This window comes from Athalia rosae, chromosome 5 (assembly GCF_917208135.1).
Source record: "Athalia rosae chromosome 5, iyAthRosa1.1, whole genome shotgun sequence".
Lineage (NCBI taxonomy): Eukaryota > Metazoa > Arthropoda > Insecta > Hymenoptera > Athaliidae > Athalia > Athalia rosae.
In genome coordinates, this window is record NC_064030.1 from 16290030 (window position 1) to 16855697 (window position 565668).

Sequence of the window (565668 nt, forward strand, 5' to 3'; positions counted from 1 at the left end):
TTTTCGGGGCCAGTCTGGTAGTTATCTCCATTACCAGTTCTGCTGCGCGTTCGCAAGCTAGCTGAATTTTATGAACAATCATCGATGCCCAGGGACCCAGTCCGATCGATTTTCGAATTTTCAGAAAAATACATGAATGAACAAAAAGAAGAACAAAAAGAAAAAAGAAAAGAAGATCAAGTAGCAAATGCTGCGTGAGGCAACATCTCTCGTGTCGTTTTGTCATCATGACACTATTTGGTTTTTTTCTGTTCGCATAAATAATTTCAGGCTTCAGGCTTTTGCAGTCCAAGAATTATAAACAATCTGGTACGTTTATTGTTATCAATCGGTATACAATTTTTCTATAGTTATCAATCATACACAATTTTCCACATATATATTCATAAATACAACTGATAACTCCTATGATCAACGAATCGAACAAGGTTGGACCCTACGTAACCTTCTTCGTTGTTCAATTTGATTTATAACTAAAATATAATTCAATGCGCAAATTCGGCAGACGATATTTGTAAAATACAAGAAATATTAGAGATGCGTGATAGGTAATTTCACAATCAACGAGGAATTATATTGCACGCACATCAAACGAAGTACAGTTTATTTCATGTTTTCTCCTCAATTATAGTTATTACGCGGGTCGATAAAATGATGATCATTATTTATATTCATTGAAATTGATGCAGTTTTCTTTTCGACACATTATTATCATATGAAATCGCACCATCTGTATAGACATTATTATAATATTTACATTATTTACAGTAATCCTGTTAAAAAATTTATCGTACACGCATCGACCTGTTTTATATAGATATATAAATTGGAAGTGATAAAATCATTCGAATAGACGTATGTATATATATAATAAATATTTGGCAATGAAAAGTCTTTCAATAATCATAATAATAAATTCAATGAATTATCCAATCAATCAATTGATTCGTTTCGCACAAATATAAAATATCTCACACAGGCAGTTAAAAATAGGATAGACGGCAAATCGATCATTTCAATTCATAAGTATAGATCTGTCATGCATAATGATATTTCTCCAATAAATATTCTATAAAAAACAATTTGGACAAATATATTGAGCATTAGCCGTAATTAATCGTCACTAAAATCTTAGACATGTGAAGTTTATATTTTTTTCTTTGCATTTATTCGTTTATTCATTATTCTGAATCCACTTTGGAAAATGCATATATATATATATATATATATATATACCTATAAAGTATACATACTTATTCTATTTATTTCTTCATATATATAATATATTTTATTCACCGTTTTATTATAAACAATTGACTATTTATCCATTTCCTCTTTCACTTTACTTAAATTTACTTTTTTCATGGTAATATACTCGGCTATAATTATTTATCGATAATTTTTATGACACGACTACTTTTACACCTATAACATGTATTCGTCAAATCCTTTAATTACATTAATATCATAATAGATATTATTACTATCATTATTGTAGTTATTTTCATTATTATTTCTTTAGAATTATTCTCTATTTGTATCAATTAGAATCGCGGAACTTCCTCGTTTGTTTCGATGAGGGTAGAATATTGATTTCATTTCATAATAGGTAATCTTTTATCGTGAAGTAAAATAATAATATGTACAAATATCTCTTCACGAGTCATCTTAGATAATTGAATATCAGACCTAATAGGTAATTCGACCACATTGTTCTTGGTACATATTTATTATTGATTCAATTCTTCTCCGACTGGTCGTTCAATCAACATGTGTTCACTGTTTTTTCTTTGGTTTTCGTTTTTATTATATGATAAAATTGTATATTATAATCGCTCTGCTCATTGTCTTATAGTCGTATGTGAATAATGTGAACATCGAGTGCTTCCATCAATAAGTAAATTTCAATCGATCGGTATCATAATGTCATACTTATCAGCTATCGGTATTGCAGTATAAATATAATATATTTTAAAGTGCAGTTCTGTGCTATAATCTTTTTTCCAAATTTTTTTTTCCTACGTCTCGAGTAATACATAACCCCTTTTTCTAATTTTTTTAATCATGTATATAAAAACGAATGTTTCTTCATTTGTCCCGTATGCGTTCTTTTACTACTCAACCGTTTGCACAATTTCATAATATCTCAACAAATAAGTATATTCTAGGTATTGTCTTACAGAAGACAGATAATGAATAGCGATCGTGTACATAATCAAATCTACTTTCCAAGTGAATCTCGCTTTTTTTGCGTGAAATAGCAACGCATGTCGGGTACTCGCTAGTATTGTAGTATATTCTTATCTAACCATTTATTCATCGTTATTAAACTTTTATTTACACAAATATACGATGTTTATTGCACTAGAAATTTAATTGATGTTCTTCATTCACAGAGTAACCAATTTCAAATGTTTCAGCTTTATATCACGATTTGAATTATGGAATCGGCAAAATTGATGCAATTTTTGTGCATGAAATTCATCCGTCGTACCTCAATATTGTGCAAGTTTAGTCCGAACTTCAACTATGTAGTCATGACAAATTTGGCCGAGAAATTGAAAATTGGCTATACCCTGACAGGCAGTTAACTTGACCTATCTATATTTTATACATATATAATATATTTGTGTACTGAATTAGCTACATGTATATTTTATACACATATATTTAGGTACATTTGTTTAAATATTATCAGTATCATCTACCTGAATAATAAATTCATTGGATTCTGTACAGTTCCTAATAACAGCTATTACCGTTTCGATATTTACAAGGCCAGCTATATTCATACCGATTACCAAATTATCATCCCTCAGGTTCGGAAATCTGTTCATCATTACCCTTCACACGATTCACATGCACAGATTTTATTCGAGGGAATTCGGAATACAATTTTCTTAGCTTTATAATTCTCAAGACTTGGCATTCATATCACCAACAAGACGTACGATTAACACGAAATTCATGTCAGTAATGACTCTCTCTGACTTTCAAAAGTTGAAAATAAACATTTGTAGATTATACCGAATAAAAATTACTGTCGATATAAAATTGGTAGAAAACAATTCAATTTTTCCAACACATACTTTTGACGTACATCTGCATGTGGTGAAAGTGTGCGCAAATTTTTTTTTGTAACTTGAAATGGTATCATGTATGATATAATGACTGAACGGTACTTTTTGCTTCACAGATATTACAAAAATGGAAAAGCCAAGAAAGCAGCCAACGCCTGAAGGATTGACGTGAAAATGACGATATTCGTTGACTCCCAGCGTTGACCGGATGATTTTATGACCTGATTGGGCGCCGGCGATGGACCGCTCTTGCGTGTGTTCGCCGTCGCCGCATCACTACGCCATCTCATCACGTACTGAGGTGCCGTTCGACTCAAGGCCTGGAGTCTGTGGATAAAATTATCGATAAGAATAAAATATCAAAAAAAAAAAACGTCAGAAATCTTAGGGTGAATAATAATATCCTCACCGAACAACGACGGTGTTCATTTTCCAAGGGAGGGTGAAATTCCTGTGTCTGTCCCTCGAACAAAATGTATGAAGTCTCGGACCCGCGGGGTCACCGCTACTGCTGTATTCGTGTATCGTTAGATTCCAGGCTGTGCAGGGCTCTGGAAAAATGGGATTGATGGACTCGAGCTTTTCAATCGACCGAAGCGATGAAAAAAATTTTTTCCCTCCTCTTATTTTACTTACTGCTCTGATTCGACTCCACTTCTACGGTGAGCTGTCGATCGGTCGTTGAATCCAAAACCCAGGTACATTTTTGCTGGTAAAAACTGTTCAGTTTGACGACTTCGTTTGCCAAATCACCGCTGCTCACCTCGCCTTCCGGTCTGGTAGTGGAATGGTCTCCGCAAAAAGCGTCATCGGCAAATCTGTAAGTTGCTTTGAAATCCAAACCAGCTCTGGACGATCTGGACCACTCGATGTAAACCGGAGTCCAGCTTCGAATACCCACAGGCAACCAGTCCTTGTAAACGACGGATATTTGTTTCATAAAAGTAATCGACGAAAGCGGACTTTGCATAGAAATGTTGAAATCATCGTTACCTGATAACTGCCGCAAAGACAGCTCACGATGTGACCAGTTTCGGAAACCAATTGCAAATGATCGATCTCGTCGAGGGTCTTGTTTGCAAAACATCGGCAACCACTGTCGCCGCACTGCGTGTCGCAAGGGCTGTTCGAAATCTGCCTATTCGTACTCTGAAGCTGTAGATTTGTGAAATACATCGATATCAGCGTATACACGAATACGACGATTCGTGAAACCAAAAAAAAAAGAATCAAAAAAGAGAGAAAAAATGATTCCCTGATATCAAAAATCGATCACTACGCACCGTTATTATGACGGATTGATTTGCGGCCGGTATGAAATGCTGACGACATTTCAGTGCTCCTTCCATCGCGAATAATCTATGCGGTGCCGGGTGAACAACTGAACCATTCTTCGGCGAACTAAGTCCAAAGTATTCCACGTCGCATACACTAGCCGGTTGCTGCGTGCCGCCTTCCCTTTCTGCGGATGCCGAAACCCTCGATTAAATTTCCATATGCACTTTACGAACCATCCGTATACGTATATGTACTGTATAAGGCATACGTTTGGGCTTTGAGAAACTTCTGATGTTTTATTCACTTTCAGACGTCAGCTGATGTGTAGGTTTTTCTCTTGGTATACGGTATGTGGGTTTTTATACGTATGGATATGTGTATAATATACGCGAAAGGGGATCGGAAATCAAGATAAGGGATGGCTCGGAAAATATTCTATGTAGCTATGTTGGAAAAAAAAGTGAGTCTGAGGGAGCGTAAAATTCGAAGGCGGGCTTGAACCAGATCTGATATCTCTAATAGTAGAGTAGCTATGTACGTCGAAGCTTCACAAACGCGAACAAAGAAATTGAGTAATTATACTTTACAATTAGTACGAAGTATGGTTACTCACGATAAAGGGTTCGGTTCCTTACCAACAAAGAAACCTGCATTACCTGTGATCGATAAAATCGTTTTTTTTTTTTTTTTGTTCGGAGTTTTTACCGATTGATTTTATAAAGTTGAAACAGTACGTCATACGCACGTTTTCGACGTGCTAAAATCAAAGACCGTTTCACACCGAGGGTGAATTTTGTTCGTTAAAATTTTATTCGGATAATTTCTGTAGTTCACCGTGACATTTATAATCATATGCAGACGCGAATTTATTCGTCGGGCATGAAATTGTTCGTTCAATTTCCGTCGGTTGTTTGTTATAGTTTCGGGTAAATTTCTGCACGTTTCAATGCAAAAAGTTACCGAAATTGTTAGCGAGCCCGCGGCGGACGGACGGACGGGCGAGATGTATCGCAAGTTCAGTTTGAAAACTCGTTTAATTCGCAGGTTTAAAGCCCGCTGATTAAATGCCTCTCCCGGCAATCATGGACAAATGAACAGTTTGCGGGCTTGTACCTCACGTTCGCATTGTTTGATAGATCAAGTTCCCTACCGCTGGATAGGGTTGGTTAACTAGTTGAAGCTTTGACATCGATATCAAAGCGCCTCCGAGTAGTAATTAGCCGGTATTAGTTGATGTCTACGAGTATCAGGTCAGAGCGCGTTTCGTAGGCCAAACCGCGAGACTACCCTTCCGCTAATGATTTTGTTAATTCTCCTACCCCACTTTAACTAAACGCACCCCATTCCACCGCACGGTGTCTCGCCCTTCGCGATTCCGTACGACGAATGAAATTGAAAAAAAAAAAATCACCCGACGAAATATCACCACAAATCACATAATTACCATCGTGAAAATAATATACGACATCCATGAATTCCTCGTCCCTCGAAGTGTTGGCGGATCTTCTCAATACGACTGTCATTTCCCTTCCAGTCGACGAATATCTTTCGGTTTCGAGGTACCTGAATAGAAATTGATGCACGGTTTTATAATGATGATAATTCAATAATTTCACGGTTATATTAATTTGAAAAATAAAGGAAAGCACTTGACACTTTTCTCCGATCGAATTAAAAGCTGAGTACGTATCGCGTGACTGAAATAAATGAATGTGAACTTTTGTTTCGAAACATTTTATGCCCTGAACACGTATGTAGATGTAACTATGGCCGCATTACCTCCATGCATACGACGAGTACATAGAACATAACGTGTGTGTTAGTACGGGGTGCAGAAGGAGAGCGTAGACCGCAGGTTGAAAATGTACAGGGTGAGCTGGAAAAACCGGATTATTTTACAACCTATTTTTACTGAAATAAATGCGTAACGCGAAATAGAATCGTGACGATCAGTTTTTCTGTCTTTAGCTGTGAAAATTGAGAAAAGTAAATCCGCATCTGTTTTTTTCGAATGAAAAAAACGAAGAAATCTTTTATACGTACGTCACCCAAGTCAAAGCACGTGATTCAAGCTCGCGGTTATTGATGGAGTTTCAGATAAATTGCTGATTAATTTTCTAAGTTGCGCGAGCTTTTCTCGCCCGTATCCTGCGGTGACAAGAGGACCATTTTTCATCCGGTGATTATCTTCATTGCCGTTTCGGATTGATTAAACCTCCCCAGGTTTCGCTCCGGGGTTAAACATGATTAACTTGTTTCCTCTAAAAAAAGCTTCGGAAACATCCGACTAATTTTCAAAATTTGTAGATCTCATCTCAAAGGAATACGTTTTCGAACGAACGTTTTCAATAAAAAATGGAAAAATGTTCATCAGGATTCGATGGAACGTATCAGTTTTTTTTATTAACGTTCGGTGTTCGCTTCCCGGCTTCACCCTGTACAGCTTGAGAATATAGAGAAAGGTAGGTTACGTATACCAGCTACTTTATACATATAACAACATCCCTGCAAAAGCTCAAGGTACACGAAGTTGAGGCAAGAGAATGAAACATGGGTTTGAGTTTACATGAATTTTTACGAGATTAGTAGCCATAAAACACAGCAGCTTCGTAGGCACGTATGTTCACCGCTCCCTTGTACCGGTTATATGTATACGTGTTCCAGAAAACCCCCTGCGGGTTGTACCCCCCGTGAACTCCCACCCCCAACCCCCCCTCATATATGTGGCGGGGGATAAATTATTCCTCGGTCTCGGCATGAAATAAATGAAAACTATTTTGTTCGAACCGGACAAAGATCGCGGCTAGCATACCTCTACGCGTGCGTGTGAGTTAGAAACGTACGAGTAAATGTTTTTCTTTTTTCACAATTTTTTATTTACGTCAACATTCGTACAAAAAATGATAACAATAACGATAGCAAAAATAATGGTAATAAATATTCCGAGAATGATGTACAATAGTTGAATTGCAGTCAATAAACGGTAAAGAACTTTCCTAATATCCGCGGTTGTACTTCGCGGTCGGTTTGACTTTGTACTTCAGCATCGGCTGTGTGTGTGTATTGAAGGTAGGATCGCGACATCCAGTAAGAGTGAAGGTTGCCCAACCATAGTAACGCAACGTTCACTCGTTACAGAGTTGGTATATGTATATAGTAGATGTGTGTATCGATAATCTTCTAAGAGTGGTGCCTCCATTATCCCGTTTCTATAGCCAGCGTGTCAGTGGAACTTTCGTGGAACGGGGATGGGGGAATCTTCAAAAGGAATTTACTCAGATGCCAAAAAACAGCGGGACAATTTCCAACGGATCTCGTTACACTCGCGTCAAATACTTGGAATCTTTGTACACCGCTACAGTAGCTGCGCCAATTTTTCCATTCGTTTCGTTTCATTTTACTCTTTCAATATCGTTCTTCCCCTCCTTCAATTCTTACACGTTTCAAAGAAGGACTCGAAAAAGCTCGCCGAAAATTTATTCCGAATCGTTTTATTATTTATTTATTTTTTTTTTCTTCGCTGGGCCCCGTGTAATAATTGAATGCGAATCGATGAGAAAATAAGAAAATTAATCGATAACGTGCTACCAGATCCGCCATCTTGAATCATTTTTAGATGGGCTTTATATTTTCGTTGAATTGAAACTTTGGTCGCCCAAGGCTTTTGCAGTTCCCGTTCCGTCGTTCTAAGTATATGAGGGTGGGGCTTCTGTTATTTATCGTTCGTCGAAACTTGTTGATTTACCGGTGCCGTGACTTCCGTTTTCTACGCGATACGTCGCGATACGTATGCACGTATAATACAGAAATAAGAAAGAACTGAAAAAAGAAAAATAAGAGCGAAGAAAAAGAGAATTACAAAAGAAAAAAAAAACTGAATGATGAAATAAAAAAAAAACAAGGCTTGGCGTGGACGTGGACGTGGACGCCGACGTCCATTCAAGCGAGGATAGAAAACGACGTCGAGAAAGCACGAGAAAATAAAGTTGAAAATATAGAAGCGATTTTCCAAATCTTACTTTTCAACAACCGGCGCCGGGTCCTGAGGCATCGTCCTTTGTACGGGACTGCAAATCCTTTCCAAGGATTTTCCGTTACCGGTTGTACCGCCTTCGGGTGGTCCGTCGAAGATCTCGATCATCGATCTACACGCCGGTGCGCTGTAAGATGAAAATACACTCAGATGAGACACTCCGATGTTTTCACAGTTTTACAATCTCTGCACCTCCGGGGTATCCGACCGGTCTACTCGGACGTTCGCTTCCCTAGTAGTCGTCACCTTTAAAACTCCCAGTATACCGTTCATTCTCTAACTCACCTGAGATTGTAGCTGGCCAGAGACACGTGGACGGAATCGTAAGATCCTCCTCTGAGGACCAGACGGCATACTGTGGATTTAGGTTTTCCCCTCGTGTCGTGATTCCCCGATCTAATCTCGTCACCTCGCACTTCAAGGTCACAACTATTCAATTTCTGCTCCCTCCGGTGATCCTGAGGATCTCTTTCCATGTACCGAACGTTTTGCCCTCCGAATCCCACCGATTTCATCATATTATCGTCTGTCGATAAATAAACAAACGGTCGATAAATTATCGTGGGCAAAAAAAAAAAACTTTCGACGATCCGTTTCGACCCTCAAATTTTTTTCTCATGATTAAAAACGAAACAGGAGACGTATACTCACTGGCTTTATTCGTGACGATCTCCGGAGTCGGAGTGGTCGGAGATTCGGTTGTTATTTCAACAAACCCAAGAGTGGCAACAAATCCGTTGTAATCGAACGGCGGAACTCCTGGTCCGGATCTAATCGAAAAATTAAAATCCAAATCTCGCTCTTTATTATCTCGAAACACGGAAGACGGTAGCGAAAAAATCGCTCACCTGAATTCTATCAAAATATTGGGACTCGAGTGAATGACCGTTGTGTTTTTCCCGCCGCACAGCATAACCAAAAGTGGGCTGGAGGTAGCCGTACCGGAATAGACGGCTATGTAGTCGGTGGCGCAATGACTGAAAAATAATGCAAAAAATAGAAGCGGAGAAAAGAGTTTGAGAAACGCAGTTGAAAATGGGGTTAAGAATTATGGAAGAAAGAATTCGCAACGATTTTCCGAAACTGAAATAAAGAGGAAACATAAAAAAAAAGGGTTCTCAGAAACAACGGGACGGAAGTTTCACCTCCACGATTCAACGCTGTGCATGTGCACCGTGCACACCACATACACACGAGTCTGTTCGCGAAGTTCATTTTATGTATGAGTGGAGAAAAAGTAAGCATGCATGAAGCCTCGGAGAATGAGCCGGAGCAGGCACTCTTACGACTTCGCTCTCCGAAACTTGGGAAAATCTCTTAAATAATTACAAAGAGTGGATTCGTGTAGGTGAACCTTACGTACACGTACTAATAGTCTTTATTTCCCCACACCGTATAGCGAGGAACCGGCTATACTATTACTCCCGTTCACCGCCAGTTTCCTTGCCTATTCCTTGGCCTACTTATCCCTTGTTATTTTATTATTCATCATCAACTCGAAAATTACAATCTTTATATCATCCCTGACCCCTTTCAACGCGGAACTCTAACGTCTTCATAACACCCCGAACAAATAATATACCGTGTGTCCCAGTTTTTAAAACGCAGTGTATCTGCTTGCAGCCTATCAGGCGCCAGGCTCACGCTATGGCGTCATGTGCATGCACGGACCTCATCGGTTCGACTGACCGCTATAGGTTAAGCATCGCGCCTCACGAGTGGCAACCAGATAGCGTAAGCGTCGCGCCTCACGTGCGCCAGCAAGACATATTGCGGTATAAACGCTGGGACACGCGGTATATACGTGAATATAATATGGGCATATCATTTGATGTATGCGGTCGAGTTATGAGACGTCAATTCGATTCTTTCTCTTTTATCTCTCATCTTTTCATCTCTCATTTTATTCTCGGTGGCGAATATACAGCGTGATTTCGTTCCATTAAATCTGACTGCGGCGATGAGAGGACGAAGTGACGGGGGATGAGGTGGTTCTGCGGTTTGTTTTCGCTTCTGATTCTCTACCAGCGCGTTGTCGTTAATCCCTTTATATGCTTCGGTGACAAGAGTTTCGGAAAATTCAAGTTTAGAAGATTTTTAGTTTTGGTGGTTTTGAAATATTAAAATCTCAGAACGTAAAATTTTTAAACCTCAAAATTTCCGAAATTTGACATTCCTCAAACTCAAAATCTTCTAGACTCGATATTTTCAAAGTTTCGAAATTTTGATTTCCGATACACCGTTGCGTGCGCGTTTCGAGAGAGACGTAAGTCTTGAAAAAAAATTCACTCGGATTGATGTGAGATCGTTGGACTGGAGACAGACAACTCGACGAGGTTTCCTCAATTTACACAGCGTGTGCTGCAACTGGATTGTATGTATTATATACGTACACCATATACACATATCCGTGATCGATATCGATCCGCAGAAATTACGTCCCTCAGACCGAGGGACTTCGGCGTTCTTCTGGTACATACCTGCCCATGTACCCGCCCTCATATATACCGAATCAAACCGAATCGTTATATGGATAAATCGAGAACGGTTGTCGAGCCGACGGTAATGTTATTCCGGGGCGCGTTTTCCACCCGCGCGACGACGTCGACAATACGATCCAATCATCAGTCTGACGTCCGTTGAAGCGAAAGACGACCACCGGCATCCCCCCACCCCCCTTACCTCGGTTCTCATAATATTCGGTCTGAAATTCGCTACCCTTAAAGTCGTGGACCGAAATTTTTCACCGATAAGACGATTGTTGAGAAATTAATACAAACTCTGGGAAACAAGGGGTACTTAGCGCTCGACCGTCGAGTCGTTCGTAATTTTTTCACGGTTCTCTTTTTTGTTTTCGTCGACTCTCCACTCCGACGGATTCCGGCAGCCACAGACTCGAAAATTTCATCGTCTTCTCCTGACCGAATCGTCTCCACCCTTGCGGAAAATAATGAGGACAAAGAAGAGGAGATAGATTTCTTCTCTCCACCCATCAGTTTTACCATAATTCAAAGCTCGACGGTGTGAGCTTTTCTGGTTTTTTTAGCATAGATTCTGAAATTGGCTTATTTGCGATTCGATATTCTTCTCGCGGTCTCGAAGGAATAAAAAAATCGGACTTTTATTTCCACGGAATTATGCGATCGGAGCGATATGCAGTGTTTAAAGGGTACGGGGGAAAAGCTCTCCATAGACGCTCTGTGACAACTCCATCTATCGATCCGACTGCAGAATTCATTTTATATCTACATCTACATCAGAGTATTCTTTGCGGTTCTTAACGTTTCTCATTCTCGTTGTTAAGAAAGGTTCAGAATCATGTCTTATCGCAAATTTCTCGACGGCGACGATTGGATCGGATTGATAATTCCAATTTTTTTTTTTTCTACACATTTTTGCTGTCGTCAAAACGATGACTGTGATACCGAGCTATAAAAAGAAAAAGTCAAAAACATCAGCATGCGTAAAATACTTCTCTCGTCTTTCATTTAGTTTATCGAAAAACGGAAGCTAGACTAATAATTGAGAGGAAGATTTTTGTTTCCAGTTTCTCCGTTCATTTCAACGTATACAACATCCAGCGAACGTATAACCGTGACGAAGAAAATCTATATACTTATGTCGTTCTACGTAGGGGAGGATTTATACAGATTCATCTTTTTAGCTTGGTCAATGGTTCGAAAGTGAATTACGGATGGAATCTCAGAGTTTTCCTTGAAAAGTTATGTTTGTCATTCTCTATCCTTTTCACAGGATATCGTGGGTAGTAAAGTGTCGAGGATGGTTGGCTGTTTTCCCGAATCCATAAAAACTAACCTACATACGTATATACCGTACATACATATGTTACCTATACATACCCACCTACCTACCTACATCCTCTCTACGCGTGCTGTATGCGGAAGTACCGATCTCGAACTGTATATACCTGTAGGTAAAATACACCTACCGCAGGTAAAGGTATGTAGGTAGTACTCGCGATGCAACAACTATACGATATCTCTACGGTGAAACGGTTGTTTGACCTTTATTTTCCCTCTAAAAAAAAAAACAAAAAAAAAAACAAATTGCAGCGGTTGCCGGAGCTTATTCCCGTATACGGATACGCGTACTTATACGCGCGTGCATAACTATACTCTTTGGGGCGAAAGAGGTAAAGCGATGGAATATATGCGGATAGTTGTCGGGGGAAAGGATTACGGGCGCGTGTTATCCCACGTAGCAATTTTTTACCCGAGAGTATAAAACGTAGGAGGGAAATATGAAGAAATTCTTGAAACAATGACGATGACGAGAGGATAATAACGGACATGGTAAAACCGCTTTTCGATGGAAATCGTAATCTAGGGAATTTGTTCGCGTGCAAAGTGTGCAGTTATCAGTTGATAACGACCCCTCGAAGAATTCCGGCGATAACTCATCATCCCGTTTCTCGGTGAGGAGAACGACGAGGAGTAGGAGGAATTACGGTGCGGCGGCAGCGGCTGCCGGGGCTCAGAAAACGATGATAGTCCGCGGGACCGGCTAGTTTCGAAAATGTTGGTACGACGCTGGCGATGATGTCTAGGGGAAATAACGCGTAACGGTACTTCGGTACGCCGCTGATTGAAATTATGAAGGATTTGCGCCGGTTGTACGAGAGCCGATGCCTAATTAACGCCCCGTGTATACGAAGTATTAACGCGGCGGATAACATCCGGTTATCACGGAACATTACGTGCGATGTGCCGAGCGAAATTGGCGAGCGCTATGGGCTTTGTGGAAAAATAATTATTTCTTCTCTTCGAGGTTATCTCTCGTAACGCTGCAACTTCAGAGAGGACTTGGAAAGTGGGGCTCCGACAGCGATGAGAAAAGTGTAACGCCCCGGACTCTGTGGTATATATATATATATACATATATATGCATGCAGAAGAGATGGAGACGGATTTATTGGTATGACGGGTATACGGGGGATAAAACGGAATGCGACTGGAACGAGAAGAGGGAAATGAAGAGGGGCGGAAAGGTCGGCTCTCGGTTACCGACACCGGGAGAAACCATCCCCCAGACTCTCCCCTCCCCCCCCATCTAGGATACTCTGGCTAAATTGAGACATATATCTTTGCCCAAGGGTACTCGTTGGTTCTTGGCTGACACTTACACGTACGAATTAATTACCTTAGCCCTACCTACCCTGTCTCCGTGCGCGCTACGCGCGCTCCACTCTTCTCTTCTCTTCTGTGCTTTGTTCTGCTTTGCTCGCCTCTGCCCCGTGGCTTGAGCAAAAGCTTCAAAGCAAGCACGAACCCCAGATCTGAACAACTGTCGCGCTATAACCGAAAGATATACCGCGTCGTCGGGGACGCAACGCTGCTGACAAAGGTTACAAGAAGTACAAGAGTATATATCGTACCCTCTACGGATATCAGAAATATAGACGAGAATTTCGGATGACGAAGGACCTTCGGGGGTCCATCGCTAAGATTTCGTCATACGGAAGAACATCGCGCATTTTTCCTTCCGCCAAATTCTAATTGTAAAACAAAGCGGGCGGGTTCGAGGGGCGGAGGGGCGGGGGGAGGGGGTGGCTGGGAGGTTGCTCGGGAGGCCCGAGTGGCTGGATTAAGGGTTGCAGGGTATATTGAGCCTGGTTAATACGAGACATCTGGACGTCCTCACGTTCCCATCAAAACCTTAAGCTTAGCTTGTAGTCGGCACGCGAAGCTTTATCCTATAACGTGAAATACGTGAGTACCCTACAAACTGCGAATACCTCAAACCGCGCACACCGCTTCAGGTAGGTGCTAACATATGTCTCGCGTCCTGGTTTTGTATTTATCAAGGATTTCAGATTTTTTCAAAAATGTCAACGCTCCGCTCGACGATCACGAGGTAAGTGTGAAAAGATTTTCCCGCCTCTACGCGCGACTACCGTCTAGAAAAAAAGGCGGAATACCGACGAGCGCCTGCCATGTGGCCGAAAAATTCAATAATTGCGAAGCAGATGGTGTCGTCGTTTTCTAAGAAAAGAGCGTTTGAAAAATCGATGAGATTTGAGAGATTTTCGCAACGATATTCCTTGAGCAAAAGCGTGAGAATTTAATAAAACGGTGCTACAGGCTTGCGTTGAGTTTTCGTGAGAATTTCATCCAATATAACGAGTACGTTGCGGTTTAATGTAAATTAAAACGAGAAGTCTTTTGTGTACCCGATTTTCTCACCCGTTTCCGCCCGGATCATCTCTTCGTAATTTATCATTTTCGAGATGCGGCAGTTCGGCCGAAATGAGTTCTTCGCGGTGGTTATTCGGCGTACTTACCTGTGATAGGGAGTCCAACGTCCCGCGACTCACCTCAGCCCCTTTGGATACGGAAAAACTACCCTACCTACCTCTCGTTACTTATTCACTCACCTCTTCAATAATTTAGACACGCGTTTACGTTCACTTTCTAAACCCGAACCAGTTTGCGTCGAAAACGCATTTCCTAGTCAATAAAATTTTCATACATCGGAATACTGAGGATAACAATAAAAAGGATAATATCCTTCGAGAATCGCTTGCAGGGATAATTTGTCTCGTAGTTCGTGAAACTCGACAGTTTCTTTATTTTTTGTTTTTTTATTTTGATACCGTGATTCTAAAAATTTGCGGTTGATGATCGAGCACTAATCAAGGATTGGCGATCGGTGATTAGTAATTAGTAGCCAGTGATCGGTATAACTATGCTAATTAGGAAGTGACTCCGGCCAGAGATACGGTGTTTTGATTATTGTTTGCTGACCGAACGAATAAACCGCTGCATAAACATGCACATAACCATACCGAGGGAGTGAGAGAGAGGAGGAGGAAAATTCAATGTTTACTCGCTCAGTTTCCAGTACATGTGTACCGGGAAAATACGAGGAAATGAAACGCTCGACAAATCAGACCGCAAACAGGCAACGCTAGCCGGGTACGAGATTTTCTAGCCACGCGGCTGTGGCACTCTGGGGGGGGAAAACTATTTTATGCACTTGTCCCAAGGCTAGACGATAATAACGGTTGAGAAAATGTTAAATTTTCTCATCATCCCCACCGTTATTAAATATTCCTGTCAATTATACGCAAACATTGCGCGCGTTCGTTACCCTTCGTATTTCCATTAGGTCGCAGACTCGTTAATTAACTTCCCATCTGGTCCGCGCGACTTTACATTATTACGGACGTCGGCGCGACCTTCGTTTTTCCGAGACATCGCGTATCGAATAATTCTTGAAAATCACAAGCACATTTCACAAAGGGAAAACGGTATACGTACACGAGGTCCGACATAATGTAAATATATATATATATATATATATATGTATAATTAATTTAATCATGTTTTCATAATTTCATAAGGGCAATTAAGCTCTTCATTGAGTAATTCATTTATGTGAGTTCGGAATTAATTACATTTTAATAACCAGACAGCTGCTGAGAGAAAGTTTTCTACGCTGTAACGGGGTGAGGAATAAATTTTCACTTATATATTATTCGTCAGCTATGTACGTATACACGTACCGTGGAACTACACGTAACAATTTCGTTCCATTCTTGTTTTTAATTTGTATTTTTTCAACTTTTGTTTTTCCATTTTTGCCCCTCCACGGAACGCTGTAGCGTCCTACTCGCACCTCTCCAGTGACACGGTATTTTTTTACTTCGAGAGAAAAACATCCATTATCACAAAAAAAGACTGGGGATGGGATTTGAGAAAAAAAAAAAAAAAGAAAAACGAATTAACGGGAATGAATTAATTAGACAATGTTTTTAATCACAATTACATTATTGGGCGGAGGGAAAGGAAAGGTTGGCTACGTGGAGACCGTGTGATAAAAATCCATGTTTTGAAATCGTGAAACGTCCCATGGAAAATGTTCCAGAATCCCTGGTAATGAAACAAAAGTCTGGAGTTTCGTTTGAAAACAAGGTATACGGTTTTGTGACTCTGGAAAAAGAATGAAGCGCGACGACCGAACCGCTACTTTTAAACGACGTTCAACTGCAAGGGACACCAATAAAAGCTCAGTAGTCCCGGGGATTCCCAAGGAGAAATATAGTACCGCCGGTTATTATCTGGACAAAATCCACCCCCCGCTTTAGGTAATTACTCTGAGTTATCCTACGACGTTGCCTCTTATGCGACGGTACAAAATATAGTAAATTCCGCAGTAGCAAGAACCGGAGGACAGGAAAAACTGTACGTGAAAACTTCCCTCAAATTCCGGAGCTAAAAGGACACAGCCCGGTGAAGAAACTTCGCGAGTTGAAAAGTGAAAATCTCGTACACACGATCGCGACGATCGGTGCAACCCTGACAACTCGGAGTTGTTGAAATAAAAATACCTTCCCCGCTTTTACTTTTCCTTTTCCTTTTTTTTTTTCAACAACGAGCGACTTACGCGTTGAAGATAAGGGAGGTGGGTAAAAAAAAAAAAAAAAAACACGGAGGGGAAAAAATCCGAAACATAGCGCGGTTACGCGTCCGTGAAATCGTTCGTGTTTAAAAATCTGACGTGAAATTACCGTTTACGTTGAAAATCCGCGGAGCGTTATTGTTGTAGGGGGCGGGTCGGGCGCCGGTTTACATTCAGGTTATCCGAAATACGGTGAAATGAAAATAAAAAAAAAGAGAAGGAGGTTAGGTGTACAGCGAAGAAGAGGCGAGGGATATAAAACGAAAATTAGGAGAGAGAACGAGTTGGAAGAAAGGGAGATCATTTCCGAGGGCATAAAAAAATCTTCCGAAAGTGAAGACGTAGGACCTCGCGAGAAACACGACCCGAGGGCTAGCTCGGAATTTTCCTGACCCTACGCGCAGACAGAATTACCGTGAAAAGCTGGTCCCCGGCTATACATGAAGGATCTCTCGGAGTTTGATAAAGGTCGAGTTGGTTAAGACTCGAGACTCTTCCGCTCCCCTTATCCCCTACATTCCACTCATCTACTTTTTCAACCCCTCGTCGCGGTTCCAACTTAACTCTCATTTCTTCACCGCGTCCAAGCATCCGAACCACCCGAGGGACGATAACCGGGCGAACACTTCTCGGGAGTTTTAAATTTTTCCATTGTTTTTTTTTCGCGATTCCTTTTTTTTTCATTTTTTCTCATCCACTACTCTCTTCCGGATGTGACATTCAACTCGTCCGCAGCGATTCGAGGACTGACAAAGTTGTGCGACGTGGGGATATCCACGTTCAAAAATTACAATGGCTCCGTCGTTCGTCACGTCACTTCGTCTACTTACTTGTGGGGCAGCATCACGGCGTTAAATTTTATGGTAACCGACACTCGGGGACCGGATGTTACGAGGTATCTGCACCGGCTGTTCGAAGCGTAGACACCTGGATAGCCAGGGGTGGCTATGACGCAATCCTTGTGCCGACAATCCGTGTCCTCGTAGACCCAATCGCACGCTGAAAACGAGAAATCAAGGATCAATTTTATCGATGTCGCGTCGAGGTCCGGGAACCGGAGAATCCGATCGTTGTTTCGCATCGGTGAAAAAAAAAAAGCTCGACACTTGTTTCAAGGAATTCAATTTCAGAATTGGACAGAAGGAGGAAGAACGAAATGGAGTAAATAAATAAAATGAGAAAAAAGTAGCTGCCTGGGGACGTGCAGGTGACGAGGTGTGCGAAACTTGTACAGAGATAAGATGAAACGTAGTTTTGACTGAAGATTCAATGAATAAAAGCACCCGCGTTATTCAAGCGTAAAAGGTGCGAGCGTTTAGTTTATACAGTATGCAAAGAACGCGAGGTAAAAAGGGAGTGAAAAGGAAGGGAGAGGGATGAGGACGAGGGGCGGAGGGGCGGAGGGTCGGGTGGAAGAATCTGAGGGATGAACTTGCCGGGGGCGTCGAGACGCTGAGCGTTGCGTTTTCGTTTCTGGCGAAAAGTGGTCGACCGTATCGACAAGGAGACAGTTGGCAACTCTCGAAAGACGGAAAGGAAGGGAATAAGGGATGTTTCGAGAACGAGGGGGCGGGGGCGGGGGAGGGATAAGAAAGAAGAGAAAAGGAGGGTGATTCTCTCCTCCTCATCCATTCGATTGATCTGTTTGTCGGGTCTTACAGAAGCCTTCCTCCTATTTCCAGACTTTATCACTATTTTATTTCCCTGCCCTTTACCTTACCTGCGTGACTTTAGCCAAAAAGATAAATCACCGCGCCGTCCGATCGGTCGTCTAAATTCACAAATTTACATATCACCGATCGGTGTTATCTTCTTCGTTTTTTTTTTTTTTTTTCTATCCTCTTAATCGAACAAATCCAGCTGAAAATGAAATGAATAGAGAAAAAACGAAAAAAAAAAAAAAGCTCGCCAACGGGAAAAGGGAGCTGTGAACGACGATAATAATTGCACATTCGTTATATCAGCGTCGATATCAAAGGCCCTGCAGCCGCGCGTTGCGACGTGTTCTACGGGCGTTTAATCAGCTGGATTCGGAGCTTTGACGATTCCAGTTACTCAACGGGTTAGGGACCGCATGGCAGCTACTGATCGCGGTAAAGCTCTGTAATTTGTCTAGCTGTTGGATAACCCTGTCGCAATTAGCGCCGCGCGGGGCGTTTCGCGAAGATAGCAATTTTTAAAAAGTGATCCGGCGAATCGATCGTCGATCAATCAATTCGGAATACCGACTGAAAACAAAAAAAAAAAAAAAGGGGACGGATAAAAGCGAAATAAAAATCTGTATGTACATCGGAAAGTTAACTCACCGGTATTGTTGACCGGCTTCCCTCCTCTCCCCGGCCATCCGACCGACGTGCTTGTTGTTGATGTGAAACTGAAGTATGCCAGAAATTGCGATCTCACAGTCTTCTCGTTTATTCTGCACAACACAAGAAGGAAATAAAAACGGATTAATAATGCGAAATACATTGTAGTCGGAACGTTTCATTGAATTTATATTTCACCCATGGGCACGTAATTCATACACCCATATCCTGCGTTACGTTGCTCAGAGATTTCAAATGATAACAACAATAATAGCGGTAACAATATCGACAAAATATTTTTTCGAAGTTTTCGAGTGAAATTTTCATCCACGCGCCGTATACGGAGTAGCGTACGTACATAGGTAGCGTACATGGGCATGTAACTATATAGGTGTGTTCACGTCAAGTCTTCTGAAATATAGATTTATGTGCGGTTGATAGCCCGACGGTTGGATCTCGGATAGAAGTTTTCCTGACAGACTCTGCGAATTTTTCAAACATTTTTCGCTTATCTTCCCGAACCTCCCCCAGCCTCCCTCTGCGACACGCCCCCCCCTTTTCCTACCCACCCTCTCCGCCCCGCCGCCACTCCAACACACATTCTGCAAAAGCTCGACAAGCTTCCTCCCCCCCAAGCCCAACGTATCCTATATCCTCCTCTCTCGCCTTCTTTCCTGCACTCAACCGGCGCCGCATTTCTTTTTCCACGAGGACTTTAGCCGAATAGGTTTTCGAGATGTATTTATACATGTACGGTGGACTCCCGGCACGTTCCGATTCAAAGGATAAAATAAAATAAATAGACGAATATCCCTTTCTATTATTCTCGCGTCATTAGAAATTGAAAAAAGAAGGGACGAAGGAAAAAAACGGAGAATAGCTGGGCGTAAAATTCATGTGAAAAGGGGGAGTAGTAGTGCGGTTCGCCGTTTTTTGTTGATTTTTTATTTTCCTTTTATTTACTACGATTTACGAAACCGGACAACGTCGGTTCGACTCTCAATGGAAAGAGAGTTTAGAGATCCGATAGAAAATTCGAGGACGTATTGTGGCCGTAGGAAAAATATTACCAAAAGGAAGAGGACTATAACCTTTGACTCGACCGAGAGCGAGACCAAGGGGCATTGTATTCGAACACAATAAAAACCCTAGGGCCAATGGTTGGCAATGGACGCAACGACTTTCCAAACTTATGATATCCACGCGCCGGTATAAGCTCCGTGTTACACACCAGTCTCCATTTCTGTCGAGTTAGCCGCCGTAATAGCCAGCCCGCAGATTTTCTTTTTTTCCTCCCTTTATTTTTCTTCTTTCTTTCTAAGGGTAGTTTTTACGACACGATCCTGAACCGGAAAACATGAGAATTATATTCATGATTTTTCATTCCTTGAATAACGTGATCATCGTTCCTTTCTCGTATGAAGACAGCTTAAAAATTTGTTACCGCGTCGAAGCTTTCGCCGATACCGCAAAGTTCGCTTTCTTTTAGATTTCCTTTTTTTTTAACCGTCTCAAGTTTTCGAATCGGCTCGAAATGGATATAGATTGCCGCACCGAGAGCGAAAACAGGCGTTTTCGCTCCGTCGGTGAAAAATTTATTGTACTAACCTCAAGAAAAACGTCCGTTTTCACTCCTAGGCGTTTTCGCTCCGTCGGTAAAGAAGTTAGTTAATGTACTAACCTTGAGAAAAACATCGGTTTTCGCTCCGTCGGTAAAGAAGTTAATGTACTAACCACGAGAAAAACATCCGTTTTCACTCTTGGAGTGAAAAAAAAAAAAATTATCGACGCGATACAACGGCTCGGATTGGATAACGTTGCGTATAAATTTTAATGATTCAGCGAAGTCGTTCAGGATTTTCGCGTTAGTTTCGCTTTTTAATCCAGATCTATATACGGCAGCGGGATGTGTGCGCCCGGAGTAACCGGACAGGGGATTTAATTGGTTGTCGTTTATTAACAAACCGAATATGCCGGACGATCGAAACTTTTCGTATCCAGTTCGGGCAGCTGTATGACTATAGGTATACAATGTACGTACAATGTATCGGAAAATTGCTGGCTATGCATACCGCCTACACATAGTATACGTGGAAAAATACGTAAATCGAGAAGCTGCAATCCGGGGGTAAGGATTGCCTGCACGAGTGAAATATACCCGGGAGAATTAAGCTTTTCACCAGATAAAACCGCGCGAGCCCTTTAAAATACATGGGGAAAGAAAAAAAAAAAATTATTTCTCTTTTTAACGTCCTCTTTCCGGCTCACTTTGATGTGGTTCCTCCCCTACCTCCTTCAAACAATGCGCGTATGGTATGCGTACGTAATATTTTGTTCTCGTGTTTAAATTTTTTTCATTTATCCTCCACAGAATCGGAAGACGATTCTGTAGAGAAGAAATATATCCACAGAGAATGCTGAACGCGGACTGAAATCGTCAGAGAGAATAGATTCACGGAAAATCCGATTCTTGTAGAATTTTTATAATCTATTTTCCCGCGAGCAAAAAAACCGGAAAATTCTTCTCGCCGTCATAATCGGTTGAATAACCGCAAGCTGAAAAAAGCTTCGAATTCCGTTAGCTCAGGGACTGATTTTCCTTATCGCGAATCGAAGCAACGACGATAATTTTATATCGTGAAGTTTTCGGTCCTCCGAGAAAAGTAGCGCCGCGTAGGCCCGAGGAGGAATATAAAAATGGGGCGGGGGTGGAGGGGCGGAAGAAAGCTAATCAAATACAAGTTTGACGGAGAATGGAAGGAAGAAGATTTATTATGAGTAAATACAATTAGAAGTTACGAGTGCCTGGAGTCACCTCTGACCTCGCGTTCCGACGCTAACCCAACTAAAACCGACCCAACCCAACCCAAACTGCTAACTAAATAATTGAATTACAACCGGCTTCAACCTTCCATCTTTTACCTACGTCTACGAAACAACCTTGTTGCAGGCAGATGAACAGCAATTCTCCGAAATCGACTTCGCTCCCCAAGGCTCGTCTCCCGTAGATACCTCAGCTGTGACTTGTTACCTTTGTAGGTGTATAACTGTGTTTCCATAACGTCTACCTTCGACCCCCATCCTACCCCCTCCCCAACCTTACTTCGGATTTTCATGCCACGTGGCTCAACTCGTGCAAATACATACACCCGGCCAATTCATACTCGCTGCTTTCACTGTACGTTTTATTTCATTGAATATTTATTTATTTATTTATTCATCCGCATATGCATATTACACAAAGGTTGGTACATACGTATACGTATGTATATGAGTTGGTATATATGTAAAGTATTTTGCAAACGAAGTTCAACTTGGGAGATTTTCGTTTATCAATTATGCGCGGTAGTCGTTTGTCATTCCGTGTTTGACGTAAGATAGGTATGTATGGGTAGGGTAAGGTATGGTTGGGATAAGCTATACCTACTCACCCCGGAAATTACGTGGGTTGTGAAAAATTTTTTTTTCCTTTTTTCCTTTATTCCTTCTTGTTTTTTCTCCTCGTCGTTAAAGATATCGATTCCGACTATAATACCGCAATAATCACGTACCCATTGTACGGATGTACGTATATGCATGTACATAATACACCTAATGTAACGAGCACGATTATGATAATGACGATAATAAATCAAGGTACCAACCACAGTGGCTTGTTTAATTTAATCACTTTTCCTTTCCACTCTTGGAAAGTTTCCCGACACTCCATATTATACAGGGCGAGTCACATGAGATGGCCGAAAAAGGCGGAGACTGATCGACCTCGTGACTCACCTGTGTGGCCAATGGACAACGGATGATTATTTCGTGAGGTCGGAGTATAGAAGGGGAGGGGGGAAAATTTTCGCAACGTTCCACCAAAGTGCCTTCGGGCGAATACGGGTTGCTCCGTACACACGAGCGTTTGAAATTATCATTTTCTCATACATTTACGTACGCGGGATGCAAATATTTGGATTTACATGTACGGATCCGTGCAAATAGGTGTTCACGCAATTGTCGAACAAGAAAGGAAATTTTACGCATTTCAGATATTTCTACGTGTTTCTATTGCGCCGTATTTGTTCCGTTTCGTTCTCTCATTTCAGCTCGGTCGCTTACTCGCTTGTCTCTTTTTTCGTTTGTTAGTTTTTTGCGAATTGTTTTTTGTTTTTGTTTTCGCGTCCCGAAGCAACCGCGCTTCGGTTCTCCCCTCGGACCCCCTATTTTTCATTAACCTTGCCGTATTTTTCCGGCGGAGCGAATTTCTCACCAGCTCGGGTTATGAGTATAGCGATAATCTCGCCGCGCGTAATCTGCTTGATCGCTAAGCTTCAGCTTTTAGGTTAGCGTGGTAAAAATGTTTCGAGCTCGTTGCCGGATATCGTCGGAATATTATCACATCGAACGGGTATGGACTGAAATTCGAGCGAAATATTTTCGCTCAAATTTACAAAAAAAAAAATATATAACCTATAAAGCGATCGTGTAATCCTGTTTAATGAGCTTTTTCCTGCCTTATCGACCGAGCGGATCGCATTTGTTTCTTTCGTTACATAACTTTTACGCGCGTTCCACTAGAAGAAATTTCAGATATATGGAATTCTTGTACATAACTTGTCTCGCCGCTTGGGCTGGAAAGTAAAATTAACCGTTGGATTCTTGGGAAGTTTTCGAAAAGAAACTGCCCCATCGGATCGTATCGATGAAGTAAAAGAGACGCACGCGGAGGATTTGACCCTCGTAAAAGCTTTCAGCATTAACTGGGAGGAATTTTATACCTCACGCGACATTTACTCGCGTGGTGAGATCCTCGACGTCTTTGAGAGGCAAATATCTCGTTACTCGTACTTGATAACCTTGGAAATGAGGATGTCGGACGCATCCGATGGGCTGAACGGAGCCGGTCCGGCCTCGGGCGATATTTTGTAGAAAGATTTCGGAATGCGAAAAATGAATTAATCTATCCGAGGGAAGGTATCCCTTGAAATTTCCTCCTAAAAATTGACTCTGGTATTTCGGGGCGGCGGCTCAAACGCTTCCGAAAGATCTTGGATAAAATATCGTTCAATTACTCCGTCGACGGAAGGGAGCCGCGCAGCTGTCTCGAATAAATTGTTATTTAAACTTTTCGCAGTAGCACGAAATATTTCAGGCTATATATTTCAGCATCGACGAGAGGGGCGCCCGAGCCTTATTCGGAGGGACCACCCTCGTTCTCCTTGTCAAATACCTAAACTTCAACGGATATTATAACGCTAATAAAAATTCGAACGTTGCATATATCTTTCAAATTTTATGCGATCGATCACGCGATGAGACAAATGTAGTCTCGGAGGAATTTCTTAGAAGAAAACTTCATTTCTTACCGAACGTTTGGTCGGATGGTTTCTCTTGGTATTTTCACCTCATTAGAAAAACGAATTTATCGACCGATATTATGTTAATGAATATCAAAATTCTTCCGCTTCGGAGTGACTCCCGTTGGAGAAATTTGATAACTTCAAAAAAACAAGAAAGTTGAAATTTCAAAAAATCAAAAAATGCCCCCCATTTTTTCCAAATTTGGTTTTTCACGAAGAAAACAATGTTCTGAAATCCCACAAACTATTTCAAAGTGATTTCCGTCAAAGAAATTTGATTACCTCAAAAAACAAGGAAGTTGAAATTTCAAAGAATCAAAAAATGCCCCCCATTCTTTTCAAATTGAAGCTTTCACGAGAAAAACAATGTTCCGGAATCCCACGAAAGATGTCAAAGTGACTTCCGTGTCAGATTCTCCCGACTCTAAGAATCGAAAAGCTGCAGGCAATAACTCCATCATGTGAGCGAGTAGATTCGGATTACGATATGAAGAAAAATTGAAAGAAAAAAATCAGATGCCGCTTGATGATATTTAGTTCCTATTTTGTTCAACTCAAAGATTACTCCGGTATAGTCTTACGTGTATCCACGTAAACGGAATTGGCTCCGTGTAGCAAAATTGAACTTTCCAGCTTATATAATCAAGTGAATCCGATTAATCCCGGGTGTTGGAAGAGATGTGGAGATTTGTTTTTCCTTCCTTTTTTTTTTTCTTTCATTTTTATTTTTCCTAGTTCGTTTTTTTTTTCCTTTTTTTTTTTTTTTTAATAGAGTCTCAACCCCTCGAGCCACTTTGATCTGTTTTCAACCGGAGTTGAAGGTGTAAAGTGCGGCGCAAAATTAATGAAAGGGCGAGAGAGAATATATTTCCTCCACGCTTTTTTTTTTTTTTTTTCTCATCCAACCGTAACATATCAGCATTACAATTTCCCCCCCTCCCTATTCATACGGTATTTCTTCCATTTCGAATGCACCGAATTCGCGAAAAATAAATTGCGAAATAATGAAGAAAAACGGGAGTTATTTTTTCGACTCAACGTTTCAGAACGTTTGAAAGATTTTTTTCACAATTCTAGCTGTGTACACGGAGCTACGGAGTTCTCATAGCTCGCATAATGCAGCAAATGAATGTACCTACTTCACGGTACGTTGAAATTGTACGTGCGTGGCGAGAGGGAGAACGAAGAATTGATAAAAGTCTGGAAGCGGTTGGTTCGCGAATCGCAACCAACATAAAATGTGTCGGGAGTTGGTTGAAATATAGCAGGCAACGTCTTCTTCATTCCACTCCAATTCCAACCCACCGCTACTTCCGCTCTGGAGAAGCAGCTGCATGAAAAACGAAAGACGTAAAAAAAGAGAAAAAAAGAAAAATGGAATCACGCTTCCCGTTCGGCATTGTTAGGGTTAAATTATAGCAACCCTTTTCCCCAATCCAAACGGATCGGAGTGCCCAACCTCATCCGTAGAACGAAATTTCGAGAAAATAATCGTTTGGAATTACTTTAACCCCCCCGCGGATGGCGCGTTCGGCGAGAATAACCCTAGAAAACAAAGTCGAATCGTGCAATTATCGCTGTATGGTGGTATAGCGAATTTTTGTTAGGTGGAGCAAAGAGAGGCCATTTTGTCAGTACAGTTGTGGGTCGGTCACGTGGTGAATATTTTACAGGACTCCTTAATGAAGCAATTTAGGGCAGTTCCTTTCGGCGACCCAATTAAGAAGCGCAAATAATGGACGCGCTCGGGAATTGGGAATTGTTCTGTCTGCGTCGCGCCTCTCCGCGCTTCCTCGCGCTCGTCTTCCTCGTCCTCGACACCCTTCGCCCCCTCCCCCCTCCCCCCTCCCCCCTGGCTCCTCGTCATCTACGCCCGTACTTTTCGCAGCGTGCCGTAAAGTGGGCAGCTGCTTACGTAAAAATATTCCGTATTCAAATTGCGTCACGACCCTAGGAAAGAACCTCTTGACCTCCGACGTTGCACGGTGAGACCGTTTCTCGCCTTCGCTTGACCTTAAATGTAGGTTAGGTTTGTAAATCCGAGGCAATACAACGGTCCCGGGGGTAGCGAAGATTTCGGCAAAAGTGTTATACACTCCTCGCTAAACAATAGCCGGAATTTTTGAGGGCTCTCGTAAAAAAAATCTTACAGCGCCGTTTTCACGTTTTCCATTAACGTGCGAGCGCATATACTTTTATTTCTTCGAAATTCAGCAGACTCTCGTTCCTCTTTACCTTATTTTTGAAGATTTCTTACGTTCAGTTTTTTCCTCCAAGAAAATACGGTTTCCTATATAAACGTTCGCCCTGAATAATTCCCTTTATGATCGAGCCTTTCGTTCGGAATATTATTCCGGATAGCTCGCCGATAAAAATGAACCCGGGAAAAAAAGGCGCATTATTTGGTTTCGTTCGTACGCGCGTTGCTTGTAAATTGTTTGCGGTATACCTGGACGGGATATACGGTAGAGGGGGGGGGTACAGAAATTTACGCACCGCATATCGAGCGTCGCCACCTCGTCGTCGGAGAAGAGAACAACCGGCGGATCGAATCTCTCGTTCCTCCCGCAAACCATCGCTCCCTTTTCAAGCTGAAGCCACCCTCCCTCGCACCTGAAAAGAATGGAGTTCATGAATTAATATATATATACATCGAAGATGAACGCGAAAGGCGAGGAGATCGCGAGGGGGTCGCGTAGCCCCCCGTAGTCGGAGATAATGATATCATATTTCGTCACATCCGGTGGTTTGTCACCGCGGATACACGGCTATACCGTAGCGTAGGCGGTGCGGGGTGAGAGATGATTTTTTCCTGCTTTGGTCCTTTTATCTCTCCACTCTTCGTCCGCCACCCCCGCCCCGCCCCGCGCCATTTTTATTTTTACGGCTACTGTATTCGACAAATATCATTTCAATTAACATATCAATTGGTTCGAACCGGAAGCAGTCCTCGCGCGAATCCCTTTATTCCGACGGTTCACCCTTTATTACTCTAAACTGAAGCCGAATCTTTGATGATAGACTCCCCGGGGAATCCTGTGAAATCCCGGAATATACCTCCGCGGGGGTTGTTTCATTGTTTTGTCGAATGGAATTGCGATATTATACACGCGCGTCGAGCGAAAAGGAGGCGTAGCGGATGAAAAGAGAACTTCGAATAATGACGCATAAACTCGCACACGTTTAGAAGCGCTACAGATGTTATGTAACGAAAATTTAGCGGAGAAAAAGTTTCTTCAAATACGCGATGTACGCGTTTTTGAAATTCTACAAAATATTCGGGAATGAATGGCTCGAATTCCAAGCGTTACAACTTTTCTAATCGTCATACAGGTTAGGTACAGTTGTGGCGCTAGTATCGCAATAAAAATCGAATGAATTTAATTTAGTTCCAACTTTTGCCGATTATTTGAACAAAATGGAATAGCTATAGACGAATGGACGACGAGCCGACTACGCTCACGGGGGGCGAAAAATAGCATTTCACTTTCTCGCGATATCCCCGTGTGCGTGTATACCGGTGTGAATATGAGATTTGCACCGCACCCGGCGGGAATCAAGTTTTGGGCGTTCGTCGCTGGGTAATTTCGAATGATTTTAGGACATAGTTGAAGCGTGTGATTGATAGAGTTGAGAATTCCCCCCTTCCCCCCTTCGCTCCTCGCCCCCGTGCCCTGAGGCGAGCTATTTAACGTCTGCCGCGGATTATAACACAACGCGAAGCGAAGCATTTTCCCTACGAAAATTTACATTTTGCCCGACGAAGGGATTACAGCCGTTTCGCAATTAAATTTTCCTTCCTTTTCCTTCTGTCCGCGTTATTTTTTTTCATTCTCGTATATTCACGCACATGGGTGTATCCGTGTATACTCACGCGGAACCGTTGTGACGTCCGATCGAAACGAGTCGGTATATCTGGAGTTCAACGCGCTGACCAGTGTCCGGTATAAATCTGTACGTACACCTGGTGGGTCCGGTGAGTGCCGGTGATTTTATCTGGCCAAAACCTCGACCAGATTTGTCCAGCAGTTGTTTGCTGTCCAACGTCATGTTGCACACTGTAAAAAATGAAAAAGAGACGAACGGTTTGAAGCAAACCAAACAACAAAAAAAAAACTGGTAAAAGTAAATTGTGCAGTGGCTTTAAGTGGGCGAATATATTTTTTCAAATTTTCACAAATTCGTTTCATTAGCCGGTTGCGGGGAAGGGAATTTTTTTTTTTCATTCAAATTATCAGCGAGAGAATTTTTTTTCTTCCCATTTCCCGTTTCGGCCGATCTCAATATCGCGAGATAATGAATCCTGTCCCAGGGTATCGCGTGGCTGCTCCACTTTCCTCGTACAGCTACGCGAGCGTATCCCTTCGTTTTAAAATTCGGGATGACCCGAATTCTCCTTCGGGAGTAATTTCGACCTGATAGAACGGATGTGGAATTGAATTCGCCCCCTCTACCCTCATTTTTCTGCACGCAATGCGGGAAAGGATTCTCGACGTGCCCATCAAATCCTATTCATGCCAACTGTACTCCAGACAATATGTCGAGGTGCGAAACCCGGAAGGAGGTAACCCTCACTTTTCTGACTGTATATCAATTTTCCCTCCTGGTCCGGGTGCGTCTCACAAAAGTGATGAGCCGAACGAACGTCGAAATCGTTTTGCTTTGTACTTTCGTGGTTTTATTTTCTTTTTTTTTTTCCAAAGTTCACTTTGTACCATACTCACTACTCGCGCAATTCTGCTCAAGTCCACATTGGGCGCATCTATGCGGCGACGATTCACCGCAGCTGCATCCACCGGACTGCACGCAACAAGCGCAATCCGTTCGCGTTGAATTGAAACTGCAGGCGCACCCCTCGGTCGATTGTGTCCAGAGGTCAACCTGACCTGAAACAGTCAAGACCAGCGATGAAATCGGGCCGCGATTATCCGGAAAAAATTTTGTTTCTCATCATTTTCCGGTTCGCGCCACTCGTTTTTTGCGGGTCGGCGAAAATTTTTTCCGCCAACCGCGAACAGCCGGCGTACATTCGTTACGTGGGACGTGTATGAGGGTGTTATCTCAGACGGTATTTAACCGGGGAGTGGGGTGAACTTTTTTTTTTTTTTTTACTACTAGCAGAAATTCTATCGAGCTTCTTTGGAGTCCGGGCTTCGGATCGAACCGAACGAAAGGTTTTGCCGGTGGAGAATATAGGAAGAAAAAGAAGAAGAAAACAGCGCGAGGAGGATATAGGGAGCCTGGCATACCTAGCGGAAGAGAAAATAGCGAGAGAAAGGGAAGGAACTGCGGGGGTGGGGTAAAGGAGAGAGATTATTCTGGCGCTTTTGTCGGTGGGATTGGACCGCCTCACGAAAGCTCCGAGACTGCCGGCGTCCGTTTGTTTCACTCACCGATTCTTCGCTGTTACAACATGCTTCGGGAGCTTTTAGTGTTTCTAGTTTTACCTTACTTTTATTTTCCACTTTTTACATCCTTCGTCTCTTTGTTACGTCTACTACCGGTACGTCTTACTACCCATACACGGAATATTCCCTCACTTTGATCGTTACGTTAGAACGCGCGGTGCAGGTTATAAAGGAATTTTGTTATTTTGCTTATTTATTTATTTATTTTTTTTTCAAATCCGTAAGAACAAAAGGAGGAGGAAAAAAAGATTGTTTACACCGTGGCGTATCTGGGTTTAGACCGTGTCGCGATAAACTTTGCAAAATAAAACGTTGAGACAAAGTAGAATGGCGTATCGGACGGAAGAAGAGGAGAAAAAGGAAGTAAAAAGAAAAAAAAAGGTAAGGGGAAAAAAGAACGGAGGGAAAGATGAAAAAATAAAGGTAAAAGACACGAGAAAGCCACTCGAAGGGTGAATGGTAATAAAAGTAAAATAAACTTCACCGGAGCGATTTTCTCTTGAGATGTAGGTATTTTGAAAAAGGGATCGAAGATCAGGAGGACTTTCGAGGGTTGGCGCGAGGAATTTCGAAGGAGTATGAGAAGGTATTAGGGGTTGAAAGTGAGACGTCTATGAGGTAAGAGCCTTCAATTGGATTCTTAATCCATCGATTCTGGCGCACCGATTACATCAGCGGTTATATCTCGCCTCGTATAGCTGTTTCGCGCTAGCCGGGGGATGAAAATATTTATTCGACAGCCTTCAAGCTTCGTCTGTATCGCTACCAAACCCATCGAACGAGTAGTATCTATCTTTACGATGCTTTTGATAAAATCAATCTCTAACGAGATTAAAATTTTCCACTGTAATAACAAACGGCCACATCGCAGTCTTCCGATTTTAGACGAATGTAATTTTTATTTTCTCAAAATCGGCTCCATCCCGAAGACAGAAAATCCCATCATCTTCAAAAACTTTTTTTGCTTTCGTTATAGAATTTTTTTTTTACACTGGGCCACCCTCGTTCGAATCGAAAACACCGTGAACCGATATTCTTGGATTTCGGTACCGGAAAAGCGGAGACGAAAAAAGATATCCCATCGAAAGGGTCTTGAAGAAGAAGGTTCAAGCTTGAATTTCGTTCTAATTTCATTCGTCTAAGTTCGTTCGACAAAAAGTTACGAGCGTTTGAAAATTTATCATTTCCATGAAATCGAGGGTGACGCTCTGATTCTTTTGCGAAGTGTATCGCGCGCCTGAACATCATCCGTAGCGCTTTTTATGAATGAACCAGAGCTGCGGCAGCAACGATACAGCGTTTACTACGCTACGATACTACGTCGTAGGTTCGATGCGACGGGAGGGGCGATGTTTTAAAAATATGAATGGGCACGGGGCGGGCATGATAACGTATTATTGGCATCGGCCATTTCTAGTTAACATGGCGGTCGGGATCACCATATATTTGCATTTTAATTGGCACGCGCGCTGCAACGGCGGAGCGACGATTTCCATCTGTTGGACCGTCGGCGTATAAATATGTATATAGCTGGAGTCACGCCGCGCTCGAGTAGGGGGGGGGGGGGGGGGCCCGCGTATACGCATTTATACAATACACGGGACATCGTTTAACCACGGGAAAACAGCGAAGAGTCGCATAATCTTCAGCGCGTCTATGGCGTTCTCTGGTACGATACGCGTAACGATAAACAGCGAGAAATGAAATAATATTTACGGAACAAAAAATTTATAAAATATTTCATAAGCCCTTTTTTCCGTGAGGGGGTTATAAATGTTGGAATTCTATTTCTTACACGCTTTAGGGTGAATATAGTTCACGTTGAAAGGGTCGCGGAAGATATGCGGTTCTTGTTTATGCGGTTGAGAATTCTCCGAACATACCGCAAGCTCGAGCCAACTACAAGTGTAAATTTTACACCCGACGTCTCGGCGAACTTTAAGGAAGGTGGGAGAAACTAAGAATTATGCTCATTCTTCTCAGTGATAAATTATTCTCGAATTGAGAATATCATAGTCCTGGAACAAGGATGATTCATAACAACCGTCCCAGTCGAAAGCTGAAATTTCGAGCGGAAAAAAAAAATTTCATTCCAAAAGAACTCCATATTATAAACACAAAAATAACCGTCGGCACTACGATGCCAGATATTTTCATTCTTCCTCCGGATTCGATTGATCTTCGATAAACGATATACAGTCACTCTCGAATACAACCTTGAATTATTTCTCAATTTAAATTCTGTCACGTATTTTTTTCGCCCCCTCCCCTCCGAAAATTTTCTACAAAATTGGCGAAAAATTTATTTTTTTCCCCGCGTGATGAATGAAGGCATATTACCTTTACATGGGATATATACTTACGTATATGTACGTATATATCGTCGCATAATAATTTCAAATTTGTTCCAAGGGTAGCGCGTTGTGCGGTGTGTAAGAAAAAACTTTGAAATAGAAGAGCCATTAAAGACTGTCGACTCCGTGGGACAAGGGTGGCAGAGGGCCGGGTTAGGCGAGGTTCGAAAATTTGTCGATCCCGTAAATCAAACAAACCTTACTTTCCATCCCTCTGCTCCCCCCCACCCCCCAAGGGTTGTAGAACTCGAGCAATTCCGTCGTAGCGGAGTATTAAGGCTCCGGAGAAACTGACCCCGGGTACCCCCGTAGATCCCCAAGTGAACCAAAATCGGCTTTACGTCTGTACGGATGGCAGGGATTAACGCAATCCGATTATATAATAACTCATCTCGCTATACACCATCCGTTAAAAGGCTGTATACCTATACCGCCGCTACTTGTGCTCCACGGTGATTGTGCCTCGAGCACTTTGTACTCGCTTAGGTATCGGCTAACCCAAAACCATTCTCCTATTATGGGATTGAGATCGCATTGAAATTCGATTCGATCCATCTCAACTGACCTATGCATTGAAATCCAAAATTCATTTCATTATCGGCGGACGATCTCGTTGACGTCGAATCGATTTTACCGATCGATACCAGACGCGTCGATAATGCGGAATATACCGATTCGTGACTCATCGATCCGAAATCATTTGCATGCCACAAATTAACGAAATTGACGTGCCGTCCTGTATACCGAGAGGCGAGGAGACTCGCGCAACACAAGCACCTCGAAAGTGAGAGGCGAGGGGATTCAATCAAATTAAGCACCTCGGGGGAATCAGAAAACCGCCACGTCCACGTCTGTAGCGCGAAGACCGGGGGGGGGGGGGGGGGGGGGGGGGGGGAATCCGTAACCGCGCGCGAACGGGGAGAAAAAAAGAATCGTGAAAAAAGAAAATAATAAAAATGTGACCAGACTAGAGAGAAACAGAAACAAAGCCTCTCCCGGATGCATTTTCAGAGCGTCATTATTTTACAGAGAACAGGTTCGCCTCTAACTCCGTGAGAATTGACTGCGGTTCGGAAGCTTTTTGCAATGGGTTTCTTCGAATCGTCGTAACTCCGCGAAAAATGATCGCAATTTGATCGTTGAAAAAGTGATTTAAAGGTGGAAGATAGAGCTTTCCAGAACCCAGAGTAACTTTGAATTTCTCAACATTCTTGACGAAGTTTCGGGATCCCCTTTCAACCCTAAATTTCGAGACACGACCGATACGCTCTTGCTGTATTCAAAGTGGGGTAAAAAATTGAAGAAGTTGATGAGTTTTTTTTTACTTCAACGACGTTACAGAACTTAAAATGCTAAATAAAACTCGATTCTGTGGATTATTGTGCAATGATTCGTTCAGAAGTTACAAGCGATTGAAAATTGATCATTTTCGCGTGGAAATCGTTCCTCTAAATTCTTCCAAAGAGTGCATCTGGGACTGATCCATCCGGATGCAGAAGTTTCTCTATTCTCTGACTTTTCCATAACTGATGCCGAGGAAAATTCAGGATCCACCAATCGAAATGCAAAATTTTCCGCTGAATCCGAGTCAACGATAAATATTGGATGTTTCCGTTGGAGAAATCAAAGTTGGGCTCCACCTGGCCCAATGAGAGCATCCAGCCCAAAATGCCACGTGATATTTCCGATTCGACGCAGGGTCGACCTGGGGATGAATTTCATCTGGGAAACGTCCGAAGATACCGACCTTTTTGCAACACCCTGTACATCAGACGATATGCCAGAGGTCGTAGGTAATAAGAATTGTGATTCTCTAGCGAAAAAAAAACAAAAAAAAAAAATAACCCCCCAAGATCTCTTGGTGGGGATTTTTCCTCCGGGTGAAATATCGTGTTCCTAATGCACCGGACTAAAAAGCTGCCAGACTACACCCGCGAAGGGGCAGCGTACCGGGGGGGGGGGGGGGGGGGAGGGGGGGGAGGTGGGTTGAAAGGGGTTGGACAAGGGTTGGTAGCGGAGGGTAGGGGGGGGGGTGGGAGTTAAAGCTCGTGCAACAATGCTCGTCATATATCAACTGTCCGCTGGAGGCGGACGCTATGAATTTCTAGCGAACTAAATCAGCCGGAATAAGTTGTGCATGCGAAATTGCAAACGTCTGTATACCCACCGCTATACACCGTTCCGAGTAGGATCAGCTGTAATACGAACCACTAGCCCGTGTAAAGGAATCCAACGGTTCGTATCCGCGTACGTACGTTAGCAAAGGTACGTGGGATACCCAACCCATAACCGATATCATGTACGACGAAAATAAAATTGTAGGTACATTATTCCGATCGACTGTATCCGTTATTGGTTGTGACGCGACCCCTCGACAGGGGAGCGATATTTTGCGGCTCGTTATACCCGATTGTGAAAACGAATATTGGGAGAACATGACGGGAGCGAGGGGGCGAGGGGGAGAATCATCTTTTTGCGAATTTCTTCGAATCCTCGTGACGTTCGGCGTCGCGATTCAACTTCGTTGATGGGCTTTATCGGTTTCTCTCACTTCGAAGATTTGTCATTCCTCAGCAGTGTGCTCTATTATGAGGCCATGTATATTCGCAGCTTTTGATAGCCCCGCGTAGTTCTAATTTACCGGCATTTCAGTATCAGAGTTTACCCTTCAAGTATTTACAGAGTTCCCTTTGACTTTGTACAAAATGTCTCTTTAAAGTCTCTTTAGAAATTTCTTTGCCGAGTTCGGGTGCACCTACCGACTCCCCGTTTAGACCTCGTATATATATATGTATATGGCAAGGGGAGGTGGAAAATGAAGTCAACAGCTCCTCTCTCCCGTCATCTCTCTTAATCTTCTCTCTCCCCCCTCTTTTCCTCTGTCTTTCCCCTCAGACTCCACCCCGACTCCGAAAACTCTCCACCCTCGACTCGACTTGACTCGACCTCTCGGAGAGTCTCGGCTCAGGTATAACCGAGTATGAGGTACGTAAGGTCCCAAGGTCTGCGGCTCGAGAGTTTAAGGTTTAAGGTTTAAGATCTGGCGAAAAGAAGATCTACTCCGAGGTGCTCCCGCACGACTAACGCCGCGAAGTGGATGAAGAAAATTTAGAAGGGGAGCATTGTTTACAAACTCTGAAATAAATTACTCCGAGAAACACACACAGTTCGATGAAAAGTTCGGGGGATTTTTCCTTTGACGCTACGCAAGAGAACCTCTTCCCTCCCCCATCCCCCATCCCCCATCCCCCATCCCTTCAAGATTCGACGAGCAGAAAGAAGTCGAGAATAAGCTAGCTTCGAGGTTAGCTTTTTTTTCTTCAGAGTAAATCTCAAATTGTCCTTAGGAAAAGCCACGGAATATAATTCCTTCCCTTTGAACTTTTTGCCTGTTTTTTTTTTTTTCTCTTTTTCTTTTTTTGCATCCAGCGGGTTTCGCATTTTCGTATTTTTCTTTCTTTCTCCTCCTTCGACTCCTTCTCCCTTCGCTTCTCACATCGCTCCCCCTCAGAGATTTCAACGTGCGAAACGGTCGTTGGAATTATTTCCGTACTTCTCATTTATATCCCCTTCAACCGACGATCCATAGATTCTAATACGTGTTCTCTCTACGTGTTATACGCGGTATGGACAAAATTATCACACGACCGAAATCCCCGGATGTTATTGGAATATAGGCGCTTTGGTAATACCGCGCTGCAGCAACGTCTACTTCGACGTAGCCCGTAAAACCAATCTATTCTCGGTTTAATAGCTCAATTTTCCTCAAAGTATTCCCGATAATGAATCGCTGCTATTCAAAGGACCGATTCAATACCATCGGACACAGAGCTGCGGAGATTTAGCTTTCCGTTAACCGCCCGACCAGAATCTCCGCACACTTCGCTCCGCGGGCTACGAAAGCATTGATTTCGCCAACCGCGGACGATAAGATGCGAGAGAAAGAAGAAAAAAAAAAAGAAGAAACAAACTCAGCAGATATTAAAAGACGATCGAATAAGCAACTGGATATTTAATTTTTCCCCTTCCTTCGTATCCAGGATTTACAGGAAATTATCGTTCGAATGGAAAAAAAAGGGGCGTGACGATTAACCGACACAACCCAACCTTTCCCAGACCGAATTTTTTCTCGCCCCGAGTCAGGACTTCCGTAGCGAAGAAATAAGGAGAAAAATCATGTAGTAGAATAACGAGGTCAAGATCGTGTGTCACGCGGGACGGGGGTCGCGAACTCACCGGTATAATTTGAAGGGCGTACACAGAGAATCGTGTACGATATAATTCAGCTGATCGAACGAGACGATAGTTTTATACCGGGCGGCGTCCGGTAGGACGACGTAAAGTGGACGGGGGGGTGGCGGTGGTGGTTTGGCAGGGTACGGTTATACGCGAGGGGTATGTATGGAAGGAGTAGTGGGACGAAAGCCGTCGAGGTAAACCCACGAGGGGGACAAAGGTTATGAATTATTAATGCTACGTATTTCATAAATCGTACACGCGTTCAAGCCCGAGTAATATTTTTATGCCCCTCTCTCACTTTACGATAACTATTTCCACCCTATTCCATAAATAATATCACGTACCCATATTCCAACCACCCCCCCCCCCCTACCACCGACCTATTCCATACGCCAAACTATGCTAAGGTACTACGAGTATACGAATATATACCGATGGGAATCGTTCGAAAAAATTACTACCCCATTCTTGCAGATTTTCCCTTTATGAATCCTCGCGTTCCCTTTTCAGTTTTTCTCGCACCGACCCTGTGAAACGCGAAAAATAAACGAAAGGATTTCATAAATTTGTGAATCTTTTCCCGTACTCTCGTCCTCGGCGAAACGCGATACGATTTCTCATTCTCGTAGTCGAAATTTCGCATGTTTTTTTTTTTTTTTTTCGCACGGATAATCATCTATCGAGTATCCTCGGTAGCTGGATGGGACACTTGTTCGGTTCGCCGTTAATTAGGAGTCTCAGTCACGTTTCGATGAGCGTTAATTAGGGTGACGTGACTCCACTGCTAAATGTAGTATACCTCTATACACACCCCCCCTACATTGTGTGTAATATGTATATAATATTAAACGGGATGTGCACGGGGGAATTCGTTGAAATTATATCACCCCCCACTAATAGCCACGTAGATAGAGACCGGCTAATTTTACTTGCACCTCCATAATTACCGGAATATACTGCAAGAATCTGCACTGCGCCGAACCACCCCTACAACGCTATAATTTCTCATTAACATAACTGAATATAATTATCTAACCAACCCGGTAAATCCTACAGATGGAACATTATTTTTTCCCCAATCGGTTGTACGATTTATAAATAATCATGGACGGCATGGGGTTAAATCCTCGTTGAAGGGGGGGGGGGGGGGGGGTGAAGAGGAATTTAATGGGTGAAACTTTTTATCTCTTTTATCCCGGCGGGTGCGAGCGGCGGTATTAAAGCCAAAGGGTATAGCGAAGAAAAGCTGGGGTGAGAAGGTGGCGGGGCGATGGCAGGGGGGAGGGGAGGGAAGACGCTGCTCCGGGTCTTTAGAACGTCAGTTTCTGCAGCGGTATAAACTTTCCTATCGCAATTTCTAAGCGCGTGTGAAAGCGGCTATATATAACCTGTTTTCCGCCCCAAATCAACCGGCTGCAGCTATGTATAGTCGGGAGGACGGGGCGCGTGATTAAAGTTTCTGCGAATTCGGCAGGACCTTCGTCTAACCCAAGACTGTCCATTTTCTTCGATAAGAACTTTGACTCGAACCGTGGAGTTCGGAAATCGACGGTTGTTTATTTTCTATTTTATTCCGTCATTTTTGTCGTCGTCTTCGTTACTCTTGCTCGTCTGGGATTCCCCCGATCCCTCCTGCGCACGGTTCACACCGGTTCGCTGCAGTTTATTTCCTTTTGATTCGTTTTATTTTATTTTATTTTTTTTTCCAATCTCGCCAGCGCCATAATTCTTACAAATTACATTAAGTACGCTGCAGGGGTTTCCTCCGTGTATCCGATAATTGATAAAGTGAAAAAGCAAAGAAAAGAGATTCGGAAGAGAAGTGGAAAAAAAAAAGCGTCGCATCGGGAGCAGGAATACCGCGATTTCGTAGCGTAGCGTACGTACCCCATGGTACACGGGCAACAGCTTTCTTCAACGTGAATTCCAATATCTCGCCAATTCCCTCCGAATGCTATAGATTTTTCAACTTGATTAAACTTTATATTTGCATTATTGGATTTTCTATATTAATAAAGCCGGGGGATTAAAAAATTCTCGACATTAACGCCGGCGTTCTTCACGTACTCGGCTTTCGCTGTATTTTTGCGTCAAACGTAACGGGCTGATTTTAGAAATTTGGAAACTGTCTCGTCAACTTTTTCGAATTCCCATGATTCGAAACTAAAAATAACGTGATCCCTCGATAACGCAATTCGAGAATCGAGCTCGACAGCAGGTCTTGAAAAATCTCTTGGTCGGTAATGAGAACAAGTGAGAGAGAAAAAACGATAAATGGAAGCGTAAATTGAAGGAAAAAGAAAAATCGAGCGTGCAGTAAGAAGGGAAATAAGAAAGTAGAAAAAAAAAGGATATATGTATAAAGAGGTCCTTTGTGAGACACGTCAACCAGACTCCGCCTCTCCGTCTACGTCTTGTCGTGATATTTTTTTCCCAACCTTCGTTTGTCTTTTATCTTCTTTTGCTCTTCTCGCCAATTTTTTTTTATTTTGCACCAAGTTTTCTGATAAATGATCGAAGCCGCGTTAACGCCTGCGCGCCCTCAGCTGGAATTAGCTTGGCGCACACGTCGCTTCGCATTCATCTTTCGGTGCAACGAAGTAGATTTGAGAAAATAAAAGCATTGCTGAAAAATTGAAGAAACAATCGTGCAATTATACGCCCGACACCTTTCAAAATTAATTTACTTCCGATTTCGCGATGCTCGTCGAAATTAAAGTTGAAGTTTTGCTAATCCGAAGTTAGGACTTCGTACAACCTGGCATAATTTCACATTATCTGTATTACACGATGCGGTATACCGGCCCGAGTTTTGGACCACTTCGTTACAGGATCATCTGGATAAAGTTAGGCAATAAGGAGTTCATTAATTTGGTATAAAATTGGGCCAATATTTCGCACGGCCGAGTACGTAATCAGATAAACGTAATTCGATGTTGGGAGAGAAAGTCCCGTCGCGGAAAGTGCGGGGGGGGGGGGGGGGGGGGAAGAAGGTGGTATAAGGGCGAAGAAGAAGAAGAAGAAGAAGAGATTCATTCCTTGAGCGCTGCTCATCTTGAACCCGAACAGTTTCGAGACCGCGCGCCACCCCAAGTGAAAAGCAATTAAAATAATAGCCCGGGGCTGCACAAGTATATATATAGAACGGGGGGTATGGTTTGAAATTGGGAGAACCGAGAAAATCAAAATCGATTGAGAACTAAACTTTTATCTCCGCCGATTGAGACGATTGAATAGCTTCAATTAAAGAAAACTCTAATTATCCGCAACGAATCTTGAATCAGTGTCTTACAATGCGGGTTAAATGAATATCAATTTGATTCGTATTTTTTTTTTTTTTTTTTTCACTCTTCATTCGACTTCAGAAACAACTGTTCGAGTCGCTTTCTTTTCATTTTCCCCCCCGTTATTCTTACGGAAATTATAATCTGGCATTGAATCGAAGTACCTATACGCTTAAAGACGACGACGTGATTATTATAATTAACTATTTGTAACTAGAACATCAAATGACGAGAGAACCATCCGAACCGACCCTATTGTCCTGCGGGTGAAGCTGCTACAGACAGTGCAATATGCTGTTGCCAATTATCGAGTTTCGTAAGCAGTGGGAAATTCACGAGTGGAGGTGGGTATACCTATAATCCTTTGTAACGACGAGTAAAGTCGCTATATGAACTACTACTCGCGTTACACCAACGTGAACCAATTATACAATAGAGAGAATCAGAGTCGGCGTTGGTATCCATCCGACGCGACGATCTGCGGCGCTGCAGTCGCGTACTTCCGGCAAAGTCATCAACGTACTATACACAATTCCACTTCGGATTCAGCTTTCCAATTCCAAGTCTAACCTAAAAAACCAGAATTTCATTCGTTTTTTTTCTCTTTTTTGTTTTTTTTCATCATCAGACTTATAATTGGATCGGAACGGTGGAGTATCGTCGGGTTCGACGATTCCGATGATCGAAAATTTCTTTTGCAGATAAAACTGCGACTCGCGGAGCGAATTCCGCCATTGTTTTCCGTTACAGCGACCGCGGCATTAAAGTTATCATTAGCAAACGAGACGTTCGTTTTGATTGCCGGTGGAATCTGTTCCAGGAGTAAAGTGGTTGAAAATGCCTTCTCACTGTTTGAGTGCAATCTTTCAATAGTGATTAACGCAGAGGTATACGAATACCGAGAGAATGTTGGTCTACGGCAGACTGGAATACCGGGAATTCTTGAACCCGCGGTACTGCGGAAAGACGGCAATAGTCGTGAGCTGGAAACGGGGGCGAAGAGATGGATGGTGTAGGTTGACGTAGAGGCAAAACACCCCGAGAGTAAAAGGGATCACGCGAAACGCGAGTATCTTCCATGTACTCTCGCCGCTATTCTTTTCTTTTCTACTTTCTCCGAGTAAATGAAAAAACAGAAAGAAATTAATGAAAGAAAAAAAAAAAACAAAAACAAGAAACAGAAACAGAAAAAAAAAAATCGGAAAGAGGAAACGCCAAAGAGCTAGCGAAACGGGAAATGAGGGAATTAATTCTACCCGCGTTGGACCCAGGCGCCCATAAGCATCTCCATTTCTGAAGAGACTCGCCCCCTCGCCTATGTTATATACACGTACACTTTCTCTCGCTGTTACTTCGAGCATCGCCTCTGATAAAACAAGGTTGTAAAAACATCAAATCAAAGTTTACCTCGAGCCCAAAATTACCACTAGTAAGAGGAATAAAGGAGGGAAAATTTTCCAGACATCGGCATAAGTATATCTATACGCGTTCTGTGTATATATATATATATAGCTGCTTTGTCACGTTCCCTTCTTCTACCCGGGCGCGAAAGCTCCTCGAGTACTTGAGCAAACTTTTTTACATCTTTTTCCCCCCTACCCCGCTTTATTCCCTCAGCTTCTATCTCTTGACCCATAAAATCTGGGTAATCATTGACTTTGCCTCGTTTCTCTTTTTCTTCATATATTTTCTCATCTTGTCGCTCATTTTAATTTTATTTTCTCTAACTCTCCCCGCTTTTATTTCATCGTATAATTATACCTATATACACATTTAACTGCGTACAAGATTTTACGCCCTTTCAGTTTTAATTTATCCCCATCATTCTTATACGAGCTCACCGTCAGAGGGGGTCCCGAAGGTTTCGGTAATACCCGTAGGAAGTTTGCTGAAAGGGAATTCTCGATATCGAATGATCGCATAAAAAGAAGAAGGTTTCCACCCGTTTTTCCAAATTTCGAAAGAATTCTTTCGGAGTATTTTTACTGGAAATTCTTCGCTAAAAACTTTCGTCGGATATCGACCGGTTGAACGACTACCGCACCTTTAATATTCGGTATTTCTCTCGAAACTTCCTCGTTAAGCTCTGTTAATTAGCCCACGTCTGCCTACGTCCGTTGACTATAGCTCCTCTTCCGCTGCCAGCTCTACTGACGACAAACAAATATATAGTATATAGAAGTAAAAAGTTTGTCATCTTTTGCAGCAGTTACATAACCTCTCAACGACGGCAGCTGTCACTCGATCCGCGCGCCCCCTGCTCCGCTTCGCTCGTCGAAAAACGGAAGGACGAAGAAAGGACGAACTGTTTTCACACGGGGCATGCAAAATATTGGAGAACAAAAAATGAGACTCTTTTTTTTCTTTCAACTCTTTTCAGGTAGCTGAATACGGGGGCAGATACGCCCGCAGCGTGGGTATATCCTCGCCAGACTGAATGTACAATATTTTTGGAAAACTGATGGGATTCCCCTACGCGTACGAGATATCCGCGATGCAGAAATGCGAGGATTCTGCTCCGCGAACCTGTGTAAATATTGAATTTCATCCCGCCGCGATTTTTTCGTCAAAATTTTACAATCCCCCGCCTCGGAATATCTACGAGCAAATACACAAAAATCAGAAGAACGATAGATAGGAGGGGAGTCGGGGGAAAAAAACGAATGGAAAGAAATTACATGAAAAAAATCCTGTTTCCACAACGTATGAATTTGTCAACGTTCGTCGGTGATTTTCATTTTACATATAGAGTAAAAATATTCTGACTCACTCGTTCCGCCGACGTATATCGGTGTCCAGATCAGCTGAGCGGTGACAGCTGCAGGTGTCGAGGCGAACACATCGAAATTGTTTAAATAAATTCCCCACTGTAGCGCGCACAGGATGGTGAGACCTTGAAAGGCTGTCATTTTTTGATTAATTAATACGACGAACTTTCACTGGTTGTAGACGACTCGTCGTCTCAAAATCATGATGAAGGATTGTGAATGATTACTTTTACGATTCCCTCTACTTTCCCATCACCGTTTCTCGCAGGTGAATTATCGTTCACTGTCTTGTACATACTTTCGATAAATTTTCGAGATTTCTATCTCGTTTCTACACCGGAAATTCGTTCGATCGATCGATCGAACGAACTAATTTCGATTCACTCATGTCCTTCACTTGGCATTTCGTACGTTGACCTTCGGACGTCCTCTGAAACATCGAAGGCTCCGTTGAGATTCCGAGACCGGTAGTGATTCTGAAACAGAGAAAAGAGAAACCCTAATTCGAAATTTTGTTCTCTCGTTTGAACGGTCATTGGGAATATGATGAAAATTTCCGGAGAACGTCAAGCTGCCGTTTCGCCGGAGTCGTGCCTGCACATATTGACGGTCAAACCGTTGGCTGCCACAAATTTAATCGGACCCCAATTAGTCAGGAATTTAATTAAGAGAAGACCTTCGGGTTATCTTAGGAGAAACGGTCCCCGAAAATCTAGGATTTCATATCCTGACATCCCGCGGTTTTGGCCCTCCTCGAAATCGCTGTTGGACTCGACTATGTACTCAAGGATAACTTCGCTCGCGATTAAAGGGCAAATAGGACGTCCTCAACGCCCCGCCGGGCTTTCCTCGCCGTACGCGTTTTCATCCTGTAAGCCGAGTGAGGACGCGCGGAGTTGGGGAATTTTTGTCGCCCAACTTTTCGAAAAACCCGTTCTGGAATTCGTTCTTTTTTTTTTTTTTTTTTTTTTTTTTTTTCACTCTTCTCACTATTTCACCCAGGGAAACTCGAACAATACGGATGTGCGACGCTGCGGATTAAGGACTTCTGCGAATGGTAATTTTCCTGGTATGGTAATCTAACGTTGAGCCAAAATTCCTTACTGACGTATTTCCCCGCATATATACACGTATATACCGTAGAATATATTTTCCTACGTACGAAGTACCTCCGTTGAATACAAAAAAAGTTGGCACTCTCAAAACTCGCGTGTTACTCCGCTGCACCGAGGCTCCTCCTAAAACTTTACACTCTCAAAAATACTGTACATGCACCCTCCGGTATTCCATAAAATACAACAATGTATGCAAAGTATTCGGTGTTTGAGAAAAATTTGAGCAACCCTTCCTTCCCGTTTTTTCCTGAACGAAAAGTAAAAGACACCAAAAAAATTGACCCCCCTTTCCCTTCGACTGCTGCACTCTCAGGGTATCGCGATTTTTTCCTCCTGCTTTCGATAGGATTTCGTTTTTTTTTTTTTCTAGCAGCGAATAATTTTTCATATCTGGTAAGGAGATATCCGAAAGCGGATAACTCTTTTTCCGCGTTTCCGATCATCGGTTACACGCGAACGATATCGTACCGTGGGGGGGTGGTATTTCCATACGTGTGAACGCGGTAGAATGCAGACTCGACGAAATATCGAATTTCGGATACGGTGAATTTCGGAGTTCTGTATTTAATCGGAGTAGGCGCGCACCCCTTGAACGGAACTCTCCTCGATATCCGGAGGACTTCAACCGCGCGTCGGAGCGTCATCATTTACCCTCCACTTTTCGCTGTTCTCGGAACGAGGAATTCGCGATGCATATCGTTGGCCTCGTGCCCTCCGCCTCCTCACTCTCCCCGGATCCAGTCAAATATTAGGATATCCTAGGAAACGCTGCCTGGAACGCCGGAAATATTCTAACGCGATCGCGTTATCTCTGCGATAAATGTCACGTGCGCGTATTCCTGAGGTGTGCCTATGAAGATGTCAACAAAGAAAAAAAAAAAATGGCGCTTGTAGCGACTGAAAACAAAAACAAAAAAAAAAAAAGAAAGAACAGAAGGAATTTGTAATCGTGTATCTCGCAGTATTTTTTTGGGCGACAGTTTTATTTCATTTTTCCTCGGTTCTTTTTACTTCTTATATTTTCATCCTTTTCAACAAGGTTTTTTTTTCCTGCTTTTCAGCTATTACTAAATTACCCTCATATAATACTCGTCGGAAGATAAAAGTTCCGAGGCAATTTTAGAGAAGAAAAAGATAAGATGATATTCCACGTAGTATTCCTTTTTCTACGTATCTTCTCCCTCTTTTTTGTTCGTTTCACTTTATTTTATTTTTTCCCGTTCTCCCATCGAGAAAAGAATATGTCAGAACGTAGATTTGGAACGATAGGCGGCTAGGGAGGGTCGGGGTGAGGAAGGAGGTGAAAAAATATGAAAAGAAAATTTTGATTTCCGACAATAAACGAAATAACGAAATTTGCATCACTATCCGAAAGTTTTTCAATCTTCTTCGTTGGAATATTACGCTTATCCCACCGGCAGCTATACGCCGCAGTTGGCATCGAATGAAATAAGAATGAGAGTAAAAAAAAAAAAAAAAAAAATTCGAGGATATAAAAAAAATTTTTACAGTATTCGAGGTGAATTGATGGCACGCGGTTTGAAAAAAAAAAAAAAAAACTCTCCGAGTTCAGAGGATACCGAGGATGAGAAAAAAAAAAACAACTTTTCGAATTTCTTCCGCTCTGTAGAATGCGCGATCGGTATACCAAAAGTTCCGAAGGTATAAGGGCGGTTAATTTTATATATCCACGTCGATACCCGAGACAGGGCTTCGTCGAACTCCTGAGAGCACATAGCAGCGGAGAGGAGGACTTCGCGCGAGCCCGGTGGCTGCCGAATCCGGAATCTTTGAAGGCGTCTGAAATGAGACCCGCGGTATAGAGAAGCCCGCCATTCTTATCCTCTTCGTTTCTCACTACCCTACCCAAAGCTCCGACTCCACAGGACTTTAACTCTCTTACGGAGAAACTAATTTACGAAGAGAAATCGAATCGACGCCCTCCAGATACCAACTTGTTACTTCCACTGAGCACCAGCCGTTTTCCTATTCTTACCCATCTACTGCAGATACCGCACCCCAGATATACATAGATACACACCTACTGTCGGGCCGTGAAGGTTAGAACCCTCAGTTTGGAGGTTTATAACTACGGAGAAAAAAATGATAGAGCAGAAATTCAAAAGAGGTTCGAAAGCTTGGAGTATTCCGCGTCTGCTGACTCATTTTCGAATATCGTGAAAAAACCGAAACGACAGTTATGACCATCGAAAGGTCAAAGAACGTGGTTTTTTAGGAGTTGACCGAAGTAGGTTAACTTTGGAGGGTTGCCATTCGCTAGAAAACCGTTTAAAAAATTCAAAAAAATTCAGAGGGGTTTGTGAAAGAGTTCTTGAAATAACCCCGTTAGAAAATTTTGGAAAATTCAAAAAACATGGCGCCCAAGTGCACCAAAGTAAAGTGTATATTTTTCTGCAAATTTCAAGCCCACGTAGATCCGTTTAGCTTGAACCGTTCCCGAGATCACCACTTTGTACTTCTGTCAACTTCTAAAAAATTTTCTCGTTAAATTTTGAACCCAAGAATGCTTTTCAGGAGAGTTTTAGTCCACGTTTTCAATTTTTCATCTTATATTTTTTGTATCTAATCCGATTGTCTTCGACAATGTCTGACCACAACAAACCGGATGAGACTCCGACGATTCCTCCGTGTGGCGGATATCGATTTTATCAAAGTATATTATACGCTACTATGTACGCATGAATTTAATATCAAATTCTATGGTAATAACATCGTTGGCAATGGTATAAAGTGATCTCCAGGAATTGTGGGTTGGTCGTATCGTATCCCGTACGTGCAGCCGGACTTCGAGTAGGTAGACCGATAGGTAGGTCCGTAGGTACACCTAACCTATAAGTTCCAGGGTAGTACGGATACTCGAGTATAGCTCCGGGCATCGGGTGGAGAGAAGTTGCGTTTACAGGAATGATGTTGGCTGAATTTGATGGAAAGATCGATGCAAGGTGATTCTATCTGACGTGGGGTATTGGCGGAGTTTCGACGAGGGTTTTCTCTCGGAAGGGGTTTACGTTCGTTCGTACCAATCTCCGAGAGGGGGAAGGGGGAGGGGAGGAAGCCCCGCGATCGAATGACGAGAATTTAGACGGGGACGGGGAGAGGATCAATGATCAGGGTGGGAAGAAGTGGGCGAACGCCCGGAGAAACCGTGTAAAGTCCAGTATAAATGCTAATTGTTGATTTCGAACCGAACCGTCTTTGATTGCACCCCCGTGTAAACAGAAATCTTTATTAGAGTCGGCAAGTTTCGCGTGTAGTCTACCTACCACCCCCTTAGACTCTACCCCGTACCAAAACTCCGTCTCTTTCCCTCCGTGTGGTAAGAATTAATCAAGTGGCATTTCAATTTCAATTTCAATTACTATTTCAATTACAATTTCAATTTCAATTCCGATTATTTACTTCTCTTCGCGTAATTATACATCGTCGGTGTGCACCGCACCTTAACACCGCAGGAGTGATGTCGCTAGGTGCGTTTTTGCGATCGGAAGAAAGAAGCAAGGTGATATGAAACGCTCTGTACATCGTTAGGTTATGTCACCGCAAATCTGTTGTACCGGTGTTGCCATTTTTTTTTTATTCATCTCATCTCCGTTCCCATCGGATTTTCATCACCCCGTAGTTCGCGGGTCCGACTTCTTTTTCCCCGACTGTCGGATTTTCGAATGGAAAATAACGGGAGAAGAGTGAGTGACGTTCCTACCCTAATAAAAAGCTGCAGTGACGGTGGCTGGGTGATGATCTATTACCATTCCCTATTTCACGGACATCGTGCAGCGGGTTTGTCTGCGAAATTGGTGATACATACATTCGAAAGAAACATGACCCAGAAAGATATTAATACGGTATCGGAAGAAGTGCGGAGAGTAAAAAGGGGGGAGGGGTGGAAATGGTACGACTGGAAAATGTGGAGGGAAAATAAAAAAAAAAATAATAATAATAATAATAAAGATAGAAAGTCGGTAGCATTTGGAGGGTTAGGAGAAGGGTGTGCCGGTGAATTCGGAATGTATGAGATGCCGTTGGTATGATTGGACAGGAGCCTCCTTCCTATCCAGAAAACCTCCCGGGTTCGGTAGCTTGATTTAGGGCTCTGTTCGGTTTGGATTTGCCCCAAGAATGAAAAAGGACCAAACGTACCGTGTATAGCTAAGGAAAACAAGTACGACGGAGAGTCAGAAGAGTAAAAATCCTCGCAACAAAATGAAAGAGAGCGGATCCTCTCCGTCGTTACCCGTATATAGCTAACGAGAAATGAGTAACCTGCAAATGTGACACAAATTTAATCAAAATGGCGGATTGTTCAACGGATTTTCTCTTGTCCGTGGTTCGAAGTAACGATAAATAGTAATTCGGTATAATTATCACGAGTTGGATGTGGAAACTAGCTTAGGTGAACGTAAAGTTTGTTACCGCCAAGTTCAGCGGCGTGCTTTTCCATCCTGCAAAGTTGGCAGGATTTGTTAACAGCTGTAACGTTCCGCATTTAGGTTAGGTATATGATCCCTGTAATTGTAGGCAAACATAATGCTCCTGTTTAACTCTCCGATGGTCTTTATTTTACGACGCGAATATGCGGAACTGAAACAGGTACCCTGTTACACACAGCTACTCGAAGTTGTCGTCTAATTCGCACCGAAGTCACGTCCGTTTTAGACAGGCCTACAAAACCTGAAACTAACCAACGAATGAATAGACCAGAAGCTTTTATCGATTGGTACGAAGCTCTACGACTTCGGTTCGCTTTTTGAATCCCGTCTTTTTTGTCCTCTTCTATTTCTCCCCTTTTTTTTTTCGCCGTTCACTCGACAACCGTGGCGTGAAATAAGTATTGGAAAAGAAAACGGTGGCCAAATTCGCACCGGTCAAACATGAAGCAGACGCAATAACGACGTGAGGAAAAAAGTTCCAACACTTTTTCGCAATATTTGCGTGTATAACTTGGATGAAAAATTTCATCGGTGATCGAATTATCGGTGGATAAAATCGATTTTCGAAAAAATATTTTCCAACGGCAACGGGCGCCGCTTCGCTGAAAATGGGATATCAAACGGCGCGTAAAGCTCGGCGAATCGAATTAAAATTCGTTTTAGCTCGGGGCAATACGGCGGAGACCCGCGTTTAGCTGCACGTAATATTGCGTGATGCGTGTAATACACGAATCCAAAGGTGTGTCGAAAGTGTTTCGTGTAACACCGAATCGATACTTCAATCTTTCGCTACACCAAACCTCGCTACGAGCAGTCTCGGGACTTGACGAACGACCGACCCAAAAACTTTTTTCAAAACTGTTCTCCGATTCGATGACTCGGTTTTTGTCGCAGTCCGATCTGCTCATCTGACCTGACCGAATGGAATGGACGTCGCGATCGTTGGGGTTGCGTCGTCGAAGTGTCGAGATTAATTAGATTCAGCATGCTTAAATACATGACGATAATTTTCAGTAGGCACGGGTCCCGACGTGGGCGGGTCTACGAAAGGAAATAACTTTGACAAAGATTTATTACCATTTATACCAGGGCGCGGGTAGGTGTGACAGAAAACACAATGAATCATATCCACGGCGCAGGAAACCGTCCCACCCCACGTAGAATGTGGCAGGAGCGAAAACTCGGCCGAGTTCCGCACCCCCCCCGATGTGTTTTAATTCATCATAATTTGATTAATCCGCCTTGTTTGTACGGCATAATTACACACCGTCATACGGAATAGTGGCAAAACCTAGACAAGCGACATATAAGCGTGATAACAATAATGTATAACCGTCCATATATTCCCCGATGCCAACAATATCCTTGTGGGTATCGATTTCTCATTTGCAAGCCCAGAAATTCGCAAACGATTTTCACCCCCCACCACCCCCCACAGCTGCAATCCCTTGAGTTACGTTTTACCGTTCCGCACGCTGATTATTTGCATCCTTTGCCTTCTTTCGTCGAGATACCTTTTGAAAAATCTTCGTCATGGGAGCACACCGCGCTCAGATGGAAATTCCGTGTATTGTCTCACAGTCAGCCAATCGAGAATTGGAACGAACTACGTTCTCGAGTAGGATGAAAAACGATCGCATCTGATGCGAAAAAAATTGAGCACGTAAGAACTGTATGCATTGAAAAAATAAAAGTGGGATAGAAAAGTGAAGAAATAAAAAAAGGAAGATTGTGAAAAAGTGGGTGCCCCGCGGCATAATGACAAGCACAATCTTACACGCCGAGGGTAATTGGGATTTGATTAATCGATGCGCGCTTCTCCATCCAAGGGGTGTTTGGGAAAAAGAAAAACGCGGAGCGGCGAATAGAAAAAAAAAAAAAGGAGGGAAGAGAAACTTTTACCCCGTGCCGCGTTTGACGCCCTGTCAACGAAGCGAACCCTAATAAATTCATCGTGTCTAAATATCAATATCGTCGAGCCTCCCCTCGATCGGTTTCTCCGGGATCTTCGACCGGAAGCTGGTAGCCGGAAAAAAGACTTTGCGGTCCGGCGCGTCGGAGGTAAGCGAATAACTTTATTCGTTGGGAAATTTGCGTAAATGTAAGCAAACCGTGCAACGACACGACCGTTTTATCGGCCGGTCAGGTCGATCGATCGATCGCCGATCGTCTCGCTCTCGTTCAATTTACGCGCTATTCGAATCCACCGAACGATCATAACCAACAACAAGTAGCAGCCGTGTTTGTTGCTTCGCTGGGATATCGAAATTGTTTGTCGGTCGCTTTTCATCGATTCCACTGACGGTACTTTGTACGTAGGTACCCACCTACCTACCTACTCGCCGATAAACACACTCCATTATTTTTGGATTTATTTTCATCATCAATTCCGGATCGCTCCGAGCAGCCGGGTATCGGTGTGCACCTGTACAAGTGGTCGCGTTCGCCGACAAAAGTTCTCGTTATATCGTCCGTCCGAGGTACAAGGTAGGTACTCGAAAAAGTAACGATCAAAAGAAAAGCAATTGCGTAATTGTTAGACCCTGAACAATTCAGATCTCAAGCCTCGAAAGACTCTCTCTCCGTCCCTCACCAGAACCTCGCAGAAGCAGGCTACCCTATTCAGGACTTTTCCTTTTGTAACAATTTACATCATTCCTGCCCCCCGCAACGCCCACCCTCTCCCTCTCCCTCTCACTCTCACTTTCACACTCTCATTTCGACTCGCACTTTCACCCTCGCCCCTCTTCGCTACAGCTTCTCCTCCTCATCTCGTTTTCTCCCGTCTTCCTCTTCTTCTTCTTCTTCTTCTTTTTCTTTTTTTCTTTCATTTTCAGCCTCCGGCGCGTCAGCGTTAATAATTCTCCCCGTTGCGGGACCCCCTGCTGTACGTACCATGTACGTGAAATCTACCACTCGTTACACACGTAACCACCCACCCATCCCCACGTTACATCTGCACTATTGTAACGTACCAGTCGCCGAAAGATTTTCGAGCACTCTCGTAATTCGCCCCTTTCCCCCCGAAGACAATTTTCAAGTAAATCTCAAAGTCCAGACTACTCGGGGGCTCGGTATGACGTGGAAACCGTCGTAGACGTAATGTACAAGGCTCTCGAAACAATGTAAGGTATGCGAACGCGCGTTCATTGTTGCTGGAATATCGTGCGCGTGGTAGTGTGTAATTAATTGCCCGTAGAAAAGCAGCGGGATCATCTGATTGCCGAAAATGAGATAACGCGGGGGGCCCATGGATGTCCCGGCGTTATATTCTGACATGGACATATTTGGCAGACGAGAGTGAATTCTGATCCCTGGGCGAGATATATATATTACAGTAGGTGTGGAGTCGGTCGGGTAATGTACCGAGGATAAGCCGGAGTTTTGACCAAGGTAAAATCCCCTCGTGAAACAAAGGGATGAAGGGTCCGAGGGCCGAGGAGAGGATGAACCTTACTCATTGTCAGCAGTCAGCAGTCGCCGGACACGCTAGTTCGAGGGAAAATCCTCGCCGAGTGTAAAGGGCGGGCCGACGACTCGTACGCGATTAATCTTACAATTAGCACTTGCCGTTTCTCTCTTTTCGCTCCGCGCCTTTCGCTCCACAAACATTACACCTTTCGGGGGATGAATTTTCTCACGACGCCAAATGATCGGATTTCACCCGATGAAACTTTAGACATAATCGGATCCGATCGGGCATGATATTCGCACCGAATTCGGCGAGGTCAGGCCGATTCGGATATCGTTAGATCACATTTCGGGCGATACTCGCCAGCCAGGTCGGATTAGGTTATGGTCGACTATTTCCAAATCCGGATCTGATTGGATACAAGCAAAATTCAAATTTGATGGAAATCGGCGAGGTCAGGTCCATCCATGTATCGTTGGATCGAGTCGTAGCTAATATTTGGTGGGAGTAGATCCGTTCGGATCTGATAATTGGTTCCCGTCAAATGAGGTTATGGTCATCAGTTTTGAAGAATCCGTATCTGATTAGATGCAAGAGAAATTCAATTCCCATGGAAATCCCAATCGGTCAGGCCTAATCGGGTATCGTTAGATCAAATTGTAGTCAACATTTTGTTGAAGTGGATCCAGTCAGACCTAAAAACTGCGTTTCGACAAATGAGGTTATGGTCAACTGTTCAGGAGCGAGAGATCTGATTGGATCCGCGAGAGAAATTCCTGGGCCGTCGGTTTGAATTTCTCCGCGGTGCGAGTGACGAATAAATATCCGTAACGTCGCCTCGGAGGTAAAACTTCGATTACGTTTGACTGGGATCGATTCCATTTCGCTTAGTGGGCGAGTATCTCGGTTAGGAGGGAGAGGCGAAGGTATTTGCGGAGTACTCGGCGCGGAAATAACTTGCGAAACCTTTTCGACAAGGTCAACGAGTGTGCAGACACTTGACTAGGAATTCATTCGGGGTCATAAAAATGGCGCTTCTCATATCGAGGGGTTATTCCTACCTCCCTATCGTATCTGGTCAGCCTTCATCCCCGCCCATTTTCACCTCGAGGGATGAGTTCGGTCATCGGCGTCGCAGGTTCTACGTCCGTTACATCCATTAGACGCACACAACATAGAAAATCTTCCTGAATAGAGCGTGTTATAGAATTCCCAACAAGTTGCCGCTCGTTGACGATGAAAAAAAAATTAACGAAATCCAATCCCACGTTATTTTCTCCTAGAGTATTTACAGCCGTTCGCCATTTTATACCTCACCCAAGGAGATGGAGTAGCGGGGCGCAAGTTGAAAAGTGATCTTCGGGTTTGGTTTCCGTGTCATGATTTTTAATGTCTCGAGTTCGGCGTTAGTTAACGCTCCCTTCTTTCCGTCCTCAGTTCTTCGTACTTTTCGGATCGATTTACCTCTTGTGTAACGCATGACAATTCACCCTGCGTCAATACGAAGTAGACGTTATTTTGAGGACATCCGCAAGTACGATGAAACTGATGTTTGGATATCAAAATGAGAAGGAGAAATAAAATGCTAATCGATGAACCGTTTCTCGATGAGAAATTAATCGATTAATAAATGAGTATAAATGAAATGAGAATGAGAAAACTTGATTCTTCGGATGGGAATAATGGAACAGGGGGAGGGTGTAGAATTTTTTCTTCTTCTCTCCACGGGCAAAAGAATTACGCGGGCAGACGAAGTATCTGTAGGATCGTTTCCCAATTTTCCACCCCTGCTGAGATAAATCCCCCTATAACCAATGGAGGACGTTGGGGGTGAGTACATTAAATATGTAGACATCCATCATTCCGTAGAGCCGAGAAAAAACGATCACGGTATAGGTATTCCGTTTCTGCCGCGTTTCGCCACCCTTCCCTATGTATTCCTACAGCTGCAGGTAATAATCAAAAAATTAAATATTCCTCAGACATCGATAATGCAAAATTTCTATCGGTGCAGTGTATACGTCTATCTCTGATATTACATGATTTTCTCATCAATTCTACACTTTCATTGTCCTTATTATTATTTTTACTTTCATCTTTTCTTCTCTAACCTAGTTTGATGGGACAAGGAAAAAAGTTTATCCTTCTTCCATTTTCTTTTCCTCTTTCTTTACAACTCGTTATTTGATCGATAACGACGTTCTATATACAACGTCGACGATGAAGTACTGAAAATTCAAAATAATTCAGATGAGGCCATCAATCGGTAATCTGAAAAACCCTCGAGTTATTGAAATTTGATGAAACGACGTTATGAATGATTAAATTTTTTTACAAAGTCCGTACAAGGGCAGAGACTATATCAGATTGGATACAAAAAAAAAACAAATCATTTTCGAAACGAAATACCCTTTTCTGGACATTATTTATTATTTTCAACCTCCTTTCAGCTATCTCTTATATCAGGGTGTAGTGTATTTCGTATTTTCATATACGTGGTGTATGGGCTGTAAAAGAGAAAATCCTTTCAAGCACGAAACTTGTTGCTCCGAGCTTTTCATAACGTTTTCAAAGCATAACCAGAGACACCTGCAGTAAGCTCGCTATCTACCGCGAAAGTGTAATTAATTATTTAATCTGATCGACAATGATTCATATCCTCACTCCCATCTCACCCCAAGCGGACACGAAGCTTGTATACATGTATTTCGAAATTCTCGTTGCTCAGATTTTCATTTATGCTTTTAATCTGATTCAAAATTTGCGGATAACTCATTCTTTCATTCACGTTTAGCCAAGCACACGTGCATACAAACGCCGCGTTCAAAATTAATTTCAACTGGTTCGGAAATATGGATTTTTGTTTTACCTCAATTCTAATTTCTCATAAAATCATGATAAGCATAATTTCCCATTATGGTTATAAAGTTAATGACAGTTTAAATTTTTCGATTTTGTTAATTACTTTTTTTCCTCTCATCCAAGAGGAACGGCATCGCTGGGGCTGACAAAATAATTAACGTCGCATATCAAAGCGAAGTGAAAGGTATTTTGTTTAATGTATGACTTAATTGATCAAAAACTCATTAACGATTCTAATTAATCATGAAATTTTCATTACGTGTAACAATTAAAATTATTTGCAAACTGTTTTCAGGTATTCATAACATTATTTCGTACAACTCTATACGTACGTATATTTACAGCTCCTATACAACCGGGTATACCTTCGCAACCCCCATTGTAGTATTGCTCAGCCAACGTTTCAGTCGACGCAATATACCGACCATAATACTATTGCACAAGCAACCCAGAGAAATTATAGTCTGATACGGAAACAAGATTGTTAGGAACCTCCTCGCGAAACACGTCGTCGGACGCCCGCCCCCAAAGGACATGACGTTAGTCAATTATAATTTCGGGTTTCAAATGAAGGCGTTACTCGCCGAGTCATAGCTGTGATAATTGTTCTATTACTGCAAAGGTGACATGGAATGGAAAAAATAGAACAAGGGATTAAGCATTTCACATTGAGCCTTCCGAATTTCAAACCTTTTTCGCATTCTTGATTCATTGAGCATTCTGAATTTCAAACCTTTTTTGTATTCTCAATTCATTAAGCATTCTGAATTTCACACCTTCTTTGTATTCTTAATTCATTGAGCATTCTGAATTTCAAAGCTTTTTCGCATTCTTAATTCATTGAGCATTCTGAATTCCACAACTTTTTTGTATTCTCAATACATTGAGCATTCTGAATTTCACACCTTCTTTGCATTCTTAATTCATTGAGCATTCTGAGGTTCAAATCTTCTTTGCATTCTAAATTCATTGAGCATCCTGAATTTCAAATCTTCTTTGCATTCTAAATTCATTGAGCATTCTAAATTTTAAACCTTCTCTGCATTCTTAATTCATTGAGCATTGCTTCATTTTTTCTGTTTTCTTTTTTGAGCAACGACCTTTGAATATCATTGGTCTGTTTAATTTAAGTGAAAGTAAAAAAACAAAGAGGAAATTCAGAAAGGGGTAAGATATTGAGTATTAGGTGTAAACGTCTGGAAATGTACAGCGAGGGTTCGTGAATTGAGATGAGGAATATGCGGGAAATCGTAGGGGTGGTGAATCTTCTCTAATGAAAGTCATAATTCTCGTAATATCATCCTCTGTAAGTCCTTCGTTTTTCGCTTATTCTTGTAGCGTATATCATTGTATATAGGTATAGACGTGGACGTGAAGCTACAGCCTGAATTAACCACCGCACTTCGCGACTTTCGCGACTTTTCTTCCCTACTTCCGTTCAGGGTCGGCGGGTTATTAAGAATTATGATCGGCCATCTGGATTCGTTATTCTTTCATTATCGGGTTATTTTATTTCCCCTCTTTTACCCTCGATTCGAGGACGTCCCCCCAACAAATTTTCTCGGCTTGTATATCTCCACTGGTGCAACGCACCTAACGGATCGATTGGGCAAGAGATATGCAGATGTGCAGAAATTTATACGTAAGATATGACAAAGGTGAAAATTTGGATCAAGTGATTAACAATCAATCGATTAAAGATATTCGGAGAGTCGCTGTTACTTTTAAACTCACCTTCCCATCTATGCAAAGTTGTGCTTTTCATTTATTTCCGAAACTTTTCCTCCTGCAAGCATTTAGCTGGACAGATAATTTAATCCAAGTGATGCTGGTCTCTTTCCTTTGGAAAATGCAACAAAAATCTTTGATAAAAAATTTCGTCAACTTTCAAATTTATTTAACTGTTCATTTCGCCGGGAATTTCAACGTGCGGCTATAACCCAGTCCCCAGAGATTTTCGACGCGTATAACGGACCGAAAGAAGAATAAAACTGCAGTTCACTGGCGAAAACAAATGAAATTCGAACGATCGTCCGCCGATATTTTATGCGCGAATATCCATTACATCTGCAGCGGAGTTTATGTTAAAACTTTTCAAAAATCACGTGGGATTTGAGAACAAACCATCCTATTTCGTTCTAGTCGCGTGTATCGATAATGTTCCCATGACAATTACATTGAGTTTCGCCACTGCGATATTTTATTCATATTGCATATAACGTGAAAATACACAGGGCAATGAGGTGCTAATGATTTATTCATTCCCTAAAATTCTGAAGCCGAGTCGAAGTTACGCTCAAAAAAAAAACAAGAAGGCAAATGAAAAGAAAAAGTAAAAAAAATACTCGATGAATAAAAATTTGTCCAACCGATTTTTTTTTATCAGCTGTACCACGTATCATTCGATCATATTTCGCACACCTTGTACATTAAAAACTTTCAGCAGCGTCACTGTGGTATTGTTTCAGGACTAGGAAACACGAAGTTTGAGTCATTAAACTTTTATAAGCTGACTCAAGAATTTTATTCGTGGAATTTGAACTTTGAACTATTTGTCGCACTTCCTCGTACAGTTGAAACCGTTTGTCTGTAAGGCCGGGGATTTTTTTCCGCCGAAAGAAGTGGGGTAAAAATTGTACGTGACTATGAAACGGGGGTGGCGAAGACCGCGGTACAAAGTTGACAGTTTCGCGACGCGACTAAAACTGAAAACGGTGGTCCGCATCAACCCCCGTAAGCTTCGGATTCACCCTCGGCCCACTTCGACCTCCCTCAGTGGTGCCAACGACGTTGACCTACGGGCGCAAGCGTACCGACGTCGAGGCACGAGGAATTACCCGGGTCGACAACGACGGCGACGACGAAGATGAGTGGGACGAACGGGAGAAAGAGGAAGAGAACCACCCGCACTTATACTCCGGGTTAATACCCCCACGGCGATCATGTTAGCTAGGTACGATTCTTTCTATCTTTCCTCTCCTTCTCTTTTTCATCTCTATTCTTTCCTTACAGTCTTCTTCTTCTTCTTCTTCTTCTTCTTATTTCATCAACGACAACAATTAACGCCAACGACCTTTTCGAGGAAGGGAAAAAGGGTGAGTTGATGAGATAAAGCCACTCTCCAGCTGCTTTATTAATTAACTAAACTAATCCCAGCCTTTCATATTTCCTTTTTTTTCCCCCTTTTATTAAAACGTTTGTAAACTATCCTCAAACGACCGTGTATTCAAAAAGTAGTAAAATCATAGTTGGGCGGCAATTATTACTGTGAACGCTGTTGCGGTCGCGGGTATATGCAAATCGTGTAGATATACCAATGTATACATGTCTGACACTCGTGTGCATAGGGTGAGTCGCTTCGAACGCCGAGAATGGTAGGGGCCTCATTCAGCATGCTTGACCAATCAAACGAGAGAGATAAAAAGTATGTGAATAGTCGACTCAAAAACCTAGCATGCTCAACGACCGCGGAAGTCGAGGGGAGATCAAGCGCGTATCTCGCGAATCAAGCTCCTCCCAGTCTCGGAGTTTGGAAAAACTCACCCTGTAGGTATATGCGTGTACGTATACATGTGGCGAAGGTGTGGATATCGGCAGGGAGGGAATTTGTAGTGTAGTTTGAAAATTGAGATTACCCCGGAGAATGCATAGCGAGTACTAGTTTGGATACAGAATGTTGTCTGTGGAAGGTTCTTCCACTATATTCTCTCTACGCTATAACCGCGCTCATGGAGTAAACGAGTCAGTCGCCGGGACTCTGATAAACCCACAGGGAACTCGAAGGCTTTCCAAATTGCATAAGTTTTAATATCATGCGACGCCGCGTCACCGTCACCGTCGCGTCGATGTGAGAACCAGAAACCGACCGAACTAATAATCATATTCATAAATTCTGGCACAGAGAGATCGAAGGAAAAAACTGAAAAAATTTTTCTCTCATTTTTTTCCCGCAATCAAGCGACCCCAATCATCGTCCGGGGTAGCTGGCGAGAGTCGCCTGTGCATTGAAATTGGTCACGAGGGCCAAAGTTAATTTTTTTGACGTTCAGTTTTCGCGCGATCCTCCGATTATCGGAGCATTCGATTTGCGAATCTTAATTTCGTTTTTCCCCGTTGCTGCTCGGGGTCGGGGGGGTATAGGTGAAAGAAGATAATGGGAAGAGCGAATCAGGCAAAAGGGGATAATAAGGTAAAGGATCAGGAGAGGAAATGAACCAGACTCCTTCGGTTAAAAATGGAAACTAGATGGTTGGAATTCTTTACAGCGTATACGGGCTACCCTTGATTCTACTTCGATTCGCGAGCTCCTTCTTCTCCATTCCTTCCATTCTCCCGTTCCTATATCCGCGCTGTTGTTCGTTTTTCCCTGATGTTCGAACAACGTTTTTATCGACGAGCGTTGCATTGCATTGCATCGGCATTGCTTCCCGATACGAACGAAGAAACCAGAGAAAACAAATGAAACTGAGGAATTTTTATTCGGTTGCATTCCCAAGGAAAATCCCCTGGGGGGACACTTTTTCTTACCCGGTTACACAAAACTCATCGTATTTTCCAAAAAAAACGAACTCAAAAGAGAAAAAATAATAAAAAATGAAAAAAAAAAAAAGAACAAGAACCATTATGCGACTTTTGTAGGAAGTATTCTACAAGTACTACTACTTGTAGCTGAAATATTAGCTAAATGTTAGAAAGAAAAAAACGAGTTAAAAAATTATTAACGCAGTTTTTTGAGAATAATTTTCATTTCGGATATTTTTTCAAACTAGAAAACCTCCAGATAGTGTGGGGCGAAAAATCGAATCCCCAATTCAGATTCTTATTGACAATGAGAGTTTTTTAGATGTGAGGAATTACCGAAACCGTTAATGAAAATGAGAGGAAAAAGGAGGAGAAAGAGAAATACAAAACTCCAGCACTTTTTTGAACGGTTCTAATGTGCGCGTTCGGAGTGGCTGTAAGTCGACCTCTTAAAGGAGGTTGAGGCGAGTGATTTTTTTTTTGTTTCCCCCCTACGCATGACACAACGAGATATACCTATACTAATTCCATACCATTCGCGTGCGAAAGCCTTGAAACTCCGGAGGCGCAGAGATCAATTTCCCAGGGTTGAAAGATTGGAAAACTTGTTTGGCACTGATGTGTATGTTTTCTGGTTACTCGCGCTCTTTTTCACCGCTTTTCATTTTTCTCTTTTACTCCCCCGCACAGCTACAACCGTGGAACAGTTCTAGCCTTATTCCCGTCCACGCCTCGACGCCTCTTCTCCTCAACTTTAATCTATCTACCCTCAGCGATCCCCCCGCCCTCCTCCCCTATATCATAATCCTCGCTTCCCTCCCTACATTCACTCCTCGCAGAATCCCTCCGACCTTATACGATATCCACTCTCCAAGATTTCACTTTTCTCTTTCTACATACCGCACTGCGTTATTTCAATCACGTCGTCCCTTCGCCTGCAGTACAATTCCCAGTTTTTTTTTCACCATCCTTTTCCTAGACACTTTTCATTCGCATACTCATTTCATTTATTCTCATTCGATTTGAAAAATATCAAAAGTTCCAAGGCACCCGAGTATCGAAATTACATTCGAGTTCAGTTTTCTATGAGGATCGCAGCCACTGTACACATCTCTACAAGTAAGAAAAAAAAATGCGAAAATATTCTCTCGTTTCAATGAACTTCTACTACCAGAAAGGAATCGGAGGTTCGCGCGGTACTGCGTGTAGAAAAAAAACATGAGACGACAGAAAAGAGAGCAAAAAAAATCAGAAGAAAGGAGAGAAAAGAAAAAAAATCACAATAAAAATAAAATAAATAAAAGTGAAATAAAAAAATATTCACCGTACGTATCCCCCGGTCCAGTTTCTAACTGAAAAACTTTTTCAGAAAACTCTCTGTGACGAGTGACAAAGCCAGTGGAGTGGAATACTAAAATCTCATCTGTAAACTGACTCCCATCCCATTTCGCGTTTGGTTCACCCTACAATCCACGACTCCGCTTCTTTTTTCCTATGTTTATTTCTCTCTTCTGTTATCATTTATTTCGTCCTTACCGTGAAAAAATTGAGAGGTGTACGAAATCAAAGGATTGAATAACGGATAATAAGCCGGAGTATGTGAAATGAAATTAAAACAAAAAGAGAAAAAAAAAAAAAAATCAACCACCGCTAATATATACATATATGCAAACCCCGAACAGGGGAAATTTCGCTCGACGCAATGCGTGGACGTGGCATTATGTCGATGTTAATCATGAACGCATATGATTATCATTATTCTTATGATTGTTATTAATATTATTGATATTATTATCATCGTCATGGGTACATATAAACCTCCAACGATTAGCCGTTTCACCGAATTAATTCATCCCCTTTTCATGCACTATTGAATTAACACGAATTCACGTAGGTAGTTTCGTAATATGTAAAATGTATCGATAGGGATGTGTACAGAGAGATTCAAAAGAGGTGGCCGAGTGGGCGGAGACTAATCGACGTCAAGCCCCGCCCTTACAGCTGATTCGCTCTCGCATGACGTCGTTCAGTCTCCGCCTACTCGGACCGTTCGCCTTCGGCGACTCACCCTGTACATCGGAGAATCCTCGACTGTAATTTCGAAATGTTATCGCGGAGAATCGGTGCGCGGTATGCACATGGAAATTCATACGGTTACGGGGATAAGGATATACCACCTATTTATACGCTCGTTGTGAGTCGGTTGGATTTTGAGCAGAGGTCAAAAAAGAGTTTCTCTCAGTGAACTCCGGGTTTCATCTAATTGCAAGTAGCGAGGTGGATCATAGCCGCCGCTGCTGCTGCTGCTGCTACTCCTCTATGTGCAGTAGTATATTTATGTATATAAATAGGTATATAGGTATACGGGTACGTGCGTTGCGACGTAATCATAAGACGAACCCGAGGCTTTTTGATTTCACGGAGCATGAAAACCGTAGCCCGACGGTATACGGGTAGGAGGCTCGAGGCTCGAGTTTCTTACTACGAAGACGAAGAAGAAGACGAAGAAGGAGAAGAAGTGGTGTGTAGTATTAGCTGGGAGTCAGAGTCAGAAGGTGAAGAGAAGATGTTATACCTCAAGGAGAATAAATTGGTACTCTCTGTGTACTCGAAATTCATCGCATGTATAACCTGTACGTACGTACATGGGCGTATCATAAGAGGGAAATGCTCCTTGATGAATTCAAGCAAACTCATTTTTTTTTTCAGTTTCATGCATATTTTATGCTCGGTTCCCAATATCCAGAACTTCATTTCGTAATTCCGAATCTCGTGGAAGTAATTCCAACCAAACGTCCGATGAAATCTGACTTAGGATCCGACTAGATCCAATCGGACCAACGAACTCCGGAGTTTTTTTTACCGAACTGGTCGTTAGCATGCAAAGATTCCTCATCCCCCGATTATCTATCAAGCGCAGACGTCGAACTGCATGTAAATGACAAAGTGGAATTCGGAATTGAAATATTGTTTCCCTCGTACGTTCGCCGTATTGAATGTGATTCGTAGCTTGTCGCGGTTGCTCGAGATTGGTAAGGTGGCGGTAACGTTACACAGACGTTTGAAACAAGGTCCTCGCTGAGACGGTTAAGACGAAGCGTCAAACCTCGAGGATATTCTAGCCGGTATAACAATTAAGTCTTCTTAATTACTAATCCGAGCTTGAGGAACTCCGAAACTTTAGGTGTATACAAAGTCTGGAATGTACTCGTCTAGTTCGTGGCTTTGCAACACGAGGTGTCTGACAATACGTGGCGCGAGGCGCGCTGCACCTGCAGTTGACAGAGCCGGTTCTGCCGGAATTTATTATCTCGGCTTTTGAAAATAATTTTTCAACGCTGGGCTTTTCGTCCGACGAGTTCGCGAGGGTTCCCGCCGGTAGCACTTAACCGGGGAGGGGAGGGGTGTCGGATCCTAATATCGGGTTGTGTATAATTAATCCATCCTAGTGTTTTCGAAGGTTTCGTACCGCGCGAATGTTGGTATTGTGGTGTCAAGTGTTTAGTTAGTTCAGTTGATTCAGGAGGCGGACACAGGTTATACCAGCGACTCTAACAGGGTTGGGTTTAGTTTGGTTAACTTAAGTTAACTCGCGGAGCTTCAGCCGTGTGTGCTGTACGCATACCCGGGTTAGGAAAATGAACGTCGCTTGTGCCAAGTAAATTAGTGTATCTCCTAAAAGGACGGGGCCGAGGGTGCACCGGTGGAAATAACCGACCGGCCGCATGTTTCCGCGTTAAGCAGCCGGAAATGAAAAGTTTCCCCACCCGTGTCTGACGAGAACGGGACCAGAATCTCAATTCTTAAACTCCTGTATCCGATCGCGACGCCCTCTGGCCTATTAAATAATATCGGAAAAAGTTTTAGCTCGCATTGTACGCAATATTTCACATCCATTAACGATGTGTTGCAAACATTTTAGCGCCGCTTTAGCTTTCGTAAATCAGATTTTGTATCGGTGATATTATGTGCTAGGGATAGATAATTGTATAGACTTATACCCGACGATGAGGGTATAGAGCGGGGGTCGGTCAGTTCCAAGGGTCGCTCAACAGATTATTATATCCTTCGGGATACGGTGCGGCATGAACGGCTTCATGCGATATCAAGAGCTTGAGGGTTCGAAAACATACGTCGCGTCTCAAGACTTCGTTGATTTCGATCGCATATCAACCGATAAGATCAGCATCCGCGTCGGCGAAAAATTTCCAACATCCGCCCTAAAAATGAAACTCTAGCTTTTAAAATAATTTTTGTTCAGCTTAGTTTCATTAATTTACAATACTTGGAGATTGGTTTTTTTCGGTGCAGATACGAAGGTGACAAAGGGACGATATTCAGATTTGTCTTAATCTTCACGCTCGCGATAATCTTGTTGGAAAAGTTCCACGTGATCGTATCCCTACCGGACGTCTGTTCTTCCCAACTTCTTTTTCCCCGCGGTTGATCTTTCAAACTGTGAATTCCCCGAGCAATAGGTATCAGAGCTCCGGACTTGCTTGTGACAAGTTTTCCTCGTATGCGAGAACTACGATGACCGATACGTTCTGGCAAGAAACATCGTATACTAAACCTCCATCTGATTTATACGAGTGTTTTCCCCGTTAGGGGTTATCCTCCGGTTACCCCGCCGCTTCGGCCGTCCCACTCCAATTTCTCTCTCCTCGTTTTCTTCGAGCTTCGGTCCCTCTTGGGCCTCCGGGGGAACAGAACCAGGTGGTTTCAACCCAAAGACTCCGCGAGTCGCCCATTAGGGACCTGAGAGCGATCCTTTTTCTGAGTCGCGGCGAAAGAGAGAAGAAAAAAAAAACACACACCCGAAGTATAACCTCTTTCCATGCGGCCATCTACGACCGAATTTTTCTCGCTCTTTTTCTGTATCCCTGATACTATACCTCTCTTGGTATTTTTTTTTTTTTTTATTCTTCTCCACGCGGCATTTATACACGTAATTCTTTATCTCTCACCTAACTTCCGTTTCCGCAACGGGAATGGCGTAGTCCTTATATATATATACATAAATTGTGCTCTGAAAATCCGAGAGGGGAGGAGAGTAAGTGCCGAGGCTGCGGAGAAAAGTGAGGGGGGGGGGGGGGGAGTGAGAGAGAGAAAATTAATCTTAGACACCCCCCGCGTACAGCTAGATTCACAAACGACGAATGCTCTCTCGAGAGTACTAGCTGCCTACCTGAGGCTTTCCCGGAACTCGTAATTTTTAATTATCGTGTCGCTCGTTTTACCTGTACCCGCGGAGTACGTAATACGCGCATCTTCACAGTTGCGTGGTTTCTGATTAACATTTGTGTCTACATGAAGGAAGGGTCAACGGAGGTGTTCAAATGGGCGGAGACTAATTAACGTCCCCGCCCATTCGGACACCTCCGATGACTCGCCCTGTACATGGCTAGAATAAATCCATGCGCGAAACGGTATTAAATAAATTCAACGAATTCGCCGGGGATTCGTACAGTTACGATATGACAAAGATAAGAAAAATTCGAAGCCGTAATAGCGAAAATTATTACAAAGGATATGACGTACCCGCGGGGATGTTGATTGCAGGAAACAAAAGGTTTCCTTCCACTGCATAAAGTACCGTCTAATGAGCAAAAACGTTCATTCCCAATTATCGTGTCCACGATCTTCAACCCTCGTAGCCCGAGGGAAAATTCAAGGCCGTTTCCTCGCGTCTCTCTGATTAACGTGAATTCGTTTTTTCGATCCCCAACAACTCCATGTAATTTCGTCTTTATTATTTGATTTCGTATTATCTCAGGAAATGAAAAACTTTACCGTGAACTTCGATACACAAAATTCTTACGACATATCATAAGGTCGTCCGTTCGTAAAGACGTACACAAATTTTCTCCCCCGCTGAGGAATTCCTTCGAAGGTCGAAGGGCGTCCCGCCGCACGTCCCTCCAATATCTCGGGGTCAAGGGAAAATAATTAGGAACATAAGGTAAAAAGGGTGCGGAAAGGTAGAGAGAAGACAGAGAATTCGTTCGTTCGTTCGTTCATTTTGCGGAGGGTCGAAAACAGTTGGCAAAAAGCAACCGATACGCGTGGGTGGGTATGTATCACTTACCCACACATACTTCCCTTCATATACCGCGGGTATACCTTCTTTTACCGTCGGCATAAGAAGGCATGTATTTCTGCCGTCATTCGCGGTCGGATCGCCACAGGGAATTGCTCCACCCGGTCAGAGAGAAGAGTTTGCGGTATGTGTTAAGGGGGGCGGGGGGGGGGGGGGGGGGGGGGGGGGGACGGCGGGTAGAAAAAGGAAAAACTGCAAAGAGCAGAGGCGAAGTGATATAGAATCCTTACAGGTACCTTCCGATTGATTTCCCCCTTATTTCACCTCGACGCAGACGATCCGAGTTACCGGGCAAGGCCCGCATCCCTCCACCGATACCGCATAGCTCAGGATTTTCGCGTCACGATCCTCGTCTCGGTCACCGAAATTCGAGCCTTCGATTACACGAGGTTCGCGAGTCAAGGAAAATCGATATCTGGACCGGTTCGAAAATTTCCTGTCCTATTCGTTTTTCGGGGTAAAAAATCGAAAAACCGAGCTTCTGCCGAATTTCATTCCGTAACAACGGAAATAGACTGTGAGCCGATGCAATTACGACTCGACGTCTAACGGGTGTGACAAGTTTTACCGGAGAGGAGAAAGAGGGGTAGGTAAGGCCCCAGATTCCGTGGGAGAATTTTGTTGTTTCATGCTCGATAGCGGATGTGAGAAACGAAATCCGAAGTAGCAGAATTTGTTCGAACCTATCGGAGCGGCATCTGCTGGCAATTTTTTACTTTTCAAACTTCGTAAACGTGCCACATGCTTCCAAGACGCGTATGCAATAAGTTGACCGTTTCTTCCCGTGACCTCTCGCAGCCCGAATGAGGGTAGAAAAAAATTAAAAAAAAAGACAGGGGGAAAAAACGATGCGAACTAACGGGAAACGCGTGGGGGGGGGGGGGGGGGGGCGGGTGAATCGATAAACTCAATCAATTTGTTTCGCTGAAATTCCGCCCCTCCCCCCCTCGCTACAGAGGCAGACGCTACCTTTGACATATAGCTGTGTACGCTGTGTATGTATCTGACGTTCATATTCCAGAGTTTCATATAAACATCCCCCATGTATCGGATATACGAACGTCTAACTTGTCGGCGCGGTAGCCAATTACTGGAAGAATAACAGCGATTGGTCGTGGGTGGGGATTAAAAGTAACTTTCTCAATATCGAATGAAATAGGATTATTGATACGTTTCATATGTATACGTATGTACGCGGCCCATGTACCACATAATTTCAACGGCGCTTTAGCTCGCTGCAATATCTGGCCGTACGATTCAGCGCCTCCCCCGTACCGATTTTACATACTCGTCGTTGTAAAAGCGTAGAAGTTTTGACTTTCATTTATCATTTTCCGTTTTCCGGTTTCCGTTATTTCCTCCTCCTTTTTCACCAGCCATCTCTAGGACTGCACGGCTCGCACACAGGGAGTTTTCGTTATCCGTTACCTTTCGTTCCCTCGTTGTAGACGTGAGGCGACGCGACGCGACGCGACGCTGGTCTATACTCTATGCAACGGCGATGCACTTCACGTTTCAGTCCATTATAATGATGCGATGTTCCTGTATTTCTACTTTATAAGGTACCACCGGAACGGGGGAAATGGGGGAAAAACTGGAACGCTGGTGTTGCCGCAGCCAGTGATTTCGCTGAAAACTCGAATACTGCAGCTTATATATATCTGCACAATGTTATGTACGTACGTACCTTCACCTATACCTACGCAGTAAATGTAAACCGTGCATTGAGTTCTGAATCCGACTGGGTACACTGGGCCGTAATAATACGCGAGCGATAGGGTTTTATATCGTCAAGCATAATGCGATGTGCCAAGTTTGATCATTCGATACACATTCATGTATAATGTAACGAAAGGGTAGTTTCACCGTTTTTTGTTGTTTTTTTTCTTCCCCCCAGTTGGTCATTATCGGAGCGTAAACCGTGTATAGTCTTGTTCGGTGAACCGTCGCTGCAGAAGTGGAGAAAGAATATAAGAAAAAAAAAAAAGAGGAAATAATAACCGATATTATTTTGTATGTTCAGGTTTGGTGTCTTCGGCTGCAATACCGGGTCCCGATATCTTCATTTTCGTCTTCGTTACACTTCCCTATTTTCAGATACTCTTTCACATTTCTCCTTTCATTTCTTATCCATGTATACTACACGTATAGTTTCTCAAACAACATGGTGAAACTCTAACCACCCCCCCACCCCACCCCCTCCCCCCTTCCTCCTTCCCACCCTCGTTCAGCTACTGTACTCCCGAGATTCTAGATCGTAGATTTTAGATTGCTGATTCCAGATTCTCCGACTGTTCCGAGTCCGAATTCCGCGCGCTTGGCAATTGTCTCGAAAACTTTCCTCTTATTATTCCCTTCCGTTCGAAGCACAAAAGTAAAACTCACGACATGTGACCCGTGACACGAACATAACGTGACGCCTATCGGCAAAATTTTGCTTAACTGAAACCATGAAATCTTACTTATTTTCATGTACAGGACATTTCATCTGAGGCGACCGAATGATGTCATTTGGTCTCCGCCCATCCGGCCACCACTCGTGACTATCCCTGTATAAGCAAGTTTGCCCGGTCGAAAGTCGATCATCATCACCTTCGGTTTTGTTTTCTAATTTTCGAAAAACTTTTTACAATTAGTACATTTTTATCGCCTCGGTTACGGTTTGAGGGGATGAAGTACGTAAGGATACTTAAATTTTTTTACTCTCTCGACGGTTGTGTACCGTCTTTCGAAAAGTTTTGGGAAATTCTATTACTCGGAACAAAACGAATTCATTTCGGGCTCTTGAATTGCCTCGTGTCGTCGTTGAAACAATGAGAGAAGGGATTTAGGTTTCTGATTTCAAGTAATTTTTGTGCACAAAACTCACAATCGGACTCGACTTTCTCTTATTTCTCTTTTAGCGCGTGAACAAGGAGCCCCTCAGAGTCTTTAGATTCGTAGAAAATTACTCCTCTGTTTCACCTTCAACTCGACTCTCTGGTTCTGCAAAAGTCGCTAAGAATAACCTTCCGCAAACCGATCGATATGAGACGACAAAACGAAGCTTCTGCCGGAATTCGGTTTTGTTTCCACGGTCAACGGGCTCAACTTCACCAGAACCACCCCGATTTTTTTTTTTTCCCTTTTTCCACATTGTGTTATAATCAACCGTGTGTAGCTTGTTTGAAGTATACTACAATCCGCGAATAATTTATTCGTCGGAAAACAGAGACAAGAACTTATGTAAATATCAAACGAATAAATTCGTTCGATGAAATCATTTCCGTTCAATAATATCTCTGTACCGATGATATTTATACATTATTTGAAACGAACATATTGTAGAACGTGGAAAGTTGAAAGCCCGCGGTCGTTTGAGCAATTTTCCGGTAGGTCGACAAACGATTGATCCGCACGCACACGCACACGTTTCACTGCAGGGCGGATTGTGGATGAAACTGTATCCAGCCTTTCTCACCATATTTTACATTTTGTTTTTCGCAATAACGTGACGCGATCAAAAATCAATTATATCAGTTAACTTTTAAATGCTATACAATTTGTCGGGGGTAAAAATATTCTAGCGTGGATTTGCTATCTGATGCAGTTGGAATGCGTTTTGCATGAATGAAAATTCTCCGAACTCGCTCTCAAAAATTGTAGACAAATTTGACAGGGGAATTGATGGATTCATTATCGTTTATCGTGATGAAAAACTAGGATACTTCGTCGGGTACAAAGTGAAGTGAAAAATTTTCGAATTGCTCCAAACACTTATTGGACCAACAGATCCGCGGAGCTCTTTTTTCCCCTCTCTTTTTGTCATCACTTGAGAAAAGTCCGTCGAAGAAGCTTATTTTCATTTGACACCTTTCGTTCCCGAAAACGCCTCGAAGTTTTCTTTATTCGGAATACGCTTTGAATGAGGCGAACCCCTAGAAAGACGGTTCGCACGGGAATGTCGATGAAATTTCATTGAATTTGAATTTTTTGAAAACTTGAGAAACTGAGCTTGGATTTCGTTTTTGGAATTCTATCTCTGTTTTTACAGGAGGTATCTTCAAATTTCCAAAGATAAACGAGGCCTTGCAAAAAACCATTCGAAAATCCTCCCGTCATTTTATTGCCGACCGTTTTTTTGGGGGCTCTCAAAGACCTTCGAAAAGTACGACCTTCGTGATCTTCGTAGAATGTAAACTTGAAGATAATTCCGAGAAGAAAAATTCCTGAACTTCTGCTCACCTATTTACAGAACCGAGGGATCCTAACGATTCGCAAACTTTTACTACGCCCCCAACGAAAGGCTTAAATTACGTTTTCATGCAAAGATAACGCTTGAATTTCATGTGAAACATGACAAGATCAGCAAATATTACATTATTCGAATCTTTGTGCTATAGCGAACTGATGTACAGGCTGAGTAATTCCAAACTCCGCGAATGGGAGGAGCCTCGTTCCGTCTTCTTGACCAATGAACGCGCCGCGGGCGAGAAAACTGGGAGGTACAAGAAAAAGGTAGACTCGAAAATCTAGCACGCTCGAGTCGAGTCAACCGCGTAACGAAGCTTCTCCCGATCTCGTAGTTTTGAAAAACTCACCCTGTATATTCATATTACATAATACACACGTGTATTTATGTAGCCAGACCACACCCATTTATATCCATTTTGTTGGAGGGCTATAATTGTTTGCCATTCCCTACCCCGCGGTTGCATCACACGCTCTTCGTCGTATACGTCCGACAGACGGCGTTGCTGCAGCTACTGAGCTGTTACTGCTGCAGGTACTGCAGCAACACACGAGAGAACATGTATCGGAGTTGTAATTAAATGCATAATTAATGACCTTCGTGTTTGCCGCGTCCGGTCAGTCTGGAATTTGCATCGATTTGAGCAGAGAGAATTTCTGGAGCGGTTTCCGGCAATATACCGTAATTCAGCGAACTGCTCAAATTAGATTTGTCCGATCATATACACGTACTATACGCGCATGCATACCACATAGATATCACCCCGTGTATACCGATAATACCGGGATTAATAACCCGTTCGTTAAAAGAGAAGAGGGAGGGAAAAAAAAAAAAAAAAAACAGAGACATGGTCAATTCCATACGTGACATATTCGTACGTGTATTTTCGCAACGATATCAAAGTGGTTGCACTTGATATGTATATTATACGGACGATCTATATCCCGTTTTAATCGAGGACAAGATACGCTGTATGGAATACGTTTGTGCCGAAGCTAGCCGCGGGTGATTCAAAAGATCGGCAAACGCCGGCCATTTTATGGGGTAGTTGGAGCGGAGGGATCTTTGATCTCATAAAATAGGATAGTTTATATCGCGGAATTCTAGCTACAACCCCGTTAACGACTAAACGACGGAGACGTCGTATATAGAACGAATATAGTATATATATATACGGATGTATGCACATATATACATATATATATAGATACCCATCTATGCGGTACGGAGACCCTAAACTTTAATAGTTTGTGCTTTTCGTGGAGTCTTTTAATATGGAGTAATAACATGAGGAAAGTTTCCTCGCCGGCGTGACGCGGGCGATCCGCGATGATGAAATTACGCGAATCAAAATTTATTGCGAGTTGTTATTCTTCTGAAAATCGCTCGCCGTGGCTCGAGACATTCGCTAATACCACCCCGTCCGTTCTTACCTCGTCCGAATCCCCATGTTTCCATCCGTCGGGATTACGAGGAGGATTATTTTTACGCAGTAGCGATGATCTATTTGCATAAATCGATACGTCCAATCAAAATTTTACCATCTACTCCATCTTTCTCTTGTGTTCTCACCGTGAAAAAAAATCAACTTTCGAAGCTTCGGTTATTCCCATAAAGAATATGTGGAGCACTTTTTTCCGGGGCAACGTTTCCCAGTCTTTTTCAACCCCAGATTGCAAAATTTCAGGAATACTATACTGAAATGATATGCAAAACTGGCCACTCGTACATTAAAAATCGCAAAAATACAGCGTTGAAAAATTAGTTTATCGTGTTGAAAAAGTGAAACGGAATCCGCCAATTGTCCAATTGTAATTTTTATTGTTATTTCGGAGATTTAACTCGAGTTGTTTCCAGCTCAATTATTCCGCCCATTACCTCATTTTTCGATTACTGCTACTACGGATTTTTTAAAATTATTCCATAGTTGGGAGAAAAATAGAAAAAAAAGGAAAAGAGAAGCATTGGGCAAATATTATACAAGCTAGCTTCGCGCACGGTTGCAGCCAAATCACTAACGAGTTCTTTTGGCACGAACTGTTTGTCACGTCGTTAGATGGAATATAGAAAGATCGATGAGAAGTAGGAGACGAGATGGTGTGGAAATCGGACGAACGGCCTCTAGTGAGAATGGAAAAGATTTCTCGAATCAGTTTTATTATACAGTTGGAATTTATCAACGCGGAGCTTGAACCGGAAGAAAAGCAAAAAAAAAAAAAAAACGCGGGGTCACAATTTATGCAACAATATCGCCAGCAGAGAATTATCGTAGTGCTAGTTTAGACACTCTAGTATCATTAATTAGTAGCCTTGAGAAATTATCGAATGCTGGCCACAAAATTAGTCGGTGGTATGAAAATTACTCGGTTCGGAGAAGGAGGTACGAGATGCGGCAAACCGCACTACAGTCGGAAAAATTATCCACGAAAGTTATCGGACAAAGCGATCGTCTGCGCGATTATTTATCGCTTTTTTCACCCTTTGATATTCATCCGTCCTTCGTAACGCAATTTATATCAATTCGATCCGAAGATATAAAAATCATGATTATCGGTCCGTGAAATTACATGTAATCATGATATGTATTCGATGAGAAATATGAAAAAGTGAGATAAACGAAGAAATTGAAAGTGAAGAAGAAATCTTAGCTCGTTCAGTATAGTCGACTTTTCATTGAATTTAATCTTCTGATCTTTGCCCATAGGTATCGTTTTATTTGTTCCCTATACCGCTACGGCGCCCAGCGTATTTTCTTCGGCACCAGTAGCTCGTCTCAACCGATTCTACAGACTCTCTCTGGCCGCACCGCCGTAGCGTTCAGCAAAAAAAATAGAAAGAAAAAAAAAAAAAAAACGAAAAAACGAAGAAGAAAAAATGAAAGGGTGAAATAGCGCTATACCTATACCGCACACCTAGTCAAGACGTTGCTTTGCAGCCTTCGTTAGTTACCACCCCAGCCCCTCCCTCACTCTTTTACTTCACCTCACCCTTCGAATACCAACCTTTTCTACAGCAGAGCACAGTTTTTTCTACCCTTCTTCCCGTTTTTAGCCCCTCGGGGTCTTGCGGAACGCGCGCGTCTGGCTTTCACCTTTTTACTGCCGTTTTAATAACACGACTCATTACAGAATGGCTTCCGGTACACATGCAACATACATCGGCCGATGGAGAACCCGACTGTTAGATACTTCCTTCTAATTCTACGTCGACCATTTTGAATAGGTGAAATTTGGGGATGGGGGATCGAAAAATTCAACGAATATCAACATCGGAAATTCTTTTTTCACCACTTGGTGAAATTTGGAATCACCGTCCACCGCGAATTCAGTTCTCTTTCTCGTGCCGTATGGACCAGAGTATACAGAGTGAGTTTTCTCTGGCATCGCAAAAGGGAGGCGGCTTATTCTCTTGATTGAATTTTCGTACCAATAACATCTCACTTTGCTGGACCAAGTATTAGCGGATTGGAGTAAGTTGGTTTTAAGGGGCGTGCCAACGTAAAAGGGGCGGAGCAATCGCGAAAGTAGGCCACCTTCCCCATGCGATACCAGAAAAGAATCGTCCTGTACAGTCAATTTTATTGGGTAGAAATTTGTTCTGCGAACGAAAAAATGTTTTACCTCGCGACCAGTGTCTCGTTTTTGATGAATTTTCAGAAGATCTGATGTGTGATTTTGTGGTGAAATCCATTCTGTGCAAATATCGATTCATAACTCATCCCCGATATCGATACCGTACAAGGGCATGTGGCGTACGATGTGACGTGACGTAAGTTTTGCATAGGAGATATTCAGGACGCGGAATAGGTGGTAACGTCAGTTTCCCGTTGTTTCACGTAGTCGACGAACAAAACGATCCCCTTCAGATTGACGCATTGTTAAGACATGTTTACGTTTACATAACAATTCCCTCTAGGGTTTTAAAAGTCACCGTTGATGCCGATGGTGGTGGAGGGTGGTGGTCGGGCGTCTGTAGTCGGGAGCGAGGGATCAGTTGTAGCCGGTAAATGGAACTGGAACTGAAACTGGAACTGGAACTGGAACTGGAACTGGAACTGGAACTGGGGCCGGGAGTGGAAAATGGGGTAGTGTTTTCTTGTTCAGTAAGCGTGAACCATGAGACACGAGCCGTACACACGCCCTTACCTACACGCCCGAGAACTCGCTCGACAGATTTCGAAATTCTCGTTTCCAACAAAATTCAGAATTGAACGTACGGAATCGGGAATTCACCCTCCTCCGCGACTACCTCTACCTCCAGTCCACATAAAACCCCGCAATTTTCCAACACCGTTTCTCTACCTGCTCTTTCTAACTGAAAATTACCGCCCGGGTATCAACTGAAGCAGTAGAATAAAAAGCGAACTCCCATCGCCGCTATATAACGACCCTTGAAAAGTGTCCATGCAATTATTCAACGAATCCATTAACCGTATCCCAACCTGACCTACTCGTATCTATGCCTGAATCTATTTCATCCCATCCTCAGACACGTTCGAAATCATATTCGCGTCGCGGTCGGACGTCACGGAGTATCTAATGAAAAATAATGTCTTTCGAATTTCACATTTTTCTTTCCAAAAAATTCCAACGTCAACGTCGAAAGAGAGGCAACGATATGCGAGTGGAAGAAAAAAAAAATGACAAAGATAAAATGTCATCGTCAACCGCTATCAAAAAAATAAAAAAAAAATAAAAAAAAACTGGACGAAACTGGGGCGAGGAAAACCAAAAAATAAAAATCGCATTTTCTTGGCTCATTTTAACTGCGCGCCGCGCTTCGTGCGTGGAGGTTAATGTGGAGTGTGCACGTTTACGGTATCACTATAGGTGTACGTTGGTGAGCTTAATTGCTCTAACGATTTCATACGAGTACTCGTTAAATTGCGTTCAACACTACGTATATACAAACGAGTCGACTTGCAGCTCGTGGCGCATATTGTAGAGGGGTATATAATATACTGTATTTTCAAGTATTTTAACTGCCGCACGCATAAGTACAGCTGTACGCCGTACAGGTGTGCAGATAATGAATTGAACGAAAGTAGGTGGATCGAAAAACGACGAAAATAATACAAGGAACATCATAAAAAATGAAATAGACCAGCCCGATACTGTTGAGGGAGCATAAAATTCTTTGTAACCCTTGCCAGAATTTGCGAGAAAAAAAATACTTCGCCTTCGTTCGTTCCCTTCTTTTCTCTATTCTCAAACTGCGCCACAGTCTCTGGTAGTCACGTGTAACGTGACATCGATAATTGTCTTTGAATTTCGGAAGATCATTTTCGCTTCGATGATATTTTAACATCCCTCGTTCTCGCCATTAACATTATCCTACTTTTTATCCCCCTTGCGCAACTCGCACGTTTTGATTAAGATGGATTCGCGGTATTATTGACCAAGTTGTTTCCCCCGAGTCCGATGTGATAATAGATCGTTGATTGATGCGTACAGCAGCGCGCGTACCACGTTCAAAATACTTATTTGTCAAACACAGATGTACCGCGTACGTTTTACGTACCTGTCGGTAAAGTGAGGGGAAAAAAAAAAAATATCGCGGTAACAAGGTACGAACATAATCGGCAAGCCAGACTACGTTTGAAAATTGATAAAAAGACTGTAGGTTGATTTCCAGTCTATTGAAGTGGATGGCATTAGTCGTATATCTCGTTCTTCTATGGCCGGCAATTTCATTGAAATTATCCTGAAAATAAAGCAGAGAATAAAAAATTGAAACGAAAAGAACAAACTGATGAAGCTACTGCAGTATTTGATTACCGCCTGTATACACACACACACGCTGCGTTCAATTATTAAAATATAATATTCTCTATGAATTTTGTAATTTTCATTTTTCCTCCATCACGGATATAACGTTCAGTTGCAGTTCCAGCGTTGCGAATAATAAAAGCACATACTGCACACCGAGATATTCCACAACGATTTGGAAAATTCCGTAAGCGAAGGTAAAAAATACTCGGATTTTACGAGGATACTTTTTCGCCTGCTCTTCTAAAAAAAAACAAAAAAAAAAAGATACGCGAAGAACGTTCGAATAAAATCGAAATCCTCCAAAATTTCGATATGATTTTTCATGGATCTCGTTTCACCTGGTTTCAAAGAAAAAAAAAAAAAATACGGGAACATAATGGACGCGGGCGAAATCGATCGGATCTTCGAAAGGTGCGCGAGATCCATTCGTCACCTCTGCCGTAGCCGGATGTGTAAAGGGAATTGTGAAATAGAGTGCGGGGGGGGGGGGAAACGGGCGATATGGATGATACCGAGTACCACCCTATAGCGTTGCAGCAGTGAGTGAGCTAAGTGGCAAGAACAGCTCCGCAGTGAATACTGAGCTGACGTCGCATTTCCAGGGAGTAGCTAGCAGCTAGCTAGACACGCGCAGTCGAGGAGTTCTCGCTGTACCCTACGAGCACCTACGGCAGCACCGCTGGTAACACGGCACCGGCTAACCGGTAGCGTGACAACAGCTTCTGCAAAAATGGTGCAACCTGCACGACGAGGAGGCAGAGGGGGGGCATCGATTTTAAACGGCTTCGTTTCTTCCTATTTTCATCAAACACTCGACAAACTGCCTAGCGCGGTTTTATGGACCGTGTCTCTACCTGTAGTACGTACACACCGGCGTGTATACATCGCGCCGGTGACTTTCGGAATAAATTTACACCCCCCCCCCCCCCCTTCCTCCTCCCCCGCGCGATACAGAATTATCGGCGTACGCACTGAATTTTTTTCTTCTACAATTCACCCGACTGCGGCGATATCCAATTTCGAATCGACGTGTATTTCTTTCGCGGATTATATCGATCAGGCGAATTCGACGAGATTCAAAAATGGCAACGAAAAGAGCGATCGCCAAAAATTTCGACACCGCGGACAACGATGAAAAAGTTCCTACCCCATTTCGTACCATTCGGGAATCGAAATCACCCCGGGGCTCTAATTCGATGGTAGAAATCCTGGTTCGCGAGAACGAAGGAGACAAAAGAGAGGAATATAAAAAAAAGAGAGAGAAAAAAGAGAGAAAAAAAAAAACCCGGAATAATTCGTTTCCAATGTAATTTCTGCCCGGGACTCCTGAGCGAGTCTTTTGATCCCTCAATCATCCGGAGAGAATTCTTTAGGCAAACTTTAAACTGCTCGCAATTCAACTCCCTCGATATATTTTACCGTCTCGTCTCCGCACCGCGGGGAACGCGGACGGCACTAGAGAACCACCAGCCCCGTCGCCTTGGCATTAGGGTAGTCGCAGCCGTAGCCGTAGCCAGCGGCAGCGGAATGAAATGTCCACAAGACTAATGAGAGTAATAAACGAGGCCGGGGTAAATTGACTGCAAGTTCAAACAAAAAAAAAAAAAGAAAAAAAAAAAAGAAAAAAAAAGGAGGAGAACGAGAGAAAAAAAAGTGCGAAAGAGCTTCGCGCTTTACCTATATGCATACGTGCAAGTATATAGATATACGTGAAATGAGAGCTGCTGCATCTGTGAATTTTCCCACTAGCTGCAGCACAAGTACATCCTTACGGTATATATTATAACCATTTCCTTTCTGCTAACATGTCCTCATTTTCACGAACTTTAAACCGGTGAGTTCACACTAATTTACCCGAACTACTCCAACGTATGTATAAATGGGTAAATGGGTAACATAGGTGTTGCGGTACGTAGTACGTGTGTACATTCACCTTACATAGAAACGGGTGGCATCGCACCCGTTTCTAAATTCGTCCAAATTGTATCGTCAAAGTTTTATCATCCGGGCAAAATTCACAGTGAAATCATTCGGTGTAGCGGTTGCTCAGTATAATTTGATTTGCTCGGGGAGAAGTGCTAATGAATATAAATGGAGAACAAGCTGCTGGGTGTGTGCGCGTATATATCTCTATATACCGTTTCTACTTCTGCCACTGCCACTGCATACAGTGTTCCGCGGAATTCCGTTGTACAAACTTCACTCCAACCTCTGAGCCTATGTATACATATATCGGGTTATAATTAACCGCGCGTATACATAATTACGTATCACGAGCTTTTGCCAATTTCGATACGTGGTTCTCCGCGAGCATCGAATTCACCTCCGGTCGGTCAGTTTCTTGGAAATCTGAGAGCGATGAATTAAGTTCCTCCGGAATCCTTCCGTCCCCCGCCAAGCTAATTGTAATTATCACTCTTCAAAATTTACATAATTTCGTATTCCTCGGGGCATAAGTAAATACGAAAAATACCGTAACGCGGGGTGGTCCTTAGCATAAATATGAGGGTGGTTCTTTTCACAAAATAACTGAAAGTAAATAGAAGAAAAAAGAATGTACAAAAAGCTCCATTAAAAAATTTGCAAATTTTTCAACGCGATTCAAAGCACACGTTCGATGCACACGCATTGGATACATATTTGAAATTTTAAACTCCCGCGGACAAGTGTAGCCGCGAATTCAGTTTTTTTTTCTCGTGCCGTTCGCACCAAAGTATACAGAGCGAGTTTTCTCTGGTATCGCAACGGGGAGGCGACTTATTCTCTTGATTGAATTTTTATACCAATCACATCTCTCTTTGCTTGACCAAGTATTAGCGGATTGGAGTAAGTTGGTTCTAAGGGGCGTGGAAACATGAAGGGGGCGGAGCAATCGCGAAATTGGGCCACCTCCCACATACGATACCAAAAAAGACTCATCCTGTATAGTAAATTTTATTGGGTAGAAATTTGTTCTGCGAACGAAAATTTTTTTACCTCGCCACCTATGTCTCGTTTTTGAATAATTTTCGGAAGATCTGAGGTTCGGATGGTTGAATTTTGAAAAGGGGCTTATCGAGGACGACCCGTGCACGGCGGATGCGGAGTCCCTTCCCACAGTTTCCCCGGGGTACTAGAAAATCTGCGTTTGATAATCCGCTCGGGATGTGGTCCGCCGGTGAGACCCGAGCCTGCCTCGAAAGGGTGAGGAGTGGAAAGGGACGATAAATGTCAAAGAAATCTCTAGTTGCGGGCCGGTCGCGTCTACATTCGGCCGCATGAAAACTCCATGCATATATATGCAGACCGCCGCGATTCCACCGGCTGCACTTCGTCTTTGTCTATCTTTCTTCTACTCGATTTCTCTCTTCTTCCCTCACACACGGTTCCCTCCGTCTCCCTCACTTTTCCATAGCCTTATTCTCTACTCCGGGAAACTTGGAGAGGTAAACTACACGGCGGGACCCTACTAGAATGCTGCGGCGACTGAGTTGTTGTAGAAGTTTGTCACTTTCAAGACAACCTTGTATGTACCATGTACCGTGGTTCTACATAGCCATTACACATATGTACCATTTGCTATTTACCATCTACCATTTACCTAGCGTGTTTATGAATGTATACCTTGCGTACAGGGTGAGTGAAAAACATCCACCTACTTTGCTTTATCTGCAAGCCGTTAATGAAACCTGATCGCCCAGAATGAATCCTGACGAATTTTCTTCCGTCTTTTTTCCCGTCGTGAATCAGAAGGACGAATCTGTATTTTTTTCTCCCAAGATTCGAACGATCGTCACCAATGTGTCTACTGATCCTATTGGACAAAAAAGCTTCTCACGGACGTGTTTTCGCTCGTAGCCTGCAAATAATTATACCGAGGGTGTGTGTAGTTCAGCGTTCGTGAGGAGCACTTTGGAAAATTGACCGAAATTTTCAGACCACCCTTTAGATAATAGGTCCGGGTACCCGGTGGTGTCTGGCGTGCTTAAAACCCGTCTTTAGAACCCCGTAGCAGGCACGCAGAAATTTCTACTTTGCGGAAGGTGTAGCGCTACGCGTACGCAGATATTGCGCATGACTATGTATGCGCGATACATATGCGATCACATACCCGGCAGTATATCCTTTACCCCTTGTTTGCAACCAAAAATTTGTTTATAATTCAGGTAGAAAACCACCGGCGGACCGTTTCTCGTCTCATCTGTTGGCTCAAGAGTGATTTCCGAAGGTCTAGTAGAAGCTACTACAAAACAAAGCGAAAGAGAGTTAAAGGGGATGAGATAGGAAATTGCGAAGATACTTCCGCGTGGGTAAAACTCCTGCGTAAAGTACCCTCAACGCGATTTCCTAAAGTTGAATTATTTCGCCACGCGATGTAACGCCGCGGTGTGTACGCGTGTATGCGAATATAAACGCGAATGAAAATATGAGATGAGATATTCCAGAGTCGAGACAAAAAAAAAAAAAAAAAAAGGGGAAAGAAAAAACACGATATTATAATTCCAACATCCACACCCAGATCTCGCGCGAACGGTGCGAATTCAATTCTCTTACCCTCTGAAAGTTACGCTCGAAGGGCTGTTGGTGTAACAACTCGAATGGAAAATTCAATATATAAAATATCGTGTGACGAACGTCAATTAAATTTTTTCATCAATGAAAAGCTCACGTGTGTTTTTGTTTTTGTTCTTCTCATCCACCGTGACTTCTGTCAGAAATTAAGGGAAGCCCAACGAAGAAGAAAAAGGGGGAGGATACCGCGCGGACGTTTCCGACACGGTGCGGGCGATGTTGCAGGTCTGACGGTATCCTGGAAGGCTGTAGGCAGCATCAGCAGCATCAGCAGCAGGGTTAGGTAAACGTGGTATCCGAACGATTCCGGCAGACACACGGCCCAGCCACCGGGCCATGCTTGGCTGAACTTTCGGTCAATCTGCAATTCCAACTCACCTAATTGAGAAACACGCGACTAACCGGGAGATACCGGGGAAAAGCAGGAAACCAACAGCTCGGAAACCAGAAACCGTTAACGTTATGTACTCGCCTATATATCCAGAATTCGAAACACCCTTCACCCCAGTTTCATGGGTATGTACGTATACCTATACGTGAACGCCACACCGCGAACAGGACTGACGCCGCACGCGGTAGGTTTGCTTACGTAAACAGTAAACATCTGCAATTGGCCATAACTTGGTGAATTTCACAGCCTGAAGTACCTACCCCCACCCCCCACCCACCACCTACTGCAAACCGAACGAACCAGCTTTCCAGTCATCGAAGCAACAATTAAACACGCGCAAATTAGTCAGCTTTGAAGCTAATTAGACCGCACTCGTCGCGGGGCTACACCGACGCTCGGCACACAACGTTCGATAAATATTTGCTGCAATAAGATTCAAAGAAACCTTCGGACTAATCGTCAATTATGAAAAAAACGAGGAAGAAAACTGGAAGCTCCACAGACGACCGAAAAGCCCGTTCCCGAGCCCGTCGAAGTGCAGATGCGCAGCCATAGCCTTGAGAACCTTATTATTCTTGAAAAATTATCTCACGCCTTTGCGGCGGCAATTTCATCGCTCCGAGACGGGTTGCCTACCTTCCCGTATTTCAGTCCTCGATGTGATGGGGAGAGAAAAAATCTACGAGTTTCCCATCTGGATGATTTCGTTCGTTTTTTTGTTTCTCGCAGCTCACCGGTAGAGCGCGTACGGTAAGGCGGTTCGATGTTGACAGGGCCTGAGAGGAACATAATGCGAGAGTAACGTTAATTACGATATAACAAGATAAGTTCTAAGAAAATATCCGAGGGAGCGATGAACATCAGGAGCAGCGGCAGAAGGGACAAAATAAGTATAAGTGACAGAAAGATGTCCGAGTTGTTGAAGAGTAAACTTTCACGAGGCCCGAGGGTGTGATTACGTGTTAGAGGAGGGGCGAATTGTGGGAAATTTTGTATATCACGCGAAAGCGTTGAAGATAATCGCGTTCTGATAAACCAAAATCCAAATAAGTCTCTCTTTTCGTACCCCTGGAATGAGGACAAAAAAATTCTAATTCCCTTTTCCAACTTTAGTTGTCTACCTCCTTTCTTGCTTAATACTTCATGCCCGTTTTTTTTTTTTTCTTCTTCTTTCTCTCCTATCCCGCCGTTTTCACTGTGCAGTATTTTTAGCCTCGCGCCTTCTTACACTCACACCGAGTTTCCTATCTCGCTTTATATTACTACCGTACCACTTCTCCCTTATATTCTCGCGTCTCCGCAGCTTCCGTGAAAAACTGTCTTCTCTAATCTTATAATGGCTAAAGAGAAAACTCGCTGCTCCTGCAGCTACTACTGTCCCAAAGTTTGCCTACACCGGTATTTCCGGTGTATCGAAAAACGTTCAAAACTGCATTTGCTTTTTCAAAAACATATCGCAGTTCGGATACACGCGAAGAAATTATTCGGTGATGTCCTCGTGAGAGACGGGCGGTTGCACGTCTTTCCGGAATCTTATTCGAAATTTTTTTTTCCTTCTTGGAAAAAGAATTTCGAATCTTTTTCAGGTTACGTGGGTTCGTGAATTTCTCGGGATAGAATCCGTGGGCGAAACGTGTTTGTTTTTTGCTTGAAAAATTCGTAATGGTCGTCGAATTGAATGGATTCGCTAACAATTACCGAGCTAATGATATCTTTGGTATAATTAATTCAAAACTCATTATCCGCGATCCGTTATCATACGGGAATGTATGTATATATATATATATATCTGAGGCATTCTACAAATTCTCATTAAGCAATTTCTCTATTGTTAAACCGAGAAGTTTGCGGATAATAATTGATAGACCCTGAACCTCCGGAGAAGACCGGAAGTATTATCAAAGTTTACTATTAGTAACGGCGAAGGTATGGCTGGTACGGTATAGATATAACGATCTGAATGTATAACGTAAGGTTCGACGTTATAAATTCAAAAACGAACGACGGAAATTAATTCAATAACCATAATTAATATGCCACGGTGGTAATGGGATACATTATACGCATTATAATATCGCATGATCCAAAGCTACCTAACCTATACCGCGCCTTTCAATGCGAACGATTTCATTGGCGGCCGAAATCTATAGTCATACAGCTAAATTTGACGCAACTCCGAGTTTTCAATCGCCGGTGAAACGGTATTGTTCCCATACACATATTGTTGCTTTTACCATATTTCACTTGCCCGACCCGGCGACGTTTTATCAATAACTACTGAAATAAGCTGCGCAATAATTTTTCTTCTCCGAACCGTAATTCAACGTACAAGCCCCGTCCATGGATCAAAAAATTTGCAACTATGCTTTTGCAAAATGAATGCAATATCCGTGGAATTTTGCGCCACGATTTTTGAGATCCCTCGATACCCGATATCCGTAAAACTGTCGAAGGTTTTTTTGGTAAAGAAGAGAAACGTCAGGTGCATTGATATAAATCGCTCTCATTTTTTGAAAAGGGATCTTCCAGTCCTCCTTTGATTCCGTTCGGTAGGTTTGTATATATATACGTATATAGGAGGGCAAAGTTATCCCGTTCCCGAGCCCATTGAACGTGCCTTATATCGATTATACCCTTCGCTAAACTTTCCCCAATCCCGTGGGTTCAGACTTTAAAAGACCACCGGATGAAACGTATGGGACGCCTGGGATATTCCCCACTTTGACAGTGGATCTCTGGGTATACGTCCTTTGGTGGTTCCTGCTCCGGCAGATCCCGATTCCCGATCCCTTATTCCCTTATTCCCTTATTTCTTCCTTCCTCGCATAGAATTCTCCGGTAGTATTCCGCGTCCCTGCAACCCCGCGAGGAAGAAAGGAGGGCCAGAGGAGCCAGTTTTATCACGATCAGAGGATTTGACTGTCTACGACTTCCCTACCGTCCCAACTTTATTGCTTCCAATTATTTTCATGGTTATTACATGTCGTACCCGATGCCGCTCCCAAACCGCCAACGGTACGACCGCCAAAGTGTACAGGGCTCGTCCCATTAACGTACAAACGATAGGCTTCACTTTTCTTTTGCCTCTCCACCCTTTCTCAGACTTGTGTGTACACCTAAACAGGGAACCTTCGAGTCCCGGTAATTTCCTTCGTTTCTTTGGCGTAACACTTAGGAAATCCTATTCGTTAAAGTGCAGCATCGATTCGTTCTAGCAACAATAAAATATCTGGACATAACCTATAAATTTGAACTTTTATTGTTCTATCATATTCTGCAACGAAGAGAGAAGGAAAGAAATGGAGGAAGGAAAAAGAAAAACGAGAAGGGGGAAGAGATATTGTTTTGAAATTTAATAAATTGTCGCGCAAAGCGTAGAGGAGAATTGGTTAACGGGATCTCATTGTCAGTTTGATAATTTATCGACGCCCCCGGGTTTGGCTCTTCTGGCCGTCCATGTTGCTGAGGTATATCCGCACTGCTGCGAGCGCGCGTTCCACGCTGACGCTGTGCGAACGCGTCGCGGCGTCGCGGCAGAAGCAGAAGCAAGAGCAGCAGCGGCAGCAACACCGACGATTCCGGGTTGGCAGATTTGCCAACTTTTACCCCCCCGTTTTTTATACCCCCCTCCCCACCCCCTCCACACCCCCCGTTTCGTCCGGGACTCTCTCCTCGGCACTGTTATCCAGAAAGAGAATGTCCATAAATTTATCCAGCGAACTCCTACCGACTGACCCGTGAGTAAGAGGCTCTCAAAGGAGAGCGAAATAAAAAAAGAAAAGGAGTCTAAAAAAGAAGAAAAAAAAAAAAACGCGGAATGAATAAAGTCGAAAAAAAAAGAAACGACAGAGAAACGGGGAATAACGAACGAGGAACCCGGTACGGGAAATCACCGTCGACTATCCACGTTATTATTCGTAACACCCGTTATATACGCCGGCCATCGCTTCATCCGCAACTATAATACAATATGCATAGGTGTCTATGATGTTTCTCTTTGTCCACATATGTACACACGTAGTTTGTTGTTCGGCTCGTACAACTTCCCATAATATACATTATAGGTACATAAATACATGCATTATGTACCTGCGCATTACCCATGCATACCCACCATGTAAATGCATGTACACGGTGTGTAATATACACTGTACGGAAATAACAACAATCGCCTGTAGGGGGTGCGATACGGGTCTCGGTAATTCAGGGGGAAACTTGAACGATAAAATTGGCGAAAGTGTGCGTGGGAGGAGATGGCGGGTTAGCCCTGTTATCGAATGGGATGATTATAATCGACGGTTAATTGTTCCTTTGTCTGTGGAGAGTTGGTAGTAATAATTAGTTGACAATTAATTTGTAAGCGGGGAATCGCAACTCTCGACTAAACTCCACTCCCTTAACTATACCTACCTCCACATATTTGTACGCACCTATACACACCTATTCGCTAACTGTAACAAGTTAGGTTAGGTCAAGTGATATCCATAATAGATATATGGTAATGTAGTCTGCATGCACGGATCCCGAAGGTATCCACAAGGATGTAGACCCATCTGGAAATGATTAAATTTCATAAACTCGGCTAATGATCCAAGATTATCGCGGTCTCATCCGCTACTTGAATTATTCATGATCACACCGTGCCGATCGAGCCACGAAGACTCAACAAAATGGCGTCAATTTTGGGAAACAAGAAAACTTCACGTCATTGCCGATCTACAATGATCTCGGATATCGCGGTCTAGGATTTCCTGGAGTATCGAGTGCGCCGATTTTCGCGTCACCGGTGCCACGACTCGATCAATTTGTTAATTTTCCCCCTTTTAACCTCGATTCGATCACCGCCTGTACTCGGCTTGAATTCCGATGACGAAGAGAAATGAGAGTCGAAAACGTTGAGGAAAAAAAAACAAGTCATTCGATCGAGTATCACCCCTCGAGAGAACGGGGTTAAATTGATTAATACGGTAACCACGATCATAGCTAATTATACCCTCGTTAGGCGTAATTCACTTAAACCAATCGGGTGATCTCGGCAACGCGCATATTTGTACCAGCTTAGGTCGTTCGAAGACTGCAGGTGGTATGTGTACTCGAAATACTACGCACGAATGTCCAAGTGAAAGGGGAAAAAGTCGAGCTTCTCTCGACGTTCCATCCGCGCTGTACATGCAAATCGCCGTGAAATAGACTGCGCGTAATCATAGGTAGTTTTCCCCAGATTTTTTTTCCCACCGCTACGTCGCGGTAGCTTTTTTTCTTTCACTCTTTCCTCTTTTTTCTTTTCCGTCAACCCGCGCACACGATACTTGTCCCAGTTCGTACCGGTACACCCCACGTGGGGCACCCGGCGTAGCGAAGATCGAATGGTGAAAAAAAGCTCCCCGAAGAGTCGAGTCAGCGATAAAATGTGGATAAAATGGGAACTGATGAGCCACTTTCATCGGACTTTGGATTTCTTTTCTTTGGCGAACTGTAAAAATTGATAAGCTTTCCTCTGGTTTTGAAAACTCTACGACTTCGGGATAGGTGAGCGGAATTGATAGGAATTCAAAAAAGTGGTGGAGGTTACGCCCCCTCGGCTCTCGGCTCTCCGGGTACCTAACCTCATCTAACGAAGATATTCTCTCGCCCATCCGATACCCGTAGGTGCACACCGAAGCTGATCCAACTATGTAGGTTTATAGCTAATTGACCGAGCAATAAGACCGACGGGGGTCGTTGAGGCGTGCCTCGCAAATTAATCAGTTATCTAAACGAGACTTTGAATCCTTTGTCACGTGCAGGTCCTTCCCCAGGTTCCGGTTGCACGTCGGGTCGCAGCTGAGCTTTCGCTTAACTTCAAACTCAGGATAACCCCCACACCGCAAGTTTACCACCATATTGTCCCGCCATGCATGCATTCTAGGTTACGTTGAATTCAACCAGCATAGAACTTCAAAAGGATAACGAACATAAATTACACGGATAGATACGCCACTTTATATAATTTTCCAAATAAAAATTTCTCCTCTTCACTCGGGCGAGTTTCTCTTCTTTCCCTTTTACATCTCATGCTTCACTTGATCTTTTCGTAAATTTTATCTCTCTCTTTCTCGTTATTTATTTATTTATTTTTCATCCTTTTCGCAACTTGTCTACCCTAATACGTTACTTCGAACTTGTAGCCAGAAGGATTCTCGTGAAACCGCGTGTACCTATGTATGTACATGTACAACCTGCACCATCGCAATCAAATGTACGAGATTAAGCGATTTGTGAAAGCTTAATCCTTCTGCGGTGTATAATCGTACGTCTTCAAAGGACCGTTTTTACGACGCATTATATCCACATATATATAAATATAACCTCAGGGGATGGTTCCCTTGAAATGTTTTTTTCTTTCTACTTTAGTTTCCTTTTTTCTTTCTGCTTTTTTTTTCAAGCCAACCTTTTATCCTCGTGGTTGAGGGGTCAACCTCAATTACCCTTCGTCAAGCTTTTACCATCTTCATGCGTTTCTAGTGTCTTTCTTTTTTCTCAAGTTTGTTACCAGTTTTTCTGGTGTTTTTTGTTTTTTGTTTTGGTATTCCAAATTGCTGAAAATGAAAAACGACAGGAAGAAAGAATAATTAATTATTGAACTGGAGGGTATGTACGATGTCCGTGCATAAGTTGATGAATTGAAACAAATCGGTAATATTCTTGGAGACTTAACCTAGTTAACATACAGGTATACCTCACCGGAATCCGTAATTTAAAGAATATCTCTTTTGATTAATAACTAGAATGGAAATGAAGTTTCATTCCATGCTCCAGATTGCAGTTTGAGAAAGGAACGCGAAAAGAAAGAAAATACCGAAGAACAAAAATCAAAAAAAGCTAAAAAAGGAAATGAAAAGAAGAGGAGAAAAAAATTGGGCGAGAGCTGGGTGCGATTAAGCGAAACGGAATGCGCTTATACATATAATACCGAGACGTATATACCTATACATAGATATGTAAGACGGGTATATATACTTATAGTTTACCAAAAGCTTTGCTCCAACTTCCTGTTCACCTCTATAACAACTCTGTGGTGCTGCAGCTGCAAGAAAACTGGAACTAGGAAAGGAAGAAAGATGAGTCCAGTTATTCTTCTAAGTTTTGTTTGCGGTTTCTCGTCCGAAAATTACTTTATAATTTCTGATTTATCGCGTTGCATCCTTTTTATTTTCGCAACTGAGCTTTTGTGCGGATCTTCAGCAACGCGCACACCGTACCGCAACGTCTCTCATTCGCACACGCGATACACGGAGGCGAGAATATTCGGATTTTAATATTTCCATTCTCCCAGCCACTCCGCGCATATCAAATTCTGCGGAAAACCCGCGCCTTCACTTCTCAAAATATTATTCGTCGTTTTATACCGTTAAGGATTTGCACCGATATAGCCAAGGGTGTGTATAGGTGGTGAATATAATCGCGGTTCAACCACTTGAAATAAACTAAGCCGCGCCGCGAAACCAGGTTGTGCAGCAATGACCAACTTTGAAAATCCCATTTGGTTGAAAGTAGAGGAAAAAAAAATAAATAAATAAAGAAAGAAATAAAAAAAAAACTTTCTCGAACCTCGCGCTTCGTTATACTCTGAAGCGAATCAAAAAATATGTATGTATAATGAAAATGAAGAGAATAAAAAAAAAAAAAAAAATAATAATCCTCCGCTTGTTTAAACGCCCGTCGAGAGAACTCGAGTGGCAAAATTATTTCAACTCTCTTCGCTCTTTCATGGATTTTTCATTGAGTTTTATTTTATTTCATTTGCTTTCGTTCCTCGCACCGGCAGCCCTCGCATTTGAATATCGATGTAGAACGCGGATATTATTACCGCGACCTACAGATTATCGCTATTCGCTTGCGGTCTATAGCGCATGTGGCACCTATTTTAATTGAGTTACAGGGACGATTCTCGGCGTGTTATACATAATTTTGCGTTCGTAACTGTTGCGTTAACGTTGCCCTGGATGTTCGGCGGAGAAACTATACTCGCCCCTTAGTATCTATGAGTGTAACAACCGAGGACAACAATCGCAACAAAGGGAAAACTGATGTACATTCACCCCGTGGAATATTAATCAGCAACATCCTAGTTAATTAGTAAAGTTTGGCCAACACTGGTGGCCGGGGGAGTGGGGCGAAGCTCAAGTATAATAACTAACACCGAGATTCCGGACCTGCAACAACCTGCAGTGAAACAAAAACCCGACACGAACGTGCTGAAAGTTCTCGAATTTAATCAATCGCACATCCCATAAAAATGACATCCGAAAACAGCGAATCGGGTTCGAAAGAAGGACATTTCTATCACCCGAATTCTGCGGATGATTTGGAACAGCGTAGATTTTTTTTTTCAACGTTGGGAAATTTTCAATTCGATAAATGATACCCGAACGACATTCGTGTCACCGAAACTCTTTGAAAAATTTTTTTGTTTCAGGGCCTAACGCGGATACAATTCGAAGATCAAAGGCGTCGAAAAATGTGACCGCTGAAATTTTCGAAAGATTTTCGGTGGCGTAGATGTCGTTCGGGTGTAACTTTTCGAATTGAAAATTTTTGGAAATTAAAAATCTGAATCGAAGAAAAATTTTTGCCCACTTTTCTGCGAGTGGGAGGTTGTTCCATATCATCAGCAGTATTTTCGTGATTGTTCAGTCGTTATTTCATAAACCGGTACCCATAAATGTTTTCGCTTTTGAAATCAGTGGAACCGTTTTATCCGAGGTTTACTTATACGCGCGGAGGGGCTGAGTGTAGTCAATCGAATCGCGAGGGGATAAACAATGAAACGCGATTCTTAAATTTAATAAAAACAACGATATTGTATTTTTCTCTCAAAGGCAGCCTTTCCACTTACGGTTGACTCGGATCAACCGAAAGACAAGCCGCGAGACAATCCATCCATCCTGTACGGTCGAACAACCTGAGGTAGTATATATTCGCTAGGGAGTTGACTTTGGCCCAACTTTAACCTTAAGTTAATTTACCGTTCCCCGGGTGGAAGGGGAAACTGAAAAAGATCGACTTCGGTGATCCACGTCGTACGTAACCTCACGGATGTTAACCCCAACGTATTCAACTATATATAATCTTCACGCGCGCCGCCACGTTAACCACCAAAATTATCGAACGGTAACTTCGAGGGAAATAATTCTTTTTTAAGCTATAAAGCTCCTTACATGGAATGTCTAATGCGCCGAGAGAAGGTCGAAGAATTTCGGGAAAATACAAAGTTCCGTAAAACTCAACACCGAGAGTTCTAGGGATTCCAAATCCCGTTCACCTCTAGTTCGGACGAAAGCGGAACTAAAAAAGTGTCAATGGCCGCTCGGACTACATTATCCTATCGAAGAATTCCAATTTCCCTGAAGAATTAGTCGAAATTTTCGAGTCACTGATTGTAATTTGCTCCGTCACCCATTCGATCGATCTCTCAACGAGGATTCTATCCTATTTCTCTCGTTTTCATTATTCCTCTCAATATCGGAGTGGGGCGTTTTCACCGATTAACTGGGTTCGTATGTTGAGTGAATTTCTGACGATGGTGTTGACGGTGTTGATGGGCATTTATATAGTGTGGCGGAGGCGAAATACCCTCGACATTACACGAGTCTCATGTGGACGCTTATTCATACCCACGAATAATTAATATCACAGTTACATAATAACATACATACGCGTACTCGGAGGTGGTACACGAATGCACATCAAAGTGAACGAGGAACGGTCCTTTCGCGAATTAATTAATTTAACGATATTTCACCCCGCCCACCCCCCCCCCCCTTCCCCCCCCTTCTTCGTCACGTACCTCGCCAAAGCGCTTTCAGCGAAAACCATAGTCACGAGAATGAAACACAATCCCTATTTTTTTTTAGCCACCCCGTACATTCGATCGTGACATTCGTTCGCTGATGGAAATTGTTCATTTTCCCAGCTTATGCTTGTATTCAGCGAATTTTTTTTGCCGATGATTGTAGGTTTTGTAGCTCAGAAGGTTCTCGAGGTGAGCCGTGTGTCGGCGCCATTACTACAGTTCTTTTCATTTTATTTCATTTTTTTTTTGTTTTTTTCTTTTTTTTTACCTTCGTCATCGGTAAAGTTTTTCCGCATTCGAAGATCAGTTGTATTTTTGTCGTGTGGCTAATGAAGCTATCCTTAAAGGAGCTAAAAAGTTACCCCACCAACCGGTCCCCGAGGAAATCTGTCTTCAAGTTTGGCGTCGCTTCGCGCGCTGATGGTCCAGATAAAATTATCCCCAAAACTCGTTCCGCGCACAAAAACCTATATCCGTATATTACTGTACACAGAACGTCGGACAAGTTAATACATTCGCGAGGAAAATATCAACTGGGATTGGGAGAAATAAATGTAGATCCCACGAATGAAGGAAGAAAAAAAAAAATAATAAAAAATCGTAGACCCGATCGGTCCTTTTTTTCCTTCAATCGCCGAATCGCGGTACCTTGTCCCCGGATTTTTTTTCCACCTAATGCATAAAAAATATCAACCGGTCGGCGAACGTGTTCGATAACGAGACTCGCGTTCGTTGCGAAACTTGAACCGAGATTCCGCCGACGAGGAAAAAATAAAATTTTTGTTAAAGTAAGGGTCGAACGAGTAATGGTGTTTTGGCGTATACCACCCCTTATTTCGTTCGCTCCGCGTCACTACCCGTAATAGACTAATTACTGATTGGCTCGCTCGCCCTAATCAAGTTAGCCGCCCGCAGAGTAGCGACGGAAACGAACCGACCGACGATCGAACGAGAGAGGGGGCGGGGGGCGAACAAGAGCGACGTTAAAATCGAAGCCGAATAACCGGGGCGAGAAAAAAAAAAAAAAAAAAAAAAAATCAATTACGGCTGACGTTTGACGCGGTGACGACTTCCGACGCGTACGAAAATACGCGCGACGGTAAAAATCGGCTCGTTCGACAACGTGGAGATTTTCCTACCGAGCCAAAGTTCGATTCGGAGTGTCGCGGTCGGGGGGTCGACAGACAACACGCTCGACGTTACTGCAGGTTTCTATACCTCCCTACGTTTCCTACCACTTCCGAGGTTCACTTTGCAGGTTCGGCCAGGGTAAACGTGTCAGCGTCATCCCTAACGTGGCATGTAACGTATACTTAACAAGACTGTCATGGAATATACTTTGCGAGGGAAAGAGATACTGTACACGTTGGAAAACGACGCGACACCGTTGTGCACCAGCTGCACTCGAGTGCACCTGAATCCGAGAGGATCGTTTCAAAATTTATATTTTACCCGGTATGATTTATATTCGCACTCGCAAGTACCGATCTTTGTGCGCGGCCGTATTGCCAACCACCCCCACCCCCCCTCAATGATAACAACACGCGAGTTCGCAAAAAATAGTCGTAGACGTGCGTAACGGTTGTTTAAAAATTTTCTGGACGCCATCACCGGGGGTAACGGTGGCGGCCTACGACAGGGTGGTTTACCGTCGCCGACATTTTTTTTTTTTTCTTTCCGCCTCCTAGCATCTTTTTTTTTCACAGCGTCGAATATCCTTGCGGGGCTGCATAAGAATATCCGAGCATTTTATCCATCAGGATTACCGGGCTCTGGACGCCATTTTAAATTAACTCGAGGATTAAGCCTAAATTAGTCTTCTTAATTCAATTCGAATCCCCGAGGTGGTGAGTTGGGCCGCCTTACTTGGTATCCCTCGCCAACTCCGCTACGCCATCTTTTTTCTTTACTTTTTACAGCTCGGTTCTTGTTTTTTTTTTTCTTTTTGTTTTTTTTTTTTTACTTCATTTTATTTCATTTTCGTTTTATTTCTTTTCACTCCTCTTCCTTACGTCAACCCCTTTTTTTTTCACCCCCCCCCCGAACCCCCCGCCACTTGGCGCTACTCCGTCATGGTCTTATACAAGTTAACGCCTCTGCTCCTCTCCCTCTCTCTCTTTCTTCCTTCTCTTTTCCCACCCCCGAAATACTTTTCTCCAATCTCGCGCGCTTGCCAACCAACTTCCCGCCCTTCTTCTAACCCGATGAAAATGATGAAAATTATAAATAAATAGAATCTACGGCCAATCTCCGAAGAATCGGTCGTAAATTTACGGTCCGAAAATTTTTCGAGAACCCACCCCGCAAACGGACCGCTGTAAACCACCCCTAAATCTTAAATACCACCAAATAAATCCTCGCTAAAATAGATGCAGTGCGACGAGGGTTGTTCCACCCTCGGGGGATCGGTTGTTGATGTACGGGAAAAGTCCGATGCTAAAAAATCTTCCCGGATCACGATTATCGTTAATATCTTGTTACGACACCCTTAGCGAATCGGCGGGGAGAGGGAATACCGACCGAGAAATGCATAATTTTGTAGATCGCATTGATAAACATAGATATCGGAAGGGACGCGTGGCGAATCCACGTCTGTATGGGTAATATGAAAACGATGATCGTTACGTGCCCGAGCAAAGCAAGTGGTAGAAATCGATCGGACGTATTCCGTCCGTACTCTTTCGTAGCGACCCGCGTCGGGAAGAAGAGCCGAGAAAATTCTTATAAAAGTTCGATATCCCGGCCGTTTTCACCGGTGGTAACGACCTGCGCGGGGGGTGAAACAAGTTCGTATTTTTTGGAGAGAGGGGGATGGCGGCGGAGGCTAAGGTGGTGCCGGTGGGATCTCGTTTCGGCCTCCCGACATACCGCGAGAATGTTAAGCCGGACGATATATATCGCCCTCGGCAAAAAGTCCGGTCAGGAGTTCGTCTTAGATCTTATACTGCATCGCCGATTGATGGGAAACGATAAACGAAAATACTTTCTCATGATCACTGTATATATTTGCCGCCAGAATATCCCGCCTCATTTTTCAAGTTTTTTCCTCTGTTTTTTTTTTTCTTTCTTATCATGCATTTTTACCTTTTTTTTTCCATTCCATTCCTTCAAGCTTCTAACTCGTCGCTTATGTTTGTCATATTTTTTTTTTCGCGTAACCGTTTTCCACCAATTTTTTTTTTTATTTCTCTCTCGTTTTTTCGACGTTGAGAATTAAACGAGAAGCTAACGCGGTTCACGTTATTCCGATCCGTGAAAAAGCAACGGAAACAGAAAAGAAAAAAAAAAAAAGTAAAAAAAAGAAAAAGAAATGCAGCGATGATCTAAGCTACTTTTAATTGCAATGAACAAAGTTGGCTGTCGGCCAGTAGTTACGAGCTTGCGGTTACCTCGGGCGATTAATGAAATCTTTTTAACAAGTTTTTAGTCCGCGTTATAACCGGCAACGCGTTGTAGAGAAGTAAGAAATTTCTCAGTTCCTTATTTAAAATGACAAACTGCGGATGAAGCGAGCGAAATGATTGAGAGAAGAATAGCGGTCGCGGGAATCTATTTGTATTTAATTTTCGAACGCGGAATCTTGGCAAGCCGGTCGGTTGCCTCGCTTCTTGCTCCAGCGAAATATGAAATATTCGCCCGTTAGGCGGATCGGAGTGCCAAGGATTTCGGGAAGACGGAAGCGGACGGACGGAGTCCGAGTTAAAAAATCGACTGCGCGTTAAAAAAAAAAAAAAAAAAAAAAAAAAAACAGATCTCTTCGGGTGGCGGTAGAAAATTCGACGCCCTTATTTCCGTCGTCCTTTTCGTTTCTACGTTTCTCATCCACGTCTCCGTGGAACGTTGCGCGAACGGTGGAACGTTTGAAAAAAAATGAAAAAGTCGATTTTTCCACCCTCGGGATGATTCGCGTAGAAAAAAAAAAACAAATTCAGACGCGGTTTGTCAAAATTCTACGTCGCGCGTTACGTGTAATAACGCGCGCGGCGTGCCCCGCGGGTGCGGCAAGGGGAGCGACAAGGTACACAACCTTCCGGTAGATCGCACGTGTGTAGGTATACCTGTATAGATATACGCTACGTATAGGTATTTTACACACATCCAATGTTTATAGCGACATACCGCCTATTTATCTCGTTCTCTCCGCATGTATTATTCCAAGCTTTCTAAAAGCTTTTCGCTGTAGAAAACTGTGCGCGGGGTGAAAGAAAAAAAAAAATGTAAAAAAAACAAACAAACAAACAAAACAAACGAAATAAAACGAACCGAATAAAATCGAAAACGAACAAACAAACGGGGAAAAAAAAAAGAAAGGTCATCGTCGTCGTCGTCGTCGAGGAAACGTCGAGCGCACGCACCCATGTGCCGATCCGTAAGTCATTGCCACGTGGACGTTTCAGGGGGATACCCGTGTGACTCAATAACGCGTACCCCCTGCGTATTCGTATGGCCGTGTGCATCCGACGTCCGTTCGTACGTACGCAGCGATACGCCGTTGGGAACGTTTGAAAATTGAGAATTATCATCGTTGGTCCAGAGCTACCATTCCAATCTCGGTATACGTCAATCAATCAATCCGCCCGCCAGTCCGCCAGCCCTCGGATGCCGCGGAGGTTCCCCACCTACACCCCCGTACGTCACACACTGTTTCGATTTTCATCCCTCGTCGATTCTTTGGAGTTTGGCAATTTCGCGAATGATTCGGCCCCGGGTATTCCTGTGTCGCGTTACTTTTCACCCCCGTCCCCCCCCCAACTACCCAGACCCGTCGCGTCCGCGGGAGGAGGATGAGGGGGAGGGAAGGGGGTGGGGGTTAATATCGCCCCATATTCCGAGCGCGATTATATGATTAAATTTGCTACTCTTTTGTTCGTGTACATCGGTCCTTTTTCAAGGGATCGGTGGTCTTCCGCTGCGCTGAATTGCAATATTCAACGACTGTACCACACGGTGCACGTGACGGTGTACGCGGAACGATACTCGCTCTCTACGTAGGGAAAACTTCCTACGGGCGAAACTGCAGAAACTGAAAATTATTCAACGATAATAAAATCGCGGATCGATAAGCGGGCGTAAATAATTTGCGCCCGACGGTACGACGAGTTATTTTTGGCAGCGAATAACCCGGACGGGGGTAATCGAGACCGAGGACCACCCTCTCGGAGGTCGAGAGGGTCACGACGTTCGAATGTTCGAATTTTTTATTTTTTTTTTCCGTTCGCTTACCTGTGCGGATCCCAAGTTTCGTTCCGATCGACGATCGCAGAACTTTTGAAACTCAACGCGGGCACTTTTTTACATTGCACGGGGTGGGGGGAGAGGGGTGGGAGAGGGAGAGGGAGATGTGCGAGGAGATCAGAGCAGAGCGGAAATTTCCGGGACGAACACGTGGTCTGTTTACCGTATGCGTGCGTATCGCGCGATATTTCTCATCGGGTTCTCACTTCGAATATCGCGAAAAACACCCGCTGAGCAGAAATACGCGGACCGCGACGCCGACGTCGCGCTACTGCCGCTATCCAGGCGTCCCGACGCTATCCGAACGGCGCCTGCGTCTTCGCGGTTTTCAACCTCCCTTGCACCCTACTCTACTCTCCTTACTGCGTGTGCACTCGACGGTTACTTCCCTCTGATCCTGTCCCCGTTTTTCACACTACCCGCGAAAAAAAAATTCAGCTCCCAATTTTTCCCCAACATGATTCGAGCTTCCTGGATTCATTCGATCCTTTACATCGTTCGCTCGGCGATAAATATGTTGCTGCAGATCTGAAGGAAGGGAGGATTTTTTCCGACAAAAATTCCCGATTCCTTCCTAGTCTGTGAAATCTATTCTTTGTCAAGATGTGCCTGGGAATTGGCGTTAAACAATTCGTAGTAAATTTCCGTTGCGTTTGATTTGTTCTAAAAAATTTACCTTTTCCCCTCCGTTTCGTGTGAAAATATTTGAATAGTCGTTGAATTTTGTCTCACGTGCATATTTAACGCTCGCGATATCCTCATTACAGCGAGAAGAAGCACCGCGACTCGCCGTTTAAAATTGTTAATTCCCAAAGAAAATAAGTCAAGCTCAGTTTTACGAGGTGCGAATATTAGAGAGGACACAGTGCGGGTGTCGGAGTTCTCGCATCCCCTTAATCCACGTGTATAGAAATCCCGGATAAAATAATACGCGCGTAGTTATACGAGAGCGCGTTGTACGACGTGCGATTGCGGAAATAGCGCGGGGGGGGGGGGGGGGGGGGAGGGAGGATCACGCGTGACCTTGTGACCCGGAAGCCCTAAACCCCTTGGACGCAATTTAGCCTCCTCCTCCTCCGCGGATATATTCCGGAATCGGACCCGCGCACGACTCGTGCCGTGGGGTAATTTGCATGAACGCCGCATATTCCTCTCTCTCTCTCTCTCTCTCTGTGTGTGTTTTTCTCACCGTTTCGCGAATATCGCGCATCCGCGTTATGGAGTCGCCGCCGCCTCTCCATACCCCTGCGCCCCTAACATAATTTTACACGGTCAACTACGGGATCCGACATATGTTGCAGCCGGTGGTAACGCACTTCGGACGATTAATACCGTCGCCGAACCCTACCCGGAGTCATTAACTTTTTTATTTTTTTTTTTCATTCAATTCACTACGTTCGCTTACACGCGTTTTCTAATTTCTTCGAACGCTATATGATCGATGGCGATATGGGTGTGTACACATTACGGCCGATACACACGGCTGCGCAAATATTGAAGTACGCATCGTGTGATGTCGGACGGTCGGAAAAGATGTTGAGCGTGGAAAAAAAAAAAGAGAAAAAAGAAAAAAGTGAAATTATTCGAGTGTTTATTCGCCGTGGCACTTTCCCGCGCGCTCGCTGTTGCAGTTCGTTTGATCGTAAGAGATTTCCGCGTAGCGTCACGCCATGATTAACGCATCGCGGAATCGGAGATTACTTAATTTCACCTGTACGTTTCGTAATTATCATCGCGCGAGGTATGGACGCGATGGAACGGTAGTTTTTTTTATTGATTGGATTAGAAATTGCCAAGCCAAGAAAACGCATAGACTATAGAGCCTTGGGTTTTTCTTAAGATTTGCACCGGAATTGATGAATTCGTTTCTTTTGGGTTTCCTATGCGTTATCGTCAACTATTTGATTTCCTTGACTCCGAATGTGACCGTCAAATTGATCTAACTGAAAAATTGATCGAGTTATTGCCAATTTATGAATCTGAAAAGTGAAGTATCAAGAGTATCTTGATGGAAAAAATTCGTAGCTCAATTTGATTAACGGATTCGTGTTCCTGGGGTCAAAATACGTGAGAAAAGTGTCGTACCATCGTTTCGAAAAATACTTCATTTTTAGCCCTAGAATTGAAAAAATCCAACGGGGTACCATGGGTCGGAATATTCGGATTTTTTAATTTACCGGCAAACTCGAGCTTAGCTGGAGTCAGGTAGCCACGGGCGCGCGGTTTGTTTTGAGGCGTCACCTCTGCTCAGCCCCCAAGGTGACGTCTCACAACAAAGCGCTACGCTTGCTGGCTACCTGACTCCAGCTAAGCTCGGGTTTGCTGGTGAATTGAGAAATTCGAATATTTCGACCCATGCATGAATTGCGACGAGTCAGAGTGAGTCTACGACTAAAACCAATCGATATGTCTTATAATTCTTCTGCTCCAGACAGCGAGTAATTATTGATTACTTTATCAATTGCATGAGTAGATGATTTTGGCTTTCAGATTTGGATTCCTTAGCTGATTACACGTGAGATTACTCTTGAGAAACCAAAAAAACATTCGATTTTCGAGCAAAAAAAGGATCATTGTTTGAATTGGGTTTAATATGCTTTTCTTACGTATTTTGATCTCAATAATCCGAATCTGGGAGGAGAATTGATCTATCTCTGAAATTGACCGAATTAAGGCCAATTTTCAGCTTTTCGAAATCAAGAATAGAAAATTCATTTTATCGTCTATTTTGATGTAATTCGTACCCAGGAATTTGAATCTGAGAAAATAAAAATTGATCGTATGGCACTTCCCTTATGTATTTTGACCTCAGGGACACGAATCCGTTGTCAAAATTGAGCTACGATTCTTTCCTTGAAAGATATCTTCAAATTCATGCCAAAAAATGCGAAAAAATAGGGATAACTTGCTCAATTTTAGAGATAGATCAATTTGGCTCGCAGATTCGAATTCCTGAGATCGAAATACATAGGAATAGCATGCGAAACCCGAGGAAAAAAAATTTTGATTTTTGACCCAAAATTTGATAAATTGTCACGGGTTCAAATCCCGTTGGGTTTTTGGGCCAATTTTTTTTTTTCTTGCGAATTGATCGTACGACACTACTCTGAAGTATTTTGACCTCAGGATTCCGATTCTGAAAGGAAAATCGATCTATCTCTGAAATTGACCGAGTGATCGCCAACTTTCAGCTTTTCGGGATCAAGAATAAAAACCTCAATTTATCGTCGATTTTGATTTGATTTGTACCCAGGAATTTGAATCTGAGGGAATAAGAATTGATCGTATGGCACTTTCCTTATGTATTTTGACCTCAGGAACACGAATCCGTTGTCAAAATTGAGCTACGATTCTTTTCTTAAGAGATATCTTCAAATTTATGCCAAAAAATGCGAAAAAATGGGGATAACTCGCTCAATTTTAGAGATAGATCAATTTGGCTTGCAGATTCAAATTCCTCAGATCGAAATACATAGAAATAGCATGCGAAACCCAAGAAAAAAAAATGTTGATTTTTGACCCAAAATTTGATAAATTGTCACGGGTTCAAATCCCGTTGGGTTTTTGGGCCAATTTTTTTTTTTCTTGCGAATTAATCGTACGACACTATTCTGAAGTATTTTGACCGCGGGATTTCGAATCTGGAAGAAAAATCGATCTATCTCTGAAATTGACCGAGTGATCGCCAACTTTCAGCTTTTCGGGATCAAGAATAAAAACCTCAATTTATCGTCGATTTTGATTTGATTTGTACCCAGGAATTTGAATCTGAGGGGATAAGAATTGATCGTATGGCACTTTCCTTATGTATTTTGACCTCAGGAACACGAATCCGTTGTCAAAATTGAGCTACGATTTTTTTCTTGAGAGATATCTTTAAATTTATGCCAAAAAATGCGAAAAAATGGGGATAACTCGCTCAATTTTAGAGATAGATCAATTTGGCTCGCAGATTCGAATTCCTGGGATCGAAAAACATAGAAATAGCATGCGAAACCCAAGAGAAAAAAATGTTGATTTTTGACCCAAAATTTGATAAACTGTCACGGGTTCAAATCCCGTTGGGTTTTTGGGCCAATTTTTTTTTTTCTTGCGAATTGATCGTACGACACTATTCTGGAGTATTTTGACCTCAGGATTTCGAATCTGGGAGAAAAATCGATCTATCTCTGAAATTGACCGAGTGATCGCCAACTTTCAGCTTTTCGGGATCAAGAATAAAAACCTCAATTTATCGTCGATTTTGATTTGATTTGTACCCAGGAATTTGAATCTGAGGGAATAAGAATTGATCGTATGGCACTTTCCTTATGTATTTTGACCTCAGGAACACGAATCCGTTGTCAAAATTGAGCTACGATTCTTTTCTTAAGAGATATCTTCAAATTTATGCCAAAAAATGCGAAAAAATGGGGATAACTCGCTCAATTTTAGAGATAGATCAATTTGGCTCGCAGATTCGAATTCCTCAGATCGAAATACATAGAAATAGCATGCGAAACCCAAGAAAAAAAAATGTTGATTTTTGACCCAAAATTTGATAAATTGTCACGGGTTCAAATCCCGTTGGGTGTTTGGGCCAATTTTTTTTTTTCTTGCGAATTGATCGTTCGACACTATTCTGAAGTATTTTGACCTCAGGATTCCGATTCTGGAAGAAAAATCAATCTATCTCTGAAATTGACCGAGTGATCGCCAACTTTCAGCTTTTCGGGATCAAGGATAAAAACCTCAATTTATCGTCGATTTTGATTTGATTTGTACCCAGGAATTTGAATCTGAGGGGATGAGAATTGATCGTATGGCACTTTCCTTATGTATTTTGACCTCAGAAACACGAATCCGTTGTCAAAATTGAGCTACGATTTTTTCCTTGAGAGATATCTTCAAATTTATGCCAAAAAATGCGAAAAAATGGGGATAACTCGCTCAATTTTAGAGATAGATCAATTTGGCTCGCAGATTCGAATTCCTGAGATCGAAATACACAGGAATAGCATGCGAAACCCAAGAAAAAAAAATGTTGATTTTTGACCCAAAATTTGATAAATTGTCACGGGTTCAAATCCCGTTGGGTTTTTGGGCCAATTTTTTTTTTTCTTGCGAATTGATCGTTCGACACTATTCTGAAGTATTTTGACCTCAGGATTCCGATTCTGGAAGAAAAATCAATCTATCTCTGAAATTGACCGAGTGATCGCCAACTTTCAGCTTTTCGGGATCAAGGCTCAAAACCTCAATTTATCGTCGATTTTGATTTGATTTGTACCCAGGAATTTGAATCTGAGAGGTTCAGAATTGATCGTATGGCACTTTTCTTATGTATTTTGACTTCAGGAACACGAATCCGTTGTCAAAATTGAGCTACGATTCTTTCCTTAAGAGATATCTCCAAATTTATGCCAAAAAATGCGAAAAAATGGGGATAACTCGCTCAATTTTAGAGATAGATCAATTTGGCTTGCAGATTCGAATTCCTCAGATCGAAATACACAGGAATAGCATGCGAAACCCAAGAAAAAAAAATGTTGATTTTTGACCCAAAATTTGATAAATTGTCACGGGTTCAAATCCCGTTGGGTTTTTGGGCCAATTTTTTTTTTTCTTGCGAATTGATCGTACGACACTATTCTGAAGTATTTTGACCTCAGGATTCCGAATCTGGAAGAAAAATCGATCTATCTCTGAAATTGACCGAGTGATCGCCAACTTTCAGCTTTTCGGGATCAAGGATAAAAACCTCAATTTATCGTCGATTTTGATTTGATTTGTACCCAGGAATTTGAATCTGAGGAGATGAGAATTGATCGTATGGCACTTTCCTTATGTATTTTGACCTCAGGAACACGAATCCGTTGTCAAAATTGAGCTACGATTCTTTTCTTAAGAGATATCTTCAAATTTATGCCAAAAAATGCGGAAAAATGGGGATAACTCGCTCAATTTTAGAGATAGATCAATTTGGCTTGCAGATTCGAATTCCTCAGATCGAAATACATAGAAATAGCATGCGAAACCCAAGAAAAAAAAATGTTGATTTTTGACCCAAAATTTGATAAATTGTCACGGGTTCAAATCCCGTTGGGTTTTTGGGCCAATTTTTTTTTTTCTTGCGAATTGATCGTTCGACACTTTTCTGAAGTATTTTGACCTCAGGATTCCGATTCTGGAAGAAAAATCGATCTATCTCTGAAATTGACCGAGTGATCGCCAACTTTCAGCTTTTCGGGATCAAGGATAAAAACCTCAATTTATCGTCGATTTTGATTTGATTTGTACCCAGGAATTTGGAACTGAGGGGATGAGAATTGATCGTATGGCACTTTCCTTATGTATTTTGACCTCAGAAACACGAATCCGTTGTCAAAATTGAGCTACGATTTTTTCCTTGAGAGATATCTTCAAATTTATGCCAAAAAATGCGAAAAAATGGGGATAACTCGCTCAATTTTAGAGATAGATCAATTTGGCTTGCAGATTCGAATTCCTCAGATCGAAATACATAGAAATAGCATGCGAAACCCAAGAAAAAAAAATGTTGATTTTTGACCCAAAATTTGATAAATTGTCACGGGTTCAAATCCCGTTGGGTTTTTGGGCCAATTTTTTTTTTCTTGCGAATTGATCGTTCGACACTATTCTGAAGTATTTTGACCTCAGGATTCCGATTCTGGAAGAAAAATCGATCTATCTCTGAAATTGACCGAGTGATCGCCAACTTTCAGCTTTTCGGGATTAAGGATAAAAACCTCAATTTATCGTCGATTTTGATTTGATTTGTACCCGGGAATTTGAATCTGAGGGGATAAGAATTAATCGTATGGCACTGTCCTTATGTATTTTGACCTCAGGAACACGAATCCGTTGTCAAAATTGAGCTACGATTCTTTCCTTAAGAGATATCTCCAAATTTATGCCAAAAAATGCGAAAAAATGGGGATAACTTGCTCAATTTTAGAGATAGATCAATTTGACTTGAAGATTCGAATTCCTGAGATCGAAATACACAGGAATAGCATGCGAAACCCAAGAAAAAAAAATGTTGATTTTTGACCCAAAATTTGATAAATTGTCACGGGTTCAAATCCCGTTGGGTTTTTGGGCCAATTTTTTTTTTTCTTGCGAATTGATCGTACGACACTATTCTGAAGTATTTTGACCTCAGGATTTCGAATCTGGAAGAAAAATCGATCTATCTCTGAAATTGACCGAGTGATCGCCAACTTTCAGCTTTTCGGGATCAAGGATAAAAACCTCAATTTATCGTCGATTTTGATTTGATTTGTACCCAGGAATTTGAATCTGAGGGGATAAGAATTGATCGTATGGCACTTTCCTTATGTATTTTGACCTCAGGAACACGAATCCGTTGTCAAAATTGAGCTACGATTCTTTTCTTAAGAGATATCTTCAAATTTATGCCAAAAAATGCGAAAAAATGGGGATAACTCGCTCAATTTTAGAGATAGATCAATTTGGCTTGCAGATTCGAATTCCTCAGATCGAAATACATAGAAATAGCATGCGAAACCCAAGAAAAAAAAATGTTGATTTTTGACCCAAAATTTGATAAATTGTCACGGGTTCAAATCCCGTTGGGTTTTTGGGCCAATTTTTTTTTTTCTTGCGAATTGATCGTTCGACACTATTCTGAAGTATTTTGACCTCAGGATTCCGATTCTGGAAGAAAAATCAATCTATCTCTGAAATTGACCGAGTGATCGCCAACTTTCAGCTTTTCGGGATCAAGGCTCAAAACCTCAATTTATCGTCGATTTTGATTTGATTTGTACCCAGGAATTTGAATCTGAGAGGTTCAGAATTGATCGTATGGCACTTTTCTTATGTATTTTGACTTCAGGAACACGAATCCGTTGTCAAAATTGAGCTACGATTCTTTCCTTAAGAGATATCTCCAAATTTATGCCAAAAAATGCGAAAAAATGGGGATAACTCGCTCAATTTTAGAGATAGATCAATTTGGCTTGCAGATTCGAATTCCTCAGATCGAAATACACAGGAATAGCATGCGAAACCCAAGAAAAAAAAATGTTGATTTTTGACCCAAAATTTGATAAATCGTCACGGGTTCAAATCCCGTTGGGTTTTTGGGCTAATTTTTTTTTTTCTTGCGAATTGATCGTACGACACTATTCTGAAGTATTTTGACCGCAGGATTTCGAATCTGGAAGAAAAATCGATCTATCTCTGAAATTGACCGAGTGATCGCCAACTTTCAGCTTTTCGGGATCAAGGCTCAAAACCTCAATTCATCGTCGATTTTGATTTGATTTGTACCCAGGAATTTGAATCTGAGAGGTTCAGAATTGATCGTATGGCACTTTTCTTATGTATTTTGACTTCAGGAACACGAATCCGTTGTCAAAATTGAGCTACGATTCTTTCCTTAAGAGATATCTTCAAATTTATGCCAAAAAATGCGAAAAAATGGGGATAACTCGCTCAATTTTAGAGATAGATCAATTTGACTTGCAGATTCGAATTCCTGAGATCGAAATACATAGGAATAGCATGCGAAACCCAAGAAAAAAAAATGTTGATTTTTGACCCAAAATTTGATAAACTGTCACGGGTTCAAATCCCGTCGGGTTTTTGGGCCAATTTTTTTTTTTCTTGCGAATTGATCGTTCGACACTATTCTGAAGTATTTTGACCTCAGGATTCCGATTCTGGAAGAAAAATCGATCTATCTCTGAAATTGACCGAGTGATCGCCAACTTTCAGCTTTTCGGGATCAAGGATAAAAACCTCAATTTATCGTCGATTTTGATTCGATTTGTACCCGGGAATTTGAATCTGAGGGGATAAGAATTGATCGTATGGCACTTTCCTTATGTATTTTGACCTCAGGAACACGAATCCGTTGTCAAAATTGAGCTACGATTTTTTCCTTGAGAGATATCTCCAAATTTATGCCAAAAAATGCGAAAAAATAGGGATAACTCGCTCAATTTTAGAGATAGATCAATTTGGATTGCAGATTCGAATTCCTAAGGTCAAAATACATAGGAATAGCATGCGAAACCCAAGAAAAAAAAATGTTGATTTTTGACCTGAAATTTGATAAATTTGCACGGGTTCAAATCCCGTTGGGTTTTTGGGCCAATTTTTTTTTTTCTTGCGAATTGATCGTACGACACTATTCTGAAGTATTTTCACCTCAGGATTTCCATTCTGGAAGAAAAATCGATTTATCTCTGAAATTGACCGAGTGATCGCCAACTTTCAGCTTTTTGGGATCAAGAATAAAAACCTCAATTTATCGTCGATTTTGATTTGATTTGTACCCAGGAATTTGAATCTGAGAGGTTCAGAATTGATCGTATGGCACTTTTCTTATGTATTTTGACTTCAGGAACACGAATCCGTTGTCAAAATTGAGCTACGATTCTTTCCTTAAGAGATATCTCCAAATTTATGCCAAAAAATGCGAAAAAATGGGGATAACTCGCTCAATTTTAGAGATAGATCAATTTGGCTTGCAGATTCGAATTCCTCAGATCGAAATACACAGGAATAGCATGCGAAACCCAAGAAAAAAAAATGTTGATTTTTGACCCAAAATTTGATAAATCGTCACGGGTTCAAATCCCGTTGGGTTTTTGGGCTAATTTTTTTTTTTCTTGCGAATTGATCGTACGACACTATTCTGAAGTATTTTGACCGCAGGATTTCGAATCTGGAAGAAAAATCGATCTATCTCTGAAATTGACCGAGTGATCGCCAACTTTCAGCTTTTCGGGATCAAGGCTCAAAACCTCAATTCATCGTCGATTTTGATTTGATTTGTACCCAGGAATTTGAATCTGAGAGGTTCAGAATTGATCGTATGGCACTTTTCTTATGTATTTTGACTTCAGGAACACGAATCCGTTGTCAAAATTGAGCTACGATTCTTTCCTTAAGAGATATCTTCAAATTTATGCCAAAAAATGCGAAAAAATGGGGATAACTCGCTCAATTTTAGAGATAGATCAATTTGACTTGCAGATTCGAATTCCTGAGATCGAAATACATAGGAATAGCATGCGAAACCCAAGAAAAAAAAATGTTGATTTTTGACCCAAAATTTGATAAACTGTCACGGGTTCAAATCCCGTCGGGTTTTTGGGCCAATTTTTTTTTTTCTTGCGAATTGATCGTTCGACACTATTCTGAAGTATTTTGACCTCAGGATTCCGATTCTGGAAGAAAAATCGATCTATCTCTGAAATTGACCGAGTGATCGCCAACTTTCAGCTTTTCGGGATCAAGGATAAAAACCTCAATTTATCGTCGATTTTGATTCGATTTGTACCCGGGAATTTGAATCTGAGGGGATAAGAATTGATCGTATGGCACTTTCCTTATGTATTTTGACCTCAGGAACACGAATCCGTTGTCAAAATTGAGCTACGATTTTTTCCTTGAGAGATATCTCCAAATTTATGCCAAAAAAATGCGAAAAAATAGGGATAACTCGCTCAATTTTAGAGATAGATCAATTTGGATTGCAGATTCGAATTCCTAAGGTCAAAATACATAGGAATAGCATGCGAAACCCAAGAAAAAAAAATGTTGATTTTTGACCTAAAATTTGATAAATTTGCACGGGTTCAAATCCCGTTGGGTTTTTGGGCCAATTTTTTTTTTTCTTGCGAATTGATCGTACGACACTATTCTGAAGTATTTTCACCTCAGGATTTCCATTCTGGAAGAAAAATCGATTTATCTCTGAAATTGACCGAGTGATCGCCAACTTTCAGCTTTTCGGGATCAAGGATAAAAACCTCAATTTATCGTCGATTTTGATTCGATTTGTACCCGGGAATTTGAATCTGAGGGGATAAGAATTGATCGTATGGCACTTTCCTTATGTATTTTGACCTCAGGAACACGAATCCGTTGTCAAAATTGAGCTACGATTTTTTCCTTGAGAGATATCTCCAAATTTATGCCAAAAAATGCGAAAAAATAGGGATAACTCGCTCAATTTTAGAGATAGATCAATTTGGATTGCAGATTCGAATTCCTAAGGTCAAAATACATAGGAATAGCATGCGAAACCCAAGAAAAAAAAATGTTGATTTTTGACCTAAAATTTGATAAATTTGCACGGGTTCAAATCCCGTTGGGTTTTTGGGCCAATTTTTTTTTTTCTTGCGAATTGATCGTACGACACTATTCTGAAGTATTTTCACCTCAGGATTTCCATTCTGGAAGAAAAATCGATTTATCTCTGAAATTGACCGAGTGATCGCCAACTTTCAGCTTTTTGGGATCAAGAATAAAAACCTCAATTTATCGTCGATTTTGATTTCATTTGTACCCAGGAATTTGAATCTTAGAGGATGAGAATTGATCGTATGGCACTTTCCTTATGTATTTTGACCTCAGGAACACGAATCCGTCGTCCAAATTGAGCTACGATCGTTTACTTCCGAGATATCCTCAAATTTGTGCCAAAAAAGGCGAAAAAATGGGGATAACTCGGTCATCTTCGCAGGTATATCAATTTTTTTTCTCATTTCGGATTTTTGAGCTCAAATTACATTAATATAGACTAAAGAATCAATTTTTTATTCTCGACCCCAAAAAGCTGAAATTGGGCGATAACTCGGTCAATTTTAGAAATAGATTAATTTTTCTTCTCAATTTGGATTTCTGAGTTCAAAATACGTAAGAAAAGTGCAATACAATCAATTTTAAAAATACTTCATTTCTGACCCACAAATCAACATTTTTTTTTCGGGTCTGCTATGCTATTCTTTTATATTTTGATTTAAGGAATCCGAATCCGGAAGTGAAATTGATCTGTCCATTCAATTGATCGAGTTATTGTCAATTTTTTGCTTTCCGAAGGTGAAAAATCGAGGATATCTTGACGGGATTTATTCCCAACTCAATATAATCGACGTGGTCGTACAGTTGCGAAAGAACGGCTGTTCTTTGCCTGCGGAGTGCAGATGTGGATTCAATTCCGATCCTTCAACAACCGGAAATAGATTGTATATTCGCTAGAAGATGAAATGAATTCGCATCAAGGCTGATGATCGTTGACTTTAACCGTGAAAATTTTCGGTAAAATTGAATGTGGGAAAAAAGAAATTCGGTACGCATGTACGTTCATCCGACGGATTCGCGACGACGTCATTTTCAGATATTCAAATTCCGTATTCGCCCGTTTTTTGATGCATGGAAATTTATTCATCACGATAAACTTGATAAACCGGGGATGTAAGCCAAATCTCACCTATAACAGTCTTTACATTCTTATACCGTAACTGCTGCTGCTGCTGCCGCCGCGCCGGTCCTGCTGTTCTAATAATACGTGTGAGACGCTGCAGCGGAAAAGCTGACATTTATTTTTCCCACAGTTCTTCAATCGCAAATATTTCTCCCCTAATTCGCATTCAGAAGACCCGAGCACGCGAAGAAATATTTCCCACACCTACCGCTCAACAATGCACGTTCTATCCGTCGGATACAAAATCAGGAAAAACAGAACATTCTTGATCTCAAAATAAAATTTCCACCGAAAAGAAAACGACACGAATTTTATTTCAAATGTATGGAGCATTCCATGCCAAAACGACTACTTCGAACTTTCAGATTTCTCATTCAACGCTGTGTCTTCTACTTTTATTTACGGTTCTTCGTAATCAAGAATATTCATCGGAGAATAATTAGTTTTCATTTCTGCATTAGAAATTATTCGCCTTTTTGCAAATAAAAAAATTCAGTTATCTCTGATTCGAAGATTATAACTTTTGAGGAAATTATCGAAAATCCCAGACGAGCATCGCACCCGTATACGTGAGCACATCTGTAGTACTATATACCTATAGGTACGTAATAGAAGGTTGCACATGTGCGTCGAAGAAAGTTCCACAATATATCGTACGTACGCGTTTTTACCTGCATCAGGTGCAGCGATTAGTATTTTTATTACAGATGTTACGTTATTTCATGTTACGTTAGAATCACCCGTACGTACGTACGTAGGTACGTAGATACAACGCAACACACACACGCTCTAATATCGGAAGTCAGAAGCTTTGCGGTTATCCAATCCTTATGAACAATTTCGCACACTCAATTTCACATTTCAATTTTAAAATTATTCCCAGTCTCTCGAAAGTACACGCGTTCCGTTTAATTATCATTGCCGTGTAATGATTGTGTTCTCTATTAATGTAATCCATCAGAATATATGTTTCCTGAATTGTATTATTCTCATTTTATCCTGTTCTTTTTTTTTTCTTTCTTTCTTTTTTTTTTTTCTTCTTGCGAGTGTTTCACCCGATATAAATTACAGTTTTACAAGTTACAACACACGTATTTCAATGTTTTACCTGTGTTACGCGTACAATTCTGATTTCCTCAACCCGGCAATGGAAGTTTCTTTGCGGCGCGCTCGAACTACACAACCACGGTATTTATTATACGTGTGTGTACTCGAAGGAAACGGGGAATGGGTTAACTAACTACTCATTTTCCCCGTATAAAAGCAACCATCAAAAAGAGATCTTAATTCAGTACGAAGTAACTTCAAGAGTTAACGTTCGCGTACAGCCTTGTGCATCATGGGTAAATACACGGAAAAGTTGAAGGTATGATACCAGACTTATAGCTACGCGAGAATACGAAATAAGCAAAACTACTGCTGAACGATATTACAAATTTCTCAACTGTGCAATTACTCGCTCACCTTTTATCGCCCGTTATAATTACCCTGCTTCATCCTCGCGCTCTCAATCCCCCAGATTCTCGTCCTGGTCTTCGGACTGGCGGCGGTGGCGTCGGCCGACGGGGAAGCCGAAAAGGAGAAATCGGGATCCTCGGTCGACGAAAAATCCAAGCCCAAACGGGGTCTGGAGCTCGGTTACGGGGGCGGTTTCGGGGGTCACGATTTCGGGGGCCACGACTTCGGCGGTTTCGGAGGTTTCGGGGACAGCGGGGGCGGCGGAGAGGCTCACGAGGAGCACATCTCCGCCATAACTATCACTAAGGAGAAAAAGGTCCACGTACCGGTGCCCTATCCCGTTGAGAAGCCGGTCCCCTATCCCGTCAAAGTCCCCGTCAAGGTCCCCGTCGATCGTCCCTATCCCGTTCACGTTCCCGCTCCTTATCCCGTGACGGTGGAGAAGCACGTCCCTTATCCCGTGGAGAAGCCGGTGCCTTATCCCGTCAAGGTGCACGTCAAGGTCCCCGTCAAAGTCCCCTATCCTGTCAAAGTACCGTACAAAGTACCTTACCCGGTTCACAAGCCCGTTCCCTATCCCGTGAAGGTTCCGGTCGTCGTCAAGGAACCGTATCCGGTCTACATAAAGGAACATCACGAGCATGGATCGTCGGGCGGCGGATCGTCGTTCGGTGGATTCCACGGATTTGAATCCTTTGGACACCACTGATGATTGGCGGTAACGCACCAATCGACCTCCACTTCGTGAAAAATAAAATTTTGAAAATAATAATTTTTTAGGCTTATTCGTTGCGACGATGGTGTGATTGATCAAAAAAAAGAAAGTCACGCTTTTTCATTCATTCATTCCATTATGTCTTTATAATCCTTGTAGAATCGATCGCTAATTAATTACTGTCGGACATGATTTGGAATTCAATTGTCCAGGACTACACAGTGGATAAACTCTATCAGAGGATCCTGGATGAAGCAGATATAAAAAAAGAAAAAAAAAAGAAAAAACTACTTTCCAACAGCGTGAGAAAAATGTTACAGATAATGATACGTTAGAGACCCCTTTGTAATCCTGCCGTTCAATAAAGATATACGAAAAAAATTATACTCCTGATCGAGAAAATCGTGAGCCTGATATTTTTTTCTAGTCACCGATCGTCCCAAGAATCGATCGAATGCAAGATAATGACTAAAATTACCGAATTATCTGACGCTTACCTTAAATGCGCAGATAAGTGAGAAGCGACGCATCCACTTAAGCACACATTCGCACACACCACAAACACACTCGTTGAACACGGAGTGAAACACAACGTATACCGCTAAACTCGACGAGGAAATACCCGAGGACACCGTCGACTCGCTACGAGGTACGGCGCAGAACTGATTTCGTATATGGAGTGACGATTTTCGGATGTAATTTACGAACTTTGACCCGTCTCGTGAGCGTCACCCTGTTAGGCGGTCGGGGGATTAGTCCCCCACGCCTCGCTGCTCTTTGTTGTCATTCGAGTGCGATGCCCCTGCGAACGACGAAACGGGAGGAATCAACGTTGTTGTCGGTTCGGGTCTCTCAAGGTCGGCGAAACGAAAAACAAAATCGTTGCCCTCGGATATATAGACCGTTGCTACGAGGAGAGTTTTATCATTCCAAGTAAGGAATAGTGTGGATATTCGGGAGCCGGTGACGTCAGCGGAAATGCAACGTCACGACGGGTCTATACGTACATACACGCGGTTCGCACGGAGCGTGGATACCTCGGTGGAAATTTCGGTCATCAATCATTTCGACTGTGAGATAGACGAGGAATTAATTACACAGCGAGTCAACGCAAATTTGAGATTCATTGAATGGAGCTCGGTAAAGGGAAGGGGGATCGGGAGCATACAGAGATGGATTACCAGGAAAATCTTACGACCGGTTACTTCGAATACGCATAATGCGGACCGATGAAAAATTTATTCGCGATCGCTACGTACAGGAGAAACTTTTTTTCGTACAAAAAAACGATATTATGCTACTGGTTTTGCGGCGTCCGACGTCCGGTGGTCATCCCCGGTCGATTCGGTCGCCTCCGAAGCAGTTGAGGGTTTTTCCGAATCGATCCGCTTATCGGTCGCAACCGTATTTTCGGCCGGTTCTTTGGCGGTCGTTCCGGCATTTTTGAGCGCCAGGTATTCCCCCACGGACCCCGTGGTAGGGTTTTCTTCGGCTTTTTCTTTGGCGGATTTTTCGGATGCCGAATTGGCAGCCGGGGACGTTGAGGCAGGCGTTGCAAGCGACGACGCGTTCTGAACGAGGTTGGTACCCGGGGAATTGTTGAGCCTTGCGAGCCGCTGCCTTTCCCTCAGACGTTTTCTTATCTCCGATTGCATCTTGGACTCCTTTATCACGCTCTGAACGTCGTCAGTCTGATAATAACGCGTTGCCCACGTTTCGGCGCTCTGCGAAACTTCGTCCTTGTTGGAAGGAAGAATCGCCTTTTTCGTCTCAGTCTTTGGATTCTTATCCTTAGCTTCCAGACCTTCTATGTCGTCGGGATAATCGTCGAGGTCAATCAGTATCTCCGAATCGGTCAGCTTGTCGTCGTCGAGTTCGGATTTGTCATTCGACGTGTCGACCTTCGCGATTTTTCCTAAGGCCTCCTCCGATTCAACGTTTTCCGTTCGTTCGTCCGGCTCTTTTGCCGAATCGGAAACCCCTTTCGTTGCCGAACAAGCGGCGGCATCGACGGATCCCGCGGTGTCCTTGTTTTTGGACTCGTGTTCGGACGATTTTTCGTTGGATACCGCGGCGCCGTTCTTTTCGGTGGTGTTCGACTGCGAGTTGGTTTTCAACTTTCGAAAAATTTCAAAGTCCGGCGCATCCTTCGGCGATTCGTCGGCCGGTTTTTCTCTTCCACCGGAGGATTCTCGCAACGAATCGCCGGGTTGACTGGGAACTTGACGCGGTCCGGAGGAGCCCGAATCCAAAGGTGACGCTGCCTTCGACTCGCCTCCGACTACCCCATCGCCTACCGACTGCTCCGCATTTTTATCACCACCGCCACCCGCCGATGTCAAACGTTCCGAGATCCGCTCGTTTTCCAATCTCTGATTTCTTCTGTTCCCCTGACCCGATTCGTCGTCGCTTCCGCTGGACAGTAGCTCTATGGTGGTCGTAGGTTCGAGTACCAGTACCACGTCTTCTTCTTCGGATATATCTGGACCGCCTTTGGTTGTCGCTTTGTTTTTCTCAGCTTGCCGAAAACTTGAATCCAATTCCTGCAGTTTGTCTTGAACCGCTTTGAGACTTATGTTGCGATTCTTCGCTCTCATTTTCGACATGTCCGAGACGCCGGATTGCGAATTCGGGTTCGACGTGCTGGTCTGTACCACACTGGTCGTAGTCGTCGCGGGGATGATATCCTCCTCCTTTCGGATAAGGGCTCTGATAGCCCTGGCCCTCATCTCAAGTTCCAGCAAATCCAGCAGACTCTCGCCATCCTTTTCCTTCCCTTGGTCTTGATCGGTCTCCTTCTTCACCCTGATCTCGCCTTCGGACTTCTGCAGCTTCGACTCCGCCTCCAACTTGACCTTGCTTTTGACCTTTGTCCTAGATGTTTTCCCCTTATCCTTGCCACCCGATTTCTCCGGTCTGGACTTGGATCGAGTCTTCTGAGTCTTCGACGTCTCATCGTCTTTCGCTCCAACGTCCGCATCCGACATGTCCCCCCATTCCTCCGTATCCGATATTATCTCCAACGAAGGTCCTTGACAAAAAGAGAATTTGTGTTAGCAAAATTCCGGAGGGCGGGCGTTCGGAATCCATAATGTATGGCTTCTCGTAGGATTTCTGCTCTTTACCAGAGTCTTCGGAATCATTGGAGTCGGATGACTGAAGCATCGGCTGTCCGCTAAGAATCGACAGGATACGTGCTCTCGACATTCCGCTTAGCTCGTTGGCGCACCATTCCTCCAGTTCGCTCAATTCCATCTTCTGAAATACAGAAGTGCACGTTGCAGTTGTTTCGTTGTTCGTTATTACTTATTCCCTCCATATTCAAGTCGTCCGAATGCCTACTTTAAGGACTTGCGGCAACATCATTCGCAGCTTATCGCTCTTCACCGCGATAAAGAGTTGCCGGGCCAATTCCCTGCGGTCCATTAGATATTCTTTCATTGGTTTCAGATCCAGATTGTTACTCTCATCGTCAGACGACAGCGAAGACGTACTTTGAGAACTACTGCTAGTCGTACTGCTCGATTCCTGGAATTTTATCACACTGTACTTCTTTTTTCGCCTTTTCACAATTCTCTTTTTAGGTTATTATATTAATTCGTTGTATTAGGATGGGTTCTCGAGGCTCGATTTGAGTCGATAACCCTACGAAGACTCGAAGATTTACTGTCAGTTTCATCGTGTCAAGTTACCTGACTTCGTTTTCTAAATTTTTTTGGTTTATTCTTACGTTCCGACATTCTCGGTTACAAGTGACCAAACTTTTAGCCAGCTCTAGCTCGAGTACATCAGCCCCACCACCTTCGAGTCAATGATTCTGCGCATGTGCACGAGATAATTCTCACCGTCCAGTGAGGAGGCTCCCCCCCCCCCCCCCCCGTGTACAATAAAAGAAGAAAAATCTCCTGGATTCTTGGGAAAAAATTTTTGTCACAGGATGTATTATCGATTCGTGAAATTTTACAAATTTTCGATCAAATATATTTGAATGTAAAGATTATTACAGTTAACAGTTACAAGATACAAAGGCACAAACAATTAAAAACACAATTCTAGTAACTATATCTTTCTAAACAGTTTGTTTTTTTTTTTTTCTTTTCTTTTCTTCAGATAGAATAATTACATATCGCTTCGTTCCGCGTTATATCTGCAGTTACAATTGTTATGTATATAATATAATATATTTCTATGTCCGTGTAACATATGTTCGTATATGTAAACGCCGCATACATATATATTTATGCACCTAAGTGTGTTTGATATACTTGTAATATAATGTATGGGTCTTAACTTATGCATATACTTCAATATAAATAACTTAGTTTTTTATTCACAACCATCTAATAAAAATCTTACACGAGGCGCAGTTAGTAGTTTGACGCAGGACAATAGAACAACCGCCTCGCACTAACTAACTTCTTCCTTCTCGTAGTAAATAACTTCTTCATAATAGTCATATACTATTTGTATTTGTATATAGAGAAATCTAGACAATATAATGAATAATTATCTACTCGTTTTTTTTGTTAGAAGTATGACAGTTTCAGTTGTAAAGTTTTCTTTATAATTTCACAGTGTAGTGTACCAACAATCATTATTCTCACAATTATTCCTGCCACTATCGATATTTGATAAATATTTTTATCATCGATAGTTATTCATTTCTAGCACCCTATGGGCTACGTAAATTTAAGGGTTCCTATCTTCTCGCAGTTCGTGGTATAACTTTCGACCTAATTTTATCGCATTTGCTGATTCGCGCGTTTGTTCCCAAATTGATAATAATTCTTAGGCCTTTTCAGTCTATTCGCGTATGGCTACGATCAAAGTAGCGATAATAATTGGCTGCGATAATATGTAAATGCAAAAAATTGTTCGTTCAACAAGCTGATCTGTTTTTTTTTTTTTGTTTCCTTTTTTCACGTGTTTCTTTATCTTGGAATGTTCTTCGTTTGCGTTATTCTTTTATTCCTTTGGATGGAAAACTGCGCTTCTACAAGTGCGTTGGAAGACCTTTAACTTTACCTGTACGCTTTGTTCCGTGTAATCCTGTTTAATATTTGTTCGTTTACGTTGCTATTAGAAAATGTTTAAACCCTCAAAAAAATCGATCGATTTCATCCCGTTACTCGCTCAACAATTATCGTGCTTCGTAATCTGGTTATTATTTTACATCCACGATCGGAACTGATTTCGGTTCGATCGCTGTAATCGAAAATGAATGTTACAACTTAAAAAAAAAAAGAAAAGAAAACAACATTGTTCACCGTATATTCAATCGTAAGCATACTTGCTTTTAAATCAAAAACGATTTAAAGAAGTACAAATCGGGCAAGACGTGTGCCATATTATATTAATCGCTTACAGCACCACTTGAACCTATTTTACACGAAAATCAAGTAAAAAAAAAACAAAGAGGGGAAAAGGACGATAAAAAAAATGTAATCCCTTGTAAAATACACGAGCGTAGAAAGAAATGCATTTTTCGCGGTTTGATCTGGAATGAGAAAAAAAAAAATATATATCCTTACGTACTATTTACACAACTCCGGGCCCAATACCGTATCAGGCACGCGATATCGAATCGAACTCTGATAAGATATATTACTAACTTTGATTTTATGCAGGATATATCGGGCAGTGATTATTCCCTTTGCCTAATTAGTACAATATCTCGTCAACGTATCGTAAAAAAAAAAAAAAAGAAGAAAAATGTTACTCCTTCCGTTTACAAACGCTGTTTCAATCAGTTCGAGAGATCGATTCAAATTTTGATCGGCTCACGATGTCCCAAAGAGAGAAAAAAAAAAGGAAACGACGATGAGATTAGAAGAAAAATCAAAGTCGACGAGTACACTTCCGCTCAAGATATGTCTGGGTATATTCTAAAAACTCACCGGTGACCTCGACGGGCGCACCGGAGAATTTTTTTCTTGCGCGCTCATCATTTCGACGCGAATTTCGACGAGTTCAACGACATCGTCGAAGAGTTTAGTCTCCTCGAAGGTGCCGGACTCACGGGCGCCGACGGCGAAGGTCCTCCGGTTGGCGTCGTCGGTTTCGAACCCTTTCTGCCGCTCCTTCTCATCGAGGAATACGGACTGATACCGCGGTTGACGTGTTCGTGGGCGTAGAGGAGCACCCCGATGTCGCGATTACCGGCTTCGAGGGCGATTTTCAACGCCGAACTACCGTCGACGTCGAGGATCGAGGAATCGCAGTCGGGGTGAGCCAGGAGAAGACGAACGATGTCCGTGTGACCGTGCTCGGCGGCGCACATCAGAGCTGTGCTGCCGTCCTCGTCCTGGATGTTGACGGCGGCGCCGGCGTCCAGAAGAAGCTTCGCCATGTCGTTGCGTCCGTGGGAAACGGCGAGCATCAGAGCAGTCTGTCCGTGCTGAAAAATGACGAAAGAAACGAACGTTATCGTCGAATTGGCGAAGATCTCATTTCAGTTTCTTTCGAACTCGTAAATACCTGTTTCGCTCTGACATTGACGTCGGCCATCTGGAAAAGCCTGTTGGCAACGGAGGAGTGGGTCGAATTTCTGACTTCGGCGAGGGCGGCCAACATCACGGCGGTGTACCCGGCGACGTTCGCGGTGTCTATGTCGCAGACTTTCGAATCGAGGAGTATGGAAACAACGTCGAAATTCCCGTGAGAAACCGCGTAATGCATGGCCGTGTTTCCGCTAGCGTCGTTCATGTTCACGATGTATTCCAGTAGGGCGGCAGAAGTCTCCTCGAAACAGTCCAAGTAGTCCTCAACGTCCAACGGGTTGGCGGTCGCCGTACTCGACACCTTGAACCATTCCTGCTGGATGATCGTCGTCGCGTTTTTTATTTGATGGCTTATGTTGCGGCTCGGTGATTTCTTCAGATTGTCGTTCAGGACTTTCATAGCCGCGCGCATTTCCCTGGAGGGTTCGACTTTCTGCCTCGGTTTGTCCTGAATCGGTTGGAAAAGCGCGGAGTCCGGCAATCCGTTTTTCTCGACGTCTTCCGACTGTTTTTTACACGGCGACGACTCTTCGGACGACAATTTCTCATCGTCGTTGACGACGTTCCCGACGTCCAGGTGCTGGAGGCTGCGCAAAAATGAAAACAAGACGTCACTACGCGATGAATCGCAGCTAGTGTGTGCAAAACAATCGAAACCGTGAGGGGGAAAATGAGGATAAACAAACGAAGCTTCCGCGCTATTTTCTCTCGGATCATTCGCGGTGCATTCTTTTCGAATCTCGTGGGAACGAGGGCGATAAAAATTTCACATAGTACGCGAAGAGATCTCCGGCGTCCGAATAACAAAAGCGCCAACGCGACGCGGCCGAGTTGGCGAGAATCTAGAAGCTGCCGAGAAATTACCCAGCGTCAGCGTCGCGAGGTGCTTCCAATGTCTGGCTCGTCTCATCGTCGTGAAAATTATCGGACACTGGCGAGTACTGCCGGAGCATCGATGTCCTTCCCTCGACAAACGAAACACTCACTTATCCACCATAGCCGATGGCTATCAGCGAAACCACCACGCGCTTCCCGACGTCGAAAATATGTCCGAACGTTTCCGATCCCCCAGCAATAGGGATGAAACTACCCTCGGCGACCTTCCGGACTAACGACAACATACCGCCATACTAGCCGGGCGAAAAGTATCGATCGATACCATCTGGTGCTTCTGCGACGCACCGCTTTCGTCGAAACGTTAGTACGAATACCGGGGAATCTGGTGCACCACCGTTTCGGGTCCACGCGCCACCCGTGCGAACGACTGCTAACGTTCGAAGCGGATCGTAATTATGATCGCCATGGTAACCGTCCAGGTGCAACACATGTCCAGACGCCACCCAGACGACCGTTTGCCCTAACGTTTGCCAACAAACTTGTGCGCACGTCTGCTTCCGAACGAACGTTCGCGGAAGAAAAAACGGACCGCGCGCAACCGACTCCGCGAGCAGCGAAATCGAATCGCTACCCCGGCAACCGTTTCGTAACCGACGACGCCACTTTGCACGCGTTTCAAAACGAGATATCGACGGTGGAGGACAGCCACTTCGAATTAACGATGGAAACTAGAATGCTAGGTGAAAAATGAGGAGACTCACCGGTTGTTTGATTCGTACTGTTCTTTATTGTCGGCGTCGTACTTGATGACGGTGGACGCCGGTATCTTGGTATAGGTGTCCTGCCGTTTGAATTGCCTCCTGTGATCGGTTGGCGAGCCGAGAGGGATGTAGGACGGCCTCGGTATGCGTGACGCTTGATTGTTGTTCTGTTGATTGATGTTCTCGTTGTTGTTCAGTATTTGTTTGGCCAGATTTTTGATGGTGTCCTTGCAGTTGTCGCAGTAGTTCTCCGAGCAGGATATGCTTATGTGCGGTCTCACGGAACCGCCTACGGAAACGTCGGCGAATTTCTTCTTCGTCGTCGAAGTTCCGAACTCCCGTTTCTTCGGTAGCAAACCCGCGGTGTCCGTCGACCTCGCGACGGTCTTCACGAGACCCTCGACCGTCACGCCGACCGACTTGGTCGTCTTCCTCGCGACCTTCGCGTCGCCGTAGTTGAAGGAATGACTCCTGGAACCCAGAGCGTTCAAGGATATCGACTGCGTCGCCACCGGATCGGGTCCCACCGCGACGTTCCTAGTCCCGGGACCCGGTTTCGCCTCGATTCCGATGTCCGACGACCTCGGTTTCACCGTCACCCCGATGCTCGACGTCAATTTCAACGGTTTGGATGCCTGGACAGCCTTCTCCGATTTTTCGACGATTTTCAGCAACGGTTTCGCCGATTCTGGCGAGCACTGCGTCTCCGCGGATATCGTCGTCACTTTCTTTGGGGTGTTCTCGGCTTTGAAGATCCTCAAACTTTCCTCGAGGTCCTCAGCGAACTCGTCCTTCGTCCGGACATCCTTCATGTTCAGAGTCGTTTCGGTGGCGCAGGTTCTGGTCTTTATTTTCAAAAATTCTTCCCTGCTTTTCGGCAGTATCTCGTCGTAATAAAGACCGCTGCGCTGTAGGAGCTTCCTCCGTTTGTGACTGGCGGAGGACTCCATTTTTTTTCTACCGACGGTCGAGTCAGTCGAGTTTTTCAGCATGCTCAGATCCGGGTGTATCGCTTCGATTCGCAAATCGCTCCGTTCCAACACCTTCGGCTGTTTCAGTTCCGGGAATATGTTCTCCAACTTCAGACCGCTGCGGGACAACTTCGGCTCGGGCCTCCCCATAACGCACGGCAGGATGCTCTCGATCTGCAGTCTGCTGCGTTCCAGACTCTTGAGCACCGTGTTGCACCTCTGCGGCGTCGTCAGCAGGGAATCGTCGATGCTCGCGGTCGTCCGGTCCTCATCGGAATGCCGATGGATCGGGGTGCTGGTCACCATACCGGCGTCTCTGGTCCTTGTCTGTTGAAAAATTGGAGAGTCAAGCCGAAGAAACGATACTCGGAACTTACCGTCAGCCGTCTGGAACGATCCTCACCTGTTGATGAGAAACTCCGACGTCCCTGGTCATCACTCCGCACATGGTTCCCATGTCTCTGGTGGGAATTTTCGGACCGGGAGTGACCGAATTATTGCGTTCGTCGGAGAACGATTGACTCTGGTACATTTCCGACGTGTTTCTGTCGTCGTTCGCACTGACCTCGTTGAGCTCTTTGATCTGCTGTTGCAGATTCCTTTTCTCTTCCTTCAAAACGGATACTTTGACCTGAAAGATTTCCCGCGTGATAAAAGCATTGTTTGAGAAAAAAATTCCGAACTGTGCAGCGCGTAGAAAGCAACAACGTAAGAGCGTATGATTTGATTAATCGGTAGAAAGGTAAGGAGTCCGGAACCCGACGACGATTGTTGTCCAAACGTGGAAATCACGCTCATTCCCGATTCCGTGTAAAAGTCACTTAATTAGAATCCAGCGTAATAATAATAATCAAGGAACAAATATCTCACTTGTAACATGGGGATTGCCTTAACCTGCTCCTCCAAATCCCGCATCCTTTCCAACGCCAGAGCCATTTGCTCCCTGATGTTCTGTTGGCAGAATTAATTGTTCCATGATAAATAGATTCGACCGAGAACGGTTCACCTTGAAATACAACTAGACTTAAAACTATTCGACGAGAAAACGCGCGATGTCGTAATATCTGATGTCATCTGTCGGTGTCTCCTGGGAATCGATTCAAAGAAAAAACAGAAAAAAACAGAAAAAAAAAAGAAGCAATTATCCGTCAAACCTGATCAGAAAGTTTACCTGCAATGCTCCGGTGCTGAGGTTCGAGTTTCCGCTGCCAATACTGGCACTGTCAAAGTCCGCCGGGATATCGCTTTGCGGTGCATTTTGTACAGGTGTCGAGGATACGCAGCTGTCTGAAAAAAAAATCGAGAAACTATGAATTCCTCGTTTCGGTCCATACGGCGAGGGCGATTCGACCGACCACCACCCGTGTAGAGTGAATTAGCGATAGCTAGCATTATTGGAATCGAGATTTAGAAAATTTCTATCGTTTCGGATTCGTGTCCAGGTATAGTAAAAATCATTCGAAAAGTGTTCCGACTTGGGGTCACGCGGTAAGCGGACTGCGTTGACATATATTTTCTTCTTTTTTTTTTTTTTTTTCTCTCTTTCCAATAGATTCCAGTCGACCAGAGCGAACACACATGGTGTTTAGCTCCGGTATTATGAGAACGATGATAACACAACCGTACGAATTCACACTGTTTGCATAAAGATAAGATGTCGTGTGAACTCCAACTTTAACCTTGCTCTTACTAACAAGCGGTAAAAAATAACAATTATTGGCAGCGGTTGGCGATGACATAACTCTACAGGATTCGTCTTGCGTTCGAAAGAAATTTATTCGTCGTGTTATTCGATTTTTCTATTTTCTCTCCGATCGGGACAGACCGCGAATTCGTAATAGAGAAATTCTCGTGGATCAGAGCTGCGAATATCACGTGAAATTTCATGTTTTCCGAACAACGATCTGTCTGGAGAAAAAAAAAAATAGAAACGGTCGTCGGAAGGGCAGAAGAAGAAAACAGTGAGATGTTTGTGCGAAAGCTTGAGGATAAAAGTGAATGATAAACTAGACTATCGACTCACTCTTTTTTCGTTTCTTTATCTTTAACTTACAGAACGGTAAACGTTTTCGAATAAAACTTTTAACACCCATTTTATTCGAATTTATCGCAAAGCATCACGTAGGTAAATGTGAACTTATTGGATTCTCCAATCTTTCGTTTTAAACATTTTGTTTTGTTTTTTTTTTTTAATCGAAATCACAGATCGCCGTGGCGATCGAAACTTTTTCTACAAATCACATCTTCGTTCGTGAGAGACGTATACTTTTTTCAAATTTTCAGATCGAAGGAAATGATTAATTGTTCTTTTTTCTTAATTCTTTTTTCATAAAAGATCCATTACACAGAGATTATTTGTAAATTTAGCGTCAGGAGCTATCAGCCTTTGGTTTTTTTTTCGTTATAATTTTTCACGAATAATTGCTTGATTCAAACTTCATTTCATCAACGTTGTTAATTACAATCCGGTTGTACACAACGATGATTCAATCATTACTTAATTAATTACGGTTATTGATTATACGTATCGATGCATCGTTTTCTCTCTTGAGATCGCGCGATTCGGTGCCTCGGCTTTTTCCCCATATTACGCGACGTATCGCGAGGGGGAAAAACAATGAGAAGGAATATTTAAATAGCACTCCAAGTACTCCATGTTATCCACATTCCCGGCACGGGCTCGCGTGTTTAACTGTTGCTTCTGACGGTCCGGCGGCGAAGTGGACTCAGAAAATTACTTAGAGGTGGCCAGAGTGGGGATCACCAGGCCCAGGTCGAACGTTCTACATCGTAGCGTCTCCGTGGAGTCGTTTCGTTTCGTTTCGTTTCCATTGTCATTAATATCATTAGTTTTATCGCTATCGTCGTCATTGTGTTATTGCCGTTGTCTCTTATCATCATCAAACACACACGGCCAACATCGATGTATCAATTATGCCTCGCCTCGACCGCTAAACGCTCGACCGAAGAAAATACATGTTTATCGAAATTTCTATCCGCCTCCGAGAGAATCTTCGCGGTGTATTTCGAGAATCGGAACGGTGAAAGGATCGCTTTTTAAATTTCCTCATATTACATGGATATCAAGAAGTTTTCGAAAATTTTCGAAATTTTTTGCTGCATAAGATCCCGAGCCCCCGAAATTGATCATTTTTTTTTTATCGTCGGCAGCATGTAACCTTTCGATCGTGAGTACGTTCTCCCGGCATACTGCAGACTGCAGAAATCGCGTCCGCACTCAAGAATTATTCAACATTCGCAAATATCAAAAGTCAAAAACGATTTTTCTCCAATCGCCGGACTCGACCGTGCTCATGTCTGTTAATCTAATCTTCGATCAAGGAAATTGACGCAATCGGACAACAGCCGAGTATCCGAACCCGACGTCGAGCATTTGAATCGAGAAAAAAACTCCCGGAGATTTCCGAAAACAATTTTCATCCAGCCGTTGAGATATCGAGCTGAATGTAAGTAACAGAGCAGGTTGCAGTCGACACTTTGAATGCCTCATGCACTCAAAAAAGGTCGACCGAGTCCGACAGAATCCAATTGGTAAAATAGCAGTTGGCGCGAACAGGTGCATGGACCATATGCGCTCGTTCTACGACATGTGCGATGATCATTGATCCAAATACCTCGAGATTTACAATACTGTGAGATCTAGTCGGCTCTGCTGCAGATGGAAAACAAATCGAGCACGCTCCGAGGATATTCCGATCCTCAAGGTTTGCTTCCATCATTTTTCTTTCATTTCGAATGGGAACTGTTTTTCGACAGGTGGAACCTCATCGTCTACGTTATTCCAAACCGAACACCCCGATTCTATCGTTTCTAGGGGGTAAATGCGAGTTTCTTTTTTTATGTAATTCAAAACGAGAACCGAAGTTTCTGCAATTTCATTAAGAAGACTGACTTGAGTCAATGAATCGCGATCTCCATGAATCGGTAGTGAGGTTTCAATTTCTCTGTTGCAACGAATTTAATCCGGAGGAAGCGAGAGAGGAAGTGAGAAGTAAGAAGTTCGAGGAGGCAGCCGGTGCGTTGCGGTCGGCGGAGAACCGTTCGTTTGCAAGGTGAGTTCGAATGGGCGTAGTTGTGTTCTTTGGTGCGTGGCCGAAAACACCTGTTTCCGTCCGTTGTGTTCGTTCGTTCAGTGACCACCGCGCCGGGTTTTTCTTCGTTCATAGTTCGGCGGAAAGAAAAGCAACGGAGCGAAATACCGAACGCAGCGATGTAACGCAACAACCGGGGGCTTCGATGTTCCCCGTGTACTCGCGCCCCGCGTCCACCCTACTTACTTCCTCGGCTCCTCGCAACGATCCTTGCGAAAATAGAAAAGGAAACACGAATTCCGCCGATCCGTTTCTTCCTCTATTCTTCGTTATCGTCGCCGCGAACGGCGGCTATTCGCGACAATGCGATAATACGCGCTCGGGCAATATACCTACAAAAGGTGTCTGGAGGCGCAAATTGTTTTCAACGGATCTAATTGGAATACAGAAGAGATTTTCTCGTCCGTTCGTCGGGTGGACTTAACCGAGAAAACACATCGTGCGAAGCCGAGTACGCACGAAGTCGCGAGTACTCGATTGGCGGATATTTGAATTTCAGGATTTTCGTTTTCGACCAATGAAAACCCGCCATTGGTTACCCCAAATCGACCGTGATGGACGTGCGCGTGTCCTGGAAAGGGCGCTGGGCGGCGAAGGTTCCGGTGCGTTCCGCGAACGTCGCTTCCGCCGCGGAACCGTCTTTAGAATCGTAAGGGCGTTGGAACCGTGCCGAACGGTTCAACGGGTTTTTAATTTACTGCCAATGAGTCACGATTTGTGCGAAAAGATATTTCCGTAGACGACGAATCGAAAGGCTTTTTAGTGGCGTAACGAAATTGAAATTTTCGAATAAATTTACCGATGTTATTAACGTGGACGCGGATGAACGCGCCGAGTGTTTTTTTCTATTCCACGTACTTTATTTGGAGAAAATTGTAACAACGAAATGCGGCCGTACGCTAGCGTTACATAAATCGGGGTTCCTCGATTTTCACCTTATTGTTAATATCGTATCTCCTCTTATATGGAGAATAGAAAGTAGAAATACTTTATTCATTCATTTTGGAAAATGAATAATTTTTTGACGTACTCGTTAGAATGTCGATTGCGTCTACCGACGTCGTGTAGTGTACGGGTACATCGTATGGCGATTCGCAGGAGAGAACTCGAAAGTTCGGTATTATTAATAAAACTACCTTTCGCGAATACATAAATTTTCTTCGTTCGTTTAATTATTTTTCTTTTCACAACCGACGTCGGCGCACGCCGTACGATTCGTGCGTTGGACAAGAATAACGTACAACAATTTTGCGTCGAATAATTCTCGTCTTTAAGTTTTATTCTAGACATCCGTTCAACGAGATAGAGAATAGCTTACGAGCCGATGTTGCAAAACTTGTATTATGTACATACAAGTGAGATTCAAAGGATAACACGAATGCTAATTGGATAAGCGACTCTCTGCAATTGCTATTCGGGCAAAAAAAAAATAATTATCGAACGACGCGGAGAGAGAAGACGTATGCTCGGAAAGAAGATCGTTACGCTAAATTTACTTATTTCTTTTTTTTTTTCTATCCGGCAAACGCGCAACTAATATTATCCGAATACGTCACCGAGTAAATAAAATATTATAATGAGGAGGAGATAAGCGATGAAATAAATATTTGATATACTCACTCGGTTTGCGCCAGTGTTTGACTAGTTTATCGAATACCATGATGGCCGCGTTCGTGAATTGTGAAATATTTTCTCATAGTACGACAATCGCCACTTTTCATCTCGTACATTTCGCGAATCGACTGACATTTATGTTTTTTCAACATCGACAGCGATACGCGTTCGCAACGTTTTTACTCAACTCGTCGCAACATGGCGCCAGTGGCTAACTCAATGATATCGGAAAGTGTTCAGATAAGGCATCCCTAATCCATTTTAAAACAATAATTACCAAGCCAATCCGTATCATCTGATACGATATCCGACGCAATCGGGCTGATTAAAATCGCCCGCGAACTTATGTCAGTGTTCCCGTTTAATTGGGTCAGTGTAAATATTATGCAGAAGTAAAATACAGAAAAAAGCGCCTCGAAGAATCGCCGCCAGATTCATCGCTGAAATTTCAAAACCCGATGGTTGAGAACGGTGGAGTCTAAAAATACAGAGCTAACAATCGGAGGAATCTTTTAATTCATTCGAAAACTTGTCGTGGGTCGTTCCTTACCTGAAAATCTCAAGGCTAAGAACTTGCGACCGTCGAGTCCCTCGTCTACCTGCGGTGAATCGAAGGGATCGCGAGGGTAGAAATGAGCGGTTGGTGAGAAAATTCGGGTTGATTTTTCTGGGAAAAAAAAATCAATACCGTGTGAATATTAAACAGGGGAAAGTGCGGCTCTAATAATTCGACTGTAGCGATTTGCTAATAGCGAGAAAACGAATCGACAATTTACGGTCAAGATTAGAGAAGCTAAATGATATTGTCGAGAGAAAACTAGATCGCGTTTCTCCATACCTGAGCGGCGCGATACGGTAGCCGGGGCTCATTATCGGGTCGCATCGTATTGAAGTTAGCAACGTAGTTGCAATGACAAACCGCATTTAGATAAGCGCGGCTTCAAGTTATCGTAAGAAGAGAAATGTGCGAAAGACTCGCCGGGGAAAAACGTTCCTCATTCGCGTCGGGCGCGAACAGGTATACCGCTCCTCATCCTTTTTTTTTTCCTTTTTGACGCAAGAAAGTACAGCGAGGTGCAGATCTACGGCTCAGCGATTCCCGAACAGACGTCAGGTTAACGAGACGTTGAGGATGAATTATTGGCGAATGTCTGGCAGCATTTTAGCCCAATTAGCGTCTAACGTGAATGAAACCTCGCGGTATCGAAGCTGCCGTTTTGCCTCGCGATCGAATCGCGTGAAAATAGAAAAAACAATGTAACAGGAAACGACGATTGTGAGCGCATTGAAATATCGCGAAAGCAACGGAATCGCGATTCCGCTGACGAAAATTTCAAAACTGACGTAACGTCGGATTATCAATGTTCCAATTACGGGGCTACAGTTTTTATCGAAATTCTTGATCTAGCGTTGTCGAACAACGCTAGCCCGAACAAACGGAGTTGCACGAACAAACGGAGAAACGGTGAAAGGAAATTGTTCACGAACTAGTTAATTAATGGGGCAACTAGGTGTACTGGAAATTCAGAAAATCTATCGGCAAAGGAGTGCGCTCGTGTTAATTACGAAATGTCGAGCCGATCGGATCGGATCGAATTCGTATCCCGTGTAAACCGATTGGAAGACGAGAAAAAAAAAGAAAAGAAAAAAAAAAATACACTCACCCAGTAAACTGCAGGTTGCGATCGACCGAATCACGTTCACGTCGTACAAATTGACAGCGTTTTCGGAAAACGATGGGCAAATTTCGCAAACGCGTTTCAATAGCAAAACTTGCGATACTCTTTCGAAAAATTCGAGCACGTTGACGCGGTAAAAATGGAAAATACCGTAAGAATCAGCTGCGCACACCATAGTAAGTCAACATACGATATAATAAATGCCCTGCGATCTGTACAACGAAGTGTCACGACGTAACCGAACCGTTCGAAGTCGAGAGAGTGATTGACCGAAAATCCGAACTATCGTAATGACGTTAAGTATTTACCTATACTGTCATTCGCTTTCCCCGAATATCGGTAGGGCCTACGACGGAAAAGGGAAAGGGAAAGGGAAGGGGAGAAAGGTCGAAGGGTGTCTTACCTGTAGCAGTCGAAGGACGGTTTTTCAAAACTACGAGAAAATTACAACGTAGAATTTTGCTACAGCGATTCTTTTATTAAAATCGTTAGGGCGTTCGAAGACTGCATTATCGCGTGGTGTACCGCGTCACATCGGGGTCCGAAAAGTTGCCTACCAGTTGAGCGCGGGAAATTTTCTACCTCATGTGATGATGCAGTTACGTGGTTAGTTTTCTCGCAGGCGATATTAGCCACGAAGAATAGTTCATTAATTTTGACGGACTAGCGTGAGACCTCGACTCACCGATATTTCTTTCACCGTTATCTCGGTGATTCGTGGTTTTCGAAGGCCTCGAGGAACGTCTCAAGGTCGCCTCAAAGTCACCGACGACGTCGCTGATATCGAGAATCGGCGAATGTTGAACGTTGCAAGGTCTCGCGTGACTCGACCTCGGCAAGGTTATCGTGCCGTTCGTAGAAAAATTTTCCTGAGCGATTTTCGGCAACTGGACTTCGATCCCCGCCAGGGCCGGGCTCACCTGAAACGTTGAATTCGTCATTGAAATTTTTCAATTCCGCAATAAATCGTAGCTACGAGTTATCCGGCAAAAATAGAAGATCGACGTAAAATAGGGGAAGCCTACCAGCCCGAGGAGGACCTCCATCGATTGACATTGTCGTCGGCGTTCCCTCTTCCTTCGCCTCTCGCTGACGCGATCGGATCCCGAACTTCCAGCTGCTACCGCCTCGCAATATCTCACAAAGTCCAAATCGATGTGGTAGCCGTACGGACAGCAGAGGCATTTCGCCCCGATCGATCCGGAGATGTAGGTCTGACCGCCCACTGCAAAAAATACCAGAAAATTACAGCTATCCAATTATTGAAGCATCGAAGTCTCCCTCCGCTAGATCTCGAAAGAGCGTTCGAGACCATTCGACAATCTTATCGCACGAAATTGCATGATTTGGAAAATTAGTCGGCGTTTGTTTTATCGATATAGCGACATGTTGATAAACTCCGTACTGGATTCGAAGCGGAGTATTAACGGTAGCAGTTTGTAAATATTTGCAACCAGCGTTCTCGGAGCAGTGAATAAGGGAGGTCGGCGACCTCTTGAATTACAGTTGAAACCGAATCTGTTGTAACTATTGGCCGGCATCCAAAACTCCCCGTTAATAATAATCCAAAGAAAGTTCGTTAGCCTCCCACATTCGGGTACGACTTCATTTTATTTAATTGTTCGAGTCGAGCCGAAATTTTCCCAACGCGATTACCCCATTCCGACGGATTCCCGAAAATTATTTTTTTTTTTTTTACCATTTCCGTTGAGGACCGGTGCCTGGATTTCCACCGTCAGCGACATCCTTTCCTTCCGAGTCTTTGATCTCGATTATTATTCCGTCCGTCTTTTTTTCCTTTTCGTTTCTCTTTTTTCCGCCTCTTCCTCAGGGTCTCCGGGTTATCATCGACGGGAAATCATCTTCGGGCTTCTGGAATAAAACGTGGAGATGAATTTTCAAAATCAAGAGGATCGTCCGAAAATATTCGTGCTGTGCGGCAGCTGCGGCTGAGCGTGAACGTGTGAACCACGCGCTGGATCCGCACACCATCGCCACGTGGTCATCTGTCATCCCGAGCACGTGGTTTTAAAGCACGTGTAACTAACAAGTGAAATGATCCTACGTTAATATCGCTTAACGTCTAGACTCTACACGCGGTCCCACCGGCAGCCGAACCGGCGCCGTCGAATCGTGACTAATTATAACGGACGTTGGAAGGGAAACCATTCATATAGATAATTGCAAACAGGCCATTCCACTGGTAGTCGGGAAGCCAAAATAAAAGCTTGAAAGAGAAGAGAAAGGCGTCCAATCCGTATTTTTAGATCGACGAAATGAAAAGCGTAGCTTTCGAGGTGAAAAAATTCATTCCGATCGGGGAATAGCGTCTCCGTTTTATAGAGCGAGGAGGAGGGATCGTTTATATAATTGTTCGGTGCGAAGATAGCCCGCAACGGTTTCGCTATGCGTGTAACGCGGATCACGTGCTCCTCGAATCTATTCTGTGTCATCCGGAGCGCGAAGCTTCTCCGGCTCTCGGGTATGTTCGACTATTTCTTACCGCGCAAGCGAGTATCTTCGGAGGGGTCTAATTTTGTCATCCGGATTTCTGGTCTGACGACCTTAGGGTATATGGATGGTCGGTGCCCCGAAGCAGTAGATATCGGTGACAATGTCAAAAAAAGAAAGAACAGTCATCTACGCGGTGGTAGCCGGAGTCGGAGAAACCTTGGTGATCGATGACCGTGTTGATCGAATCAATGCACGCTACATTAGGGTGGTCCTCAACAGGGTTTGTTCTCGAATTTCGATGCTCCCAGGGTTTTAAACGCTTCCAAATAAATTTAAAGAAAGTCCCTGGAAATCTGAGCTTTTAATATCAAGTCTACGATAGTGTGCATTACCACCGAAGTTTTATATGGGAATAACATGAGAATAACATGTTTGTTCTTTGAAATCTTATAGTTCGTTGACGAATAACATAGGAATAACATGTTTGTTCTCTGAAATTTTATAGTCCGTTGACGAATAACGTGAAAATAACATGTTTGCTCTCTGAAATTTTATTGGTCGTTGACGAATAACATGTTTGTTCTTTGAAATTCATAGGTTGTTAACGAATAACGTAAGAATAACATGTTTGCTCTCTGAAATTTTATAGGTCGTTGACGAATAACATGTTTGTTCTTTGAAATTTTATAATTCATTGACGAATAACATGAGAGTAACATGTTTGTTCTCTGAAATTTTATGGTCCGTTGACGAATAACATGAAAATAACATGTTTGCTCTCTGAAATTTTATGGGTCGCTGACGAATAACATGTTTGCTCTTTGAAATTTTATGGGTCTCTGACGAATAACATGTTTGCTCTTTGAAATTTTATATGTCGTTGACGAATAACGTTGGAATAACATGTTTGCTCGTTGGAATTTTGTAGGTCGTTGACGAATAACATGAAAATAACATGTTTGTTCTTTGAAATTTCATAGTTCGTTGACTAATAACATGAAAAGAACATGTTTGTTCTCTGCAATTTTATAGGTCGTTGACAAATATATAGAAAATTATGGAAATTCATATTTTAATAATATAACGCTCTACAAAAATGTTACTTTCATGTTATTCTAAGAACAAACTTGTTATTTCCATGTTATTTTTCGGATAGAATTTCGCGTAAAAAAAAAGAGGAACTCGAACAGATTTTACTTTCTCAGAGAGCCGGATGATCGAGTGCAGCGGTCGTTAAATCTCGAGGATTTGCAGGAGGTATTACGAGAGGCAGGTAGGACCGTAAGAAACCGGTCGGAACCTTGAAGAGGTGTTTGAGCGGCGGAGTCTGTGAAGGTTCGCTCGTCGATCTTACGAACCGTACGGTCAGGCATGTCCATATGTATAAAACTGGAGTCTATACGTAAAAGGTATCGCGCATGTAGCACGTCGACGGAGCTCTGCCTGTGGAACTACAGCGACTACGTTGTTGAATGGAAAGTAAAAAGTATACACGTAACGTACTGGCTGGTATACATGTGTGTACCCAGCGAACACCTTAGCTCCTGGTTTTTAATTCTGAACAACCGTGGCCTGGTTTGGCAACTCGGATCTCCTCCTCGGATGTACCGAACGAATCAACCCGACGCAGCCATTATCGATAACGATACAAGAATATACTTCTCCCGAATCGCAAATATGACAGACTGACCGTCGATCACCGATTCCAAAGACGAACTGTTCCAATAACGTGGAATGGAAAAGCGGACAGCACCGGGAATCGATAGATAATAAATTGAGTCACGCTTGATAAAGCTTCTGGTTCTTCTTTTTTGAATGCGATAAGAATCGAGTCCTCGATGTTTACGAACTCATTGATTTATAATATCAGGGTGAGGTCATCGACCCTCTTTTATTTTCATTTATATTTTTACCCCGGTGATAAGAAACTGGGATATACTTTACTCAAAAATTGATGGAGAAAAAATCTCCAGCTTAAAAAAAGGCGCGTTATTCCGCAACGGCCGAGCGCGACGGGTCGTTGGATTACGTTCGACTCTCTTCCTCTGGAATTACAAAATCAAAACGCGTAACCGACGGTTGAATCCGAGCTGCTCGTCCCTTGGAGATAAGCGAATCACTTCGAAATCCGGTTTTCGATCGTTTCTGTTGGTACGGCAACTTATGCAAAAGCTGTCAAACCAGAAAACCAACGTGACTGTACTTACGTACAGCCAGCTCTCGCATACGCTGTGAAATCGTAAATGAAATTCGAGTTTACGCACGGCCATTTTTATCAGCGCCATTGCATTCGTTGCGTTATTGTTTTTCATCGGTAAAAACGATAACGACGATACCGATTGTTCCAATCTCACGACATTCGAGTCTAAATTCGTCGCTGCACGAAGGGTATTTTTCACAGGTGGATAATTTCACGTGCTCCACAATAATTGGTGCGAAGTAAATTAGTCAAGTCGAGGGATGGGATGTTTTTACTTCGGACGATCTTAATGGGTTGAGATTTTAATGAGCCGCCGTGTGTATAAATAAATAGTGCGGGCAGAACATCGTCGAGAAAAGAATGAGTCGGGAGTAGAAAAAGAAGCGAGTGAAGAAGAAAGGGAGGAACGGATATGAGGAAATAAGAGTCAAAGTAACGGACGGTGTGAAAAACTGTTGAAAGTTTTTGAAACACAACACAATATAAGACGAAACGGTCTGGGTTTTGTCTGAGGAGACCAAACTTGCCGCTCCCGTTGAGGTTGGCTCGTTCAGAAAAATTCAATTCAACCCTATTTACGGCTTATTTTTTACCCTCGCCTCGGCGCACTAGTGCCTCCTTCTGCCCGCACGTCAAGTTTTTCTCAATGAAACCGAAAATATATTTAGAAACCGGATGGTGAAGATGGAAAAAAAAACCATCATTTATTTTTATCATTTTCACAAATCCCGCGGCCTTCCCTACCCCGCTCGGTTAAGTACCGGAATAAAAACACACCGCGACTCTCACAGGATCGGAAGTGTTTCCTGGAAACTGAAGACCGCACAGCTCTAAATATAGATAAAATACCTTTTTGTTTCAGCCCCTATCTGCTCGAAGCGAAACAGTTGGACCGCGCGCGGCGCCAGCGAATTTTATTACCGAACTTCATCTCGTCAACGCGTTACGATTTCGTGGTACGTCGACTGCATACGGCGAGTTTTAACGGCGATTTTTTACAACGCCGCGCTGCAATAATACGACGTCAGAATTTAGACGTCAGCGAATTCGAGCATCTGGCGGATTCCGAATCTAATAATCAGCCTGCAGACTAGCGAACGGGAACAACAATTGTTCAACTCGTGTGTCGCCGCGTTCACTATGCCTGTACTGTAACTCCATGAAGCAGAAGACGACGAACGTGATCCTCGTGATTTCGACCGGTGAATTTTCAATGTACACACCAGCGTAGCGAAACTTTCTTAGAACTTTTAATCTATATCCAGTCTACGCACGTCCCGAAACGTTTTGTTTAACCAAGACAATTTCATAACGAAACTCGAGCCGACCAATCGCAGGAAAGTTTTAGATTCCTTGTCTAAACTGGGTCGCATATTATGTACATAAATGATACGTGCATAAAAGACGTGTATACGTGTATAAATACGTTCACGATATGAGACGGTTCGAATGTGAAGAAAAGTTAAGAATAAAAAAGAAGAATAAAAGAAGAAGAGAAAAAAAAAAAAGTACTTCAGCGCGTTGCGCGTGACATACAAACGTTTCTAATTATCGTAAACGTTATGTAACGTTTATGTCTGTTTCGAACACTATAAGATCATCGTGCATAATACGATGTTTTTTATATTCTCATTCGTTTCGCGTAATATCTTACGCGGATCAACAGATGTCGTCATTGTAGCATCGGGCTCATTGTCAGTAAAGCTGGGAGTATAAAAATTACACAGACGCGAAGGTCAGATCGTTTAGAATCCGACACGGTACCGGAGACTGCAAACCAGAAAGACGCGACCCGCGAAAGTGAAGCAAAAAGAAAAAAAGGAACGCTCAAAGTTGCGGTCGCACAAACGGAGTTCGAGATTCCATTTTTTTTGGCTTCCTCTTCCGGATATCGCGACCGAAGAAAGGCAAAATCGAACAACGGAGACTGGGATAAAAATTGAACGACTCCCGAGCATGGTCTGGTCGAAGGCGCGCGGGCGGTAAAACGGGGCCCGGTTATCTCTGTTGTGATCGCGTACAACACACGCCTCTCAAACTCAACTCTCGAGAGAATCGCATAACCCATTTATAGATACGCGTATGACACGCACTCGCCGCGATGGAGTTCTCTCCGTGCACACGCACGCACACACGTGTTCGCAATCTCCCCGTAGTTTCTGATGCAATTCGTAACGCGAAGGCGTTCAGGGCGGATATAATTATAAGCTCGATATATCGCAGCACCTATTTCATTCGAATCATGCTTTTCGAATCCGCGATGGAAGATTGCCGCAATTTTTAACGATTGAAAGAGCGAGAAACATGCCAATGAATGAGACGTTTCATTGATCTTGACTTTGACGGCGAGTATTACAAAAACAAAGAAAAAAAAAAAAAAAAGAACAAGGAAGAGATAATTAGTCATCGATTGATAATCGCCGCGATAATTACTGTGGACCGTAGTGCCCGAGAACAAAGGTGTAGTTTGTTCGTTGGGCCGAGATGCCCGTAGGTGATAATTACCTGCTAGACCATGGAATGTGTGGAGAAAATAGATGTTGTATCCGGTTGTAGTTTTTACGCGTATGAAAATTTATTTCGGTCGGACTGGGTGACTTTGACACGCCTAATTGAGCAAGTGGTTAGCGTTGTAGTAAAGAATTGAATAAATAAAACGACCTTGAAATTCCTACGATGTTTTATAAAAGCGTAAAAACGTAGGAAACTACACACGATGCGGTACGTAGCGCGTTGAGAAGTTGAAAAACTTCGAAAGCCACGGCGGATCGCGAGTCGAACTGTCGCGACTGATTTCGTGCAACTTTTTACAGCCCTAATCCGTAGCGTTTCAGATAGTCCCTGACGTAATTTCGGGCGAAAATTTTTCAACCGCCAAATAGTAGAAAAAGAAACACACACTCGTACTTTCTACTCGTAGACGTAGCGGGACTCCGTTCTTTTTCTCCTACTTCCTAAACTGACCTCAGGGCATCCCCCGCGTTAAACTGTACGCCACACCGTACACTATTACACACACTACACTCTCGTCGACCCACGTGAAACAATTTCTCCACATTGTAATATAACGTAGTGACTAACTAATTACAGATCTAACGTCCACACTGCGTTCACCGGTTCACCTTATATGTCCCGGTGACCAACTGTCACTTCTTTTCGTCAAAATCTTTATTCGTTTTGAAAAGTTCGATTTCCACTGTATACCAAATTCCTTGTCAATTTCACCTAGAAACTTTTGTCGACTGTTCAAAAGCAACGGAAGATCACTCGATTCGATTCAAATTTTGGGCGATCGATCCGATTGGTCCGTCAACCACGAACTATGTAGTACTCAGACGCGCTCGCGACGTGAAAAAAATTCGACGGAGATCTCTCGATCGAATCGAACGCGGTGATGATTTCATTACAGGTGTAACGAAATACCGTGTAGCTATTAACCGCGCAGGTGTTCAAAATTTCTGAGGCAATTGGTTGTTACGCAATGTGTACGTAGATACTTTTGACTCGGTTGATTGTCCTCATCGAAAACAGACGGAGTATCGGTAGGCGATGCGAGCGATACGAAAACGCCGATTGAAACGTTTTAACCAACTCTCGTGTCGCGATGCTTACCGCGCACCTGCGCAGGTGTAAAGTTTCTAGTTTTTACAACTTCACTATGCGTGTACCCGGAGCGATAAGCGGTTATCTCATCGGGAACAAACGTTGCCGCAACGTTCAACGAACGAGGCGCGTGTACGCAAAAGTACATCCGACGTTTGCCTCATAGTTTCTTGAAAAAACGAACACCGATTTATTTCAATCTCCTCGACTTCCACTCGACGATAAGAGGACCCCGAGCGCGCCGCGAGGTTTATCTAAAATCGATCGGGTGTCGATTTCCTCTGGATTCTTTTTTTTTTTTTTCGTTTTTTTTTGACTCAACAAAAATCGACGCAGATTATTCGGCGCGATCGTGATCGCGCGACAAATAACGTTTTCGGACCGGTGTATATGTATATATATTATGTGGGTAACGGGGCGTACGTGTGCGTGATAAAAAGCTACTCGCCCACCGAGTTGTTGAGCCACCGACTGAATCGTGATACTTGACTCAAGTTACACGTTCCACGCCTCGATTTAAAGCGTGGGTCGGTCGAACGGCTGCTCGACGGTCCGACGAAACGCTCGCTATTCGCTATTTTTCATCCGCGAATAATTCGGTAATGATATCTAAGAAGGACGTTTATACACCAGTGGAGGCGTGGGAGCGACCGTTTATATAGGTGAGCATCGGTAGCGTGACGCGCGTATTAATCCGCGTTACGTGGTACCTCGACGCGTAAAATATCTCGCCGAGCTGAATCGGAGTGAAAAAAGCGATTTTCCGGTTCCGAAATCGCCGATCCGAACTGCCGAAACGATCGCCTAGCTGCGAACGTCGTACCGCGTCGACGTTGCGACGTGACGGATTAAAATTCATCTGGTCGTCGAGCGGACGGGACGTCGGTTTGAAAAAGATACGCGACGCTCGTACGCGTAGCGGGCGATGTGGAAATTTTTTCGTTTGCAGAATTCGACCCGCGCCCGATGTCGCACCTATTTCGGTCCATTAAGCGATAAGCGGCGTTTTTAATGTTCCAGCTTATCCCGCTTACACGTTCGGCAGAAAAACCCGAAACTCGTATCGCTCCCCGTCGGTGTTAAACACGACGTTCGTCATCGCGAGGCGGGAGGCGCGCGGGATTCTATTTTGAATATCAATTGGCCCGTCCACGAACGATGACATTGATCGCAATTTTACTCGACATTCCGTTTGACCCATATCAAAACTACTCCTACCAGATCGGTTTCGATCGACAATTTATTTCGATACGCAGTTTTTCATTCATCGAATATGGAATGATTTTTTCATGCTATATGCAAATCATTTTGCCGTGTACCTCTGTACACGCTGTACAAAACTAATAGCGCAGAACCGATTGTAATGACTGTTATTAATTGAAAATCGCAATAGGAATGAATCAAACTTCAGGTAAGGCATCATCCTCGTAAATATAATTCACGTATTCGAAGAAAAACAACTCGAAGGTTGTACGGTATGTACAATAATCAGAGATTGGAATTCGATTAGATTTGATGTTTGAAGAGAAAAAAAAAAAGTAAAAAAAAAACGGAACTTTACTCACCTAAATTTATTTCGTCTTCGGCACCATGATGATATATCCAGTTCTAATCGGTCGCGTGTACGTTTTTGTAGCCGTTAATAATTCGATGCACATAACAACAACAATAACAATAACAATAACAATAATAATCCATTGTACTTTGGACTACGGGTGTAATAACGATGAATGAATTTATTCGAATCACGTTTTCCCGAAAGCATATTTTTCAATTATTATTATTACTGTTACCTTCTTTCTACATCGCGTTCCGTGTATAGGCATAAGACGTGTGCGTTGCGCGCGTTGTTAATTCAATTCGACTTGATTTGATTTTAGGAAAACTGATCAATCGATCACAACTAACGAGAACACGATCATTATTATTACTATTATTATTATTATTATTATTACCGCAACAGTTAAAAAGGAGAAACACCGTGCTCGCGTTCGGCGATTCCGGGCACGGTGGTTGACGACTTCTTTCTGGGAGGCTGCGTCTTGATGCAGACCCAGGTCGCCGCCTGGGACGCCGACATTCCGAAGGGTGGGGGAAGCATTGAGTACAAGGTTCTCGCATTTCTCGTAGGTAGGGAAGGTAGAGGTATACACGAGACACAAACCGGGCAATAAGGTGTATACACACCTTTTGACGGTGTTGGTTTCACTCGTGAACCCCGTTCAGACATTACCAACACTATTCGACGACCCTCACGCACGAGGAGTTCGCCATAAGTCCGGCCCATGAGCCAGGTAAAGAAGAAGTCCAAAGAACAACGAATCGCGAATTTCTTCGTCGATCGTCGAACCGATTCACCCCGTGCGGAATTTTTTCTCTCCGCTTCTTTTTTTTTTTTTTCCTTTTGCCTCGCATCCGTCGACCCGTTCGAGGAAAAGAAAAAGAAATCAAAATCGAAGATCGGTACGAAGTCGTTGTTGAAAATTCGAATATTTTTCTCCGGGTATTTTCAGTCCCCCCGATACGAGGAGACGGTTGTTTTTTTTTTTTTTTTTGTTTTTCTTCGATTTTTTTCAAGTATCGCTCAAACCGTATAGCCGGTGAATTATGTCAGAGGATGCCGAACATCTGCTCACCGGCCCCCCTTCAAGAACGGTCCGCTCTATTAGCTGCCGCAGTATTTACTCCACGATCCCACCTCGTCTCGTCTCGTACGCAACGTACCTTGTAGCGCAAGGCATCGGCACACTCAACGCGACATGTGTACGGAGGTATCCGTTTACCGAGGACTCCCGAACTCCTGCCGCTTCCTGCTGTTCCTAGAATCAAATCTGAGGTCAGGGGCTGAAGATCGTCGAATTGATCATTCTGAACAAATATTGTAGTTTTTTAATTACCGAATAATGTTCAACGAAAATTGATGAATAATCATTCAGCGAGTAAAACTGATTGCAGTAACTGTATTTGATTTTGGAATTAGGAAATATTTCACGTTTGCTTTTAGCTAATATAGAATCAATTAATAAAGCACGTCCAATATTTGAAAACAGTATATGTCACATCCGGAAATAATTTGAACGATCGGTGAATTTATTTTTTCTTCTCTTTGCCAGCGAGCCGAGTTCGATTTACTGACTGATTGTATCCTTGTGTTGGATGATTCGAAATAAATGTTTGAAAAATTACATTAAACGGAGTTAAATAATTCGTGCATCCGCCTACGGCCATTTTGTGTGACATGCACGAAAATTTTGGAATTTATTCACTGTGCGGAGGAGAATGAAAAAAAAAGAAAAAAAAAAATGAAAGAGCGAAAAGAGAAATGTAGGAAGAGGAGATCGCGTCCGTCAAGTGGGTGCCAAGAGGAATGCATCGTGGGTGGACCTGCTCTTCATTATAAAAGTATATATATCTATACGTACACCGCTTTTCACCGCGCGGTATAACGCCCCGCAGGAAGCGAGTGACTTTTAAGATCGTTAAACATTATTTACAGAATTTACGAACCACGAGTATCGTGTATTACATCACGAATGTTACATCAAATGCCCATTACGCCTCTTTAATGTCATCGGCGCGAAGCTCCAGCGGTCGGTCTCTTACACTCCATCTGTAGTTAATCAAAGCTATCACTCCTCTCTTCGAACGGAAATTATTGCTTGGGTTACCGGACTGCAGAACTTTGTCGAATGCACGTAAATTATTCGATCCCTTGTTGTAGCGCACAGGACGATTACGACAGGGATGAATCTTCTTTTATCTCCTGGCTAGAAATTCGAATGCAAAAAGTAAAATAACAGGATGAAGACAAGAGGGAACATATTTTTGAGTTTGGCGATAACAAATCCTGAGAAATATGAAAAAATGCATCACACGATACAGCGATAATTGCGACGTGCGTGATGAAGATTAATCTTTTCAAAATTCAAATATTTCTCATTAACGTGACAATGGAATAGAAGAATCTCTCGTTTTTGTATAGTTTTATTTATTTTTTTTACTCGTTTGTTCAATGTGATTTATGAACAGCTGTTTTTTTTTTTGTTTATTGTGTCGAGCATGTACATATATATTTATCGTAATATACGTATACCGCTAATAAATTTCAACGTTATTATTAATGTTTGTTTTTTTTTTTTGGTTTTTTTGTTTTTCCAATTTACAATACATATACATGTATAACAATGTTACATTATTTATATATATATAGCGGATAGCCCAATTTTACCATTACAAGTTCGCAAGTTATGTATTATATAACATTGATTCTTTATTAATTTGTTTAATCGTGCTTAACTAATTATTTATTTTCATTTATTCGTTAGCTTATCATCCTATGCATGTATACAGTTCTTTTCATCGGGATATAATTTGACAGTCTTTTACCAGGTATCCCAAAATCGAATGTTCGTTCAATCATTTCATTATAATCGATAACGTTGAATTGTCGAATCTTTTTTTACATGTCATGTCTGAGGGAGATATTGGTTATTCTTTCCGAAATTTCCTGTTTTCTTCGTTTTCCAAAATTCGTGGGGTTCACGCATCTGACATTACAAAATGGCGGTAAAGACGAACAAGATAAACCCGAACAATCTTTCGCGACACAAATTCGAATTGATCGTTTCAAAGTTTTTTATCCAACGCGAAATTAAAAGTCAAAATACTGGTTTCACTCGATCCTAATCATCGAATAATGTTAGGAAATAAAAAAATAAAAATCCAAATTGAAGGCCGATAACCATATACGAATGAAGATAACTGTCACGAGGTCAAGAGTGAAGAGAAATTAAAAAGATTTGCCATCCTTCCATACCTCCAAGCATATTTCGGTCTTTAGCAAGAATATAGTTTCTTTCTTTTTTGTTGCTTCTGCGCAGTTGATTAATGATCTATATTTTTCCATTCGTAAATTAACTTGGTAATTAGGTTCTAACAAGTTCAGAGTTGTTGCAATATTTTTTTCACTTCAATTTTCAAGACAACAATTTTCAGAAACTCGGATTCATTCGCCGAATGAGGATATTCGGAACCAATTAAATTCTTAATCGAGTTTGTCAGGCTTTTCGATAAACAATTACCTTCAATTATTTGTATTATATAGGTACTTTTATATCTGCGAAGAGGTAATAATCCGTATCTATACTATCGCATAATAAGAAACTTATGGCGAATGCTTCAGATACTAGATATCATTATTTAACTATAACTTTAATAATTGTTATATTTTTGTAGTTTCGTTTTTTCTTTTTTATTTCTTCTTTGATTTGTTTGTTTAATTTTCTTCTTCCTTTCTTTGTTCAATTCTCCTTCATCTGCATGTTGTACACTCGAAACTATACATGTACGATGGGTAGATGAAGTCATCCATTAATAATAATTACACTATGATTAAATATCACAATCTATAATGATAAGAATTATTTTCATAATAATCGTAATTTTTAATAAGAACTCTCGTTCCAACCCTCCTCCCCTCATACAAATAGCTATATGTATAATTTTTATAATCTTACAGTTCAGCCACATATTTTTCGTCTGTATATCGTATAACATTTCAATGCATGTGTATCGATTTACAATATTTAGCGTACATGCCGGAAAAGAACGAAAAAATTCTTTCAATAAATTACATGTGTTTCAAAATTATTAGACGATTATATCTAATATACACACCTACGACGATGTTTGATCGTTTTGTTCAATCAACTGATATTTATCGATTCCAGAATAGGTGAAATTTTATACATTATATTCGGATGAATTTTCAATTGCGTTTTAGAATGTACAAACATTTATATTAGTATTTATTCAATTTATTTATTCATTTCATGTTTAAATTTCAGTTCACTTTATATATATATATATTAATTTGCCTCGTATTTTTCCCTCCGTTCTTTTTCCTTTTTTGTCATTTTTTCTTTTCCTGGTTATTTCTCATCTTTTTGCTTCTCATTATCTATATAGAACGTTCATAACATAGCAGTCTTTAGATGAAATATTTATAATTTAAAGCGACGAATTATGTGTAGGTAGAACATACATATACGTATATAACCATATACCTACCTATATAATAGTCGATATTATTAAGTGATACGATAATTGATTTGCGGAATTCATTCAACGTTTCGCATTAATTGTATCAACACATTTTGCATGATTGCGATTATTATTATTAATATTAATATTATTATTATTAACGTTATTATCATTATTACATATATATAGGTAATATGCTTTTCGAACCGTTTACTGATATACTATAAATAAATAACCCTAGAATTAAATATAATCTACATTTGATCTACGAAACGCTGTACTTTATTTTATTCAATTTTTTTTTTTTTTTTCAATCATTTATTTATTTATTTATTTAATTTTTTTCTCTTTTTTTCTTTCTTCAAGCTTTTTTCAGATCTATCACGATCGTCGAAAAATAATTGAGTTTGCGTTTAGCAAGTTTCGTCGTGAACATCAACATCATTCCATTAGTGAAATTTTTTTATTTTTTTTGGTGTACTTTTTTGTTCTTTTCTTTTGTACAACGGTATTATTTATATTTTTTAATTAGGTCAGGTGTCTGTGTGTGTGTGTGTGTGTAACGAAGTATTTTCTGCTGCTGTACAGTACAATTTCATTTTTGCTGTTTTTTATTTTCGATAGACACAAACGTCGAAAATTATCATTGGTATGCGATGTCAATTTCATTGAGTCGAGAGGTCGTCTTTCGGTTATCTTATTCAAGTAAATTACTTTTTCTTTTTTAAATAAAAATGAACGTATGGTAGAAAAATAAGTTGGATTTTTATTCGAACAACGTTTGAATGCGGTAATTAATGTTTTCATAATAGGTCCAGGTGATATTGAGAATCAATCGAGGGGATCGTCTTAAATTAGATACCTAAGTATAATGAACTGTAGGTTGTACTGAATTTAAAGATATGAAAAATTAATGAATCGAATGCTGGGATATTTGATTATGATCACAAAACGAAAATATTATAAATTTTTCAAGTATTACGGGTATGCACAATGTTTTCCTGGTGGGGTGAACAAAGTAACATTCCAAAACAAAATGGCCGCTTACGATACAAAATGGCCGCTTACGATACAAAATGGCCGACCGATTATTCTCTTCCTTTCTTTTTTCTTTACTTTTCGTTTCTCTTTTCGCCAAAGACACAAGAGTGAAAATTGTTCAGTACACATGCGTGACGGGTGAGGAAACAAAATTAATTAACAACAATAGCCTACGTAATTTTAATTTAAGCGTCGATCGTTTTAAAAAATAAAATAAAAAGTACTGTAACTATCACAACTAATATGATATCACTAACTATAATATGTATAACTATTAGGACTGATGATTTATAGTGAATAAATGTACAAGGTTGTTCGAACATTTGTCAAATGATTGATTGAATAATTAATTAATCAATTATCGGATGACAAATAAATTACAAGACCGTGAAATGCCGGAATAAAAAGACAAGTAATAAAAAATACCAAACTGTGAGAAATGAATCGAGGAGAATAAAATTTGTTATGCTATGTTATTTCTTCGTTTTGTTGTTCAAATGAAACAAAAATAAAACAAACAAGTAATTTCTACGATACACTAAACTATAAATTCTTCATCAGCCTTCGTTCGTTTTATTCGTGAAAAATAAAATTATCATGTACGATTAAACGCGAGAGGAATTGCGACGTCATTGTTTGATTAAATGATAATTCTAATAACATCAATATTGATAATTAAAAAAATAAAATAAATTAATTCTAATCTAATATAAACGTTGTGGTTCACATCATTGTTTTTTTTTTCTTCTTCTTTAAATAAAGACAATAATTACTAAATAAAAATTACTCGAGGTCATAAAAAAATATAAACTTCTTTTCCTTTCTATCGTTTCGTCAATAGGTATATATGTATCAATACCAATCTCAAATTTGTCATCTCTAAAAAACAAAGATTCGTTAAAAATTAATTAATACATATATATTTATAAATATATATTTTTATACCTGCGTTGCGGCACGACGAACATGTTACCCTTAAATAATTAATCAAATCAATTACATTTGGTATATTTACAAGTGTTATTATTATTGTTATCGTTATTATCATCGGCGTATAGATTTATATCAATGATTTCCAGTTCGCCCGAAGTATTTCTAAGCGGGATTTGCGGAATAATGATTGGAAAAATATTGAAAAAAATCGAAAAAAAAAAAAAATAATACATATTCCAATCTCAACGCGGAAACTCGATCTCGCATATAGGTAATTGCGATACGGGCGTAATAATATAACATTTTTTTCGCGTCTCGTACCTATATGGAAACATGAGGACGAACGACAAGACAACAACCATCGAACTGTCCCGTCATTAAAACTAAGAATGTTTTTGTCGTTTTGTGTTTTTGTTCTTTTTTTGTTTTCGCTTTTTCTTTCGGTTTTAGTTAATTTTCTTCGTACCTACAACGAGCTATGGTCAAAGCATTTTTTCGTCGGTGGTTTTTCGATGAGGTTAGTTTTAAACTATGCAACGATTGGAATAACTAAATGGAGGAATCGCCAACGGAGCGATTACGGATGTGGTTGTCGCAGCTCGTTCCTCCGAAAAAAAAAAAAGAGGTAGTTCGGCGAATAAGGCGTGTAGACCTTTAGCCCGGAGTAGGTAAAGTTTTGTGTCAGTGAATGTTGAAATTGTATTGCTTGCGCGTGGACGTGATCCGTAGCCACCGACTGACGGCGAGCGGCTCCGGGTGGCAATTCGACCACGATATCTCGCCGAAGTGCGGATAAGGCGTCGAAGTGGTCGTGGCGGCGACTTGTATCGCTGTCGAATATTCCGGCTGAAAATCGTGTTTGCTCCGTTTCGGCGGCCTGTTCCCCGGACTGAGATGATTGTGCGGCCCGACTGGCCGCTTCCCGTTCGTCATCTGGCTCGTCAAAGTCCCGCTCTGCCCCGCGGGAAGCTGCAGAGGTACCGAGCCCTCGAACATGCTCAAGCAGGGCATCGAGGCGTGGCCGCCGTAGGACTTCGCCGCGTTCGCGCCCGGCGAATGATGGGCGTTCTTCGTCTGCGGCAGCTGGACGATCATCTGTGACTTCCCGGCCGACTCCTTGTAACCGGACATCGGCGAGTAGATCGTCAGCACTTCCGATTCGACTTCGTTCGGCGTTTCCGCTTCGAGGACGCTCGATATCAGGGGCTGGCTCGTCGGCAGGGAGGCGGGGACGCTCGAGGGAGCGGGCGAAACCGTGGCGGCCGGTATCAGGGTAGCTATCGGCGAGTCACCCGGTTTCTTGAGCGGAAGCGGTGACAGACTGGGCAGCAGAACCGATATCGGTGTGGTTATGGAACTGGAACAGCCGGCGGAGTCGACGATCGACGAATCCAGACCCAGTTCCTCGTTGGCGAAGTCTTCCTCGAGCGTGGTCTGCGGCAAAATAGAAACTCAGAAGCGTCAGTAACCGCGACGTGTCAACGCCGATCAGTTCAGCCCCGAAATAAGGGCGGAGGTGGAAGGGCTTTACCTTCGGCATGGGGTACATGTCCGGCAGCGATAGAACGGGCGGCGAACTGGGCCCCACCGATTCCGCGCCGATCGAATTCGACGCACCGATGACCAGCGGATTCAAATTGGGAACGACGGAGGTCGAGACGGTTACCGTCCCCGTTAACGTCACTTTCGTCGGGCGCATCGGGAACTCCTTCGCGGCCCGATGATCGGCGAGGAGTTTGTCGAAGGTTTTACTCCGGCCGGCGACCGTCCGCCGCAGCGAGACCGTGTGCGCCTTGCAGGTGAGGGAGCGGGTGCACGGTTTCCCGGTCTCATCGTTCCAGACACCGCAGTGCCGGTCCGGGTCGTACTCCCGGTCTTTGAGCAGGGACCTCTCGGTTTTGAACTTTTTCCGACGCGGGTGACCGCCGCTGCCGGGACTTTTTACCGGACTGGTGGCGACCGTCGGCGCGGCGTTCGAAATTTGAATGGGAATGTTTTCGAGCGGCGATCGCGGAGACGTTAGAGGTAGTTGAGGTTGCAGGTTCGCTTGTTCCGCGGTTCGTTTGTTGGACGAGTGATTCGGTTTACTGCTAGACGGGATCTGCGACGATTGAGCTTTTTTCAACTTGGATACTTTGCAATAGGCAGTTTTAGCGATCGGCTTTACCGCGGGGGTCGCGGGTGGCGGTAAATTAACCGTTCCGGATGGGTGTCGAATTTCTGAAACAACATTATCATCCGTAAATAGATCGTTCGACATTAGCGATATCACATTCATATTTACCATCATTTTGAATAATATCATCGTTCGTAATACGCACCCATGTGTTGTATGAGAGCTTGCGGTTTGACGATTGCGTTACAAATTTCGCACACCACTCCGTAAAAAGCATCCCTCTCAGGGCAAAACCCATAGAGATCGATATCTGCAAGTTTAATGTCATTCAGAAAATGAGCGTCGAGCTCCTCGTCGGAACTTTGTCCGTGAATACTATAGACTATAGCAAAACTGATCGAAACGGTGATGCTCTTTGCTCGAAAAATTCAGCCTTTCCTCATCGGTTATCCATGTCATCGCGAATACCATACTCCGAAAAATAATCTGCTCTAACGGCAAAACGTTCGATTCGTGTACCGTCTTCTGTATTACAATCAATCAAACATCTCGCCAGGTGGAGACCAAAAGATCATTTCGAATCGAGTGGCTGCTACCCGAACCGGACGATTTTCTTTGACCGTAGATGAACCGAATATTTTGGGACTCGAGTAAAACTTAGTTTATTCGGAGAAGCTTTTTTTCAGCTTGAACAAATGATTTCGATGTTCCAACAAGCTATTTTTCGGAGTGCGCGCATAGCACTGTTAACATTGGGCAACACAAAAGAATCAAATAAAAGTAAGCGTTCAGAAAATATAATTTCGTTTTTTTTTTTTTTTTTTAATGTTGAAAAATAATTACATAATTACATATCAGGGCAAATATAAAAGACCAAAATGAAATAACACGTATACATTATATTTCGCTATCAATTTGGTTTTTTTTTTGTTTTTTGGTTTTTACCTTCGGCAGCAAGGCGCATAACCGAGCTCCGCGGTTCTTCGTCAGTCTCATCGTCACCTAAATTACAATAACAAACGAAAATGTTCATAACGAAAACAACAACAACATTACGGTTAATACATGTATTAAACATCAGAGATTTCAGTTGGGAGAGGAGATAAATTAAATCAATTGTACGTGTATGTTTGTATTCAAATGTATATTAATTATTTCGCTTATATTAAGGATACATAAAATAATTGCCGTGATGAAACGATTTACGTGCGACTGCATATTTGTGTATTACATCAACGTGTCAAAGGCAGAGTAAATGGAGGTTAGGTTGGTGGTTTGGGATGGTCACTCGGTCGTACTTAGAAAAGGTGATCCAATAACTCGCCGATATTTTGACGTTCGGGCGGACGAACGTTAGTACTCACTCAAGGGCTTGTCTCTTCCTATTTTTTCAATCCAACTGGACCACGGTTGACCGTGAAAAAATGTTGGGCTGTCACTTCCCGACATGGCAAGAGCGTTCTTCGTATTATACAGACGGAATGCTGCGATGCTGTGTTGTTGTATACAGAAGCGTGTCTCGCTTCCACAGCCACCGCCAATGCCGTCTGTTGTGCCTGGCTTTCGTCCTTAGCCCTACAGCCCTGCCAGCTCGTGGCTCTCCGCCCTGTACTCGCGATGGTCGGGGCAGCAGGAATCAGGACTGGGGATATTGGGACTTCGGGAGTTCGCCGAACGGTCTATTCGACGATTATTTAAGCATTGCTCAGAATTAGTTCGCTAGTCGATGTCCACGCCATCTCAGAGGCCGGTTATCGCTCGTTTACCTATGTCATACGTTACGCCAGTTTCATCTTTACTTCATTCAGAAATACCACGGTGTCCATAATCGCACGGTGGAATTTCCGACATGTTTGTGGTGCGCCAGAAAGAGCATAACCCATCATCGGACGACAGCCACCCGTGCCTCTATAGCTCGGAATAAGCTCCGAGCGTCGGTTGCTCGCCTAAAAAAAGATCATAGCTCCTCCCTGCGTTCAGTTGCCGTACCTCGAACGCTCTCCCCACTGAAATGTATATCTCTATTTCAGTGGCTCTCCCTTATTTCGGCGGCCATTTTGTTTTACCACCACCCCCGCCAGTGCCCTCTGTGATATAAAAAATATACTTCGTCGCTTCGGTCGGTATCTTCCACGAGTGGAACTTGCAATTAGCTCCGGAGATGTAGCCAATAAGGACTAGCCGTTCCCGAATATGACCTATCGATGTTATTCGATGATGTTATTGTATAGATTTTGAATCATTTGGACCATTTACGCTCGATGGTACAAATTTAGGACTAATTAACTACCTGACTCCTGACTAACTTTGGTTTTTCGGAGAAGAGAGTCGGAGGGGGTAGCTTGCCAGGATATTTATCCGGCAGCGCGAGCAGGATTTCGAATTTGTACAACCGCAGGATGCGTTCGAAAAAAAAGGAAGAAATAGGATTACGATTTTCTCGGAATTCGAGTACCTTGTTATTGCTCGTTATCGAGTCAACGAACCAGTGTTTTTGATGCTAATTATACGCCGCAGAGTCGATGCTTCAAAATTCTGAGATTAACGACGACTCGATTTTATGGTGGGAAATAAAATTGTACGCATTCTCCGTTTGTTTTTTGTTTCTTTTTCGGTCAAATTTTATATTGCCAATGACGACGCACCGGGTCTAACGATATGCGTGGGTTAACATTACGAAGAAATACTTGAACGAATTCAGTCTCGATAATATGTATGTACATGTAAAATAACAAGAAAACGATACATGTTAATTTAAAGAAAAAAAAAATATACGTCGAATACCTTACGACGACGAACATTGCCACGTCCACAACTTGTCGTTGAAAATAGAAAACATGGCTCAAACAGCACCTGGCAATCAAACAATAATTACGGAATTGCCGAATGTAATTTCACTTTACATCGCATTACGAACGAGCGTTAAAAAAAAAAATACAAATCACCGGATTTCATTCGTCGACGATGTGAATCCAATTTTACAACGACGAAGAGAGAAAAAAAAAAACAAAAAAAAACATAGAGGTAGTTTATCAGGTGGAGCACTTCTCGAACTTAAATAATAAAACGCTTCGCGCAGCGAAAATGATCAGCCCGAAAAAGAGCCCGGCCCAGTTTGCGGTCGTACGACGTTCTGCTGCCCTTGGGGGTGGAGGTGCTGGTCGATCTGCACCCTGTTGGTGTACCAGAAGGGTCTGAGCTCTTCGGGCCAGGTCTTGATCCTCTCGACCAGATCGGCGTCGCCCAGAGCGTTGACCGGGAGGTCTGGTCTCGGAGTCACCGGTCCGGCGAGGGGTCGTTGTTGATTGTTCGCAACGAAGGGTGCGAACGTCGAAGAGGCGGAATCCTCCCCAACGCGATTTCCCACCCCGGTCGAACCCGGCGACGGCGACGCCGTTGTCGAGGTAGCTGCCTGCTCCTCTTGGAACCGAGGAAGCACTTGAGGGTAACGATTCGCGCTACCGGCGTACGGTGGCCTCTGAGCTTGACCCATCAACACGAGGACGGAGATAAGAGCGGCGTACTTGATCTGAGAAGATTAACGGAAACAGATTTTCGATAAACAGATTCATTTATTTATAGACGATTCGAGCTTTTTTCATCCCTCGATCCTCTTTCGTGCGGCGAGTTTCACGTTGCAAGGACTCACCATAGTGACGGGATGTTTTTTTTCTTTTTCTTCTCGGACGACAATCGATTAAAATTGCACTTTTGAAAAAATACTACCGCGACTCGTTGGTGCGACTCGAGATGCTCTGCGTGCCGATCGCTCGACTCGGTATTGACTGACCGGTGAAAGGATCGACGGAGAATATAAACTGTGAGCCGAGGTTCTCCCACCGCGGCTGAATAGAGCGTAAGCCTGTGAATTCCGATATGGAATCGCGTGCCTATAACGTGGGGAAATTCGCCACAACTTCCCGTAAAATTCTCCAAAGTTCAGTGACGACAGCCGATGAGCCTGTTTAGCGTGTTTAATATACGCATCTTCTGATCGCAATCTGTTAGGTGGTACGAATCGTGTTTACGAATACGCGATGCGATTATCTCCACTGTCATTTGGAGCAAGACGGATTCGTAGAATTTTTAATTATTGTTTATGACAGCCGAAGATAGCAGCGGCGACGATGTACGTCTACCGTAACGGAAGGAAAAAAAAGATTATTAGATGAAAAAAAAACGAAGAAGAAGATATTCGGCGAGCTTGTCCCGAATTAACGAGCTTTGATATTTCGTCGGTCCAACACTCTTTATCCGTACGGAGCAAAACGCGAATATCTACCGGATTCGGAGCGTAAGACTCTGGATATTCCGGTTTTGCCCTCGACTCGATCGCTCATGTATCTCGATCGAAATCATCGCAAAAAAATACGCGTTTTACCTTGATCAAGGTCAAAACAGTCCCGTAGCGGTGTGCACCCAACGTATCCGTAGTAGCTGACTTTTCCGGTTCTTTTTCCTTTTTTTTTTTTTCTCTTCTTTTTTTTATTTTCCAACGATAGACGCAAACGCGTCGATTATCATGCCGGCGATTCGCGTTGATACGCGTTCGACGCTCACCTACTCGAACTTGGCACTCGTTCGTCATTAAAGTCGAGGGGGCATGTTCGTCATTTTTTCAAGAGGGTGGGTTACCTTCTTCGTCCTCTAGATATCGCCTACGTGGATTCACTACGAAAGTTGTTTTCGGTTTTATCGAATTTCCTGGACCATCCGTAGCGATTGATTTACGAAAAACCACAAGACAATGCCCGGTGACGTGAAACCATCGACGAAGTGCATTTGCACGTCGGGTAAAACCCGGCAGAATTCACCGAGCCCTTTCTGGGTATCGTGCCGCAGCATTGTCACGAGGGACACAATGAAGCAATTATAGAAATTCTCGAAATCCGTCGTAACGAAGTATCGAAGATTTATTGACCGTCGTCGTCGATGTATCGACTCCGTTTTATTACATAACTACCGATTAATTAACGCTAACGAACGATGACTATTTTCTCGATGTCAGCAACTGCAACGCAGAAACTCGTGTGAATAATAATTACGTAGCGAGATCGATGTGGCACAGATTAGAACAACCGTCGTCGTCGACGGGTACGTGGAAAACATATCACCGATTATCGAAGAAATGAGAATCAAAATTTCAGAAATAAAAAACCATTTAATCGGGTAATAAAACTAAAAGTCAGCCTCGTGTGAAATATAATTTATGCCACCTCGGGACTGAAACGATATCGCGTGCACGCTATACGTATACACGCGCGGCAATGAATGGCGTTTATTTTTCCAGGGATTCATATTATTTATCATAACTCCACGGTTAACGCGGTGTATAGCATTCTAACAATAGAATGATACTTTAGCAACTCGCCGCGACACCGTGAATCACCCCGCACGGATTTCACATAAACTCGTTCACGGACGGCTGCTCGGTCGATTAATTATTTAAATCGGTAATCGGAAGATCTAAATGTTGATGGGTCAAATTATTAGTTCAGATAACCCTCGAGGTCGCGATTATCTGCAACGCACCGGTTTCAACGATTCCGAATACTCGGAGTACTTATTGGACGAAACGTGCGATGCGGTATGAGGATAAATCGTTTGGAAACCAGAATGAACATGACAGCGGTATTTTCAAGGACCGACGGTGTCAACCGTAGATTCTTTTATCACAAACAGGAACGCTCCCCCGTAGTGAATTACGAGAGGAAAATTTTTGCCCGTCATCAACGACTCCGCTCTATACCGAACTATCGCCATTTTGACTATAAAGAATCGCCGTACGAGGGTCCGAAGCGAATTCCTGGAACTTGGAATTTTGATGCAAATATAGTTGTAAAATAATTACGTAGCGGGGGGAATCGAGTGACCTTTCGGACACCGAGAGCAAATGCGGAGGATTCGGTAATTATCTCGAATACAATTCGACAACGAAATCGGACGCACGCGCGACTGGTTTTACACGCGTGTTTTCTGAAATTCCGTAACGAATCGCTTTATTAATTGTTGCCCGCCGGCAACTTCGGGGTCAAAGTTCATAAACTGACTGAACTTCACTTCCTCCGTACCAACCAGCAGCTTCGCAAACTGCGACGATTCATCGTCGTGCGCGATTAGGATTATAAATAATTATCGTGAGGCATGTAATAATGCTGCTGACCATGATCATCGCTATCCGATATACGTACTCGACGGTTTCGCCAGACTGCAGTGCCAAGGTTCACGATATTTCCGTTTGACGATAACGATCTTTTTATTTTCATTTATATTGTTCATTTCTCCGACACATTTGTGCATGCTAGAAATGCAATTCGATGAATTTTCCTCACCAACCAATCCGGAAAGTCTTCGACCGTTGATTTTTTTCCGTCATCTCCACATTCGGAGGCACTTTTCTCACCTTCGAGTGCCAGGAATTCAGAAATTTTCGTTAAAAAAATATCGAAATCAATCCCAAAAAATTCCTTACATTGGTCTAGTTTTTCGCTTTGCAATACGCTGCGGGGGATCACCGCCTGTTTTCTGACGAACGTCATGGATAACGAAATTCGGGAATCTTTTGGGGGTCACAATCGCCTATGACGCGAGCATAATTACCGCACAGTCGTTATAACCGTGACGTAGATCTAGGCTTCGTTTCGCAGACGCGTACCACGTTTTGGTCTACAACCTTGATGAGTCTATCTGTGTATAGATACGAGCAGTGAAAGTGTGCCAAATTATAATCACAGGCATTTTTTGATTCGTTTACTATTATGCGGGTACGTCTATAATTTATTGGTATTACTGCTACTACTACGGACAATAGAGGCTATCACCTAGCACGAAAATTGACGAAATTCGTAACGCTGAACTGGAATGGGATTCCCCAGAATTCTGGGTGAACGTATTCAGCTATGATTGTGAACGTAAAAATGGCATCAGCTAAAAAAAACAAATACACACTACCTGGAATTGAACTTCCCTCGATTCGGTGTGACTAAAAATTTAACACCGGAGTCTACGGAGAGCAATCGTTGGGATCGGAATACGCATAGGCGAAAGCGAATTGCGAACTTTCGATGTAAAAAATGGGAAAGCTGGTAAGATCGGTCGTCCGTTCTGTAAGGTGTGGATTCAAAATGACCCAGAAACATTTATTTTACGATGTTTACTGACGATGGAGTTGGAAATTCGAAGTTAGTAGGGCGTTGAATTTGACGATAGTTAGTGAGCGATGTAAGAATGAGCGGTATTACCTGATCTCCCAATGTCGACTGGAAAAAGGCACAAGCTCGACTCAACGTTGCGGAGATTTCCGAGGCAGTAAAGATGTTTGTCTTGAGTCCCCGTGGCGACGGTCAATCAGATCAAACAATTATCGCTCGAACATCCGGTGACCCAGAGGGTCAGATGTGCTCCACGTGAAGAAGGCTTGCAGTTTGTTGTAAAAATGCGCACGCGTTTCTCGTTTGCAGTCGCATTGTAACGACAATGTTGCACTGTGCACAAAGTCGCTCGTATGTCGGAGGGCAAATGTCAAACGGATCAATAATTCCGAATAAGCTAAAAATGAAGATCCGAAATGGTATAAAAGCATCTGGATCATTGGCTATCGTCACTCCGTCTCCGAAGTCAACCAGCAGAATGTGGTCTCCTCTACTTCTGTGTCTCCTAGGTGAGTAACAATTTTCTTTGTGAGATCACATAATCCTGATCGATCAATTTCGATCTTGATACAAACGCGCTTCATCGACTCTAAACTAGCATTCTTGCTTGAAAACAATTCGATGCTAAACTAGCATTCTTGCTTGAAAACAATTCGATTCTAAACTAGCATTCTTGCTTGAAAACAATTCGATTTTGAACTAGCATGCTTGCTCGCTGACGATCATTCACATCATGCTGAAATTTTGTTTCTTGCCAAAAAATTTAAAAAACAAAATCGATTCGCAGTTGGAATCGCCTCCGCTGACCAACATGCTTGGAAAGCCGGGCAAGAATACACCTACCAAGTGCGAGGTCGCACTTTAGCCGCGCTTCATCAGGTCGCCGACCAGTACACCGGTATCGCCCTCAAAGCCCAGCTCAAATGTCAGCCGAAAGGATCCGACGCTTTGAGCTGTAACATCCAGAGGCCCCAGGTCGCCGAGATTCACGCTCAGCTGCCAGGCGGTTGGGACTCTCCTCTCCCCGAGAAGAAGACCAACTACCAGAAGTTCGAGCTCAGTGAAAAACCATTCGAGATCAAGTTCAAGAATGGCGTGATCGACGACCTCGTCGTTGAGAAGTCTCTGCCCACCTGGCAGGTGAACATCATCAAGTCCATCGCTTCTCAACTCCAGGTCGACACTCAGGGTGAAAACGCCATGAAGTCTCGCTACAACCAGGAACCCGAAGGTGATCAGGCTTACGCCACCTACAAGGCCATGGAGGACACCGTGACCGGCGAGTGCGAAGTCCTTTACGACATCAGCCCTCTGCCCGAATACGTTCTGCAAACCAAACCCGAACTCGCACCTGTACCTCAGCTCAAAGGAAGCGGACAGATCATCGATATCGTTAAGACCAGCAACTTCAGCAACTGCGAACAGCGTATGGGATACCACTTCGGAATCAGCGGAGAAACCGACTGGGAAGCCGGTAGCAACTCTATGGGAGATTTCCTCGCTGTGAGTGCTCATTGAATTACAAAAAACTCTTGAGATTCGGTAGGGAAAATTGAATCGTGGAGACTAATCGCGTTGTTTTTGATTTCAGAAATCTTCCGTGAGCCGCGTTGTCATTTCCGGAAGTCTGGACCGTTACACCATCCAATCGTCGGTAACCACCAACAAAATCGTGGTGAGCCCCAACCTCAAGCACTCGCAGAAGGGTATGGTGGTCAGTCGATTGAACATCACCTTGGACTCCGTGAACGCCGCTTCCGGTAGCCCCAGATCCCCATCCGAGCCCGAATCCACCGGTAACTTGGTCTACAGCTACAACAGCCCTTTTGAGGCGAACAACAAACGTCGTCCCCACAACAACAACGATGACGACAGCAGCTCAAGTTCCTCCTCTTCGTCTTCTTCCTCCTCCTCGTCTTCGAGCTCCAGCTCTTCTTCCTCGTCCGAAGAAGACCAACAACGTGGTAACTCTCAGAACAAAAACAACAACCAACATGGACATCGTCAAGCTCGTGCCGCCAACCAAAGAGGACAGGGAAACCAAGACTCAGACTCCAGCTCAAGCTCCAGTTCCAGCTCCAGTTCGAGCTCCAGCTCAGACTCAAGCTCCAGCAGCTCGAGCGAAAGCGACAGCCTCAGCAGCAGCGAGGAATACTGGCAGTCCAGACCCACCTTGACCGACGCACCCGAGGCTCCCATGCTCCCACTCTTCATCGGTTACAAAGGTAGCGCAGCCCAGCAGTCCAGCCAGGTGAACCCCGTCTCCGTTGCGAAGAAACTGGCCAGCCAGATCGGCGAGGAACTCCAGAAGCCGAGCAACATCCCCAAGCAAAACACCCTTGAGAAGTTCAGTCACCTCGCCGCCCTCTTGCGCACCATGAGTGCCAAGCAGATCGAGCAGGCCGCCCACGACATGTACGCGCCCGCCAAGGAGAACGCCAGCAAGAGCGAGAGTGCCAAGAACGCCGCTTGGAAGGCCTTCCGCGACGCTGTCGCCCAGGCCGGTACCGGACCCGCCTTCTCCGTCATCAAGAACTGGATCCAGACCAAGAAGATCCGCAACAACCAAGCCGCCGATCTGATCGCCGTGCTGCCGAGTACCACCAGGTACCCGACCGCCGAATACATGGACGCCTTCTTCGAACTCGCCACCAGCCCCGAAGTCACCAAGCAAGCTCCGCTCAACAACACCGCTATCCTCGCCTTCGCCGATCTCGTACGCGAGTCCCAGGTGAACAACGCCTCCGCCCACGGTCGTTATCCCGTCCACAGTTTCGGACGTCTCTCCCCCAAGAACAACCCAGCCGTCCAAGGACAATGGATCCCGTACATCGCCAAGCAACTGAAGAGCGCCATCCGCGCCGCCGACAGCCAGAAGATCCAGGTGTACATCCGCGCCCTCGGTAACGTCGGTCACCCCAAGATGCTCTCCGTCTTCGAACCTTACCTCGAGGGTCAGGAGGACTCCTCCGACTTCCAGCGATTGAGCATGGTACTGTCCATGTGCAATCTCGCCAGGCTCTACCCGAAACAGGCACGCGCCGTTCTTTACAAGATCTACCAGAACACCGGTGAAGCTTACCAAGTCCGTACCGCCGCCGTCTTCCAACTGATGAGGACCAACCCACCCCCAAGCATGCTCCAACGCATGGCTGAGTTCACCAACCAGGACACCAGCAAGCAGGTCAACGCTGCCGTGAAATCGATCATCGAAACCGCCGCGAAACTCGACGACGCCGAGCTGTAAGTAGATCGTAACCGATGGCCGGGAAAAATTGGTGACCATTTCGTGACTTCGAATAGATCTGAACGGTGCGTCTCGCTCTTTCGTTTTTCAGCGCACACAACGCTCGCGCCGCCCGCGATTTGCTCAGCACCAAGAACATGGGTCTCCAATACTCCCGCGGATGGCTCCACGATTACACATCCGAGGCAATGAGCAGCGGCTACCAACTGAATTCTTACTGGATCGGAAGCGAAGACGCCATCGCACCTCAGGCCGTATTCGCCACCGCGGCGTTCAACAAGGGTGGATTCCAATCCCCGGCTTCCATCTACGGCGCCATGGTGTCCAGCGTTGACGATCTGCTCGACGTTCTCTACGATCAATTCGAAGACAACGACCAGGCTAACCAGAAGAAGAACTCCAAATCCAGCAAATTCAGTCCCGAGAACATTCTGAGCGCCCTTAACATCCAAAGCAACGACGCCGAACAACTGGAAGGAAGCTTCCTCTTCCCCGCTCTCCAGGGTAACCGTTTCTACGCCTTCGACAACAACACCATCGAACAACTGCCCAAAGGTAAGTAGTCGAGATTCGTTTCGCTACCTCGAAGTGCCCCTCGAACGAAAGACGAATTTCTCACGATCGAATGCTTTCAGTGGTCAAGCAAGCCGCGGCCGCTCTCAAGCACGGACAGAGCTTCAACTACACCAAATTGTACTCCGACGAGGAGCTGACAGTCAGTTTCCCCACCGCCATGGGTCTCCCCTTCGTCTACACCATGAGGACTCCGTCCCTCGTACAAGTCGGCGGTGAAATCCAGGCCCGCACTTACCCCGAACAGTACAGCGGCTCCAACGAGGAAATCTCCATCCCCGAGGCCGTCAACGCGAGTCTGGACATCCACGCGGTATACTCAACCAAGGTTATCGCCAGGATCGGATTCGTCAATCCCGCCAACCACCAACACCACATGGCCGGTTACGACAAGAACTTCCAGGTGAATCTACCCCTCAGCGCCGAGATGGACATCGATCTCGAGAACAGCCACGTACGCGTCAAGCTCGAGCCCATCCAACAGAACAAGGAGTACAACCTGTTCCACTACAGCAGCTGGCCTTACACCGCGCAAAAGGACATTCTCAGCGAGAAACCCGTTTCCCAGCAAAAGGGATACGCACTGATCGGCGAACGCGGATCCGAACAGAACGAATGGGCGTTCGGTCAGAAATCCACCGGACTCGCTCTCCGTTTCACTTCCGAGGGCGAGCAGACCGAGCACCAGTTGAGAAACTGGGCTTGGGAGATGCTCCAGTCCGAAGACCCCCTGGCGATCGCTTTCTCACTCGACGACGAGATCCAACAGTCGAACTACAACCTTTGGTTGGACGGTCAGCACAGCAGCAACGAAGCCGTGGTGCTCACCGCTTCTTACGCCAACTACACCAAGGGAATGGGCGGCGATTCCGACTCCCAGTCGGGATACCAACACCCCGCTGGACGCAAGAACTCCGGCAGCGAAGACAACCAATCGTCCAGCACCTTTGTCCCCGCATTCCAACCGAGCAGCCAGAAACCCGACAGCGAGAGCCGTCAACAGGAATTGCTCCAGAAGGCCGCATCCGGCATCAAGGACGCCTACTCCCAATCCATCGACTTCGGAGCCGTGTTCCAGGGTAAGAACAAGGCCGAATACGCCGCCACCTTCGCCATGGCGAACAGCCCAGTGGACCCCAAGAGCCGCGTAGTTTTCTACTACGGCAGCAACCCCGCGCAACAGAAGAACTACCAGATCTGTCTGAGCGCCCAGAGCTCCAGGCCGAAGGTGCCCGTGATGGACTTCATCAAGGCCCTCAAGGCTGACCCCACCACCAAATTCGCGGCTGACCTCAAGTTCGGCGAACAGTGCCAATCCGGTGCCCAGGTCCAGATCCAAGGTCAATTGGAACAGACCGAAGGACGAAGGGAGTACCTCCGCCGCACCCCGACCGGTCAGCAATGCGCCCAGCAGATGCAAGAGGGCAACAAGATCCTCCCCGCCTGCCGCAACGTCACCGCACGCGCCAACTTCCTCAACGAAGGAAGTCTCACCGTCAAATTCAGCCACGTCACCGACTACATGAAGAACGTCTCCGCTCGGGCATACGGCCTCGCTCGTTACTTCGGATACCACAGCGCTTACGAAAACATCGTCAACCCCGGTAACCAGAAGAACGGACAGATCGACTTCGGATACGAAATCTCACCGGACTTCCAACGTTTGAACGTCAGCATGAGCGCGCCCGGTTTGGACGCCAACATCACCGACCTCGAAATCCACCCGTGGGCCCGTTCCATCGTTGCCGTCGACCCCGTTCAGTCCGGTGCACGTCGTTTCGCTAGAGAAGCACTCGCCGGACAGTACAACCGTAAGTCACCCCCATGAATACCTCTTACCGCGACGAACGAAGAAGGAATCAGTTGTCTAATCTTACCTCATTATTTCAAATCGTTTAGCCACTTGCGTCATCGACAACAACCAGGCTTCGACCTTCGACAACAAGACCTACCCCATCGAGCTCGGCAACTGCTGGCACGTGGTGATGACCACCATCCCCGACCAGGACGCCGACGACGAACAGAACGGCGACGACGAGATCCCCGAGGATATGCGCGTTAGCGTCGTATGCCGGGACATCAACGAACACCAGAGGGAGTGCAGACTGGTCCTCGGCGAGGCCGAGATCGAGATGTACCCCAACAACGACCAGGCTGCCATCAAGGTGAACGGACGCGCCGTTCAACTATCCCAGGAGGAAACCTACCGCTACACATCCCAAAACGGCGAGATCCAGTTCGAGGCTTACCTGAAACCAAGCGGCGTCGTCTACATCCACTCCGAGGAGTACGGAGTAAGGGCTCTCTACGACGGCGAGCGAATCAAGCTGATCCTCAACAACGAATACCGCGACCAGATACGCGGTCTCTGCGGTACCTTCAACGGAGAGCCGGCGACCGACTTCACCGCACCCCAGAACTGCATCCTGAAGAACCCCGAACACTTCGCCGCCAGCTACGCCCTCACCAAGGACCAGTGCGAAGGACCCGCCAAGGAGAACGCCCGCAGGGCCCAGCAGGCCCACTGCTACCGCGAAGCCGTGCTGTTCGGCAACGTGGTCAGCGACCAGGACGCCGGACGCTCCAAGAACAAGGACAGCAAATGGGAGAACAACAAATCCCGCAAGTCCGGCTCCGGCGGCAAGAAATCCGGTAGTTGCACCAAATTCGCCACCGCCACCATCGAGGAGAACGGAAAGACCTGCTTCTCGCTGCGCCCCGTGGCCACCTGCGCCGCCGGCTGCAAGGCCACCAGGAAACAGGAAACCACCGTCAAGATGCACTGCGTCCAGTCGAGCAGTTCCTCCCAACAACTCGTACACCGCATCAAGCAGGGAGCCAACCCCGACTTCAGTCAGAAATCCCACGACAAGAGTTCGAGGATCGAGGTCCCGGAAAGTTGCGTTGCCCAGCAATAGAGACAGGAGTCAATGAGAGAATCGGGAAGCGATCGATCCCGATCGCCCCGTACGACAACCGCGATACTCAACGGAACTTTGTACATAGTGCAAATACCTATAACGTTAAAAAGCAATTAAAAAATTAACAAAAAAAAAAAAAAACATATTTAAACTAAAAACAATTCTAAATTTGTTATGCTTGTAACTTGTATTATAATATTTAATAAATATTGAATCCAAATTTATGATGCTCGCAATGTTTTTTATTATCGGTGAAATTGATCGAAAGATTCTTAGATAAATTTGTCTTTATTTAGATTACAATTACATTAATTACAACTAATATCTATATACGTGCATACAATGGATCGACGAGCGTTGGTTTTATACCGTCTGCAGAATAACTTAGTCACGTCGCACGTTATGACACTCGGTTCAGAGATTTGGGGTTTCGGGTTTTGGATTTAGATTCACGGGGCCAAAGTCACACGCTTCATTCTTACGGATAGCAATAAATTCGTCCTCAAATATCCACGTCACTCCGATCAATCAAAGCTTGTCGTACGTACTCCCCATTCCCTGCGTATACACCTTAATGATCATTACCGACTTACGATTATTTGATAAAAAGAATTAATCGATTCATAATTATGATAATTAACAACGATCAAGAATCCTTGCTAGTTTCTTTCCTAATTCTTTTTTTTTTTTTTTCTCTTCTCTTTTGTCAAGCCGAAATATCAATGATTCCTCACATTCTTATAACCTACTCTCATTTTCAATTCGTAACAGTTAGGTACATGCATAATAATTCTTATTTCATTAAATGACTATAATTTCCGAAAATCGAAACCGCGTTGCGGCTCATCCGTTTGATTATCCTTATTCTGAGATACCGAAAAGAGACCAAAAAACAAAAAAAACAACAACAAAATTGCAATATGCCCAAGACTCTCGATTACGGCCGTCATTTGCGGAAACGCGTTACCGAAATAATATCCGTTTTAAACGGTACCCGCCGCCATTTTCTTTTTTTTTTCATTCTTAGCTTTGCAGTTTCGTATAAAAACTAAATGAAAAACGCGTTACCGACAGCGAATATCTGGTTGAATAATTAAATAGTACGTTGACGACCAATGAAAAATTCACCTCTTCTCATAGATCATGTATAAATACAACCACAACAATCACTCCGATCCTGACTAACTTCCCTCCTTCATTCGATACGAAAATTGAAATTCAAATAGATACAAATAAGAATTGGTAGAAATCCGGTGCAATCAATAAACTTACTGGATTCCACCAAAAACTAAAAAAAGAATATGATTTCCCACAGATTTCACTAGAGAAAGAAAACTATTGTCAGGAGGTAAAGATTATCGAATAATAATTTTCCACCATAGAATAGTGTAGTGTAGTGTGAGACAATTTTTTACTCCAATTTTTTTTTTTGCTTTTTCTTTTTTTTGTTACGACACATTTTTACGTTCACGATATACCTTCTCCAGACGCATACGTATACTTATGTAGATCAGATTGGTTCGTTACAACAGTATCTTAAATCTAAAGAATGATTTTTTTTCCTTCTGGTTCTTTTTATTTTCAATTGTCTTTTTTTATCCCGAGATCATCAGTGATTAAATAGTTTATCAAATATACCGCACGGCTATAATTATTAGATCGACTTGCGTAGGGGGCGGTTTTGATTAAAAAAATTTATAAAGTTCCAAGCAGTTCACCGCCCCCTCTGTATCATCTTCTCGGTTAAGTACATCTCGGTAAAAAATTGAAAACGGTATAAATATTATTTTCACGTAGGCGGGCGCGTGTAACGGCCTCTTAGCGAGAAACGTGGTTATCAAAAATTTGCGGTGAAGAAAAAACGAACACCGCATAACGTTATCGAAATAGTAGATAGTTACGTAATTCTAACTAGTCAAGGGCGCGACAGGCGCGCACTCATTTAGTCGTGAGAAAGAAAAAATTAAAAGCTCCTTATCGATGAACGGTGTAAGTGTACCATTACTAAAACGTGAAACACTGTACGCGCGGTGCATTCCGTTACGTTTTTCTACGACTCGTATCGTAAATTTTGGATTAACAATCCGCATCGACATGCAACACCCAATCGTTAGATTCTTTGATTCTTGTCATGCTCCCCCGTTGATTTGTTTCACCCTTCCCTACCCCTTCCTGGGTTTTCATTTCATTAACTTACACTAAAAGAGAAATATATATGTACAATTATTACGCGCTTCGGTATCAAAATACGTCCAATGACATCATTGGTTTTGCGAAACGATCAGGCTTTCGCTCGCGAGACGATAGAGAGATAAAGAAATATACAAAAATTGACGATTCTTCGTTACTGAATCACGACGTCGCCGTTCTTCTCTTTAACGGAATCCATGTCCGGTACGTAATCTAGGGCCATCAAACACGCGAACACCGTCATCACCATTTTTGGTTTCACCTCGGCTATGTCCTCCGGAAGCGCGTATACCCGCGCACCGATTTTCCTCGCCGTCGATATCGCGTACTTGGCGTTATCCAAATTCGACGCGTCCGTTCCGCCCTCCTTAACGAGGTCGTAATTTATTATACCAGGCTTTATGGTGTCGATCAGATCGATCACCACCTTCGCGTCGGATATACTGTAGTCCTGAAAGCTCTTTATGCTGCTGGTCTTGCCCGCCGCTTGGAGCTTCGAATTCACCCATTGAACTATCGACTTCTCGACGATCGGACTGCCCTGGGTGCCCGCGAGGGACGCGAGAATCGAAAGGGTGTACGATCTCATCAACTGCCAGATCAAGGCGAGCGTGAGGGTGGCGTTACCGTCGTTTATGTCCTGCCCGGCGATTCCGACCAGCGAGAAGTTCATCTGCTTCCCAAGGGCCACCGCGTAGTTGCAGTTCTCCAGTTTTTCCATGAACTTTCTGAGCTTCGTGAACTTTTTGTGGACCTTGTTCCAGCTGACGGTACCCGGTTTGATGATGTCGTATAGTTGGAATATGACGAGACCGTCGGCTAGGTCCGAATAGAGCCAGTTGACGTGCGGCGAAACGCCCAACGAGTTCATCCAATTTCTGTAAGTTTTTTCTTCCCTCGTTTCCTCGAGGGATTCGAGGCCCTCGATCACCGTCTCCGGATTGTCCAGTCCGGGATGATTGTTGAACAGATTCGCTACGAAGGCCAAATTGAGCTTGTATATTCCGTTCACAACGTCGTTGGGTGTAACGAAACTTCTGCATCCGAGTTTCGCGGCCTGTTGCAACATTATTTCCGCTCGGGTGCTGTGATTCGGTTCCATGAGAGCTTCCAGTGTTACGTCGGCGTCGGATGGGGCGATTTGTTTTATCAGATGCGAGTAGATCTCGGAATCGGTAATGTCCGATTGGAAGTTATTGCACCTCCTCGAAACGCCGGCCTTCTGGAGGTGGTGGTTCACCCACCTCAACAGTATAGCTTCCGGTGATAATTTCAGAAGGTCCTCGATCCTTTCTCCGTCTTGCAGGAGGGTAGTTAGTCCCGGACAGTTCTCCAAGGTTATTTGATTGAACAAACCGATCCTGATGATCTGCCACAGCAGTCCGAGAACCAGATGAGGCGACCCTTTCGTCAGATCGTGAGCGTCGATGTTGATTATGTTGCATCCGATCGCCTGCGCCGAAGACAGGGCGAGCGTGAGGTTCTCGTGCTTCGTGTACAGCGTAAGATTCTTCTTGTTTATCGTACGTTCGTCGATAGTGTCGGGACACGAGTGGTTGATTATCTTGCTGCAACAAGGAAATACGCTATTAGCTAATCTCCTAATCGCTCGGATATCGAGTGCGTCGATGCAAAATACTATCGGTAAGGCTCCACCTGAAACTTGGATCATCCGAGCGCCAAGAAATTGCAAGAAAATCGTTGGCAAATATTGTCCAAAAAGCTCGCGGATACCTTACAACATGTTCGGATCGATCGGGGAACGGTAGACGGTGGGCGTTATCTAATCTGAATAATCCGGACGCTTTGTTTTAAATGACCTCACTTACCAAAGAAGTATTCCGTCCTTGACTTTGTCGTATAAAGTCCTCCCCTCCGAGTCTATGGGCAGGAGATGTTTGAGGTCGGGATCGTAGCCGAGGTTCGTGTTGATCCAATCGCTGAAGGCCAGCTGTTCCTCGAGCCGGACGGAATGGGTCGTCCCCTCGCTGGAGGCCTCGGATATTCCGCCCAGCGTTTCCAGATTCTCCTTCTTCGACACCACCTGCTTGAAAGTCGAGCCCAACTCGTTTGCTTTCAGTTCTTTGCAGAGTTTCTCGAACTCCTCGAATGACAAACGACCCTTGTGCTCCAGCCGGGACTTGTCGTCGTACTCCTCGATCATACGGCGCACCTTGTAACCCGGCATTTTGAAACCGCAAACGTCCAACGCACCCCTGAGCTCCGCCAGGTCGATGAAACCGTCACCATTCTGATCGATCTGGAAATAGGGAAGCGAAGACGAGTTAATCGAGAGTCCGACGTCAATAAAACGGGTGAGATTCTTTGGAAAACTGAGGGAATCTTTGATCGGGTTTTTATCGAGATGATTCGACAAGTCGCAACGACTCACCCCGTTGAAGAGGATGTAAAAATCCTCGAAATACTCGTCCATGGGGTCCCATTTTTTCATGGAGAGGATCTCCATGGTCGATTATGCCGAATGGAACGACCGAGTGGATGGATAAACAAATAATTGGAAAAACGCGGAGCGACGTTCGCGGAAGTCTTGCCTAATCGAAACTCACGAGAGAACTCGGTGTTCAGTCAATCGGTCGGCGGACTGCTTATCAACCTTATCAGAATCACGAAGTTTCGATAACGAACATCAGGAACCAATACAACGTCGCGCTTGCTTCACGCGTAATTACGCGATGATTAACAATTGTTGACAATTGTTTACAATTTTTCTGTTTCGACGAATCGAAACACGGCAATATTTGCTAATGTTGCGGATTCAAGCGATGATCGTAACGGAATTCGTAACGGCGACGTAACTCTCGAGATGAGTTACGAAAGATATTTTTATTCGGTGGCAATTCACGCTGTTTGTCATCGCTAGCGAATGAATCATCACGACGCAATCGTCATCGATGCCTTGATCGTTTTAAGTAATTCCAATCACGCGGAGAACCCGACCTCTGCGCTGATTCATGCGATCGATCAAATCGCTTCTGAATTTCACAAGGCGTTCGGACACCATCGTTCAAAAACCTACATGCTCCTCACCATTCCATTTAAATCTGAAAAACTGCATGAGGCACTTCGAACAATCGAGTCGTTCGTAAGCAGAGGTATCTACGACTGAAAGAAGTCTCGAGTGCCAATGTTTCTCGATAACGATATTGACTATCCTTCATCGATCCAATCAAAGCGGAAGAAAAAGTTGAATGAACGACCAAGATTTTTACTTGATACAGACAATTCTTTCTTTGCTGTATCTCATTCGGTTCAATAAATCAGTATCATGCAATTTTATTCGAACAATCGAACAATTTTATTTTGTTTTTTGTATCAACTGTCTTGTCATGGCAGCAAGCGACATTGATACCAGCGTAAAGAGGAAGCCCTCTGGCGGGTGGCTTTCCAAACAATGATTTTTTCGGATGATCGGACCGGAAGTCCATTGGCTGCGGGTAGGTAGACATTGTGCTGGAAAAGTCCATGAGAGGACTGATTTTTGGTGTCCCAGTGACGGAGTCACGAATCGTGAGGATGTAAGGGCTCCTTGAGGAGCTGGTGGAACGATGTCAGAGTTCTCTAAAGAACGGTTGAATGTCGGAATTATTGGAAGAAGTGTTGGAGTTTGGGAGTTCATGAGAGAACTAACTGCTGGAAGAAATGTTGACAAGCCGTAGAAGTTCATGAAAGAACTAATGGATGTTGGGCAGTCCTTAAAAGAATTGTTGGATGTTGCAGGAGTTCTGAAAAAAACTGTTGGATGTGTAGGAGTTCTCATAAGAACTGATTGTGTAAGAGTTCTTCAAAGAACTGTTGGATGAGGAATGTAGACGACCGGGCGCGACGAGGTGTAGGCTGACGTCGATGACAGGACGTCCTTTTGATAGTAAAGATGAAAACAAACGAACAGTGCGAGTGTTGGCGATATGGTCCAGGCGACGTACGAGGATCAGCAGAGGTTTCCCCATGGGATCCTAAATCGTAGAAGTACGTTTTCGGTAGCGAGAACATTCAACCACCCAGCGGCGAGAAAGTGCACTATGCTCTTGTCGTCCAACCTGACTAAGGGTCATTTTCTCAGCGTTGTGTTTCGCCTATGGGCGAGGTCAGGTAACCTGGCCCTCTAGTGGCAAGTTTCTGTATCTATTTTTCCGCGGATTCGAGGAGTCCTCTTTTCATATCAAGCATGATTACTTCTATTTAGACTATCTCGTTTTCTATGCGTGTAACAACATGATGATGGAGAGAATTATTTCCAGTGGCAATAGTGACGCGAGTTTTTTTAGCGCATTCGAGTGACTCACGGAATGCAAGTTGCGAACGAATGTTGCCGTTGATCGTCGCACGAAGAATCTCCGTGAATAATTTAGCGCGCGCACCTATGTACGGATCCTTGATTACAGCGTGAAAAATTTTTCGCTCTACGAGTTCGGAATATTTCCCACGTAATGTACGCGAGGAGCGAATTCGGGACACGCGAGCGCACGCAACGCTCGATATTTTACTTGCGATGACGCGTCCCACCACCAGCTGGCTAATGAGAAATGTCTGATCTATACCGTCGTCGTCGTGAACTGATTCACAGATGCCCGATGATGAAAAAGAATCAAAAGCGGTGAAGAACAGAAGGGAAAAACAATATGCTCGAATTCCATTCCATAACGGTTTTTATTGCGTTCCGCAATTCCGCATAATTACTCTGCACATAATTCTAAAACAAGCGCTTTCTACCAACGAACGTTCCAGAATTTCGAAAAAAGAATAATATGCGCGACTCGTGCTTATCGGAAAACGACTATAAATAAGAACGTCATTTCTGAAAACTTAGCAGCACCTAATTGGACGGAATTACAGCTATGAGCTGGCTACAATTTTCCCGATAATCGACGACGTTACGGTTCATAATTTCGATTTTGTTTAGAATCGACGCGGGTGATCCTCGTTCGCGGATAGCCGAAGGATATTTCGCTATCTCGGAGAAAAGCGAGAGTTCGTCGGATCATCGAAAGTTTGAACGGAATGTAAATCGATCGAGGATACGATTCGAACTGGATGTTATTCTCGGCCAGAAATGCACCGCGATCGTTACACGACGATCGTAGGCTAAAGTTGCGCCTCGGAATTCCAACTCCCACGTTATTCGCACCTCGGAGTCAGAGTTTTGCGCTACGGTCCGTTTCGACGTACACTACGATGATGAAACGCTTACGAGTAGGACGTGAATCCGAGGTAATTATATCATCGTAACTACGCAGACCAAAGAGACCAAAAACGAATGCGAAATGAAGCAGAAAACTTGAACCTACGCTCAACTCGCGATACATCTGATTCTCGATTTTTCAAGGACCGATTCGAAAATTTTTTCACCCACGCACCGAGGCCAGTCGACGATGGCGTCATTTTTTTTTAATATCTAGATAAAACCTCGCGACTTTGTAACCCGCAATTTCTTCTTCTCTAATCTTACTGACGACGTTTTTGAAATCCGGACTAGATTTTGCAACGAGTTGGTAATTTCTGATTTCAAGTTCACGTCCCGGTGACCTTCTCTCTACTTCGATACGGTCCACGGTACCGCACCGCCACGTGTGGACAGTGCGGAAGCGAACTCTTCACACGTGTCCAGATGATTGGATGGACTAATAGACGCTAGATTGTCTCCGTACATCGCGTACGGAGGAAAAAACTTATTACTACTTCGAAAATAGGATCTCGCGATCTTATGGATTAGATTCTTGAGTCGGTAACAATTTTTTTTTCTTCCTTCGAATGCGCCGGCCACTCCTTACGGTTCGATCGGTTCGATCGATAATCTTTGCGGAATCGTAGTGATATTCAAATCAAGATTAATTGTGAGACTCGATTCGTTGCGGAGTGCCATTGGCAGCGGCATTCGCGTTGGGAACTTACAACTAGCTAACGTTCGTTTCATTACAGAAACTAGGCCGTGGCGTGGTCTTTCGCAGCGTTTATTATGCGCTTCGTAAAGCGAACACGAACGAAGGAAAGCAGTTTGAAAGTAACCAGATAATACGAGGAGTTGCGGGTCGCCGTGCATTACGTGTAATTCACTTCGCGGTACGATTCGGTGACGCAATTCAAACGCAACAACTAACCGCTGCGTTCGTGCGATGCGGTGCCAAACGGTGTGCGTAATACACGCCCGATATTCCGAAACGAGGAATCGCGATCAGCCGCTCGACGGTCGGGAGATGAGCCTTTTTTCTACCGCAGAGTCATCCGATCCACGCTGCCCGGTGAAGAAAAATTTCAGCGATATCAATTTACCCCACGATACACCGAGTACGTCCGACGACTCGCCGAGGGAATCCTGAAATCCTTTGGATCCGTGCAACGGGAAACGTGATTTATGAATCCGTACGTCATGTACATACGTACGTGACGTACCGAATTATTATTACGTATCAGGGTGCGCAGGTACAACAAAGGAACACCGCTTCGTAATTACAAGGTTCCCAAAGAACGAAGCCCACGAGTGCGAGTTACGCACTTTTTTTTCTTTCTCCTTTTTTTTTTTTTTTTTTTGGAACGAATAAGTAGCAACAACTCGGTTAGTTCCTGAGAAAAATGGACTTCCTATAAATATAATAGACGATACCGTAAGCTTGAACCCTGCGGTAGATTCTACGGAAAGCAGGTCGACCTTCGGAGCGGAGAGATTTCAGAAGATTCTGGAAACCTTTCAATCTTATAGGTCGTTATGTAATAATTAGGTATGCATGGAGTTTCGTATGGTGGACAGAAAAATCCAGTTCCAAAAGGCTGATGACCAATCGAAATTGGAAACGCGAGCTGGAACGGGACGAGCCTCGTGTTTCTGAATTCGTGCAGCGAAATTAACGAGTACCGCTTACAATTAGTGGCGTTGCATTTTACTTTGTGGGCCGATTGAACTTTGCGAAATTAGCGAATCGAATCGTGCCGCCGAACGGCCATGATGATTTATCCGATCGCTGATTGGCTGAAGGGTCGATATTCAACTTTTCAAATATGTCAGCCAGTTGCTAGGATACACGGTTGTTTGATTGGATAAAAAATTTTAAAGCCAAGAAAACGCCGAGCTTAGGCTTTTTTTCGCTGTTTGGAGCAAAAAAAAATGGGATATCTCGATGAGAAAAATTCGTAGATTGATAAATAAAACTCTCAACATGAGTGTGAAAAATCATTATGTGAAATTGAAACAAAAAATGACGGGCCAGGAATTCAAACAACGAATGCAATGCCAGTTGCAGTAAAAAATAGAAAGATGACGAAAAAATCGTTCATCCAGGCGGAGGACTCTTGCCTCTCGATTCCCCGAAGTTCTGATCATGTTTTTTCCAAATTATCTCCCTTCGCGGTTCGTGCGTGCGTTAAACTATAGCGATAAGTTTACGCGCGAGACACACCCACGTCCGCTCGATCTTTCCGTTCGTCTCGTACAATAATCTTTGAATATTAAAATAACGTTCATATCTACTTGGATGAAAACTACACATGTAGATATACGTGAAAACACGTTAGTCATCGCGATGATGAATCTCATCATCCGCGACGCTGAGTGAACGACGCGAACGGGGCGGAGGGCATGAGAAATTACAAACTCAAAAAATCGATCGAAGATCCCCCGCAGGTGATCCACATCGATCTCGTTCAACTTTACCTCGTACGTCGCGTGTTACTAAAACGGGGCGGCTAGGTAAATTACGGGGTAAATGCGAGCGAGTCCGAGGTGCGGCCGGGCGTAATTCTGGATTAACCGCTCAAGTTCTGCTACTAAGTAGACGTGTCATCGGGTTGACGCAAGAATTACCGGGCATTAAATGTTGAGTCAAAGTCTGTGTTAAGCAGCGCGTAGCGCACGTTGCCTACCACTTTTTAAGCATCACGTTTCCCTTTTGTTTTCCGTTGCTGCAAACTAGCCACGTGAGGCGACTGGCAAAAACATTTATCGCGGACCCCGTTCGTTCGTCGTTCGCGTTGCACTCGGCTCTACGGGAATGAAACACACCTTGACACGGATCTAATTATCTGTACATGTGAACAGAGACGAACGGCTGAACGTTTCGTATGTAGCGTACGTTCGACAAAATGCGTGAATTCAAACTCGGGATTACTCTCCAAGGATGTCTTCTTTGGATGGGAAAATCTACGCCGTTTTCTCACGGATTTTCGCGACGAGGTACACGAGTAATAAAAACGTCCGAACGCGCGTTCTACATCGGATCACGCTTGGATCGGTTTATAGAATTTGTGGCTGAGTTGCCCCTGAGGTTGTACTTTGCATGCACAGAAATGCGAGATCGCGCGATATTCAAATTGGGAGAGTCGATTTTTGGTAAAAAAAAAAACCAAAAGAATGAGCTACTTGAATTTAAGGTGAATTCAGCACCGTTATACAGGGTGGACGGTGGATCGGTAAATTGAAGAAAAAGGAAAGAAGGAGATCGAGTGGTCGCAACGTGGACGGCTACCGTTAAACGACTGTGAGACGAAGAAGCCTCGCGAAGAGAATCCGGTAAGTCGATATACGCGAATACGCTTCGCTAGTTCGACTTATCCGATGATTTATCTCTGTCAAAATCCTCTTCCGCGTCGGCATTATCTTCGCGGGGTATTACAAAGTGCAGACTTATTATTCCGCTACTTATATTAAACTCGCGTTACGTCTGATTTATAGAATGCGAGGAAAACCGACCACAGGGGAATCTCAATCTTGGGCTCGCGTTTTGCGAATACGAATCGTAACGCGTATTCGACACGACAGTAACGACGGGATAGCCTGGTTATTCCCATTATTTAACAATTTTCGTTTGATTACGAATACTGTCCAACGAAGAAAACCACAGGCGATGACAAACCCGGACATCCCATTTCGATAGCTGCAATCATACGGAGTAAATATAGCACTGGTATCCCCGCGTATTGGCGTACATAACGTTCGTTTGTCATTTAGAAAAAAAAAAAAAACAGTCGTTCTTTTTCAAAATATTCGTGTAACGAGAATTTATTTATCTCTAGTGGCCGGGCGATGATCCGAATATTCTGGAGCGACGGTATGAAAAAAAAAAATGCTTCAATTTATTTCCGACTCGTAGATTCGAATTCCCACGATCTTTTTCTATTCTCTATACCTTACTCTTTTGTCGGGTGGAATAAATTGCAAGTGCAGCCGACATCAGGCGACGTTGATAAATTTTTGTCTAATCAGTTGAAATTTTATAGGAGCTGCACTCCGACACCTCATATCCGTTAATAAGACTCCGAAAAATCGTAAGTTACAGGTGGAATTGCTCGAATTGGTGTATCAAATTTCTAACGGAATCTGCGTACGCGATTTTCGTTTTTTTTTTTTTTTCTTTCCTCCGGCACGCGCGCTCCATCTGTGCTTCGCTTGCAAAAACTTTTGCGACACAAATGTTTAAAAAAAGAAGAATGAATTTTCGGAGATCGTTCGGATCAGAGGGCAACGACTCAATTTTCGAAACTTTCATTTGTGAAAAAAGTTGAAATATAAATAAGAGAAAAAAAAAAAACTACGTACGGTTCACACGGTCTAGTACAGGATGCAAACGCGGTTCGTATATAGGAGGAGCGGTACGTAGGCGCTCGTTCATTTTTACGTGAGAAAAGTACCCGCATAATTTCAGTATTGTTTCGAAAAATCTTCTCATCAGAATGTGCTGAGCAGATTGCGCGGGGTTTTTTTTAATGGCGTTGGGAAATATAGACGATTGTAATAAACCGAGGAATTCAGACCGATGGATTATAGAGTTTTTCAGAGGAAGTCTGACGCTCCACATTCGCCGCGCCGTTCGAATCGCATCTCTGCGATCGGATAACCTTTTCTCTTCGCCTCGTCAATCTAGAGAACTGCCGACCGAAACCGGTTTTCAATATTTTCAAATATTCTTGAAAATCCATTTTCTAAAAATTACCTGAGAAAATGTCGTTCGCATTGTTCTTTCAGAGTTACCTGTGGGCAGAAAAGAAACTATCTCGAAGCATCCCGATTAACGGTTTTAAAATAATATTCAAATACCGAAAATTTGGAATCAGAAAAGTCCAGTTGAGAAGGAAAAAATAAATTTTTTCCTTTCGAAAATAAATTGGGACGGAAACGTGACGATAATCCTAAACCGCAGAGAAGTTGAATAATTTTTTCCTCAGTCCTTCGGTTTAAGGCCGAACGATTTGAAGAAATAGAGAAGCTCGAAGTTGGGAGGAAATCCTTCGTGGAAAATGGTAAAAATTTGAGCGAGGTCAGGTACCTGCTCAGATTACCACCGCGTGACCGACTCCCAACAGCTGACTTTACACCTGCTTGTATCGGTAGCTCCGAAGTGATGATAATGAACCGTTTATCGTCGCTATTATATTTTCATGAATCGTTTCACCGACTTAGGTGTGTGTGTGTGTGTGTATATAGGTCTACGTATGTACACAGTCACGTGCGTTGAGCAAATAAGGTAAGTGCGCTCGTGAGTCGCACTCACAGCTGTGGGTCTCGACGCTGTGGGTCTTTCTCGTTACCGCGCGTATCATCAAGTTGGTCTAGACCGAATGCAAAGCTCTATTTAGACAAGATCAAAATAAGACATTGTGTATATTTCGAACACCTCTTCTTCCTTTTATCTTTCTTTCTTTCTTTTAACAATTCTGCAGCTCGATTTTTTCATTCCTTCTTTTTCTATTTTTTGTGTCATTATTACAAGGGGAGATTCTGGTTGAAAACAATTTTTTTCTACACGTGCATAGCTCGCGTACAGCGTCGTACTTTTATCTGTCGCTGTATACCGTATCACCTGCAGCTCGTTTACCCTGCGCCAACATTCCTCGCTTCCACAAATACATTTGTTAACAAAAGTTGTTTGTACGTTTTATTTATTTATTTCATAAAATCCATACCGACGACGACCGTAACGTTGACCAGGGAGTACACGCGTAACTCGCATTCCCGTTACTCGAAACCGGCGTAAAACATTTTTGAATTCATTGAATCAGTTTCCTTTTTTTTGAACTCCAGTTTTCCGAGCTGCGCGTCGGGTATACAACACGTATTGTATAGGAGGTAAAGGTAAACCAGTTTGTGAAAGAGCCGAAATAAAGCAGAAAAAAAAAAAAATAATGGCACGTGTCGTCCTCAGCTTATTGGGATCGCGAACAGACTTTTTTTTGTTCGTCCAACACACTTTTCGGTCTGATGAAAAGGAGAATGAAATCGAGTATCTTGTTTGAAATTGTTGTTACAGTTTTTGTTTTTTTATCGGAAAGAAAAAGTTTTCAGTTTTTTAGCGACTCGACGTTTTTAAAATTGCAGGGAGAAATTTCGGTACCACGCGATGCGACTCGACGACGATCCGGGGGAGCTTTTTGGTCACGTGCAGGTCTCGGAGTGATCGTGATTCGTGTTTTTTCGTTTCCTTTTAAAAAAATATTTCAAAAATACTTCGCCGAAGTGTCTCGAACACGTCGGGAATGTATATACTTATACGGATATGTGTATCGGCAGAAATAAATGCGCCTCGGAGTCGAGGTATTTTTTTTCGATAAGAATAAAAGTCAGCTAAGCCGTCGCTGGTCCGATAAATATATTCAGCCTTTTACGGTCATGTAGAATACGTGCGCGCGTACGTATCTATATGTATACTTAACATGCAATTTGACGTGTGTATCTACTTAAATATTTTGTACAACGCTCGCAAATGTATAATTCAGATGAGGAGAATAACACACCAACATATTGTCCGCTCGCGTCCGTCGCGATAATCGTCATATTTTCACTCATCTTCGCGTTGTACTTCGAACGCGAGATCGTCATTTGTTTAAATAACAGTCTCCGATAAGAAGATTGCCGATCTTATCGATAGCCGATACGTCGAAAATCTGCACCGATTCGCGGGATCCGATCCTCTGCTTTTTTTTTTTTTTAACGAAAAGTCGCTTCTTTTTCGTTAAGAAATGAAAAAAAAAAATGCAGCTCAATTTCAACGAACACCAATTTTCAAAAGTTCCCGGATTACGTAAGCAAGCATATATTCGAACAGGTTCGTATCGGGGAGTGGTTCAAAGAAACTTAACATTGAAATTCAATGCCCACCGCATTGTCAGCGCATATGAGAAAAAAATAGTTTAAACTATAATGTTACCGTGTACCTACATTACACATTACACACTCGCGCAGAGAGGTGCAGGTTTCAAATAGCCAACGTCCAAAGGTATGTGTACATTTTTTTTTTTACCTTCGGTTTTTCAACCAACCTTTTTTGACTTTTTTTATACGCAGAAACGCTCAAGAAAACGAACGGGTTATCTCTTCTCTCTTATTCTATTAATTCAAATTTTCTATGAGATTGAAACTAACATGCATGCACGATGGTTTCCATTTATGGGCGTGAATTGCCGGCGTTTTGATCAACGGTAATAACGACATCAGTTCCATACGATTCGTCTGATTACATCGATCGATTCGCGGTTGTCAAATTAAAAGACGTCGGACGATTATCTTTTTTTTTTTCCTGTACTTTGATAATTCTAATTGAGTACGAACTGATGTTATATGTATACCATTGACCGTAACACGTTCATGAAACACACGTGTTACCAAAGGTGCTTTAGCAGCTGGGAGGATTTGAGAATCCGTACAGAAATTCGTTCGCTTCTTTAATTCAATGTCGTCGGAGAATATATTAGCGCAAAAGAAAAAAAAAAAAGAAAAAAAAAAAATACGTCCGGCAGTAACAGCATGTGGAGAAGTTAACGAATGTATGTATATATGTATATAACAATGATACGAAAATCACGAGACCCGCATGTCTCGTTTATCCTAGTTTTCTAAAATCAATTGTGCGCTATTTACTCTCCTCGTTTTTCCATATCCGGCATTTATTCGACGGACTGGGACGAGAGGCGAACCGTCTTTTGTCCCGGTTGTCACCGTTCGAAATTCAAAATGATAAGATCGACGCTCCCGCAGTTATCGCGTGGTCGGAACGTCCCGTGACTAAAACAAGGGTGAATATTTCCATCCCCTTTTCAACCCCTCCGAAAAGGGTTAAATACAAAGTCACAGTTGATACGTCGAAAACCTCGTGCTCCGCTTGGTATTTATACCGTACACCGGGGGTACGATATCGCATGTAAGGCGGAGTGGCGACGAGCGATCAATAAGGTTGATGAAAAAAAATTCAAAATTCAACCATCCCCCGTGATAGAAATGACGTTCGTTTCGTCCGTTGGAATTTCATCTAACCGGCTTAACGGAGTGTTTTAATAAATAAACAGTACTCACCGCTTGAAATTGCTCGAGGAGTTCCTGTCTGTCGTCTATCGCCGTCGCCATGTTGTTAGCTTCTGTAGTTAGCGGTATATACGTACGATAAAGTTGCGGTCAGGGATCGTCCTTGGTGAAATAAAATAATCTTCTCGTTCTTTTTTTTTCGATTCAAATTTCAAATTCCGAACCGAATTGGGGGGGACGAGGGGGGGGTGGGGGGCCTCAGCGTTCGGTCACTTTCCTTACTGTTCTCTATACCTGCGCCTGGTATATATATTTTGTTTCAATTTTGCGTCCAACACTTGGCGCGCACCTTACGGCACGACGTCTATAATACGACTGGATTCTATATTCCGGATTCGAAGAGCGAATACCATCCGGCCATGGGCAACGGGTATGGTATGCGCATACACAAACCACGCACACGTTCCGCCGTTCGTATATCGACACAGAAGAAAACCAACACAAAATCAATCCCAACTTACCATTCACTGAGTCACACTGATTAGCCTCGTCACACGGACGCACACTAGTCAACGAACGAATATCATCGTTAACCGGTCATTCTCCATCTCCTGTATACTTTGACGGATATCTGTAAATATGCACCTCGAACGATCGCCTTCGAGTTGGAAACCCTACCCTCCGGATCGTTGAAATTTTTTTCCCAAATTTTCATCAGCCCTTCAAACTTTCGTCGCTTCGAATAAGCGTATGGGGTGGATGATTCTTCCGAGGGTTGAAATTCCGAGAAGATTGATATCTCCGAAAATCAGAAGGACGATCGAAGGTCCTTTGAAAGTTATCGGAGGACGAGAAGATCGATCCAATCCTGAGAATAAAAAATCCCCTTGACTCGATGAGTAAGGGTTGTTTCACCCCGGGTTCGATTTTGCCAAAGGTGTTGACTCATCACAGATTGAAAATTGAGTTACATATGTGCACGGTGTTGAATGACCGGCTGAGACAGTTCATCGAATTTGATTCAGAAGAACGCGTCGTTCCGTACCGGGTAAAAAGTCAGTCGATGAAAAATCGCGTGAATCACTCGCCATTGGTGCGCGATAGAAGACGGTCGATGCGAATAATGGGTAATTTGAAAACGAGAAAGCGCGTACGGGCAATCGAAAACCGCGCGTGTGTGTCATCCGGCGGTGTGATTACCATACGCTGATTATCTTCCGACTCGTTGACGATGTGTGGTTCGGTTTCTCCGCCGAGCGTTTTTGCGTTGATGCGAATTCGACGTCGAGAATCTGTGAAATTTTCATCGAAATCGAACGATAACCCGACGAATTCTCGATAGTATATATATACTATAATTATTTTATTCGTTATAATTTGTCAAGGATCTACAAGGGTAGTAACAAGCTATACAACGATTGGCCGGTCTCCAAATATCACTTAGAGTGTAAGTCAACGTATTATTACATGATATTTATTTATTTAAGATGATTCTGCGTATCACTGATGTCTCACTTATTTTTTTTTCTTTTTTCTTTGTCATTTCGAGTCATTTGCATAATTCTTTCGGACCGGACGACGTATTTCATAAATATATCTCAACGTCCGTCTATTTTCTGATCGTCCGCAGCACACGGTTAAGTATATATGTATGTTATTCATATTACTTAAGGATTAACACAAACTTTCGACAGTATTTTTGTTATTTTCTTTTACCTCTCTTAATTCCTCTTATTTTTAACTTATCCAATTCACTACGTCATAAATCTATCTATACATAATAATAATGATTAAGAAACTCGATCTAGTACAACACAATGAATGAAAAAAGAATCAACCGTACGAAAAAAAAAAAATAATGATAATCTATGTATAGATGTATAATTCTAAACAACGAAAAGATTGATGATCGATATTCATTCTCATTTTCACGACATACGAAAAACTACTGGTCATCATATTTTATTTATTGTTAGTACGAATCTACGATATCGAATTGTCTTCTCTCGAATGAAATTGTACTTATATTACATAATTATCATTATACATTATACATTTTGATATTAGGTGTATCGTGAGCGGTAGATATTACCTAAAGAAGAAGAAAAAAAAAAAAAATTATCTCTGCCTTGAATTTCATCTTCATTGAAAAGTTCTTGTTATTTTCTTTTTTTTTTTTGGTTTGTCTCTATAGTATTGAAAATAACTTATTTACCGTTTCGCGTTACACGTATACTTTTTATGTTTAAATTTAAAATTTTAATTTTACACAATATGCATATAGAAAATATCTTCTTTTTTTTTTTTTTTTATACGGTCACGTATATCGTGAGAATACATATAGTATATGTGAAATATAGTTAATAATTGTTGTACATACATGTTATGTATTTAAATGTAAAAATTGTACAATCACACTTTGTATACCGTATTTTTATTCTAAAAAAGATGTAAGTGTTCGTTTATTACGATGGAAAACTACCGTTTTGCATCTACACGTAGAATATTGTAGATCATTTAATTTATAACTCATGATATTGGGTATTAATCTACACAGTCTATAATATATTCAATCTGTATTTATCTACACTATATTCATGTACCTTTTATAAATCACTAGTTACTTAGTATTTTTTTTTATCCTAATCATACCGAACCTATACACCTGTGAAGCACGAGCTGCTCGTATTCTCTTTTAGTTTCTGTCTACTCGTTGGTAAAAATTATTTACTTTTTTTGTCGTATCTTATTTTATTTTATATTATTTTATTTCTCGCAATCGTCTGTTCGTCATTCGCTCAAAAGTTATCATAAAATATAGACGTCGTATGAATTGATTTTACAGAGAAACGACGAATTCACAAAATGGAAAAACGTAAAATGAGGTGAACTTATAAAAAAAAAAAAAAAAAAACCACGCGAATCAAAACACTCTGTAAGTTTGTGCTCCTTTCGTGATATCGAAAATTATTCAATGAAAATAATTACCGAATAACGATATCCCCTTCGTCGTTGATAATATTTGCCCGGAATTCTTCGGGTGCACGAGCAGTGACGTATTCAGTCCATCTTCAAAAAAGAGAATAAAAATCATGTAGTAAAACGTCACTCCAGAAATCAAAGTGTACATCAAGTATCATTTTAGGCGCTGAAAATGTTCGATTATCTTTCCAGCCGGTCAGATGAGATGAAAAATTAGTCATATGAGATAAGAAGAAGACTTACAAAGGTACATTATATTGGGCTATAAGATGATATTTACAGATGGATATAGATTTATGGATATTTTATTTCATTGGACTAACAATGATGTTCACGATATTTAGCCTCCGATACCCAAAGATATCCGATACTTTAGTTTCTAATTTCATCAAATTGTTTGATTTTCATGGTCGCCGTTGATACAAAATGGCGGCCAACGTACCAAATACCACACGGATTTATCTTATGATATCTCCTGGCTCGCTGATCATTTAATGTTAATTTATTATCTAACGATTAATCGCTCTGCAATCTTAATGCAGAGCCTATAAAAATATACGTGCGATGGATAGCTCCTTATATTTATCATCATTTTAGTTCAGTGACGTTCTTTATCTTCCATTTTGTTTGATGTGTAATACGCGATATTGTTTCCGAGATTCTTCCAACGGGTAGAAGACAAATTGAAAATCAAAATGTAATTCGAGACAATCGCTGATCCGATATTCCCCAGTGGGGTCCGCGATACATGGATAACTTGTACTATACGATAATAATCAGTTGATAAAATTACGTTTACTATTTCTTCTAGTCCTTATAAACCTAGGGCACATGATCAACACCGCAGTTCGTTGAAGAGCCGTGCAAGTTTTTCGACAATTGACGTTGGTTTTTCCTGTCTATTTCGTTTCTAATGGTGGAATAATTGTCACAAAAAAAAAAACAGATTGTACTTTTAAAAAATTTATTTCACTAACACGTCTCGACTGCAGAATTTATTTTACATAATAATGTCAGTTGTATAATACAAAATACACGATTAAAATTAAGACATTGATATTTTTGCTAGAATAACCGTTGTTCATATACTGCTATCATTAACATCATCGACTTGTTGTCATCGTTTGTCCTTCGATCGATTGAAATAAAATCTTGGAAGTAAAAGTGGCCCGAACACTTTGAAGATCGAAACGATTCTACAAAGACAAGTGTTGAGTAATTTTCGACCAGATTTTCACTGAACTGTAACTACGATCGGTCTGAATCATCAACAATTATCAAGCGCATGACCAGATCTTGGACAAGAACAATTTTACAGAAATTTGATTCGTGTGAAAGGTGCTAGAAAATGCTAGAAAACGGAGAATTTCGCCCGTGATTTCGGGTGATTAAGGGAAGCAAAAATGTTCTGCAGTCTCTGGGAGCACGACGAACTTTTCTACGATCTACGGTGTCGAAGTTTTCAGGTCTTTGACGGAAAGGAAGGAGGGTGGGGGGAAATTAATCATCGTCATTCTCGACTAAGCGAACTGCAGCATAGAATTGCATCTTTCGATCAACGGTGTGAGGTTTTCATGGGACAGAGGAGAGTAGAAATATTTTTTTAAATTAGCAACTAATCGTAATTTCGAATTAGTAGGTCCTGACGAACGAAGAAGCTTCTTGAATCTCCGGTTCCGTATCACCGCTGTTGTATCCCTGAGACTGTGAAAGCGAAAGAAGTGCATCCAGGCCTAATGATTCATCGACCGGATCTGCCAACTACATTGCGTCCAGCATGAACAAAAACAAAACCATTTTTTTTTCCTCCATCGAAGGTGCGGCTACGATAAAAATATCTAGATACCCATTTCTCTATCCGAACTCTACAAACCACGTGAATTATGCCAAACTTTATAATCCGCCGATATAAAGTCAGCATAAAAACCAACTCAATCAACGAAACAAAAACAAAAAAATCCAGGTACTACGAACTAAATGATAAAAAAATGATAATAACTTGTTGCGTTTTAAATTGTTCAATGATTATAATTTTCGTCGTGTTTTGTATATAAATATTTCAACATAATGATAATATAATAATAATGTTTTTAAAAATATAAAATACATAGTTAAGTAATAATAAAGATATAAGTTTTGGAATTTGTTCTCGTCGGTTAATAATCTTTTTTTTTCTTCGTCAAATAATTCTAATCTTTTTTTTTTCTGCTTTTATCGCTTAAATCTCATATCAAACAAATTATCCTGATAGTTTTAAAAAAAATAAGACATTCCGACGAATTGTCGGAAAAAAATGGAACAGAAAAAGAAAAAAAAATAAATTAAAAAAAAAACACACACAACTTTGTACTGATTTCAAGAAACGGTACCGGTGGTAGCGGTAATGGCAATAGCAAATAGACAGGTTTATAATCATGCTACCAATGATATGGTAAGATCGGGTAAAATAAAAGAAACAGGGGTACATGAGTATGAATGGGTTATAGTTGCGTTATTTATTATGTGGAGATGAGAATCTTTTCTACGATGCAGGAAAGAAGCGGCGGTGATGTAAGGTAGGAAATGGATTGTGCTGGAAAGTAAGAGTTATTTTGAAAAAATGCTAATTGAATAAAGATGAATTATCGTACCGTGACATTCTGCTCGCCGTCTTTGCAATTGCTGCATATGTAATCGTCTTCCTCAGCGATCTCGGCTCGGTCCAAGCCGACACAGTGCATGTGAAACCAACCGTCGCAACCTCCGTCGCATTGAACCCAGTCAACTTCTCGTCCTGCCGAAGACGGAAAGAAAAAAAGGATAAAGAAGATAAATTATCCCACTTCCAGATATAATTGACAGTTCGCAACCCCTTCGAATTCGATATTGAAAGTTATAAAACACGTCATTACCACTTGGGCGAAGACAGTTCACAGCCGCGCAATCGTCTTCTTCGTCGGATGTGTCCTGTTTCGTCTTCTTTCTGTTGCCTCCGCGCTTTTTCGGCCCCTCTTCACCCTCCTTACGCTTCATCTGGAAAATTCAATCGATCTGAAATCCCGCTAGCCGACATTCCAAAGGCCGAATTCAACTGCGTAAGAGCACGAATGCGAACGAGTTACTTCGGATCGAATCTCCCCCCGACCCATCTCTCCCTTCCGATTCGGAAACAATTTTTTTTTTAACGAGGAAAAATTTGATCCGAAATCGAACCCTGTTTGTTGTCAGGGCTCACCCAATTACCTTTCTGGGGCCCCGTTTGATCGGACCAACGGTAGCTGCGGGGGTTACGACGATTTTCTTCTCCTTGACCAGACCTTTGCGCTTCATGATATTTTTTTCGTCAACTTTTTGCCTGCCGAGTTTTTTGAGGAGCTCAAATTCCTCGGACTTACGTTTCCTCCCCCGTTTTTTCACATCTTTTATGTCATGTTTGAAGGAAGCTTGAACCTCTTCGAATGGTGCGTACTTTTGAACGCTACTGGGGATATTCGTATGACTTAGGATCTTCCATATGTCTTGCGTTTCGTCTAAGGCGACTTCGAGAAGGTCACCTTCCATCATTAACTCCTCTAACCGACCCCGCGCCGTTTCCGACAAAACGACGGCGGCGTCGGCGTCCTGTGACTGGAGTTTACTCGGTTGAAACTTTGAAACTATGGGGTGGAAAAATGCGATTAAAATATACAGAATTTCCGGATTCGGGGGAACAAAGATGGCCGACGGTTCTTTACTACTCAAAATGAAAAAAATAATCAAACAAAAAGGAGATAACATAACGAATCGACTTCCACAGCGCTTTCAATTCACCTTTTCCGCTTAATTATGAACACAGAGGACAAAAAAAAAATAAAAGTAAAATAAATAAATGGGATCAATAATTAGCATACAGATTGATGAGAGTCGCTGTTTGTAGAAGTAAATTATGTTATAAGAGGAAAAGGAACAACAATTTACCGTACGAATAATCGTGTTCGTTACTATTAAACGTACTACAAGTAGGCTCGTCATCCTCGATGGTAACAATGTCGTCGTCGTCGTCCTGAAACATGGAAAATGGAAGAAAAAATCATTAAAATTTCGTTTGCCCGGGTCGATCAAATCCGGATAAGTCGCGGGTGACTTTGGATACGTACAGCGGTGCTAGGTACGCTGTCGTCGGAATGTACCCCGCTAAGTGGAGCGATGGCTTGTACTCGCTGGTGTAGCTCGGGATTGTTGGCAGCCTTTTTCAACTCGCTGCTGATTATTTTTTCCGTTTTCTCCCTCGCCGCTGCTTCAACGAGCTTTTGTGATAAGACCGAAAGCTCCGCCAACGCTGAGGAAAGCTCATCTGTTGCGAGGGCTTGCCTTGCACGATCCTACCGGATTGCAGATGTTAAAGTATCGGTGGTAATCAGGAAAAAAAAACGCTGTGTTCGATTATCTGGTCTACTCACTTGCCAGTTCATCGCTCGTTCGGTGAGGCATTGGAGTGCTTCGCCTTCCGGCAGCCGCACGGATATTTTCTGCAAACTGACCAACAGGGCCAGTATAGTTTCGAGCCTCGGTCTGCGTGACCTCAGACAGCAAGGGCAGAGGAACTTGGTCTCGCGCGATACGGGCAGCTTTCCTTTGTAGGTGGTTTTTGGTAAAGGCACGCAGTTTGCTGCGGGACAATAAACACCTTTGAAATCTGAAATGGCGGAGGTTGAGAATGATCATTTTATTATTCTTACAATGAAACCAATCCTTGCACAACTCGCACTGCAGCATCAGTCCGAACCGAGGTCTTCGACACACGCAATATCTCGAATCGTCCATCTCAGTCTTGGTCAAATTCCTCTCTCTAAGATTTCTCATCGCTTCCATTTCTCGCTGTTCAGCGAGCTTAAAAGCTGCGACTACGTTCGCCGAATCATTTGTGTCATCCAATTTTGTGTCGCAGACGAACACAGCCCCAACCGGTTCCTCCCCTTTGTTTCTTTTGGTTTTCATCGCCTGAACGCCAACTCCGATTCTCGGAGAGAGAGCTTCCATTAAACTATAGTGAGAATTCTTCCTCAGAAAAGTCCTTGCCGTTCTTTCCTTCCAAACTTTCGCTTGGGACAACGTCGACTCGAGAATAGGCAGTGCGTCCAAGTGAAGAGGAATATTTCGCCCCCTGCGGACCAAGTCGTCGAGGGTATCGTAGTAGGGAAAGTTTTCCTTTGCCTGTATGCCCTCAACGGTTTTGGTCCAATTCTTGGCCTTAGTTAAAATGTCCTGTAATGTATCCAGACTCGGTAAATAGGCGTCGATCGCATCGGCTTCCTTTAAAAAGTCCTCTATCGTTGCGATCGTCTGCCGATTTTTATTCTGTAGATAATTCTTGGCCTTGTCTTCCCATTTTTCTATGTTCATCATCAAGTTTTGTAATTTTGAGAGCGTGTTCTCTATACTGATATGCGGAGGAATCGACATCCCTTTTTCTACGAGCTTCGTCAAGTCTTCGTGACTAGCCGAATTTGTCTCCTCTTGGATAGACTTGACTTCTTCCAACCATTGCGTCTGTAGCAACCTCTGGAAAAAAATTTATATTCAAAAAGTTCCCATCATTTTTTGGTAGTCTTCACGATAAACAAAATCGAGTCCCGCGTACCTGTTTGAGTCTGACCAGCTGAGGTAATTCGATACAAATAGAATCGCCGAAATCTATACATTTCTCGAGTTTTTGAACATCGGAAACCTCGTCTTTCAATTCAAGTTCTTCAGCGTCTTTTTGAAACTGAACAACTTGATCGAGTATGTATTTAACACCATCGGATTCTTTTAGTTCGCAACAAAGATTTGTTATCTCTTTATAAAATAGTGTTAATTCTTCGACTGTAAGTTTATATTTTGTATCAACAGATTGCCGGGTCCTGTTAGAGTAATAATATATAAATGAATATTAAATGAATAATTAGATGAATGTGAAAAAAATATCCACACGAAATTTATGTGAAAAAACTATATTTGTAAAAACCATCTGAACCTTGTTCGCTGCTTGTTGTTCAGTAGCTGCTGAGCAACGCTCGCGCATTTCTCAGCATCTTGAACCGCAGTAGTAAGAGCAGTGAGTAACTCACTCTCAGGAAACTTTTTTACTTCAGCCTCACTAAGTAACTCTTTGAGTTCTGTAAGCTCAATTTTGTCACCTTTCGGATCCATTGCCTCTTTCACTTTTGTTACCCAGGAGTCAAAAGACTCTGCTTTAAGTTTAAGCTTTTGCAACATTATTGGTAACTCATCGAGGGTATAACGATATCTGAGAGTATGCTTGTCCGGCGAGCAATCACAGAGGTCAGTAAAATGCCTTAGACAAACTAGTTGTGAATTGTGGCATGCGCAAGTTACTGCACTCAGAAAACAAGTTGTTTTACATGCCTCGCACTGTCTCTCGTCATCTGGTAATAACTCGAATGCTTCCCTTTCTGCCTCTGTTACACCCTAGAAATAGAAACACCGTGTCTAGTCATGAAGAAACCTTCAATAGATAGAAGGATATGATTTTCATAATGAAAATCTGGGGAATAGGGTAGGTAAAGGTGTGATAGAAAATAAAAAGTCTGTGTTCTTTTTATTATGTATAGTCAGCCGCTTCACATGTAAATATTGTTGGATGTTCTTGGAGTAGGTTTGCTTGAAAAAAAAGAAGACTGAAGGTGATAACAGAGTTCTTCAATGTTGAAACAATACCAGTATCGTCATATGTGTGATGGAAAATTAAAGAATGGATCTTGATGTCAAACCTCATGTTAAGATGAACAAAATAGTAGCTCAACTTTTGATATGTTTGACAACAAACTGTGAGCACAAAAATAGTTTGTTGGAAAGACAGCAGCATAGGGTATAAGCGAGGTGGAGGGAATTAAGATAGAAATATGCAATGAATTTTTTTTGGAGCAACATCGGAGTATCAATAGAATTGTCTAGAGAGTAGTATCGAGGATAAAAGCTGTGTTTCATGAGTGGTTTTAGAGAACATAACCTGCACTCACCAAATCATGTTACGTAACTGAAGTTATAGCAGAGTATCATCGAGTAGTGATAAACAAAACGATGAAAATTATGTCGTAGACAAAAGAGTTGTCGGAACAGAATGAACAGTAACTTATCGATGGGTCTTGTTGAACGCAAGTCAGGTACAGTAATGTACGTAAGCAAAGACATTAATTAAATGTATAATGTGGACTAAGATACTACGATGTTCAGCAAACTGGCAATACATAGCAGCTTTATGTGTATGTTACGTGTGGCATGTGGTAATGTACTATTCATCCCAATCACATAAACCTTTCCAATTCCACACCACACTACTTGGTTTCCACTTCCTCCTTCCTCCATCTTCTTCTCCCTCCTTCTGTTTTTGCTCCTACTCCTCTGCCTCTACCTACTCATATCTTTACATAACGTTACCAACACATACATATACCTCAAGTGTATGTGCACATGGATTGGATCAGTCTATTGAATATGACTCACTATCTCATTGGATAGGTATACATTAATTGCTATCCCACATAATTCACTCCAACAATGTTACATGTGTGATCGGATGTATCCGACCAGAAACATTGCAAATTGCAGAACTGAAGCATCCATCATCATGCAGAAAAGCTAAATTTTAATGTGCAGGGAAAGTAAATTTGTCGAATGATCATATACAGGAATTGATTTCTCTTCCAGTTTCACCAAAATTCTGTACTGAGATTGAAGATGATACTCTTTTACCACCGATTGTTTTTTATTTCCAAAGAATCCTGTTACTATGCGATTATTTGGAGATACAAGATCTTCTAATTTTGCAGTTTTTTGGCAGTAGAAACTGCCTATGAATATCCCAAAACGAATCCTTAGAAAGTTGTTAGTTCTATTTTTTTTTTCATAATGGGATTGGGTTGAAACTCACTCTGGAGTTTGCAGAAAGTTCGGTAAGATAAAATGTAACCGGTATTGACCGTTTTTTTGCTAACTAACAAACGCAATGATATCGTGAAGAATCGGAAATAGCAACTGAATATCTTCTTCCTCAAGAAACTGAATAAATAAGTTCGAAGAACTAACTCAAGCCCGAAAAATCAGTTACGAAACACGATTCACGTGTGCTTATGAAAAATTGATTTCTACTCACCCATTCCAGAAGATTTTTCCGTAATTTCTTCTCATCGTCGACCATCTGGAGCATATCGTGATACGTAGCCGTTGCAATACCGATGTCGAGAGAATCGGGATCGAGGGACATTTTGCAAACTAGTTCGTCGTGGGAGAAGACGCAGAAACGTCGAAGATTGGAATAATGTGAAATACATTCGCGGCCCATTCTTAGCTAAACAACAAAATTGTAGTAACAAGAATCGAAATTAGTTTGATTGTCAGCAAAAATAAAATAAACTTTCGTGAATACTTCGATCGCGACTTACCCAATCGGCCGGTGCGAAATTAACGGCCTCGGCAAAATTGTACCCTTGATTGAATCCGGCATGGTAAGCCCTGGGAAATGTTACGACAAATTCACCAGCGTGTTGATCAGTTCTGAACACTGGAACTCCTGTATAACAGAAAAGATAGACCCGATCCATCATACGTGTTAGTAATTCTATTCGCTACTTGAACCCTAGGAAGAGTTGCGGTTCATCGTAACATGTCTCATCTCATACATCTCAGGGAACAAACCGGTCCAGTACGGTACAGCCATCGTTGATTTTCTACAGTAAAACAACGACGGAGTACACTTATTTCTCAAAGTCGTCAGAGGCCGACAGGTAGGGTAGGGTTTACCAGAAATATGGATTCATCAATCGAGCCAGCAGGATCGGTCATAAATTGGGAATCGCGCGTATACTCACCTTCGTTCATGAGTATATTCGGGTTCATGATCGTGACGAGTTGGTGGAGAAGGTCCGGCTGGCTGTGGAACAACTCTGGGGCAGCAGATTTCATGGAATGTTCGAACCGCTCCGCTTGGGTTCCAGGAACACCATACCAAGTCTTGGGTTCTCCCCAGTGCAAGTAATTAATGGAATAGCTCCAGTGGTCTTCGTTGTGCCAACAAAAGGTTGCGAAGCACATCCCTACGTACATCCACGGCACCTTCATACCGCTGATGTCCGCGTTTATGTGGCCCAAAACGCTGCCTTGCAAAACCGGCAAATTATTCAGGTTCCATGAAGATTCGGCGTACTCCTGATCGCAGGTGAACAAATTGACGCTGGTTTTAGTAGGGAACCCCGAACCGTGATCCATGGTGTGGAGGTCAGCTCCGTATTCGACGGTCACATCCTCGTCTATGGAGGATACGATGCGCCAGAATTCTTTCTCGACCAACGGGGTTGGCACCATCTGAAAATACAAGGATAGAAGCATTTAACGAGTGATCGAAATTTTCGAGACGCACTCTGGTCGTCCTAATTGGCGTGGACTCTGCTTACGTGTACTGGCATGTTGAAGTAATCGCTTTTGAACTGGTCGGCCATTTCCCCGAATTGTTGCAGCGTGTACTCTCGCTGAGCCTGTTCAAATCCGAAAGCTTCCATAGGTTTCGATACCTCTTCAGCGACACATTTCGGACACCTCCAATCTCCTTTGGGTATTTCTGTTAGCGGAGGCATAAGACAAAACGTGTGATAGCTATCGTCGCATCCGTCACACAGAAGCATGCTCTCTTCTGTGTCGCCTCTTCCGCAATTGTGACATATGTATTTAGCCAGCTGTACGAGAGAAAAGTAGAAAATTAGTTATGCACGATTGGAGGTGAGACGACAGCCTTCCGGAAAAATTGTGACATGGACTCACTGGGTCGAAGTCGTAGTGTAACTTGACGCCTCTGGTTTTACTTGGTTTTTTAACTTCTTTGGTATTGAAGCCGGCCATTTTTGGTCCAGGTCCATAAAACTGTAGCTTTTTAAGCTCTTTACTGTTATCCTTATCCTTGTCATTGTCGGAGTCGCACTCGTCCTTGCAATCCTCTTGCTTGACGGGTGACGTGCAGTCTGTAAGGACATCTGGCTTTTCATCCGTTCCAGTAAACCGCTTCGAACGTCGTGAAAATTTTTCGTTCGGCGGTTTTATTTGCTGACGCGATATTATACCGTGCGGTTTGTAATCTCGGTCCTTTTTTTCATTTACGTCTGTTTCTGGTTCTATTTTCTAAAAGAGTGTAATCGAAATTTAATACGTCTCAGATATTCGGCGGGTACGAATCCGCTTCGTTCTTTCCTCGGATAATTCAATATTCGTATTCGGGTTTTCGATCATTCCGATATAAATAATGTTTCGAAAACTCTCGATGGCTAAATGATTGTCCGAGAATGGAAACGTTCTAACATGTCTAATTTTAGTCTGTCTAGGATGGGTGAAACCATACGGGGTTCAGGGGTGTAAAGCATTATTGATCAGAGCTCTCTCTCTCAACTAAGGTACACTATTCAATCATACATATAATTAACAACGGTAACAATCATTCGAGAAATGGAAAAAAAAAAAAATGCTGCTCACAATATCGGTCAATGTCTTTCCTTGTTTAAAAACGTCAAATGGATATAAAATTCTTTCGTAGTGAGTTTTCAGGATGCTCCCAACGCTCCTTCCGGATGGATATCCTATCCTGTTCGCAATCTTTGCCCATCTTCGTTCTTTAGTTACGATTTCGATGCCACCTGAAGCGGAAAAGGAGAGTCAGTATTCATTTTCGATTGCTGAATATTATTTGCACAGGATAATATGATTATACATAGTACAAAACGCACCTTCCTCAGTGACGATTCTGTGAAGAGAATATAGGTCTAGAGCTTTTCTTTCGACCAGTGGAATTTTTAGCGAGGATCCTTGAAGCTCCCAGAATTTGGCTATTTGGTCTAAGAAATTCAATTTTATCCTGGTTTTAGCTTCAAGTTCGTTTAGTCTCTGTATTCTTGGTACGAATTTAAATTTGTCAACATCCACGGCAAAGGGTGGTTGCCAATTCTGCAAAGAAGAAAAAATCAAATCAAATATAATGGGCTCGGCAAAAAAATATGATAGAAGAAAAGAAGAAAAACGTAAAATGAATATGTGAGCCTTACCCGAAAAATCATTCACATTACGCAAGCTCGACGCAATCGGTACGTCAAACAAACTCTTGGGGAGCAAAAAAAAAAATTTCCGACGGTTTAAACACCCTTCGCTTACAGCGGAAACAACCGTTTCAAATTTCGAATGCAAAAAGTCTCCCTTCGCGCGGAACCATCTTTTGTTTCCCACCCCTTCCGCGTATTGATGAAGTCCCCGTTTTACTGACTTACCGACTAACGGATGAGCAAAGATTTTTTATTGATCGAATATCGTTTTGATTGTTTTCTCTTTTTTTACGACATCGAATTGTTTTTAATAAAGAAATTTTGTTTCAATAAGCATTGAAGGTCCCATTAAAAATACGAAGAAGATGATAAAACAAAATGGACATTATCATCACATGGCGCGGATCCCTTTTGTGTAAAGCGAAATGAAAGCAAGGATATAAATTTTCGATGTTTCTCTAAAACATGTGTAGAGCAAACGGTCGACAATGTAATCGAATTAATTGACGCCAGCGTTACCCTCTACGGTTTTTTTCCTTTTCCGTTCTATTTTCGAGCTAAATCGTCATTACAATATATTTCTATCAAGTCCTAGTAGAATAATTCGTCTATTTGGCAAAGTAGGTAAGCATAATGACGAACGACCATTATGATGTAGATGTAACATGGTCCCTTAACAGATTGATGTCCGTAAGGAGTTTGTAAAAAAATGGAGTAAAAGGATTGTAGGAAAAAGGAGGAAACAAGTGATGACAGGTTTGCATGTAATTCAATAAGAAAGAAGCGAGAATGTTTATTGACTAACAATAAACTAACAATATTTTGGCAATGAGATCGATTCACTGAACTTAACAACGTTCAGAAATATGTCAGAAATGATAAAACGTGACGTCATAACGAGGAGACGCTGTTTGGTGTATAGTTGTCATTTGTTTCAGATTGCTTCGAACAAAAAAAAAAAAAAATTGTTACGATGTGTCGGTCAGGAAGAGAAGGTCTCCTGATGAGCAGAAAAACGCATCAATTTAAATCTTTTAGGATTCCGAGAAAAGGTAGAAAGGCCCAATGACCCGAGGGATGGATTTCCCAGATTTTTATACCCTACGATTGTGGCGATTAGATTTTTTTTTGCTTCGGAGGCCAGAACGAGAGACATATCATATACGTTGGCGACGCTGAACATTGAGACTTCGGGTATCCTTGGATCGTCATTTTCGATCCCTCGGGGATCGAAATTTCATTTTTTTTTCACAAACAGGGACAGAGGTGTACGATCTACTCACTGGTGGTGGTTTTATTTTGCATATCCCTGATTTTTCGGCTATCGGACGAATCTTGGAGATGTAGCCAAGGGGATCGAGGAATTCCTCGGCTGTTGGCTCAAATACTGGTGCCTCCGGTGGTATTGCGAACTCGAAATCCGTGTCAGCTTTTTCACTCATATCTTTAGCGTGATAAGTACCAAAGCGAGCCTCGCACCCGATATTTACATCCACCTTAGAGACCATCACGTAATTTCGTCACACAACACAACACAACGCGCACATATATATACCAGGGCACGGTGTAATGTAAATGCGTGATTTTGTGAAGCGTGCACTAATACACCCCGTGCGACACGTGACCAATACGCAGGGATACGATCGATTAGGGAACTCAGGGTACTACTCAGGTATTAATTGGAAAAACTTGTTCAGAAGTGTTTTTAGCGCAGCCATGGCTACGGATGTCGTATATTTGTTAGTTAGAGCGAACGCGGTGACAATGCATGCACACACGGTCGCGGGTGAAGAAACTGTACTATAGGATGATGTGCTGCTCTGGAAACGTACACCAACGTAAGTATGACACCGTCGAAGAACCATCAACGATCCCCTACCTACCAATCAGCTAGCAACGCTTTCCCAATTTCAATTTCATCATCCCTTCCACAAAATGGTCGCCATACCATCCAGTAACCCTAGGTAAAAACCTAGGCTCGCAGCAGCGCCAGCAGATGTGCAGCAGACCTCCTAGGCTCTAGAGCCCGGTCGCTTTTACGCCGAATTCGCACCCACCAGATACCGCAGGTAAGCGTTGAAGACACCTCGGGTATTTCTCGGGAGTATCGTCGCAAATGTCCATTGTTCCGGGCTCATGGCTGTTGGTGGCAATTTCCTGGAAATCAACACCTGCGAATATGGAGGTCAGCGGTACGCTTTGAAGTTTGAATCGAAAACCTCGGTTGGTGGAAAAGTAGAAAGAACATTCGGGGATTGGTTAGGTTTCGAATTGTGGGAAATCTTCTATCGGTTCCACGAATTCTAGTTGAGTAACGTTGGTATGACTGTAAGCTAGAGATATAAAACGTATTGTTGGTACCTGTTCTTGTGAATTACAATATACCGTATTACAAGTAGAGTTAGTAGTTTCTTTTTCTTCTCTCACCAAGGATTTGAAGGTAGGTGTTTTCTCACGGAATTACATAATTTATTTAAAGAACAATACGAACAATCCAGCAGAGATTATCCGTGACATCTTGTGTCGCATATCATCCATTCATAACTCTAAAAACTCACTCTTGACGACTCGATGAAATGACTTGAGGTCCAACGTTCGTCGCTGCTGCGATAAAATATCTGCCAAACGTTCCAACAACCTTCTAGATTTACCATTCTCTATTATATATCTTTCTAATTGCTCGGATCAAATACCACGAGGACATCATACATAACTGACCACAGTACTTGTAGATGTACTATTAACATTTGTCTTATGTTTAGATAAGATACATCGTACCAAAGAATACATCATAACCTCTCTCCTTCAATTTTCGTAGACTATTCACCTTTCGAGATGGGTAAAATTTTCGGTAACCTCGCCAAAATCCGAGGGATTGTTTATTACCGTCTCAGTCCTTACGAACAGAAAGCCTTTGCTGGTGCCCTAGATCATGGTGTACCGAATATGGTACGGAGATTCCGTGAGAACATATTCCGCGTTGGGCCATGTAATTATTTTTGCCTTCTTTGAAGATCTGTTACAAATCTTCAATAATCAAAATAATATTTTGAATTGACTTTTCGAGGTTTTCTCGTCTCGTACCTGGTATACAGCTGGGCGGAGGACGACTTCGCACGTCGCCAGAGGAAGAATCCTAAGGACTATGAAAATGATGTATAAATAATTTAAACTCTAGCAATTATAGTTTATTTATAGGATTGTTCACAAGCTGAACTCTGTACAGAATATCATATAATGGATGCGTATGTACAACATCTTGTAACATGTATGCTTCACGAATAAATTCAGTGGATTGTGAAAAAAACCTCTCCCGATTCCGTGTCCGATACAACAATTAAAACTGTACGAAGCTTCGTACGGCCGATAAAACAGCGTCCGATACAAATATAATTGAAGCGATAGAAAGCTTTTTTACGGCCGATAAAACAGCGCTCGATACTAAATAATTGAATCGGTACAGAGCTTTTTTACGGCCGATAAAACAGCGCTCGATACTAAATAATTGAATCGGTACAGAGCTTTTTTACGGCCGAAAAAACAGCGCTCGATACTAAATAATTGAATCGGTACAGAGCTTTTTTACGGCCGATAAAACAGCGCCCGATACTAAATAATTGAATCGGTACAGAGCTTTTTTACGGCCGAAAAAACAGCGCTCGATACTAAATAATTGAATCGGTACAGAGCTTTTTTACGGCCGATAAAACAGCGCCCGATACTAAATAATTGAATCGGTACAGAGCTTTTTTACGGCCGATAAAACAGCGCTCGATACTAAATAATTGAAGCGGTTGAAAGCTTTTTTACCGCCGATAAAACAGTGCCCGACACAGAATAATTGAAGCGGTAGAAAGCTTCGTCCGGTCGATAAAACAGTGTCCGAACTTATCGTAGTTGAAAGAACGACTGGAGTCGGAATTTAGAGATAGTCAGGAAGACAGGTAAGCTGTTGGGCTCTACCTGAGTGCCGATCGTAGTGTTCGGCATGATGTTTCAACCAATGGGAAATCCGGTATCGTAGGTATCTCATCCAATGAGGTAGCTCGTTTCATTAGCTACCTGTAGACGGGGGGAGGACCCCCGCCCAGGTTTACGTGGGGCTTCATCGGTACCCGGAGGTAAGTCTCAGGTATTTCCAGTCGACAATGAGTGGGACCCAGGTCCACCCAAAACTCCGTTGCATTGCACCGTATTGTATATAGGTGAGTAAAGTGTGACGTCGAGGCTGACACTTGTTGATAGTACGAGTAGTCGGTCGTAGTTAGTTTGTTCATCGTTGAGTGATCGGCAGCTGTAATTGTTGCCTTGCCAAGGGATCGATTTTCGGATTTTATAAAACCGAGGCCAAACCCCGATCACGGGTTCGACCGAAACTCGCTCGACTGTCAAGGTATTTATCAAAGCTTTATTTTCGTACACCCGAAAACTCCGCGACGACGAACGTACCGTGACACCGGAGCAACGACTGGTCGCTCAACGCAACGATTTCTCTGCCCATATGATCTACAACGTGTCTCGAATCGATTTCCGAATAACCACCGAACGATATCCCCTTTTATTTCGATTCGGAACACCTGTTTTCCTCCCCCCCCCCCCCACCCGAAAAATAACGCCTGGATCACATCCCGCGCGATCCACGTCTTTGGAATGAACAGAGAATCCGAAAAAAATTGATCAACTCGTAGTTCGAACACCCACGCTCCATCGATATACTGAAATCTCACGGGGTTTCGTCTGTTTTATCGCGTTCGACTTATTCGTAAACTCCCCCCCCGGTAAACAAAACCCGGTCGTAAACTCGATCTCGATCCCACAGTGTTTTATTACAGATTCCCGTTCGAATTATCACGTACAACAGTATAGGCGATTGTTCAACGATCGAGAATCCGTTCGAGTATAAAAGAATTAGAAAACACCAGACATTTCCCCGTCGTTGTATAGCTTATGATTGAAGGTATATATCTACCGAGGTTATCTTTCCTTGATTAAAATTAATCATTAGTTAAACACGCATGTGAACGTACAGTCGGTTATACACAAAACCTACTCAAAGTTTTACAACACAATAATTATAATTTATTTGTCGGGATAACTCGATGGTATTTTCATTATTTTTTTTTCTCTTCAAGTCAGGGTGTGTCTCGCATTCTCCGTTAAAACGTTGTCGTACGTACAGTACGTACAGTACGTACGTACGTTCGCATACCTATAAATATGGTCGGTGCGTTTTATTCACGCTTATACTCCCATAAACGCATTACGGAACAACGCCTATACCTATAAGAGACATTTCCGATATGCGTTTCGTAACGGTCAACTACACGTTTGCCCTGTAATCGTACAACGTACAACGTTATACACGTATACCTGTATCTACGTATCATGTACGACCCGTTTAACGGGCTAACTGACGTAGTTTTAAACATATTCACGCGTATAATGCGTCGGTATGTCCGGCGGTACACGCACACACACGTACATACGTATTTCTGTGTGCACATAATATTATTTTCAATAATAATACGGCTCCCATCTAGAAACGCGCGCGAGCGAACGCGCGAGTTATGCGCCCGAGGTAAAATACAAGACGACGACTTTATATAGAAAGTTTACAAAAGCTCGTGTGTATTTTGCCGTTGCCGCCGATGCCGATGCCGATGCTGCAGTTGTCGAGGATCTCGCCCGGCATCGGCATCATCCCGTGTGATATGGAAAAGCTGAAATACCAAACCAAGAATCACGTGTTCGGATGATCGTCGTTCGGGAGACACACACACGAGGTTGAAAAATTTCCTCAGTTTATGTTAATACCCCGTATCCTAGAGTCAACTCGAGCGGCGTTAGACCCACGTCCTTGGCCTTGGCAAGGTCATTTAACCGATACCCGTCGACCGAGTAACCTTCCAACAATTTCTCGTCGCATGGTACCTTTCTCATTATCGCGTATTACTGCATCGCCAGCAGCATAACTCATGCGTGACCCACATTGTGAACCGATACCATCGATTGTCTTCCACGTTTTATCTATTTTTCCAAGATTTTTGCGGACTCCAGAGAACACGTCCGCTCGAAAATGTGGACGAAAGTTTCTCCGTACGTACGTACGTACGGTTTTCAATGACGAGGATCGGCGAACGAGGAAGGTGTGAGTCGAACGGTGTGTTTGTGTATCGGACGTCTCCTCGGCGTACGTCCATTACGGATCCAGAATTTGAAATGTGGTTGAAGTCGTTTTGGAATCTCTGGAATGTGATTCAGTCGAGAACTCCCTTCTATAGTTGCGCCCACACTTGCGTAGAACGTTCGTGTAGATCACACTGTAACCCCCGTGTATACCTGGACAGTCGGCATCTCGTACGAGCCGAGGAGGAATAAAGAGGAAGGGAATGGCGGGGGGAGGGGGCTCCTTTCCTTACTTGCTTAACACCCAACGTTACCTCAGCCTATCGACGATGTACAGAAGTGTCAACATAAAGGCGCGTGCACACGTGACCTATTCATTACTTTCGTTTGACTGGTGTTTTTTTTTTGTTTTTGGATTTTCTTTGTTTTGGAAATCGCTATTTTTTAGATTGTTCTTTTTTTTATCTTCACGGCCGCTGCCGAGTCACGAAACGTCATTGAGTAGTTTTTGTTATCTGAGTCCTTGGTGTGGGAAGAATTCGATTATCTGTTAGATTAATTTTCTTTTTTTTTTTTTTTTCATTTTTGTCACTTTGATTCGGATTCGTCAATCATCTTTCAGGAATTCAGCGTAAAACTTGTGCGAGAGGCGAAACAAGTTTTTTATTCGGAATGCGCAGGTTCACCCGTTTTCTAATGAGAGATCGAACGATCGAAAAAAATTAGAAATTTCGAAACGAGATTCGTTAGAGCGATTTTTTATATTTTCCAGGTGAATCGGTGAAACAATTTCACTACCTTGTAACGAAAATATGATTCTTCTTTTTTTTACAGTCATCAGTTACAAAAATGGAAGCATTTTTTGATTTCTTGAGATCCCAACTTTTCTGTTTTTTGGAAATAATCGAATTTTTCTAACGAAAATCGCTTTGGAATCGGTTTTAGGATCTCCCACTGTTTTCTCTTCAGTTGGTACCTTGAACAAAAAACAAGATGGAAGCGATCTTCGATTCTTTGAGATCCCAACTTTTCTGTTTTTGGAAATAATTGAATTTTTCCAACGGAAATCGCTTTGGAATCGTTTTTAGGATCTCCCACTATTTTTTCTTCAGTTGGTACCTTGAACAAAAAACAAGATGGAAGCGATCTTCGATTCTTTGAGATCCCAACTTTTCTGTTTTTGAACATAATCGAATTGTAGGGCAGCTGTTTCACGCTTCACGAGCCCAAAGAATGTGGCGTTCTTCTTCTGCTGCACCTGCAATTTTCCCTCCGCACACGATATCTATTAAATCATCTCCGGAATCACGAAGTCATAGAAATGCCGGCCACGAATAGCAATCAATGTCCGATCATTCATTCACAGTAATAAAAAGCGATATATCAACCTGCGCATAAAATAGCATAGCGATGATAGGAATCGCGTATCACACTACACTATAATCCTATACAAAAATTATACGAAACCTCATGAATAATTCGAAGCAAAGCTTACCCTGCATACTACCTTCCCGTCTGTGTCTGTCTGTCTGTGTGGAATCATTTTATACATTGTGATCTAATTTGAAGGCTCGTGAATGTGTAGGACATTCCGATTATACTAATTACTAATTAGCAAAAACGATTTCACGTGAAGAGGCCTCCTTACACTCTACGTGTAACGAGGACTGTTATAATTATTGTAACAACAACGCCGTTCGCAATTTCGATAATTTCGAAAATACATTACATACGTACACCAATACCGATATATCGGTTGTTTTGTTTTTTTTTCTTCTTCTTCTACCTTTCACTCGGGTATTTTTGACCGCGGGAGGGATATTATTTTAATTACTTTATAACGAGCTGCGCCGAATAGGGTGGTCGGGAGGGGGTAACGGAGGGAATTTTGACAATACAATTGGTACAAAACTTGAGAAAACCGGCGCAGAAAAGCCAAACGTACCTAGGCGCGGTCATGCGGAGAAAAAACCTCGCCGAAGAAAGGTGGATTAACCATATAACGTAGGTAGTAATACCGATGCACGCTGGAGGCTCACGATATACACGAGGTCCGAGGAACTGGTCTGCACTTTCGCTTCGTAACGGAAACTGAAGTCAACATTTCTCTATTCCAATTCAGAAGAAACTACGACAAAATGAACTTGAATTCGCTAGAAACGCGCGTGGCAAGAAAGACGAACAAACGAGACCGTAAAAATCTTAATAACATCGGCGAACAACGCCGCGTTCGCGATTCCGCACGTTCAATGGACACCGATTCCGAATGAATGGATGTACCGGGTGGCTCGTGAATTATTATTTTTTCTTTTTCTTCTTCGTTTTCAGTGTACTGAAAGAATTTTTTTCTTTTTTTTTCTTAGTTTTCCCAGGATACTTTGGAATCGGAGAGCGGTTAGCTCGATCGCGGGTTCCCATAGTTGTGCGAGTTTCAATATAACGCTCGACCTGATTTTCAGCGGCATGTCCTCGACCCACGCGTGCCGAGTTTCTCGGCGAATCGACGAGAAGCTGCATGCAAATAAGTCACGCGTGTAATTGCGACATTGCGTCACCGGTGACGGATATTTTCCCCTGTTTTGGTATATTTTCAATGGATGCGAAAAGAAGGCTTTCGGACGCGAACGCAGAAATCATTCGTAAATAATCGCGAGCGTTCGGTGACACGATATTTTGACCTCGAGTGACCCCGGGTAAGAATAACATCCGACGGACCCCTATGAGTTCCTCGGACCATACCGGCGCCCACATCAGAATCGTAGCGACAGCGATAGCGATGAAATTTCGAAGCGATAAGTGAAAAATATTAGCTTCTGTTTCGCATAGATTTTCGTTCACAAAAAAATGGTCTTTGACAGAGATTCGAACAACGATTTTTCGACGATTGAAAAAAGGGGATTTTCACGAGTTATCCGTAACTGAATTCGACGGAGAAAAATATGTACATGATTTTAGAAGACGTTGTTCCGCAAAAAATCGCGGACACATTTTATCAGGAATCATTGTCGCGAATATGCGCGTCTGTGTGGACACTTGATATTTGCGATGGAGTGTGCAGATGGTCGAGTGAGATATACCCATTATGCGCGACGTTGATTGGCGTAAAAAGTTTGAGTTACAATCTAATCGGCATCGCGTTCAAAACTTGCGAGGAATTTTTTTGAAAAAAAAAAAAAACGTAACAAATAACAAACGTACACCGCACGAGTGAAATATTCTACACGATCTATGCGCCACTCTCACGATTTATTTACGCGGCTTTATCGGCGCACCGAGTGATTCACCTTTTATTGTGAATCACCGAATTCGGGTTGTAGGAAGAGGAATTAAAAACGGAAAAGCGTTATTTGACATTTTTGAACAGGATTAACATCGACGACGATAAGATATGCACGCTGCGTCCAACGTGTCCGAGAAAAAAAAATAATCATCCAACAGCTGTCGAAATTATTCAAATATTTCAAGTCCCTCGCCGTTGTTCTTCGCCAGTTTGCCGATGAGCAATTCGACCCAGACGGAAATTTCGCTTTGATTACGTGTGTACGCGATAAAATGGCAACTTTCATATCTTGCGCCTAATTCAGTCGTCCTGACCCAATTGCAATTAATATTCGACTCGATGATAAGCCGGATGTACGGCGCGTAGGAAGAAAGCTCGAAGCGGAGGGGATTTTGAAACCGTTTCCTATCAGGCGTAACGTGATGGAAAAACCCTTGCCAGCGCAACGACGCAAATCTGGATTTTTTCGGCACCTCCTCAATCGTCACAAAAACGAATTCCTCTGTTTCAGCCGAAAAACCCCTTGGGAAAAAGAACGCAAAGGCAGTTCGCGAAATGCCTTACTACAACAGCGGAGGTCACGGCACATCGACCTACAACAAAGGTGAGTACGGAAAGAGACCCGCGGCAACGCGCAAATATCCGTCAAGAATCTCCAGATCTTTCGGTGTCCCTCACTCTTTCCCGTCGAACAGATGGAGGATCCGGCGGTTCTCCGAGCACCTCGGGAGCCGTTGGAACCGGCTCGGAACCGACCTATCTGATGGAACATTTGGCAACGTTCACGGTGACCATCGAGACCGGTATAGTCTATCCCGCGGACGGGATGAGGCGGCTGCTCCAGCTCGAGAAGAGCAACGGTATCTGGAGTCAGAAGATGCAGCTGAGATTGGAGCGTTCCTGGGTTCTGATAATGGACAACGAGACCGGGGTAACACGACGACGTTGGCAAGAGAAAATTTTTTTTCAGCCGCGGAACGCTCGGGATAATAACGAAAAGAAGTTTCAGGCAGTGATGGAGAGATTCCCGGCGTCGCTGATACAGGAACCGACGGCGTTCACGTCCCGCGATCCCATGGAGATGTACAATAACATTTTAGTGTTCACGGTGGCTGACGACAGCGCGTCCGGTCAACGCGCCGAGATGCACATATTCCAATGTCAGAGTATATCGGCACAGGATCTCGTCGAGGATCTGAAGATGCTGCAAATGGGAAAATTGGTGCCCGGAGGATCGCCGAGGGGACCCAGAGGGCACATACCGCCGCCGCCGGCCCTTCCGCCGCCCGAACCGCCCCTCAACGGCGTCAACGTTCGCGAACAAGTCTCGGCATTCAACGCGGCGAACAGTAAGTGGGAATTTCGCGTCCGGTTCGGATCCGCGTCTCCGATTCGTCGCCGTAATTCGTTTGATTGAAAAATTTGCAGACGACGCGTCGAACGACATCTCCAGGGAGGAGAACATCGACGAGGTGTCGTCAACGTCGTCGGAAAAGTACGAGAGGGACGTGACCATCCTCAACCACTGTTTCGACGACATAGAGAAGTTCATTGCGCGTCTTCAGCACGCCGCTGCCGCGTCCAGGGAGCTCGAACGTCGCAGGCGCAACCGGAAGTCGAAGAAGAGAAATCTGGGCGACGGCATGCTCACGATGCGAGCCAAACCGCCGCCGGAAATGGAGTTCGTCGACATATTCCAAAAGTTCAAACTCTCCTTCAATCTGCTCGCCAAACTCAAGGCCCACATCCACGACCCCAACGCCCCCGAACTCGTTCACTTCCTCTTCACGCCGTTGGCCCTGATCGTCGACGCCTCCCACGACACTAACTACGACCCCAACCTTCCGAACAAGGTCGTCTCCCCGCTGCTCACGCGCGAGGCGGTCAACCTACTGATAAACTGCGTGACCAGCAAGGAGACCGAACTGTGGCACTCCCTCGGGGACACCTGGCTCATCCCCAGGGATCAGTGGAAGGGACACGTGCCCCTCTATCATCCGATTTTCATGGACGGCTGGTCGCCGGAGTACCCCATACCGGAGGACCGCGATCACGATCACCTCGCGTCCCTCTTGAACGCGGACAAACAGAAGAGGGACGAAATACCGGAGCAACAGAACATCAACGACCCTTACTACAATCACAGGGACGTCGACGAGTCGCACTACAGCAGCGATTACCTCGAGTACGAAGGTGGTAGGGAGGAGCGTCCTAGCAACGATTATTTCGACCGAAATTACGGCCCGCCGTCGGAACTCTACGGGCGGGAGGAGCGCGAGAGGGAGAGGGAGAGGGAGAGGGCGGAACAGACCAGAGCCCACAGCGAGATATCGCTGGACTCGATCGAAAGGGGACCGCGAGGCGTCGGCGTCGAAAGGGCCCAGGAAACGTGGCTCGACGAGCTTGTCTCGCGACACGCGAAAATCGTTCAGGTCACCTATCCGAGAACGGCGAACAACGACAAGGAACTGACCGTAGTCAGGGGTGAGTATCTCGAGCTCCTGGACGACAGCAGAAAGTGGTGGAAGGCGAGGAACTCCAAGGGGCAAATCGCCCACGTTCCCCACACGATCGTCACACCCCACAACGCCTCCGCCCAGTCGGGGGACAACGACGTTTTCAACAATCCACTGTACACCAGCAGGTACCAACGTCAAGGTCACGGATACAACTACGAGGTACGCAGACGTCTCAAAGTTTTATGCCACCCGAGAGTTTCGTTTGATTTGTTTGTTTATTGTTTGTTTTTTTTTCTCCTTCGATTCGTTTCCAGGATTCGGAAGTCGAAGGGACGAGCACCAGCCCGGGTCCCGACGCCTCGCACCGTCCCCATGCCATACCGCCTCCCGCGCCAGCTGACTGGGTCAGAAAAGAAAGGCTCGGGAAAAAAGGTGAATTTCGATATTTTTGAGCGATTTTATTGCCCGTCGATAGCGCGGATATTTGTGTATGGTTGTTGTCAATCGTTCTTCGAGCAACGAATTCTCACCTGTTTTTATTTTCATTTTTTCGAAGCGTTACGAATTTTTTCAGAATCAAATCGCACCCCGTCGCACGCGATATACGTGTATCGTCGACTTTTGGAATGTCCGTTTTTTATTTTGTTTTTTTTTTATTGTTACCCGCATATTTATCGACTAACTAGAAGCTCATCGAGATTTAATTTATAAAGAGTAGCACAGTTCGGAAAGTTCGGATCTTTTGTACCACGTAACTGAATCTCCTCTGCCGGAAACTGAATCCAAAAATTGACCGGTCCTTCAGCTGACTCCGATCTTTTGCGATCGAGTAGATTTTTTGTTGTTTGTTTCGTCCTTCACCACGTCACCCTCATAGTTTTATTTGTAAATCGTTGAATATGTTGAATATGTGCAATATCGACAAGCATGACCATTAATTTTATCATCACATTTCTTTTTTCTTCTGCATTCTATATTCTCGTTGCAAAAAAAGACAACTTTCGAATAAACCTGACTTCGAAAACGTACGAATTGAGATTATACAAAATTGAAATCTGAAGCTTGAAGGCTTGTCTTTTGAAATTCAATTTTTTTCTCATTGAAGTTCGTTGATTGTTTACAAAATTACAACCACTTCAAAAAACGATCATACGCAGTGGGGGATTTTGCGTTTCCTCAATAGTTTTGGAAAACGAAATTCAATTATGAAAAAAGATTCAATTATCAAAACTTGAGGAAAAGCTTGAAAAAAAAAACTAAGGATTCCTCTGCAAAAAAAAAAAAATAACCAAAAAGAGAGAAAAGAGAAACGTTCGTCTTGTATCTGCACACCTTTGGTCCCGTATTCGTAGAATAGAAGGTAAATAAATTTGTTCATCCGAGTAGTCGTACGAATGTCCGTATGCCTGTGCGGTTGTCGAGTGAATCCAGGTGCTGGAAGAAATTTTTACTCTTGTGACGTCCTCTTTATTTCCAATCCGATGATTGTGTAGTCCGAAAAAGCGAATGGGGAAATAGAAAAAAGAAAAACAAAAAACAAAAATCTATACCCGCAACGTTCGGAAATGAAAATCATTCGTACAGAAACAGAGAGTAATGCGATCGTAGTTTTTTTATAATAAAACTGAGAAGTGAAAAAAAAAAAAAGAAAAAAAAAAACAACGTAGGATAATAAATTCAATTCATACGCACAAATATATTTCTGTTCTTCCATTCTCGAATTACTCGCTGTTTCCATTAGATGTCATCGTTAATTACTGTTTCACCGTATGAAATTCTACCCACACGTACATACACAGTAATATATATATCTATATATATATTATTATGCATAAATATATATATAAAACTTTTTTTTTTTCTACTCACATTGTATCTACCGGATATGGATTCCATTGATCCGTCCAGTATTTTTATTGTATTGTAATTTATGTAAATCTTATTAATAAATATATATATACGATCATATATGTGTATATGTTGTGATTGTCTGTCTCGCGTCAAATTTATACATCGCATATCTTGTGAAGTAAATATTTTGTCGTCTCGATGTCACATACACGTCTGCTATTGGTTCTCCCTATCCCTTTTTTGGCTGTCCAAAATTATCCAACTATTTATAAAAAAATCAAATCAACTTCCCTCCCTCCTCCCAACGCAATAAGTATGTACTCAAAATGTGGTTCAAAACCTCGCAATTTTCTTCTTTTTGTTTTTTTTTTCTCAATTTTTTTTTCTGTGTCTCCACCTCACACGTGCACTGCCTATTTTTTGTCGACGTACAAAAGCGTCCTGTCTGCCGATTCCTTCGCTTCGAATCATTGGTGCGAAACTTATGTTACCGCTTCTGAGGAGGAGAGATAACCGAACGAACTCGAGGTATAACAACGACGTCTACTCGTTAGCGCGGGAGGAGAAAGACTTTTACTTTTACGGTGAGTTCGTCAATGTTTTAAGCATTCTCGCTTCGCACCGTCTGCTTAACACGGGCCCACGGTTTCGGTGGAATGTTATTCCCCCTGTGAATTTTACTTTTGGGATTACCATATTAACATCACGAAAGGACGAAAGTCCTCACTCGACGGTTTGCCACTAACATTGTCCGGTTTACTGATCATTGAAACATTTTTCGGGACTGTATTAACATTATTACATGGGTAATTCCACGTCGTCCCCAATCACTGAAGTTCTTTCAATCAAAATCGCTGCAAAAGTCGAAGCGGGTGAATTTTTTTGCTTCGTCGAAATGACGTGGAATTTCCCATACGTAATTCTTTTGATTTTTTTTGTCGGGCGACTAACCAAAATTTTTTTTTTTTACGACAGGCGATAACAATAGGAAATTAACAAACCTCGCGTGTGCTGCGAATCTTTCGCACGGTTTGAAATTCCTTAGAAAAAAAAAAAAAAAAAATTGTTCAATCTCTGCATAATTCAAACGGTGGTGGAACTTGATCGGATAATTTGACTCGGTTGTCGATATTTTTCGATATACCGAGTGACACGAATCATTAATTTTTTTGTCAATTTACAGATGAGTCCAGCGTGTCGAGTAGCAGCAGAAAGAACAGCGTCGCCGCGGATGACACGTCGAGCACTCCGACGGAGAGTTTGAGTTTGAAAAACGGTAGCGCTTGGCAGTCCGACTGCAATTCGAGCGCTAGTTCGACTTCGACTTCGGCTTCGAATTCGAATTCGAATTCGAATTCGAGAGCGCTGATGATAACCGCGCCGCCCCCTCCGCCGCCCCCGCCACCGTTGCCCGGCTCTAATTCTACGTTAAAAAAATCGGCCACCATGCCGGGAGTTACGGAGGCCAACAGAAGCGGGACGACGAAGAGCAACAAATCCGTCGGGTCAGGTGAGCCAAGAACGACGAAACCGAGAGTACCGAAAAAACTGACTCCGAACCGTGAAATCGTAGGGATAAGCAGCCAGGACCAGATGCAAGAGGAGCTCAAGTACGTCCTGACCATGTTCATGGAAAAGAGGCGAAATCACGACGTGCCAAAAACACCCGACGTTTACATCGATCAACGTTCTTCACCTAGTCAAGTCCAAAATTGGCTGAGGGCGAATAATTTTTCAGAGAAGTCAGTCGTCGTTCATTGTGCGGTATATTGAAAATTCGAGGCAATTTTCAAAAACTGTAACATTCTTTCGTCAGGATTTGCAGGCAATTCAGAGGCATGGCTGGCGCGGAATTATTTTCCCTGTCCAAACGTCAACTGGAGCAATATTGCGGGCCAACCGAGGGAAAGAGGCTGGAGGAGCAGATCATCTTGTCTCGAAACGCGACGGGGGTAATTTACATTCCACGCGATCACGCTCGATGTTATCATTTTTTCACCGTCCCACTTTCTTGTTCTTTTTTTTGTCGTTGCAGTACAAAACCGTGAGATCGACCGAACTCAAGGAAATTTTAGAAAAAGTTCGTCAAAAAGCTAATGCGGAAGATTTAGAAAATTGAGTACATCGAGAGAATCACAACGAATACTTGCGCGTGTACATATTTCGGCGTATCTATGTACATAATAAATAATAATCTTAGTGATAATAAAAATATTGATAATAATAGTAAACGATTGTCTGATTGATCGATGATTTATTTTATAAAAAAATCATGTGTCGTTACGTTGTGTATATTGTTAACGTTATCCTTGTTATAGCTATATTGTTATTCTAAAATTGTCCCTCTATATAAATAAAAGAAATCTTGTACCAAAAACAAATGCAAGGGAGGAGATTTTTAATATTCAGATTATAATAACAATATTACAACACGAAATTCGCAGCGATGACGAAAAGCGATCTGTTACAGTATGAAGTTCGGCACAGTAATAACAAGGGAACTTCGTTATTTTGACTGATTCAATTTTGGTCGCACAGATGTTCCGCGTCACCTCTGCTCAGCCCCGAAGGTGACGCGTCACAACAAACCGCTTAAGCTGCTGGCTACCTGACTCCAGCTAAGCTCGGGCTTGCTGAGGAATTGAGAAATTCAAATATTTCGACGCATGCATGAATTGCGATGAATCAAAGTGGGTCTACGACTAAAACCAATCGATATGTCTTATAATTTTTCTGCTTCCAACAGCGAATAATTGATAATTACTTGATCGATTGCATAAGTAGATGATTTTGGCTTTCGGATTTGGATTTCAGAGCTGATTATACGTAAGATTGCTCTTGAATAAAATTCGATTTTTGAGCAAAAAATAAATCATTCTTTCGATTAGGTTTAATATGCTTTTCTTACGTATTTTGACCTCAGGAATCCGAATCTGGAAGAAAAATTGATCTATCTCTAAAATGGACCGAGTTATCGCCAATTTTTAGTTTTTTGGGGTCAAAAATAAAAAATTGATTTTTTTGTCTATATTAATGCAAGTTGAGTTCAGGAATCCGAATCCGAAAGAAAAAATGATCTATCTGCAAAAATGACCGAGTTATCCCCATTTTTTCGCATTTTTTGGTACAAATTTGAAGATATCTCGAAGGAAAAAAATTGTAGCTCAATTTGGACAACGGATTCGTGTTCCTGAGGTCAAAATACATAAGAAAAGTGCCTTACGATCAATTTTAAAAAATAAAAATTTTTGGCCAAAATTTGAGATTTTTCCAAGGGGTACCCCTTACGATTTTTTCAAATTTTGGCCAAAAATTTTTATTTTTTAAAATTGATCGTAAGGCACTTTTCTTATGTATTTTGACCTCAGGAACACGAATCCGTTGTCCAAATTGAGCTACGATTTTTTCCCTTCGAGATATCCTCAAATTTGTACCAAAAAGTGCGAAAAAATGGGGATAACTTGGTCATTTTCGAAGATAGATCAATTTTTCTTCCAGATTCGGATTCCTGAGCTCAAATTACATTAATATAGACTAAAAAATCAATTTTTTATTTTTGACCCCAAAAAGCTGAAAATTGGCGATAACTCAGTCAATTTCAGAGATAGATCAATTTTTCTTTCAGATTCGGATTCCTGAACTCAAAACACGTAAGAAAAGCATATTAAACCCAATTAAAACAATGATTCATTTTTTGCTCAAAAATCGAATTTTATTTTGGTTTTTCCAGAGCAATCTCAGGTATAATCAGCTAAGGAATCCAAATCTGAAAGCCAAAATCATCTACTCATGCAATCGATCGAGTAATCATCAATTATTCGCTGTTGGGAGCAGAAAAATTATAAGACATATCGTGTGGTTTTAGTCGTAGACCCACTTTTATTCGTCGCAATCCATGCATGGGTCGAAATATTCGAATTTCTCAATTCACCAGCAAACCCGAGCTTAGCTGGAGTCAGGTAGCCAGCAGCGTAGCGCTTTGTTGTGAGACGTCACCTTCAGGGCTGAGCAGAGGAGACGCCCCACAACAAACCGCGCGCCCGTGGCTACCTGACTCCGGCTAACAATAAGCTTGGGCCCCCTCGTAGACCGCGAAGATTTTTCCAAAGTAATTACGGGGAAAATGTGTGCCAATGATCAGACTTGATACTGATGTTTAATTTTTTTTTTTCTTTTATTCATTTAAAGCAATACCACATACAGATTTTCAACAGACGTAATCGATCTGCCATTTATTACGCATATCATATTATCTCTTCCTTAGTCCACCTCGTCATATTTTCATGAACAAAATGGACACATAGTTACGTTATCTATACTTCCGCGGTTACAATTAGTTTTCACTCTTTACTGTTTTTCACCGCTCGATTTTGCTGGTATCAGCCCTTTTTGTTTTCTTAATTTTATATCCGACGATAAGTTTGAGGGTGGTTAATTGGATTTCTGAACATAGTATATTGCAGTTTGTCTTTCGTCACCATTTTGTTCCCCTGGCAATTAAATTCTGGCTTTCGATATCCGGAAGTAACATTATTGAAATTTCGATTCATTTCGGAACTGACATTTTGACGCAATCATATCCCTGCAGACGTTTCGTCGTTACGATAAAACGTCTGCATTCGTTCGGCATAAAAATTGTGAAATTTCGTTAAAAAATCTAGTAGAAAAACTGGAAGTGATCCGATGATAAACTCTACGCGTTCTGTCTATAGATATACAGTATATCGTGTGTATATGTATATTAATTTAACTAATCGATAATCGTCGTCAAAAATTTCTCTAAAATTCTCCACAGTACGAGTATATTTTTTTTTTCATTGATTCAGTTATATTCGTATTATTTTTTTTCAATTATCTTTCTTCGTAGTAATTATAAAATTGCAAGGCTGCATCGAAGCGTCGATTATTTGAACGATCCGGATATTTTATTTTCGTCGATTGACCAAAGGGCAACGGAGGTCGTAGATGTTTCCCTCAGTTTTCACACTTACTCGTTATACTCGACACATTTTTCAATCAAATCTTTTCACCTCAAGAACGATATGTCGACTATTCACTGGAATTCTTGGTTGTTTCTAAATTTGATCGTCCTCGATTCTCGCGGCTATTACATCATTCCGATTGCCCTTTGCTGTACGATTTCTTTTCCAACGTAAAAATTCCTATCGGAGTTGCAGATTTGCAGGTGGGGTCGATGAATTTTCAACCACATTTCACACGGTCGTCAAAGCTCAGGAATTTTACGCTGCTCGTACAGATTATAATCGAACTAATTGCAAAGTTCTTGATTTCTGAATTTTTTGAAAAACTTTTTTTTGATTTTGATCATAATCATCCTTCAATTCGTTATAGTGATTATACGTTGTCGAAGAACAATGTTAATAGCAACCTCAACAAGCTCTATATTTCATTAGTTTAATCATCTTTTTTTAACTTGGTTCTTATTAAATTTTTTTTTTTTGTTTCAAGGCTTTTTGTACAGGCTGTAGCGCAGCATCCGCATTACAGACAACTCAATAGACAGCATAATCGATAAGAATTACGATTCGTTTTAAAAATCGCAACTGAATTTTTGTGCGCGATTATATCACCTCGCTATATATTCTTCATCTTTTCTCATCAGCAATTACAATGATAATATTTGTAAGAGTAATAATAATAATAACGATAATTATTATATTAATGATTACAATAATGTTAATAATTATAATAACAAATACGATAACTCTTAAAACTTAATTAACCAATCTAATTCGACGGTTGTGTTCAATTCAAAAAAAAAGGTACAACTATATAATATTACCATATCTTTGGACTAAAAACTTCGTAATCAACGAGAGAAGGTACTTAGCATACGTAATCAATAAAATCCTTCGATTTTAATCTTACACTTATCAATCGATTAATAAATAATACGAATAATCCCCTTCTTTTCTTCACACTAATTATAACCATAATATTTCGGCCGCAAATATAATCATGTACCTACGGTACATAGGGTTCCTTTTTTTCATTATTCTATCTATTCTTCGTGCCTTTCTTCGGTTGTTCATTGTCAAATTTATAACGATGACGGCGATATGATAAGAACGATAACAAAACAACACCAACGATATTATCAATAATGAAATATTTATAAAAAATAACGATAGAAACAAAAAGTATACGACGAATGAAAAAACTTTTCTCTCATTTTCAACAAAATCTCGTTTCTCTTATTGTTCCCAAGCACCACCGCCTCTGTTTTTTTTTTTTTTTTTTTTTTTCATCACTGACAGGGCGATTCTCAATTGCATTCTAAGTTTCATAATCATAAAGACACTCCTCCTTTATTGTACGCACCGAAGAAGTTATAAATGAATTTTTCAAACATAATAAATAAATATTACAAAACCGACAGACAGGAGCGTTTTTTGTCAAGTGGATATCTCTGCGCCACAACCCGGCCGTATTGATTAAGAGTTGTTCCACAATTTTTTGTGAAAATAAGCGAAAGAAAGAAAGCTCGGTAAAAAGCTGTTTTGGCATGATTAGAAATGTTACGACATAGCACTCATTTACCTCGTAATTTACTCCTGTCGATTATTAGTTTGCGTTACACTCGCAGGAATTGAGGTCTTTCTCTTCTTTTGCGAACTTCAGCGGCGCTCTGACCTCAGGAACGACTGTCCAGAGTGCCCCCGCTTGGCCGAAGAGAAAGACAAAAGAGCTACGCACGGATGCTAATAGAGTACAGACGGACAGAAAGGTGAGACAGAGAAAATTGACTGGCAGTTATAACGCATTATGTGAACAGCGAAATGCATATTATACAATATTTACGAGTCTGGCACGTCGACACGAAACCTACTGGCTTGGCACCTCCGAATCCTCCTTGGATGGAACAGACCTTGATGAAGTTAAACGAACAAAGGGTGTTGATAAGAAAAACTTAACGATTAATATTTGGTGAGTAGCGAAACCTCGAAGCTGTTGTTTGTTTGTTTTTTCATCTTTGTTTAGTTTTTTTTTTTTTTTTTTTAGCTGATGCGTTGGTGTGTAGAAGAGGGCGACGAAGGACCGGGGGGAGGGGAATACGAGATGGGGGTTGGGATCAATTTTTCATCCCGTTGGTATCGCTGTTATCTTTTTTCTTTCAGCAATTGTTACTTTTTTTTGTTTTTCTTTTTTCTCTCCTCTTTTTCTCGCTTTTCTAAAGAAAGTTTAACTCTTTGCGCGCTTCAAGCGGAACCATTACAACCCCTTTACGGGCCAATTACCAAAAACCACCGGCGCTGCGACCACCCGGGGGATTGTTGACGCGAATACACGCGCGGCGAGCCTCGTCAACGTCTTCTGCAAATCGAGAAAGAAAAGAACAATATTAAAAATCGTTGGTACCGCCGGTGAAAATCTGGTTTTGTGGCAACGAACATCCGCCATTTTACTCACCGCTGATAGAGAATGTCGAATCTTGAAGATTTCTTTGACCCTCGAGCCTCGGCCCTTTCGCCGAAGGGGTTACCACCGCTGACTCCGGCAATGTAGGAACACACGAGAGGCTCGCCAATTTTGATTTCAGGGTTTCGATCGAACCGTTCGTGTAATTGCTCTGGATCGATGCGGTCGCCGCGGCGGCCGCAGCCGCCCGTGCCGCCTCCCTCGCCTTCGCCATCGCCGCATCTTCCTCGGCGTATCGCTTCAGATCTGCTTCCGATCGGGCGACACCGCGAGGTTTCTGACGGACGATCACAGTTTCGTTGAAGTTCGTTGATCCGAATGAATGAATAAGCTTTCGAGGACTCACCTTTTCCCGTTCGGCGATCAGGTCGTAAACGTAAGGTGGATAGATCGGAGTCTCCACGAACCTACCGTAACCGTGAACGACCTTGACGTCGCACTCGTCGACGCAAACGCGACCGTTAACGATCACGTATTCGGGAACGCCGTGGACTTCCATGCCCTGAATAGAACGGACCATATAATGAAGATTGAACCGATTAATTATCGTCCCGTCGATCGAAGGACGTTCAACTACAGCTAGGGTCCAACCTCGAAGATGTTGAAATCGACAGCCTGCACGTGCGTCTCGGCGGAAATTACTCGCTTCCTGTTCGGATCCCAGACGACGATGTCCGCGTCGGAGCCCACGGCTATAACACCCTTCCTCGGGTAGAGGTTGAAGATTTTAGCAGCGTTGGTGCTCGTCACCGCCACGAATCTCATCGGATCCATTATTCCGGCTTGGACCCCCTTCTCCCAGACAACGGACATCCTATCTTCGACTCCGTTGACGCCGTTCGGAATTTTTGAAAAGTCATCTTTTCCCAGGGCTTTCTGAGCGGCGTTGAAAGTGCAGTTGTCGCTGCCGGTCACTTGGAGTCCACCCCTGATCGGTCGAAATTGAAAGAAACAACAGCCGTTGAGATAACGGCGGATACAAACCGAGCGACGGATGGATTAAAAAATGTACTGGCCAGAAAAGAAAGACGTCGTAACACAAAATCATAAAACCGTTTTTATTCGTATCCATTAGGGTGGTCCTTGACAGGGTTGTTTTCGAGGTTCGATGCTCCCATGGGTTCAAACGCTTCCAAATAAATTTAAAGAAATTCCCTGAAAATCTGATCTTTTAATATCAACTCCAAGATAGTCCGCATTGCCACTGAAGTTTCTTGTGGAAATAACATGAGAATAACATGTTTGTTTCTCGAAATCGCATAGTTCGTTGACAAATAACATTAAAATAACATGTTTGTTCTTTGAAATTTTATGGGTCGTTGACGAATAACATTAGAATAACATGATTGCTCTTTGAAATTTTATAGGACGTTGACGAATAAAATTTCAAAGAGCAAACATGTTATTTTCATGTTATTCATCAACGGACTATAAAATTTCAGAGAGCAAACATGTTATTCTCATGTTATTCGTCAACGACCTAAAAAATGTTGACGAACAAACATGTTATTCTCACGTTATTCGTCAACGACCTATGAAATTTCAGAGAGCAAACATGTTATTCTCATGTTATTTTCGGAAGGAACTTCGGTGGCAATGCGGACTATCTTGGAGTTGACATTAAAAGCTCAGATTTTCAGAGAATTTCTTTCAATTTATTTGCAACCGTTCAAACCCCTGGAAGCATCAAAATTCGAGAACAACCCTATCAAGAAGCACCCCAGTATCCATCTTGGTTCGCGAGATCTTTGAAACTTGACTAATCTGTGCTTTCGACTCAAAAGACTCGATGACTCACGAGACAAGATGCCGCGACATGAATGCCAAAAAATCCATTCGGTTCTAGCCAACGATCGACTCTATTCCTGAATTCGTCGAAATTCATATGACACTCTCGGTATCTGGTTGTGAATTGCTTGGTCCAGCGAACGGTGAATACCGAGCAAGTAATTATACTTCAGCAGAAATATGTTTCCTCGACCTACTCTTGAAGCGACTACGCAATCTGTTTACAACCGTCGACTAGACGCCCACGTAAGAAAATTACCATAAAGATGTAATGCATCGACTCATCCCAAGGTGAGTTTCTAACGAAGTTTCTCGTTTATGGAAGTGCAGCATATAAAATCGTAGAACGTAATCAAGCGAAACGATAAGAAGAACAAAAAGGAAAATCTGTAGCGAACGGACAGTAATCACATTGTATGTATACTCTCCGTTGAAAAATTTTACTTACTGAGCGAGTTGCTCAATCAAATAGACGGGCGTTGTCGTATCTGGTCTTAACGGAGGACTCGTGATGAGCTTAATAGCCTTATTAACGTCCTTTCCGTACTGTTCGCTACCGTCGATCCCGATGCTACTCGCCGGGGGTTCGCCGAACACGACGTAACCGCTGGTGCGTTTCGCAGCTATTACATCGGCCGATGATTTGCTCGTCACCGGCGATACGTACAGCGGACAATTTACCTAAACGTCGAATCATCAGAGACAATATTTTCCTCTTCAAAATTCAAATACCAATGAAAACTCAACGGAATCTCAAAACGGGGATGACAAAATACACAAACGTGCGAAAAAAAAAGGAGACCTTGCGGTCCAACGAAAAGAACTAAGCGAGTCAACGTTCAAGCGAGGAAAACGGAAAAAAAACAAAAACAATCCGCACAGCGTCACGACTACGCAAAATCGGATACCAGAGTTCGCAGTCCGAGGATCTCTTCCGACCAGTATTCGGAGTCTTTTCGCTCGAAAGCGGGGAACTTACGTTGCGAGTTTCGTCATTAAATCGTAAGGCGTATCCGGATCCGGTCTAAGGGGAGGACTGAGCACGTGTGCGGCCGCGTGCCTCCAGCAAGAATGTCGGTAATTCGTACCGTCGGTTCCCAATGCGGCCGCCAAAGTCTCGCCCCATACTATGGATCCGCGTCTCCGTGCGGCCTCTATCTCTTCGGCGGCGCTTCGACTCATCACATGCACAACATAGAGCGGGCAGTTGACCTAGGCGTGCACCACTACTGGTTAAAATGTGCGGGGGAGGGGCCTTCGAGTTCCACTCGCGGACTCGGCAAATAAAAAGTGTTGCGGGTAAAAACAAATAGAAAAGGTTGACGGGAAGCGCTGACCAAACACCGAGCAACGTCTCGCCTAGATACGGAGAGATCGGAAAATACGCGCCTACCTGATTCGCGATGACGCACGCTCTGTTCACCGCCTCCGCCTCGACGTCTTCGGGTCGCGACATTTCGTGACCTTCGGGCCCGGTCACGCCGGCGGCCAATAGCTTTCTCGTGTTCTGAAATTTGTTCGGAGCAATCGTTCGGTCAAATGAGATTTCCATTAGCGAAACAAACGGCGGAGATTTTTGGCGAGCTCACCTCCGCGATAAGGTCGCCGTTTTCCGCGTGAACCTGAGCGACGGCACCGACGCTCTTGCACGCCGTGAACACTTCGATCAGTTCCGGATCTCGCAGCATGTAGAGATCCTTGTAGGCCATGAACACTTTGAAACTGTTGACTCCGTGGTCCCGCGCGAGGGCCGCCATTTCTTCTTTCACCTGCAATGTGGATGCGAGTTCAAAATATGCGGTAAAACGATTCCACGGTTTTCCGTCGTATGATTTTTTTTTTTTTTGGATCCGGGACCGGTCGACCGCGGAGCGAACCTTCAGGCCCATAGCGTTGTGAGAGAAAAAAGAGAAAGCTTGAACTATCTTGTTATCTACCATCTGAGCGTTGCAAGTCGTTCGCTAGTTTCAAAGTGGAAGTTTTAAACCCGGTCACCGATGTCCCACGAACCTACCGGAAAGACAAGTTCGTGTCGTACACTTGTGATTCGAAACAGTCCAAGTCGAATAATTCGGGAAAGCTTAGATACCCCAACTCTTGAGTTTAAAGCGCTGATTTTTTTTTTCTTGGTTCTACGCAGCAAAGATAATTGTACTATGAGATCAGTTGTGAATTTAATAAAAGTATCTTTTTCACCTGACCCAGTTCTTAAAATACGTAATCGGCTTGATTTTCGAACGTATATTTTCTTTAAAGCAATAACTCGAAATCTTACAATTCAGCGGTGTGAGAAACGTAATTTTAGAATAATTCAAACGACGAGTGTGAGTACAGCCAACATGGCTGCGCGCTGCCATTAGCGCTTCACGCATTAATAATATAGCGTGTAACTGTACAGTTTGAAATTATGTATCGCATTGTTGGGCCCCTATGCGTTAATTCAGCCGCTCTTAATTACGACAGAGAGAGAGACTTTACCGTTGAACTCTTTCCGTCACGATTAATTTCTCCAACTTATTTTCATACGTCCAATTTTCCTTTTTATTAATTCCAACTAACCCCGGGTCACTTCGATTAATTAGGAAAAAATTGACCAAGGCTGTTCGATGAATTGGGCTATCTCGTAATTGTTTTGCGTAACAGTTTACCAGTCTCCACCCATGCGAGTGATGGAATCATTCAACTCACTTTTTGTAGAAAATTCAATTGAATCTAAAAAATTGTGTAAGAAGATGAGACAGATCAGAAACGTATTCTTGAAAATCAATAAGCTCCGGACGGAACTTTGACAATCCTAATCGAAGGTGAAATAATTGACGAAGAAATAATCCGAATATCCCTAAATTCTGATGTTCTGATGAAAAAACAGAAAAAAAAAAAAAATCAACGCGCGAGTTTTTTTTTGAGCCTTATTTCGACGTTTGGAGCATCGCGTCAAAAACTCCATCAGCGTCCATTGAATGCCGCCTATTAAGCATCGTCAAAGTCATAAAGCGTCCCGATCTCTTCACCCACGTTACGTCGCATCATACAATACAGACGCGAACGAATGACAGTGCGTCGTAACCGCACGCACAGGATGTGCCGTATTTAAAGAGACGCACAAAAGAGCGTAGCGAAGAGGATAGTCGGCCCCGTTGATTAATTTGTCTGTGGAAAAATAGTCGTATGCGATCGTCGTACGATCGTTCGCAAATACCTTGCCGTTCCACGACGTGATGCCGACGTGGAGTCCGTAATCGCAGCATACTTTCTCATCGGCGGTAGCTCTGTAGCGGTCGTAGGCCTCCAGCAGCGATTCACCTTTCTTCGGTATGGCGAAATCTATTATCATGGTCGTGCCGCCGGCCACCGCTGCTTTGGTACCCTGATAGAAATCGTCGACCGACGTGGCCCCCATCAACTCGAGTTCGAAATGCGTGTGGGGATCGATACCTCCGGGCATCACGTATTTACCCCGGGCGTCGATTACCCTGGTACCGCCAGGTATTATCAAATTCCTCCCCAGTTGCCTGTGAATCAAACGAAACGCCTTCGTGTCAGACGATTCATTAACTCCCGATCAGATCGAATAGGATGTCGAAAATTATCGTCGTCGGTCTCCTCGACAATCTTACAAATTGCGAGCAGAAAATTTTGGACTCTGAGGAGTGGACGAGGACGTTGACCCAAAAATTCTGCCCGAGGAAGTAGGAACGTGACATTGATCAAAGAAACGTCGCGGTTTTTTTTTTTTTGTTATTCAAGATCTGCATCGTTGGTTCAACTTTCCGAAAGTTTTTTTCTTCTTTTTTGGAAAAAATGTCACAAATTCCCCACGAAGCCATGAAGATTCGACATAAACAAAATGGCGGATATTTCGAGGATTACCGCGACATCAATCCGTCCCACCGAATAAAGTGCCTCCGGGTATACTGTGTACATATGACTCCGTGGCGACAAATACTTCCGCTGTATTCGCGATCACGCACGCGATGGTAGGATGAAAATGATTCACACTTTTGCCGAGGTCGGGTTTATCACGTGTTAAACGTACGGAAGTAATTCTAACGCGGAGTTCGAATGTCATAATTATCGGCTGATCGCGAGCTGCCGATATTGTTCATCAAAGTGCCGCATGTTCGTTTTCCTCCGGTTCAACTACCGACGAATGTCGTTAATATGTGAAAAGTCCGGAGCCCGCTTCGGGCGGACAGGTGTCCACACCTAGTGCCCGCTAAATTGGTTCGTCACTTTTAACTATCGCTAATTGGGCCGGTGAAAAATTCGTGATATTTTTTCTTTCAAAAGTTTTCAAGCTCCGCGTACGTTTCTAGGTGTCAGAGGTAGTCCCTCGCGTGTCGAGAACCCTGAAAATTGCGTGCGCTTACGGATTAGAAATTGCTCCGAAAATAGGAGTGTTCGTACAGCATGTGTTTTTCCAACCAGACGCATGTACGACAGTCGCGTTTTATTGTCTTCGAAATACGAGCGAGCGAGCGAGTCGTTTTATCTACAGAGAGCAAGAGCCGGCGATATTTTTCCCCCTGCTTTCTTTCTTTCATGTACATATATTTTTTTTTTCAGTTTTTTTTTTGGTTTTTATCGCGACTCGTGTAATCAAATTTTATTATCCAGCGCGCGCCAATATTCCGAAAGTCATGACCAAGCGTTATCAACACTTGAGATATACTCCGATCCCCGGTCAAGTGTTCATACATTCTATTATACTTTATATATTCCATTCGATTATTTATTCTTCTTCTTCTTCTTATTATTCTCGATTCCCTCGGCGCTCTCGTCGTGCCGCGAATACGACACAACAGCGGTGTGAATTATTATCATAAATATTGACGCGACGCTGTCGTATTAACGTATCTGCGAAACAGCTCAACCTTACGTACACCGTTTCCCATCGCCACTTAATTATTTCACCGTCTGCGGACTCTGCCATCTCATTCACGCGTATACGTACATATGTACATCTATGTATACTTATATATTCGTCGCATGCGGAGCCGAAACGTCGTTATCGATCCGCTAAGATTGCGCATTGTAACTGATAAAACTGCAACCTCGTGCACCACAAAAACTGTTGGATTTGCCACCCGACTGGGGAAACGACATTTTTGTCGATAATCGAAATCCGTTGTACCGAGTGGTTGGATTTTTGGCCGGATTCAAACCTGTGCAAAAAGAGAAAAAAGAGCCATTTTCGTTCGAAGGGAATCGAGGGTTCAAGGTCGAGTCGCGGTGGTTCGGAGCTTCGGAGAGCGAGAGGTCGCCCTTAAAATCGTGAGCGCGAGTTCAACGATCCGTTCCATACATCGGCGACGTGTACGATTTTCAGGGTCCGTGCGCTGCCGCCGCCGCCGTGAGTCACGAAGCGGACGTTTTTAATCTCGTGAATTCAATCGCGGCTCGACACCCTTTCCGTTCCTGTTCAATGGGCGCGACAGTTTCGACCCCGCGCAACGAAAAGGGAAACACAGTTTCCTCTCGCTGGGAGTTTCAGCCCTCTACTCACCCCGGCAAATGTAACGTTCACGCGGCCCGAGTGGCGGAGAGTTTGACTCCTGCCGCGGCTCTCCGGTTACAATCGATCGTCATTTTTCCATACTCACTTGATGATACCGTCCTCCACGTAGACGTCGCTGTCCACCATCTCGTCCTCGTTAACGATCTTCCCATTTTTGATGAGCAGACGGTTTTGCGCGCTCTGAAAAACGAATATTTTTCCCAGGTCAGGACGATCGCATTTTGTCGCTATTGGAAAAATCGCGGCGATAACGCGTCGGGGGGAGGAAGACGTATATATTTTTTTTATTTCTGTTTTTTTTTCTTCTTCTTCGAGCCGAACGATCGGCATCGCGTGTTACAGCCGGGGGGGGGGGGGGGGGGGGGGGGGAGGGGGGAGGGTTTATTTTAAAAACGCCTTTCCCAAGTTCGTTCGATCTATTTTCGTGCCTTGAAAATTTCTCCCACGCGCTCCGGGGGAGACGGTATCTCCTGGACGCTCGACGCTCGCGGCGAGGAACCTCCTCGGAGGTACCCGGGGCGTTGTCCTTAGACGTACTTCGCACCCTCGAGCGACGTTCGGATCGCCGGTGGCGCCACCTACGCAACGCCTACCCCTCCGGGGCAGCCACCCTAGAATATAGATTTTCCGATAGACTCGCGTTCCCCGCAATACCTCCGCACCGCGGTGCCGTCGTTTATTTATACACCGTACCACCACCGACTCTTTCTCAGCGTACCGCGGAGATCGTCGTTTTTCCCCCGGAAAGGGTGAGGGAGACGCGCTTCTCCGAATAGCGGTTTTTTAGGAAACGGACAAAATCTGTTTCGCCTCGCAACTTTGCTTCGTGAATTCGTGCGTTACGATCGAAGAATTTTCGTCTCGCGAATTAATTCGATAGCGAGTTAGAAGGTAGGAAGGTACGTACGGTGAGCGGGGGGGGAGGTAAAATCGTTATCTCCGTCGCGATACAATCAATACACCGCGTCGATTCCGCGGAAGTTGCGGAGTCGGGCGAATATATATATGTAATGGGTATATATGTGGCGGAATATGCGGTATCGATCGCCCGGAAACGGAAGGTCTCTGGCCCCTACGTATTTCTAGCCACGTACACGTCTCTGAACTTTTAGTAATTTTATTCCAGACCTCGGCCAACTGATAATCCCGATCCGAGCGAGACACTCCCTCGATCGTCTCATTCCATTCCATATCCGACGCGACGTGTAACATCGAGAATTGGCGAGATTTCAGAAAAAAAGAAAAAACTTTGTCTTCAAAAACGCGTTCTCTCGTTGTCGCGGAAAACTGGAATTGCGGCTAATTGTAAGCCCCGCAGTCTCGTGGTCGGCTTAAAATGCCCGACCGTATAACGGCGACCTAGTGAACGAGGCGCCTCGGCCGCGGAAACCAAGTCGCGTACATCCCGTGCGATCGCTCGGATCACTCGATGCATTCGTACACCTGTTCCTACCGGACCCTAGATATCGGTCGTTTCCATCTTTCGACCCGCGGGTTATCGCTCTCCGCTCCCTCGCGTCCGGAACAAAAACAGAGTACAAGCCCGACGGGCTGAATTTCGCGGCTGTGCGATAAATTCGGGCGGGGTCCCCGGTGAACATTTTTTTTCAAGTAAAAAGAGTCGATATCCATGGAAACATTTTATCCGGTGTGTTACGCGATATCGATTGGGCGCTACCTGTGTACCGCATATACCTATAACTCTACGACTGGGCGATGCAACGACCGCATGAATGGGCTGTAAGACCTCGTTTTTAAATTTTCTTTCTCTCCAGCCTCGTCCGGAGCTAAAAGAACAGTTTCTCTCTCCGATTCGTATTCCACCGAGGAGAACGGTTCACTCGTAAACCGGATGCTATTTCATGCATCGCGTACGTGTGCCGTACGTACGCGCCGCTCGACTATTCTTTTACGGAAGAGTCGAGCGCGTCCGTTCGGCGGATGAAGAAAGAAAAGAAAAAAAAAAATCGCGAGTCCGACGTCGCAGCGCGGAATCGTTTCGAAGCCGTCGAAAAATGGGAACGAACCGTCGGAAAAACCGTTGAAGCGCGAAGGTTACGGTAACGGGCTATCCGGGTCTCCGTTGATACGGCAAATTACGTCGTCTACGTCGTTACAACGGGGCTAACACACGTCAACCGTACACGGTTTCATTCATTTAACGCCCACTTTCATCTAGATCGGAATCCCGAAGGTATCAATGAATCGGTGGCGTGTACTCCCAACGTCCGTTCAACGACCCGGCGATCGATATCCGATTCTACGTCCTGGTAATCCACGGTTACTCTTGTATTCGCGAAAAACTTGATCGCTGTATTTGCAAAACTTTTTTGTTCGGAAACCGCACGCGTTTTTTTTTTTTTTTCTTTTTTCTAATAATTCAAACGCGAACGGGAATCTGCTGTCGGAGAGAAAACGGGAGCGAAAGAAGCCGGAGACGAAGAGCGGAGGAGGAAAGAGTACAAGTGACCAGGGTATCCAGGGCATGACAAGAGAATAGCTGGAATAGCGAGCTAGACGTGGACAACGTTAACGGCCAGGCGATCGTCGTCGATAATAATAAGAACAACAAATAATCATCGCAAACAAAGCCGAGCGAAACGCCCGCATCGGATATCGTGCCGAATCTCTCGTGTTTTCCGTTCCGCTCGAGGGTTGGATTGCGAGCGAGGTGTTCGCCGTTCGAAGTGCGTTTCTACGGGGGAGAATCGTGCCCCTCGAAACCGGTTTACGCCGTCGAACGAAAAATCTGTTCGAATCGGCGCTGCCGTCGATCGAAGACGAGAGTCGAAATCGCCGGGTACTCGGCTCGGCTGCCCCGCAGGCGAGAACCGGCGATTCTCAGGTGTTCGAAGGTATTCGGTTTTGCAGAAGCGCGTCAGCTCGTTACCAGCGACGTAAATAGAGCGTTACGCAACTGTGCGTGAATTCTGATTAATGCGAACGCAGTTGCGACGCTGTACGTTACGTACCTGCAAGTGGATCGGCACCTTTTTCACCGGTGTACTCATGATCACGACTTCGAAGCACTGTTTCGCGGTGGCGTTAAACTTTCGCCGATAGCGTGCGACACTTTTTCGAATCTGTCGCGAGTCCGGTTGAAAATTTTTCGCCGGGAAAATGACACGACCAGTCGCTCCCGAACGACGCGGTGGAGCGCTCGAGGAAATCCAAAAGTACGACGCGCCGCTCGTCGCTTCGGATATTATCCGTACGCGTTCCCAGCAGAGATCTAATCGTCGCAGAGGCACGCTATAGTTGGGTGGCTTTGCGACGGTCGGAGCCTGCGCGGCTCGTTCAACGGCTTGCGATCGACTGACAAACCCGGCGGAGTTTCGTGCCGGCTGGTGCGCTTTGATACGACTGGTCGACGAGATGCCCAAAAGAATCGTATCTTCGCGGGGCCGGAGCGCGGAGTTGACGGCGACGCTGCGTCTTCGACGTACGGCGCGCGGTATCGTCGCGGCGTAACGACCGCTGCGATTGCGCCGGACGATCGGCGGATCGGAGAATTCCAACAATTTCTACTCGGGTCCCGGCAAAGTCCGCCGCGAATACGCGGTCGTGCGACTTGCGGCTACGTTTTTTTTTCCCAATGAAATCCGAAAGTTGGTCGTTATTTTCCGTTGCCGACTTTCTTCGCAACGAGGAAGTACGCGGAGGCATACGCGAGAGAGGCGGGGGATCGTCAATTTCCATAAAAGATTTTTGAACCGCGAACAACGCCGCGGAACAAGTCGGTGATTACATTTCGGATTTCTCTCCTTAAGCGTCGTGAAGTTAGATTGAAAATCGAACACGTTGTCGCCGATGTTGCTCCCGATGCCTGGGGGGGGGGGGGGGGGGGGGGGGGGGGGGGGGGAAATGAATCCCGATTAGTTTTCATCGATGAATTCCATTCTGCGAAAGTTGTATCGATATGGAAGAAAAATCTTCTTGTATGTGCCTCTTTCGTTACGTTGGCGATTCGAACCGCGGTATAAGCTGCGCTTTTTTTGAATTCAGTTCGGGCGAAAACAAAAGAAAAAAAATATCATTGAAGCGCTAAGCGCGGCAATAGATGAATTGAACTAGATCGGACAAGTTGCGAAAAGTCAGAATCATAGGGTATTAAGTCGCAAAATAAGAGTGCCAGCCCAGAGCGCCCTCTGCGTTTCATGGTAAAACAGACCCTTCATCGACCTCTGAAAAATTGTCGGTCAACCGCACGAGCGATCTGTAGATCCAATCATCAAATTTATCCTTTTATTTATCCTTCGTATAAGCACCTCGACTGACGATGGCCAATGAAAATTGGTTGGTCGTTCCGACCACAAACCGAAGCTCGCTCTTCACGTAGGCACAACAAACGATACGACTACAAATTCCACTCAACACGATCGTACGAAATGTTAAATCTCTGCTCCTGAGTTCACCGAAGCACGTTCTTGTTCCCAAGACGGCAGATTTCCAGAGAGAAGATACTTCAACGCCATCCACTTTTCGAATAAATTGATCTTGGAAAAAACCGCGGACGGAAGACTCGGTAGTTTACCTTATTAACAGTCACGTGGTGGACCAAAGGTTCGCCAAAATCTGCGATGTAAGGTATTGTTTATGAAGTGATACAATTCGAACGCTTCACTTTTCTGATTGGGGAAAAAAAACCTGTTTTTCGGGAGTAAGGAATTTTTCATGAGTTCAGAATCATATAATCGTTTACATTCACTACATGATATCTGCGCAAACAGACGTGTCACAAGGTTCCAGTAACTTCAATGTGATATCACAAGTGACCTCTTCCGTAAGCAATTCGTGTAATTACTATTCTATCGCCTGAATTACATTTTCTGCACGTATTCAAGTAGCCACATTTCGGGCTCTAAAATCAGGTAATGACCGCATGTTCGTATCTTTAGCAGAAGAGATCATCCAGCTTCACAGAATAATTTTCTACGAACCGCATATCATTTGAATCATTATTGGTAAGTGATAACGGCAATACATCATCTACTGTGCAGAATAGATATCATTGACCTAATCTTTGAACTGGTTTGTCGAGCTTCGAAAGAAACTGTAATATTGGTTGCCATAGGAGATGGCTGAGGCCGGTAGTTGATGCGATAAATACTAATGAACTTCCTTAAGCCACCGTGACGGTGATTTCTCGTTCCATAGATGGGCCGAGACTCGGAGTTCCTTAATACGAACTGTTGGAAGCGAAACCTCGGGGCAGTTACGCCGATAAATGAGTGCACCTGCAGCGAACGCCGTCAAAAGACGGCGTCGAAAGCCGATGCAGATTTTCTTTTCACGCTTGGACCCCTGAGGAGGCTGTAGAATTCGCAACCTCATTCCAGGTAAAAGTTTATCTGATAAAAGTGAGAATCGACTCGAACGAAGTTGAACGAAAGAAGAGAACTCATTCGCTAGGAGAAATGACGAGGCGCTTCTACCTAGGAGTAGAAATTTGAATTGGTGTATTTTTGAAGTGCCTTGGCATTCGGAAAGGTTGGTTAAATTTGAACATCCATCTTTCCGGACTTCCGCAGAGTTCGTTTTTGATTTCATTTATCACGTGTAACGCCAGAGATATCGAAAGTCGTTGGAACTCGAAGAGATATCAATTGAACGTTCGGATGATAAAGTCAGGAGCGAAACAATGCGAGATTCCTGAGATGGATCTTGTCTGGAAGATCGATTTGAATTAGGGTAAGAATAGTCTTGTTTTGTACTGGGGCTTTGAGTTGAGGACAAAGTTGAGGAATTCACCACAGAAAGCGCCACTGAACGTTAACCACCCTCAAAAACAGCCCCATATTCGTTTTGCGACAAATGCATCGTGAGCAAGCTTACCGACTGCAATGACTGCATCTCGATCGGCGAAATAGAGTCATTTATGTTACCGACTGTGAAATAATATCTGCTGTCAGAATTTAGCATTGCATAGAACTATTTTGGTTTCGAAAATTCCGAGTTTTTTGAATGTGGATTGCATCGAAATGTTACTGAGATCTGCCGAAATTTTTCCTATACGAAAAGCTCAAAACCGAGGAAAAAAGCAAAGTTTGGAATTTTTTTATGGAAGTCGACTTTTGATTTCTGAAAAATTTCAAATTTTCCGATGCGAACCACTCCGTGGGATCTCCAGAAATGCGGGGATCCCTTTTTTTCCAAGAAAAGCTCAAACCCGAAGAAAATAGCAGCATTTCCAGCTTTTTTGCTGATGTCGACTATTTTGATTTTGAAAAAATTCCAAATTATCCGATGCGGACCACTCCGTGGGATCTCTAGAAATGCGGAGATCTCTTTCTTTTCACGGAAAGCTCAAACCCGAAGGAAATAGCAAGATCTCCAGCTTTTTTGCAGATGTCGACTTTTTTGATTTTGAAAAAATTCCAAATTTTTCGATGCGGACCACTCCGTGGGATCTCCAGAAATGCGGGGATCTCTTTTTTTTCACGGAAAACTCAAACCCGAAGGAAATAGCAGCATTTCCAACTTTTTTGCAGATGTCGACTTTTTTGATTTTGAGAAAATTCCAAATTTTCCGATGCGGACCACTCCGTGGGATCTCCAGAAATGCGGAAATCTCTTTCTTTTCACGAAAAGCTCAAACCCGAAGGAAATAGCAAGATCTCCAGCTTTTTGCAGATGTCGACTTTTTTGATTTTGAAAAAATTCCAAATTTTCCGATGCGGACCACTCCGTGGGATCTCTAGAAATGCGGAAATCTCTTTCTTTTCACGAAAAGCTCAAACCCGAAGGAAATAGCAAGATCTCCAGCTTTTTTGCAGATGTCGACTTTTTTGATTTTGAAAAAATTCCAAATTTTCCGATGCGGACCACTCCGTGAGATCTCTAGAAATGCGGGGATCTCTTTCTTTTCACGAAAAGCTCAAACCCGAAGGAAATAGCAAGATCTCCAGCTTTTTTGCAGATGTCGACTTTTTTGATTTTGAAAAAATTCCAAATTTTCCGATGCGGACCACTCCGTGGGATCTCTAGAAATGCGGAAATCTCTTTCTTTTCACGAAAAGCTCAAACCCGAAGGAAATAGCAGGATCTCCAGCTTTTTTGCAGATGTCGACTTTTTTGATTTTGAAAAAATTCCAAATTTTCCGATGCGGACCACTCCGTGGAATCTCCAGAAATGCGGAAATCTCTTTTTTTTCACGAAAAGCTCAAACCCGAAGGAAATAGCAAGATCTCCAGCTTTTTTGCAGATGTCGACTTTTTTGATTTTGAAAAAATTCCAAATTTTTCGATGCGGACCGCTTCGTGGGATCTCCAGAAATGCGAAGATCTCTTTTTTTCCACGGAATCTCAAACCCGAAGGAAATAGCAAGATCTCCAGCTTTTTTGCAGATGTCGACTTTTTTGATTTTGAAAAAATTCAAAATTTTTCGATGCGGACCACTCCGTGGGATCTCCAGGAATGCAGGGATCTCTTTTTTTTCACGGAAAACTCAAACCCGAAGGAAATAGCAGCATTTCCAGCTTTTTTGCAGATGTCGACTTTTTTGATTTTGAGAAAATTCCAAATTTTCCGATGCGGACCACTCCGTGGGATCTCCAGAAATGCGGAAATCTCTTTTTTTTCACGAAAAGCTCAAACCCGAAGGAAATAGCAAGATCTCCAGCTTTTTTGCAGATGTCGACTTTTTTGATTTTGAAAAAATTCCAAATTTTTCGATGCGGACCGCTCCGTGGGATCTCCAGAAATGCGAAGATTTCTTTTTTTCTACGAAAATCTCAAACCCGAAGGAAATAGCAAGATCTCCAGCTTTTTTGCAGATGTCGACTTTTTTGATTTTGAAAAAATTCCAAATTTTTCGATGCGGACCACTCCGTGGGATCTCCAGAAATGCGGGGATCTCTTTTTTTTCACGAAAAACTCAAACCCGAAGGAAATAGCAGCATTTCCGGCTTTTTTGCAGATGTCGACTTTTTTGATTTTGAAAAAATTCCAAATTTTCCGATGCGGACCACTCCGTGGGATCTCCAAAAATGCGAAGATCTCTTTTTGTCCACGAAAATCTCAAACCCGAAGGAAATAGCAAGATCTCCAGCTTTTTTGCAGATGTCGACTTTTTTGATTTTGAAAAAATTCCAAATTTTCCGATGCGGATCACTCCGTGGGATCTCCAGAAATGCGGAAATCTCTTTTTTTTCACGAAAAGCTCAAACCCGAAGGAAATAGCAAGATCTCCAGCTTTTTTGCACATGTCGACTTTTTTGATTTTGAAAAAATTCCAAATTTTCCGATGCGGACCACTCCGTGGGATCTCCAGAAATGCGGAAATCTCTTTTTTTTCACGAAAAGCTCAAACCCGAAGGAAATAGCAAGATCTCCAGCTTTTTTGCAGATGTCGACTTTCTTGATTTTGGAAAAATTCCAAATTTTCCGATGCGGACCACTCCGTGGGATCTTCAAAAATGCGAAGATCTCTTTTTTTCCACGAAAATCTCAAACCCGAAGGAAATAGCAAGATCTCCAGCTTTTTTGCAGATGTCGACTTTTTTGATTTTGAAAAAATTCCAAATTTTCCGATGCGGACCGCTCCGTGGGATCTCTAGAAATGCGGGGATCTCTTTTTTTTCACGGAAAACTCAAACCCGAAGGAAATAGCAGCATTTCCAGCTTTTTTGCGGATGTCGACTTTTTTGATTTTGAGAAAATTCCAAATTTTCCGATGCGGACCACTCCGTGAGATCTCCAGAAATGCGAAGATCTCTTTTTTTCCACGAAAATCTCAAACCCGAAGGAAATAGCAAGATCTCCAGCTTTTTTGCAGATGTCGACTTTTTTGATTTTGAGAAAATTCAAAATTTTCCGATGCGGACCACTCCGTGGGATCTCCAGAAATGCGAAGATCTCTTTTTTTCCACGAAAATCTCAAACCCGAAGGAAATAGCAAGATCTCCAGCTTTTTTGCAGATGTCGACTTTTTTGATTTTGAAAAAATTTCAAATTTTCCGATGCGGACCACTCTGTGGGATCTCTAGAAATGCGGAAATCTCTTTCTTTTCACGAAAAGCTCAAACCCGAAGGAAATAGCAAGATCTCCAGCTTTTTTGCAGATGTCGACTTTTTTGATTTTGAAAAAATTCCAAATTTTCCGATGCGGACCACTCCGTGGGATCTCCAGAAATGCGGAAATCTCTTTTTTTTCACGAAAATCTCAAACCCGAAGGAAATAGCAAGATCTCCAGCTTTTTTGCAGATGTCGACTTTTTTGATTTTGAAAAAATTCCAAATTTTCCGATGCGGACCGCTCCGTGGGATCTCTAGAAATGCGGGGATCTCTTTTTTTTCACGGAAAACTCAAACCCGAAGGAAATAGCAGCATTTCCAGCTTTTTTGCAGATGTCGACTTTTTTGATTTTGAGAAAATTCCAAATTTTCCGATGCGGACCACTCCGTGAGATCTCCAGAAATGCGAAGATCTCTTTTTTTCCACGAAAATCTCAAACCCGAAGGAAATAGCAAGATCTCCAGCTTTTTTGCAGATGTCGACTTTTTTGATTTTGAGAAAATTCAAAATTTTCCGATGCGGACCACTCCGTGGGATCTCCAGAAATGCGAAGATCTCTTTTTTTCCACGAAAATCTCAAACCCGAAGGAAATAGCAAGATCTCCAGCTTTTTTGCAGATGTCGACTTTTTTGATTTTGAAAAAATTTCAAATTTTCCGATGCGGACCACTCCGTGGGATCTCTAGAAATGCGGAAATCTCTTTCTTTTCACGAAAAGCTCAAACCCGAAGGAAATAGCAAGATCTCCAGCTTTTTTGCAGATGTCGACTTTTTTGATTTTGAAAAAATTCTAAATTTTTCGATGCGGACCACTCCGTGGGATCTCCAGAAATGCGGAAATCTCTTTTTTTTCACGAAAATCTCAAACCCGAAGGAAATAGCAAGATCTCCAGCTTTTTTGCAGATGTCGACTTTTTTGATTTTGAAAAAATTCCAAATTTTCCGATGCGGACCGCTCCGTGGGATCTCTAGAAATGCGGGGATCTCTTTTTTTTCACGGAAAACTCAAACCCGAAGGAAATAGCAGCATTTCCAGCTTTTTTGCAGATGTCGACTTTTTTGATTTTGAGAAAATTCCAAATTTTCCGATGCGGACCACTCCGTGAGATCTCCAGAAATGCGAAGATCTCTTTTTTTCCACGAAAATCTCAAACCCGAAGGAAATAGCAAGATCTCCAGCTTTTTTGCAGATGTCGACTTTTTTGATTTTGAGAAAATTCAAAATTTTCCGATGCGGACCACTCCGTGGGATCTCCAGAAATGCGAAGATCTCTTTTTTTCCACGAAAATCTCAAACCCGAAGGAAATAGCAAGATCTCCAGCTTTTTTGCAGATGTCGACTTTTTTGATTTTGAAAAAATTTCAAATTTTCCGATGCGGACCACTCCGTGGGATCTCTAGAAATGCGGAAATCTCTTTCTTTTCACGAAAAGCTCAAACCCGAAGGAAATAGCAAGATCTCCAGCTTTTTTGCAGATGTCGACTTTTTTGATTTTGAAAAAATTCCAAATTTTCCGATGCGGACCACTCCGTGGGATCTCCAGAAATGCGGAAATCTCTTTTTTTTCACGAAAATCTCAAACCCGAAGGAAATAGCAAGATCTCCAGCTTTTTTGCAGATGTCGACTTTTTTGATTTTGAAAAAATTCCAAATTTTCCGATGCGGACCACTCCGTGGGATCTCCAGAAATGCGGAAATCTCTTTTTTTTCACGAAAAGCTCAAACCCGAAGGAAATAGCAAGATCTCCAGCTTTTTTGCAGATGTCGACTTTTTTGATTTTGAAAAAATTCCAAATTTTTCGATGCGGACCGCTCCGTGGGATCTCCAGAAATGCGAAGATTTCTTTTTTTCCACGAAAATCTCAAACCCGAAGGAAATAGCAAGATCTCCAGCTTTTTTGCAGATGTCGACTTTTTTGATTTTGAAAAAATTCCAAATTTTTCGATGCGGACCACTCCGTGGGATCTCCAGAAATGCGGGGATCTCTTTTTTTTCACGAAAAACTCAAACCCGAAGGAAATAGCAGCATTTCCGGCTTTTTTGCAGATGTCGACTTTTTTGATTTTGAAAAAATTCCAAATTTTCCGATGCGGACCACTCCGTGGGATCTCCAAAAATGCGAAAATCTCTTTTTGTCCACGAAAATCTCAAACCCGAAGGAAATAGCAAGATCTCCAGCTTTTATGCAGATGTCGACTTTTTTGATTTTGAAAAAATTCCAAATTTTCCGATGCGGACCACTCCGTGGAATCTCTAGAAATGCAGAAATCTCTTTCTTTTCACGAAAAGCTCAAACCCGAAGGAAATAGCAAGATCTCCAGCTTTTTTGCAGATGTCGACTTTTTTGATTTTGAAAAAATTCCAAATTTTCCGATGCAGACCACTCCGTGGGATCTCCAGAAATGCGGAAATCTCTTTTTTTTCACGAAAAGCTCAAACCCGAAGGAAATAGCAAGATCTCCAGCTTTTTTGCAGATGTCGACTTTTTTGATTTTGAAAAAATTCCAAATTTTTCGATGCGGACCGCTCCGTGGGATCTCCAGAAATGCGAAGATCTCTTTTTTTCCACGAAAATCTCAAACCCGAAGGAAATAGCAAGATCTCCAGCTTTTTTGCAGATGTCGACTTTTTTGATTTTGGAAAAATTCCAAATTTTCCGATGCGGACCACTCCGTGGGATCTCCAGAAATGCGGAAATCTCTTTTTTTCCACAAAAATCTCAAACCCGAAGGAAATAGCAAGATCTCCAGCTTTTTTGCAGATGTCGACTTTTTTGATTTTGAAAAAATTCCAAATTTTCCGATGCGAACCACTCCGTGGGATCTCTAGAAATGCGGGGATCTCTTTTTTTTCACGGAAAACTCAAACCCGAAGGAAATAGCAGCATTTCCAGCTTTTTTGCAGATGTCGACTTTTTTGATTTTGAGAAAATTTCAAATTTTCCGATGCGGACCACTCCGTGGGATCTCCAGAAATGCGAAGATCTTTTTTTTTCCACGAAAATCTCAAACCCGAAGGAAATAGCAAGATCTCCAGCTTTTTTGCAGATGTCGACTTTTTTGATTTTGGAAAAATTCCAAATTTTCCGATGCGGACCACTCCGTGGGATCTTTAGAAATGCGGAAATCTCTTTCTTTTCACGAAAAGCTCAAACCCGAAGGAAATAGCAAGATCTCCAGCTTTTTTGCAGATGTCGACTTTTTTGATTTCGAAAAAATTCCAAATTTTCCGATGCGGACCACTCTGTGGGATCTCCAGAAATGCGGAAATCTCTTTTTTTTCACGAAAAGCTCAAACCCGAAGGAAATAGCAAGATCTCCAGCTTTTTTGCAGATGTCGACTTTTTTGATTTCGAAAAAATTCCAAATTTTTCGATGCAGACCGCTCCGTGGGATCTCCAGAAATGCGAAGATCTCTTTTTTTCCACAAAAATCTCAAACCCGAAGGAAATAGCAAGATCTCCAGCTTTTTTGCAAATGTCGACTTTTTTGATTTTGAAAAAATTCTAAATTTTTCGATGCGGACCACTCCGTGGGATCTCCAGAAATGCGGGGATCTCTTTTTTTTCACAAAAAACTCAAACCCTAAGGAAATAGCAGCATTTCCAGCTTTTTTGCAGATGTCGACTTTTTTGATTTTGAAAAAATTTCAAATTTTCCGATGCGGACCACTCCGTGGGATCTCTAGGAATGCGGAAATCTCTTTCTTTTCACGAAAAGCTCAAACCCGAAGGAAATAGCAAGATCTCCAGCTTTTTTGCAAATGTCGACTTTTTTGATTTTGAAAAAATTCCAAATTTTTCGATGCGGACCGCTCCGTGGGATCTCCAGAAATGCGAAGATCTCTTTCTTTCCACGAAAATCTCAAACCCGAAGGAAATAGCAAGATCTCCAGCTTTTTTGCAGATGTCGACTTTTTTGATTTTGGAAAAATTCCAAATTTTCCGATGCGGACCACTCCGTGGGATCTCCAGAAATGCGGGGATCTCTTTTTTTTCACGAAAATCTCAAACGCGAAGGAAATAGCAGCATTTCCAGCTTTTTTGCAGATGTCGACTTTTTTGATTTTGAAAAAATTCCAAATTTTCCGATGCGGACCACTCCGTGGGATCTCCAGAAATGCGAAGATCTCTTTTTTTCCACGAAAATCTCAAACCCGAAGGAAATAGCAAGATCTCCAGCTTTTTTGCAGATGTCGACTTTTTTGATTTTGAAAAAATTCCAAATTTTCCGATGCGGACCACTCCGTGGGATCTCTAGAAATGCGGAAATCTCTTTCTTCTCACGAAAAGCTCAAACCCGAACGAAATAGCAAGATCTCCAGCTTTTTTGCAGATGTCGACTTTTTTGATTTTGAAAAAATTCCAAATTTTCCGATGCAGACCACTCCGTGGGATCTCCAGAAATGCGGAAATCTCTTTTTTTTCACGAAAAGCTCAAACCCGGAGGAAATAGCAAGATCTCCAGCTTTTTTGCAGATGTCGACTTTTTTGATTTTGAAAAAATTCCAAATTTTTCGATGCGGACCGCTCCGCGGGATCTCCAGAAATGCAAAGATCTCTTTTTTTCCACGAAAATCTCAAACCCGAAGGAAATAGCAAGATCTCCAGCTTTTTTGCAGATGTCGACTTTTTTGATTTTGAAAAAATTCCAAATTTTTCGATGCGGACCACTCCGTGGGATCTCCAGAAATGCGGGGATCTCTTTTTTTTCACGAAAAACTCAAACCCTAAGGAAATAGCAGCATTTCCAGCTTTTTTGCAGATGTCGACTTTTTTGATTTTGAAAAAATTCCAAATTTTCTGATGCGGACCACTCCGTGGGATCTCCAGGAATGCAGAAATGCCTTTTTTTTTACGAAAAGCTAAAACCCGAAGGAAATAGCAAGATCTCCAGCTTTTCTGCAGATGTCGACTTTTTTGATTTTGAAAAAATTCCAAATTTTTCGATGCGGACCGCTCTGTGGGATCTCCAGAAATGCGAGGATCTCTTTCTTTCCACGAAAATCTCAAACCCGAAGGAAATAGCAAGATCTCCAGCTTTTTTGCAGATGTCGACTTTTTTGATTTTGAAAAAATTCCAAATTTTCCGATGCGGACCACTCCGTGGGATCTCCAGAAATGCGGGGATCTCTTTTTTTTCACGAAAATCTCAAACGCGAAGGAAATAGCAGCATTTCCAGCTTTTTTGCAGATGTCGACTTTTTTGATTTTGAAAAAATTCCAAATTTTCCGATGCGGACCACTCCGTGGGATCTCCAGAAATGCGAAGATCTCTTTTTTTCCACGAAAATCTCAAACCCGAAGGAAATAGCAAGATCTCCAGCTTTTTTGCAGATGTCGACTTTTTTGATTTTGAAAAAATTCCAAATTTTCCGATGCGGACCACTCCGTGGGATCTCTAGAAATGCGGAAATCTCTTTCTTCTCACGAAAAGCTCAAACCCGAAGGAAATAGCAAGATCTCCAGCTTTTTTGCAGATGTCGACTTTTTTGATTTTGAAAAAAATTCCAAATTTTCCGATGCAGACCACTCCGTGGGATCTCCAGAAATACGGAAATCTCTTTTTTTTCACGAAAAGCTCAAACCCGAAGGAAATAGCAAGATCTCCAGCTTTTTTGCAGATGTCGACTTTTTTGATTTTGAAAAAATTCCAAATTTTCCGATGCAGACCGCTCCGTGGGATCTCCAGAAATGCAAAGATCTCTTTTTTTCCACGAAAATCTCAAACCCGAAGGAAATAGCAAGATCTCCAGCTTTTTTGCAGATGTCGACTTTTTTGATTTTGGAAAAATTCCAAATTTTCCGATGCGGACCACTCCGTGGGATCTCCAGAAATGCGAAGATCTCTTTTTTTCCACGAAAATCTCAAACCCGAAGGAAATAGCAAGATCTCCAGCTTTTTTGCAGATGTCGACTTTTTTGATTTTGAAAAAATTCCAAATTTTCCGATGCGGACCACTCCGTGGGATCTCTAGGAATGCGGAAATCTCCTTCTTTTCACGAAAAGCTCAAACCCGAAGGAAATAGCAAGCTCTCCAGCTTTTTTGCAGATGTCGACTTTTTTGATTTTGAAAAAATTCCAAATTTTCCGATGCGGACCACTCCGTGGGATCTCCAGAAATGCAGAAATTTCTTTTTTTTCACGAAAAGCTCAAACCCGAAGGAAATAGCAAGATCTCCAGCTTTTTTGCAGATGTCGACTTTTTTGATTTTGAAAAAATTCCAAATTTTTCGATGCGGACCGCTCCGTGGGATCTCCAGAAATGCGAAGATCTCTTTTTTTCCACGAAAATCTCAAACCCGAAGGAAATAGCAAGATCTCCAGCTTTTTTGCAGATGTCGACTTTTTTGATTTTGAAAAAATTCCAAATTTTTCGATGCGGACCACTCCGTGGGATCTCCAGGAATGCGAAAATTTTTTTTTTTCCACGAAAATCTCAAACCCGAAGGAAATAGCAAGATCTCCAGCTTTTTTGCAGATGTCGACTTTTTTGATTTTGGAAAAATTCCAAATTTTCCGATGCGGACCACTCCGTGGGATCTCTAGGAATGTGGAAATCTCTTTCTTTTCACGAAAAGCTCAAACCCGAAGGAAATAGCAAGATCTCCAGCTTTTTTGCAGATGTCGACTTTTTTGATTTTGGAAAAATTCCAAATTTTTCGATGCGGACCGCTCCGTGGGATCTCCAGAGATGCGAAGATCTCTTTTTTTCCACGAAAATCTCAAACCTGAAGGAAATAGCAAGATCTCCAGCTTTTTTGCAGATGTCGACTTTTTTGATTTTGGAAAAATTCCAAATTTTCCGATGCGGACCACTCCGTGGAATCTCCTGAAATGCGAAGATCTCTTTTTTTCCACGAAAATCTCAAACCCGAAGGAAATAGCAAGATCTCCAGCTTTTTTGCAGATGTCGACTTTTTTGATTTTGAAAAAATTCCAAATTTTCCGATGCGGACCACTCCGTGGGATCTCTAGAAATGCGGGGATCTCTTTTTTTTCACGAAAAACTCAAACCCGAAGGAAATAGCAGCATTTCCAGCTTTTTTGCAGATGTCGACTTTTTTGATTTTGAGAAAATTCCAAATTTTCCGATGCGGACCACTCCGTGGGATCTCCAGAAATGCGAAGATCTTTTTTTTTCCACGAAAATCTCAAACCCGAAGGAAATAGCAAGATCTCCAGCTTTTTTGCAGATGTCGACTTTTTTGATTTTGAAAAAATTCCAAATTTTCCGATGCGGACCACTCCGTGGGATCTCTAAAAATGCGGAAATCTCTTTCTTTTCACGAAAAGCTCAAACCCGAAGGAAATAGCAAGATCTCCAGCTTTTTTGCAGATGTCGACTTTTTTGATTTTGAAGAAATTCCAAATTTTCCGATGCGGACCACTCCGTGGGATCTCTAGAAATGCGGAAATTTTTTTTTTTTCACGAAAAGCTCAAACCCGAAGGAAATAGCAAGATCTCCAGCTTTTTTGCAGATGTCGACTTTTTTGATTTTGAAAAAATTCCAAATTTTTCGATGCGGACCGCTTCGTGGGATCTCCAGAAATGCGAAGATCTCTTTTTTTTCACGAAAATCTCAAACCCGAAGAAAATAGCAAGATCTCCAGCTTTTTTGCAGATGTCGACTTTTTTGATTTTGAAAAAATCTCGAATTTTTCGATGCGGACCGCTCCGTGGGATCTTCAGAAATGCGAAAATCTCTTTTTTTCCACAAAAATCTCAAACCCGAAGGAAATAGCAAGATCTCCAGCTTTTTTGCAAATGTCGACTTTTTTGATTTTGAAAAAATTTCAAATTTTTCGATGCGGACCACTCCGTGGGATCTCCAGAAATGCGGGGATCTCTTTTTTTTCACGAAAAACTCAAACCCTAAGGAAATAGCAGCATTTCCAGCTTTTTTGCAGATGTCGACTTTTTTGATTTTGAAAAAATTCCAAATTTTCCGATGCGGACCACTCCGTGGGATCTCCAGGAATGCAGAAATCCCTTTTTTTTCACGAAAAGCTAAAACCCGAAGGAAATAGCAAGATCTCCAGCTTTTTTGCAGATGACGACTTTTTTGATTTTGAAAAAATTCCAAATTTTTCGATGCGGACCGCTCCGTGGGATCTCCAGAAATGCGAAGATCTCTTTCTTTCCACGAAAATCTCAAATCCGAAGGAAATAGCAAGATCTCCAGCTTTTTTGCAGATGTCGACTTTTTTGATTTTGAAAAAATTCCAAATTTTTCGATGCAGACCACTCCGTGGGATCTCCAGAAATGCGGGGATCTCTTTTTTTTCACGAAAAACTCAAACCCTGAGGAAATAGCAGCATTTCCAGCTTTTTTGCAGATGTCGACTTTTTTGATTTTGAAAAAATTCCAAATTTTTCGATGCGGACCACTCCGTGGGATCTCCAGAAATGCGGGGATCTCTTTTTTTTTACGAAAATCTCAAACGCGAAGGAAATAGCAGCATTTCCAGCTTTTTTGCAGATGTCGACTTTTTTGATTTTGAAAAAATTCTAAATTTTCCGATGCGGACCACTCCGTGGGATCTCCAGAAATGCGAAGATCTCTTTTTTTCCACGAAAATCTCAAACCCGAAGGAAATAGCAAGATCTCCAGCTTTTTTGCAGATGTCGACTTTTTTGATTTTGAAAAAATTCCAAATTTTCCGATGCGGACCACTCCGTGGGATCTCTAGAAATGCGGAAATCTCTTTCTTTTCACGAAAAGCTCAAACCCGAAGGAAATAGCAAGATCTCCAGCTTTTTTGCAGATGTCGACTTTTTTGATTTTGAAAAAATTCCAAATTTTCCGATGCAGACCACTCCGTGGGATCTCCAGAAATGCGGAAATCTCTTTTTTTTCACGAAAAGCTCAAACCCGAAGGAAATAGCAAGATCTCCAGCTTTTTTGCAGATGTCGACTTTTTTGATTTTGAAAAAATTCCAAATTTTTCGATGCGGACCGCTCCGTGGGATCTCCAGAAATGCAAAGATCTCTTTTTTTCCACGAAAATCTCAAACCCGAAGGAAATAGCAAGATCTCCAGCTTTTTTGCAGATGTCGACTTTTTTGATTTTGGAAAAATTCCAAATTTTCCGATGCGGACCACTCCGTGGGATCTCCAGAAATGCGAAGATCTCTTTTTTTCCACGAAAATCTCAAACCCGAAGGAAATAGCAAGATCTCCAGCTTTTTTGCAGATGTCGACTTTTTTGATTTTGAAAAAATTCCAAATTTTCCGATGCGGACCACTCCGTGGGATCTCTAGAAATGCGGAAATCTCTTTCTTTTCACGAAAAGCTCAAACCCGAAGGAAATAGCAAGATCTCCAGCTTTTTTGCAGATGTCGACTTTTTTGATTTTGAAAAAATTCCAAATTTTCCGATGCGGACCACTCCGTGGGATCTCTAGAAATGCGGAAATCTTTTTTTTTTCACGAAAAGCTCAAACCCGAAGGAAATAGCAAGATCTCCAGCTTTTTTGCAGATGTCGACTTTTTTGATTTTGAAAAAATTCCAAATTTTCCGATGCGGACCATTTCGTGGGATCTCCAGAAATGCGAAGATCTCTTTTTTTCCACGAAAATCTCAAACCCGAAGGAAATAGCAAGATCTCCAGCTTTTTTGCAGATGTCGACTTTTTTGATTTTGAAAAAATTCCAAATTTTCCGATGCGGACCACTCCGTAGGATCTCTAGAAATGCGGAAATCTCTTTCTTTTCACGAAAAGCTCAAACCCGAAGGAAATAGCAAGATCTCCAGCTTTTTTGCAGATGTCGACTTTTTTGATTTTGAAAAAATTCCAAATTTTCCGATGCAGACCACTCCGTGGGATCTCCAGAAATGCGGAAATCTCTTTTTTTTCACGAAAAGCTCAAACCCGAAGGAAATAGCAAGATCTCCAGCTTTTTTGCAGATGTCGACTTTTTTGATTTTGAAAAAATTCCAAATTTTTCGATGCGGACCGCTCCGTGGGATCTCCAGAAATGCAAAGATCTCTTTTTTTCCACGAAAATCTCAAACCCGAAGGAAATAGCAAGATCTCCAGCTTTTTTGCAGATGTCGACTTTTTTGATTTTGGAAAAATTCCAAATTTTCCGATGCGGACCACTCCGTGGGATCTCCAGAAATGCGAAGATCTCTTTTTTTCCACGAGAATCTCAAACCCGAAGGAAATAGCAAGATCTCCAGCTTTTTTGCAGATGTCGACTTTTTTGATTTTGAAAAAATTCCAAATTTTCCGATGCGGACCACTCCGTGGGATCTCTAGGAATGCGGAAATCTCCTTCTTTTCACGAAAAGCTCAAACCCGAAGGAAATAGCAAGCTCTCCAGCTTTTTTGCAGATGTCGACTTTTTTGATTTTGAAAAAATTCCAAATTTTCCGATGCGGACCACTCCGTGGGATCTCCAGAAATGCAGAAATTTCTTTTTTCTCACGAAAAGCTCAAACCCGAAGGAAATAGCAAGATCTCCAGCTTTTTTGCAGATGTCGACTTTTTTGATTTTGAAAAAATTCCAAATTTTTCGATGCGGACCGCTCCGTGGGATCTCCAGAAATGCGAAGATCTCTTTTTTTCCACGAAAATCTCAAACCCGAAGGAAATAGCAAGATCTCCAGCTTTTTTGCAGATGTCGACTTTTTTGATTTTGAAAAAATTCCAAATTTTTCGATGCAGACCACTCCGTGGGATCTCCAGGAATGCGAAAATCTCTTTTTTTCCACGAAAATCTCAAACCCGAAGGAAATAGCAAGATCTCCAGCTTTTTTGCAGATGTCGACTTTTTTGATTTTGGAAAAATTCCAAATTTTCCGATGCGGACCACTCCGTGGGATCTCTAGAAATGTGGAAATCTCTTTCTTTTCACGAAAAGCTCAAACCCGAAGGAAATAGCAAGATCTCCAGCTTTTTTGCAGATGTCGACTTTTTTGATTTTGGAAAAATTTCAAATTTTTCGATGCGGACCGCTCCGTGGGATCTCCAGAGATGCGAAGATCTCTTTTTTTCCACGAAAATCTCAAACCCGAAGGAAATAGCAAGATCTCCAGCTTTTTTGCAGATGTCGACTTTTTTGATTTTGGAAAAATTCCAAATTTTCCGATGCGGACCACTCCGTGGGATCTCTAGAAATGCGGGGATCTCTTTTTTTTCACGGAAAACTCAAACCCGAAGGAAATAGCAGCATTTCCAGCTTTTTTGCAGATGTCGACTTCTTTGATTTTGAGAAAATTCCAAATTTTCCGATGCGGACCACTCCGTGGGATCTCCAGAAATGCGAAGATCTCTTTTTTTCCACGAAAATCTCAAACCCGAAGAAAATAGCAAGATCTCCAGCTTTTTTGCAGATGTCGACTTTTTTGATTTTGAAAAAATTTCAAATTTTTCGATGCGGACCACTCCGTGGGATCTCCAGAAATGCGGGGATCTCTTTTTTTTCACGGAAAACTCAAACCCGAAGGAAATAGCAGCATTTCCAGCTTTTTTGCAGATGTCGACTTTTTTGATTTCGAAAAAATTCCAAATTTTCCGATGCGGACCACTCCGTGGGATCTCCAGAAATGCGAAGATCTCTTTTTTTCCACGAAAATCTCAAACCCGAAGGAAATAGCAAGATCTCCAGCTTTTTTGCAGATGTCGACTTTTTTGATTTTGAAAAAATTCCAAATTTTCCGATGCGGACCACTCCGTGGGATCTCTAGAAATGCGGAAATCTCTTTCTTTTCACGAAAAGCTCAAACCCGAAGGAAATAGCAAGATCTCCAGCTTTTTTGCAGATGTCGACTTTTTTGATTTTGAAAAAATTCCAAATTTTCTGATGCGGACCACTCCGTGGGATCTCCAGAAATGCGAAAATCTCTTTTTTTTCACGAAAAGCTCAAACTCGAAGGAAATAGCGAGATCTCCAGCTTTTTTGCAGATGTCGACTTTTTTGATTTTGAAAAAATCCCAAATTTTTTGATGCGGACCGCTCCGTGGGATCTTCAGAAATGCGAAGATCTCTTTTTTTCCACAAAAATCTTAAACCCGAAGGAAATAGCAAGATCTCCAGCTTTTTTGCAAATGTCGACTTTTTTGATTTTGAAAAAATTCCAAATTTTTCGATGCGGACCACTCCGTGGGATCTCCAGAAATGCGGGGATCTCTTTTTTTTCACGAAAAACTCAAACCCTAAGGAAATAGCAGCATTTCCAGCTTTTTTGCAGATGTCGACTTTTTTGATTTTGAAGAAATTCCAAATTTTCCGATGCGGACCACTCCGTGGGATCTCTAGAAATGCGGAAATTTTTTTTTTTTCACGAAAAGCTCAAACCCGAAGGAAATAGCAAGATCTCCAGCTTTTTTGCAAATGTCGACTTTTTTGATTTTGAAAAAATTCCAAATTTTTCGATGCGGACCACTCCGTGGGATCTCCAGAAATGCGGGGATCTCTTTTTTTTCACGAAAAACTCAAACCCTAAGGAAATAGCAGCATTTCCAGCTTTTTTGCAGATGTCGACTTTTTTGATTTTGAAGAAATTCCAAATTTTCCGATGCGGACCACTCCGTGGGATCTCTAGAAATGCGGAAATTTTTTTTTTTTCACGAAAAGCTCAAACCCGAAGGAAATAGCAAGATCTCCAGCTTTTTTGCAGATGTCGACTTTTTTGATTTTGAAAAAATTCCAAATTTTTCGATGCGGACCGCTTCGTGGGATCTCCAGAAATGCGAAGATCTCTTTTTTTTCACGAAAATCTCAAACCCGAAGAAAATAGCAAGATCTCCAGCTTTTTTGCAGATGTCGACTTTTTTGATTTTAAAAAAATCTCGAATTTTTCGATGCGGACCGCTCCGTGGGATCTTCAGAAATGCGAAAATCTCTTTTTTTCCACAAAAATCTCAAACCCGAAGGAAATAGCAAGATCTCCAGCTTTTTTGCAAATGTCGACTTTTTTGATTTTGAAAAAATTCCAAATTTTCCGATGCGGACCACTCCGTGGGATCTCCAGGAATGCAGAAATCCCTTTTTTTTCACGAAAAGCTAAAACCCGAAGGAAATAGCAGGATCTCCAGCTTTTTTGCAGATGTCGACTTTTTTGATTTTGAAAAAATTCCAAATTTTTCGATGCGGACCGCTCCGTGGGATCTTCAGAAATGCGAAGATCTCTTTCTTTCCACGAAAATCTCAAACCCGAAGGAAATAGCAAGATCTCCAGCTTTTTTGCAGATGTCGACTTTTTTGATTTTGAAAAAATTCCAAATTTTTCGATGCGGACCACTCCGTGGGATCTCCAGAAATGCGGGGATCTCTTTTTTTTCACGAAAATCTCAAACCCGAAGGAAATAGCAGCATTTCCAGCTTTTTTGCAGATGTCGACTTTTTTGATTTTGAAAAAATTCCAAATTTTCCGATGCGGACCACTCCGTGGGATCTCCAGAAATGCGAAGATCTCTTTTTTTCCACGAAAATCTCAAACCCGAAGGAAATAGCAAGATCTCCAGCTTTTTTGCAGATGTCGACTTTTTTGATTTTGGAAAAATTCCAAATTTTCCGATGCGGACCACTCCGTGGGATCTCTAGAAATGTGGAAATCTCTTTCTTTTCACGAAAAGCTCAAACCCGAAGGAAATAGCAAGATCTCCAGCTTTTTTGCAGATGTCGACTTTTTTGATTTTGGAAAAATTTCAAATTTTTCGATGCGGACCGCTCCGTGGGATCTCCAGAGATGCGAAGATCTCTTTTTTTCCACGAAAATCTCAAACCCGAAGGAAATAGCAAGATCTCCAGCTTTTTTGCAGATGTCGACTTTTTTGATTTTGGAAAAATTCCAAATTTTCCGATGCGGACCACTCCGTGGGATCTCTAGAAATGCGGGGATCTCTTTTTTTTCACGGAAAACTCAAACCCGAAGGAAATAGCAGCATTTCCAGCTTTTTTGCAGATGTCGACTTTTTTGATTTTGAGAAAATTCCAAATTTTCCGATGCGGACCACTCCGTGGGATCTCCAGAAATGCGAAGATCTCTTTTTTTCCACGAAAATCTCAAACCCGAAGGAAATAGCAAGATCTCCAGCTTCTTTGCAGATGTCGACTTTTTTGATTTTGAAAAAATTCCAAATTTTCCGATGCGGACTACTCCGTGGGATCTCTAGAAATGCGGAAATCTCTTTCTTTTCACGAAAAGCTCAAACCCGAAGGAAATAGCAAGATCTCCAGCTTTTTTGCAGATGTCGACTTTTTTGATTTTGAAGAAATTCCAAATTTTCCGATGCGGACCACTCCGTGGGATCTCTAGAAATGCGGAAATCTTTTTTTTTTCACGAAAAGCTCAAACCCGAAGGAAATAGCAAGATCTCCAGCTTTTTTGCAGATGTCGACTTTTTTGATTTTGAAAAAATTCCAAATTTTTCGATGCGGACCGCTTCGTGAGATCTCCAGAAATGCGAAGATCTCTTTTTTTCCACGAAAATCTCAAACCCGAAGGAAATAGCAAGATCTCCAGCTTTTTTGCAGATGTCGACTTTTTTGATTTCGAAAAAATTCCAAATTTTCCGATGCGGACCACTCCGTGGGATCTCTAGAAATGCGGAAATCTCTTTCTTTTCACGAAAAGCTCAAACCCGAAGGAAATAGCAAGATCTCCAGCTTTTTTGCAGATGTCGACTTTTTTGATTTTGAAAAAATTCCAAATTTTCTGATGCGGACCACTCCGTGGGATCTTCAGAAATGCGAAAATCTCTCTTTTTTCACGAAAAGCTCAAACTCGAAGGAAATAGCGAGATCTCCAGCTTTTTTGCAGATGTCGACTTTTTTGATTTTGAAAAAATCCCAAATTTTTCGATGCGGACCGCTCCGTGGGATCTTCAGAAATGCGAAGATCTCTTTTTTTCCACAAAAATCTCAAACCCGAAGGAAATAGCAAGATCTCCAGCTTTTTTGCAGATGTCGACTTTTTTGATTTTGAAAAAATTCCAAATTTTCCGATGCGGACCGCTTCGTGGGATCTCCAGAAATGCGAAGATCTCTTTTTTTCCACGAAAATCTCAAACCCGAAGAAAATAGCAAGATCTCCAGCTTTTTTGCAGATGTCGACTTTTTTGATTTTGAAAAAATTTCAAATTTTTCGATGCGGACCACTCCGTGGGATCTCCAGAAATGCGGGGATCTCTTTTTTTTCACGGAAAACTCAAACCCGAAGGAAATAGCAGCATTTCCAGCTTTTTTGCAGATGTCGACTTTTTTGATTTCGAAAAAATTCCAAATTTTCCGATGCGGACCACTCCGTGTGATCTCCAGAAATGCGAAGATCTCTTTTTTTCCACGAAAATCTCAAACCCGAAGGAAATAGCAAGATCTCCAGCTTTTTTGCAGATGTCGACTTTTTTGATTTTGAAAAAATTCCAAATTTTCCGATGCGGACCACTCCGTGGGATCTCTAGAAATGCGGAAATCTCTTTCTTTTCACGAAAAGCTCAAACCCGAAGGAAATAGCAAGATCTCCAGCTTTTTTGCAGATGTCGACTTTTTTGATTTTGAAAAAATTCCAAATTTTCTGATGCGGACCACTCCGTGGGATCTCCAGAAATGCGAAAATCTCTTTTTTTTCACGAAAAGCTCAAACTCGAAGGAAATAGCGAGATCTCCAGCTTTTTTGCAGATGTCGACTTTTTTGATTTTGAAAAAATCCCAAATTTTTCGATGCGGACCGCTCCGTGGGATCTTCAGAAATGCGAAGATCTCTTTTTTTCCACAAAAATCTCAAACCCGAAGGAAATAGCAAGATCTCCAGCTTTTTTGCAAATGTCGACTTTTTTGATTTTGAAAAAATTCCAAATTTTTCGATGCGGACCACTCCGTGGGATCTCCAGAAATGCGGGGATCTCTTTTTTTTCACGAAAAACTCAAACCCTAAGGAAATAGCAGCATTTCCAGCTTTTTTGCAGATGTCGACTTTTTTGATTTTGAAGAAATTCCAAATTTTCCGATGCGGACCACTCCGTGGGATCTCTAGAAATGCGGAAATTTTTTTTTTTTCACGAAAAGCTCAAACCCGAAGGAAATAGCAAGATCTCCAGCTTTTTTGCAAATGTCGACTTTTTTGATTTTGAAAAAATTCCAAATTTTTCGATGCGGACCACTCCGTGGGATCTCCAGAAATGCGGGGATCTCTTTTTTTTCACGAAAAACTCAAACCCTAAGGAAATAGCAGCATTTCCAGCTTTTTTGCAGATGTCGACTTTTTTGATTTTGAAGAAATTCCAAATTTTCCGATGCGGACCACTCCGTGGGATCTCTAGAAATGCGGAAATTTTTTTTTTTTCACGAAAAGCTCAAACCCGAAGGAAATAGCAAGATCTCCAGCTTTTTTGCAGATGTCGACTTTTTTGATTTTGAAAAAATTCCAAATTTTTCGATGCGGACCGCTTCGTGGGATCTCCAGAAATGCGAAGATCTCTTTTTTTTCACGAAAATCTCAAACCCGAAGAAAATAGCAAGATCTCCAGCTTTTTTGCAGATGTCGACTTTTTTGATTTTGAAAAAATCTCGAATTTTTCGATGCGGACCGCTCCGTGGGATCTTCAGAAATGCGAAAATCTCTTTTTTTCCACAAAAATCTCAAACCCGAAGGAAATAGCAAGATCTCCAGCTTTTTTGCAAATGTCGACTTTTTTGATTTTGAAAAAATTCCAAATTTTCCGATGCGGACCACTCCGTGGGATCTCCAGGAATGCAGAAATCCCTTTTTTTTCACGAAAAGCTAAAACCCGAAGGAAATAGCAAGATCTCCAGCTTTTTTGCAGATGTCGACTTTTTTGATTTTGAAAAAATTCCAAATTTTTCGATGCGGACCGCTCCGTGGGATCTTCAGAAATGCGAAGATCTCTTTCTTTCCACGAAAATCTCAAACCCGAAGGAAATAGCAAGATCTCCAGCTTTTTTGCAGATGTCGACTTTTTTGATTTTGAAAAAATTCCAAATTTTTCGATGCGGACCACTCCGTGGGATCTCCAGAAATGCGGGGATCTCTTTTTTTTCACGAAAATCTCAAACCCGAAGGAAATAGCAGCATTTCCAGCTTTTTTGCAGATGTCGACTTTTTTGATTTTGAAAAAATTCCAAATTTTCCGATGCGGACCACTCCGTGGGATCTCCAGAAATGCGAAGATCTCTTTTTTTCCACGAAAATCTCAAACCCGAAGGAAATAGCAAGATCTCCAGCTTTTTTGCAGATGTCGACTTTTTTGATTTTGGAAAAATTCCAAATTTTCCGATGCGGACCACTCCGTGGGATCTCTAGAAATGTGGAAATCTCTTTCTTTTCACGAAAAGCTCAAACCCGAAGGAAATAGCAAGATCTCCAGCTTTTTTGCAGATGTCGACTTTTTTGATTTTGGAAAAATTTCAAATTTTTCGATGCGGACCGCTCCGTGGGATCTCCAGAGATGCGAAGATCTCTTTTTTTCCACGAAAATCTCAAACCCGAAGGAAATAGCAAGATCTCCAGCTTTTTTGCAGATGTCGACTTTTTTGATTTTGGAAAAATTCCAAATTTTCCGATGCGGACCACTCCGTGGGATCTCTAGAAATGCGGGGATCTCTTTTTTTTCACGGAAAACTCAAACCCGAAGGAAATAGCAGCATTTCCAGCTTTTTTGCAGATGTCGACTTTTTTGATTTTGAGAAAATTCCAAATTTTCCGATGCGGACCACTCCGTGGGATCTCCAGAAATGCGAAGATCTCTTTTTTTCCACGAAAATCTCAAACCCGAAGGAAATAGCAAGATCTCCAGCTTCTTTGCAGATGTCGACTTTTTTGATTTTGAAAAAATTCCAAATTTTCCGATGCGGACTACTCCGTGGGATCTCTAGAAATGCGGAAATCTCTTTCTTTTCACGAAAAGCTCAAACCCGAAGGAAATAGCAAGATCTCCAGCTTTTTTGCAGATGTCGACTTTTTTGATTTTGAAGAAATTCCAAATTTTCCGATGCGGACCACTCCGTGGGATCTCTAGAAATGCGGAAATCTTTTTTTTTTCACGAAAAGCTCAAACCCGAAGGAAATAGCAAGATCTCCAGCTTTTTTGCAGATGTCGACTTTTTTGATTTTGAAAAAATTCCAAATTTTTCGATGCGGACCGCTTCGTGGGATCTCCAGAAATGCGAAGATCTCTTTTTTTCCACGAAAATCTCAAACCCGAAGGAAATAGCAAGATCTCCAGCTTTTTTGCAGATGTCGACTTTTTTGATTTTGAAAAAATTCCAAATTTTCCGATGCGGACCACTCCGTGGGATCTCTAGAAATGCGGAAATCTCTTTCTTTTCACGAAAAGCTCAAACCCGAAGGAAATAGCAAGATCTCCAGCTTTTTTGCAGATGTCGACTTTTTTGATTTTGAAAAAATTCCAAATTTTCTGATGCGGACCACTCCGTGGGATCTTCAGAAATGCGAAAATCTCTCTTTTTTCACGAAAAGCTCAAACTCGAAGGAAATAGCGAGATCTCCAGCTTTTTTGCAGATGTCGACTTTTTTGATTTTGAAAAAATCCCAAATTTTTCGATGCGGACCGCTCCGTGGGATCTTCAGAAATGCGAAGATCTCTTTTTTTCCACAAAAATCTCAAACCCGAAGGAAATAGCAAGATCTCCAGCTTTTTTGCAAATGTCGACTTTTTTGATTTTGAAAAAATTCCAAATTTTTCGATGCGGACCACTCCGTGGGATCTCCAGAAATGCGGGGATCTCTTTTTTTTCACGAAAAACTCAAACCCTAAGGAAATAGCAGCATTTCCAGCTTTTTTGCAGATGTCGACTTTTTTGATTTTGGAAAAATTCCAAATTTTCCGATGCGGACCACTCCGTGGGATCTCTAGAAATGTGGAAATCTCTTTCTTTTCACGAAAAGCTCAAACCCGAAGGAAATAGCAAGATCTCCAGCTTTTTTGCAGATGTCGACTTTTTTGATTTTGGAAAAATTTCAAATTTTTCGATGCGGACCGCTCCGTGGGATCTCCAGAGATGCGAAGATCTCTTTTTTTCCACGAAAATCTCAAACCCGAAGGAAATAGCAAGATCTCCAGCTTTTTTGCAGATGTCGACTTTTTTGATTTTGAAAAAATTCCAAATTTTTCGATGCGGACCACTCCGTGGGATCTCCAGAAATGCGGGGATCTCTTTTTTTTCACGAAAATCTCAAACCCGAAGGAAATAGCAGCATTTCCAGCTTTTTTGCAGATGTCGACTTTCTTGATTTTGAAAAAATTCCAAATTTTCCGATGCGGACCACTCCGTGGGATCTCCAGAAATGCGAAGATCTCTTTTTTTCCACGAAAATCTCAAACCCGAAGGAAATAGCAAGATCTCCAGCTTTTTTGCAGATGTCGACTTTTTTGATTTTGAAAAAATTCCAAATTTTCCGATGCGGACCACTCCGTGGGATCTCCAGAAATGCGGAAATCTCTTTTTTTTCACGAAAAGCTCAAACCCGAAGGAAATAGCAAGATCTCCAGCTTTTTTGCAGATGTCGACTTTTTTGATTTCGAAAAAATTCCAAATTTTTCGATGCGGACCGCTCCGTGGGATCTCCAGAAATGCGAAGATCTCTTTTTTTCCACAAAAATCTCAAACCCGAAGGAAATAGCAAGATCTCCAGCTTTTTTGCAAATGTCGACTTTTTTGATTTTGAAAAAATTCCAAATTTTCCGATGCGGAATATCCGTGGGATCTCCAGAAATGCGGGGATCTCTTTTTCTTTACGGAGAGCTCGAACCTGAGGGAAATAGCAGAATCTCCAGCTTTTTTGCAAATGTCGACTTTTTTGAGTTTGAGAAAATTTGGAATTTTCCGATGCGGACCGCTTTGTGGGATATCTAAGAATGCGGGGATCTCTTTTTTCCACAAAAAGCTCAATCCCGAAGGAAGATAGGAGTGTTCTCTGATTTTCTGAAATATTAACTTCTTTGGTTTTGTCACGGACAGGCCGTACCATTCGGTACATACGGAAAGATCTCAAGTTTCATAAATTCAGTCAACTCAATTGTTCAAGTCAAGTCAATTGCCGCGACCCAGCATAAAACCATCCTCAATCCCGTCACCGGTCAGTGGCCCCGGTGCCAGCGGAATTTCGTATAATGCTCTTCGTATTTTATCATACGAAGAAACATCAAGGTTCCTCCTCTATTTACAGTAGCAAATTTTTTAATCCTACGCGACAGGCGGGGAACCGAGGGATTTTTTGCGGAGACAGCACATCGTGCGATGCAAAGCCGATGTCGTTACGTAGAGTTCGATATGTGGGGACAATTACAAGGAGTTGTCCTGCCAGCATATCAATCAAAGGACATTTTGCGACCAACCAGGAAATCATAACAATTATTCGCAATCGCTTGTTGGTTATTCATCCTTTCATCCCGAGAAAATCAAGAACAGACGTTATACCTGTCGAAATGCATTTCTCGGGACATTAATCCGAATAAACGTGAGTCGCTTGGATCCAAACCCGGAACATCAACAGTGAGTCTCGCTGACATCAACAGTTTTGAAACTCTGCCTAATAGCGCTCTGTGTTTCATTATACCAATCCCGACTCTTCAGTACACTTGGAAAATCGCGAGGCTCGTCAACGTTGGCCAAGACGAGTCAGTGTTAATATTCAATCCGAGACGAACTCGTCCAAAATCTCAGTTGTGAAACAGTGTTCAGTGCCAAACCCTGTGCCACCGCCTGACGATGGATTAAGATCAAGTGTTCAACTAGCGTTTAGCTCGTTCGCATTTTTGGAAAAATTGCAATTAACTGTGGAGTGCAACGTCACGGGATCGACCGGCGTGTAAAGCCAGTTTCGACGAGGTGACCAGCTCAAGATCGGTAACGTACATGACAATTCTCTACCTCATTTATATCTCTTTTCAAATTACTGTTTGCGAGTTTTGAAATGATTCAGGTTGTAGGAATCTGCATTATCGTGCAACAGTTTCATTAAAAAGCTCGGTTTGTTTTTAGCTTTCGCTAACAATAAGTTATAAGTATCGGTACATCGCGGATACCATATAGTAGCTTCGCTCTGCCTACCGTCACATTATCATCGTTTCAATTATCGTTATGTTATCGTTCCGATAACACAAGTTTTTTTTTCTTCTTTCTCTTTCTTTTGCATTCAATGAATCATTTACCAACGTAGACATACTTTACAATTAGTCTGTTCGAGTCAGGTATGAGAAAGCGAAGGAGAGGGAAAAACAAACCATCAGAAAATGAGGAACGCAAGGAGAAAAAAATCGAACTGAAACCGTGTCGTGAATAGTATTTTCATTTCTTTGAATTGGAATCGGGAATCACAAATTACGGATCACTTTATCGACATTTTAATTAAAAATTATATTTATCATCATGTACATGGGTATGTGCCTATCATATATAGTTATAAGTTACAGTTTCAATATGAAAAAGCTACGGTTATAATAATGATGATATCGGTATGCCATCTAGGCGATTAATAACGTCGATTATTATATATTTTCATCCAATTCTTGCTTTTCACGCGTATACATATATATATATTTATTTATACATTGTGGTTATAATTTTATACCAACATTTATACGTGAAGGTAAATTATTATTGACGTTATATCAGTTTTGATTAATATTTATACCGTCATTCGAAATTATATACTATTTTAAAATAGAACGTACAACTTGCAGAAAAAAAAACAAAAATTTAATCGTTTTCATTTATTCATCCATCAATTTATTTATCTACTCTTGCCACATCTTAATATTCATTCAATTATTGTATAAGAAATTCAAACTCGCTATTATGAGACCGGCTTCTATCGAGTATATTAACTAAATAGGAACAACTATTAAATTAATAATTATTATTTACCGATCAAATTCAGACATTATTATCCTATTTTTTGTTGTTATTAGCATCATTAGTATCGTGCTTATAATTATTACTACATCTTTTCTATCATTTCTATCATTATTATACCTGCGTTGTAAATATTATGATACCGTGATATATATGTAAAATGTTTTTTTTTCTTGTATAATATTAGGTATCATGATTGTGACTGAATATTTGTGAATTACTTAGAATTAAATTACATCATATTTACTCTACGTAATCTACAGGTAATTATCTACATTTCGCTATTCCGTTGATTTTTTCAGCTTCATTTTTTCTTTTTAAATTGAAAAAAAAATTTTCACTTCTATCATCCAGACCAATTTTTGCGACAATTTTTCTTCTCATTACGTTCAAATTTTTTCCTTTTCTTTTCACGTTTCACAATTTTCACCGTCTTCACATCAAGTAAAAGAGTTTTTCGAATTAGACCACCATTTTGTTTTCATCGTTGAATTATAAATAAAATTTTCGCGACAATGTCAAATTGGATGAAAATTATTAAAACTAATTATCACTAACAATAAAACTGATCGTGATTTATACTATAGTATATCGTACTATGTACTGAGGCACTTCGTGTTAGTTTTTTTCTAAATTATCATCCCCACTTTTATCTTCTTCCATCTTTCGTTTTTTTTGTTCTCATTTTCAAACCACTGTCAGTTAGATTGTTGCTCCAGTTGATTCAATTTTATAAATGTTCTTCGTTTGTTTCTTAGCTAAATTAATTTGACTAAAAGAAAGACAAATAATAATATTAACAATAATAATACCTATTCGAGCTAGTTTCTCTATGCCGTTGTCGTTCGTTTTTAACTTTTTATGTTCTTTGTTCTTTTTTTTTTTGTTTTGTTTTGTTTCGTTTTGTTCAGTTATACGCGTAAAGCAATACCAATTAATTAACTTATGTTTCGTATAGATACAATTTATATATATAATATAATATAATATATGTACATGTATATCAGTTATTGATAATTCTATAGGACTTTTATCGAGCTGTGTCAACTCCTCATTACACGCAGAAGAAAAAAAATAATAATATTTTGTCATAATATTTAAAGCGCTCAGATCGGTGTAAAAGTCAGCCTCAATATGGGTATGTCACAGACACCGTTGTACCAGTGTACATTTGTTTCTTTTTTTCTCTCTCTCTCTCTTGAAAAAAAAAGACAAAAAAACGAAAAACGAACAAAGAAAGAAAGTAACAAAATCTAACTAATCATTGAGCATGTATCAATCGTAATTCAGATCCTTCAGCTCGGTATAACCGACCCGTTTTCTGTGCACACTTCCTTGAGTCGTGTTACTCGACTTCTTTTTGTTAGGAGCTGTGGTCGGCGAAGGACCGTATTGATGACGACTCTTGTAAAGCACCATACTGAAATTGGAAAATAATCAAAGTCAATTAAATTAGCGCCATTTTTGACGACGGAAAATTTAGACCCCTCAGCTATTAGCTCGATTGGAAGTTCGACCGGTTGACTTGCGTATCTCTCCCAGAATAAAACTCGATCGAACTTGATCCAGAGTAATCTTATCTGATGAATAAAATTTTTATCATTTCGTTAAAACGCGTCGATCCTTTTATGGTTTCAATGCCGAAGAAACGAAGTGTGAGATTCTTTTCATTGAGACAATTCTCAAAGCGGAAAACTCAAGCCGCAATTCCGACCAAGAACCGTCGATCCGTGTCGATTATTCAAAAATTTACGAGCTTTAAAAAATCGGCAATCTTCGCGCTGAGAAAAAAAAGCTAATGCCCATTTTTTTTTAACGACACCGGTCGAGTCGCCCCTTTAAAAAATAGAATAGGTGGGAATATAGAGGTAGCTAAGTACAGGAAGGGAAATTAGAGAGCTATGAAAATGAGTATAGGATCTTCCAACAAGCTTAACTAAAAATGATTTATTGGGAATAGTTTACAGGGAATTTTCGGTGTTTAATATGAATGAAATTTTATCTACACAGGAACCATAGGAGGATCATGCAGATTTTTAGAACATGGATATTCATACAGATATTACTTATAGTCTAAATGCGTACTTAAGGATTATCAAGTGATTACCGAGGGAATAAAAATGTGGGATCTTTTAGCGTACAAAGAATAAGACAAATTCATTCGTTACGTAATGTGCTAAGGGTTGAATACCAAAGAAAAAAGGGTGGAGAATATTGATCGATTATTTTAGGTGATCGGAAAAAAATCCAAGTTAAATTTCATGCATCAGATGTCCATATCCGATTCAGCGTCGAACATTCGCTCTCTCGTATCGGAAACATTTGACGTATTCTAATGGCGTTTTGAAAGGGATCTACGAATCATGGAAATCACGAAAGAACAAAAATCATGCGACACGTACATGCCAATATCGTCCAACGAATATTTATGGTTACCAATGTAGATACTAGTCAACTTCCACCTCCGTAAAGCGAGGTGAAATCAGAGGCGGGAGGGATTAATATGAATATGGATGTTAAAAAGTCCGCCAACACCTAAACGAGCAAAGTTCAACCTGCGTCACTCGCCGAACAACATCCATCCATAAACTCCGACACCATTATGAAAAGTGAGTAGTGAACAGAATTGTACATAAAATTCCGAACTTTGTACCAATGCCATATTTTACTGTCTTACGTTAACGTGTGTAACATGCATATAATAAGGTTTACTGTTGTTTTTTTTTCTTTCGTTTCTCTTATCTATTTGTCCCAGCAAATTTTCTGACTAATTTCTCACAGTCCACCTCGGAAGCAACTCCGACACGACCGAGTCGACAACCGCCCGGAATCGAAGAGGTCGGTATCGTATCACAATGTTATTTTCTCAATAAAAATTGTCCCATCTTAACAGCCCCCCAAAGTTTCGCCCGAAATCTCACGTCTTCCTCAAATACTTTCGGGGCTCTAGATTATATCTAGGAATTAATTTTATCATCTGTCCAATATCTGAAACAAAGAAGGAAAAAATACATTCTTTAAAAATTGGCGAGTCAGTTGGTAGTCGGTGTAAAAGTTTATCCCGCAGCTCGACGGAAGAGAAATTTTTTTTTCTTCGTTCGGTACCCACCTCACCCTATGAATCCTGTCGCCAAGGATATGATGAGGACTAGAATTCCGGTCAGAAGTTGACCCATGGAAGATACGGATGGTTGTTGAGCGTAAGCACCGCCTCCGCTGTTCCCAAATTCAAATTCATCCCTCGCAGTCATTTGGCTTCCGTACTTCTGCATGAGTTCCAGCACAACGCCGTTCGACCAACCGAAACCCAATTGGACCTCGTATTCCCCGCCACTACCGTGACCGCCCAATACCGTTGCGTCGTACTGTTGAAGATCGGGAGCGGGAAAAAAACACAATTTTCAAATGAACAGGTGGTCTCGAAACGTCGGAAACAAGGTACGAAGTTTGATTAAGTTTTTTTTTGTTTTTTTTCGTTTCTTACAAACCTTTTCGAACATGTGACCGGTTTCGTTGAATGCGATCTGGTTGCCTCTGACCCACCGTTCGGCCAACTCGTAGGCCAATTTTTGCGCCCACGGATCCCCCGTGTTGTTCAAACCGACGATCATGATGTACTGGAGTGGCGCCCACGCGTTGGGGTAGTCCCATTGTTCACCGGTGTGTTCGAGGGTCGAAGGCATACCACCGTAATTGATCATTATCTGAGTTTTTTCGAGATACTTCATGACCTTGGAAACGTGATGCTGCGCGTCCGCTCGATCGAAACAGAAAGTCCAAAGAGGTGCGATGTTCGTTGGGTAGAAATAATCGCGCTCGATTTCATTCGCTATGTCGTAGTCGAGCCACACGCCTACTTCTTCGTGCCACAGAACCGCCGTAACAGCTTTCCTCCATTGATCGGCTATTTTCAAATATTCCTCGGCCCTCGACGAGTTGCCAAGTCTTTCGCTGAACTCGGCGAGCATCATCGCGTTCCCGTACAGTATGGAGTTCAGTTCGACGGGTATTATGTTGGTGGATTTCGTGTGCGTCAGATTTCCTGAAAAATTGACGATTCGCTTCGTTTATTATCATCGTTCGATTATTCGTTCGAATCCTCGGGGGCAAACTCACCTTTGTTGGTACCCTCCGAGACGAACCAGCGACTGGAAAAGTCCCATCCGGATTCGGCCGCGGATTTCAACTCCCTGTAGAACCTCTCCTTGTCCGCTTGAGTGGTGAAGATTTGCGCTGACTCGTAATCCTCCCTGAACGTGGGATAAAATGATCGGTTAACAATCGTCGTTTGAGAAAAATCGCTAACTTCGAAAATATCGTCGTTCTCACGCACCTGTAAGACTCCGGTCTCGGTCCGGTGGACTTTTCGTAATATCTTGCGAGGGTGTAATTCGTCCCGTCCTTTTCAACGGTTATCGTGTGATTGGTCATCCAATACTGAAACTCCTTCTCCAGAAGCCACATATTTTCAGCAAGCCAATTTTCGTCGTTCGTGAAATCCAAGTACGCCTTGACCATCATTATCAGGAGTGGGGGGTGGGATCTTCTCTTGTAATAAACTCTACCCCCGTTCGGGATGTGACCGACTTTTTCAACGACGCTTACCAGATTCGATATCATGCCTCGGGCGGTTGTGTGCATCTCGGAGTAGAGCAACCCCTTGATGATCCAGTAGGAGTCCCAGTAATAAAACTCCCTGAATCTTCCGCCGGGAACGATCACGGGATTCGGGACGTATATGATGGAATAGAGCTCCTCCTTCTCCTTTATTTCCTCCTTCATTTTTCTGCCGAGGAGTTTCCACACGTGGTTCAAATCAGCGGCGAACTGTCGCAAAATCGGGTCGCGGATGTCGTCGAGAAACTTGGGGTTCTCCACCCAGTCGGTCGGCGCCCATACTTCCAGTTCCGAATTCGGAGGATCGAAGGTGTCGTTGACGAAAATTTCAACCTGCGATCTGCTCGGCGCCCCCCCCGTCCTCTCCATAAATTCGTCGAACAACCTCAACGTCTCGTTCAATTCGTATTTCATCTTGGTGTCCACGAAGGTCTTCGAATCCGTGTATATAGCCGCCATTTGCACGGTGTGGAGTAAATTACCGTGACAATAAACGGGACTGAAATAACGTTTCGATGTTATTTCGAATTGTTTAGATTCTTACGGCGATGAGCAACGTAACTTGAGAATCGTTTTACAATCTTTGGACGAGTTCAGATAAGGATTTTCGACGATCGAAAAAAAAAAGAGAATGAGACGTAAAACGGTGGGGTAGGGGTGATAATTTCGCGAGCTACGCAACAACGAAATGTCACAGTCGACCGGTTGGTCAATTTTTATAGGAATAAAATTCGAGCCACTCGATTCAAGAGAAATGACCGCGCTTTGCAAACGATGTTATAACCATGTATCACGTTATACATGCTATACATGAACGGCAAATGGAACGCGGTATTATAAATAGAACCTTTATTCGAATTAGATGCGCGGTTGAAGAGACATGCAAGTTTCATTTGTACTACGACTTTGCTATACGATCGTTCTCCCATTTTGACCGATACCGTAATCAAAATCTCATCGGAATTCGGTTCCTCAATTTTTCTACCCTCGTTAGTTTTTATCAAAATTCGAGTCGAAGATCGATCGGATTCGGCAACAAAAATTTTTAACCGCGACACGAATTCACAATCACTTCGGAATGAATTCCGCCAATTATCCTGAATGATAAAAATTTTCGAAAAGAAAATCGAAAATTCGCTCACCTGTCACACGATGGTGGAAAATTTTCTTCGTCCGGATCGTAAACGGCCGTTGCTGCAGATCCCATAGACGCTAGGCTAATGAGCGTCCCGATAATTAAGAGCGATACATTTGTGAAGTTTATTGTCGGCACCATTATATTTTTGACGAAACGAAAATTGAATAAAGTAATTCGAAAGAAAAGAAATGAAATCCGCTGCAGCTGACGTGCGGGCTTCAAAAATTTCGATAACTACTCCTCGGTTTCTTCGACGTACAAACGGCAAACTCTCATCGCACCATTTCCTGTGGGACACAAAACAAAAAGAAACGTCATTTCAATACGTACAATCATAAATATGTTCATTAAGGTTTTTTGTTACACTTTGCCGAATGAAAAACAAAAATTGAAAAAAAAAAAAATCGACGTATGGAAACGATCGTCGCAGGCCCGAAAATATCCTTCGTTGTGAAAGGACCTGCGAACAAAATGGAACAAAAGTTGAAGGCAAAAGAGGCAAATTTTCAATTTGCGCAACTCGAGCTGTCCGCAGTTCTCTGTGTACTTTAAAAATAGTAGCGGGTACAAGTTTGTCGGTACGAGATGTATGAAGGAATAGGTGCCAAGTCACGTCGTCAAAATTCAAACGACGTTTCACTTCACTTCAAAAAAAAAACATCATTCTCGCGTCTCGCTCTCCCGCTGTACAACCGAGAGGACGCGATAAAAAAAGACCAAAAAAAAATAGACCTCATCGTGTACGAAAATTGAGTAATCAAGCGAACGGTAAACGCAGTCTAAAATTCTGTCGGTTGAGACGTTCTTGCTCAACGTCGCGTAGAGCGAAATTGAACAAAACTCGACGCGATCGTGGAAGTTTTTCTCTTTCTCGTAAAGATAATACACACGGTGCAGATAGCGACAGAGACATTTTTAAATTGGCAAGGTAACAACGATAATTCGTCGCGTTTTTAACGAGGTTGAAATACCTTCTCCTTCGCGATAAAAAAAAAAAAGAATGGAACTTAATAGTTCGATGAAATAATTTGGAACAAGTAGTCGTCCTTGACTGCAGTCGCGGTTCACCGTATAACAAATGTCCCGCACGGTCAGCTGTCGTTGAAAAAAATGAAAAAGAATACGTAAAAAGTATTCACAAAAAAAAAAGTTAACCAAAAGGCTCTCGAAACTCCGATTGTTTTTTTTTTTTTGTTTTTCTTAATATTTGTTCACCCAGATCGAAAGGTGATGAAAAGATGTACGATACACCCGGTATTTTTCTAATATCACGCACACGTCTGATGAAACATTAATAATGATAACATTATTAATAATAACGATGATAATAGGAACATATTTTCGTTCTGAAAAAGTTTCACGATTGTTTGCCCGGAGCATTATTATGCGTGTGTGTGGATCAGGTTTTAAACACGTGGAAGCCCGATCGGTATCAGGTTATTCGGAAACAAGATATACACGCGAGTAAATATTGCTTATGTATACGTTAAACTATAATCAAAGTTTAATGTCCATATATGCATATTGGATACCGAAATGCATCGAGTAAATACATAACATGAGTATTATGCACATGTAACGTGTAAATTTTTATCATCAATCGTACGCGCATCCGGATTATTCGCTGTTCGTTTAGCGCGAAAAAGTTTTTCGAATTTATCAAAGTTCGAATCGATAAAGGTCACGAAATCGTTCGCAGAATTTGAAAAACTTACACGATACAGACCGACGTTCGTGAAGGATAAAAAGAAACTGAACTTATATATCCTACCTTAGAATAAAATTTTCACAATATTTTATATCCAAAAATTAGGCAAGTTTATTTATTTATTTTTTCTTTTTTTTATTCAAACAGAACTTCTCGATATTTAATTGTATCAGGTTTTTTTTCGTCTATTCAGTTTGGTTCCGAACACTGTTCAACGGATTTTAAAAATGAGCGGAAAAACGAAAGATGTTGTAAATTTTTGTGGAAAAAAAAAATCAAAAAAACGAAAAATCGAATTTTCGATTCGGTTAACAACGACGGAGCGAACGGCTCCGGTCTTCTGGCCACTTTCAGCCGTACTGAAGTATTTCACGAGATATCTCTACGCGAGTGTCTCGCATCGGCATTAAGGGACGACTGGTTCTCGTGGGGACGGAACGACTGGTTTTTAAAATAAACTTGACGAGTTACATCAGCGGCCGTGCCTCCGGAACGTTGGAGAACGATTGGCCGAGCCCCCGAAACGTCGTATTCTCATTGGCGGACTCGTGGGAGCGCGTGCAGAAAAACGCCGTTCAACAATCTCCGTGCGATCGCGCGGTGACGATCGCCGCGATATTATCATCATTATCTACGTTGTTCTTATCATTATAACGTACGTAGTTCCTAAGCGAGATACATCACACGTTGCGGGTTCTCATTTTTACAAGTTTTCTCCTCTCGTCATTTATTTTCCGTTCTTTTATTCCCACCAGCTCGATTTTGCGGAACGTTAGGCGCACCGCCGACGCGACGTGAAATCAATTTTTGACGACTCGCCGAACTTTACCAAACGTCCGGACTTCGAAAGAATGGACCCGGTGTTTCGTGCGATTGAAATCGCTTCACGATCGCCCGAAAAACTGAGGTATCGGTAAGACCGATCGGTATCGAGGTATTGCCGATTTTAACGCACGAAAATCGGGGTATCTCGATGTTTTTCTTCCGCGACGCGTGAAATACGCGCGTCTCTAGGTTCGTCGGAATAGAATTCGTCGGCCTCGCGCGGTTGGATCGGTCAATCACGTTAACCTTACGCAATGGGAAAAACGCATGTGACGACCGATTTTAATACACACTTTATTAAAACGACTTGTTATTGACCAATGGAATCCCATCGCAGCTTGCGTTTCGGAGCACCGAAGATCGTCGAATGCCGAAAGAACAACGATCATATTTCTTCTTTTTTTTTTTTCTCTTCTCTTTTTCATTCTACGTTTCGCGCGCGCTCCGACGCGCGATGACGCAGATAACGTCGACGATACCTCGAGTTTTCTGACCCCCCGATGCTCGTACAGCCAATCGAAATATCTTCGTCGCGATCGAAGAGTCAACGGAATCTTACAAAATCGAAACAAATCGTTAACGCGTTCGTTCAAAATTGACGAACAAGACCCCAACGGACTAACTGCACCGGTCGTAAATTTAATCGGCACGCCGCCGTCGATTCGGAATCTCATTCTCCTTCTTCATCGCGCGCGTCGAACGATCGGATTACGAGCGACCGGCGTGTGAAGACGATCGGCGGTTTTTTTTTCTTCTCTCTTTTCATTTTTCTTGTTTTTTTTTTTTTTTTTTTTTTTCACTACCTCAGATCCGATTTCTGGAACGCGTTTTCGACAATCGTTGACGAGCAATATCGTCGATATTAATATTCGCGCATTCGTTATGTGGAGTAACGCCTGATGCGCGGTGTTAAAAACCGGTTCCCCTTTGTTCGCGCGATGCGAAAATTCACGATTCCGAAACGATGACGCTGCCCCCGGGTCCGTTCGTTTGATGGGAGAGCGAACGAAGCCGCTATTTTCGACGGTGTTATATCAGGTCTCCGTGGCGACGATTTCTCCGAGGCGAAACGGCGTTAATTCAGATGCGAAACCCTGTAAATTTCCTTCGAGGAAACGTCCAGACGTTCCCTATCGCGTTGGGCTATCCTTGAGGGGGTCCGGTGACCCCGTCAATTGCCGATTGAACGCAGAAGACCCCGGCAAACTCTAGGCGCGCGCGTCTATTTCGCTACGCGGGTAAGGGAGAGGAAAAAAAGAAAAAAAAATTGAAATAAATCAATCCAAGTCAAGGCAGCGCGAAAATCGATTTAATTTCAAGATTCGCGAGATGGCGGTATCGCGTTTTTTGGTACGAGAAATTCGTTCGATCGTTGTCGTGTTTCATGAAGAATCGACTGCACGACTACGTGAGATTCTCGACGCGGCTACGAGGAAAGAGAGCAGAAGAGAACCTACGAGGGTTTTCGCGGAGAGTAAATCATGACTAACCAAAAGATAAGGATACGAAGCCTTAACTAAGTCACGGTTTGAGTTTCGCAAACGCGATCGCCGTCGGTATACCCGGTATAACTGTAGCGTGACAAAAGTCTGCCACATATCAGCGTGGAATTAAACTTGAAACTGCCTACCGTTAGCGCAGAGACGAAAGAGAAGGAGGGAGAGAAAATAAAAAGGAGAAACAGAAGAAGGAAAGATAAATTCATCCTTGATTATTTCGCGGCTTTCGAGTACCGGCGACCCTGGCGAGAACTACCGTGTATCGTGAGAATTATTGCGAAATTACGATTTACGCGTAGGAATAATCGTGGGGGGGAGAAAAAAAAAAAGTTTCGATCGTTCCTCGTCGCGTTGTCCTTCCGGATCCAATTTGGTTGTTTTTTTTTTTTTTTTTTTCTATCGACGCGACGAAAATTTGAGGATACAAATTTGCAGGGAATGACGAAGTCAACGATCTGCATCGCGCAATATGTATTTACTTAACGATGATTCTTGGAATCCGATCTTGCGACTGGTGCGAAAAGAAAAAAAGTAGAGGAATCGGTGATTGACCCGTGGTCGCGACGTTCCTTAATTCTCGGGATTGCGCGCCACGCCATTTACCGTCGCGATTTCCAACGTCGGTCGGACATCGCGCGGAAGAGCAAATTATATTCCGTAAAAGAGTAACGATGAGAAAGAAAAAAAGAAACTAGCCAACGCGAAAGGAAAGGCGATTTAACGCAAGACAGATTTTGTTGACGCGATAATTAGAAAATCGGAATACCTATGGACGATTTTGTTCGAAATTTTTCCATCGTATCTTCAGACGTCAGAATATGGGGTTCGATTCAGAAAAGTAAAATGCGTTTGACGCACTTACGAGTTTAGCTTATTACCGATTGTGTTTTATGAAATGTTGAGTACAATAATTATCCTCCATTTTCAATTATCACGCGAGCACTGCAAGACGTCGGCTTATTTTCATATCGTTTTTTTTGTAACGAGCAGATTACGGGCCTTAAACTAACGTTGGAACGTTTCGATGTTTCTTTATTCAATATAATTTCGAATCGTTACGAATATGTAATTGTTGGTCCACGCGTTACACATCCTTCGACATCAATTGCCGTCAATTTTACCTCATCGAAATCTTTCCAATTCATTTTATTCTCATTCTTTTTCTCTTCGTACGGTTCGGATTACCATGACCTATTGTACGGGATACAATAGCATCATTTTTAACAACAATTATCGAAGGTGGTAAGAGAAGAAAAAAAAACGAATAACAGCGCCATCTTGCCAACGCGCCCCTAACTACAATGTTATAACTTTAGAGCGAGCACGGCCCGACGTACGAGTGTTCATTAATAAAACGTCGTAAGTCCAAACAGATTAAAATCCCCAGGCGCGATCAGTACCGTAAAAAATACATGAAAAAATTTATTTGCAGTACCGTCCCGACGATAAACCTTGAAAAAAAAATGGAGATGAAAATTATTCATTTATTTTTGAAGCCGGAAAATTGGTTGCAAAAAATTTATTGTACCGTACGTGGTCGGGTTGGATATTGGAAAAAAGTTGCGAACGTCAAAGAAGGGGGATGAATAAAAGTATTCGATGCATCTACTATATTTTTTTTTTCCATAGGTAAACTTTGAATCGAATGTTAAACATTTTTGCAACACATGGCGTATGCTTGCGCTCAGTGTAAACTGCTACAACGTAGGTATTCTGCAGTGCTATAGGTATGATTGCGAATATTCGCGCCATCCAACGTCACTTTTACGTCAGACGAGGCACGTGAGTTTTTACACGAACGCGAATGGGTAATTATTTTGCTGCCCGTTCAGTTTTGTCCCGTTCATATGTTGGTATTGTATTAAAATAGGGTGAAATAATTAACCCGGGTGTATAATGAAAACTTATATCCCGTTATTCGTATACGTATGATATACCGTAACACCGATTCAGGGGACTATGCGACAACGCGATTGAATTGAGATTACAATTTTTTTGCTTCGAATAAAAACTAAATTTGTTCTTTCCTTTTTTTTTCGGAAATTCAAGAGGCATAATCTAAGAATCTTCGTACTCCATCTGCGTCGTTACTTTATCGTCATAATTACTGTCATTTGTAAAACAAATAAAAAGATCACTCGAGCTACCGAGTCGTCCCCTTGAAGAAAAGTCTTTTCTAAGCCATGCATTATCGTAAAAATACTAATGATAATATTAGTTTCAACGAATAATACCCAGTAGCCGTCCTCGTAACTCGAAATAGAATTTTTGATTACAGCAATAAAAACGCGGATTAAAAAAAAAGCGACAAACAATCTGACAATCACGCATTTACAAACGGTAATGCACGTACTCAATTGATGATACAATTCATGTATCAGATAAATATTATCTGGATCGTGTTTATACACGGATATCTTTTTTTTTTTTTTCTAAACTTCTCGATTTTATTTAATATTTTTTTTCCTCGATCTTATTTCTTCCCATCTGTACAGTTATCCATCCGTATTTATACATATAAACATCGAATAAGAACCGAACGAATTCAGTCGCTTTTCTAATCACTACTAGATAATTTTCTTATTCTATTCTTTTAATATTTAAATTTCTGATTTTTCATATAGTTTTTGTTTATGTGTAAATGAATAAATTCGGAAAATCTGTAATCAATATAGAAGAAAGATTTTATAGACATCTAGGTGTATGTAGTATATCTCGTTTAGTTTGATTGATTAATATGTGCACGTGCATATGATCATATTACATAATAACCTACAGCGTATACAGATTGCGTAACGTATATGTTTTATTGTAAAATTTCAACGAGTGAAGCCGAAAAAAAGAAAAATTATGATTCTCGAAATTCGTACAAAAACTTTCTGTATTATTTAGTTTTTCTCCATATTTCGGCGAAAGAATATTCTCATTATTGAATGATTCCAATAGAGATTAATATTTATTATTTTATTTGATTTGATTCAAATTTTTTTCTCATCGGAAATTAGAAACATGATTATTGTTGGCTAAACTTATTTTTTACGTGATATAGATCAATTATAGATAAATGTGGATAACCGGATGGATGACGGTTGGATTGATCAATTTTTTTCTAGTCTTATTGATTTTTTTTCGATTTTTTTAATTCAACTAATCCAGCAAACAAGTTGTCAATCATTATCGATTACAGCTTCTTTTGAGTATCGTGGGATTAAAAATCGGATTTAATGAAAAAATGAAGAAGATTTCGAAAAATTGAAAACACTTCGTAATTTCATATTAAAGAAACCACTAGAACACAAAGTTTTCTTCTACTTAATAAACCGTCATTAAAATCATTCGCATACTATAAATTAATTGAGACAAAAAGAGGTAAATCGAACCACTTGCCGCTGTAAGAATCGGAGGGAAAGGATGAGGGGAAGATAAAACAGGTGTGATAAGAGAAGATGTGTGGACGAAGTTTATTTGAATTGTAATGCTGGTAAAAATAATATTAATAATGGGAGTGTAAATCAATTGTATTTAATTCTAATTCATTATTTTTTCGTTCGTCGTTCTTTATACTTACTATATTCGTTGTGCAGCGGATGACGGAATAAAATCTGCAACTGCGATTGATAATTTTTCTTTGCTCGTAAAAAATTTCTTCGTCCTTTTTATCTTCCTTATATTATTTTCTTTTTTCACCTTGCAGTTCCAACTGTTAAATTCGAAAAAACAAATGTATAGTATTTTGCGCCTGACTTTGCGAATTATTGTTTCTAACGTAGTTTGGAATCGCAACAATATCTTATAGTTATTCAAAACACATATTTCTTAGTCTGGAAATAATTTGTTAGCTATTATCTGTGAAAAATATGTATTAAGAATTTCAAAGCGCACCTCAATTTGAATTATCTAGGCAGTGTTTTGTCTTCTTCTCCCGGCTCGCTTCTTTTGTTTCTCGTTTGAATTTCGAACACAATTTTAAATTTATAATAGCGCAGAATCCTACCCTAACCTAAAAGTAATGTTCCAACGCTGATAATCGACTCGGATTGAAACAATTCGTAGTTCGTTTCTATTTGTATTTTTTTTTCTTTTTTGCAATAATTTTCAAAATTAAAATACTTCACAATTCACCTTAAAATATAATACAAGTATCACGGTTTTATGAAGTGATTTTCTACGTCGTTTTATTAATTTAGGATATTAGAATAAATATAAATAAATAAATAACATTTAATGAAACGACGATCGATTATTCTCTATTTTATACACTTGTCAAATCATATTAGTCATCGAGGACCCAAAAAACCAAAAGAAAAAATACAAGAAATTAAAACAAATGCAGATCCACTGAAAATTTGGAATTTATACTATCTACGAAGTGAAGAAAGAACAATTTTTTCCCCCGCAATTCGACAACGGAAACCCCGAAACGACCTTCACTTTTTTTATCTTCTTCTTGTGATATTTTTACTTTGTCTCCGCTCAAGTCTTGGCAGCACTTTGGCAGCAGCCCACAGAATGTGGTGTGCAAATTTTTAACGCATCAGCGGTCAGTGAGTAGGGAAAATTGTTGAGACTATCGAATCGAATGGTCACAACGATCAACGATAGTGAACTGCCGACTCCGTGAACAGCGTATGAAATTTTATAACGCATTTGCATCCTACTCGATTCTTTATGCATTTAAGGGGATGATAAACGGTAAATATTTCCACAGACGATTTGAGGTCAATGAACTGGTCCGTCCGAGGTGTATCTCCACCCTATTTTTAAAATTAGGAACAATGAAAGGAAAGGATTTTTTTCTTTTTCATGTACAGCGTTTTATTTTATCAAAGACAGTCGTTTAAAATATATATGCTAAAAAAGTTTCTTTTTTTTCTCCTTTTCTCCGTTCACATAGGTATATAGTATAATACATAGGTATCATTAAACGGACATAGATATATACTTAAATATATATATTTTTATGTGTATATCATAAATGCGGGACGCTATCGACAATTCATTTTACATATTTTATCATTTTTCCACTTACCGCTATAAATATATCTCTTATATATATGTTTAAATACCAAGTTGATTTACATCGCCCTCCATTAATTTTTTTTCTCATTTTTGCATTAAAGATGCAATAATTCCGTATATACAAATTACAATAATCACGCACCTACCGATTGATTCGTAGGAGGGTAAAAATTTTATCGTTACGATTATTTTTATGTAATCATCGTACGAGGGATAAGATTCATCCGATTGCTTGCCGATTCAAAAGATTCGATTTATAAAACACAACCATTCACCACATTCATTCAGTGCATCATTTTATGAAGCTTCAATATCTTTCCTAGTCTCTGTTTGGCGGTCTTCATACCCTTTTTAGGTTTTCGTTCTGCAACAGAAGAAGCGGTAGATTAAATAGGACCGAAGTATTACAGCGTCTTTGTTAACGATCGGTTTTTATCTTACCAGCTGGAATCGGGACCGCCAATTTCGCTTTCACGTCTTTTAACCGATTCGGACTCGTCAGAATCGAACTGTAGCTGTCCGTCGTTGCGACAATCTCTTCTACGATAGGGGGAACAACAATTGGCGCTGGGATAACGGGCAATAAAACTTCTTTCTGTTTCCGTTTATTGTAAGTCCTCTTGGCTACGGGCTGCTCGTGAGAAAGAATTCATTGTCTTCGGATATCTCAAGGTTTCCAGTACTCATTTCAATGAGAATCGGAAGAAAAAACTACTCACATGTTGTTTCGCTCGTTTCGCGGCAGCGGCTTCCAGTCCTTTTTCAACCGAAGTTTTTCTGACGCCCTCTCGAGCGGGTCGATTTGTTTTTGGTAAAAGAGGGCCGACTCTTGCTTTTGGATTCCAAGCCTCGTCGACGCGGCGTTTACCTCTGGGTTTGAATATGAATTCTTCGTCGTCGGATGCGTCGAGGGCGGGGTAAACTGTGGGGAGTCAGATTAAAAAGAATTTCGGGTAAGATCGGCAACTCGGACGAGGATGAGAATCACTTACTGAAATCCTCGTCCTGGTGGACTTTGTCGATGTTTTCTATCAACTGATCGTCGTCGTCCTCTTGTTCGGATTTGTTCGATTTTTCCGGACTCCCGGATGTAGTGGAATAACATTGCTCGCTGAACGATAGCATCCCCGCTATAGCCTCGCGGGTGGACGGTGATGCCCTGCCAGAACTAGCCGTTTTCAATTTACAAATACTAGGACATCAAGAAATAAAAAACACACACTACTATTGCGTAAATGCCCGGATACGGCGGAATAAATAATCATCTCAGTATCATCGAACCGTAATCGCTAATCAGTCTTCACAGTAGCCGCTAATTTAGTTACGTGCAAATATTTATTACGGGATTTCAATTATTTCTGCCCCATGCACAATCCATGAAAATTAATTGAATATGATCGAATTCTATTTAAAGGCACATGCACACATTATTTCAGCTTTCCACTTACCCGGTTGGAGGTGGTGTCGGCTGACCATACTGCGATACACTTGTTGGCGCCCTGAAAAACAAGAAGATGGAATATTAAACCCGTAGTCCCCGTGGTCCGTGGATCGTTATTTTTTACGTATTTTAAATGGTTTTTCTTACGCAGGTTCCAGCCGTTGCGCAGCGTTTCCCAATGTATAAGCAGAGGCTTTGAGGAGTTCCTCTATACCGTTTTTTGGGGCATCGGTCAGCACATCTACGTCTCCGTCAAAATCGCGTTTAATTTTTTTAACTGCCGTTGCTTTGGACGGTTTGGAATTCTGATGCTTTTTCCGCTTCGGTGCTTCGTCTATAGTGAAACCGCTGTAAGTGCTTTCGTTACTCCCATCGTGAAAATCGTACACAGAACTCTGTTTCCACGTCAGTTCTTTGGGAGTTTCGATCGAATGATCCGTGGTGAAATTACCGAAGTTATTTATCACCTCGTTCGTACTTCTTATCACCTCTTTGTCTCCGAGCTTGAATTTTATCACCTTGAGACTTTGTTTTCCCAATTTTGCGGAGGATTTTTCTTTCGATTTAGCGACCGGGCTCGGCTCCTCAGTAGTGCCGATATTGCTACGGGGGTAGGGATACATCATGGGCTTGGGGAGAGTGAGTTTTAGGGGAGGTCTGCTGACCGGTGAGCCGTCGCCGACTTCGATTTTAGAGTCTGACTTGTAGGTTTCTTTAGCGTTTGGTTTTACTGGCTTTGCAGATATGTGGTCTGCAGCGTCGTAGTCGACAAAGTCTTTGTTTAAAGGCTTTTTTCTTTTTCTTTTACTCTCACGTTCTGGTTTGGGAGGATTAAGGGATATTAGGTAACGCTCAGCGTGTCGGATATCTTTACTAAACTCTTTCAACAACTTCTGACTGTTGATCGTGTGTGGTATCTGACCGCGACTCGTCATGTTGTACTGAAATTGAAATTAGAACCGCATAAAAATCCATGGAATCCCGTCAGGTTACTAGTATAATAATCTACGTGTTCTCGAGTTCTATCCTCACGTCTTTGTCTGTGTTCCATTGTTTCAATATACTCAGCAGCGCTTTAACACCCTGCAATAAATAAGGAGGGCACTTTTTCTCCTCGTTATTAAGTTCCTTCAATTCTTTTAGCAGCCTCTTTGCCGCAAACCAATTTATTGTCTCAAAACCCGGATACTGAAACTTCGCGGGAGTTTTCATCTTCTTCTCCAGCTCATAGATCCTAAAATAAAACATCAAATGCTTCGCTGTGCACTTTTTATCGTATTTCATGACTTCGATAGAACTCACTGAATTTGCATTGGTATGTTTAAACTGTGGAGAAAATTCCCGCCAAAGACCAGAGAGTCAACAGGTGTGAGAACTGCGTGTATCCACCCTGTAGGTATCATCATAGTTTGCCCCTGTTTAACGACACATTTGTAGCACGCGTCAGCCTGATCTCCAAAGAATGTTTCGCTCTGACTAGAGCTGCACATCCAATGCTGATAAAGCTGAATATTAGCGGGTGATGGTCTAACGAGATAAAATATCTTTTCTCCTCTCAGGACGTGGTACCAGACAGAAGTACCGCCAAAGTCTATGTGAAAATCAGTGAAGCTGTCTTTTACACCCATCAAGCAATACTTTTGAACCTCCGGCCTCTTTAACTCGCTATCTTCCGGCCAATCCCTCGGCCACACAGAGTTTACCCAGTCGAGTTTACGGGCAATGTAAGGAGCCTCGACCATTGGGGATAATCTGGAAATCGGATCCGACATTAAAACTATTTCTATTGGAAATATTCATAATGTATAATAATTTACCCTGTGTTTGTAAATTCCAGGCTTATAACGTTCAAAACTCTCGTACGGCAAGGGTCGTTGTAATACTCAACAAAATCACGGAGTTTCATTCTGAGATTATTCTGTTTTGTTACATCTATCACATCCATCTCTCTGTCGCCACCTGCAAAATATAGAGAACTTCCAGTAGGGAAATTACCAGCTGGTTGATTTTATGTCATCGTCTAATACCGCACCTATGTAGCTCTCGACGTCATAGACACTAAAGTTGGCTGGAGGTACGGTCATATCAAGGCCATCTTTCCCATCAATTATAACAGGTACTTCGAATCCATTTGTTTGTAAATACTGCAAAGTTAATTGCTGGCCCCTGACGTGTTTTATGATATCATCAGCTTTAGGAAAGTGGCGAGATTTGAGTTCTCTAATAAAAACATGCGTTCCAGTCTGAACAGGTTTCTCGCTAGCTTCCGACTCCACATAATCATGTCTGTGCCAATTCATTCTTGTTTTCACTGATCGAAAAAATATCATCAATAAAAAAAAACTACTTTGCTGTACTGCTCCGATGTGAACTTCCGTCTCAGGTAAACTTACTTAGTGACGGGCCACTGGCCTTTGTACACGTTGGACAGTGATATTTATCGAGGTCTGTTGAAGCGTATTCCTTTATTGATACACATCTGTGTGAAATAAAAAATATTCCTTCAAACTAGTGAAAAATTGTGCTGTCAGGCTCAGATAATCAGCTGTCAACAGGAACTCAGCAGTAGCCTGGGCTAACCTTACTCTGAATAAGTTTCAATCAATTACTCGCAAATCGAAGGGCATTGTGTTCATAAAAGGGATTAGGGATATTATTGAGGCATTGCTTGTTTCATTAATGAAAGTCAAATCAGTATTTTCATTCATATATTGGCTTGAATCGGTGATATCAACATTGGAGTGTGTGAATACTCGGAGGTTATGCCAGCAAAAATAGAACGGAAGATAGCGCTTCTTGGAGACAGTAGAAGGCAGATTTTCACGGTAGTCTTTTGTTGATTCCGTCAGTTGTATAGCTGGAGAGTTTGTGGGAAGGTCTGACAGAATCTACTAGAATATTTGACAGTCCTGCAGTTCGGTTGAGTGTTTGTACAACGGTGAAGGAAAACATGACAGATTTTACTCGAGGATGAAGCTTTGCACCACTTGAGGTAATGTTTATCAACTAATTAAATCGTCCTGAAAACGAGTCGCGTCCAGAAGCTTTTAAAAATGAAATTACGAAGCGATGGGTTAGAACTCACCCTCCGTGATACCATTCCTTGCAAACATCGCATTGTATCATAAACTGTTCTGTCGTGTAAGATTGTCCACAGAAACAATATGAAGCTGTTGTAGCTGTTTGAGGTGCAGATGCTGCTGTTGCAGGTTGGAGCTCCATTTTTGTTTATATGAAATGTTTGTCTGTATTTTATGCGGATTGAGCCGCAGCTTGAGGATGCGGGTCCGATTTTCGGTGGTTTTCGGGTCCTTCGAACTTCATTACACCTTTAGATCGTCATTTTTCAACCCACTCGAGTCACCAAATTATATTTATAAGGGTGTTTTATTACGACGGAACTGTCAGCTTTTCACGAGAAAGGGAGTGACGGGACGCTCCTGATTGTTTACCAGCCATAGACTCGCGCGATTCACGATTCTCACGAGTCGCGGACGGGCAACGAATTTCGACCTATTCGTTGGTAGTGGCGCTGCTAGCACCGAAAAAAATTGGACCCGCAGACCCTTGGGGCCCTTGAGATGGTGTTTTTGACGGATGTCATGTGATCATGTCTTCTAGCCTATGTTATTGAAAGAGTGAAAGATTTAAAGCGAAATTGGATTATGTCAAACAATTTTCTATTTTTATTACTTACAATATGTTTTTAATGACTTTGCGCGACAGAGCTCGTTATTTATAATTCTCCAAGGCTTACAAAGTTAGTCCTTGCCGCAAATTGCAACTGATCTTAGAAAATTCTGTACAAACGCTTTTAGATACTTACATACTACTTTGTAGTATATTTATAACAAAACTATTTTATCATCAGTGAATATCCTAGCGCGTAAAAATGATAAGCGATATTTTGATGCAAATTATCTTCTTCCAGTTGAAGTGTTTGTGTTATTCAGTAAAATAATCATACTGACCAAATCGCATCTCGCATCGCACAGGCTAAATAAATATACAACGCATCCTCAAGCTTTGGAGATCTGATGCCCATTAACAAGAAAAAATCTATTTCGTTGTGATCAATTTGCTAGGGCAATCGGAATAGCTACGAGAACGAGGGATTTATATTGATACTCGTTAACGCTCTACGCTCGAGAACGTTCAAGTGTTGATAAAATGCCGGAAAACAATGATGAGTGGAAAAGTTTAGTAGGAACTCCCGTAGATACTGACTAAGATTCATATGGTAAACTGGGTCGTTTTTTAATTCTGGATCTTCGTCTTCTTCATCATCTTCGTCGGCATCCAGTTCTGTAGGATAATCTATTAATAAAAATTGTGCTACTGCACTCAAACGGTACATCGATAACAATTGCACTCACGTATCAGGGTGGATTCATTCCCGGGATCTATCAAATCTTCTTGATTATCCTCATCCTCATCTTCGTCAGATTTCTGAAATTCAATCGCAACAGTTGAACAACAAATAGAAAATTACGTAAGAAAATTCGCCCTATTGAATTCACTGTAATCTTTACTCACCTCGATCTCTTGACTCGCACAAACGGCCTCGATATCATTAGATAGCTCGTTTATTATCAATTTGAATATTTTAACTAGTAGAGGTATCGTGGTCCATTGCAAGGGCTGTGCTTGAGCTTTGCTTCTTGTCCTGATGCCCTCATCTCCACCTGAAAACGATTCAATACAAAATCAATGATATTCCAGAGCCATTTTTCTACGATTCAATTCTTTGCTTCTTACCTGAAAATATCTGGTCTCCTTTAACGGTGATCTCGTTGAGTCTCGAGTCGTCGTGGGTCACACCGTGCTCGAGAATTTTGCATAGAGCCAAAGTGGCTGTTTTTCTATCGTATATACCAAAAAATAAATGTTGCCTGGAGACCCACTCGGACATAACGAAAGCAAGAGCACTTTGCCCAGTGGGTCCTGGTATCGTAGACAGAAAGTTCAGTACCGCGTTAAACTCTGTGTTTATCAGATGTGCATAGACCATGAGGAGACTTTGTACAACTGTCAGAGTCTCTGCGCGCTGCATTTTGCTGAGAACAGCCTTTAGCAGTAGGTCTATATTTTCGCCAAGTGTGTTACCGGCCCTTCTTATCAAGGTTGTAACTAATTTTCCAACGAATGTCGCTGTGAATTCACTAGACTGGAATTATACAATGGTCAAATCACACCAATCATCTTGAAATACGATAATTAACATGGGTTGCACATACCTGAGGATTCAGGAGCTGAGCTACTATCTGTAGAATGTAGTGCAGCCCCGTTTGACCTTCATTATCCCTGTGGCTGATCACTTGTTGTGCAGCTACCGCAAGATATGTGCGTATTACTTCACCACCACTTTGGAGCGTTGCATTATCATCGGAACTGAGAACGCAATGACAAGAAGCCGGAAAGGCTGTCTCGATCAAAATGCTACTAAGCGGTTGAGGGGAGTGCTGAACCAGCACCTGTAACACATCGAGTGCGACACTACGAACGCCCTCTTGAATAAGAAATAATTGTTAAGGACCGAATGGTGCAATTTGGCAAAAAACAAGAAACTTTTGATTAATTGAAAAACATATACCTTCTTTCGATTTATCCAAAGGACTAATGCTCATCATGCTAACGAGTGTCGGTACGAGCCTGGTCTGTAACGGACCTATGCACTCAGGATTCAGGGTCAATTCCCTGAAGATTTCCTGACAGACTCCGAGAACAACCGGATCGCTGTGAAATTTAAGAAACGCAGCGATCGTCAATGGGCATATTTTACCCTCTATGGAGGCTGTGAACGATTTGTCGAGCTGTAAATGAACAAGACAAGCTCACGAGAGTATTCTACATTTTTGTCTCAATGATATTTGATTTTCCAAGGATTACTGACCGAAACCAAAATTGCAAAGCATTCGAGAACGAGAGTGAGGACTTCCGCTGACATCTGACTGGCGAGATTAAAAAGCCCTTGGAATAGAGCTGGCAAGTGGGATCTCAATATGTTGTCATTCCCGTTATTTCCTTCGACTGATGCATTGCAGAACCAATAAGCAGATTTTACTGCACTTATCCTTATACAAGCTGGTTGATTCTCCTGGAGACCATTTACTGTTGCCTCAAGAAAACGCGATGTCATTTCGGGTGGCATCTGTTGCGCGTATCTACCAGCCAAACACAAGCAACGGCCTAGCAGTAACGGATGAGATCCTGAATTGTTCAGATGAGCAAGTATGACATTTTCAAGGAATGCTACAATGTCAAATTGCAACGTTCCAGCTTGCTGCTTCTCCACAATTATGTCTTTCACGATACCAAAGGCCAGGATAGAGGCTTCGTGCAGTTTCCACCAATTCTGATTAACGTTTTCATTAGCGCTAATACGCATCGCATTTCCGGCCTCTATTTGCTTGGTGATAACTTCACACAATGCATTCGCAGCAGTTTGCTCAAAGTTGGTAACTAAAGCCTGTAACAAGGTCTATTGTGTTAGAGAGCCACAACCGTTCGAAAAAATTTCAGATACTTAGATATGACCACTTACGAGCAGTAAACCTTGTGCAGATATGCGAACATTATATGCGAAAACGTACTGTTCTTCCTCCTCAACAAACTGGCTTGGATTATTAGTCCATAGCTCAATTTGTTCGTCAGTTATTTCCATGAATATTATTAAATAATAAAGAACTTCAGTCAATAAATTGTCCAGAAGGCTGGAAAATCTGTGGTAGTCCACCAGGGTGTGGATAAAATCGAATATGGCGATAACCAGGTTGTTGAAGTTTATTATCTCGCCTAGAAGAAATAGAGAACTGTCCATGACAAAATTCTGCCTTTCGTATTCACGTTTATCGGTGATTTCTTACCATCAGAATCTATGTCGTTATTGTCACTATTGCCACCGCCATTGACTGTGTCCTCTTGATAAACTTTAGCACTTTCTTGTAATGTTTCCCAGATCGGTGGCAACATTTGTGGTAAAAAGTTTGAAACGTATTTTGGCAGTCTTGAAATCAGCATGTTTATGGCTTTGATTATGTCCGTCTTCAAACCGCTGTCGCTGGTCAATCCATTCTGAGCTCTCAAACTATGTATAAACTTTTCACAGAACATCGGTATCACAGGTTGCAAATATTGCTGCGTAAATCCCTTCTGATAGACCCCAGTTGTTGCTATTAGCTGTCCAATTGTTGTAAAAATCTCGACTGCACGGCCTCGGATTCGCACCGAATATTGCTGCAAGAATTAACAATTAATATTGGGCTGCTACAGTTGTATCAATGACAGGGAAATGATTCTCACATTCTCTCCCTGGAATATTCTATACATTTCTTGCAGAATGACTGGGCCGACGTTGGGCAACTGTGTGTCACTGAGATCTCTGGTGAACTCTGTTAAAACTCGCATGGCACCGTGAACGGCAAATTCATTTTCTCCACTCAAGCAGTTCACCAATATATCAAAAAGTCCAGGCCAATTTTCTGGCCAGTCCCAATGTGCTATAGCTGAGATGGCATAAGCAACTGCAGTCCTCACCTGTACGTTCATATCAGATAGATCCATAAAGACAATAGTTCTCATTTTCATTTACCTTGCTAATTGACTCTCTCAGTCCAAGAGGCAGCAGCTCCTTTATTTTCTCTTTAGTTTCCAATTTGATCTCAGGAGATCGAAATTTTTCTGCCAATGAACACCAATGTGTTTCGACATACTGTTTCAGGATCACAGAAGCCAATTGGCGGATTGGCAGTTGCCCATTTGGATCAACGACAAATTCTGTCAGATGGATACCAAACTCCTCTGTTACTTCTAAAGCTTGGATCCTCTGCTCCGCAGCCTGTCTTGTCTCTCGATGAGGAGACAATATCCCATTTAAAGTATCCTGGAGAGCCTCTCTCAACGATCCCTGAACATCACCCAGACCAATACTCATCTCGGGATTCAATCAACCACCTTTAGTCAAGTAGGAAAACAGACAACGAAAATCTCATACGATTCTTACAACACTTTGTTCATTGAATTAAATGACACTTGGAATCGCCTGAAAACCAGGTATAGGTTAAAACTAGCGGCAAGAATGTAAAAAATTTCTTATGAGAATTCTAAGTGCATTTGATCAACTAATCAGGAACTCTAGAGTAATTTTTATTTTTTACCGAGTATTTGTTATGAAGAACTGACAACCTTATTTTATGTACTTTGAAACTTGTAGTGCCTGTGCCGGTAATGTGTCGAGCATGTGGTGTGGTGAAAAATTCTTAAGGGAAAACGACTGATCAATGCACTACAATTTTGCTTACCTTTCTTTTTGAATATGTTTTACTAAGAAGAGTCGATGCCGTTTCGGTGCATTCTATCAATATAAACGAAAAATCGGACGCGCCAAAGAGGGTTTTTAAGTACGATAAAGTCGCGTTAAAACAACCAAAACAACATTGAAAAACCCTTTAACTACAACCGTTCAAAGCTCATAGCCTATTTTCAGGGGGGCGATCAAGTCACCAAGCGAAAAACGTTTAAACTACGGAAAACGTGTGCGTACTAGAAACTAAGTGAACGATCTAGCATCTGAGTACTTGCTTTTGTAATTGAGGTGGTTGAAAAATTTCTACCCATAATAAAACTATGAATAAAATCTTCTAGAAACCTAAAGTGTTCGCCAAAGTTTTGAAATAAAATTGTGACTAATTTGCCTGCAGTACATTACATTTGGAGATGTTTTAATCAAACACAACAATGTAGTACAGGAAAAATGGAGTGGACACTAGAAAGGATAAATATACCTCAAAGCTTTATTGTTCTTGATAATGCCTATAACACGGTAAGCGATGTAATAAAAAACAAATAAATCCAATAGTTCAATCATTTGATAAATCTTCTTGTCAAATCATTTCGAAACAAGTGTTGTCGAGACACACTCAACCATCAGATCACTTGTATTTTCAGTTCTCGTGTGGGCGAAACACAAAGAATCAGATTATTTGTGTGAGTCTTGTTGTCTCACGACAACACTGCATGTTCATCAGAGATACTAAGACACTCTCCGTTCTTGATTTGAAAGTAGGTATTTCTTGGGAAAGTTAAACCTTGTCATTATTTGTTCTCCAGTTGCGCGAAACCTAAGATTAATTGACAAATTTCATTTTCTCAGAGTTCTAACGGAGTCTATGTAAATGGCAAACTTCAGGAGCCGAATGTTCTCATTCCCCTTCAGGAAAATGATATCATCGGGATTGGGAGTTTTGAAGAATACAGGGACAATGAACCCATGTTCATATACAGAGTACATAAAGGAAATGTAAGTTGAAATTGAATATTACCTTCTGAATCAATATGGCACTTGATTTACTGATCTAAATAATCTGAGTAGCTGGGAGCACGAAACCCAGATAACTTTGACCTACTACCAACTCAACAATCAACCTCATCATCCGCCTTGGCAAGAGATGATAAAATAAACAATGAGGAGATCGTCATAGATTCAGAGTCAGAGGAGAGGCATACATTGAAACGAAACCATCCATCGAGAACAGACACCCACCCTTCTGCTCCAAAGATTGCTAAGATTGCAGACAAGATTCTAGTGATAGAAGGTATGTAGGTAGTCCATGCAAAATAGCTTTTTAACTGTGAAGAATTGGGGGATACGATCTAATTTTTGTATACTTGGGCAAAGGGCCATCAGAGTGTGAATCTCGATTATTGTGACAATACCTGTCGTGCGTTTACTGCGATCTTGATTTGAAGGTTTTTTTCTTGTTTTTTGAGTAATTCTTTTATTTTCAGCTTGAAAGTGAAACTATAATAACCAAAGTTGTAGGATATGCAATTCCTTATAGGATCACTAAGAGCTGGGTCCGTTTAGTTGGCTTCAGCTGGCATACTTTGTCAAAAATTATAAAGATATTGCGTTGTGTATCATTTCAGATGATGATGATGATGAAATTTTCAACAAAAACCTGGACAAACCTGTTGTAACGGTTCCTGAAAAAACGGAGGAATCCGATGAAATTAGGAAACTTTGGTCAAAGGATACTTCATCAGTGAAAATGAAATTTCAGTTGGAGAATCCAAGTGTCCCCTACATACATGCCCTAGAAGCAAACAGCACTACTCGTTCGGGGTCCAGTAGGTCAAATATAAATCTTCAAAAAGATAACAAGAGCACCATTCTACGGGAAGTTAGGCATGCTGAAAACGGACCTCATCTTACGTCAATGAATTCGCATTCAGCAGCCACAAACAAGTTGGCGACAGAAACTGTTGATTGTGTGTCTTCCAAGTCGAAAAGGTCGATCACCGCCGAAAGAGACCAAGTGATGATAGAAGTTCAACATATTTGTGATCTATTCGATCAAAGCTCTGGTACAAAAAATGATGCAAATACGAAGAAACGAGTCTTCCGAGATAAGCTTACAAACTCCGCCAGATGTACTGTCGACAACTCAGAGCCCGTCGAAATTGCGAACATTCAGAATAAGGGCGAAAAGATCGATTCTCGAGGCAACGCGGATAACAAAGGCACACTGTTTAACAAGCTTTTGACTTTTATTGGAGGAAGTTCTGCTACAAAAAACAATTCAAAGAGAAAAAATAAAGTCCCTGCAGCCACGCTTACAAACTCTAGTAGATATACCTTCGACACTTTGGAGCCCACTGAAAAGATTAGCGTTCAGAATAATGGTAGTAGAAATAATTTTCAGGGCATGAGTGATGAGGGTAGAAAAGGCAACACGCTTTCGAATAACCCGACTCTGTCCAAACGACGTTCTGGTACAGAGAACGATGCAAATACCAGAAATCGAGTTTCTTCGGACACGCTTGCGAATTCCGCTAGACGTACCCGCAATATTCGGGAGCCTACTGAAAATTTCGAAATTCAGAATAAGGGCGATTACATCGATCTTCGGGGCATCAAGGACTCTTCACTGATATCCAAGGGAAATGTTGCATTTAAGTGTGATCTACAAAGAAATAATTCGGACGATAGAGAAAAGCCGACAATACCTTGTAAAACCACGGGACGAAATCCGTTGGATAGATCGTCTTACATGGATGAAATTCCACTGGCGGCTTCCTCGCCTTTCAAAGAAAAAGAGGCCAAACAGGATTTTACAACGAGTTTCTCAGTATCTGATACGACAAATTTGAGCGATGATGATGAGGACATATTCCCGAATTCTCAACTTTTTCACTCAACGAACGACGCAGCAGAGTTCAACATGGACGACGAACTGTTTGAAGTAGAGGAAAAGCAAATTCCCGATTATAACAGTAAACCCGAATTCTTGGATAATGGAGAAATTCAAGATCACGGGGAAGTAATCACACTTTCGGATAGCGAGGACGATGAAAACCCCTGGCTAGATAGGCTTTCGAGAAGTCAAAGAATAAAAGAAGAAGAATCTGACATTGTCGAGGAACAGGGTTTGAATGATCCACTTTTATGGGAAGAAATGAACAAAGATTTTTTCTTCGACGAAGCTGAAGAACCTCAAGTTCGCCAAGGTGAAGGAACTAATTTGGAGAAAGATGGTGTACATCCGCAATCTCCACCTAGGACAGACGGCCCATCGATCCCTTTTCTCAAATTGGTAGCTATCGAAAAACTTATCGGTGATGATAAAGTAGACCGTGATCAAGATCACATCACCCAGACATCGGATTCACTGCACATCGAATCGGTTACTGCGGACAAAAGCGGTGATGAGAACCTCGGAAGACCGCCGCCAGTAAAATTACTCATCCCTAAAGGGCCCCAAATAATTGAGCCACTGCATTTACCCCAGAAAAAGCGACGCAGTTTAAAAGACGCTCTTGAAAAAACCGATACAGAGATATTGAATCCACCTTCAACAAGTAGCATCTGTAACTTCAAGGTGAGGAATTGCAGCGTTGAGTTACAAAAATTACCTTTAACTGCCAAGCAGAAAAGGCAGCTACAAATGGTATCCAGAGCCGACCAAAAAGCGTACGAAGAAGAGCAGCGGTTGAGAAGGATAAAAAATAGGTGGGCACAGAACATTCCATTGCCTGTGGGTAAACGTAACAGTGTAATGATTTCCCGAACCAAAAAATCGGAGATCATCAACGAGCGGAAAGAAAAACTCAAAGCTCTTGCCGCTAAGCACAAAGCGGATAATCAAAAGCCTTCCGTTGAAAGAATTGCCGCGAAAGCAAAGGCCAAAGTAACTCTGAAGACTAGAGGTGACTTTCTGATCACCGAGCAACAGACCGTCTCATCTACCAAACCTGCTGCCAAATCCTCAGAGGCTGCAAAGAGTAAAACAGAAGAAAAATCCCCAAAATTAAAAAAAAAAAGTTCAAACCATGCAAGTAAATCTGAGTCAGTGAAAGTCACAAAAAAACCTACCTCGTCTGCAGGTAAATCTGTATCAAAGAGAAACTCACAAGAATCTACACGCAAGAAAACCAAAGATGAGCAAAGCAACAATAAAAAGGAACCTAGTCAAAAACTATCACCGAATAAGGAAAATAGAAGAGAATCTGGTCAAAAATCGTCGCCGTCGAAGCAACCCAAAAAAGCCGAAACGCCTAATGACAATATCCCAAAATCTACTGGGGGTCGTCCGGTGATCACAGACATAAAAACTATCAAATTGCCGCTGGGGGCATGTTTGAAAAAGAAAAAAGACCAGCTTCCGACTACTTCTGATAAATCTCTAATAAAAAAAAAAAAGAGAGTCAGATTCAGCAGTGACTTGGTCACTGTTAGAGTCTTCGAGATAGATCCTAATAATAAGATGAAAAAATGTGTTGGAAAAGACGCTCTGATTCCCAGGGAAAAATTGGTACTTGCCAACAATAATGTGCCCGACGACACGTTGTACAAATTAGAAGAATTTTTCGTGCAAATATTTACCTGGAATCCTTCATGGCTTGAGGTACAATAGTTGAGAAGTTGTTTGAGATGCTGCTTTGTTCGTTTTTAAAATGCGATTTTTAATCATTTATCTTTTCTACTTATAACTTTGAATAGGAACAAAGGTACCTGCAAAGCGAACCACCCATTCTTAACAACAAGACCTTAATTCCGATGCTAACAAACTACAGAAGTTACAAGGAATACTATCAGGTCATGTCGCCACCAATGCTGATTGAACTGTGGCAGGGAATGACCAGGGAATTTGAAAATATTAACAAGAACTATAGGTCCGTATTTGAACAACGTGTCGAGGTGGAGTAGTAGTTGCTCGGATATTCGAACTAACTTAGTTTTATTTCAGACGAAAAACGGTGTATTGCTCGGTCGTCAGCAATTCTGTGTCAGTCCAAAAGATCAGCGGACCGAATTTGGAAATGACATCAATGATGTTGGAAGTGTTGGCGAGCAACGAAGACATTAAAAAACAGTGCCATCCGATGTTCGGAGATTTGGTGTACGTCGAGCTTTGCTACAAGAACGATGAAAAAAAGCAGTGTTTCCTCAAGGTTTTCGCTTATATTACGAACATGATTCGGAAAGCGATCACGCCCAATACTTTCTTCAATCGTGATCTACGTAAGTAGAGATGTTTTTCTGCCCCTCATCGGTCAACTTATCAACTTTCCGATCTAACGGTAAATATCAATTTCAATCTCAATAGACATCTACACGCCAAAACCGGACTATGTTCTAACTTTCACCGTCATAACGAGATTGTTAAAAGTGGATGTTTGTACGAATCGCTTATCGCGTCTAAGGTGCGTTACGTACTTGCGGTCGAATATGCGGATGGTTCAGGCCCTCCAATACTTGCCCAAGTCACCTCTTGTTAATCTCATAGTAAACCCACGTATTGAAGATTACCAGTTGTCTGATGTTGAACATCAGTCTGCTCTCGTCACGAGAGTGAGTATCCCCAGAACTTACGGTTTTTAAAACTAATCGAGCCGATTTCAATGACCATTCCATTATCCAGGATTCTCTGAATCACAAGCAATTGGAGGCCGTTTTAAAAGCGACGGAAGTCATTGTTCGAAGAGTGCCAAAAATTTGCCTCATTCAAGGACCGCCGGGTACCGGTAAATCGAAGGTGATAGAAAACATAGTCATGCAGGTACTTTACGGCGACAACAGGTATAAAAAGAAGGAACAGAGCCTCAGGATACTTCTATGCGCCCCATCAAACGCAGCGATCGATGAAATTGTTCTACGTCTTCTGAGTCGAAGAGCAAGCCTCGCAAAGGACCGGTTCAAAATGGTCCGTGTCGGTATGCAGGGCCCCATGCACCCACGGGTCAGAGAAATTTCCGTCGAGGAACTTGCGAAGAGGCTCACAAGAAAAGCTTACGCTGGCTATACAAATTCTGACTCGTGTGTGGATAGCCTCGAGGATGAGGTAACAACAGCCTTCCGCTGAAATACTTAAGTTTTTTCAAAATATTCGATCTTTTTCCTCGCAATTCACTTACAACTACGTCGCATCGTTGTTCGCAGAAGAGATATCTGGAGGCGAGAATTAACGCTATAAATATGGAGTTGACTAGCAGTCGACTAACAGACATGTGTCACGTACAGTGTCTGAACATGAAACTCGCAGATCTCCAGACGAAATATAACTTGGTTAAAAACCGCTTGCAAGTGAGTGCTCGCAACGAGAAGACGGAGAAGAATCGCTTTGATATTTACGACGTCTCTTTTTTTTCAGTCCAAGGACAGCGAATTCGACTCTCGCGAATTCGCTAAGTTGCAGCGATCCGCGGAAAATAAGGTATTGATCGGCGCTGACATAATCGCGTGTACTTTATCTTCCTGTTACGCAAACTTGATGGAATCTGCCTTCAGGTAAATTCTTCGGGAAGAAAACCTTTCTCGAACGAAAAATAAAAATACATCATTCACGTTTGATTTCCATCGTGACGAACGGACGATTGTTTCAGTGGCCGTCGAAACAAGATAACGGTATGCATAGTCGACGAGGCGACTCAAAGCTCGGAAGCGGAAACTTTGATCCCGCTTATGCTCGGAGTGAACACTTTGGTACTCGTTGGGGATCCAAATCAGCTCCCAGCGACCGTCATTTCTCAGGTAAGCGAGTATGGGAGATTTTTCGCTGATTACCAATCACCTGATCTGACCACGAATCGATCGGTTGCTTTTTCGCGATCTTTCAGAAAGCGAAACAGCTGGGACTCGACCAATCGTTATTTGCACGGATCCAAATTGCCTTCAGTTTGCAAGAAAACAGTCCGGTGATCATGTTGAATATGCAGTACAGGATGAACCCCAGCATTTCCTACTGGCCGAACCAATTTTTTTACGCTGGCAAATTGAGAAACGCACATCCCGAGAACGAACACGGTCTACCCTTACGTCCGTACAGAGTCATGGACCTTGATTCCGAACAAGACTCCGATAAATTTACCAATAAGAACGAGGCGGCATTCGTCGCAAATGTCGTCTGGAGCATAATCAGCCTCGTGGATTGTGGAGTGGCTATACCGATCATATCGATAGCCATCATAACGCCGTATCGTAACCAGCTGCCTGTAATACAAGCCAAAGTAGATGAGAAGTATGTAATATCAGAGCGATAATCTCTAGGTACCCGACTCTTAACGCAATGTCATTGAATATGCAACAGGCTTTCCCCCATCAAGGAAGGTATCCAAGGTAGAATACAGATAGATGTGAACACGGTAGACAGTTTCCAGGGCCAGGAACGCGACATCGTTGTAATGTCGTGTGTCAGATCAAACGGACTCGGATTTTTAGCGGATCGGCAACGACTTTGCGTCGCTTTAACCAGAGCCAAACAGAGCCTAGTATTATGCGGCAACTTCAAAAACTTCGTGGTAAAACATTGCGACTATTTCTTGTCAATCGCTCATTCGTTCGAATGAAAGTCATTCATTTTTTTTTTTTTATCCTCAGAGAGATCCGATGTGGAGCGCTCTGCTTTACGACGCTTCAACCAGGGGACATCACGTACCGATAACCGCGACCGCACCACCAGCAGAAATAATACCACATTTGATAAAATAAGATAATAATGCATAAAAGTGAGAAAAAACCGTCAAACTTTGACCAAAAAAAGTTGATATCAATCACCGTGATAAAATTGATCATCTAATTATAGTTTGTGACAAGTACCTCGTACTTATCTGTACAGTAACTACCAGTATTTAAGTACAGAAAATCTTTTATTTTTTACTTTATCTTCTAAGTATGATTTTTATTTTTTAATACGTAGTCGTGTGTTTATATGAGAACGTGTAAGATTATGTTTTTGAAAGTCGTTCGTTCGTCATGATTGGAAGGAAAAAGTCATGACCAATAGTTCCTCGGAAAGTACAAAGCCCGAAATATATGCTCGAATAAAATATATGCAATAAAATTGGTGAGAATTATCCCTCAAACGCGCAGACGCTGAAATGACCAGTGTCCGGTGATTCCAGGTGTTCGTATTTACGCGACCCTTCTCGCAACCCTTGCGATGTAGTGTCCGCGTAGTGACCAGAAGGTACCTGAACTCGACCGCAAAATTTTCAGTTCCCATCGTCGAATCATCGGTTGGATAGAAATTTATTCAGTTAATTATTCCACGAGAACACTGTAGATAAATTTCTCCTCATCTAGCCGAATAAAAGAATCATCGCGGGTTCCGTAGCGACGAATATTTTATTCAACACTTTCGAATCCGCTGAATCAAAATTCCCGCAAAAATTGGAAACTATCAAAGTAGTAAGTACTCAACGATCCCCCACGGTCCTACAAAATAATCAAACAAAGTTCACTTTTCCACACTTATTTCTACTCGCCTTAGTTTTCCACGGAGTTACCCGGACGTACATTAAATAAATTGCTATCGAAAAACGAAGTTTTCCTGCCCACCTAAACGTTTACGTTACATTTCTATCGAACGAAAATGATCGCCGGTTGATGATTAACTTCGAACGAAGTCGTTCGTTACTTCAAATCAGTCCCCGGCTGTAATACACGTACAACTTGTAGTTTCCTTCTTAAATGTGTACAATACACGAAACTTGGAATGCAAATTTATTTTTCAACATAAGAATATCCGAATCAATATTATAGTTGCGTTGCGTGTACAGAACCGACTAAAACCACCGCAAACGTTTCCTATACATAACTGATAAAATTTTCTTTCGCGTTTTACACCGCGTTATTATTATTATTTAAGAAATATGAGGCATTTCGCTGAAAATCGCAACGCCCCTGAAAATATTTTTGAAAAATTTTCGTAATTGAAAAAAAGTACAATCAAAGAGCAAAAACAGTCCAAAGAAACTAATTTTTCGATCTAACTTAATCGTTTTTCAAAAGTCTGCACATTTCTTGGAGGGTGATTTTTTTTCTCCTCGAGTTCGATGCTTTCGCATACCTATATTATATGAATGAAGAAAATTTTCTCGCCTAACGATTTCTCGAGGTAATATCAATTATTTATTTTTTGTTTTCTTCCCTCCACGGTTGGGATACAATCAATGTCAGTCATGAGAATTTTTAGAACTGTTCGTGAAAGTCCGGTAAATATTTGATGAAAATTAGTCAACGAAATGTCAATTTTTTTTTTTTGCTCCCCTGCACCCTTCGCAGACCTGCAATGTAGCGCGAGGCTATGTATAGAGGGTCATTTATATTTCACGAAGTCCGAGGTGCGTGGAATAATTCGTGACCTTATAAAACACCCGGTATGAGTTGAATATAAATCAGATTTGTGAACAAAATGAATTAAAAAAAAATACTACGTTCCTTTTTTGTCAACGTTTAATCTGAAATTTCAGCCATGGAAAAACCGGAATCTTCGATGGGCGGCGGAAGCGTAATTGAACTCGAAGATCGCGATCCAAATAATTTGAATCAACATCTTCAGGTGTGCAAATTAAAGTATTTGTAGAAAAAAAAAACCACAAAAAAAAAAAACTTCGTCATGTTCTCTTGTAAATATTAATATTCACCTGCCTACGCACGAGTTATATATTTCTTTACAAAATCAGGTCACTTTTGTTGTAAAAATTGATTATCAATTATTACTATCACGATATCACGTTCTAATCTCTCTTTTTATAAAACGAAACAATTTGTAGTGATTTTTTTTGCCCTTTTTTTTTTTGACAATTTATCCTGGAGATAACATTATATTCCTCCACGTCTAATAACTATACCTATACCTACACGGATTAAATTGATAAGGATGATCAAAAATTCCCGAACAATATCAATGAAGAGCAAATGAACTCTGTTGGGAAATTAATTCGTTACCTTTTTCTTCAATCAGGATATAACGAATTTTTTTTGTCTTCACGGATAATTGAAAAAAATTTTTCCAAGTTTGTTTGATTTATTTTCAAAAAAAAAATTTTCAGGTGATGTGGGACGACGTGATAGGCGAACCGGACGGGATCAGAAGTCCGGAGTGTGCGTGGAGACTGAGCGGTCACTGTTTCAGATTTTCTAAGGGTTGTTGTTACGTCTTTTTATCAGTTTTGGTGGCACCCTTAGCGGCCCTTTGCTTGGGTTTTACCTTCGCGTGTCTGGCTTTCGAGGTATATGCTGTTTCATGTCCTATATAAATCCATACTTGTGTCGGTAGAAATGTCGTTGAACCTTTTCCTCGTATATAACACATACTATACGCAATTATTGTGTTGGAGAACTGCGAAAGGTACAAGAAAATCGATAACAAGTGCGACTGTTAATTCATAGGTGAACCGATGTAATTTATTGGTGAACAGATGTACGAAGGGCAAAGAACGGGACGAACTATCGCCCTTTTTTTTTATTTTTGAAATTTTTCTCTCATCTTCTTTTACAGCACATCTGGTGCGTCGCTCCGTGTCTCCGCGTGTGGAAAATAAGTTGTGCGGCTACCAGAACTTGTTTCACATCGGCGGTTCAGGCCGTCGTACGACCTTGCAGCGACGGAGTCGGTTTTCTATTTCACAATATACGAATTTTTAATCAAAAATTGCCCGACGGTCCGAATCGGAAGGAAGACGTGCTCCTGGTTTGAACGAACGATATACAGAGGCGGGGGGGGGGGAGGAATAAAGAAATTGAAATCGAAGAGAAAAATTACTGCGGGAGAGAAGCTTTTATCGATGATTCATTTGATCGATTGTTTTTAATTGATAGGATACCTGTAATAATTGCACGAAGAAACTTTTTCTTAGAAAGTTAGAGGAACAAGAAGTTGGAAAAATTTATATTGAGATTTTTTAGCTGAAATTTTTATGATTGTTAGAATATGTAATACCGTAATATTATATATAGTCGTTATTTTGTGAAATTTATAAGTACAAAGACAAAAAAAAAACCAAAAATGAAGTCGGAAGAAGAATGAAGAAAAAAAACCGTCCATATATAAACCATATACATATATATATATATATACACCTACGTAATAAAACTTAATAAAGTTTTTCGAAATCCAAAAAGTTTCGTCCGAATATTGAAAAAAAAAAACAAAAGAATACCCGCGTCGTAATTTGAATTTTGTGCGTGGTTCTTTTCAGCCAATAGGATTGGTGAATATTTTTACGCACCAAAGCACCCGGAGCGATAATAATTAATGACGCAATCTAATTTATTTTCATTGATTCGAGAGATGAAAAAATTACATAAAACGTGACTCCGAATTACGTCACAAATATTGTCGTAATATATTCGACGCATATACATAATATCCATGTATTATAATTTCCTTATGTCGTAGGTCATGTGATTAAGAATCTTATCTTTCGCGTATATTCGTTATTCAAGTTTTGATTTACTTTATTTTCTTATTATTTACTTTATTCGTTCATTTTCAACGGAATGATATCGCGTGAATTCTCACGTACTAACTTATCATCGCGTATATTTGATACGAGACCAGTTTATCCGCGACAATATGGCCGTTCGGACGCAAAGATTATTCGCTATATTGAGCGATCGAATTTCTCCAATAAATTTAGCCAAAAGTATCCTTTTCCGATATATTTTAAACAATACTTTAATCATATTACATCAAATAACAATTTTAAAATCTACGAACACACGATAGTCACAAGTCATCCATCTTTTTTTTCTTGTTCTTTTATTTTATATTCTTTTTCTGGATTACATAATATATATATAGCTGTACGCACTATTTATGTAATATTTTTTTCTCAATTAAAACACTCTTCTAGAATTATCTACTTCGTCATGTACGAGAAGTCAATGTAAGTAGAAAAATTCAACTGTTTTTTCAAATTTCTACATCTGTTCAAAACAAAAAATGAAGAGCTAAGATAGCGTATGATATTTCACTGCAAGATCTGATCACGAAATGATTAAAAATAATCAGCTGCCTTTCATTAAGTAATCTGCTTACGTGCCACGAGTAGTGGGAGTAGAACGATTTCTCGGTCGGTAAAACAGTTTTGGATCACAATTTTATCTCACATCACAGCCGAGATAAATTTGGTATCAATGGGACGGCTTTTCGATCGGTAAAACAGTTTAGGATCACAATTTTATCTCACATCACAGCCGAGATAAATTTGGTATCAATGGGACGCGTTGTACTAAAATTCCTATGAAAATCAACAAAAAAAATGAAAAAAAATCGTCACTCGACGCTCGTTGGATTCTTCTTTCAGCCTCGTCATTCCGATGGGACGACGCGCTGAACTTGGAGGGCCAATTGACCCAGGACGAAATCCTCGTGCGCGATCAATTCCGTTCGTATTGTCGGGAGAAATTAATGCCGAGGATATTGCAAGCGAACAGACACGAAAATTTCGACAAGGAGATCATGAAAGAAATGGGAGAAATCGGCGCTCTCGGTTGCACGATAAAAGGGTACGGATGCGCGGGTGTCTCGAACGTAGCTTATGGTCTGATAGCGAAAGAAATCGAAAACGTGGACAGCAGCTACCGATCGGCACTCTCCGTTCAATCGTCCCTCGTCATGGGAGCCATCGAGATGTTCGGCAGCGAGGAACAGAAGGAAAAATATCTACCTCAGTTAGGTGAGCGTTCGGATCCCGTTGGTATTCAAACCTTGTTCGAAGCGCGCCTGATCTAGATCGCCGATTTTCGTTCACCCCGTTTCAGCTACCGGTAAATTGATCGGGTGCTTCGGACTCACCGAACCGAATCACGGCAGCGATCCGTCCTCGATGGAGAGCCGAGCGAAATACGACGAGACTAAAAAGGTCTACAAATTGTCCGGCAGCAAAACATGGCGAGTATATTTCCCGCGACGACGTTGACTCTGCCCTTCCTTCCTGCGGAGTCTTCGATTTTCGAACTCGCTCCTTTTTTCTTTTACCTTCCAACAATTTTCAGGATAACGAACTCTCCGGTCGCGGACGTCATGATAATTTGGGCGAAGTGCGACGACGATAAAATACGCGGTTTCATCGTCGAACGTTCCAACGACCTTGGAATAACCACCCCGAAAATCGAGGGAAAATTTTCCCTCCGAGCTTCCGTGACCGGAATGATTTTGATGGACGACGCCGTAGTGCCGGCCGAAAATCTGCTCCCCAAAGTTGCCGGGCTGAAGGTGAAACGGCAACGACTTTCGAACTTTTTCGCTTTTCGATCATTAGAAAAAATGAAAACTTGTCTCGTTTCCAGGGGCCATTCAGTTGTCTGAACAACGCCAGATACGGGATAGCCTGGGGTGCTTTGGGTGCGGCGGAATCTTGCCTGAACTTGGTGAGGACCTACACGATGGACAGAAAACAATTCGGTAAGCCCTTGGCGGCGAATCAGATCGTCCAAAAAAAAATGGCGGACATGATGACCGAGATATCAATCGGACTGCAAGCCTGCCTGAGAGTCGGTAGATTGAAGGACGAGCAGCGGTGAGAATATCTTTGGTTGTTTTTTTTTTCTTGTTTCTTTTTTTTTGCTCCGTTCATCGAGATCGCGAAAGGGGAAATTTTCAGGGCAACCCCGGAGATGATATCCATGGTGAAGAGGAACTCGGCCGGGAAAGCTCTGGACATCGCGAGGACGGCCAGAGACATGTTGGGAGGGAATGGAATATCCGACGAGTACCACGTCATCAGACACGTGATGAATTTGGAGGCGGTCAACACGTACGAAGGTAACGGAGACGCTGGATAAATTCATCCTACGTGACAACGGCGAGTCGAATTTTTGCTCTAATAATTTTTTTCAGGCTCTCACGACATCCACGCTCTGATACTCGGCAAAGCGATAACCGGAATACCAGCGTTCGCTTGAAGGTGTATCTGATAATTACCGAGCAAATTATCATTTAAGAATACAATTGTTATATCGTCTCAAGCATTGTTATGTACTCACGATGTCTGCACTTCAATTATAAAAGACAAAAGAAGTAAAAATAAAGAAAATGGCCGACCGACAAGGTTGGATTTGAAATTTCATGCATACAAATACCCACTTTACCTTGTAGTAATAATATAGTAATAATAATAATTCATTTGTGACTTCGAAAAATGATCATAAATCAGATTCTCTTTGTACATAGGTATGTACACACGTGTACGTGTCCAATCGATAAAGATACATGTACGTATATACAGGTGCGGTATGAATATTAACCATATAAATAAAAAAACGTTCTTTAAATCGACTTTATTCATATTCTCAGTATTGAAAAATTATATTTACAATTTGAACAGAATTATCCTTCATCATGGTTACACCTATCATTTAATTATTATTATACTATATGCATATTGTATATGTAACATATATTTATATATGTATATTATATATCTACCGATCCTGATACACTGCACGCTTCTAAAAATCGTTACTTATCATATTATTATTACTTATTATTACTTATTATTACTATCATCATTATCATTATTGTAAACGCTTTTACGTGATCATTTATAATATTAAATTATATTTATTTCAGTCACTTATCCTACGCGCGCCCGAATAATCGTTACATTTCAATAATCGCGACATGAGAAAACGGAAGAAAATACGAAACGAGGGAAAGAAAGAGACGAAAATCAATTCTGGTAAGATGATGTTATTCGATATAACAATTATATAATTTTTCACTTCGTCTCATAATAATATACGTTATGACTGAGATCGTTTGACTAGAGATCCGATAATTATCATTGCAATAATCAATCGGGGGGTCCAATGGATTTTTTTTCATCTTTTCACATCTGATTTGGTTTTTCGAGTAGGTGTAGGTATCGATAATTTAACGCGACATCATTTTGTGTATATATTATCAAACAGTGAACGAACAAAATCAAATATTTCATGACTAGAAAATAAAAGGCAATACGAAAAGAGAAGGAAAGGAACGAATCACCCATATCCGAATTCACAATTGCACGCCCATTTTGAATACCAATAATTTTAATTATAAATATATACACAAAATATCGTTAGATTATTATAATATTTATATAATTGTATATTCATATATACGAATCATATAGTATAATGAATAAATAAATATTTATATAATTATTGTATTGTATATATAAATAATAAATATATAAATTATATTCTACCGTCAACTATTTGATTGATCCATATATAATATATATTTATATATATGTATAATTGTTTTATTAATTTATTGATTCAATTTTAATATCATAACTTTACTTTAATTTTCATTTTATTCATTTATTCGTTTAATTCTTTTTTTTTTTACTTTTTTTTTCTCTCTCTCTCAATCTTCGAACTGTCTCATACCACATTAATTATTATTTATCAACTATATGTATACCTACTTATATATCTTATACCTATATAATGTTTATGTATAATATTAATACAACTAATAATATATAACCACGTTAGATTATTCAACTTCTGACTTAATTGCGATCCAATCGTATTATCATTATCATTAGTATCATTATTAATATCCTCATTACACTTCTTATTATTTCATCAGTTCTCAATTTATATATTTTCAGTGGTATTTCTTTGTCTTTCTTTTTTGTCTTCTTTTTGTTTCCATATACAGACGAATGTACCTAGATGTGTATAATATTTTCTTCATATACCTTATGTATAAATACTATGTGTATATTCTTTCATTTATACCTATACATATTCATCTCTCTCGCCAATTCTTCGTGTAATCGGTTTGATGCAAAATTTTTATACATAATTTCGTCGATTATTAGATGGATTGTTCATAGATAAATTCATCTAAATTTCCCCCCAAATTCCCACCAAACACACCAATTTATATGAATGATTGTTCGTTTTTTCTACTTTTCGAAAAATTTTCTTCTTTTTTTTTTCTTTCTTCTTGAGTAAGTGGATTTGTTTTATCATCATTATTGTTAATGTTTTTTTTTTTTTTTTTTTTTTTTTAAATTATTTATCTACATTTATTAACTTTATTTTTTTTCTTGGTTTATGCTTTTTACGTTTTTTTTTTTTTTTTGTTTAGTCAACTATAAGTATGTTATAATATATTTATAATATGTACGTTATTTTATTATCTTATTGTCGTGCAAACTGTTGAATTATTTGATATAATTGATCATTCAAACTAATCGATTTTGTTCTTTTTCATTTCGACTCTAGATCGTTTTCTTGAATATTGACGTGGTGCAGATTTATTGAAATTATACTTTTTGGAAATTGAAAGACATTGAAGTAAAAAAAAAGAATCAATAATAATTTCAACAGCTGTGATTAATTAATGGGTGAAAATAGATGAAACACCTGTAGCTTGAATCTACATTTTAATTACAATGATTCATTATTTGATTATTCATTGATCGATTGATAAATTATCTTCGTATTGGTTGATTTCTTTCATTTTTACATTCGTATAACTATATGTTCACGTATTATAATTAGATATGTGCAAATGTATATATGATCATTATTATTATTATTATTACTATTACTCTGTCATTGTAACGACGTAATTACCCCCATTAGTTGCGATCTTATCGTTGGGGAAACGGTATAATTGAAATAAATAAATAAATAAATAAATAAATAAGGAAGAGAAATTAAACAGATCGGATCATTATCTGAGATATTTCTTTCACGCGTATAGTACGTGATTATGGGATAATAGTAATTATACAATAACGTTAATAATATCGATATTCATCATAATAATATATTCTGTGCTTTGGTCTAATAGTTACATCCAAGTTTCATTCAAATAACTATTTCAATATGTTATTTCACAGGTATTTTTAAAATGCAAATTTGCAAAGTGAAACATATTTACTTGAAATGAATGATCAAGTTAATTATGACGTCGTTATAATTATAGTCTCTCTATAGAAATTAGATGTTTTATAAAGTATTTATCTAGGATTATATGTATTCATTTATTTCTTTTTTAATTTTCAAGGTTTCCAATTTTCAAAATTTTATCATCATATAAAACACACTTGGTCGTTTTTCAACCCTTATTCTATTTTTATTATTCATTTTCTTCCAATTCATTTATTTCCATTTATATCAATTTATTTTATCGACGACGCCATAGTTTATTCCCATACAAATTATCGTTTCAATTCTAATCTTTTTCTTTTTTTGTTTTTATCTATCTTAAACAATATTTGTGCAACTATATTATTCATTTATTTAAATAATGCTGCTTGGAGCTGTCACATCATGAAGATAAGAACAAAAAAAAATATGAACATAGGACAATAATCGAAATTAATAAACGTACATACGTCATTTAAACAATCAACGGTTAATTACCTAATTATAACTATACATATGGTATGATAATACTAAACTAATTGTATAAGTGAAAATCGAAAGAGAAATCAAAAAATACATTGGAAGAAAAAAAGACGATATATTTTGTACAATAATCAACCGGTATACACGTACAAAAAAACAAACAGTATACGATAAATAATTAAATGAATAATTGAATAAATAAATAAATAAATATGTCAGATTATATTCATATATATTTACACGTGTACTACATAAATAATTATTATATATAATCGTGTAAGTGTTTTGTGGTGCCTCGTGCCTCGTGCCTACAATTTTATTTTTTCATCGTTAATAATAAGAATAATAATAATGATAAAAATACGAATAATAATGACAATAATAATAATAATGATAATGATAATAATGATAGAGTATATATATGTCTCTCTTTTGCAGCTCTCGATTTCGATAATTAGTTACATTAATATTAAGCACAGTATGAATAAATATATATAAATATATATATTTGGGTGGGTAGGGAAAAATTGTGTTTTTTATTCTCAGCATGAGGGCAGAATTTGTACCTTATATAGAGGCAGATAATTTTTCGAATGTTTCGAATGCGCGGTTTGTTGTGGGGCGTCACCTCTACTCACCCCTGAAGGTGACGTCCCACAACAAAGCGGTACGCTGCTGGCTACCTGACTCCAGCTAAGCTCGGGTTTGCTGGTGAATTGAGAAATTCGAATATTTCGACCCATGCATGGATTGCGACGAATAAAAGTGGGTCTACGACTAAAACCAATCGATATGTCTTATAATTTTTCTGCTCCCTACAGCAAATAATTGATGATTACTCGATCGATTGCACGAGTAGATGATTTTGGCTTTCAGATTTGGATTTCGGAGCTGATTATATGTGAGATTACTCTTGAAGAACCAAAAAAAAATTCGATTTTTGAGCAAAAAATGGATCATTCTTTTTATTGGGTTTAATATGCTTTTCTTACGTATTTTGAGCTCAGAAATCCGAATCTGAAAGAAAAATTGATCTATCTCTAAAATTGACCGAGTTATCGCCAATTTTCAGCTTTTTGGGGTCAAAAATAAAAAATTTATTTTATACTCTATATTAATGTAATTTGAGCTCAGAAATCTGAATCTGGAAAAAAAAAGATCTATCTTTAAAAATGACTGAGTTATCCCCATTTTTTCGTAATTTTTGGTACAAATTTGAGGATATCTCGAAGAGAAAAAATCGTAGCTCAATTTGGACAACGGATTCGTGTTCCTGGGGTCAAAATACATAAGAAAAGTGCCATACGATCAATTTTAAAAAATAAAAATTTTTGGTCAAAATTTGAAAAAATCGTAAGGGGTACCCCTTGGAAAAATCTCAAATTTTGGCCAAAAATTTTTATTTTTTAAAATTGATCGTATGGCACTTTTCTTATGTATTTTGACCTCAGGAACACGAATCCGTTGTCCAAACTGAGCTACGATTTTTTCCCTTCGAGATATCCTTAAATTTGTACCAAAAAGTGCGAAAAAATGGGGATAACTCGGTCATTTTTGAAGATGGATCAATTTTTCTTCCAGATTCTGATTTCTGAGCTCAAATTACATTAATATAGAGTACAAAATAAATTTTTCATTTTTGACCCCAAAAAGCTGAAAATCGGCGATAACTCGGTCAATTTTAGAGATAGGTCAATTTTTCTTCCAGATTCGGATTTCTGAGGTCAAAATACGTCAGAAAAGTGTAATACAATCAATTTTAAAACTACTTTACTTTTGGCCCAAAAATCGCTACAAATCTCAATCGGTATACCTTGGATTCTTTGGATTTTTGGACTAAGAAGGAAGTTATGACACTTTTGTAATGTATTCTGATCTCAGGGATCCAAATCTGAAAGTTAAAATCATTTACTCGTGCAATCGATCGATTAATCATCAATTATTCGCTGTTGGGAGCAGAAAAATTATAAGACATCGATTGATTTTAGTCGTAGACTCACTTTGATTCGTCGCAATCCCTGCATGGGTCGAAATATTTGAATTTCTCAATTTACCAGCAAACCCGAGCTTAGCTGGAGTCAGGTAGCCAGCAGCGTACCGCTTTGTTGTGGGACGTCACCTTCAGGGGTGAGCAGAGGTGACGCCCCACAACAAACCGCGCATTCGAAACATTCGGAAAATCCTCTTCTTCTATAAGGTACAAATTCTGCCCCCATGCTGAGAATAAAAAAAAAACTTTTTCTCTACCCACCCTAATACATATGTATATATAACATATACACATTCATATATCAAATATTAATGTAATTCAATTATCATAATGATAATTTCTTTTCTCGTTTGTATGTTCATCAATCATATATTATAATATTTATATGAATAATATTATATCATTGCATATAAAAAACACACACGTTTGCACACAGCACGAATCAGAAATATGTATGTATAGTTTCCATATATACATGTATTATTATTATTATTAATATTATCATGATTTTTTATTCATATTATATCACTATTATTTCATCTTATTAGGTAATCATATCCGACCGAATCACTGTACCTAAAATCCACGTTTTCTTAATTGTTATCTCCGTCACTTTTTTTCTATGTATACCTCTATATCAACTCTAAATTTATACACGTATACAATAATAATGATAGTAATAATATTAATAACAACAACAATAATAATAATAATATTATTAGTAATTGAATGTCATATTTTACTAATTGAGTGATAGCATGAAAACGAATAGATAGATTTGTTCATTTTTCTTTCGCCATTTTATTTTGTTCTTTTGGCTTCTTTTTTTGTTTCTTCATCTCCCTTGTCATATAATATTCTCATCCCATTGTTTGTTCGTAAGTTGGTTTTTTTTTTTTTCTCAAATTTCATTCAATTTCGGTATAACTATAAACAATTATGTATAACGTACGTTAGGTTTTATTAATTTAATTGATTATATGTGACATAACGTATCAAGTACATAAATATTAATTTTCTTATATTAATTAAGTAAGGTCGCCGCATGGCCGATGCGTCAATATCTGATAATCGACGCACGATAATCGTTGAAAAGATAATTACAAAAACGCGAAATAATCGTTCACATATGCGAGATAAAATTCTGACTTCGTTAATAACGCGAGAATTTTCCCCCAAAGAATTTTCGAGCCGACTTTATCGTGAAAAGAAAAATGTTTCTAACTAAGACAAACTGGGAGTTGTAATTGCGAAGATATTGTTAACGCCATTTCTTCCCCCTTTTTTCAAATAATCTCAATCATTGTGAATAAAGTATATCGTTATACCGTTGTTATCGTATTTCTCATTTTTCTTCTATTGTTGCTGTTTTTGTTGTTAATTTTTTCTCTCCTATTCATTCAAATATGTACACATATACATACACAGTCATCGTTATACCTATGTATACTATATCATTATCATTTCAATTCTCATCTCACTTCACATATTTCAATCGTACAATATTTAATTTATTTATATTTATTATACGTGTATTAATTTATATATACTATATATATAATAATTATTGCACGCGTATAACTATATATTTTATAAATATATTTATTAAAACTATATACGTAATTTGTTTTTTTCTTTTTTTTTTTTTTAATTATTTTTTTCTTTCTCTTTAACGCGTTATATCGATTCATTTTACCTGTTGCTGTCATTGTTATACATTATGTTATATCGTTATTCGTTTTATTTGATATAATTTATTCATTTTTAATGTTTGTTCCTATTTTTCCATTATTCTTCAGAAGAACGTTCCGCTCTCATTCGCTCGTACCTAAATGAATTTGCAATAACAATAACAGTAGTAATAATAATAATGATGGTAGTAATAATAATAATAATAATAACAGTAATAATGATACTCCAACTGATATTTTTCCATCGATAGAAAAGAAAAAAAACGAAAAACTACATTGACACAGTGTTGTCCAAGTTTTTGTTCTTACGTCGGCAATTTTTAATAATTTATTTATGTGTTTTATTCATGTTCCTTTTCCCTCCGCAATAATTATGTATCCTTCGTCCGTTACTCGACTCGTTTCGTCGTTCTTGTGGATGTATTTTTTTTTTTTCCCCCTTTCTTGCTAATTTTTTGTTATTTTACATTCTTTATTTCAATTTCTTCGCGTTTTCTTAACGATCCAACGACCGTAATTATTCACAATTGTAAAAATTATTGTACAATTTCAAAAGGATGTCATACGATTTGTAAACCACAATATCATTAGCGCGATCCTCGAGTCGAACGGCGTTTCTCTTGGCGCGAAAGAAATCAACGCCGCGATACCGCGTCTGACCAAACGTTGAGTACTACCACTGAAAGTCAGCCACGCCGGCCGACCGAACGTTGAGACACCATCACTGAAAGTCGGCCGACCTAAGCAAGAGCTCTGCTACGTAAAATCAACGTCGTACGCGGCTCGCCGGACGCCGAACTTCGCTACTCAAAGACTCGGGAGTACGCGATGTTGTTGGTCAGTCGTGCGTAGAAACTGCGGAGAAGAAGACCTGACGGAGCCGATTCAAAGGTGAGAATTTCCATGTGATACCAACGCGTATCAATCTAGCGATTAGTTTATAGATTCGTATGTATAGTACTTCCAATGGAATTGAATTTAATCAGATTAAATTAAATTACAGAGTAATATAATCTAACGAAATAAAACGACAGTTTTTTTTATTTTTTTTTATTCGCCTATTTTTATTCCGTCCGTTGATTTTCTTTATTTATTTATTTATCTGTCTCCGACGTTTTGTCTGCATCTTCGTCAATTTTTCCATTCCGATCTCGGTCGAATCGCAAAACTGCTGCCGGTTTATTTCCTCAATTATATTTCTGTCGTTATTTTTTTTTCGTTAAAGGAATGTTTCATTGATTTCATTAACGTTGTTCTCACTATTATTATTATTATTATTATTGTTGTTGTTTTTCTTTTATATCCATTTCTACATTAATTCTACTAACAAATGTGGTGAAAAAATCGCGATGTCTGCATTTCTATTAAAATCTTTCTATCGAATCGTTATTATTTGATCATTTTCTCTTTCTCTTTCTTGTTTCTTTTTCTATGTTTGTTCATCTACATGTATAGTACGTGTAGAACTATATGGAATCATATAATGTTGTACAGTTTTGTATTATTATACTATGTATATACATGTACATATTAAATCATATTGTGTGTTCGTCTTTCATTTTCTTCCACTCTGATTTGTTTGCATTCTTCCGAATTAATCAATCAATCAAATATTCATCGAATATTTTGATTATACTTTTGAAAAAAAAAAAATTCTCAATTTAGTTTCTTTATTTTGTCATTCTCATTGTGTCTTTATTAATTATCATCTAACACTATTATTTTCATTATTATCATTATCATTATTATTGTTATTATCATCTTCACTACCGGCTATTGTTAATAATATTATAAATGATTACCGATTACTATCACTATTATTATCGTTATTATTGTTATTATTATTATTATTATTACGTTAATTATTATTTTTATTCTATTACCTTAAGACTTGACTGTGACTTGACTTACTTCAGTTACCGTACAGATGCATATATATATATATTATTATTATTAATTGTAACTCTTTACTTTATGTTATTATATTAATCAATTAATTATTTTCTTTATTTTTTGTTTCAATATATATATGTATACGTATCATATTATTACAATGTATAATATATGTTTATTTTGTACTATATATGATCTGATGACCCGATGATAGCCAGGATGGCCATCCTTGTTGTTCTTTTTTGGTAAGTTGAAAAAAAAAAGTTTCTCTCAGCCGCATTTATCTTTGTCTCAACATTTCTCTGTCTTTTCATTTCATTCTGTCTTTCAATTTTTCCGTCTTTCGCCGTTGACTTTTTTATCCGTTTTTATATATATATATATATATACCTATACATATTATTTGTGTGTGTTATGTAGTATACATGTTCATTGTTCGTTATATATTATCATTAATATTTTTTTTCTCTCCTAATATGTTTAAATCCATGTGCTATATTTATTGGATTCTATTTTCCTTTCCTTCTTTTTTTATATTGTTTCTCCATTATTGTTGAGTATTCGTGATGTTTAATGATTACATTATTTCTTCGTATATATCAATGGTTGTTCAATGCAATAATAATGATAATAATCATAATAATAATCATAGTAATAATAATAGTAATAATAATAATAAGTTATTCACCGTTCGTTTTCTATTTTTTAATAACGTTCTACCGATCACCGGTGCAAAGTGCAACCGATGTTATCGACTGCGACATTGAAATCAATGTATGTGGTTGGTTTGTTTCTTTATTTATTCGATAAGTTTTTTTCTTAATTTCTCATTTGCTTTCATTTACTTAATCTGTATTTAAATTTCTCTTTTTTTGTTTTTATTTCTCTTGTTTCAATTAATCTATTCTCAAGCTCGTCTGTCGATCTTCATTGATCATTATTACAATCATTTATCATTCATTCATTCGTTCATTCATTTATTCATTAACTTCTAAATTATTGTTTCATATGTATATGTATGTAACATATATATACATATCTATACATAATCGAGTGCGATTGTTTATCATTTGTTTAATTATTTTTAAAAATTCTTTATAACAATTGGATCGTTCTCTGGTCGTGAGTTCTTTTTTCAGTTTTCTTTTTCTTCCTTTTTTCTTCTCGTTCCGATAATGTCGCACTGCAGTGTTCATTTTTATACAACATATATATATATATATCGTTCGTCATTTCTAATGATTGGTTATTCGTTTCTTTTAAGTTTTTTTTTTTTATTCTAACGAAGCTTCTTTCGGTTATTTTTTTTTCAATATATCGTACGTGCATATTTTTTTTTTTTTCAAATATACCTGATCAATTTTCATACATAGATTTTTCTGGTTCTTCTGTCTTCTCATCGATCATTTTTGTTTCTCCTTCTCTTCATTTCTTTTCGGTTAGTTAGTTGCTAAATTTAAATTTCCGGGCGACCAACGAGGAGCCGGACGAGTCAATCTCATTTTTGTTCTTCGATTCAATTCACCGTTTCGAATATCATTAACAATGATCACGGTCCTCCGATAAATAGAAAGTTGAAAATAGAATATAAAATATGTATTTGTTCGCTCTACTCGTATCCGAATACCTACGTGTAAAATTTTGACTAGATTTTTATTTTTAGTTTTGTACCGAACAAATAGGACTAGCATGTTTTCGATTTTTTTTTAAAAGAAAATACAACTATATACAATTTTGTAATTGAAAAGAAACAATAAGCCAAGTAACAACGATAGGAACGACGATTGGAAAAGAAAAATAGAATAAAAGGACCGCGATTTTCGTCGGTTTTATTCGAGATTTCGGTTTTTAGCGAATGAGATGTATATTTTTTTTTTCTTTCTACGAAAAGGGTAAATCCTCTTCGGGCGACTCGTCGTGATACTCCTCGTGGTCGGACGTATGTCACAAAACGTCGGTTGCTTGCCGAGATCCAAGGCCAATCGTCGGAGATAATTGACCTTCGTCCACCGCCACGGCTTTCGGGTCTTCGTCTTTCCACTTGTCCATGGAACGACGACGGGCGTTCATAAAGAAATTTCCAACAGTCGTTGGCTCCAATCCCAACTGACGTGCGATTGTCACTTGCATTTCCTTAGACGGCCTCTTCGTCTCCTGAAATCAGCAAAAAAATCACTTTTTTTTTTTTCTTTCTTTTTCGAAACGACGATTCGACGATCCGCGAACTCGCGGGTCGGTCGAGGAACGATTTCGAAAAACGCACCGCTCGATTTTCTTTCTTTCTCTTTTTTGTATTCCGCGAAGATTTTTTTTCGGGGAATCCCGACCGATAATTCCGCCATGGAATGAAATACTCGGTCGTTCGGTCGGGGCTACCTAGCTCTATAAGGAGCTGCAACTAGCAGCGAAATTATTCAAGACAGATCGATAAATGGAGTCGCCTCGGACACCCGTTCACCCTATACGTATACCACCTACGTATACCTCTATACGTTCTTATGCACATAATGTACCGTGCCGTACATGTATATCGTATGTACGGTTAAGCCTATCTACCGGTGAAATTTATTCACCCTGAAACTGACCTATAAAAGGATACGTGCATTTAATTTACCCGCGACATAATTTCCGAGCATATCTTTGGAAAGCTTTTTGAATTTGGCATTCGACATTTGGATATTCACCAGCGAAAACGCGTGCGGATGATTTTGCGGCGTTTTTCTCGCCGATCGGAAGGAGAGAAGGAAGAGAGTCGAAAGGCGTGGATGATTCTCTTTGAAACTCGTTCGATGAAAATCAGTGCAAAGTGCGCTCGCGTAGGGGGGGGGGGGGGCACTTACTTTAAAAATAGCCTGTAGAGTACGGCGCTGAAGGTCTGTGAAAACCAGCCGTGGTTTCTTGGGCGCGGGCTGTTGGTGTTCGGCTTGCGTCGCCATCTCTTCTTTCCTCTTGCATGCTGAAATCATTCGAAAGAAAAGGGAAACTTTTAGGAAATCCGTTTCGCAGACGGGGGGGGCCGACGGCCCCCGAAGTTTGACTCGAGCTAAACATTGAGATTTTTTCTCGATTTCCGCTCTTCGAAAATTCTCGAAAATTCGGAAAATCTTTTCTGTTCTGGTTCGCGGGCGAGAAGAGAAAAGAAATCGACGTTAATTTTGCTCAGCGGAAAAACGAAAGAGTTTTGAAGTTAAAAAAAAAAAAAAACGGGGGAAAGATCTCGTGATCCAATTTCCAATTTCTCTCGATATCAATGAATGTATTTGTCAAATTTATATCTATGATTTGTTAAAATTCGGTCAATATCGATGTTATTTGCGACCCTGTCGTGGAGATTACTGTTATTAGATAATCCTGAATTATTTCAGGGGGATGATTTCGATATGGGTTTTGATCACGAGACGATTCCCGCCAAATATAATCCATCACCCCGAATCTATTTCTTCGAACTGTATTACAAAATCTGTTTTTCGATAATTGAAATGAAAAAAAAAAAACAAACTAATAACTTTCGGTATCTAAAAAATTGAAATTTTTTTAAATCGTACTCACTTCCTCGTGGTGGAATCTGCGCAGCTGAAAAATAAAAGAAAAATACCAGGATGAGTTTCATTTTTCGATAATATCACATCAAAAAATTTTCATTACATCGTCGTCAGTATAATTTTTTTTTTTTTTACGCAGACGTTCTGATTTTCTTTTCTTTTCTTTTTTTTTTCATTTTCGTTTTTCTGTTTCTTCTGTATACTCTAATCGTTTTTCGATTATTTGTTTGTCACGTAAGAGCAAAAATGAAAAAAATTCACAACAAAATGGCGGAACTCTGTACGTATTTAACCTACGTATACGTAAAATTTTACACATTATCTCATATATGGAACATAAAATATGCAGATAACGGGGTTGCATTAAATATGTATAATACATAGATCATGTAAAATTACAAATTTCAACTACTTAATATGTATATAATGTATAGGGAATAGTAGCTTTTCTAATGGGGATTAATTATATAATTGATATACGTGTACAAATAATTAATTTGTGCATAATTGTGACGAGTACAAGTACATGTAGTTTCATGTTGCATATAGTTTTCATGTTGAATATATATGTATGTTTTATGTTACTGTTTATCGTTTTGTTTTTGATTTTCGGTTTTTCGTTCCTCTTGTTGCGTGGACATTTTCTTGCACACTTCGAGGTATATTCATATGTTTTTTGATTTTCGTTTTCCACGTGGAAAGCTTTTTTTTTTTTTCAAACCTATATTAATTAACCCGCGAATAATATACCCAATTTCTACATACCTGTGCCTAGATGTATTCTATGACACGCGAAACGGATGTACGCGAGTACAGGAGGGAGCAACGAAGAAGAAGAAGGAGAAAAAAAAAAAAACCACCCCGCTACCTCATCTCTAACTGCGCGCGGCCGGTAATTATTTATTCCTTTTGACGAATAATTTCGATGATATTATCGAAATAAAAAATGACGTGAGATTATCGAAAAGAAACGGAAAATTACGTGAGAAAAATGTAACACGGGATCATTATTTCAACGAACGAACTTCCCGCACATCAAAGATCGCGTTTTGTAATCCAATAGAGATACATAGAATTACAGGGAATCGACAAGAGAGATGCAGTACCTGTAGTACGTGAATCGAATAAATGAATTCATGATGAAAAAGAGAAGAGAAAATTAAAAAAAAAAAAAAAATGAACGGATGAATAAATGAACGAAAAAAAGAAGATGTCAAAAAAAAAAAAAAAAGGATTCTTTGACAATCGTTCGGTGGGAAATAAAGAGCGAAAATTAATATACCTGCACACGACGCGACGTACATCGGGGTGATCGGTTGTGTCCTTTTGATGTCAGACTTGCCTTCGTTTTTGTCTGTTTTACTTTTTTTACAATATCCTATTTTCCCTGTTCCCTATATTTTCCCATCAATTTTTGTCATTCTTTGCAATAACCGAAAGTAATTATAAAACAATTCCGAATCTTTTTCGATTATTATTACCTCGGAGAAAGAGAGAGGGAGAAAAATGGAATGCGAATGGGCGATCGATCCGTAGATCGTTTCTATTTTCTCCCCTCTCAGTAACCCGGGTAGAGAAAAATGTAGAAATTATTTAGCGTCAGCGTATCCGATGTACCCGAATATCAGGCTTTGGTAGTTTCGCTTTTGGCGGTATAAAGCCGCAAATACATCCGCGCGCATAGGCCATAAGGTGGATAATCTGAGCTAACCCAACCCGACCCGACTTAACCAGCACACCGTGTTTGAGGTGATCGTGATACGGGAAAGCCCGCGCGCCGACTTTGAGGCATGTTTGATTAAGCCAGCCTCCGATGGAATGCCTCTGATCACATTTTCTATCATAGTTATTATTTTTCGTCTATTTATTCACTTTTTTCGATTTCACCCCCTCTAACTTTGTATTCCCCCCTTCTTCGATCTCCTTCTCTTTCGTTTTCCCATTTCCGAAACCCGCCCGCGGACTCTGAGCTCACAAATGAAATTACTCCTGTTCCTTTCTCGTCCTGCATATGCCTACGCTGTGTCCTTTACCTACCTATCTATGACGTACGAATCACTCGGTAACTAGACCACGCGTATCCCACGAATACGGATATTAACAACCCTCCGAGTATAGTTTTACATGAAATCAAATATGCGAAAAGCTCCTCGAAAGCTCGAATCAATGTCGGTAAGGTAGAAATTTATTTTATCAATCATAGATATTACAGTAATTAATGCGGTTCTATTTTTAGAATCTAAAAAAATTAGAACCAAATTTGAAAAAAATTGCCCAGCAATTTCCGATTTTGCGCCCCTGAGGTTTGTTGACCTTTTTTTTTTTGCACCTATCGTGCGGATGTTGATGAATGCGTGTGATGAGTATCATGTTATGTGAAATGTGCATGTGAATATTTGTTCATAATTATTTGGTAGTTGTTGTTTTTTTTTTTTTTTTTGATTTGTTTGCTTGTTCGTTTGTTATAATTAATATATTCTGCGGACTTTGACAGGCTATACATACATGCTACGTTTATAATAATGATAATATAATAATCAATTAATTAATTAATTATCGAAAGGGTCAACTATACGATTTACAGGGTCAACTATTCGCATAAATATATTTCAAATGATAATGGAATCAGAACGAAAAAGAAATTAATAATTAGTCTCTATTGAGTACAGGTAATGGTAGATAAAAAAAAAAAAAAAAAAAGAATCTCATATACATTCTCTCGTATATTTTATTCATACTAGATTTATAAAAGTTTACTATTAGGTTATAGTATATAGTTTATGGTATAACAATGGATCATCTAAAGGCAGCGGGGGGCGAGGTGCCAAAAGGCGGGGAGAAATCTATACGTGTGTGATATTTTGTCTTTTCGTTATTGTAAGTTTTCTAACTTTTCTCTATTCTTTTTCAATTACCGTACAAGATGCTCACGGGGGTTGAAAAGACACAGAGAAAACGGGCGTAAGATAGAATGGGGGCGGGAGAGAGAAAGAGAAAATTTCTCTCGAATCTTTTTTTCGTAGATTTTCTCATTCGTTTTCAAAGTTGATCAACGAAGAGCAGTCTCTCGGTTGTTTCGGAGATAAAGAAAATTTCTTCCAAATTTAATTCGATTCTTTTTTTGTTTTTTTCTCTTTCTCAAAAATGGATAAGTACAGAGAACCGAATCTGATTGTGAGATTCTTCGGTTTTCGCTTTTTTTTTTGTATCTTTTTATCTCGGTATCTGGGGGTTTTCGGGGGTTAAGCGGGCGGGGGCCAGGGGGGAAAGGTCATACTGCAAAGTTCATCTGACGGCCATGCAGCTACTATAAATATTGTATACGGATGGATATTCATATATACATATGAGTATATGTATATATGTACATATAATATACATATGAAGGTATCACAGGCCCGGTGGCGTTTTATTGAGAATATATCTCTTTTCTTTTCCTTTTTTTTTTTTGTTTATAAATTTTTTTGAAGAATAATATTATTTAAAAAAATCGTTGTAATATTTTTCCATTCTCTTCTTCAATTCTTGATCAATCGACCGATCGATTATTCCTGATCATCGTAATTTCGAATATCGACGTAGAAAAAAAAAACGAATTTTTTAATTATTTTTCATCCCCGGCTCATTAACAATAATCTACCACCTGGTCAAGGGACGCTAATTATTATTTTTCCAACGAGAAGAAATAAGAACAAGTTTCCTCCTTTATCCTCAATAATCTTTACGACGTTGTAATGTAGAGGGATAATATTTCTCTAATGACGTATTTCAATATGGAGCGCTGATGAAAATATAAAAATTTATTCATAAAATATTCAACGCAAATGCAGATTGATGCAGATAATTTGAAAAATGAGAAAATCGCAGAGATAACGATGAAAATAGCGATGAAAAGTTTTTGGTAAGGATTAGGACAAAAATTTTTGGTCAGCAATTCGAGAAACGAGGGGGAAAAGATTGAAAATAATATATATTCAGTAACGAGGGCAAAGACCCTCGTCGAATTGACCTGAAATATCCCATCTATAGAATATATAACATGTGAATATATAGGTGTAACATAAACGATATGACGTCACACTTGATACGACGAATGGAAGCCATATTTTGAGCTAATTCTGCTTCAAGTAGGTGGGTATAGTCTGTATTCCTAAAAAGGAAAAGAAAGTAAATCCCAAAAAGAGGAGAAGAACCGAAGTGGAGGAAGAAAAAAAAAACTAATATATAATCACAGTAGCTTGGGTAAAACTCGCATTTGAAATACGTCAGCGAATCTTTTCGTCGAACGAGGTCATAACTCCCTTGGCCACGTGGCATTCGACGTCTATTGCTACATAGGATTTTATCAACTCTGGATACAAATTATTTTCCTTTTATCAATTCATTCATAGTTTTTTTTTTTTCGTTTTTCATTTCTCCTACGACCAATTGTACTTTTTTCGTTCGTTTTCTGATTTTATTTGCATGATAGAATATATTGTTTCGAATTTAGAGTGTGTCTACTTATATATTGGTAGTAACTTTATCTTTTCGTTGCGGGAGCCAAGTAATATACATATATTCATTACACATATATGTAACAAATTGATGATTTTTTTTTTAATGATTAATTCTTTTTTTTTCATGGATTTTCATCAATTTTTTTTATCTCTTACTTTTCATTTCGACTCCTTTCATTCGATCAATCAATCAATCAGTTATATAAATGATTCAAAATTTTTTTTCTATCTTTCTTTCACTTTGGTTTCGTTTTTCTTTTTTACACGTTCCGATCGTATTTTTTTTTTTTTTTTATCCAACTCTTTTTCGCAACCAGCAAATTTCCTGCGTATTTATATTACTGAATTTGGTTCGTTTTTCTTTTTTTTTTTTTCTAAAAAAACGGCTGTTCATTACCCCAGTTTTATTACAATTAGCACATTTATAGTAATGCAATAGTATTATTTATATATGTGAGAAAAACATAATTATAATTGGCAATAACTTTTTTTTCTTTTTTCTTTTGGTTATGTGCGAGCAGCTTCTCAATAAAATGCCCCCGTACGAAATTTTCAATCGACAATTAACAATTAATGGAATCTTTCTCTATTCTTTTTCTACTCATTCAATTTCATGAATAACAATTCATTCTTTTTTTTTTTCTCTGAACAAAATTTGGTTATAATTCGCTTTTCGTGTTTCTCTGATTCGAATCATGGTTGTACAAAGTTTTCATTGGTTCTTCGTTTCATGGTTTTTTTTTTTTTTTGGTTTTTTCTAAAGCTTAAATAGTTTACTAAGCAGCAACAAGATACGAGACTTAAATATGTGAGCGGTTATAAATTCATAATTTACGTTTCATACAAGGTACAGCGAACGTGCAAGGGATGTTTCTTTGTTTTTTGATTTCTGTTTTGCTTTTCAATTAAGTTGTTTGGAGAAAAAAAAAAATCAACAATGAAAGAAAAAAAAAAATGGTGGTGAAAAAAATTCATTTCAGTTTTCTTTTTCTCAAAAAAGTCGTAGTGTATTGTATGGGATAAATCATAAGCATTATGAGAATGATGCGTGAAATAAATAAAATCTGATAATAATTAATTTCATTGATTGTCAAACAATAATTTTGACAATAAGGTAATTACCATTAATTAAATAATTAATTTATCAATGATTCTCTGGTAGAATACACTTGTGTCGTACGTTCGATTTTTAAATGTTATAGAAAAATGGTCGTTTTTTAGTAATTCGAATTGAAGATAACGATTGATATCGTCCTGCGATTGAGGCCTGCAATCTCAGAACGATAAAACTGGACCGAAAAAAAAAATCAGAAAAACAACCATTTTTAAATAACACTTATAGTCGAATAAGTACGACAATCATATTATTTATCACGTCAATTACACCGGTATCGGAGATCGAGTATTTTCCATTAAAATATTATACGCTACATCCATAGCGTACGTCTATGCGAATGTGCGGATATAATATTTTAACAAAAATCAATCCCCCTCATTTGTCGCGTGACTTTTTCTTTCCACGTCGACATATTTCATACGTTTTACTAATTAATGGTTTTTACCAATTTGTCAAACCCAAGTTTTTCTTTTTTCCTTTTTTTTTCTTTCTTTCTTTCTTTCGTTTCAATATTCCTATGTCGCGCAGCTGCAAATATAATTCTAAATAAATGAAAACGTACCGCAAATATCATCGATCTGATTGTGAGTTTTTGGTATTCAATGAATTTAGTTTCTCTTACGAAAACCAAACGAAAATCTATAAGCGTGGGCAGTGTACAATGTATACACGAACATATTCGATCAATCGATTGGAAGAAAAAAAAAAAACAAAGGAAACGAATCAATTAAAACAACGAGAAAACTTCATGTAATCCAAGGACGGACGAAAAATATGTGGTATAAGTATTCATATATACATAAATAATTTTATGTATAATGTTTAATGTATGGGTCGGGATATAGATGTATATGTATATATATATATATATATAATACCATTATTTGTTTAAATATGTTCTGTCATACAACAATATATATATTGTAGTAAAGTGGAATTATGAACACCGAATCGAGAAACTCACAAGCAGGAGGAAGCGGGTGTTTTCCTTCTTTTAGAGTTGACTGATCTCACGTTAACATTTCTCATCTGGCAGTCTGCAATGCAAAACACATTGGAAGGTTCAACCGAACAGTTTTTTTTTTTTGTGAATTGTTTTTTTCGTTTATCATTTTTTGGTTTTTTGGTTTTTTGGTTTTTTCTCGTTTTCTCACAAACGATCTCCTTCGTATAATTGTTTCATCCTTCACACATCTTCGCTGGAAAAAAAAAAACTCTTTCTCTTCTCGTTTATCCGCCGCACGCTACACGTATATTAGAATAGATATGTATTACATCCGGATCGATCAGATGTCATCGGAAAAGTAGAAGAAAACAAAAAAAAAAAAAAAAGAAAAATTCGATCACCGTTACGCTGTAGCTTTGCAGATTCCCTTCTATATCGTTGCGATATTGTATAACATGAGAATGATGGATTGATGAACGAAATAATTGAAAAAAATTCCTTTTTTTTTTGTTCTAAATTATCAATAAATAATTGATTGATATGTTCATAAATATCAGATAATGACAATCATTAAATAATAATGATAAAATATCAAAGAGTCGCTGATGACTTAATATAGTTTTGATGTATTTTTTTTGCGTTTTTTCCTCAGCGAAAAATAATTAACTTTCGTCGCTATCAAGAGAAGAATTTCCTTCGAAATTTTTCTCATCTGATTCGCTGTTGATATTGTCATTGATTTTTTGTCAATTATCCGTATAACCCGCTTACCCAAAATTAGTGCCAACTACGAATAGAGTCCACTCTAAATTCGAAACGAAATCAATTAATCCATTAATTAATTGTACGTAAATTCACACATGTCATCTTCTTCTTATTTCTGTTTGTTTGTTTTTTTTTTTTTTTTTTTTTTAACTTTTAACGTCGCATAAATATAACGATGATATTCATTTCATTTATATCCACTATCATATTACCATCTGGTGGAGCTCGGACACTCAGCTGCACTGCAATTACCATGCGTAATTTCCATTCGTTTTTTTATATTTTGTTCTTTTTTCTTTTTCAATTAATTTGTTTAATTAATTACGCCGCAGATACATCCTACAATAACGGGTTACATAATATGTCGTAATAATTTGGTTTGTTTGTTTTTTTTTTTTTTTCTCTCCTTTTTTTTCGTTCCGCGAATGTATCTCATTAATTTCTATGTACCTCTCGTGATCGCAGAAATGCAAGTTATCGAATTTCTCTTATACAGATTCCAAATGTTCTAATTTGTATTTTTTTTTTTTTTTTGTTGAATTCTCTTTTTCTAATCGACGTACCGCCCGACGATTCGGCAACAAATTTCCTGTATAATTGTATAAACAGGGGGAAAATGGGACTTGGGAATTATACATATTTTATAGATAATTTACATGTATTTACAATATACATATGTACACGAATATGTATATATATGGTGGCATAAGAAAGCTGGTGCAAGGATTCGATGATAATGACGATAATTAATCGATCGTTCGATTATTTATGTCAATCGGGTGATGATAGTTATAACAGGATGAATAATTATGTATATATATATACAAAGTGAAAAGAAAAATTGCAAACTCGGGCGCCATTTTCTTTTCTTTTTCAATTAGGTATTCGCGAGGGTGTTTGAAAATTGACGATATTTTTCGTTTCCTCTGTTTCGCATTTATACAACGCACACTCGTATCACCGCAGATCATGTGAATTGCATCGCGTTCTTTTTCCTCAAATATATCCTCGAATATTTTTGAAGATAATCATTACATATAATATAACGATATAATTGCGTCGTTACACCGAGCGAGGGAATAATCGATAAAATTTTAACCAGACGTCATGTCGGTGTAAATTATACGCTACCGTTCGTACACAGGTGTATCAAGTAACCTCGTAACCTTCGGTTAATTAATCATTCTTCGTGTTTTTTTTTTTGTTTTTTCTCTTCACGAAATTCTGTGTTCTCTCATTTTTTTCCCGTCTCCACCCCGGTCGTCGACATAATTCGAACATTCTTACATTATAAAACGAATAAATCGTCGTCGTCACGATTTTGCTAAAAGAAAAAATTCACTTCCTGCGTAAAATAGAATCGAGAGTCCTTCCGAATTTCAAAATCGTGACGTACGAAACGTGGAAAAGCGATCCCAGGGACCACCAGGTAAATTGGGCAACGTTGACGTAGGTCAGGTTTTGCTACATGTAACCGCACTTAATGTGAGTGCAGGTATATATACATATATATTTAATGGGCTGTACATATTTTGATACATATGTATTCGTAAGTATGTAATTATAAGGTGCACGGCACACGGGAAGAAATAGTTAAGGGTCGTCCGGAGGGAAGAGAGTGGCGTACGGACAGTTGCGGATGGCGATGGTTTTCGACTGGTCGTCTCTCCGCACTGCGGGATGACGTGGAGAGTGTATTGTATTTATGTGCATATATCGAACATCCTCCCTTCGCGGACCTCCGCATTCTCTCATCCTCCCATCACGTGTACGTACGTACGTACGTATATTCGTCTACGCTCCTCTTCGCTTCTTCAGCTTCGATTTTTCCAATATTCGAAACGCGTTTTCACCGCACTCCGCTTCCCTACGTACCCCTATCCGTTCCATGTACATATATATATATATATACATATACATAAAACAAATACATATATACGTACGTGTATATGCATCGACAGACGGTGGGGATATAGATATAAAAATGTGTGGAAAAGTGAAAAAAAAAAATTCATCCTTTTTCCAAAAAAAAGCCAACTCGGACCTCACGTGATATTAACCGTGTCCACGACGATCGTTCGATACGCTCTTCCTCTTCCGCTTCCCCGTTTATACCCGATCGGAAGTCCGAACGAAAATATTTCGGGAAATCAAAAATCTCGGGAGATTTTTTTTTCAATTGTTTTTCTTTTATTTTCTATTTTCATTAATTAGCCGCGTCGGTACGAAGTTTCGCCGTCTTATCGGTCGTCGGACGAGTGAGAAACTTTTTTTTCACCCCCATCAATCTCGTAATTATCGTTTTTTTTGTTCATTCTTTCGGTTTTTCTTTCTTTCCTTTTTTTTTTTCTTTCTACGGCGGCAGCGGGAAGGGGTAGGGAAAAGTCTGCCGCGAACGACCCGCACGATGAATTCGAGGTATCGGCTTCCCCCCCCGAACGGACCCTCCGCGTACCTCGCCGTGTTCGAAGCACTTCAATTTTTTCCGCGCCCTCTTCCCGACGCTCACTTTTCGACCGCGTAGACTTTTAATTTTAAACTCGGCCTCCTCTCGCTCCGCACTATTTATCAGTATAATATCGCTACGGAGCGCCTAGATGCTACACTGACCATCCTCATCATCGTTCGAGGTTCGACCTTTTTTTCAATCACTCCGATCTTTCGCCTATCCACGCGTACATCGTTACACGTTCAACAAAAGTTTGCTCATTAGAACTTATTGGAATTCGTTCGCGATAAATATTTTCACCTACGTACCCCACCCCCCCCCCCCCCCCCCCCGCGTCCGCTTCGCGGGTACCGAAAAAAAAACCGGGACTCGAATGAAACGAAAGAAAATTTCGGGTGAGGAACGAAACGCTGGAAAAAAACGCGTTCATTTTTTCTCCCAAGTTTTATCGCGTCCCGAAGTGACTTTTCGAAGTCGGCGATTCGAATTCCGTAGGAAGGGAAAGAAGTGATTTTCTCGCAAAGAAAATTCGCGCTCTCGCGCGTCGATCTGACGTGTTTCTAGGTCAGTTAACCGCGAGGGGTTTTTAAAAACTTGGCGGAGGACGTCGGAGGAGCGCAAAATTTCAGTTTTGCTTTTTTTCTTCGTTTTATTTTTCCCCCCAAGGTGGTTGTGCTGCGCGTAGCATATTTGGAAAAACCTTCGATATTTTGATGAATTATCCCCGAAACGGCGGCATCTCTTTTACAAGTGACGAGATGATTAATATGCATCGAATAAAAAATGAATAAGCAAACAAGAAACGGGGAGAAAAAATAAAAAAAGGAAATTTTTAAAAAATAAGGAACCGCGGGAGGAAGCAAAAAAAATGCAGAATCTCCTTCGTTCGGAACGAACCGTCGATCGATCCCCGCATAACAAGTGGAAACGGCGGTCGTCGAGGGGAAAAAAAAATAGAATCGCCGGATCCGACGAAATTTCCGAGCAAAACGCGGAGACTAAAAATTTTCAAAAGAATTTCGTTTCGTTGTCGGTGAAATGGGTGCATAAAGGAAACGAGATATCGGTGAGACTGGCGAGCGCGGATATCGCAGAGACGTGGAAAACCATCAGATACTTGGTAGTGGGGGATGGATCTGGAGTACGGAATTCGAACTAACCCGGTCTGTTCGTACATCCTTACGATACTTGATATCAGTAAGTTGTTGGATTCACACTCGAGTGGGTTATCCCGGGAATGGCGGGTAAACTATAATCTGCGCTAGTAGTTCCCAAGTCGAGTTTTGCGCTACGATAAATAACAACCGATAGTTCGCCGCCTCCTTGTATTCTTCTCTCACCCTGGTCTATCGGTTCCAGCTACACTTCCGTCGCCGCGGTGGATCACTCGTGCGTCATATTTTTTTTTCTTTCTTCTCATTTTTTTTGTTTAAACAAAACAAAAAAAAAAAATCGTCGATGCAAAATCCGATCGTCGCAGCGCGAAGATCCGCCGCGGGTTCTCCGAGGGAATCTACAACTTTTCACGCGTGAGTATGAAGAGTAAAAACAACGAACCTCGATAAACATGTTTGACCTTCTCACTCTCCTCTGTCTCCACGGAAATCCACGTCGCCTCTCGCGATAAACATCGAGTCTTAACGACTCGGATACATTTTGAACGGAGAAATAAATAAGCCCCGTGATATTCGTTCGTTCGAAACGATGACCGCGCGCCCGTTACGAACACGTGCCGTCGTCAAAAATCGCGATGCCCAGGGGAGGGGGAGGAGGAGGAGGAGGAGAAAATGTACACGAGTACAAAACTGCGTTTGCGAGGGAGAACGAGGATCGAATGGAAAAATAGTTTGAAGAATTTTTTGATCTTTCCATCAAGGAATTCGAGAATGCTGCATTGTTTTTTTTTCTTTCTCTCTCCCCTTCGAGGACCGAAATTATGCGACTTACGTATATTTATGCATCCGGTCGCTGATCCGAGTCGGCCTAAAATTTTTCCGCCGCAAAAGTACACCGACCACATCCTCTTTCTTCCACCTGCGCCACCACCCCCCCGTCCCCCCGGTTTTTCTTCTTCTCGCCCCCCTACACCCCGAGCGCACTTTTCCTCTCCGTCGTTTTCTACAGCATCGTACGGACGCCGTGCATCAATATTAAAAATAAGCGTCGATATATCTGCTGCATATATATATATACACACGCGCGCACACACGTATGTACATGCGCATATACCTGTGTGTGAGCGTATGTAATCAACGTGTACGTTATAAAGGGTGTGTGAAACCGTAACAGAGACTCGACTACACGTTCGTGTGTCTGACTGTGAAATATCTTCGGGTCGTACCCCATGCGTCGTACGTATATATACGTATACGTGGTTTCATGCGCTTGTGTGTGAGAAGAAAAAATGAAAAAAAAAAAAATATATATATATATACACGTACATACCTCTTCGTATAGGTATATATATATATATATATATATGTATAATATGTGCACATGGAGACCGCGGTGTATAGGTAAAGTGGGTAGAAAAAGGCGAACTGGTATGGCAGTGCTGCAGCGGCGGTGCAGCGGCGACTACGTTTTGCAGAGTCCCTTTTTTTTTTTTTTTTTTTTTTTTTTTGTTCGCCGTTTCTTTTTTTTTTTTCTTCTTTTTATTATTACTTTTTTATTATTTCTTTACTTCATTTTTTTCCCCATCCCCGTACTCCTCGATTTTTTCTCCTCCCTTTATATATAATACCCCAAACCAACGACCGAACCCATCGTCCGTTCGCTCGCTCGCTCCCCATCCACGCGCATATATCTCTGCCGTATGTATGTTATATAAATACGGCGTGTAATATATAGGGTGTACGTATGTATATACCTATACGCAACCATTGTGCGCGAGAATTAATAAAGAGCGGAATTAATAAAAAATTACACATTTTTCATTTATCGAAAACCAAGGGCCGCCGCGCTACGCTAACGCGCGGGAAAGGATGGTATAGAAAGAAGAAAAAAAAAACAAAAATAAAAATTGAATAAAGAGATGAAAAAAATAACATCGCGGGGTATGAACCGGGGGGAAGGAGATAAACTCGCGGGTGTTGGTAACGTTCTGAGGTGTATTTTTTTTTTTTTTTTTTCTTTTTCATTTTATTTTCTTTCTTTTTCGGAAAATCGGAAACAGGATATACCCCGTATAATTTTTACGTGTACATACTATACGCGTGTAACGTCTGCCTTTAACAGACCTCGGCGGTGAGTTTTTCGATCTTTATTAACTTCGTTCGAACGAATATTTCGTTTCCTTTTTTCTGATTTCATTCGCTTTTTTTTTTTTTTTGGCAACGTTTTTTCGTCATCCCTCCATTTTTTTTTTTTTGCCGAGTTTTTTTTCTCTCCTCGGTCATTCAATTCGATTCTCGCAAACCTCCAGAAACGGATGTTCTTCGAGCTCGTCGTTTCTTCGATGTCTTTCATCACCCCGTACGAATAATTTTCCTCCTTCTCTTCATTTTCCATGTGTAACAAAGTTCCGATTTCTTTCCTATTCCGCGCGTGTTCGCCGAACGACATACGTAACGTGAAATTTTTTTCTATCCCATCTCGTTGTCGTTTTCTTCATATTTTTTGTTCCGTCCCAATTTTTTATATTTTTTTATTTTTTTTTTCTGTTGGTTATTAATTATAATTCGGAATTTTTGTTTCGTATTAATTTCATACCGCCGCGCCGTGGCAAAGGTCCGCCAGGTGGTTTCGTTTCTGGCTACGCGGAGCTCCGAGTCCCGCCTGCCTGCAAAACGTGCGGTAGGGGTGGGTTCGGTTGTGTGAAGTTGGCTTCTGCTATCAGGAAAAATTTAATTACAAAAAAGTTCTGGCATTCCATCAGTTCGGTACATCCTCCTCCTGGCCGCGGTACGTACGCGGCGGTAACGGTACCCAGCGTCGCGATATACGTATACGTCCAGGGTACGTATACATATCCACATATATATCTATATATATATATATAGATATTATACATATACACGTATTGTATGTATATATACATCTCTACGGCCTCATCGTTTCAGTTACGTTGCTGTGGTTTTTCATCCCAACTCCCCCCCTCAACTCTTCAAATCGAGCTTGATTTCTCTCCCTCGGCGTTCACCGCGCGCGCTGCTAATTTTTTTCTTTTCTCCTTTTTTTTCCGTTTCCTTTTTTTTATTTTTTTTACATATCTTTTTCATTTCGTTTTCGTATCGCTTGATTTTTTTTTTTCATACAGTGTTATTTTCCTACCAGTCTTCGCTAGGTTTTTTTTTTTTTTTCATTCGTATTTTATTTTATTTTCCGTATACGTATATATACGAAACCACATTTTACGATACAATGTGAAAATTTTTCACGAATTATGGTTAACGATATTTTCTCGCAGACCGTGCACCGACGCGGTACGCTATTTTTAGATTTCTGTTTAGCGATATTTATTTTCTGACTTTTTTTTTTTTTTTCTTAAAGTTTTCGTTGATTCGTTTTTCGGTTATTTTTTCCGCACGGCGTTGTAACGACGGGATCGAGTTTGATTTTTCGATTTTTTCATATTTCTCGAGGTCGAGTTTTCCCTAGAGCGAATCGGTTGCACCAGGGGACGGGGGGGGGGGGGGGGGGGGGGATCGAGTCGAAAAATCTTTGTTTCAATTAAAATGGAGTCGACAAAAAAAAAAAACAGATAAAACAAATCCACAAGTGCTCCGGAGCTGCAGGTGGTCGATGCACTTGATAAGTGTACGTGTTCGTATCTATACACGTATGTATGTGTATATATATATATACACACACACACGTGTACATATATACGGTACGTGATGATGATGCTGCAGAAAACCCATCGACACAGATATTGAGTTATAAAAATGAACTAATCAACGGATTTTGCTGCGTGACTTCTTTTTATTTTCTTTCTATATTTTTTCTTCTCTCGCTCTCGGATCGAATATTCACGTATGTATACATTCTATGTACCCATATAATCCAGGGTTAAAGCAATGCGCTTTATAAAAAAAAAACAAGAAAATTGAGAAAGGTTTTTTTTAGAAAATTTTCTCTCCATTTTTGTTCTCGAATGTCTAATCATAGACACCTCTCGTGTCGTACGTATAACTATATTTTATTCGGAACCAATATATGTACACATGTTGCTGTATGTATGTATGTATACATATATAGATATGTATATATGTTATGTACCTACATCGTATGTACTACATACGTACAGGGACACTCTCTCTTGCCTCTTGCACTTTACAGCGAGAAACACGAAGTAGGTATAAAGAGAAGAAGGGGGCGGGCGGGGAGAGGTGGTGGGTCGAGGAGGGGGTCGGTGGGGACTGAGGGGAGGAAAAAAGGGGAGAATATGGGGGGGTAGGGAGAAAGATAGGTAGATAGACAGATAGATAGACGTTAGTGATGGGGTGGAAACCACCCCTTTCTACCCTACCTTTAGCGACCACCCACACCACTCCAACCACCACTAGCTGGCGAACTGAGGACAAAAATCAATATGAACCTGTATTTCTCTTTAATCTGCCATGTACTGGCTACCAACTGAACCAATGAACCAACCCTTTTTTTTTTTTATTTCTCATTTTTATTTAGCCATTTTTTTCATTTTTTTTTTTTTTCCTCAATTTTTACTCCTCATTTTTTTTTTTTTTGTTTGTTTCTTTTCCGTTTTCTCGCTCTCTCGCGTATATCGTCGATCCATTTTCATTGTAACTATAAAATTTATTATACACGCCATTTATGTTTTATCTACCGATCGACGTTCGATTGAAGATAGTCCCACCCTCTCCCTCCTTCCGCCCCTCCGCCACCGTCAAATTTCAAACTTGCGGAAAAAAGTCAAGGTTTCTTCTGCTTTTTTTTGTTCAGTTTTTTGCTCGTTCTTCTTCCACGGTAATTGAGAGTCGACCGTTTTCTTGGTTTTCTTTTTGTTAAACTATTATACCTTCGGTTCCAGCTCGCATCGTGTTATAAATTTTTCACGAGTCCGATGGATTTTTATTTCATCTTATTTTATTCTTTAGAAGCTCTCGATGATATTTATATTCGCACAGAAATACATATCGGCTTGGTGAATAGATTTTCTTACGTCGAGCGATTTCCGATTCGATTTTTATTTATTTTTTTCTCTCCCTCTCTTTCATTTTATTTTATTTACTTTTTTTTACATCTTCTTCTTTTTCACCTACACGCGATTATAAAGTTTGCCATTCATCGGGCGTAAAATGTATTCTAATTTCCTGGGCGGGTTGCAGTCGATGCGTATTATACGCGGAGATCGGTGTGCGGATTCTGAATAAATTTTAGTCGTAAAAAAAAAAAAAACAAAAAAAAACGACACATCGTTATACACGATTAAACGAAGCGAGGGAGAAAAAAGCCGAGAAAAACGTCTCGGATATTGAATCGCCCGTATTTCAATTTCTCACTTTACATCCTTTTTGCGATTCTTCTCGACCAACGAAAGGACCAAGCACATCCGCAATATGTTCGGCGAAAGGGAAATCGCTGCGTCCTTCGTATTTAATTTTTCATCAATTTTTCTCCTCCCTTCGTCGTTTTTTCTCTTTCTTTTTTTAACGATCGTCAAAAATCGTTGCGCGTATCGAGAAACACCCACCCCCTCCTTTCCCTTCGTCGTTCGAGGATATCGCGTTCAGTTTTCGATAAGTTTTTTAATTTGATTCGAAGTTTTTGACGTATTTTGCTTTTTTCATTTTTACGTTCGCCCTTGCGTAATTCGAACGCGTTTTTCTCACATCGATTCCGCGTGAGTTGAGAAAGTAAAAAAAAAGAAGAAGAAGAAGAAGAAGAAGAAGAAGAAGAAGAAGAGCAGAGAATATTGCCACATGACATGATGAGAGCCTGGCACTGGCCCTCACTATACCGCAAGCTATAATATGAGTGAAAATCGATAAACGGGTCTACCGCTACCAACAACTACTTTTGATGTTATAGACAACGGACTCCTTGACGACAACGACATTAAATAATAACAACAACAACAATAATGATAATATGGTCACCGAGAAACGTTGCTCACCGAAATTCTTCTAACGACATACCTACCGAAGAAAAACATCGTCTCTTTGGTCATTTCTTTTCGATTTCTCGAATTTCTTCGCGAAAATAAGAGAAGAATTCGAAAAACAGGATCGACTGTTTTATCGACCGTAGATACGTCAGATTCCTATTTAATCGCGAAAAAGGGACGAAAATGAGATCGAAATTCGCGCGATCGAAACGAAAATCAAACAACAAACGACAAAAAATAAGAATCAAAAAGACTGTAAGAAAATCCGGATCTAGGGGATCCCGTTTGAGCGCATACCTATGTGCAGTTTATAGGGGTTTCGACGTAAGTAAGTACGTCGTGAAATCGATTGAAATAAATTGATGGTTCGAGTTCTTTTGGTATCAGTTTTAAAAGTCGTTTGTTTCGCGGTGAGGATCGATATTTAAGGTGGAAATATAGGGTAGACGGTGGTGTGCCGGTTGTAATGGAGTGTTTGGTTGGTCGGTCGGTTTGCGGCGGTGTGGGGGGTGGGGGGGGGGGGTGGGGGTGGGACATACGTATGTGAATAACTATCCGTATACATATATATATACACGTGTATGTGAAAGACAAAGTACAGTAAAATATATGTGGCATGGTATGGCAGGCGGGGGGCGGGGGGCCGGGGGGGTGGGCTGCACGGAACACGGGGGTAGGAAAGAGCCGCACGATATATGGGCGCGGAGGAGGGTGGGTTATAAACCTGGGACATATTCAGCACCGAAGAGTAGAGGGAAAAAAAAAAATAAAAGAAAAACGTTACTCAAAAAGCGGGGAGAAAAAAAAAAACAAAAATAAATAATAATAAAAGTAACCGCCGAAGAGAAGAGGAAGAGTTACGCTTTAGTACGAGTAAGAGGCTTTGCCGCGCTTCCGAAGCTCCGGGAAATTTTGAAACGAATCGGAAGAAAAATGAAAAATGAAAAAAAAAACATCCAGAATTCGTAACGCGACGAGCAATTTGGAAAAGAGGCGAGAACGAAAAATGGAGATTCTCTCCGCGCCGCAGGTACGAAGGTCTGTTGATTTTTTTCTTTCTTCGACTTTTTGAGCGGAGGAAATATTTGAAAGAAAAAAAAAAAAGACGAAGAAGAAAATGAGATATCGTCGGTCTCCGACCGCGCCATCGGAAGACAATTTTCGTCGATTGTACGCGATGCAGTTTTATCCTCGAACTGCGGTGCATTAGCCACATTAGACGGATCATCGTGTGATACCGAATAAATAAAATCTCCATCTCGTTGACGTCTCGCGGTTCTTCGAGCGTTGTTTAATCGAGCGGAAAAAATCAACGGGTTCGTTGTGTAAAGTGAACATTAGAAACGTCTCGCGTTCGCGTGAGCGCGAAAATGTCTCCGCCGTGTCTCGCGATTTCGCGGTCCATCCATCAAACTCTTTTCTCCTCTCGCCGACTCTGACGTACTTCGAAGATCCGTCCGTTCGGATCAGGAGCGGAAAGAGAATCGAAGCATAAAGGTAACGGAAATCGGACGCGCGCATTGTGGGCGAAAAAACTTTGTACCCAGCTCACGGAATTCGGAGTAATTATCCGTAACGGGTGGGAAAATGTTTTTCAGAAGAAAAAAAAAAAAAAGGCAAAGATGGAGAAAGAAAAAAACGGTGGAGAAAAATCACTTTCCCCGAACCCCCCCCGTGTACACGTATAGAAAGCACGTTTCTATAGGTTTTCAAGTCTGCAAAACCTGCAGCACCGATATCACATCGTCAAAAGAGGGTTAACTTTTTTCTTTCTCTCTCTCTCTCTCTCACACACTTTCCATTTTTTCTCGTTTTTTTTTTTTTTTTTTATTTCCGAATTTTGTTATTATTCTCATAATTTTTCTTTTTTACCCTCCTCTCCCGAACGAGCCCAACACGATTTATCAATTATAACGGACCATTAGTTCTATCAGTTATTCAAGCGTACATTTTGCATGGGAACCGACCATTTTTCATACTTTCAAAAATTTCCCGCGCATGCAACAGATTTTCCCTTACGTCGTATTAACCAATAAACGTGCGGCTCGCGAATTCGAACGCCTTCCGTCAACCGGATTCGAAAAATTTTCGCTTTTTTCTTTTTTATTCTCGAAACGTTTCGCGACTCGCTCGTTCTCGATATCCGGTAGAAAGTAGTGCGTGAATATTTTCTCCAATTCTTTTGAAAAATCTTCGGAAGTACTTTTTGATCTTTATTTCGGTAAAATAAATTGCCGGGGTTCATATACCGAAGCGTAGCGAATCGAATCGAGGCGAAGTGACTTCGTCCAAACGACCGTTAGATACACCCGGTGAAAAACAATATAACCGCGAGTACTACTTTTGACAAAACGACGTCCATCTTCCCCCAGGTCCCCCGCCCCGTACGTTTTCTAGAATGTAGAGGAGCTCGCACACCGACATTCGGCGAGTCATCAAAGACGCTTCAGCGGCTGAGTTACGCCGCGTTCCCTCCTAGATACAGTTGAGATATCACCGAACGCGCCACCTTCGGGTCACGTATCGCCGTTTCAACTTCGGTTCGGAGGTTAGCTCGGATCGGGTCGTTTCGCGACGCGCGCGCGAGAACAAAAATACACCCTCGCCTCGTTATTTTCGAGTAAGAATTCAAATTCCCATCTTCGGCGTGGTCGACCTTCGAAATTCCAATGGAATGAAAAAATGGGAGGCACGCCGAAAATCATCCACACGACGATGATTACGATGAACTCGTCTTTTGTATTCCGATTTTTCTTTTCGTAAACTCCCAGGGAATGGCGAAACGCCTCCCATTTTTCGAACTCATCGAAAATTAGTTCGAAAACGATCTGAATGTTTCCCTAAAATTTTTCCATCATCGAGCGAACGATGAGTCCTTACCGGACGAAAGAGGGTCGAAAATTTCTTTTTTTTTGTTTTTTTTTTCTAAAGAAAAAAAGAATAAAATTTGTCCAGGCGTGTTCGATTCCCCCGTTCCTTGTTCGTCCTAGCCGCGTTAGAATTCCGTGTACAGACGATACTTGACGAGGAACACTTAGCAGTGCATCGCGCTACCGAAGGGCTTCGGTTCTTCAAAGCAATTTAGAAACTGGTAGGGCAAAGTTGCACGACGCCAAAAGCTTTCGGATAGTTCGGCTCTTTTCACGTGCCGCCGCTGACACGGCGTACCGCGTTTTTCCGAATCGCTCAAAAATCGTTTTTCTAATACGAGGATCGTTAGCGAACGGCGTGCAACGGGCAGTGTTGCACTCCCGAAGAAAAATAAGAAAGGGAAGAAAAAAAATCGAGACGCGAAAAAGAAGAAAAAAAGGAAAGGAAAAGCGAAGCGGACGTACAAATTTGTCGGGGGGGTGTGGGAACACCGCCCTTTGAATCGAACAAACGTCCTTTTTATCGCGTATCCCTGGTAATCAATTATTGATTTTTTTTTTTTTTTTCGGGGGTTTTGTTTCTCCTTCTTTTTTTCGGACCGGACCGCTACTTGAACCTCGTATACCTAAGTGGATGGCTCTAAACTTGAAAACTTTTCTCCTAATTCCTTCTCTCGGGAACCAGGGGGGCGGGGGGGTTGGTCGGTGGTTCGTTGGTTGGGGAGGAGGAAGTGCCTAGCTAAAAAACAAGGCAACGGCTCGAGGGCATTAGATAGTTTGGAAAGATTTTAAAACGTTGCACCATTTGAGATGCGACCAAAACTCGACCCCCTCATCCTCTTTCTTTTTTTCTTTATTCTCAGCTGTTCCGTTTTATAGGTAACTAAATCTGAAAGCTCTGAAAACCGATGCTACGATCGTCGCGCATCGACGATTCGCTGGTAGCCTTTTTTTTTTCTTCTTCTTCGCTCTTCCCTCGAATTCGGACGATTTTGAAGATTCCAATGTCGCGGGTGTTGTATAGGACGACGACGACGACGACGACGATTCGTTATCGAGAAATTGATTCAGTTTTACACGACCCCTTGTATGTCACGGATACTTTGCACTTCCCACGCGTTTTTTTTGGTACAGAAGTTTTCGGAGTCGTAGTATTCTCGTTTTGCTTTTCTTCGATTGGCGAATGTACGGAAAGTCCCGAGCGCCCGAGTCGACCGTTCGCGTTTAAATTTTGGTCTTTGTTCTCCTGGAACCAAATTTTTACCCTTCTGTAAATTTTGGGATTAAAACGCCGCCATTTATGATCCTTGTTCTGATCCTTGAGATCAAAGTCTCTGTGTACGTACAACGTGTACAATGTACGCGATATCTTGTACATCAACTTTGTTCGAATTAATTTGATTATCAAAGAGTTAATTAATTAGTTTGGAACGTTTACCGATTTTTTTGTTTTTTGTTTCGATTTTTTATACGTAACTGCAATACCTCAAAGTTTTCTTGTCTCGCGAGCTGTCTGTTGGTAAATTAAAAAACTATCAACTATCTCGAAATAAAAGGAAAGAAAAAGATTTTAGTTCGCCAATCTTTCGATTGAAAAAATGTCTGTTACGAGATTCTTAGGAAGAAATAAAAAAGACACGAGCAAAATTATACCAGACATTTTGAGAATTCATTTCAATTCACAACGTGGAGTCGTCACAGTTTTTCCCAACGAATTATTCGAACTTCAAAATTTGTAGGAAAAAAAATTGGTTAACTAACTTATCGATTATCGATCGCGACAATTTATCGTTAATCAATTTTATCCGTTCACGATAATGATGATTTCTGTAAAACCATATGGGGGTTGGAAAATATTTTAAAAACTATTTTCACTCCTTTCACCGATATGAGGACAAGAAAAACCCCTCAAAAGTGATAATAATAATAATAACGATGATAATAATTCTCCGCATATAAAGTAGACGTTTAATTAGGCAGATCCTTGGTGGATCGTATATATACACGTATACGGTGTAGAGTGTATACTGTACACATGTATACGTGTATATATGTATACATGAAATATCTATATATCTACCTATATTGAGTTTGGATGGTATAGTTCGGTTGTATACAAATCAATATCCATTCGCCAGGGAGAAACCAGAGAGGAGAGCTCGCGAGGGGGTGGAAAAGGACGACGAGGAGGATGAGGAGAGACTTGGAAAGACGTTCGACGGGTCGTCGGAGGATGAAGCGGGGTGAGCTTCGGGTAAAAAGAAGAAGAGAACGACGAAGAAGAAGAAGCAGAAGAAAAAGAAATAGAGGGGGTGGGCGGGAACGCAAGTAAGAAAATAACGAAATAAAAAAATAAAGTAAATAAATAAAAGTACGAAAAAAAAGAAACGAATGAAAGAAAAAAAAAAAGAAAAAATGGGTAGAAAATAGATTAAAAATGAAAATAGAAAATAAGAAAAAAAAATAGAGGAAGAGGTAAAGAAGAAGGTGGAAAAAAGAGAAGAAAACTGAGTGAAAAAAAGAAAGCAGAAGAAATGGATTCTGTGCAGAATTCCTTCGTTCCATGTTCGCCTTGTTGGTTGTTGCCTCTTGGCTACAGCAACAGCAGCTTTTTCTAGCTTACGTAACATATATATAAATATATGTGTACGTATATACGTAACTATCGCGGCTAGATTCTAGTAAGGAAAGCATAAGGAAAGATAGATAGGTGGGTAGGTAGGTAGGTAGGTACGTATGTACAACGGGGATGATGTTTTCCACGGATAATGTCGACTCTTGAAAAGGGGTAACTAAAGTAACGCGATATATATGCTGCCGCTGCAACATCTGTACACACAGATATATATACACGTACACACAAAAAGTAGAAAGAGAAAACTTTTGTAAATCTATGTGTATATATATATATACACCTAACTACCTACCTGTCTACACGATAGATTGAAATTTTTAACGTTAGATTTGAATGAGCTTTCAAAGTAGCCCAGATTACTTTCCCAAGATTTACTTCGGCAAATATATAACTATATATATATATATATATATATATATATATTTACGTACAGGAAATGTACTCCGTTGTACACGAGACCCGAAGATTCGTTTGGCTTTTCTTTCTTTCTTTCTTTCTTTCTTTTTTTTTTTTTGCCATCTTCTTCGTTGGGGTCTTTCGACAATTCGACAATATGCAACCTACACGGTTCACGATAATGCTGTCTACGGATCTAGATTTTTTAATTTTCTAGTTTCTTTCTCATTGCCGTACCTGCTCTGATTGGAAATTAATTTCGGAACCTTCGAAATATGCGTGACGCGTCGAAGAATGTTCGAACTATTTTTGTCGTACGCAGACATTATTTTTTCTTCTTGTGTTTTACTCTCATTTTTTCTTTTTCCGTTCTTAGCTAATCGAAATCTATATACGTACACGGGAAAACTATATGTGAACGAATGATTAATATTCGACGCTCGTCAATGTGCAGATTATATATATACATAATTAGGCAATGATAGCGAATGTGTGGAGAATTTCAAAAGGAAAAAAAAAAAAAAATATCGACCGACAATTTTTACTTTTTATTTTCTTTCTTCATTCAACGTTTCTCCCGTCGTTTCCGATCCGATTTTTAATTTTTCACACTGCACCCGTCCCCGCTGTGAAAAAAAAAAAGTATCCACATCCTCTCGGATTTCCTCTTGCTTTTTTACGTCTTCATCGACAACTCGTTAATTATTTATGAATTTTCTTCAAATTTCGGTGGTAACAAATATTTATTTATCAAAGTCTTTTCTTCTTTTTTTCTCTCACATCTATTTCCAAAGTGATTTCCACAGTAAGGACGATCGTGCATTGAAATGAAAAGCTAGTAAAAATTAACGGTCGAATCGAAATGAAATTCTTCATATATATACACTGGAGAAAAAAATCTAGTGAAACTGTAATAGTATACATACGTCTGATTTAAATGCCCGGATAATTTTTTCCTTCTTTCCTCTTTCTTTCATTTCGATGTCACTAGATTTTCTTCTCTTTTTCTGCGCATCGAGAGGCCATTGGAGATGCGCTAGCCGTTCAGAAGGAGCAAAAAGTCCCTGATCGGTAGGGGTGGAATTTGTTTCTCTCCAAAAATTTTGAAAAGTGAAGTGATCCGGGAAGTCGTTGATAAATTTTTTCGAAAAAGCCTCGGAACAATTTTCTAATGAATCTGGTGAAGTTTTACTCGATTAAATAATTTTTTTCAATAGAATTAGCCGGGTTGCGATTTCGAACGGCGACTCCAATCACCTCTCGATAATTAGCGAGTGAGGATCATACATATTTATTGTGAGTAAAGTTGATAGTATTTTTTTTGTCATTTAGTATTTTTTAGTATAAATAAAATAGGAATGTTGATAGTGATATTACCATACGAGTTGTGAAACTGTTGGTGGTGCGTTTCGATCCCGGATCCAGGATGGTGAGGGTCCAGCATGCCGTCCGGGTCACCGCCACTCTCTGAGCAGTTGCTTAGCGCTAAAACCAAACCGATAGACACACACCTTGTGTTTTTTCTTTTATTCACTTTTTATTATTTTCATTATTAGTATCAAGATAAATTTCTCCTTCCTTCTTTTTTCTACTTCAATTAAGAACACATTCGCCTCAGATCCTCTCGCCTCGCATTCACTCGCCATTTTCTCTCTCATTTTCTCTCTCTCTTCACTTTTTTTTTTTGACTAAAAATTTCACACACCGTCAACTAAACGGTTTCGAGGATCAAAAAACATTGGCGGTGAAATTTTTCTCCAAAAAAACTTTCACCCGGTTCTTTTTTTAGAAAACTTCTTTCTCTACGTTTTCTTTTTCTCTTTCCTTCTATTTCCTTTTGGTTTTTTTTTTGAGCATGCAAATTTCCAAATACACGTAATTCTAAATCTACCGTGCAAAACTCATAGCACACGCGGTCAAAGTGTGTCGTCAGAGGGAAGAGATTTTTCGAGACACAGAAAAGGAAAAAAAGTAGGACATTTATACGGTTATAGTTAATTTACTGGATTCATTAGTCGCGTATTGGGCATCTACCAAAAAAATTATCCAAAGAGGATAACCGGAAAAATTCTTGAGAATTGGTCAACGCCAAAACGAGGACGACATTGTAGCGGGTCAGTTAAAATTTTATCGATCTCTTGTCTTTTTTTGGATTTTTGAAAACTGGAGGATTGAAACTGTGATGTTTTTTTTTTGTGAGAATCAAAAATAATTGCGGAGATATACATCGTACACACCTCGGCAGAGTTAAAAAAATTACGTTGCATCTGAGGAGAAATCGAAAAGAAATCTACACACATCAAAGAAATGGAAAAGTAGGAAATTAATAAACGAATCGTGGACTTGAATATCTTCCTGAAAAAAAAATTATGGGTACATGTTTATTGGTGAATTTATATAATTTATTTATATAATTGCAATCAAAACCCGTGCAAATTTAATCAATGTCAGAATGAGAAACGAGAAGCTGATGAAGTATAAAAGTAAAATAACGAATAATCATGGAGCAGTAAATGTTATGTAATTTTTTTTATAAAAAATAGCTGGTACATCATTTTAGATATATATACAATAATTCAGAGGTGCGATTGTCTATCCGTTTGGTTTATACATAATCTCTGGCCATTATCTATCTCATTGGTCATGCTGCTCAGGTCGGTAACACTGAGAAAAAAAATTTTGGAAACAAGAAAATTAAAAAAAAAAAAAATCCACTCTTAAGTAAATGAATAGATAGAATCGATCCGATTGAAATACAGTACGTTAGCTCAGAATCAAGCGAATTCAAAGAAGAAAGCAATAGTGCAAAAAATTCCTAACCAGATATTTTTTTCTAAAATTTAAAAAAGTCAAGGAATCGTCGGATTATTTTAGACCAAATAACAATGACATCGACCATCTTTTTTTTTATCGAACAATTATTGAAATACAACTAAAAAAAAAAATGCATCATCTCTTTTTTTTTCTCAGTGCGCAATTTTGATCGTACAAGGGATATAATTTATGGGAATCGTGAACAGGAGGTACAGTGTGTATAAGGAATGAAGTAGCGTGTGTTGTAAAATTTTGTTCGTTGTAAATTTCGTGCGGCGTCTGTATACCGTGGAGTAGATGAAAGAAAAAAATGTTCCTTGTATAGATTTTATTCCGTTAGATTGAATCGAAATGCTATCGAACGGTACGTGTAACCGGTATACCCGTGCGTATCGCGGGATGATTGCTTTTTTGATTGATTAATTATTTAATTAATCGTTGTTTCTCATCTAGTTTCCAAGGTACGCGAGCGAGTCAAGTCTTCCGAACTCTTGTTAACGCGGATGCCAACCCTTGGCAACTTCACGATTCGTTTGGGCTCGGGGTGGCCCTGAGTTACGCCTCCCTAATAGTTTGCCCTACATACATACGCGCGTGGATCACGCGTTCGTACGCCCGAAACATTTGTTCGCGTTTTTGTCGCGTAGACGGCGCGCTTGGCACACGCGTCCGCACGTCGCTAGATAATACAGGCGTACGACTAGTGCGCCTACATCGTCCGTGCATATGAAAATTAGACACGAGACGTTTCATGCCCGGTGAGTCAGCACGATATGCTAACACAACCGCTGCACGCGTAACGACGTTATATAATTATTTTTATTACACCCTATTTGATCATTCCTTTTTAGCTTTTTATTGCCGGCTTCTGTCTCGTCCCAATAATCGGACGAACTTCCAGGGTGTTATGCGGATATTCGGAGAACGCGAGCGAAAATTTTTACCTCTGAATTGTTCCGCGGAAAAAAGCTGCCGAGGATTTCGAGAATTTTCTTTCATCGAAGAAGAATTTATTTCGCCTCAGAGTCTACTTCGAATTTTCAATACCGTTACGAAATTTCGTCCGTTTTTCGATTCGAGACTATAATAAAATTGGAGCGTCCAAATCCACGTGGGGTTTTTTCTGGTCGAAAAAAAAAAACTATCCTTTAGGAGCATATGTTGCAACTGAACCGCGCCGGTGGCCGTACAAAGTGGTGATAGTGGAAGGGGGTGGTTGACGCTTATGGGGTTTCCTATGGAGTTAGTCACTTCTTTACACTCATGTGTACGCACGTGCGTGCAGGATACGTTTCCCCCCGCAACGTTCCCCTCCCGCGCACACTTTCATCCCCACCCGTTCCCACTTTTTTTCCCTCCGCCCGAGACGCGCGATATTTTTTTTTTTACCTCGTCATCGGGACCTCACGATTTTTTTATTTTTTTTTCATTCACACGCAACTTCTCTTTCGTTTCGTTGATTTTTTTTCTCTCGACAGATTTTGATTCCGATTTTTTTGTCGCGCGATCGAAAAAGAGAAGAGAAAAAGTCGAAAAACGAATCGGGAGGTTCCGATGATTTGTTACAACGAAATTAACGTTAGAAATCGTTGTTAACAAGGTACGAGTTCTTTATTTCAATTCTCCAGTTGGCAACAACGAGTAGGTATGTGTCGAACGGTAGCTTATCGTTAAATATATGCCAGGTGTTGAGTTACTTTTATCAACCGTCTCTATCCGAATAAAAGAAAAAAAAAAAAAAAACAGAGGAGAGAGAGAGAGGACAGTAGAAAAGAAGAGTAGAAAAAAGGAACGGATAAAAATTCGACCCGCGTTATTTACCGAGTGTCACGTGCGGCGTATGTATATTACGGTATCTATAGTCGTACGGAATACTTTTAAACTAATGCCGATCGCATATGTGAAAATTATTTCCAACTCCGAAATGGAAGTCCGCAAGGTTTTAGTGGTCGGAAATGAAATTTTTCTTCTGGCGCGATTGACTTTTGATCTTTTTTTTTTTGTTTCCACCAAGGGTGGTTTAAAAATTTTGAAATTCGTCGGCGATCACCCCTCAGCGTGGCGAATACGCCGTTCCAGATTACGGAGAGAGAATTTCAAGCTTTACGTAGAGCAGTTTCTGGTCGTACAGCAAACTTGTAACAAACATGTCAGACTAAAATACAACTGAGAAAGTTCAATTATTGCACGGGGCCGCGTCGCCTTTCGCTTAGATATACGTGCACACGTTTTCATGTACATATTATACGAACATCGACATCGTCGGTTGTAGGTGAAACGGCGAACGATGATTACGACTATACGGAATAAATATGTACAGAGAGGTTGGTAGGACTGGCTTTGCGCGAAGCTGTCTGAAAATTCGTACGTCGGTTCGCCTTTTCATGGAATATTACGCCCGGGACGGAGAAACGCCGGGGAATTATCTGTGGACGGTTTGTTTCCAAGCATTGTACGTTCCGTTCTGTGATTTAACGGCGCGATTTCTCACCCCCGCGTACGCCAACCATCGCGTCTTCTTTATATCAACGAGCGTACGAATTCCGTTCCCACAACCGCAATGGCGGCGGGAACATTACCCATAATGCACCACGCTACCAACTGCGCAACGATAATTGAGAAATCACTAGGAAATTTTCACCACCACCCTCGACGTCTCAGCTTCGCAATTTATCTGCACTGCCGCGTTTCAACTCCCGTTAGAACGACGATTGTTTCAACGAAACGCGGAAACGAATTCACGTCGCGATAAATTCGCTTAACCTCAAAAATAGGTTTTTTGAAATTTTTTTTTCCCCGACAGAGAGGAGCGACGATTTTTAATTTTCTTTCCCCGAATCGAACAACGAAAAGTCGATGAAATTTCATATCCTCCATGACGCGTGATTCATCTCCTCAAAGTTTTTGTTCAAAATTATAAGCGTGACATTTTTTTCACTCTTATTTCTTCCGATCGCCTATAACGCGGTGTACATCGTGTTCGGTTCTCGGATATCTCTGGACAGGATATCCCGTAGAAAAAAAAAAATTTCGTAAAACGATACAGTCGTCGTCTATTGGTCGCGTCCTGGACACGGAGCGCGCGAAAGACCCTGTAGGATCCCATGGGGTTTCGTTTTTACCCGCGAAACGCTCGCGGAATTCGAGGACGAATAATCACGAAGTGCGAGTCGTTGGGAGTCTGGTAAATAAATTAAAAACGGCAAAGTAAACTCGAACCGAATGAATGAAATATTCAAGAGTCCTTCGGGCGAAAAGTCGGGCAAAATTGAGGCCGAAAGTTGTAGCTCGGCACATGATCTATCCCATGGTACAGGCGGTAGGAAAGTTCGTCGGTTTTGTTCGTCCACGTAAGGTATCTTTTTACTCGTCGATGGTGTTGGTCGTCGGTCGTGCGAGCAGGAGAGCAAAAGTAATACCGTACACGGGAGTGAGTAACGTGGTCCGGTATTAAATTTCGGCGCGTGCTAAGGGACAACGACTGAAAGTTACACCCGACCCAACGAACACAAATGCAAAGTTCTTTTTTTCCTCTCTTTTTTTTTTTTCATTTACTTCCCTCTCGCTTCTTTTTTCTTCACATGAATTTTTTACACCTCAAAAACAACTCCACGTTCAACGTAAATTCTAACCAGCTACACTGTAGACACATGTATAAAATCTGGGATGTTGAAAATTTTCCCACGATCACGTGGTTTTGTCGTTTTGATTTTTTCTTTCTCTTTTTTTTTTTTGAGAATCTTCTCTTTCATTTTCGGTTCCTTCCGTTCTCACCTAGCTACACTTCCGCTTTGATCTTTTTTTTTTCACGATTTTACGAGGAGCTCGGATTATATACCGATATTCGGTGTCGGTTCCATGTCAGTTTTCGTATCTTTCTTTTTTGAATTGAGGAGTTTTTTTTTTTTTTTCTTTCTGATTGATACAAAAACCAACCCTTACAAAACGCACACTAGTTTATTCTATGTGAACTACGCGAGACACGTTTACCGTACTTGAAAAATCCAACGGAACAAAACGAAATAAGTAAAGTGAAAAAAAAGGAATCGAATGAAATAAGATAGAATGAAATGCATGAAACTTTGTGTTCCACACGCAAAAGCTGGAGCATTGATTTTCGTTTTTTTTTTTTTTTCATTTCGTACATTTATTTCTTTCGGTTTTGGTTCGTTTCCTATTTTCTCTTTTTCGTTTCGCGTCGTTCCTTGCACGCAATCCTATCAACAACCGCGAACAAACAAGAAAAAGACAGAAAAAATAAGTAAAACTAGGAAATGAAAGACGAAAAAAACCCCATGCATATTTCAACGGTGTGGCATAAAACACGTAACTATGGGTAAACCGAAGGGAAAGAAAGTTCTTCCTCACAAAATTTTCTGAGTATACAATTTTTCATTTTCGGTTTTCCACTTCTCCTCTTTTTCCCTTTGCCTTTCTCTTTTTTACGCGAACATGAAATAAAGTAGGTAAGGAGTCAGAAGAACAAAAAACAATCAAAAATTCTTCTAGAGAGTACGAAATTATTGCTCGATGAGCATCTCGAGAAATATTGTGCGATCCGCTCGCGCGTATGTATTTCAGAAACCGAAAAAAAAAAAGAGAGAAATAATGAAACGGAAAAAAAGGAACGATGAAAAAAGAGCCAGGTGACGATGGCGAGCGTTTCCCGTAGAAATAAAAAAAGAGAGAAAAGGAAAGAAAAAAAGAAAGAAAGAAAGAAAGAAAAAAAAAGAAGCCCTGGACCTCGAGGTGGTGTAGATAAAAACCTATACCGCGAAACGTATGTAGTGTAGGTGACAATAGGGTAGTGATCTGAAGGGCTTTGGCTGGAGGAACCCTTATGCGGAAGGTATTGTCTTCACCGACACTCCATGGCCCACGAGGATCCGGATATTTTAAGAGGGTACGACGTACACAGGCAGCCCTGCAGGGCTGAAAACTGGTCGCAATAATTCGGTTCCCATTTTTGTTTTTTTCTTTTCGGTTCTTTGGTTTTTTTTTCAATAAAATATAATACATACTACAAACGTAACGCGATTCCACACGTGCGTCGATTATTTTATTTTCGTCAGCTACTTAATTTTTGAAAAATCAATTTTCATTTTTCTCCTTTGTACATCGACTCCGTCTATACGGTTGCTTCTTGTTGGATCTATGCGCACCTTTTCACGTCGTAATTTTCGAAAAGAAATAAAAAGAAATCGTATCGAAAAAGGGGGACTAATTACTGCGGCTAGAAAAAAGAAGCGGTAATGCCCATAATTAGTCTGAAGCTCGTCTATAAAATGTGACTTTCTTTTTCCCATAAGGTTTCTTTTTTTTAAAGTTTTCACTACACGCGCTAGGATTCCCCGTGGTGTAAAACGATAAGGTGACGTTCGTGTGCGGTTGACTGCGTTACGAAGCACGTATACCACGTTACGGGGTCGCTCGTCGAACAGCAGCTGATCGGATCGACGGATCGAACAATACGTTTTTCGAAAATTTCCCGCGACGCGAAATCCTCCGTCTTTTTTCTCATTTTCGCGATTTTAATGTCGATTTTGTTATTGATACTTTTTTTTTTGTTGGAATCTGCGTGTTTTTCTTTTTTTTCTACATAGCAACGGAAACGTGGCGACGGCGTGTCGATGGCGGGGCGTCGCGACGCTCGCGACGGCGCGTTTCGTACCCGGTGCACATATCCCCCCCCTCGCGACTATAAAACGATCAATACCATTGTACACGCGCGCGTTCCGCGTTATACACGTACCGCACACCACACCACACCGCACCGCACCACAGCGGAAAGGAGTTTGGTTCAATTTGAAAAGTGGCATTTGCCGCGCTGTTATCTCTGAATGATACGGGTAGGGAGGAGAGTCTGCTGTATACTCCACTCATCCACGTGGAGAACACGTGCACACACGTGTATATATATATACACGTATATGTATACAATACGAAGCGAAATGATCATTTCGCAAAACATCCCCAAAATTCCAATCCTTCACCCGACCCCTATTTTCTCCTCACGTATTCCTCTCGTTTCACCTCTGACCCACCTCAAATTTTCCTCTCCTCCTTCTTCTTCCATATTTTCTACTTTTACCTATTCTACTTTTCGAACGACTTTCTCGCGCTGAGTTCATACGAAACAAAATTCCATCACAGTCTGCAGTTCGAAACGGTAAGAGAAAACAAAAAAAGAAAAGCAAAAAAGCAAGCAATCAAAGTCGAATACGGTTTTTCTGGTTGACAGTGCGGGATCGGGACGATCGTGACGGAAATCGGTAGGTAGATCGTGAAGGGGGTGGTTTCTTATTTTCTGGTACTCCTGATCAATTGCAAGGTGTTTGCAGTCGTGTTTTTTTTTTTTTTTCTCGTATCGTACTGTTTTTTTTTTTTTTTGTCGGTTTCCCGAGCAAAGCAAACGGGGGTAGATACTGACCTGCCAGTCGTAGGGCAGACATCCTTTGGAACTCCGGTTCTTGAAGCCACTTCCACATCCTCCTGAAGGTCTCGCGACCGCTCTTCAGTTTCGACCATGGTTTCGGATTGCGCAGTAGGTCACTAAGGGTACCCTGACTACGGCACAGAACTCGTTGGGCGAATATCGCCTGCGGTATACTGTATCTCTTTAATTCCGCACTTATACGCTGGGCTAACTCTTTAGTGTTTATCTCCTCGACCTCGCCGGCCCCGTTGCCCGACGAGGACACCGTCTTCATTACCACCGACGTGTGCTGCGCGTGTTGCGCGTGTTGACTCAGTTGCGACTGTTGTTGTTGTTGTTGTTGCTGTTGTTGCTGTTGCTGCTGTTGCTGTTGCTGCTGTTGCTGCTGCTGTTGCTGCTGCATACTGGATTGCTGTATCTGCGTTTGCATTTGGGGGGGCGGCGACGAGGTCGGCACGGAGAGACTTTGGGGCGAGTGATGGGTGGGCGCGAAATTAGCGTTCGCCGATGTCGGGGGCGAGGGTGGGCTCAGGGCGGCCGGACTCTGCTGTAACCTCGGCAGGAACGCCGGTTCGTAATGCGGACTGGCCGATTTGTGGGGCGAATTCAGTCCGCTCTGGCTGTACGCGCTCTGGGGCGACAGCGGGCTAGGCTGCAGTCCGGCGCCGGGCGACGGGTAATTGTGTGGCGGCGACATGCCCATCGAGGGTAGTTTGTCGTAGGCGTACGGCGAGCCGCCCATGCCGCCCAGTCCTATGTTGCCCAGTCCGTTGTTCTGCATCACGGCGAAACTGCCGGAGACGCCGCCGCTCGCGTGGCTGCCGTAGACGAATTTGTCGCTCATCGTCGATATCGGCGGCAACGGTTGAAGGGGCGTCAGGGTCGCGTAGGACGAACCGGGACTGAAGCCGGGGGGCGACATCCTCTCGGCGACGGAGGTCAGCGTCTGGTAGGTCGGCTCCGGCTGCATAGCGCGAAAGTCCGTGGCGTCTATCATGCTCGCGACGGAGACGCTTATGCCGGATGTCGGCGACAGCTTGCCGGGACTGAGCAACTCCGAGTCGGCGTCACGCGAGTCGACGTCCACGTCCTGCGGGGGCACGATCACTGACAGGGACTCCCTGGTCGGGGCACCGACGACAACACCGCCGCCGCCGCCGCCGCCACCGCCACCGACGCCACCGACGCCGCCGCCGCCGCCGACTCCCGCGCCCACCGATCCCGGTGGTTCCTGCGACGAGGACAGGTCCTCCGCGACACCGCCTGCGAGTTCCGAACGTTCCTTCCCTTCTTCCTTGACGCCGAGTGCACCGGCCGAGGCGAGCAGTTCCAGCGGCAGGCTCGCGCACGCGATATCGGGACTTTGGGAGGCGGACGACATACCCTCGAGGCAACCGCTGCTGCCGCCCCCACTTCCACTTCCACTTCCACTCGCGCTGCCGCTGCCCCCACCGCCACCGCCACCGCCGCCGCCGCCGCCGCTTCCACCACCCCTGCCGACGCCGTGGTGGCCGCTGCCCTCGTGTCGGTGGTTTCGTCTCCCTCCGATGGCACGGTTAACATTCGAACCCCCACTAACGCCGCCTGCACTTCCGCGATCATGCGTAGACCTCGTCAGCGTGGACGGGGAATCGACCGATTCCAATAATTGCTCGCTATGGTGCTGATGATCGGAAACACTGCTCCCTATACCTTCCATTGACGCACATTTAGTCCGTGTCCTACACTCACGTCGGATGGGTCCTTTCGAAACGACTTCACGTAATTTAACTTTCGCCGACGATTTTTTCACCACCTCTTATTATCGGCGATTGTCACCTTTTGTCGCTGTTTTTTTCTGTTTTTTTTTAAATTTTCTATCGCCAAAAACTCGAAACGTCCGCACTTCGGAAGAAACACATCGTTCGAAGAACAAATAAAAACAACGAACGGTACAACGAAAATCACCACGTTTCTTTTTACTCTCGATTCGTCCTTCTTCTTCTTTCACTTCGTCGATTAACCGAACCGCGAATATCACCGTTGGAACGCGAGTACGTGTACATCGGTTGAAAACGAAGAACGAAAGAAAAAATTCGACTCCGAACTTCTTTTTTTTTTTTTTTTTTTTGACCGACGAGGACGACGTAGGCCCGCGAAAACGTACCGTTACGACGTTACTCGAATAATCGTGGCGAAAAAATCGGTAAATAATAAAATAAATTAAAAAAAAAAATTATAACTAACGAACAGTAAAACAATCACATATGCACCGTTGGGTTTTTTTTATTTTTTTATATATATATGTATATTAATTAACTTATTTATTCAACGTTAATTTCGAAAAAAGAGTCTCCCAGTTTTTCACTTGTGTCACTGCGTTGAGATACCGTTGATTTTGTAAATTTTCACCAACGTCAACGACAACAATTCCACGGTTGATAATTCGGCGTGAAATTTTTTGTAAATCTTTTTTATGCCCTCGATTACGTGACGAATGTAATTGTAATAATAATGGTAGTAACAAGAACGGGAGGAGGTAGGAGAGCGACGAGATAACAGAATTTTCGACAGCGAGTCTCGACGAATTTTCGAATGATCGGCAAATTTTTTGCAACAACAATTCAGGGTCGTTGATGGGTATACGGTGAATTTATCGTCGTCACCGTTGTCGCAGTTGTTCCTCGACTCGTCTATATCGTTATTAGCGGTAACCGACGCGCGAATTGGATCGGAATTCTCGTAGCAATCCGGTCGGTAGATCGGCATAAGGAAGCGGTTCCGTAGCGCCGACCAGCGAGCGCCCATGACATACGCGAGGCGAGTGAGTCGAACACAAAAACCAGGAGGACGCGAGTCTCTAAAGCGTCGGCGCTCCCCCGGGTTACGCCTCCTTCCCCTACAAAACGACACTACGGGAACAATCCACCACGCCGTTTGGCGCTTGCCGCTCACCAGGTGTCCCTTATTTATTTATTTAACTTGTTTTTTTTTTTTTGTTTCTTGTTTTGTTTTGTTTTTGTTTTGTTCCTCTTTTCCGACTTGTTTTGTTTTTTTTTCTTTTTTTTTTCTATTTTTGTCGGTATTTTTCACCACGCACAAAATCGGAAAACCGGACCGACGAAACCCGCGCGATTTTCAATTTTCCTACGTTTTTTCTCCCCTATTTTCGATTTCCACGATTTTTCACTACGTTTCGAAGCGTCGATCTTCGCCACTTTTCTCTTCGCGTTTCGATTCGTTCATTTTTGCACGAGCACAGAAATCACGATTCGAAATCTATAGTCTTCCTTTTTTTCGAAACTCTCACTCCAGATTCCTCGTTCGAATTTTTGCGGAAGAGGTGCAAAAAAAACCCCAAAAAAAAATGAAAGAAACGAGGAGGTTCAAAATCGCATCGAGGATATCGTCGTTGTCTCTGTGCGTATGTTGCAGGTGTCCATTTTTTCGGGGGGGTTGGCGGGGGTTTCGGGGGGGATTGAAAAATGTTTTTTTTTTTCCAGTCCGTAAACGAGGGAAAATAAAAATGAAAACCGGAATCGAATTCGGAAAATTCAAGGGCAGATTAATAATTTCGTTCGAGTTTTACTTTTTACGCGGATAGCCGAGCACGTCGTCGAAGTACGGCGTTAAAACGTTGACGTTGCGACATCACAAACACCACATGACAACAACCACCACCACCATCGCAATCGTCCTCGTCGTACACATCGTGTGTCCTATATGGTTTCTGGAAGCAACGCGTTATCGATTTTCCGATACCACGTACGGACGTTGTTCGATGAACCAATAAACGGTCGACACCGGCATCATCGACCCGATGACGGCGAAAATAAAAGCCGACACTTTATTGCGCTTTTCTTCGGTCTTCGATTTTTTTCCTTTTCTCTTTCTTTACTTTCTTCGCGTTTTCTTATAATTTTCCTCGACCCTTGCGCTGATCTTTTTTCTTCGTCACCAAGCCCCCGCCGTCTCCTCGGCACTTTTCCCTCGGCCTTTTACCATTGGAAAACCAGAAAAACTAACAATTTTGTTCTACGGTCACATTTCGGAGGATGATTTTTTTTCTACCGAACCACACCGAACGTCGGTACGGTTTTTTTTTCTTTTAATTTTCAATTCAAGTTTTTCTTTCGTCAATCATTCGTTTTCCTTATCACTTTTTCCAAAATCCATGGGGGGGGGGGTCGATTTTTTTCCGTGCCGAGCTTAGAGAGAAGAAAAATTTCCGTTTTTCGAACCAGCGACGCCTCGGGTCGTTCGGTTTTTTGGTTTTTTAGATTTTTTCTTTTTACATCCGGTTGTCGTCCTCTCAAGAAGCGATGCGGCGCTAGTTACTTTCCATATATATATGTATACGTAAACTTGACGGCTGACGTCTGAATCCGTACGTCAATCGTTCTAATCAATAACCCGTTCGAAAGGTTCGAAACGCGCGTAAACTGCGCACTGCATGAAAAACCGCACTGAACGAAGCGCGACGCCACGATGCACGGCGGTCGAGTGCAAGGGTGGAAAATGAGCCGAGGCGGCCTCGCTGCGTGGAAATTTTATTTTCTCTCTCTCTCTCTATCTTTCTCTCCCTTCATCCGCAGTTATTTTTTTTTTCTCCGGATTTTTCCTCCTTTTTTCGCGCGTTTACACGGTCGGCCCCCGTCGAAGCCAGATATTGTACGTGCGACGTGCGAGCGACGTACACAGCGAAGCGACCGACGGTTTTTCGCTTCCGATTTTCCTTCGCCCGTCCCGACCGCGTCCCGATTCCCGTTCCGTTTATCCCTCGCGACCGATCCCCACGGCGATCGAAAGGTTGAATTTTTTTCCACGAAAATAAAAGCCACGAGGTTTCGACGCGACAACCGTGAAGACGGTTTCGCAGTTGCCAGTATACCGAACTACGGAATAACTGCGCGAGGATCCCGCGACTTTGCGCATAGGGAGGGCGGGGATCTCGCAACGGGAATCTCTAACGAACTCGATGCGAGAGGGAGGCTGGCGGCGAGGGGTGAATTTTTCCAGGGACGTCGCGCGACCTTCGGCGTACCGCGGCGTTAGCCGAAAAAAGGGGCGGGAAAATTTCCGCGGGCTTTTCGACGAAATAGAAAAACAAAAAACAAACGAACGAACCCTCCGGATCCACCCCGCTCTTTTTTCCACCTACTTTCGGGTCCGGAAATTCTCGAAATCGTCGAGCTTTTTTTCGACCCAATTTCGAGGAAGGTCATTTTCGTCATTGGAAATTTTTCTCTCAAAGAACGCGACGACGCCGATTAGCGATCCGCGCCCCTCACCGTGTCGGTTATCCGGTTCCATTTTCTCGCGGTTTCGCGCTAATCGCCGCGCCGATATCGATCCCCTCGGCCGGGCCCTCATCGTGCGCCCTGTTCGTCCGGCCCTGGGGGTCGGTTGTTCGGGGGTTGTGGCTGCGTGGGCAGCGCCGAGAAACGGCGATGTAGCGTCGATATCTCGCTCTATACGAGGTGGTGGCGTAGCGGCGCCACGCGGGGGCGGTATACGAAAGGGGTGCCGCGTGCCGCTGCCTCCGGGTGGCGACGGGAGGCGAAGAGCGAGCCGGGGGCGGGCGGGGGGGAGGAGGCGGGAGGGAGGAAGAAGAAGGAAGAAGGGAGAGAGTTTCGCGCGTGGAATTAATCGATACGACGACCGATATGTATTATGTACCTACTCGGCGAAATGTCGCCGCGGCGCTACCGCCGCTCGTTCGCTCGCTCGCTCGCTCGCTCGCTCCGAGTTACGACGTACGTTAAGAGAGAGACGCGCGACTACGACGACGATCGTCCATTCGCCGTTTCTTAGCCGGAAACCGGAGGACGGAACGAACAAAATATTACCGCGCGACAACACCGAGAATCCGAACACCGACGCACGGGCGGAACGAAAATTTCGCAAAAACGACGCGCGGCGAAACCCGCGAAACTTCGCTCGCTCGAGTCGAAGGCTTGGCGGGGGTGGTCGGCGGCCTCGTATCTACTTTTTTTTTTCCTTTTTTTTTGTTTCTTTCTTTCACGAGTACACCGCCGGTTTTTTTTTTACCGTGTAAAATCGATATCCCTCGCGTATCTACGACGTTACATATGTACCTATACACTCGACGCTCCGCATTTATCTATAAATCATAAATCCGTGTGCTTCGACCACGCGATTATGTAAGTTCGAGAAAAGAAAAAAAAAAAAAAACAGAACAGAACAGAACAGAAGAGTCTCGATGCGAACGAAGAAAAGTTTTAGCGGGAAACTTCTAATTTTTTTTTTCTTTCTTTCTTTTTTTTTTTCATATTCCTCCTCACACCCTTCTCGCGATCTGCGGGATCGAGGCCCTTTTAATCCATACGTTGAGGGGAGCGGAGCGAAGTAGGAGGGGTGGGGGGGTAGAAAAACCGGTGGCGTTAAAGGGTCCGGGCAACATGTGATCGTTCGAAATTTTTCGTGGCGGTGGGGGGCGGAGGGGCGCCCCTGCGGACCGCGCGCAGAGTTCGCTGCGAGAGGGTCACGCGGGGTTCCCCCGTACCGATGGTTTCGTAGCCGCGATACGGCTGCCCCATGCCTGCCTTCGTACGGTGGTCGTTGTAACGCTGCCCCCTCGCAAAGGCTGCGGCATTAACGTTGCATTTCGGTCATGGAGGGGGCCCCCAAAGGTCGGGGCGAGGTGCTCACCTGCCGCCAGGTGCTAACTGAAACCATCTGCACGGCCGAACCGGGCCCGACTGGTCCCACTTCGGGCCTCGCACTCGGTTTTCATCGTTGTGTACTCCCATGTGTCGTGCACATCGTCGCACATGACACACGTTTCGTTATAATGAATACGTACGTGCACGGTATACCTGCATACGATTAAACGTCAACCGAAATGAGCGCCAGTTTTTCTTTTCATACGTCTTCTTTTACTTTCTTCTTCATATTTTTTTTTTTTTTTTTTTGTCGTCTTTCTTCCTTTTTCATTTTACCACGACCTTCGCTTCTTCTTTTTCATCTGGATCGCGCGCTCTCCGACGATTGATTTTATTGGACGCGCGCTTAGGAGGGTCGAATTTTGCGCGGGAAACGAAAGGAGTTTGTCCTGTTGTTTTTTTTTTTTTTTTTTTTCTCGCTTTTCAGCGATAACGTTACGTACGCAGGGTAATCGAAAACCGCATCGTCTACGCACAATTGAGAGATGATAAAATAGCAGTTGATTTTTTGTTTTCGATTTTATTCTTCTTCGAGTACTTGCGCGTAGGTGCGGTACACGTTATGCGTGTGATGTACGTTCGAGTACAGGTTATTTGGTATCGTATTTTATTACACGTTGATTACACATGCGGCGATATTATAAATCAGATATCGCGATCGTTGAGGAACGATGCCGAGCAATATCGTGATGTAGACACTAGAATATAGGCATGTAGAATATTATTTAAACATTCAGATTTCAAATTTTATTCAATAGCAATTGGAATATGATAATAATTAGAAACTCTGAACTATGATTATCGTTCAGAGATAGCGAAGCGATTGGATGTCGGTAGATAATTATGAAAATTCAATCGAATTCAGCACCGATTGTTATGCTCATCTCCTCCGAAACAATTCTCGTCTGATGGTACCATCGATTCGTGTCCAATACGACTGTGAACATTTTTCAACAAAAAAAGTTCGTCAAGTTATTTTTGAAAGCTGACTCGAAATCCTGAAACTTGGAGATTTCATTTGTGTTTCTAGCAGAACGAGAAAAACAAAATTTTTGTAAATACTTTTTGCACTCACTTATTTCGCCGGGTTTTACGGTGACCGTCATACGATTGCAAGTGTAATGACATTCTCTCGGTGGTTCTAATATCCAAAGTTTCTCTCCTTTCAGTTGAGCCTGCCACGAAGGATGTTCCACGTCGTCGACCTTTGGAAGAAAAAAAAACGATTCAACAACGAAAATTGTATCGGATTTCAAACTTCCCGCCGATAAGTACGCTGTTACCGACGGTTAATAACAACGAGACGAGAGAGGGTTGAAAAATTGGATGCATGGAATCGATTGAAAAAAGGTGAGTGAACTTTTTGGTTTCCTTTTTTGGAAAATCCATCGTCAAAATTGCTTCCTTGTTTTTTATTCCGAATATGTCGAGAAAGATGATTCATTTTTTTCACTCACGTGCATGTGCGCCCCGTATCCGGAACTACCCATAAAAATCCAATCGGTCTTTTCGCTCTCCGCTGTTGCCGGTAGAAAGTAAGGGGTGTCGTAATGTTGTCTCAAAACGGTACCGATCTCCTCGTTGCAGTTGCTCCTGAATTATTTTCGAATCGGATTTTGAGAACGAAAATTTGAAAAAATTATTTCCCGCATGCATCTCGATTACTTACCATCCGACGTACCAAGGGGCGGTACCGGATTGTTGCAGGGCGCGACTTGTGCTCATGTTGAAAACTTCCTGAAGATTCTTGAAGCCCGTTTTGTACGGGAAAAACTGACAGTTTCCTTTTTGGCCGTCGTAAAGGGATTTGAAAAACGAGTAAGAGAATACCTTAGGCGCTGTCCAATTCGTCGTTGCATCCGTAATTACTACCGGTCGTCCGGAATACGCGTAGCTGTGTGTCATTTCATTATTTTTATTCATTTTTTTTTCCATTCGTTGAAAAGTTATTCGTACTTCGAAAATTTTAATCTCATTCCTTTTCATCTTCTTAACAGGTAAAAATTCTCACCGGACTTCGAAATGCGCTGGATCAATTTTCGAAACTTTGTCAACCTGTTGAATATCCAAACACATCGAACAGTCTTCCGGAGGTCTGAAGATTTGGTGAACAGCGGAAGGGATGTCGACTAAACACTTTTAGAAGAAGAGAGTAAGTGAATAAATATTTTTTCACTCAAAGTGTCGAGGATCTTTTAGTTTTTCGAGTCAAAATTCTCATACCTTATCGCGTCGCGAAGGACACAGATAATTTTTGTTGCGATACAAAACTGCGACAAACAATAGTAAGACGACGATCAGGTGCTTTTTTGACGGTAAAAATTTGACTTTGCGCAAACTCGCGTAAGCTTTCAAATGAGATTTCGCACGCGTGGTTAAACCGACTTTCTCCAAGTTCATGAGTATTTCGAAAAGCTGCTTTTTCGCGATCTCGAAGGAAGCTCCGCGACCTTCACAGTTGTTGATGTCGATATTCCTGCCGCCGCAGGAACGCAGCTTCTCATTTCTGTCCGCCATCGAGTTGAGCTCAGGAAATACTGTCGCCGTCGACACCGCGAGCAACCATCTCTGCGCCTCTTCGATACCAAAAAGGTTGCCACCACTTCCATCGCCACCTTTCAATATCGTATTATCCGCAAACTCAGGTGATTTTTTCCGTTTTTTTTTTTCTCTCTCTTCTTCATTCGGGTCACCGGTTGCGATTAGGCACCATAAATTCCGCACCAGCTCCTAATCCGTGCAAACTTCGCATGCCCTTAAAAACCTCGGAGCGGACAAATTTTTTTTTTTTTTTTTCATTACATTTTTACGCGTTCTGCGGTTTCTTCCGGGATGCATCGAAAAATTTTTGTTTAAAGTAAACGGAAGAGAAAAATGATATTCGAACGTTTGTTACGGTGCAGATCGGACTTCTTATCTCACCGCGCAGCTACGGTCGAGACTTTTTAGCACATGACTGACTCGATAAAATATACGATCACTGCCAACTCAACCTTGAACTTACAAAGAGCGATCATTTTACGGTGGAGACTTGGAACTGTTCGGTTCTCCGTACAAACCACTGCAGCATATATTTCATTTTTGAGGATCCTTTTTTCTCTCTCTTTTTTGCTTTGAAACGCGTATCGAATGAAACCGAATTGGGATTTCGATTGATCAATTTTTCATCGATAAATGGGAAATAGTTATTAATTTTCTATTCGATTTGATGTTATTTTCTTGTCTCTTGGCGAAACCGATGGAAATGTGGAGAATTTCTAACGGCTTGAATGAATATAAACCGTTGATTACGAAATAAATTGCCGTTCGAGATTGTCAATTTGCAATTGTAAAATTCCACCTCGAATCGCAACTCTGGCTGGTAACTAAATTTACGAATCCGCCATTGGCAGATGAACGTATTTCTCGAAACAGATCGTCCGCGCTCCGATCCTTTCAATTCCCATTCTATTTCCAGAAGAACTTTCCATCCCCTATGACCTTAGGTGAAAAAAGAAATCCGTGGCCGCGCGAATAATGTGTAAAAATTTACTGAAATTTATGGTCTATCTGAGTCAAAAATACGCAAATTTGAATATTTAGGTTATTTTGTGATTTGAATAATCTACCAAATCATCGATTTCGGCATGTTGTACTGTTAATTAGTCATGTACCGCCCGGGCTACCCTTCACTTCGTACAAAGAAAATGAAAATATCTTCTGAATTTGAGGGGTTGTAAACAGTGGCGCCATCCCTCGGATTTTAGGGGAACCACGTCAGGGGTTGCCGCATGCAACCATGATGCAACTGAATGCAAATAGTTTGTTCGTTAATAAAGTTGTAAACTTTAATACCATCGTTCAGGTTTTCAGAGAAATACTGTAGGATCACATGAGGGTAAATCAACTTTATCCAGGTGATCGAAAAGCTTAGAGTAAATGAATTTAGCGCTAGTAGGGGTATGAGAGTATCGTCATTCGAAAGACATTAAAAATCCGGAAGGTGGTTCTAACATTCGTGCCCCGTGAATTTGAAAGATATCTTTGTTTTCGGAACTGATGTGTGATTTCCAGTTGCTTAGTTGTTATCGATGCCCTAAAAGACCCATTTTTAATTTCCGAACTCGGATTTGTAATAGAAAAATGAAGGCTATAGGCATCCTTAATTTTCTACTCGGCAGAGCGATGATTTGCGATTACTCGATCAATTTTCTGGATAGAATTATTTGACTCTCAGATTCGAAATGTTGAAATTGGAATGCATGAGTATATGGTATCTAGATGTATGAAAGAGATTATGAATTTTTATCCCTAATTTCGAGAACTTCCTGAGGACGGAGGCTGTTAGCGTGTATTTGAGGTATGGAAAAGAGTAGTTGAAGAACAATTTCGGTACGCTTTTCTCAGGACTTCTGATCTCGAAAACAGGAATCTGTCGAATGAATTGGTTTAGGCGTGATGTTTTCTGAGATAACATAATTTTTCGAAAGTTGCATTCTACATTTATCAAGATTACTCACCCCCGTCTATTTTTATTTTTTCAGAAGACGAACGTGCAAATTATGAAGAAGTCTGGCCCCTCATCGGAGGTATTGAGATTTCCTCAGAGCATCTACAAATCGTATCATCATGTGTACAACATAGATGATTTGTAGAAATAAGCTTATATTTTTTATCGAAAACTACCAGATTATTGAAACAATGTCGATTGAAATGAGAACATAGTCCAAACTAATTGATATAAATCGGTCATGATATATTGTATAAACGTACTGTATAAGTAATAATATTTGATTGTGAGTTATCGAATAACAAATCAAATGTGATTGGAAATATAGGGATTGTGAGCATGATTGTTGGTATTGCAAGCACACTATTTTAGGTTATTATGAATAAAATCAGTAATCTTCGAGATATGTATTTTGAAAAGTTGATTGATCAATAAACCTGAACAACTACGAATATACAACCGTTGAATTACTATCCATCACCATCATTTACATCTCATTAGCCGAATCGTCAAAACATCATATGTTTGCATGCAGGACCCGACATGTGCATTCATGAGCATTCGATCATGTTTTCGCACATGCCAAAACCAAGAACGTAAATCTCCAGAATACCGGCTCTGAAAATTGAAAGTTTGTCGAAAAGTGGAGATTTGTATCAGGAGAACAGGAATCCCAAAGAGGTGGTCCGAAACTTGGTGCCTAATAGGGTGCAAGCGTTCCACCCTGTTGATTTATTCCTATAATGAAAAAAGGAGCAACTGATGCATTGCAGGACTGACTGCATGCATGCCTGTGTCTTTGATCGTTCAATCATGCTTCGAATCAAGAGTGATAATGCAGAGCTCTAGATTGCCGGCCCTGAAAATTGAAAGTTTGTCGAAAAGTGGAGATTTGTATCAGGAGAACAGGAATCCCGAGGAGGTGGTCCGAAACTTGGTGCCTCATCATGTGCATGCATTCAATCCTTCGTGATCATCTCTAGTACGATAGAGAGAGCGACTTATTCTTTGTACAACTGACTGTATGCCCGCTCGTGTATTTATTTATTCAATAAATCGTAGATACAAGAGGAAAAGAATGATTTCTAGCTTTATAACAGCGATTCCATAGTATAGCACTCAGACCAAAAAATTCCCAGGTATCAGGAGAACAGAAAAACCGAAGAGGTATTTCGGTATTTAGAATTTAGGCTCAAATTTTTCTAGGTATCAGGAGAACAGGAAAACCGAGGAGGTATTCCGACACCTGGTGCCTGATAGGGTGCATGCGTTTTACCCTGTTTATTTATTCCTATAATGAAAGAAAGAGCAACTGATGCATTGCAGGACTGACTGCATGCATGCCTGTGTCTTTGATCGTTCAATCATGCTTCGAATCAAGAGTGATAATGCAGAGCTCTAGATTGCCGGCCCTGAAAATTGAAAGTTTGTCGAAAAGTGGAGATTTGTATCAGGAGAACAGGAATCCCGAGGAGGTGGTCCGAAACTTGGTGCCTCATCATGTGCATGCATTCAATCCTTCGTGATCATCTCTAGTACGATAAAGAGAGCGACTTATTCTTTGTACAACTGACTGTATGCCCGCTCGTGTATTTATTTATTCAATAAATCGTAGATACAAGAGGAAAAGAATGATTTCTAGCTTTATAACAGCGTTTCCATAGTATAGCACCCAGACCAAAAAATTTCCAGGTATCAGGAGAACAGAAAAACCGAAGAGGTATTTCGGAATTTAGAATTTAGGCCAAAAAATTTTCTAGGTATCAGGAGAACAGGAACACCGAGGAGGTATTCCGAAACCTGGTGCCTGATAGGGTGCATGCGTTTTACCCTGTTTATTTATTCCTATAATGAAAGAAAGAGCAACTGATGCATTGCAGGACTGACTGCATGCATGCCTGTGTCTTCGATCGTTCAATCATGCTTTGAATCAAGAGTGATAATGCAGAGCTCTAGATTGCCGGCCCTGAAAATTGAAAGTTTGTCGAAAAGTGGAGATTTGTATCAGGAGAACAGGAATCCCGAGGAGGTGGTCCGAAACTTGGTGCCTCATCATGTGCATGCATTCAATCCTTTGTGATCATCTCTAGTACGATAGAGAGAGCGACTTATTCTTTGTACAACTGACTGTATGCCCGCTCGTGTATTTATTTATCCAATAAATCGTAGATACAAGAGGAAAAGAATGATTTCTAGCTTTATAACAGCGTTTCCATAGTATAGCACCCAGACCAAAAAATTTCCAGGTATCAGGAGAACAGAAAAACCGAAGAGGTATTTCGGAATTTAGAATTTAGGCCAAAAAATTTTCTAGGTATCAGGAGAACAGGAAAACCGAGGAGGTATTCCGAAACCTGGTGCCTGACAGGGTGCATGCGTTTTACCCTGTTTATTTATTCCTATAATGAAAGAAAGAGCAACTGATGCATTGCAGGACTGACTGCATGCATGCCTGTGTCTTTGATCGTTCAATCATGCTTCGAATCAAGAGTGATAATGCAGAGCTCTAGATTGCCGGCCCTGAAAATTGAAAGTTTGTCGAAAAGTGGAGATTTGTATCAGGAGAACAGGAATCCCGAGGAGGTGGTCCGAAACTTGGTGCCTCATCATGTGCATGCATTCAATCCTTCGTGATCATCTCTAGTACGATAAAGAGAGCGACTTATTCTTTGTACAACTGACTGTATGCCCGCTCGTGTATTTATTTATTCAATAAATCGTAGATACAAGAGGAAAAGAATGATTTCTAGCTCTATAACAGCGTTTCCATAGTATAGCACCCAGACCAAAAAATTTCCAGGTATCAGGAGAACAGAAAAACCGAAGAGGTATTTCGGAATTTAGAATTTAGGCCAAAAAATTTTCTAGGTATCAGGAGAACAGGAAAACCGAGGAGGTATTCCGAAACCTGGTGCCTGACAGGGTGCATGCGTTTTACCCTGTTTATTTATTCCTATAATGAAAGAAAGAGCAACTGATGCATTGCAGGACTGACTGCATGCATGCCTGTGTCTTTGATTGTTCAATCATGCTTCGAATCAAGAGTGATAATGCAGAGCTCTAGATTGCCGGCCCTGAAAATTGAAAGTTTGTCGAAAAGTGGAGATTTGTATCAGGAGAACAGGAATCCCGAGGAGGTGGTCCGAAACTTGGTGCCTCATCATGTGCATGCATTCAATCCTTCGTGATCATCTCTAGTACGATAAAGAGAGCGACTTATTCTTTGTACAACTGACTGTATGCCCGCTCGTGTATTTATTTATTCAATAAATCGTAGATACAAGAGGAAAAGAATGATTTCTAGCTTTATAACAGCGTTTCCATAGTATAGCACCCAGACCAAAAAATTTCCAGGTATCAGGAGAACAGAAAAACCGAAGAGGTATTTCGGAATTTAGAATTTAGGCCAAAAAATTTTCTAGGTATCAGGAGAACAGGAACACCGAGGAGGTATTCCGAAACCTGGTGCCTGATAGGGTGCATGCGTTTTACCCTGTTTATTTATTCCTATAATGAAAGAAAGAGCAACTGATGCATTGCAGGACTGACTGCATGCATGCCTGTGTCTTCGATCGTTCAATCATGCTTTGAATCAAGAGTGATAATGCAGAGCTCTAGATTGCCGGCCCTGAAAATTGAAAGTTTGTCGAAAAGTGGACATTTGTATCAGGAGAACAGGAATCCCGAGGAGGTGGTCCGAAACTTGGTGCCTCATCATGTGCATGCATTCAATCCTTTGTGATCATCTCTAGTACGATAGAGAGAGCGACTTATTCTTTGTACAACTGACTGTATGCCCGCTCGTGTATTTATTTATCCAATAAATCGTAGATACAAGAGGAAAAGAATGATTCCTAGCTTTATAACAGCGTTTCCATAGTATAGCACCCAGACCAAAAAATTTCCAGGTATCAGGAGAACAGAAAAACCGAAGAGGTATTCCGGAATTTAGAATTTAGGCCAAAAAATTTTCTAGGTATCAGGAGAACAGGAAAACCGAGGAGGTATTCCGAAACCTGGTGCCTGACAGGGTGCATGCGTTTTACCCTGTTTATTTATTCCTATAATGAAAGAAAGAGCAACTGATGCATTGCAGGACTGACTGCATGCATGCCTGTGTCTTTGATCGTTCAATCATGCTTCGAATCAAGAGTGATAATGCAGAGCTCTAGATTGCCGGCCCTGAAAATTGAAAGTTTGTCGAAAAGTGGAGATTTGTATCAGGAGAACAGGAATCCCGAGGAGGTGGTCCGAAACTTGGTGCCTCATCATGTGCATGCATTCAATCCTTCGTGATCATCTCTAGTACGATAAAGAGAGCGACTTATTCTTTGTACAACTGACTGTATGCCCGCTCGTGTATTTATTTATTCAATAAATCGTAGATACAAGAGGAAAAGAATGATTTCTAGCTTTATAACAGCGTTTCCATAGTATAGCACCCAGACCAAAAAATTTCCAGGTATCAGGAGAACAGAAAAACCGAGGAGGTATTTCGGAATTTAGAATTTAGGCCAAAAAATTTTCTAGGTATCAGGAGAACAGGAACACCGAGGAGGTATTCCGAAACCTGGTGCCTGACAGGGTGCATGCGTTTTACCCTGTTTATTTATTCCTATAATGAAAGAAAGAGCAACTGATGCATTGCAGGACTGACTGCATGCATGCCTGTGTCTTCGATCGTTCAATCATGCTTTGAATCAAGAGTGATAATGCAGAGCTCTAGATTGCCGGCCCTGAAAATTGAAAGTTTGTCGAAAAGTGGAGATTTGTATCAGGAGAACAGGAATCCCGAGGAGGTGGTCCGAAACTTGGTGCCTCATCATGTGCATGCATTCAATCCTTCGTGATCATCTCTAGTACGATAGAGAGAGCGACTTATTCTTTGTACAACTGACTGTATGCCCGCTCGTGTATTTATTTATTCAATAAATTGTAGATACAAGAGGAAAAGAATGATTTCTAGCTTTATAACAGCGATTCCATAGTATAGCACTGAGACCAAAAAATTCCCAGGTATCAGGAGAACAGAAAAACCGAAGAGGTATTTCGGAATTTAGAATTTAGGCCAAAAAATTTTCTAGGTATCAGGAGAACAGGAAAACCGAGGAGGTATTCCGAAACCTGGTGCCTGACAGGGTGCATGCGTTTTACCCTGTTTATTTATTCCTATAATGAAAGAAAGAGCAACTGATGCATTGCAGGACTGACTGCATGCATGCCTGTGTCTTTGATCGTTCAATCATGCTTCGAATCAAGAGTGATAATGCAGAGCTCTAGATTGCCGGCCCTGAAAATTGAAAGTTTGTCGAAAAGTGGAGATTTGTATCAGGAGAACAGGAATCCCGAGGAGGTGGTCCGAAACTTGGTGCCTCATCATGTGCATGCATTCAATCCTTCGTGATCATCTCTAGTACGATAGAGAGAGCGACTTATTCTTTGTACAACTGACTGTATGCCCGCTCGTGTATTTATTTATCCAATAAATCGTAGATACAAGAGGAAAAGAATGATTTCTAGCTTTATAACAGCGTTTCCATAGTATAGCACCCAGACCAAAAAATTTCCAGGTATCAGGAGAACAGAAAAACCGAAGAGGTATTTCGGAATTTAGAATTTAGGCCAAAAAATTTTCTAGGTATCAGGAGAACAGGAACACCGAGAAGGTATTCCGAAACCTGGTGCCTGATAGGGTGCATGCGTTTTACCCTGTTTATTTATTCCTATAATGAAAGAAAGAGCAACTGATGCATTGCAGGACTGACTGCATGCATGCCTGTGTCTTCGATCGTTCAATCATGCTTTGAATCAAGAGTGATAATGCAGAGCTCTAGATTGCCGGCCCTGAAAATTGAAAGTTTGTCGAAAAGTGGACATTTGTATCAGGAGAACAGGAATCCCGAGGAGGTGGTCCGAAACTTGGTGCCTCATCATGTGCATGCATTCAATCCTTTGTGATCATCTCTAGTACGATAGAGAGAGCGACTTATTCTTTGTACAACTGACTGTATGCCCGCTCGTGTATTTATTTATCCAATAAATCGTAGATACAAGAGGAAAAGAATGATTCCTAGCTTTATAACAGCGTTTCCATAGTATAGCACCCAGACCAAAAAATTTCCAGGTATCAGGAGAACAGAAAAACCGAAGAGGTATTTCGGAATTTAGAATTTAGGCCAAAAAATTTTCTAGGTATCAGGAGAACAGGAAAACCGAGGAGGTATTCCGAAACCTGGTGCCTGACAGGGTGCATGCGTTTTACCCTGTTTATTTATTCCTATAATGAAAGAAAGAGCAACTGATGCATTGCAGGACTGACTGCATGCATGCCTGTGTCTTTGATCGTTCAATCATGCTTCGAATCAAGAGTGATAATGCAGAGCTCTAGATTGCCGGCCCTGAAAATTGAAAGTTTGTCGAAAAGTGGAGATTTGTATCAGGAGAACAGGAATCCCGAGGAGGTGGTCCGAAACTTGGTGCCTCATCATGTGCATGCATTCAATCCTTCGTGATCATCTCTAGTACGATAAAGAGAGCGACTTATTCTTTGTACAACTGACTGTATGCCCGCTCGTGTATTTATTTATTCAATAAATCGTAGATACAAGAGGAAAAGAATGATTTCTAGCTTTATAACAGCGTTTCCATAGTATAGCACCCAGACCAAAAAATTTCCAGGTATCAGGAGAACAGAAAAACCGAAGAGGTATTTCGGAATTTAGAATTTAGGCCAAAAAATTTTCTAGGTATCAGGAGAACAGGAACACCGAGGAGGTATTCCGAAACCTGGTGCCTGATAGGGTGCATGCGTTTTACCCTGTTTATTTATTCCTATAATGAAAGAAAGAGCAACTGATGCATTGCAGGACTGACTGCATGCATGCCTGTGTCTTCGATCGTTCAATCATGCTTTGAATCAAGAGTGATAATGCAGAGCTCTAGATTGCCGGCCCTGAAAATTGAAAGTTTGTCGAAAAGTGGAGATTTGTATCAGGAGAACAGGAATCCCGAGGAGGTGGTCCGAAACTTGGTGCCTCATCATGTGCATGCATTCAATCCTTCGTGATCATCTCTAGTACGATAGAGAGAGCGACTTATTCTTTGTACAACTGACTGTATGCCCGCTCGTGTATTTATTTATTCAATAAATTGTAGATACAAGAGGAAAAGAATGATTTCTAGCTTTATAACAGCGATTCCATAGTATAGCACTGAGACCAAAAAATTCCCAGGTATCAGGAGAACAGAAAAACCGAAGAGGTATTTCGGAATTTAGAATTTAGGCCAAAAAATTTTCTAGGTATCAGGAGAACAGGAAAACCGAGGAGGTATTCCGAAACCTGGTGCCTGACAGGGTGCATGCGTTTTACCCTGTTTATTTATTCCTATAATGAAAGAAAGAGCAACTGATGCATTGCAGGACTGACTGCATGCATGCCTGTGTCTTTGATCGTTCAATCATGCTTCGAATCAAGAGTGATAATGCAGAGCTCTAGATTGCCGGCCCTGAAAATTGAAAGTTTGTCGAAAAGTGGAGATTTGTATCAGGAGAACAGGAATCCCGAGGAGGTGGTCCGAAACTTGGTGCCTCATCATGTGCATGCATTCAATCCTTCGTGATCATCTCTAGTACGATAGAGAGAGCGACTTATTCTTTGTACAACTGACTGTATGCCCGCTCGTGTATTTATTTATCCAATAAATCGTAGATACAAGAGGAAAAGAATGATTTCTAGCTTTATAACAGCGTTTCCATAGTATAGCACCCAGACCAAAAAATTTCCAGGTATCAGGAGAACAGAAAAACCGAAGAGGTATTTCGGAATTTAGAATTTAGGCCAAAAAATTTTCTAGGTATCAGGAGAACAGGAAAACCGAGGAGGTATTCCGAAACCTGGTGCCTGACAGGGTGCATGCGTTTTACCCTGTTTATTTATTCCTATAATGAAAGAAAGAGCAACTGATGCATTGCAGGACTGACTGCATGCATGCCTGTGTCTTTGATCGTTCAATCATGCTTCGAATCAAGAGTGATAATGCAGAGCTCTAGATTGCCGGCCCTGAAAATTGAAAGTTTGTCGAAAAGTGGAGATTTGTATCAGGAGAACAGGTATCCCGAGGAGGTGGTCCGAAACTTGGTGCCTCCTCATGTGCATGCATTCAATACTTCGTGATCATCTCTAGTACGATAAAGAGAGCGACCTATTCTTTGTACAACTGACTGTATGCCCGCTCGTGTATTTATTTATTCAATAAATCGTAGATACAAGAGGAAAAGAATGATTTCTAGCTTTATAACAGCGTTTCCATAGTATAGCACCCAGACCAAAAAATTTCCAGGTATCAGGAGAACAGAAAAACCGAAGAGGTATTTCGGAATTTAGAATTTAGGCCAAAAAATTTTCTAGGTATCAGGAGAACAGGAAAACTGAGGAGGTATTCCGAAACCTCGTGCCTGATAGGGTGCATGCGTTTTACCCTGTTCATTTGATTCTATAATGGAAGAGAGAGCAACTGATGCATTGCAGTACTGACTGCATGCATGCCTGTGTCTTTGATCGTTCAATCATGCTTCGAATTGAGAGTGATAATGCAGAGCTCCAGATTGCCGGCCCTGAAAATTGAAAGTTTGTCGAAAAGTGGAGATTTGTATCAGGAGAACAGGAATCTCGAGGAGGTGGTCCGAAACTTGGTGCCTCATCATGTGCATGCCATTATGTTTATCTCGTTTCACTTTTCTGTCAAATGATTCATGAACCTTGTTTCTCATCCAGAATGTAGATAGTCCTGTCGATGTTAATCGATTCAATAATTGGAGGGGGCTTTGTGTCGATGGATGAATAATAGGGAGAGAATAAATCTTTAACATATTTTCAGGTATATCATGGATTTAATAACACAGAAAAAACTTCTTTACATTGAATATGTCAACAAAGTTTTGATCGAGGGTTACCGTCACATTTCTTTTTTTTTATTCTAGAAAGTACATGATCTTAGGTTACATGATAAATAATGTATCTATTTCATTAGGTTCACAAATATCATGGATTAGACACTCATGTGGATGCACCGACAAATTCTGCGTTGTAGATGCAGAGCTGCTATGAGACTGCTCAAAGTCCTTCTGTGACAGAGAAGAAGAAGGTTATGATCAGGATAAAACCATATCGCAGGAGTATCAAGTGATCAAGTTTTTTGGTAAAGAAAAAGATAGAGAGAGCTATGACAGATTAAATCAGTTCTAGAAACTACAAACGAGCTGTAAGCGACTCACGAGAAAAAGATTCGATCATCTTCGAAATCAACAAAGTTGAAATTTCAAAAAGCTCCTATTTTTTCGAGATTAAATCACTCACCAAACAAAAAATAGTGAAAGCATGTATGATGTTTATTTCCAAAAACAAAAAAGGTGAAATTCCCAAAAATTAAATAGAGCCGGTAGAAAAATTGCAGAGAGAATTTGTGTTCCTTCCAAAAATGAAAATCGATACGAATCTTAGCAGACTTCCAAACCGGATATTTCATACATCGTAACCTCCGAACTGCCAAAGAGCTACGACTGAATGGAAGTCTGGGGTCGGTAATACATTTCCGCCTTTCATGTACACCTCAATTATCGTTATGCAAATTGACTTATGTTTTGCGGAAGGGGCGGGCAGCAGGGGGGTTTGTAGCGAGTGTAGGCTAGGTATTGCACCCCGCAGTGGTGGATATCTGGGTACTTCGCGTCGTAGGGAGTTGCCTTCCGGGTTTACACTGAAAGTTTCACCCCCGTTTCGTCGTTGCGGAAACCACCTCGACGTCGGATTAGAATAAAAGGGATGCTGCAAATATTACACGTCGGATTATACGCGGCTTCCAGCTACGAATGACACGAGAAAAACCAAGTCGACTAACCGGCAAGAAAAAGAAAAGTGGAAATTTGTTTTTCCACGAAATTCCTCGTTAACATCCCCTCCCGTGAAAAATCATCACTTATCACCCCTATGCACCCTATATTGCAATCGTAAATGCATAGGAAAAATTTTCGGTGGGATAGATTAACGTTGTCACATCTGTCATACACGGGGAATTATGATCCTGATCCTTGTACATAATATAGAAAGCAATTCATTTCAACATCTATTTATACATATGTATATGTATAACTGCAGTGTACATAACGGGAGTAAATCAATTCCCCAAAATCCCTATATATATGTATATATATATATACATACAGCACGGTCGGGCCTTCACGGGCACAAAATAGTTCCTGCGCAGGATTATTTCTGTTTATGTCCCCGTTAAACCGATTTTACTCAAGGGGGAGGAATCATACCGTCATTCATTGTGATGCGGACAACCGCTAATAGGTTGTATATTTCGTTCGTCCGAAAAAAAGGAAGCAAAAAAAAAATAAAATAATAATCGAACACACACGATCATCGTGGGGAGAATGGGGTTAAAATGTCCGCAACAAGTTTTCTCACCCCCTTTCATTTTTTATTGTCTTCAATTACCGGGGAGCTTCCCACGTATTCATCGGACTTGCGAGTGCGGCGGAGAATACGAATTTTGAAACGCCGTATAGGATTGTTAGAATTATCCTGCAAAAAGGAGAGTCCGGTATCAAATATTTAATCCATTTCTCAAAGGGCCGGCATCTTTTCTCCCTTTTTTTTTTTACTTCTGTGATCCCGTCAACCGCTGCAGCGAAGAAGCTCTGAGCCCCTATTTTTGTCGAGGGCATTGGCTGGTCAAAAGCGAAATTTTTTCGATCCTCGGAAGACTTGGAATCGACCGCGATCGAATCGAGCGATGAATTCCGATGTTTTTTTTTTCAACCCGAAACTGGGAATAAAAAAGATGGACGAGAGCGAAAAAGCTCAATCTGGATTGCAGGTGGTACACCGCAGTCCCCGCGGTCGTTGTATCCGCGTCTTTGGATACGGAAATAATAAAGGCACCAATCTACAGTGGAGCGCTTAAAGTTTCGCTTGTTTTGTTTAGCGATATTTTTTCGCCAGCAAGATTCTACCTTTAATCAAGATTTCTACCAATTTGCGCGGATGGCGACGGTGCGAAGACAATGCCTATTGTCGTCGTAACTGGTTGGGAGTTCCAAGTGTTCCGACACACAACCAACACACAACCCGCGTTGAAGTACTTTATACAGGGTGAAGAGAAAATTATCGTCCCAAACAAAACTCCGAAAATTCAAACCAAAATTCGACTCCCACTTCCCTCCGATCCAACGAAGACAGAACTCGATCCTCAGAGCTGAAAACGCGTCTCTTTTTCGAGCGAGAGAAAAAAATTAAAAAAAATGGCCGAACGGTTTTTGACGTACAAAAAATTTCGACGAGCCGACGCACTTAAGTTAGAATTAGGGGTAAACTTGTGGAGATGTCATTTTTTTTTTTTTTGGGGATCGATGGGAAGGTTTTTTGGACACCCGTTACGTGACGGATGAGAATGTATACTTTCTCTCATTCCCTTTCTCTCTCTGTACCGAAATCGCGAAGAGGCGCTGCGCGGATGTTCCTATGGGATTTCGCAGAGCCAGTTCCGCTAGTCGCTTTTGCTTCAGTTGAATATCCACTGAGCTACCTTCGAGGCTTTTCATCACAGCAGCCAAAGCAACTACTTCTCAACCACTCGCGCTACGGGTTCCCTCAACTTCAACCGTCTCTTAAGGCTCTTATTTCTTCAGCGTTTCAGCACCCGCCCCGAATAACCTTTCTCTCTCTCTCTCTCTCTCTGTCTCCTTTTTTCCTCCTCCAACTTTCTCTCCCCTCACATATGTTTCTATTCGCTAATTGTGAATTGTCTGATTCCCCCCCCCCTCCCAAATATTTTCAATTCCCCCCACTCTTCGATCTTCTTTACCATGCGAGGGTTAAGAAGGAAAAAAAAGAAGATCGTCCCGAGTAATCCTGAAAAAAAAAATCTTTTTCAAACAAAAAAAAAAGAAAGAAGAAAAAAAAAATGGTACGTCGAACCGTCGCGAGACAGTCCATTTTTGTGGCAATTCGGATGAAGAGTAAGTGCAGTCCGGCGCATCATCGCGATAATCATTGTTACCGTACGCGGATTTTAAGTGGCTTGCAACCGCGCCTCGGAGACTCGAATGTTAGTCGGCGTTGGCTCATCGCCGTTCGTTTTTTCCGCTCCGCACTTTTTTCTAGTTCTCATTCGAGCGGTTCGTGTGTACCGAGGAGAGATGTGTGCACACCTATATACTGAAATTTTCACCCTACCAGGGGGGGGGTAGGTAGGACCCGAACTGCACTCGAGCACAACTCCACTCTAGTCAACTGAAACTCAAGTAGTAAAAGCCAACACCAGTCGTCTGAATTGTAGAGAAAGGATGGTGGAGCGCGGAGCAGGAAGCTAGCTACCGAATGACGCGGTACATACAAACCACTATCCACGTTTGCACTACTACCATCAAGTTTGCCGAGCACCGCCAAGAGGCACCCGCAAGCGAAAGGGTACCAATTTTTTTTTTTCTCTCTTCTTCCTTCGTTTCTTTTTTCCGTTTCACTTTTTTTCTTTCGCCTTTTTTTTTTTTTTTTTGGTTTTTGTTTCGAAGAAGGGATTCGCTCAGCTTCGCACGACTCGTACGAAATCACGCGCGTTTCGCGTCTCGGACTCAAGGCCGAACCGCGAAATCACCCCCAAAATTTCTTTCGAATCTCCGTTCGGAAACGTACCAGATGTACGATTTTTCGATCCTCCTTTTTCACGTCGCGTGTGCGGAGCGCGCGAGTCCGGGCATAGATAGAAAAAAAAAACAACAAAGAAAGAAAAACGAAACTTGGAGAATCTTTACAGAGAAATTTCATATCCTATCGCGTGCGTGTACGCTGTAGTGTTCGGTATATCGCGGTGTTTGTCATTGGTAATGAGATATTTGAATCCATAGAGCCACCCCCGGGGGGATTTTCCGGTCCGTTCGTTACGCGAGAAACTGGCGATACACATTTTCCATCCTCACGTAGACATTTGCGTCGCGTTTGCGTTTACGTTATACGTTATACGTACATACGTACATACGTACATACGTACGTGTCTCTCGTTACAGACGCGTCGCAAGTGATCCCGTTCGAAATAAAGCGTTAGGTGTGTGCGGCGATAGGTCGCGGCGGAATAATTGTCTGCGGGGGTTTCAGTGGTGGTGGTGGGTAGTGGTGGGTGGTGGTGGTGGTGGTGGTGGTGGTGGTAATAGCGGTGGTTGTTAAACCGCGTTTTCTACGTATAATATCCGTTGTACGACGCGCTGATACACACGCGCGTAATTTTCAACGTAAATTCGCGGCTCGACGGCAGACTCGCTTGCATTAATGCGGAGAGCCGGACTACGCTGACGTTGTATTATACCTATACCGCGAAGCCGGGCGCATACGTATACCGCATAAACTGCGAAGAATAATATACACGTGACAAAAACTACGCTCGCTTCTCCTTTTGCTTTTGCAGAATGCTCCAGCTTTTACTCCTGTACCCGCTGACGCTGTCGGCCCTCTCAAGGGACGGGGGACATATTGTTTGGTTCAGTAATTCCTCCCGTTATTTCCACTGTGTTTGCTTTTTATCATTGTAAACCGATATATTGTCTGACGTGTATATATGTAAACCCCCTCCCCTTCCCTCCCTCCTCCGGCCCCCCCTCCCCCTGACTGCCGTGTACATGTACATAAATATATACGTTTACATATACACATATATACATCAATTTATTTATTTGTCCACTGTCCGCATTATTTATCGCATGCATCGCGGACCGTCCGCGCGGAATGACCGTATTAATCAAGAAAGCAAGAAATATTAATTGAAAACAAATTGAGCGATTGCGGCAAAAAACGTCACGTACCTACTCAAGAAATTTGCGAAAGAAGCACAAATTTCGAGGACGATATGGAAGGTGGTTTTTTTTTTTGTGTCTCTTTATTTTCATGGGAAGGAAGAGTAAGTACATTTTTACCGATCTGTCTGGTTTGAAAGAGTCGGAACGTTGATACCGTATGCGGGAAAGGGATCGATGAGATTTCGCGATAAAGTTTTGGAGAAGGTAAAACGAAAAGTTGGTCGTTCGTTGTTTTTCTTTTTTTCAGGTTTTGAGGATCGACGAGACAAAGTGGGTACATATCTCGGTGATGGGTGTCAAATTTTAATGTTTGAGTAGTACGTTGTGTACGGACGCGCGTTTTTCGAGTGTTTGTTCATGGCACCGTCGTCGAATTCGAATCGTTAATCTCTACGGATGTCACATGGCGTGACACGTGTACGAACACCGTGTGCACGTTATGCAGTTATACCGGCTTCGGCAAACAAAATAGAATGGGACTTTGCTCATATAGGTTTTATGCTACAACACTTTACCATCTTATTTGCACACCATTACGACCGAATATCGATTAATTTACCATAAAAGAAGAAGAAAGGAGGAGGAAATCTTCGGGACAAGCTCTTTGAAACAAAAAAAAAAAAACAAACAAATTACAAGATAAACAACCCCCGAGGCTTTTGAAAAAAATTCAAACGTGCACGAGGTGAGTCGAAAACCAAGTTCAGCTGGAACTTCGTTTCACCGTCGAGTTGGGAGTGAAATTTGGGGGGGGGCAAAAGTTGGTCTGGTATCTCAAGTTTACGAAGTAAAAGCAGGTGGAGTTTAAAATGCGAAGGAAGGTTCGGTAATGGGGACGGGAAAGCTCGAGCCTTACGAACACGAAGTGTTCAACCTGACGCCGACCATGAAGTGCTAGTGTCGGCATGATCTGACGACGTCGTTTCTTTCGCGTTTTTCTTGTCAGTCTTTACCAGCCTGTAAGGGCAGTCTCGCGTCGTCTCGAATCGCGACGAATTTTCCCCTCAAACTCCCGCCCACTCCGTCCAGGTACGAATTACCCGCCTCCCCATTGGTCGGATCTTCGGTACCGGCGGTTGGATCTGCGCAACCCGATTAACGCCACAAAAAATACTCGTCCGCCATTGGTCGGACTCACCCCAACGGCCACGCCCATCAGCTCCGAGGCCTCGGTGCAGACAGAAATCTGTTTTTTCTTTTACGCTTTTACGCTTTTTTTCTCGTTCTTATTCTTTTCTTTTCGCATCCTCTAACTGAGGGATTTTCTCAGAATTTCACAGCCGCCCGTATACCAACGATCTTTTCACACCCTCTGTAATGACTTCGCACTCGGAAAAGAGAAGGAGAAGGAAAATTTTCGTTCGAAAAAGTTCATTCTTCTCGGGTAAGAGAAGAAGAGATATCTTCGAAGATCTATAACGGTGAACGGCAAGAATTTTACCGACAGAAAATTTTTTCCATCACCATTTTGCTTCTCAAAAGGAAGCGATGAAATCCGATAGTGAATCACGTTTTTTGTAGACGAATTACTCCAAAATCTACGCGGTTTCTGTACGGTGTTTCCAAGTTTCTCATTTTTTCTTTTTCATCCCGTCTTTTCTCTTTATCGCAACATCATCATCCGGGTCGATAATTGCGGGTTGGAGGTTCCCGAGGTTTCTAAGAGGAGGTATGTACGCAGCGGGTATATAAATTTATCCGGAGGTGAAAGGTAACGAAACGGGCGTGGCCAACGGGTTGATTTTAGCCCCTCCCACTTAGGCGACGCCCATTCAGACGATTGGGAGAAGGGAGGAAATTTTGCTATTGCTTCAACGTCAACCTGGTGCCCCTGCTGCAGGCTACGTCAACGGGAACCAGCCGCCCGCTTCTTTTCTCGGTCTAAAAACATTGTAATACCGGCTGGGCCAAAGCTGAACACCGAAGCCGACGCGGGTATCACGCGACTGCGTCGCTTCGACGATATTCAAATTTTTTAAAAACTTTTTTTTTTTTTTTGCTTTTATTATCCGCGACACGTTCCCTGGTGTTTTTTCATTTTTATAATTTTCTCCGTATCCCCTTGACGATATCTCGACGAGAATTACCGCGCGCGTACACGTCGAGATATACTTCGAAGAAGGATCTTACAGTTCTGAGTTCGTTGAATTTTCGAATTCGCTCGATTGGCAGCAAATTTTTGAACGAAAAAGATTCAACGAATGAAAATCGAAAACTTGTGCAGTATCAGTGTAGACGTATATCACAAACGAAAGAAAAAAAACTGTCATCGATCACGGTAAAATCAATTGATGGAAAACAGACTAGCAAAAGTAATGCGTACAGTGATGTGAAAATTGTAAATTGTGGTGATGAAAAATAAAAAAATCTAAAAGGCAAAAAAGACGTAATGAAGAAAAACTGTGTTGAGTGAAGAAGTCCCATTAGTTCTCGTCATTCCGCATCGGTTTCTCCAACGATAAGACAAAATAAAAAACAAACAGGACGAGAATAAAAAAATTTACGTAAGTAAAAACGTTTTAGAACCCAAGATATCTCACGCCCCGGCGTATCATGATCAAATTCTTCTCATTATCACATCTGATTTATGTCTGATTAAAAAAAGAAGAGAATAAACCGGATATACTTTTCGACGTAATTATCGTCAGTTTTTTCTCTCGTGATATATTTATTAGGGTACATAATTTGTTGTAATTTGAGAATCCCTTGTGAGAATCAATTAATCGTTCCGTTGTCTAACTGAGTCGGTGCAGTGATTATTATCAAGCAGCTTGAAACGCTTTTTATTGCGCAAATCAACGATCGTTATCCCAAGTAACCTCCAGACAGATTATTTCTCTTTTTTTTTTTTGACGTTCAAATCTTTTATTCTTCCTTTTCTCAAATTACGACCGACGATCTACGTGCTTGTCTACGTATACGTTGAAAACTTTTCGGTTCTCATAACTGAAATCTTTCCAGGTGAAAGAGGATAGAAGGGGAGTTCGAATATATGAGTCGTTAATAATGCGGAGATGATTAAAAAGTTCGTTATAAGCTTACCCCCGCAATTAGCTTCGTTATCTAAGTGGATTTTCTCGGAGATTTGACGCCAAGAGATTTTCTTCACGATGGTCGGATGCTGCATGTAACCAGAATCTGTGGGGGGTTGCAGATCGACGCCGTAGACGCGGCTGCGGGATCATCCCGAATAATTGCTGCAAAGATTAGAGAAAAATTAGGGAAATCCGACTCATTCAAAGGGATTAAAATACGACACCATAGCTAATCGAATCGATCAAAAATATCGTCCTCTCGACATTTTTTCCTCTCGCTTCCTCCGGTTTCCAATCTCCGACGGCTAATCAACGCCCTAACGGGCGGCAAAAATGACCGGAGCAAAAAAAAAAAAAAGAACTTCGGCGATTTCGATAACTGGTCAGATTCGTCAGGGTCTTTTTTGTTCTTTCTTTCTTCCTCCGGTAGCCGATCGCACCGCTTACACGATGTCAGAAAGAGAAGAGACGCGTGTCCTATGGAAACTAAATATTGGAGCAACCCCCGTGTAAAAGCTGACATGTTTTTTGATTTTTTTTTTACCCCCCATAAAAGTGTTTGCCAAATAACTGTCAAGACTTGAAGAGTTGTTCTAGGGATACTAAAAGCACATTTCTCCCTTGGTTGAGATTCTTATTTATTTTTTTTTTTTTTCTATCTTTCATTTTTCACGGCACGAGGAGAGAAATTAGCGTAGCTCGGCGTCGACCGTCGGCGAACTTTTGATATAAAGTGGATAATCTTAACGAAAGAAAATACTTGAGACCCCCTATATATCTGGCCCTCCGTATGGTAAGTAAATCCGCCCTATTTATTTTCACGTATTTCACGGTGTGCGTGTGAAAGAAAGAGCGATCGCTCTACGCGCGTATAGGTATATTGAAAGGGATAAAGAGCGATGAATTTATACGGAGCGAAGCTCTCAATACACGTTAAACATCGTCGGTAGCGGCCAATGGCGAAGTACGGCGGCCACTTAAAGACTCGAAAATAAAACCATAACTAACCCTAACGGCTTTATGCCCACGACCCCATCGATCAATAGGGCATGTTTATAAAACAAAGCGTAACCGAAAACCAAGTAGTTAATTGTTCCCTAATTTCTATTAAACTATAAACAAAACACTCACCTCTATACACAATGTATTATAACCAACTACCATTATTCCCTCTCCACTGCACAGCGATCCGAACGCCGCATGACGATCGGTACAACGATCGTCCGATCGAAAATCGGCAGAATTCTATTTCAGGCTGAAACCCTCTCAATTTTTCCTCCCTAAAAAGCTACACGCAACGTGGACGTCGTCGAGCAATAACATCCCAAGCCACAAAACTGAAATTTCGAGATTCCAACGATTTTTTCCCCAACTTTCGATTTTTTCAAAACTTAGAAATTTTTCGATCAGCAGAATTTTGTTTCAGGCTAAAACCTTCTCAATATTCCCTCCCCGGAAGGCTACACGTAACGCGGACGGCATCGAGCGATAACGTCCTAAGCCACAAAACAAAAATTTTGAGATTGGAACGTTTTTTCCTGCATTCTTCGATTTTTCAAATCGTCGGTTGAGACGTTATCGTCTCGATAGCATCCGTGCAGGGTTGAATTCGATCCGTTTTTTTCCCTTCATTTTTTTTTCCCGCTTCTTTTCTTTTTTTATTGGTTAAATCGAAACAGAACCAATCACTGTTTAGTAAACAGTGTTCGTATTGGATGATTCCCGTCGGATTGGGGTGCCAAGTGATGATACGGGGGAATGGGATTTTCCCCTTATACAGACAGACGGGATAGCCTTGCACAATCCGCACGTAACTACACGGCAAATTGGATTGGATATAGTAACACCCATACCGCCCACTACTCACGACGAAACAATTACTCTATATCTGTGCACACGGGGTGCAAGTATATATATATATGTAGATATAAATACATCGACGTGTTGTACATCGCGTGCGTGCGTTATGCAGTTTAGATCGCGACTAACTTCTTCACCCCACTTACGCCACAAGCACCCCGTGTATCCGCACTCGGTAATTTTTTCTTCGTCGTCGTTTTTTTTCTTCTTTTTTTCTTCTTCACCAAGAATCACGTTCGACGTACGGAGTGAAATAAATGGTATTTCGGTGAATTTCAATCGACGCGACTTCCGAGTCGTGGTAAGAGATTTACTACCGCGGGTCGATTACTTTTACCCACCGGTGTACCAGATATGTAAATTATATATTTTTCTCCAACGTTTTGAGGGAATTTCGAGGCGCGTAATTTCGGTCGTCACACACCTTGACTTTCTACCACCGTATAAGATTACGATATAACGTGAGTCGGGTGGATCGAAACCCATGGCGCCCAAGGAAATGTCAAATTAGTTAGTCAGAAACTAGTGTTCAGGTAGCTTTGGGTATATAGAGGAATTAGCATAGGTATCTCTCTCCGAGGCGTATTTTCTTCCTTATCTTTTATTTGTTCAGTCTCGGTGTTAAATACAAGCTCCCCAACGACACTAATGTCCCGTGGAAGGAGGTAAAAGTTTGAAGTTATTGCCACAAAAAAAAGAAAAAAAAAAAACGAAAAACTTAGTAGAAAAAGAAAGAAAAAAAAAACTCACTCGCGACGCGGCTCTGGATGACCTGAGAAATTCTCGGTACGTAAAATTATCAAAATTCAAAATTGGAATCCGAGCGGTCTGATTTTCCAATTCGAAAATTCGGGTTCCTTTTTTTTTTTTTTCTGGAGTAAAAAAATATTCATGCACTTTCGAACGAAGTTAGGTAGCAGGTTAGCTCAGCTGTCTCCGATTAATCCCGACGGAGTGAAAGAGATGAATGAAAATGAAGGAAAAAAATTGAAGAAAGAAACAGAAATGTTCGGGATCGTTCTTGGTGAACGATCCTCTTCCAATATTTGAAGAAGCGAAAAACGATCCGAAGGGATATCGAGGAAAAAGGGGGATAGGGAGATTAGTGGAAGAGAAATTTTAAATACGCCCCGGTCTTCTGCGCTTCGCTTCCAATCTTTTTCTCTCCACGTTGTTTTTTTTTTTTTTTTTTCAATTTCTCTTACAATTTCGGATCCGAGAACGATCGGACGATACGCGGTAAAAATCCGTGGAGAGGAGGAGGAGGAGAGAAAAAAAAAAAATGGAAAAGAGATGCGAAATGTTTGCTCCACTAATAGCGTATCCTTTTTTCTCCTCCCTCTCTATTTCTGCTCATCATTTTTTCCCAACCCCCGTCGAATTCGGCTCGCGGGCGTTTTCGGAAATTCTCGATTCCGATCGCGACGAAAACTGACTCCCGGATATTCGGAATTCGAGAACATTATACGTAGGCGGAACGTGGTAAGCGTGCGTCGAAAGTCACGCGATTAAACGGCGAAGTAGAAAAGTTTGGAAACAATTTCTAGTATTCCTTTGGTCTGAAGTTGGAGCGCATAACGTGTCATTTAATTTCCAAGTGAACCGGCTCGCTCAGTTGGTAGTTTATTATATTTATAGTTTAGTATTAAGGCGTTGATATCGCGTGGCTCGGATATTACCACCTCTCGACCTGCTCGGGTAGCTTTTAACCATTAGCGATTGTTGGCCAGATAGTTTTACCCCCTGAAGTTGCTTACGATATAGCGTACATGTATATCCACCAGCGAGCCCAACCTGACCCTAAACCTTTGGGTCGAGGGTATCGCGGCGTTCTAAGTAAAGGTTGGGTATCTTGTCATAGGGTTAGAAATACGACGATTACTTATCCGAGGCACGCGATTTTATTAACTAGGTACAAACATATCTATAGATACCTAGAAATTATGCACAATATAAGTTTCTTTCTCTCTCTTTTTTTTTTTTTATCGCAGGAAAATTTGTCGGGCGATTTCAAAAATTAAAAAAATATCCACAAAATACTCGAGCGTAATCTGAAATTTAAACTTCTTTTTTTTTTGGGAGGATCGATAGATCGTTTTTTACGATATCATTCATCAACGTAGTTGGCACTCGTAAAAATAGGCTGGCGATTTTTTTTTTTTTTTTCATACCCGCAAGTTGAGGTGATCTCAAAACTTTAACACAGATATCAAATATGCTAAGGAAGAAAATTTCGATCCAATTGACCGGATCATATTTTTGAAAAATGGAAATTTCACGCGTGGGGTGAACGAAAAAAACCCTGAGCTTTTATTCTACTGTAATTACGCGATAAAATCAACGGACTATAAATAGTTTCGGATTATTGTAAAACAACGAATTTTAATACAGTGTAAGGGGGCGGGGGTTTCGGAGGGGACGGAATTATAAAATCGTCTGTGAATAGTTTGATTATACGATCTAACATCGTTTGTATAATTTTACTCTAAACTCATACTCGTAATTGTGGATATAAGAAGAATTTTTTTGTTAAAAACCAACAGCTATCAACGTCCGGATCGTAACATAAGTCTCAAGAATTTCGTGTGGACGTTTTCGTTTTTTCCTTCTTTCCTCTGCGTTATTTTTTCTGTTTTCAGTTACACCCGGTGGCGATAAAAAACTGAATGAATGAATAAATTTGAAAATAACAAAATGAAAAACGAAAAACCGAAAGTGTCACACCTTACAAAGTTTTTATCACTTCGAAACCGATGGGCGTCGGACTCGCGACGAGTGTAAAGAAAATAAGGAAGCAGATAAAACGAAGAATGAATAGAAAAGAAGAATTGTAATCTTTGGGTAGAATAAATTAATGATCAAAAAATATTTTACATACGATTACAAGTAACTTTACCATACACAAGTAGCGAGGCGACTGTATTACCGATTGAGAAGAAAAAAGAAAAGAAAAACGAATTAATGTACAAGAATAAAGAAGAAGAATTTACTCGTTCGTACGTAAGAGCAGATGTTCCCTGACCAAACTTTTATCGGGATTTACGGACCTCACCTACACGCCATTCGCGTTTGATCAAATCTTGAAAAAAAGAAAAAGGAAAAGCAAAAAGAAACAGAAAAAAAAGTTAATGATGAATCGTTTCTCCCAATTTTATATAAAAAGTGGAGGAGTAGTATGCGTTCGTAATTTACACAAAAGTCTCTTTACTTTTATTTTTGTGATCAATCTTCGGACTACTGTCTATTTATTTGTAATTTACACGTGTATTCTGTCCTTTTTTTCCCCCCACCGTAAAAACGGAAATTTACTGCCAGCACGCGTCACCGGTTTATTTTATCTATGCTCGTTGACTTTCATATTCTCAAGAAACGTTGGAAAAAAAAAGAAAAAGAAAAATGCATTTACTGCCGGATCCGAAGGTGCGATTTACGCCGTAAACTCGGATATAATTTGTAAGTTTAATAATAACGTCCGAACAAAAAAAAAGGAGAAAAAAGAATTCGAAAAAATTTTCAAGCAACGAACACACGTCGCGCGCACCTGTATGATGTGGTTTTGTAGATACACGCCGTAAATCACGCGTAGCCACCTACAGTAATTCTTGTCGCATTAAAATTCGAACGTAAAAAATGAAGAATCGTTAACCTGCAAAGACTTTGAAAAATTGGAGCGAATGAATTCTTTCTTCCTTTCTCACTCTATTCAAATTTTTTTCTCATATCGAAACAAATCGGGCATCGTGCGATATCAATTGTAATAAACGAGGGGCGCGTGCAGAGCGAGTTCGGAGTTAGAAACAGAGGATGATAATCGTTAACGCCGCCGATGGCGTGCGGGATAAAAGTGGTGGATTTAATAACTAAGGTCGTTCTGTGTAACTAAGTTTAATATGATGTCGACCATTCATAAAGTACCTAATAATAACATATCCCAACTATGAATGAACTTGTCCAAGATTGTATTTAGGGCACACACGTTGGTCGCGACCGACGGGAACGTCGAGCGTTCGTTTCCCTCCCTCCCATTTGTTTTTTTTTTTTTTTCCTTTTTTTCATCTCTCTCCGTCGCGTTTCGAGGTTAGGTTCGCCTACCGTATTATAAACGGCTCGGTATCGTTCAGCCAGCAGTCACGCTACGAAGATTATGATGTATTATTAAACGATTGCTCTTTTCTTAGCGTGCAACAGAGGCGACTATAGCATTACATATTTACACGTACATAACACACGTACGTACGTACGTACACACCTAACCTCTTCACGAACTCGTATCAAGTTCACGTGAGCGCGAGTTAACTCAGCTCCTGTCCTCACGTGTCCCGAAGATGCTAAGCTGACTAAAAAATACCATCTCAAATTTCAAAGATTTAAACTAATCAAGTTTTGCCTGATCTATGGTATGATTCAAGCACGCATCCGCCATGTTTCTTTTTTTTGGTACGGAATTTTTCCACCTCCGACCTCTCTTCCGGTTTATCTAGTTCATGGTAACGGTCCCAACACTTTTCTCGCAACAGGCGAAAAACTTTTTCGCCTGACTGTAGAAAGTGATGGACCGAAGTAGATCGGAGTTCTGAATTCTCGTGTTCTCACCTCGTCGAAAGGTTTGAACGAGTGATGAGAATTTGATTAATTGAAAGTATGATTGAAAAGAAAAAGAAATATTTCGGCAGTCAGATAAAAATCATTTTCGAGTAGACGTACTTCACATCACACTTACGTGGCACGAATTTAAGCATGCGTGTAATGAGCTTATATTATTTGAATATATGCGAGATAAAATTTTGAAAGTAATGTGGAAGTAGGTGTACGGGAGGCTATTAGTACACCCGTCACTTTGCCCGAGTGTAATAGAATTTGAAGATCAATCAACGGGATTAATTATCGCCAGAGAATTCACTGCCGTGTTATTAAATACCGGAAGTAATATCTCCGTTCTCGTCGTTTCTTTTTTTTTTCTTCCCACTTTTTTCACTCTCGTTGTCTCGAGTCGCATCACCCTCGACGTACTACCACCTACTGTACCCCGAGTGACTGACTCTCATATCTCATCGAAATTCTAAGATGGACTTTCAGATACGACCGGCGCCCATATCCCCACTTGGAAACTTACTAATTTCGACGAGAGCAATTTTTCGTCAACCTTAACGATTCAAATCGAAACTAATCAATCCTCACGTTCGATTGCTCTAACTTTTCAACTGAACTACACAACCTTTCCCAAATTTTTTCCTCCCCCCTTTCGCGGCGAATTATTTTTGCCGCGAAAGAGAAGAAAATAAGGGAAAAAACTACCCCTTCAAAAGTCGTCGAACAAAAGATGGAAAAAGGTATGAAAGAAGAAATAGAAAAATGGATGAAAGCGCGTGCATAATTTCTTCATGCATGCGCTCGACAATCCTGTGTGCGCAGGTACTCCGAGCGGTTGATAATTTTCAGTTAGAAATCGCGAGGTGTTTTTTCTATTTTTTTTTTTTTTTTTTTTCCTCCCAACGAGTTCGTCAGATGGAATAGGATATGCGGTTTCACAAAGCGAACGCGAAAAACTTTGTCGGTTGGAAAAAAAAACAGAAAAAAAAAAACAAACAAACAAAATACCTCGGACTTTGGCGGCGATGTTGATGGTGACGGTGATGGTGGTCGAGCATCGCCCTGCAGGCGTCAAAGGACTCGAGTGAAAAGATGCGCCTGTGTAGATAAGTTCTACCGAGAGATATCCCTACACCCCGTAGTGCCAACCGTCATCAATGACATCAAAGCCATTTTCACCCAACCTCGCGCGACGCGGTGTCCACTGCGAGAAAGATATACCTACCCACGCACGTAGCGTAACGCGGACGGCGGCGTCGGAATTATATGGTAAACGTTAATGGCGATACCCCTGACATCAGAGAAGAGACGCCCCGACGGCCTCACTCCCTTTTTCGAATCTTCTTCCCTCGGGAAGAAAAGTAAAAGAAAAACAAAAACGAAGATATGAGTGGAAATAAGGAGGAATCGGAATGTAGCGTAGGGGGAAAGGTCGAGCGTCCGAAATCCGAATTCGATGATTCATTTTTCGCGACATTTCATCGACCACCGAAATGAGATCGTCGAATAGAAGAGGATCGAAAAACGTAGAAAATAATGAAAAAAAAAAAAAAAAAAAAAAAAGGAAAAATGTTCCACGATCGTCGAATCGAGTATCACTCCCCACGCCAGGGGTTGCGGTCTGTACATATCTGGTATGTCTGGTCGCAAACGCGGTTAAAATAAATTGGAATCAAACCGGAAGTTCATAGTTATTCATCGAGCATGAAGGTGAGGAGTGTGTGCCTCGCGTCGGCATCTACTTCACCCCGTGCGCTCGCACGTATACAACAATATATGCGTAACGTACGTAGGAAATTCACGTATTGCCCCGAGGTGAGCGCGATAACCGGTCAGATACAGCGGAAGGTGCGTTATTACGGGGGCAGGTAGTCGGGGCGAAAGGAAAGGAGAGAGAGAAAAAAGAAAGAGAAAAAAGAAAAAAAGAAAATAAACAAGGAGGTTCTGGTCACGGGTTACACGGTGTGCGGCAACACGCGGTCAAGTCGGTTGCGTATAATTTACGCATAAATTAGACTCCGAATGAATCAACACGAAAAGATTAATCGTAATGGTCGGCGGCCGTATCTGTCCGATAACGATTCGAAAAAAAAGTCAGATACACACGATACACGGCGCGTTATTCGTCCCGTAAATAAATTCACGATAATACGGACAAATTATTCGAAAATCATCATCGGTAAACCGGTGGCAATGTAACGTACTTTTTTTTGTCTTCATTCGCTCATTTTTTCTTTTCATCAACGATTCGAAAAATCGTAGATCGATCGTCGATCGGCGGAGAGAGACGTACGCGAGCGTTACGTGTGGGGGGTAAAAGAAGGGAGTCCGAGTTGAAAGAAAGAAACAAGAAAAAAAAAAAAAACTAAACCAACTGAAACGAAAAAGGAAAACGGATAATAATCGACTGTGTAACGTTTATGAATATATGTTAGGGGGGGTGGTTCGCGATGGGGTGAGCTCGTCATAGAGCGTCGAGGGGAGCGGTTATGGGTGACGAGGAGGGGAAGGAGGGGGAGGGGGGGGGTTATGGTATATACGACGGTAAACAAGCCGTGAAATTGCCTTTTAAATATTAGATTATAATTAAACATGTACGGGGTTCTTCTGGTACACGCGGTGTAACTGCGTCGGCGTCGGCGTAGAGCGTCGCGTCGGGTACGTGCGCGACGCTCGTACGCGCGACGGAAGAAGACTGCGAGCTAATATTACCGGGGGTTGGGGAAGGGGGAGGGGGAGGGGGAGGGGGAGGGTGTGTACGGCTAAACTGCGCATTATACACCGTCGCATCAAAAACCCCCCCGTTCTCCCTCTCCTAAAATTGTAAGCTATCCTAAAAGCAGCCTTTAACCCCGCGGGATGGAACCCCTTTTTTTTCAAGCCCCGCGTACCCACCACCTGAACCCCTTCGAGGTACTCACGCCACCCCCTTGGATACGACCTCATACCCTAGAAAAACTGTGATATCAATCGGAAGACTAGCGCTATCGGAATACACCCTCGCGTATCGCTGACCTCCTCGTGATCAAAATCAACCCCGTCGTCTTCGACAATTTTTCAAAAAATCGAATATATCGCGTCGGGGATTCCCAACCCCTCGAAGTTCCGGTCGATCGACAGTTTTTTTTTTTTCAAATCAATCTCCGATCGGGACCGACGTCAGAAACAAAAAACAAAGAAAAGGAGAAGAGGATCGAAAAATCAAAAATTGAATTCGTGCTCGCTTTGGTTTTTTTTTTTCTTTTTTTTTGTTTTCTCGTTTTCGAGGGACTCGGAGTTAGTCGGGAGTGAGCAATGAGCGTCGGGCTCGGAAACGCGCAGTAGGTGAAGAGCAGGTGTAATGTTAAGCGGTTGAAAAAAAGGAAGGAGACGGGTCCGGCTGCATTTTGATTACAACGGAGTCGGGCGGGGTGCCGCTGCACATGCTGCATATGTATGAAGGAACCGACGGGAACGGAGTGAAAAACTTGTGCCAGTAACCACCACCCCCGACTCCGGGACGGGGGAATACACGGCCGGGCATGTGCATATTGCTCACTTAATAAGATCGATGGGCACCGATAAAGTTGCGCCGGTGTGAGGCGCGCACCTACCCCGAAAAAAAAACAACAAAACAAAAAAAAATGAAAATAAAAGAGGAAACCAAGAAAAATTATGTCGGTCAGATCGAGAAATTAGCCTGTCCCCCGGGGCTGACCGAGTGATAAGGAGATTAACGGTCGCCGCCCCGAAAATTAACGGATAAAAAGGAAGGGAATTAAAATAAAGGCAGAAAATAATACCGAGGACACCTTGTTCCCCCTTGTGAAATTTGAATCGACTAACAACGAAGTAACGATCGCGGCCCGGATAATTGAAAATAACAGCCGACGAAAATCGAAATCTCTTCGGAATATCGAGAACCGGACGGAAAAATTCCGCCTCGAAGAGGGGCGAGAAAAATGAGACGCGCGATCGTCGTTGGATTATTTTCCAACGTTCGCACGCAATCAGTTGGCGGAGTCCGGAGGGGCGTGTGGCGATGGGAAATGGGAAATGGGAAATGGTGGTAACGGGGAAAATATCGCGGGTACAATAAAAGCAATACAAATCTTAACCGCCCTCGCGAATCCTTGGCGCGCGCGTCGTCCTCGCGGTTCGTCGCACTCGTTCGAACGGACTATAGCAGAAAAGAAAAAAAACGGAAAAGAAAGAAGCTATAAAAGGATTTTTAGATTCGTTCTTTGTTTTTTTTTTCCTTTTCACTCTCCTTCCGCGGTAAATAAACTTTTCGAATCGCCGCTAACACGCCGGACCATTGTGCGAGCCGGAGAAATCGGAGGCGCGTTTTCACCGGATTTCGGTGCGCCATTTTCATTTCACCGGAAGACCGAAGAATGAAAAAATTCGAAAGTCAAATTATTCGGCGGAACGAGAAAGAAAACAAATAAAAGATAAAAGAAAGGTGTTGACGAAACGGCTCTCTCCACGGCAGACTTTTGCGATACGCGATACGTCTTTTGGATCGTTGTACGAGGCAAATGAAAAAAAAAAAAAAGAAGTCTAAAACTGACGAAAAATTCGGGGACAATGGATCGTACCCGCGCACAATGTAGAAAGCCGGTATAAGCGTACAAGCGCATGTGGAGTATAATTTTAAACAGCGAAGCGATCAAACGCGATATAAGAGATGCTATTCAACGTGGACCGGAACCCTAGCCAGCTAGCTGCTGCAAGCGAACACCTACTTCCGGCCACGTGTCTTTTGCCAGTGGGTTTTACCACCGCGTTTTAAAAACCGGGCGTAATTTTGCGAGGAGAGTCGAACCAGACCCCCCTCTCGAAGTCAGAAACACAGAGCTACGCTTTTTGAAAATACGTTCCACAAAAAAAAAGAGAGAAATCGATTCAACGGGCTCGCAAATTTTGCCAAAGGTTGGTCGGGTAAAACAACCGGAGAAACTGAGGCGGAGAAAAAAAAAAAAAAGAAAAAAAGGGCAAAGTACGAAAACCGAGGCGGCGATGACGGGGGAGGCGTTACCTCGGAGAAAACCCCCCGACGGGTATTCAGCCGTCCGAGGCACCCGTCATCGCCCCAGAAACGACGTCAACGTGCTTAAGGGTAATGGGTAATGGTAATGGCAATGCTCTTGGCACGGGTAACCCCGGGGGCGGCAGCTGGCGATCGAAGAATGAAACTTCCGACTCTATTTTGCCCTCAGCTTATAAAGTCTCGAAATCGTAGCCGAAAGGATCCGAACACCTCAATCTTGGAAAACCAAGACGATCCCTTCGCACGTGATGCGATGTAATTTTAGAATCTTGTCCCAAGAGAATCGAGGACATTTTCTTTCGGATCGTAGGTTAGATCGCGCTGCCGCGCTTATCAAAAGTAGTCGTGAGATCGATGCGTGTGATTGGAATCTCGGTGGGTATTCATCACCCCAAAACGTGCTCCGTATCGGCCTTCTCCTTCTATCGCTCCGGAAAACCGGAGGAGATTCTGGCCGATGGAAATAACCGAACATACTGTGACGCCTGCTCGCGTGCAAGAAAATTTTTTTCAGATCCTAACGGCGTGTTCGACGTGTCTATCAATTGATCCTTTCGAAGTAATCGGCTGCACGCCAGGCAGACTTTGCAAAACAAGCGAAAGATCGAGGATATCCTATCCGCGTCGAGAAGTCGATGTTTTCGAAGATGGCGGAAAAAATGGGCGAACGATCGTCGCCAAAGATTTTCATTTCGGTTTTGTCCTTTCGAAGGACAAAACTGAACACATCCGTACGGAATATTCGGAAACATTCGGTGGCACGCGCGTGCCACGCGCCGTTTCTATTTCCGAAAAATTTTCTTGCCACCGTGTACCGAAGATGAAGGGAGGAGGGGGCCGTGTCCTTAGGTATTATACGGTGCGTTCGTCGAGTGTAATAAGGACTCCGCATCCGGTGGTATCAAATTCGTCGTACACGGAGAGACTCCCGAGTCGAGACGTTGGAGGCGTTTTGAAAGATGATGTTTTTTTTTTTTTTTGTTATATTCTTTCACAATAAGACCAGGTTATATACGGTCGTACGAAAACCGGAAGTGGGCATCGGGCACGCGTCCCTTTTTCTCCTTTCTCAAAGGATCTTTATTGTAGTTTTATATAAGGACATTGCGCTCTGCACGCTGGAAAAATTCTTCGCACACACGTGACGAACGCCTATTGTTTAAAACTGAGGCGGTTAACTTGGCTTCGATTCGTCGAAGGTTAACGACACCACGTCTACGCAGCCTGCTGATCCTTTCAAACGCCGTCTTTTTTGGTTTTAGCGTCTCGCAGGAGCATGGGCGTGTTGCTCTGTTTTTCAGTTTTTAATTTTTTCATTTTTTTTAATACGAGGACCGCCTACACGAGGTTATGTTCGCAACACATGCGCACACTCGACGTACACCTCGTATTATACCAATGGATTCGGATCGCAGTTGCAGCTACTCTACTTCCGATCAGCTGCTGTTCTTTGATGTTCCTTCTCCAGACATCACCTGGAGATCTTTAAGACCCCTAAACGATACGAGCGATCCTCGGATCATATGTTTTTTATTGGCACGATTCAGTTTCCACGAGTGGCGAGTCGGCGAAGAATATAATCCCCCTTGAGATCCGGACAATTTTTTTTTTCCCTTTTTTCTTCCGACCTCGACAATAAAAAAAATAAACTCTCCAAGTATATCGAGAATGAAAACTAGCATTCGGACCCGAACGAAATTCGTCCAAAAACGTCGGCCGTTGATACGACCAAGGTTTAATTAGGAATTGGTGTATTATTTCACGAAACGAGCGTAGTTAGTGGCGAGCCAAAAGAACAAATAAGAAAAAAAAAAACTCTCTTTTTTCACGATCCATCAAAGACGAAAGGTCACGTTTTTTGAATAGCTACCCAGTCGTATTGCACCGCATATGTTGTTGTTATTATTATTATATATAGTTGATAACGAGATCCCCCGCGACGCGAAACCCCGTTGTCGTCGTGGTACATTTTTACATTGGTATATAAGGTCAGGAGTGAAACGAGAATCGAAAAGGTAAAAAGGTTGAATGGCGCGAAAAAAAAAGCCTCGCAGCTGCGTACGGATCCCCCGCGGACAAAATCGCTACGGGTATCCCGCACGATCGGCACTCCCGCGGGAGGTCGAAGGAAGAGAAAAAAAAAGGAGGGAAGAAAAAACGAAAAAAGGAAGCGCAAAAATCTCGGTCACACCGTTGATGTCCTACAATATAGTACACGCGTGTACCATTTCAATTCTTCGCTCGCCGATGATTCGTCAAGATTTGACAAAATGGCGCTGGTGTTGGAAGAAAATAGGGTGCGGGGAAAAACAATTTTGTACGAGGTCAAGTTTTCAGGAAGTTCCTTCGGAGGACGGCTTATCCTGACGCGATCGATGTGGTTTAACAGACACTCGTAATGAATCGTCCTTTTTTCTTCGCCGGTATTTATTTTTCCTCGAGAAGTTTGCGTTTTCAAAATGGCGCATAATTTTAAAAGCGTTCTCAGGTTAGGCGTGCGTATATTATATCTATATCTTTGAGTGAGGTGGCTAACTTCGCCTCGGTTTGGTATTATATTATTTTCTACAAGTAGAACGCGAGGAAACGAATTAATCTCGGTAACTGGAGTCCAATTAACTTTAAATTACTCCATCAACTAATTTCATGCCATGACTCCGGGGCTCGGCCAAGATCTTGTTTCCGTTCATAGTTGTACCTATTATACACCTAGCGCATTTATATCATTATATACGGCCATTTTGACCGAAAGTTTATCTACCGGCGACTCGCGTTCATTCGACCAACTGTGAAAAGTGACTGAAAAAGGATTTCAAAGAAAACGGATACGATTCGAAGGACGACGGGGCGTTAAGCTAATTTGGAATCGGCTTATTACATAAATCGGACGATGGCACGCTTCCTTCCACTTTACTTTTCGCAGGGGTGACACGAATCGAGTCGAGGTTTTTTGCGGGGCAGCGTTTAAGGATGGGGTTTTATGATTCGGGGTTACCACGGGGCGCGCGGAACCGAGGGAGAAAAAAGGGGGAAATGGAAGGGAAAGAGGGGGAGGGGAGGAACGCGAATATTCCTGATGGATTTGTGGGCGCTGCAAAGAGAAGCTACGCTCGACGTTTGCAGGGGGATTTGCGGTGGGGTTCCGAATGGCCCGTTTTATTGTACCTCCTGTCATCTTCAGATCGCACCTTCTTTACCAAACGCGATGCTAATTATGTGTCAACCTCCTGTTCACGCTCAAAATGCGTACAAATATATATATAGATACATACGTATGTACATATGTACGAATAATATATCATCGCACCTAAGTATTCCTAAGCGTACTTGAATATAATAAACGAGCGTCCAATAAATTTTGAATCGGATATAATAAAACAGATTTTTCAAATAGATTCCGAATGAGCCAGCTTTCAAAAATTTTCAGTCGAAACAAAAATTCCAATCTCCGTCTCCGCTTCCGAAAAAACGATCGAAAAAAAAGAGCCTCTTATCGGAGCTTGAAAATATTCATCAAATTATCATATAAAGACTACTTCGGACGCAGAGGGCAAAACGGCCGCCCAACGCTTCTTCTCGAAGAATAAAATTACCCGAGAATGATCGACGATCGCTTGGCACGCGAACTTGAAATTTTCCGATGCTTTTTTTCCGACTATTTTTGCGCCATCGCACGCGCCTGCCTTTCTTTTCTTTCTCACGTAGGTGGAATTTTTTTTTCCCCCCAAAGATTCGAATTTTCGGCCGCACGAGGGAGGCGAAAGCAAAAAGAAAATCAGTAATGTGGACCGAGAATCTTCAGCTCGATTCCTCTTCTACTCTCTACTCGTCGAAGCGGTTTCCCTGAACAATATGAGAAAATTACCGGCAGATATAAATTAGTGCGATCGCGAATAACTAATGGCTGTAATTAGCGGTTGAGTAAATTTGCAAAAGCCATTTCAAGGTGGAAAAGCTACCACTGGATAGAAAATCCTGCCGGGCCGGAGAACCAACCTCTTCTAACTCTGAAGGGTTTGGTTACGAACACCTAGATCCGTTACCCGACTACCCGCCAGTCCCAATCCAAATCCAAATCTCAATCCAAATTCCCAATCGCTATACACCTCTACGAACTATCCGAAGTGATTGGATCTGCAGCACGCGGCCGAGGTAATCTTATACCAAAAGTTTTAAACGTTCTCCAACAACTTTGAATAGTTTAGTATACACTCGCACACGTATTAGCGTATACATGCAGCCGGTATAATAGTTCTGATAGATTTCACTTCATGACAAAAGGCACGAAGGTAGTTCGAATTACTGTTGCGCCTCTCACGAACTACCACAGTTCCGATTACATACCCACACCTACGTACATTGTACATAAGTATATGTAACGCGTTACTGGATCTCGTCGTTGAGTTTTAACGAAAATTTCAATAATTATACTCAATGTTATTCTTATGTTATTCGTCAACGACCCATATAATTAAAAAAAGAAACACGTCATTCTAACGTTATTCGTCAACGACATATAAAATTTCAAGAAACAAACATGTTATTCTAACGTTATTCGTCAACGAAATATAAAATTTCAAGAAACAAACATGTTATTCTAACGTTACTAGTCAACGACATATAAAATTTCAAGAAACAAACATGTTATTTTAACGTTATTCGTCAACGAAATATAAAATTTCAAGAAACAAACATGTTATTCTAACGTTATTCGTCAACGAAATATAAAATTTCAAGAAACAAACATGTTATTCTAACGTTATTCGTCAACGGCATATAAAATTTCAAGAAACAAACATGTTATTCTAACGTTATTCGTCAACGAAATATAAAATTTCAAGAAACAAACATGTTATTCTAACGTTATTCGTCAACGGCATATAAAATTTCAAGAAACAAACATGTTATTCTAACGTTATTCGTCAACGAAATATAAAATTTCAAGAAACAAACATGTTATTCTAACGTTACTAGTCAACGGCATATAAAATTTCAAGAAACAAACATGTTATTCTAACGTTATTCGTCAACGAAATATAAAATTTCAAGAAACAAACATGTTATTTTAACGTTATTCGGCAACGAAATATAAAATTTCAAGAAACAAACATGTTATTCTAACGTTACTAGTCAACGACATATAAAATTTCAAGAAACAAACATGTTATTCTAACGTTATTCGTCAACGAAATATAAAATTTCAAGAAACAAACATGTTATTCTAACGTTATTCGTCAACGAAATATAAAATTTCAAGAAACAAACATGTTATTCTAACGTTACTAGTCAACGAAATATAAAATTTCAAGAAACAAACATGTTATTCTAACGTTATTCGACGAAATTCACAAATTTTCACTCAAAGACGAAAAACGTTGGAGAGTTTCTCTCTCCTCACGGATTTCTTTTTTCTCTATTTCCTCAAGTTATAGTCGCCCTATCATGTTTCTCTACCGGATTCTTCGCTTGTCTATCTCTAGTTTAACTACTTGTACTACCCATACGAATGGTAAAAATCCTGTCAATTCTTTCCCGACGTATTTATACGTGGGTAACACACAGGTAAGTGCTCACGGAGAGCGCATACTAATTGACCTTAAAAAAGAAAAAAAAACTCAAGCTAGTGAAAAGAAGGGAAGAAAAAAGATGGACATTTTACCGACGCCTCGAATACGTCGACTCACTTACTTTGTGAGACGGTATAAAATTAACGCCTCCACTTCCCGATTAGCATAATAATCGAGCTTCAGCTCACGCCTTTGAACACCCGGCTACAACCGACGATGATAACGATGACGATGATGACGATATTTAATCAACACGTCTTACAAAACGATTCGGAAATCCATTTATTCATTTATTTCACTTCTATCTCCTTTTCGGAATATCGGTGAACACGGGCGATAAAAAAAAACCGAATATTTTTCCAATCGCGTGAACAAACCCTTTCACCAAAGGGTGAAAAAGGGATTCGGTGTATAAAAAAACGTGTCATGGATACGGTCAGAACTCGCTGCGATTCGCGATTAGGATGCGGCGACGATGACGGGTACCAGATTCGTGTTTCCAGTCAATTAATTTCTATCCCTGCCAGTTTGAATTCTTCCGTTTCATACTCGTTCTCTCTCTCCCCTTTTTCTACCCCGTCGCGATCATGCGGCTCACAAACTAGAAGCTGTCGACGGTGATTCCCGCGGGGCATCGGCGGGGTAGGCAGTCGCTAAAAAAAAAAGGGCAGCTCCCCCCATTTACCGAGAATCGTTCGAAAATTCGGGCCGCGAAGCTCGCCGCTGCTTTTCGAGTTTTACGCTCAAAATTTCGCACGCAACTCGAACGCGAGTTAGGTTAGATTCGATTTTTGCTGAAAGTTGATCATTTCGAAAGGAAGATCGATCTCAAAAATAATTGTCTCGCTCCATGTCGTCCTATTTGTCTTCATTTTTTAATCACCGGTGCCCTCGACACGAAATAAACGAATATCAGAGGACTCTGAAGGCAACACGCATGCGCCCGCGCTAGCCATATGTGGATAAAAGTGTGCGAACAGAAGCAAAAGCGAAAGGAAAAGCAGAAGCAAAAGCAGCGGTAAGAATCACGAGCCGGCAAAGCAACCGTCGACTCAATGGGAACAACAAAGGGCGTGATTATGTGGCAGAGCGTTTTGAAGTAGCGTAGGTTATGCGCGACGTATACGCACAAGGGGGTGGGGTGGGGGGGGCCTGATCCCGGGGCCCTTATATGCACATCTATAGTAATCGGGGGATTTTTCCTACCGAAAAGCAACTCGAAAACGTTGTACACATTGTGGGTCCCCCCCCCTCTCTCTCTCTCTTTCTCCCTCTCGCCCTTGTGCAAAGATTTTTTCCGCCCTTTTCTCATTGTCGCACACAGAAGCGCTCGGAGGTTAGAAAATCACGGGGAGGAGGAGGTTGGAGAGATTCTTTTTTTTGCCCAGGGGGGCCCACAGGCGTTACATTGTCAAAGTATTTAACGAGCCGACCAAGTAACGCTCCGCAGTACGTGTATATAAATATAATGTGGACATGTGTAACTTTTTACGTAGCCAATCCCACCGATTTAATTCAATCCAACAAACATGGCGGACGTGGTACGGCAGCGTGGGGGAAAAGGGGCCATTTTGTTAAACGGATACAATTGACTGAGACAAGGTACCCGCCGTAAAGTGCGACCGCTAAATTTACATCGTACCTACGTTCGAATCACGTCGGCTCGTTCGAGTCGTTGATTCTCTTACCATCCCGTGGGATGGGATCCCATCTAGCGGGAAGATTGCGCGAGAAAAAACAAATGACGGTCATCAGCCGGAAGTGGAGACGTGTTTTTATTTTTCGTTTCGCTCGGATCGGAAGAAAATTTTCCGTACGATCCGGCAGAAAAATGGGAATGTATAAAAAGAGGGCCATTGCGTGGGAAAGGATGCGATAAGCCCGGGGAAGTGGGTCGCATACGTCCGAGCGTAAGAGAAGTTATGAGGTTTTTGAATGAGATGCAAAATGGTCATCGTATGATTAAAAAAGAAAGTGAAGAAGAAGGAGGGAGGAAGGGGGGGGGGGGGGGGGGGTGGTTCCGGAAGTGCACATGTAGCATAAAGAGACGGCTGAGAAGAGTTGAAATATCTCGAGGTTACGTTTGAGGAAAAAGGGAGAATTTGAAAAAAACTAGAGGAGACGTGTTTGCTCTTACGAATGACGTTATATATATTTGGACTTTGAAGCGAGAAGTGGTCGAGCCAACTCCAGTCCGCGGCTTGCGGTTCGCATGAGAAATTTTTTTTCAAGTCCGACTTTTGAATCAACTTTCCTTCCTCCTTTCATTCTTTGTCAGTTTCAGTTAAAACCCACCCTCTCTTTGTTTTACACTCTCGTCTTTTTTTTTCGCTCCCCCTTTTTTTTTTTCTCTACCCGTCGCAATTTGCGGGCAAAAAAATGGCCGGCCATCTTTCGTTCTTCTTCTTCTTTTTCTACGTTCCTCGAGCGATCCGAGGTTCGTTCGACGGCGGTCAACGGAGAGAAAAGGAAATTGGAGCGAGATCATCGTTATTATTAATTCAAGTACATTCTCAATCAGTCCTAAATCCGGTTGACGATAAGTACAAAACCGGTTCGGTACAATTGAAATCGACAATTTACGGCCAACCGACGATCGCCTGATTATATTCTCGCGGTGCCGTACCTATATATTACTTATATACTTCTCATGTGGGTTTCCGCTCTCCAACTTATTATTATACTCGATTGAATATCAACAAAGAACGACGATCCGATTGGTCCCGAGATTTAAAGTATACTCGCTCGACCCGAGGCTCCTCCGAACATCCGGATAATGCGACTAATTGAGGCTCAATCAGTCGGATCGTTCCGTGGAAAGCTCGCAACCTTCGCGAAATCGTCGAAACCTTTCCCTCTCGACTCCGGGACTTCGAAATCCTTTCGCGTCGCAAAATCCTTTCTCGTTTTTTTTGTTTCCAATAAAAATTCACGGAGACCGGGACGACGACGTAGCCGTCACGGTTCGCGTGTTACATCTCTTTTTTTTCACATTTATGGGCGTTTACATCATCGCTAAGGGTGGAGCGAACGAGGGGCTCGTCGTTTCCCCTAAACTTACCGTCGATAAAAAACTCAGTGGGCACAAAATTTATTCCGTCTACCGCCAGACCCCGTACCCCCCCTCCCTCTCTCCTATCCTCTCTCGTTTGTGGAAGAAAAGAAAAAGAAAAAGAAAAAAAAGAAAGAGGAGACGTTCGAGAAAAAATTTGAAAAACTTTCGTTTCTCTTCGCTTGCAGATTGGCGATGCAACCGTTCTCGAGCGGTACGATGTCGACGGAGAATCCAACGAGTCTGCCAGCCGATCACCAGGCAACGTCACCCGCCCCCAGAAACCTGACCTTCTCGATAGCGAAGATCATGGAACCGGACAAAAAATTAACGACCAGCGAAGCGCCCCACCCGCAGCCCCTGCCCCCCTCGTCGTCCGGCCTACCGTCGCTCAGTTCGTACTCGGCGCACTTGGAATCCGCGTTTAAAAAATACGTGCCGACCCTGAGGCACCAAAATCTACTGCAGCATTACCCCCTCCTCTATTACCACCCCAGTCCGCTGCTGAGGGCGTTCCCAACGTCCTCCTCGTCCGGAGCGACGAGCGGCACTTCGCCGTCGACGGCGTCGATCAGGAGCCAAACGCCACCGCCGGCGATATCGATGAGCACCGACGGTTCGACGAGGATAACGACGACGTCGTCGGCCTCCTCGTCGCCGGAGGACGTAAGGAAGAAACTGTCGTCGCCGGTGCAAGCGGGGCAACGCGACGGCGTCGGCGGTACCGGCGGCAAGCAGAAGACCTTCACGTGCCCGGAGTGCGGCAAGGTGTTCAACGCCCATTACAATCTGACGAGACACATGCCGGTGCACACGGGGGCGCGACCTTTCGTCTGCAAGATATGCGGCAAGGGTTTTCGACAGGCGAGCACGCTGTGCCGGCACAAGATAATCCACACCGCGGAGAAACCCCACAAATGTCAGACGTGCGGCAAGGCGTTCAACAGGAGTTCGACGTTGAACACCCACACGCGGATACACGCCAACTACAAGCCGTTCATATGCGAATTTTGCGGCAAGGGTTTTCACCAGAAGGGCAATTACAAGAATCACAAATTGACGCACAGCGGTGAAAAGGCGTACAAATGCACCATATGCAACAAAGCCTTTCACCAGATCTACAATTTGACCTTTCATATGCACACGCACAACGACAAGAAGCCGTTCTCCTGCAAGATATGCGGCAAGGGATTCTGTCGAAACTTCGATCTGAAGAAGCACATGCGAAAATTGCACGAGACCGGATCGCCGGTGCTCAACGGCGCCGGGGGTTTGGGGGGTGTCGTCGGCGGGGGCGGCGGCGGAGTCGGCGGGGGTGCCGACGGAATCGGCTCCGTACCGCCTCAGAATCAACAGTCGACCTTTTCCCAAATTCACCACGGTCCCGTCGGTCACAATTACGTCAATCCGTTTCTACTACCCCCACCCGGCACCACCACTTATCATTTGAACAAAATGTTGTGACCCAATCAAAACGCGTTCTGCGCGCGTAAAACCAACTGTCCACTGATCATCGGCGCGACATCGTGCTATCATCAAAATCACATCGGACAATTAGCCCAACTGTCGAAGTGACGACATTTTAATAACGATAACAATAACAATAATAACAACAACAACAACAAAATCGACGCTCATTCATATCACGATACGCGAATCTACAACGAATAATAATCCATGATATATCGACCGATTTAAATGTCGCTGTAATATTTTCCATTGGACGTTACGTTCGTTTGATTTTCTCTCTTTTTTTTTTTCTCTCATTTTTTCAAACACGAAAATGATTATTGTTACTGTTGTTATTGTCATTATCACGATTGAATTTACCAAATATTATCGACCAAAGATGTATCTATATATATATATATAAATAAATAAATAAAAATTATTTAATCCATGACCAAATTAACGATCATTGTCATTCATCATTACTATCATTATTCATTGATATTGTTGTATAAAACTTGAAAATAACGTAAAACCGAAGATCAATCGTCGTAATCAACGATCGTGTAAAAGCTAAACTGCCAGAATTTTGTTTAAACATTTTGCGACGAGGGTATTTTATATTTTTTGTTGATTTAATTTTTCTGAAACGCGACGTGTACGAGAGTCGTAATGATTCTTGTTATATACAATATTTCGATCGAATATACCTGCAGCCTCGTAAGTTCAATTCTTAGGTGAATAAAAAAGCAAAGTTCACGTTATTCCGTATGGGATGTCCTCGCGATTTGTTTGCTCGATGTTTCGAATAAAAAGAAGGAGACCGCGCGGTTACGGGCCAGGGGTCGAGGGTCGAGGGCGACAAATCTACGGGCATATTCTATACACGTTGGGATTTGCCGTGTCCGTTCAAGTGTACAAATAAAGTATTACAAGTATATAATGTATATAAATATATATATACATACGTATTGTACGTGGTAAATACTATGAGAAGTTGTGCACCTGAACGCGATGATCCCGCTAGCGAGGATCGGAAACCGGAGGAACCTATCGAGCCCCACACCCCCCCTCTCTAAAAAAGGCAGAACGAGAGGAATTCAAATTCGAAAATCGCCGACAATTTCTATTCTTTTTCCTCGTTCGTTGCGATTTCGATGAATTTTCAGCCAAGTATAGAAATGATATGAGGGATTGATCGGCGCTTCGAATACGGTCGTCATAAATTATGACGTTCGTGCGCGAGCCGCACACCGGTGGTCCCCGGAGGTCAACAACGACGATATCGACGATCGTAATAATCGATTAATTAATAATTAATATACCGCTCTCGTCGCACATCCGATATGCGTGCTAATTATTGTAATCAATATCTTCGTCAACGCGATACAATACCGAGCAAATAAATTAATCATTTCCAATTAACTTTCTGAGCGAGAGAAAAGAAAAAAAAAAAAACACATTAATTTCGTCTTCATAATTGATTGATATTATAATTATTACATTACCGTTTCACTGCGTTATGTGTATAATGTATAGTATTGTATTAATTGAACGACCCTAACATTCCGATTTGTAAATAATGACTCTGTAAATATTATATTGTATGTATGATATGAATGTTATATTATGTACCTATACAAATATATATATATTATCGTATATGTTAAAATAACAATTTTAATATCATTCGTGATAAAACGTAATCATAAAATTATCAACAATACCTAATAATAACGATATCATTGTACCAACGAACACGTCGGCGTCGAGAATGCGAAAATGAAATGGGGAAAAACGAGAAGAGAAAAAAAAAAACTAAACAAATCACACCCAGAAAACCAACGCGGAAATAATTCTTGATCGCAATAATAATAAGAACAAGAGTAATAATCATATTAATAATTACATAGATGACGATAAAAATTTAAGGAAATATAATAGATATATATATACTTTGTTTGTAGTACCATATATTACCTTATATGCATGACGCTTGATGAACGGTTTCGTGAAGAAATTAAAAAATTTTTATACGCGACAGTTTTTTTTTATTTTTCATAATTATTTTTTTGTATTTAAGAATGTTTAATCTTGATTCATTTCTTTAATTTCTTGCGTATTCGTCACATCTAATTCACAATCAGTTTGATGAAAAATTAAAAAATTGCGGACGAGAAGAGAGAAGAAGAAACAATTTACACGAATTTCTTAAAATTTTTAAACAAACCGATTATATATACCGTGAACGTACGTCGCAAGTGGTCGCGATTCACGCACGGATTGAAATATTCGAATTCCTCGTTCTACGAGCGAAACTGAAACAACTCGCCCGAGTCAGCCTAGCCACCGGTGTGCGGGGTTTTGTTTTGAGTCCGTCACCTCTGCACAGCCTCGAAGGTGACTTCGCACAACAAAGCGCTACGCTGCCGGCCAAAACTGACTCCAGAACAGCTCGGGCTATCTCGTTGAATGAAAATTCGAATATTTCGACGTACGCTCGAATGTCAACGATTTTTCGACAGACGTTCGCGCTACAACGAACCGTCGTATTACAAATACATATATATGGAACATAGAAATAATTATCGCATTACGTATGGTATAACATAAGTATATGATACACGATATATATATACTTGATTTCTAAGTTGATAATAAAAAGCGACAAAAAAAAAAGGTAAAAAACTGATGAAAAAAAAGGTATAGATTTAAACGAGAAGAGAAAAAAAAAAAAAATTGTATAAATTATTGGTGTGATAGTAGTTCTTAAGCGATTCAAATGGTGAATGAAATCATCGTGTGTGTATATATAGATGGATAACAAATGTCGATGATTGTTATTGATATTATTATTATTATATTATTAGAATTACCGATATCTTCGTTACTATTATTATTACCATCATCAATGTTGTTATCATTATATGATTTTGATGATTTTCAACCGTGGATGCGAAATCGAGCAATATGTCGGGTGAATGTTAATTGATTGATTGATCGATCGATTGAATAATTGTTATTAACTTTTCGTGCTCATACTCACGTACGGACGCGTGAAAATATAAAATATATAACTGCGGTTAATGATAATATCATCGAATTAGATACGATTGAATTATAATTTTCTTTTCACGTGTTGCTCAAAATTATTTAACACGAAAATGGTTTGCGCATGAAATAAATGAGAAAATACTTAAATCGCAGAAGAATTGAAAAGGAGAGTTTGTTGAGCCCTTATCAATATCCATCGATACGAAGTCGTTGTCTATGAATAAATAATACAAATAAATAATATCGAAGCAAGGAAATATACGTATACGTACGTCGCAATAATCCAAGATATGATACTAAATCGAATGATGAACGAGAGATAAATGAAAAGATGAGTGATGAGGGAGAAAAAGAGATATAATTTTTTTGGGTTTTCCATGTTTTTCAGAAACTGTAGAAATGAATATAAGTAGAATAACCGTAATAATGATGATAATGTTATTGATATTTGTAATAATATTGATAATAATAATATAAATAATATATAAGTAAGCGCTGCGATATAAATTAAAATATAATATAGATATTTAAAATAAATATAGAGTGTAGACGAAAATGTATATGTATATGATAAACGAGTTGTATATAAAAAAAGAAAAAAAGAAAAAAAATACAATACATAATGCAATAAACAATTATATAGAATACTCACAATGTATTTGTTATATATTATACACGCAAATATTTACGTATATAAATTGATAAGAGTTTTGATTGATTTATTTTATATTCCTTTGTTCCAATCGAATAAACGTATGGAATCTACGTGTTAATTTGTGCTAGTAGAAAGAAAGAAATCAGTCTTTCATCCGAGCAGTAAATTTCATAAATGAAAATACTGCACGCACAATTTTTTTTTTCTTCCAAAACGGAAGGAGAACCCGAATTACTTTTGTCGGCAAAAGACTTGACCTATTATCGAGATGGACAGACGGATAGAAAAGGAGAAGAAAAGTGGAAGTGAAAAAAGAGGAGATCTTTGGCCGGTTCACGTAATTTTGTTTGGATTTTTAAATCCTCCGTTGAAATGTCGAGGGCAGTTGAGTTTGACGGAACGACGTCGTACCCGCCCCAATAATATGAGGTTACAATGGAAAGTTAGGTGAAGTTAGGTGAGGTCGGCAGGTTACCTCCGGCAAAACTTCTACTTAAAATTCTCCACCGACCGCCGTAAGTTGTGTGACCCGGATTATTGTACACATAGATATGTACAACAACGTTGTCCCAATAATGCATAACCTCAGTTTCCTCCGACAGCCGGAACTAGGCTTCGAACGATCACCGAACCGTCGAGTAGAAAAAGGAACATAAAATCGAGGTATTGAGTGTGGAAATTGTTTGTTCACGTCTACCCGGGTATTTCGTACGTTATTTTCGCCCGCATCGCCTCTCGACGGTACCAAAATATTCGCTCAAAGTCGCGAGGTGGACGAGAGCGAGACGGAAAACAAAAAAAAAAAAAAAAACAAAACAAAAAACGAACGTTTCCGCCTCATCCCAGCGAATTTCGCTCCGGCATTTTCCCCAACGCGTCCGAGTTATGAAATTTCGACTAACTCGCGACGTACGCTACCGTCCGGCGTCATCGGGATTCGGTTTTTAATCACCGAGGCTAATCACCTAACCGGGCAAGATTTAATCTAGGCAAATGCGAGACACGTCAAGGCGTGCCTGTTACGCGATCTACACACAAGATACCCAGTCAGCCTCCTGATGTATCTGAATCTCTATAGACGGCCACACTCGACCATCCGGATCCATTAAACTCACCCCACCGACCTCGCACCCCACCCACCCTTCACGGAACCTGAGTCCTTATCGGAAAACCACGAGAGGAACTCGCTACCCGATACGAAACACGATATCATCGATGCTCGCGCTCGAACCGCTGATATTCCGCCATAATTTTTTTTTTCCCCCGTTTCTTTTCGATCATTTTTCATTTTTCGATTCGCCCCCCCCCAATTTTTTTTCTTTCTTTCGGGATACGTCGTTCTTGCGACAATTATTTACAGAGCCAGCCTCTTCCACGCCACAAGTACATACATATACACACTCCGGTATAACGACCGTGCACATATGACCTCGATCGCACGTGGGTGGGGTGGGTGGTGGTAGGTGCTCTTCACGGATCCGGAAGAGAGTCGGTGAAAAAAAAAGGGGGTTAAAGAAAAGTGGAGAGAGAGAGAGAGAGAAAAAGAAGAAGAAAAAAAAAAAAAAAATCGGATGCCGGCCGGGGAATCAATCTCTATTCATCTCTTCGTTATATCACCGGGCTACCCGACGACGCACACCGGTGGGTCGCGCTCTCACCCGACGATGGATGTACTAGAAAAACCTGAGGATCGTAACCGGTCGCCGTGACACCCCAGACCCGCGCCCGGAGATCGAAAGAGTTATTTCAACGTTGTCGGATCGGATCAGATCGTTCCGCGGATACCGGCGATCGCACGCCGCTGCAAACTCGGCGAAATTTCGTACGCGATACCGCGGCCGAATGAGTTTTCTTTTTTTTTTTTTTTTTCCTTTCCTCTCTCCCTCCTATTTTCGGTGATATTCGAAAAAAAAAAAAATTGTTTCACCGGGTGATATTGAAAAATAAAAAAAGCTTCGAACGGTGACTTTCTTCTCTTTTATTTCGTGTTTTTTTTTGTCATCGCGGCGGTCGGGGTCAGTTTCATTCGCTGACGGTGAAGAAAAAAAAAAGCGACCGAGAGAAGAGAACGGAGAAAAAAGGAAACGGCTTTTGGAAAAACGGAAGAAAATTTTCCTCTTCTCCTCGCCGCCGCTTGGATCGGAAAAATGTGAAGATGGGATAATTGTCACGGGGGGGATAATATGCATTGCCCCGTGTCAGCGTACACTGTGTACAAACAAGTATTTAGAAAGTTTGAAAAACTTGCTAAGTACGTCCCTAATATTATACGCTCGGTGACAATTACCGGGGGATTATCGACACCTGGTTTTTATGAGGTCGTGCTGCGTTAGCCGCAACAATTAACCCCCCCCCCCCCCCCCCTTCCCTTCTTCGATCGCGTACCCCAGCGACCACGTTGCCCACCGTTCGCACGAACGCCTCGAAAAAGATCGTTCGTCGCCCCGTCGGAATGACGGTTTTTTTTTCTCGTTTGTTTCTCGTTTGTTTTTTTCTCGTTACAGACGTCGACGACGATTCGTAGCGGAAAACTTGAACGGCTGTATGAAAATCGAGGAGAATCTCGGACGCGGGATTCGCGATTCGGGGGGGAAGGGTCGTCGCGACGCCCGATTTTCGGTAGTCGAATTTCGACGTCGGCCCCCCCCCTCACCCCTCACCCCCCCCTGCCAAAGTTTTTTCTCCTCGCAATATACGGGGAGCAGTTAATATTCGTAATTGGTTAAAACCCGTGGCGGAACGTGCCGAGTGAACTGTAAATTATTGCGAACGGAGGACAGCGGTACGGGGAGCCCGACATAATGCGACGAGGTGTCGGGGCGGCGCGCACTATCCTTTCTTGGTCCTTTCCGACGTGGGGCTTACTACGGTCCTCTCCACGGTTCAACACCTCGCTTTTCGCCTCTCGCCTCTCGCCCTACCCCCGCCGCCCCCACCCCCGCCGCCCCCCTTTTTCCTACCACCCTTAACCGACCCGCCAAGTTCCAAGCCGCCCCAAGCTGCTTCTGAACGGAGCTTTATCGGCGAGCGGTCTTTGTGTTTCTTCCGGGTTTGACGCACGGGGTATACAACCGAAATTCACGCTCAAAAAACCCCTGTAAACGGTCTGCATCCCAACGATATCGACGCACGGATTGATCTATCGGATTTATTGGCCGAGTAATACGCCTGGACGTCGATTTCGAATTTTGAAATGCGAGGAAAGAAAAAAAAGACGAATTTTATTATCTTGTCGATTGAGACCTTCTTGCCTTCGTTCTTTATCGTCTGATTTCTTCTCCTTGTATTTTTGTCGATCAGGATCTTCTCGCCGTCACGTCGATGTCATTTTTTATTGCCCGATCACTTCTTCTTCTTCTTCATCTTTGCTTTTTTGTTTGTTTGTTTGTTTTTTTTTTTCTCGAGTCTCCGGCGTTCGAAATCCGAACGAGATCGTCGGGGGGGTTTAAAGTTGGGGGGCAGTTTTCAGGGGTGCGAACGAGGTATGGGAAAACGTCGACGGGGGTCCGACGGAGTAGCGGAAAATGAAGCGAGAGAGAAGAAGAAAAAAAAAAAAAAAAAAAAAAAGGAAAACGATCCCGAGCCGACGGATTATTAGCTCTACCGTGTACCCAAACTCGTACGACGTACACGAGCTTCGTTCACGTGTTAACCCGCGATATCGAGTGATTTTTTTTCTACACATTCGAAACAAAGCCGAGCGGAGCCTATATACCGAGCGAATCCTTAAACAAGGAGCGGCCGGAATCGCGCGAGAAAAGTTGTAAAAAATCGAAGAACTAAAGAAAGATTATTTTCCCCGTTGTATTGTGTACGCGTAGCGTTGTACAAGTCGTACATATGTACGAGCGCGGAGTACATGGGTGTACGTCTACGTTCCCGATGGCGCGGCGTCGTCGCTTTTCATGTACGTATACAAGCGCGGGGAAGTTGATCCTGCCCATAATTCGAGGTCCTCGAAGGCGTCGGCCCGTAATAATGGGGGGGGATGGGGGGAGGGTGGTGTGGATCACAATGGAGGGATGAAATATCTACTCGATATCAGTTTGACACCTGATACCCCAATTAAATGCCAGTTCATACCTCTCGTTCGGTATTTTCTGCACTTTGTAATTACAACGGTAGACACGACACGCTCCTCCGGTCGCTCGCGAAATGGCCGCCATCTTTTTACATCCCTCACCAGCTTTTACGGGTTGAAAAAAAATATTCGACTTTCGGCTCCGAGAGTCGCGAAAAATCGGTTACCCCTTTTTTTCACGGGCATTTCGATCTCGCTACCGGGATCGGAATCGGCGAGGCGAATCGATTTTTGTGTTTCGAGAACAAAACCGATTTCGATTTCGATGAAAAATCTTTGGGGTCACACCGGCGCGACGTCGTTACGACGTATATTCGTTTCCCTAGGTGTACGAGCGTCTGTATCTGGATATCCGCATCGCGAAAGGAATAGAAAGAAGACTTGAAATCGGTTCTGAATACGCGTACATACTATAAGAACGCGGCGAATGGGTCCTCGAATATCCACGGAAGCGCGTCGCGTCGCGAACATACTTGGCCATTGTATACGATTGATAAAAATTCTTGAAAAATATATTCCTCGGATTCCGCGACTGCAGGTTCGCCTTTGGACGTACGTACGTATGTACGCGTACACGTATATACTAACCGTACACATTACGTACACATAATCGCATACGAGTATACAGCGGAGATGAAATGAGCTCGGAAATCGGAAAAAGAACAGAAAAATGTGATGAAAAATTTTGAAAAAAAAATAAAATAAAACAAAATAAAGAGCGAGGCGTATCGGAAAAATATTTTTATTTCTCGTTACGTCGTGTGTACGTACCGTACGTCATGCACACGGTTCCGTGTAATCGAAGCGTCGAGGCGGTGCGAATTTTTTTTTTTTTTTTCTCCCGGTAATTTTTCTCTTTCGGATTTTGTTGAAAAAACAACAAAAACAGCAAAAAAAAACTCCACACTCGGACGAATTGAAAAAATCGAATGAATGTAAAAATGGCGACGACCCGACGAAAAGAGAACTACGCGAAAAAGATTCCGGATCAGAGAGTCGGAGGTGCGCGCGTGTGTTGTGTGAGAAAAAAAATAAAAATAAATAAAATAAAATACGAAACGAAAAGGGGTGAAAAAAAAAAAATGGAACGGGGAGAAACAGAGAGAAGGAAAAAATTTAAATTCTAGGCCACGTAATGACGCGAGGTGCGCCATGTTTGTTGGAATTATTACTTCACGACCGATATGTTTCGCTGCACGGATAGGTATACAGGTATATCTCGACGCCCTCGAGACACGAGTCAAAGATAAGAGCTATTGGATGATCAAAGCATCATTATATTATACATGCCGCTATATCCGTACGTGTGTATGGTATAAATATGAAAAAAAAAAAAATGTTTTCCTCGTGGAAATTACATGAAAAATACATAGCCGCGCGTATATATTCGACAAATATATACTGCACGGTATAATTGTTACGTCCGTAATAACGATGGTGTAAAAAATAAAAATGGAAAAAAAACAAAAAAAAAAAACCTACAACGATTCGTTGAAAAGAAGATAAAAAAAGAAGAAGAATGAAAAAACCGAAAAATCGTTGACGAAAACAAAAAAAAGTGAACGTGTACGAAGAGTTGGAATGGGGAAATTTTGAAAAATAGCGTTACGCATTTCCGTTTTTAGAGGACGAAAAAAAAAAAAAAAAAAGAGGGAATTTTTTCGTCACCGTAGTTTCCTCGTCGCGTATAATCATCGGCGGCGGAGGGGTTCGGAGGTACGGGGGCGTCGGTTGCGTGACCGAGTAGAATTACGGGACATTTTTGAATCCGTTTAATCTCGGGTTCCGTGTCATACGGAGCGAGTCAAAGCTATCTTTCCGGGTTTACGAAAGGTGACGAAACAAAGCGACAAACAAAAATCTCCCCTCGCCCTGCGAACCCATTCCCGCTCCCACCCGCCAGCCAGCCCGTTCGCTCGCTCTTCTCATCCTCACTACGTGTGTGTCGCGTATTATACTTACCACGTACAATTTTGCACGCGAAGTAGTGTTTCTTTTTCTTTTTCAGTTTTTTTTTTTTTTTTACCTTTCCTCTCCTCTTCCTTCAACCTTTGATCTCCGACGCTACGTATAACGGAGCGCCGCAGCATCTCCTCACTTGGCCGCATTTATATCACGAAATTAATAACACCTTACCACCTGAACGTTGCCGATGCTGACAAAAGCGAACGACCGATCTCTCAGCAGCGGGTAGAGGGACACCTTCTTCTCCGAAGAACGTCCGATTTGTTTTGTTTATTTTTGTTTTTGTTTTGTTTTTTTTTTCGTTTCTCTCTTCGTTTTTCGACAGAAATGTTTCGAGACTCGTAATTTGTCAACCGTGCAGATCGTTCTCGAGCATTCTATTATCCGTAAAACGAAATGAGAAAAAATCTAGAATGCTATAAACTTTTTTTTTGGCCCAGTCCGACGGTTCCTCACGTCGAACGCTGCGCGGAGAGAACAGGTACGTAATTTGGTTGAGAAAAAAAAAAAAAAAAAAAAACTGGTACAATAAGTAAATCGTTAGTTGAACTTTCCGTACGTAAAATACGAGGACTCTTTATACTCGACATCCCAATATATTATCCTCACGATTCCGCCTTATTAGAGTCCTTGTATACACAATTACCTGCGAGTACACGCGTGTGTGCGTACGTTGCGTTTAACTGAAGAGGGAAAAAAGAAAAAAAAAAAAAAAAAAAAACAATCAAAAAGAAAGAAAGAAATTTCATAAAACGATGCCGAATTAAGCATACGCGGCACAATATGCACAGAAATTTTCTCTTTTCTCCTTTCAAATTCCATTTTTTCCCTTCCTTTCCTTTCCTTTCCTTTCCTTTCCTTTTTTTTTTCGGCTCCTTCTTCCTCGTCCTCGTCCCGCAGGATCACGGTCATATTTTGATGTTTTGAGGTCGAAAACTTTGTACACGGAAGCTGTGATCTCCGATGAATGGCGAACGGTTCCCGTATACCTATCCGTCCATACGGACGTATAAAGTCTACTGCACGGTAGATCGGAAAAGAGAAAAAAAAAAAAAGAAGAAGAAGGAAGAGAAAAAAAAAAACCACGTGACCATTATGGGTACATGCGTAAGTCTTTCATTCACCCTCATCCGAAACTGTTGTAGCTTTGCCGAGCTCTTCGAGATCGCATGGACGGTTCTCGTCTCTTTTCTCTTTTAAGTGTATAGTTGCGGTTAAACTAGCGGCGTATAAGGGGTGTTCGAAAAATTCTCCGCGAGAAGTTCGCTCGTGAGGATGCGGAAGAGAATTCTTGAGACGCGAACCTTTTCTCCGACCTTTTTTCGGATTTGGACACCCCGTTTGTTGCAGCAGACATAATAACCGCGATGAAATACTCTTTCCGTTCTACCAAACATCCTGTAACTACTCGTATTTAGCTCTAAGGATACAAAAGGAAGCCGCGTTCGTCCTTTTTAACGCTCGTCCAGGTTTCCCATCGACGAAATCTGCCCCGCTTTCGGTCTTTTTCTCTCTTTTTTTTTTTTGGTTTTCTCTTTTTTTTTTTCGTCGACTTCTTTTTCCGTCTTCATTGAGAAGAATCCTCCGCTCCACGGTAACGACGGGTATTATGAATGAGCTGAGAGAAAAGAAAAAAAAAAATCAGACACCAAATTGCATAATCTACTCGCTTGAGGACGTTAAAAAATTCAAAGGATTTTTCAGGAAGCGTGGATTCGATTCGACGTAATTCTCTTGCCCCCCGTTATCCTCCGATGCCCGGTATTTTTTTGTGGCTTACGCCCTTCGCGGTCGTTATCCTTGGATATAATGTAACGAAATCTTTGTGCGAACCGGAGTCTGCGGAGATGGTCGGTTGTCGGGTACGTAAGGAACTTTAAGAAGATCACGTGGAGAGGATCAAGGTGAAGAGCGTCGTCGTCCTCGTCGTCGTCGTCGTGTATCCCGGTCGAATATTCTCGGGCATAATATCTAGATGAGTAAAAAGGAGTACAGGGATCAAAAGGAGTAGGTGAGCGATATAATGGGTTGCAGTAAGGGTTGAAGGAAGATCAGCTGTTTAAACCAGCAGAAAGCGAAACGTATTGAAATACGTAGATGCGGCGGCGGCGGCGGCGGGACGGCAAGGGACACCGTCGAGTCCCGGTAGCTCGAGGTTTTGGATTTTACGTATTATCCCCCGATTATCCTTGGGATTAAGTTGTTATACTCGAAATCAATTAACGTGAGCCAAACAGACGCGTAAGCGGGAACTCAACCGCCACGGAATATACGAGTTCGGCAGGTCGGAGCTGGTGGTGGTGTAAAGTAAAGCACCGGGTATCAATGGCCTCGTGAAACCTTATACCCAAAACCTATCGTCCCGTCCGCGTACCGTCCGAGGTCCGCCATTTTGTTTTCGCTTTTCTACTTTCTGTTTTTCCTCCATTTATTCGATATACACGGCGGTCAAAGGCACCGCGCCCGGGCCACCTGAGAAACGCCATAGCTTTTGGGTTTTATAAAATTACCGGAGGTCGCCACCACCCTTACCTGGGGCCCCCGCGGTAACCCCGGAGATCCTTAAGGACCCGAACCGAGAAAACGGAAGACCTTGCGCCCATGTGTACGTTGAATGGGTATAAGCGCTCGAAGATTATTACCAATAAATTGGCCCACGGTTCATTACACTTGAGCCTCTAATAATCTAATAGATTACCATTATCTGAAATAAGCACGCTTCGTTGACGGGAACTGGTTTTTACGCCATCGCCGTTTCGACGGGATTATTTGACAGGCGATTCGCAACCGCCCGCAGTACACGGCTCGCTTTCAAAATTCTCCTACTATACATATATACGACTATGGGAAAAGAATCTCCTTTCAATTTTTGCCTCTAATAATTCCATTATGATTCTGAGCCCGGAATGCTTTCCTCAAAATCCTACGGGACCCGCACATATTAGGCCGCGAGCCGCAAGGACGTAACCCTCAAAAATCGTTGCGATTTTTTTTCCCCTTCTAACAACCGTTCCTGAAAACAAAAATAAAACCAATTTTTTCAGAATTCGGTTCCGCCGGTTGCGACCTTTATTTTTTTCCTCATAGCTCCATACGTATAATCACTTGTCCCGATTACTTAATTACACGATCTTTTGTTCGGCGGATGTAATTAAAAAAGCTTAAAGGAACAATAAAATATTGGCACGTGACCGATCGCAACCGATCAATAGAGAATTCATACGAGTAGGTGTATAATAATAAAATTATTTCAATGAAGTTAGGTGTGTTTCTGACCCCAGTTTTGTATTACTTTTTCCTCCATTTTTTTTTTCTTTCTTTCTTTTTTTTTTTTCTTCTTTTTGTTTTTTTTCCCGTCGTCACGACATAATAGGGTGGACAACAATAATCGCGACCGCCGATGCACAATTGGCCCGCGCGTGTACGAATCGAAAGAGAAAGAGGGACGGGAAAGCCGAGCTTTTGATCGAGGAGGTTCGAACGACGGCGTCCGAAGTCGCTGCGAAACTATCAGCACCACGCGAATTATTTTTCCGTCGCATCAGCAACGTGAAATCGAAGAGATCTTTTTCCGCGTCCGTGTTCAACGTACGCCACGAAAGGGGTGGGGGCTGACAACGAACGTCTACGTTGGATTTTGAGGAGTTCGGTTTTCGGTTTTCGTTTTGGCACCAAAAATTCGGATGAACCAACGGAAGCCGCGAGCGAAGCTAGAGCCGTAACTCTTAAGTTAAGTTAACTTAACGGGACGACGTAACGTCAAATTTAGGGTCGAATTTAATTTAATAGAGGCCGGAGAACGGGGATTTTGAAGCACGCGACCCGAGGGGAAAACGAACGAACGAACGACCGAGCGAGCGACCGAGCGACCACCACATCATCGCAGGACGGAGTGCGTTAAGAGGAGAATGGGATTGGTGTGAGAATTATAAAGACCGGTAATCGGTATTTAGTGGAGTCTGCGACTGACGTGTACGAGAGAAGAAAAAAAAAACACAACATTTTCCCTCTTCCCCTCAGTTTTTTCCCCCTTCTCCTCGAATTTTTATCCGGAAACCTTACGCTGCCCGCGGTGGAAGAAGTCGAGATAAAAAACGAACGAATTTGAAAATTCACCGCCATCTTTCTCTTTCGTTTCGCTTTTCCTCAAATTTTTCATCGACGTCAGATATTGGGAGGGTAAAAAAAAAAAAACAAAAAAAAAAGGAAAAAAACGTCGTCGACGGGGTGTTCGGGGGTCTGAAAAAATTGTTCCGTCCGCGTAAAACAAACGAAGCAGTTCTGACAATGAGAAAAAAATTGAGAAGAAAATAAAAAAAGATCTGGTATTACAAAGATGTGGTTTGTGGAAGTACATATGGGGGTGGGTTGGGGGTTTGGGGGTGTCGTCGTCGTCGTCGAGGTTTCTGCATACGGTCGGGTTTATATCTGTATTACAAGGGTGCGTGTACGCGGTGGTGCAAGTTCGCAGCCGAGTTCCCTTGAATTGGCGAGATTTCAACGGCTGTCGAGCTCGGTGATCGGGGCGTATGTCACGCCTCTCCATTGTTGTATTGTCGCCTGCAATCTCGCTAAGCGTTTTCCGGCAACACCCCCGCAAAACCCCGGTTCAACCTCCCCCTCCCCCTCCTCCCCCGATCCGAAATACATTCGTCCGGAGGCAAACACCTCGGCAACGTCCCTTCCAACGTCGCTTCGCGTACCCGGGGCTGTTTCTATCCGCGAATCGGCCTAACCTACGAAACCATAAAACTTAGCTAATCCGGGGAATCCCCTCACGGTGCTGCCGCGCACCAATGACATTCCGCGTTTCTTTGTTTTTCGCTCGATTTCGCGCGCGAAAACTCGAAAAGTTGAGAGAAAAAAAACAAAAAAAGGAACGAACAAAACTCTTTTCGGCGACGATGAAATAAAATTCCAACAAATGGACACGGATTTTTCTCGTTTAGTCGAAGAATAAAATTCGTTTCGGAGAAAGAAAGAAAAAGGAAAGAAAAAAAAAAATGGTTGAGATACGGAGGAGTGAGGGGAAAAGAAAGATGGACAGGAAGGGCCCCTTCCACTCGAAAATAAGCTGCAACGCGAGCGTGATTCTTCTCTCTATTATATCGCAGATCAGATACAACTTGGGTACGGCGGGGATATAGTAGAAAATTTATACGTCACGGTACGCGATACAAATTTCCGACGTGCGCCATCGAACGCCGTCCCCCCCCAAGTTTTAAAACGCGGATGATCGGATCGTTGCCCATTTGATGAACCCTCGGGGTACAGCCGCTACATGGGCGAACGGCGTATGCGTACCGCTCACACGTTTGCGACCATGTTCCAAATTTTCAAATGTAAAAAAGAACCCCGTAATCATCGTATTACGTGTACAGAATAAACGTACGCTCGGGAGCTAATATCGTCCCGTTTCTTCTCTTTTTTTTTATCCGCCAGTTTTCGACGAGACAATTTTTTTTTTCCTCTAATTTGGATCCTCGAGAAATGAGTCTCGAAATTTCAGACACCCAACTGCTCAAGGATCAGAACACGTGAAATAGAAAAAGGAAATCAAAAATTTCGAAGATCGACGAAAATGTGCACCCCCGGTTCGAATTAATTTTTTGTTTCGCCTACATGATTTCGCGAGTATTTGATCGAAGAGAAAAAAAAAGAAAAGAGGGGAAAAAAATATTTCAACTCTAAAGCAGAAGAAGTAAAAAAAAAAAAAAAAAAAAGGAAGATGGAAGTGCACGATTCGACGTATCGTTGGATGGGTGAATCGGTACGAAGTTTGTGTGTTTGTGCGAGGCGAGTTCATTTATATTGAAACTTGAAGTTTATCAAGTCAAGTGTAGAAAACGGCGGTGGGGAGTACGACGAAGGAATGAAATCGGGGGGGAAGGAGGAGTTCGGTTGTCTGTTATTACATTTTTCCACTTAATTAGCAAAAATATTCTGATTTTATTATCCGACGAATGAACTCCGCGTACATACATATATATATATATATATATATTTACAAGTCGCGGCAACGGAATCGGTACATTGTAGAATACGTATGAATTCAATGCCTTTATCATGCCACGCTTCGATGTACAAAAAGTTATCTCTTTTTACGTTTCTTCTTCGTTTTTTTACCCCCTTCTTTTTTTTTTTTTATTCCAGCATCGCGTAAGTGAAAGGTATATTTCTCTCATCGATCTAAAAATAAAAGAAGACGAAACGAAAAAAATTTTCGAGACCGTCGAAACCGGGGGGAAAAAATGGAAGCTAAATTCCTTCTTCGTCGACGAAAATTACCCGATAAAAAAAAACATCTCGTTGAAATCGGACTTTGAATTTTCAAGGTCGGAATCGCCGCCGGTACAACAAATTTCGCCAGAGGGTGCGAGAGCATATGTTCGTGTTTGCCATGAACATGCGGTTCACCCTCTTCGTAAATTATTATTTTCTTTTTTTTTTTCAGATCTCTTCTTTCGCTTTTTCCGGCTACGTACACTCAACCCGTAACACACACGCATCGCGTACGTTACGTAGATCGGTGTGCAGGCAGAAAACCGAAAAATTTATCAAACGAACAAACGATTTCAGAATCGACGAAGACTGTTTTTTTTTTTTTTTTTTTCTTTCACTTGAACGGAAGATTGAAAAACGAAAAAATAGTTACACTCGCCATTTTAATGGCTCTACAGATTTTCGACGCGTGAAAGAGAAAATACAAATTTCTAGTAACGATCGATCGTTCGTCGTTATAGTGAAAAAAAGGTAAAAAAAAAAAAGAAGAATTTCTGGCGACAATTTGCAACTGGTGTCGATACGAGAATGGGCCCTCGAGAGAGACCCTTCCGATACTCGAAGTTTGACAAAAGCTGCCCGTTATTATGTATGAAATCTGGTGAAAAAAAATATAGAAAACTCTTTGAAAATAGCGAAAGACGAGACGATACGTGACGGAATAAGGGAGAAAAAAGAAACGTGAAAACGATACGAAAAAAAGGAATGAGAAGAAGAAGAATAAAATGGGAAGTGGAAGACCCTGACGATCCTTGATATATACGTATACGTCATCCGCGATACGTCTTGCAGAGAAATCGACGCCGTACACCGCGCGCTCTTCGTTATTATAGATAAATCATTAAACTCAGTTTTCACATTTCTCCAGACAAAATACGACCCGCCGATATACTTACAAACCCGCGAGATACTCGCACGCTCCGCGTGATCCGAATTCCCGTTGTATACGTATAATATTCGCGGTACGACGATGTAGCAAAAGCTTAAAGTTCTGCGCACGATATTAAAATGATATGAGGAAAATGTGAGCCAAAAAAAAAAGCGCTCGCGATTCTGACGTCCCACCTGCCCACCTGTCATTTGCAATCCCATAAAAATTGCTTACTTCATGAACGTACGGTGAAAAATAATCGCGAAATCCGCGAGCCGGGTCGCACTCTCGGCTAAAACGATCCTCGTCCATCCTCTTTTTTTTTTTTTTTTTTTTTTCCATCGCTTTTCCGGCTTTTACCCGCTGTTTGAAAAAGAGACGAGAAACTGTGGGTTTCTATTTTGTTCGCGAATCATCGGACAGTTCGTACCCATCACTCGCTAACGGGGGGGGGGGGGGGGGGGAAACAAGGTGTGAATAGAACGCTCTCGGTAATGAGGAATCCATCCAACCGACCAAACCAAACCCGACGGAATACTCCGCAGTCTCCATACTCTCCCCGTTCCGCATCAAACCGACGCAGTAACGGCCCTAGAATTTTCAGATTTCAACCACGAACACGTCGGATGGAACGGATCGAAAATTAAATCAAACAAAAATCGCAAAGTTTTGCGAAAATCGAGACACGAGTCTTCCATTTTTGGAACCACCCGGTCCTCGGCGAGACAAAAAATACATTCGTGGTTCGCGGTTTTTTGTTTTTTTTTTTTGTTGTTTTTTTTTTCTTCTACGCAACGAAAACGCGAGGAAGAGGAGCGAGGCAAAAGAGAGCGACGGTCCCGATTGGCGGGATTTTTTTTTTTTTACCAGACGTTGAAAAATATGAGGGGGGCCTAAAAAAGCCAACCCTGAAAACCTGAGTTTTCATCCTCCCCCCCCCCTGAACCGCATCCTCGATCCTCATTCGCACCGAGCTTTCAGCTTTTCAGCAACCTGCGCTGCGATGGCAGCCGGAAAGTTTTGTTGAAAGCAAAAACTGATCCACCCCCTACCTCGGTAGCCGATCCAAAGATTTCAACGAAAAAAATTCTCCATTTTGTTGATCAGTCCTCGGTGCGGATTCTGTAAAAAAAAAACGGCGATCGTATCGTACGTGGATGAAAAAAACTGTGGTCAAAGAAAATCGCATCACAAAAATTTGACGAAAGAATTTTTTTCGTCGAAAATTTCGATCGCGAAGTTATTTCGCAAAGATATCGGAGCGTTTCGGGATCAAAAACCGGGGCTCGTATTCACAATCCGCGTATAATCCGGCCGATTTGCACCCCGCGAGTCGATTGGTGGGAATTGGAAAATTAGCCAAGTTCGGGAGGCGGTATGAGGCGACACGCGTTATCGTTATGAGAATGGCGAAAGCGTATCGCTTCGTCGCATGTACGACGCCCCCGTGCAGCTAATTGGCTAATTATCGGATCAGCATCTCCCCTGGCCCCAGGGTGAATTCTCGCGGTGTATATCCCCGCGTCTAAAACCAAAGCGACCGGCTAGGATTTCCGGCCGACTATCCGACTCGACGCCCTCCCAGATCGGGATAAGCTCGTTATCCCGTAATTCCTGCACCGAAATACGCGAACTCGCGTGTACGAGGAAATATATTTTTCCTCAACACCGGCGATAATAATTACAGGAGCTTCGATTTGATTTGCAAAATTCATCTCGTGCCGGTTCGGCGCGGGGACGAAGGACGAGAGGAAAATCGGATCTGAGATCAAACCCGATCGCAATAAATTTCCGTGTTCCTATTTTCAGATAAATCAGAAAAAAAAACGAAAAATTGACTTTTTTTCAGAGAAAAAAAAATAAATGAAAAGAAGAACGAATCGCCCCCAGTGGGACTGACTGCCGATCCGAACATTCCGTCTTACTTTCCGTGTATTTTAATGACGGGCGCACTGGTCAGAATCTGAGACATGAAAACAAAAAAGGATGAAAAATAGGAAAAAATAAAAAGAACAAACATAAAATAAATTGCCGGTCAGAGCGATGAAACCCGGTAGGTCGTACCGCGTATGGGTTATATACTTAGGTAGGTACACGTACGTGTTTATACCATAGAAAATTGTATGCATCGGCATCATCAGGGGAATCGCCTACGGTATACGGTATATATATACCCTAAACAAATCAGGATTGTTTGCAGTGGCATCGTTTCACGCATGAGGCAATCGATTCTTTATTCTTGTTCCGGGATTCAAGTTGACGCCACTCTAGAACGAGTGGAGTGTAAGCGTACGCGAGGGCAGCGCGAGTGAAAAAGAAAGAGGGAAATAGAGAGAAGGAAGTTGGCGAAAAAAAGAAAAAAAAAAAAAAAAACAGAGGAACCGAATCAGAAATGGAACGACACGCAAAATGAGAAAAAGAGAGAAAAAAAGGGACGAACGAGGAGGTTGGCCCGCGGATAACCCCCGAGGGTCTTTGATCTGTGCCGATCTTCAACAGACAGGAGATCAGTCATATTATTTTTCTTTTTTTTTTTTTCTTTTCTCTCTCATTTCTTTTTTTTTTTATAATACGTATTCGAATCGGAGTGCCAAAGAGTGCGCGACGTTGTTCGTTACGATTTTTTTCTCCCGTTCCCGTTTTCCTTTTCATTTTTTTTTTTTTGTTTTTTTTCTCTTCCTCTTCGTCGTAGTGTGAGGTATACGACGATGACACTTGATAAGTCATTTCAAATTCCCCCATCAAATTTATCCGCGTTTTTATCCCCGTTGTAATATTCATTACATATCTCTACGTGATTTACTTCTTTTTTTTTCATCCTTTTTTCTTTTTTTTTTTCCAATGCGAATCGAACGTGATCTGTAGCAAATCTTTGATTCTCAATAATCTCTGCCAGTTCTTCGGAGTTCTTCTGATTTCCGACCGACGAAGAGTTCGTCCACGCGAATTCGTTGGTCGGTTCGGATTTCGAATATTTTCAAAATCTTGGAATCCAAAACTGGGAAAGAGAAAAAAATCCTGTCCCCCATAGTCGGCGGCACCCTTTATCTCACAACGTGTATATGTTTGATATTTATTCTCGATTTTTTGATCTTCCTTTATTTATGACGCGTCAATTAGATGGCTCGCGGAATTGTTTAAGGTACTCCATATTTATGAGAGAAAAAGAAGCCGAGAGATCAGTACGCGTTTAGTGTTCGGTTATACTAGCCGGGGGAGGGGGGTGGAAACCCGACTGGCGGACCGTCGGAGTTTGATCAAAGAGTCGCGACTCCACGCCGAAAGTCCTTACAGCCCCTTTTTACGTTTTCTCTCTTCTCTCAATTCTATTTTCTCGTCTTCCTTCCGCCCGCTCCGTTCATATCGTGTCGCATCGTATCGTTCTCCTACTGGTTTATACTGTACTTTTCAAATAACGAACAACCCCGCCCAGCTGGCATATTGTATACCTTAGCATCTCTTAGATTAACGATTCCATTTTTTTTTTTTCTCTCTCTCTCTTTCCTCCTTCGTTTTTATCCTTTTTTTTCTCCTTCTCTACGTTTCTTCTTTAATGTTTCGAGAGGCGATTTCCCTATCTACTCCGCGTGAAGCTCAGACCTCAGACTTATTACTATCGTTGTCGTGTTGTGCGTACCCAAAGATTAAAGTATCATCTCAGTTTTACTTTCTTCTTTTTGCAAATCCTTTCTTAGTAACTTGTTAATCCAAGACGATCGTTGCTCGTCATCTTTACGACCGCCAGCATTATTTTATTCGACGGATACGACGCGATCCAAACCGAAATAAGGATCGACGATCAACACCCCTTTCTCTTCATCATCGGCTACTTTTTCACACGAAAAAAAAGAATACATCATTTTTCTGAATTTCCCGATTCATTTCGTCCCGTTGATCATTTTCCGATTCATTGTCGTCATTCATCGCAAACACTTGCGATGAGGACATTGAACAGATTATTCGGTATTCGTGGGACATCTGAGCGATGCTTATCTTGAATACGGCCAATATTTGGGGTAATATTTTCGTCGGTCGAAAGAAACCCTCTCTACCATCGGTCGGCTACGCGAGACTGTTTCTGATCCTGGGGTAAGTTCGTTTTATCATCCACAATTGTACGCTCGTGAAAAAAAAAAAAAATGGTAACAAGGTACGAAGGACTTGTCGATGACGTTGATAAGTCAGCGACCTTTGCGTCGATAAAAAAGCTCCCTTTCTACCCTACGCTCGGTCGAACTACCCTCAGTCGGTTGAAGTACCTGCGGGGAAAAATCGTGGATAAACAAGAAAATCTGGTAAAATTTTTGCATCGTATAAAAAAATTGAGATGACAAAAGAAAGATAGAAGGTAATTATATGGATACCGATGACTTCGGTGAGTTGGAAATTGAGAGTGTGGATGATTTTGACCGATCAAGTGAGCGGCGACGAGAAGATTTCATTCTTATCGTCAAAAATTCAGTCGGATTCGCTATTATCTGTGCGATAATTATTGTTTACGCAGACGCACGCGGTTTCTTTTTTTTTTTTGTTTTTTTTGTTTTAATATTATTTTTAAATCATGGAAAACAATTGGACGAGTTTATCGCATAATTATTGCATTTCCACATCAACTTGACTCGTAGATGATTGAACCGTAATTATTAATTCCACACATAATTCAATTTTTTATTTTTAACACTGCGGGCAAAGTGGGAATGCATCGTTACTGACCTCAAATCGCAAAGTTGTTGCAAAGAACCAGCCGAGTGTTGCAGCAAAATTCTTTCCCATATCTCAACCAAGTTTTAACCGTAAAGCATCGTCTTTTCTCAATTTATTATTCTTGTCTTTTGATTGATTTTTTCGCACGTTAGAAATAAGAGTAAAAAAAAAAGAAAAAGAGCCTCGAGTGTGTGCCTTTGAACGTTCGTATCATTTTCCGAAATACTCCGCTTGACAATCGAGTGTCAATTTTAATTAACCGTTTCCTTCGTACATTTTGTTTCGTTCCTTTGACGGTCGATAAAGGTATGAGTGTTCTTCTCTGTATTTTTACTTTCCCTTTTTTTTTCCCCCTCGTTTTACCCTTTACCGGATGCTCTTACAAACTCCAAACGTCGCCAGCAATTTCATCTGCTTTTCGATCGTCGATTTTTCTTCAAACTTTCGATCTCCTCTTCGTTAAAGTGTTCATTTGCCCGCAAATTATTACAGGCAAATTGCCAGGTAAAAGACGGCGATTGGTAGAAAAAAATTCATTGAATTTGTCGTCGAACTTGTGATACGTGATGGCTACAAAAATTGCAGCGTTGAAATTTCGCCCGAGAAATCCGGCTACGAAAATTCAGAACTGAATACAAAGTGTTTGCCTACCCCGATAGAAGATATTAGTCGTTACAAATACCAATTATCATTTTTCTATGAAAATTTGAACGTAGAATTCAAACAAGAATGCATACACTATACTATTTGCGGCCATGACTCACGTTCACGGAGATTATACGATGGTATATTTGCACATCCTCGATTATAGACACAAATGGCGGGGATTCTTTTTTTCTTCTATTTTTTTTTTTTCTTTTTTTTTTTTTTTTTCAGTGCGAACCGCAATAAAAAATTACACAATGTGCATGACGGTTACATTATTAGCCGACATTCGTGTGCGTCTCGTTGAAAAATAATAAAAAAAACATTTGACTTTTATTATGCTCATAAATTAACTGATATACACGAAGTGGTAATTATTGATTTTATAAAATCCGCTACATAATTGTACGTAGTTTACCAGCGGACGCTAATGGTTACGTCGAGGCATCCGACAACTTGACCAATTACTAGTAATCGTGGAAATATTCGCTTTCTGAAGCCTCGTCGACGAAGAGGCACTAGATTCCCTGCAAACTCGAAAATTTTCATGCTACTTTACTTACGGAGCGAATTATCGTGGACTTGTCCATTTCGTACTTTGGTTTGTGTAGATCTGTGCCGAGTGGATTATGGAAGCGTTTATTTTAGGGAGGAGTGAAAATCAGCTGTGTTCAACGGTGTTTCTTTTCTTAAGGAAGTTCAAGATCGCGTAAATGAAAATAATTTATCGTCTCGATCGGGTGTGTAAAAAAATAATATAAAATTAATCAGCAATATTCTGCGATCTGTAATTCATCAATTTATCGATGATGCAATTCCATGATATATTCTACTTTTCTCGTCTCGTGTAAATATATATTTATGTGCATAATTTTATCAGAATTTTTGATTAATTTTCGAAATCTCAGCGATTTATCGCATAGACTTCTAATAAGATTTAAAAATAATGACTTCTCTGCGACGACTAGCATTTGTTTTTTTCAAATATGCATGCAATCGGAGTTTATAACTTCCATTACAATTAGAGCTATTATCTTTTCATAAGCATATTTGACATTTTTGAGACAACTTTATGTCGCATTTCATAATTTTTGAATAAACGCCTGGAATTTTAAGCGAAATAATAAAATATTTCAATCTTCGCAAGGTCAAACATAACCTCGCTGAAGAAGTGAAATAACAATTGAAGTCTATGCGATCGTCTTGCGGCCATTACGGAAATTCAAATATTCAAAAGTAGAAGTACGAAAATTGCGATATTCACTAAAAATATGTTCTAAAATTTGAATTGCGACTTGTAGCTTTACTTTATTACTTTTTATTGTAAATTTCAGGATATGAAATACAGCTCCTGCGGATATTTGATTGCAATTGCTCTTAGTAACCGTAAAAATGGTGAGCAAATTGCGACTGGAATTCAGAAAGTATTACAGATATCGAAAAAAACTGAGATGTATTCTTAAAGAGACTCAAAGGACACTGGACGCTATTGCTGCTGAAAATTTCTTCCCTGATGGTAATTTACGGATAATTATTTCAATCAATTAACAATTTCTAAACTAAAATTCAATGGCTCGAATGAAACGGAGAAGATTCAAAAGAGCGCAAAAGAATTCGCGTTAAACTCATAACGTCGATTTCAAATATTTTTTCAGAGAACATAAAAGAGGTCTTGCTCACCCCTTTTATCCTGTCCAGGATTTCTCACATTCTCGAAGATCCACCAGCTATTGTAATTCTGGGTCAAGATTCTCGCGCAAAAGCAACATTGGTGAACACCCTTTTATCCAGTGCAATACTGCCGATATGCTCGGGTTCTTGGAGATGGATAAGAATCAGCTATGGAGAAAGAAATCATGTCAGTTTGACTTTAAACTTAGAATACGAGGTGGTTGAAAGGCTGCAATCTAATGAAAAAATTTGGCACACGCTCTCGGTTGAAGATCTGACCAGATCTGAAAACGAAGATTTGAACTGTCCTACTGTACTGGAGGTGAAAGTAGACAAGGCACTGTTAAAAGATGATGTACAGATATTTGTTACCCCTAATCATGGAGCCACAAAGGTGCTTTCTAATGGGATATTGAAAGTTTTACCAGTATTCTTTTATGCACTCGGTGACGAACCGTTGTCTGAAGAAAATTTGGAAGAATTAAGAGACTTGAAAGAAACGTATCCGGACTGTCCAGTCCTCTTCGTATCATCTACTAAGAACGTTTTAATCGATAGTACAGACACAGAGTTAACAGAGTCTGAACAACATCGTCTACAAGAGCCAACGTATCAAAATGGTACAAGTTCAATTGAAAATGATGTCGAAGATATCGACATAGAAAAAATGAACTTACTTGGGGTAACGTGGCTGAACCAAATAGCGAGTCTCGGTTTTCTCCGGATGGAAGAATCCGTTGAAGTAGATCAACTGTCCTGGCTGGACGGCAAAGACTATGGAGGATCGAGTCACTTCATCAATTCTCGCCAGAAAATTGACCAGGTGTTGGAGTTCACCGAGGGTTGTCTTCAAAACTACCTTGTGACCGTGAGCAATCTTTTGAATGATGTTCACACCACCAGTCTAAGAAAATTCATTCTAAGTGCATTCGACATGGCGAGAGAACTACAGATAACACCACGTCGAATACAATACGCCCGTCGAAAGGAGAATGAGCTTTACAACAGTCTTATGAAACTTGTCAGTGAAAAACAGGAGGAGGTGACCAACCTCATACAAAATGTTATTGACGACATGAAGACTGATCTTAATGAGAAAGAAAGTAAATACCATGAGGAGAGTACTACCAGTTTTGATAGAGGTGACAGGAATGAGTGGTGCGATACAGTCAGGGCAGCGACGTTGAAGGTCCAGAGGCTGCTGCTCAGCACTCTGAGCGAAGAAGTAGCCAAGCAGTTAGTAACTTCATTGGATTGTATGCGGGAAACCTTCGTTGGAACTCTGCACAGATGTTTGTTGAGCTTAGAAAAAAGTTACGACCAAGATACCAGTCTACTGGCTAGTGACGCTTTAAAGCAGATACTTTCCGCTGCTTACAACGTAGAGCTGACAGATAATTCAACTTCATTAGTTCAATCGTTTTTGGAGAGGCTCAGACAGCTGATGAGGACGCTTCCTCTTCCATGGTCTTCCAGCCCGGTCCTCGATGCCTCCTGGAGAAGAAGGGTTGCCATTGATATATTGAATTCCTTGAACTCAGCAAGGTTGTCGAGAGCCATAGCGACTCAATTCAGGGACAAGGTGAAATCATCCCATGACTCATTTCAGTCTGCCTTACAATCCCTGGAAAATCACTATTCTGGTAAATTAGAAAGAACCGAAGAGCATAGAGTAGCGATCAGAAGACTTCATGCCCCGAGACTTGCTAGACTTGCCCTTGAATCTACTTCTATGAGCGATGTGGTGAAGTACGGCATACCCAGACAGGGGAAAGAGATCGGAAGAGGTCAATATGGTGTTGTATTCTCCTGCGACAAATGGGGTGGTGCGCCAGGACCATGTGCAGTGAAATCAGTTGTACCACCAGATGACAAGCACTGGAATGACCTAGCGATGGAATTTTATTCAACAAGATCTATTCCAGATCACAAACGAATAGTCAAGCTGCGTGGTTCTGTTGTCGACGATTCCTATGGTGGAGGATGTGGATTATCAGCTGCTGTCTTACTCGTAACCGATCGCCTGAGCAGAGATCTATACTGTGGAATCCGAGCAGGCCTAACTTGGCTCGAAAGAATTCAGATAGCCATAGACGTCGTCGAAGGGATAAGGTACCTCCATTCTCAGGGATTAGTTCATCGTGATATCAAGTTGAAGAACGTGCTGTTGGATACGGAGAACAGAGCTAAGCTTACGGATCTTGGATTCTGTATACCAGAGGCCATGATGTCAGGGAGCATTGTTGGTACTCCGGTCCACATGGCCCCAGAACTCTTATCTGGTCATTACGACAGCAGCGTTGATGTTTACGCTTTCGGAGTTCTTTTCTGGTATATATGCGCTGGAAACGTACGTCTTCCTTTTGCCTTTGAGCAATTCCATAACAAAAAGCAGCTATGGACTAATGTCAGAAAAGGTGAGTGCATAACATTGGAAATTATAAGATAAAAATGAGAAGTTAACATTGGCTTGATGATTTTTCTTCTCCCCAGGTTTGAGACCTGAACGCTTGGATCATTTCGACGCCGAATGTTGGACGCTGATGGAGCAGTGTTGGGCTGGAGAGCCGTCTAGAAGACCTTTATTAGGGGCGATACTTCCTGTACTAGAATCGATTCGACACAGAGCCGAACAAGGCAAGTCTGAAAAAGAACTCGACTTCTTTAAGTCCAGAGAGGGCCGTTCTTCTTCTTCGTTGACAAAAAGTCCGGCACTATCACTGACAGAGCCTTTTAATCAAAGAGGAGTTACTGCTGAAACACGTGCCTTAAAAAAGAGACCTCGCAGATTTGTGAAACACCCAGTACTCCACATGACTAACTTTTTTCATGCTAGCACTTGCCCTAACTTGTACATCCAGATGCGAGAATTTTAAGACTAGATTGTATGTAATACTATAGATCTATGTACATAGCTTTTCTTTGTTGTTCTGTTGTGTTCCTTTTTTTACAACCATTATTTTTTGCTTTGAGATTTCGAGGCTCTCTCATATAATTTAGAAACAATCATCAACTAATTCTTTGGACATCAGCGAATTTGACAATATTTTTTTGCTTCAATTTTACTAAAAGGTTGCATTTTTGCTGAAACAAAAACTCAGTACATCACTCAGTACTTGAACTCAGTTTCAAAACTTGACCACTAAAATACTGTCAATCATTGCTACAAATGCTTCGAAAAGCATATAATATAATCCTCGTAGAACACATTTGTAGTTTATTCATTTTCATATTCTAATTGTTCTATTATTCCTATGTGTTAGTACAAATTATTATTTTATACATAATTTTACAGTAGATGGAGAAAGAAAAGATTCTCAAATCAATTACCGACGTACGCGTCATTTGCAGCCAAATTCATCCATCGTTCGTTTTCGATTAGGTATTTCTCATTTATTTATTTTACTTTACTTTGATTTTTTTTTTTCATGCTTTCGATTTGTATCTAGGTAAATCTAAATCGCTTGATCTGATAGACTGGACTTTGACGGTAATATTAAGCTGTAAAATTTCTGTATAATTTGTATATCCCAACTTTCTGAAAGTCGTATACTATACATAACTCCTTACTCCTGATAAATAAATGTTTTTGAATTTTTTATTCCAAAATGTTGATATTTGTTATTCACTGTGTAATCATCGCCATATTCAAATTCTCTGATCAATCAGGATGACGTTATTAATTATTCTCTGAAATTAAATAATCAATTTCCGTTTTCATCATTCCTCAGCTTTGACGTCTTCATTTGTATTGATTCATTTCAAAATGGCTGACATCAAAAAGAAAGAAGAGCGTCCACTTTTCTATTAAAAAATCTTTCGAATCATAACGAATTCCATGTCAAGAAAAAGTAGTCTTTAGACGACGCCTACTGTACGCATCAGTGATTGTTTTTTTTTCTAACTTATAATTTCAGATGATGATCACTCTTCTCTATCAGAAACAGAACCGTGATGCGATAACCAAATGGAATATATCGGTACCAAGTTGAACCAGATCGTTATTATCAAGAGAAGAAGTGCAAGCGAACAGGAGTATAAAATAAATTAAAAAAGAAAAACAAACAAAAAAACTGTGATCTAAATTGCCAGAATTATTAGAATATCTAATCAGTCGTAAGAAAAACCGATCAAAAAATTATGATAATCGAGAAAGAAATATAAAAAGAAACGCGAACCGGTGAGGAGAAGAATTGGGTGTCAAATATTTTTAAAAGACTGATCAAAATTGTATCGAACTTCATCTGCATTCATTTTAAAAATCCCAATGTATATCTTCAATTTTACAAGCTTAGAAGAACCAGAGAAGAAAAAAAAAAGAAAGAGTTAAAGTTCAACAGTTATTTCAGCTCATTGAAAAATCTTTTGATCAATATCATTGTAGTCATATCTGCATAATTTATAGTAATTATTTGAATTCGATCGACTGTAATTTTTATACTATAGATATACCCATAAGGTAAAAATATATGTAAATTAGATATAGATATATGTAAAGATTTTTATGTAAATTCAGTATATACGTGTTAATCTGCATATGCCGAAATAAATGCATTCTCAATTCTTTAATTGTCGTCTTATCGAATGATTTGTTGCAATGAAAATCCAAGGGCGGGCTGAAGATTAATAAAAAAATTACAGAAATCATGTTCGCTTTACGATATAATTATTACATTTATTGCAAGAGTTCAAGGTTACTCTTAGCCTTCTCCAAATCGTGTAGAAATTTGTAAAACTGCACGAGGTTCATTTCGGTGAATATATTGCTAGTTTTTCCATTCCCTTCATCGACCAGCAATTTTAATTGGAGAAAAGTTTTTCCCAATCTATCCGATTCGCTGCTGGCTGCGGTCACTGTACAAATAATCGAATCGATCAGCGAAATTCTGTTTCTCATGGGTTTATTTTTCATTCATAAACTTACCACCGAATTTCCAATCAACGTCGAGGATCGTACTCGGAGCGACATTCATTTTATTTCCTCTTCGCGTATTTCCCCGCGTCTTTTTCGTTTGGCGTTTGTCAAATGTTTTATTGGCGCTGCGAACTTACTTTGTTTTCCCCTCGGCCCGAGACCACAAATTCCTACTCAAAATTATGGATTGTGATATCAAAACAGAAAGAAAGAAAACATGCGTTTGTTTTTATCAAAACGGACAGTCAGTCGGGAAATCTCTGCTGATAGCAAAGACTTGCTTGTCCGGAAAATTGTAAAAACTTACTGGTAGCAAAATGGCGGACAATATGGCTGCGGTGTGATAAAAAAATTGTGCGCAAGAAGCGGGTTTCGCGCTGTAGGTATAGGAGATCACTGACTGACCAGCAGGACCTGGTAGGATGAAGACAATTGGTTGTAGATTTGGTCGTTTTTCCATTGGAAAAATTATTCAAAAATCGAATAACTGATAACAGGAAATATACCGACACGTGTTACATTCGATGATAGACATATACATATATTATATTTCCAAAAACAAAATATTGTTTTTATAATTATACACAGATACATTATTATATTTCTATTTATTCATTTCTTCATTTACTTAGTTGATTTTATTTATTTATTCGTACATATATATATATAATATAGTCATAATCGTCCTACTTTCTTCTTACGAAATAGAATAAGAGAAGAAAACTTTGAAAACATTCATTGAAACCTATCAGAATAAGGCATTTGAATACATCAGGATATCAATCAATTCCGCAGATAGTAATAATTGGTTGAATTTTTTTTATACCTAACATACGATGTACATATTTTTAACACTGCAGTTTTTTCACAAAGTCGAGATCACCATATGAATGAAATATTCAATAATTTAATTACCGAATTTAAAAAAAACAGAAAGAAACTTGAGATTGAAAAATCCTGTGAACAAACATTTGAATTTTGTATATTAAAATTAATACCTGTACAGAGTTCGAAAGTACGACGATTTACAAGTACTCACATCCTGTTAATTATTGTTCTCGTTAGCTCTATTATTAATTATTATTATTATTCTTTTCATCATTAGATTTACGTTAATTGTAAATAATAAATATGCATAGAGCAACTATAGCAATTCTATCTAATTTATAATGTAATAATAATAATTATAATATAATATTGATTAATTTTTTTCAAACAATTATTTTTTCTCTCTCGTCATTTATTGATTATTATCATTATTCTTATTATTGTCATTATATCATTAACCATATACAGAAATAGATTATTACGTGTGATGTTATTATCATCGGAAGCTTTTGTCTCAAAGACCGTACTTGATAATTATTTATTTTTTTAGTTTTCTATTCAGTTTGATCTTTTTATTTTCCATCTGATAATATTTTTCGCTTATAGTATTGGGAATCTTATACAGCGTTATACCGTAATTCCAACGTTGATCGATCGTTCTCATTTCATTTTCATCTCGTTGAAATTTTCTGAGCATCAAAAGAATTCTGGTCGAAATTTTAATCTCCACCGTATCAATTTAATTTTTTCCATTTTTGTTTCTTCTGTTTCCTCCTTCGTTCGATCAATAATTTTGGAGAAATCCAATAGAATGTCTCGTGCATATCGCATCAATCGATTGATTGGTTTTGTAAATTATTTTTTTCTTCCTGTTCCTGGTTGCAGTTTCTTCGTTTTCCATTTTGTTCTTTTTTCATTTTCCTTCTCCTCTTTGTTCGTATAATTGTACGTAATTACCATAGTTAATAATAATATTATATAGTACAGGTAAATCGTATTGTAGAATAATTGAGACGAAAAAAAATGCAATTTCTTTTTTATAATACATTAGAACGAGCAGATATGTTATTTTGATTGTTGACGTTAATAATTATACAGGTTCATTCGTTAGTTATTTGTTAATTATTATTTTTTTTGATTCTTTTTTCTCTTGCGTTTACACAATAACTTATAAATTCAATATCCATATACAAATGTAGTATAATTTATTTTTAGATTAATTTCTTCTCATCAAATACCAGAAAAAAATCTTCGTTTCAATTCAATGAAAAAAAGCTATCGATCAATTAATCGCTCACTTAATTATATTATACTATTGCAAGTGTAGTAAATTATTATTGATATGTCACAGTAAATATAATGAAGTAAAAGAAGAAGATATTAAAAAATGAAGAGAAAAATCAATATGTATAACTAATTGATTGTTTTCATTGTATAATATCTAGAGTGAAATCGACGATTCATTTTCAATCACTTCGTAAAGTTAACTTTCATTACTTTCTAATCAATTCGTTACAATTCGAATCTTTTTCATTTTAGTTTTTCTCTCGATAGAAATTTCAGTTGGATTCGTATGGATATAATTGTTACATCCTTATTTTTTGTTTTTAGTTTTTCTGTTTGCTAGTTTGTTGATTGAATTTTTATTTCTCCTTTCTTTTTATTCAACTTTTGACCTTTACGTCAAATTACTCGCTAAGACACTGTATACGTTTCCTATTATAGCGAAAGAATTTTTACGTTATTTATAGAATAATAATTTTCCTTTCACATGTCCTTTTTTTTAACGCGATATGCGTTGTATAATTGCGTCCTTCGTTCTTTGATTGTTTTCTCTTCTTCTCTTCTCCTTTTCTTGATTCTTTTTCTTTCATTATGTATACGTTATACCTATTTATATTATATAATGATAATATTGTAACGTTAATTTAATTACATTTTAATATTAATTATTGTCAATGCTTCGGCTCGCATATTTCTGCGGTTCTTATTGGGCGCTTAATGAGGCAAGTTTTTCTCATCCATCTTCTGCGCTAACTAATTTTCTGTTTCTTTTTTTTCTCCTTCAACGTTTCAATCTAAACGTGTGCGTCGAATGATTTCGTTCCAAATGAATCGTCTCCTTAGTTTATTCTGTTTTTTGATTCTTCATTTGTCCGGACATTTGAATGTCGTTCGGAAAATTTTGCACCAATAAGAATGCGCCAGAAAATTACCTGAATAAATGCACATGCAGTCAGTAGGCTTATAAATTGAATTGATTCACAGTATATAACATACCATGTATTATACCTAACAAAAATAACACGCTGCTGCATATTCGTTATCTTTTCAGTTTCTTTTTTCTTTCATCTCCACGTTTTCTTATCTCGCAGAATAAGGAATACCTGGTTTCACTGTCGTGCACACGCCTTTCGTGTAAAAAATTTACCCTCCCCTGCAGACATTTCGACGTATTTTTGAAAAAAAAAAAAAAACGTCCGACAATTGCAATCTTACACGATTGGCAATGATACTATAAGCTGTTACTGCGCGCACAACAGTGAAAAGATAATGTTGAAATAATTCAAAATTTCAAATAGGTACATAAAAATCATCATAATAAAAAATATTATTAATCAAGACAATGATATTGATAATTATAATAAACGTCAGTTTTTTTGCAGCTAATCTTAAACATTGAAATTTTGATAATGAATTACTTAATATATAGTTACATTTCCTTTTCATCTGCCCTACTGCTTTTTCAATAATTTTCTTATAGTTTTTGTGGTTTTGTTTTCTCTTTCTTGTTTCATAGTTATAACAAAAAATAACTATCTGATAATCATATTAATGATATACATTACACATAGTTTGTCAATGTTGTTTCCTTTTTGTCTTCACAAATTAGCTGCATTGCTTTGACGTAATTATACATTAATAATAATATATTTATACAATATATATCATATGATCGAACACGTTTACGCTATAGATGTAATGTACATGGATTCCTTATAAAATTAATAATAATTATTCACTTAAATGTTTTTCTTTGTCATTTTTCTTTTGCTCTTTTTTCGTTTAAATTTTTATTTCGTTTTCCCTTTTTTTTTTTATCTATTTCATCATTTATTTGTGTGTTCATTAAATCGCGATAAATGATAGAAAGAATAAATGAATAAATAACCAAAAAAAACTCGACAAACAATATCAAACGAATGAGTGAAAGAATTGAGAAAAATTTTCACTCAATTAATTATGTTTGACGAAAATTGAACATTTTTTTTTCTTTTTCACTATTTGATAGAATAACAAATTAAAAAAATCATTGTAACGATAATTATATCGTTGAAGAAGAAAAAAAAACAAAAAAAAAAACCATTAATTAATAATATATCAATAATATTTAATAATTGACGAATCGATCGATAAATTTAACGTTCACTTCAATTCATTTTACTATATAATATATTTATATATATAGTCATTTTTCTACCGTCATGTATATAGTATATTTAATTATATATAAATTTAATTTAGTCAGGCTTAATGACCGTTGTTAAATATAGATATTGTTATCATTATTATTGTTATTATTATTATTAAGCCATATAATATCAGTTATGTATATCGTAGATACAACAAATTATACATATTAGATGGAAATTAATTTTTTTTTATAATATTTTATGCTTTGCAGATATGAGAAGAATTTGTCAAATTTGATTTTCAGATTGATATGTAATAATCAAAATGGAAAAAGTTACGTATGTATATACTTATATGTGTATATCGATATGCGTGTGGTATCGGAATTAATTTTTTAACATCAAGAATTGATTGTAAAAAATTAGATCAAAGAAACTAATATGAAAACCCATCCAAGTAAAATTTCAGTTCAATGGAACGCGGATATCGAAGAGAAAAAAAAATATACAGACTTCCGCGACAAAATCCCAATGCCTTTTGTCAAAATTAAAGTGAACAAAACGAAATTTTCTTTAGCCGTTACAATTATTATTACTACGATATTAACATTATTGTTATTATTTCATTATCATTATCATTATTATTATTATTATCATTATAATTGTCATCATCCGATAAAAATTATTGTCATTTTACTACCTTATATCGTAATTATTTATTCAGTTATTTATTCATCATCCTTTTTTTCTCTTTCAATTTTCTTCGACACGAGAGTAAAGTATATTGTTATGCAGATATGTAACTACAAGTATAATAGGTATATGTATATATATATATGTATAATATATATTATATAGTATAATTATATAATCAGCAGTTGGTATCGAACTTGGATTATTAATTATTATTGTCATATCATAACATTATTCATTTATTTCATTATCTATTTTTTCAGTTTAGCTTCGCCTTTTGCCCTTTCCGTTCTCCTTCCATCCTTCTTTATTTCCTTCTCTCTTTTTTTGTTGTTGTTTTTCAGTTTTATTTTGTTTCACACTTATAATTTATATAACTACGACTAATATTACATGATTTTTATTGTCAGAATGTAATTCATCGATTCGATTTACAGGTTTCATTTTCTCACCTGTTCGATTTTTCTTTGCTGCGACGCAACCCTTGTTTCCCTCCATTTTCTTTTTGATTCAGGATACTTGGTGTCGAAAGATAACCTCCTCGATTACCTCTCATTGTATATGTATAGGTCATCTTCATCATCTTATCAATGATTATTGATTCAAACGTTAGAACTGTTTCATTATTTTTTTTTCCAAGCGAATTTTAATTGATTCGTATTTTTTTTTCTTGATTCAACGGGCTTTGGATCAAACGATGAATTAATTTTTATGAGGACAAACGAAACTTATAATATATTGCGTTTTTTCTCTTTGGTTTCTCGTCAGTTATCCTTCTTTTCTATAATTGTTTTATCGAATCAACGTTTACTTTTTAAAAGTAAAGAATTATTAAAATTTTCAAAAATTATCATCATTTTCTTTTTTTCATTCAATAATAATAATTATTATTATTATTCGTTATTGTCATTATATCTTTATCTCTCCACGTACGAGAGGGTGTGTCGTCCTGCACCATTTTTTTACCTTTTTTTTCTCTCGACTATTCAATATTCATAATATAATATTGTGATAGTATAATATTAACATTAATAGGCTTACAATTTGTATAGATAATAATTGAAAGTTACAGTCAGCAGTAGCTACCTAATCTCCTCAAATAAATGATTATTATAATAATAACAATAACATGAAGGGATTATCATCATATGTATCGCAACTGTAAATTTGTAAAAGACAAAATTTTATCAACGAGGGAAAATCTTGTCATAAAATTTTTTTTTTCATTTCCCACGCGTGGTTTGTATGCACCACGTCCCTGCGCGTATTGAATTTGAATAATTAAATTACGAATCTCATTCGAATAAACAACAAGGAAGTCTTTTATCTAAATATTGTAACAAAGTGAGAGATAAATAATATTTCAACTTTCGTCTCGTCTCGATTATATTTATTATAATTTTTGATAACTGTCATCGTCACTGTTACTGTCAAAAATTGAATGAAAAGAAAAAGAAAATATTATTGTTATTATTATCATTCGTTACACATGTAAAAAATTATTGATTTCACCGCACGTACGTACGTTACCTATATTCATTCGTATAGATTATAATTTTAACCTACGGTATATAATTCACGTATATACGTATTGTCAAAGACCAGAAGATTCATTTGATTCCTTTTCTTTTTTTTTTTTTTCGGTTTTTGGATTTTCTTCTTTTTTTTTTCGTCATTCATCGTACTGCTTCTACGGATCACAATATCGTAACACCTATTCCTTTTTCTATACCCTATTTTTTTTTTTAGTTACTTTTTTTTTTGGTTTTGCCTCGTTTTGATTTGATAAATAATTTAGCCTTTTGCATGGGGTCGTGCGCGGTGACTGTTATTCTCTTACGGTATGATTGGATAAATTTCTCGTTCAAGGTTTCGCAACTTTTGCCATTTTCTTTTCTCTTTTAGTTTCAATATGCTTATTTTTTTTTTTATTTCTTTTAATTTTTTTTTTCTCTCGGTTTTTTTTTCTTACTTTCCTTCGGGGTATCAAGCTGCCGACGATACGCGTTGAGCATCTTTAACGAAGCGCGTAACCTGAACGTCCATATTGATCACCTCTCTACAAATTGAAAATCAATAAATTTTCTTTTGTGCGTGGCGCGTGTGTTTCTCTTTTCTTCTCTTTATTTTTTTTTTTATCTCATTCTTTTCGTGCTCTATACACCAAATATTTTCGACGAGACGCCGAAAGACCGAACATATATTTCTCTACTCTTCAGCCGATCGACGTTGATGATCAGATGAGAATCCACGAAATAATATACATTAAAAAAAAAAAAAAAAATCATATTTTCTATCGCCTAAAAAACGATTTCACATTGGGACAAAAGTTTTTCAAAAACTCACCGATAAAGATTGTCCAAGATTTCCAACGTTCGAAACGTACTGAACCTGGTCGTAGTCGTAGTTAATGTTCTTCATATCGTTGTAAGGTTGAAGGGAATTCAGATAATGCTGACGCGTTTCCGGTTCACCTGGACCCTGACGTCTTCCGTTGGTCATTTCTTTGAGGGCTGCGGCCCTGGCCGCGACCTCTTCGGCTATGCGTTGTTCCTGTTAATTGAGAAATTCGAGAGAAAAGAAAGGAAAAAAGATGAGACAATTCGAAGGTTCTCCTTTTTCGGAATTCTCTATCAGCTGAGACGGGTCAGGAAATGGATCGTTTTCGCGGGCGCCTTGGGCACGAAAACGGCGATAAATTATCAGCAGTTTTGAGGAACTCGCCCGATAAAGCTCGGCCCTCGGAGGAGATATTCTCTGTTGACATTTGCGGCTTTCGCGGTATAACCAGACCCGAAATGGGGTAGTAAAAGTGGGTTGAGGAATAGATCAGAGATAGTTAAGAGAACCGTATCTCGTTTACCGAAATGAAACGAACCGCCCGACCTTCCGCGCTCGCGTTTAACCGAGGGCCTCCGAGAATAATTCCCCCCTTTCGAACTAAACAGTCGAAACTTACAGTTCAGTTTGTTGTTGACGAACAACTGGAAGTTTATCGCCAACCTTCTGCGGTCCGCGCGACCAAATATACCGCGGTAAAACGGGTTTCTGGTCGTCTCCGCAACTCCGTATTATTTCCACTCGTCAAAAAGTATCCGTTAAAAGTTCCCCTCACCCCCAACCCCCAAAAAATGACTCCTCCCATTTTTTTTTTTCCCTTCCAACCATATCTCCATCCAACGGAAGTGAGTAGGGAATCTAGAGAGCGAAAAGTGAGAAAAATCGGAGGTTCCGACCTGCAGTTCCCTTGCCCTTTCGGTCCGAATGAGTTCCTTCAGGTGCTGGAAGCTCCCGGCTTGGGGTACGTGGGAGGCGGGGTCAGCGGAGGAGGGCGAGGAGCCGCCTACGTGGCGAAAATTGGTGGGTCTTCGTCTGGGAGTTTCTTCCAGGTGACGATTGACGGTGCCGTAATGTCGAGTGACTTCTTGAAAAGCTTGACGCGTTCTGTCCGGCATCCCGTTGCGCAGTCTGTGACCCGCCGGTGCCTTGTGAATGACCCTTCCGTAAATCGGCGCTCCGCCCGCGCCCCGAACTCTCGCGGGACCCGTCGGACCTTTTAACGAACAAATCAGATTTCAGGCCACCGTCGAAACGGTCCGAAACATTCGCGGCGAAAAGACGATGGGCAAAAAATCGGATCGACGTGTCGCCCGATCCGCCGCTATCACCCGCCGTACGGAGGGACGACGAAAAATTTCTCACCTCTGTAGACCATCGAGGACTGAGAGCGATCCAGGTAGGGCTCCCATACGTTGTAGGAGAAGGGATCGCGGTAGGTCGGTATTTCGTTCGTGATTTCCGAGGCCCTGCTCTGTCTTTTGCTGTATCTCCACATGGCCCTCAGCTCGTCGCACGAGGGCTCGTCCATGCCGCCTCGTTTCTCCATAACTCCGTTCAGAGCCGCTACCGCTGCCGGTATACCCCCGAAATCCTGATGGCTCATCCTGTGTATGTCGTAACGTTGACTCTGTCGTTGATTGTTCTGTTCCTGTCTATCCTGATGCTGCTGTTGTTGCTGCGTCTGTTGTTGCTGCTGTTGCTGCTGACCTCTGACACCGATCATCGCGCCGCTGCCGAGCAACACGTGCAGAAAGCTCAGCCACCCCACAATTACCTGCATTCTGTAACAATCCGATGAAATTGTTCCAATTATAAACATATTCTAGCCAATCGCGCGCGGCAAACCTGTGCCGCGAAATTACGACCAATTCAAATCCAATTATTCGGCACCTGACCCACACCGACGCTACGATAATCAATTAACTTCGCGCGCCCCCGTCGCCACGCACCGGGTGTCCCGAATTTTGCGGACCCCCCCCGTATGTCCGATTGCCTGCCGTCAGGCGTCCCGTTACCCGCAGCGCCACCTTCGTTCTCAACTCGACTCACCGATTTACCAACGGTCGGTAAACGAACGTACCGCGATGTAAACGCTGGGAGACACACGCGGTTGTTCGATCGAGAATTCTACCGACGATCTTTTCTTTCGTTTCGGTTTTCTCGATGAAATCTTTGCGAAGAAGAAAAAAATAGCGATCGTTCGAACGTTCCGTGTAGAGCATTTCTCGTTTGTCGCTGATCTGGAAGCGAAAATGCTGAAGAATCGACGTGTAATTTGCAGCGATGAAAAAAAAAGCGCCGAGTACCGGACCGAGAGGGGTAAATGTGCAGCGTTCGCATGCATGAGAAGCTTCGGTACGCGAAGATTAGTCGGTTGGTTTCATTTCGGAATGGTATTAATCCGGGGAAAATACCCTTCCCGAGGCTTGACCGTCGTTTGTGCAGGGAACTGAGCAGTTGCAGATAAACCACGGGGGTGCCAATTTCCGCTGTCCAGCTATGCGTCATCCGGGACCCGTGGAACGAACATCCTTAGTCAAATATCTCCTCATGTACGTACCTACGACACATACCCATGTACCGTCGGGCTATGTGCAACGTATATGTGAAATTAAATCCGTGCAGTTAGACGTTTCGAACCGGAATTTTCCAACCTTTCATTTTTTCCTCTCTCTCTTTCAGTTTTACCAATCACTTCGTTCGTACCGCGCATCGAACGCGACGATTATCGAGATTGAAAAAATTCTCGAATACTTTTCCAAGTGAAGGGAACAATTTTAACGATTACCGCCAAGACGATCGTCCCGGTAATAATGATTATACAAAGCGCGGGAAATCTCAAACTTGTAATTAACTTAGGGTTGACGTTAGAGCTCGTGCAGCGTACACACGTAAATACGTACGGTGTATATAACTATAGGTATGAAGCAAAACAGAAACAGGGCAGCTGAAATTACGCGATAATATACACGTTATGTACGTACATACATACATACATATGTATTATACGTAGGTAGATAAATTTATGTACTTACGTACACACAGACGTTGGGGGGCGGGGGTGAGTATAGAAGCGAAATAAATCCGCATGCATATTACCAGCGCCCCTCGTCATCGCCCGATGTTTTATCGTAAATATATATATATATAAAGTTGTGTACGTATACGCGAAACTCACACATACATACGTATACTTGGTGTAACTTGTAACACCCTTAGTTTATGTACTACTCTGCTGCGTATGAATGTATAAATATATATTTCACAGGGTGGTCCGGAAACAGAGATGAAAAAAAAAGGAAACACCAACCGGTAGGTTGATTGAAAAATGAGGCAATGTTTGATCGAACAACTTGTGAGAGAAAGAAATTGATTTCCGAATCCGAAGATTTGAGAAAATTTGAGCCAATTTTGTAGACGATTTCATCGAGAATCGGGCTAATTGTATTACAACACCCTGTACAAGCAATTTTTTTTTGTGTGGTTTTTTTCTTCAGGCTGATGCAGATTCGTCGTTAAGATGATATCGCGAGTCCGAGGGTCGAAGGCAAACAGAACTGTTTCATGGGATCGTTAACGTTACAATATTTAATTTGAGTGGGTGCAGAGCGCCCGATTATTAAGTGAAAAAGCGGTAATCGGTACAAATTAATTAACAAAGTTCCTCGATCTTAATTAGCAAGGTTTTTGCGTCGCTTTTTTTCAATTTTTTTTTTTTTTTTTTCTTCTGCGCTAACTTATCCTGTGCCGATAATGTCAAATGATACAATAAAATGTCATGCTGCGGTTGTTGTATGCGTACGTAATCGATGATTGATGATTTTAAAAATTACTCACCTCTTCAATATCTTCGTTTTTCAGTCTTTCCTTAAAACCCCGTTCATAAATAGACAGAGTATAATTAAAGTGATTTGATTGGTTGAATTTTTTGATTCCTTTTTCTTCTTTTACTTTCGCTTCCTTTCTTCCTCTTTCTCCTACTCGTTTTCCTCTCTGTTTCTTCTCTAAAGATATGTTGGGAGATATGCGACGTGATTGTATACAAGATATTATCTGTAATCAAAGAAGCAAAAAAAAACCAATCAGCTCAACATCCGGTCGAAATTATTTCGCGATTCTTTTCTTCACACTCGCGTAACGAATCCTGACAATTGGAAAAACGGCATCGAAGATAATTTTAGATACCAGAGAGACTGCAGAATTCAAAATTCGAGAATCGACATTCGAGATTCAACGAACACATAAGCCCCGTGCCCGTCGCATCTCAGAGTAAAATCTCATGTGGGCGTATACTTATAATCAGCTGCAGCAGCCCGCGCTGTATCTTATAATAGACTTCATCTTTCCCTTGCTCTTGCAACGACCCGACCGCGACTGACCCTTTTTGAAAAGCTGCTCGGTTTTTACGACAAATTGTTTTTTTTTTCTCATTTCGAACAATTTTTTGTCTAATTCTTTTCACTCTTTTTTACCCGTCGATGAACCGTGCAATTTTCTTCGTTATCGACTCGTTGAAACAAAAAAAAAAAAGAACGACGATACGTGGGGGGAAAAAAAAAGAATTCAGATGCATCGAACTTTCTTTCCCTATCCAAACTGCTCTTATCACGTGAATGAAAATTCGGAGATGAAAGAAGATAATCGGAGAAATCGAAAATCTCTTCGTTCCAGATATTTGAAAGGGCAAAAATTTCATATCGCGTGAAGTTTGACGAAATACAGTTAGGATAACTGCGATAAATATTCTAGCGACAATCATGATGATAATAATAATAACAACAATAATAATAACAATAATAACAGTGCGAACAATTTGATCGACCTGTATGGGTGTAGGTGGGAGGGTGCGAGGTAGGGGAGTAGAGCGATGACGTCAAACGTTGACTCTTTTGCTTCTATTGCTGGTTCTGCAGAGGGAACGATAAAACGATAATTGTCACTACTACCGTATTATGCCATACCTAATGCTATAATAATGGCAAAGTAGCTTATACTTGGGAAATAACCTTAGGTTTTGTCGGGTGACTCGTGACAACGATGGTAATAGAGAGGCGTAGGCAGTCGAGGCTGTAGAGGGGGCAAAGTAGAAATAGAAAAGTAAAATTTGAAATAAAAGGAACAAAAATAGAGGATAAAGTATCGGAAATAAGATATCGAATCAAATTGATAGCGAAAGAATGAAGGAAAAAGAGAAGGAGAAAATGAAAATTGATTGGCGAACGGGAAGAGAAAAATAAATAAAATAATTAAAGCCGTTTTATATTAAATTGGAAAAAGTTTCGTTACGTGTGTTTGAAAAAGATCTTCGGAGGATTCGATTGGATCGAATGAAATAAAAGACAGCTATCATGTCAGACGTCGGCCTGCATTCTGCAAAAAGCACTTAGCGAAGATCGAAGAATTTTATTTATAGTTTTTTCAGTTTCCTCTCCTTTTTTTTTTTTTTTCTTCTGTTGTACGTTTTATTCGTTTCGTTCGTTCGCATCCTTTTTCCTCCTATCCGGATAAAACATTGAAAACTTCTCACCGAGTTGTTTCACGGGTTGTATAATGGATGTACGTACGTACACGCGTAAGAGTCGTCTATCCGTATTTTATGGGTTTTTATATTTTCTCGTTACGTTTTTACCTTTGTTTGTGAAAATAAGCGAAACCCGTCTTTGGGAAGTCCCCACATTTCGCAGGAGGTTAAATTTTTATTCAACGTCGTATCGGTCGCATTGTTATTATAACTGTCCTTATATTTGTTCAGCACGGGATCTGGGGTTGAAACGTGGGCGAAATTTCATTCAAATTCAATATAGGAAATACAGGGAGAAAAAAAATCAAAAATTACGGGGACGATAATACGCGAGCGTACGTCAAACGCCCACGAGATTCTACAATTCCAATTATACGCACATAATCATAAACATATCGAACGTATAATGTTATTCGTAAATGTCACGTAGTCGAATTACCCCGATTTCGACGAGGTGAGAGAAAGAAAAAAGAAAAATCTGCGATATAACGAAACGAAGGACGTTCGATTCAGCGGATTTTCGATCGACGCTCGTTAGTTTTTTTTTTTCCAGGATGTGTTCGAATTCGATTCGGTGGTTTTTTCCTCCACTATTCTTCGCCCGAGGAGAATCTCCTCGAGGAAAACTGTGAGGAGAGAAAGCGAAAAGAGCTCGGATTTTTTTTCCCATCTGCTTTTTTGCGTCGTTCGTCGTGCGGTACGCGATCGTTATTATAATTTGAACAAAAAGATGCCGTTCCCGTTGCGTTGTACTTTTCAGTTTTCGTCCCTTTCCCAGACACTGCACCCGGCTCCGCTTCACGGAGGGAGGAAAAAAACAATCGGGACTCCCGAGTCCGTCACCCTTATTCTCAACGACGTCGTGTCTTTACAATTAGTACGGTTTCTCCCTCCTCTCTTTCACTTTCTCCCGTTTCTTCCTCTCTTTTATTCAACCATAAAAACTTTTAACGTAGGTACTAAACGTCACGGTATTCGGTATATGTATACGTATCGCATTGAGAATTTTTTTCCACCCACGTGAACTCGGCACACCCGACTTGTGAATGACCATTTTTTTGATAATTGAAATCAATTGTATACCCTATTTGCAGCGACTCGCGCACGAAAAATTCAATTATCTTCTGAAACCGAAAAAAAAAAAAAAATGCCTCTGGCTCCTTTTGGGGTGAGGTGTAAACGGAAAAAAAGTGACGAAAAACGGATGCAAACCGTTCGGAATCCATTTCCTGCACGAGAATCCAAATTTCCGAATTCCGGGTATACCGTTCATTTTTTCGAAAACGCCGTAACTTTTCATTACTCGAGACACAAACGAAAAACGAAATGCTACAAACAAGTACAAATGGAGTGCAATCGATTTGAATGATAAAAAAAAATTTCATTCGGAAATCGGATGCCAAGTTCACGTGGGTAATTTTTCCAAAAACTTTACGCCCGCCCTATCGACATTTTCCTTCGTTTCTTTTTTTTTTTTTTTTTTTGTGGAGTCGTTTCCAAGGCTGATTTATCCGCGAATTCATGACTCAAAAAATTCACGGGGTCCGCCGTCATTCGGTCGACGAAAATCCGAAGACTGAATAAAAAAAAATCGGTAACCAAAATTGTCACCCCGTGGCGATATTCCCTTTTTTCAAATTTTCTTCGCGGTAATCGTCGTTCCAAAATTACAATATCTGTTTACATTGAAGTCCGTTATAATGCCTGAAAGTTTGATCCTCTCGCCGGGGAGTATTAATTAATTAATGAATTAATTAATATGAAATTCAATTTCTTATTTAATATATTTGCTCAATCAAGCGGACGATTAATCAACCTGCGGCTCACGGCCGGCGTCTCGTACGGTTGTAAAATTTTCCGCGAAAATAACGCTACGCGAAGACGAGAAAAATGGTTGTTCGGCTTTTAGATCATCCTTTAGGCTATATCGTTCGTCGACCGAAGTCAACGCGGATATTTCGTCGAATTTATTTTACCGGCCGTTTCTCCGATCGCTGAAACTCGACCCCTCTCAGACCTCGTGAAAACGCCGTACGGCTACGTATCTCCACGGGGAATTATTACGTCCTATCGCATGTCCTGTGAATATTACTTTCCACGTACGTACACACAAGGGCATTTACCGGCGTTGGTCGCGCTAACTCAGTTTCATCGACCACATCGGCTTCCCCGAGTTACGGCGAGCGAACGCAGTTACATGTTTCCTCTGTGCCTCGCTCTACTCGTCTACTCGTCGAGCGGGGCGAACTCCGCAATTTGCTTCCGCGAACAGAAGGCTCAAAGGAGCCAACTTCCCGATGAAAATTCCCTCGTCGATAAACGAAGACGGTCCAACCGAAAAAAAAAAAAGTGAAAAGAACGAAGATTTTCAGCGGCGGTACGACGTAGACGGAATACACACGTTACCGCGTACGTCGTACGCGTAGTTTTCCCGGGGGAATCGGATGCGGCGATAATTAACCATCGGGGGGTGGTTGGGGGTGGGGGTGGGGGGTGATGGAATTCTTTGAGGACCGTTGGAGCCGCGCGGTGAGCTTGTGCGGGGGACGTGAATGCGGAATATTCGATTTACTGTACGTGCGGCATGAAACTTTTCAGCAAAAGTTTATAGGTCGTGAAAGTCCGACTTCAATAACTCAATGGGTACAGTGTGTTTGCCATCGGCTTAATACAACTCGTTTCCGTCGTCACGCCTGACGCCTTGTGCCGCCGCTGCCGCTGCTGCTGCTGCGGAATTGCAACGAAAAAAACCAAAAAAAATATGAAAAGAAATAAAAATGAAAAGAAATAAACTTCCGATATGCCCCGTATGTGCTTCTCCTACGTAGAGAAAAAAACAAAAAAAAACACACGTCCGCGTACACCTACCTACCTGCACTCGCGCGGAGATATGTACTACCCCCGCGTATATCGAAGTGCATAGAAATGGTTCATTTTTCACTCCCAATTGCGTTCCTTCTGTACATCGTTTTTTTTTTTTTCTCATTTTGTCGTCTTTTTTTTTTTTTTTTCTGCAGATTTCCTTTCCGCGCGCTGCAGCTGCGGCAAAAATATTCATCTTTTTACACGTGTGCATACGTGTGTACCCACACGCCTCATGTACGTAAATAGGTACACGTCGCCGACGAGTAGTCGTGGGACGATTTTTTGTCAATTTTTTTTTTTCTAACTTCAATCTTTTCTTTCTCTCAATGGATGGAAATAGAAAACTAAAAAAAATCGAAATCGCTTGGAATATAAAAGCGATTCCCTCGATCGAGTTATGAGATTGAAATTACAGGACGAAAGAGAAAAAAGGAGTCGAATTTCAAAATTCAAAAAATCACAACCCCGTCCAAAAAATTGGAAGACGATCAATCGATCGTAGGTGTTAATATTTTCGTAATCTATTTTGTAGGAATGGTATTTGTACGCGATGAGTTTTAAAAATAGATTTGATCCCCTAATCATTTACGTAATTAACAGAAGTGGTAGTATATACTTTATAAATTATACATTCTTATTGCAGTTTATGTCTCTGTTAATTAAAATTGTCAAGACACAAAAGACAAACGGTCTCGTTGCGCGATCTAATTATACGAATAAATTATCCTCTAGTATTTCACCCTGTAAAACTGCCGTGTATAATCTGTAAGTTGAATATATATATTTTTTTTGTTTTTTTCTTTCCGTTCTCGAGATTGGCTAATTTCATCTTAATTTCGTTTCTTCCACAAAGTATGAGTGAGAAAAAATTTCGTCGATGGAAAAAAAATCGAGAAATTTCTCTTTTCCTCCGTCCTCCTCGCGTTAGATTTGCAGTTTTTTCTTCGTTTCTAACGAGGATGCGGGTACCGAGATGACGACAACGACAAGGATAATGAGAACGCGATAAAAATGAATTTATGAAAAATTTCTTCGACATTTTACTCATCGGGGGGGGGGGAGGGGGGCCGAAGACCATATTCACCGACGGATCGATAATTGTGGCTGACGTCATGGAAAGCGCTTTGACAAATTACGACATTCTATGTACACATAGAAAATACAGGTATATGTACGTACGTAGCCAAATATACGTACACATGAATCCGCGTTCTACGAATATAAAAAAATCTATCCATCTATTCGCCGCATCGAAGACCGAAGGAATGTAGAAAAAATCGAGCGAAAAGAAAAAGTCAAAAATCAAAAATACGAATAGTTAAATAAAATTCCTACGCTATACAACGCTTATCATTCGATGATATCTTGCCGTGTATCGCGGAACAGAAAAAAAAAACAATCGTATTTTCGGCCCAACGCACCTACATCGTTTCGTCTACCTATACGGATAGTTGTTTATTATTTTTAGATTTTTTTTTTTCTCCTCTCGTTCATTGATTCTTATTTCGGTCATTTTCCGTCGTCGCACCGGGGGGGGAGACCCCCCCGTGCAGCCCCCTCGTATGAAATATTGACTTTTTCCCCCCCCTCCCCCCTCGGAGGACCTGTGCAGATAGGTACATACGATACACGTATTTTTCATATTTTTTTACCTCTTTATTTTTTATCTCCTTCTTTTTTTTTTTTTTTTTTTTTTCTTACCTTCTTTCGATTTTTATCGGTATTTATTTTATTATTTCGGGAGCGACTCGCGTACGGCCCCTCGCTCTTACCTACCCCAGGGCCAAACGAGGTTTCAATGAGTTCCGAAAGTCCCACTCACGAATTCAATTAGTAACCCATCCAACCGAACGGCACTAGACCAAAGGAAAATATAAACCGAGAACGGCTCAAGGAACCGGCGTAGAATAGCTGAAGGAGAAAAAAAAGAAGTAGGTAAAGAGAAAAGAGAAAAAAAATAAAATTGGAAGGAAAAAAGGATAAATAAAGTCAAGTAAGTCCCTACACAGACTTTAATCTCTTCTTAAAAGATATCTGGAGGCCGATGTATAGATTTTCCTTCCTCTCGTCCCTCGAGTCGATTTTGTTCTTCGGATTTTTTTTTTTCTCTCCCTTCAAATTACCAGCGGCAAAGTTTCCAATTCGGCAAAGCCGTGAATTTTCGTAGATCCCGGCTGATTTTGAGAAAAAAAAAAAAAAAGAAACACGTCGCCGTTTTTTTCTATCCTTCTTTTACCTCGCGTTTAATCGTTCGACCGCTCGTAGTTCTACCCTTCGCTCGGTAAACGGATTCGCGGGGTTAAGACCCCCCGCGAATCTTTAGTGGGAGATAATGTACGTGGAAAGATTCTAGAAATTGCGCTTTCGTACCGCCGGAAGCTACAAGTGGCGAAGAAAATCATTCCGAGCCGCTAGCACGTTTTACGTGAAGACTGGAATTTCCACCGCGTCAAAATTCGAAAGAAAGGAAAGAGGAAAAAGGAAAAAGGACGGAATTTTTTGACTGGCAAATTTCGAAAATGAAAAAAATGGCGAACGTTATTTCCGATCTTTGGACCTCTGGGGCTTTTGGGGTCGACCCCGTAAAAGGTGAGAAAAAGGAAAGAACGAGCGCAGGTCTCGGCGGTGCGGTAAATTAATTTCGAGGTACTTCGGGGCCGGATATTTCTTTGGCGGGAAAATCTGGAGCGACACGACGACGCGATTTCGTGCGCGCGAAATCCAAACCAGAGAAAGTAAAAAAATCATCTCCACTTTCCGTACGATTGTAAAAAAGAAGTGTTTCCTTTTCCTTTTTTCGTCGGTTAGGACGTTCTGGCTCGTCGACGTCTCGGCCTGTGCGCTCGAGCACTTTTCAAATCCAATTATATTAGCAGGGACCTTTCAACGAGCACGGGAATCGCTGGGAAAAAGTGAAAAGAGAGAAAGAAAAAAAAACGGAGGTACAAAAAAATCTCGTTAACGCGATCGATTTATTCCGCAATTTCGAGTATTCGTCGACATTATAAATCCCCCTCGTTGTGCATCTGTACGACCTGCAGGTAGAAAGAGAAAAAAAAAAAAAAAAAAAAGAACGAATCGAACGTCGAGAAGATGAAAAATTCGTATTTTCAAAATATTGCCTACGGTATCGCTGATTCGTTGAATTTCTTTTTTTTTTTTTTTTGATTTCTCTTCTCCGTTTGCAATTTTTTTGGAGAATTTAGAGGGAAAAAAGATCGCCGAGGTTTCCCGATTCTTCTTCTACTTTGTTTTTCCGTATAAATGGGGCAAGAGAAGGATTCGAATGAAATAAAAAATTAAAAGCGTCGATCAAAAATCCGAGTGTGCACAGGGGTTCGATTCAAGTGCATATAGATTTTAGGCGTGTGCGCGGGGGTGCAATGTGTGTGCGATAGGTAGATATCGGTTTTCTGCACTGGAATATAGAAACATACTCTTGCTGGTTGCAACAAGTGGCTTTACCGTTTTCCCTTTATACTATACGTACACGTATATAACCACTATTGTCAATCAATGAATCCCTCCAAAGTTAGCCGCTACAATAGCTAACTAGTTGCTTTTTATACTTCATTCATTTATTCATTCGCACTTAACTTACACGTGAAAGAAAATTGAAGAATTCATTTCTCGTTTCTCGAACTTGAAAGATTTAAGAACAGAAAAAAAAAGCAAACGAAAAAAGAACAAATCTCGTTTATAAAATAAAGTAAAAACGAACGATGAAAATTTGCTCGATTTTCGAATTATCTTCGACAAAAAAAAATAAAAATTGATCAAAAAAAAACTCCACGAGCTTTTATCATTTTCTTTCCTTTTTTTTCCTCTTCTCTTATTCCTCCTCAAAAGGTGTCGTTTGTTTCTCGAGATATTTTCAAAAAATCTGAACGCAAAAATCGAAAATTAGAGGGAAAAAAATAAAAACATAGACACGTTAGCCGGACGAAGGAATGTGTGATCCAATTCGGTGAAGAGTCGTGCTTGTACAAAGAGCTACGAAAAAAATTAATCAAAAGAAAAGGGAATAAAAGAAATAAAAAGTGAGTGAAAGAAAAAAAAAAAAAAAAAAAAAGGGGGCAAAAATCGTCGCAACGTACGAAGGAGGTGTGATCGATCGACGGTTGTTTGACTGTTCGTAATTACAAACGGGTGAAATATTATTTAAGCTCACCTCGTTTGTCCGTAGAGTCCGGAAACCGTTGTTCTACTGAGTCAGTGATACCGGCGACGGTTTGCGCGTCTCTTCTACTTCGCGTAGGGGGTTTTTGGAATTCGGGTATCCCAAGTCGGATACTATATCTCCCGTTTTCTCCTTTCTCGGGTATATTCTGGTCCGCCAACCCTCCCCGGAGAAAATACCCCCTCCCCCCCCTCCTCGCCTCACCTCCTCGCCTCCTCCTCCTCGCGAGTCCGACGCGCCTCCCAGATCCCGTCTCTCCTCTATTTTCCCACGGGAGCCTCCCCTCTCGCGCCGGTGAATTCTCGCCCTCCTTCGCCCCCTTCGATCCCTCTTTCTCTCTCGCTTCTCCCGGAGCAAGACTCGCCGACGACGACGTTGTCGGCGGGAATACGGCGTCTACTCCGCCCGAAAGTTCGGGGCACCCGCTATCACATCGTCCCTTCCACCGCGCCGAGCTTCCCTTCCCCCGGGGGCTGGGGAAGCTCGAAATATGGTGGGGGCGGAATAGGGGGATGATCAACATTTGGGGTGGGAGAAATTCGCGGCGCGCGGGGGCGTCGGCAGCACCGAGATCTCGCCTCTGACGCGCCGCTTCTGGGATCGCCGGAGCTTGTCCCGTACGAGGAAAACCGAAAAGATTTCCCCCCCCAGCCGGGGAGAATCCGCGAGAAAAAACCAGAACGAGCTTTGCTAATTTTCCGGCCCCCCCCCCTCGTCCCGGTTTTTCCTCGTAAATTTTCCGAGCTTCTTTTCCAACCAAAAGAGCGCCCTTCGAGCGCTTCCCCCCCGTTTCCTTTTTCGCGGCGGCGAAAACCCGAAGGATTCTCCGAATTTTGAGGACCGGTTTTTTCCCATTTTTTTTTTCTGCTCGAAGCTTCCTCGGGGACGACGAGCGGCACGGCATTGTCTCACCGCGATCCGTGTGAAACGCGGAGTGATTCGCGGTAGGGCTGAACCGTGAGCCGTCGGGAACGGCATCGGGAAGAGGAGGTTCGTAGTCGGCGGACGAAATATATTTTTGGCCAATCGGAGGGCGGCAAACTGTTGGTCGTTCCGTATAATAAGGATTACGTGGAACGCTTGAGCCGCGACGATCCATTAACCGCGTAAAATACGGCGGACGTATTAAAATGATCGAAAATTTTTTTTCGAGTCCCGGGGCGACCGAAGATTCCGACGAAAAGCGGGAAAAAACAAAAATTTCGTCCACTTTCCGGAACCGCGCGGCGAAAAATCATCGCCGTTCGTAAAGTCCCGGGACTCCGTTTTCCCGCGTCCCGAAATATACGAGCCGACGGACAAAAAGGTGGAGAACGATGAAACGGGGAGATGATGAAAAAAAAAAAAAATGGAAAAACAGGAAGGAAAACGAGACGGTGAACGAAACGTAAACGCCCAAAAGGAAACGGATAACGAACGACCGCGCGGGATCTCTAATAAGGGAAATGTAAAAAGTGTCGCGAAACAGCTCGCGATTCCTCGGCAGACAGGATCGCTTTCTTATCGCGGCGAACGGTTACGCTCGCGTTACCGCCGTAGGTACCCGCCAATTAAACCGTCGCGAGGGAAAAATGATCCGGAAAACAGTCCCTCCTCATCTTTTTCTTTCTTTCCTTTTTTTTTTCTTCCTTTTCTTTCTCTTCCTTCTCTTCTTCTCCTTCTACTTTCTACTTTCGCGTAATTCAAACCAATTTGGAACGATCTTGAGGTAAAATCAGATTATTCCACTCCGACGATCCTCGAAGGGAGGAAAATGACGGGCCCGTTACCGCGGTACCGTAAACCGGATCACCTCCGTTCCGATGTCGGTTTTTTTTTTTTTTCTTCTCCATCTCCTTCCTCTTCCTCACCGAGCAACGTTTCGATCGGATCCGTATCGGTGTACAGGTGTGTTTGATCAGTGAAATTGGAGAGGCGACGAAATTAGCATAACTCGTCGGCGGATATCGTTAGACCTTGGAAATTAATGCGTTCGTCTCGTCGTTACCCTGATTGAATTCGTCCGGCGCTGGAAAAGGTTTGACCCCCTCGTATCCCCCCCCCCTCTCCTCCCATTCCCCGATTGCATCGAACACGTTTTCAGCTATCGGTTTCAGTTTGTAAAACAAACGCGCGAGCGGAATCACCGCCACCACCACCACCACCACCGTCTGCAACACCCTCGCCGTTCGCAGCCCAAGGCGAAAGCTCCTCCGACGATTAACCCGATCAAGGACATTCGCATCCTCCTCTCCAGGATCGGGTTATACCTGTGTCCTTGAGAATCGGAGCAGCGTCGAAACTGGGGTAGTAGCGTCCTTCTTCTGAAAAATGAAAAACGATTCGCGCAAACGTTTTCAAATTTTGACAAACAAAAATCGGAGTCCACAAATTTCTGTTGTTTTCAGCGCGCTACCCCGATTGTTTCCACGAACGAATGTAAAATGAGCGATCGAGAAGATGGTAGAAAAAGTTTTTTTTCCAAACTTTTTTCGGGTAGCGAGGTTGAAAAATCTGAAGAATTTTTTTTTCTCGGGGGGGAAGAAATATTTTCGGAGGTAATCGCGAAGTTTTCGACCACAGGAAACGAAATTCTTTTATTTTTCTTCTTCGTTTTTTCTTCACGCTCAAAAATTGTCACCTCGGAGGATCGGGAGGTTGTTGAATTAAGGCGAATAACTGTGAAAAAAAAAAAGAAAGTTGAAAATGCCAAGATCTGGTGGGCGTAGACATCGAAAAACTTGAAGCTGCTCCGCGGCATGTAGAGCCCTTTTAAATTGTCAAGAACCTTTCTCCCTTTCCTTTATTTTCTTCTCTTTTATTTTCAGCGAGTGAAAGCTCGATGCCCTTCCGAAGAATAGGCTCCGCGTAGAATGTAAAACGTTTTTCTATACGTGAAGAAAAAAAGAGAAGGAGAAAAAGAAAGAGGAAAAAACTTTTTTCTTTCCCTTCGAGTACTACACGATATACATAAGCGATAAGGTCACTACGTTATTATACGTTTGTAAACGTGAAACCGAAGGAAAAAAGAGAAAGAAAGAAAATGAGAATGAGAAAGTTTCGCTGAGCGGTGATTTAACAATTAATAAAAACGGTTGATAACTCGGCCGTGTTTTTCCGCAGCCGATTGCACCAACTGACGTTTCTATACATATGTATACGAATGGATTGTTGCCGATGCATCAGTCGCTCCTCGGTAACCGCAAAGCAAATGCATTTCAATTCCCTTCTCCATCCGTCTATGGTTATTTTCCAATTCAAATACACCGTACGTTAGTCACGTACGGGGTGTCGGTTTTTCGTTCGACGAAATTCTTCGACCGTTTCCGTGAAAAACTACGAAACCCCCTCCGCCCGAGGGATCGACGCTTATTTTCAAAAGAAGAAAATTTCTAACGACGAATCAACGTTTAAAAAATTTAAAAACCCGACTGTATTCGTTGATCTTGATCCTTCTTTTATTCCGCGGTATCAGAACGGAGGAGTTGCAGATTTTGCAACGAATCGACCGAGAGAGAAAAAAAAAATAAAAAAATAAAAGGATACTCCGCTTTCGGAACGACGATAAAAAATCTACCGAACACACCGTGTACGCGGTACACTCGCACCCCGAGAATCCGTACGTACCGAAGTGAGTAAGGAATCAAGTGTATCACCGTCTGATATATTATTCGAGTCGGAGGAATTGGATGGATTTATTATACGTAACGTTCTGGGAAACCGCGGGTTCTCCGCTCCGTTATTATTGCGTGTACGTCGAACGTGGAACACGTTTGGCGATTTTTTCCATTTTTTTTCCCACGGTGACTTTCTTCGCCCGGTTCTCGAAAAGCACCCGCGGAGACGGAACGCGGCGGTGGAAATTTTTTTTGCCCCTGGAACAACAAAAATCGCACACGTAATGGCCGCGAGTAACGTTCCTTCGGAGCTGTGAGAGCGAACCACCGGCTGCGCGCGGTCGAGGAGGTGAATGAAAATAATAGAAATTCGAGAGGTGCGAGAAAATTTTGTCGAAGAATTACGAGGTGGCTCGAAATCCGCATTTCGGAAGAACGTGGACGGGGATCCCCGGGATCCGAATTTTGACTCGATCTCGAGGCGGAGGGATCAACCCGGTATCGCGCTTTCCGGAAAAAATTCCTCAAAATTTTTCTTGAACGACATTTTGCGTTATATTAAAATTACTTTTCACGTCCCGCGACGGTTTGAATGGAAAATCGCGTGAAGCCAGCCGTACAGCTTGGAAACGGTTTTCGCGGTTGAAAATCCTTGAGATCCGTATACCTTTTCTGCCTTTTACCTTTTACTCACCTTCCACACTCTCTACCGTTTCTTTCTTATTCTCGTTTTTTTTTTCCCCCCTCTTTTCTTTATCCGACATATCTTCATGTGAAAAAAGGGGGAATTCATCTGTTGATTGATCCGCGTATTTCAAGTGGGTGGATACAACGTATTCCTATTTTTGTATCCTATCCTGCGGCCCGAGGATACGATGAAAGGAAAAATGGAAAAAAAAAAACAACTTTTTTTTTGTTTCGAACGAAAAAGAATAACGAAACGTAGTGTAACTTTGTTATACGCGTGCCGTACGTACGGACGTACCGGTAGAATTCCGGTAGAAAAATCTGCTACACTTGGGAAATGTTGAAAATGGCCTCTCGAACTTGAATATCCTTCGCGTCGTGTTCCCTCGATTCAAACGAAATAGAATAACATCACCCCGTCACGATTTCATTCAGTTCAAAATGTCGCGGTTCATTAATCGCAAAAAAAAAAAAAAAACGAAGATACATCAAAATGAACTATAATTAGAAGACATTATGATGATAATCGCTTATTAGTACAGCACTTCTGTATATGGTCGGCAACAGCTGCGTCTGTAAACCATTTTCTAAAGAAAAAGAGAAAAAAAAAAAAATATCATTCAGCGTACGTATGGGGCATTTCGTGTCAATTCGACCGCGCAATTTTGTAATAACTTTATCATAACGCTTTTTATTCATTCCGCTTTTCCAAATGAAACAAAAAAGAGAAACTCAAATATCTCTCCCTTTCTTTTTGTTACACAGACTGCACATTTTCAACGGTGCGTTTTCAACGAAAGAAAAAAGAAAGGTCGTTTCAATTACTCATTACTATTTGCATAATATTGGAAGTAAAAAATGTAAACTAATGAAGGTCTGAACGAGTCGGTGTACGATGATGTAATTGTCACTGAATGACCCATACATTTTTCTCAACGCAGAATCTGCTGCGCACAGCTGCATTTTGTGGTACACACATATATTACGTATACAGTATTATTAGAATTCGTCTACATGAATGAAGTTCCATGAAACTGAGTGAAACCGTTCTCTAGCTGCGATTGGAAGATGTGCGCGTAGTATTTGTAGTAAACTAATCATTAGTGTGGGTTGAGAGAAAATTTTTGTTTTATTTTCTTAGCACGGGGACAGAATTTGTACCTCATGGAAAAAGAAAGTTTTTCATATGTTTCGAATGCGCGGTTTGTTGTGAGGCGTCACCTCTGCTCAGCCCTGAAGGTGACGTCCCACAACAAACCGCTACGTTGCTGGCTACCTGACTCCAGCTAAGCTCGGGTTTGCTGGTGAATTGAGAAATTCGAATATTTCGACCCATGCATGGATTGCGACGAGTCAAAGTGGGTCTACGACTAAAACCAATCGATTTGTCTTAATTTTTCTACTCCCAACAGCGAATAATTAATGATTACTAGATCGATTGCACGAGTAGATGATTTTAACTTTCAGATTTGGATCCCTGAGGTCAGAATACATTACAAAAGTGTCAAAACTTCTTTTTTGGTCCAAAAATCCAAAGAATCCAAGGTATACCGATTGGGATTTGTAGCGATTTTTGGGCCGAAAGTAAAGTGGTTTTAAAATTGATTGTATTACATTTTTCTGACGTATTTTGACCTCAGGAATCCGAATCTGGAAGAAAAATTGACCTATCTCTAAAATTGACCGAGTTATCGCTGATTTTCAGCTTTTTGGGGTCAAAAATAAAAAATTCATTTTATAGTCTATATTAATGTAAATTGAGCTCAGGAATCCGAATCTGGAAGAAAAATTGATCCATCTGCAAAAATGACCGAGTTATCCCCATTTTTTCGCATTTTTTGGCATAAATTTGAGGATATCTCGAAGGGAAAAAATCGTAGCTCAATTTGGACAACGGATTCATGTTCCGGAGGTCAAAATACACAAGAAAAGTGCCATACGATCAATTTTAAAAAATAAAAATTTTTGGCCAAAATTTGAGATTTTTCCAAGGGGTACCCCTTACGATTTTTTCAAATTTTGGCCAAAAATTTTTATTTTTTAAAATTGATCGTATGGCACTTTTCTTGTGTATTTTGACCTCCGGAACATGAATCCGTTGTCCAAATTGAGCTACGATTTTTTCCCTTCGAGATATCTCCATTTTTATGGTAAAAAATGCGAAAAAACGGGGATAACTCGGTCATTTTTGCAGATGGATCAATTTTTCTTTCGGATTCCGATTCCTGAGCTCAAATTACATTAATATAGACTATAAAATGAATTTTTTATTTTTGACCCCAAAAAGCTGAAAATCAGCGATAACTCGGTCAATTTCAGAGATAGGTCAATTTTTCTTCCAGATTCGGATTCTTGAGGTCAAAATACGTAAGAAAAGCATATTAAACCCAATTGAAACAATGATTTATTTTTTGCTTAAAAATCGAATTATTTTTTGGTTCTTCAAGAGTAATCTCACGTATAATCAGCTCAGGAATCAAAATCTGAAAGCCAAAATCATCCACTCGTGCGATCGATTGTTCGAGGAGTCTCGCCGTGGGATCCGATCACACGTGAAACTCGTATGAAAATAATACGAGCCGATCGACCGACCGCGTGACTCATGAGAACAAAGTGCATCGAAGATTTTAATAAAACAGCGCGTAAAATATGACGAATAATATTATCGTCGTTGTTACCGTCACCGTAAACATTATTGTACGCATAAGACGAGAAGGGGCGAAGGGTTGAAATTCCCCAGATTCATTAAAGAGACGGGGGGGTGGTGGGTGTATTATACCCCCGCACTCTCGCTTATTCTGCTGTAATTCTCTCACTCGCGGTGTCGGAGCCTCGAGACGATTACGTCATAGAATCCGACAACGTTTCGAGGAGCCGACGTGGAGAACCGTACGATGTGCACGTTGGCTTTGCCGGTCATAATTTCGCGATATTGATTCCTCACTCACAGGGTTGTACGGAGCTCCCCCTGACCCCCTCTTGGTCGCCCCCCCTTACCTCGCCACGATTGCACGAAATTCGGATAATTTGCCGCCGTTTTTATTGTCCACGTATCTGTACATAGCCTCACGTATTCACTTACGCAATGCACACGCAAAACTTGGGGTGCGGAGACAGAAACGCGATGATTAAAAGATGCGTTTTATTCATCATCCGTAAATCCATAGCATCGGAGACGCGTCTACCCTTTCGATATTTCGGTTAAATATTTTTCTTCAATTTTCTTCGTCTCTCTTTTTTCTCTCTTAGCGTTTGTCGCTAAGAATCACGCATCGCGTGTACGACGACTGTAGCCGGGCGAAAGAAATATTATTTTCGGCGTGAGAACGAGAGGAAAATAATAAAGAAAATAAATGGAGATCGGTTGTTAAATAACGAAGTTCTGTGCAAATTGTATCACGAGAACGTGAAATAATAACGTTGCTTGTGTGTATACGCCGTGTCCCTGTTCTCCGAATTGCGAATGAAAACCGAAAATTTATGAATGAAGTGTAATACAGCTGGGTGGGTCGATAGAGCCCCCCTACGTCGTAGTAATCAATACAGGGGGTTGGGTAGGCGTCGAGGGTATAACAGGGATGGCAAAGTCCATTCAGTAGAAGCTCCGTAGGCCTGCTATTGATTACGTGGGTGGGATGAAGAGAAAAAAGAAATAAAATAAAAGTAAAAATGAAGTAAAGTGGAGGGAAAGAAAAAAAATAAATAACATCCCTCTCCATCCCCACCGCTAGACCGGCAAGCCTCGCCTTCTGCCCCCCCACCGCAACTGAAAGCACAGAAAAGCACAGTTAACGCGTTTCGGAGGGGGATATTCCGGCTATTTTGGAGGGAGAAATTTAGGGGAAATGTTTAAGGGATGCCGAACTCCCCTTATACCCCTCGGACTGGTTTAGTTCCTCCGAAAACCAGGGGGAGCCCTCGCACGGGGTTGGTTGGTTGGTCGGTCGGTTTGTTTTACCTATAGAATGTCGGTCGCTCGTATTCGCCTTTCGAATTCGAAGATACGGGTGTATTCATAAGCCTTGTAAAACCATGAGGGTTTTGAACCTCGTCCTGGAAATTTTTTTTTCTCTCATTTTTTCTTCGCACAGTCTCATCCCCCCACGGGATTCGACTGCAGGGGTTGTTTTCCCCGTTATGCCGTACGTGGGACGAAAGACAGTTTGACAATTTTACAACCAAGATTCGATTCCACGTTTATTTTTTAAAATTATTCGATGAAATTTTTCTCTCGTTCATCAAGGGACGACGAACTATTGAGTCTGTTTTTTTCACTCTCATTACGCAATTTTCAATCGTCAAAAGATCCGTGTCGATTGAACTGAAAGATTACGAACGTTATGACTGAAAATATTTCATCACTACCCTCCGTCGTGTGTACTTTTAGACTTATGTGTTCGTTCAATGCAGTTTTCTGGGTCCAGAGGGGGATGATTATTGAAATTCCGGATGATCGGCTATATGAGTAAACTGGTTATTCAGCCGTTCATTCATTTTGTCTTCCATCTTGGTTTATTTACTTTTCATCCCTCTCTTCTATAAGCGTTCTCACACGCCTGACCTGGTTTGCTATCCCACAATGATAATATCCTCTCATACCTTTTATCAATGAACGTGACGTGGTTGAGAAAATAGCGATATCGTGTGTTTAATTACTGTAAAAAGATAATTCAGCGTTGAGCCACGTAACTTAAGGTTTCTTAAAATAGTAGGTAAAATCAACCTGGAATCATTGATTGAATTTGGATGGGGTTGATTTTTTGGCAAATAATCTGAAAGTAAGAAGAAACAAGCCATTATTCGAAATTCTCTGGGATCAAGTTGAAATTCATTACAGGTTCCTTCTTAATGTTTTTTATCGGTCGAGTTCTTTGTTGAAAAATGTTTATTAACTTCAATAATAACCACAGAGGGTCGCTGCTTTCCTAGGGGATGCATTTTACCTCAACTGCTGATAGTGAAAACATGGCGACTTGACAAAGCAGCATATTAAAGCAACAGTGGTATCTCGTTAATAAATAATGATCGTAGTGGGAAAAGTGTTCTGAAATTCCATGATAATCATATAAAACTAATGGGACTGATTATCATCACCTGTGATAGTTATCGTTTCTGAGATACTAGAGGCTGAAAAATATAACACAAAAATAGACGAGACGGACGATCAAAGTCGCCGTGAAAAATTACCATTCGTTGTCCCAGGTGGCTGATACCCACTGCGTATTAACGAATGCATTGGCTTTTGCTCCTAGTGATTTCCTCGACAAAAATAGAATAATAATACATCGGAAATCAGTGCCTAGCATTTCCTCAGATACTTATGTGGAAATTGAATTTTTATAGCAACGTTTTTGAGCGACCTTCGTTTTCCCTGCGTTCCGTGTTGCCGAGATATTGAATTTATTCGATATAATCAGCTATATCCGATAACCGAGCAATAATAATCCTTGTTCTACTGGGTGGTGAAAGAAAAAGGAAGAGCCAACAAACGACCTGCTGCAACTTATGCCTCTCTTGAACTCATTATCGCTATTCTTCAAAGACGGAGTTTATTTTTTTTCTTTGGTTCTTGTTCATAGATGCGTATTACTATCTGTACTGTAATTTTTAATCGTGCGTCATGACCATTTTGGCCAAAAAGAAGCCCAATGGCACAAAAGATAGGCGAGAACCGGGGACTGGATCTGAAGTTGATGTGCATGGTGTTCAAGTCGAACACGGAGCCGGAGGGCCGATCGCTATTCCGAATAATTCTTATCAGGTAATCTAAGCACAAACCTTGCGTCAACCACTTCATAGTGAACCGAACTCATAAGCAGGAAAAGTTTATGACCGAATAATCATTCTTTGAGAAATAGATCACCCGAAACAATATTCCCTGCAATGTTTCGTACACACAAAAGATTACCTTTCCAATTTCAGGTATTTTCTCTAGCATCGTCTAAACTCATCTTTGAGTTGTAACAGCTGCGATGGAAAATCGTTCGGAGAACAATGCGATACTTTATGTCTTGTCTTGCATCCATATTTACTGTTCAGATAATGCACCGTTCTCATCTCTTTGTCTTACATATGTCCATCTGAAACCTAGATACTTTTAACATGTGTGCGCTATTCCAATTGATAGATAGCTTGTAATCGGTCAAAAGAAATTGCAGAGATGATGGAACCAACGTTACCCACAGACTTAACTTCATCTCTCTCTTACAGACCAGTGTAGATCGCCGGGAAGAAAAACATTTTGAAGAAGCTAGCGGTTCTAGCCATGGGAAACGGCATCGCCAGCGGGCCAGCCCCCATAGGTAGTTGCAGACTTCTTCAACCCCGTTTATTTTCTCCTCTAGATAATTGCACTCCAGTTTATAAAATTTCAGCAGCTGTATCGGTAGAACATCTCGTTCCAAGCGGGAAAGAGAGAGAGATAGGGGTCGGGAAAGAGAGCGAGAAAAAGAAAGACAGGCTACTCCTCCGGCAGCCTCTTGCAGTGGGCTGCAAGGTATATATAATTGTTGAAAAGATTGCATCTGTAAGATTTATTGTACATACAGCCCATGTCTCACCTAGGAACCGAAGCTACTGTAATCGGAAACAACCGCATGGCTATTGTTGCTGGGACTCCTAGTCTCGAGCCGGAATTAGCCAATGGATATAACAGCGGAGATGAGTACACCGGTCGGACCGGAAATAATTTGACCGTTGCTGAGTGGCAAGAGGTCTGTGGATTTTCCATCAATTATATTAATTCCAGGCTTTCCGTAAACAAAAAATACCCAACTCGTTTTCTCACCTTACAGCGTGATAGATGGTTTGAAAAAAGAATGCGAAAAATGGGGTTTGTTGTAAAGAAGATGGGTGAAGATGGGGCATGTCTCTTCAGGGCTGTCGCAGATCAGGTTTATGGCGATCAAGAGATGCACAGCGTTGTGCGAAAGCATTGCATGGATTACATTGTGAGTTCGATGTGTTTCGTAGAACTCTTTGGAACCTTTTTGGGATTATTTCCAAACTTGTTCTTTGGTTTCAGGCTGCGAATCAGGAATTTTTCTCTCACTTTGTCGCAGAGGATTTTTCTACCTACGTAGACCGAAAACGACAGGAATACGTACACGGTAATCACATAGAAATGCAGGCCATGTCTGAAATGTACAATCGAAGTGTCGAGCTCTTCTGCTATGGAACAGGTATAAGATGATTTTTCGACATGAATTTCTTTGAGCTTACTCACTTGTGTGTCATCCATCGATTATCGAACAAACAGAACCGATCAACATTTTCCATGGAGTACACAAGAGCGACAATGAGCCGATAAGATTGTCGTATCAACGCGCGAGCCACTATAACAGCATCGTTGATCCTTACAAAGCTACTATCGGAGTCGGACTCGGTTTGCCGTCATACAACCCTGGAGCCGCGGACCGCGATCTGGTTTCCGATGCGGTTAGACAAAGCGAAGAATTGCACATCGAACAGGTTGGAAATGCTTCGTATTTATCAATGCCGAATGACGAAATTCCCGATTGATACTAAAGGCTCTTTTACGTATTCAGACGATGCTCGAGGATAAGATAAAAGCAACGGATTGGGAGGCGACGAATGAGGCTATCGAGGAGCAAGTGGCGAGAGAAAGTTACTTGCAGTGGTTACGCGATAATGAAATGCGTAAAGCTGTAAGTACGACAAAGTCAGGTGCAGATTGAATTTGAAAAAGAATAAAATTTCACGGCTTACTTAGTAGCTTGACTTTTTGTTTAAGCGGTCAGCTAGCAGCAGCAGTACGAGTACGGTAACCAGTGCTCAGCACAGTCACAATCATTTTCATTCTCACGGAGGTCGCGGGCAGCCGAGAGGTCCTACTTCGTCTCCTACAACGACTCAAGCTAGCCAGGATTCCGTTCGTAATTCGCCCAAGGTGAATTAACTGTTGATAAAATGTTTTTGAAGTTTCCATATCCTCCGCTCTCTACTAATCACATGTTACCTCAGGTCAGCGATTCTATAAGATACAGCAGCAAACGGTCGCCCCAGCATCAGTCTCCCCCAGGAACAGGTGGCTCGCACGTTACTCCAGAATTCAGCGTAGCACCGCAGCCCCAAGAACCTGTTCCAGGGAGCAGTAAGGAAACTCATACATCCCCCGATATATCTCTCTTCAATCGTCTCCCCCCGGAGGTATTCGGTGAGTATAAACTTGTCGTCAGACTTGAATGGTCTTTGAAAAAAAAATTCACCTCTCTTTCTTCGATGCTAGGTTTAACCGACTGGGAGGACAGCGACATTCTTTCTCAAGTTCTGGCCACTTCCCAACAGGAATATTTGGACAGTCTCAAACACTCTAGAGTATCGGCTGTACCTTCGACTGGTAGTAGTAGCAGCAGCGGAGAAGCCAGTGCAGTAGTCGTTGACTCTAACAACAGTTAATTTGAGTATATAAAAGAAGGAAAGAAAGAAGGAAAAAAAAAATTCAAAGTGGATGCTACTGTTTGTAAAAATTGAATACAAAACCTGTAGCAATGTCACAAAAGAGTTTTGCAAGCTTATTCGTTTGCGCAGTATTTTTATCATGATTATTATCATTATTTTATTTTTATTATTCCATCGTTTAGGTGTTTTATTTATTTTTACGCTCAGGCAATTACTCGTGTAGCGGAGTTATGGTTTTTACTCTATTAATTAAATTTTCATTCAATGATTTTGTACAGTAATCATTATTCTATCAAGTAAAAAAACAGTACATTATACAACAAGGGAATAAAGCTGCAGTTTATTCACTAGAGGGGATTTTCGGGAGGGCAGTAATGATTAGCTTTATTGCTGCGTTGCATATAGAACTTTATTCCGAACTCAACTGTAAAGACCACTTTTCGTCCCGCGAATATACTTTTCTTCGTAAAATGCGGGAGAACATTATAGTAGGGGATCAGATTCAACTTTAGTCCCGCCTTTCAGGTCAAAAAAGTTGTCTCCACGGTTGAGTCGGGAATAAAAATATTTTATCCGACAAATTCAGGTGGATTAAAATCATAAGTTTTTTATGAAGAAGAAAAAAATACTGCGCCGCGCGAACGGTGTACGAACTGGTTTTTTTTTTTGTTTTTTTTTGCAATTTTCAATATTATTTTGACTTTAGATTATATCATTATTATTATAATTATTATTATAATTATTATTGTTGTTACTATTATATAAATAATATACCTAGTTGAACGAGGCACGTAGCCAAAACACCACGGGTAAAAGGGAAACCCGACACTATTTATTTCTTTAATAATTCGTAACAGTTGTTTTTTTTTGTTTTTTCTTTTTTTTTCCTCTTGACATACACGTAATATAACTACAGGCGAAATGCTTAACGAGAGAGACTTGGTTGCATTATTTGTAATAAAAAAAATAAATAAAATTAAAAAATTAATAAATACTGATAATAAAAAACAAAAATATATCCCTCAATTTTTTACCTTCAAAATGAAAAAAATTCCGCTTCGTGGACCAGGAGATGTTGGAATTGATTTTGATCGCGTCACGGGTCGTGGAATGGATTCGGTTCGCATTAGGTGGAAGGATCGGAGATTCCTCGGCACATGATTTTCGAAACTGGTAATTATCCTGCAATAATTGAATAATTTTTACAATATCGTTTAGGTTTATTTATTGTACATATCTACAGACTTCTATGTAATAGGTATGGCGGTTTTTTTCCTTTCTGTTCTTTTATTCTTCCTCAGCTTCGTCTTATTATAATAATTGTTATTATTACTCTTTTCTTTTTTCTTTTAATTCTTGTAAAACAGCCTATTCGTCATCGTCGTCGTCGTCGTCATTATCATTAATATCAATAATATTATATCGGTATTTTTTCTTCTTCCTTTTTTCCTCATTTCATCGGATATATATTTACAACTTATTACTGAAATTTTCGTATAGTTTATAGGTTTATAGTGGGTGTAGCGCTTTTCGCGCTCTCTACTTTTCTACAGGTATATGCAATTTTCTATATGAATGCATAATATACGTTTTTTTTTTTTTTTTTGCTTTTTTTTCTTGTCATTTTTTTTTTTTTTGAGAAGCACATTAATCATAAATAATAACAATAATTATTCATATACATATAACGGTGTATACGCAGGTATCACCCCAAATAGTTGAGAGGATTTTTGATTTCTCCATCGTCTTTTATTCTTTTTTCTTCACCTCGCCGCCCTCGAGAGAGCGCAAAATTCTTTCTCTTTTTTTTTTTTTTTTCTCAATTTCGTTCGTCAGTAATCTCATCAAATATTCACGATTTAATTGTTTCGCGTCCGAAAGAAATCAACGGGCTAAGTAACGGAAATAAATTTTCAGAGTCGAGTCGATGCTGAAAGTCGATTATTTTTGGTTGATCGGGATCATGTAGAACTGTACACGTAACAATTACATAATCTACGTACATAGTAATCAACAGATGAATTTTTCAATGGACCTATACAATAATTATAATTATTACTTATAAAGTAATGGTGATCGTATCGAAAAAGGCACAGGCCACTGTAACCTTTAGGTAAAAAAGTGACCACTGGCTGGGGCGAGGTAAACACGCCTCAATATATTTATAACAATGAAAATTAATTCAGATAAAAAAAAAAATAAACGTTCAACCGAGTAGATGCAGAAATATTTCTTTCTTTATTTTACTCTCTCAATTGTTCCTTCTTCCCTCACTTTTAAACGGTAGTCACCGAGAGGAGACCCATCAGTTTACTTCCGGTACCCGGACCGGAACCGCCGCCCACCCGGTTCCCGTGTACCAGCATCTCTTGGACCGTGGCAAAGTCGTCGATGGTAGTCTTTTTTCGCGCCATTTTTTTCTGACTCGTAAGTTCGACAATGTTCAAAGGTTTTTTCGCCAACAATCTCTCGTCGTTGTAATCGCCGATTACTAAATCCGTCGTTTGTAATTGCGTAGGTTGTTGTTGTTGTTGCTGTTGTTGTTGCTGTTGCTGCTGCTGCAGTTGCGGTTGTTGCTGCTGCAGTTGCGGTTGTTGTTGCGGCTGTTGCTGTTGTTGCAATTGCTGCAATTGTTGCAACTGCAATTCCTGATGTCGCTGTTTTCTCTCCCTGGCTCTTTCCAGATGCCTTTTTCTCTCCTCTTTACTCCAGTATCTCCCGACCTGCGGAAATAGAAGTTGGGAAAACGAAAAAAAAAAAAAAAAAAGAAACAAAGAAAGAAAAACGAATTTTCAAAGTCCGATTCTTCGTCAAGTTTTTTTTCCTCCCCCTCCCACATTTTACACGGTGGTAATTACAACAATGACAATTGTTATCGCGTTAAAAACAATAAGGAAGAGCGAAAGAAACGAGCCGATGATTAATGGATGCGTCATACCCGGCGTGGAAATTAAAAGAAAAACGTGTTGAACAAACACGAATTCGAATGCAGATTACACAGGGGTGGGGAGCTTCTCCTTTCGGTACGCGGACGCGTTTGCTTTTTCAGAAAATAAATTAAAGTCGCCAGATGTCCGTTTTCAACCCCTAAAATATCCCCGGCTCCGCAGACGTCCTTTTCACACATTCATTATTTATTTTATTTAGTTTTTTATCTCCATCGGCGCCGGAGTTTAATTAATATTCGCAAAGCGCCGGCGAACGATCGGCAAGTCCGAACCCCCGTGGATCCCGCGTTTATTTTTCTTTCTTTTTTTTTTTTCCCCCCGCGTGAAGAAAAAAAACATCAACAACGGGATTACCTTCATCTCCGACATGGTGTCATCTTCGGTGGTGTGTCCGGCCCGTTCCTCGGAAATTTTTATCGCCCTGTTCCTCAGTATCCTGTTCCTCACCGGTCTCCTGGCTATGTATCTCGTACCGTCCGGTCTCCTTTTGACCTTCCACTCCATCTGTACCTCGCATTTGTCTTCGGGCGGTACCCAAGCGGACGTGCACACCTGCTGGCTACCCACGAACTGATATCTCGTGAGATTCGGTGCTTGAAAATTACCGTGCGACTTCGACTTCCTCGTTCCTCCTCCCTCCCTCATCTGCGTCGACGTGCGACGGGTGAGAAGAGCCTGCTTGAACAATTCCTGCTGCAGCAACATCGTCTGGTGTAAATTGGCGGCGTTCGTGTACATGGTGTCAGCCGGAAGCGTGCTGGAGTTCGTCGGGTCCCTGTGATCCCTCTGGGACTGGTGGCTGCTCTTCCTCGCCGAGGGTTGGGTCTTCGTCTGTTTGCCGGCGTACTGTGTGCCCGACACGGGACATGAGCATCCGATCGTGTTCGTGTTGCCGATGATCGCGTTCGATGTGATCGGTGGGGCCTTCGACTGCTGCTGCTGCTGCGTCTTCTGCTGGGGCGCGCATAGCACCAGTGTGCTCTTGTGGTGGTCCTTCTCGCCCTGGTGGAGCTCCAACGTCAACGGATTGCTGTGACACGACTCACCGGTGTTGTAAGCGCTCGAGCTCTCCTTCTCCTCGCCGGAGCTGTTGCTCTTCGACGACGAATTGTTCCAAGCTTTGGGGGTCGTCGTGGAGGTCGTCGTCTGCCCCCCCGACACCTGGCACCGGTTGTTGTTCGACGCCGCGTTCCTGACGTTCTGGTTCACCTGGAGCCAGTTGTGGTGCTCGTACGGCGACGAGTAAATCGGCTCGCTGTCCGACTCCGGTATCGTCTCGTAGATGTGCTCGGTGTCGCTCCAGACGTGGCTCGTGTAGGACTCCGTCAGTCTGATCGGCGGCGCCGGCGGCCTCAGCCCGAGGACCTCCATCTTCTTCGAGCACTCCTTCACCCCGTCCTGCATCCGCTGCTTCCGGTCCTCCGGCTGCTGGAGGGTCGACGTGTGGGAGGGGACCGGGGGCGGAGGCGGCGCGGATTTCGCCGCGCCGCAGGTCACCTTGGGATCGCAATCCTTGACGGGATCGTCGGATTCCTGCTGCTGCCGGATCAACTGCTCTATCATACTGTTCTGGTAGGCGGGATTGTTGTCCGGCGAACTGGACGGCGAGTCCTGCAACGAGGAGAAATCGAACGATGAAATCGAATTCGGAGGATCCCAGTTTATTGTCGTGACGGAATTTACCTGCTGATACAAACGGCGCTCGTCGTACTCCTCGTCCTGGAAAAGAAGGACGAAAATTATCGGTCTGTAGATGAAGGAGGGAGAATCTTTTTTTTGGTTTCGCAGACAGGATGGTTTTTAATACCTGATAGAAACATCGGCTGACCAGGAGAGTCACGGCGTTTTTCGTCTCGGCGAACAAACACTCGGTCTGTTCCTTGTTGGCGACGTCCCTGCCGTTGACCTTCGATAGAAAAAAGGGGGATGAAGAGTTTCAGAGAAGAGAGAGAGAGAGACGAAGGAGAGACGGAGGAGAAATGAAATAAAACGAATCGCTTTGTCGGCGATAATGATAATCTCTGTGACGGGATTAGGGGATGTAGGGGGGATGTGGGGGGTGGGATTTTGGATTTTAATACTTCTGCCCTCGGTTGGAAACTTACTCGTAGAATTTGATCACCCTCTCTGAGTCTTCCGTCTCGGGCCGCCAGACTCTCCGGAACAATTTCAGAAATGTAGACTTCGGTGTCAGCGTCTTCACTACCCGAACCAGAACTGTAGCACACAGTCAAACCAAGTTTCTCCGCACTTCCGCTTTTCCGCAACGTCACTTCCTGCCGAAATCAGATGGAAAATAGAACGGGGATCCCAAGGATCTTCGTCGAGCTTGATTCGCCTCAAAACGAAGCGATACACGTTTCATTTTCTGATTCAAGGGGTGAAAAAAGAGGAGCGCTAGGTGGAGGTGGGGTGGAAAGAGAAATTAAATTATTCGGCGTTATTGGATGAGGTTGATTGTTTCTGAGCGACTGAGCGAAACGTTGTTCGTTAAGTGACTCGTTTCGGGGAATTTAAATGGCCTATAAAACGCCAAACAAGTTTGTCACGGACTCCGAGGAGCCACCGTCCATTCGTACTGTGGACAGTAATTGCCTCTGATGGCTTTCTGTTTCTCGAACGGTCACGCGATCTTTAAATTCCCTTCGTCACTGAGTCACGGAACGTTATTCCCTACTGAATATTTCTTTCGCTTCGAACCACCGGCGTAAAAGAATTAATACGACTGACTGTCCCTCGAGTTCTGGTCACATCAGTCAAATAGCATTTAAACTTAACTAAACTAAACTCCGCGTCCTCGTGTCGGTATTTTTTTTTTCTTTCTTTCTTTCTTTCTTTCTTTCTTTCTCTTTCTTTTTCTCTCTCGACGAGCTTTGATTGGACGGATTAGTTTCTTTTTTTTTTTTTTTTTTTTTGTTCACTCTTTCCCTCTCTGATTACGTTTTAAAAGGCTACGTCTGAATCGCGGGACCGGTTGATCAAAGAAAAATAATTATCCGAAAATGAAGAGGATGAGAAAAAAAGAGAAAGAAGGAGGGGAGAGCTGGAAAAAAAAAGGCGACGACGAAATAATTACCTCAAAATTGATGTGTTGCGGTAAAAAATCTTCGAAACTGTCGTTCGGCTGTTCCTCGATGTTCAGCGGATCGAGAATTAATTCCTCCTCGATTAATCCCGCCCAATCGGTTTGCACGGCGGTGGACACCAGCGGACTGGTCGCCCCGGCGTTGTTCGGTAATTGAGGGTTTTCTTTCCCGACGTTTTCCGCGTCGCATTTTTCGGACTTCGTCCCAACGGATTCTTCCGTTTTTTCCGCCGCCGATTCTTTAACCGGCGAAGATTGGACCGCCGCGCTCTGGTGACCCGGTTGTCTTCTGAGGACTTCGACGATGATCGGTTCCTGGGCAGATTCGAAACAACGAACCGCGTCCTCGTGGCTCGAGTTTGAAACGTCCTTTCCGTTCACCTGGAAATACGAATGATTCAAAAAATTAGGATCGACTATCTTGAGAAAAACTCTTTAATTATTTACAAAGTTTATAGTCTCTTTCTTTTTTCATGTGACTATCGCTGGTGATCGTTCAGAGGTATCCTAAAAAGCCGAAAAGCTTTTTGGTTTTTTTGCTTTTCTATTCAGTTTTTTTCTTTTTTTTTTTTTGGAGACATTATACAGGCGGTTCAATTCGAACCGAAGTTCAAAGAGTCGGAAGAACAGATAAGAAAGAGGGTAACATCTGAAGATCGTTTTAGTTAACCGCCGATAAGGACGACAAATAAAACATGAAGAAAACCAAAAAAGAAAAAACTATAATCTAGATCAACGTTTGACGAAACGACTACGTTCTCCTTTTTTTTGGTTTCTTCTCCTAAGGGTTGACGAAAATCATTTGTTGTTTTTTTTTTCTCGTAACATCATTCTTTTCTATCTCCCCACGTGTCACGTCCCAAAGATTTATTTATTCATTCGTCGAGAAATGTTTTTTAGTTTTTTTTTTCATTTGGTCGAAAACGTTTATTCGCCAATTTTTTTTTCGAATTCGTCGATTCGTTCAAATTCCACGAAACACGATACATTCGAGGGATATTTTTCCGAAGAGGAGACGAGAAAGTTGCAAGAAAAGACCAGAAAAATGAGGAGAGGGAATGGAAAGAGAGGAGGTAGAGGAAGAAGTGGAGAACGAAGAGCGAGTTTTGAAGGAGTCGCTTCGGGGCGTGGAATGAAGTTTCGTTACTGATAGCGCGGCACATTACCGGGCTCACCAAAAACGTTGCGGTGCACGGAGCAAAAGTCTTATCGGTAAGCCTTCTTCCATCATCCAGAACCCCCGGAATACCTGCTCTTATTTTCCGTTTCTTTCCTTTACTTTTTTTTTTTTATTCATTTTGTTCAGTTTTTTTCTTGTTCTTTTTTTTTTTTCTTTTCTTTCTTTCCGCCATTTTCTCTCCACTCGACCCGTTTCACCCCCGTTTCCCTCGTTCCAGAAAACATTCGAGACTTCCAACTTGGCACATTTCCACCGCGCGACTATTTCAGCCCCTCACGCGACTTCCATCCCTTCGGCCTTTTTCTTCGTCGTCGTCTTCCGCCTCTACTACTTCTTCTTCCCCTTTATCTCCGCGACCATTTTTTTTCTCCCCCTTCATTTCTTTATTATGATATGATCATCGACGTGCAAGCGCGGGGCGATGGGGGGTAGGTGAATACGTCGTATAAAACTTCGGCTAGAAATGAAGACCGCGCGGGGATTATTAGGTCCTCATACGGTAGAAAAAAAAAAAAGGAAACCAAAAAAGGGAAAAAAGTGAAATAGAAAAAAAGAGGAGAGTAACCCTTGTTTCTTCGTACGTATACCACCGTGCATCCGTATACATAGATATGAGAGAACCCTCGTAACTACGTAACGGCACGACACCGTCAAACATTTTTACGATTGTTGAAAAAAGAAGAAATAGAGAAAAAGAGAGAAACACTTTTCTCTCGAAATGGTTCTCTTCTAGGGAAAATAAACTTATACCCCTTATTCCCAGTTACCATTTTACCCCCATCCCCCTTCCACCTCCTCTTCGCCGCGCCCTCCCCATAATCGTCATTTTCAAAGATATTCAAGGACCCTTCTTTCTTATCTCGAGCTTTTTTTTTCTCTCGTTCGGAGAATAGAATTTCAAAGAGTCAAAAATTTTCACAACGAAACTTCCACTTGATGCGGTATGAATACAGGCGTGTGTGTGTCAGATGTACCTTGGTTAATAATGATGATAATATTCGCAACTTTCCCTTCGTTACCTTGGAAAAAAAAAAAAGGAGAAAAAAGGCAAAAAAAAAAGGGTTGCGAAACTGTTATAATTACCGCCTATTCTCCCTTACTCCATTTTCACTCTTTTTTTTACTCGTTTCTGAATTATCATCGTCTCTCCTTATTCATCTTGCTTTTTTACCTACCGTAAAGTTTTAAATTTCGTTAATTATTTCTTTTTCTTTTTTTACTTCTTCTTCTTGCTTTCTCCCTCTTTTTACTTTTTACTGTATCAGTGTTTTTTCTATCTTTCTATCCTCTCACACGTTTACCATTTTAAATTTGACAAGAAGAAGACGAGATTTGAAAGGAGAATCGAATGTGCAGGGAAATGAAAAAACTTAATTTGAGAAGTTTTCTACATGAATTTTTGGTCTTCTGGTTTCTTCTTTTTGTTTTTTGAGGCCAGCCAAATATTTCGTATAGGGTATAACATAATATGGCGTCAGCAGACGGCGCGGCGCTTATTTACTGCATATGTATGAACGTACTTATGGATTAGGGACATTGCTTTATATATATCCTCCATAGGGATTTTATGAGGGAGGATTTTTTAATGCAACTTAATGGTGTTATGCCGAATAGCACTTTTGACGAGGATCAAACCGGGAAGTGAAAGGAAGATGGAGTGAAGAAGAAGGGAGCAGAAAAAGACAAGTAAAAAAAAAAAAGCTGATCTGAAGAAATTCAAATAATAGATATTGAAATTCAAAAACAGAAAAGTTGAAATTTCAAAGAATCGAAAAAAGCTCCTATTGTCTTTGAATTTGAGTCATTTACGTGACAAAGGATAGTGGCAGCAACTTTGATCAAATTCAGAGCGACTTGCGTTGTGAAAATTTGATTATTTCCAAAAGCAAAAAAGTTGAGATCCCAAAAATCCAAAAAAAGCTCCTATTGTCTTTGAATTTGAGTCATTTACGTGACAAAGGATAGTGGCAGCAACTTTGATCAAATTCAGAGCGACTTGCGTTGTGAAAATTTGATTATTTCCAAAAGCAAAAAAGTTGAGATCCCAAAAATCCAAAAAAAGCTCCTATTTTCTACAAATTTGAGTCATTCACAGAAAGAAGATTAGTGAGAGCATTCTTGGTTACGTTCTGAAATCCTCGCGTTGAGGAAATTGAAATATTTTCAAAAACAGAAAAGTTGAGATTCAAAAAATTCAAAAAAAGATTCTATTGTCTCCAAATTTGAGTCATTCACAAAACAAAAATTGGTAAAAGCATCTTCAAAGAGGTTCTAAGATCCTCGCGTTGGAAAAATTCGAAAATTTTCAAAAACAAAAAAGTTGAAATTTCAAAAATTCAAAAAAAGGTCCTATTTTTTCCAAATTTGAGTCATTCACAAAACAAAAATTGGTCAGAGCATCTTCAAAGAGGTTCTAAGATCCTCGCGTTGAAAAAAATCGGAAATTTCCAAAAAAAAAAAAGTTGAGATTTCAAAAATTCAAAAAAAGGTTGTATTTTCTCCAAATTTGAGTCATTTACGAAACAAAAATTGGTCAAAGCATCTTTAAAAAGGTCCTGAGATCCTCGCGTTGGAAAAATTCGGAAATTTTCAAAAACAAAAAAGTTGAAATTTCAAAAATTCAAAAAAAGGTTGTATTTTCTCCAAATTTGAGTCATTCACAAAACAAAAATTGGTCAGAGCATCTTCAAAGAGGTTCTAAGATCCTCGCGTTAGAAAAAATCGGAAATTTCCAGAAACAAAAAAGTTGAGATTTCAAAAATTCAAAAAAAGGTTGTATTTTCTCCAAATTTGAGTCATTTACAAAACAAAAATTGGTCAAAGCATCTTTAAAAAGGTCCTGAGATCCTCGCGTTGGAAAAATTCGGAAATTTTCAAAAACAAAAAAGTTGAGATTTCAAAAATTCAAAAAAAGGTTGTATTTTCTCCAAATTTGAGTCATTTACAAAACAAAAATTGGTCAAAGCATCTTTCAAAAGGTCCTGAGATCCTCGCGTTGGAAAAATTCGGAAATTTTCAAAAACAAAAAAGTTGAGATTTCAAAAATTCAAAAAAAGGTTGTTTTTTCTCCAAATTTGAGTCATTCACAAAACAAAAATTGGTCGAAGCATCTTCAAAGAGGTTTTGAAATCCCCGCGTTGGAAAAATTCGGAAATTTTCAAAAACAAAAAAGTTGAGATTTCAAAAATTCAAAAAAAGGTTGTTTTTTCTCCAAATTTGAGTCATTCACAAAACAAAAATTGGTCAAAGCATCTTCAAAGAGGTTTTGAAATCCCCGCGTTGGAAAAATTCGGAAATTTTCAAAAACAAAAAAGTTGAGATTTCAAAAATCCAAAAAAAGGTTGTATTTTCTCCAAATTTGAGTCATTCACAAAACAAAAATTGGTCAAAGCATCTTTAAAAAGGTCCTGAGATCCTCGCGTTGGAAAAATTTGGAAATTTTCAAAAACAGAAAAGTTGAGATTCAAAAAATTCAAAAAAAGATTCTATTTTCTCCAAATTTGAGTCATTCACAGAACAAAAATTAGTAAAAGCATCTTCAAAGAGGTTCTGAGATCCTCGCGTTGGAAAAATTCGAAAATTTTCAAAAACAAAAAAGTTGAAATTTCAAAAATTCAAAAAAAGGTCCCATTTTTTCCAAATTTGAGTCATTCACAAAACAAAAATTGGTCAGAGCATCTTCAAAGAGGTTCTAAGATCCTCGCGTTAGAAAAAATCGGAAATTTCCAAAAACAAAAAAGTTGAAATTTCAAAAATTCAAAAAAAGGTTGTATTTTCTCCAAATTTGAGTCATTTACAAAACAAAAATTGGTCAAAGCATCTTTAAAAAGGTCCTGAGATCCTCGCGTTGGAAAAATTTGGAAATTTTCAAAAACAAAAAAGTTGAAATTTCAAAAATTCAAAAAAAGGTTGTATTTTCTCCAAATTTGAGTCATTCACAAAACAAAAATTAGTCAAAGCATCTTCAAAGAGGTTTTGAAATTCCCGCGTTGGAAAAATTCGGAAATTTTCAAAAACAAAAAAGTTGAGATTTCAAAAATTCAAAAAAAGGTTGTATTTTCTCCAAATTTGAGTCATTCACAAAACAAAAATTAGTCAAAGCATCTTCAAAAAGGTCCTGAGATCCTCGCGTTGGAAAAATTCGGAAATTTTCAAAAACAAAAAAGTTGAGATTTCAAAAATTCAAAAAAAGGTTGTATTTTCTCCAAATTTGAGTCATTTACAAATCAAAAATTGGTTAAAGCATCTTCAAAGAGGTTTTGAGATCCTCGCGTTGGAAAAATTCGGAATTTTCAAAAACACATGAGTTGAGATTTCAAAAATTCAAAAAAAGCTCCTATTCTCTCCAAATTTGAGTCATTCACTAAACAAAAAATAGTGCTAGTTTTTATGATTTCAATCAAAGCGTCTTGCTTCGGAAAATTTGAATCAATTCAAAACCACAAAAATTCCAAATTTGAGTCGATTCCAATTATCACAAAAAGCTCATTTTCAAGTCGGGTGCCAAGTTCACATAGGTGCAGAGAAAGGAAAGTGCAACGATTGGACTGGAGGCCGCTGAGATGTGGTAAAAATAAAATGTAAAAAAAAAGGAGCAAAGAAGTTGGAAAGAATCGATTGAAAAATTAAGGAGATGGAATACGTGTTTCACGCTCTCCAAGCTTTTCCATCTTCTCTCCCTCATCTTACTCTTTCACTTCCTCTTTCTCTTTCCTTCTGCCCCTCAGCAAGAATTTTCTTTCCCGCTATCCCGGATGTCGTTCACCCGATACCAGTGTCATTAATCTTTCTACAATTAACAAAAGTGCAACTCAACACCCGCGGCCAGTTCGGGAGGAGCCTGTTAAGCCTGTCAAAGTGGCGAAACGCTTTCGTTTCACAGTGTTCACATGGGTCACGCTACTCACTGAACACTTCCTCGTGTGCTCGTACGATAGAAGATGCACTGAAACGTGTGGTACTCGCTGTGAAAATGAAACTGAACAAATGTAAAAAAGAAAATGAAGTAAACGAAGAAAATCAGAGTGGTGCGGTTTGATCCGGGGATTTTTGAGGGATGATCGTACCTCCGCGGTCGGAAGATTCCTTGAGTGATTCTCCCGGGGGCGTGAGATCATTAATCTTTCTACAATTAACAGAAGCGTAATGTAATCGCGATAAAGTAATTCGTGGGGCGAAGGGAAACGAGGTGAAGTAACCGTGAGGGATTTCTTGGCAGGTATATTATCGGGGTATATACACACCTGTGCACGTTGTATATATATATGCGGAGCGGTGCACCCCGAGGCATTTCGGAATTAGTTATGAGGTTTAACTTCGACTCGGTTCCGTCGCGAGACTGAATATTACCGCGATGTACCCGTGGGACTGATTCACTGATTTTCATAACCCAATAGTGATCGAACAATTCGAAATTGACGAAAGAAAACGAGTCCATGACACTCGGTTCTCTTATTCCATTTTTTTTACCTATTTCGCAAAAAAAAACACAAAACCGTTTCGTACATATATACATATATCCCCGTGATTATTTCGTGCGCGGTAATAGACTTGGTTGTTAATTTTTTGGTCGGAAAAGATGGAGAGAAAAAACGAAAAAAAGCGCATTAAATTAGTCGAAACTTTTTGGCAGAGGTATGAACTTGAGATTAAATCCTTAAATATTCAGACTTCTGGGATTCCCCCGGTTCCGAGCGCTTATGGGGTGCACGCGCGGTTGACGGTTTTAAATTAATATAACCTTCCCGCGCCCCGACAGCCATAAATTTTAATACCCTATTTACACTTTATCGAAACATTTTACGTTTGCGCTTCCTCTTCTCGTCGGGTTCTCACCTATGTACTGTACCGCGGTGCCAAGTACATAAACACACAGGACTATGTATACTACTGTATCGTGGTATTATCCGTTTAAAATTGCTATTAAGCCATAAATCCCCCAACGTTCAAATTAATATGATAATTTATTCAAAGTTCACTCATTACTCAAAAACACCCTTGTCCTCGTTTCCGGTTTCTCTTCGTCGTCTCTATAGACGCACGCAAAACAAAAAAAAAAAGATGAGTTTTATTTTATCTCCCTGGTTTCACTTCCCTACCCACACATATATTTTCATACGTTGGATACTTAATATCCACACCGTCTTCTTCTTCCTCTTTTTTTCTTTATCTTTTCTATTTCCCCCCCCTACCTATACTCTTTCATTCACAAAATGCGCTCTCTCTTACAGAGAAAGAAAAAAACTGAAAACGTTACGAAAAACAAAGATGAGAATGAAACGACAAAAAATCACAAAGTCATTCTCAAAATCCTGAAGATCGAGAACTTTTTTTCACATTTTTTCCTTCATAGGCTTCAATTTATTCTTTTGTATTTTTCATAGCGATTATTTATCTCGGGGCGCGCGAATTTTATCCCCCGCAATTCTCAACCCTTTCTCTTTCCCTCTCTCTTCTTTTTTATTTTTTCCTTTTCGCATACCAGCCGCTCTTAATTGGACTCTGACAAATTATTGTCCCAAGTATATTTTCGTCGCCTATATTACACGGCCACAGAATTACAGAAAGCAGCAGCAGCAGCAGCAGCAGAACCGCAGGGCGCGTTTCAACCCTTAATGGTTCGCGGGCAGGTATGTTCTTTTCGTAAAGTAGCCCACATCAGCGTTCCCCAATTCTTTTTACTTTTACTTTTACATTTCCTCTTCCTTTTTCCTTTCCTCTTATTTTTTTTTCTACCCTTCCGTCATTCCATACAGTTTCTTTTTTTTTTTTTTTCGTATCACGTCACACTCTCCTTCCTTTCTCTATTCCTCGCTTTATCGCCCTCCTTTTTCATTTACTTTCTCCCTTTTTCTTCCATCCCCTCTCGCAGTTGACAACAAAAGCTAAAAAATGGGATGAAATGAAACGGACGCCCGGCCCTTGGATGGAAAAATGTAAAGATAAGAGGGTCACGTCACAATTATAAGCGGTCGGCGTGGTTTTTTCGATTTGTTTTTCTGTACTTTTTGAAAAAAAAAAGCTCAATTGGAAGATTCCCATTTCCGATTCGTATGTATGAATGTGGAAAAAGCAATTTTTTCTACTTCTGTTTTTCTCCCTTGTCATTTGTCATAGATCGAATGGGGTGGTTTCTGAGGGGATCGATTACGTCGTCCGCTCGTTCTGCAATACAAATGAGATGTCACGGAATTCTATGGACAGTGGATATACATAAAATGGGGAAGGTTGTTAGTTTCTTGATAGCGTGAAAACATCGTAAAACGTGATACCCTTTCCTGTTTTTTCCCCCACCCCGCCCTCTTTCTTTTCGTTTTATGACGCGATCGCTCCTATTTTCCCCCGCGTTGACATTTCCAGGTCGGTAAAGAAACTTCCCTTACAAAAATATTATCCGTCATAGAAAAGTCGAGAGGAAAAGTTCCAAAGTTTTACGTGTATATCTTACCTATATACATTCGTCGTCCGTGGTTTTCAGGTTTAGATTACATTCGATTCTATATGCGGCGCGGGTCAGGGGACTGTACGGATATTTTTCCCGTTTCGGCCTTCTCTCCCCTCCTTCCTTTTTATATTCCTTTCAATTTTTTTTTTTTTTTCCCCCTCGTCTACAAAACCGCGGCAATAAAACTCGCGTTTTAACATGTCAAGAACTATCCGCACCCCGTGTACGCAGCTAGGCGTATACTTTCGAAAAATATTTCAACTTTTTTATTCGCTGACGGAAACCACGTCGTGGCTTCCGGTTCGGAGAGTCTCTCGTCTCCTACACTACTTTCATTTTTATACCCTACCGCGTCTTCCCCGAAAACAAAACTACTTTTCTTTTGTCGGTTAAGACGTTTTTGCTCGTCGATAAGTTTCTATATACAATTCATGTGAAAAAAGACCCATTTTCAAACTGGCGTAACTTCGTCGAAAATGGACGGATTTCAACGCATAAAAAAGGGTCTTGAAGCTTCGAGCTTTTACTTTGAAACTGTCGTCCTGAATTTAGTTTTCGCACAGTTTTTTCTAAAGTTTCACAGCACTGAAGTCATAAACGCAGAAATTTTGGCATTTCGCTCGTTTTTTGTACCATGTTCACCGTGTTTGGAAAAAATCGTGCGAGAATGGCGTTGAGTGGGTTTTGTAGTTTGAAACCTCCCCTTCAAAATGCTATTTTTTTCATAATCGTGCGATTTTTCGTTGCCGAGTAATCCTTGTTTGAATCATTGACTGCGCTTTCGCAAGTCGGTGCCGTCTGGCCGTCGAAAGTAAAAGTGCAGTCAACGATTCAAACACGGATTACTCGGCAACGAAAAATCGCACGATTATGAAAAAAATAGCATTTTGAAGGGGAGATTTCAAGCTACAAACCTCATATGACGCCATTCTTGCACAATTTCTTCCGAACACGGTGAACACGGTACAAAAAACGAGCAAAATGCAAAATTTCTACGTTCATGGCTTCAAACCTGTAAAACTTAAAAGAAAAACCGTCAAAAAACCAAATTCAGGATAACGGTTTTGAAGTGAAAGCTTCAAGCTTCAAAACTCAATTTTTTTCATCGAAATCCGTCCATTTTCGACGCAGTTACACTCGTTTGAAAATCGGACTTTTTTAGGACGATGTTCGCAGTGCAAACTTGGCTCAATTACAAGCGGTATTGAGATTCAGGTTGTCGCAAAATATCCCTAGGGGGAATTTACAGCGCTGCACAGCGGAGGCGGTGATCGCGAGAGTCTAACTACACCACTTATGATTAAGCCGAGTGTACGTGTACACGAGTACACGGCACGAGTACGTAATGATTCCTGCGTAATGCGTCAGGAATTTTCATTGCTCGTGCATAGCATAGGTGCGTAGGTCATGTACGTTTGAGGGGAGGCAAGAAACTATTAGCTGCATATAACCGGGTATTACGTGATCGATATATATATATATGAGCACACAGTTATGTGTATTCAGACATACGTATAGGCGGTGCGTTGGTACCGCGAACTGACCGACGAAATACCTTCGGTCCTCTTCATTCCGACCTCCCCCCGGTCGGGGACTACCCCTTTTCCCCAGACCAATCCTCGTGCGCCGGATGGCCGCGTAGGTGGCATAGATGGAGAATATCTGCAGGGCGCGTATCTGTGTAGATATGTGATCAGGGGGTTTCGTGCTGCGCATAGCGACGCACTGTCATTCCACATTGTTGTGGGTTAATGTACCAATATGGTGAAAATACGTAGGCCGATAGGAAATGAACACGAAACCCATTTGCCCGTTCTAGTGGCACCCGCTGGCCTGCTCTTCGCTCCTCTTCACGGCTTCCTATCGACTATATGGAAAACGTGACAAACATCCGACTCTGTAGCGAAGCGAATAACCGAACACCATAAATATCCGGGACACCGCGAGGCTTCTGATTCCCTTATTTTCACGTCCGATTTTTCTAGTTTCTAGTTTCTATTTTCTATTTTGTCGCATCGAGTTGAAAACTTGATCTCCCAAATTCTTTTCTTCGGTTTCTTGAGGACCTCTTTTTTGGGATTCTAATCAAAATTGCATTCCAAAAATTGAACTGAACCTGCGCTCTAGATTGGCAGACTTTTTTTTTTGTCTATTTCGTTACTGTTCTCCTGTTCGTTTTTTCTATTCCCTATTTTCTATCTCGTCGCATTGAACTGAAAACTTGACCTCCCAAAATTCTTTTCTTCGGTTTCTTGAGGACTTCTTTTTTGGAATTCTAATCAAAATTACATTCCAAAAATTGAACTGAATCTGCGCTCCGGATTGGCAGACTTTTTTTTCGTCTATTTCGTTATTATTCTCCTGTTCGTTTTTTCTATTTCCTATATTTTCTATTTCGTCGCATTGAACTGAAAACTTGATCTCGGAAAATTTTCTTTCTCCGGTTTCTCGAGGATCTCTTTTTCGGGTTTCTCTTCAAGATTGCATTTCAAAAATCGAATATGTCAAACTTTTTTTCTCGTCTTCATAGAAAATTTCTTTCATTTTTGCCGCGCCTCGCATTTGCACGCGGGGTATACGATAACGAGTCCATAGTACGCGTCCTCGCGCAGTGTGCTTTTCACGGTAAAACCGCGTCAGCTTCGTACCCCGAAAGGTTCTCTTCCCTTTTTCTATCCGCAGTCTAGTCTGGTCTAGTCTACAATGCAAGATAGAAGAATAGGTGTACGTGTATACGTACCCTATACCCAGATCCACGGTAAATAGTAGAGCTAGTTTTTAGCATGTGCGCCGGAAAACTTTTTCCGTTGAGTCAGCGTCGCGCGTTTCGTTAAACAAAAAAAAAAAAAAAAAATAGGAAGCTCGAAAAAGGTGGACAAAAAAATCGTTTCCGAAATGGCGGAGGGCAGAAAAAAAAAAAAAATTAAGGAAAAGAAACACGATTCGATCGGAATTTTCGTTTTTCATTTTTTCGGTGGTCGGAGAGAAAAAAATCGCGCCCGTTCAATTTATTTCGTTGGAACGGAGGATAAGTGTGTTGATATATTTTGTTTCTGTTTTCAGATAGGTAAATTTTACGCGTACACGTGCACGTAGGGTGTACGTGTACGTACGTACGTACGTACCTAAAACGTCGGGAAGAAAATTTCAGTTGCACTTTCGCAAAGCAAACATTAGCTTTAGCTGCTCTTTGCTCGCTTTGAAGTCTGCAGTACCCCGGGAATTACACTCATTGAACTAGTATACGCGTACCTGTAGATACAGGAATCTAGTTTTCCTGCTTTCGGTGACGATGTCAGCGGATGCTTCAGCTTTTACCCTGCGCCCGCATACCCCCCGCCGCCGTACGGCTCTCATCTACCTCGCAAAATTATTTCCCGTCTAAATAATTCAAAAATCAAACACGATTACTCGTTAGCCTGAGAAACGATCGATTGAATTTCAAAGACAAATCGTGCCGCAAGATTTTCGATTTCGTTTGATTCGTTTCAAGAGTTTGCAGCGAATTTTCGAGTCTCGCTTGTTTCTTTTTTTTTTTTTTGCTTTCATTTTTATTGCTCTTCCATTTTTCGAAAATATAATTAAAGCAGGTTGCCGCGTGCGTTCGGGTGCGGCTGCGGTGGATATCACGTATTACTTTCGGGTTTTCTCGGTGCCATAAGGCGCCGGAATATTATCGAACTTTCGAAAACTCATTTCTAACAAACCACGCCGTATCGATATAAGTATATAAAATATACCAGGATATTACGTATCCAGTTCCTCCCAGCTCCACTCCTCGCTCTGCTTTCTTCCTCTTATTTTTCCCTCTTTCCCACCGGAAGCAAAACTACAAAATATCCATGCATAAAGTTGTTTCTCTTTTCGTCATTTTATCTTCCGAAAAAGTGGAGGCTTATCCGACACGTGGCGCTACCCGGTCAGATAATTCTCTATCTGCAGTTCCTACGTAGAAACCGGTAGCACGAACCAACAAAACCCTATCGTTTTTACCTACACAGCTACCTACGGATAAAAAGTAAAGCCGACGTCTATAGGAGGGTGTAGGGCTAGGAAGGTGATTTTCGATATAAATCGAAGGGAAACCGTGTGCCCGACGCCAGACTATAAACCCCCATATCCCCACCCCTCGGTATATACGCGGCGTTCTTCGGCCGCTGCCGCCGCCGCCGCTGCTGCTGCACCTGTGGTGCAGCAACGAAATGGAGAATTTTTTTTCCTCTTTTTCAAATTGAAAAACAAAGGATAGAAATTTCCTTTATCTTCTCTATTTTTTTTTTTTTTTTTCATTTTTTTTTTTGCAACGATAACGATAAATGAAACAAGGAAATAGATTGAAAAAAAAAAAAACAAAAAAGGAAACTGAAAAATGAAGAGAAAGAGAGGGGTAAATTTCTGATGGAAAATTTCACGGTTCTCTAGTTTTTCAGACTGGTTTCCCATTGGTCCTCCGGCAGCAGGATGTGCGGGGGGTTATTGTTACCACCCCTTATATACTTTAGAGTCGCACGGGCATGTACAAATATACATATCACGATGTAACGGAGATTTCGAAAAACAATGGAGAAATGTGATTTGAATTTTATACTTCTCCATAAATATTTTCTTTTTTCGATAAAGGTTTTCGCATCCATCGGCCGAATTTTACTTTCCCTGGTGCGTATAAGGCACGTGATTTTAAGCTCCTCGATAGGAGAACAAGAAAAATTATACTCGTAAAGTAAAATAAATAAAAGGAATCGCGAAGTCAATTCCTTCCCCATTTTTTTTTTTTGTTCGTTTGTTTTATTTTTTCTTTGCACTTGTCAAAAATGAAAATTTACCGTTCAAAAAATAACGAGATTCACCAAGAATCGTAAAAGTTGCATACAGATGCAAAAGAAATAAAAAATTATCACGAGAAATGAAACGAAGATTGATTATTCGGTATTCAGATTATAAATCGATCATCTTAAATATTGAACTCCAGATTTGTTTCAGTTGTATCTATACATTATCTTCAAGACACCGACGTCTTTGCAGATATATGATGATAATAATAATGACGACAATAATCAACGACGATGGTAATAATAAGCAGATATCTCTGATGACGATAATACAACAACTTTCTCTATTAAGTGTGATATTATTACAGATATATATATATATATGCGTGCACGCTATACGTACCATAAATTCGCAAAGTTTGATAACGACTCAGGTTGCAATTCCGGATTGCTAACTATTAAATACTGTAAGTGTCGCTGCGAGGAAGAGAACATAATCTTAGCAACGGCGTCATTAGCCTTCTCCCTCCCCGACCTGAGCTATTATCAATAATGAAAGAAAATGAAAGACAAATAATACGAAGAAGAAGAAGAAGAAAAAAGAAGAATAACCACTCGCGCGAATTTGTGTTAAGTTTTTGCAAAAAGTATAACATCACTTTCCATAATTTTGTCCTTCAAACTTTCACGATCTAACGATGAAAGATGAGAGTCGGATTTTTCGATAGTTCGAAGCAGAAGAGAATGGAAAAAAATTATCCGATAAAAGATAAAGGAATAGAGCTGAATTCTATGGAACGTTACCGCGTAACGTCATCGTTGAGTCAGGTCGGACGGGTGAAAATTCGAAAAATAAAGACAGAAAAAAAAAAAAAACCGTCAATCAAAAAAATCAAAAAAGCTGGGGTGAGGTAGGGCGCGGAAAGAAGAGATATGAGAAAAAGAGAAAACTTATAAAAAGAAGCGCACAACTCGTGCCTGGAATCGAATCGAATATCAGTCCGTGACGCGGTCTCTATACAGATATAGAAAGACGTGTATAGAAAAAAGGAGAAATTTTTCGAATTCCCAAATAGGTTATGGAAGGGATCAATTTTCTATACATAAATGGATGTGATATGCGCACCGACGTGCCCGGGCACGTGTTTCACTCTCGGAATATAAAAAACCGCCGCCGGAATTCCTCGTGCGGCGCGAAGGAAAAGGAGGAGAAGAAAAAAAAGGGTGTAAAAGAAAAAAAAAAGGAAAGATTTTCAACCCCTAAAAAAGAATTACCTGGACACATTTATGATAAAGACATCAAAATTTAAGGGCGCAGCGCGGTGTACGCGATAAATTCGCTCGTCGAATCACTGCTGAGAAATATAAATATAATGGAACAAGGGAACGCGAGTAAGCGAACGGGAGGAATAAAAGTGAAAAGTTTTTTTGATGATGAGAATTATTGCGGAAGGCGAAATGTATATTGAATTTTGAATATCCGTGATACGTGTATAGTCTGGTCCTCCGCGGTGTCGTATCAATATCGCAAGGGGAGTCCCGTGGGTCGACCGGAGGGCGAAGGGGTCGGTTGGTTCCTAACCCCCACGGGGGGAACCCCACCCCCCCCCACGCGACTCTCTGGATACGATATGATATATTACGTACACATAGATAGAAATTTCGTATATAAGATAAGTTCAATATTGCGGCGAGCCGCTTGCCGTACGCCCGATTGCTCTTCAGCCACCTATATGTACCGAACACGTTGTACATAGGATATGTATAAAAATATACGTCAGATATTTATCGTCAGGTATCCCTACGGCGAACGATAAGGGGAAAATATCGCGCGAGCATCCGCGGCAAGAATTTCCCCATTATCTCGTCGAAATCTTGCTGCAGCTATAGGACGAGAAATTAAAATAAAAACAGGAGACGCGGTGTTCCTTCCACCTGCGGAAGCAGATTTTTCTCTCACTTTTTTTTTCCTTTTTTTTCTCTTTTCTTTTCTTTCGACTGCGCGACGAGAAGAGAAATGATACGGCGAAGCGTAACCGTAAATCGGGGAAAAGTTATAGGGGTGCAAAGATTTTCGATGAGGAGGTTCGCCTACGTAACCGGGAGTGTATGGAGTGTAAGAAAGAGGTAGGCGTGGTAACGTTCGGTCGGATTTTCCCCCAGTAGGGAAAAGTTGAGAGTCGAGGTGAAAGGGGAAATGGTCATCGAACGATACTATTTGGGAAAAAATAGGGAGGAGGGAAAGGAAGGAAGGTAGAAAAAGGGGGAAAAGAAAAATCCTTTTCCTTCAGGAAAGTACCCGAGTAAAAGTGACCGCCCTAGCCGAGGTCCTTGAGCTCCTGATCGAAAGACGATTCATCCTTTTCATCTGCTACTTATTCTCATGCCCCGTATATATATTAGCTATATACCCACGTAACGCACATGGCCACTCATCTACTTTCTGAAAATGAAAGTTTTGCTTTATTTTTTTCAACGAGAGAAAATTTGGGAAAAAGAGAAAGGAATCAATTGACGCAATCGGATGCAACGATAACTTTTCTTTCGGTTTTGTTTCTCTCTACGTATTTCATGATTTTTCGAAAAGAAAATTTTTCCGTTTTCTCGAAGCTTGGACGCGATAGTTTTGTGCAGGGTGCGACATGGAGGCGGCCATTTTGTTCATGTGGTCGATATCGATATTCGTGTATGGAAAACGTTCGAAACTTTCTCCGCTCTCTCTTACGTCTCATTCGTGTTTTACGACGAGAAAAGCAAAGAATAAAGTAAAACGAAGCTAAAAAAAAAATTGTAAATAAATTGCGCGAGAAGCCGCACGCATGTGATGCAGTAAATTGCAGATGTGCTGCGGGATAAACGGGGTTCACGTCCACGGTACCTATATATTGAATTTTTTTTTCACTTCCTCCCTTTATTTTTCAAACTACGAACACCCGGTGCCAAAGTTTATAACGAAAAATAAAAGAAGAAGAAAAAAAAGAGACGAAGAATGGAGTGAATTTACTGAATTTCTTACTCTCGACACGTAAGTAATATGAAAAAGAATTCTTGTATATCTACATCGATAGAAGGGTATCTATCAGAAAAATCGTTATCTTCATTGCAGGGATGTTTTTTCAATCTGGTAAAAAAGGACAAGCAAAGAGAACAGATCTTATTCGAAAAAATTATCAACCAAACCAAAGTTGAACCAAGAAATGAAAATTCTGAATCCGAATTTTAAAGCTGAATTGATCTATGGATGAAATCGATCGAGTTATAGCAATTCTATCGATCCAAAAGGTGAAAAATCAAGGATATCTCGATAGGAATTATTCTCAACTTAATTTAATCGACGCCTATCTCACGCTTCAGTGATTCTCGGCCCGTTTTGAAATTCATGGGTGTTAAAGTTGAAGGAGTGAACTAATCTAGAGGATTAAAAAAAAGTTCTAATCTGTCTGGGAGAATTTTGAGAAAAGTTTAACGATATGCATACGGAGAATAGAAAACGAATTCTGCAACTTGGATAATTATGCGATTCCCGTTTTTCCTTTCTTTCTCTTTTTTTTTTTTTTTTGCTTCAATTCAGTTCGTGACATTTTTTCTTTGTTTCGTTTCTTACTCTTCTGATTCGCCTTTGCATGCTCCTATCCGAATGCGGGTAAGTCGAGATTATGCAAAACGTGACTCGATTCGGTAATAACTATTGTAATGTACTTTAGTTTTTTTTTTTTTTTTTTTTTTCCTTCGGTTTTTTGATTCAGAGCCAACGAACCAACGGGTATCTGTATACCTCTGGGATCAGCAGCTGGCGGCATCTCCAGCTTCTCAAACTGTATTCAAATTAAATTTTTACAATTTCAATAAAACTTAAGACGTCCGTATAACGAATGCGAATGAACGAGAAAGAGACTGAAAGATACAAAACGCTGTACGTAACAAGGAGTTCCAAATTGTTCGGTAAAACATTTAAAAAAAAATATGGTGAAAAAAAAAAAGGAGAAAATGAACAAACTCTTTTCCTGTCAAACCAATAATTCAAGTTTTCCAAATTTTCTCTCCATTAATATAAGTGGCGGTTTTCTTTATCGTCCTTTCACATCCTTTTTCCGAGGCGGATCACCGCCACGGTGGTACTAAAAAATGCGAGTAAGGGATTAAAAACGTGAACTTATTTCCTTTTCAATTTTCCTTTTTTTCTCTAATCTCATTCCCTAGTTTTTTCATCCACACGTCTATCCTCCGTCTACCTATACCTACGTAACCCTGTCCACTGTCGGCGAAACACTGGGAAGATTAATATATCCGCGGGTAGAAACATGAAAGCGAAATACCCCTTGGAAATTATTCGCTAGGACAAATGTCCTACCATATATTTTAAAACCAAAGTGAATAAAATTACGGAACCTGTACGTTTCCTCCACCCCGTACACCCGATCCCCCCCCCCCCCCTAAATGGAAAAGGACCCGGGTGGAAAAAAATGGCTCAAAGAATCTTCGAATCATATACATCACGCAGCTGTGTAGAAAATGAAAAATAAAATCTCGAAGGATAGTTTCAACTGTGTCTTTAATTTTTCTTTTTGCTCCTTTTGTTTCATCGATCTGCGTGCGAAGATTATTTCGATTTTTCTGGAAACCCCAGCTTTCCAGTACACAGCCTTTATTCCACGATAAAAAAAAAGGCAAGGACTAATTTCAACAGATGGATAAAAACTAGACAAAAATTTTGCGCGCGTACACCGCGTACCCAATGTTACGGGTACGGTAGCGAGTTGGTAATCACGCGACACACGGTGGGACGTTGGATGATATTATAATGTACGTTACACGGAAGAAACTAGAGAGTCGAATAAAAGTATATACCATGTATACGTAGCCAGAGTGTACGCGTACATGGAAGTGGGTAGGAGAAAAAAGTGTGTACGTAGAAAAGTAGCGAGCGCACGGCGTAGGGTGGTGAACGGAGAACGTGAAAACGAGAAACGGGAAACGGGAAACGGGAACCGGGAAAATGGGGGAGAGGAAAACCGGGTGAGGATTATGCCGGACAAGTGGTCTGCTGCTAACTCACGTACATGTGTGTATATATATATATATGGACTGCCTCGTACGCAACGTTTTTCCCTCATAATTCCGCACATTTCGCGCATTCCCCTAATAATAAAAAACAAAACAGAAAAAAAAAAAACATAAACAACAAAAAATAATAACAAAAATGAAATCAAGAGCAAAAAAAAAGACCGAATCGAAAAGGAAGGAGAATAAAATGCGGGAGCAAAAAAAAAAACAACCACCGCGATCTCCGCCCGCAGGACTTCTCTGACCGCGGGGCGTTTTATCTTCACCATTCACCGCAGTTACACTCCGATATCATTCCCGTCACTCCTTTACACCGGCGGCACATACGCAATTTACGTGGATAGGTATACACACATGCGTAATATAGCTACGTGTAAAAAGAACTCATTTTTCATGCAGAATTAGAGAAATGGGGGGGAAAAAAAAATGAGCGGAAAGAATGAAGAAAAAAAAAAAGGCAAAATATGTAAATAAAAAAAAAAATAAAGAGACGGAGGGGAATGAGAAGAAAGAAAGAAAGAAAAAAAAAATATAGAATAAGAAATAAACCAAAGGCTCTTCTGTTTTTAGTTCTACCATAGAGCGTAAGCTAAAGTTATACGGTGCTATGCGTCCGACAGTGAACGATTTATCGCTTCAGTTTTTCAAAAGACTTTCCTAGGTAATTTTTTTTTTTTCGTCTCTATATTTTTTTTTCTCTCTCTCTCTCTTTTATTTTTCTTTCGCTTTCCGCGCACTCGCCCCGATCAGCCTCCTCATCTTCCTGTTACGGATTATCGAAGAAGCTGCAGCGATTTTCTCTCACCTCCCTTTTTTTGCAGTACTGTATCTTTTTTTTTTCTTTTTTCTTTCCTCTCCGTTTTACAAGGAGATAACGTCAAACGACGCGAATAGAAAAGGCGTTTCAATTTTCTCGTGGACGTATACAACGTCAGAATTTTCCTAAATTCTATCAAGTTCAACGCGTCACGCAGGATCCTGCGGGACGGCTGACGTGATTTTGCGGTGGAATGTGTCACGCGGTCGCCGTACGAGATTTATACAAGGAAATGAAACCGCATCAGGATTAGAAAGCATTAGACAGAAGTAGAGAAAGTCCGAGTAACAATGTCATTCACGAGGATGAAGGGTATAAAGTTAATCCCGCAAGGAAAGCACGTAGCGCGAAAATACCCAGGATGGAAACGGGTCCTCCGCAATAATCCCCGTTTAAAGGGCTCGTTTCAGTCCCAAGTATCTGGAACGGATGTTACCGTCTTACGGCGTACGGACGGTCCTCGAGCTACCGGAAGTCCTCGTCGTCGGGGAGAAACATTCTCTCCCCGAAAACCGCCGTTCGTCGGAGATAAATTTTCGATCGGAGGAGACCCAGTTCCGAAAGCGGAAGGTCCGGGCTTCAATTTCAGCTAAATTTCGACGATTTAGGTGAAGTTTTCGAAAAGTTATCAGCGTTTAAAAACCGACGATCTTCAAGCGCATTTGCGGTCGATTCGAACGAGCAGCGGCAGCCAATCGGGGCGAAGCGGTCGTCAAATTTGGGCCAATGGGAGGCGAGTGGCGTTGGAACGGTAGATGTTCCTTTTCGAGATGTGTTTCTATCGATAAATCGAACGATATCAAATTCTATTGGTGGATCTACGGTCACGTGACGAGTCGGTACGCCGCCATGTTTGTGCATCCCAACCTATCGCGTGCTTCGAAATTCTCTTTTCTTTCGATTTTTCGTTTCGCTTGGAGATTTTTATAAAACCGCGGCATACGAGGAGATATATTTTATCGGATTGTACGTAGGGCACGTAGCATGCACGCGATAATAAATACTTCTCTTTCTTCGGGACGATAAATATTTTCGAGTCGGGTAAAATGGCGAATCGATGAAAATGTACGTGTGTACGTACAAAAATACATCTCGAAGAGCCGGGAAGAATTTAAGGGAAGCAATGGGAAAAGGAGGAAAAGAAGTAGCCTAGGGTACGGGGGGATATAACGCGAACGGACAAAGCGATCTCGCGGTATATTAATAGCGAAAAGCTGCGCGAACGAACCATAAGTACGAATGGAATATAAGTATAAGCGCGATGAGAGCGGCAGAAAAATCTGGAATTCCGCCGCTGCGGTGCTGCTGAAAGAAAAAAGCGAACAACCGAAAACAAAAAACCGAAAATAAAAAACGAAAAATTCCTATACCGCCGCAAAACCGTGTCTCGCTTGTTTCTTCGGCGAACACAACCGAGGTGGTTAACGAGCCGTACAACATGCTCTAACCCCGGGGACACAGGCACCACCACATATGTATAATCGGAAACGAATTAACGCCACGTAAAATATTTCAAGAAATCTGAGCCGCTTGATCCATTTCTTTCTTTCTTTTTTTTTTTTATTCTTCGTCTATTTCTCTTGTCATGTACTCGATAATCAGGCCGCGTCGTACATGTATTTATTCACCTTGTAAACGGTAGTTTTATATATAAAATTTGAAGACTTCGCAATAGCTTAGGTGTTATACAGAGGAAAGCAAAAAGCAGTTTTTCGAGCAACTCGCAACTTGGTTTCGATCGGAATCAAACTTGTATATTTTTCGAGGTCGTTGGGCGATGTGGAGGTATATAGTTAGGTGAAATACGTGTCTAACTACTCGGTACCTCTGCGAAAGGTTGCGAGGCGTCGCAACACTCGTTCGCGTCACGTAGCGTCGCGACGCCGCGCCGAGGCGCTGACTCTTCAATCGGGGGTTGCAGGTTCAGAGGGTGCGGAGGGTTGGGGAATTTGAGTCGAGAGAAGAAATTTCTTACTAATAGGGTTGTTAGCGGCACTTCGCATAAATATTCTCATTTACCGAGAGGGAAAAGTGGCGCGGGGGTGGCGAGAAGGGGAGGGCAACACCGCTCACTTCTCTCTCTCTTTCTCTCCTTTTTTTTGTCTCTCTCTCTCCTTCTCTCTCATTTTCCGCACTCTTCCGTCTTTCCTCATCCTCCTCCTCTTCTCCTCTTGACGACATTCGACGGAGAGCGATAAAATTAATTCCACTTGTTAATTAGATGAGTATCAAAAATAACGACACACGATGTACACTATTTTGCCATTCTAGTATTCCGATGCAAACGAGACCAGGTTTCCGTTTTCCGGTTCATCGAGATAATCAACCTTGGATTTAGGTAATTCAAGGACCTAGGGTCAAAAAATTTTACACCGTACGAAACGATGGGATAAAAATTTTCCGCGGTAGCTACTTTTCTTCTTTCTCTTCGCCTTTTTCCTCCTTTTCCTTTTGCCTTCTTTTTCTCCACATTATTCTCCGGCGGTACAGACACGCGACGGTTCCTTTGAAGGGCGCGTTGAGGGAATCGAATGGCCGAACTAGAAAAAGAAGCGAAAACCAAAGAAAAAAAAAAAAAAAAATATAGAATAAAATTCGTTCGCGACGTGTGCGGCGCACGGAGCCCCGCGAACCAATGGAAGAAAAATGTTTATGCTGTACGGCGGTACGGAACACGACGGAGCATCACGCAGCACCTCGTAGGAGGACCTTCTCTCTTTTCCCTTTCTTCGTCCTTTTTTTTTTCTTTTTTTTTTCTCTCTTCTTCTCCTCCAGGACTCCAGCAGCCACAAGTAATCCCTTCTGATTGACTTAAGGATTTCCACCTTCACGAGCACTACAGAGTACCCCTGGGACTCACCCCCCTTTCCTTTCTTTCTTTCTCTCCTTCCTTCCTTGCTTCCCTTTTCTTTTTTCTATTTTCTTCCGCATTCTTTTTTCTCCTTCTTTAAGATTTCCTTCCATCCCTCAACAAAACCAACGCACGGAGGGTTTCCTATACATTTAATACGCATCGAGTAGTCTTCCCTACGTCTTTCGAATATCCAAAAATATTAATATTCCTGGAAGACTCGGGGAGAAAAATTTTTTTTCACGAAAAAAAATCGGTTTTTCCGGATACGAGGAGAAAGAAAATCCTGTTCAAAAAATTGAGGCTTTCCAAATTCGGGAAAAAAGAAATCAAATTTCAGATCAAACGGTGTACGGAGGGTGTACGAGGATCCGAAGGGCGTAACCCACAAAAATGAGGACAAGAGGATAAAAAAATTAGGGAAAAGAAAAGTCGAGCGTCACGTGTACAGAAAGCGATGCGATACCGCGATGTGAAGAATAATAGCGAAACACCTTCCGCACCGGCAGCGGCGAGGAAAAATAAAGAAAAACGACAACAACAACAAAAAGAAAAAGAAAGAAAAAAATGTTTTTGCAAAAAGTAAGTAGAAAAAATAAGAAAAATTCGCGTTGTCTAGAAACGCGCGAGTTACTTGTGTTTTCTCCATACACTGAGGTAGGTAGGTAGGTATGGAACAATGCAAAAGTACAATGAACTCACCGCTACAATATAAGGCAGGAGTTACTCGAGTGTTGGAAAGCATAGGTTGTACCTTCACGTGCATATACCTGTTCGCGGTATACTACACATTTATAACTTTTGTATATCCATCTCCAGGTTAGCGAGCGCGTTACATACGTATTAAAGTATAATTGTGCTTTTTATCAAGGTGTTCGTGTTTTAAATTGCTTCAATTTTTACGTACGTACACACGCACATTTTATTCTTAGCGAACAACTTTTTCAACACACCTATACTTTGATTTTTGAACATGACTTACGTACGTACGTGATACACTGTGTTAAACACGAGTACGTACAATAAAATGAAACAACAATGCGGAGAACAATTCTTCTTCTTCTTTTTGTCTGTGCATTTTAATTCATTTTTATCACAATTATTTTTTCATTTCATTTTATTTTCATTTCATTTCATTTCATTTCATTTTTTGTTTTTTTTTCTCTATTCCTCAATGCCGCAAAACCCGCCGCGCAACCCAGTCAGTTTTCTCGTAGCCGAAGGTAAAATGAAAAAGCTTTTCGTAACGACGAGTAAAATCGTACAAATGGATCCAATCCAGACGTAAGCTTTATCCAATCAGGGCTTGATCTTGTCAAAAGGGAAAGGAGGAGAGAGGAAAAAAAAACTGATAATAATAACGATGATAAATAATGGAAGAAATGAATGTAAAAAAAAAAAAAAAAAAAAAAAATGTAAAAGAAGTTACACCGGTACGTAGGAATAAGGTTGAAAAAAGGACGAAAAAATGTAAAACGATATATCAGCTGATCCCGTATTCAGACATCTTTTTCCTCTCCACTTAGATTCTAGGGGTCGGAGGATAACGCGGGTTAGAGACAGGCGGGTACTAAATCGAAGAGGGTTGTTCTTACGCTAAAAATTCACGACGAAAAAAAAGAAAAAAGAAGGAAAGCCATCGTTTCACCTCGAAACCGATTTTCAAACGATCGACGGCACACCGTACGAAAAGAATTTTTGAAAAATTCTTTCGTCGATGCGTACAGATGTGGAAAACATTTGTGCGAAGGAAGAAAATCAAAAAACTGTGCGAAACAGATCGACGAAATTTTCACCCGGGTACAAAAAATCTTCCAAATTCCAAATTATGTTATTTCTTTCGATTTTTTTTTTTCTTCTTTCATCTCTCTACTTCCTAATCGTTCGTCCGTATCGAAATTCCCGTACGATCGGTGCACACGTGACGACGCACACGTAATAAAAATGGAAAGTGAAGAAGAAATGAAAAGAAAGAAAAAAGCGAATAAGAAGAATCAAACTTTTTCCTTCGTCGTTCGGACGCGTACCTTATATCCGGATATGTATGCGAGTACGAATATTATCATAAAATTTACGAATATCCGCGGCGCACGTGTCTCGTCTCGGTTATTATATCGTGTAATGTAAAATATACGTACTATATTTTTGCTCGTTACAAGTACCTACTCGAAGAGAAAATTTTTTTTTATGTACCACATACAACGCGAGTACATAATATGCGTGTATATAAATAAAGAAAGATATATCAAATTAAAAAAATGAGAATCCTAACTCGAATAATATACGTGTATATATATGTATATATGTATACGTAGAATATAAATTTCAGGCCACTTGGACACGAGCACACAATAGCTTTGTACGTACTCCAGACGATGGATCTCTCCCGTACCCTCAGTTTTCCATTCTCATTCCCGTATTCCAAAGTTTTCTTCCCCCTTTTTACGTTTCTTTTTTTTTCTTCGTCTTCGTTTCACTTTTTGTATTATTACTTTTTTCAAATTTGAATATCAATATGCATACGCGTACGCGTAGTAACATTTGCAGCCAATCCTGACGGACGAAAACCCTTCAAACTTTGAAAAAAGGGATGAGGATGAAAAAAAAATGAGGAATAAAATATTCTCATCGACATCCGAATGCGCGGGGATCTTGAATTTGATTTTTTCGCGACGTCGTCGTTTCTTTTGTTTTTTTTTTCTCTGTTCTCCTCACGAAAAGGAGAAAAAATAATCAAAATCCACTTTGGCATATAATATGTGAGGGTTTTTTTTTTTTTTTGCAGGCATTTCATTCGAGAGTATTTTTATCGGTCAGTTCTCTCGAACGCTGCCGGCATCTTATGTCTGGTCATTTTTACGACAGGGAGATCGTCCCTCTCCGTGGGGTGGATTTTTTCTTCGTTTTTGTCTTTTTTTTCTTCGTTTTTTTTTTTTTTTTTTCTGTTCTCACTCTTTTCCTTTTCGAGAGGGTAAAACTGTCGGCTAACTTTCAGCAGCAGGGTTATCCCGGCTACGTATACGCGGGATATAAAATACCTAGTTTGACCTGTAATGTTAACCTCATTCAGGAATTACGCGTTTATACTGTACGGGGGGCTACCGAAAAGAGCTTTTCATCCCTCCCGAAAAAGCTGATCATATTTTTAGGCGATCGTCTTCAACGGTTTCTTCATTTTATTTCTCTCTTTTTTTTTTTTTTTTTAACCTTCGTTTTCACACGTGCGGGATAATCACTCGATCGAAAATATTATTCATACGATAATTAGATGGGAGGAAGAAAACCAGCTTTTCCAATCTTCGTCCCTTCGGTTTTTCTATTTTTTTCGGGTTCAACGTTTTTCGTACGCAAGAAGCCGCAAAAATATGGTAAAATTTTACAAATTCTATCGCTTTATCTACATGTATACGTAATGTATGCAAAAAATATTTCCTTTCTCTCGCCGAAAAAGCAAGAGAAAAAAAAAAAAAAAAACCTTTCGCTTTACTTTGATCTAGACTACTTTATCGAATCCGAAGGATGGAAGACACGACGCGGCGTCTTTTCCTCTTTCTTTCTCCCATTTTTTTTTTTTTCTTTTTTTTATCTAGTATATTTTCTCTCCTGTTTATTCATTTTTTTTTTTTTTGTCTATCTTACTTTCTCGCTCTGAAATTCGTCATTTTGTAACTTTTCCTTTCCCATTCGCTTCGCTTCTCCATTTTTTTTTTTTTTGAAACGGTCTACATTCTTTCGTTTTTTAATTTCTATGGAAGAATGTCCTCTACATCCCGTGGTATAATATACGCCCAGCACTTTGTCGTCGTCAGAGTGGGGGTCATCCCACGGATCTAATTTAATTTCCGTCAGAGGCGTTCGCCAAATTTACTCGCGGATCAACCCCTGCTTTTAACCGTCACATAGAACGGCCGTACGTAACCCGCCGTGCGCCTACACATGTATGGTAGATTTTTTGACAAATCGGCCCATAAAAAAATTCATCCATATTCGTTTTTTTCCGAATCGATTTCACTATAAAGAAAAATGAGAAAAAAGCTGGCAAAATCGATGAGACGTCTTTTTTTATTTTTGAATTTTGAAAAAATTGTCGAACTTTACTTTCACGTCGGGACGGTGCAGCGGCGCATCCGCGGCTTGCTTTATATCGTCAGCGATATTTTTCGCGTTAGGGAGGAACCTCCGAAGTTGGAAGTGAAAACAAAGTGCTTTCTTTCGGACATCATTAGCGACCGACGAAGACCCGACCGCCGAACTCGCCCGTTTCTCCTGGATTTATACGGAAACTCCTCGCCGAATAGAGTGAAAAGGGAACGAGGGTGAGGACCGGTAGGGAGGTAGGAAGAAAAGGAAAAAAAAAGGGAAGGAAACCATGCGAAGTGGAGTATAGAGACCGGTGGTAACGCTGTTGCGGTACAATGGAAGGAAGAAGAAAAAAAGGAGGAAGGAGGAAAGAGGAAGGAGGAAATCGGAAAGAGAAAATGAAGAAGGAAGGGAGGCTGCAGCGGTCGTCGAACGCATCGCAGAGATTCGGTTTAGGATTTAGGTATAAGTTAGCTCCGGATTTAGGGACGTCTCGGACTCCGTGCAAGTGTAACTCTCCGTATACCTAAGGTAAGGGATGGTAAAGGGGAAGTTTGACCGCGGGTCGACGTAAAAGGCCTCATCGTATATTAGGTATTAGGGGATTCTGCTTTTCCTGTGATTCCCGCCAATTACATTTTCCCCTCTTTCCTCAAAAGAGTAAGAGAGGAAAAAAAAAAACGACGCCCGTTCATCTCTCGCGAGAATTTTTACGCAGCCTCACAGAATCCGTCGACGCCTTTTCTTTTTTTTTTTTTTTTCTCCTCTCTACGACAATCTTCGGAACAACAAAATCGTATTTTCAAAAGAGAAAAAAAAAAAGGTTTCGCCCCCTTCCGAGCTGCGATACCCGCGCGAAAAGAGTCATTCGATATTCGGTTCAACTTCTCATTGGCTCCCCCCCCTTCCGTTCTCTCCGTTTCTTTTATTTCAACGAAAGGGTAATTAGCGACTTCCGATTGATTGTTTAAACTCGACTCGGGGAAAAAAAGAAAATCGAGTAAAATGAATCGATTAATATCTTGGCTCAATTATGAACGGGAGCGGAGAAGCCGAGTCTCTGTGTTATAAAACGACGACTTCCGGTTTCCTCCTTTCTTTTCTTTTCTTTTCTTTTCTTTTCATTCCTCCCCCCCCACCGGCCCCTCGTTCTGTTAACACCGAACGTTAACGAAACGAGTCCGACGTCGACGGTCGACGTCGAAATTGGGACGCCTGTCACGAGAAACTAGCTGACGGATATATTTTAGTCTCAACTTTTATCAAAACCCCGTGACTTTTTATTTTCCACCACGAGGGTTTCGAGCCACTTCCGTTTCGGATCGAGATTCTTCGAATTCATTCTTCGGCCAATTCTGTCGCTGCTTAAAAGAAAAAAAAAAAAGAAAAAAAAGGGAGAAATACAGAAAATAAAAATTGAGCTTTTACGAGGAACGTGTAATTTCAAAGATTCTGGGGAAAAAAAAATCGATTGATCCAGCAAAAGGCAGTGCGGTGCGGAAGGCGGTGGAGAATATATCCAAGTACCGATATCTACGTGTATATAGAGAAGTAAAATGGGGGTGAAACGGGATAGAAAGGTTAATCAGAGTCTAGCCAGGTTCGAACAGGATTTCCGATTCGCTTTGAATTTTCTCTCTCCAAGGAATCAAAACTTTTCTAAATAGTAAAGAAACTACTCGTCGTATTTCTTACGTACTGCATAGAGGTAAAGTAGAAGACGAAGAAGAATAAGAAAAAGAAAAAGGAAAAGAAGGAAAAGGAAAAGGAGAAGAGAAGCAAGAAACACGCGTACAGACCGTATAGGTATAGGGGATAACTTTTTTCCCCCGGAACCTCATGATGAAGGATAAATTTCCGATTTTCTGATATATTCTGATGCAGACGAACGCGAAATAGGAGAAAACAAATTCGTCATTCGTCTAACTTGATCTTTTCAAGCGGATCGCTATGCATGGAAAAAAACTGGGATGAAGAAAAAAGGGGGAAGAAAAGGAAAAAGTTTTTCAAACTTTCTCTCCTCTGAACACAAATTTGTGAAGAAAAAAACGAAAAAAATCGAATAAAGTAGGGAGAAGTCGGAATAAAATTAGGATAGAAGAGAGTTGAATAAAATAACGTGAGATACGATAAGAAAAATCAACGCAAGTGTACAACATATTTCATACTTTCGATTATTTGGAAAAAAGATTAATTCCTTTTTCAGTTTAAGATTTTTCTTGATTCGGAGATTTCAATTTCACCCCCAGGATTTCGTCAATTCGACGATATTGCAAATTAACAAAATGGCGACATCTAGCGGAAAACTGGTTAAACAATAACGACATAAATAAATAGGGAAACGAACGAGCGAATTCAAAAAAAGAAAAGAATCGCGACCCCACTTTTGATCATGGTAAGGAAGAGAGGAAAAAGAAGTGAGAAAAAAAAAAAGAGAAATGAAATATAAAAGTTATGAAAAAGTTAAGAAATAATAACCTTCTCTTTCGCATGATACGAAAAAGTGACGGAAACAAACAAAAAGAAATTTCGTCGTTACCCCGAGACCCCGACTTTTAATTTCGAGAATAAATATATATATTTTTCTTTGTTAAGAATTTTCATTATTTAGAGTTGATCCTCCAAAGTGCATTTCTTCCTTACGTAATATACACGAGCTTGATACACAGATGTATATGAAATATATACACGTCACATTGCATCGAAGCGAGTAAGAAAGGAAAACGATAAATTATCACGCACTCTTATCTTGCTTGAAAAAATAATATTTTCATTTCATACCGATTTTCTTTTTTGTTTTTTTTCTTGGATTTAATTCCCCATAGGTACGCGAATCGGACGAATTTACTCTGATTTACGAAAGCGTCCTCCTTGCATAGGTTTATTTAAGTAATCATTCGCCTTTCTGCCTTCATCTCCGGTTAGCGCCTTCGTTTCCGGTTTTAACCCGAACCTCGAAAGAAACGAGATGAGGGAGGAGGAATCGAGTCGCGCTTCTCTCCACTACGTCTACGTAACGACCTTACGAGAGACGAAGAGAAAGCACGGAGGAGAAAAAAAATTATTGAAAAAAACTGGAAAAGTTCGAACGAAAAGTTCCTCTCCAAAATTTCAAACCACCTTTCGAATCTTGGTGATTTTTTTTTTTTATTAGTTTTACAAATTTTTCATTTTTTTTTTGAAAACTTTTAATATTTCTATTCTTACATTTTGTACATAGATCGTTGCGATTGTGGGAAATTTTTTTACTCGAAAAAGAAAAAAAAAAAAAACTTTTTCCCTCGGTTCCTTTCTTTCGTGCTTTTTCTCTTATGTTCTGGTTCCGTGCACAGCCGACGCGGGATATCTACCGCGTTGCAACGTTGAATTTTTTACGCCCGGAAAAATAACCGGGTCAACGATATATAGATATACATATATACGTGTTATATACCTATGTACGTGTTATACGCGTACCGTATAGTATTTTCATTTTTTTTTCAAATTTTTCATTCGCTTCGTTTTGATTTTTACCGTGTAATAAATCGTCATGATTAATCAAAAATATATGTACGTAAAAAATTAACGGGAATCAGATTATACGTGCACGGTCAAATTTCAAAAAAAAAAATATTTTCATTGCCCAGGCGTGATTATTTTTCATTTTTTACTCTTCGAAATTTTGACATTTTCGAGGCCATGCGACAACGTACGTCAAATATCGCTGTGTTCGCCTCGCGGTGTCGCAGATATTCGGATTATAAATATGTGAGTAGGAAAAAGAAGGAAGTGGAGAATAAAAGAGAAGGGGGGGGGGAAAGAAAAAAAAAGTATCCAGAGCGCGTGGCGACGGGGGCGCGTAACGACGCTTTGGGACCCAAAGGGGTTTTTGCGCGGATTTGATGCGGCGCACATATTGCTACAGTATATATGGAAATCCATGGGAAATATCTTTTTCTCCCCCTATATCTGCCGCAATCCCCTTACGTCCCTGGGGATCGCTCTTTCGCAATATAAATCAAGTAATTTTATATAAACGTCCCCCATTCCGTTTTTTTTCTCTACCTCTTTCTCTCTCAAAAAAATATAATCGCTGAGCACAAAACTCACATTTTATCGTGCTCAACGGATTATCAACTCGTGTACATCGGTTTTTGCTCATTGAAACAAAAAAAAAAAAAAAGCAAAAGAAAAAAACATCATCCCCCGAACACTCTGGTCTCCCTCATCGGACTCGTTTTTTATTTCTCGCATTTTCATCGGTTCTAAAATTACATCCGTCATGATTTTGAGGGTTGCTTCCTTCTTCCCTACTCACGGACATATGACACGCGTAACAGTAGTTGAAATTGCGAGTAATTACATTAATACCGCGACGTCACGAATTTCCTACGGTGAGTTACTCTGTTATAGATTATCGCCGTAGGTTGAATAGACTCGGCTTTCGAAGTTAACCTCAAAGTGAGTTACTCGAGTATCCCCCGAGCCACCGTCAGATATTGCGGTAATCGAGTTACAGTTTTACTCAAGATTATAATCATTCCCCGAATACCGGAACGATTCGTTGCAAAAATTTCCTATAAATTTGCGAACGATTCGTTTGAAAAATTTGCTATAAATTTGCGAACGATTCGAGACTTTGAAATATTCTCCGTTTCAGAAGTTCGTCAATTTTTTACCATCGTTTACTTCCCTCCAAACGAACCACGTCCTCGTAGGTGAGGAGGGAATCAAGTCAAAAACTGCGAAGCGGAAAGAATGAACAACAAAATGGCGACGGTAGCTCGGACATCGAACGCACCATACATGTGCATCGCATGTATTAAATATATCGCGTATTTTTCATGTAAAATAATTTACTTCCAAGACATTGAAGTATATATATATACTCATACCTATGTAAGTGTAAGAACTTGAAGGCAAAGAGGGATAAATCCTTAGCCTTGTTTTCGCGATTCATCCCTTTATGTAACCCCCTCTTCCCACTAGCCTAAAAAAAGCCGGTAAATTTACACTCCATTTGAGCCTTTGTGTTACTTTACTTTACCCACTGCCCAAGCGAACGTCCTGTATGTACACCTTATGTACTGCACAAGTACATAAGGTAGAAGTACGTATGTATATAATATATTTATATTATATACCTTCGATACATATTTAAAGATATAAAGAGAATGTGAAGTTATGCGGGATACACCCTTTGCCACAAATGCGTTGCGGAATTTTCATACTTTATCGATCATCGGTAGAGACAGGCATGCTTTGTAAAAAAAAAAACAAAACTGTCATTCGATTTTTTACATATTTTATCAAAAACTGGGAAGCCGTCTGATTGAATTGCGGACCCCGTCGTGATTCTTTTTCCTTCAAATTTTCGTTCAAGCTTTTCTAAAAACGGCGAACCTGAATGAACAAATTAACCAGAAAAAAAAAAAGGAAAATGACGAAATTTCGATAAACTGAAAAAAGCAAGAGATAAAAAAGGACCCATAGAAGATCATAAATCACGTTGCACGATTCGTGTGCGGGGGTAGAGTAATGTATAAGTCAACGATGTTCGATGTTTATCACATTTTCGGAATGGGCATGAATAAAACGACGATTACGCGACGACAAGACAAAAAAGAAAAAAAAGAAAAGAGAAAAAGGAAGAAGATGAAGAAAATGAACGAAGGAAAAAAAAAAAAAAACTACCAGAAATCGAGTCCGGTCGGTACATATGAGACGCTCCCGTTCGTCAACCCGAGAAAAAATCGATCAAGAGAGAAACTCTACCAGATAGATCGGGACTCAAGGGTGTCGGTGTCGCGGAGTCCGAGTGTGCGGGGGGAAGGGGGGAGAAAGAGGGAGATTAGAAAAAAGGTGGAGATCGGAAAATATGAAAATTTAACGACAAATAAATAAGTCAAGTAAGAATAATGTTAATGATAATAATCAAAAAAGGAGGTCGGTGCTGCGAGCCACGATCAGATAATAAGACACGGTCGCTCGGCTAATTGAACGGTGAAAAAAGCTTGATATTTCTCTTTTCATTTCTTTTCCATTTTTCTTTTCTTTCCACTTCTTTTTTATTTTATTTTTTTTTTTTTCATAAATTTTCTTTTTTTCTCCATTTGTCTTTATCACGAGGCAGTCAGGCTGCACCGGGGCAATAATACGTTGGGATTTGAGTTTCTCGTTTTCATTTCATTATTTTATTATATACTAAAGCTCGATATCTTAAACAGCAATTCAACTAACGAAGGACTTACAACCCCCGCATTTTTCCCTTCGTCGCTCTTTCCCCCCTCCCTCCCTCCCGTCCGCCGTCCTCCTTCTTACCTCCCTTCTTTTCTCTTATTTCCGATTTTCGCCCCCTCCGCTTTCTGTACAAATGAATAACAAAGAGCACGAAGAATAAGGAGAAAATGAAGAAGAGCGAAGTAAGGAAGAGAGGAAGAAAATGAAAATGTATAAAAGAGGTCACGAGTAATTATAAAGACCTTGAATAGTAGAGTCTGCGTTGATTGCTGTTTTAATTATTAAATTTACATCGCGATTGTAAGAGTAAAAACTATGTAACCCCCAACCCCACGTAACCCTCCCCTGTATTCCGAGAGGCTTTTTTTCAAATCCACGACTAACGCTCGAAAATCTATTCAGATTAGGTTGGGTCGCTCGAAAAGCTCGCTAGCACATTCGTCAATTCTATTCGGACGGGTGATTTAGCTGCACTATACGTTAACACCTGTACGTATAGCTACATCTGAAACTGATAAAGCTGAAGGACTAAACGATATCGATTAACGATTTAGTCGGAAACAGCATCTCCTGTAAAACTATCCGTCTACACGTCGCTCGCTATGGATTAGGTACATCTCTATGGGTCATTTCGTCGAAAATTCACCGCTCTTAATTTTTCTCTTCTTCCATTTTTCCTTCCCTTTTCTATTCTACTCTCTTCCTCCAACCCTCCGAAAAAATATTTTTGCAAAATTTGTGGAAAACTCGAAATTCTTTTTTTTTGTTTTATTTTCAAATAGGGGCAGATCGAACAATTTTTCAAAGCATAATTGAGCTTCTAATTTTTGATAATTTTAAACCGAAAAAGAATCCAAAATTTCTTCAGACCGTCGACGAGATCGTTGGTTGATTTTACACGAGAATCTCCCATACACAGGGGGTGGGGGGTGGAGTGGGGTAACGAACGTTGTTCGGTAATTACGAATTGTTCCCAATTTCCTCTTCTCACTATTCGTGACAATTAGATAGCAAAATTTCGTACAATCAGAGGTAGCATATTACGCCGTTATATCGTCCGCTGATCATCGTCAGGAGCAGCTGATCTGGACGTATTGTAATACCCTATCCCGGGGCGGATGTGACATTGATAGATTTCGGAGATCTGATAATAAATTAATCGCGTACAACGACCGCGTTACTTTTATATCTTCCTTTTCATATCCATCGGATAATTAGATGGATTTGTTTGTCCGTAGTCGGAAAATAAAATTACTACATATTTCTGACTACGCCAGCGTTTCTTTCCTCTTCTCTCGTCGTCTCAAAGATTTCCATAACGATATCGTAAATCCCCGATTGAATGAGAAAATATCAAGATACGTGGAATATCCTTTTTACGATGGAAAAAATAGGCTACCAAAAAACTGGCCAATCTTCTTTCCCAAACCGCAAAAAAAAAAAATAAATAAATAATTTCACAATTTTCTCAGCAAAGATTTGAATTAATCAAATCTTCGCATCGTCCGACGTAACGATTCCGACGAAACGAACCACGTTGAGGAAGAGCTTAACTATAATAATAACAATAACGATAATAATGATAAAATTAATAATAGTTAAGCTTCTTTGAAAATCGTCAGTACTAGACGGGTAATTGAAATATTACTCATCGGGGTTCAATTTTTCCTACCGCCGCAACGAGGCGGAGTAGGAGGAGTAGGAGGAGGAGAAAAGAGGCGAATGTGAAAAAGGGAGAATGAAAAATTGAAAGAATTTAAGCCCGTTGAACTTGGTGTAGAAAGTGCGAAAATAGAAGTATGTACAAACGTGGTTGTCGTTTGTCGTGTAAAATAAAGTCGTCGGTAGCACGTGTTGAATTTGTAGAAACCGTGGAGTATACGGAGTTAAGGAGGTGTGGGTTAAAATTAGGAGAAGAGAAAAAACAGAAAAAAAAAAAAAATAAAGTAGGGAAGGTAGAAGAGAAGCGAGAAAGAGGAGAAGCTAAAAGCGAGCTTTTGGACGACGTTGGCGCAGGAGGGGATGGGAGGGCGAGAAAATTTACGCGCAACATTTGTAGCCCCGTATCAAGTGGTTAGTAGGAAGTGAGATTATAATATGTCACGGGGTGTTCCCGCGTCACTTCTCCTCTCCACGTTAGTTGAATGTAGCTCCGCGCGGGTTGGGGGATCCGGGGTTAGGTTGGAAACCGGTTTGCAAATGTCCGTCTCGAGACGGATCTAGATACATTATACTCCCGGGCGATCGGGGGTGGATACCGATGTTTCAATCGTTCCCCCCCGACTTCTTTTTCAAGGAAAAACGAATCTCACGATGCTACTCTTTCAATTTTTCCATCCACAATCACCGCACACTGGCGGAAAACGAAATTATATTCAAATACGAGAAACGAATGAAAGATATATAATACGACGATAGAACAAACTCGGTATAAGAAATGAGGGAAACTTTGGTTGTTGCGAAAGATAGTTTTTTCCTTTAGGACTTTAAAGTTTTAGTTGAAGGTGACGGAGAATTATAAGTTTTTCGTATATACATTGGAAAAATAAGGAGCTTTGCTTTGTACGAGAACTGAAATTCTTACACTTCTTTTTTTCCTTCCCCCCCCCCCATGTCTTATGTATATTACAGTAACGTCGTCTATAAGCACGGGTATTAAAAATCGTCGTTTCTCTCCTTGTTTTTTTTTTTAAACATTTTTTTGTTTCTTTACTTCAAATTTCTCTAAAGTTTTCTATAAGACAGAAATATGAGAGAGGAATGAGAAAGAAGAGCGGCTGAAGAAGCGAAACTGAGAAAGAAAAATGAACAAAAAAATAAGGCAAAAAGTAAGAAGAAGAAGAAAAAAAAAAGAAAGAGAGAAACTAAGAAAAGGAAGAAACGGGGTATGAAAAGCGGGCTGCTGGGCAAATACTAGCCTTCGTTGATACTTTGCTGCGAGGGCACACAATATTATCGCACGGTTGAGATCAAAAACTATTTGAAAACTCTGTTCAGCGAAAGTTGTTTCAACGTTGGAAGGGACTTTTACCCAGAGTCTCTCGCAATTCATTTCACCTTTTTCCTATTTCCTCATACCCGTAACGTTCGCGAGCGCTCACACTTCCGCAGGTATGAAAAAATTACACGTTACTCTCAGAGTCGAGAAATTTTTCAAAAAAATACATAAAAAAAAAATTAAACGTGAAAGAAATAAAGCTCTCGGAATCAGAACTCCCGTTTTAAAATCACGTGACAATCATTTCGAGGGTTGCACCCTTTTTGACACGATCGTCGTATTATCCACTGTCTTGGAATTCGAGAAAAAAATAAAACTAAAAATTGAACGCGAAATAAAAAAGCTCTCGGAATCAGAACTTCCGTTTTAAAATCACGTGACAATCATTTTGAGGGTTGCACCCTTTTTGACACGATCGTCGTATCGACTGTCTCGAAATTGAAAGAAAAAAAAATCGTCGTCCTGGTTTTCGCGATCGGCGATGGAGAGAAAAAAAGTTAGAAAAATGCGATCTCGACAAAAATGAGCGATAAAAATGCGGTGGCTTCGGGTTTGAAAATAAGCGAACTGGTTCGCCGTTGTCTGTCGAGAGGGGATATATCCCCCGGGGGGAAAGAGAGACGTGGACGACCGTGAACATTTGAATGATAATATACCCGGCGTACCTATACATACCTGGTTTTCCATGTAAGAGAGATCGGTCGCGGGAGGTGGTAGTAGTCGTCGTAGTCTTTGACTGCAGATCGGGGGACGTATAATAATCGACGTCCAACCGTCACACACACAATGCCCGAGGCAACCGCGGGGTAAGTTAGCGTCTCTTATCTGAGAACTGTAGAGTGATGTATATATATATATATAGGTGCGGTAGGTACGGAAGATGACTCACGTGTAAACGGAAGGAACGAGAAGAAGACGCGGAAGTGGAAGAAGAACGTTGCGCGAGCTCACTCGCTCGGTTCCGCCGATGCTTCTTCTTCCTCCCGATATACGTGTAACACAGCCCGGCAACTTATAGCGAAACTGCCTATATATTCGGTTACATTATGTACGTGCCTTCCACTCTAGGGCTAGACGCGACGTTAATCGATTTTCACTCCGCACATGTGTGCACGTGGAGATATGCATATCTACGTATCGCCGTGCGCGTTATACAGGGTGTACGAAAGCGGCGCGTGTTTGCAATTTTTTCCTAAAAATGGTTTTCAATAATTTGGAAAAATTTTTCTCAATCCACCTCGGACTTGCGGGAAAAGATATCTTACTCGCGACGCGTCGCGGGTTGAAAAACTAGGGGCGAAAACGTTCCAGCTGGGAATGGAGAAAAAAAATTTAATAAAATAGACCCGTGCAGTTTTTTTTTTTTAGTTTCCTTTTTTTTTTTTTTCTTTTTTTTGGGATGCATATCTACAGGTACACGCCCGCCCCTTCCCAATCATCGAGCACTCACTTTTCCAATCGCACCAATTTACCGCGCTTTGGAATAAATTCATTCGTTTTATATGAACGCACGGCTCAAATACCCAATTTTCTCTCTCTCTTCCGTACTTTGAACATTCCCCTTTGTGCCTCGTTGTTTTTTTTTTTTTCTTTTTTTTTTCATTTTGTACGTCATTTTTTGCTTTTTCCATTTTTTTTTTTGCTTTTTCTATTTATATACGTACATATCTAGCTGCGTGCCACCGTGACGGGGACAACTTCCGGTCAAATTTTGCGGAAATTGAAATTCGCGTGTCACGTGTACCCGGCGATGGGTGCGCGTTCGGATATTCTATGATAAAAATCGGCGGTAAAACCGAGGTTAAAACCAAAAAAAAAAAAAGCTGAGCTTTTAATTCTTGTTTCTATCGCGGGATTGCCGTTATTTCGATTGGGATCAAACGACGTGTAGTTAATCGACGAGACAAATTATTTACACGCTACGAATTTTTTTTTTTTTTTTTTATTCTTTGGTTTCGATCTGTTTTTTTTTTTCTCAACGCGGAGTCGCGGCGAACGAAAGACCAAAGAAAGCGGAGCTTTTTCCAAACTTTTACGATAAGAGAAAACGAAAGAGAAAAAAAATAAATAAAAATAAATCTCGAGTAAAAGTTTGGGAAATAAAATGAAATAGAAAATAAAATGAAAAGTCGGGTGTCGTTTGCGGGAGGAAAAAGAAAATGGAGCAGAGAAATCGCTGTTAGTTTGGATTTCGAAACGGTCAAATTTCGGCATCGCGCCGCGGATGCGAAGCCCTCGAAGCGTTGAGGCGTGCACCCTCATTCGATTTTCTAAATAAGGAACGAATGAACGAATTTTCGAGTGATCGGCGTTCGCCCACGTTTAGATCGCGGTATAGATATACCATTTCATCTGAAATGGTATAGGTACAACCCGGGCTCTGGTCTGCAAGTAAAAGTGGAAAAAGGGAAAAAGGGTGTCGCCGTCGTTTCGGGGGTAATACGACTACGCGCGCGATACTTTTCGAATAAGATTCTGCAAAACCCGTAGGGGCGTGATTTCCTCCTCCTCCTCCTCCGACGACGACGAAAAAAAGAAAATTTCCGGATCACAGCTGTGCGGTGTCTACTTTTATTCCAGGCACTGCGCTGTCGACTCTTTGTGCCACGCACTTTTTTTTTTTTTATACGTAAACGAAAAATTTGTTGATTTTTATCTATGTGCTCTTTTGCAATTTGGAAGAAAAAAAAACTCGAAAAATTATACACAGAATTACTTGTTTGATTTTGGGGGTGGTTCGAAGACAACACTTTTTCATGAAAAGGAGAAAAAAAAAAGAAAAAGAAGAAAGTGAGAGAGATGAGGAAAAGAAGAAAGAAATAGGATTTCATACCTCCCCTGGCTCCGTTTAGGGATAGATATTTGTCACCTTGGACATGTATATTGCATTCCCTTCCCGAAACGACGCCAAAGTCCTGTTCATCCGTTTCCTCTATGGCGTGCAGGTTCGCATTGAGAATTGTCCATCTATATATCTGTACATATATCCAGTGGACAGATCCCTCGGGACACTTCATCAATTTTATTAGTTATCGATACTCCTGCTACTCCTACTTTATTTTTATACCTTCCACCTCTACTTACTTTGTCATGAAAATGCGGTGGACGGTGCGAGAGAATTTCAACGAAATTCTTCCTTCGTCGTCGCGTCGAATCGACGAACAATTTTTTTTTTCTTTCACCGATTCACAGGAACGATATACATTTCGTACTATACATTTCAAAAAACGAGAGAGAAGACAAAAAAAAAACAGAAAAAAATTGAATCAGGATGACGATTTGGAAGGATTTTCGAAAAATAGAAAGAACAGAAGAAAAATCGACGTGTTTATTTGATCTGAAGAAATCGGGGGTTGAAAATTGATGGGATCGGAATAGGATCGCGAGATGCAGAGGTTAGATTTTAGTTACAGGTTTGGTTGGGTGATAGAAAAAAAAAGGTGAAAAAAGATGGAGAGAAATAGACAAAAAAAAAGAAATGGTCGATGATACGGATATTGGTACAAGATAGGATAGGTATATATCTACCTATATTTCTCGAGGAGTTTCTCGTTTGCCTTTCCTCTAGTCAGATTCAGAGTCAGTCAGTCTCATCTCATCTCGTCTCATCTCGTCTCTCCTTTGCGGCTGGATAAACCTTCGAAATTTATTCGATCAATTTTGTCAACGGTATAGGAAAACCTATACCAGGTATACCTGCGATGCGTGCGTTTTCAACCCCATCCGATGTATACGTGATCCCTATTCCGGCACCTCGCATATTTCTTCTTCCTCCTCTCCTCCTTTTTTCTTTGCCCAAGTTTTTTTTTTTTTTGTTTTTTTTTACATTCTTACCTCCTTCGATCCTTTATATCGAGGTACGCAATCGGAACCCAACTGAGGATCGACTCTTCGTGGGCCATATTTTTTCGCATATAAATTTTACATTGCAAAAGGAAAAGAAAGATTTTTTCTCATAAAATCCCGACTCTGCGATTACGGTTAAATTTGAAACGTCAAATTTTCATCAAATTATTCATCGTTCTACGTAAGGGTTGACGATTCTAAGAGATTGCCAACGTGAGTAAAAAACAAAAACAAAAAGAAAAAAAGAAAACAAAAACATAGAAGAAAAACGTGTCAGTCATCAGAGACTGCAGCAAAGAGGGAAAGTCAAACACGAAAGGTCCAAGAACTAGACTAGCTTACCCACCTACCACTCCGGCGTCAGATGTTAATACGGAGGTAGAGAGCGAGAGAGAGAGATGGAGAATCGGGGTGCATCCAAAGGCTGGCTGCAGAAACGAGAAGTCAAATTTCGCGTCTCTGAGGGAACGGCAACAGAGCGACAGGAACATCCAGAGCAGGAGCAGCAGGAGCGCCGGCAGAGAGTTTAGCGGTGGTTTGGTTTGAGCTCCAGCAATCTGTACTTTATACCGTCTGTCGCTTTACCTTCAAAGTGCAAGTGCACAACTCACCCCATGCGTACGTACGACGAGCATCAGCAACAGCGGCGGCAAAAGCAGCGAATCTCACCGACTACGACCTTCCAGAATAATCCCCTTCTTCTCTCCCTCTCCTTTTTCCTCCTTTTGCTATTCGCCGCGTTTTCTCGCACCTCCGGGAAGTCCCTCGTACCCTCTAAAGTGTAACGGTAGTACTCCTCCTCTACCGATAAACACCCATTTGTGTATAAAACTCGTCAAATTATGTACAACAAATCGTTTACTGGTCTTTTATCTGCGACAAAGATAATTTCGCGCTATCTAATAAAACGCGTATCACACAGGGTGTCCAAAAAGAATTTTTTCCAACTCTGCGGTTGGGTAGAGCGTGCAATTCTGAAACGAAAAGTCCTCTCGCGTTTTTTCATCCGACGAACAGATAAAAAGATATTCAACGATTAAGCGAGATCGGTGAGAGGCTTGTCCATCGTAGCTGAACATCTCGGATACTGCGTCACCTCCTTCGCGCCGGTAAGATGGCGGCAAATATGAATTCGTCCCAAGCGCTCTCCTGATTGGCTCGCTGTTTTTGTTAAATATCTCGTTACCCGTTCGTCGGATGAAAAAACGGAAAAGGACTGTTCGTCTCGGAATCACATTCCCTACTGACCCGCGAGGTCGGTGAAAGTTCACTCTGGATTGTTCGCGATAAAAAATTGGTCTTTTTTTTTGCCATTCATCGTTCGATTATTCGAGAAATTCTATCTTGATTCGATCCATGACCTACGCTGATTAGAACGATCCATCCGAAGAATATTCAAAATTCTTCGTTGAGGATATAAAACGCGTACACGTATACACGTGTACACATATCTACGGGTATAAGTATATGCATACCGATATAAATATGTACAGCAACGTCAGCATCGCCGCGGTATCTATACGACGCACACAACCACCGACGAAAAGTAGGAAGCTTTTACGGTAGAGAAGTTAGTCAAGTGTCGTCGTCAGGCTCTTCACTTTAACGTCGCGCCCTGCGTTTCGCCGCGTGCGGAGGTCATACCACAGTATTCTATACGGCGCACGCATTTTATGTGCATATATATGGGTTAACGGAAGAAAAAAAAATCTAATACCTCGACGTTTTTTTTTTTTTTAACTATTCCCTTGTACTTTTCACGTCACTTTATTCTCCTGATTTTTTTCTTTTTTCAATCTCCACCGTCTCATCTCTTTTATTTCTCACATCGAATTCTCTTTACGCATTTCATTTCTGGAAATGAAGAGAAGAAAAAAAATTGAACCCCCCGAAGAAAGGGAGAGAGGGGGGGAAAGAATGTAAAGAAAAAAGAAAGAATGAAAAGAGAGGGGAAAAAGCCACATGGGGTCAGAACGTGAACGAAATGAAAAGAAAGAATCGTGTCCCATTTGGCGTAAAATACCCCACGTAATAAGTATAATATAAGTGTATGAAAAATATCGAATTTTTCTTCAGGTCTGACGAAACAGTGTACATAGGTATACGCGTATGGTATGTATATCATCGACGGTTTATATACCGCATTATGTATCCCCGTAGTACGGTTTCATTTTCGCACCACTTTCGGTCCACCCGACCTCTTACCCCGTGTAGCTATACCCTATCGAATTACGGGGGTCGAATCGAAAATTCTGTACCACACGATTACATGGGCTTTGCACTACCTATGTACAAGTTATTGCGTACATGCAACAGCGACACGTATGTCTGTATCAGAAAAGTTCTTAAAAAAAACGTGACGTTTCGCACCGAGGAAAGAGAGTAGATTAAATGAAAAAAAGAAAATTAGGTTAATCCGGTGCCTTATTAAGAGACCACTCGAAAGAACGAGAGAAAAAAAGAAAAGAGAGAGGAAAAAAATGGAGTCAACGAAACGAAAAAAGAGTTCGTCCGTTGTTTTTTTTTTTTCTTTTTTTCATTTAATTCTTCTTTTTTACGGTAGATTTTATTACCGTGCGTTAAACGGGCGTGAATTATGTCAGTTTTGCGTAATGTTTTAGGATTTGGAATTAAGGTTGGAAGGGTTAAGCGAGCGGCTTTTCGGGGGGGGAGGGGGGGAGGTTGGAGGGCGCGAAGGGAGGAAAAAAGTGGGACGAGGGGGAGGCGTGGTCGTGCAGAGAGAGGACTATATTCAACGAACGGACGTGGGACTTGACCCAAAATTAGCACGTTTCAGGGCTCCCAGTTTCGCGTCCGGTTTGCCAATGAACCTTGCCAAACACGCTTTTCCCGGTTTATACGTTCTCGCACACGCACGAAAACTTGGGGTTTCAAAAATAACGGAGAACGTAGAAGAAGAAAAATAAAGAAGAGAATCGGAATAGGAAGAAGAAAATTTCGAAAACTCCAAAGAGTAAAAATAAAAGAAAAATGAAAACCTCTCTTCGGAGTGAAACCAACGAACCGGTTGAAGAAGGGGATGGAGATGAGGGACGTAAGAAATTGCGAGAAGCGACGTAGTCCCGCTTTTTTTTTCCCCCTTTTTCTCGTCTCTTTTTACCCCTGAAGAGGGAGAGAAGGGGGAGGGAACGGGACACGAAATGTGGAGGGGAAGAGAAAAATGGAAAACGGGCACGTCATGCCAAGTTTGCTTTTCTTAATTTTCACAATGTGAAATACACGTATACCTATACCCTGTGTAAAACTTAGATCAACGGTATCACCGCCGATATTCAGCGGTTTGAAAAGTTTCCCCGGTTCGAATGAAAACGAAGATGAAAATGAAAATGGATATCGGAGTTGACGCTTGTCGACGTTCCGATCCTCGCTGATTTTCTTATAAATAGGAAACTGAACCGAAAAACGCGCCGGTCCATGAAATTGTACAGATTGAACGTGACTCGGTTAATAATTACGCCATTTTTCGCCGCTTACGAAATCTCAATGAATTCGAAACAGGGTAGGGAATATCCGAGTAGAGAGAGAGAGAGAGAAAAAAAATGGTAAAAAAACCGAAGGAAACGAAAGCCAAAAAATATATCTTCGACATTCGCTGGATTCGGATCGATAAATTATAGCGATCGTTCGATTATTTATCTTTCTTTTTTCTCCTCTCCATTCAACTTTTCCGTATATGCTGATATTTATTGCAACGGTTATATGTACTCGTCGCACCTTATCCCACCCTATCGTATACACGCATAACAATCGTCCACGTAAATGCATTATACATAGATTTATGTATGTATTTTTCGAACAGCAGCTGTTAACGGAAACCCTATATACATACACATATATATTGTACATATGTATTAATTCAATATACGATAGACCCCATAAATATAATTTTATGGCTCACATTTCGACCATTATGTACAAATATCACCTATATTCCGAATTTCCTTTTTTTTCTTTTCTCTTTCACATCCTCGTCTCTCTCTCTATTACTTTGCCAAAAATAAGAAAAATTCATCTATGAAGAAAGAAATGACGCACAGATAAACGACGTGCGATTTCGTTTTCTTCCCTTCTTTTTTTGATTTTTTTTTTAGTTCAATAAGAAAAAGAAAAATTCTCATCATCATTGCAGTCACTGTTCAAACGGTACAGAAATCGACGGATGTCGAAATAATCTCGAACATTAGATGCGAGAAATTATCGGAGGGTGAGAATCTTTTTTTATATTCATTTTTGGTCTTTTCTCAAGTTTTTCTTTTTTCACTTACGTGAGCGAACGAGAAGAATTCAGAAGACCGAGAGATACAGAGAGAGAGAGAGAGAGGGATGATGTGAATGGGAAAAAAAAGAAACGAAAAAAAAACGGCGAAAAAGAATGAAAAGTAAGTTTTCACGAGTAACAGATTTAATTACAAAACGTACCGAAGCAATATTCTTTGATTATTCATTCTCTTCCTGAACGTCGTCTGGATTCTGAACGCGTTCTTCAACTTCTCGTTCTTCTCGCTCTCCCTCTTACAAGTTGTAATATCGAAGAATCGCGGAGGGAGGTGCAGAAAAAAAAAAAAAAAGAAAAAATTGAATTTCAAAGTAAAAGAATCTAAAAAATGAAAAATTGAAAAGCGAAACTAAAAGCAATGGTATTCGTAAAAGTGTCTGTGCATAACTCAATTTCGCACGACTTTCATTCAGAGACAATAGAAATAAAAGCTGCATCGATTATTATCGAATCGGTCATCAAAAATTCAGTTAAAAAATTGTCGAATTTTGTATGGAAAAAAAAAAAAAAACTACTCTCCCTCATCCACAGGTATGTAGGTACGTATGTACGAACACATGCGAGGAGGAAAAAGAGCTAAAAAAAGTGTAAGAAAAATTGAAAAATTGAAAAACAGAAAAAACTTGAGAAGGAAAAAGAGAACAGGGAACGTGGCTCTGAAAAATAATACGTAGGTGTTGTACATGCACATAATATCTGAGTGATGAGAATGAAGATTTCTTCAGAGGGAGAAGTACGTAAGTACGGTGTTGGGGGATGAGGGGGGGTGGAAATGGGGACGGGGGTCGTTGCCGCATCTATTGTACCGGAATCGTTGCAGCTGGTTTCATCGCCAAAAAATCTTTCGTCCCAGTTCTCTCTCTCCGAATTTACGTATTTTTCTTTTCTTTTTTTTTCTCTCTCTTTTTTCTACTTCTGATTTTCAAACTAAAAAGTCAGAACAAACGACGACGAATGAAGAAAAAATAGAGAGCAAAGATGAGCGAAAGTAAAAGAGAAAAAAAAGCGACGACCAAAAAAAAAAAAAAAAAAAACCCACCCCCTCCCCGACGTTGCTTAGAAAAAAGATTGCAGGCGTATTTTTGCCGTTCTTATTTTCTCTTCTCGTACCTTTAGCCAGTTTTTTGTTTGTGTTTTTTTTTTTTTACGTTCTGGTTTTCTCCTCCTTTTTTCGATACATTTTCTATTCTCATTCCTTTGTGTTATCGCTGTACACGTATAGTTATACATGGGTAATTGTAAACGTTCATATCGCGTACGTTTAGGTGTATATTGCGGAAAAAAAGGAAGAAAATAGAAAGGATTCGCGATGATGAAAGATCAGAAGAATGACCTAAATTCGCGAAAATATATAGAAAATCCCAACTGATATATAAAACCGCCATCGTCTTTTGTGTGTCGGAAAGCAGCTGCGGTTTTCATATATATATAACACAAACTATATTTTTTTCCTCATTTTTGTATTTTCCTTCAAATTTTCTTTTTTCCTCTCTCTCTCTCTCTCTCTCTCTCTCTCTCTCTCTCTCTTTCTTCGTCTATTTGCCGTCTATTCATCATCCGCAGAATACGATACACCCGCGCGCCCTACATTTTTCGCGGTTTTTTTCTTTCACTTTATTTCATTTTTTTCTATCTCTGTTCGCGATGACGCGTGCTATCTATAATACATGAAATTTGACGTACCTGCAATTAGGCTACCTTTAACCCAACCGAGGAACGAATAAAGATAGAGAGATAATAATGTCAGTCGAGAGATGAGATTAGAGATAGAAAAAAAAAAAAAAAATCAAGGGAATCGCATCGCTCAGTTTTTACCCTGCCTATTTTCCCATTTTCCGATCAATTGAATTTCTTCTATCCTCTCCCGTAATCATATACCGAAAAGAAGTGAAAATAGAGAGAGAGGAGGAAGGGAAGAGAAAAAAGTGCTAATTTCATACGCACGATTTGAGCGATTTTCAGGGACGTGGTTCGCAAGGTCAACGAGAGGATCAAAACAGCGTACAGCTACAGTTGTAACCGAGTTAAGGGAGAGAAAGAGAAAGAAAAAAAGAGAGAGAGAGAGATGGGAAGGAAGGAAGGTTGTTTCCCGTCGTTTCCTTCGAACGACAAGTAATTTGTTTTCCGTATGGCATCGGGCGTTGGTGGTATACGTATTTTATTTTATTTTTGTATTTTTTTTCCGAAGGGGGATGAAAACGCGAGTACGGGGCATCCGAGTAAAGGGAACGAAGAGGTCGTCGTCGTCGTCGTCGTCGTCGTCGTCGGTTTGGGGTGCCGCGGAACGTGATTTATGTGAAACCCGTCTAGTCGTCTGCTTTTATTATATCCGTTTGTTTGCCGCGATATACTCCGTACATACACAACAAATAATACATATGTACCCATATTTATTTTATTTCATCCTTTTCTCATCATTTTATTTCTATTTTATTTCCCACGCCCAAAAGTACGTAGGCATAGCGGGGAAAAAGTGATGGAAGAAAAAGTGGAAAAAAAAAAAAGAAAATCCCTTTCTCATTATTATATTTTCCCGTTGTTTGTTCGTCTGTTTGTTTGTTTGTTCGTTCGTTCGTTCGTTTCTTTTTCCACATTCCCCCTTTCTCGTTATTGTGGTATATACCCACGTAACTATATACAATGCAGTTTGATTTCGTTATTTATCGCAATCATTATCGATATTTATTGCAGAGAAATATTTTCAAAAGGAATGAATATTTTCTCTCGAGTTCCGCTAGTCTTTTTTTTTTTCCCCCCCACCCCAAAACGCTCTTTCCTCGTCTCGTGATAAAAGAAGAGAGGATGAGAGGAGAGAGAGAGAGAAAAAAAAATATCCAAAAACGAACCCCTAGAATTTTCTAACCCCCGTACAGAGACACCGGAGACCGGAAGGTACTTTGGGTATAATGTATACGTGCACGTCGTTCGATTTGCAGCCATTCAAAAAAACCAACAGGGGTGGAAATTCAACCGCTGCTAATTTAACAACCATTCACACATATAGAAAAGAGGGAAAATAAAAATAAAATAAAATAAACCACAGCTGCAGATAACAGAGCCGATAATTAAGCCAACGACACGAGAGAGAGAGAGAGAGAGAGGGAGAGAGAAAACGAAAATAAAACCATGAGAAAAAACAACCGCCAACCTGCGTACCGTACGCGACGTGTACGTAAACGGGAGGGTAGCTAAGTGGGATGATATCCTCGTTTTGTTTCGCGGTGAGAAGTTTTATCCTTTTTTTTTTCCTTTTTTCAGCAACGAATGATCAAGAATGAACAGTAGATCGTGCACCGAGAGCGAAAATGCCCGTTTTTTTCGACAGCGGAGCGAAAGCGATCTTTTTTTCACCTCTGGTGAAAAATACAATGAACGAGCCGCGAAAAATATATAATCATTTTGATGAATGAATTTACTGAGTCGAGTTGAAAGAAAATATCGGTTGATTGAATTTTTCTGAAAATTTTAACTGGTAAAAAAGCAGCTGTGTATCAAGAAGAGTAGTGAAAAATTATCGATTGCGAAATGCTATGAAGTGCTGCATTAATTTCTGTAAATTACTCGTTCGCTGTTCAAAATTTTTGTTCCTATCATTTTTATGATTCAAGTATAAAATGGAAGAATGACATTCTCTTTTTTTGACTTAAAATTGAAGTTGAGTCGGGGGCCCGAGCTTTGCTGGAGTCAGCTTAGCTAGCAGCGTAGCGCTTTGTTGTGAGACGTCACCTTCGGGGCTGAGCAGAGGTGACACCCCACAACAAACCGCGCGCCCGTGGCTACCTGACTCCAGCTAAACTCGGGCTCCCTCGTAGACCGAGAAATTCGAATATTTCGACCCATGCATGGATTGTGACGAATCAAAGTGAGTCTACGACTAAAACCAATCGATGTGTCTTATATTTTTTTGCTCCCAACAGCGAATAATTGATGATTAATCGATCGATTGCACGAGTAGATGATTTTGGCTATCAGATTTGGATTCCTGAGCTGATCATACGTAAGATTACTCTTGAAGAACCAAAAAAAAATTCGATTTTTGGGCAAAAAATGAATCATTGTTTTAATTGGGTTTAATATGCTTTTCTTACGTATTTCGATCTCAGGAATTCGAATCTGAAAGAAAAATTGACCTATCTCTAAAATTGACCGAGTTATCGCGAATTTTCAGCTTTTTGGGGTCAAAAATGAAAAATTGATTTTATAGCCTATATTAATGTAATTTGAGCTCAGGAATCCGAATCCGAAAGAAAAATTGACCTATCTGCAAAAATGACCGAGTTATTCCCATTTTTTCGCATTTTTGGGTACAAATTTGAGGATATCTCGAAGGGAAAAAATCGTAGCTCAATTTGGACAACGGATTCGTGTTCCTGAGGTCAAAATACATAAGAAAAGTGCCATACGATCAATTTTTAAAAATAAAAAATTTTGGCCAAAATTTGAAAAAATCGTAAGGGGTACCCCTTGGAAAAATCTCAAATTTTGGCCAAAAATTTTTATTTTTTAAAATTAATCGTATGGCACTTTTCTTACGTATTTTGATCTCAGGAACACGAATCCGTTGTCCAAATTGAGCTACGATTCTTTCCCTTCGAGATATCTCCATTTTTATGGTAAAAAATGCGAAAAAATGGGGATAACTCTGTCATTTTTTAAGATAGATCAATTTAACTTTCGGTTTCAGATTCCTGAGCTCAAATTACGTAAATATAGATTAAAAAATCAATTTTTTATTTTTGACCCCAAAAAGCTGAAAATCAGCGATAACTCGGCGAATTTTAGAGATAGATCAATTTTTCTTCCAGATTCGGATTCCTGAGATCAAAATACGTAAGAAAAGCACATCAGACCCAATTAAAACAATGATTCATTTTTTGCCCAAAAATCGAATTTTTTTGTGGTTCTCCAAGAGTAATCTCACGTATAATCAGCTCAGGAATCCAAATCTGAAAGCCAAAATCATCTACTCGTGCAATTGATCGAGTAATCATCAATTATTCGCTGTTGGGAGCAGAAAAATTACAAGCATATCGATTATTTATAGTCGTAGACCCCCACTTTGACTCGTCGCAATCTGTGCATGGGTCGAAATATTTGAATTTCTCAATTCACCAGCCAACCCGAGTTTAGCTGGAGTCAGGTAGCCAGCAACGTAGCGGTTTGTTGTGAGACGTCACCTTGGGGGCTGAGCAGAGGTGACGCCCCAAAACAAACCACGCATTCGAAACATTCGAAAAACTTTCTTCTTCTATAAGGTACAAATTCTGCCCCCGTGCTAAGAAAATAGAATAAAGAAAATTTTTCCCAACCCACTCTAGTATACATCTATAGGTATTCAGGTACATAGGTATTATATTAAATTACACGTTATGTATGAAATAAATGTGATATGATATAGTCCTGCGACAATATATATATTTATACCTATATTCCGGTCATTTGACGTTACACGAAACGACGAGGTGAACCTTAAATCGGCTTACCGCGAAATAGTAAATAGGTACAAGCTAAATATATACAGTACGAATATGTACGGGCGTATATACGTTTATCGTACGCACACAGATAGCCGAGGAAAGATCGGATCCGGAATTTCCCGTCGGGGTTTCTTTCCTCCCCCATTTAATCGAAGTCGGTGGGCAAATTGGAGAAACGGGGGTGCGTGGACAGAGAATGGGGAAACCACATTCAACCGAGTAAATATATATATAAGTAAATGCGTACGTATATACCGTGTACACTCGGGACTCTCACATTACGCAGAACAATAATAATTTACCCGGATGTACAGGTATCCTCTGTCGAAAATTCCAATCGCCAAATCAAATAAACTTCGCATTACTTCCGCTCTCACTTCAACATTTACTTCCTCCCTACTTTACTTTGCATCAATTTTACCCCCCCCCCCCCTCTACTTCGCCGATTTTTTCCCTACAGCTTTTCGATCCACAGATACCGGTGAGGTCGACGAAAAATCAGAGTCGACAATTTTTCGAAAATGAAAAGCGAAGAATTTCATTTTTTTTCCGAACAAAGTAACGAATCCGAAGATCCGAGAAAAGGAGACCGCGAGGGAGGATGAAAAATGGACGAGAGGAGTGAAGAAAATGGGAATATTCGTGGTAGGAAAAAGCACAGAGAGAGAGAGAGCGAGAGGAAAGAGAAAAAGAGGCAAAAAGAGACTGCTAATTATGAAAACTAAGGCATTTCATACGCGCGTAGGAAATTGTGGAGGTAACTCACCTGCAGCAGAAGCAGCAGCAGCAGCAGCAGCAGCAGCGGTGGTTCTAATTAATTCTCGGTTTGGGGTGGCGATGGTGCGCGAGTGCGATGGCAACGGTGACGGTGAATATATTTGAGTAAACTCGCTTATAACCCTGCCGCTCTTGATTTCGCTGCTGCTTTTGCCGGTGGTGTTGGCGGCGGCGGCGGCGGCGGAGGTGGTGGTGGTGGTGGTGGTTATGCCGAAGGAATTTACTCGTCAACGTGTATCGCAGGGAAAGTAAGTAATCGTACACGCGGCGCTCGTACGAAAGGCGCCTGCAACGCCGTGAACGGGGTAAATACATTTCAGATACCACGTACATAAAACGCACACGCATTCACGCATTCACTTACGCATTTACGCACCCCCACATACCCTCGGTACGTAAATATATTTTATATACGGACGAACGATATAATACGGATGTATGAAACGTCGCTGCAGAAATAACATCCATAAAACCGAGAGAGTTATTTCATACAGTTGGTGACTACGTACGTTTACGTCCGCACTACAGCAACACGCCTGCGATACTTACAATCGGTTTACCGTTTAACGAACAACTCCACGGAAACGGCGAGCCAAAAAAATATGAGAATGAAAAAAAAAAAAACACGAAGATTCCGAAAGAGCGATCCTCGACCTCTCGCGCGGTTTTCATTCAATTTTTCAACTTTCCTCCGTTTTTTCTTTTCTTTTCCCCGGATGTTTTTTTTTTTTTTCGGTCGATTGAATAAATCGTCAAGTTTGCATTAATTTCGCAAATTACTATCGACCTATTTTATGGGGAGCTTTAAAAGCCGCTTGAAATTATTACGTCGGCTTACGTATACATATACTTATGGGCGAGACAAGAAGAGAATTAGGGGTCAAATATAATTTTGGGGAAACCGATTACGACGATAACGGGCGTTGGAATTTTATTATTGGACAGGAGGGACCTGTATAGTTTATCTTTACATATATACATATATACTATGTGCACGGCCTACGTACTCACACAGTTATATTATACCTGTCTATACATACATACGTACGTACGTACGTATGTACCGACGATATACCGCGGAGGGGTTGCTCCTGCGATTTACGAGTCGCGCATAATTTCGGCTCAGCTGCTTAACCCGTCCGACACCGATGGGGTTTTAAAATTATTCAGAAAAAAAAAAGAAAAAAGAAATGAAAGAAAAAAAACCCTCTGAAACCAAAAGAAAAAAAAGAGACAGAAAGAACAGAAATAACCGGAGAGGTGGGAATCCCCTTTGCACGTCCGACGAGTTTCAAATTACGAAGAAAGGGAAAGTGAAAAATGTTTGGCAAAAAAGCGAAAATTTTGAATCTTCCTCAAGCGTGAAAAAAAAAAACAATTTTTGTAGTTTTTTAATACAGGTACGACGAGGCGGGAACATCTGTCTTTTTTTTTTCTTTGGTCTTTTCTTCAGGCTCCATTGTTACAAAATGTGTTCGCAGCTTCTCGTCTCTCAAATTGAATTACATGTTCACGAGGTGCTAAAAACATCGTAATAAAACAACCGTTTGAGACCGCTTAACATAATACTATAACCCAGCGCCGTGATTTCCGGCGGTTTAAATGAAGTGGGCTACCGAAATTCCAAGTTTTTTTTTTTCTCTTTCTCTTCAACGATCTTCTTCGTTCGATTCCGAAATCGTTGAAAATGAAAAGAAATTCTCGTCAACGAACTCGAAAATGGAGAGCACGTTTCAATTGATTTATTCGAAAGATGAATGAATGAGTGATAAAACTAATCAACGACGGCTGCAACAAAAAAAATTGATATCGTTTCTCTCGGAAGTTAATAATTCTTGCCTCGTTTCCGAATCGCATCTCAATTTTCTATTCGATTCAGCGGCGCGTACGCATCGTTGAAGATTTCTTTTGACTGACTTATGAAAACAATTGACATTAACGTTACCAAAAATACATATATACACGCGTATGTATATATATATATATATATACACACCTATATACACGTCGGAAAAATTTATCCGGTGTTTACTCTGCTGCAGCAGAACTCATCAAAGCAGCACCAGATGTAGTAGATGCGGTTGTTAAACCCGCATCACACGGGGTTGTTGGAAGGAATTGAACGAGAAAAAAAAAAAAACCAAAAAAAAAAAATTCAAGAAAAAACCAACGCGACACACATTTTACGATCTCGATCGATCGATCGATCGATTGATCAATTTTTTCTCCCTCGTACCGTTCCGTTAGCCTACTCTGATTTTCCTGGAGGAAAAGAAAAAAAAAACAAGTCACGAGAGCGAGCGAAGAAAGAATTTCTTCGACTATGAGTAGACATGTGCGTGTGCGTGTGTGTATATATGTACATATATACGTTATGTACACGAGTACGTACATACGGACCGACTAACAACATATGAGTTTCAAGTTCTCAGTAAAAGTCAGACAGTAACCAGACACGAAATTAATCTAAAAATAAACCGTTCAAAAGCAATATAGAGTCCCAGTTAAATTCACTCCGTACCTACTGCAGGTTTACACCGAACCTATTCCCAATGTTTTACGAAGCCAGCGCGAGCGACGCACGCTTCTGAATTATCTCCCCGTAATATAAAAATCGAAAAACGAAAAAAATCTGACAACAAAAAAAAAAAACTCTCGTCGGTTCTTTTTTCCTTCTCCTGCCTACCGTGTATCAATTGCACCGCAATTAGGTGTACAATTTCGAGGTTGAAAAGGTCGCGATTCGGCAGAGGAACGCAAAAATGGAAGAGAATAAAATTTCTTTTCGCAAAAAGAGAAAAAAAAAATAGCGAACAAAAAATATAGAAAAAATGAAGGCGAGAGCGACGCAACGTTTTTTTTAATGATTAGACTCTGCGGGATCAGCGTGTTCGGACGAAGTGAAATGAAAAAAAAAAAAGGAACTTGGAGAGAAAAAATTCTATTGCGGACGACCAATTCAAGTTTGATAATCGTGGAGAGGGGTGAAGCTGAAGGAGAGCCAAAAAAAAACTCGAATGCGAAAAAAAAAAAAGAATTACATCGTTCAATTATTAACGGTGACAATCTAGAGCAAAAAGTTTCCAAAAATTCACCCCAAAGAGAGAGAAAAACAAAAAAATAGGAATTTCCAAAAAGTCGTACCACATGATGTGATTGCGGAGCAGCAAAAGAAATACTAATTTTGAAAAACGGAGATTGCATCTGTACTGTAATGCCTTTTGTGTACCGCGGTGGGGAGATCGAGGGTTTGTCCGAACAGTTCGAAAGCTACAAGTATATGCCGGGGTCCAAGATTATATTTATATAGGTTAGATTAGGGTGGGTTAGCTCGTGCGTTCTCACAGTTGAAAATTCTCTAGACCACCGCAGTCAGCTTTAATCCCTGAATAGGTTAGCTAACACACACGCGGCGTTAGGGTGAAGGGAAGAGAAACACGAGCGAAAAAAAGGAAAAGCTTCCATACAGGGTGTGAGAAAATCCTCAAGTCCTTTCACGTATGTGTACGTATGCATAAATCCTCTGTTCACCCCCTCCCAAAAGCGCCCCGCTCTCCTCAATTTTCTGATATCGACGTACGTGCGGTCGAAAAAAAATAACGGGCGTGCACATAGACATGTGCATAATTGTGTTTTCATACACAGAATGTCCCAGAAGTAACGGGGGCGATCGTTGCATCTGATAGGAAATGAAATTCTGCGACGAAAAGTCCTCAGCCATTTTTCGATCGGACGCACAGATAATTAGTTATGAATTAAAATAAGAAGCCAATCAGGCGCGCGCTACAGAGGCAAGAAAACGTGGAGAGAAAGTGATAGGTGATTGCGACAGTAAGATGGGTGAGGTTGGGTTATATCTTGCCGCTGTAGCGCGCACCCGATTGGCTTCTTATTTTAATTGATAATTAATCATCGGTGCGTCTGATCGAAAGATGGCTAAGGACTTTTCGTCTCGAAATTTTATTTTCTATCAGATGCAACAATGGCGCCCGTTAATTCTGCGATAACTAGTACATATGTCTATTTCATTACAGAAATTTTATCGAGAAAAATTAAAGATAGTCCTTGAAGACGCGTGGCACCGCGTTGAAAGAGAGAAAAAGAAGGAAATAGAAAAAAGGAGAAAAGCTCCACACATGCGTGGGCTTGCCTCTAATATACGCAAATGATTTTCTTCGGGTTGATCGTTCGTCTGAGTTTGACGTCGACATATTGATGCCAAAATCACCCTGCCCCGCATAAATATTCTTTCGCGAACCTGGCGTATTCGTGATTTGGCCGTAAAAAAAATAAAACGAGAGAAAAAAAAACTTTCGTCGAAAGCTCATGTGTGAGCATTAGGTATACATCCATCCTGTGCGACACGACCTCTGAACGAATCAGGTGAGTGGCGACACTGCGAAACCTTTCCCTTAATTCACCCCTTCCAACCCTCTCAATTTTTTCTTTTTTAGGTTTCGCCTCTTTTAGGATTTTTTTCTAGCGATTTTTCTTTTCCCCTTTATTTTCTCCCCCCGCCCCTCGCCTCCCTTCGTTCCTTCGACCAACATGATCGTTCTGACGCGTATTTTATGTACACTGTACACATATGTAAAAATATACATGAAAACCCTATGGAAAGTCGGCTCATACGCCTCGACGTGGTGGAAGGTTTTTAAAACCACCCTCGATAAAAAGCTGCGCGTAGAAAAACCGTGGCGTTTTTTTTTTTTTTGGGGAGTTTTTTTTTTTTTTTTCTTTGGCATGTAACAAGTGTACGTGTATACGTACACGTAGTGGCGAACGTGTGTGCTCGGGGGTGGAGGGGGTTGCAAGGGGTGAAGCGGGTGGGTTTCAGGGTTGCTGGAAAGTTTAAATTGAAGCCAAAACGGCGGTGGTGTGGCAAATTTTAGAAAGTAAGGCGAGAAATCGTGTTCTAAACTCCCGAACGAAAATGACGAATGTTTTCAATTAAGGTCAAAAAGCTTTTGCAGCTTTTTGCGGACAAACTTTTACACCGGACTTCGCACAGGTGTATACCCCCCCATCGGACGTGTACGAATGGATGAAATGAAATTAGCAGAAAAAGAACACGCGCAAATATTGGAGAAAAAAAAAAAAACTTTGAAAAAGAAAAACACAAATCATAGCTGTGATAAACTTCAAATTTTGGTAATTTCAAAAACAAACGAAAAAATCAGGAGAGAACGATACGAGAAATAGAACTTTTTTCATCACCCCGCAGGCCTCGTGGTAATGGTAAAAAATAAAAAGAAAAAAAAAACCAAAAGAATCTCATGAGAAACTTTTTCATTCTGCGATTAATAAAAAGATAACTTACCACCTCATTCTTTGCCACGTGAGATACATTATGCATATCGAATTGTAGGTACACGTCGTTTCCTACCTGTAACAGAAAGAAGTTGTTTTTTTTTTGTTACAAATTGTTAATTTGAAAACGACGGGATGATTGGAATGACGAGGGGAAAGAAATATCCAAAATTTACAGAAAACAAGAACAGGGAAACAGAATCGCGTTGCAAATATCTAATCGTTATTCCAGACGTGCATCACTATTGGACGCGCGGTATACCTAGATGTAACGTGGGTGGGTATACGATGGCGACAAAGTGAAAAGAACCGAAACCAAAAAGAACAAAAAAGGAAAAACTGAGAGAGGAAAAAAAAGGAGAAAAAAAAAAAAAAAAAACATCCCTTCGGTTAGATAGTGTCACCATAGAGAGTTGATCGTGTTTGGTTTGGTGAAAAGAATCTTTCAGCTATACGTTGGTCAAAAAACGTTCGTTCGTTGGTCGGCCATTGAAATTCCGAATGCAACTCCGCGAGCGGTATAAGGTAGCCCGTACGAACCTACGTTACACATAGACGTACGGAGTTACATGAGTTCGTACATACGTGTGGCGTTCGCCATTGTTCCCTTGAGATCGTGGATCTCTATTTAGGAATCCCATTAAATTTATCCTGACCGCATAGAAAACTGGGACCGAGTCTCCTTCGATCACGTACGTACCTAGGTATGTATCAGGTATACGTAGATATAAAAAAAACTGAAAAAGAATTTACCCTCTCTCAATTTTTTTTCAATTTTATTTCATTTGTGTATCGCTTTCGAACAAATTTAATAAAATCGTTGACGTGAGAAAAAGGAATCGGTCTGAAAATCGAACGAACGATAGAAACATAAATCACGCAGAGAAAATATAAATCGACTACCCTAGATTTTTTAATAAAATAAAATTCGTCGGTGAACGATATTCCGTGGACTTGTGTGAAACTTGAACGGGTTGGATGAGGACGGCGGGGTGAGGAGGAGGAGGAGGAGGACCAGGACCCGAAGAATTCGCGTGATCGAAGTATAGCGGGAAGAAATAGAAAATAGAAATAGCAGAGCAAGAGAAAACGACGGAGGTAGGGACGAGGTTGAAAAACGCAAGGAGGCAAAAGAGAAAGAAAGAAATAAAGAAGAGGGCGGAATGTGGATTGGGGTGAGGGAAGTGAGCACAGTAACAATGGAATGGAAGCTTTATGAGCTTCTGGGGCACCAGGTCCCCTAAGAACAATGACAAACGGCACACGTGGATAAAAAGTGGCGTCTAGTACCACGTTGTAAAATTTTGGTCACTATTTTCCTCCTTTCGGTTTTCTAAATATCCCAAAATGCGCGGATAATTTTCATCATTTTTTTTTTCACTTCAAAATAACCGTGAACAAATGAGAGAAACGAAATTTTCAAACACCGTTCTACGGTGAATGCGAACAATAATAATAACGACAATGGCAATCGGAAAAGGACCCTGAAATTCGAGGACCTTGACGCGCGGGGGGAACCACATCGGTTACGGTTGTGTTGAAAACTCCAGAGTACCCGTGGAGAAACAGATGTGACAAAATACAAAATACATACATACGGGGTGAACGTTTTCGAACCCCGAGATCGGGCGAGGAGCCTCGATTGGTTTTCTCGATCGGTCGATAAAAACGGGAATGATAAGGGGAATCGACCTATCAAACGGCGAGTCGAGTCCAGGCGAAACGCACACGCGCCGAATCGAGCTCCTCCCAATTTCGGAGTTTCGAAAAGCTCACCCTGTACATGAAAATCACTTCGGCCCGCCTATGGGATTGAACGTTCAAAATTCGGGCCGCATTTCGGCAGCTGTATTTGACAATGGGGTGATAGTTTTCCATGTGTAACGAGAGGGATGTGTCGATGTGCGGCAGATTTTTTTCTATGAACTATCGGGACCTGTAGCGAGAAATTTTCTCCCCTTCTATTTCCATCTCTATAAAAAAAATGGCGGCAGCCGCATGCGGTGGGCGCGTGCTCGGAGAGAAATTTTTCGTCGAACCTATGCCGACGCCGCGAGGCGAATGAAAAATGATCTTGTGAATTGCTAACTGAATTAACAAAAAAAAAAACAAACGGGGGAAAATAAAAGGAGAAATTTCACCGTCAATCAATTTTCACGTTGCTCCCGCAGCACGCACCATTGAATCACACCTCATTCGATGGCGATGATCGCTTTTCAATGGGCCGTCGCGAATTCTTGTTTTTATACCTCCGTTCATGAAAAACCAATCCGCACCGCCACAAATAACGTCCTCAATTTTCGTCAAACCGAGCCGAAAAAATTTCATTCGGTTTTTCAGAAAAGAAAAAAACGAAAAACCAAAGGAAGAACCACGAAATAATCATTTAGTTTAATAAAAAAGAAGGAAGGAAAGAAAGAAATTAGGGCCAAATTCCGAAACCACAATCACGAATTCTAAATTCGCGTCCTTTTTCGTTTGAATGTTGTCAAAGGAAAGAAAATTCCTTTTCTTTTCCAAATTAAAAAAAGAAAAAACCTAATCAAATTTTTCCAAAGAAACGATATTTTTCACCCCCCAATTTAAACCAGTTCAAACGCACACCGTGCACCGTGTACATTTCTTTTTTTCTTTCTTTTCCTCTCCCTTTTTTTTTTTTTCATCTTTACTCTTTTTCTCTTTCATCCCACTTGCAACGCCAAAAATCAGTGGGAAATTTATTTTACACGTGCGTCACAAACGAATTGAATAAAAGGAGAAAACGTTTGAAAATAAAGATTCGCCGGGGGAGGGCGAAGGAGGTGGAAGAGAGAACGAAAAAAAAAAAAAGAACTTGTACCATTTTTTTTCCTCTTTTTCCAAATGTTTTTCATCCCTTTTTCCTTTCCTCGTCCTGTTCGGTTAGGTTATTTAAAGGAATTATATTTGACTAGTGTTACGAGGAGGGGTGGCGGATCGGGATGTGTCTGTCTGTCTTTTTTTTATCTTCTCCTTTCTTTTCTCCCTTTTTTTTTCTCTTCTTCTTTTTTAACGTGCCAATCAATATTGATTCCCTTTCCGGGCAAAGAAATAGGGAGAGAGTTCTCCTCCGCGTATTTTTCGCCCAAAGTCCCCCCCCTCCCAAATTTTTTTTTTTTTTTCGGTTTCTCTTTACTTCTTTTTTCTCTTTATCATCCCCCTTCTTATCTCATTCCTCGTTTTTCTTGTTCTGTTTTATTTATTTTTCCTTTTCCGTTTTTGCTTTTTTTTCATACTCTTTTTCTCTTCGTTTTCTCAGCCTTGTTGCCAGTAATATTCTCTCGCATTGCTTTCTTTACCTACCCACCTACCTACCTACCTACCTACCCCATCACTGTGCTCACCTTCTTCGCTTATACAAGTACGTTATATCTTTTTTCTTTCTTTTTGTTCAACAGGATAAGGGCGAAATTGGACATCCGTTTCTTATTACTCTAACGGGACAAAATAATGCCTTTGTTATGCTGATGCAAGTCGATGCCGTGATATTCATATAGGTGTAATACCCTACGTACAGTAACCGTAAACAAAATGGCCGTCGACTGGGGTGAAAAATGGTACGTTGTGCACCGGGGCGAGCGCAAGGCCCGAACGTCCGTTATTCTCGAAACTAGTATAATAGGTGTCTTCTTTACCGACGGAGCAAGAACACGAGGTTTCGCTCCGCTGGGGAGGAGCGTAAAAGCTCGTTTTCGCTCCGCTGGTGAAGAAAAAATGATTTTCGGACCTACGTTCGATATTCGGACGGTAGTTTCTCGGTTTTTTTCTGTCGTAGAACCGTAAAGAAACGCATAACTTCGCGTGAACGGTCTTGCGTACCGAGGTATACAACAAATTCTGACGTACTAAATAGTTTGAAGTTTATTTGCGGTCGAAGCGAAGCGAGTGTTGGCGTATACCTTTGTACGCAGGAATGTTAACGCGATTATACGAGATAATTCGGGAACTATTCCGTTAAATCTGGAGCAACGTTTATACGAGGTACGGGGCAAATTTTCCCTCCCGTGGGAACAGCTGCGGGCATACAGTTCGGGAACTTCTGTATCCTCGTGCACCCGCGCAGACGGTCGTCCGTCCGCGTGATGAAAGAAAAAAGGAAACGAAAATTTCGGAACGGATCGAAAAACCGAGGCTAGAAAAATTCAAGGTGAACTTGCGGAGAGAAAGAGAGGGAAGAAGGGTGGGGAAAAAAAAGGGGGTGAAATTTTCAGTACATGAAAAGAAGACGCGACGGTGATAAAAAGGAAGAAAATAAAAACACCGAAGGGAAGTGAATGAATAAATAAAATAATGTATTTAAAAAAATATCTATATGTGTAAAACGTATAAGATGTAGGTATAGGTATAGGACGTGGGCAACACTTCGGGACACACCCTGTACCGCTAGGAGACGCGATGCAGTTTATATGGGAATTTGAAAGGGATGGAGATGGGGAAGGATCGTCAACAAATGAATATTCATGGGTTAGCAAACGCAATCCCAGAGCATCCGACGGTGATTTTCTCTCTCTCTCTCTCTCTCTCTCTTTCTCTCTCCTTCTCTCTCCTTCTCTCCACGTAATAGTGATGTCTATAGTTAGTCAGGTGGTGCGCATACCCTATACGGTTTGCCTTCTGAATCTCTGATTTCCGTAACTCAGTTAATAGCCTGATACACCCGCTTGCGGCGATCAAAACTGAACACTGATTGCAAAACAAGCGCACGATTCCCCCGACAATTCTACCCTCCGTCTCTTCTTTTTTTATCAAAATCACTTCGATTCTTTTTTTCATTTTCAAACGATGTCTGTAACGAAACGGGGAATTCCGGTGGCTTTTTCGAGGCTCCCCCTTGTTTTTTTTACCCTTTTTTCATGTTTTTTTCGGGGAACATTGGAAAGAATTCGGGGGTAAAAAAGGGAGTGGGGAAAAAAATATGTTGCTCACACGCACGAAGACGGTAAACAATCGTGAATTTTCCCCGTTAATCGTCGAGCGCGTGTGCCTATAGATCCATCGCGTTGCTAATTGATGTAATTTGATCAATCCGCGAGATCTTGTTAACGACGAGGAGGAGGAGGAGGAGGAGGAGGAGGAGGAGGACGAGGCCGATGACGAGGACGTGTGGAAATTAACGAGGTTAATACACCGCTACAGATATAGAGAGAGCTGCGGGGAAATTTCATGTCGAGAGAATACGAGGGAGAAAGAAATTCGCTCATCACCGTTTTTCATTAAAATTGACTTAGGGGCTTTAGTCTAGTCGATTTTAACCCGACGTTCCGACGTCAGCAGCCCACAATCTCCACCCCCCTACCTAGGCGATTACACATTTCACAGTTCGCGATGCTCGAACAGCCCGTTCGAAAAAACGGCGAAAAATTTTCCGCCCCCAAAAAAACAGGCTTGAAAAAACCAAAGGATTCAACAAAACCCTCCTTCTTTTCGCCCACTTCGTAATCATTTGCAAGACGTTCAATTTCTCGAAAAAAGAAAGAGAGAAAAAAAAAAATAATTCTCAAAAATGGGTTTTGGATATTTGGCAAAATTTTTCGTGACCCCGACGGGGGGACGTCGGAATCCATTGGTTCGTGTGTCAAGATTTCCGGGTGTCGTACCTCCGTATAGTCGCGTAAATTTCCAGCGTCCCTTAAATCTGCATATTTGGTATCTTATCAAGACGATCAATACCAATCCCGAACCCTGCACAACATCCTTCTTCCCTCAAACTTCAGCCGTCAAATACACGCGCACACGTACACACAGACAGACGGAGGGTACATACGCAGAGGATATATATGTTTCCGTTATGTACACGAGATATAATATACATCATTTTCCACTTTCCCCCCCCTCCCTCCCCCTCCCCTACCAGAGCCCATTCCACCGTCAGATAACTTGACAATTATTAATTATGTTCTTGCACCGCAATTAGCGGTTCCCTCTAATTAAACGGGTCGGAATTAACTGGCTTTCAAAAGAAACTGTGTCAGATTATCATTATACGATATGGTATATCGCCGAGATCAAAGCGATTCTTTTATTCTTTGCCTTCGTTTTTATCATTTCTTCTACATGATTTTTTGGGATCTCAGAAATATTTTCCTCCTAGTTTTTCGTTGATCTTAGCAATTCCGTTTTTTTTTTTTTTTTTCGGTCCACGCACGACGCAGTGTTACCTATACACTTTCGGAGTACGTGCGGTACGTCTAGGTATCGTCGCGTAAGACGTAATTCTAAAGTTAGAACAAACTAATTGGCTTTTCTCGTTCAAGATATTTCGTAGTAGCCGAGTTTACTGTTAGATATACGTACGTGTTTAGTGCATCTGTTGGGGACAACGCCGTCTGAATTTAGTTGATGAGAGGAGAGGACAGGAGAGGAGAGGAGGGGAGGGGTAGCGAGAAAAGGGGATGCATGGTAAAGGGAACGGAGTAGGTACAGGTACCATAATAGTTTCGGCAAAGTGAATTAACGGGCTCTATAGTACCACCTATGAACCAAAACTCATACCCCGACGATCACCCTACGAGAGAGAGGGAGAGAGAGAGAGAGAGGGAGGCTTTCTATGGTACAATCACTTCAAAAATTGTTCAATGAAGTAAATTAATAAGAGAATATAATTATAAAATCAAAGCCGGAACACGATACCGAGTAAAATCAATTACACCAATGAAACGCTCTGCCGAATGTAATTAAACACGGAACATAAAAAAGAAAAAAGCTCCCAAGTCGCGACGCGACGCAAAAGCCCAAAAGTACCGCGCAGTGCGAACGTCAAAAAACAAACCAAAAAAAAAAAAAATGATCCCGCCTCGCGCTTGTATAGGTGTAACTTTTTTAATCGTTTTATCTATTTTTTTTTTATCTCAATTTTATCTCAGACAAAATATGAGGAAAGGATATACGACACAGATAAGTCCGAGCGAAAGCGGATCCCGATTATTGTTGCGGTTTGTTTTCAATTTTTGCTTCTTGTTTTTTTTTTTTTTCTTTCCTCTCTCCTCACTTTCGTTCGCTATCGAATCGAGGCGAGGTCATTCGAATGCGTTTTACCGCAAGCTATAACCCCCGTGCGGGGTAATCCGACTCCGAACGACTTGAGTTTCATTCATCTGCTCGACGCCATGTTTTTTTTTCTAACCTCTTTTTTTCTCTTCTCCTCCCTATTCGCGGAAACGGACCATCTTTACTCCGTCCCTGGACCGATCGATGCGGAATTTTAGGTGACATTGGGAAGAAAAAATCGGAGGAAGATTTGAAAAACTGAAAATGAATCGAATCGACCGATTGATTCGTCGACGCGACAACATTCAATCGGCGTTGATCAAGGGTGTGCAATTACATCGCGACGATGAATAGAGATGATGATTAATATCGTATACCGTCGCGTCTATTAAAAGCTATACCGCAATTAAATAATAAATTACCAGTTAGGTCACATGCGTTACATGATTTGTTAATTAGAGCGGCGTATCATCGGGATGATTGAAGTGGAGTGATACACAATAATAATCATGATCATTACTCTTCGATCGTTGGATAATTTTCTTCCAAAGAATAATCATCGAGGCGTTTCGACGCGCGGCGAAATTCTTTCTGCCTTTTTTTTTTTTTCGTCGTCGAGTCGCAGGTCGAAGACTCGGAGGAAAAATAAGAGGAAGGGAGAGAAGGAACTTTGCGAGCTCAAAACGTAGAGTCGTTAGATAATGGCCGAAGCTTTTTTTTCAGCTATGGTTACGCGTACGCCTGTACGAGGGGGTTGGGTGGGGTGTTTAGAAACGTTCCATGAATCGCAAAAGGCCGTTTTCAGTCTAAAAGTTTCTTTCAGAAACGACTTTATATATAACTTAGTACCTTAGGTATACGTAGAGGTGCATTATACCCTAGGTACCATATATACCTTTCTACGTCCGTCGTTCGCGCAGTCATTTAATCGTCGAATAAGGAAAAAAGGGTTTTTCGCCCTTTCAAAAACGGTGACAGTTCGTTATAACCACCCTGTATTTGCGACGTTCGACGACCGCCGTGTGTGTATAAAAAATACTTATTTTTCAACTGCAAAAGTAAACGTCATTTTACTTTTTTTCCCAATTTTCCTTCAATTTTCTCATTTCTGTTATTTTCTTTGTTTTCTTTCTACCCTATCGCACGGCAGCGCTTGAACGTCGATTTTTACGCACACCGTAGATCTGCACAGGTAGACGAGAGAGAAGTGGACAGGTGACAAGCGAGGGAGAGGAATGGAGAAAGTAAGAAAAGGAAAAACGGAAAATTGATGAAAGAAAAGAAAAGGCGGAAGAAAACCTCGTGGAAAATGGAAAAGGGAAAGTGAAATGAGACACTTATCGTTAGATGGAGCATTACGTTCACTTAGCTCCGTCATTTCGTCGTGCTATTTTCCATCCCGTGATGCTATTATATATACGTATAACCATGTACTTTTCGCCCATGTAACCCCACGTGTATATTATATAAAAGTGCTACGGCATCTCGTGGTTCTGTGGGGTACGGCGACCCGCCGATGCTCGTTCCTTCCGCGTGAATTTTTTCGCCGCTTCATCCGGAAGCGCACTTAACTTAAAAACCCGAAAAAAGAGAGAAAACTTGGGAACCCCGACTCAGAAATCAAAATTGGGATGGGGAGAAAACGGGAATCCGAGATGAGGGGAACGTGAAAATCGAATAGAGAAAAAGAAATGCGACGAGAACGAATCCGGCGTGAAAATCTTCGTCTCTTCGTTCGATATTTTTATTAATTATTTGTTCGTACTCGTTTTTTTTTTTTTTGTAATCTTTTTTTTTTCAGTTTCTTTTTATGTTCAATTCACGCGTTTAAACACATTTCGTACGTGTGCAGGTATATGGGAAGTCTGACGTAACGCGCGGGAGGAATTAGTGTTCTAACAAAGCTAATAATTAGTGAGGGTCGTACCTCCGCGTATATATATATATATATATATATATCTGATGAACATACATATGTATGTGTATGTATACCTTATATACTCTACGGTTAATTACTAATTAAGGAAACTCGCATCGGAGAACGTAAGGCAAGTTTGAGCTGCGCGATGTACACAATAATTCCACCCGCACACCCCGACGAAAGTGGAAAAAAAAAAAAAAAAAAAAATGGGGCGAAACGGAGTTTCAAAAAAAAAAAAAGAGAAAAGAAAAAATACGTACGCACTGTGTTTAGAAATTTCTGAATTCAATTCGAACTCCCGATTTTTTCTATTCTCGTTTTTTTGTTCTTTCTCCATCACTCACAATTATTTTTTTCTTCAAACTTCTCTCGGCTGTGAAATTCGAAAGGCTAAAAACGAAAAAGGAGAAGAGACAACAGGAAAAATCATCCGCAACGCATCCACGCGTTACCTGCCTACAGCTGTATATAATATACATATAATGACGAATGAAACTGGGAAATATATTTTATTGAACTGAAGTAGCGTGGAAAAAAAAGCAGAAAAAATGAGGGGAAAAAGAAACACGAGAGAGAGAGAAAAAAAAATCACACCAGCTGAGAAGAGCGAATCGAACTCGCGGATTATGGGGTACCTATGTACGTATACCTACACATTTACATATACATATGTAAAGGCACGTCGTTAACTAGAAGCTGTACGAGATTTTACAATATCCAACGAGGAGCGATGAAGATCGAAGGGTTATTTTTATACGTGTAATAAAAAAAAGGAGAAAAAAAAAAACAAACAACGAGTACGTCGTTTAGTGGTACGTGAAAATCGTCACCTTATATTTATTTATTTTTTCACTTTTATCGAAAGTTTTTCCGTTTTTTTTTTTTTTTTTTTTTCTCCATTTTTCACGTTCATTGAGATTCTGCGAACGACAGTTGACGTTACGTATGTACCATCGTGTAACGTACGTGAAAAAAAAAATTGAGTGGAATGGAAAAAAAAAACGGATTCAAAAAAACGAGTGACGTTTAAAACGTCGACGCGTAGCTCGCGATGAATCTGAATTCGAAGAGTCGATGGATCGGAGATCGGTGATGAAAAAAATTCAACAAAAAGAGAAAACGGGAACGGAAATTTTTCGATTCATGATCGATTCTTATACTAGATACGGCAATCGTACCTACGATGATTACAACGACCGGGTTTCTTTCAATTCTCTCTCGGCAGATTTTTCATCAATTTTATTTTTCGTTTTTCAGAGACGATTTAATTTTATTTACACTTCGGCGTACTTGATATACACATCGCGTGTACAGCGTCTATGTATAATATTTATATCTTCTCACGTTCCAATTTTCCGTTTCGATTTGTTTCATTCGATTCCATTCAATTTGCTCTTTCTTTACATCTCGTTATAATCGTTCGATATCAACTCTGACGCACGTTCGCGCGCTTACGGTTATTATTCTTCGTTATTCGACGACGAAAAATTTTTCACTCTCGGAATTCAAATGTACAATAAATTTGTAGGCTTGCGAATGCTGTGCGTCGAATCGCAGGATCCCCTTTTCTTTCTCTTTTCTTTTCAAAAATTTTCGGGTTACGACGTTATTGATCGTAGAAAATATCGCGAATAGTTCCCCTAGAGTCGGAGAACGGGAGTTTGAAAAACGAGAGAAAAAATGATAGAGGAAAAAAAAAAGTAGGAAGATGGAATAATGGGAGAATAAAAACTGAAAATCCATCGATTAAAAAATCGATTCCGCTCGAGTCGGAGGAGGTCATAAGTCGGGTCGGGTTAGGGCGGGATGTACCGTAGCTCTCGAGCGTTGTACGGTTATACGTACAGGGTGAGTTTTTCCAAACGCCGAGATCGGGAGGAGCCTGATCCGCCGGATTAGCGCTCGGCCTCCCAGTTCGTCGCAGGCACGCCGCGTTCTCGAGTCGTCCTTTCTCGTTCCTTCAATTTTTTCCTCGGACGGCGCGCTCATTGGATTAGAAAATCGAGCGAAGCTCCTCCCATCTTCGACGTTTGGAAAGACTCACTCTGTACATATGCCGCTAACGTACAACTCCGCCTGTGCTATGTACGTACGTACATCGACTTTACACGTACAGGTATACACGTTGGCGATAATACCGTATAGCGGGGAAACACCAATCAACGTCCACTTCATAACGGGATAATTAGCGATAATAAACATTGCGGGATAGCTGGATATCCGCGGCTTCTGCTACCGACGTGTAGTACATATTATAGTACTTTTATCCCCATCTCTTTTTCATTCCCCCTCCCTCCCCCACCCCACCCACACGCACGCACAGGTGGGTTTATATACACGAGGGTAGGTACGTGTACATAGAGTACATACATACGTATATAAAGTATGTGAAATTCCATCAGAGATGATATGGTGTTTACGTGATTCGACAAACTACCCCTTCCAACATCCCTTTATAACCCCTTCCTTGCTTCTTTTTTTTTTTTGTTTTTTTTGTTCAAATCGTTTTTTACCCCCAACACGACCATTATTTTTCAACCACCCCGCGGCTCTTCTCCAGCTGGTTTTCTTTTCTTTTTGTTCGTTTTTTTTTTTTCTTCTAATTTCCTACTTTTTTTTTCTTCCAGAACCTTATCGATCGAAGAAAAAAACCAAAAAAAAAAAACACTTCGTTCCAGTCCAAGGCAAAAAAATGAAAAGTAAAATGTTCTAAGCGACGAGATATTTTTTTCTTCTTCTCTTTTCGAACTATCGCAAACATCAAATCATAAAATTATGTTACAACAATTTTTTAAAAATTCTTGGTCAAGACGATACGATTTTTGCAAAATGCTATCGATATGAAATCATATATATTCATTGTACATATGTGTACATGGGCTCCGTACATGCGAACGTGTATGTACGGGGTGCGAGGGGTTCAGAGTCCGTACATTCGATTATAACAAGGCTGGCAGCCCTTTACGTTCGTTTTGAGTAACCCGAAGGCTTCTTACATAATTCGATCAATTTTAGTCGCCCTGTATCTACGTTATAACCGACACTATGATCATTATTATCGGCGTCGTAAAGGCGGGGAAAATTCAACTCCAACTACGACGACGTCGACGACGAAGCAGAAGTGGAAGTGGAAGACTTTGAGCGCGAGTAAATATCGTGTAAGAACGCTACGCGTATTGCTATCGAATGCAGCTGTGCAACGGCGTTATTTCACTGCACAGCTGCAGCTGCAACTTCAAGGACTTAATAGAATGATAATATTAATTAAAATCTGAAACACGCCTCGCTAACTTTCACCCGCACTTCCCTCAATTTTCCCACCTCGCCCGAACGTTCTCAACGAATTTTCCCAATTTTTCTGTCTTCACCCAAAAACTGAACTTCGACCGCAACGTTTGGCGACGAAATTTTTTCTCTCCTCTTCTCCTTCATTTTTTAGAGTGAAGGAAAAAAATTGGAAAATAATGACGCCGATTGAAAAGACACGAGGATTAGATGTACGTATGTGCAGGAAACGAATCGCGAATTGCAGAAAAAAAAACGAAGGAAATAAGGAGGAAAAAAGGAGGAGAAGAAAGCCCGAGTGGTAGAAGAGAGAGGGAAAGGAAAAAGAAAAAGAAAAAGGAATGAAAAAGAGAGAGAAGAAAAGAAAAGGGAGAGTTGAATATACAGATTAAAAGCTGGGGTCAGAGGGTACGGAGAGCACAGAGAGCAATGTCACCGCCCACGTGGTTATTTGCGCGTTCGTATAATGCACATGCCTTCATTTGTATAGGTATATGCACGTACGTAAATGTACCGATAAATAATAACGCGCCATTTAATACGCTAGTAGTCATGTGCACTGCACGTATGCATATGCATAAGTATATGTGTATTAGGGTGGGTTGAGGAGAAATTTTTTTTCTTTTTTCTTAGCATGGGGACAGAATTTGTACCTTATAGAAGAAGAAAATTATTCGAATGTTTCGAACGCGCGGTTTGTTTTGGGGCGTCACCTCTGCTCAGCTCCCAAGGTGACGTCTCACAACAAACCGCTACGTTGCTGGCTACCTGACTCCAGCAAAGTTCGGGTTTGCTGGTGAATTGAGAAATTCGAATATTTCAACGCATGAATGGATTGCGATGCATCAAAGTGGGTCTACGACTAAAACCGATCGATATGTCTTATAATTTTTCTGCTCCCAACAGCGAATAATTGATGATTACTTTATCGGTTGCATGAGTAGATGATTTTGACTTTCAGATTTGGGTTTCAGAGCTGATTATACGTGAGATTACTCTTGAAAAACCAAAAAAAAAATCGATTTTTGAGCAAAATGAAAATAACTTTTTTGATTGGGTTTAATATGCTTTTCTTACGTATTTTGATCCCAGGAATCCGAATCTGGAAGAAAAAATGATGTATCTCTGAAATTGACCGAGTTATCGCCGATTTTCAGCTTTTTGGGGTCAAAAATTAAAAATTGATTTTTTAATCTATATTTACGTAATTTGAGCTCAGGAATCCGAATCCGAAAGTTAAATTAATCTATCTTCAAAAATGACCGAGTTATCCCCATTTTTCCGCATTTTTCACCATAAAAATGGAGATATCTCGAAGGGAAAAAATCGTAGCTCAATTTGGACAGCGGATTCGTGTTCCTGAGGTCAAAATACATAAGAAAAGTGCCATACGATCAATTTTAAAAAATAAAAATTTTTGGTCAAAATTTGAAAAAATCGTAAGGGGTACCCCTTGGAAAAATCTCAAATTTTGACCAAAAATTTTTATTTTTGAAAATTGATCGTATAGCACTTTTCTTATGTATTTTGACCTCAGGAACACGAATCCGTTGTCCAAATTGAGCTACGATTTTTTCCCTTCGAGATATCCTCAAATTTATGCCAAAAAATGCGAAAAAATGGGGATAACTCGGTCATTTTTGAAGATAGATTAATTTAACTTTCGGATTCAAATTCCTGAGCTCAAATTACGTAAATATAGACTATAAAATAAATTTTTTATTTCTGACCCCAAAAAGCTGAAAATTGGCGATAACTCGGTCAATTTTAGAAATAGATCAATTTTTCTTCCAGATTCGGATTCCCGAGGTCAAAATACGTTAGAAAAGTGCAATACATTCAATTTTTAAACTACTTTACTTTTGGCTCAAAAATCGATTTTTTTTTTTTGGCTTCTCAAGGGTAATCTCACATATAATCAGCTCCAAAATTCAAATCTGAAAGCCAAAATCATCTACTCGTGCAATCGATCGAGTAATCATTAGGTGGAAAGAATTTTGGATCTTGAATTTTCTTTTTTTTTCTCAAAATCAGCTTCGAAGTTACACGAGCGATGACCTTCTCCAACCTTGTACGAATTCACACGTAGAAAGTAAACTTAGGAGGAAAATATATCGAAAAATTTACCGCACATCACATCACATCACTACCTGGTGCGTGTGAACGCGGACTGCAGTAAAGTTCGGCTTTGTTTTAAAAAAAAAAGATACGTATCATTATGTGGATTCAACGATTTAAAGCCACCTACTACGCGTACGTACTCGCCTCATGTAGAGAGTGGTTACTCTCTCGCCGGAAGTCACGCCCAACTTCCGGTTTAAAACCAAAGTACCCATGACGTGCGCCCTTGCGGTACGATTCATTTCTCTTCTCTAAAATATTTCTTTTTTTTTTATTTCTTTTCTTTTCGTCTCCGATCACCGTAACATCGCATCGGATCGTGACGTTACTCGTGTCTCATTTAGAGTATGTAGAATCAAAAAACCGGAGTTGAAGTGGAAAGAATTTTTCTTTCGGCAAAAACGAATTTTTCCGTACGGTTAAAAAATTCAAGTTTCTCATTCCTCGGTTTCCTTATTTTTTTTTTTTTTCGGTTCTACTCTCCTTCGTCCGCAGACGGTTCTCCCACATCTGCATCTGATATGTACGAAATCACGTGATCAATCTCCCGTGTCATGTGGTTTTATCCCGACCTACAGCGGGATCACTTCTTTCTCCCGTAACGCGAGTATCGGTTTATTCCGTTAAAATATCCCGCAGGATTTCCAGGAGCGATCGATCCCGATTCATTTTTTTTTTCTTTTTTTTTCTTTCTCTCTCCGACGTCTCGGCGGAAAATTTTCCAACTCCGAATCCAACGTGGATCGGAGCTACGTGGATCGTGGGATGAAAAAAAAATCCAAAATCAAAATCCGAAAGAAAAAAGAAATCGGAAGGGGGGGGGAGAGGAAAAAAAAAATTACTGCGAGCAATCAACTCGGTTAAGTGGCCTGTACAGGCTGCCGACCCGTAAGTTTAAAGTACTTGAACGAGATTCGAGTTTCCCGAGTCGAGAATTCGATGTATACAGTATATAGGAATTTGTATACATATGTAAGGTTCGGTACATAGGGTATCTATGAAGGAGGGAAAAAAGGAGGAAGGGATCTGCCGCGCGTCGGGCGAGGGGACGACGGAAAAGAAAGAGAGAAAGTGAGATCGAATTCGGAAGAGACGGTCAAAAAAAAGGAAGGAAAAAATGGAAAAAGTAAAAGGGAGAAGAAGGAGGAGGGACCAAGGAACCGTGGAGAAATGGTATACCTATGTACGTACGATAGGTACGTACCTACGTACGAAATCTCCTCTACAAGAGTAGCAGGTAAACGAAAAGGGCCGAAAAGCAATTTGCGATGGAACGATGATCTCAGGCGAAAACCGGCAGTAGATTTTCGCAAATGACAATCTAATGAGGCCGACGACGACGACGACGACGACGACGACGACGACGTCGGGGGTGAAAAACGGAAAAAAATCTACCGAGGGGTCCCGAAGAAGAGGAGAAACGACATTTTCTTTTTTTTCTTCCTTCATTGCGGCGAACGAAAAAAAAAACAGACGATAATAGCGAAATAGAAAATCGGGGTACACGAATATCTATTTCGGTTTTGAAAAAAGAAAGAGATAAAAGAGAAACCAGAGGTACCAAAGTTGGGGTAGTTTTATCTATCTATTTTTTTTTTTTTTTTTTGTCGTGAATACTTTTTTTCGGTTCTCGGCCGAAAAAAATCGTGGCGATTATATTTAAATTTTTTGAGAGTGTGGGGCGTGCGCGTTTTACGAGGACCGCACACGTCGCGGCGTGCTGCGGCGTCCGCTTATCCTTCCTCGTCGTCGTCGTCGTCGTCGTCGTCGTTTAATCTCAAGTATTAATAAAAGGGACACGGTTACGCCCGCATTAATTAGTTACAATTAAAACAGCCCTTATATCGCGGCATGAAAGATGGAGGGAATATTCTCCCTTCCTAAATTCGCTGCTGCTGCCGCTGCAACGGCGGCACTTACGCTTTGAGGATCTGAAGTTGGCGCGATTTTACGAGCCCGTCACCGTCACGCCGTTACCAAAAAAAAAATGGAAATTTTTACAAGCCGATTTTTCCTCACGTACGAATTTCATTCGCCCTAAAAAAATTATCGACGTACACGTGTACGGTACCCGGCTGCTCCGGAAAGAAATTCTTCGTCTCGTCGTCTCAAAAGTTTCTGGCGGATACGAAAAAAATCATCCCTCGAACCCATCTCCGTTTTTTGGTTTTTTTTAAACAGTTTTTAATGATAACTTTTTCACCCAAATAACATGTGAACATTTTCGGTTTCTTCGTCCATTCGATAAACCTCGGGAGAAAAATTATTCCGCCATTTTGTTGTGCGTGATCTTGTAGGAAATTAAATTCTCTACAAAAAAGCTCCGATAAGATTTTCTCGTACAATTAACGGGTAAAAAGTTATCAGACATTATATAACGAGCGTCCGTTGAAAATGTTCGCGACACGCGCATCCGTCGAAATATTCGAATTCCTCGTTCGACGAGCGAGCCCGAGACTCGCCCGAGTCGGCCTTGGCCACGGGTGTGGGGTCTTGTTTTGAAGCGTCACCTCTGCTCAGCCCTGAAGGTGACGTGCCACAATAAAGCGCTACGCCGCTGGCTAAGCTGACTCAGGCGATAACAAGGCTCGCGTCGGGCTCGCTCGGGGATCGAGAAATGTGAATCGCAACCACTTTCAACGCTTTCGACGCTCGTTATTTAAAGTCCGATAACTTTTTGGCCGTTAGGTTTACGAGAAAATCACACGAATGCTTTTTTGCAGAGAATTCAATTTCCCACAAGATGACGTCCGTCAAAATTGTAAAATATTTTTTCTCGACTTTAAGTTGACGAATGAAAAAACTTCCACGTTTCGTTCACGTGAGAAAACAAAAAACCGTCGAACGTCATGTAAAATCGAAATACATTCGCTGGAAAGATTTGATGCGATAAATCGACGTGGAATTCTTCGATTTCGGATTTGGAAAAAAAGATTTTCAGGCAAGTTTTCTAGCTGAAATCACACCGGACTATGTTTTATCGGGATCAAAGGTAAAGGTGTGCAAATACAATTGTTATAGATTTTTCGAAACTTCGTCATTTTCCCCGCGGAGAAGTGTTCGAGTTTTCTGATCAAAAGAAACAGAGGAAGAGGAGCTAGCCGATGTTGAATTACACGGCTATAACGAATAGCATTGAATTTGAATTGAACTAAAATGGAACGGTTTGTATGTATACCTATATACTTATATATACGTCGTAATATTCTTCACAATTAAATTTCATTCTCTTTGGCAATAACAAGAAGAAGAAGAAGAAGAAGAGCGAAGTGATTTCTTACAATTAAAATGTATACGTCCCTTTGATACGATACCTTGAAATTATTTAATGAACGAATCAGAAGGAGACTCTGATCGTTCCGATTCGATTCTCGTTTCTTCTGTTCACTAATACAAATTATAATCAAATTTTTATCTCACCTAATTTATTTCACTATAGCCCCTTTTGTAAGAAGACTCCGATTTTCCTTTTTTTTTTTCTTCTTCTTTTTACCTTTTCATTCGTTCAACAAAAACGAAATAAAAATTACACCCTAGCTGAACGGTCGGGAACCGAACGGAAAAAAAAAATTAACAACAAAAAAGGGAAAAAATTAAATTTATTAGGTGCGACGCGTGTAGCGGTGTCTAAGGCCTGATGTGCAAGGCACTTTATCCGATCCCCTAATCCACTTTTCTTATTGTTCTTTTGGCAATTTTATTTATTTATTTATTCATTTCTTCATTTTTTTATCTTCATACTTTTGGCTTTTCTTTTTTTTTCTCTCCCTTATAAACAAGTACCCGTAATTTCTCTCGGTCTTATAAAATCTCGCGGAAAATTCTGCGAAAGTAATTATCCGTTTCCTTAACCGCGCGCACCGGAGAAAGTTGACTTTATTTTTGCTACCTATACAGACATACGTATATACCTGTGAACTTATATATACATACACACATTCGTACACCTGTACGTGTATTTATTTTTTCAACAAACGATATCGCGGCTAAACTTCAAAACCACCCCTCGAGAGAATCGTGGTATAATTAAATTACAAAAAAAAAAAAACAGAGAAGGAAAGAGGAAGTGGAAAAAAGCGAGAAATATTTACTTCAAATATGACAGAGTATTGAAAAGTAGAAAAGAATTGTACGATAATTATTGTCACTGCTTTCTGTCTCTCTTTTTTTTTGGTTTTTTTGGCTTTCTTGCGATTTTTATTCCGATATTTCTAATCAAAAAACGGAACGTACAAGAATTTTGGAAACAGAAGGTAACGAGAATAAAAAAAATTCGAATCGGCATTAAAAAGTGCGAAGAAATATGAACGAGCTGAGCGACTAGGGTGTTCGAATAAAACAGAATATTAAAAACCAAAAACGTAGAAGCCAAAAAAAAAATCGCTACGACGACGATAAAATTCGTAGGCAGGGGTTGTAATGCGGTAGGTATAGGTACCGAACGTAGGTGACGATGAGCGATATGAAGAAAAAGGGTGGGCGAAACCTCATTCTCGTTATTCCTGCTTAATCTAGTATTAAAATAAAAATGGCGTCCAACTAACGAACGATATACGCAAAGCGAAACGACTGAAAAAAAAAAGAATAATCAAAAACGAACGAACGAACAATCGGTCGCAGATTGACGGCCGCACCGATGATGGCTCCCTTAATTTTCTACGAGTTCTCTCTGGACCGTTTTGCCCGATCGATCGATCGAATCTCAAAAAAGGTCAAGTGTTCTACAAAAGGAAATCAAAAATTAAAAACGGGACCTCATTTATTTGAAAAAGCTTCCTCGATCGTCCTACGTGCAAAAATACCCCATCACCCCCCACAGCTCTAATTTTGATTAATTTTTTTCATCCCTCAATTTGACGCGATTTTTTTTTTTTTTCACCCCACTTTTTCGGACGACCCCCCCGTTCGGATCTCCGGCCGTAAGTTTTGTGGGATTTTCACGGTCAACCGTAACGGAGCGGGAGACCCGACCTAGACAAGCGAAAGACAAAAAAAGAAGAGGAGAAAATAAGACGCAGATAAAAAGAGCGATAAAAACGTCCGCGCTAGAAGTGGAACGCCGTAGGGAAAAAAGGAGGAAGAAAAAAAGGATAGGAAAAATTTGAAATCGAACGAAAACAAAATAAAAAAACGAAGCAGGGAAAGTTACCAACGAATAACTACGTGCATGAAGAAGGATTTTATCCTTTCTTCCCTAGCATTACTGTATATAATTATCCAAAAATTTATGAATATCCTATTTGGAAGGGAAAAAAAAAAAGGACATCAGTTTCTCAATCTTTTTCCTACCTTTAAGATGACAAAGTCCATGACTTTCGGCTGGCTTCTTTTTTCCTGTGGTCCTTTTGGTGGTTTTTTTTCCTCTCTCTTCTTTTTGGAAATTTCTTTATTTCTTCTTATTCTTTTTCGGCCACTTTCCGAGCGGCGTGCACAATGGCTCCAGGATCAACCAACAACACAGCGGCGAGAAGTAGTCGGCAGGTATTTTATCCCAAAAGAAACTACGGCACACGTGTGTTCCCCGTTTTGCCTCTGTGTGTGTCGCGTGTGACGCACGTGTGTGGGTGCGTGCGTGTTGAAGAAAAGAACAGAAAGGAAGGAGAGAAAGAGAGAGAGAGAGAAAAAAAAAAAGGGAAAACGGTAAAAAAGAAGATGGAGATCAAGGAGAAGAAGAGGAAGAAGAAGAAGCGGCTCGTGAACGTTGGAAAAAGGATGATAACGAGAGAAGGAATAAGAGAAATGAAAATTCAACGGACGGAACAAAAAATTTTGTAGTATCTGATCCTTTTCGAATATTATTAGTCACACACTGAACTGCTGTTTTCACTTTTTAAAGGCAGTACGGACGGTTGTTGTTGTTGTTGTCCTTGAATTACGTTCGAAAGCATCTTCGCGATAATCACCATTTTTTAAAATCATTCGACATTCGAACAATTTCTTTGGATTTCTTTCTCTTCTCGTTCACTCGAAACAAAAACCAACAGCAGCAGCAACAAAAAAAGTAAAAGGAACAAAAAAAAAAACCAACAGGTTTCTCACGAGGGCTCGATAAAAATAACGCAGGAGCACACACCGCGAAAAATTAATGATTTCAGGAAAAAGAAGAATCGAAAAAAATTTTGGAAAAAAAAATAAATTTTATTCGTTCAAGTAGTTATTTTTTCCCTCGATAAAAAAATTATATCGTCTAATATCGCGGAGTAAACGCGGAGTCGACGATCATCCGATCAGTTCGTTGGAAGCGATAAACTTTTTACGTTTATTGTCGGCGTAGGAAATTTCGCGACGCGACGCGAACCGCACTCTGAGGAGAGGATCCTCACTCGGCGACGGCTCGGCGACGACTAAACCAAAAGCCCGACTCTTGGCCGGCCTCGGAGGAAAACCGGAGAACCGTTCGAAAACGACGTGGAATACTAACTACCACGAAACGACGAGACGACGAAGCTCGTACTGCACACCGAGACTCGAGAGAGAAACAGTCTTGCGAAGAAGACCTTTGCGCGACCCTCTGGGGGCAAACTGTGTGACGCCGCTGTGCCGCTTACTCGATTCAAATGTGTTCCCAACGCTAATTGTAAGTGTGCGTAAACCCCACGTACCCCGTGTATATAGCGTGCGGATTTCGATTCGTGGTAGAAAATTTTTTTTTCCACCAACAATCCAATTCGAAAATTATTCGAGTTTTTCTCAATCCGGCGCGCGTCGTTCGAGGTGTGGAGCGGTTTACGATTTGAAAATTTTGGAAACACGAGGCCGACGATCGGAGCAAACGCCGGCCGACGACGACTCCCTCCCCCCCCCCCCCCCCCCCCTCTGCACCTCTTCACTCGTTTCGACGGAATTTATCAACTACCCCCCTCCTCCCTCCCTCCCCCAAGCGAGAAAATACCCTCGTCTGGAGATATACACGTTTCTAAAATATGACGTGGATTGATGAATATAATGTACTAAGGTGTACAACCGTAGTCGGATAGTAATTATGATTAATTGTAGGACACTGCGTTACGCTAATTAATTAAGTCTAGTTTGACAGAGGTTTGTTGAACCTGACGATGATGGACCGTAGTCGGGGGCTGGCAACAATAGCCGTACTCCGCGGTGTCGGATGAATCGGGGCAGATTTTCGTAACGCGATCCTGTTTTAATCGGTGAAAAAAAAAGAATCCGTTCCATTTTCCCGGTGCTTCCATTTTCTCTTCTCGTAGAGACGCTCGCGAAACGGAGCAACGCGAAATGCCGCAGACGATTGTTGCATACCGTAGAAACGAATTCCCCTGATCGGTTGAAGAAAAAAATAGAAAAAAATAAAAACAACAAGGGGGGGCTAGAAAACGCGGGGAAGAGAGAAAAAAACAAAAAAGAGAAAAAATTCCGAAAATAAAAAGAGAACAACGGCTTCGGAAATCGTTAATAACTGTTGGAAAAAGCTCGGCGATGCGTCCGCGCGCGGGGGGTAGGGGGGGGCATCAACGTTATAGCGGGGTACAGTAAACAGGAAGCTTGTAAAATGGAAATTGAAGGTATGTAGGTATTATACGCCGGGGGTAAAACGAACAATGAAAACGATATAGACACAGGTATTTACGTATGTAGCTGTGCCCGTGCCACGCAACGTTCGGGTTACACAGGTACACGCGCCATATATTTAATACCGCGGAGCTTTTGTACGCGCGGACGTTTAGGTTGGACCCCGGTATGATTTCTGAAAATCTGTGCGAATGTCCGTCGCTATTATGACGATTAAATTTTCCCTTGTTTTTTTTCTCTTTCTCTCTCTCCGCATCCCTTTTTTTCGTCTACGAAAAGTCGATCGCGTTTAATTAAACGTTGAAACCATAAATTTGCGGCCGATTCCGATTCGTTCGATTAATAATCGATCGACTTTACACACGTTCGAACCGTCCGAATCACACCACCACCCCCCCCCCCCCCCCCGTATCGTATTTTCAGGCTCGTCGTCGGCGTTGATCTTTTTAAAAGAGAGTTCACCTTCGAAAAACTCAGAAACTGACCGAAGCTTTTCAGCTGTTCAAAAATGGCCTTCTTCTTGGCTGATCGTGAGCTTTTTTCGAATCGTTCGAATTGCTTTTTTTTCGAAGGAGGAGAGGAAAAAAGAAGTCGCGCGAATTTCAAAAAGACCTCGTCCGATCGTCGGAAGCGAAAGAATTACGCGGCAGAAGCCCTTCGTCGATTCGATGAAGAAAATCCAACAAATTTCACGACACTTGGGAGAAAAAAAAAAAAAAAAGAAGAAGAAGATGAAGAAGATGAAGAAAACTGTGTTCTTTCGTATTATGATCGTAATAACGGTCATCGCGAGCGACGGGACATTGTAACTTCGAATTATCTTCAGGCGTCGTCGCTGAAAAGTCGGGAGAAGGGGGGGAGGGGGGGGCTTCTCGAAACCCTCAAAAATCTGTGGATCGATATAAAACGGTTACCCTACCGTTGGAAAATAGAATAACGATCGCGATAAAGTTTTTTTTTTTTTTCATCTCTTTTTTTTGGTTTTTTTATCTCTTTTCTACGAGTTGAATTACCGTTTACACATCCGATATCGAGTATAAGTGTAACGGTATACAGGGACGGTAGCCGTTAACCGGTAGCTACCTCAGCCCCGCGAGAGGGAGGACACAAACTTTCTCGGGAAATTCACTTGACGCAAACTCTCATGCTACTTTTTTCCTCCCCCCTCCCCCTCCCCCTCCTCCCCCCCCCTATCTAGGTTCCACTTCTCGCCTTCTTTCTCTTCATCTCTTTCGACCAGGCCCCCCAATATCTTTATCTATATCGATAAGACTCGCTCGATAAGGTACGAAACGAGACGCGAGGTGATCTTCTTCTTCTTCGCTACGATTTTTTACGACCCGTTCCCATGGCTCTAACTTCCGATAGTAAAACTGCGGCAGAAAAAAACAAAAAAAAAAGGAAGAATGAATAAAAAGAAAAAGGAAAGATCGAATAAAAGATCATTCTTTTTCCCCCTAATACCCTGTACCCACGAAACATCGTTCAAACGTTTGATTTTCGAGCGACGAGAATCGCGTCAAATTTTTTTGGTTTTTTTTTTTTTTTCATCAATCGTCGAACGAGGAAAAATGAAAAATGAGAAAAAAAAAAAACGCACGAAGAGGATTGTTCGAATACTTCCGATACTTCGTACGTACTTACCGATTTTATCGCTAGGAATTCGATTCCCTCGTTTCGAGCTTTGTTTTCTATTTTTTTTTGTTTTTATTTTTATTTTTTTTTTGTTTACTCTTTCGTTTCGTTTTTTTTTTATTTATCTCCACGATGACGAAGGTAACGCGTGCTAGCGCGTACCCGTGTGTCGTTCGCGTGTAGGTGGCCGGTTGAAAATATTCATGCAGATATATATATATATACATATATATGTACGTATATATACGTGTGTATATGCACTCGGTAAACCCGTTCAAGTGGTCTGCGGGGCTCTTCACAGTCGATATGGACCTGGTCGACCGACTAACTGGTATTTTCCGTGTGGTTTGTCCGTGTCCGATGCGTGTACACGTGTGTTTCACCGGCGGTATACACGGAGATGACAATTTTCGCGTTCGTTCCCCGTATTATATTCGCGTAGGCGGGCTTCGGCACACGCGAGCCTCGCGAAAACCCCCTTCGTTTATAACTCCGCGGCTCTCGTTGGCCAGAGTTTATCAGTTACATTCTGTATCTACGTAGACCGCAGCAGCGCGTACGCGTTAATATATATATACGTACGTATATTAAGTATAATATACGTGTACATACGTATGTGTGTATATGTATACGGCTATAGGAATATTAACTCCGCGCGGTTAATAGAATTAGAGAATTTCGCGCGTCGAAACTGTTGAATAAATTTCGCTACGTGGGGAAGTTTGAATAACGGGTGTCGGGAAAGCGATTTCGATTCAGTTTCACCGCCGACTCGAGCGCGTCGGAATCTCCGCAACTAAATAGAAATAAGATTCACCGATTTTCCGGATATAATTATTCAACGACTGATCGATTCCTACGCTCGTTTAACGATACGGGGACGGATTTTATTGTACGCTCGAAGTTTTCGCCCCCCGCGAATCCGGGAGGGAATAGGGGGGGATAGGGGGGGAAAAAAGACGAGGACGAATTTCGAGGATATTCGTAGGTAAGCGACGAGGTAAATTTTCGCCGCCGAATATCCACACGCACGATAAATTTTGACGCGTGTGTATTTTGAATAAAGTTGCGCAAATTGCGAAACGGCGAATAAGAATAAGGGGAGGGGGGGGGGGGGGAGGGGGAGGGGGATGAGGAAGGGGGGGGTGGAGGTAAGTCGAGGTTGGTTAACGGTACCTACTTCTGACAACAAATCGGGGATTCATAATCGAAATCTTAACAAGAAAAGTTGAATAAAAAGCGCCCTCCGTTGGGTTGAAACGAAATTGCAGAGGAGCGGTGGTCGGAAGGTGGGGGGGAGGGGGTTGAAAAAGGAGAATTACGGACGAAAGTTGAGGAGTTGAAAAGTTAAAAAACTTCCACCCCCCCCCCCCCCTCCCCCCTTTCCAGCCCCCGCGACCTGTCTGCAGGTTCCGGCTACAACCCGAACCCTCGTTCCCCCTAATTTCTCTCTCTCTCTTAATCCTCCAAATCCGTACCTCCTCTCCTTCTCTCCTTTTCTGCTTCCTTCCTTTTTTTTTTTTTCCTCTCTCTCTCTCTCTCTCTCTTTCAGGTAAAAGTCACCCCTTTCGTCGCACTTATAATTACCAAAGTTAATTTACAGAGCTCGATTTAATTGGTAGGTTCTTGAAGGTTCCTTAAACTCTGTCGTCGCACATTCTATATATACGTATATATATATATATGTATATATATACACGCCATTCAACTCTTTGAATTACGCTCCGCAACGCTAGTAATAGAGGTGGTGGTAGTTCGGTTAGCCGAGGCCTGAAAAAAAAAAAAAAAAAAAAAAAAAGCGAATTAAAAAATCAGAAAACTGAGAGAAAAATTCGAAAAAAACCAAACTCTAAAAGGTGAAAATGAGAACGAGCTGAACTTCGCCTCTCGCACCTCGTGCACCTTCGTACCTTCCAATTTGTAGTCGAAGTCGCGTCGAACTTCGCGCTTTTCGCTACCTTTCGCGGTGACGCAGGGCAGCTCAGGTGATGCAGGGCGTCCAGGAGGAGCCGCGACTCATCAAATTACTCCGGAAGCTTAAAGGCTGCCCGGGGGTTCCGTCGCGCTCCCCGAATCAGCGCCGAGGCGATGAGAAGAAGAACGCGGTTATCCGTACCTCCGATCCTTCCGGCTCCCGCCTCTCCTTCCCTCGTCCTTTCCGCCTTCCGCAACCGCAGAACTCGAAAACCCTACCGTCCTCGTCGTCGTTCCTCTCGGCTCGTTTCACCGGCTCCCGGCTATCGGGGGTGCCGAAAGCGGCGAGGGGGAGGAAAAGGAGGCCCACCCCCCCTCCTTTCGATTCCACCCCCTACTTCTGCGCCGGCTTAATTAACTAAAACCGATCAAATTCTCCGGGGGTTCTAGCCCGCGCGAGGTCCTCGAAGATATATAGAAACTTACCTCCTCCCCCTCCCCCCCCCCCTCCCCCTCCAACCCCCCGACGAGTTCCAATGGGATAACCGAACCGAGCGACCGACCGCACCCGGAACTTTGTAACCGAAGCGATAGCGGCACCTATGCGAAATATATATACACGGTGTGTATTTCTACCGAAAACACCGAGGGGGGTGGGGGTGGGGGGTGTCGTTGCGATACCGCGACGACTACGTGTCCACGGATGAGTCAAAGGCGTCGCCTTGTCCTCGTCAGTTTTCGTTTTGCCGCACCCCCCGCCCCCGTCGCAGGACCCCTTCCTCCTCCTTTCCAGGTGTCAAAGGACACGGCGAAACTCCGTGGATCCGCGTCTACGGGGTGGAGGGAAAAATTTTCCGACTCCCTCGACGTTTCACCGGGTGATTCTGGGGGTCGGTTCGTTCCCCCGGATTCGACCTTGGATGCGGATTCCGGGGGTTGGAGCGTTTTTTGGCTCTCCGTCGAAAAAAGAAATAATATCGGAATTTTCCGGGGTTCGACGTTCTTTCCGAGGGATGGAAAAAAATGATGAGGACATTTCGGATGGCGACGATATTCGGCCTGGGAAGATCGCGTTCGATCGAGGAGAACACTTTTTGGGGGACGGAAGAAGACGCGAGGACGTTTCGTTCCCACCCCTTATGTTCCGTTCATCGGTTCGTCGACGTTCCGTGCGATCGACAATCTCTAGCGCTGAATCGTGAATCAGCAAACTCGTTTCGCCGCGCCGACCACCGACCACCACCCCCTTCTACTCCGTAACACGCGTATATTTTCTATACATACTTAATTCTCTCACGGCGTGAAACCCACGGTGAAACTGGCTGTACACCGACGAGTGAAATAAGCAACAGTCGCGTGCAACGCGGTCAACGACGACCGATTGAAAATACGAAATAAAATAAAATACGTTCGGAGTCGGAAGTATTTTTTTCTATCCCTTTTCTGTTTCTTTTTTTTTTTTTTTCTTTCTTTCGAATCTTTTGAGGATACGTTTCGTCGTAACGTACCTACGATATTAGCGCACCTTTGACGAAATGAAACGTTCGGAAATGCGAGGGGTTGGAAAATTTCGATGAACCGAATTCGAGAAAATTCGTTCCGCCGAAAAAAAATCGCGTTATTCGATCGTCGCCGCGATTCTCCCGTAAATTTTTCGCAGAAACTTTCCATTTTAAGAATTTGAATATCTTCGAGTACCGCGAGACGCATGTGAACGGCATATAATAACGAAAGAAAGAAAGAACGACGAAAGAAAAAAAAAAAACAAAAAAAAAAGGAGAAGGTAAGAACGAAAGAAGGGAAAAATAAAACAAGCGGATCTTTCGATTGTGAGAAAAGCGAAAAACGACGAGACAAGCGAAGTGAAGAAAAGAGGAGAAAAAATATGTATAGACGGAAGACGTATAGATGGGAAAAAAAATCCCGAGGGAATCAGATTTCTGATTGATATATTCCTCCGCGCGCTTGTTCATTTGACTTTGAAATATTTTTTTTGTCACCTCCGTACTTCCTTTATTTTCAATTTTTTTTTTTTGCCCTGTGTTTTTCATTTTTTTACTTTTTCATTTTTACCGAGACATCGGCGCGATCTTCGGGTCGTGTGAACGAAAAGAAAAAACCGACTTCACATTTCCGTGGGTTTCTTTTCTCTTTTTTCTCTCTTTTCTTTCTCTACGCGTTACGCGATGGCAGAAGGTGTTTTTTATTAATAAAAGTGTTCACGTCGCGATTCTTATCGGTGCGGAGTTTTGTAAAAGTAACCTGGCTAGATATACACGAGTGTAAAGTTAAACCATTTTCAAAGACAAAAAACGAAGTAGAAAAAGAGAAGAGAGAGAGAAAGAGAGAGAGAGGGTGAAAAAGAGATCCTCGAGAGTCGCTCGCATCAAGATTCACGTACCTGCTTATATGTATAACGATCAAAGACAAGAGTTAACGTCGTCGCGGCTTCTTTTCGAAAGTAACTGACCACGAGTAAACATAAAATGCCAAGGTATATCCGCGTTACAACTATGATGCACCTTGGAGCGCTTCTTCTTCTTCTCCCTCTTCTTCTTCTTCTTCTTCTTCTTCTTCTTCTTCTTCTTTTTTTCCGCGGTTGACGCTACCGCAAAACCGAGTCAACAAACACTCGCCAGTTTTCCCTTTTTTCTTTTTTTCTCCTATTTTCAGTTTCTCTATTTTCCATACACCCCTCGCCACGTCATCTGCATTTTTTTTATCCACTCGTGAAAACGATCCCTACCAAAGTAACTTTTTACTCCTATTCTTTTTTCTGTGTATCACGATTTTCTTTCCCTCCCTCCCTTCCTCCCTCCCTTCCTCCCTTTTCTGTCTTCCCCCTCGCTTTCCTTACCCTCCCGCCCCCTCCCCCCCTCCCCCCTCATATCATATCTCGTGCGATATATGTTCACGTACTTGGGCTCGCTTAGTACTTTACTACTCCGAAGTAAAACGAGGGAAAAAAGGAAGAATTTAATGGACTCCGGCCACCTGCAGCACTAAAAGGCAAAACGAGAGAAGAGCGCGCATTCCATTTCATATACTTAAAGAAGAAAAATAGAGGACTACAAAAGAGCAAAAAAGAAAAAAAAAAAACAGTAAAATATAAAATTAATACGGAGGAAGAAAGCGCTGTCCAGCGCGCGTTCGACAAAATTTTCGACCTTTGAAAATCCGACTTACTTTTCGCCTAGCGCTACCTTATTCCTTTCGATTCAATTTTATTTCGTTCGAATTTTCTTACTCATCGTTTATCTATGTTAATAGAAAATAAATTACGTTCAAGAACAAAAAAAAAGGAAAAAACTTCGACCAACACATTTGTACATATTATACCTAGATAGCATAAACATATGTATATCTGTAGTTATATATATAAAATATATATAGACATATATACATACGTGTAAACTTGTTCAGGTTTTCCAGAGCGCACTGTACACGTCATGCTTATAACAATAGTCAATGGCCGCTGTCTGTCCGACTGTAGGTCCGTCTGTCCGTGGGTTTGTCTATCCGTGTACATGAATCACCTATACACGTATGTACGGTATATATATACGTACATACGTACGTCTGGATGAAGCTCTCTGAAATTACTTTCAATGCCCTGGACACATAATAGTTGGATGATACGCACAAAAGGCGGGGAATGAGACGGCGGGGGTGGCGAAGGTCCCAACGTACCACGTCGCGTTGTAACGCCCCGTGGTATACGTGTACGTTTGCGTGTGTGTGTTTGTGTCTAGGTAAAAACGTGTGGTGGCCCACCAACCGTTCCCCCGTATTACCATTATATTTCCACGTGTAACGTACGTACGCGAAATGGAAAGCGAGAAAAATAAAGGACGACGGTAAAAAGTTTGTAGGGAAAAAAATCGGCGGTGAAAAGTAACTCCCTTAATTCCAGGGGGGGGGGGAGGGGGGGCGGTAAGCGCGATCGCAAGGGTTGTTTTATTTCTATTTTCTCACGTCTGTCGCAAAGTTTTGGCGGCGTCGAGGGGGGATGACGATTTCGAGCGAGACGCAGGGGGCACGTTTCGGGGCTGGCTAAATAAAAATTGAAAATCGAAACGCGCGAGCGAGAGGGAAATGAAAAGCGAGAGGGAAAAGCGTACGGCGGCGGCGGATTCGAAGGGTGCGGAGAATCCACGGTAGATCGATTCCGGGGTTATTTTGGGGTAACGCGCGTACGCCGAAGTAGCTGCGGCAGCTACTTGCCCCTTGGCGCTCCATTTCTTCGCTGAACGAGTGGGTGGCCGCAGGCCACAGGGTGAGACGGAGGTTGAGGTTGAGGTTTAGGTCGCGGTGGAGAAGGGCGGAGGGGCGAGGGGGTAGGGGGTAGGGGGGGGGCTTCTAATGCACATCCTGGAATATGATCTATATTTTCCCTCCCTTTCCAAAACGTCAGACGCCTCTGGTCTTTGGTTACAAAGTAGACCCCGGGCAGAACCTAGTTCTTAATTTTTTCTTTTTTCTTTTTTTTTTTCCCTCGTTCTTCCTGTTTCCACCCTCCTCTCCTCCCTCCCTCCCTTCCTCCCTCTCTCTCTCTCTCTCTCTCTCCCTCTATCTGCTCTAGGTACGCGCGCGTCCGCGACGAGGTTCTTACGCGCGCGACGAAACTCACCCTTAAAATTCTCGAACCCCCTCGACTCGCACCCTCGCGATTTTTACTCCTTTTTTTCCCTCCCACCTTCTTCCACCTGTACTCCCTCCCTCCCACCCTCCTCCACCTTCCCCCGTACACGTCTTCATCCGCATACAACTTCGATGGGAAGGAAAACATCGATCATTCAACGGGATTAGCGACGATCCGCTCGTATTAAAAAATTATTCGTCAACGTCGTGGGTTTTCTTTTTTTTTTTGTTTTTTTTTTTTCTTCTCTCTTTCCGTTTCAATTAATTTATTTATTTTAATTTTCCGTACTTTTCCGTTTCGCGGTATTTTTTTCATCTCGCGTTCAATAATTCCCGTATAATTTTCTGGAACTGGTAGGTAGGTATTATTTGACCGCGCGATACCCGGCCACGGCTGCCGCTACGGCGAACTTCAAGAGATAGAATTTCATTTAAATCCACTTTACGAGGCAGCTAGGACACGGCGTACAGGTAGCCGTGTAAAGTGAATATCGTTCTCTCGCAACCGGCCGGATTACTCCGTACTTAGATGACAATATTTTACAATTACAAAAATATCGAATTAAACTCGCGGATGAATAAATTTCACGGTACACGTACCGCGAGTGCGCGCTTCATTTTTATCGAATAAATTCTTTTCAATTACCTCGCGGTTAATTGACGATGAGAAAAACAAAAAAAAAAAAGAAAGGGAAACGATCCGTCGGAATTGGGCCATCCCGACGTCGGGCGTGAAATTTTGATTTTTCGCTACCGAACGTTTTCTGAGTTCAATAAAAAAAAATTCCGGGGGGTTTACATTACGCTCAATTAGGCCGGTGGCGACGATTGCCCGAAAATTGACCAGCGCCCTTTTCTTCCCCCTGCAGAGCCGCCTCGTCCCCAACTTTTCGCCCCGACGTACGAGTGGAATAATTTAAAAAAAACGTCGCGTTACTCGGGGCCCTTAATTCCTAGACGGCGTTAAATTCCCCATGTTATTTCGACTGATTACAAACGTGACTTTTACAACGTTTCATGCGCAAACCGACCGAGTACAGCGTGATAATCCAACCTTTATCTATATGTATAGGCGTACGCGTGTTCACCCCGTAACCACTGTTAACACGTGGGAGTTGAAGGATGAAGAGAGAAAAAGAAGAAGAAAAGAAAAAAAAAAAAGAAGCAGGCTCAGCCACGGGGAGAAAAAGAATCGCGAAGAATGTTAAAAGTTGTACGGGCTACCGTTTATCCGAGGAGTAGAAACGTGCGTAGGGTAAGGAACGACTCGGTGAATAAAATTGCAAATTTTATCGGCGGGATGTTTCGCGGCTTTTAAATTCACCGAATTTCTCCCAAGGTTTTTGTTAACACCGGTTAAGGGAGGGGTGGGTGGTGTTTTGTCGAAAGATTTCCCCTACGACGATGGTTGAATTATTCCGTAAATACAAATTTTGAAATGAACCGAAGTTGAGACGAGATCGTGGAAGTGGTAAAATAATAGTCCCGATATAAAACTCGCCGCTGTTGTCAACGACTATTGTTTTTTTTGAAAGATTTTCAAATGCTTAGAAAAGAAAATTCAATCGTCCACGATTTTGGAAATTTTTTAAAATCTTAAACAACCCCTAAAAAACTTCTTTTTTCTAACTCATCTTTAGAGGGGGCTCCTTCGACATGTTGAACTGACGTACCATCGCAGGACTATTTTTTTTCTCTCTGAGTTTCCTACGAAAGATTTTCAAAAGCTCAGAAAAGAAAATTCAATCGTCCACGATTTTGGAAATTTTTTAAAATCTTAAACAACCCCTAAAAAACTTCTTTTTTCTAACTCATCTTTAGAGGGGGCTCCTTCGACATGTTGAACTGACGTACCATCGCAGGACTATTTTTTTTCTCTCTGAGTTTCCTACGAAAGATTTTCAAAAGCTCAGAAAAGAAAATTCAATCGTCCACGATTTTGGAAATTTTTTAAAATCTTAAACAACCCCTAAAAAACTTCTTTTTTCTAACTCATCTTTAGAGGGGGCTCCTTCGACATGTTGAACTGACGTACCATCGCAGGACTATTTTTTTTCTCTCTGAGTTTCCTACGAAAGATTTTCAAAAGCTCAGAAAAGAAAATTCAATCGTCCACGATTTTGGAAATTTTCAAAAAACTTAACCAACTCCCAAAACTTTTGTTTTTCGAGCCGATCTCTGCACGGGGGCTCCTCAAACACGTTGAACCGACGTATCGTCCTAGGGGAGGCGGAAAGAAAAAAAAAAAAAAAAATATATGGTTTTTTTTTTTTTCGCGCCACCCTAATGTACGTACATTTTTCTCCGACCCCCGACACCTGCCTCTGCACCGCCACTCCTTCAACGGCGACGAAACTGTCGTGCGTAACCCGCTCGCGATCTTCGCATTTCTATGGTAATCTCGTTACCCCCCGACATTAACGTTATTATTAAAAGCAAAGCCGAAACACGAACGGAAATTGAAAGCACCGGCTGACTCGAGATTAGGAAAAAAAAATTTTGAACCGTCCAACCCTTAGCCCGTGAAAATTGATGGAAAAAAAAAAAACAAATGGAAAGAAAAACGACGCGCCAATTATAATATAGGTTCGTAAGCCCGAAGGGTGCGTACGAACGCGTACGGAGGTCCGTGAATCGCGACGGAAGTTGGAGCGACAGAATTCGCGATAGAAGAGTAAAGAGAGAGAAAAAAAAAGAGAAATTTCCCCCGTTTCTCCGATCTACAATGGTACACACGTACGGGGGTACGGGGAGGGGGTGGTTGGTGGTTCCATGCTTCCGCGGGAGGTATAATACCTTCTGTTTGATCCGAAAACGGAAACTGAACTGCAGCGCGGTAAAAATGTGTGGGTTCGGCTCATTGTAAGAGCGATATAGCGTATACGCGTAGAAGCGCGTGGAATACGTAGCGTTGCGTTTCGAAGTTTCATTCATCAAGGTCAAAGGTATGTGGGTACGTAGGTAGGTGGTTGGGTGGGTAGGTGCGCGTACGTGCATACGTGTGCCAATAACTGTTTGAAAGCCCGAACCCTACCCCGGTAGAATTCAGACGAAACGTTGCGAGCCTATTTTACTTGATACCTGCACCCCATTACCACCGCCGCCGCCGCCGCCGCCGCCGTAATGTCCCTCTGTAAAAGCAGCAAACCGTATAACAGTAATAGAAGAGAATACCGCATAGGCCGTTATACGCGGAGAGAGAGAGAGAGAGAGAGAGAGAGTGAGAGAGAGAGAGTAAAAGCTGCTTTGGAATGACCATTATTTTCGAAGGCGAAACACGCATCGGCCAGGTCACGCACGGTTCGCTTTCATCATACGAGATCTTTGACAATCATCCCTGGTCCCATTGTCGCCCTCCTTTTTTTCCTCCCCCCCCCCCCTCGTCGTTTTCCCTTTTTCACCGCATGTGTTGTCTCTCCGCTTCCACCAACGTTCACGCAACCACCTCCCACGTCGATAACTCCGTTTTTCATTCATTCGTATTTCTTTTTTTGTTTTTTTCTTTCTTTCTTTTTTGCTTTATTCCTTCGCTTCTTTGTCTTCCGTTCCCGTAGAATTTTATTTTATTTCATTTTCATTGACATTCACATTATCATTTTCACCGTTTTTACCGCTTCTCACGGCGAACGGAGTTTGTTCGACGCGTGTATAATATAATTTATGGAAAAAGTAAAGAGGCGAATTGACGCGTTATCGGGGGACGGGTCGATGATCGGGAAAAAAAAAATGGAACGAAAGTAAAATTTTTCCCGGAGATAAACGAACGATTGGGGAGACGGATCGCGGTGTCCGTCCCTCCGTAAAATTTGACGAATGCGTACGCGAATCGGATTCGACGTTTAAAGGATCGTTAATTGATCGTCTTTCGGGGCGTGAGCTTTTCGGATCTTTTGTTCAAATCCATACCCTCTACGGCCGCACAGTGAAATTTAGTTATAAACCAAAGTTGAGTTCGTTGTTTAATTTATAATAATATATCCGAGAAGCTTTTGTTCGATTGTTTCATTTAACTTACCCTACGGCGATATCGTCGTCGTCGTCGTCGCCGTCGTCGTCATCGCTTCGAACTGAACCAAACTTTCGGTTAACCAAGGAGCAGTTAAACCAAGAAATCCATAATTTATTACGAGAATACCACCTGATACGAAGTATCTATTTATTTTGTAACTAGATATTTTACATTTATTTCTAATTTTCTCTGTTTTTTTTTTTTTCTCATCATTTAAATAATTAATAATTATTGTACAAATTTTTCATTCAACAGATTGATATTAATAATAATCTTAATAATAACGATAATTAAAAACATCAACGTGGGTATTCGTTTGATATTAAACAAATGTACATATAACTATATATACAACCACGAATATTAAAATTTAAGCACTAATTTTATAATTTCAAGGAATCGAAATAGCCGATGATCAGAAGAGGAACCGATCGAGTCGATGACTAAAATCCGAAATCTTTTCCTCAATCTATTTTCCGGGGTTAGCTCGTAGATTTCGAGTGGGAGGGAGAACGGGGGAGGGACTAATGGATTCGTAGAGAAAATCCGTTGACTCGATATCCCGTTTAATAATTCAAACGACGCGTAATGGAATTAACATATTTATTGGACGTCGTGGTGATTCTATCGGGTCATTCGCGGAAGAGGGTTCGTTCGGGATTGGGTTAAATTTTAGCGGATGAAAAAAGTGGCGTTAATCCAAGTCCCCCCCACTGAACGCAGAAAAGATGGAGTCGCGCAAAAAGGAGCTTATATATATATATACGCGGAAAAAATAAATCTTATGATTATTATTGTTGTAGAAAAAAACCGTACGTATAATATACATGTGACTCCAGCACCCCTTGGCAGAATACCCACTCTATTTCTTCTCCTTCTTCTTCGTCCTCTTCTTCCTCTTCCTCTTCTCCCTCTCCTTCTCCTTCGGGGTGATTTGTGACATTTTCATTTATAAGATCAGCTCAACTCCGAGCAAGGTTTCCCATTAGAATCTCGAAGCCACCCCATTAAAACCGATGTAGAGCATAAAACTGATCTATGGCTTCGAAAATTATAACGGAATATAATCGGAATTGAATTGAATGATTTTTTTGCTTAAATTTTCGGGTAAGATTCTTCCTCGATATTTGAATAGCGTACGCGAAGGAGGGGGCTGAAGTTGAGAGAAGGAAAATGGAAAATTGTTGGTATGGTAGAGGAGAAGTGAGGGGGTCGCGTCAATTGATTGGGAGAGGAGGGAAACAGTTGAAAAGCGAGGAAACTAGATTACGCGTAATCATGTCTAGTAGCACTAACGAACGTTAACCCCCTCAATGTAAACGCTAATGACAACGTGCTGCCGCACGGCGGTACAAATGTATATATATTTGATATACCCGTTTGTACCCTCAGGTGAAAAGATATCACCTCCTAACCGCGTCTATATAAGCCTGATGGATGAAAAACAAAACAAATAAATTGCTTGTTCCAACGGTTTCTAATTTTTCTACGCTTTGCTATTTTTTTCTTTCGCTCTCTTTTTCACTGTCCTTATTACTCGATTTGATGAATTGGCAAGAATTCTACGACTGTTTCCTTTTGATTGCGATAAGAGGAAAGAGAGAGTCGAGATACTGGCTGAAATAAAGGATATTGGCTTTCACAGATTCATAGCACTTTCGAATAACTCCAACATCCTCTTCATCTCCTTTCTGTAAAATAAAACACCAAAATTACCCAATCAGTAGTCTGTTGATTTGTTTGATTTTCCAATTCGTAGGCTGCGCCCTTCTGCTTCTCGACCTCTGAGTTCACCTGCGAGTATTTACATGAAAACCCAGCCGTAGACGCCAATAAAATCCTTGGTCATTGAAATTTCCGAATTTTTCCAACGCGAGGATTTCAAAACCTCATCAAAGATGCTATTACTAATTTTTGTTCTGTGAATGACTCAAATTTAGAGAGAATAGAACCTTTTTTTGAATTTTTGAAATCTCAACTTTTTTGTTTTTGAAAATTTTCGAATTTTTCCAACGCGAGGATCTCAGAACCTTTTCGAAGATGCTTTGACCAATTTTTGTTTTGTAAATGACTCAAATTTGGAAAAAATAGGACCTTTTTTTGAATTTTTGAAATTTCAACTTTTTTGTTTTTGAAAATTTTCGAATTTTTCCAACGCGAGGATCTCAGGACTTTTTTGAAGATGCTTTGACCAATTTTTGTTTTGTGAATGACTCAAATTTAGAGAAAATACGACCTTTTTTTGAATTTTTGAAATTTCAACTTTTTTGTTTTTGAAAATTTTCGAATTTTTCCAACGCGAGGATCTCAGGACCTTCTCAAAGATGCTTTGACCGATTTTTGTTTTGTAAATGACTCAAATTTGAAGAAAATAGGACCTTTTTTTGAATTTTTGAAATTTCAACTTTTTTGTTCTTGAAAATTTTCGAATTTTTCCAACGCGAGGATCTCAGGACCTTTTTAAAGATGCTTTGACCAATTTTTGTTTTGTGAATGACTCAAATTTAGAGAAAATAGAACCTTTTTTTGAATTTTTAAAATCTCAACTTTTTTGTTTTTGAAAATTTCCGAATTTTTCCAACGCGAGGATCTCAGAACCTTTTCGAAGATGCTTTGACCAATCTTTGTTTTGTAAATGACTCAAATTTGGAAAAAATAGGACCTTTTTTTGAATTTTTGAAATTTCAACTTTTTTGTTTTTGAAAATTTCCGAATTTTTCCAACGCGAGGATCTCAGAACCTTTTCGAAGATGCTTTGACCAATCTTTGTTTTGTAAATGACTCAAATTTGGAAAAAATAGGACCTTTTTTTGAATTTTTGAAATTTCAACTTTTTTGTTTTTGAAAATTTTCGAATTTTTCCAACGCGAGGATCTCAGGAACTTTTTAGAGATGCTTTGACCAATTTTCGTTTTGTGAATGACTCAAATTTAGAGAAAATAGAACCTTTTTTTGAATTTTTAAAATCTCAACTTTTTTGTTTTTGAAAATTTCCGAATTTTTCCAACGCGAGGATCTCAGGACCTTTTTAAAGGTGCTTTGACCAATTTTTGTTTTGTAAATGACTCAAATTTGGAGAAAATAGAACCTTTTTTTGAATTTTTGAAATTTCAACTTTTTTGTTTTTGAAAATTTTCGAATTTTTCCAACGCGAGGATCTCAGGACCTTTTTAAAGATGCTTTGACCAATTTTTGTTTTGTAAATGACTCAAATTTGGAGAAAATAGGACCTTTTTTTGAATTTTTGAAATTTCAACTTTTTTGTTTTTGAAAATTTCCGAATTTTTCCAACGCGAGGATCTCAGGACCTTTTCAAAGATGCTTTGACCAATTTTTGTTTTGTAAATGACTCAAATTTGGAGAAAATACAACCTTTTTTTGAATTTTTAAAATCTCAACTTTTTTGTTTTCGAAAATTTCCGAATTTTTCCAACGCGAGGATCTCAGGACCTTTTTAAAGATGCTTTGACGAATTTTTGTTTTGTAAATGACTCAAATTTGGAGAAAATAGAACCTTTTTTTGAATTTTTGAAATTTCAACTTTTTTGTTTTTGAAAATTTTCGAATTTTTCCAACGCGAGGATCTCAGGAACTTTTTAGAGATGCTTTGACCAATTTTCGTTTTGTGAATGACTCAAATTTAGAGAAAATAGAACCTTTTTTTGAATTTTTAAAATCTCAACTTTTTTGTTTTTGAAAATTTCCGAATTTTTCCAACGCGAGGATCTCAGGACCTTTTTAAAGGTGCTTTGACCAATTTTTGTTTTGTAAATGACTCAAATTTGGAGAAAATACAACCTTTTTTTGAATTTTTAAAATCTCAACTTTTTTGTTTTTGAAAATTTTCGAATTTTTCCAACGCGAGGATCTCAGGACCTTTTTAAAGATGCTTTGACCAATTTTTGTTTTGTAAATGACTCAAATTTGGAGAAAATAGAACCTTTTTTTGAATTTTTGAAATTTCAACTTTTTTGTTTTTGAAAATTTTCGAATTTTTCCAACGCGAGGATCTCAGGACCTTTTGAAAGATGCTTTGACCAATTTTTGTTTTGTGAATGACTCAAATTTAGAGAAAATAGAACCTTTTTTTGAATTTTTGAAATCTCAACTTTTTTGTTTTTGAAAATTTCCGAATTTTTCCAACGCGAGGATCTCAGGACCTTTTTAGAGATGCTTTGACCAATTTTTGTTTTGTAAATGACTCAAATTTGGAGAAAATAGAACCTTTTTTTGAATTTTTGAAATTTCAACTTTTTTGTTTTTGAAAATTTTCGAATTTTTCCAACGCGAGGATCTCAGGAACTTTTTAAAGATGCTTTGACCAATTTTCGTTTTGTGAATGACTCAAATTTAGAGAAAATAGAACCTTTTTTTGAATTTTGAAAATCTCAACTTTTTTGTTTTTGAAAATTTTCGAATTTTTCCAACGCGAGGATCTCAGGACCTTCTCAAAGATGCTTTGACCGATTTTTGTTTTGTAAATGACTCAAATTTGGAGAAAATACAACCTTTTTTGGAATTTTTAAAATCTCAACTTTTTTGTTTTTGAAAATTTCCGAATTTTTCCAACGCGAGGATCTCAGGACCTTTTTAGAGATGCTTTGACCAATTTTCGTTTTGTGAATGACTCAAATTTAGAGAAAATAGAACCTTTTTTTGAATTTTGAAAATCTCAACTTTTTTGTTTTTGAAAATTTTCGAATTTTTCCAACGCGAGGATCTCAGGACCTTTTTAAAGATGCTTTGACCAATTTTTGTTTTGTAAATGACTCAAATTTGGAGAAAATACGACCTTTTTTTGAATTTTTGAAATTTCAACTTTTTTGTTTTTGAAAATTTTCGAATTTTTCCAACGCGAGGATCTCAGGACCTTTTCAAAGATGCTTTGACCGATTTTTGTTTTGTAAATGACTCAAATTTGGAGAAAATACAACCTTTTTTGGAATTTTTAAAATCTCAACTTTTTTGTTTTTGAAAATTTCCGAATTTTTCCAACGCGAGGATCTCAGGACCTTTTTAGAGATGCTTTGACCAATTTTCGTTTTGTGAATGACTCAAATTTAGAGAAAATAGAACCTTTTTTTGAATTTTTAAAATCTCAACTTTTTTGTTTTTGAAAATTTTCGAATTTTTCCAACGCGAGGATCTCAGGACCTTTTGAAAGATGCTTTGACCAATTTTTGTTTTGTGAATGACTCAAATTTAGAGAAAATAGAACCTTTTTTTGAATTTTTGAAATCTCAACTTTTTTGTTTTTGAAAATTTTCGAATTTTTCCAACGCGAGGATCTCAGGACCTTTTTAAAGATGCTTCGACCAATTTTTGTTTTGTAAATGACTCAAATTTGGAGAAAATAGGACCTTTTTTTGAATTTTTGAAACTTCAACTTTTTTGTTTTTGAAAATTTTCGAATTTTTCCAACGCGAGGATCTCAGGACCTTTTTAGAGATGCTTTGACCAATTTTCGTTTTGTGAATGACTCAAATTTAGAGAAAATAGAATCTTTTTTTGAATTTTTTGAATCTTAACTTTTCTGTTTTTGAAAATATTTAAATTTCCTCAACGCGAGCATTTCAGAACCTCATCAAACATGCGCTCACTAATTTTTGTTCTGTGAATGACTCGAATTTGGAGAAAATAGGAGCTTTTTTTGAATTTTTGGAATCTCAACTTTTTTGTTTCTGTAAATAATAAAATTCTCTTAACGTGAGTCCCTTCGGAATCGTTCATCAAGTTCTCAACAATTTTTTTCCGGTCAATACCTCAAACCAAAAAAACAATAGGAGCTCCTTCCGATTTTCCGAGATTTCGACGTTAGGAGAGTTCGATTATCTTCAAAAACAAGAAAATTGGGTTCACAAAGAATAAAAAAAAAGGACTTCATCTCACTACGCACGAGAATACAAACTAAAAAACAAAATTTAGAAGCGGGTCTAAACGATTCTGAATTTTTCCTTGTTGAGAACATCAAGATTTAAAAATTTTGGGTGCCGGCCATTATTCGAAAACGCTATCACTTCTGCTTGTCCGAAGTACAAACAAAAAACATAATGGTAAAAAACAACGAGTATTAGAATAGCATCGATTTCAATTATCGAAAAAATTTTATTTCGAAGTCGCGTGCCAAGTTCGCATAGGGAAATCCTTATGTACATACATATATACACGCAGAATAAGGGTTTGGAATTGGAGATTCGCGGGGTGAAATAAGCAAAGACTAGAATGAAAAGAAACACTGAAAACGAGAAAGAGAGAGAATGAGTCGGTTGATCACAGCACGTTTGATATTCTCCATCATGCATCGTAGGTACGTAGAAGTATGTATATAAGGTATACCTTATACCCTATGCATGTATTCATGAACTCTTGAGTGAACGCGGAGGATTTTCATCGGCGTTTGTACAAGATCTATAGTACACATACATTGCAGTGGAGAGATTAACTAAACTGTTTATTCTTCGACGCAATTAGCGGGCGTCGCGACGCCGGCGCGCGTGGTGTGGTCTACTTTTTATACGTATGTACCAAGAAATACTGTAATAACATACGAGAGAAGAGGGAAGGGATTTTTCCCCCCATATAGCAACTTGCTATGTATCCCTTTGTGATCGCTGAAAAATAAAAGCTTGCAAAAATTCTTATAAGAATGCACGCGCTACCCAAACCCCTGAGCAGTCATCTTACAAACCTTCACTTGCGGTTTGAACGGAGGAAAATTTTTTTTTCAGAAACTAGGGGAAAAAAACCGAACTCGACATCGTATTTATAATATGCTGTGCTATGGGCATTCAGTATAACGTGCTGTAAGATTTTTCTATATAGATTTTTTTTATACATATATACGAACACCTACAACCATCGCAAGACGGCGTCTTTTCGCATTTCATACCCTCAAAAGATTTTTTTCCTTTTACCGTTCTTTTTTTTCATGATTTCATTTTTTATAAAGGTTTTTCATTATACTACAATGTATGCAACTAACGTTTTTGCAATTAGTGAGAGCTGATGTTACAAAGTTAACTACAAGAAAAAAATGAAATAAAAAAAATATTCGTTTGACTCAAGGCGAATTTCACTACATTTGATATTTTTATATATGTATAAAAAAGTACAAGTAGGTAAAAATAATAAATAAATTACTTGAGAGGGTGCGGTTTTTTGGATTGAATGTGAACTTATTCATTTCTTGATGTTTTAATCTTTAAAAAAAAAAATTCAAGCCGCATTTGCACCGAAATCGTAACGAGAGGTATTACATCTAGGAAAAGCCGATCGAGAGGCGAGGAGAAGGAAGGGAAAATGAATTTAAAAAAATAATAATAATCATGATAAACAAGAGGGTGAGGAAATTGAATCGGGCGTATAAATTATTGCGCACTTAATTTCCTACAGATATCTAATCGGATCTTTTCAACGCCACTAATTGAGGAGCAGTTTTGAGATAATTGGCGCGAGCGGGCGATAAACTTGAGATTTTAGACCGCGCAAAATAGGGGCGAAGCATATAAATATTTTAATTTTTTTTTCTTTATTATGAATGTGTACTCAAGAATCGAGTTGCGCGGATCCCATATTGATCCTAAAAAATATATATATTTTATTTTTACCCCCATATTTTTTTACCCCCATAGCTCTGCAACGAACTCTTCTAAAGAACTTCACGATTTATAGCACGGCTATATTTCATACGTTCGCACACCAAAGGGTTCAACGAAATTTTACGATTCGCCTTTAAAATATGTATTAATATGTAAAAAGGAAATTGCAGAAAAAAAAAAGAAAAATAACGAATTAATATTCAACCTTGATCGCATTCAATATCGAAACGTGTTTTAGATACTATTCAACAAATCAAAGGCCTTTGTGGAAATTTAAAATCATGAAGTTAATTGACTAAAACTAATAAAAGAAAAAAGAAAAAGTCTTACATTCGGTCGGCGAGTTTGTAAATTGGTCCCATCGATTTTGAAAGTTCTTCACATTTGGCCATCAGCTGGTACATTGATTTTATGTTGTGATCAACGGCGTCGCAAGTTTTACAAACAGCGTCTCTGTACGTCTCTAAACAATCAACAGTCAATGCTGATACCTGAAATTTGACGATCCATAACATTCTGTTTTGAAATAATCAGAGAAATGAAATATCCACTTGTGATCTCCCCTTACACTGTGTAATATAGCTGCCAGATTTTCAGTGAGAGAATCAACGGATGTTGCCACTTTACGGGCTTCCATTTCTAATTCATTGAGAACATTATGATCAAGTATGGGAAGCTGGGGAGCAAGTGCTTGTCGGTAAAGACAGGGGGTTGAACTTCTGGATCCTGGAAATGATGGAGTTTCTCCCTTTTTTGTTACTGGGCTAGAGAGTTTTATCTTGTTTTCTAAATCCTCTGCTACGAATAGCACCATGTCTCCTTCCTGCATTACGGTACCTTCCAATTGTAGGTATCCAATTGCTTTATGGTAACTTGGAGGGTCAACATCTTCCACTTCTTCATCTTCCTCAGGACTTGTACTTTCATTTTTTAATTCTAAACTATCAGGCCTCGGGTTATTTAAGTCTGTTTTATCGAGGTTTTCAACCATGTATTTACCACCTTCCAAATCTGGTGATTCTATCAGAGAACGAAGCTCGGAAACTGGCGGAGAAGATTGAGAATCAAATGATATCTCGGAATACGAAGCTGTCATTTCATGAAGCTGAGAAAGGAGTGATAATAAATTGTTATTCTAAAATTAAGAAAATAAAACTGTTATATCTAACCTTACTTTGTCCTCGTCGTAGTCAAATGCAGCTATTTTATCCGCACGAATTACTCCATCCACTCTGGGTGAACGCTCTCCATCTTCATTGTCCATTTTGAATATTGGGGCTTCTTGATCTCAAGGGAAAACTTCGAACACTTTTAAATCTATGTACACTGAACACCACTTTTTACCACAGTGTTGTTGACACTTGAATCCATAGTTTGACACCTGTCAAAACTACCCCTTTAACATCATCTTCTTAGTTCTCAAACCCTAAGAAGAGGGAAGCACATTCTTGGATACACGTGAATAGCTTGGTAGAAAATCGTGACATTCAACGCCATCCTTTCACTTTAAAAGGTAGCTCTCAGTGATGTTAGGGGCTAAGTGGGTAAAGCTCTCATACTTTCAGTAGAACATTGTGAACAATGAAGAATAATCAATAAATTTACCTCAGGATTTACCACCGCCTTCACCAGTTTCAGGTTTGAAGATTTAGTATTTCTACTCCAATTGAGAACAACCTTTCTCTGAATATTCTTGGTAATCCATTACCTGCGTTTTCAGGAGGAATCTTAACACAAAAATTACCAAAAGACATGGAGGAAAGTGACAGTGCCTTGGGTTACATTCTATCCGGAATGATATTCTACATATTTGGATTGAAATGGTGCTACGAATACGCTAAATTTTGGCCCCGTCATCCTAGAGACCAAGACTCAGAGCGTGAAGTTTCCAAGCTTCTTCAATTTTCTAAATGGTGTCAAGGATTCTTACGTCGACATCCCTTGGAAGGGACTCTTAAACTTCTAGCAACTGCTTTAGGTTTGGCTAGTGCATTGACGAGAAATCTATCAAACATAACAACAGTCTCACCTAAAGTTGTACACGCAACAACGATTTGCCTTTTTTTTGCCCTCTCCGGGCTGGTTGATGTCTTAACTTTCTACTTCCCAAACGTAGTTGGAAATGGTTTAGGAAATATGGCACTTGCTCAGAGCTTTTTTGTCGAAGGATTGCTCTTCTTCTGGGCTACACCATTTAACGGTGTAATAATTATACTCGCAGGCATTGTGTGGACAACTTCTCTCACCATTGTTTTAGAATTAGTTTGGCCTGATATGAAACTCCTTAGAGCTGCTTCCACACTTTTACATGGGGGATGGCTCGCTCACATGGTGAGGTCGTACCACATAACAGACATAGAATCATCTGGTAGAATTGCTCTCATTTTTTCTTGGCATCTTGCTGCTGCTTTTGTCGTAACTCTGTGCATTGTTTCCATCACGCGAAGCTGCGCTCCAAAAGTAAGACCAACCGAACCTCCGGAGATACCAATTTACGATTATTGCCACCTTATGGATCATCACAGAGTGTAAAAGCCTTTCATTTTCTTCATACGAATCTCCAGACCACAGCCATTTGGTCATGTTATCCTTTTAAATTACCTGATAACTTTTTATAGTAATTCGTGATAAAATAACAATAATATACTTAATTATTAAGATCGATAAAGAAGGAATCTCTAGTGCCTTAATTACTCGTAATATTGTATTTATACATGATATATTTTTTAATGTTACTGTTCTTCAATAGTATTAAGTTACCGTTAAAAAAGATAATCAAGTAATTTGAAATAAAGACAATTTTATCTTTAAATAAACTTTATTTCCTTATAATTCCTTTAGAGCACAGCAAATTGAAGCTTCGCAAAAAAAAAAAACATGAAGGAATTAATAACAACTTGTGTCGAGAGATTCTTTGGCTTTTCAATCTGCGTACCTGCAGATTATTGGGCTGCCGATTTTTCACGATGAAAAAATTTTTTCTAGGTACCTTGCGAGTTTTTCTCTTGCACTTCAAGACCGTGTAATGCGAACGTTTTTCTCCTTAAGTCGTTACCGGTAATTTTTAACCGTTCATCGCCAAGAGCGCTGGATTATTCAAATAGTATTTCCACTGATTGGAAAACCTCGCTACCGTAGCACCGTCCACCACTCTATGATCGGCGGCCCAACTGACGAAAATAATATGAGCAGCGACGACTTGATCGTTTTCGTCAAATCGCGGTAATTTTTGTGTCCTTCCGATCGCCCCAATCATTATTTGCGGGGAAAGAATCACCGGCTTTGTATAGGTCCCCCCGATCTGGGAAAAAGAGTAAAAGAAATGAACAAAGTTCAACAGATTTCACGGAACTAATTAATCCCAAATTGAAAATAAAATGATTAATCGGACAAAAATCACTCACCACTCCGATGTTCGACAGGCTAAAAGTACCCCCTGACAAATCCGACGGTGAAAACGCCGCCCTTTTTCCAAGATCCTGAAGCCTATTCAGTTCCTTTGCTATACCAATGACGTCAAGATTTTGTACATTTTTTATATTTGGAACGACTAAGCCCCCGGGGGTGTCGGTCGCAACCGATATATTGTGGGATGATAAGATTTCCACGGTCTTCGATTCTTCCTTAATCCTGGCGTTGAGTTCCGGGTATTTCTCTAGCGCCCTTGATATCGCCTTGATAAAAAATGGCATGTAGCTGAGCGAAACTCCTTGTTCCTTCAGTTGATCTTTAACACCCTCCCGGAATTCAACGAGCTTCGTAATGTCGTATTCGTCGCTGTAAACGAAGTGCGGAATACTCTGAAAAAAAAAAAAAATATAGAAAATTCGAGCGACGAAACTGAGGACTTTTCCTCGCAAAATGAACGAAGAAAAATGATATTCTACTCACCAATGATTGGGTCATCGTCGACCACATGTGTTTGGCGTAAATTTTCTTCTCAACACTTCTCACCCCTCGAATATCCCGACTGTTTTCCAACTTGATTTTATCCTGTTCCTCGACGTCGCTGTCGGAGGATGATTCCTCATCGCTGGTGTAATTGAGGAGATCTTCCTTCAGTATCCTGCCATCTTTTCCGCTCCCGACGATCGTCGCCAAATTTATGCCTTTTTCGGCAGCAATTTTCCTGACCGCTGGTGTGGTCAATACCTTTTTTACATTCTCATTCCCGGCGTCTGTTTCGAGCGATTTTTTTTTATCGTCGTCGCCCTTTCCCAAGGAAGAAATGGTCGATTTTTCCTCATCACTCCCTTCGTCTCCTTCCAATTCTATGTCCACCAACGGCTGACCGACCAGAGCGATCTCATCGACCTTGAAACGAAGGGCCTTGACGAGGCCATCGTAGCGACTTGTGATAGTAACCGAAGCTTTATCACTTTGCACTTCACAGATGTTATCAAACTGACTCACTTTATCTCCCTGTTTGACGAACCTGATTTATAAGAGAAAAAATTAAGGAAAAAAAGGATGAATGTAAAGTAATCGAATGCGCTGATATGTCTGCCCATTATTTTTTCGTTTTCTCCTACCATTCCTTTATGGTAACTTCTCGAATTCCCTCACCAATATCCGACAATTTATACGGGACGATTCGACCTCTGAGAGAAAACGAGGTGGTAATTGTCCTCAGTACGTTTTCGAACCTTGTATTTCCACCCTGGAATGACAATCGCAAAAGGGGTGAAGGAAAAAAATTCACCAACAATTTCAATCCACTCACCTTACTTCTTCCAAATCCGGCGGCTGCCAAATGACGAACGAAAACTGCCATCACGTTGACAGTGAAACGGTTATTCGATTGTCCACTTCTTCCAACCGTTGAACGAACGATATTCATTAAACCGCAGACATGAATAATGTTGAGTTCTTAATCAGTTGTTCCGAAGTTGTTGGGCTACGCGGAGATTGACGAAGAGAAAAAGAGAAAGAGAGAAGAGAAAAAAAAAACCACGAACATGTAAAGTGGATTAGAAAAAAGGAAAAAGTAAAGAACGACCAACTCTTTTTCAACAATTCTACACCGTTTCTGTTATCAGCAATAAAGTAACATGGCCGTCTTTGTCTTGTCGTGTGACGGAATTTGTTGTTTATCTATACGAAACGTGTAGATACCGTTACACGCACAATTTATTATTGTTACATAATCAACCGAGTGTATTGAGAAACCCGAGTCGACCGATAACGTTACGATACCGTAGCGTCAAACAATTTTAAAAAATGCGAAATTTCTCCCTTCTTTCGCGTCACTTTTTTCGCCATTTGTTTGAAAATTGTATTCGTAGAACGTTGATTTTGCGGGTGAACCGTTCAAATCCCCGTACGGCAATCGGAGGGAGGAATAAATCAGAGGAGGCTTAGATTTCAGGGAACCATAAATTGGCCCGGAGCTGACCCTGGTTTAAATCGTTTTCGTGTATAATTCGGTTTCTGCATGAATTATACGTACAATTTTGACCGCTGATCTGTCGCGTATATTCATACGTATACACGGATTATACATTTCCAATAATTATTTACAAAGGAATAGCACGTGTAACGGGATTAAGGAAAATTAAATTCGCGTTTCGCATACCGAACGATATTAATTACGGCCGTTCCTCTCGCTCCTCTTCTTGGTCAAACACCCCGCCGCCTGTCGTTCGTTCGTTTTTGCGTTTCGCAGCCGAAAGATAAAGAAAAAATTTGATCTAACAAGCGATAAAAATGACGCGAAGAAGTCGCTACACTGCAATTATATCCCCCGTCGTTTTATTTATTGTTAAAAATTATTCATTCCGACAATTTGACCTTTTAACGACCCTGACGACGGGATTTCCTATCTCGGGTAAATTGAATATTTAGTTTATGGAAATCGCGTGCGGCTTTCGCGGAGCGTGGAGCGGGATTCGGAGTAGGTAAACTTCAAGTGACAATTAAATTACATCGTGAGTTATAAACATTCCAAAAAGTATGTATAAGTAATCTGCTTTTTTATTTATGTTATTTTCTTTCACTCTTCCTTTTTCTTTTCTTTGCTTTTTCTTCATGGTTTACAAATTCATTTATTTTCTCGTCCACCTATAGTCTATACGTGTGCATTATACGTTGTATAATTGAACCCGAGGTTTTTTATGGAATGTATTGTAAAAACGAGAAGCAAAAAAAATGTTTAGAAAAAACCATCGAACTATTCGTTTTATAGGAAAATATGTATAATTATTTTTTTTTTTTTTTTCTCTTTCTTTTCTTTTATTACAATTTATTACAATTTCATATACTGTTTTACAATATGATACGGCAAACATCGACTACTGTGAATTGAGGCCAACGGGAAACGAATGATAATTTGAATTTTTTCGAATTTGTCAAATAAAATTTGAAGAAAATAGAAAAATAAAAGAAAGAAAATAATTGAAAAAAACTTCTCAAAAGAGAATGTAACATTACTTTCATGTTAACAGATAAAAGACGTGAAATAACGCAATCGCAACTTTTCAAATCGTGCTAGAATTTCACATAATTTACATATATATGGTATATACTGTTTTTGCATGTATAATTATTCGATTTATTAATTCTTCTTTTAGTTTCATTAAATTTTTTCTTTCCTATACAATTTTTAAAACTATTCAAACATAATTTTCATATTAAACTTTTTCTCTGGTCATCTGCTTTTGTAAATTGGAGAATCTTACGGTTTTTTTTTTTTTCACTTCTTTTTGATTGTATGTCTATAGATTTGACTGTCGATGTGGTCCACGTGTTGAAAAAGTTTTTTCATTCATTTATTTCACGTATATAAATTTTTTTTTGTTTCCATTTTTCCTTCAAATTAATTCTCTATCATTATTTTCATATACCTATCGTTCAATAATAATTCACCATTACCTATACGCATATACATACTTATATATATATTTTATATATTTTTGTTAATAAATTTCTCTTTGGTGATTTTGTTCTCTTAGGTTTCTTCGTTTTCTAATATCAATTTTATATAGATTTATTTTTTTTTTTTAACTAAAAACAAAAATCAATTAATAATCAATTTTTCTTTCTTCTCTTCTTTCGAACCAATCGTGCAAATATATATCACTCGCTACACAATCGCTATACATTTAATACAGGAGTAGGTACTTTATTTATTTTTTATGTTATTGTTGTTTGTATTCTTTTGGTTTTTTTGTTCCTTCTCCCTCTTCTTTTCGTGCAACATTAACAGCATATTCATATATGAATTCATTTACCTAGATATATGTATATATATTTATAATTTAATAATCTTTGTTTTATTTATAAATAAAATTTCTTCATACCGATTCATTCGTTCGATCAATTGATTAGAGATTACTAATTGTAAATCTTTGTAATTATCATTATCATCGTCGTCATTTTTGTGAATCGCTTCTTTCTTATCATTTTTATATTTTCTATAGCCTCTTCATTCTTCTTAATTATTTTTTTTTTTCTCAGGGTTTTCTTTTTTTCTCTTTTGTACGATAATCGTTCTACTGTAAGCGTATTTTTATATCATGATGCTATTAATATTAACATTACGTTTTTATTCACTATAATTATCCTATGTTTTTTTGGTTTTTTTTGTTCACGTGAAATTATTACCGTTTACGAATTTTTATTTAACATTTCCTAAATTTCTTTCTTCTCTATATTTTATACACGTAATTATAACGGAAAAAGATGGGGCAAACGTCCTTTTTTCTTTCTCTCTTTCTTTCTTTTTCCAATCAGCTGAAAATTTCAATTTTCAAAGTTCAAAGAAAATAATATTACACTATTTCTCGCAATATTTAGAATCCCTTTTTTCTCATCATTTTTACACGAAACACTCAAAATTCAATTTTTACATACCGTAATTGTACGTAATCTTCATATTTTTTAACATAGTTTTTTTCCTCCCTTTTAATTTTCTTTCTCTTCGATAAATATATAAGTATATAACATATCTATACATCATACGTAAATGTTTTACAAACAATTTCCGCAGTGTTCCCATTAATTATAAGATTAATTATCTTGGTCGCACCTACGATATCGATTAATTTTTTTTTTTCTACAAGAATTTTATTCCTTTTTTTTTTAACACTCTTCGCTCTCCGTTCGCTTTCATTTCATCAAAATCCACGAATTTATCCACCTTCAGAATGCGAACGCGATACGCGCACATATTTCCGAAACGGTGGATGCAGTGAGCAAAATATTTCGTTTAATTCGATTTCATATTTAAATCTTCCTTTTTTTTTTTTGTCTTCTCCTTTTTTCAATCACCGTACATCACAAACGATCTCGGAGAGTGCCGATACGTCGGCTGTCGGACGACCTCGCTTCTCTTCTCCCTTTTTTCCGGAGGCTGCCGATCGGTGCGGAAGAATCACGAGACGTTGACGATGTACCTCGAAATCTCGAAATAAACGTCGTGAGCAAATAAATAAAGAAAAAAAAACAACAACAATTTTCACCAACGATCGCAGGCTAGAGATGAGCGACTTCCTCGTTCACCGATTTAAACGCTAAGATCGTACGAGTCGGAGTCTGCGGTGTACCAACCGAGGTCTGCACACTGGAAGCAGTTATCGCAGCTTGGAGAGGAACGCTTTCGCTCGGACCGTCGCAAGCTGTGCCTGAAAATTGACACGTTCGAGAATTAAAGGAAAAACGTAATTAAACGAACGAATGAAACGGTCGGCGTGTCGCTCTTATCGATCTGGATATACAAGTTACGGAATGTAGGTCGCACAGGACACGACGATTTTACCCCGGGTTCGTACCCTATTGCCGTTAAATTGATCGACCATCTAGATTACGCCGGTCTGGTTATCCGATCGAACTTGTATTTCATTGTACACGTCACGCGGCGCGCGAACGAACGAACGAACGAACGACTGGAAAAACTGTCTGCGAATTCGAGGGAAGAACAAACGGAGACAGAATTCGTCAAAATTGTTCGACGAAATTTTCCGAGGATTTCGAATAGAAACGTAACGGATCGACGAACGCGCTACGTGCGAAAGGGGGTGTGAGGAAATCGAGAGGCCCAACGTTTCCAGAAATTGAATCACCGGGTTGCGTGAAATTCTTCGACAAAGCGTAAAAAAAAAAACGCCACGGATCTAATTATACCGCCTCGGAGCGGGAGGGTCAGTCCGTATATTTTTCTAACGGCTAAGGGAATTCCGCGTCTTCCGGGTGGGGGGAGGGGGGGGGGAGGGGGAGGAAACGCCGACCGCTAAATTCGGTTCACTTACACTTCGTGACGGAAGACGCACCTGCACTGCTCCCCTGTTTCTTGAACGTGCTGCCGCTCATCGTGACCTTCCCTCTGATGTTCTTGTCCGGTTGGAATATGATGATGTAGACCTTGGGCGAGTAGAGGCAAACCAGGGCCACCGAGGCGCTGAGGCTTATGGCTACGCAGAGCGTCGTTATTTGGGTCTCGTGGGAATTGCCGGTACCGAAGTAGATCGGCACGAAGGCCAGCCATATTATGCAGGTGGTGTACATGGTGAACCCGATGAATTTACTCTCGTTGAAATTTTCCGGTATCTTCCTGGTCTTGACGGCGTAAACGGTCGATACGGCTATCAACGCGGCGTTGTACATCTGGGAGAACAGGAAGCTCATGTCCTGTATGTTGCACTTCAGTATCACTTGCCGCCTGTCGGGTTGCGAGAACCGCGTGCCCGGCGGCTCTACGATCATCCAGACGAGCGTTAGCACCACCTGAAAGGCTATCAGGGCTGCGGCGATGCACACCTGCGACGTCGGGCTTATGTACCTCGGCCTCTTCGCGGACCTCGACGCCGAGTCGAATATCCTCGCGATCCTGTTCGTCTTGGTCAACAGAGCGCCGTACACCGTGCTGAAACTGACGCCTACGCCGAACCTCTGCATGATGCAGGTGACCGTTGTCGGTGTGGTCAGGAGAACGAAGGTGTTCAGATAGCAGACCAAAACGCCGGACAAAAGGATACCGGTGAGCTCGCGACCGGAAGCTCTGACGACTGGTGTGTCCCTGTGCTTGAACAGCAGCCCGCCTACCGCCAAGGTGGTTATTATCCCCAGACAGGATATGACGGCCGGAATAATCGCGAACGCACTGTTCCACTTTATGTGATTTATGGGTAGGGCGTAGCAGCTCTTTTTGTCGGGATGGGGCCAGTGACCCGGGCCGCAATCCTTGCACGTTTTTTCGTCGTACACGTACTCGTAGGCCTCGCACTGGTCGCATACCCAACAGCAGGTATCTCCTTGCTGCTTTTTTATCATGCCGGCTTCGCAGGGTAGCGAACACGCGGAAATCGGTACCTCCGTCGAGCCCTTCGACCACACCAGATCCTCCGTACCGATCCTCAGGGACTTGTACCATTTGCCCACCACCTGGGGACACACGCGCCTTTCTTAATCGAGGGCAAAGCTTCAGCTTTTCGCCAAGGGCAAAGCTTTAGCTTTTCACAAAGGTCAGAGCTTTTGCTCTTCATCAAGGGCAAAGCTTCAGCTTTTCGCAAAGGTCAGAGCTTTTGCTCTTCATCAAGGGCAAAGCTTCAGCTTTTCGCAAAGGTCAGAGCTTTTACTCTTCATCAAGGGCAAAGCTTTAGCTTTTCGCAAAGGTCAGAGCTTTTACTCTTCATCAAGGGCAAAGCTTTAGCTTTTCGCAAAGGTCAGAGCTTTTACTCTTCATCAAGGGCAAAGCTTTAGCTTTTCGCAAAGGTCAGAGCTTTTGCTCTTCATCAAGGGCAAAGCTTCAGCTTTTCGCAAAGGTCAGAGCTTTTGCTCTTCATCAAGGGCAAAGCTTTAGCTTTTGGCAAGGGCAAAGCTTCAGCTTTTCACTAAGGTCAAAGCTTTTGCTGTTTGTCAAGGGCAAAGCTTCAGCTTTTCACTAAGGTCAGAGCTTTTGCCGTTTGCCAAGGGAAAAACTTCAGCTTTTCACCAAGGGCAAAGCTTCGGCCTTTCGCCAAGGGCAAAGCTCTAGCTTTTCACTAAGGTCAGAGCTTTTGCTTTTCATCAAGGGCAAAGCTTTTGCTCTTCAACAAGATCGAAGCTTTAGCTTTTACTATGGACAAAGCTTCAGCTTTTCACTAAGGTCAGAGCTTTTGCTGTTTGCCAAGGGCAAAGCTTCAGCTTTTCACTAAGGTCAGAGCTTTTGCTGTTTGCCAAGGGCAAAGCTTCAGCTTTTCACTAAGGTCAGAGCTTGCGTTTCAGGTGAATCGTGGCCGATTTTTCGCGCAGCGCAGACTCACCCGGTAGTAATATCCGTTGGTGCCGTTGGGATCGAGTTTTCGAAAGTTCAAAATATCGTACCTCGCCAAGCCATCTCCGTGCTCGTCAAATTTGACCTCGCTGCCAGCGGCATCTGAAAAATGAAATGCGGGGGAAACTGAGAAGCGGAGTTGCCGCGGGTGAATCGAACCAACGAGTAATTGAGTAATTAACCCCCGCCACCCGCCGACAGAAAACGGACGGTAATCAATCATCCCTTGTAACGTATATTCCGGGGGGTGGTAGGCGAGCGTGAATCGGACAGGGAAAGCCTAAAACTTAAAACGGGATTTTAAAGAAACCCAACAAACTAGCCCGAAACTTGCGGATCCCGAACTTGAAAGGCTCCGGAAACTCAACTCGTCGTAGGTCGACGAAACCCCGTCGCTAATATTAATTCCCACAAACACGAGGAAATAAATATTTCTCAAATTCCTCGTCGTCTCGACGAACCAACAAAAAAAAAAAATCACCCTCCTCGATTCCCAAAAACCGAACAACTCAATCGTCAATTATCGAAAAATCGAATGAAATAATCGTCGGAAAAACCGAAGGGGGTGAGTTTTCTTGGCTCATCGAAACGAGGGGTGGGCAATACTGCGATAGGCTCGTGTACAAACCGGTAAATGAGACGTTGAGTAAATAATTTCTGTAAAAAGCTCCTCTGTCGAAATTGATCATCGGGGCGCATAGTCCTTCGGAGGGTCCGCACAGGTCGCGTTGCAGATTGTGAAGTGCGTGAGCGAACGCGTAAACGGCGTCAACGACGAACTGAACCTTCGACTCCTGCTCGTAGCCCTTGTCCTGGGTGAGCTTGAGCTTCGACGAGCAAACGTTTATCGTCTGATTCGTAACCAGCGGTACGTTCTTCGTCAACGTGCAGGAGAACGCGTCCTCCCAGTACTCGCCGAACCACGGATTCCTCCTGTTCGTCTCCGGGGTGAGCGTGGCCATGTAATCGTCGAAGCCCGGGTAACTGGCCGACTGCAGTTCAACCGTGATCGCGCCCTCGGCCACGTCCTCGAGCCCCTCGACCAGCTTACCCTGCTTACCCCAGCCGTCGCTCGCTATCCACTGGAAGGGCTGGCTGAGGTTCGAACGCCTCGCGGCCTCCAGTATCCGCCTGGCGTCCTCAGCCCTCGTGAAAAGCACCACCGCCCTGGCGTTCGGTTTCTTCATCAGCTTGGCTATTATGTTGTCGAATACCCTGTCGTCCGCGGAACTCGGCACCTTCTCCGCCGCCGCTATGCATACGTTCCTCTCGGTCGCCTCCCTGTTGAACACCTCGATCCCGTACTCGCCGTACGATCCCTCCGAGTACACCGTCGACACGTACGACCAGTTGACGCTCTTCACCACGTCGACCAGCGCGATGGACTGGAACGTGTCCGGCGGTACTGTGCGCGCGAAGTAGTCGAATCGCGTCTTGTCGCTGAGAGCTTTGGCGGTGGAGGCCGGCGATATCTGGGGGATGTGGAAGAGCCTGAGGAGATTGGCCACCTGGAGGGACACCGAGCTGTACGAGCCGCCGACCACACCGTACACCGGACCGGCGTTCGCGCTCTTCCTGACCCTGGGGGTCGAACGGTCGGCGCACTCGAGGACGCTTATGTCCAGGTTGGACAGCGAGGCCCTCACGAAATGCAGACTCTGATTGAGCGCGTAGGTGTCCCTGCTGCAGGTGTCCAGGATGTGGACGCCGATAGCTATGCCCGGCAGGATGTCGTGCTGCCGGTTTATCTGATCGACCGCGAACAGCATCGCCTCGAGCCTCTGCACACCCCTGTTGTAGACCTTCGGGCCGCAGGACGAACCCCCCTTTTCGTGGACGGGGAACAGGCCCCCGAGGACTATGTCCCCGGGGATGAGGACGGCCTCCCGTTCGTTGTTCCTGGTGGCCAGGACGACGTCGAGGACCCCCAGGGCCAGCAGGACGAGGACCGTTTCGCCGTTTAAATTCACCATGTCGATAGGATTCGGTTCGGTGGGACGCTCCGTATTATCAGTGAAAGGAGGGCCGCTCCGATCTCCAGCGTTCGAAATTTTTGAACGAAACGAAATTTTCCCCCTCCATCGGCCCGAAGCTTTTCAAATTTTTATCCCCGAAGGTTCTCAACGATTCGAAGGCGAGCCTCGTTTCTTCGGACATTTTTGCCTGGCGAACGGCTGCTTTGTTTTTATTTTTTATCTATTGTTTTTTTTGCGAAAGAGTTTCGTTCACCGGATCGAGCTTTCCGAGGGAATCGAGTCCGGCCGGTGGAGTCTACGGATGCATTTTCCGAAAGCTAGGGGTTCGCCCTCGAACCCGAAAATAAAGTAGACTAGAAAATTGGGAATTTTCTTCTTTCCTTTTGGCAAGGATGTAACGAGGAGGGGCACTCGATGAGGAGCGACTCGTTTTTTTCTCTCTCTCTCGAGTACGCGAGAGTCGTCGAGTGTAATAGGCGCGGTATTCTGGTCGGATACGTTGGCAAGCGAGGACGTACAGCGTGCGCGGTTTAGCGTCGGTGACGCTCGTTTATTCCCGCGAGAAGAACGCTGCCTTCTTTGAACATTTCTGGTCCTCGAGTTTCAGCATCCATTTTTCCCCACTTTTCGCCTACATAAAGCCCGGTCCAATTTCTCCTTTTTCTCTCTCCTTTTAATTCCTCACTCACCCTCACCTCCCCTCCTCCCCGCCCCTCCCCCGCCCCCCGTTCTTCTTCTCTTTCACGTTTCAGGTGTGACGACGGGGAACGGATGGCCCGGCACCTATAACACGCGGAGTTGAATATTTTAACGCTACGATTTCAGTCACACCGTTAGCCGGTTTTTTCATTTCTTTATTTCGCTTTTTCTTTTTGTCTTTTTTTCTGTTTGTTGGTTTATTTTTTTTCTTTGCTTTTATTTTCTTCTCTTTTCCCTCCTCCTCCTTCTTCGTCTTCTTCTCCCGGTATTTCTTTTTTTTTCTTTTTTTCCACACTCGTTTCGTGCACAATCAGTATAACGGGCGCCGCGAGTATACGGGGCCGCCTGCCTTCCTCCTCGCGTTACTCGGTAACGGCGCGTGTTATCGATTCAAAATATGACGGAGGTTATAAGCGCGCTTCTATATGTGTACGGGGGAAACGAGTGTAACGTCGGCGACGTACGTTTCCTCCTTTTCAACGACCTGGGGTAGAGAGTGGTCAACACCTAACGAAAACGTTGAGAAAGAAGCGACGACTCGAAATAACGACGATTACGTTAATAATTTTAACGGCTCATCGCCCCCGCGGTTGTCGGAAGTTCGAAATTCCGATTTCCTCGCCCTTCTCTACGAAGGAGATTTTCCAAGCCCATTTTCCACGTGCGACGACAAGGACGACGAGGACGAAACGGTCGACGACACGCTGAAATTTTCCTCGATTTATACCACCTCACGTGCTCTGCTTGAAAATTCGATTCGTTATTATCGGAGGACCACGCGTTTCCACTAACGCACCCGTTCACTCCTTCCTTTCATCCTTCCCTCTTCTTCCTCCCTCCTCTTCCCCCTTTTTCTTGATATCGTTTTACATTATTTTCCCGGCACTCCGCCAGCTGCGAAAAAGCACAACTTTACCCCGGTACACGGTACGCTGCACGTTTCGCAAGGTTTTCGAAGGACCCGGAAAATTTTTCACGTCAAAAAAAAAAGAGCTTTCGAGAAAGCTTTATTTTCCGAATACGTAAGAATTCCGCACGCTTTTTGTTATCGAGCTTTTTTCGTCGGCATTCCGAATTTTCATTCTCTCGTTTACAATCCGAGGTATTTTATAGCGTCATTTTTCTCGGATCGGCAACGGAAAATAGATCAGATTTGTTCGTTTCGTTGGGTTTATTTTATTTCACGTTGTTGTTTCATTTTTTTTTTTTTTTCTTTGTTTCTTATATTTTTATTCCTCGCTCCTCCAGACGTACGCGTACGGGAGGTGGGAGTGGAAAAGAGAAGATGAGAAAAAAAAAAAGCAAGAAAAAAATATCGCCGTACCCGATACACGAGAAATGGAATGCAATCGATAGGTGAGAGCTTTTTTCGGTTTATTCCCACGGGACCTCGTGGTGGGCTCGCGATATTATTCCCTTTATACGGACCACTCGTTAAATATCTGTACAGTTTATTTTCCACCCACCCGGGAGGAATAGGGGGAAAACGGAAAACAAAAATTGAATAAATTTCTAACGACAACGAGCCCGGCAATCGCGACGAATGGAAATTCCTTCCTTTCTTTCTCTTCTTTTTCTCCCTTTTGTTTTCTATCGGTCCACCGCAGTGTGGATAATCAATTGATACAATCCCCGAACCGTTACGTTTCAATTGTCACTACGATTTTTCGTCGACGTTGAATCATTTTCGTTTTTATTTTTTTTTCGATTTTTCAATTCTTCGACATATCCCCCACGAATTTTTCGAACGTAGAAAAAAAAAAAAAGCTCGAAACAAAACGTGTGGTATTTTTATTTTTCCGTTGCACAAAGTCAGTCGCGCCCCGATCCGAACGAATTTTGATTCGTAACGCGAATCGAAGGGGGTGGTAAATCGAGGGCGGAAAAAACCGGAATCGTTGCAGTTCGTTTACCGTTGAAAGCGATTGGGATTTGTGATTAGCACGCGTGACGCGGTGAGGTCCGATTCACTCGGGTACCCGAAGCCGAATTAAATTTCGGGCGTTAAAGGGCAAGCCGCAAGCTCGCATCCGCTCTCAACTCCGCGTAAGCTAGCTCTCCGTTATGAATGTTTCAAGGGTGAATACCCGAGCACGCACCGCCGCCCGACTAACCCAACATCTCCCGAAAATTTTCATTCCAGCTGCAAAATATCGCGGCTAGGGTAGGACAGGGGAGGCGTTTACCTAAAGTGGGGGAAATTTTAGCTGATCGACTCTGCCGGTTGTGCGCTGTGCTTTCGTTTCTCGCCCTATATACTCGTTCACTTTCGGTATTGAGGAGAGCTATACGGAGCTTTATCGCCGAGGGGCCGGTGGCGCGGCGCAGCGTAACGCAACGGAAACAAAACGGGAAACGCGAAACGCCATTGGGTAGCGGGGCACGGCCCCGAGCTTTTTCGGCGGGGGGCGAGGGGGAGCTTGCGCCCTACGCGGCGGTTTAGAAGCTCGGCGCTCTCGCCCCGCGACGCTCGGGAGCTTCGAAAAGGGCGAGCGAGCTTCAATTCGCGGGAAAAAATGCTTCTCGCCCTCCCCCTCCCCTCCCCACCCCCTCCCCTCTCATGCCCCGCGAAAGCTCCGAGTCCGAAAGCAGGTAGAGGCGCGCGACGTGCGGAGCGAGCTTTCGACTGGAATCTACGCGCGGCCTTAGCGCGACGCGCGGTGGTAGCGTGGATATGGAAACGACGGAGTGTCCTCTCGCAGTTTCGCACGAAGTTGCGCGAGGAGGTGGCGAAAGTTCGACCGGTACCGAGACGACGAACGGAGCTCATAGGAAACGTTCCGCGCAAATGTGGCGATCGCGCCGCGATCGTAACGTCGAAAGGAACCACCGACCGAACGACCTCGGAGCTTTCTTCCTATTTTTCCCCACCCCACCCCCTTCCCTCACCCCCTCTCCGCCTCCCTCCCTCCCTTTTCCCGCGCTTTCATCCCTCGGAATAACGGCGATGGCGAAACAGCGAAAATTTTCGAGTTTTTGAATCGAACACGGGGAAACGAATCGCGACCAGGATGGGGGTGGAGAAAGAAGAAGAATGAAGTTTCATCGTTTTTCCGGAAGGGGTTTGGAAAAGCGAAACAACTCGGCGATTTTCGAACGGATTTTCTAACGATCGTTCGCGGCGTGCGATCGTCGATCGAAGGGTTGGCGAGAAAATTTCGGGGGTCGGTCGGATCGGATTATTTCGTATCCGAAAGGGGGCTGCGCGGTTTCCATCCTGATCTCGTTTTCGCGAAATCTCTTCGAAAGATGAAGAGCCCTTTGATCCCTTTTCCTACATCCCCCCTTTATACAACGTAACATCGTAAGATAAATGTCTCTGTAAAACACATCCGCAAACAACACATCGCAACCCAATAATCTAGGGGGATGAAAATTAACCACCAAAACTTTCTACCCGTGTGCATGAGTAAAAAATGCTCATCTCATCCCTTAGCCGGTAGTAATGAAAGAAAAAAAGGGGGAGAAATCTAAAAAAAATTGACTAAAAAATTGAAACGAAATTTCTGTACACCATCCCCTTCTCTGTTGTCGATGCAAAATTCTCGTCAATTTTGTCGGAGATTTTTGAAACGGCAATTTTCCTATCGGTTCGGAAAAAAATCAGAAATTAGAAGTGGGTGTAATGCAGGTCACGGCTAGTCAGGCGCCAAGGGGTGGTAAATGAGAATTGGGGTTGAAATTGGGGGAAAAAAATAATTTAGTATATCTTGCGAAGGATTTGGTTAGTACGCGAGTACGCGATAGTTTTTTTTCGGGTATACGAACGCAAAGAACACTAAATTATGTAATATTGGTGTAGTTTGTACAAGGTAAATTTTATGTGGTATCATGATATCGCGTGTAAGTGGAACATTTTCGTGATACCAGCGATCGAGTAGGCAAAACTTCCGAGTACCTCTTGTAGCGATATCAACGAACGATTGGTATATCAATTAAGGTCTCCGAACGACAATAACAGTTGTTACGAATAAACAAACAATGGCGAAAATCAGTTTACAATTTTTCCAAACCCCCAAGAACCCTCGAAACTGTAAACTGAAGTTGCAGGAGAAGAAAAAGTAAAGTAATAAAGGAGAAGGAATGGTGGGTTTTTATCGTGAAAAAATAATCTGCAGAAAGCACGAAAGCGTTAATCGTATAAAAGGAGGAGAATTTTTGTTAATATTTTTCGGAATCGGAAAACTTGTCGACGAAAAAAGCCAAGGCAAAATCCAATAAAAACTAAATAAAGTAGCTCGACGTCGTCGTGTGTAAATTGCATTGAATCAAAAGTTTGATGTGTAAATTTTTTTCTTTCTCTTTCGTACGCGTAAATCAAACTTTTTACAGCAGGTTTACATACAACAGCTATATTACGTTATACGTATTCGTAAAATAAACTGAACTGCTTTAAATCACGAAAAACCGAAAAATTTCATACAAGTTTCGGGGGTCGCGCCACGTTATATTTCACAATGCGAATTATTTACAAAAAAAATATCCGTGTACGAAATTAAATTTATGCCTCATTTGATTAATTAAAATGATTATCGTACACGGTCGGGAAAAAGGGTTGAATAAAAAAAAAGGGAAAGGAGGTAAACGTATTACACAGCGTCATCTTCATCGTCGTCGATTCACTTGGTTTCTTTTTTTGTGATGCGATTTTTTTTAAGTTTTCTACATTTTTTTTTTTGTTCTAATTTTGAATCCCGATGTAAAAAAGGGGGTGTACATGACAATGAGTGGAAAAAGGGCTGTAGACTACCTAGACGTGTAGATGTATAGTGTACCTACACGTTACACGGGAACTCGTTGTACGAGAAGAAGCGTCGTAAAAAAATGAGGAGAAACAAAAATTTGAAAGAAATAAAAACTGCGATGGAGAAAATGGAGAAAAAGGTAGGCAAAAAAAATTTACAAAAGTAGAAAAACGAGAAAACCAAAACGAGAAAAAAACCGAGACTCGTACGAAAGAGGAATAAAAGAACAAACGACTTCGTCAGTTTTGTACTTAAAAAGAGCAGCAGCAGCGATGTAGAACGATGGTTACATTCGGGTATGACGACGTCGTTGCTTCTATGTCGGTTGTACTTTCGGGTTGAAAAATTATGACGACAATTTATTTATACTTGATTGATTTTTTACTTTTCTTACGTCGGTTTGGGGATACCGCCATTTTTTTGCTTCTCGGAGCAGAAAAATCAAGATATCTCGGTGGAGGTAATTCGTTGCTCGATTTAGTCGACGGATTGGTGTTTCTGAGGTCAAATAACGTAGGAAAAGCGCCATACGATCAATTTTTAAAATACACTACCCATGGACTATTGTCGATTTTGGGTCAGAAAATCATATTTTTTTTATACGTTATTCTTACGTATTTTGATCTCAGGAATCCGAATCCGAAAGTAAAATTGATCTATCTTCAAAAATGACCGAGTAATCCCCATTTATTCGCATTTTTTTATACAAATTTGAGGATATCTCGAAGGGAAAAAATCGTAGCTCAATTTGGACAACGGATTCGTGTTCCTGAGGTCAAAATACATAAGAAAAGTACCACACGATCAATCTAAAAAAATAAAAAATTTTGGCCAAAATTTGAGATTTTTCCAAGGGGTACCCCTTACGATTTTCTCGTAGAGATTCTTATTTCGAAATTGCCTATCGACACTGTCAGCGAGACCGAGTGGGATGGACGTTGATTACCATCGACGAAGTTGTGGCTGCGAAACTTTGCCGCACATTATAATATTTACGCCGAAACGAGGGTTCGCCGTGAACTCCTATTGGTCGATACACCGTACGTATCCTCGCAAACGGATAATATCCCGGCTCGAACGGATAATATCCCGAGCGGTTTGTTGTGAGACGTCACCTCTGCTCAGCCCCGAAGGTGACGCCTCAAAACAAACCGCGCGCCCGTGGCTACCTGACTCCAGCTAAGATCGGGTTTGCTGGTGAATTGAGAAATTCGAATATTTCGACCCTTGGCACGGATTGCGACGAGTCAAAGTGGGACCACGACTAAAACCAAACGATATGTCTTATAATTTTTCTGCTCCCAACAGCGAATAATTGATGATTACTCGATCGATTGCACGTGTAGATGATTTTGGCTTTCAGATTTGGATTCCTGAGCTGATTATACGTGAGATTACCCTTGAAGAGCCAAAAACTAATTCGGTTTTTGAGCAAAAAATAAATCATTTTTTTTAATATGGGTTTGATGTGCATTTCTAACGTATTTTGATCTCAGGAATCCGAATCTGAAAGCGAAATCGATCTATTTTCTAAATTTTTCGCTTTTCGGAGCACACAAATATCAGTGAAGATCGATAAAGTCAATTGATCTGATTTTTTTCGTACTTGTTAGTAGTTCGTATTCATTGATTGATTTTCCATTCGATTCTGAATGAAACGCCGCGTGCGGCAGCTCTCTTGATTCCGGCAATAAAAAAATCAGAGCAGAGTATATCGGATAAGAATTTCGCAGGGAATGTGTTTCGCCGAAGGTAAAATACGGGACAAGAAAACACGAGGGAATCGTCTACCGGTTTCTGAAAAGGTTGGAGTAAAGTAATGAGATATTTTAGGTGACGATCGTGCGAAATGGGAGACGGGGTTGAAGCTGCGCTGCCCGGTTGCCTGGATATAGTTGTAGCAGCTTGGTAGTTCAATCGGAAGCCAATTTCACAGTTGAGTACCATCCAGGACAGGAAGGAACAAGGAAGAACAAGAAAATTGGTCGAAAGTGGCGGTCCACCCTTGCCGCTGGTTCTCCTCCTTCCACCTCCCCCCCCCCCCCCCTCGCCCCCTCCGTCTTTTCCTTCTTCGGGTAATCAGTGAAAAATATAAACTCGGAATAAAACGTAATCTGCAGTTTCTCCGAAAGAAAAGGTTACACGCTCGTTACCTTCGTTTTCAAGAGTACTCTTTGAAGGGCCGCACGGAGTTACGGGGACGTTCGTAAAAAGGGATTCGTGCGGCGAGTTTTTCATTTCATTCGTTCGAATGAATCCGGTCAAATTCTTTTCTCTTTCCGCGCATAGCGTCATAAAATGAAAAATACATCTTTGAAATCTTCCGTAAAACTTTACAAATTTACCTCAACCGTTAGCTGTATACATACTTGAGAATGAGATGCATCGATAGACGCTTCTCCGATTCGAGAGTAACGCAAACAAATAGGATGGAAACAACACCCCCTGCGATCTCCAATATTTTTGTTCTTTCATTTATTCAATTATTTGGAATATTTTCCTTTTCTTCTTTACGTTTATAACTTCATGTATGTATAATATAAAATATATTACTCATACATTTATTCATCGAATAAAATATTATGTGCGCATATACATACGAATATACATCCCCACCTTGCATTATGTATGTATATACCCATAGAAAAAAAATATATGAAAGAAAGGGCGATTATTTTTGAACGAAAAAAATTTTCTCTCGAGTATACGAGATTACCCGAGGGAAATCTTTTTCTTATTTTTTTACTTTAATTTTTTTTTTTTTTCTTCTCTTTTTCTCTCAAGGACCATCCCCCCTGTACACCGCGGCCAATTTCTGACTTTTTTTTATTTCACATTTGATTCAGACTTTTATTTTATTTTATTTTATTTTCTTGTCCATTTTTTATTTTATTTCATCCTTTTTTTTCTTTTGCTTTTGGAACGGTGAAGGGAACGCAACTTTTTTTGTATTTTTTGATTCGCCACTTGAAAAACATGAGCGCTCTTGTCTTCTTTCTTCTTCTTCCTTATCATTTTTACTTGGTTTTCTTCTGAAACTCGTTTCCAGTAAATTTTTTACCGGAAAAATATAAATTCGAATCCTTCCTGCGTCCCCGAAAGGGGTGAAATCTATGAGAAAATTCGAGGGAAATCGAAAGGACATAAAAAAAAGGATTTTGGAGTGAAATTTTTCTTCTTACGTTTAAGGCCTTATAGCATTCTCAGTTGTGGGTTATGCCCTTTTGGTTCTTAGCCCTTGACGTAATGTAAATA

The 565668-nt window shown here is 41.3% G+C and overlaps 30 protein-coding genes and 2 long non-coding RNA genes across 81 annotated transcripts; 12 read left to right on the plus strand and 20 right to left on the minus strand.

Annotated features, from left to right (window-relative positions):
- Positions 1–1501: 1501 nt before the first annotated feature.
- Positions 1502–110091, minus strand: LOC105690974. 5 transcript variants are annotated; one of them, XM_048656368.1, is made up of 17 exons: positions 109903–110091; positions 42516–42989; positions 29185–29346; positions 28335–28518; positions 26957–27073; positions 19119–19231; positions 17643–17811; positions 9240–9368; positions 9043–9161; positions 8677–8917; positions 8378–8518; positions 5803–5921; positions 4364–4542; positions 4074–4235; positions 3717–3993; positions 3490–3631; positions 1502–3407 (listed from the first exon to the last, which is right to left on the minus strand). In XM_048656368.1, the coding sequence occupies exons 2-17, from the start codon at positions 42652–42654 to the stop codon at positions 3200–3202; spliced, it is 2601 nt and encodes an 866-aa protein (XP_048512325.1). In that variant the 5' UTR covers positions 42655–42989; positions 109903–110091; the 3' UTR covers positions 1502–3199. The 5 variants fall into 5 exon arrangements, with proteins under 5 accessions (XP_048512325.1, XP_048512324.1, XP_020710895.2 ...); XM_048656367.1 differs by lacking the exon at positions 109903–110091 and adding an exon at positions 109017–109150; XM_020855236.2 differs by lacking the exon at positions 109903–110091 and adding an exon at positions 94974–95067.
- Positions 107723–109501, plus strand: LOC105690975 (tetra-peptide repeat homeobox protein 1-like). Its single transcript, XM_012409179.2, has 2 exons — positions 107723–108598; positions 108752–109501. Exons 1-2 carry the CDS (start codon positions 108572–108574, stop codon positions 109397–109399), a joined length of 675 nt encoding a protein of 224 aa, XP_012264602.1. The 5' UTR covers positions 107723–108571; the 3' UTR covers positions 109400–109501.
- A 538-nt stretch (positions 110092–110629) lies between the features above and the next one.
- Positions 110630–113230, minus strand: LOC105690979 (protein IWS1 homolog A). The gene is made up of 4 exons (XM_012409183.3): positions 113098–113230; positions 112748–112933; positions 112531–112663; positions 110630–112436 (listed from the first exon to the last, which is right to left on the minus strand). The coding sequence occupies exons 1-4, from the start codon at positions 113143–113145 to the stop codon at positions 110698–110700; spliced, it is 2106 nt and encodes a 701-aa protein (XP_012264606.2). The 5' UTR covers positions 113146–113230; the 3' UTR covers positions 110630–110697.
- A 1097-nt stretch (positions 113231–114327) lies between these two features.
- LOC105690991 (KN motif and ankyrin repeat domain-containing protein 1) lies at positions 114328–136078 on the minus strand. Of its 9 annotated transcripts, XM_048655568.1 has the most exons (11): positions 135930–136078; positions 135702–135744; positions 127579–127751; positions 126905–127104; positions 126565–126799; positions 119646–119761; positions 119345–119425; positions 118878–119105; positions 117504–118801; positions 115883–116492; positions 114328–115802 (listed from the first exon to the last, which is right to left on the minus strand). In XM_048655568.1, the coding sequence occupies exons 3-11, from the start codon at positions 127622–127624 to the stop codon at positions 115350–115352; spliced, it is 3267 nt and encodes a 1088-aa protein (XP_048511525.1). In that variant the 5' UTR covers positions 127625–127751; positions 135702–135744; positions 135930–136078; the 3' UTR covers positions 114328–115349. The 9 variants fall into 9 exon arrangements, with proteins under 9 accessions (XP_048511525.1, XP_012264633.2, XP_012264634.2 ...); XM_012409210.4 differs by having other exon boundaries at positions 127579–127748; positions 135702–136069; XM_012409211.4 differs by lacking the exons at positions 135702–135744; positions 135930–136078 and adding an exon at positions 133441–134374.
- Positions 136079–142833: 6755 nt separating this feature from the next.
- On the minus strand, positions 142834–144477 carry LOC105690980. Its single transcript, XM_012409185.4, has 3 exons — positions 144474–144477; positions 143684–144372; positions 142834–143586 (listed from the first exon to the last, which is right to left on the minus strand). The coding sequence occupies exons 1-3, from the start codon at positions 144475–144477 to the stop codon at positions 142834–142836; spliced, it is 1446 nt and encodes a 481-aa protein (XP_012264608.2).
- A 2398-nt stretch (positions 144478–146875) lies between these two features.
- On the minus strand, positions 146876–148332 carry LOC105690994. The gene is made up of 2 exons (XM_012409222.3): positions 147918–148332; positions 146876–147797 (listed from the first exon to the last, which is right to left on the minus strand). Exons 1-2 carry the CDS (start codon positions 147918–147920, stop codon positions 147357–147359), a joined length of 444 nt encoding a protein of 147 aa, XP_012264645.2. The 5' UTR covers positions 147921–148332; the 3' UTR covers positions 146876–147356.
- A 3554-nt stretch (positions 148333–151886) lies between these two features.
- Vg (vitellogenin) lies at positions 151887–158297 on the plus strand. The gene is given in 6 exon segments (NM_001308542.1): positions 151887–151928; positions 152207–152922; positions 153011–154662; positions 154758–155221; positions 155302–157050; positions 157139–158297. Coding segments are annotated over 6 exon segments (5631 nt in total). The 5' UTR covers positions 151887–151897; the 3' UTR covers positions 158158–158297.
- A 132-nt stretch (positions 158298–158429) lies between these two features.
- LOC105690984 (plastin-2) lies at positions 158430–173912 on the minus strand. Of its 2 annotated transcripts, none has more exons than XM_012409190.4 (3): positions 173642–173912; positions 162180–162610; positions 158430–161918 (listed from the first exon to the last, which is right to left on the minus strand). In XM_012409190.4, exons 1-3 carry the CDS (start codon positions 173690–173692, stop codon positions 160505–160507), a joined length of 1896 nt encoding a protein of 631 aa, XP_012264613.1. In that variant the 5' UTR covers positions 173693–173912; the 3' UTR covers positions 158430–160504. The 2 variants fall into 2 exon arrangements, with proteins under 2 accessions (XP_012264613.1, XP_012264612.1); XM_012409189.4 differs by lacking the exon at positions 173642–173912 and adding an exon at positions 162743–163374.
- A 1192-nt stretch (positions 173913–175104) lies between these two features.
- On the minus strand, positions 175105–189495 carry LOC105690990 (lysine-specific demethylase lid). 5 transcript variants are annotated; one of them, XM_048655567.1, is made up of 18 exons: positions 188892–189494; positions 187300–187516; positions 187049–187209; positions 186347–186700; positions 185983–186261; positions 185401–185893; positions 184975–185102; positions 184686–184880; positions 182547–183001; positions 182172–182433; positions 181270–182092; positions 180991–181199; positions 180688–180912; positions 180509–180593; positions 179795–180207; positions 179464–179584; positions 179203–179348; positions 175105–176659 (listed from the first exon to the last, which is right to left on the minus strand). In XM_048655567.1, the coding sequence occupies exons 1-18, from the start codon at positions 189114–189116 to the stop codon at positions 176651–176653; spliced, it is 4800 nt and encodes a 1599-aa protein (XP_048511524.1). In that variant the 5' UTR covers positions 189117–189494; the 3' UTR covers positions 175105–176650. The 5 variants fall into 5 exon arrangements, with proteins under 5 accessions (XP_048511524.1, XP_048511520.1, XP_048511521.1 ...); XM_048655563.1 differs by lacking the exon at positions 175105–176659 and adding an exon at positions 176862–178333 and having other exon boundaries at positions 188892–189495; XM_048655564.1 differs by lacking the exon at positions 175105–176659 and adding an exon at positions 176862–178333 and having other exon boundaries at positions 180545–180593.
- Positions 189496–189890: 395 nt separating this feature from the next.
- On the plus strand, positions 189891–190915 carry LOC105690982 (cytochrome b-c1 complex subunit 8). The gene is made up of 3 exons (XM_012409187.2): positions 189891–190048; positions 190427–190597; positions 190676–190915. The coding sequence occupies exons 2-3, from the start codon at positions 190444–190446 to the stop codon at positions 190768–190770; spliced, it is 249 nt and encodes an 82-aa protein (XP_012264610.2). The 5' UTR covers positions 189891–190048; positions 190427–190443; the 3' UTR covers positions 190771–190915.
- A 771-nt stretch (positions 190916–191686) lies between these two features.
- LOC105690992 (epidermal growth factor receptor kinase substrate 8-like) lies at positions 191687–203705 on the plus strand. Of its 2 annotated transcripts, none has more exons than XM_012409219.4 (10): positions 191687–191813; positions 197526–197618; positions 197710–197945; positions 198024–198363; positions 198443–199692; positions 199788–199905; positions 202508–202834; positions 202898–203066; positions 203141–203276; positions 203360–203705. In XM_012409219.4, exons 2-10 carry the CDS (start codon positions 197570–197572, stop codon positions 203441–203443), a joined length of 2709 nt encoding a protein of 902 aa, XP_012264642.2. In that variant the 5' UTR covers positions 191687–191813; positions 197526–197569; the 3' UTR covers positions 203444–203705. The 2 variants fall into 2 exon arrangements, with proteins under 2 accessions (XP_012264642.2, XP_048511529.1); XM_048655572.1 differs by lacking the exon at positions 191687–191813 and adding an exon at positions 191824–192001.
- A 1769-nt stretch (positions 203706–205474) lies between these two features.
- LOC105690993 (dihydropyrimidinase) lies at positions 205475–219472 on the minus strand. Of its 4 annotated transcripts, none has more exons than XM_012409221.4 (10): positions 219043–219455; positions 216156–216250; positions 213752–214064; positions 212142–212321; positions 211946–212059; positions 211001–211233; positions 209356–209692; positions 209111–209266; positions 208756–209041; positions 205475–208659 (listed from the first exon to the last, which is right to left on the minus strand). In XM_012409221.4, exons 1-10 carry the CDS (start codon positions 219079–219081, stop codon positions 208580–208582), a joined length of 1833 nt encoding a protein of 610 aa, XP_012264644.2. In that variant the 5' UTR covers positions 219082–219455; the 3' UTR covers positions 205475–208579. The 4 variants fall into 4 exon arrangements, with proteins under 4 accessions (XP_012264644.2, XP_012264643.2, XP_048510953.1 ...); XM_012409220.4 differs by lacking the exon at positions 211001–211233 and adding an exon at positions 211532–211764 and having other exon boundaries at positions 219043–219453; XM_048654996.1 differs by lacking the exons at positions 211001–211233; positions 216156–216250 and adding an exon at positions 211532–211764 and having other exon boundaries at positions 219043–219451.
- A 26947-nt stretch (positions 219473–246419) lies between these two features.
- LOC105690988 (trehalase) lies at positions 246420–260778 on the minus strand. Of its 5 annotated transcripts, XM_048656038.1 has the most exons (9): positions 260606–260778; positions 260292–260423; positions 259289–259290; positions 252696–252978; positions 251270–252052; positions 251053–251186; positions 250425–250978; positions 250051–250301; positions 246420–248356 (listed from the first exon to the last, which is right to left on the minus strand). In XM_048656038.1, exons 4-9 carry the CDS (start codon positions 252827–252829, stop codon positions 248212–248214), a joined length of 2001 nt encoding a protein of 666 aa, XP_048511995.1. In that variant the 5' UTR covers positions 252830–252978; positions 259289–259290; positions 260292–260423; positions 260606–260778; the 3' UTR covers positions 246420–248211. The 5 variants fall into 5 exon arrangements, with proteins under 5 accessions (XP_048511995.1, XP_020710900.2, XP_012264623.2 ...); XM_020855241.3 differs by lacking the exon at positions 259289–259290; XM_048656039.1 differs by lacking the exons at positions 246420–248356; positions 259289–259290 and adding an exon at positions 249583–249924 and having other exon boundaries at positions 260606–260775.
- An 882-nt stretch (positions 260779–261660) lies between these two features.
- Positions 261661–267013, minus strand: LOC105690987 (histone lysine demethylase PHF8-like). 3 transcript variants are annotated; one of them, XM_012409198.3, is made up of 13 exons: positions 266881–267013; positions 266269–266805; positions 265577–265662; positions 265216–265494; positions 265001–265142; positions 264486–264935; positions 264216–264417; positions 263331–264124; positions 263191–263241; positions 262735–262901; positions 262462–262664; positions 262184–262373; positions 261661–262106 (listed from the first exon to the last, which is right to left on the minus strand). In XM_012409198.3, the coding sequence occupies exons 2-13, from the start codon at positions 266403–266405 to the stop codon at positions 262027–262029; spliced, it is 2781 nt and encodes a 926-aa protein (XP_012264621.2). In that variant the 5' UTR covers positions 266406–266805; positions 266881–267013; the 3' UTR covers positions 261661–262026. The 3 variants fall into 3 exon arrangements, with proteins under 3 accessions (XP_012264621.2, XP_012264620.2, XP_012264619.2); XM_012409197.3 differs by having other exon boundaries at positions 262735–262910; XM_012409196.3 differs by having other exon boundaries at positions 262735–262934.
- Positions 266847–271625, minus strand: LOC105690986 (importin-9). 3 transcript variants are annotated; one of them, XM_020855240.3, is made up of 12 exons: positions 271484–271625; positions 270775–271136; positions 270486–270719; positions 270050–270419; positions 269728–269978; positions 269077–269652; positions 268777–268996; positions 268421–268692; positions 267942–268350; positions 267720–267868; positions 267560–267632; positions 266847–267488 (listed from the first exon to the last, which is right to left on the minus strand). In XM_020855240.3, the coding sequence occupies exons 2-12, from the start codon at positions 271114–271116 to the stop codon at positions 267283–267285; spliced, it is 3102 nt and encodes a 1033-aa protein (XP_020710899.2). In that variant the 5' UTR covers positions 271117–271136; positions 271484–271625; the 3' UTR covers positions 266847–267282. The 3 variants fall into 3 exon arrangements, with proteins under 3 accessions (XP_020710899.2, XP_012264616.2, XP_020710898.2); XM_012409193.3 differs by having other exon boundaries at positions 266847–267500; XM_020855239.2 differs by lacking the exon at positions 271484–271625 and adding an exon at positions 271340–271475 and having other exon boundaries at positions 266847–267500.
- Positions 271626–271694: 69 nt separating this feature from the next.
- On the plus strand, positions 271695–279732 carry LOC105690985 (probable helicase senataxin). Its single transcript, XM_012409191.4, has 15 exons — positions 271695–272004; positions 272130–272243; positions 272335–272481; positions 272554–272776; positions 273111–276088; positions 276184–276356; positions 276431–276705; positions 276791–277035; positions 277106–277525; positions 277624–277767; positions 277835–277971; positions 278067–278214; positions 278301–278701; positions 278771–278981; positions 279061–279732. Exons 1-15 carry the CDS (start codon positions 271936–271938, stop codon positions 279169–279171), a joined length of 5796 nt encoding a protein of 1931 aa, XP_012264614.2. The 5' UTR covers positions 271695–271935; the 3' UTR covers positions 279172–279732.
- A 3-nt stretch (positions 279733–279735) lies between these two features.
- LOC105690989 (caveolin-3-like) lies at positions 279736–282187 on the plus strand. Of its 2 annotated transcripts, XM_048656041.1 has the most exons (5): positions 279736–279870; positions 280747–280841; positions 280935–281023; positions 281517–281696; positions 281966–282187. In XM_048656041.1, exons 3-5 carry the CDS (start codon positions 280937–280939, stop codon positions 282161–282163), a joined length of 465 nt encoding a protein of 154 aa, XP_048511998.1. In that variant the 5' UTR covers positions 279736–279870; positions 280747–280841; positions 280935–280936; the 3' UTR covers positions 282164–282187. The 2 variants fall into 2 exon arrangements, with proteins under 2 accessions (XP_048511998.1, XP_012264625.1); XM_012409202.4 differs by lacking the exon at positions 280747–280841.
- A 711-nt stretch (positions 282188–282898) lies between these two features.
- On the plus strand, positions 282899–285517 carry LOC105690978 (glutaryl-CoA dehydrogenase, mitochondrial). Its single transcript, XM_012409182.3, has 8 exons — positions 282899–283112; positions 283323–283355; positions 283776–284147; positions 284233–284362; positions 284467–284686; positions 284761–284990; positions 285075–285235; positions 285311–285517. The coding sequence occupies exons 1-8, from the start codon at positions 283043–283045 to the stop codon at positions 285373–285375; spliced, it is 1281 nt and encodes a 426-aa protein (XP_012264605.2). The 5' UTR covers positions 282899–283042; the 3' UTR covers positions 285376–285517.
- A 7834-nt stretch (positions 285518–293351) lies between these two features.
- LOC125500876 lies at positions 293352–341544 on the plus strand. Of its 4 annotated transcripts, XR_007278339.1 has the most exons (6): positions 293352–293406; positions 294623–294653; positions 319804–319993; positions 337781–337961; positions 338609–338763; positions 341135–341544. It is a non-coding gene; the product is annotated as an uncharacterized LOC125500876 (long non-coding RNA). The 4 variants fall into 4 exon arrangements; XR_007278341.1 differs by lacking the exon at positions 319804–319993 and having other exon boundaries at positions 293368–293406; XR_007278340.1 differs by lacking the exons at positions 293352–293406; positions 294623–294653; positions 319804–319993 and adding an exon at positions 331656–331877.
- Positions 295846–332053, minus strand: LOC105690976 (homeobox protein onecut). 2 transcript variants are annotated; one of them, XM_020855235.3, is made up of 6 exons: positions 329941–332053; positions 322074–322181; positions 304531–304603; positions 297958–297981; positions 297249–297364; positions 296424–296562 (listed from the first exon to the last, which is right to left on the minus strand). In XM_020855235.3, the coding sequence occupies exons 1-5, from the start codon at positions 331643–331645 to the stop codon at positions 297250–297252; spliced, it is 2025 nt and encodes a 674-aa protein (XP_020710894.2). In that variant the 5' UTR covers positions 331646–332053; the 3' UTR covers positions 296424–296562; position 297249. The 2 variants fall into 2 exon arrangements, with proteins under 2 accessions (XP_020710893.2, XP_020710894.2); XM_020855234.2 differs by lacking the exon at positions 304531–304603 and having other exon boundaries at positions 295846–296562; positions 329941–332049.
- LOC105689271 lies at positions 337038–339164 on the minus strand. The gene is made up of 6 exons (XM_012406185.2): positions 338835–339164; positions 338623–338747; positions 338281–338505; positions 338069–338204; positions 337687–337816; positions 337038–337548 (listed from the first exon to the last, which is right to left on the minus strand). Exons 1-6 carry the CDS (start codon positions 339126–339128, stop codon positions 337463–337465), a joined length of 996 nt encoding a protein of 331 aa, XP_012261608.2. The 5' UTR covers positions 339129–339164; the 3' UTR covers positions 337038–337462.
- Positions 341545–350126: 8582 nt separating the features above from the next.
- On the minus strand, positions 350127–381905 carry LOC110117072. Its single transcript, XR_002305763.2, has 3 exons — positions 381518–381905; positions 357995–358149; positions 350127–350224 (listed from the first exon to the last, which is right to left on the minus strand). It is a non-coding gene; the product is annotated as an uncharacterized LOC110117072 (long non-coding RNA).
- LOC105687240 (fez family zinc finger protein erm-like) lies at positions 356804–379974 on the plus strand. The gene is made up of 2 exons (XM_012402705.2): positions 356804–357456; positions 378277–379974. Exon 2 carries the CDS (start codon positions 378284–378286, stop codon positions 379550–379552), a length of 1269 nt encoding a protein of 422 aa, XP_012258128.2. The 5' UTR covers positions 356804–357456; positions 378277–378283; the 3' UTR covers positions 379553–379974.
- Positions 381906–401245: 19340 nt separating the features above from the next.
- Positions 401246–408034, plus strand: LOC105687396 (dual serine/threonine and tyrosine protein kinase-like). 7 transcript variants are annotated; one of them, XM_020853135.2, is made up of 6 exons: positions 402185–402534; positions 403129–403310; positions 403450–405882; positions 405959–406102; positions 406761–406847; positions 407383–408034. In XM_020853135.2, the coding sequence occupies exons 2-6, from the start codon at positions 403187–403189 to the stop codon at positions 407418–407420; spliced, it is 2826 nt and encodes a 941-aa protein (XP_020708794.2). In that variant the 5' UTR covers positions 402185–402534; positions 403129–403186; the 3' UTR covers positions 407421–408034. The 7 variants fall into 7 exon arrangements, 6 of the variants coding, with proteins under 6 accessions (XP_012258457.2, XP_020708794.2, XP_020708793.2 ...); XR_007278337.1 differs by having other exon boundaries at positions 405959–406847; XM_020853134.2 differs by lacking the exon at positions 407383–408034 and having other exon boundaries at positions 406761–407074.
- An 80-nt stretch (positions 408035–408114) lies between these two features.
- On the minus strand, positions 408115–408783 carry LOC105687239 (COMM domain-containing protein 7-like). 2 transcript variants are annotated; one of them, XM_012402704.3, is made up of 3 exons: positions 408688–408783; positions 408390–408550; positions 408115–408319 (listed from the first exon to the last, which is right to left on the minus strand). In XM_012402704.3, exons 2-3 carry the CDS (start codon positions 408436–408438, stop codon positions 408141–408143), a joined length of 228 nt encoding a protein of 75 aa, XP_012258127.2. In that variant the 5' UTR covers positions 408439–408550; positions 408688–408783; the 3' UTR covers positions 408115–408140. The 2 variants fall into 2 exon arrangements, with proteins under 2 accessions (XP_012258127.2, XP_048510930.1); XM_048654973.1 differs by lacking the exon at positions 408688–408783 and having other exon boundaries at positions 408390–408681.
- Positions 408784–414075: 5292 nt separating this feature from the next.
- Positions 414076–428365, minus strand: LOC105687265. The gene is made up of 6 exons (XM_012402733.3): positions 428212–428365; positions 419492–419707; positions 417017–417435; positions 416551–416867; positions 415661–415867; positions 414076–415373 (listed from the first exon to the last, which is right to left on the minus strand). The coding sequence occupies exons 3-6, from the start codon at positions 417432–417434 to the stop codon at positions 415332–415334; spliced, it is 984 nt and encodes a 327-aa protein (XP_012258156.2). The 5' UTR covers position 417435; positions 419492–419707; positions 428212–428365; the 3' UTR covers positions 414076–415331.
- Positions 428366–437446: 9081 nt separating this feature from the next.
- LOC105687417 (OTU domain-containing protein 5-A) lies at positions 437447–441938 on the plus strand. Of its 3 annotated transcripts, none has more exons than XM_048654971.1 (11): positions 437447–438264; positions 438714–438805; positions 438878–438999; positions 439068–439216; positions 439298–439453; positions 439528–439684; positions 439762–439973; positions 440051–440189; positions 440264–440412; positions 440487–440679; positions 440752–441938. In XM_048654971.1, the coding sequence occupies exons 1-11, from the start codon at positions 438124–438126 to the stop codon at positions 440919–440921; spliced, it is 1680 nt and encodes a 559-aa protein (XP_048510928.1). In that variant the 5' UTR covers positions 437447–438123; the 3' UTR covers positions 440922–441938. The 3 variants fall into 3 exon arrangements, with proteins under 3 accessions (XP_048510928.1, XP_048510929.1, XP_012258491.2); XM_048654972.1 differs by having other exon boundaries at positions 438881–438999; XM_012403068.3 differs by having other exon boundaries at positions 437449–438264; positions 440051–440170; positions 440257–440412.
- A 194-nt stretch (positions 441939–442132) lies between these two features.
- On the minus strand, positions 442133–522902 carry LOC105687249 (PDZ domain-containing protein 4-like). 2 transcript variants are annotated; one of them, XM_012402714.3, is made up of 7 exons: positions 521708–522902; positions 446949–447338; positions 445978–446148; positions 445680–445778; positions 445556–445591; positions 444227–445483; positions 442133–443647 (listed from the first exon to the last, which is right to left on the minus strand). In XM_012402714.3, the coding sequence occupies exons 1-7, from the start codon at positions 521726–521728 to the stop codon at positions 443201–443203; spliced, it is 2421 nt and encodes an 806-aa protein (XP_012258137.2). In that variant the 5' UTR covers positions 521729–522902; the 3' UTR covers positions 442133–443200. The 2 variants fall into 2 exon arrangements, with proteins under 2 accessions (XP_012258137.2, XP_048510927.1); XM_048654970.1 differs by lacking the exon at positions 521708–522902 and adding an exon at positions 483055–484304.
- A 13359-nt stretch (positions 522903–536261) lies between these two features.
- On the minus strand, positions 536262–545155 carry LOC105687256 (BLOC-1-related complex subunit 6). Of its 2 annotated transcripts, none has more exons than XM_012402720.3 (4): positions 544920–545155; positions 544314–544850; positions 544076–544236; positions 536262–537838 (listed from the first exon to the last, which is right to left on the minus strand). In XM_012402720.3, the coding sequence occupies exons 1-4, from the start codon at positions 545007–545009 to the stop codon at positions 537787–537789; spliced, it is 840 nt and encodes a 279-aa protein (XP_012258143.2). In that variant the 5' UTR covers positions 545010–545155; the 3' UTR covers positions 536262–537786. The 2 variants fall into 2 exon arrangements, with proteins under 2 accessions (XP_012258143.2, XP_012258144.1); XM_012402721.3 differs by having other exon boundaries at positions 544915–545074.
- Positions 545156–545235: 80 nt separating this feature from the next.
- Positions 545236–546742, plus strand: LOC105687244 (transmembrane protein 45B-like). The gene is made up of 2 exons (XM_012402708.3): positions 545236–545383; positions 545466–546742. The coding sequence occupies exon 2, from the start codon at positions 545498–545500 to the stop codon at positions 546275–546277; it is 780 nt and encodes a 259-aa protein (XP_012258131.2). The 5' UTR covers positions 545236–545383; positions 545466–545497; the 3' UTR covers positions 546278–546742.
- LOC105687243 (lipoamide acyltransferase component of branched-chain alpha-keto acid dehydrogenase complex, mitochondrial) lies at positions 546545–548823 on the minus strand. 2 transcript variants are annotated; one of them, XM_012402707.3, is made up of 5 exons: positions 548469–548818; positions 548278–548405; positions 547637–548180; positions 547150–547545; positions 546545–547046 (listed from the first exon to the last, which is right to left on the minus strand). In XM_012402707.3, exons 1-5 carry the CDS (start codon positions 548583–548585, stop codon positions 546810–546812), a joined length of 1422 nt encoding a protein of 473 aa, XP_012258130.2. In that variant the 5' UTR covers positions 548586–548818; the 3' UTR covers positions 546545–546809. The 2 variants fall into 2 exon arrangements, with proteins under 2 accessions (XP_012258130.2, XP_048512296.1); XM_048656339.1 differs by having other exon boundaries at positions 548278–548823.
- A 2506-nt stretch (positions 548824–551329) lies between these two features.
- On the minus strand, positions 551330–561138 carry LOC105687264 (metabotropic glutamate receptor). 4 transcript variants are annotated; one of them, XM_048656336.1, is made up of 5 exons: positions 559582–561138; positions 555622–558562; positions 554983–555095; positions 552991–554122; positions 551330–552366 (listed from the first exon to the last, which is right to left on the minus strand). In XM_048656336.1, exons 2-5 carry the CDS (start codon positions 556964–556966, stop codon positions 552218–552220), a joined length of 2739 nt encoding a protein of 912 aa, XP_048512293.1. In that variant the 5' UTR covers positions 556967–558562; positions 559582–561138; the 3' UTR covers positions 551330–552217. The 4 variants fall into 4 exon arrangements, with proteins under 4 accessions (XP_048512293.1, XP_048512294.1, XP_012258155.2 ...); XM_048656337.1 differs by having other exon boundaries at positions 555622–558578; XM_012402732.3 differs by having other exon boundaries at positions 555622–561138.
- Positions 561139–565668: the final 4530 nt, after the last annotated feature.

Bases quoted from the DNA above. Each gene is read 5' to 3' on its own strand.
- LOC105687240 (XM_012402705.2), top strand. From the start codon at position 378,284: ATGCAACCGTTCTCGAGCGGTACGATGTCGACGGAGAATCCAACGAGT.
- LOC105687239 (XM_012402704.3), bottom strand. From the start codon at position 408,438: ATGAATGTCGCTCCGAGTACGATCCTCGACGTTGATTGGAAATTCGGT. The intron at 408,320-408,389 runs GTAAGTTTATGA...TTATTTGTACAG, and splicing joins CGTTGATTGGAAATTCGGTG to TGACCGCAGCCAGCAGCGAA.
- LOC105690984 (XM_012409189.4), bottom strand. From the start codon at position 162,817: ATGGAGATCCTCTCCATGAAAAAATGGGACCCCATGGACGAGTATTTC. The intron at 162,611-162,742 runs GTGAGTCGTTGC...CCCTATTTCCAG, and splicing joins TTTACATCCTCTTCAACGGG to ATCGATCAGAATGGTGACGG. The intron at 161,919-162,179 runs GTAAGTGAGGTC...TCCTTGTTGCAG, and splicing joins AAGGACGGAATACTTCTTTG to CAAGATAATCAACCACTCGT.
- LOC105690989 (XM_048656041.1), top strand. From the start codon at position 280,937: ATGGAAAAACCGGAATCTTCGATGGGCGGCGGAAGCGTAATTGAACTC. The intron at 281,024-281,516 runs GTGTGCAAATTA...AAAAATTTTCAG, and splicing joins ATTTGAATCAACATCTTCAG to GTGATGTGGGACGACGTGAT. The intron at 281,697-281,965 runs GTATATGCTGTT...CTTCTTTTACAG, and splicing joins TCGCGTGTCTGGCTTTCGAG to CACATCTGGTGCGTCGCTCC.
- LOC105690992 (XM_012409219.4), top strand. From the start codon at position 197,570: ATGCCTTACTACAACAGCGGAGGTCACGGCACATCGACCTACAACAAA. The intron at 197,619-197,709 runs GTGAGTACGGAA...CCCGTCGAACAG, and splicing joins CACATCGACCTACAACAAAG to ATGGAGGATCCGGCGGTTCT. The intron at 198,364-198,442 runs GTAAGTGGGAAT...AAAAATTTGCAG, and splicing joins GGCATTCAACGCGGCGAACA to ACGACGCGTCGAACGACATC.
- LOC105690985 (XM_012409191.4), top strand. From the start codon at position 271,936: ATGGAGTGGACACTAGAAAGGATAAATATACCTCAAAGCTTTATTGTT. The intron at 272,482-272,553 runs GTAAGTTGAAAT...TAATCTGAGTAG, and splicing joins ACAGAGTACATAAAGGAAAT to CTGGGAGCACGAAACCCAGA. The intron at 277,768-277,834 runs GTGAGTGCTCGC...CTTTTTTTTCAG, and splicing joins TGGTTAAAAACCGCTTGCAA to TCCAAGGACAGCGAATTCGA.
- LOC105687417 (XM_048654971.1), top strand. From the start codon at position 438,124: ATGACCATTTTGGCCAAAAAGAAGCCCAATGGCACAAAAGATAGGCGA. The intron at 438,806-438,877 runs GTAGTTGCAGAC...ATAAAATTTCAG, and splicing joins CAGCGGGCCAGCCCCCATAG to CAGCTGTATCGGTAGAACAT. The intron at 439,000-439,067 runs GTATATATAATT...TGTCTCACCTAG, and splicing joins CTCTTGCAGTGGGCTGCAAG to GAACCGAAGCTACTGTAATC.
- LOC105687256 (XM_012402720.3), bottom strand. From the start codon at position 545,009: ATGGACAATGAAGATGGAGAGCGTTCACCCAGAGTGGATGGAGTAATT. The intron at 544,851-544,919 runs GTAAGGTTAGAT...CTCCTTTCTCAG, and splicing joins TTGACTACGACGAGGACAAA to CTTCATGAAATGACAGCTTC. The intron at 544,237-544,313 runs GTAAGGGGAGAT...GTCAAATTTCAG, and splicing joins TGGCAGCTATATTACACAGT to GTATCAGCATTGACTGTTGA.
- LOC105687265 (XM_012402733.3), bottom strand. From the start codon at position 417,434: ATGCAGGTAATTGTGGGGTGGCTGAGCTTTCTGCACGTGTTGCTCGGC. The intron at 416,868-417,016 runs GTGAGAAATTTT...GTTCGTTAAAAG, and splicing joins GTCCTCGATGGTCTACAGAG to GTCCGACGGGTCCCGCGAGA. The intron at 415,868-416,550 runs GTCGGAACCTCC...CTCAATTAACAG, and splicing joins AAAGGGCAAGGGAACTGCAG to GAACAACGCATAGCCGAAGA.
- LOC105687243 (XM_048656339.1), bottom strand. From the start codon at position 548,585: ATGAATATCGTTCGTTCAACGGTTGGAAGAAGTGGACAATCGAATAAC. The intron at 548,181-548,277 runs GTAGGAGAAAAC...CTTATAAATCAG, and splicing joins GAAGTTACCATAAAGGAATG to GTTCGTCAAACAGGGAGATA. The intron at 547,047-547,149 runs GTGAGTGATTTT...TCTTTTTCCCAG, and splicing joins GCCTGTCGAACATCGGAGTG to ATCGGGGGGACCTATACAAA.
- LOC105687249 (XM_012402714.3), bottom strand. From the start codon at position 521,728: ATGGACTTTGTCATCTTAAAG. The intron at 445,779-445,977 runs GTAAGTTTCCAA...TTTCTATCGAAG, and splicing joins AGGGTGATCAAATTCTACGA to GTCAACGGCAGGGACGTCGC. The intron at 445,592-445,679 runs GTATTAAAAACC...CTTCTTTTCCAG, and splicing joins TCAGCCGATGTTTCTATCAG to GACGAGGAGTACGACGAGCG.
- LOC105690990 (XM_048655563.1), bottom strand. From the start codon at position 189,116: ATGGTCTCTAAGGTGGATGTAAATATCGGGTGCGAGGCTCGCTTTGGT. The intron at 185,103-185,400 runs GTGAGTATACGC...TCTGTTATACAG, and splicing joins GAATATACTCATGAACGAAG to GAGTTCCAGTGTTCAGAACT. The intron at 178,334-179,202 runs GTACGATAATTC...GACGCAATGTAG, and splicing joins ACGGCGAGCAGAATGTCACG to TTGGCAGATCCGGTCGATGA.
- LOC105689271 (XM_012406185.2), bottom strand. From the start codon at position 339,128: ATGGCGGACAGAAATGAGAAGCTGCGTTCCTGCGGCGGCAGGAATATC. The intron at 338,748-338,834 runs GTATGAGAATTT...TTCTTCTAAAAG, and splicing joins GTCCTTCGCGACGCGATAAG to TGTTTAGTCGACATCCCTTC. The intron at 337,817-338,068 runs GTGAGTGAAAAA...TTTCTTCCAAAG, and splicing joins GATACGGGGCGCACATGCAC to GTCGACGACGTGGAACATCC.
- LOC105690991 (XM_048655568.1), bottom strand. From the start codon at position 127,624: ATGTCGCTGACGGTGGAAATCCAGGCACCGGTCCTCAACGGAAATG. The intron at 119,762-126,564 runs GTGAGTCGAGGT...TTTTTTTTTCAG, and splicing joins TAACGGTGAAAGAAATATCG to ACAGCTGCGTATCCTCGACA. The intron at 118,802-118,877 runs GTGAGGATCGTT...ATTTTTCAACAG, and splicing joins TCGGAGTTTCTCATCAACAG to ACAAGGACCAGAGACGCCGG.
- LOC105690986 (XM_012409193.3), bottom strand. From the start codon at position 271,116: ATGAGTATTGGTCTGGGTGATGTTCAGGGATCGTTGAGAGAGGCTCTC. The intron at 268,351-268,420 runs GTATGTGCAACC...GTATAATTCCAG, and splicing joins CTCAGCTCCTGAATCCTCAG to TCTAGTGAATTCACAGCGAC. The intron at 267,501-267,559 runs GTGAGTGCAATT...TTTTATTAATAG, and splicing joins GAATGAATCCACCCTGATAC to ATTATCCTACAGAACTGGAT.
- LOC105690975 (XM_012409179.2), top strand. From the start codon at position 108,572: ATGGGTAAATACACGGAAAAGTTGAAG. The intron at 108,599-108,751 runs GTATGATACCAG...TCAATCCCCCAG, and splicing joins AATACACGGAAAAGTTGAAG to ATTCTCGTCCTGGTCTTCGG.
- LOC105690993 (XM_012409221.4), bottom strand. From the start codon at position 219,081: ATGAGTACACCGGTGAAAAAGGTGCCGATCCACTTGCAG. The intron at 212,322-213,751 runs GTATTTGCGAAC...TCCACATTGCAG, and splicing joins TCACGTCGTGGAACGGCAAG to GTGAAAGAAGAAATGGCGGC. The intron at 211,234-211,945 runs GTAGGCGCGTAT...TTCGACGTTTAG, and splicing joins CGTGCGTCATCGCGAATCAG to GTAAATTGTCCGCTGTACGT.
- LOC105687396 (XM_012403034.3), top strand. From the start codon at position 403,187: ATGGTGAGCAAATTGCGACTGGAATTCAGAAAGTATTACAGATATCGA. The intron at 403,311-403,449 runs GTAATTTACGGA...ATATTTTTTCAG, and splicing joins TGAAAATTTCTTCCCTGATG to AGAACATAAAAGAGGTCTTG. The intron at 405,883-405,958 runs GTGAGTGCATAA...TCTTCTCCCCAG, and splicing joins ATGGACTAATGTCAGAAAAG to GTTTGAGACCTGAACGCTTG.
- LOC105690978 (XM_012409182.3), top strand. From the start codon at position 283,043: ATGGCCGTTCGGACGCAAAGATTATTCGCTATATTGAGCGATCGAATT. The intron at 284,687-284,760 runs GTGAAACGGCAA...TCTCGTTTCCAG, and splicing joins CCAAAGTTGCCGGGCTGAAG to GGGCCATTCAGTTGTCTGAA. The intron at 285,236-285,310 runs GTAACGGAGACG...AATTTTTTTCAG, and splicing joins GGCGGTCAACACGTACGAAG to GCTCTCACGACATCCACGCT.
- LOC105690974 (XM_048656368.1), bottom strand. From the start codon at position 42,654: ATGACAGCCTTTCAAGGTCTCACCATCCTGTGCGCGCTACAGTGGGGA. The intron at 27,074-28,334 runs GTGAGTATACAC...CATTCTTTTCAG, and splicing joins GGACGTCACAACGGTTCCGC to GTGCGAGGGAGGGTGGCTTC. The intron at 4,236-4,363 runs GTGCGTAGTGAT...ACAAATCTACAG, and splicing joins ATCAATCCGTCATAATAACG to CTTCAGAGTACGAATAGGCA.
- LOC105690976 (XM_020855234.2), bottom strand. From the start codon at position 331,645: ATGGAAGGTATAGGGAGCAGTGTTTCCGATCATCAGCACCATAGCGAG. The intron at 297,365-297,957 runs GTGAGTACGATT...GAATGATTTCAG, and splicing joins GCAGATTCCACCACGAGGAA to CATGCAAGAGGAAAGAAGAG. The intron at 296,563-297,248 runs GTAAGTGCCCCC...TGCTGATTTCAG, and splicing joins CTCTACAGGCTATTTTTAAA to GAGACGAAGAGGCCGTCTAA.
- LOC105690980 (XM_012409185.4), bottom strand. The intron at 143,587-143,683 runs GTAAAGCCCTTC...ATTTTGCCGCAG, and splicing joins ACATGTACCCCATGCCGAAG to ACCACGCTCGAGGAAGACTT.
- LOC105690988 (XM_020855241.3), bottom strand. From the start codon at position 252,829: ATGGTGCCGACAATAAACTTCACAAATGTATCGCTCTTAATTATCGGG. The intron at 252,053-252,695 runs GTGAGCGAATTT...ACGTTATTTCAG, and splicing joins TTTCCACCATCGTGTGACAG to TCCCGTTTATTGTCACGGTA. The intron at 251,187-251,269 runs GTGCGTGAGAAC...TCCCACGTTCAG, and splicing joins CCGAGACCGGAGTCTTACAG to GGAGGATTACGAGTCAGCGC.
- LOC105687244 (XM_012402708.3), top strand. From the start codon at position 545,498: ATGGAGGAAAGTGACAGTGCCTTGGGTTACATTCTATCCGGAATGATA.
- LOC105690982 (XM_012409187.2), top strand. From the start codon at position 190,444: ATGGGTAAAATTTTCGGTAACCTCGCCAAAATCCGAGGGATTGTTTAT. The intron at 190,598-190,675 runs GTAATTATTTTT...TGACTTTTCGAG, and splicing joins CATATTCCGCGTTGGGCCAT to GTTTTCTCGTCTCGTACCTG.
- LOC105690987 (XM_012409196.3), bottom strand. From the start codon at position 266,405: ATGGAGCTCCAACCTGCAACAGCAGCATCTGCACCTCAAACAGCTACA. The intron at 264,936-265,000 runs GTAAATTATTAT...TCCGATTTCCAG, and splicing joins CTGGAATTTACAAACACAGG to ATTATCCCCAATGGTCGAGG. The intron at 264,125-264,215 runs GTGAGGATAGAA...TTTCAATTTCAG, and splicing joins AATGGAACACAGACAAAGAC to TACAACATGACGAGTCGCGG.
- LOC105687264 (XM_048656336.1), bottom strand. From the start codon at position 556,966: ATGGTGAATTTAAACGGCGAAACGGTCCTCGTCCTGCTGGCCCTGGGG. The intron at 555,096-555,621 runs GTTTGTACACGA...TTCATTTTTCAG, and splicing joins ACTCAACGTCTCATTTACCG to ATGCCGCTGGCAGCGAGGTC. The intron at 554,123-554,982 runs GTGAGTCTGCGC...GTGTGTCCCCAG, and splicing joins CCAACGGATATTACTACCGG to GTGGTGGGCAAATGGTACAA.
- LOC105690979 (XM_012409183.3), bottom strand. From the start codon at position 113,145: ATGTCGGAACGTAAGAATAAACCAAAAAAATTTAGAAAACGAAGTCAG. The intron at 112,934-113,097 runs GTAACTTGACAC...ATAAAATTCCAG, and splicing joins AATTTAGAAAACGAAGTCAG to GAATCGAGCAGTACGACTAG. The intron at 112,664-112,747 runs GTAGGCATTCGG...TCTGTATTTCAG, and splicing joins TGTTGCCGCAAGTCCTTAAA to AAGATGGAATTGAGCGAACT.